Raw genomic sequence first — 564,009 nt, 5'->3', positions numbered from 1 at the left:
CTGTTTGGGGCCGCCCTTGGTTCGTCCATGTTGGCGCACGCGCCTTTGAGCGATTTCCCCCCCTGTCGTTCCGGGCACTTACCGCAAATGAGGACACGTTGAATCGTAGAGAGACCAAAATCCCTCTTGGTTCGCAACAAAAGGGAGGAGATGCAAAGCTGAACGGAGAGTGTCGCGCCGATGGGCGACGCGATAAAACGGCCCTTTGATTTCGGCCACGGTTTGGCAGCCCACGCGCCGTTTGAGCGATTCCCCCCGCTGCCGTTTCCGGGCATACCGCAAACGAGGAACACGTTGAATCGTAGAGAGCCAAGCCGCCTCTTGGTTTGCAACAAAAGGGAGGAGATGAAACATGAACGGGAATGTGTCGCGCGGATGGGGCGCGGCGATAAACGGCGCTTTTGTTCGGTCACTGCTTGGCAGCCGCACGCGCCTTTTGAGCATACCCGCGCGGCCGTTCCGGGCACTTACCGCACGAGGACACGTTGAATCGTAGAGGAGCCAAAGCCGCCTCTTGGTTTTGCAACAAAATGGAGGAGATGAAACTGAGACGGGAAGAGTGTCGCGCCATGGCGCGACTCGATAAACGCCCTTTGGTTTCGGTTCATGTTTGGCAGCCTCACTCACGCCTTTTGATCGATTCCCCCGCTGCCGTTCCGGGCACTTTCCGCAAAACGAGGAACACGTTGAATCGTAGAGGAGCCAAAGCTGCGCGCTTGGTTTTGCAACAAAAGGGAGGATCTGAAAGCTCAACGGAAGAGTGTCGCGCCGATGGGGCGACGCGATAAACGGCCCTTTGGTTTCGGTCAGTGTTTGGCAGCCGCACGCGTCTTTTGAGCGATTCCCCCCGCTGCCGTTCCGGGCACTTACCGCAAAGGAGGAACAAGTTGAATCGTAGAGGAGCCAAAGCCGCCTCTGGTTTTGCAAACAAAAGGAGGAGATGAAAGCTGAACGGAAGAGTGTCGCGCCGATGGGGCGACGCGATAAACGGCCTTTGGTTTCGGTCACTGTTTGGCAGCCGCACGCGCCTTTTGGCGATTCCCCCCTTGCCGTTCCGGGACTTACCGCAAACGAGGAACACGTTGCATCGTAGAGCAAAGCCGCTCTTGGTTTTGCAACAAAAGGAGGAGATGAAAAGCTGAACGGGAAGTGTGCGCGCCGATGGCGCGATAAACGGCCCTTGGTTTCGGTCACTGTTTGGCAGCCGCCGCGCGCTTTTGAGCGATTTCCCCCTGTCGTTCCGGCAACTTACCGCAAACGAGAACACGTTGAATCGTAGAGGAGCAAAGCGCCTCTGGGTTTTGCAACAAAAGGAGGAGATGAAAGCTGAACGGAAAGTGTCGCGCCGATGGGGCGACGCGATAAAACGGCCCTTTGTTTCGGTCACTGTTTGGCAGCCGCACGCGCCTTTTGAGCGTTCCCCCCGCGGCCGTTCCGGGCACTTACGCAAACGAGGAACACGTTTAGTGTAGAGGAGCCAACCGCCTCTTGGTTTGCAACAAAATGGACAGTAAAGCTGAACGGGAAGAGTGTCCCGCCGATGGTGCGACGCGTAAACGGCCCTTTGGTTTCGGTCAGTGTTTGGCAGCCGCACGCGCCTTTTGAGCGATTCCCCCCCTCCGTTCGGGCACTTACCGCAAAACGAGGAACACGTTGAATCGTAGAGGAGCCAAAGCTGCTCTTGTTTTTGCAACAAAAGGGAGGATATGAAAGCTGAACGGGAAGATGTCGCGCCGATGGGGCGATGCGATAAACGCCCTTGGTTCGGTCACGTTTGGCAGCCGCACGCGCTTTTGAGCGATTCCCCCCCCGTGCCGTTCCGGCACTACCGCAAACGAGGAACCACGTTGAATCGTAGAGGAGCAAAGCCGCCTCTTGGTTTTGCAACAAAAGGAGGAGAGAACGCTGAACGGGAAGAGTGTGCGCCGATGGGGCGACGCGATAAACGGCCCTTTGGTTCGGTCACTGTTTGGCAGCCGCACGCGCCTTTTGAGCGATTCCCCCGCTGCCGTTTCGGGCACTACGCAAACGAGGAACACTGTTGAACGTAGAGGAGCCAAAGCCGCCTCTTGGTTTTGCACCAAATGGAGGAGATGAAAGCTGAACGGAAGAGTGTCGCGCCGATGGGGCGACGCGATTGTAAACGGCCCTTTGTTTCGGTCAGTTTGGCAGCCGCACGCGCCTTTTGAGCGATTACCCTCGCGGCCGTTCCGGCACTTACCGCAAACGAGGAACACGTTGAATCGTAGAGGAGCCAAAGCCGCCTCTTGGTTTTGCAACAAAAGGGAGGAGATGAAAGCTGAACGGGAAGAGTGTCGCGCCGATGGGGCGACCGCGATAACGGCCCTTTGGTTTCGGTCACTGTTTGGCAGCCGCACGCGCCTTTTGAGCGATTCCCCCCGCTTGCCGTTCCGGGCACTTACCGCAAACGAGGAACACGTTGAATCGTAGAGGAGCCAAAGCCGCCTCTTGGTTTTGCAACAAAAGGGAGGAGATGAAAGCTGAACGGGAAGAGTGTCGCGCCGATGGGGCGACGCGATAAACGGCCCTTTGGTTTCGGTCACTGTTTGGCAGCCGCACGCGCCTTTTGAGCGATTCCCCCGCCGGCCGTTCCGGGCACTTACCGCAAACGAGGAACACGTTGAATCGTAGAGGAGCCAAAGCCGCCTCTTGGTTTTGCAACAAAAGGAGGAGATGAAAGCTGAACGGGAAGAGTGTCGCGCCGATGGGGCGACGCGATAAACGGCCCTTTGGTTTCGGTCACTGTTTGGCAGCCGCACGCGCCTTTTGAGCGATTCCCCCCGCTGCCGTTCCGGGCACTTACCGCAAACGAGGAACACGTTGAATCGTAGAGGAGCCAAAGCCGCCTCTTGGTTTTGCAACAAAAGGGAGGAGATGAAAGCTGAACGGGAAGAGTGTCGCGCCGATGGGGCGACGCGATAAACGGCCCTTTGGTTTCGGTCACTGTTTGGCAGCCGCACGCGCCTTTTGAGCGATTCCCCCCGCTGCCGTTCCGGGCACTTACCGCAAACGAGGAACACGTTGAATCGTAGAGGAGCCAAAGCCGCCTCTTGGTTTTGCAACAAAAGGGAGGAGATGAAAGCTGAACGGGAAGAGTGTCGCGCCGATGGGGCGACGCGATAAACGGCCCTTTGGTTTCGGTCACTGTTTGGCAGCCGCACGCGCCTTTTGAGCGATTCCCCCCGCTGCCGTTCCGGGCACTTACCGCAAACGAGGAACACGTTGAATCGTAGAGGAGCCAAAGCCGCCTCTTGGTTTTGCAACAAAAGGGAGGAGATGAAAGCTGAACGGGAAGAGTGTCGCGCCGATGGGGCGACGCGATAAACGGCCCTTTGGTTTCGGTCACTGTTTGGCAGCCGCACGCGCCTTTTGAGCGATTCCCCCCGCTGCCGTTCCGGGCACTTACCGCAAACGAGGAACACGTTGAATCGTAGAGGAGCCAAAGCCGCCTCTTGGTTTTGCAACAAAAGGGAGGAGATGAAAGCTGAACGGGAAGAGTGTCGCGCCGATGGGGCGACGCGATAAACGGCCCTTTGGTTTCGGTCACTGTTTGGCAGCCGCACGCGCCTTTTGAGCGATTCCCCCGCTGCCGTTCCGGGCACTTACCGCAAACGAGGAACACGTTGAATCGTAGAGGAGCCAAAGCCGCCTCTTGGTTTTGCAACAAAAGGGAGGAGATGAAAGCTGAACGGGAAGAGTGTCGCGCCGATGGGGCGACGCGATAAACGGCCCTTTGGTTTCGGTCACTGTTTGGCAGCCGCACGCGCCTTTTGAGCGATTCCCCCCGCTGCCGTTCCGGGCACTTACCGCAAACGAGGAACACGTTGAATCGTAGAGGAGCCAAAGCCGCCTCTTGGTTTTGCAACAAAAGGGAGGAGATGAAAGCTGAACGGGAAGAGTGTCGCGCCGATGGGGCGACGCGATAAACGGCCCTTTGGTTTCGGTCACTGTTTGGCAGCCGCACGCGCCTTTTGAGCGATTCCCCCCGCTGCCGTTCCGGGCACTTACCGCAAACGAGGAACACGTTGAATCGTAGAGGAGCCAAAGCCGCCTCTTGGTTTTGCAACAAAAGGGAGGAGATGAAAGCTGAACGGGAAGAGTGTCGCGCCGATGGGGCGACGCGATAAACGGCCCTTTGGTTTCGGTCACTGTTTGGCAGCCGCACGCGCCTTTTGAGCGATTCCCCGCGCGGCCGTTCCGGGCACTTACCGCAAACGAGGAACACGTTGAATCGTAGAGGAGCCAAAGCCGCCTCTTGGTTTTGCAACAAAAGGGAGGAGATGAAAGCTGAACGGGAAGAGTGTCGCGCCGATGGGGCGACGCGATAAACGGCCCTTTGGTTTCGGTCACTGTTTGGCAGCCGCACGCGCCTTTTGAGCGATTACCCGCGCGGCCGTTCCGGGCACTTACCGCAAACGAGGAACACGTTGAATCGTAGAGGAGCCAAAGCCGCCTCTTGGTTTGCAACAAAAGGGAGGAGATGAAAGCTGAACGGGAAGAGTGTCGCGCCGATGGGGCGACGCGATAAACGGCCCTTTGGTTTCGGTCACTGTTTGGCAGCCGCACGCGCCTTTTGAGCGATTCCCCCCGCTGCCGTTCCGGGCACTTACCGCAAACGAGGAACACGTTGAATCGTAGAGGAGCCAAAGCCGCCTCTTGGTTTTGCAACAAAAGGGAGGAGATGAAAGCTGAACGGGAAGAGTGTCGCGCCGATGGGGCGACGCGATAAACGGCCCTTTGGTTTCGGTCACTGTTTGGCAGCCGCACGCGCCTTTTGAGCGATTACCCCCGCTGCCGTTCCGGGCACTTACCGCAAACGAGGAACACGTTGAATCGTAGAGGAGCCAAAGCCGCCTCTTGGTTTTGCAACAAAAGGGAGGAGATGAAAGCTGAACGGGAAGAGTGTCGCGCCGATGGGGCGACGCGATAAACGGCCCTTTGGTTTCGGTCACTGTTTGGCAGCCGCACGCGCCTTTTGAGCGATTCCCCGCGCGGCCGTTCCGGGCACTTACCGCAAACGAGGAACACGTTGAATCGTAGAGGAGCCAAAGCCGCCTCTTGGTTTTGCAACAAAAGGGAGGAGATGAAAGCTGAACGGGAAGAGTGTCGCGCCGATGGGCGACGCGATAAACGGCCCTTTGGTTTCGGTCACTGTTTGGCAGCCGCACGCGCCTTTTGAGCGATTCCCCCCGCTGCCGTTCCGGGCACTTACCGCAAACGAGGAACACGTTGAATCGTAGAGGAGCCAAAGCCGCCTCTTGGTTTTGCAACAAAAGGGAGGAGATGAAAGCTGAACGGGAAGAGTGTCGCGCCGATGGGGCGACGCGATAAACGGCCCTTTGGTTTCGGTCACTGTTTGGCAGCCGCACGCGCCTTTTGAGCGATTCCCCCCGCGGCCGTTCCGGGCACTTACCGCAAACGAGGAACACGTTGAATCGTAGAGGAGCCAAAGCCGCCTCTTGGTTTTGCAACAAAAGGGAGGAGATGAAAGCTGAACGGGAAGAGTGTCGCGCCGATGGGGCGACGCGATAAACGGCCCTTTGGTTTCGGTCACTGTTTGGCAGCCGCACGCGCCTTTTGAGCGATTCCCCCCGCTGCCGTTCCGGGCACTTACCGCAAACGAGGAACACGTTGAATCGTAGAGGAGCCAAAGCCGCCTCTTGGTTTTGCAACAAAAGGGAGGAGATGAAAGCTGAACGGGAAGAGTGTCGCGCCGATGGGGCGACGCGATAAACGGCCCTTTGGTTTCGGTCACTGTTTGGCAGCCGCACGCGCCTTTTGAGCGATTCCCCCCGCTGCCGTTCCGGGCACTTACCGCAAACGAGGAACACGTTGAATCGTAGAGGAGCCAAAGCCGCCTCTTGGTTTTGCAACAAAAGGGAGGAGATGAAAGCTGAACGGGAAGAGTGTCGCGCCGATGGGGCGACGCGATAAACGGCCCTTTGGTTTCGGTCACTGTTTGGCAGCCGCACGCGCCTTTTGAGCGATTACCCGCGCGGCCGTTCCGGGCACTTACCGCAAACGAGGAACACGTTGAATCGTAGAGGAGCCAAAGCCGCCTCTTGGTTTTGCAACAAAAGGGAGGAGATGAAAGCTGAACGGGAAGAGTGTCGCGCCGATGGGGCGACGCGATAAACGGCCCTTTGGTTTCGGTCACTGTTTGGCAGCCGCACGCGCCTTTTGAGCGATTCCCCCCGCTGCCGTTCCGGGCACTTACCGCAAACGAGGAACACGTTGAATCGTAGAGGAGCCAAAGCCGCCTCTTGGTTTTGCAACAAAAGGGAGGAGATGAAAGCTGAACGGGAAGAGTGTCGCGCCGATGGGGCGACGCGATAAACGGCCCTTTGGTTTCGGTCATTGTTTGGCAGCCGCACGCGCCTTTTGAGCGATTCCCGCCGCTGCCGTTCCGGGCACTTACCGCAAACGAGGAACACGTTGAATCGTAGAGGAGCCAAAGCCGCCTCTTGGTTTTGCAACAAAAGGGAGGAGATGAAAGCTGAACGGGAAGAGTGTCGCGCCGATGGGGCGACGCGATAAACGGCCCTTTGGTTTCGGTCACTGTTTGGCAGCCGCACGCGCCTTTTGAGCGATTCCCCCCGCTGCCGTTCCGGGCACTTACCGCAAACGAGGAACACGTTGAATCGTAGAGGAGCCAAAGCCGCCTCTTGGTTTTGCAACAAAATGGAGGAGATGAAAGCTGAACGGGAAGAGTGTCGCGCCGATGGGGCGACGCGATAAACGGCCCTTTGGTTTCGGTCACTGTTTGGCAGCCGCACGCGCCTTTTGAGCGATTCCCCCCGCTGCCGTTCCGGGCACTTACCGCACAGGAGGAACACGTTGAATCGTAGAGGAGCCAAAGGTGCCTCTTGGTTTTGCAACAAAAGGGAGGAGATGAAAGCTGAACGGGAAGAGTGTCGCGCCGATGGGGCGACGCGATAAACGGCCCTTTGGTTTCGGTCACTGTTTGGCAGCCGCACGCGCCTTTTGAGCGATTACCCGCGCGGCCGTTCCGGGCACTTACCGCAAACGAGGAACACGTTGAATCGTAGAGGAGCCAAAGCCGCCTCTTGGTTTGCAACAAAAGGGAGGAGATGAAAGCTGAACGGGAAGAGTGTCGCGCCGATGGGGCGACGCGTTAAACGGCCCTTTGGTTTCGGTCACTGTTTGGCAGCCGCACGCGCCTTTTGAGCGATTCCCCCTGCTGCCGTTCCGGCCACTTACCGCAAACGAGGAACACGTTGAATCGTAGAGGAGCCAAAGCCGCCTCTTGGTTTTGCAACAAAAGGGAGGAGATGAAAGCTGAACGGGAAGAGTGTCGCGCCGATGGGGCGACGCGATAAACGGCCCTTTGGTTTCGGTCACTGTTTGGCAGCCGCACGCGCCTTTTGAGCGATTTCCCCCGCTGCCGTTCCGGGCACTTACCGCAAACGAGGAACACGTTGAATCGTAGAGGAGCCAAAGCCGACTCTTCGTTTTGCAACAAAAGGGAGGAGATGAAAGCTCAACGGGAAGAGTGTCGCGCGGATGGGACGAGGCGATAAACGGCGCTTTGGTTTCGGTCACTGTTTGGCAGCCGCACGCGCCTTTTGAGCGATTACCCGCGCGGCCGTTCCGGGCACTTACCGCAAACGAGGAACACGTTGAATCGTAGAGGAGCCAAAGCCGCCTCTTGGTTTTGCAACAAAATGGAGGAGAAGAAAGCTGAACGGGAAGAGTGTCGCGCCTATGGGGCGACGAGATAAACGGCCCTTTGGTTTCGGTCACTGTTTGGCAGCCGCACGCGCCTTTTGAGCGATTCCCCCCACTGCAGTTCCGGGCACTTACCGCAAACGAGGAACATACTTACCAAGTAGCTCAGCTCTCTGTTATTCCTAGTGCTTTACCAAATTGAGAAAAATCGTTTTGCTCTTTAGTGTCCGTTTATAGGGAGGGATGCCTCGTATTGGCCGGTTCTAATTTCTCCCATGACAGTGAGCACCTTAATTAAATTAGAGAGAAAACAAAAGCCCTATGCACGACACATTTTTTTTTCCTTTGATCTTCACTGTCCTTTCCCCTGAAGGCTCTCCACTGTTTTCGATTCGCCAACCGCTCGCGCCTTGTCAGCGTGGCGGCGTATGGTGATCGGCGCGTCCCATTACACCGCTGCTAGTGGTTGTTTTTCGGAAATTGGTTGAATTAAAAGCCCCTCTATCTTTCAAAAGTAGCAAAAGGTTTTGACCCAGCTGCCGTACCCTGCGATAGGCCGGTTGGCGAAACGTGGCCGTTCCACCTAAGGGTCCAGCGGCGGCAGCGTTGTGCCGGCGTTAGGTACAGATGCAATAACGTCGAAGTCTGGGTCAGTTGGTACAGTCCAGTCGTTGTGAGTGCCACTTCTTCCCCTTGTCCGGCGTCTTTTTAACTGGTTTTTGCCTCAGCGTTAGGTACAGACGTCTGAGTTTTAAAACGTGGAGTCGGGCCATTTTAGTAAGCGGGGAGTACTTTCAACAATGGCCTGCTTCGGTCGCCTCACCGCGCAAAGGACGGGAAAAAGCTCTTTACATTTGAAAATGAGAAAAGAAAAAAAAAAACATCTCACTTCTCAAATAATAAAAAAAGAACTGATTGCACAAGAATTGTAGTCACATAGCAGTAGGTCTTTGCTTTAGATAAGCAATACCATTTAGCAGATTACTGCTTTGACTTTTTGTTGGTCTGCTTATTTGGCTTTTTGAGCTTCCCCAGAGCTTCCTGTAGGTCAGTGTTCCCCTTCGTGGAGGGGGGAGGGGGAGCGCAAAGTCTGCCTGACTTAATCAGGATTGGGGGCGCTGCGATGAACCTACGCCTAAGGTCCCTCCATAATTTTTAAGGTAGCGACATCTGCCGCGCGCGCCACCTAGAAAGTTCCTGTAGCAGACGACGCCCAGGTTAAAGCACGGCATTCAGCTGGTGGAAAAATATCTGCACATGCTAGGAAATAAAAGCTACTGATGCCTGACTGTAATGAAGGCCGAAATAAGTCCCCAAAATGCTAAAGCTGTGCCTTTATTTCAAATAAACATTGAAAAAGAGAGCGGAAAAAATGTTTCATCGCCTACATTTGGCATGTTTACATCTCGTTTATTCGCGCTCGTATTACATTGCATTTGGAAACGACTTTCTCAACATGTTGTAAAACGAAGTTAACAACGCGCGCAGAGATAGAAAAGTCTAACAGTAGAACTCACTGCCGAAATTTATGAACTTTTATCGCTATAACAATAATAATAATTGCTGGGGTTTTACGTGCCAAAACCACGATATGAGTAAGAGGCACGCCGTAGTGGACTGCTCCTGTAATTTCGCGACTACCTGGGATTCTATTACGTGCACTGAATACGCGCCGTACACGAGCCTCTAGCATTTTCGCCTCCATCGAAAATGCGACCGCCGAGGCCGGGATCGAACCGCGTCTTTCCGGTCTGCAGCCGAGCACCGTAACCGCAGTAACTGTCATACCACGGCGGCGGACAAATTTTGATCGCGTGCAACACAATGCGGATATCTGTCGGCGAGTTAGTGCGCTTCCCTCGCTTTATTTACTTGCATGCTAGGTTCGTACTGCATGACCTACGTCAGCGGGTTCATAAAGCACTAGAATGAATAATCTCGACAAATGTGGGCCATCAAAACCAGCGCGCACGAATAAATGCTATTGCAGCTCGGCACATGCACGCGTATGCTTTTTCTTGCGCCTTTGTGTCGCGTTACTTACCTCGCATAGTCGTGCAGTGGCCGACGGGTTCGAAGTCTTTCCGTCCAATTCTGTGCAACCACACTTTTCTTCTGGTTAGGTTCTGTTTGCCCCGCGGGATGCAAAATAACTTCTTGCCGTCTTCCGTCCGGTTTCGGCACCCAAACGCGCAGCAACAAGGCATATCGGACTTTCCAGAACGAAATCACCGCACAACGTGCATAGCGGAACAGGCGAAGCGAGCGCTCTCCTCCCGGGGCGCGGGAACCTTCATGGCGGGGCAAGGTCACGTGTCACAGATCAGCCTATCGCGGGCGCCGTCGGCTTCATGAAAGCTTTTCGATACTTTTGAATTTATTGAGGGACTTTACCTACGCCTAGAGTTCAGTAACTCTACCTACGCCTAAGGTACCTGTATTTTTAAAGGTAGCAAAAACTACACGCGCGCCCTCTCGAGGAGTCCAAGGAGCAGCGATAGCAGACGACGCGCCGCTCGCTCCCGTGCATATTGCGGGCGCCTGAAACCGAACTCGGTGCTCGCTTGAACCGATAAATTATTAATATTTGTGGCTTAAGTTGCTCATCAGTTATCAAACTACAGGGACAGAATGTGAGAGGGCCGTTAAAGGGGCCCTGCGACACAATTTGAGCATGTCTTTCTCATCGGTTCTTCTGGCACTGTGGAATGCACCGATATTGTTGCGCAAGTGGCAACGCCGAAATCGAAGCGCTTATAATTTTAATTCACGGGATAAACTACCTTGATTTCGCACTATGGCGACACACATCGGCTATTTCTGTTATAGGAAGTGACGTGATGTCATGTGACAGTGACGACAAAGACCGTTCGTTTATGATTGGCTTGACGCGACACGTGACGTGCAATATTCATATGGTGGTAGCTAGGCCATACTACGGAGGTCTAAGAGGAGCAAAACCCCTTTTTATGCTTTCTCAGAAACAAATTATTCCTGTTTCTAACTGATATATTTTCAAAACAACGAACACGACGCTAGGTGCGTTGTGGAATGGTAATCAAACGATACTCTTCCGCGTTTTGTCTTTTGCGGCATCGAGCGACACCGGCCCCACCGGCGCCGTACCGGCACCTGCGAAACACGCAACGCTCAGTTCGGCACGGTGCTGTCAACGAAAAAAAAAAAATTCTAAACGCTTACCGGCCGACGCCTTCCGCGTCATCGGGCGTTAGCGTTTCGTCTGGGCCCATGGAGCCATCCTCGCGTTGCGCGGGGCTCAGCGACGCACTTTAAATTTGCAATGGCGTGCACGACATGCAAGCAATCACTGCGTCGCAAGAGCTCGCGCTCGAGGTCTGTTAGGTCTTCCATACTCATTTTGTGCACTACACGACAAATCATGGGAGCGTCTGCTAGCTGACGGACGTGGTTTGTCGTAAGCATGGTAACAACGCCGTCAAAAAGAGGTGTAGCAATGTACTGTGTGAAGGCCACCATGAGGTGACATTTCCGGTATGTTTTATAAGACGCGCGCGGTGATTGGAGCCGGTCTTTGACGTCAGCGGGAGAGTGAAATCCGAAAAAAAACGTTTCTCGTCGTCGTCTGCTTGAGTTTTGAACTTTGAGGACTAATAACTTCACTTTTCGTGCACCAATTTGCATAATTCTTTTTGCGTTCGTCTCGGCATTCATAACTACACGCATTTGCGGTGCTAAATAAGGCAGTCGCAAAAGTGTCGCAGGGCCCCTTTAAGGAGACCCGACCTGCACCACTAATGTATCGCAGGACTACAGGGACAGTAAACTTTAACGAGCACCGGAGCACGTTGAATGTTGAAATAAAACGCGTGCGTTTCCGAAGCAGATTCCGAGCGGGTTCCCCACAGCAGCAGTAATGCAGGGCATTTAGTTTTTTTTCTTTGCATATTTTGAGATTCAGCGCAACTTGAAGAACAGGTGGTGTTTGGGTGAGTTAAAAGTGCTTTTTTTCTAGCTCGAATAAAATAGGCAGGTAGTCAGCGTACTGCTACTTTCGGAACCTTCATCGGGCACCTAGCGCTCTTGTATTGCGTAGCGCAAAATACGCGCTACTATTGGTTTGACTGTGTTTGTCAGTGTTCGGAAGTCTTCCCACGGTTACACGGTATTTTTAACTAAGCTTATTTTGTTTATACTCTAAGAGGATTACTTAGGAGAAGAGGGGATGTTCCTCATGCATTCCTCTCTTAGGAGAAGGGCTGATATTCCTCAAATTCAGTTGCACTGCATTTGAGGAATATCAGCAACTTGAGTACCTTTCACGATTTCCCTGTGAGCTTGTGGTGTTGAAGCCACCTCGGTGAGAAAAACAAAGGCAGCTTTATTGGATTCCGAGTAATTTAATGTTAGAGATACGAGGCGAGACTCTCCATTGACTACTGCGCAAAAATCTACGGCATAAAGAATGCCGAAGCAATAATAGCGTTGCTGAGATAATGCTCATGCATATGCACGAACAAAAGCACGCCGGCCAGGCGAAAGGCTGCTTGAAGTTATAACCATTACAAAATCACTTACTTCGCATATCCGGGTGTTTTCTGTGGGCACAAATTCCTTGCGACTGATTTTCTTGGGCCTTACTTCAGCATATATTTTTGTCACCGCGAGGAACGAAAAAAAAAAGAAAAGCTTTTTTCTGTCCTCCGCGCGGGGAGGCAACCGAAGGCATAGAGACCCGACATACTAGCACGTCACGCTCCAAACATTCAATTCAAACGCGTAATTCCTGCGTCCACTCAACTATAGGTACATAAACGCTTCTAGTGTGCAACAACAATGCGACAGAGGCGCGTGAAGTACTCTCTACTTGCTAAAATCGCCCCACTCCACGCTTGAAACACAGTGATCCGTACCTATCGCCGGCACAGCGCTGCCGCCGCTGGACCCTTTGGGCGGGGCGCGAAGGCGAAAAGGTCACGTGTCGCCAACCGACCTGTCGCCAACCGACCTATCGCAGGGCGCGGCGGCTGGATCAAGACCTTTCGCTACTTTTGAAAGACAGAGGGACTTTACCTACGCCCTCCCTGAAGGGGAACGAACCCTGCGTAGGCCTATAAGCACCCCATCACAATAATGCGCCTTCAGCTATCTGCTCGGCCGCGCGGGTGGCGTAGCGTCATGTGTACCGCACGCTTTTAATAGGTGATAACAAAAGCGCGCTGCACCACCGTTCGCTGCCACCTCGTGCGGGACCGCCTTCAAGAATGGGTCGCGAGCGCCGAGAAACCTTACCGCTCGAACACTAAATCGTCAAACGCGCGCGCGTACGGCGCTGCAAGCGTAGCGCCGTTGTAAGCGTAATAGTTTCGAGACGCTCCTTGATGTCGCCACCATGTGGTATAGGACGGTCGAACGAGAGAGCCCGAATCAGCGCTGTGGCAAACGAACAAACAAAAAAAAAGGCTTTGTCGTGGGCACTTGAGGCACTATTTACAGCAGCACGGCATTTATTTCCGCCTTGGCGGCATCAGCGCAAGCCAGGAGATGCAAATTGGAACTTGGTGGTTAGTTCCTACTACCGTTTAATGCGTAGTTATGCCGCGTTCACGGCAGGTACGTTTTAACGAGGTTAACGCATGTAGCCGGAAATATTCGCTCTATCCACACGAAAAAAAATCACAGCATATCCACGGAGTTAATGATGATGAGTGGGCGAAGCTGCGGAGGTTCATCGGTAAACCGTGAATCTTCCGTGAATTCTGCCCAGTACATCATCACCGACGTGAGATCGGGCGCGTTTATACTAAAGGTTCGATGAGTTATGACGACTTGCAGCTCACTTTAATTTTACATGTACGCTGTGAATTTTCATTGTTTAGAAAACCATTGCTTTAGAAAACATCTGGTGTCTTTCGTTGGTTTATTTCATCAATCAACGGCGTTTTGAACAAAATTTTTATTGTTTAATCACGCACAGGAGAAATCTCACCAGGCACTACCTTGGAGGTAAACAATGGCTGCTAATGGGAATGAGAGACAGAAGAAGTCGGCTTTTAGCTAACACTTACACTTCTACTTCTATTAACGTTTCCTACTGGAACATGCCAATGGCTGCTAATGGGGAATGAGAGACAGAAGAATTCGGCTTTTAGTTAACGTGCACGCTACGAATTTTTTATTGTTCAACAACCCACAGGAAAAATCTCCCACCGGCACCACCTTGGAGGTCAAGATCTGGTACTAGCGTTACGACTGGTTACGCACTACGACTACGAGGGACGAACGGGTGCCGCTTTAAGGAGCTTCGCCCCTAAAAAAACAACGGAGAGACATCGGCGCACGGAGGTGCATCGGCGCGTTAAAAAAATTCCCCGTATTCCCGAAGCGTGGCAGCACAATACAAGCAAGAGAAATGATCGAAGAAGGCGCGCGTTTGAAACCAACCACTCCGCGGGCGCGCTCGATTGCGCAAGCGATAGCCGGCGCGCCGTTTTGCGAAGCATAAAAGCAACAACGGAGAGACATCGGCGCATGAAAAAAAATTCACGTATTCCCGAAGCGTGGCAGCACATGCAAAGCAAGAGAAATGATCGAAAAGGTGCGCAGCTGCAACGCGAACGCGCTCAGATGGGCAAGCGATAGCCGGAGCGCCGTTTTGGGACGCAAAAAAAAAAAAATACAACGGAGAGACATCGGCGAATGAAAAAAACTCCACGCATTCCCGAAGTGTGGCAGCACAGGCCAAGCAAAAGAAATTATCGAGAAAGGCGCGCGTTTTAAAAATAAACGCTATGCCGCACATGTACGACGAAAACCTTCTGGTACCAGGAAGTAGAGCACTGCACGGGCCGTGATTTTCGGCCCGGGCCCGGAATTCGTTCGAATTTACCCGCCCGAGCCCGGCCCGGTGATTCAATGCGCGACCCGGGCTCGGCCCGAACCCGAGAAAAAATTTCGCCAACCCGGCCCGGTCCGGCCAGACGGCAGATCAGGCCCGACAGAGGCCCGAGCCAATAGTATAGGTGGTGTTGCCAGAACATAGAATCTACAGCAAAGTATTAAGTAGGAAATATTTACGCTTTGATGGCGAATGTTTCGCTAACAATTCTACTTTAGCCTACGGTAATTTCGTGTAAACAGGGGCTCACGGTGGAAACAGGTGAGTGGACTTACTGGGTGCACTGAATGTTTGCTAGGCAAATGTATACCATAACTGTTTTTTTTTTTTTTTGCAAATGCAATAGGGATCATTAAGAGCGTTTTGTAGCAGATATTGCACCAAGGAAAGTGATTTGCAGCATGAGTACAGTTTCGATAGGAAGTGCAATAAAAACAGGGGAGACAGAGAACAGAACGCTCTCTTCAGTTTGTTTTTATTGCGCTCTTTACTGAAACCTAAAACGTTCTAACGACAAAGGCAATAGTGCACCCGGCTTCTGGCTATGTAACACCTGTCTTCATCATTGTAGCACCTGGCCACAGCAAGATAGAGAAAGAAAGCCAAGTTTTTTACCTTTTTGTAAATACACTAACCTGGATAAAAATTACAACGAACCGTGTGCACCACGTGTACTTTTAGAAATACGTTTAGGCAGACGAAAGGACGAAAAAAGTATTTGTGGTAGCATTCTTTTCATACATCACACCATTGCTATATACAGTGCATAAGTCTTTTGTGGCATATTTCATAGTTTATTTCTTCACGCGTTATTGTGCAAAAAAATCAAATTATCTAGAGATTCCGGCTTGAAGCACGCCATCCATCGTTGCATCACATATACTGCCACGCTAAAGTTTCTCGCACTGCATGCGCTATCCGCAGAGCTGCACATCTGCCTTGCGAAATGTGAAGGCGTCGGCAGTCGTAGTTCTTAACTTCCACCACTGGAGTAAATTTAGGACGTCTTTGTGGACCTCTGCAGAATGAACGTAGCTGTGCAGCTTATCCCTTCATTTCTATCGTTCCCGAAAGTCGTGACACTATTTAGTATCACATATAAAACTCCTCTTTGAGGGCTTCTTCTTGCAGTTTTCAGCAGTGTATGTTATGCGCGGCTTGTGCCGCGCTCTTTTTTTTTTTCCGTGTCATAATCCTTTATGCCTTCCTAACGATGTTGTGCTGGTAGAAGGTGATCACCAGACTACGCGGGTAGCACTGGCAGGAGGTGGACGAAGCGATTTCGATCTATTTTCGGTGCTCGTTACAGTTTGGTATGTAAAGGCTTGAATAAGCTGCTCGGCGCTTTCTCATTGGATGCATATGGTTTGAGGTAAAGGGACATCACCCGGCACGGAATCCGTAATTGCCTTTTTTCAAGCGTGATATTTCGTCAAGCGAATTATTTTGCCTCACGCTTTATGCTGTTTGAACCTATGCTATTCCTGCACATTACAACGGTGTTGCGGCAGTATCATGTAGATCTCACACTATACCTGTATACAGACCCGTAGCCAGGGGGGGGGGGGGCTAGGTGCCCGCCCCTCCCCCCAAAATATTTGTGAAGTAGGTGTTTTTACCAAACATAAATAATAAAAATAGCTGTTTTCTCAAATAGTCAAGCTTTTCAGCAAGTGGGCCCCCTCAAAAAAAATTCCTGGCTACGGGCCTGTCTGTATAGCTCAAGGGACCCAAACACGCGGCCTGTGGGCCTCTCCCTAGAGGCCCGCGGCCCGCACATGAGTGTCTTCATCCCCTTTTTTCATTTTCTTTATAAGTATGTTTTTAAGCTGCACAGGGATGACAGGTCTAAAGCTTTGTTGTCGCGAGACATCCCCTGTGGCCACCATGTGTTGATACCCAACCGTGAAACAAAACTCTATATTTCACAATCGGCGTCCAGATTTTAGTCGTGCTGAAGATAGGTATCGATATGTTGTTGGAATTCCGCCGCCAAATACCCTTCAGAAAACGACCCATACGTGATACAGTAAAACCTCGGTGATACGATCACGGCTCGTACGAATTTCGGGGTGATACGAATTTTTCTGTGGTCCCGGCCAAGGCCTACTAGCCTGCAAAGTATTGGAGTGCGGTTGTTGCGAAGCGATTTGCACCCCGCGACGTTTGATACGAACGTACGCTAGCGCACAGGTACGAAGACCCTGGTTGCCGCGGAAGACGCGGCAGTCACGCGCGGGCGCGGGCATGCGCGCTGCTCGACCATCAACAGTGCGTCGTTGCGTCCGAGCATAGAGTTTATTACAATAATAACACTATGCGTCCGAGATAGTGCGCGCGAATCTGTGAGGCTTTTAGGCGCCTTCGCGTTTAGATTACAGATGACGTTGACGGCTCGCTTTTTTTTTTCCGACGCATTGACACGTGCTCCTGTGCTCGAGGCAGCGGCGTCTTTGTACTGTAAAGGCCCGAACACACGTACGCGTTGCAGCGCGTCGACGCGTACGTGTGTTCGGGCTTTAACACGCGTACCTGCCACGCAGACGCAAGCCATGTCCCTGCAATCAGGCGTTCTATGGAACAAGACTAAAACTTGGGCTGCGGGTCCGTCATGAAGCCACAATAAAGGTGGACGAAGACGCCAAGAGACGAAGCGGACCGTCTTGGCGAAGGAGCTTGGCCTCTATCGTGTGCAAAGCGCTTCTGAAGTCACTCTCGCCGCAGTACTCTGATGTCATGCAGAAAAGCGTAGTAAGATTAGGAAGCGGCTACTAGCGGTCACGGGGCACAACACATCTGGTTCATTAATTACACACGCGCGCATGCACCGTATATTTACGAGTACAAGTATGATCGTTGACGTCTAAGAACTTTACTGGCAATCATTCAGAGCTGTTCATGACGTCGCTGCGGCCCTGAGAAACACTAAACCTAAACTAAACACTAAACTAAAGGAGGGGGGGGGGGCAATGACAGCTCTGTCATCCCCCCCCCCCCCCCGGGATAGGCAGCTCTGTTTCAAATATCGCTCGTGTTTCTTCTACGGTTACGTTGGCAATCACCCACTATTTTTCAGCTTTCATACCAGACTACGTGTATACGTACCGAGTTGTGTGCATCATGTACGGTGTCTGTGCTGTTTTTCAGTTTTTTTTAGTTGTTTTAGTTTCTTCTCGTATTGACCTTTGTGTGTTTGAAGCGTACTTCAGGAGAAGTTAAAAAGTAAAAATTGATCTTAGTGCTGCGTAGATTTTCTGTTTGCGATCTCAGACTGTTTGCAGTTTTAATGCTAGCATGTGACTACGTTCCCGCGAAAAAAAATAGATAAAGCGCAGATCTGATGTCATCCCCCCCCCTCCTTTCCTCCATGTGACGTGCAATCCAATAATCCTGTCATATCACTAGTGTGTAATGCCATATCAACTGCGTGTGCAATCTATCTTACTCTGTGTAACCTGACTTCGCTGCCACGAGTCCCAAATGTGCGCGCATGAATCTATGTCGACTGCGTGTGACCGCTATCTTATGTTGTCATTCTTGCTATCGATAAGTTCTTTGAAACTATGTACTTGAAGCGTGTTTATAAGGAAACCCACCGCGATGTACTTGTTACTTTGACAAAGTCTGGTCCACCAGACGATATAATAATATCTGGGGTTTAACGTCCCAAAACCACCATATGATTATGAGAGACGCCGTAGTGGAGGGCTCCGGAAATTTCGACCACCTGGGGTTCTTTAACGTGCACCTAAATCTAAGTACACGGGCCTCAAACATTTTCGCCTCCATCGAAAATGCAGCCGCCGCGGCCGGGATTCGATCCCGCGACCTTCGGGTCAGCAGTCGAGCGCCATAACCACTAGACCACCGTGGCGGGGCGGTCCACCAGACGAAACGTTAGTGAAAATATACAGTGCCGAATCAACGAAAGTCGTAGTTTCTTTCTTCATTCCTTATTCTATCGGGGTCCGCGTGATTATTTTCCCACTACTATATATATATATATATATATATATATATATATATATATATATATATATATATATATATATATATATATATTACATTTATTACTGCGATTACAGAATAACATTCGGGATATAAATTCACAACGAATGCAAATAAAGCACAGAATAACGACATGTTAACTGTATAAGCCCCTGGTATATCTACTTTTGGCTCGCGCCGATTTAGATAAATCAAGTAGCCCCATATGCAAGCAGCAAAACAAGTTCAGTACTTGTCCCTAATAAAATTTCTCCAAATAGCTTGCCCCACATATAAAAAAGCGCTTTTTGGAGAGAAAATGTGAAACATATATTTATGCACAACGTATGTGGAACAAACTGGAAACAATTTTTCTATTATCAGTAAATTACTATTTTGCGATTCCTAAGTCACCATGCTCGCCGGGCCAAGACTCTTGGTAAGTGAGAAAACTCTCAAAAAGACAAATGCGGGTGGCGACGCCCCCTTGAAATTCGTGCAGCAGACGCCATGACATCTTAGATTCTGACGGCGTCTAATGAGGCCTACGTAGTTCCTAATCTCTAAAAATGAAGTACATTGACCTCTGACGGGGCCATAGACTAAACATACCAAGTGTCAGGAAATTTTGTAGAGCCAATGTTTCCAATGTCGACGCCAAATATAGTTTGAAATCTGTGACGTCAAGCTCGGAGTTTCAGCGCGAAATTTAGAAAATGGAATTTTTACCTTCAATTTCTCGTCTGACAATAGGCTTATGATGGCGAAATGAATGAAATTCGAGTTCTTAGCGTACACTTTATCAGTCTAAAACGATTCAGTGCTTCACTACAGTGTCCATTTGAGAACCGAACAAAGTCCAAGCCCGGCCCGATCCGAGCCCGCCACCTCAAACCCGGGCCCGGCCCTAAGCCCGGAGCTTCAGGCCCGAGCCCGGCCCGGGCCCGCCGTGAGAACTACTTTACCCGGCCCGGCCCGCGGGCCGGGCCGGGCCCGGGTTTCCGGGTAGGCCCGAGCCCGCGCAGTGCTCTACCAGGAAGCTTCTGCCGTACATGTAAGGCGAAAACCCTCAAGGGGCAGTTTTAACAGAATGATGTCAACCTATCGCGAAGCTTCTCAAACACTGCTGCGTGGATTGCGCCGAGTGTTGCTTAGTCGTTGCGGGTAAAACACGAATGCATCGAAATAAAACACGCGTGGCAATATATATGGCAAGTGTATTTTCAAATGAACTTCAGTCGCGAGCTCAGTGCATGTCCTGTATACTCCTCTTCTCGTCCTTCGTTTATGAAAAAAAAATCTGTAAACAGGGGGTGGGTGCTCGAGCCGACGTTTCGGCAATTGGACTTGTCTTCTTCAAGGCTGCAACTGATTTCCTTAGCTATCGTGTGTATTGGCGGCGAGGAGTTACGGAGTCGCCCTCTATCGGGCGCGCGTCGATTGCGTGCTAGGCAGGATGCCGCCGGCGCGCGCCCCATAGGTTTTGCTGTCGGCGCTCTACAAAATCACCTAGCGGAAGCCCTCCGGGACATTTCCGCAGGTACTTTCGAAAAGAAATATGTTCTTTCCTGTCAAAAGAATAATTTTCGACGAACAGAAAGCACAAGGTGGTCTACAGTCGCTGTCTCTCTGCAGAAAACCGAGCACCCGCTTCACGCGGTCACCGCGTTGGAGACCCCTGAACCGGCTTCTTGCGTGAAAGGTAGTCACTCGCTGAGTGCAAAATATGTGAAATATCTCGTTAGAATATACTGCCTGTATAACTAAACGGAGCATAACAGAAAGAAGCCTCAAGCCAGCGATCGCACGGTTTCGCGACGACTGACGGTGCCTCTGCATGTATGAGCGTCTGCATGTATGCTCGTACTGATGGTTTCGCTTTTGCTACGAGCGCGCTTTCGCACCGCGCAGTGAACTTTAGGCCGCAAAATATGAATTTGTGAGTACACAAACTACTGTTGCGCGGGCGCTATCAGAGCAGTTCAAAAACAATTTCGTGTTGCCATGCGCTTCGGTACGCATGGCAACTTTGTGATGTGCCATCCCGACGATTCAGTTTTTCTTTTTTTCGGTCTAAATTCGTGTACGTTTCAATGTCATTTGACAAGTTGTCTCGCGATGCGTATTGCATCGGCCTTCTCAGCGGGCAAATGCCGCTGCTTCTGTTTCTTTATTCAGTGCATTCATTTCGTTTGGTGCTCACACACAACGTGAGCAAATGCGACGCCTTTTTTTAATGCTCCTTAATTATCGATCCCTTTGCATTCCAGTGAACTGGCCGCTCTCTGTCATCAACAAATTTACAGACCAAAGCTTCACCACTTCGAGATTGCTGATGGAAAGAGTCTACAAGACCGAGCATGGTAGTAGTATGCAACGTCAAGGAAAAGAAAGAAAATACAGTAAGGTTCGCCGGACTTGTTCTGCAAGCGTCGGCTGTGAACTAGGACCCACGTGAACTTGAAATAGCGGTGAATAAAATAAAAGTTATTGCAGCAACCAGCAGCTGCACAACAAGATAATATAATAATATCTGGGGTTAACGTTCCAAAACCACTATATGATTATGAGAGACACCGTAGCGGAGGGCTCCGGAAATTTTGACCACCTGAGGTTCTTTAACGTGCACCTAAGTCTCAGACATTTTCGCCTCCATCGAAAATGTAGCCGCCGCGGCCGGGATTCGATCCCGCGATCCTCGGGGCAAAACAAGAGAGTAAATATTTGACGAGTACCCCAGCAATATTGGAAGCAGTGTCGTGTTTAACGCCAACAGGCTGGCATCTTTCCCACGTAAATAAATGAGGCTCCAAGAAAATACATGGGGTTGGAGAGGCCCAACGTGAGTATGAGAGTGGCACAAATAAATTTGGGCTTTTTAGCACATAGTGTTTGCGTCAGGGGAACGCGAGCTTGATTGAAGAAATGTTATTGGCAACATAAATGCAGCACACAGCCGCAGCATTTGACTCTTTTGTTATGTACGTCCACCAGCAAACGTCGCGTAGATTATGAAGGCGAAAGCCAGATGCGTCTTCAAACGGGAACATTGACCGTCGCGGCGTCAAGACGAGTGACACAAAAAATAATCGTCACGTGATGAGGTCAACATATGACGTAATCATGACATCACAGGTCTCCTAAATTTGTAACTTCATTATGACATCACCATGACGTGACATAAGGTGATGTCACATGATGACGTATTCACACGACATGGTCCCTTTGCATTGCCTCCGTGATCGGTGATGGCGTTATCATATGACGTCACAGATCGCCAAAATATGTAGCGTCATTATGACGTCACATAACGTGACGTCACGTGATGACGTATTCAACGTCATGGTCGCTTTGCATTGCCTCCGTGATTGGTCACGGAGGCCGTGCAAAACCGCGTTAGGTGCAGAACGCTTTTGGAGCGGGGCGCGGGAGAATAAATACATCGACTGACAAGAAGAAGAAGGTGGCTTTCGCCTTCTAGTCACCTTTAGCGAATGCATAAGGGACCCTGTTAGTTTTTTTAATTCAACTATCTAAACAATGACTTGCGCATCTGCAGCCGATTTTGTGGACGCTGAGCACGGGGCCGACGATCAAGAGGTCGCACGGGAGGGTTCTGAGATGGCATCGCACGTGGTAAAAGGTAGCGCCTTTTCCATCCTGGGAAGATGCCGGCGGGAAGCGCGCGCGAGCCATCGTCTCAGTGCGCGCTGTCTGCTACTCACCGAACATCTCAGGCCCGACGCAGTAACGACAGTTTTTGTCGCGGAAGTGCTTGCTGCACGCAAGACTCGTAGCCGATGGCTGCTTGCCGGTTCTTAGCTTTACAACCCATGCTTCATGCAGTTCTTGTCCCGCGGGTACCGGTGCAGGCTGACACTGGGCTCCGTTGCGTAAGCCAGGCACTGCGGCACCGAGCGGTAGAGCCCCATGTTTTCCGCCTTCGGAGGCAGCCACTCTATTAAAATGGCTTCAATTGAGTTGAAAATGCGAGAAAACCTCCGTATTTGAACAGACCGCAGCGCATGTGGTACTTGAAACTCGTTTTCAAAGCACGCGGCAGCGCTCCACAAGCAGCCGACACGGCCGCTGAGACCACGTGATCCTGCCAACCACGTCACGCCGACGGTGGCGCCGGCGTTTCCAGTGCTGGGCCTCGAGGCCAATATGCTTCGTGCCCTCTCCAGAGTGGGGGTGGGGGGGGGGGGGAGAGGCCGCCGTGACGAACTGTGTGAGTCAATGCTGTGCCACTGCTTTGGGTAACTTCTTCAATGCCGTGCCAAAGCAGTGGCACAGCATTTTAATGTAGCAGGTCACAATTTCGAAGATCTCGAACTTTACATACTTCTGTCAGACTTCCGGTTCCCAAGGGACAGAAAATATACAGAGTCATACCTTATTCACAAGTTCAATACACTCCAACCAGCAGGTATTAACGTTTTTAAGGGGGCTCTTGAATCGATCCGGTATGGTACATACACAACGGAAACCAACGAGAGTTAAGCCCTTCTTCTAGGAATTTCGAACCTACTATTGTTAAAATGCCACGTGCTTTCACTGACAATTATTCAGCGAAACGTACACCCGCCCCTTTTTCTTTTTTTTTTCGCCTTCCTGATGACTCACAACGTTCGTCACGGCGGCCTGCCACCCCCACTCTGGAGAGGGCACGAAGCATATACAAGCATATACACCACACGATAGCTAAGGAAATCAGTTCCAGCGTTGAAGAAGACAGGTCCACTTGTCCAAACGTCGGCCCCCACCCCCTGTTTACGGATTTTTGTATAGCAAGCTTCCATCGTCCACTTCCTGCCGTTTTTTGTTTTGTTTTGGACGTCCTTCGTTTCGTAACACGCTGTTTCATCAAAATGCGATCTGGCGTGTGTGACGCCATGTGCTACACGAAGCAGGGCCGTCGTCTTCTACCAAAGCTTCGGCCGCTGCAAATCGTGCCATTTCAATGCCAAGCTGAAGAAAGCCGAAATGGCTCGATTGCGCACGCAGCTGGAAAGGGAACACAATCGTTCGCTGAAATGCAGACGCTCGTACGGCAAGCAGCTTGTTACGTCGCAGCTGTGAGTGCGTCATGCCCGACTCTCAGGCCGCTCGCGTCTTTACCAAAACATTTAATTATAAATTAGGTCCTCGACCAAATATGCTATAATTACACCAGCTTGTTTGTGGATATAAAAGGATTAACCCACATAACATGGATTATGATTGAAAATTCCATGTCATGGCCCCTTTAATGAGAGTCTACTGTACTTGCAACTTTCAGCGACTATAGAGGACGCCACAAGAAATCCAATATGGCTGTCGTGCCTGTGATCACCTGTACGCATGGGGCCATCGCCGCATATGTTGTCACTGGTTGCTGCCACTTGCCGCCTAGGACAATTTTGCACGGCATTGAACTTCCCATGCTGGAAGCAGCTCACGCTTGAGTGCATAAAGTGCGAGACACATTGTATGATTTTGTGTCGGATTCGACGTGCTGGTGCAGCAGCCGGAATGGTGATATTTCGTCATGCTGGGTGCCACATCGGGCGTCAAACTCGGCAGATTGTTCTCCCGGTCCGTCGATCACCCGGCCGTATAGCTATAGCGGCAAGCAGCACGGTAGACAGGCAAAGTGGTGCCACTGCAAATGCCGCTGGTCGGTTCCTTACCGGCCGAGGATGCCAAATCACTTGCCGGTGCCGCTGCTATCAACGCCAGGAAAAAGCTGGGCTACAATTGTTTGATTATGCCAACTAATCCGTAATTCAATCATGCGGTGCTTCCAGTGTGGCACTAATTGAGAGCAGCGCCGGCTCCCTAGCCTCTCGCGAGATCGGGAACCGCGATGCGAAGGCAGGTAAACAGCAACACTGCAGGCCGTCTCAGCTTTTGCTTTGCTTCCGCCTTTGCTCTTCATATTGGTGTGTCGCGAAAACTGATTGCGTATGTCGACCGCAGGGCATAAGAGTACAATCTCAACTGTGTTGCCGAAATTTCAGCGCTCTACGGCAAGCTCGCGCTCGATCGCGGACGGCCAGGCAGCTGCCGCTTGGAGGCGCCAGTTGCGGCAGGCTGTTGTGACGTGTTTTTCGCTGGCGAAGGCATAGTGTTATTGACTGTCGACTTGTAAATCGAGCAAAAGAACAAGAGCCCTCGCCTGTTGTGTCCCAGGATTACCCACCGTGGTAGCACGGCACATAAGGTGTCGCGCTGCATGTTGACGCGGGTTCGATTCCCGGCCATGGCGGTCAAATTTCTATGGGGGGCGAAAGGTAAGAAAACACCCGTGATATTAGATTTACGAGCACATTCAAGAACTCCATGGGGTCGAAATGAATCCGGAGCTCCTCACTACAGCGTACCGCATTATCGTATCGTGGTTTTGGCACGTAAAATCCGAGCAATTGCGTTGCGTCCCAGAAGTCAGCCGATCTGAAACGCGTGATGCAAACCATCGTTTTCTGTGTGACAAGCTTCTCGGTGTGCACGTGGATTTTCTGTCGCCGGTCCAAAGGAAAAGTCAGCACGTTCACGATGCCTTTCACGGTATGCGGTTTGAGCATTGTGCCACGCAGCACACGCGATTTCTCTTCAACTATTAACCCATTACTGAAGCACAAAGGTTCCACAATGTCGCACCAACAAAATCTGCCGTAATTCACTGGTCGCACGCACAAGAAGAAGAACGACGACAAAGCACAGCCCGCACGTTGTTGCCAGGCAAGTTTTCGTTCTATCATCGGATCCCGACTTTCGGCGGTTGCCGCGTGGCGGCGCCACCGTAGTTGCAAGTAGTTGCTGCCACTTTTAGGGTATTCCCCTATAGCTCGTAAGAATAACCCCCAATGCAGAGATGCTACCTGGCTCGTACTTGACTTCTACCAGGGCGGATCCAGGCGCTTGCTTTGGGGGGGGCGGTTGGTTGTTGGGGGGGGGAGAGGGGGGAGGGGGGCGTTGCCCAACTTTAAAACTTCACGTTAGCAACCAAATGCTCATTATTTTTGTTCTCAGTTGCATTGCTCAGTGCCATTTCATTATCTAAAATTTCGCATATTTCCGCTAAACATTGGGGAACACGTATCAGTGTTGTTGGTAAGAGGAGGGTGAAAGAGGGAAGGGCAGGCCACCTGCTCGATAAATGAGTATTCCCACAACGGCGAGCTCTAGTATTCCTTGAACGTAGTTTCGGAGTAAGCCTCCCTTTGTTACCCCGCCCCCTCCTCCCCATTGCCTTTTTTTCTGGCCGGTCGTGTTGCCAGAAAATGCCCTTTCTATCTCCGCAGCCTAAGGACGGTCAAACGGAGCTTTCGGAGTCGCGCTCGATTATACCCCGCGCACGTGCTCTCGGAGGCTTGCTCGGTACTTCGGCGAATATAATTCACAGCACCACTGCCTGCCTTCCTTCTTTTTTTTTTTTTGGACCAGCCGCTGAAGGTTGACTAAAAGGTAACTTGTTCTGCACGCTTTGTGGGACCACGGCCGGGCTAGACTGCACGTGCGCGCTCAAGCGCGCACGTGCAGTCTAGCCCGGCCGTGGTGGGACGAAAGATGCCAGTTTGAATGACACAGAACAGACTCCTGTCTCTGAGAAAAAGATGGGAGAATTTGAAGACCCCTGGCTTTGCTGAAGAGCTGATGGCCCTGGGAGTGGGGAGGAAACTTTAGCTCGCTTCCATAAAGGCAGCAGTTGCTTTAGCAAAGTAGTTGAGGCTTGTGCTCGTCGGCGCCTATTTGAAAGATGCAGGACGCAGAAGAAATCTTTTCTAGAAAGCCTGTTTCGCTCTTAACAAAAGCGCTGGGCTGTGTGAGGGGTGCTTCCCTAGTCTCGGATTGGGATGGACACAGCGACCACCTGAAAAAATTCTACGTTCTGAAAAATGGCCTTCGGTGAGGTGAAAAGCGGGGGGGGGGGGGGGGTTGGGTTGGCTTATAGCTTTGGGGGGGCGATCGCCCAATCGCCCCCCCCCCCTGGATCCGCCACTGGCTTCTACCAGTCTCAAGACAGCTTTGCGCTTGCTATAAATCGTTCTAAAAGTGGCGGACGACTTGGCTTGTTCAGAGTCCGTACAATTTTTACGTCTGCTCCGGGGCTAGCTTGAAACTGACTTCATGCGTGATTCCTACATGGCCGCCTCTCGAATGGAAGTCGCGCAGAGGTGAGGCCGTTTTTGAGTTGCTTGCCATGTCATTGATGTAGCATTTTCAGCGGTGCATTGCCTGCCGAAGATTCCGTGACCCATGCCACGTGACCAAGGAAATCCGATGGACCTGTACAACGGAAGAACAATTCCTCGCTTGTTACAGGTTCACAAAGAACACCGTGCGACAGCTTGTCGCTGTCTTGCCTCTGCAAGAGAGTGGGGACAACAGAGGAGGGCCTGGGACTCCCATGCTCTCGGGTTTTGCGGCGCTGGTACATTTTCGACAGCCACCGGGGCTCTGGTCCGCAGTCTTCAGTCGGCGGTGTGCCGTGCAGTCGGAAAATTGGCTCTGCTCCTCGCAAAGCACCTGAACTGGTTGCTGGTGCACTTGACGCAGTCATGGAAATTTCCTAAAGTTCTGCGGGACTTTTATGAAGGGTAATGCCATGGCATTACCGGGTGCGCCGACTGCTCAGACGTGTGCATTAAAAGCCCTGTCGGTGAAGACGTGGAAGTCTGAGTGTAAATACGAATGTATTTACGCCCAGCACTGACTCACATACCGAATACAAAACATGTGGACGATCCCAAAAACAGCAGCCCGAATGAGCCAGTCATGCAGTACATGTTCTACGCAACATCAGTTTTCTTTTTTACACTCGATGATGTGCGTGTACTTCTTCAGGAGAGCGATCAGCAGGCTATACACTCCGTTCACTGCGACTGGCGCGCCACCGCGCGGCCGTCAGAGAAGGCAGACGTTGAGAGCCCGAGCAGAAGCGAACGCTTTCCCTGCTTTCCCGCGCCCGCTAGCAGTGAGCACGCAGTTATATGTGTTCTGTGACGCAGCCATGAACTGCTGCATCGTCTGTTGTACCAACAGGTACACGTCGCGCCCTGCGGGAACGATGTTTCACCGTTTTTCAACTCGTCTGTGCTTTATTGGGCAGCGGCAGAAGTGGATCGCGGCTGGGCGACGAAAAACGTAAGCTTGGTTCCCGCTCCCTCTGCCGTCTCGCGTTCTGCGGTTTTTTTTTTTTTCTTGTGCCGCTAACATCAGTACATTTCAGCCATGACGGAACAAACTGGGAGCCCTCTCGGCACTCGAAGATATGCAGTGCACATTTCGTTGGAGGTGTGCCGTCCAAGGATGCGTCATCCCCGTCGTACGTGCCAACGATATTTCCTGACGAGTATCGTAAGCGGTCGGTGCTTGCAGAAGATAAGCTTGGACGCTATGAAAGGTGAGAACTCCGCAAACTCTTTTTAAAGTGGCTGTCAGCTATTGGCATTATTATATGCGATTAGTTTCTTGACGACCCCTCAGCCAATATTTCGTCAGTTGGTGTGCTCGACGGCTCGTGTGACCGATTTGGTTTTAGTAGTGAAGCTTGCTGGGCAAGTTGGTGAATCAAGACTGTAGAAACAACGCGAACGTAAAGTACGGGACGAAGAAGAAACACATACGACGACACGAGTGCTGACTAAAAATGTTAAAATGGATTTAAAAAAAAACAAAAAAAACAGTGGTAAACACAGGACACAGTGAGAGGAAACGACGGGACACTCCCTGTGTCCTGTGTTTACCGTTGGTTTTTTAAATCGATTTTGACAATGTACCAACTAGCCCAGTCCAACGCCTTGGTACCAAAAATGTTTGCCCACCTCTGCGCTAGAGCGTAGCTTGGGTTACACCAGAGTTTGCGCAAATTATAAAAGCGTAGTGAGCTCGCGCAGACGAGAGAGCCAAATGCTCAAGCACTTAAGGTGGTTGATACTTGTAGTAAACAGCTGACCCTGTAATCGTTCGGCGTTGAGGAAACGAACAAAGTGTGCAGCATGTAGACAAATGTGAACACGGAACTAAAATCGAGGCTGTTTATTTTTATCTTAGATCTGGCCGTTGTTGCAGTTTTCTTTTTGTTTTGTGGAGCCTGACAGGGAGGGAGACAAGGAGAAGCAGATACCTATTAGCTGTAAACAAGATAAGGTTGCTCTAATTTGAAGCAGTTCTACTGCTGCACCTCAATCTGTCCGTTATGTAAGCTCGAACCAAACAGTACCTCAACTGTTTAAAACTTGCAGTAATTGCCCTTCCCTCCCCTTTGCTCTGGTATTTTTTCGTTCATTTCTAGCTTGCATTGTGATAAATTAGATAAGTTACAGCACACATTTTTCGCTTCAGGATTCAGAAGCGGAGAACAGCTACTACAGCTGTTGCAAATCTCGCCCACTTCGCCGAATCTTCGCCGAATGTGTTGCAAGCTGCGCCACTTACAGCCACCATGGACTCGCCAGCATCTTCACCACTGATGGAGGAACCTGAAGACACCGATGAAAATAACGAATCCGAACAGCTGCAAGGCGTTGAGGTTGGTGCTGTTGTAATACTGTAAGGCATGTGAGGGCTTTTGTCTTTGTTTGCCTGTTTAGGGATCTTTGATGTGGCATACAAATGGTGTTGTAGTGTAAAATTAAGCTAGAAAACACCTTGTTCTGTTATCTGAAAATTGTAACGCTACATCACTTTTATGCAGGTCTCAACGCAGACGCTGGAGACACCGCAGGCCCACAGTAAAGGTGTCCTTACGATTGCCTGCACCCTGTTCGCCGATGCATGCGAGGCGTCCACCTAGGTTGCATTCTTTGCAGCTGAAGAGCCAGCAACGGCTGACGCAAGTGTGGCTGCGTTGTGCTTGGCCGACCACCAACCAAAGGGTTTCTATGGCTACCAGTCCTTGGTAGACAAGGAAAATGATGCCCTCAGAGACCTAACTGGGGTGACCGTTACTGTGTTCCTGGCCCTATTGCGCCTAATGCCACAGGTAAATGTTAGATCAACCTCTTATTGACACCAATTAGGGCATATTCACAACGCACAATTTGTTTTATTTATTATAATTTAAATTGAACAGTAAAATATATTTGCTTGTTCATGTATTGGTGCAGACTTCTTATGTATTTTTGTGTCCCTTGGGAAGTGTGGCAGCCTCCTCACACTTATTGCTTTTTCTGGTTGTGAAATAATTAACTGCACAGATGTATACAAGATGAAGATTATAATAGGGATTTGTTTCCATTTCATTGTGCCAGGCCTATGGTACTGCAGCATGGTGGTATTCCCCCTCGTTTGCACATGCACTAGTACACAATGTATCTGCTAATGATTCAGTACGTTTGAAGCCAAGTGGTCTATCGATCACAACTCAAATAACTTTGTCCACGGTTTGACAGTATTTAAGGTTAGTGATAGAGATAACCTTTTAGCATAATGGTTGGGGAAATTTCTGGATTAATGAGAGCAAATTTTTTTTTTGTTTCATCTCTACTACAAACGTCGTGCTCTCAAAATACCCCTTTTTTTACAGGTGCGTGGCGAGAGGTACTTGGACCTGGCAGTGGGCAGCAAGATCCTGTTGTGTCTTATGAAGATGAAGCATGGCGTCACGTTCTCTGCGTTAGGAGTTCTCTTTGGCATTCATCGTACAAGTGCGTCGCGGATTTTCTATGCCATTTTGGATGTCCTCTATGTCAGTACTCAAGGGTGGATCAAGTGGTTTTCAAGGGATGTCGTCCAAGCGACAATGCCTCCCTCTTTCCGCCTAAACTATCCCAATTGTAGAGTTATTGCCTGACTGTTCAGAAGTGAGAATCGAGAAACCAGGTAAGGTCGCTGACCGGGTAAACTGCTGGAGTAACTACAAGAGTGACTTTACTCTGAAGTTCCTAGTTGGGATCACTCTATCCGGTTATATAACATATATGTCGGATGTGTTTGGGGGCAGATCGAGTGACACATACATCCTTGCCAACTCTGGCTTGATCAACTTGTTGGAACCCGGGGATATGGTGATGGCAGACAAAGGCTTTCCGCATGTCAAGTGCGACTTGGACAGTAAGGACGTCACACTTGTCATGCCACCATTTCCAAAAACCAACCAACAGTTCACGAAGGCGGAGATGCAAGAAACCTATAAGGTTGCATCTCATCGCATTCATGTAGAGAGATGCATTCAGCGTATAAAGAGTTTTGCAATATTGAATGAAAGGCTAACTCCAGAACTTAAGTGTCACATCGACAAGATAGTACATCTGTGCAGTGTGTTGGCTAACCTACAAGGTCCTGTGATCAAGACTGTGTAATGAGTCCTGTGATCTACAAACTTGTGCTTAACAGAATGAGCACTCCAAGCACAGCGGAATCAAATTATGGCTGTAATTTATTTCATGAGCAATAGCAATGACTACAAATATTAGTGCTGTTGTCTACTTTTGGATTATTACGTGTCTTATGTGACAACAATATTTTAATAGCAGTTCTGTTTTCATGCCCCATCTTGCCGTCTTGTGTATGGATTGAAGTGACTGGCATTTGTTTAAAGCTGTTGGCAGTTCGATTAAATTCACTGGCACACAGCCTACTTGTGCTGGTGCTTGGATTAAATTGGTGCTGGGATGAAATGTTTTCTACATACATAAATAGTTTGACGCTCAAATCACTTCTGTGACATTCAAATTATTTTAGCTGGCACTTGGATTGAAGCGAACAGGAAGACCTGTAGTTTCAATAGTCCCCCCTCCTCCCAGTGCACTTTTGCGAATGTTGTGCAAGCATTAAAGTGTCGAGGCAGAACATGGAATTGCGTATGAGGCCGAGCAGATTGTTTCAATAAAGTAGCAAAAGTCAGTAGCTTTTTCTTCAGCTCTTTATTTCAGGCAATAAAAGGCAGATGTCCTCTGCCTGACTAGAAACACAGCACCTGAATGCCCACACTGGGAGCATGCAGCAACAAAATACATTATTGCACATAACAAATACAAAAAACATTATACACTATTGCACATAGAGAAGTTTCATGCTAAGTAAACAATTGCACAAGGCATGTAACTTTGCAGTCGTAAAGAAAAAAATTACAAATCAATACAGGAAACCTCAGCGAATTTCTTTATACGGAACGTAACGCTAGATTATTTTAAGCAATAAAAGGCAGACGTTCTCTGCCTGACTAGGGCTCCAGCACCTGAATGCCTATACTTGGAGCATGCAGCAACAAAAAATATTATACACTATTGCACATAGAGAAGTTTCATGCTAAGTAAACAGTTGAACAAGGCATGTAACTGTAGTCGTAAAAAAAAATTACAAATCAATAAAGAAAACTTCAGCAAATTCCTTTATACGCAACGTAACGCTAGAGTTTAACACACGCATTTTCGGTGGAGGCGAAAATGCTTGAGGCCCATGTACTTAGGTAGGTGCATGTTGAAGAACCCCAGGGGGTCAAAATTTCCGGAGCCCTCCACTACGGCATACCTCATAATCATATCGTGGTTTCGGGACGTTATACCCCAGTAATTAATATTAGAGTTTAACACAAACTTTGCTGCCTCAGCGCAGCAGGGAAGTAGTGCCTAAAAAAAAACCACTCCAATTCTGGCACGACTTCTTCCAGAAAGGAATCGTCCCTTCTTACTTCCATACATTTTGACCCCTTTGGCGAGTACACGTAGAAGTCGCATCTGCTCGCACCTACTACATACATGCTTATTTGAACCTGTGTGTAGTAGGGGTGACTTTCTCGTAGTTGCAGGTTTTTTCCATTGAAGTGGAGATAGTCGACGTTGATATCGCGGTCAACTACAGGCCGTGACTCGCACCTGTAAGGGGACTTGATCTCCAGCAAGCGGATTCCTTCTTCATCAATCAAGCCATCGGGACTGCAGCACAGCCACGGCTGCGAAGTGCTGATCACAAGTCCGACTTGAATCACCTTGCGGCCCGTTTTGGACTCGTATTCTTTTCGTGCAACTGGTTCCATTGATATTCCATATGCGCATGCAGCGCTTTTGAAAGATCGCGGCGTAACAAGTTGTTGTGCCAAGCTCTCGAAGTCCGCTTGACGTATCTTGATACGGTGAGCTTTGGAGCTGGCAGAAATTCTCAAAGCCCGCGCACAATGCCACTGCGGGCATCCACTTTGCAGAATTGTCTGCTTAGCGATGTCATTGCGTTCTTCCTCAGTGACCACGACCTTGAGAAGAAAGTCATCGCTTACTTCTTCGACTGGGGTGCTTTCTGCTCCAAATATATTGCTCGGCTGTCCTAGCCGTCCGAGCACCTTGTCCAAATGAGCCAGGTTTTCGGCTATTTCTTGCTCTTGGCGTAGCATGATGCCCAAAGGGCAGTTTGAGTCGATGATGGCTCTGGGCACGGGTTGCCTCACCAGCTTCTGATCTGGGGGTTTAGGAGGGTACATCTCGGAGAACAAGACTTCCTTGTTGTACATTCCCAGCTGCTTGGCAGATGGCCTCTTCCATACGTTCTCGACAGACGTCTTTGTCGAGGTGTCTTCCTTGTTGACGAACGTAACCACTGCCGCTGCATGCTTGCACTGGCCTGAGATACCACCTCGGCAGGTGCAATGAGCTTGTGTGACGTTCCTGATGGTATCGAGCTGGAGAGAAAAACATACGCAAGGCATTTTAATAAGGCTAAAGATTGATGGAAGATTTTAATGAACCTTATTAACTCGCCATGTACAATTCACAAATTTGAGGAATGCAATGCGAGGTCAGGTCCACGAAAAAAAAAACGAAGCTTTGCGAACGCTGTTGCGACGGAAGCGCAATGTTTGTTTCGGAAAGTAGCATAAACAACAAAGAGGCTGTAGCGAATGAGGGACACTGATGGTGGCCGAAGTGACCGTGCCGTCGTCGGCGCCACATCAGTTGAAGCGAAAGACGAAGCGGGGCCGATCGTAACACGTTTATTTCTCGCCCGCACCTCAAGCTCTTGGCATGAGCCGTGCGAGCGGCGAGGTAAGAACGATCATGATGAGCGATGATGATGCTGCAATAAGGTCGTTGCTACGCGCGACAATTTCAAGCAAAATACTCGGTGGCTGCGAATCGACATGACACGAAGCCGCCAACAAATAACCACGCCGCCTGGTCACTCGCCGAAGTTTCCACGGCGAGTGGCCGTGGAGCCGTCGATAATTCTAAATGCTCTGAGCATTTTGCAAGTACACTGGTAGTGGGCATGCACCAATAATATTCTAAGCATGAAAGAATGACAGCTTACCTCGATAGCTATGGAGTAAGCCTCTTGTGTGACGCACGCCTGACACACGCATTTAGCAGTCAGTACTGACGACGCCGTAGCCAAGCGTTCACTCACGTCAAAAACGTGGCCGCTCTCATGCAGGTTTTCCCCTTTTTTAATGGTGGCATCGCGGAAGAACGATCCCACTACAATATCTCTAAATCCAGCTCGAAGGACTAACGCGCCGGCCACGGGCGCTTGCGCCGCCATAGCTGTCAAAGCAATGAGGCACTGTTGTCTGCTAAGGCTCTCAACGTCGCACGCTCGCCGCACCGCAAGTGGAGCTGCGTGCGTCTTTCAAGGCGCCCTCTATAGGTCCCGAACGGAGTGAATATTCGTCTTCAGTGAAGCCTTGCATTGAGATTTCTCGGGAGGACAGCATGCCCAGTGCGACATTTCAGTGTGAATGCCCACTGTCATGTACGCCGTGTGAGCCTGAAAACTTGTTTTCCTAGCAGACGATGGCACCTGCTGTCACTTTTGTCTTGCACTGCGCTTCTGCTTCATTTTCAAATGAGAAAACTTGCATGTACCCGTTTCTAGCACAAAGCTACAAAGAAACCCGCACGCATTTCTCAAAAAGAAAGGCTCCTGCTAATAGGGGTGCAGTCCCTGGACGAATTTTTCGGTAAATATGAAGCTCTTCTCTGGAGTCTCTTGTAGCATTGAAATACAAAGGGGAGGATGAACCCTTCCTCCACTTAGCAGGCTTGCACCTCACATGCCTCCTTTATTCCCACTATTCTCAACGAAGCTCACAGCAAAGAAGAGATCCTCCACAACCAAGAATGAGAAGCTCGACTAAAGCAGGCAAATCGTTCGCACTTCCTATTTTCTCCTTAAGCAGTTTTGTTGGATCACGACAAGGGCTTGAACACTTTGTTCCCAGAACCTATGGCTTTTTGTATTTTTTTTTTCGTTTAAGAATGCGACCTAGCCCACTACAGTCAAGTCCATAGGCGAATAGAAACACGAGTGCTTTGAAAAACGCCTTATACCTCGTCTAGGCAACTTGCAAGCTCGGGCTGTGCGCATACAGCTTGCGGTGTATGAGAAGAAAAGACGATGAAAGAACACAACACGAACCAACCTGTGTTTCGCTTCTCTACGGCCGGTTCGACGAACGCTCTGCCCAAGTGGAAACTTGGATAAACGTGCCGCTCTCGGCGACTACTGAAACCAGCGGGCAATGGACGCTTTCCACAAGCAACACTGCGCATTGCAGCGGCGGAGGGCATCACGTGGGCCTCATGTGCCACTCGTTAGCAGTAAAATTTCCTAAATATGTTTGTAGCACTTTGCGCTAATAGGTATTTTGAAATATACACACTTTTGTGGCTGTACCCCGCGCCTTACGCAAACAACTTTGTTGCTAACCTTGATAGCAGGCGCGCAACGTGCTTCTGCATTGAAGCTCGGTGTTGACTTGACGAAGCACGTCCGCTGCTTGCTTCGGGCCAACTTCCTCAAGCAAGTCGAAGCATGATCCAAGTAACATCTCTGCATTCGGGGGTAAGTGCTACATAAACGTCTTGGAATACCTTGTTTCCTATAGCACCTATGCTGAGTAAACTTCACAAAATGCCTGTTTGAAGGGACACTAAAGGCAAATAACAATTTATGTCAGAGTGAAAGCCCAATGCATGACAACTTCTAAAACGGCGATATTATCAACAGCAGTGCCCTACGTACCGAGAAATTAAGCTAAATGTATCACATGATGAGCGCCACGAGTGGGACATTTTCGAAGTGATCCCGATGATGTATGGAAGTCGGCCTACAATAAATCACTAGTAATCAAACTAGCAGCAGTAAAAAAAGAACATTCCGAGCATCAAAAGACGTAATAAAATGCTGTTTGTTCGTTTCCGCTTGATTCATGGAAAACAAAACCTCCGTGGCGTTGCCATGGGGAACGGCGCGCGTGGTTCAAAGGTTCCGTTTTCGCCGAACTGCGCCTCGCCTGTCTCAGTGGTAGTTTCGGAAACCGGTGTGTCCTTTCACTGGGTGCCGCGGAATGAACTCTTACGCTCAAAGTGGCTTAGTGTCATGCCATTGCGCCAGTGTGCTAAACAGTCAAAACATCTGCGCGTGTGCTCGCTGCACTTTCGTACTGAGGATTACAAGACCAACCGCAACTTGGTGAAGGCTTTGAATGTGCCCATCCGAGCAAATCCTTGCCGCAGCGCCATTGTTGCTACTGTGGGTCCCGCTACTTCCGCTCGGCTGCTACTAGTGTCGGCGGCCGCGCAGTAAAAGCGGGCAACGTTGTGCACGGCAGCAGTGACGTAGGAAAGTCGTATTTTCCGGCGGGAGATTTGAAGCGCGCTAACGCGATGCGGACCACTAAAAACGTGATTTTATTTCAAAATAAGCACTTCCTTTGCACAAAAGCAGCACTACGAGGTTTCTGGACCGCTATTTCAACATTCAACGTCGACCTAATATTTGCCTTTAGTGTCCCTTTAACCGAGACTCTGTTGTGCAGGCTAACAGTGAAGAAAGAAAAATGAACACAGCTTTGCACTAGTGGTGCCAAGCGTGAAGGAAGTGTCTCTTTCTTCATCTCTTTCTTTCTCTCTATATATATTTGTTTATTTCTCACTCCTTCTGTCTTTCTTTGTCTTCGTTTCTCTCTCACACTCTATTTCTCGCTTCCTCTTTCTTTCTGTCTTTCTCTTTCTGTCTATATATTTCTCTCTCTTTCCTTGATTTTTTTTCTGTGCATTTTCCGTCCCTTTCTTTCGTTCTATTTCTCTCTCTCATTCTATGCTATACTTTATTCTCTCCCTTCCTTCCTCCTCAAGCTCACTTCCCTTTCCCACCCCCTTGGTATACCATATTATACGCTATGCTCTGCTAGCGTGCCTGGATAGCCGAGTGGTTACAATGCTTGCCTTTCCTGTGGGCACTCGAATGCCGCCAAGAATTTCTCTCTTTCCCTCGCTCTTACCCATCAGCGGCCGCCGGACAAATCGGCGCACGTGTAGCAGAACAGGACGAAGAGGAGAGCGTGTTCATGATCATTTCTGTTTACGCGTCACGCTCCAATGATCAGCTCTCCTGTTAAAAGACAATAAATCTAAATACCACAACCTATTCCTCTGAAACTGGTGAACACTAGGTGAACAACTGCATTTCATGCTTCTGTAATCAAATAGCCTCAACTAAAGTAGGCCACAACCCCCAGGTGGCTGCATTAAACAAAGAAATAGAGCGTTAAAAAGGCTCCAACCAAAAAATGGGTTTCGGAATAAACTCCTTCAGAGGGAATGACGGGTCAAACAGCAGCCTTCAACTTTTTTCACGGACCAGCTGGGAAGAAGGAAGGCTTCTTTGGTGGTGCCGAGGGGGTTGTGCTTGCTGCCGGGTCACTCCATGCCTTGCTTTGCTTGCTGTGCTTAGGCCGTCAGTGGAAACTGACGGCCGGCTTCCTTCGCAACGGATCACGTTGTTTTCGACGTTTTGAATGAACGACTCCAGTAACAGTACTTTTTGTTGGTTAGATTCTGTTGTTAGAGTTTTGGTTTTCTTTAATGGTCTGCATCTCCTGTGTTCTGCAAGGGGGTTTCGTTGTCTTGAGAACATCCCAACATTGTTTTGGTGCTGCTTAATTATTTCGTTAAAGTTTTTATTGCGATAGCAATTATATGGACAGTCTCGACGGGTTTTTGCCGTCGCCGTTGCCGTCATGTCCCGTATGAAGCCCAAATTGATAACATCCCCGCGCGCATCGTATGTTCTACCGCGGGTAAAAGCGCGCGAGCGGGGGCGACGAACGCGGCCGAAGCAAATATCAAACAAGCCGGCCCATTTCCGTCGCTCGGAGGGTGCATGCGATAACATCACCCCGATCGAAAGGCCTGCCATCGAAGCAGACAGGAAACGCCCCGCCCGTCTTTAACAAGCATGAAAAGACGTGAGGGGGGGGGGGGTGTCGCGAGAGCAGCACCTTTGAACTTTGAATCTAAGGGCGCGGTCGCGATCGCTGGCGCGCGCGCTTTCTCGACAACCATCACAGAGGGCGACTCGTGTACCCTTCCACGTGCTGCGCTCTCAACGCAAAGTGACTATGCAAATATAGCATCTCTCCCTGGAGCGGCCGTATCCTTTAACACCAGCGTTTTGTAGTTACGCGAGATCGGATACAAAACAGTTAGCTGCCAGCCTCACTTCGTATAACACGACAATTTGTTGCTATCGCATTCATTGCTTCGCCCTTGCGGTGAAACTGTGACTTTTTTGTTTCACCAATGTATGCAGCCTGGCAGTCAGAACATTTGATTTTATAGAAGACACTCTCTGTTTTGGTGGACGGTCTTTGTGTTTCGGTAGAAGATTTATTGTGTTGGTCGGTTTGTGTGCGACTGCTGTGCCCTTTTTCTTTAAGGTTCTGCTGATGGCTTCATTGATGCCTTTCACGTAGGGGAGAGAGATTGACTTCTGGGAAGGCGGAGAGGCTGGGGGATCCGTTAGGAGTTCTTTTCTTTTTTGCTGCCGCATTGCTTTCCAAATGAAATGGTTCGGGTAGCAGTTTCTTTTTTTTTTGAGTTAGGTGAAAGCAATGTTTCTTTCTGTCTGATTCCAATGTGCAATGCGTTTCAGTTCTTATTAAAGTGTATTGGCTACAGATGCTTTGTGGCTTGCTGCATCAAAGTGCAGGTAGCGGCCTGTATGCGTAGGTTTGCGGTAGACTGAGAAACTTGGAACTTCCACCGTTCGCTTATAATTAGTAAATCAAAAATATGAAAGATCCGCGTATTTTTCCCATTTACAAGTGAACTGAATGCACGCTTCTATAGCGTTTAGGTGGCTGGATGTATTTAAAATGCAGAAACAATTGTCCATGTACCTGAGGAAGACTTTGGGTGAGAAAGTGCTGAAGGATTTCTCTTGCGATGTTTTCCATGGTGTTGATGTTAGCTAAGGTCATTGAAACTGAGGCTCCCCTTGGAGCTCCTTCTATCTGCCTGTAGTATTCGCCTTTAAAGGAAACATACGTATTTGATAGGCAGAGTTCCATGAGTCGACAGATCTCATCTACACTCAAAGGGGTTCTCTCGTTCTCGGGTGTCTCAGGTCACGGCGACTGCAAGCCGTATGGGTATGCTGGTGAATAGAGACACCCCATCAAACAAGACTAGGCGCTGATCGTCTTCTAGTCGTAGCTTTGATGTCATCTCTCGGCGTCGCGCACTTGAAACGTCTTTCCGGGCAACGGTAAATTATCCGATGCAGGTACGTGGACAGTGCTCGCATTGCAGAGCATGAGAAGTCAACTATTGGGCGTAGTGAAAGGGTTTGCAGCGCAAGCACGGTAGTGCTGAAGGAAAGGCTTAAAAGCGAGGAACGTAAAGCAAAGAGGGATGACACGAGCGCTGACTACCAACTGGTTTTATTGTTCACGACACAGACGTACATATATACACAAAGGTAAAACATTTATCAAGCAGACGTCAGTAACCTGACACATTTCGGTGGCATGTCCGATAACACTAAGGTAGAATGATAACTATTAACATACTAACCCTTATCGAAAAGCGCGAATTCTTTTTCATGTAAGGCCACCGAAGGCTGGCTCACGCATTCACCGTCGTATTTCCTAATGTAATACGCCTCAGCGATTTCTCGCGTTAGTTTGTCTTTATGGCGTTCCAACACACTCCCAGCTTGAAATTGAGGCTGACAGCCGCAACTTTTGCAGTGAAACACAAGGTTGGAACTTTGCATAGGCCATTCTTATGTTCCCCTAACCTCTTATACACCGCCCAGTCTGTCCTGTGTAACTGCGCCCGCACGTTAAAGGTAGCCTATACACCACGCCCACGGAGCATTCTACAAATTTATTTACATGTTTTACTGCGCATGCCCATCTCCTTATACTTGACGTTTACCTAAGGCGTTCATCCGTCAACCTGCAAATCTGACCGACTTTGCACGGGGCTGATAAAACCACATCCACACCGTATCTCGACCCAACTTTTTTCAGCCCGTGAGATGTTTTGTGGAAATATGGGATGACAGCCACTCCTTTCTTTCTGTCTTTCTCGTTTCGCCTGCTGTTGTTTTACTTCCTGCAGCAATTTTTCACACACAGATGAGATAACGAATTTTGGAAAACCCGCTGAAAGGAGCCTGTATACTTGTATTTTTACACTGTCCGTCACCAAGTGTAGGCACGATTTAGATAAGCTTGCGCTTATGGTCGAAGAAGCGATCGCTCTTTTTACCAATTTACTATGGCTGGAGGCATAGTTTAACATAGGCTTAACACTTCGCGGTTGGTATTCCCAGCAAACGTGATTTGGAAATATTCTTATATTAATATCTAGGAAACGCAACGATCTCTGTTGAGGAACTTCGCAGGTGAAGTCTAGCTAGTCTACAACATGGTTGTAGTCTAGCCCACCCCCGTGTGCTTTGAAAGCACCTAAAACAAGCTCGGCCAGGCCTTTTTCATTTTTTACGGAAAGCTGCAGGAAAATTAAAGGGACTGTCTACCGTCCTTCATCGCTTTTCTGTTTTGTACCGCAATAGAAGGCGCACCGTCTGATGCGTCCAACATAGCAGCGGTTTCTCTGTAGAGTGAGTAGAAATTTTTAAAACAGAATTTTCCGATCTGCGTTCGGTCTTCTGCCATTGGCGTGAAACATGCCCACAACACTAGTTGGTGGACGCGATGACGATTGTAGTGCCGGTGAAAATTAAAACCGAAAGCACATGTGATTTCTGTAGCATTACTTTATTTTCGCTGAACACTAATGTAATGAACGTAACAGTCGTTTTCAGCGCGCTAGCGGTTAAATGAAGCCTTATTACACGATTACAGAAGACTTGTTTTGCTGTAATCGCAGTATATGCGTTTATTTTAGCACTGCTGCCGCAATCCAAGCCAAGCTGATTCATCGAAAAGAGACGATAAATGCACGCCTTCCCAGCGCAGCACATGAGACATCTTAACTAATCGTAACGACAATACAGCGGCACGGTACAACCAGCGCGTTAGCCGCGCGGCATAGCGCATGAGTTGAAGCAGACGAAATCGAAGACGGCACCGCAAGCAGCGCCACCGGGCGCCTTTTTGGACGCGTGAGAAAAAAAAACATGGTTGATCCCTCCGTCATAGGAATTGGAATAACACGAAAGTAAAGCGTGCCATTACAGAAGTAACTGAATGTTTACTGTACATTGATATAAGAGAGCTTGCACAATGTATATTGATGTCTGGCAGCTAATGGCACCGTTTAACGCGTATGCACCCACTTTGATGATTGGTGGTACATCTCCATTCCGACGACTAACGTCCACGTTAGATGATTAAACAAACCCTTGTGGTAGCTGTAGTAGTTAACGGTGAAAGCGTAATCAGAGAACTAGGTGTGATAGCCAGAAGAGCGTCGCATATTGGACGCAGAACTTGGTCGCCATGCCGCGGCATGTTAAAATGTGATTGAACACCACGGCCGGGCTAGAGGGAAACGCAAAGAGCGTCGTGCTGCCCCGGTAGCCCGGCCGCGATTTTTCTCAGGGCGAGTGCGCGAGCGGGGAACGCGGTGTTACAGCCAGGTGACGCAGGCGCGCGTCACAGAGCTATTTTTGATTTGGATTAGCGTGATGCTATGAGCGAGGCCGACGCTTTTACGACGCTTGGGCTAATGTCGCCACCTCGCGGTGTGTTAAGGCATTGACAAAATTGAACTTTTATTGAAAACGCGCCGAATGGGACGGACGTGTAACGCGTTGCAGGTGCTAATCGCGGAGGCCATAGTAATGACGAATTACTTTACCTTACCGCTCCCAGAGGGCAACACCACCCCGCCGACCGGGAGAGTGGTAGATATAAAAGGCGCGTTTGTAAAGCCTGTAGAGTCTGTGACCGTGGCGCAGTGGATAGCGTGCCTGGCATATGTTGTTGCGGACCGAGCGGGCGTGGGCTCGATGCCCGTTGACGGAGCCTTTTTTCCTTTGCCATCTGATCGGGTAAATTTTTTTCGACGTCATTTCCGTGACGGAAATACGTCACTGCAGTCTTGGTGGACCCCGGCATAAAACACTTTCGTGTCAAAAGAGCAAAAAATTACTCTCTGACGCAATCGAAAGCTGCCTCAACTGCGTATAATACAATTTCAAGTTATACATGATTGTTTTTAAGGAAAATGAGTCTACCTGCGAGAATTTCTTGTCCTACCAGTATATTGAACCACATCGCTGTTGGGTGGCGCTAGCAGTCATCCTTTCACGATTTTCAACATCAAATTAAAAATATAAGTCCTTTTTATGGGACAAAAGCATGCTCGTTGCAGCCGATGTCACAAACGATTTTTTTTTCATTTTCACCACAGCCAGAAAATTTTTTCCGAGCGGTAGACAGTCGTCCACATACCTGACGGCGACTTGCAACATGCCTTCGAGTTTTTCTTTAAGAATCACGTCTACCCTCGCAAGAAATATTTCACTTAAGATTGGGGCGACTCTTGAACCTATTCACACACCCGTGCGTTGTTTATCAAGAGACCCACCCCACGAAACAACGGTGGAATCTAAGTAGAAAAGCAACAGTTCCATGAAACACCTCACACTGATGCCACATTCATTGATGAATACTTCTTCGCGGTTATCCTTGGTACTACAATCTCTAACATATTGTAACAAGGTGCTCTGAGGAATGGAGTAATACAGGTCAACAACGTCGATGCTTAACGTCAGGCAACCAATAGGATTACGATCCTTGAGATACGTGACGACCTCCTGCGAATTACGCGCGCGGTAGGGGTCTTCAATTACTAGACTAGAGAGATGTTCCTGTAGATAACCTCCCAAAAGCTTCTGCCAGGTTTCCCTTTCAGAAACAATCGCACGCAGTGGTTGTTCTGGCTTGTGGCTTTTTATGGTGAAAAAAATATACAATTCCTGTAATGGTGCTTTCTGTACGCTGCGTGCTAAACCTAGCAAGTTCCCAGCCTCAAGACGATCTGCGGCTTCTTTCTTAATTTTTGTACTTCTAGCTGAAACTTTCACAAAGTGTTTCTCAACAGCTTTTGTAGCTTTCCGCAGAAAAATTTCATTCGGTAAGGTTACTAAAACACCTTCCTCATCCGCCTGAAGTACTCGAAGGTTATTCGTGGATAGGAATCTCGAGAGTGGTTTTAGACACTTAGACGATCTTAACCTACACCCACCTCTCACGAGGACGTCGACGCACTTCTGAAGTGCACCAACAACGTTCATTTTCAGGCACGCGGGACGACACATTTCTTGCGAGAGCCACCTTTTCAGCGCCACGGAGGGAAGGCTCCAGGTTGAACCTCGGTCCCAGGAATGCGTCTGTTGAAACCTCTCAGGAATGGGCGCGTCCCCCAGGTTGATGAAGGTCCCCGCCGGGCTGTTAATAGTTATCATTCTACCTTAGTTTGATCGGACATGCCACTGAAATGTGTCACGTTACTGACGTCTGCTTGATAAAAGTTTTCACCTCTGTGTATATATGTACGTGTGTGTCGTGAACAATAAAACCAGTTGGTAGTCAGCGCTCGTGTCATCCCTCTTTGCTTTCCGTTCCTCGCTTTAAGCCTTTCCTTCAGCACTACCGTGCTTGCGCTGCAAACCCTTCAATGTGCATTTTAACCAAGTAGCCCAAATAGCCGTTCTTCTTCTTAATGGGCGTAGGGGGACTCCAGATTTGTGAATTTTTGGGAGGCTGCAGAATGCCGGCGCTGACCTGTAAAGCGAAATCCTAACCAGAAACTAACCAATAAAAACGACTGTTACTGAAGTCATGGTTCATTCAAAAACACCGAAAACTTGAACGGTTGCAAAGCAAGCCTGCCACCAGTTTACACTGGGGCATAAGCACAGCACACCGCAAGGCACCGTCCTCGGCCGCCCCCATCAATGCCCTTTCACCAGAAAAGAAGCTTTCCTTCTCCCCAGCTGGTCCGTGAAGGAGGTTGCGCTCACTCCCTCTGAAGAGAGAAACCAGTTTTTGGTTGGAGCCTCTTTAAAGTCTTTACTAGTTCACCCAAGCAGACAGGCAACTCTGTCAAAATGTTCAGCTTTAAAACAAAGTTGAACAGAATACTTTCACGTGACTATATATATATATACACACACTCAGTCTTGTACTTAGCAGCTAATTCCGTGGAAGCTGTGTAAGTAGTATGAAATCGAGAATTGGACGAAATCTAGCCTTGACGGGATGTAATGGAATTGTAGAAATAAAAACACTCAGCACCCACCAAAAGGGTTTTGTAAAAATATAATAACGTTTCTGCTTCCTCATGGAAGCCTTGTTCACTCTGGTCACTCTAAGCATAGTTCACTCCAGCAGTGAACAAGGCTTCCGTGTGGAAGCCGAAACGGCATTATACTTTTAACAAAACTTTTTTGGTTGGCGTTGAGTGTTTTTATTTCTACCACATGCCTGTGCAAGTAGTGTTGTGATGAGTATTTCACGCCACGCATTCTGCAGTGTAGCTCTTTTTACAGTGAAGCTGTCTTAGGCTAGCATGTACCAGTGTAGCAGTAGGTCACATGACTGGTTGCTTCGACCAATCAGGTGTAACATTTCAAACTTAGCGGCGCATTCACGACACCACGCTAGCCAATCGTACAGATGTTGCCGTGCCGCAGGGTTGCCAGCTCTGAGGCAACAAGGCAAAGATGCTGCGGCAGCAAGGGATACTACAAAGGATATCACAAGGGGGATCATCGGCGTCAATGGACCGCAAATCTGTAATGCTTTGAACGAAAAAAAAAACATTACAACTTGCACACATACAACTACATTAAACAGAGAAACCATACGGATTTCCTTGTAGCTTTGTGCTACAAATGGGCAATGGCAATTTTCATAACCCTTCCTATGCCCTGCAGGATTCCACAGAACTGATTTGCCGCAATGAAGTGACTTTGGAACACATTTTAAATTTCGTTAGGTTTTCAGTAATTTCAAGCATATGTATTTGGAGCTTCTAAAGCTACTACTAAGTCTACAAAAAAGTAGAAAAATGTTGCTCAAGGCCGTAGCAGGGGTGCAAAAGCCGAAATATGATTCGTAGCAATTTTTGAGCAGCAAAATGTTGCTTTGTAGCTCAAAAATCCAAATTTGCAGCAGGTTACGAAAAAAAACCTGAATTTTTTAGCACGAAATCCTAAATTTTGAGCAGTATAACAAAGAAGGCTTAATTTAAGAAAAAAAAAATACGTACAAACCATTCAACATTAGCTAACTCGGGCACAGTGCACGTGAACACTGCTATTTCAATAAAAGCAGTGTGTTGAGCCACCCCACAGTGCGAACAATGACTAAGTCCACATTAGCATTTGCAGGGCCTGTCAAATAATTCGACAGGCACTGCAAATGCTAATGTGGGCCTGCGAACCTGGCAACCTCGAAATTCGGGAGATCTGTAAAGCAGGAGCAAGTGGGGGTAAAGAAAAAAAAACTGGCGTACGTTTTTGTCTATTTGTTTCTCAAGGCCGCACAAACGCCAGACACAGCAGCTCCAAATGATTGTCAATATTTTTTTAGACGTCAGCGATCATACCAGTACTCGTAATTACACGGCGCGTGCACCAATGAGAAATTAAGGAACAAAATGTCCAGCGTCCCTGACAGCTAGTACTAATAGGCCCTTCTAAATCTCAGTACGCTTTTCGGCAGGACACAGTCATCATCATCAGCCTGTCTACGCCCACTGCAGGGCAAAGGCCTCTCCCATGTTCCGCAATCAACCCGGTCCTGTGCTTTCTGCTGCCACGTTATACCTGCAAACTTCTTAATCTCATCTACCCACCTAATTTTCTGTCTCCCCCTCCCGCGTTTGCCATCTCTTGGAATCCAGTCAGTTACCCTTAATGACCATCGGTTATCCTGCCGACGTGCTACGTGCCCGGCCCATATCCATTTCTTCTTCTTGATTTCAACTATGATGTCCTTAACCCCCGTTTGTTCCCTGACCCACTCTGCTCTCTTCCTGTCTCTTAAGGTTACACCTATCATTTTCCTTTCCATCGCTCGCTGCGTCGTCCTCAATTTAAGTTGAACCCTCTTTGTAAGACTCCAGGTTTCTGCTCCGTAGGTAAGTACCGGTAAGATGCAGCTGTTATATACCTTCCTCTTGAGGGATAGTGGTAGATTACCATTCATGATTTGATAATGCTTGCCGAATGAGCCCCAACCCATCCTTATTCTTCTAGTTATCTCACTCTCATGGTTCGGCTCCGCGGTTACTACCTGTCCTAAGTAGACGTACTCCTTTACAACTTCCAGTGTCTCGCCACCTATCGCAAAGCGCTGTTCTCTGCCAAGATTGTTCCACATTACTTTAGTTTTATGCATATTAATTTTCAGACCTACTCTTCTACTTTCCGTATCCAGTTCAGTAATCATGAGCTGTAATTCGTCTCCCGCGTTACTCATCAATGCAATGTCATCAGCGAATCGTAGGTTACTGAGATACTCTCCATTAACTCTTATCCCTAACTCTTTCCCAATCTAGGGCCCTGAAAACCTCCTGTAAACACGCGGTGAATAACATTGGAGAGATCGTGTCTCCCTGCCGTACGCCCTTCTTTATTGGGATTCTGTCGCTTTCTTTATGGAGGACTATAGTGGCTGTGGATCCGCTGTAGATTTCTTCCATTATGTTTATATAGGCTTCGTCGATGCCTTGATTCCGCAGGACACAGTGTACTGCGGCAAAAGTGGCTTAAAGGTGGTTCTGCACGCAATAAAACAAGCATCAGGAAATTTGAGAACCACTGTCCTTTTTTTATTGCGAAAGCAATTATATGGACACCCTCGACGGGTTTTTGCCGTCATGTCCCGTATAAAGTCCAAATTGATAACATCCCCCCGCGCATAGTATGTTCTACCGCGGGTAATAGCGCGCAAATGCGGGCGACGAACGCGGCTGAAGCAGAGATCAAACGAGCCAACCCATCTCCGTCGCTCGGAAGGCGCATGCGATAACACCACTCAGCTCGGGAGGTCGAAGCAGAGAGGAAACGAGCAAAACGAGCGCGACAGGATATGTCGAATACTTTTTTACCTTCATGACGCAAGAGAGAAAAAAATTTTTTTTTTTTGCACAAATTTAGGCAGTTCCAAAGATTTGTTTTTTATGTTCTGCTTATTTCTATTTTTCGTATTTCTTCAAAGAGTGCGATCCTGTCAACATTTCTTAAAATTTTATGTATGTAATATTTCTTATTGGTGCCACTTTAAACTATGTATTTGTGTCCGTTTAGTTCTTTCGAGGACTTTATGAATGCTGTCACTTTTTCTGCCTTGTATTGATGGGATGTGGGGCTAGTCAAGCTGCGTTTTGTATCGCAGCTTTTTTCCCGCATTCCACACCACACATTGTATCTTTGTTTCAAGAATGTCTGAAAAAAAAAATGGTGTAACACTGTGGTGAAAATAAACTTCAACTTCAAAAGACGCGAGGAGCCGGGGGGGGGGGGGGGGGTCGCTCGAGCAGCAACTTTGAACTTTGATTCTAAGGGCCTAGGCGCGATCGGTGGCAAGCGCGCTATCTCGGCAGCCATCAGCGGGCGGCTCGTATAGGGAACCAGCGCTGGAATTTCCGCGGTGTGGGCAGTGCCGCCCTGGCGGTCAAAGCGCGCATACTCCAGCCGCTCCCGCGGACGAGAGTGGCGACTGGTCGAGGCGATGCGCGCGCGTATCGCCGGAACAAAACAAATGATGCTGGCGGTACTGTTGCGCATTCAAGTGCCACAATACGTAGAAATGAGGGAGGACGTACCCTCCTATGTTTTTCCTTCTAAAACATATGAATAGGAACGGGTGCGGCGCTGCATTCCGGCAGTCAGGCCAGCACAGTATGTTCTGCTCTCCTGTCTAGTGGTGTCGGGCTGGTTTCTAAACGGAATTGCGCGTGTCTGCTAGATTTACTCGATAGTGAGGGCCACCAGTGGAAACCGGGGCCAACTAGCGGAATTTAATCGGTGTTTTGTCGTAAATAAAACATGCATATTATGCAGCTAGCATGCGGCATATGTAACAATTTTTTCATGTGACCACCACCAAGCTCCTTCTGATGCCACAGCGTGCAGTGAATGATACGATAGGCAGGTAGTCTACATTATTTGCAAACAGTTACGCAGAAGGAAAGCTGCCTACGAGATGCGCACGGGGGCGCGTTCGCCGAAGCCGCTGAACTGTTATGAGAAATACGCACGCGATGGATGCCTCCGGTAAACTTCACTAGTGGTACAGACAGATTTCTTGTCACGAACAAAGCAGCGGACTACTCGAAGCTTAGCTTTCTGGAGTCAGCCGATGCGGTAAAGCTTCTTTGTGCATTGGCTGCCGCGGCGAATTGACATCGGAATTTATGCCTCGCTAGAAAAGGGTCAAATGTCTTGGATTTTTACTCGCCGTTTAATTCGGCTAACGTACTGTGTTAGTTTTTTCACTTGTCTGTCTCTGTTTAGAATAAACGTGTTTGATCAACATCGACAATTGCTGTCGTTTTACGTGACAAACAAGGTATGATTATGAGGCACGCCGTAGTGTGGGAATCAGGAGTAATTTTGACCGCTTGGGGTTCTTTAATGTGCACATAAATCTCAGTATGCGGGTGTTTGTATTTCAACCCCATCGAAATGCGGCACCGTGGCCGGGAATCTATCCCGCGCCCTCGAGCATAACAGCGCGACACCATACATGCTATGCTAGCACGGTGGTTTGCTTGATTAACGTCCGCGTGCATACATACCGCGGGCTGGGCATACATACCACGGCAGAAAAACGTTGACGCAGCTACCCTTTGCCTCTTAATTTTTTTTTACTGCAGTAGGGGGCAGTTGGTAGCGACGCAGCACGTACTTATCAATGGAGGCTTGTGAGCCTGCACTGGCTTGACACAAATCTCATGACGCAACCAGAAAATGGTGACGACGGAGTCGCCACCACGACACAGCACTGTCTCTTCGAAGCCGTATGCACAGACGTAGTCTGCTTTGCAGGGCTTCTGTCCGTTTTCCAGTGCTTTCTTGAGAAAGTAGCTTTTAGACAAAGTTATTTTTTTCTAAACCATAGAGCAGTAATACTGGCGCAATGGCTGCTCGAGCTGTTCGCGCCAAAATGAAGCACGGGAACGGCGCACGCGCGTTCGCTCACTGCGGTACAGTGCGGCCGGTCGTCTGAGCGCGAGCGGCATGGCCTCCGAGATTAGCCGCGGCGGCGCGGAGGCCACGCGAGCGGCTGAGTTATGTCGCGACTCCCCGCCAGGCGCCCTGTTTCGGCGCGCTACCTATCCAGCGCTGGTAACTCGTAGGACAGACATCGAGCACGAGGACCGACTCCTTCGAATCGCCTGCAAGGCAGCCCTAGGGCTGCCTCAAAACGCCAGCACCGCTGCTCATTCTCAGCTCGGGATGCTCAACACATATGAAGAATATGCAACTGCTATACGCTCCTTGCGCAGCGGGAACGGCTAAACACCACGCCACAAGGACGGGCTATACTGACCAAGCTTGGCTTTCCTCTTGCCCCGCGTACAGTGGAGATAGCACAGAATTAATCCCCCCGACTATACGTTCATAGATACACGTGGCACCAATAGCGCGTCACATGCACCCGGACTTCCATAGCGCGCGACGCCAAGCTCGTGCACGAAAGCTTCGCAACTACGGCACTGATCCTGACGTGTACTACACGGACGCCTGCCCCTCCGGCCGCACTCCAAGTGGGTCCCGCACGTACACGGCAGTGGCAAGTAATAGAGGACAACTGGTGGCAGCAGCGACGATACGCACATCTTCCGTAGCAACAGCGGAGGCCGCTGCAATCGCCCTGGCCATCACAGATGCAGACAAGCGAGGTACAAACTCCACCGTCCTCATGGATTCAGAAAGAGCATGTCGACTTTACATGCATGGCACACTACCACGAACTGTTCTCAGAATCCTAGGCTCGCACATCGCATCTGACCACGGCATCATTTGGTGCCCGGTACATATGGGTGTTCCCGGAAATGAACGGGCCGACCGACTCGCTCGCGCAAGTACATACCGAGCGACGGACGCCCCTGTCGACGAAACCATAGTCCCTGACAACGACGAGCGACCAAGCGGTCGAGCCGACATCCTCGAAGCTCAACGGCTCGAGCGACGCACTATGGCATCACCTCACCCGAATCTGAACAGAGAGCAATCGAGAGACTGGCGCCGACTGCAAACGAACACGTACCCCAACCTACACACACTTTCTAAGATACACACCTCCGAATATTGAAATGAATGCCCCTGGTGCGGAGGGATACCAACACTGACACACATTACATACAGTTGTACCTCGCGTCCTGTTGCGGCAAACTCCACGCTCATAAAAACACACACATTACCACACTGGTCGTGGGAGGCGCGACTCTCGGATCAGGCCTTGGGAAGCCAAGTGGCAACCCTGGACCAGGCCCGGCGAGCTGCAATAGCCAGTAGAGCACTGAACGAAGGGCCCCACCCACTTTAGGTGCTAACAGGAATAGTTAATAAACGTTTATTCTCTCTCTCTCAATGCGAAGACATTGTGCAGAAAGAGCATCTTTCCCTAGAGCGGCCGTGTTCTCTTACACCAACATTTTGTAGAGGTACGCGAGATCGGATACAAAAGAGTTTGCTGCAGCCTAACTTCGTATAACATTACGATTTGTTGCCACCGCATTCATTGCTTCGTCCTTGCGGTGAAACTGCGACTTTTTTTTTCTTTCGCGGGGGGGTGGGGTGGGGGTTAGGGTTAGGGTCTGCGCGTCTATATTGGATGATGATGCCCACACTGCCGATAACAATTGCGGCCTACATTTCTCGCGAAAATGAAATTTGCGCAGCAGAGAAAATTTTGAAGCCGGTCGGGCATTTTGGCCCAGCGTGGCGCAAGTTTAACAAATTTCACGCTTTTGGCTCAGCTTGGCGCAAAAATAAGGAATTGCATCAAATTGCCTCAATTAGCGCAGCTGTTTACCCCTGCCGTAGTCATCCCCCAAAATAGATGCGTCTTTCTCTAATGAAACGCTTGAGCAACGAAAGTGCCATCATGTGACGAAATAATTGCGTTCCTTGAAGGTTGCAGGCAGGATTGCAGTATTAGGAAAACACATCTGCACTATCTGTTGCGATGGTAAAAAAATTCCAGAGCCAAGGAATGCGCGGCAACAGTAGCCACTATCAAAGGCCCACAAAACAATTTTTATAGCTAGAAATGCACATTGTAGGCCCCGTTTCACCCTTAGTCTCATAGTGCAAGGACGGGGTAGAGTGGAGTGTGCAACAGCATGATGAGAAAGGCCCACAAAACAATTTTTACTGCTAGAAATGCACATTGTAGGCCCCGTTTCACCCTTAGTCTCATAGTGCAAGGACGGGGTAGAGTGGAGTGTGCAACAGCATGATGAGCTAGGAGAGGCAGGTGGGTGCGCATATCCACCTCGAGCCTAGACATCAAGACAGGGCTCTGCATGGTTTTCTGCACAGCTGAGAACTACGCTGTCTTCCTTCATGCACATAATTCGAAGCCACATAATCTGAGAGTTTCGGAGATGCCTTAGAGCGAGAAACAGCACGAGAAATTTGCTCACCCCTGCCTGCGCTCTTTATTATGCCAGCGTTGCGATAATGAGTGTCCATGGTCACCAAATGAGATCTGTACCATGTTTAACTAAGTGTGTGTGGCACAAATGCTTGTCGATTCAGTTATTAAGCGAATGTTTAGTGCAAATTATGAGGCCAATAAAACTATGAACGTTACTTCGTGTCACTCTGTAATACTGTGCTATCGCCATCAATACTTTGCCTTTTGGACAAAAATGTTGTTATAAGGAGCAAGCTGACACTGCTGCTTAGTAATCATTTCATAGAGTACATGGACTTGAAGATCAGATCATGATGTTCGATCTGTTGAATTAATTGCTGCAGCATAACAATTCTGAAAATGCCAGTTATACACTGAGAATGGGCAAGCATGATAGCACTGTCATCTGAATTACGAGACCAATTAAAAAAACCAAAAAGCACAACCTGTGCCAAATGAGTACAGTACGTACTGCAAACAACCAGTGTGGTCCAAAACTACCCAATTCCATCCGTGTGGCTGAACAAATGTAGCCTCTGACTGGCCAAACAAATTTGATGCCAACCTCCGGTTGAATCAGCCACTGTTGGTCATTGAGAAAAGTGTGAAATATATACACTGCATACACTATTGTACAGAGTGCGGTCACATGTTGCTCATCTGTTTTGCAGTGCTTGTGCTGCGAAGCAACAAAAGGAAACGCACCAATGACAGAAGAAATGTGAGGTACTCATCGTGCATGGTGAGGACCTCACCTTCATAGCAGCCCAGCTGAGTGGAGTGTCGTGATTAAAGTCGAGGCTGTCCACACATGCCTGGTGCTCAAGCAGCAGCCGGCAACAGTCAGCCCGGTTCCGAAAAGCAGCCCAGTGAAGCGGGGTGTCCCTGTTGATATCGACGCATTCGGTGTTGGCACCTGCTGCCAGGAGGAGCGATGCGCACTGAGGGCTGCGTTCCACCGCGTGGTGGAGGGCCGTACGGTGGTAGCCATCGTAGCCATTTACCTGCACCACAAGATGTGCTGGCATGTAAAGACATACATACTTCAGAGATGTGGCTTTCAAGTTGGACATTTTCTGCGGCCCATACCAGACATCGGAGATCACACGGTACGAGCATCGTAGAAAGTTGTTTCAAGGCTCATCTTTAACACAATAACCATTTACAAGGAAAAATAAAAAATTCCATACGCTCATGTTGTGATCTTTAGATAGCACCGTGCCAAACTGCAGGTGCTATATTGCGCCTGATTTGTCAAAGTACTAGGCGAATATTAACTGACGGTCGATTTACAGAAATGAACATGCAAAGCAACTCCTGGGATATAATAGCGGCATTAATGTATGTAGTCTATTGTTCTTATAGATGTGCTCACACAAGATGTTACAATTGTCATCCCACCTCCTCAACCAGAACAACTCATCCAACTCAAGTACATCACACATGCTCCGGTCATTAACTATCTTGAAGACCATAATATCATTTTCAAACATCAGCATGGTTTTTGCAACGGCTACTCATGCGGCACAAAGCTCGTCCGATTTATTAACGACATACACACATCTGACAAACGCTGGGTTTCAAGCTGATGTAATACTTTTAGATTTTTCAACTGCATTTGATCATGTCTCGCACCAGGAGTTGTTACTTAAAGGGGTCCCAAACTACTTTTGCAACTAATAATCGAATGACCTCAGTATAGGAGGTTCCTGCCGCACAAAACGGTTGCCACAAAAGTTTCTTGAATCTGTCAAGAGCGAGAGGAGTTTGTCGCACACACGTTCTTTCTTCTCGTGTCTGATGAGCGTACCGGACAGAGAGGAATGACACGGGGAAAGAAGTTACATCAGTTGGCGTCATGAAACGTGATCGCTCCCACCTGTTGCGAGTACTAGTGTTGCTACTGTGAATTTCAGCACATTATGGAGTGTGGCACCGGCACGTGGCAACACTTTGTGGCAATAAGAGCAACTGATCTAATTGCCGCTCCTGCTTTATGCCAGCTATCGCTCAATAGCAGCACTCTGTTCACCGAAGTCAGAGGCAGCTCCGAAGCGAACCTCCGTATGAAAAGAAGGTGCTTGCGAAAGCAGCAACTTTGCACTCCACTAGTAAACTCTGTACATGACTGCAAAATTTGGCTGAACTGTTCACAGCGGTGTTTGCTATTCAGCCCCAAGGGTGGTTCATGACTTCTTTAAACTTTCACAACGTACCAATCATCACGATATAATTGCCTGTATCAATCATTTCTGTCATCTAGAATTTAGTTCACATCAGTTAACAATCCCGATTCATGTTAGCTGATGTTACATCTTGAGTTCCACAGGGCAGCATACTTGAACCTTTACTCCTCTAATCTATATTAATGATCTACCCAGTTGCATGATGCCAAAAATCAGACTATTTGCAGGTGATTCTGTGCTTTATGGGGATATAACAAGTAACAATGATAGCCAATTACTACAACGTGACCTGGAAGTAATATGTACAGGTGTTGTAAATGGTTATTGCCCTTAAATATTTTCAAAACCACGCTAATGTCCCCCCCTTTCATCAATAGGCAACAAATTATAACCACCTACTCCCTCGATAACAGCACTCCCGAACTCACCTCAACTTACAAGTACCTTGGCATCAATCTTCATTCAAACTTATCAAGGAATAATCACATTAATCTTACCCTGGGGTCTGCCAACGCTAGTTTGGACTTGTCAAACATAATTTATAAGCCCCAGCGCAAACTGAAGAAGTATAGCACACCACATTAATCTACCCCCAACTAGAATATGAGTCTACTATCTAGAATACTGAACAAACTCATTTCATCAAAGCCTTGCAAAAATGTGCTGCACAACCTTTTTAGATTATTCATGTTACACCAGCCTCACCTAGTTAAAAAAATAAATCTACGCGCTTAATGCAGCGCTAATTCTGCTCTAATCTAGAGCTAACGTTGTTCTTGTGTAGGTGCAGTTATATATACTAATGCAGCTATATATCCTCATGCAGCAAATGCGCAGCATGGGCAACCCAGCGATTCGCTCGGCAATCGTGCGCTCGCCGATGCGGTGGCACCCACTCTTGGCCGGCGCAGATCTCAGCCAGATGTTTCAGAAGTGTTTTCCGTCATTAGGCAAACTATTGGAATTAATTCTTGGCTATTTCTGTACTTTATATTATTTTAGACCTGGTTAGATTATTGTGCACTAGTTTGGAGAATTGTTAGACTTGTTTTAGGCCTGTATTGCCACTGCATGACCATGCGACACGAGACAGTGGATGGAAGACAAGCTGGGCCTCTAAAGTGCTACGCACTAAAAATAACGCTGCGTTAGACAACCTCGGACTTTATCGTACCACCCATAACTTTTACACAAGCTTTATCACCGTCCTTCACTTCATGACGATTTCTTTCAAGGACCACAAATAGCCTTTCAGTGTTATGAGCACATGAAGCCAAACGCATAAACCAAGTCTTCCCATATGCATATTCGTTCTTACTGTGCACAATAGTGCAACATCTTACTATCAGACATTGCTACAGAACGCAACCTAACCAAGTTTCAAAGCCTAATCCAGTTGCAACTTGCCACCTTATCTTATTCTATCTTTAGACTTTGCATTGCTTTTTCTGGCGACCTCTGTTGCTGTTTTGCTTTTATTGCGGCGGCCAAATGCTCTTATGTGTACCCCTAATAAGTTCTGCTTCCTCTGCAATCTTTTTTTTTTTGTAAACTTATTTTGTATATTGCACGTTTTTCATGTATATTCTTTCGTCAGTTCTTTTTTGTTTAACCAATGTCTAATCAGGAACCAATGCTGGTATGCCTCTTCCCCCTGTAATATCCTTGTAATGAGAGCTCATGAGGGTATTTTGAATATTATAATATATATATATATATATATATAGTGTTCAGAAACATCAAGCACGTAGGAAAAATTGCTCTGTAAAGGACTGACGTTTCGGCCGCGGGACCGGCCTTCGTCGGACGACCGGCCTTCACTCCGACGAAGGCCGGTCCCGCGGCCGAAACGTCAGTCCTTTACAGAACAATTTTTCCTACGTGCTTGATTTTTTTTAACTTTTACTTCCGGGTCCTTTGTTAGCACTTCATTCTTATATATATATATATATATATATATATATATATATATATATATATATATATATATATATACCTTGCATTATATGAAAATGCTTCAGCTCTAAAGCTTAGATAAAATGCTGGAAAGCCTTTCTGCACCCTTAATAACTTATTGCAATTGCTTTCCACACACCAGTTTTGCTTTCATTTTCCAACAGGTGTGCGTGCTATGATATCAGGATATAGAAGGTGGTAACTGTGGGACACACGATGTTCTGGCACTAACTCAGTGACCTGTTATGCCGGTGCTTGGTCAGTGCAGCAAGTAGCAATAGACCGAGTGAGCCATTCCACGTAGTATTGCGGTATGTGAAAGAGGCACAGCTTCGCTCATAGCGGTTTTGTTATGCCACACTTCACGGAGCGATAGAACACTGGCCTTTTGTTAACGGGGATTAACTAAGTTTATTAAGTATCGCGGTACAAGAACAGTGTGGCCACATGGAGATAGCAATGTTCAGAGGCGTTCATTCCACAGCAAAACTCAACAAAAAAGCCTTATATGCTACCTAAAGGCATCAACAGGATAGAAAGTTCGGCTAGTTGGTACAAATGCATTCTTGATGCAGCGCTAAAAGACAGAGACTAGGAAGGAACATTCAGCGTTCGTCCTGTGTGAATGTCCCTTCTTAGTCTCTGTCTTTTAGCGCTGCATCAAGCTGCAACTGTCTCTGAAGCCTTAAATGCGAGCATTCTACAGCAAACTCACCAAAAAAGCCTTATATGCTACCTAAAGGCATCAAGCTGCAACTGTGTTTGAAGCTTCAAGTGCGCGCATTCTATAGCAAAACTAACCAACTAGCCTTATCTACTACCTCAAGGCATCAATCTGCAACTGTCTTTGAAGCTTTAACTGCAGCCATTCAACAGCAAAACTCACCAAAAAGCCTCATATCCTAGCTACAGGCATCAAGCTGCAACTGCCTCTGAAGCCTTAAATGCGAGCATTCCAGAGCGAAACTCACCAATAAAGCCTTATATGCTACCTAAAGGCATCAAGCTGCAAATGTCTTTGAAGCTTTAACTGCGGCCATTACTCAGCAAAACTCACCAAAAAAGCCTTATAAGCTAGCTAAAGGCATCAAGCTGCAACTGTATCTGAAGCCTTAAATGCGGGCATTCCACAGCAGAACTCACCAAAAAGCCTTATATGCTAGCTGAAGGCATCAAGCTGCAACTGTCTTTGAAGGTTTAACTGCGGGCATTCAACAGCAAACCTCACCAAAAAAGCCTTCTATGCTAGCTAAAGGCATCAAGCTGCAACAGACTTTGAAGCTTTAACTGCGGGCATTAAACAGCGAAACTCACCAAAAAAGTCTTACATGCTACCTAAAGGCATCAAGCTGTAACTGCCTTTGAAGCTTTAACTGCGGGATTCAGCAGCAAAACTTCCCAAAAAAGCCTCATATGCTTGCTAAAGGCATCAAGCTGCAACTGCATCTGAAGCCTTAAATGCGAGCATTCCACAGCAAAACTCACCAAAACAGCTTTATATGCTAGCCAAAGGCATCAAGCTGCAACTGTCTCTGAAGCCTTAAATGGGAGCATTCTACAGCAAAACTCACCGAAAAAGCCCTATATGCTAGCTAGAGACATCAAGCTGCAACTGCCTTTGAAGCTTTAACTGCGGTCATTCAACAACAAAACTCACCAAAAAAACCTCATATGCTAGCTAAAGGCATCAAGCTGCAACTGTCTCTGAAGCTTCAACTGCGGGCATTCCACAGCAAAACTCACCCAAAAAGCCTTATATGCTACCTAAAGGCATCAAGATGCAACTGTGTTTGAAGCTTTAACATTCAACAGCAAAATCACCAAAAAAGCCTTATATGCTACCTAAAGGCATCAAGCTGCAACTGTCTTTGAAGCCTTAAATGCGATCATTCCACAGCAAAACTCACCAAAAAATGCCCTATATGCTACCTAAAGACATCAAGCTGCAACTGTGTTTGAAGCTTTAACTGTGGGCATTCAACACCAAAACTCACCAAAAAAGCCTTATATGCTACCTAAAGGCATCAAGTTGCAACTGTGTTTGAAGCTTTAACTGCGGGCATTCAACAATATAACGCACCAAAAAAGCCTTATATGCTAGCTGATGGCATAAAGCTGCAACTGTCACTGAAGCCTTAAATGCAAGCATTCCACAGCAAAATTCAGCAAAAAAGCCTTATATGCCAGCTAGAGGCATCAAGCTGCAACTGTCTGAAGCTTTAACTGCGGGCATTCCAGCGCAAAACTCACCCAAAGAGCCCTTTATGTTACCTAAAGGCTTCAAGCTGCAACTGTGTTTGAAGGTTTAACTGCGGGTATTCAACAGCAAAACAAAAAAAGTCTCATATGCTAGCTAAAGGTATCAAGCTGCAACTGTATCTGAAGCCTTAAATGCGAGCATTCCACAGCAGAACTCACCAAAAAGCCTCATATGCTAGCTAAAGGCATCAAGCTGCAACTGTATCCGAAGCCTTAAATGCGAGCATTCCACAGCAAAATTCACGAAAAAAGCCTTCTATGCAAGCTAGAGGCATCAAGCTGCAACTGTGTTTGAAGCTTTAACTGCAGGCATTCAACAGCAAAACTCACCGAAAAAGCCTTATAGGTTACGTAAAGGCATCAAGCTGCAACTGTGTTTGAAGCTTTAACTGCAGGCATTCAACAGCAAAACTCACCAAAAGCCTAATATGCTACCTAAAGGCATCAAGCTACACTCGTCTTTGAAGCTTTAACTGCAGGCATTCAACAGCAAAACTCACCAGAAAAGCCTCATATGCTAGCTAAAGGCATCAAGCTGCAACTGTCTCTGAATCCTTAAGTGTGGGCATTCCACAGCAAAACTCACCAAGAAACCCTTATATGCTACCGAAAGGCATCAAGCTGCAACTGTCTTTCAAGTCTTAAATACGATCATTCCACAGCAAAACTCATCAAGAAATGCCTTATATGCTACCTAAAGGCATCAAGCTGCAACTGTGTTTGAAGCTTTAACTGCGGGCATTCAACAACAAAACTCACCAAAAAAGCCTTATATGCTAGGTAAAGGCATCAAGCTGCAACCGTCTCTGAATCCTTAAATGCGAGCATTCAACAGCAAAACTGACCAAGAAAGCCTTATATGCTACCAAAAGGCATCAAGCTGGAACTGTCTTTCAAGTCTTAAATACGATCATTCCACAGCAAAACTCATCAAAAAATGCCTTATATGCTACCTAAAGGCATCAAGCTGCAACTGTGTTTGAAACTTTAACTGCGGGCATTCCACAGCAAAACTCACCCAAAAAGCCATATATGCTACCTAAAGGCGTCAAGCTGTAACTGTGTTTGAAACTTTAACTGCGGGCATTCAAAAGCAAAACTCACCCAAAAAGCCTTATAGGCTACCAAAGGCATCAAGCTACACTTGTCTTTGAAGCTTTAACTGCGGGCATTCCACAGCAAAACTCACCCAAAAAGCCATATATGCTACCTAAAGGCATCAAGCTACACTCGTCTTTGAAGCTTTAACTGCGGGCATTCCACAGCAAAACTCACCAAAACCCTAATATGCTACCTAAAGGCTTCCAGCTGCAACTGTCTTTGAAGGTTTAAGTGCGGGCATTCCACAGCAAAACTCACCAAGAAAGCCTTATATGCTACCGAAAGGCATCAAGCTGCAACTGTCTTTCAAGTCTTAAATACGATCATTCCACAGCAAAACTCATCGAAAAATGCCTTATATGCTATCTAAAGGCATCAAGCTGCAACTGTGTTTGAAACTTTAACTGCAGGCATTCAAAAGCAAAACTCACCCAAAAAGCCTTATACGCTACCTAAAGGCATCAAGCTGCAACTGTGTTTGAAGTTTTAACTGCGGGCATTCCACAGAAAAAGTCATCGAAAAGCCTTATATGTTACCTAAAGGCATCAAGCTACACTTGTCTTTGAAGCTTTAACTGCGGGCATTCCACAGCAAAATTCATCAAAAAGCCTTATATGCTACCTAATGGCATCAAGCTACACTTGTCTTTGAAGCTTTAACTGCGGGCATTGAACAGGAAAACTCACCTAAAAAAGCCTTATATGCTAGCTAGAGGCATGAAGCTGCAACTGTCTTTGAAGCTTTAACTGCATGCATTCAACAGCAAAACTCACCAGAAAAGCCTCATATGCTAGCTAAAGGCATCAAGCTGCAACTGTCTCTGAATCCTTAAATGCGAGCATTCCACAGCAAAACTCACCAAGAAACCCTTATATGCTACCGAAAGGCATCAAGCTGCAACTGTCTTTCAAGTCTTAAATACGATCATTCCACAGCAAAACTCATCAAAAAATGCCTTATATGCTACCTAAAGGCATCAAGCTGCAACTGTGTTTGAAACTTTAACTGCGGGCATTCAAAAGCAAAACTCACCCAAAAAGCCTTGTGGGATGCCGTGTCGATGGAAGGACGCATCCCAACATAAAACGTAACAACTGTTTATTAACGGAGTAGCAGCAGCGGGGCGAGCATACCGACGCTGCGCTCAGTCGGGTAGTGAAGGAATGATCACTTCCGAGCTTGGCAGCTTGGTTTTAAAGCCACCGTCGGTGACGTAAGCCTCCGGTGACGCTGCGGTGGCGCTGTCCCTTATCGGAGGCGTGGTGTAGCATGAAGCCGTGTCACGCCGGGCTGGATATTGACGAGGCGGAGGCTGCGCCGGTTTGTGCGCACTGTGTCGCCACATCACCCCCCCGCGGAGTGCAGAGCCCTCAGGGTCTGTAGAAATCTGGGAGGCGTACCAGACGTCCAGAGCGTGTCGTGACCGGAGCGGGCTGCGACGTCGGTGGCTGTGGATAGATGCCTGTGGTTGGAGTGGCGCTGTCCGGCTCGTTCGAAGCGATGGTATGCGGGCTTGAGCCGGTCAATGGAGACGCGGACGTCGTTTCCGTTCAGGCGCAGAGTGAAGTTCTTGTTGTCGCGATGGACGACCAGGTAGGGTCCGCTGTAGGGTGGCTGGAAAGGCCTGCGGACGGTGTCGTCGCGGAGGAAAGCGTGCGTGCACGAAGCTAACTCCTTGAACACGAAAGGTGTAGGCTTGCAGTGGTGGGCTGCAGGTGACGGGCGTAATGCGGCGATGGTGCGTCGGAGCCGGGCGACGAAGTCGGTGGGGTCTGACGTCGTAGTGCTCGATGGCAGTGCGGCGAGGAATTCACCTGGGAGACGGAGTGGTTCCCCGTAGACGAGCTCTGCTGGTGTAGCGTGGATGTCCGGCTTGAAGGTGGCGCGAAGACCGAGGATGACGGCTGGGATGGCCTCGAGCCAGGTTGAGTCCGGGTGGCACATAATGGCGGCTTTGAACTGTCGGTGGAAACGCTCAATCATTCCGTTGCACAGGGGTGTAACTGGTGGTCCTCAAGCGTTCGAAACCGATGGTCAGCGCCGAGGAGCCTGAAAAGGTGCGACTCGAACTGTCGTCCTTGGTCGGTGGTTACGCGGCGGGGGGCGCGCGAAACGAGCAATCCAGCCGGTGAAGAAGGCCGAGGCGACGTCTTCCGCGGTGATTCCCTGAGGGGCCATGCCTCGGGCCATCGAGTGTACCGATCGATGGCGGTGAGGCAGTAGCGGTAGGGGCCAGCCGGGGGAAAGGGTCCTATGATGTCGAGGTGGACGTGCTCAAACCGACCAGAGGGCTGAGGGAATGTTCCGAGTGGTGACGTGACGTGCCTGGTGACTTTAGCGCGTTGGCATTGAATGCAGGAGCGCGACAGGTGCGACAATCCCGCTGCATGGAGGGCCAGACGTAGCGGTCAGCCACGAGCGTGTCGAGGCGCGTATGCCGGGATGGCTGAGGTTGTGGAGCTGGTTGAAAAGACCACGGCGATGGGACAGAGGTACATAGGGCCTGGTCGTCTGTCGACATGTCGCAACAGATTGTGGTTGTCGACCCTGGGATGGGGACTTGTTGCAGCTGAAGTGAGGACGTGCCCTTGAGAAGTTCCTTCAGTTCGGTGCCGTAGTCTGAGCCTCGGCGAGGACGTCTGCTGTTATCTGCACAGAGCTGATGGCTGCTACACGTGAAAGCGCGTCGGCGACCACGTTGTCTTTCCCGCTGACATGTTGGATGTCGGGTGGTGAACTGTGCAATGAACGAGAGTTGGTTCTGCTGTACAGCGGGAGTTTGTCGCGACGTGAGAGAAGGCGTAGGTAAGAGGCTTGTGGTCTGTATAGATGGTGCAGTTCTGTGCTTCGAGAATGTGGCGAAAGGTTGCACTGCTTCGTATATCGCCAGAAGTTCTCTAGTAGGCTGGCAACATTGTCGGGGCGGTGGTCGGGTTTCCTCAGTGGAATGGCGGTTGAAGGGGTCGTTTTCCGAGCTTCGAGCTTCTTGGAGAAGAACGCCAAGGGATGCCAGGTGTTTTCCACGCGTTGCATGAGGGCGGCGCCGATGGCGAAGCTAGATGCGTCCGTGAACAGTCCAAGGGAGCGTCTGGCACGGGATGGGTGAGGAGCGTGGCGGTGCAGAGGGCGGCTTTGCAATCTTCGAAAGTTCTCGCTAACGTCGGTGTCCACGTGATGGGTTGGCTTCCTCGTAGGCCGGCCAAAGCATCATGGAGGGGAGCCTGGTAGTCGGCAGCGTGTGGCAAGAAACGCCTGTAGAAGTTCAGCATGCAAGGAAACGGCGAAGGTCTTTAGCGGTGGGGGTTGAGGGTAACTTTGCAGGTCTGAGATGCGCGGGGCAAGGCCGAGTTCCCTCAGATGAAACTTCGTGGGAGGAAGCGGACGACGGAAGCGCCTAGCGGCTTTTTGGATATGACGAGTAGACCGGGTCGTCGAGGCGTGGAACAGCAGACGAAGGTGCCTGTGGTGCTCTTCGGCGTCGCGGGAAAATACAGTATGTCGTCAGGTAAACGAAGCAGAAGTCGAGGCCGCGGACGACTTCGTCGATGAAGCGCTGAAAGGTTTGTCCAGCGTTCCTCAGGCGAAGCTCATGAAGGGAAACTCGAACAAGCCAAAGGGAGTGATGATTGCCGTTTCGGGACGTCATCCGGATTGACGGGTATCTGTGTGTACGCCTTCACCAAGTCTAGCACGGAGAACAGTGGCAGCCATAGATGCGAGGGCGAAGTCCTGTATGTGGGGATGGGGTACCTGTCCGGGATGGTGCGCGGTTGAGGGCACGGTAGTCCGCAGGGCCGCCAGCCTTCGGTATTCTTCGGAACAAGGTGGAGTGGTGAGGCCCATGGACTGTCCAGAGCGGGCGGGCGATTCCTTCGCGGAGCATGGCCTCGAACTCTGCTTTGGCTATGCGCATGCGGTCCGGGGCAAGGCGACGGGCGCGGCAGAAAACCGGGGGGCCTGAAGTGGTCCGGATGTAGTGCACGGTGGTGTGCTGCACTCTGCGTGGCAGTCCGCTTGGGCGCGTCAATCCGGGAAAATCGGCGAGGATGGCGTGGTACGGCGAATGATTGTCAACACTGAGTACCTTGATGCTTGGCTGTTGGGCGGTCGTTCGCTGGCCTGGTGTGGAATGTCCCGTTGTCGCGTCGATGAGGAGGTCGTTGCGGCAGTCCGGAAGGAGGTTGTAGTGGGCCAGAAAGTCTGAGCCGATGATTGGCTCGGCGACGTCGGCGATGACAAAATTCCAGCGAAGGTCACGGCGTATGTTTCTGAGCTGGATGTGCAGGCAGAGCGAGCCGTACGTCTTGATTGTAGAGCGGTTTGCCGCGCTGAGCTCGAAAGACGTAGGCGGACGAGGACCTTGAAGATGGGATCGCGGGTAGCAGCAAATGGGGCGAGCATACCGACGCTGCACTCAGTCGGGTAGTGAAGGAATGATCACTTCCGAGCTTGGCAGCTTGGTTTTAAAGCCACCGTCGGTGACGTAAGCCTCCGGTGACGCTGCGGTGGCGCTGACCCTTATCGGAGGCGTGGTGTAGCATGAAGCCGTGTCACGCCGGGCTGGATAGTGACGAGGCGGAGGCTGCGCCGGTTTGTGCGCACTGTGTCGCCACAGCCTTATACGCTACCTAAAGGCATCAAACTGCAACTGTGTTTGAAGCTTTAACTGCGGGCATTCCACAGGAAAATCATCAAAAAGCCTTATATGCTACCTAAAGGCATCAAGCTACACTTGTCTTTGAAGCTTTAACTGCGGGCATTCAACAGCAAAACTCACCAAAAAACCTTATATGCTAGCTAAAGGCATCAAGCTGCAACTGTCTTTGACGCATTAACTGCGGGCATTCCACAGCAAAACTCACCCAAAAAGCCATATATTGTCACGTGGTCGTGACGTCGACGAACACAGCAGTCGGCGTTTGTAGGATGAAACTGTTTATTTGGCCGAACTTGTGGCCGGAAAATGAGAACTAGACCTACAGCAATGCACGCTGTACAATGATAGCGGCGAACAGGGCGTCGTCCGTCGATCAACTGACAAGCGATCAAGCGCGTCGGCTTTTATACAGGCGCTATCGAACTTTCCAGCAATATCGCTGGTGGCGGCGTTATCTCTAGACAAAAGTGGAACATTCGCGTGCGGGGCGCAATCTTAACAAACCGATCTACTACAATCGCGACGCTTCTAGAACACTACTTCGCGGACAGCGTCGAGCGTTGATAACCGTCCCTGCCGGTCAAACCCGAATACATCAAAACAAGACAAGAAGTGGGCGTGGCAATATGCTACCTAAAGGCGTCAAGCTGCAACTGTGTTTGAAACTTTACCTGCGGGCATTCAAAAGCAAAACTCACCCAAAAAGCCTTATATGCTACCTAAAGGCATCAAGCTGTAACTGTGTTTGAAGCTTTAACTGCGGGCATTCCACAGCAAAATCATCAAAAAGCCTTATATGCTACCTAAAGGCATCAAGCTACACTTGTCTTTGAAGCTTTAACTGCGGGCATTCAACAGCAAAACTCACCAAAAAACCTTATATGCTAGCTAAAGGCATCAAGCTGCAACTGTCTTTGAAGCATTAACTGCGGGCATTCCACAGCAAAACTCACCCAAAAAGCCATAAATGCTACCTAAAGGCGTCAAGCTGCAACTGTGTTTGAAACTTTAACTGCGGGCATTCCACAGAAAAAGTCATCAAAAGCCTTATATGCTACCTAAAGGCATCAACCTACACTTGTCTTTGAAGCTTTAACTGCGGGCATTCAACAGCAAAACTCACCAAAAAAGCCTTATATGCTCGCTAAAGGCATCCAGCTGCAACTGTCTTTGAAGCTTTAACTGCGGGCATTCCACAGCAAAACTCACCCAAAAAGCCATATATGCTACCTAAAGGCATCAAGCTGCAACTGTGTTTGAAGCTTTAACTGCAGGCATTCCACAGCAAAACTCACCAAAACCCTAATATGCTACCTAAAGGCATCAAGCTGCAACTGTCTTTGAAGCTTTAAGTGCGGGCATTCCACAGCAAAACTCACCCAAAAAGCCTTATACGCTACCGAAAGGCATCAAGCTGCAACTGCGTTTGAAGCTTTAACTGCGGGCATTCAACAGCAAAACTCACCAAAAAAAGCCTTATATGCTAGCTAAAGGCATCAAGCTGGAACTGTCTCTGAAGCCTTAAATGCGAGCATTCCACAGCAAAATTCACCAAAAAGCCTTATATGCTAGCTAGAGGCATGAAGCTGCAACTGTCTTTAAAGCTTTAACTGCGGGCATTCAACAGCAAAACTCACCAAAAATGCCTCATATGCTAGCTAAAGGCATTAAGCTGCAACTGTCTCTGAAGCCTTAAACGCGAGCATTCAACAGCAAAACTCACCAAAAAGTCTAATATGCTACCTAAAGGCATCAAGCTGCAACTTTCTTTCCAGTTTTAAGTGCGGGCATTTCACAGCAAAACTCACTCAAAAAGCCTTACATGCTACCTAAAAGCATCAAGCTGCAACTGTGTTTGAAGCTTGAACTGCGGGCATTCAAGAACAAAACTCACCAAAAAGCCTAATATGCTACCTAAAGGCAAGAAGCTGCAACTGTCTTTGAAGCTTTAAGTGCGGGCATTCCACAGCAAAACTCACCCAAAAGCCTTGTATGCTACCTAAAGGCATCAAGCTGCAACTGTGTTTGAAGCTTCAACTGCGGGCATTCAACAGCAAAACTCACCAAAAAAGCCTTATATGCTAGGTAAAGGCATCAAGCTGCAACTGTCTTTGGAGCTTTAACTGCGGCCGTTCAACATGCAAAATTCACCAAAAAAGCCTCATATGCTAGCTAAAGGCATCAAGCTGCCACTGTCTTTAAAGCTTTAACTGCGAGCATTCAACAGCAAAACTCACCAGAAAAGCCTCATATGCTAGCTAAAGGCATCAAGCTGCAACTGTCTCTGAATCCTTAAATACGATCATTCCACAGCAAAACTCACCAAAAAATGCCTTATATGCTACCGAAAGGCATTAAGCTGCAACTGTGTTTGAAACATTAACTGCGGGCATTCAAAAGCAAAACTCACCCAAAAAGCCTTATACGCTACCTAAAGGCATCAAGCTGCAACTGTCTCTGAAGCCTTAAATGCGAGCATTCCACAGCAAAACTCACCAGAAAGCCTTATATGCTAGCTAAAGGCATCAAGCTGCAACTGTCTTTGAAGGTCTAACTGCGGGCATTCAACAGCAAAACTCACCAAAAAGCCTAATATGCTACCTAAAGGCATCAAGCTGCAACTGTCTTTGAAGCTTTAAGTTCGGGCGTTCCACAGCAAAACTCACCCAAAAAGCCTTACATGCTACCTAAAGGCATCAAGCTGCAACTGTGCTTGAAGCTTTAACTGCGGCCATTCAACAACAAAACTCACCAAAAAAGCCTTATATGCTAGCTAAAGGCATCAAGCTGTTCTTGTACTTGTTGTCGTAGTCACGTAACGCAGCATCTACAAACGACTTGACGTCCCCGATAGACAGGTTGGGTGCGAGGTACACGGTCATGACGGCGACTAGCAGACGGCGACTGAATCGGTGAACCGGTGTTTCGACGCATGGTGGCGATTCCGGGCTCGATTGTCGGCTCCGCGATGGAGTGCCAAGCATGAAGCTTACACCGCACCTCCACCAGTGTAACGACGTGGTATCGACGAGGACACGGCGCACGACAAACAAACACGCTTTATCGATCAGAGAAAGAACTGCGACGTCTTCTTCGTCCCTGCGCTGGGCCAAGAACACTCGCACTGCTTCGTTGCCATCACCACTGGCACATACGCGCGGCATAGGCGGTCACGTATGAGCTAGGAGGGACAGACCCACGGCTTTAGGAGCTTCGCCCCTAAAAGGCTTTGTTATAACCGCGTCGATGCTCTGCCCAGCAACAGAAGAGGGCGTATGAGCGGCCTGCCTTCTGAAAAGCGGAATTTACCAGAGTCATCAGATATACTTGCTACACATGCATACCATATAAAGTAACTTCATAAAGGGCCACGTTAAGTCTGAAGCCAAGCACTCCCTGCGCGCGCTAGCCTCCGCAACGACCGGGAGCGGGTTAAGGTTAAGATAGGGGGACTTTGGAGCGGTTTAAAGTCACTCGAACGGTGAAAGTACCGCGTTCGTTTTCTCTTCGCCGTCGCGCCCTTTCGGCGGCTTCGCCACATAAAGGGCCAGCTCGCTCGCCCCGCTAGTGTCTCCCGGCCGCTGACGCACGGCGCTTTGAAGGGCGATTGTTTCTATGCCTCAGAAAAGCGTGAAGGAACATTACGACATCCCGTATCGTTTTCACACTTCATCGCAAGCCTATCGAGGCATCGAAGAAGGCCTGGTGCTGGGCTTTTGGGTGCAGCAACCGGCGGGAAACAGCCAAAGCCCTCTTTGCTATTCCCAGCGGGGAAAAGGATGCCATGCGACGGGCTGTGTGGCTGCACAGAATACGGCTTGAAAAATTTGTTGCCACGACTGATAGCCGCCTTTGTGGCAAGCGTTTCATTTAGAATTCGCAAATGTTGTTTCCGGGAATGTTTGCGTCTCCGCTGCACCAGTGCAACTTGTTTCGCGTGGTTGCCGCAGACGGTTCATGCACAATAACATTGCCGGGCAGCTCTTAATTATGTTTGGCGTAAAACTGACGCCTTTGGGTTCACGTATAACGATCAGTGCGCTATGAAAATTGACTGCTACAGATTGGTATTGTGTGACGTGACTGTACGACGAACATAAAAAATAGTGTGTGCCATGAAAATAATGGCACGCATGTCTTGTAAGGCACCATTTACATGCCATGCTTATGGTGCACTCACGGCCGGTTCGCTGACTTCATATGCACCAAAATCGGTATTGCGTGACGTGACTGTATGACGAACATAAATACCAGGTGGTAACATGAAAATAATGGCACACATGTCATGTAAGGCATGATTTACATGCCACATCCGTGGTGCACTCGCGGCCGGTTCGCTGGCTTGATATGCACCAAAATCGGTATTGCGTGACGTGACTATGACGAACATATATACCAGGTGGTAACATGAAAATAATCACACGCATGTCATGTAATGCATGATTTACATGCCATGCTCATAGGTGCCCCCGCGGCCGGTTCGCTGGCTTGATATGCATGCTAGTGCGTGACGTGACTGTATAGCTGTGCCTTTTGTGTCAATCCGGCAGATCCCACGCATTGTGGAAATCAATCTAATGCGAAGCAGCCAGCAAAGAGCTGCGTATGACATCTATTTCACTATATATCGCATGTTTGTCATTCATGCGTGCATGTAGAATCTGGTATATACAACGCATGACATGTTTTTACGTTCGTCACGCACCCATGTCATGCCATACATCCAGGTAACAAAACGGCCGGAAGCGCACAAAGACAGTGTATAGTAAACCATGCCGTGTGTCATGCATGTCATGATTCTCACGTTACCACCTGTCATTCATGTTCGTCATACCGTCACCTCGCGCTATACCAATTTTCGTGTATATCAATCTACCGAACCGGCCGCAAGCGCACCATAAGCGTGGTGTTATGACCGGCAGTCGGTGGCGAAGCGCTGACCATGAGAATCGGCGGACGAGGCGTGCTCACACTGCTAGAACACCTGCATCCTTCCTGGAAACGAAATTCCTGGGACGGCGAGTGACCAACAATGGGCAGAATCTCGGCCTCAAAGTCTGGGACGGCAAAGCCGCAGACAATGGACCACCTGGGCTTGGCTTGGTACGCTGCCGAAGCCACCTGACGGGTATGTTTGGACGGGAGTCTCCGCAATCCCTTTTGCTGCCTTCGGGAAAAGATCTGCAGGGGCAAGCACGAGGAACCTGTTGTCCTGCTTCTCCCCACCTGCGTGCCGTCAACCGCCGGACTCTTGCCGCTTCAAGTGTGCCATGACCCCTCCGCGACAGTGAAATGGACTGTGCCATGGTGGGAGGTGTCGTGTGTGTGATTGGTGGTCATCAAGAGGGAGGAGCCAAACTGAGGGGTTAAAACGACGGTGCTGAGTGAGAAATGGGGCTCTGAGCCCTCGGTAACAGGCTCATCAAATTCGCTCGTCGCTGAACTCTGACCTAGTCACGATGTAAATTGAGTGTACAAAAAGTGCCAGTAAACTTGTTATTGTTTTCCCATCTTGCTATAGCATCAGTTCCTCAACCCGGAGACTCGACTACGCTACCAAACGGAGTCCGGGTACGACGCTACCCTCTCGTAGCAACAGCATGGTTGTCGAGAAGGGACGGATCCAAATACACCGGCACGACAGTGGCAAGTGATGCTGTACATGACATGCAAGTCATTATTTTCATGTTACCACCTGTCACTAACGTTCATCATACAGAATGCATCATATGCATTTCATTAACGACCGCGAGCGCCCCGAGACTATGTCATGTAAATCATGTTTTACAAGCAGGGATGGGCAAAGATACTTTGAAACTGTATCGCGATACGATACAAGATACTCAGGCAAGAAGTATTGGAGATACAGATACAAGATACTGCCGCAATAATTGTATCCGATGCAATACTTGCCAATTGTATGTTAAGATACTTCGATACATTCTCAAATTTATTATTATAGATCCATATAATGTAGCAGCAAACGCCTATACACGAAAATGTCTGCTTGGAAATTTCTTAACTGTGACCAATTTTGTTTGACTTGAATGAAATGTCTCTTAGTATCTCAAAAGTTTTGCCCTTCTTGCTCAAAGTACATTAGTTTCCTTCCAAAAGAACTTATTGGGGCTTCTTTAAGCTTCTTCACAGGACAACTCTTTATACACTACGCCGACAGCGGGTCTTGCTTGTCATTTCATCAATTGATGGGAGTCGCTGTTAACTTGTCGACCAGCTAGCGGGTTGCCATATAATCACAATAACGTCAATAAGAAGCCTTCGCACGACGGCGCAAATACCGGTGTGGACTTTTACATCCTCCGTAAAAGACAGTTTGCACAATGCCGTATATCCGGACAGGTGTACAGCAGCAACAACGCGGGGGACTTTTTTGGGGGGAGGGGGGGACTGGAGGGGGGGACGCATAGTGTATACGGGGCTTGAGACCGTTCGCTGGCGGCCCGGCCAGCACACATGACCGCCTCCATCCCATTTGTTTTTATTTTCTAAATAAGTATGTTCGTGAGCTATACAGACATCACTGGTCTAAGCATTTCTTTCGTGAGGAACATGTGGTCACCATGTGCTGAAACATAACCGTGAAACAAAAACTCTATGTTTCAATCGGCGTAGATTTCACTCGTTGTGTACACTGCTATCGATGTTTCTCGAATCCTGGCTCCAAATCCCTTTCAGAAATGATCTATATATGAGATATGAGAAAGGCTTCCTTTCAAATGGCAACGTCATTTTGGTCAAGCTCTCTCCGAGCCCACCATATTCACTGTCCCGGCCTTTGGAGATAAATTTCGCGACTACGGCCCGCCGGCTATAAGCTGAGTTTGAGACCCCTTGTGTATATGCAGATGACGTAAAACTGCAATGAATTTCTATGTCCTACTTAGCTGCTGGCGTAAGGGATTGCTTTGTTGATATACTCACTAACGTGCAATCTTTTAGCAATTTTTCTTCAACGAGAGAACATGTGCAACACATAAATGTCCCAGACGTATTGCACAGTTGCACAAAGCGTCGCAGGACACCGCCGCCATTCGCGCTATTGCCGCTTATAGCTCCCATTACGTGGCGATTAGTAATGCGAAAAATATTTAAGAAGGCCTAAAACAGGAAAACAAATATAAGTAAAATAGAGAGGTGGTATTGGATCAAACACTCACATTGAATGAGTACAGAAACACAATACACACGGCGTCCAATAGCTATGAGTATCAAGTATCATAGGTTTACCTGTTGAGACAATAGAAAATTCAGTGCCTATGGAAAATTGCCTGAAACGGCTCATTGGGACGCTCATGAGTGCAACAGAGCATTCGGTATAACAGCGTTTCTCGAATCCCCTTCCTAACATCTTTACGATGGCTTCTAATGATTTCCATTATTATAATGCAAACTCAATTTCGCTATTTTCTTAAGCGGTAAGCAGAATATTTTGTATTCTGTACTCAAGGCCCGCCCACATAATAATATATTTGTTTTCAAAATCGTCTTGGCAACGTGTAAATATGTAAACAGTAGTAGAAATAAAGCAGTTAGAAGAGTAAAGCAGAAATCCTATTTTGGGAGCGCGTTACAAAATACATACTGCGGTGACCAGACCGGGAAAACAGTGCAGAGACCTACCCTAGCAAAAATACCAATAGCGTTTTTTATTGGCCTAACAGAAGAACTCTATTGGTTCTATAGTACATCTATTTGAGCTGTATTAGTTGTATAGGAATTCTATAAGAACCAATAGAAACCAATAGCCATGGCCTATAAGTATCGTATTAGGCCAGTAGGAGCTATATTGGTCTAATTGGTGCCGCTTATTGGTATCTTATTGGGCAAATAGGAGCTGTATCGGTCAAATAGGTGGCACTTATTGGTCTCTTATTGGGTCAATTGGAGCTGTTATTGGTCAAATAGGTGGCACTTATTGGACCAATAGCAAACGTACTTGACCGATAAGGGGCGTATTGCTAAAACAGGTAGTGTGCATTGGCCTCTTATTGGACAATCAGAAATGTATTGGTAGTACAGCTGCCTCCCATGTCCTTCACTGGACTAATAGTGTGTATTCGCTAGTACAATCGCAAGCTCCTATCTCTGCATTGTTGAAACAATAAATGACCGTTGGCTGTTGTCTTTTATTGATCTGGTATCTGACACTTATTTAGAGGATCAAGAGTGGGTAGTGATCTGATCTATATTATCCTTCTTTTGGCATTCCTACCGTAATTGTGATGAGACTGTGCAATCTGCAGGCCATATTTATTTTATGGCTGAATAAAACTGTAAAATCCTCAGCTACTTTCGTATTTAAGGACGGATATACAGAGCTGTGTTATAATTCTAACCTTGTATGACTTGTACAACAATAGCTTTGCAGGTAAGGCTATATGCCTTACCTGCCTTGTAGCTGATTAAAAATAGCAAACTGGTCCAGCAGGCACAGCTACCTGTTTTACCTATACAGGCTGGAACAGATAGATGCAATTCTCGTTTGTCAGGATGCAGTGCTTCCCAGTTAGAAATGCACATTTTCTAAAATATATATCCGAACAGCAACTGCATCATGCAGATGTGAGCAAGATGGAGCTAGATTCTGCCAGAAGCTTGCCAGGAAATGATCGCAGAGACACATAAAACTACCAAACTTCAAAAAAACAATAGCTTTATTATATAGGCACCATTGCCCTTTGAGAGAAACGCTACTATCACTTACGCAGTTGTAGTTAAGCGCAAAGGTTATGCGTTGATAGCAGATTTTATTTCAAATAGGTGCTGTAGATATTAAGAGTACCAAAAAACAGCATTTCTTACATAGGAATAAGCAAACTTGAAGTTTACTTTTATTTCCTTGCATATGTTGAGGATTGCAACTATACAAACAATATCAAATATGGAAATAAATCAGTGATATACGTGACTTTTACTTTTCGGAGCAGGTTTTGGAGCAGAAGTACTACTTTGGACTAGCCATAGGTATTTTTGTAGCAGAAAAAACGCTAGTTTGAAGCAGGCATTGATATTTTACGAGCGTATGACAAAATATGCCATACAAATCCTGGAATTGAAAGCATTGCCAAAGTACCTCAGAAATACCAATACGTATTATGAAATGTATTTCACGAACAGCAGTCAATGTAAATTGCAAGAAAAAAACAAATAAAAAGCTGGTTAGTTATCAAACGTGCCGTGAAATGAGCTATATATTTAAAATGCCACCACTTCTAGCAGAAATGATACCAAACAAGTAAAGCTCAATACCACATTACAGAAGAAAACAGTCACGCACAACTGTTGCCAAAACAGCAGTTCATAATAGCTATGACATAAAAGCAATCTTGTAATTTTCACAATTCACCAAAATTGCCTGTGTGTCAAGTTGAAAAAAAAACAACAGCTAAACGAACAAATGCTTGATTTGCCAGTTCTGGTTGCATAAATCAAGAGTCGAGAAAACTGCATACAAGCATACTAGATGGACAGCATACAGATTGTTTTCAATTCCTTAAGGGTTTGTGAGTTGGTTACATGGTCAAAGTCCCCCATCTACATTTCTCAGTGCTGCTTCGGAGCACATTTGGAGCAGTTACCAACAAACCTGTTTGGGGCAGCACTTGCATCACTGCTTATAAATACACAAATATGCAAATAACACATTTCAACAACAAAAAAAGTGAAATACACAAAAATACCAAGCATGCTAAAAAAGAAGCCAAACTTTTTCTAGATCTTCATAGTTCATTGCACATTTTAAGCACCGCACTCATAAAAGTAGTCCTCTATAATGGCGATTTTGCCATCTTTTAAGAAAGCTTCCTGGAATGCAATTCTTGGGGCGCTGCACAGGTACTTTGCTGCATTGTTTTAAATTGCTCAAGGTCTTGGAAATTGTCCTTTTAATTTGCCTTTACATTTGCGAAACAAAAAAAAATCTTCTAATGCTAGTTCTGGAGACAGGAGTGATTAGGCCCAATCAGAGTGAAATGTTTTTCTCAATGGGGCTGCAAACAGGCAGTAATGTATAAGCCAGCACGTTGTCATGGTGCAATATGCATGCCTCGTTTCCCAAAAATTCAGGCCTGTTACTTCACACAACATTCCTCAAACTCCCTAGTATTCCTTGTTTCAGTTCCTTGTCAAATTCTTGATGGAAAATGGATTTTGGAAAAAAAAGAATAAAAATCCCCTTGATCTCCGATTTACGCATGCATGCGTTTATTTTGGATGAGCAGACCTTGTGGCTGTCGAAAGCAACTATACCTTATTACACTGTGGCTGCATGACGTTACATGAACTTCAGGATTGGTGGAGGTACTGGAAGAAGTAGCATTCATTCCTTTGTCAGAATACAAAAAAAAATTCGACAGATCCCACATACCGTGGGAGTCGATGTTATGCGAAGCATGCGGCGGGTAGGTGACTGTGGCGTAACTTTTTTTACTCAGTGACACGCCACAAAATGACGCTGAAGATTGATTCTAGGTCCGGGTAAATATACGCAGTGAAACAGACGTGCGTACGAAGCGATTTATCACTTTGTCTAGTTACTGCGAGTTGCTCAGTATATCGTTTGTATCAGTTTGTTACGCAGCACCTATTCAACAGCGTCTTGTGGATAGCTCTTTCTCTGGTTATCTTTAAATATTTGTTTCTTTTTGCACCTTGCTATTACCGGTCGTGCTCCATGCCATGCTATGCGTTTCATGTTTCGTACTTATAAACCGCGTGCCCGCAAAATGCAATCGTTTTACACATGTATCAGGTGCACTTCAAAGCGAGTGACATGCGTTTTTGTAAGCCAATATATCGCCTTTCATGTAAGTTTCATATCTTCTTCTTTCTGATATGCACACGTATATAAAATGGACTCATGCCATGCATTGTATTCTGATGAAGGCCGGACCCGCGGCCGAAACGTCAATAAATCGCTTCGTACGCGCGTCTGTTTCACTGCGTATATATATTCATTTGCCAATGGCAATGTGGGTATTGCCAACATCAGAAGCGGTAAGCTGATATGTAGTGCTTATGCGTGTCCCGAGAACGCATGCACGTTTGACGAACTCGTGTGCATGTGTGTAAAAAGTTCTTGACAGTTCTTGAACAAGGGCATCATCACCGTGATCAGTGAGCACCCGCAGCTGGTCATGACTTGTTATATGATCCGGTCGTGATCGTGGTGACGAGGGGTCCATGTGTAGTGAAGTATGTGGTATAATAGAGCTGTTGGAATTCGTGGATGCCTCGGTCATTTCGTCGACAAATTGTCTGTCGACAGAGCCGGCGACATGTCGGAACCTGAAGCCACCCTTCGCGATGGAGGTATAGGCTGTCGAGGCTGGTAGGCCTGGATAGTGCTACGTAGACCAACATCAGTGGATGGTGTTTGTCATATTCGTAGACTATCTGGGCGTATGTGGCCTACGTAGCCTAGTCTACAAAGCGGCTGTCAATCAATCTGGCATCTTCCTCGGACAGCATGAGGCCATCGCCCAGCCTCGTAAGAAATGAAGAGGACACTACGTCGTTCTGGTGGACGAAGTGCACCTTATGCTGCGATGTGAATATCATATGTAACTTTCATTAATGTATTCCTACGGGGTCGAGCAATGCATTAATATAGCTTGCTGAATCATAGAGATACAAACAGAATGTTCATTAGACTGCTATAAAAGCGGAGCCAACACTGGAACTACAGACGTCAATCTGATATGACGCCTGCATCGTAGGAGTACACGTAGTAGGAGTATCATGTAGTGTTTATTGCTTTCATGTAAAATTAGATAGCCAGCACCACAACCACAATTGACGTTGCACCGATATTACGCCTGCGTAGGCTGTTTTTTCAAACCAGTTTATAGACCTGGCGTGGCTCAGTGGTAGAATACCTGAGTGCCACGCAGAATGCTTGGGTTCGATTCCTGCTGGGATCCTAATTTTCGTTCTTTCCATTCGTTGAGTCAACGCTGCCGATGCTGGTTTTCCTTAACGCTCTAACATTTAAGTTACCAATGTCTGTTCTCGCCGTTCCTGGGTAGATATAAACTGTCAATCACCTATGGCGCATACCCGTACATCGCGGCCCGTGGTAAACGGGTATGTGCCACACGTGTCTAGTGGAAAGGGTTTGACGACGTGCGCGACAGGATTTTAACGTTATTAATGTAATGACCGGGCAATGATATTTGTCAAGTCCTCTTGCCCTCCCATGCAAATTTTGGTCTACACCAAGTTAAGGAGGCAATCATGAGAGCACCCAGACGTAGGCGGCTAGATAGATAGATAGATATATAGATAGATACGTAGATAGAAACGCTCAAAGTGCCAGAGGTTCGCTAAGAAATGCTTCGCATTTAAAAAATTTATATGCCCCTGTTGTCACTAACAACAGTGTCAACACACATCCCCTTGCACCATGCAGACACCTTACACAAATGCATTAGTCCATTTGGTAATGCTTTGTAGAACTCCTACTTACATGGGTGAGCAAATATATGCAATATGCTTCACATATAACACTGATTCCTACAACATGTGGCATATGAATATTTTTATGGCCAAAGCCTTAGACCTATATATTTCAAGGTTGCGTTGTGAGGTAAGTGCGAGCTGCCCACTTCATCTTCATTGCATTCACATTAGTAAAAACATATATGTACACAAAAAATGGAAATATTACATGACTGCACAAGCTCCATCTTTACTTCACTAATACAGCACTTAAGCGAGATAAAACGTGCCCACTAATATGGCTAAACTGGCTGGCCTTCATTTTCGAGTCATCTTGAGCACAAGGGATCATAAGGACTTCCTGCTGGGCAAGTTTGTTCATATTTGCGCTTGCTTGTCCCCACCTTCTGCATTGCATCCTTGTCTAGTTTGTGCGCAACCAATTTTTCTTGCATGCGTAAGGATCCTGCTGCAGTGGTTTAGTGGTCAACTACTGACCCTAAGGTAGCGAGATTGAATTCCAGCCGTGGTGGCCGCATTTTCAATGGAGGCAAAAATGCTTGAGTCTCGTGTATAGATTTAGGTGCCTGTTAAAGAACACCAGGTGGTCAAAAATTCTGGAGCCTTTTACTATAATGTCCCTCATAATCATTTCGTGGTTTTTAGATGTTAAACCTCAACAATTAATACTTGTTATATTATACGTCTACATAAGGGACTCTGCAGGTCTTTATAATTTCTTTATATCCTTGCAATGCCTTCAGGCAATCCAGCAGCAAATGCTAGCACACACCAAAATGCGTACGGTAGAAAGCCCATGATAAATACAGTAGTAAAAGCAGATATGCTCCAGTTTTTGCGACTGTTACACTTAATCCCGTTCGTGCATGTTAGGTATGTCGGCAATGTACAATGTCTTTCCAGCTTTCATCGCGACACAAACTCTGTCTACATCAGCACCAAGCAAAACCATTTGATCGCCAACATCAGCACAGATGCGCATGTGGTTCACTATTTTGTGCTTCTGACATACAAACTTCTGACATAAAAGGACACAAGTTCCATCTTCCAGCACAAAAACATTATTCAGCACGTAGTGCTCACCATCTTTGCTCCTCAGATAGGAGTTGCACGTTCTTTTTGTTCTCTGATAACTATGCACATGGAAAACTTGTCCTTTGAGGCACACCCTCTTGCATTCCATGACATTTTTGGGACAGTAGCCCAGTTTTTCAATGAAAACTGTCTCGTCACTTAAAATCTATGTAAAAAAAATGCCTTTGCCTAGTGGCCTGTCAGGCGGGCTCTCTAAAGCACAGGTGCCAGTCATTTTTTTGCACAGTGCCCGTGCTTCTTCAGAAAAAGCCGCAGATTGCAGCAGGTGTGAAAGCTGTAGGCGCATTGCAAAACGCTCAAGAACTTGATGGGGGACACCATTTGCATCACTAACCAAATTCAACAATGTGCCATTTCCAGATTCAAACACAAATGTTGAATGGGACCATAAAGGTCCAAGCTGCTGCACACTCTGTGGCAGATGAAGCAGCTGATGGACATTAAATGCCATCGCCGCCTTGCCGTACAGATCTTCAACTCTACACAAATTTCGAAAGGTTGTCCATCGCTTCTTTGAGGTCACTTTCCGAAATTTTGTCCTTCAGCAAAAAAAAAAATGCCATTGACTAGAAGGCACAGATGTTCGTGGTACTTCCTTTGAAGAATACCATCAAGGCATGGAACGGCATAGAATAAAAGCCACCACTTCCATTCACTGGCCTTCCACATGCTGCGGTCATCCAGTGTACGTGGTAGTCGTGTGAAAAACTGAGGTGGCCTTAGGCGTAAAAGCCGTGCAGTCACTCTTTGGCACTTTGATGTAAGCTGGCGACTGGACCTGGCTTAGCCATATTTCGACAAGTTGTTTGGCAACACCCTCAAGCACAGCATGCATGTAATCTGGGCATACGCACCACACTACATCAAATTTTGAGTTTCGCAAGTGGCGTAGGTCCCTTAACACCATGCGAAGGTTCACCAGTTGTCACGGCTGTTTGCATGTCCAACTTCACTTGACTTGTTGTCCGTAGGGCAGGCATTGGGCTTCCAAGCAGTGGATACTTCATGGGCCCTGAATAAGTGAGGCATTCAAACTAATCAGGGTACAGCACAAAATGAGCAAGTCTTAAAATCAATATCATCAAAGTATATAGGAGCAATATCAGACAGCTAAGGCAGCAGCTGATCCAACGTTGTCTTAAGAGTTCCTAGGAAGCAGGTAAGAAAGGGGGGGGGGGGGCTTGTTGCACACTGAACACTCGGGGCTTGCACGCTTATAAGCATGTAAGAGTCCCAGCAGCCAAGCCCTCCAACCCCCCTCTCCGATTTTTGTCTACTTATGGCAATAAATGGTGCAGCGATTGTATCAATGTGCACGACACAACAGTCACACAAGGAAATGCAGAATATGCTACTAAGTACCAACAAATACTAGGGGAATTGATGTTAGCTGCCTACCTTAATTCAGAATAATAGGGTTGTACAAAATGTCCAATATACAGACTGCTATTCTCTGTGGCATACAGTGCAAGAAACATTTATATACAAGAAAAACAAAACTGTGACTTACCGCTATGTCTTTCTCCTTTGTGAAGACAAACGCTGCAGCCGAAATACCCGTTGAACTGCTTCGAGTTAAGCACTAATGCACGAGCTGGCGCGTCTACGCAGCAGCAGACCACTTCGATGCGTGACTGCAGCGTTTCTTCATGGCACTTCCACTTCACGGAACCGGTGTCCAGGAGCTCCTTTACAAAAACATCGAAGAACTGGGTCATTTTTGGGTGGCCTTTGCCGAACCAAAGCCCCTCCCAATAACACGTTGCCCCAGCGCAATGCCACAGGCAGCTCATTAATGACGCATTGAATAGGCCGCAGTGCAGTCTTGTTGCAATTGAATACTTTTGCTCCATCAGTGTTGAAGGTAAGCGATAAGTCGCTCCATTGGCAGCCTTCCATCTGCCTACATCTGGAATGACGGACATCACATATGGCGCCTTGTAGCGCCATATGTGATGTCCGTCATTCCAGTTCCACAACTTCCCAAGCCACTGCCTCGATCTTTTCTTCTTTTCAGGGAATCCAACAGTGCCACGGCTAACTCCTCCTTAGAAAGCAAAGCTTCTATCTGCTTTTTTAAGCTCAACACGGCAAAAAAATTGTGAGCCGAATTTTGTGCATCGCAGTTCGAGCAAACGAAATCTCGTCCAGTTGGATTCACAACGCGCGTACTGCATGATGTGCAAAAGTAATGGCGCTGAATCAACCCCCCTTGCCAGTTCTTCCACGCCTTTCGTAGCAAATACTGCGATGACGGCAGCACTTCAGCTCCAAGTAAAAGATTAATTATTTGAACAAGCTTCTCCATGTCACTGCAATTCAGTCCTGCTGATGTCGCATAGGCCACCAACAGGACCATAGCGTCGGCAACGCTTAACTTTGAGTTAGGCAAAGGTTCACACGAGAAGAGCTTTAAAAAGTCTCCCACGTTGCTCGCGGTGTCTTCATCGCTTGGGCTGCTTGCGCCTTGATCCTCCGTCAAGCCCGCGCTGTGCGTGCTGGCTCCGTCCTCCGCGCACACTGCATCATCGGCGCAACGTGCTGACCGATGACTATTGTCAGATTCATCATCACTCTCCTCCGGGTGTGAGGTAACTGGACTGGAGGAGCAATCTGTTGGCACTGCGTTTAGAGTCACCTGGCTGGAACCGCCGCCTGGAACCGGAGCTGGAACCCCGCTGGAACCACTTGCCTGGAACCCGAGCCGCCAAATCGTTGTTCGCGGAACCACGAAAGGCTCTCCGGGTTCCAAGTACTGCTTCCGCTTCTTAAGGCGAGGTTGAGAAGCGCAGTCAGCTTCTGCATCGCTCTCATCCATTGAAGCAAGTAGCTTTAATTTGACGCGACGACGATGATCCAGCAAAGGGCGACGAGTCTTAGGAGTGCAACAAAGGGAACTTACAGACGCACCTTTCTGTCGATCGAGAACTCGCACCACAGAACGCACAGAACTACAATAGAACACATGGCTAGCATATGGCCCGAAAGCCCGACATAAAACCAGTGTTCGGCGTAGCCGCGGGGCGGCGCTGCATGTGTGAACATATTTTTATTTAACACCCGTTTCATGGTTTAATTTGCACAGCTAATTATAAGCTTGAAAATGTTTTGAACCATATTTATTTTTTATAAGCATAATTAGGCTAAGTCGTAGAAGTTGTCCTATATATATAGGAGCCACCATACCTGTGCGCCTGCGTGCTCGGCCGAATGAAGACAAGCCCAGACTGCGGCCAAGCTAAGCCGCATTTATTGTGTATGATGTACTACAGTGGTACAGTCTCATTCTCTGGCTGACCGTAATTAACCTACACGATGTACGCTCTGGTCCGCTTCCGCGATGATAACGCCAAGGTTGTCGTCAGCGTGAGCAAGATTAAGCACTTCGCAGCTAATGATGTACACGATTTCGATTTGAAAAAATGGCACCAAGTGTACTGGCAGGACGAGAAGCAAAAAGGGTACTTCAAGGTCCAAGTGCTTCGATTGTTTGGTGAGTCTTGTGCATGCCGCTTGCATGGTATTTACTTGCATTTTGCCCTTGTTTTATAGCACTTTTTTTCTCTTAGAAACACAGGAGGAAGCGGAACAACCGAAAAAACGAGTTCCTTGGGCAAAGCCTCCGGTGTCAGACGACAGCGATGTCTCGGTCTCAAACGCAGCCTCGCTAGCGGAGGTTAGAAAGATTGTGCGCAGTCTGTTTTTGTGCTTTTCAGTATGCTTTTACAAAACGAAGACTTAGATTAAAAGCCAGACACACATGTTCTGCCCGTTACCATAGTTAGAAGTCGCGCTAACCCTTTGTCTTCGTGTACGCCCTGTCGGTGTCAAAAGTTGAGACCACTAGCTCCGAGAAAACTGTCGAGCTGCGCAGTACATGTTAGCGCGTTTTATAACAGGTGAGAAATGCGAATTCAAGACTGCCTGCCGAAGCATCGGACATACATTCAACCTTTTCTTGTTCCTCGTGCTCAACTTCTGCCGTCCGCTGTGCTGAACGTCCTGTATGCGCGACGTGCGTTTTGTGTCGAAAACGCGTTTATTGTCTCGTACTAACACTATGCGGCATATAGTACGCAGTAGAGCGCGCCAAGCGGCTTATCAAGTTGTTCAACATATCGTCACAACAAAATATAATGTAGGCCAGCTAAAGCCTGTGTATAATTCATTTTAAAAATAGGCACAGCATGCGATTTATTTAAGCAGTAACTTTAACTGGGTAAGCATCTATGTAGCATATGTGGTATCCAGCTCATTTCCTGTGATTGGGTAGGCAAGGACATGAAATCTAGGCTGCCGCACCTACAATCTGTGATGTATTTTTTATTGCGTCGTTGTGAAAATACCCTATCGTAATTTATTTCATGCTGTCTTGTTGAGAGTTAGTGGCCGTCATCCCAGAAAAAGGCATATTACAGATAGGAATAGATTTTTAAGTTTTCTGTAATTTAATGTTAACGACACAGTTTTTCTTCATGTATCAGCTTTAAGCAAATCTATGTACCAAATAATTTGCTTATGCAGTGAAGATTACCACATTTTTCTGACAGCCTGATGTTTGGTGGTGCTCCAGAGAACTTTGTTGTGGTTTGACGACTACATTCACGTGCGAGACTACAAGTATGGTGACCACCACGCTAGCACCCCTTGCTCATGGCGTCATGTGAATACCTCCTATCATTTGGTCACATTCTTTTATCTCCATTTTAAATATAGGTTATGAAAAAAGCTGCCAAGCAGCGCAAATCAAGAAAAGAAGCAGAAGATGCTTTTCGAGAGGAGCAGATGGACGCGCTTTTTTCCAGAAAGGGCCGCAGTGACCCAGACTGGGAAGCCGAGGCCCAGCGACTGCTACAAGAAAATGACCTGTTGAAAGCTGCGAACGAGCGGCTCAAAACTAATAATGAAAAGTTAAATGAAAGGGTGGAAATGCTTGAAAAAGCATTGTGTAGTAGGATCTTCAAGACAGGTTTGCATTTTGTCACATTTCTTACTTCATTGTCGATGGTAAATTTTTATCTCTTAACAGCTAGTTTGCACATTATTGGTTCATGTTTGTTATGACTGTTTAACTCATATTGAAGTTGTATCGCTGATGAACTTTAAAGGCTATTCAGCTGAAAATAATGATTTTCTGTCGAGTGCACGACTTTTTTTGTTTTTGTTGATTTTAACTCTTAAACGGGCCCTGCAACACTTTTACAAATAGCCATGGAATGGATTCACTAAAGTAGCTCATTGCCTCACGAAATCACCACCGTAAAAATTTTCAGGATCTGTCCTGTATCAGCGGAGTTACAAGGATTTGTCGCAACTGCAATTGCATTTTTTTCTCGTCCCAATAAAAGTGCTGGAAGCTAAGGAGGGAGGGATGGCAAGGAGAAAGAAAATACATCACACACGTCTCATGACCTTGAGCCCTTTTCTTTTTTTTCCCTTTCTCTCCGAATGCGCGGCTTTTTAGTGTGATCGCGTGGGCACATGTGGACAAGTCGCGGCCCCAGTAACAACTGAGTGCGCCATGCTCAAATCAGTCTATGGCTCATACTTGGCCAGTGAGACGGTGATTTTTCAGCCTGTAGCGTCATTTATCTAGAGAACAGAAGGCGATTTTTAGCCTACTTTGAGAATTTATTGTAAATTTTAGGCCACGTGCTGCGCTGCAATATTTGCACGCGTGTTCTCGGGAGCCTTGACTACCGATTGGCAACGTTTTCTGACCATGCTCAAAAAGTGTTGCAGGGCCCCTTGAATGTCGTCATAGTTATATTGGCTATTGCCTTTGTAACTACACTGCAAACCGTTTCACGCCCTTATAGGTGTATTTGCGATAAAACACCTATCGTACACCTTTTTTTTCTGTCAATATTATCCGAAAGGGTGTAATGTCTTCTTTGCACACCCTTCGCACACCCTTTTTTCATTTTTGGGTGTACACTGGGTGTATGTTCTGTTAAACACCCATGGGTGTTCTTTGGATTTTACACCTATGGGTCAATTCACGCAGTGAATTGACCCATACACTCTAAGAAAAGATCGAGTAAAAAGGGCGTCTTTTTGTCCCACAACAATAATCGTCATCTGGCTTGCTTGCGTTTCCTTTCTTGAAAACTCGGCGCTGGCCACTTTCCTGCCAAGAATGCTATGTCACGCTGATAGCGCGCATGTCGTTCGCGACCAGAAAGTGCCGGGCGCGCTGCGATAGTGCAAGGAAAGGAAGGCAAAATAAATGACGATTATTGTTGTGGGACAAAAAGACGCCCTTTTTACTCGATCTTTTTTTAGAGTGTAGGTGTAAACAGGTGTCGTTGTACTGCTGAATGCAATTAACTGAGACATTGAACACCACGGGCAACGCCTCCTGAAACCACGGGTCACCACCCTGTTCGACAGAGCGTCTTGGCACAGGATACTGTTTCACGAGGCACCTGAGTGTGAAGCTACCTGCTCGTGAATCAGTAATGGTTCACCTTGGTCTGCAAACTTGCCACTCAATTTTCATTCTTTTAGTTGTGCATCACAAGTCTGCTGTAATTGCAAAGACGCATGTATTTTGCCTACTTTATTAGGCAAGTGATAGTGAAAATAAAATATAGTATTGTCGTGCCTGAGGTTCTAATGCAGTGAGTCAACTGATGTTACTTATTTTGAGCTCATGTATATTTAAGCCTTTACATCCAGATTTATTTTTGAGAAATCATTTCCAAAATAATTTCATTTATTGCTTGATTGGATTGACACGTTGAATGAATGCCCGAAATACATTCGGAATAATATATGTATTTGTTTAGCATTCATAAGCATTTGTTCAGTTTAGAGACAGTTGGCTTCACTGCTCTGTGATCATCGCAAACACCTCTCCTAACGCTTAATCTATAGCATACATATACAGTGAAATCTCGTTGACACGATTCTGCATAATACGTTTTTTAGCCTAATACGTTTTCGTTTTTATTTCCTGCCAACATCCCTTGAACATAATGCATTTTCATGAGTTTAATACCATCATATTTTTGCCAAAACTGGATAATACGACCGCGAAAGTGGATCTTGACCGATATATCGAGAAATCCTGCGTTTATTCTTCGCTATGACAGCTCGCACCGCGTTCCAACAAGCCACGATCTGCGCGTAGCAGAGCCGCTGAGACCACAGCAGCACCAGTTTAGCGGCGAAAAGATCTCTGCTAGGCGATCTTTTCTTTGAGATTTTATATATATACATATATATTGCCGCTTTGTGAGGGCCTCCCCTCCAGTGAAGGGAGACTTTAAGCCCTGCTTGTAGTCAAGCAGCCCTTACTGTGTCGTCGCAATGCTTACTCCTATTCGAATACACTGTGTAAAGCATAACAAAACATAACACTGCCGCAGAAAGAAAGCTGCGCCCACGCGACCCAACAACGGCCGGGGCGCCACCTCCTCTGCCGGCGCCGCCGCCGCGCGTGCGCAGCGCGCGGAACAGCTCTATCACCACGTGACTTAAGCAACGCGCTCAGACACGCCGCCGGACTCCATCGTTTTCTGCGTGTATTGTGCATCGCCTCCCGATCGGCCGAGTTTTGCAATCGGTGTGTTTCGGTTGTTTGAAGTGTGCGTGCGCTGTGTGCTCGTCCTTTACCTTTTGCCAGTGCTGCTTATTACGAAGATGCACTATACTCAAAGGGAGACCTGCAGCAAGCGAGTGACATGTCCATAGAGCCAATGGGGACGAATTTGGACGCGATGGTAGCGCCGTCTGGATTCTAACGGTAGTTGCAAAAACAATTAAAAATGTTATCTTGCTCTCAACAGAAAAAGCTTTTATTATTTTTCACATGCAATTTAGTTTTAAGAACTGCGAATATTGTTTGTAGATTTTATAGCTGTGTATAAAATGAAATATGTTTGAAACGCACAAGGGCACTTTGATATGGCGGCTGGCGTTCCGCATAGCAGACGATGCCGTCGTCGTCTGCTTCTGCGTCGTCGCTGCCCCACGCTCGCTCCGGCAGCCCCCTTTCCACCCTACCTGAATTTTTCTCGTTTCCGTAATGTACACTGTAGTCAATTACTCATTAGGTACTCACAAGTATCTTGCATACTTACTTTAGTAGGGCAGTGCTGCCGCATACAGGCCGAGCGAAATGACAACGCTGATCACACAGACTTGCTGCAATAAATTATTTTATTGCGACTGCATCGATGGTTACACAAAATGAAGGACACGTAAGTAGCGTTTTAGCATGTATACCAGCGAATAACATGCATGCATAAGCATTCATAGCCAAAGAAGGTACGTACTACGCATAGCCCCGCCACAGATGTCCGGAGCACAGAAGCTGTCCAGCGTTGGATGATAAATAGATCCAACTGCACGAAGCCTTCGCTGGTATAAGAAAGGTATACCGCTAAAGTCCCTGCACTTCTGCTGCTCAAGATGTCGCACCACTTCGTTCACAGTATTCAGCAAACTGTCTGTAACTGATATGAACATATCCGCGTCCCTTTCACGGCCACCAGTGAGGCGTGACTTATGTTTTCTGGTTTGCGCTGCCACAAAAGTGCGTCACTTTCAAATCTTTTTAGCCTTACGCGCTATACACGCTTCTGACAGCATAAAATTAAATGAGAAACGGTTTTTTGTGCATATTGACCTGAAGCCTTACAAATAAAATCGGCGAAAAAAAGGCTTAGATGGCGTTTCGATTACCGCTGCCGGCGGTGCGCTGTCGTCGTTTCGATGGGGGCGACACCTGAAGGCCCGGACGCGAAGCTTGCATCATGCCACCGGCTTGCCTGCAGCTTCATATCGTGGAGCACTCGAACTGAAACGGTATGTACCGCTATCACGTTGCTACGGCCAGCGCTTTGTTAACTCCGAGAGCGCGATCTAATGCCGTTAACTAAGCTTTTCTTAACTGGTTGACGATCGGTGAGCATTTGTTAACGTAGCGAGCATTTGTGAGTGTATTGTTTCATCGGGATGAAGGCAAAGTTGTGTGACATTAGGCGCGGGCAAGCTTCGCTTTGTTTGGTGTTGAAAGCAGTGTGCGCATGCGCGGCTGTGATTCGGAGGTGGAGTTGAACGCAGTTGTGGCGGTGCCCTCCTGTCGGCGGTGGTGTTGGAAGGGGGCCCCGCTCTCGATGAACCACTATTTTGATTTAAGAATAGTTGGGTTGTGACGGCGCCTGTTACCTCTAAGCGTCAAGCGTGTCTAAGGCGCGTATGCTTCGGCCTGTTGGTAATTCAAGTGCATTTTTTTTCGCACAAGAAAAAAAAAAAAAACAGGACAGAAAACAACGACGTGGTGTCCGCGTCGTTCTTTTCCGTCCGTGTTCGTTTTGTGCGCTAAAACTACCGTGATGCTCGGGTTGATGCGTGTGGGTCATTTTAACGCAGCATGTTACTTCGTTTTAGGTACGCCGCGCGAAGCTCGCCTAAGTGCTAATACATTCCGTTTCGTTAAATTCGTACCGACGTTTTAATTCATCCGTAACATAGGTTTCCTGATAATGCCGGCACCCGTGCACGGGGAGCCATTCGTTAAACTTGACTTGTGTTCGAATGAATTTTTCATGTCTGTGTGTGGCCGAATCGCCTTAACTACCTGAACTGTGCAAGCGCTAGTTCGAGCATCAGTGTGCACTTAGACGTGCGCAGGGTTCCCCATCAGGGGGGGGAGGGAAGTAGGAAGGTTAATCGCTGCCCCCCTCCCCCCGCCTTACTAAAAGGTCAAAGTATGGGGGCAGACTTTGCACCCCCTCCCCTCTGTCTGAATTGACTAGGGGGGTGCATCCCCCCCCCCTTCGTGCGTACGCCTGAGTGCCCGCGTTCGAGCAAAATTTATTTTATTCTATTTGTTTCCATTATGTCTAGCTTTCATTATTTTGTTGTGGTTATTAAGAGTTATATGCGCCTCGCCTCGCCTCGCTTTGGCGTTGTAACTTCGCTAAATACTTTTACGTGTACAAACATTAGAAAACGCAGTTTGTACGACCACCTCCAATGATATTATTTGGTAAAAGACAAGCGTAATGATTTATAAGACATTTGATTATAAGATTTATAAGACATTCAAGGCTGCAACTTGCAGCCTTGAAGAGAAGTCCTTGTGCAGAGTTTTGTTTTATATGCTTTTTATCGCTGTGCAGGAATCCTTCATGCCACTAAAGAATGCTCCTTTTTCTTTAAAAATGCGGATGATATTTGTCAAATAGTACTTTCTCTTTCCCAAACAAGCTAATTGCACGTAGAAAAGCTGTTAATTCTCTCCAGTTCCATATGGGCCATGTTATGAGCTTCATTTTTGGATGGTACTATCATGAACAATATGAGCTCGAACACGCGAGCGCGTGGCGAACAGCCTTGAACCTTACGTCGGCTGATTCGCAGCGGCGGCTGTCGGAAACAAAGCGGAAAGGGCGCCGCGCTTCCACTAGCTGTTGACCCTCCCGCTTCGATATTGTTGATGCGAAACAGCATCTTAGAGAGTGTCAGTGGCCGCTAGCGGTGATATGAATTCCCATCAACGCGAACAGCCACATCAGACTAGGTAGCTGCTGAGATATCGGCTGTGGCGTAGCCTGCCACGATGCGCAGGCCATGCTTGCGCATCGGTATCTCGGTGGTGTCGGCTGAGGATTTTGCTGCGCCTCATTTATTTATTTTGTTATCATTGCTAGCGGTCATTGGCACGCAATCAGCCGACATCTCGCAGCAACGCTAGCGAGGTGGGAGTACCAACAGTCAGCGGAACAGCGCCCCCCTCTCCCCTCCAATTTCGGCAGCGCCATCCACGTATCACCCTATCTCAGTTTTAAGGCTATTTTCCACGTGCTCTCATGTTCGAGCTCATATTACGATAGCACACGGTACAGAAACTGGTATTTACTGAAACAAATAATTGAAGTCTGCGTAGCGCTTTCCAGACAATGATCTTTTTATTTTTTATCATGCAGGGAGCGAGCGTTCCAATAACACCTTGCATTGTGTACGATGGCCCGATCTTCCCTATGCAAGCAAGCTTTTCCTCCATGTGGACAAAGAACTGCTCTTCAACGCCTGCTGTCCAACGCCGAAGAATGAGTGTAGCTGCACTCATGGCAGCACATTCGCTGTTAAATATCGACTGCCATCACAAGGCGTTCAACGTTCTCGTCGCTGTTGAATGGCTCCTTCTTGGCCAGTGGGTAATGACTCCGAGGACACAAGTAGTAAAGCTCCTGAACATTTTCAAGAAAGCCTAGAAAATAGGCCTTAGCTTCTGCTTAAAGTATGTCGCCACCTGTGATTAACTCGCGCTTAAGCCACAAACTTATATTTTCATATGGTAACGAGTAGTTATTTGTTTTACATTATACAGAAACGAATACTATGGCGGTACTAGTATTTCATTTCAATTTCTTGCTCATTTTCTTGTGACATTTTAATACAAGCCATATTGTCTCTGCCGATTTCAACATGTTCTCACAGGTCATTCCACTTTGTGGTTAGGCTTAGTTTTTATATTCAAAGGAGTTTGTGACTTTTTTGCAGTAGTTTTAATAATTGAGATCTTTTGCTATTGAAACTTTTGCTTAACAAAACTGCCAGTACTTGTCAGTGAAATCATTGCATCGAATATTGTTTTAAAATTTATTTTTGAGCTATATGACAAGCTTTAAGTTTCGTCAATATTTTTAAAGGAAATAAATACTCGTTTTATTCAATTACCAATGATTCTGTTGCCTTTGCTTGAAAGGGATAATCTTTAAATTTCTCTGAACATGCCCGTGTAAAATTTGATTGAACTGTTGTTATGTAGGTAATGCTTCTGCCGGGCTGTCGTGGTCATAACATCTCTATTCCCATGCATTTCCTGCATATTACCGCATTCAGCATGCGCTGCAACGTGCGCGTCATGGCCCGATTGCTCACTTTTTTGTGTTGGAGCCACAATCCATTGCTTTTGAGAAAGTGGGAAATATTTCATAATTCCAGCAATGTACTTTGTACATTGTACTTTGTACATGTACTTTGTACACTCATGTACTTTCCCAGAAAAGAGATAATATGGAGGCCTGCTGTGGAAAACGACATTCTGAGTCCTTAAAATGTTGCGTGAGTTGTCACGGAGCATTGATACCCTGCTCATGTATCAGCTACAGCTGTGTGATGACAGTGTTTACCCTACTAAGAAAGTCGACAACAGGCACAATGGTGTGGGCACTGCTGGAATTTTGAAACTTTATCAATCCACTTTCTCATCAAGGAATTGCACATTTCTGAACTATCTCTTTAACAGGAGAACGACCAGACCGTACCTTGTGTGTTCCAGCTGATTTCAAACACATACACTGATGTTATGCAGCCCATTTAAGACGATGGCACCTTATTTTATCAACTGCATAAGTGCAGGTATAAGAAGTGGCACCAATATTTCCCTTCTTGGGAAGGGCAACTACAGCGGGAAAATTCATTCTGGGGTGCGCCCAAAGAGACCAGGTGTCTGTAGTGCCCCAAGGGGGCTGACAGGGAAGAAGGTTCATTTGTGCTTCTCCCTGTAACTGCTACCTTTTCGAGGGCGGTTTCATCTATTACACCCCACTCGCACGGGTGTAGCTTGTTCTAAGACCCATACTGCACTATACGCCTGTGTTACAATGAAGCATGTTAAATTGAATTCCTCATTATGAAGTGGAAATAACGCCCTTGCTTCATATTTTGACACAAACGCCTTGGTCATTTGTGCTCCATGTCTTTTGTGCTCCTTGTTTGGGGGCATACGCGATGCCGCTCCGCACACTCGAGAAAGGTCATTGAATACCGTAGAATTTGTCTCGGATGTACGAGCTTTGTGTGTATAAAAGCTTGACTTTATTTTGTACTATTGGATAACTGTGTGAACATCTTGCAATATGTGTCAACACATTTTAGGTAATGACTTTGTATTCAGTGACGATAGCATTGTATATGTAAGGGCCATATATGCCGTGCTTCATATGCACCATAAAATCAGTGCTGCTGCCAGCATTTTCCTTCTGTGGCAGGAGCCACTATAATAGGTCATGCGCCCTTGAAAGGACTGGCTAAAGGGTAAGCTTTCTAGCGTTTCAATGGGAGCCAACTGGGAGGGGGGAACCACTCGAATTATGGAAATTTTTGCCTGGGTGTTTGGGTGTAATTGTGCATAAACACCCTAACGCCCTTTTTCTCGTTTGGGTGTAATGTGCTTTTACACCCTACACCTTTTTTCATTTGGGTGTAACATGCTTTTACACCCAACCACACCCATTGGGTGAACGTTTGAAATTACACCCATTGTATAGGTGTAATCCTGCTTGGTACACCTATTTCTTGGGGTGTTGTAGGGGTGTGAGTTATAGACACCAAGTTACACCCATACGGGTGTAAAGTGGTTTACAGTGTACCTTTTAGGCAATGGAGAGAACATTTTGGCCCGTATTTTTTGAAGTCTGACGTCCTGTTGCTTATTATTTAGATGACAGAATTTTCTCAGTGTCTGGTACACTGTTAATCATGAGGTATTGCATATACAGGGTACCCCGCTTTTCTAGAATCTGTTCATCATTTTTAAGGAGACCCGCATATACCTGATCTACCAGGTTTTTTTTTTGTTCAGTCTGTTTGACAGTAGACCATATTCCCACTGTCAAATATGTCCAGAAAAGTGCATGGAATGTAACCAACGCCTGTGGACAGACTTCACAGATTATGAGAAAGTGTTGGATTCATTACACCCACAGTCAAGCAGGTGCTGCAGAATCGGGCTGTGCACAAACCATATGTAAAGATACTGGAATAAATCTATAGCAGCTCCACACCCGTCATAGTCGTAATGAAGAAAGCAATAAAATTCTTGGTAAATGAGATATGATCTCCTCTACTATTCATCGCACGTCTACAGGAGGTGTTCAGAGTTCTGGACTGCAAATAGAGTGGAAGCAATTACCACAGGACCAGGTTAATTGGAGAAAGAAAGAAGAAATATTCGTCCTGCAGTGGGCATAGAAGACTGATGGTTATGACCACTGTGTATTTTTGTGCAGAAAGCCACTGGCTGTATAAGGAAAAACAGCCTCGCTGCGTGCATCAACTCCAGCAAAAACCTTCACCACCGGTGCGGGTTTCACCTGAAAGAGCGGAAACTACTTCACCGGCTGCACTTGCACCTGATCAGGCATTGTCGACCAGGCCAGAGTCCTCAGAAGAGGATGATCAAAACTCAGTAAGCCAGGAGGACTCTGAAAGCAGCGAGACGCGGGGACCCCCAAAGCAGTTTTCACAGATTGGCAATGAAGGTTTGTGTAGTCCATTCATTTCCTACTAGTACAGCCAAACAAATGGCCAGTTCACCTGCTCAAACAAATTTTCCAGTTTTTTGCTGAAATGTTGAGATTTGTGACCCTGCCGTGCTGGATCTTCCCATTCATGCAATGAACTTTACCTGGTTGTACTGCCCGGGGACTTGTCTGCTATTCTGTGAACATTGTTTTGTGCAGCTCCATGGGAGAAAGAAAAAAGAGAGCATTAAGATAGAGTACTAATAGCCTTGAAAGAATATTGCATAATATTAAATTATATATTAATTGCAGCAATCAGAGGAGCTCAACGAATACGCTTATTGTACTAGACCGCCAGTTGGTGCTGTATCTGACCGCATGGCACCGTTTTTTGAAAAAATTCACCTTGGGGCGATTTCATAAATCAGTGCCAATCGTTTGTATCTGTCATGTTCCTTTTTTTCGCCGTAATTTTATTCCATCTCATACACCCACTGTTCTATATTCATATCCATGAAATTTTTCATGACTATCCACAAGTAGCTGCCTTCCTTTTGTGGGGTGAGAATTGAGAGTGGCATAATTACTCATTTCAGTGGCATGAACAGTCGAGTAACAAATAGCATGAGTAGCAAATAACATGGCTTGATTTTTTGTAACTGGCAAACTTGGTTTGTGACAATCTTGCTGCGGTTATATTGTTTCAGGTGTTCCTGGGCAGCGGTGTGTGGATACAAAAATACGTTTATGACCATCTGATGCAGCGCCCGAAAGATGGCACTTTTGTTCGAGAGGCCAGTGTAAAAATATTTTCAACTGCTGGCCTCTTTAACAGGAGTGTCACGGGCGCTGCTTCAAATAGAACTAAAGCAGAAGCCAAGCAACCCTTGGATCCAGCAAAATATGGTGTTCTGTAAGGTACGCTCGAGCCTATTTAAAATGCTATAATGGGTATGTAATATTTCACATGACGTTCTGCAGCTTCTGCTACATTGTGCAAATGTGCAGTGAATGACATGTCTAGATCATTTCTAACTACGCCCTGAACTTCGTCAAAATTGCTATCAAAATTATAGGGATATGAGAGGCAAATAACATTTTATGTCAAAGTGCAAGTAAATGCTTGAGAATATCAACAACATTAATATACACAGAAGTGTTTTAGTAATCTAAAAAGGAAACCTAATCTGCGACATTATTTTCACCGCTAGAGGAACACTCTGGAACAAGCCTGATAACTTAGTAGGCCCTCAGTACCATTAATCAAAAGTACTCTAACTACCCATGATGACAAAGAAATGCATGACAAGACAGAAGAAAATGCAACTTTCCATTTTAGTTAGACTCTTGGCTAAAATAACTTCGTGATGTCTCCTTCATGATTGACATATGGCTAGTCCATACTTTCCATTTTTGCTGAGCTTTGCTATGCTATATGGCAGGCAGGGATATCCGCCTATTCCATTTTCTTGTGCTGCCCTCTCGCATTTGGGTAGGGTTTTGGTAGGGGCCGGGAGAACTGGTATTGCTAGAATTAAATTTTATTATGTGAAAAATATTGATTCAATTTTGATTTACGGCTCTATGTTCAGAATTTTTCCACCACTACCTTGAACGCGGATGCAGCAGCCCAGCCGAACTTGCCTTGAGACACAATTGTGTCGGAAAAATAGTGGCATGCAAGATTGCAGACCTAATGAAGGGACAGAAAAGGCCCTTGTAGATTTTAGTTTTGATAATATATTTTGAACACTTCTCACTCATCTACTCTTGTGGTCATTGTAGGAGCGCAACCACATTGTGGGCCTTCTGCATGAAAACTGACACCAACGACGCATTTATGCAAGACCATTTGTGATGGGCTAATGAATGGCAAATAGACAGATACAAAACTAATACATTACCAATAGGCTAATATAGTTCAAATATGCAAATACAAAACAAATAGACATATACAGAACCAATAGACCTATAAGAACCAATAGACATATAACAGTGATTCCACTCCTGCACCAACTGCGCCAAAGTGCGCCAAATTGTATTTACTGCGCCATCCTGATAATATCGACTAAAATTGCGCCAAACTGCGCCAAAGTCTCGGGTTTGGGGGCGTCTATCACCGGCAATCGCACCACCGGCGCGTCAGAGCATGTGCAGCTCGATCGTGGGGCTGCCAATAAAGTCGCAACCATAAACCAAGAATTATTCCGCTGAATAAATAGCGCTCGCGCGTGCGTTCCGAGTACCTAAGCCACGATGCCATGCACGGTGCCGACGCAGCTTCTGTTCTGCAAGTCGGCTCGACAGCAAAACGCGCTCTCCGCAGAGGCTCGTGACGTCTAGACCTATCGGTAGCGAGAAAGTGCGAGGGCTATTTATCGGCGGACGTCGTCTGTTCCAGAAACGCTGCTGATAGCTCGTTTCAAGCGTCGCACGGCACGTAAGGAAAGCAATGTTCAGTAATAACTACATGCGTGCCGCTAAAATGTCTGTCACTTCTGTTTCCGGACATCGCGGAATGAAATCTGGGATCGCTAGCAGTAGATATATGGAAGAATATCGAATTTTCCTTGCTTTGCGTTTATGGAAGAGCACGCGAAACGGTGGAAACGCGCTGACACTTTTCCTCAGATATAATTTATCCATGGATCTTCATCCAGAAGAGCTTTTTCGTAATTCCTTCCGCCAGCACGTCCGAGTTTGTAATCACTCTGCGGTAAATACCCCCTAAAAGGCCCCGCCCTTTCGATCTCACGTGCTAGGGTTCCAATTCGAACTTTTTGCTTGCTTTTTTAAAAAATGTCATCTTATTAGTAAAACATATCTCCTGGTAGGAGCAGCCGCAAATGCGCAGCTGTCAGTAGCGGGCCCGTCGCTGACGGCCCACAGTGAAGCGGCTACGCCATGTTACACGTCCGCCCCTCGCTTTCAGGGGTCAATAGCTAACGGTTAAAAAAACTCGTTTCGCTTAAGGGCAAAGCAATGAATGCGATATCAACAAGTTGTATTGTTAAACGAAGTAAGGCTAGCAACTAATACCCGTGTCACACGGGCGTTTCGAAGGCCATTGAACCGATGGTCCATTGACTCAACGGGCATGCACGCGCTGCCACACGAGCAGTTTCGAAGGCTATTGAGTCAGTGGCCCATCGAGTCGACGGAGCACTCCACAACTCCATTGAAATTTCGACGGCCATCGAGCGGCGGAAGCGGATGGATGGATGGATGCTATGAGCGTCCCCTTTGTAACGGGGCGGTGACATGTCTGCCACCAGGCTCGAAAAAAAAAAAAAGGCTTCCTTGTTTCATGTTGGCCTAATACCTTATCTACATTGATTAAATCTATGTTATTATACCAAAAAATACAAATTCACGGTCTATCTCTCTGCCTCATAAGGCAGAATGACCTTATTATTCCCTCATTATTTATTTTTGTTCTTTATCTCTACTTTTCTGCCACCAATACTCTAACCGTCTTTCTATCGCGGACATGTTCAGCTTTCCATTGTTGTCCCTAAAACCCAAGGCTTCATGTAGACTCGTGCCCACACGTATACCTGGGTGAATATCGCCACATTCAATCAGTACATGTTCCATCGTTTCCTTAGTTCCCCCGCAGCATGTACATTGTTCTTCTTCGTTACTGAATCTCGCTTTATAACTACGCGTTCTAAGGCAGCCCGACCTTGCTTCAAACAGTAAAGCGCTTCCCCTTGAATTATCATAAAACCTTTCCCTCCTTATTTCCTTTTTTTCCCTTTCGGTAGTTACTCAGAGCCGGCTTCTTTTCCATCGCTGCCATCCAATAAGTCCTCTCCGCCTCTCTGACCTTCCGCTTAATGCTCCTTGTTGCCATATCGCCCGCACTGCTAGCCGTATATTTACTGGTGAGCCTCCTAGTTCTTTTTCTCCACTGCGTGTCAACACTTTTTCTATACAAATACCTGAAAACCTTCTCTGCCCATCTACTCTTCTTCATTTTCCTCAGCCTCTCTTCGAATCTCATTTTGCTCTGAGCTTCCCGCACTTCAAAGCCTGTCCATCCCATATCACCCTTTACAGCCTCATTTGTCGTCTTCCCGTGAGCGCCCAACGCGAGGCGGCCCACCGTCCTTTGATTTACATCCATTCCTGATTGTACCTCTGACTTCATGCACACCACTGAGTTCCCAAATGTAAGCCCCGGGACCATCACACCCTTCCACAGCCCTCGAAGCACCTCGTACCTATTGTACCCCCATAAAGCTCTGTGCTTCATAATTGCAGCATTCCTCTTTCCCTTTGCTACCGATGCTTTCTCTTGTACCTCCATATATCTATCCCCCTCATTTACCCATACTCCGAGGTACTTGTACTCGCTTACCCTCGGTATTTTTTGGCCCTGTATAAAGACCGCATGGTCTTCGTGATCATTGAATACCATCAATCCACATTTTGTTGCACTAAATTCTAGTCCTAGAGCCTCACATTCCCTTCCGCATATATCTGCCAGTCGCTGTATATCATCTTGACTGTCCGCAAATAATGACAATATCATCAGCATAAAATAGACCTGGAAGCTTCTGCTCAACCATCGTGCCGACCTGTTTGTGTGACAAATTAAATCCAATGTTGCTACCTTCTAGCGCTTTTTCCATCCTCACCATGTACAGCATGAGTAACAGCGGGGACAAAGGACATCCCTGTCTCAGCCCCTTGCTAATTTCAACGCTGTCCTTGCTACTTATTCCTTCCCATTCTATACAAACTGTATTTTCTCGGTATATTTCCCTCAAAAGCTGTATACAGTCGTCACCTATGCCCACTTCTTCCAGTATATCCCACAAAATTTCCTGATTAACGTTGTCATACGCCCCGGTAATATCTAGATAAGCTACGTATAAGGGCCTGTTTTCTATTTTCGATATTTCTATACACTGAGTAAGAACAAACAGATTATCGTCTAACCGCCTGTCGATTCGAAATCCATTCTGAAGTTCTCCCAAAATATCATTTTGTTCCACCCACGCTTCTATTTTTAATTTTACTGCCTGCATCGCCAACCTGTATAGCACCGATGTAATGGTTAGCGGTCTATACGATCGAATGTTATCCTTTTCTCCCCTGCCTTTATATATTAAGTTCATTCTACTTTTTCGCCAACTGTCTGGTATTTCCCTCTCCTGTAAGCACTTTTCTACGGCTTTCAGCAGTGCTTCTTTAGTGTTATGTCCGAGTTCGTTAATGAGGCTGACGGGAACCCCATCTAAGCCCGGTGTAGTGCGCTTAGGAATTTTTCCTTCGGCTTTCTTCCAATTGAAATTCTCTAGTACTACATCTTCGTCGGTTGCACTCCTTTGCGTACTTTTACTCACCGGGGGAATCCCCTGGGCGACCTTTTTAAACGAATCGGCTGTTATCTTTCGGATGTAACCTAGCGCTTCATACCCTTCCAATTGATTTCCTCCTTCATCTACCATATGTTGTTGCATTGTGACAGACTTCCTACCCAGCGCTTTTAGGTGGCTCCAGAATATCCTAGGCGCGGCCTTCTTCTTTTCGCGAATCTCTGTCATCCAGCGTTCACTTTCACCTTTAATTTTTGCCTCGACTAATTTCTGCACAATGGATTTTTGCTCTAAATATATTTCCCATATTTGGTTGACTTCGTCCTGTGGCCGCTTCTCCTTTTTTGCTTGTCTGTGCTCCCGTGATGCCTCACGTCGCTTCTCGATCGCCTCCCGGATTTCTTTGTTCCACCAACTTTTTGGCTTTCTCTTTCCTTTCCAACAAATCGTTTTCTTCTCTTTTTCCATTTCTTTTGTGATTATATGTAGCAGCTCACTATACTTCCAGTCTTTACCTGGTAGTTCGTCTACTTTTTCCTCGACTCTTGCGGCTATATTTGTTATTTGTTTGTCATTATACAAGCTGCCAAACTTTGATTCTATGTTCTTATTATCAGTTTTATATCCCATTTGTAATATTATGCGTTTATGATCACTACCCAAGCTGTTAATGCCTTCCTCGTCTATTCTCATCTCTCTAAGTTTGTCATATATTCCTTCTGTCATGAGACAATAATCAATGCTCGATTGCCGGTTTCCGACTTCCCACGTGATCTGCCCCTCACACTTAGGCCCCACGTTAACTATCTCAAGACTATGTTGCTCGCAGAGATCTAGCAATAACTTGCCATTGGTGTCTGAATATCCGTCAAGGTCATGAATGTGAGCGTTCATGTCCCCTAGAAGGATTATCTCGGCATCATGACCAAATTCTTTAATATCGGTGCTTATGCATTTCACTATCTCCAGATTCTTTTCTCTGCAGTTATTCCCCGTCCACAAGTAAGCTACACCTAGCCACGTTTTCTTTCCACCTACTGTGCCCGAAACCCACATGTGCTCTGAACACGTTTGTTTCACTCTATCCAATTTTGTTCTGCTATGGATTAGCATTCCAACACCCCCACCTCTCCTTTCTGATGTGATCCTGTTACATCCTTCCCAAATATAATTGTCAATATGTGGTGGCTCTTCCAAGTCTCTAAGGTGTGTTTCTGTAACCGCATAAACACCTATCTGTTCCTTGCTTAACTGCTCCTCAATCTCTAACCATTTTGCCTTTTTTCTGCCACCCTGCATGTTTATGTAACTAATTGCAACACGCGCCTTCTCCCTTCTTTTACCTTTTCTCTGGTTTTTCGCTATACTGCCTGTCAAAGAGTCCCCCTGGTTGTTTTCCTCATTACAAGCTACCCTGGGCACCGAAGGGCCCGCGTGCCCCCCAAAAAAGCTACTGTGCGTCCTGCCAGTCGCCAGCCCACCTCATGACCAAGCCTCTTATCGAAGTGAATTCTGTCTCTTTGGAAACCGCCCCACCTGTGCACCTCCCTGTTTATATCCACTACCTCGAAGCCCTTCTCTCGACTAATTCGCCATATCTCTTTGTTTGCGTCGACAACCGCTCTTTGCAAGTTGATATTCCTCACTGGTACTTCCGGTATTGTGCATACCACTATCTGCACCTGAGGGGAAATGGCGCGCATGTCATCGACCCCTTTCGCCAATGTGGTCGCTAGTTCGGCTGATTCTTCATTCAAGACGTCGTTTAGACCTCCCGCGATTATCACGAGGTTACGTCCATTAGCCTTAGTTGCGAGTTTTGCGCTAGCTTGTCTCATCACTGATCCCAGCCTATGTCCCGGGAACTTCCCTATTAAAACTCGTTTGTCGCCTCTCACCCTTTCCTTGAGTGCTTCTTCGCATCTAACTAAATTCGAGTCCCCGGCGATTATCACGTGCTCCGACTCTTCTGCTGTACCGTCCCGCACCTGGCCACTGCCTCGGTTATTAGCGCGTGCCACTGCTGCTTTGTCCCCTCCCCTTCCCAAAACTACTTCGCGGAAGCTGGGTCCTGTGACCCTTGCACCTGTCTTTTCCAAACCTGTTTCCCCCTTCGCGTCTACCACTGTTGGGGTCGATGCTCCGCTGTTCCCGCTGTCGCTTGCTTCCTGGTTCACCTTGACTACCTTTGCTAACCCCTCCTCGGCTGACTTAAGCCTTTCCCCCATAGCCATCGTTTTTTCCCGCTCTGTCGCCAACGCAATCTCCAGCTCGGCGATTCTTACCATGAGCTCATTCTGGGCAGCCATCATTATTTCCATTTTCGCCTCTAACTCGCATTGCTTACACTTGGCGTCAGCTCCCTCTGTCTTCTCATCCGTACAAACCTCTATTTTCCATCCCATTCCGCACCCTGTACACTTTACGGTCTTTTTGACCATGGCTAGATCGTTCACACGGCGGATTAGATACACTTAAAGTCAAATGGTATCACAAAACTCCGCAAGTATGCTATACTTCAAAGCACATGTGTGCCTTTCAGCCACGTGGTGAACGAACAAAAAAAAAAAAAAGACCCAGGCGACTGTCACACAGGAAACAGTACAAAATTGTAAGCCCTATTAAGCTTCAATCTAGTGGCTTATGTACTCATATAACTAAAAGAACAAGCTCGAATCATGCAAAAAAAAAAAAACTTATCTGACGCTGTCATTCCGGAGCCCACGAAAAACACGTCCGTCCTCTAACACGTCCGTCCACGTCCTCCCGCGGAAACAGCGTCACCGCGCCCTCTTCGTTCCCAGTGTTCTCATGCCCATGATAAGAAAAGGAAAAAATTTAACGAGTATGCATGAAAAGTAGTGTGCATGGGCGTTATAACTTATTTACTAAAGTATTTGTGCCATTTGGAATGTAGGAATTGCGATGCTCGCGATAACAGCAGCAGCTCACCCTCGATGGCGTCGGCTTCCTCTTTCGCCGCTTCGATCCAGCATCAAGCTGCATGAATCACAGCCATGTAGAACACCATAGCGGCCTTGTCATCTGTTTCGCGGTCACTCATGACAGCGGAAAAGCACGTAATGAACGAAATGAGTACACGCAACCGCAAAACCAGGCAAAACCGGCAAAAACTACGTGGCGAACCCGGAAAAGCGGCAGGACGGGTAAAGCGGTTGTAACGCAGCCACAGTTTCGCTGTTCAACAAACTTATAACCACCTCTGCTTATGACTAATAATTGCACCTATAATTATGTATAAACAATATTTTTGATATTTTAGAACAAAACAACACACGAATGTGTGCTTTCAAGTGGATTTAGTTTAGTTCACTTACGACGACATGAAAACGAAAATAAGATTAGCAGCGGCAACAAAAGTTTTGCGACAAACACCTGAATTACTCAACGGGCCGTTGAAAACCGTCGTGTGGCAACGCGAGAACTCCATCGAGTTCGATGGAGTTGTAGCGTTTCGATGGCCATTGACTCAATGGCCTTTCAACATGCCTGTGTGTCACAGGTATAACTCTTTTGGATCAGATCTCGCGTAACTCAACAAAACGCTGGTTTAAGGGAATATGGCCGCTCCAGGAACCGAAGCGTTTTCTTGCTCTGAGTTCTCTAAACGAGCCGTCTCCTGATGCCTCGAGATAGCGCGCGCGCAAGCGACTGCGCCCTTCGAACGATGCGGTCCCCTCCCCCCCCCACCCCCTCCCTCCGCTCCCCTGGCGTCCCTTCATGCTCCTTACGAAAGATGGGCGGGGCGTTTCCTCTCTGTTTGATAAGCAATCGACGGCAGGCCCGCAAGCGGGAAGATATTATCTCATGCGCTAGTCCGTGCGACGGAGACAGACGGCCGGCTAGTTTAATCTCCGCTTCAGCCGCGATCGTCGCCAGCGCTCGCGAGTTTTTACCAGCGGCTCGAATGCGCGTGGTGATGTTAATAATTTAGACTCTATACGGAAAATTACGGCAACGGCGACCGCAGAGGTCCGCCGAGAGTGTCCATATAATTGCTATCACAATAAAAATTTTTAAAAAGTTGAGGAGCCATTTCACTCTGTTGAAGTGGATGATAAGCGAAGCTGTTTCGCGCATGGCACAGAGGTGACATGGTGGAGGACAGTTTGGTATGTAAGGCCAGGCTGTTAACGTTCAATACGCATATTAATGCGAAAGCCTTAGATGCTTTATCAAACATGAAAATTGACCGTCGGCGGCGTCAATCGATTGATGCTAAAATAATCATCATGTGATGGCGTCATCATCACGTCATAGATCGTCAAAACTTGTGACGTCATCATGGCGTCATATGTCGTGACGTCACGTGATGACGCCATCACATGAGATCGTCACTTTACACTGCTTCCGTGATCGGTGCGCCGATCATGGAGCTAGCGCAAAACCAGTTGAGGTGCAGAAAGCTTGCAGAGAGAGAGAGGGGAGGATCTACCCGTCGATCGAGAAGGCAAAGAACCTGGCTTTCGCCTTGGGGTTGTCTTAGGGGAATGCATCAGGGACAGTGTGGCTCTTTGGCATTGAGGCACTGCTGTACATCACGGCGTTTGTCTACCATGTCTGCTGATAACCACATAGGTATACTTAGAGTGTTATTTTATAAAGTACAATTTTCTTGACCCGGTATTCTGTTTATTTGCTAGTGTCGAAAATAATCGCCGAAGAGGTTAATCCAGAACACTCAACTGCATGAGCCCTTATTTTTTCATTAGCGAGTGAAATATGGAGTTCTCCTGAGCATAGGCGTGCGCAGGGTTCCCCATCAGGGGGGAGCGAAGGTTCATCGCAACGCCCCCCCCCACCCTACTAAGTCAATGTATGGGGCAGATTTTGTGCCCCCCCCCCCTCTTAGGTGACTAGAAGGTTCAATGTACGGGGCAGATTTTGCGCCCCCATTCTTAGGTGATTAGGGGGGAGGGGGGCGCCCCCCTGCCCCCCCTGTGCGCACGCCTATGCTCCTGAGATGATTTTTCCATGAGGTTTGCAATGAATCCAGTATTTCTAGCCTTCATAAGAGCCTATAATAATATTCGGGTGCTTGAATGTTAATGCATATGCTTCTGTAGTGCACTCCAGGATGTAAAATTCGCTGCTCCAAAGTGCTCCAAGATGAAAATTTTGCTGCTCCAAAGTGCTCCAACACGGAAATTTTGCTGCTCCAAAAATTGCTCCAAATCAGAAGTCCTCGGTAGCATCACTGATATAAGAACCAATAGACCTATAGGAACCAATAGACCCATAAGAACCAATAGAACAATATGTGTTCATAAACCAATAGGCTATTGGTTTTCAACTGGGAATTTTTGCTAGGGATATAGTAACGTATGTGATGCAAAATGAAAGCTAAGAAAGCACTTGTGCTAATGATCAAATTATGATTTCATAAATTCTTTGAACAAACGTAGATGGAAGTGAAAAATAGGGTACGCCAAGATATTTCTGTAGGTAATACGCTTGCTCTATTAGGTCTAGCATCAGTACCAGTGGTCCTAAAGTTGTTAGAATCTTATTTGCATATAAGTTAACTCATTCCATGCAAGTCAAACTTACATCCACGAGATCCTTCAAATCGCTGATACAGAAAATCCACGCGACGCAAAGCAACCCCATTCTTGCACGCATCACATTTTGTTACGGAGCAGACGCAAGCGAATCTTCAATAACGGCACTCTAACATCATCAAAATTTGCGCAATAGACGCCGCACGCTGTGGAGTACGCGGCACACGACAGTGGCTAAGAGCAAGTGTCGCGACATTGGCGCAACTAAAAGGAAAAGAAATCGAGAAACAAAAGGTACGTGGGCAGCGAATAGACGTCCGCGTGCTTGTCTTCCTAATCTTCTACTCTCACTGGATGACTCTGGTGTAAAAATAAAATAACGTTACTGCCCTTAGACTTATTCAAATGGCTTAGGGGCACCAGTACCGGCTTGAGAAGCGGATCTTGGCCAACGATTATTGTTTCGCACGGTTGTGTTGCGATAGAAGTATCTTGTATCTTAAGATACACGATACATTATCGAATGTATCGGAAATACAGATACAGACACTCGTATTCGAGACGTATCACGTTACGGATGCAAGATACCCATAGAGTATCTACGATAGTATCTAAGATGCATGTATCTTCGATACTGCCCAGCACTGTTTACAAGGTATGCCTGCCATGATTTGCACGTTATGACCAGTAACTTATGTTCGTCATACAATCTTGTCATGCCATATCAATTTTGTTTTGATCAAGCTAGCGAGCGGCCGCGAGTGCACCGTGAGCGTGGCATGTAAATCATGCCGTACATGGCGTACATCTCATTATTTTCATGTTACCACCTGTAGTTTATATTCGTCATACAGTCATGTTATGCCATACCAAATTTGGTATACATCCCATTAATGATTAACAAAACGCCCAGGAGAGCACATAGTCGTGGGCGGATAGATAGATAGATAGATAGATAGATAGATAGATAGATAGATAGATAGATAGATAGATAGATAGATAGATAGATAGATAGATAGATAGATAGATAGATAGATAGATAGATAGATAGATAGATAGATAGATAGATAGATAGATAGATAGATAGATAGATAGATAGATAGATAGATAGATAGATAGATAGATAGATAGAGTTCGCATCTAATAAATGCCGACAGCCGAGCGCGTAAACGCCGCGCAGGTCGCATTTCTTTATCGCGTTAGTACGCGTGCGTGCGCGTGTAGGCAAGTGAAAACTGCGGCTATTTCTTTCCTAATCAGAGAACAACGGCATGCTTCATTCGGGGCTGAAAAAGCGCACGCAATGCATAAAACATGCGTTACTCCGCGTGAAATCAACACCGGGCCTCCGAAGCTTCGGCCGCGCTGGACCAACTATGGCGGCGGGCAGGACGGTCGCGGTACTTTTCCCGTTCCAGTGACTTTACACCGGGTTAGAGCGGGTTAGAGCGGGTGAGAGTTACTGTATATGCTACCTTTAGGTAGCATATACAGTAAAACTCTAGAGCGGGTTGGCTCGGAGCGCCCCACTAAGTTGCGGTCATAGGTAGAAAACAGGCCCCGCGCGCAGGCCATAAGGGAAGGAGCGAGCGCGCGCCACCAGACCGGCCGTTAGCTGTAGAATGCATTGGCGACAGAGCGAGAGAAAACGACGGCCACAGGAGAAAGACTCAGGTCAGCCGAGGAGGGCTTATCCAGTGCTGGGCAGTATGGAAGATACATGTATCTTAGATACTATCTGAGATACTCTATAGGTATCTTGTATCTGTATCGCGATACGTCTCGAGAGACGATTATCTGTATCTAGTTTTCCGATACATTCGATCATGTATCGTGTATCTTAAGATACAGATACTTCTATCGAAACACAACCATGCGAAACAATATTCGCTGGCCAAGCTCCGCTTCTCAAGCTGGTACTTGTGCCACTAAGCCATCTGTATAAGTCTAAGGGCAGTGACGCAATTTTATTTCTCCGCCAGAGTCCTCCAGTGAGGGCAGAAGATGAGGAAGACAAGCGCGCGGACGTCTACGCCCAACCCACGTACCTTTTGTTTTCTCGATTTCTTTCCTTTTTATTTGCGCCAATGCCGCGACACTTGCTCTTAGCTACTGTCCTGCGCCGCGTACTCCACTGTGTGCAGCGTCTATTGCGCAAATTCTGACGTTGCTACAGTGTCGTTTTGAAGATTCTCTTGCGTCTTGCTCCGTAACGAAATGTGATGAGTGCAAGAATGGTGTTGCTTTGTGTCTCGTGGGTTTTACATGTCAGCGATTTGAAGGATGTTGTAGGTGTAGGTTTGACTTGCATGCAATGAATTAACTTTTATGCGAATAAGATTCTAACAATTTTAGCATAACTGGTACTGATGCCAGATCTAATAGTGCAAGCTAACAGAAAATATCTTGGAGAACCGTATTTTTCACTTCTTGCTACATTTGTTCAAAGAAGTTATGAAATCGAATTTTGATTATTAGTACAAGTGCTTTCTTAGCTGCCATTTTGCATCCCATACATTACCTAGGTCTCTGTACTGTTTTTCCGGTCTGATCACTGCAGTATGTCTTTTGTAACGCGCTCCCAAAATAGGATTTCTGCTTTACTCTTCTAACTGCTTTATTTCTACTACTGTTTACATATTTGCACGTTGCCAAGACGATTTTGAAAACAAATATATATCATTATGTGGCGGGCCTTGAGTACACAATACAAAATATTCTGCTTACCGCTTAGGAAAATAGCGAAATTGAGTTTGCACTCTAATATGGAAATCATCAGGAGCCATCTAAAAATGTTCGGAAGGGGATTCGAGAAACGTTATTTTACAGAATACTCCGTTTGACTCATGAGCGTCCCAACGAGCCGTTCAGGCAATTTTCTATAGGCACTGATTTTCTATTGTCTCAACAGGTAAGTTGACGATACTTCATGCTCGTAGCTATTAAGGGCGCCGTGTGTATTGTGTTTCTGTCTCATTCAATGTGAACGTTCGATACAGAGCCACCTCTCTATTTTACTTATATCTGTTTTCCTGTTTTAGGCCTTCTTAAATAGGTTTTTGTATTACTAATCGGCACGTAATGGGAGCTATAAGCGGCAATAGCGCGAATAGCGGCGCTGTCCTGCGACGTTTTGTGCAACTATACAATACGTCTGAGACGTTTCTGTCTTGCACATGTTCTCTCGTTGAAGAAAAAGTGCTAAAAGATTGCACGTTAGTGAGTATATCAACAAAGAATCCTTTACGCCAGCAGATCAGTAGAATATGAAAAATTCATTGCAGTTTTACGTCATCTACGTATACCCCTGGGGTCTCAAACTCCGCTTATAGCCAGCGGGCCGCGGTCGCGAAATTTAATTCCAAGGGCCGGGACAGTGAAGATGGTGGGAGACATATTTGAACAAAATGACGTTGCCATTCGAAAGGAAGCCTTTCCTATGTCTCATATATAGGTCATTTCTGAAGGGGATTTGGAGTCAGGATTCGAGAAACATCGATACCGATTTACACAACGAGTGAATTCTGGACGCAGATTCTGAAATATAGTTTTTGTTTCACGGTTATGTTTCAGCACATGGTGTCCACATGTTCCTCACGAAAGGAATGCTTGAGACCTGTCATGTCTGTGTAGATCACGAACATACTTATTTAGAAATAAAAACAAATTGGGACGCAGACGTCATGTGTGCGGGCCGGGCCGCTAGCGAAAGGTCTCAAACCCCTAGAATGCACCATGCTTCTATAGGTGCATTCCCCCCCCCCCCCCAAAAAAAAAATGTCGCTGCTGTACACTTGTCCGGACATACGGTATTGTGCAAGCTGTATTTTACGGACTAGGTAAAAGTCCACACCAGTATTTGCGTCGTCGTGCGAAGGCTTCTTATTGAAGTTTTTGCAATTGCCCCGCCACGGTGGTCTAGTGGTTATGGCGCTCGACTGCTGACCCGAAGGTCGCGGATCGAATCCCGGCCGCGGCGGCTGCATTTTCGATGGAGGCGAAAATGTGTGAGGCCCGTGTATTTAGATTGAGGCGCACGTTAAAGAACCCCAGGTGGTCGAAATTTCCGGAGCTCTCATCTACGGCGTCTCTCATAATCATATCGTGGTTTTGGGACGTTAAACCTCAGGTATATTAATATTATTAACTTATTGTGATTAATGGCAACCCGCTAGCTGGTCGGCAAGCTGAGCAGCGACTCCCATCAACTGCAAAAATGACAAGCAAGAACCGCTGTCAGCGAAGTGTATAAAGAATTGTCCTGTGAAGAAGCTAAAACAAAGCGAATAAGTTGTTTTGGAAGGAAACTAATGTACATTGAGCAGGAAGCACAAAACATTTGAGATACTAAAAGACATTTCATTCAAGTGGAACAAAATAGGGTAACAGTTCGAAAATTTTCAAGAAGACATTTTCCTGCATAGGCGTTTGCTGCTACATCATATAGATGTATAAAAATTACACCATCTCCCGCTAAAGGGGACCATGAGGGCGATGCGAAGCCACGTTGCGGCATGTCGAGCCCGCGTTTCAGAGGGGAGTGGAGAAGGTAAGTGGATTGGAAAGGGGGAGTGGAGAGGGGAAGAGGAGAGGGGAGGGGCAGTAGAGATGGGGAGTGGAGAGGGTTTGCGCATGCGCAGTAAGGGTGGTCACGGCCGCCCACCACCACACCACCGGATTGAACTTCCGCCATACGATGCTTCGCATCTAATACAAATTTGAGAATGTATCGAAGTATCTGAAGATACAATCTTCAAGTATCGTATCGGATACATTATGCGGCAGTATCTTGTATCTGTATCTCCAATACTCCTTCCCTGAGTATCTTGTATCGTATCGCGATACAATTTCAAAGTATCTTTGCCCAGCCCTGGGCCTATCGAATGTCGTCAAAGTGAACAGAAGAAACGCAGGAGACGGCGGAAGCATTAGGGGCGATGGCCCCCCGCGGGGCAGAGGCGAAAGGAGCATCAGGCATGACAAAGGCAGATACAGTGGTCACATGGCCCAGCTTCCGGGAAGTAGTTTTGAGGGAGCGGACAAAGCAGCAGCCAAGACCTTTCATGATGTATTTCCACCAAGACTTTCATGACGTATTTCCGTCACGGAATACGTCAGCAACATTAACGCCATCAAATGGCCAAAGAAAAAACTATAAGAGAAAGTTCCGACGACGGGAGTCGAACCCATGACCTCTTGATCAGGGTTCGACTGGGTTCAGCGACGACGGCTAGCGGGCGTTTAGCCCACTGAGCTAGCGCCGCACACATTGCGGAGGCCACATGAGCGCGCCTTTATCTTTCACACTTTCCCTCTCACAGCGCTCTTGGATGGATCCTATGAGCGTCCCTTTATAACGGGGCGGGGACGGGTGTGCGACCAGGCTCGAAAAAACAAAAAACGCGCCATTGCTACGACCGTCCCGTTCGGCGCGTTTCCAATGGAAGTGCAATTTCGTCAACGCTTAACACACCGCAGGTGGTAGCTTCAGCCCAAACCTCTCTCATGGCATCCATTCATATCGAAAAGTATAGCTCTCCGACGCTCGCCTGGCTGTTGCAACCGCGTTCCCCGCTCGCCTGTGGGAATTAATGGCCCGGCCAGGCTATAGGCTACAAGGAACAGACGGCGCGTAGCGTTTCTCTTCGCGTTTTACGACGCCTTGAAGGAGTGCATACAGAGTATCAGTGTTTATTATGAAATCAAGGCTTCGACGGGCGCCCGTCTGGTCGGGAAGAATCATTGATAAAAAAGACGAAGCTCATTGTGACCAAGGCTCCCGTTCTGGGTGCCGAAACGTCATTACATTTTTATTCTCTTGTGGTGGGCGTCTTCGTCTTTTTTATTCAGTGTTTATTATGTGCTTCTTGATGCCATCGTTGCGCGGGATTCATCATAGGCGGTGTCCAGGTATATCTTGACGACTTCAGCTACCGCAACGCTTAAATCGCGATCAGGGCGTTAACAGTCGTCGGTTCGGACATGTGCCACTGGCGTCAACGTGAGTGCGTCCACATGAAGCGGTGCTATATCTGTCAAAACAGTAGACATTGTACAAGCTCTCATATACCAGTGCACCATAAACAATCAACTACTTCTGTGACGACACGTTTCACTTTCGTGTTACACCGATTCCTATGACGGAGGGATCAGCCATGTTCTTTTATTCTTTTTTTTTTCCCCTTTGTTATGTTCCTGTCTCCCTTCCGTTCCGTCCTTGCCCTTATACTCTCAACATAGTATAGAAGGCACGCACACGCTGTAAATATTGTTATGTTATGTCTTGAAGAAGACGGGGCTCCCGTCGAAACGTCGACAAAATAAATAGTTGTTTTTTATGAGGCGCATATACTGCTATACTTATATACGGCGGACAAAGTGAGAGACGCCAGCCCCCCCCCCCCCCCCCCCCCCCCCCACTCACGAACGAGTTGGTACGCCACTGTATGTAAACACCAGCGCAATCGAAGTCAACCCCGGAGCTTCCATCAACCCAGTTATTCAGCTTAACTGAGATCAATATACATAAAACTGCATTACTCTTTTTGAACCTTTCTGCAATATTTCTCGAGTCAGCGACAGCACCAGCAAACAGCACTATCAAAGTAAAACAAAATATCGCATTTTGGCCCACCGCTCACTTTTTAGTTTCTATCGTTATCCAGAAAGCAACGCACACACTCCGACACCGCACTTCACATAAAACTCCAAACACACTCACACACACTACGCCATATGACTACACACAATTCTAGGCACGGCGTCTTCCACCAGTCTTCGTCGATCTCGAGGCAGTAAAACGATGTTTCCATTCACTGTGCACACGTCCGCAAGTACAATGTCACTTGCATCGAAATGTTTTTCGCACACGCGGATGTACTTGGAGTCGAACGAAAATCCGACAGTCTCCTGTCGCGGGATTGCACGCTTCCACCTTTTGCGTTGTTCTGCGTCGGCCGGTAAACAGAACAGGAAGACTTTTTCGACGGTGGCCTTATATCCCGAGCGACAGCCCGGCACACAGCAGGTGTTGGGCATCGCTCTCACGACGAGGTGACCGCGAAAAGAAAAAAAAAAGGTGCAACCAGCACAAACACCACCACTCTAAGGTGGCTCCGCGCCCACACCACTCCGCGCCCACACTGCGCTAATGGCGGCCAGCAGTGTTGCCAAATGTATGAGAGCAAAAATAGCTAGATGGCCGCGTAAAAGTAGCTAAAAATAAGTTTAAAAATCCAGCAAGGAGCTAAAAAGTAGCTAATTATTTCTTCAAGCATTTTAAACATATTCTAGGCGTCAAACGAATTTACTGGCAGCTGTGTTATCTAAAGTTTAAGCCAGAACTATCAAGTCACTTTTTCTTGCAGGAAGCTACGCAGAACATGAGTGAACAAAAAAAAAAAGTATTCCCGTTTAAAACCCCTATAATATAGGGCAGGCGTTTTTTTTTTTTCGCAAGCGTTAAGGCGAACGTGCTCACAAAATGCGAGCTGCGAATGCACGTTAATATGTTAAAAAATCGAAAACTAATTATTATCAAATTGTGGTAACTACAAAAGACTGAGGAACAAGAAATTGCCTTCTTCGTTGGGATGGGCAGGAAGCAAGATGCTTAACAACAAAGTTTCAAGAAATTTCGTTGAGCCAGTTGGTAAAACATGATATGAACATGAGGCACGTGCCTGATGTTCATATCGTGGTCACGGTACGTGACACCCAAAAAACCCCAAAAATTATTAATACATTGTACATGACTCGAGACAATGCCCTCCTCCACCCATTTTTCTTTTATTTTCAATATGTATACGCTGAAAAACAAACATTTACGAAACGTTTGCCAGTTCTTTGACTTCTAGTACATATCTGTGCTGTTCCCTCATCCCTTCGTGTTAAAAAGCCGTGAATTTCAGCTAATTAACAAAGAAGATGAAGTAAACAGCTTTTTTTGAACTGGTAGTTTCGGTTTCCTGGCCGCCGACAACTCGGTTGAAACTAAAATCCCCATCTTTTTTAAAGTGAAGCAAAACGGAAAGGCGAGCTAGTTGGTACTGATTCATAATGGTGTAATGGTAGCGCAATAAAAGACGAAGACAAGAAAGTGAACACCACAAGCGCTTGTGGTGTTCACTTTATTGTCTTCGTCTTTTTTGCGCTACTATTACACCATTATGTATCTTTTTTATAAAGTTTTCCCTTTTACTTAAGTACAACTGCCTCCTCTCCCGGTCCTCTCTCACGTGCAGGGCCGGCATCTGCCGCCATTTTCTTCCTAACTTGGAAGATTTACAAAGCCCTGTACATTAGCCACGCATCTTTGAGCGGACATTATGCTAACGCGACGCGCCTTTCTCCTCTGTCAGTCCCCGTTGTTAGCGAGCGGGGGACGCCATTTCACCAAGTGCTGGAAAAGCAAGAAAAATCTAGGAACTTTAGTCGAAACCGCCACGGCGCACAGCTAGTGCACTGTAGCAAAGCTCTAAGCGTACGTCACTACAGATCAACTAGAAAATTTCACTACATTGCAGCCAACCTTATAGAACTTGTTTCAGGTGCCAGACTCCCCGCCTCCGCCGTACTCTGAAAGCGGCGCGCAACCGACTTCCGGTGCAGGTGGCGCTAATGCAGCAACAGGCTACTACGTAGCAGACGGCGAAGCGCGATACGGGCGGCGGACAGCTGTGGCTGTCTGCGCAAATATTGAATTGTTATCAATAGAAGTTGCGAAAAGGACTTATTTTTTCGTCTATGTAATAGTGTTAAACAGCACGATCGCAGCACCGATATTTGAGACTAGGTCTGCATGTGTTTCTGTGTTACGCTAATGACAGCAGGCCACCGTGAGCACGGCCCGTCGCTGCTGCTCTCCCTTCAGGTTCATTGCTACAGACTAGCGTTCCTCAATGGCTAAGTGCAATATGAAATACCAGTAGAGTTTGATGCACAAACTTTCTTGGCCTGGCTACCAGAAGAGTCTGTAAATGTTCTCGTAGGTATTTAGAAACCAAATAGGCCATTGCATAATTTCGTCAGAGGCTCGCGAGGGAATCTTTTCGTGCTGTGTTTCCTCTGACAGCCTTCCCTTGCCCAGTTACAGGTTTTTATTGCAACTCGGATTTCGATGAGTGTAGTGCCCAAGGAACGGAAAGAATACAGCGAAAGGCCGTTGCACAATATTCCGCTGTCGTTATTCATGTCAATATAAAGCATTGTAGTATAGCCGCCGTAATTGTAGGGCGCGCTTAGAGAATTTCAGTCTCACGAGCTCGTGATACAGAAAGTTATAGATGTGTCACTCGATTAAATTTGATCGCGATAAAGCATGACCAGGATCAAATCTGTCGGTCATGACTGACTCACTCGTGCAAGTTGCGGAAAGGAGCCAGTCGCACTCGATATGAACTCCGTTTAGACCGGCCGCGACTAGCTGAGATCGAAGATGGCCTTAACATGTACGATTCTGCCCTCAGCTTACACGACATAATTCGCACTTAAGTGCCGAATGTTGCGTATGATTTAATCATTCATAAAAATGCTTTTGAAATTTTCGTGCACTTACTGCTTTTCTTTTTGAACAATTTCATTTTCTTGAAAGCATGAAACATTAAAATTGCAACCGTCATGTTCCAGCTTAATTATGTTTTCACTGTTTTGAAACGACACCCTTTCAACTAACCTTTCGCTTCAATGAAGTCACCGAGATAACAGTGGTTAATACTGGCGTAACCAGGGGGAGGGGGGCAGAACCCCGAAAATGTCCAGTTTTGCTTGTGCTGCACGCACCAAACATACATAAAGTATGATTGAACATCCCCGTCCCCCCCCCCCTCCTCCCGAAAAAAAATTTCTGGCTATGCTCCTGGTGTTTAAACCTGTTCGGCTGCAGACCCGAAAGACGCAGGTTCGATCCTGGTCGCTCGCGGCCTTCGTATTTCGATAGAGGCGAAATGCTAGGTGCCCGTGTACTGTTGCTATTCCGGTGCCCGCTAAGCAACCCAAGGTTGTCGAATTAAATTATCGGAGCCCTCCACTACGGCATATAGCCTGAGTAGCTTTGGGACGCTAAACCCCATAAACCAATGAATAAACATTTCCCGCAATTATTACTCACATGTACATTGACAGTAATCAGCGGCGTAGACCTATGGGTGCGTTCGGTATTTCTATGCCCCCCCCTCTCCCCCCCCCCGGGAAACTTGTCGCCAAGCCCCTGCTGTCAATAAATCAGCTTTCCCGAACTCGGTGCTTCGGATTAGCTGAAAACTGTCATTAAACCATTATTGAAAGTGATAAGTGGTACATGTACATTATAGAGTACAATAGTGCATGTCAAAAATGCGCATAAATCCGTGTTTAATTGAAATGTTTGCGGCGTACTCAGCATTTACAATAATTACACCTCAACCTCTGAAGATTTTCAGGAAAAACGAGGCATTTCGATCCTGGCATTCGTGATCGCTCATTAATGATACTTGATAAAACCAGCGAAAAGGACGCACACACGAAGAAGGAATCACAACACCACGCCGAACTTACAACTGACATATACATGAAAAACCACACTGGCCTGAACAACCAAAACAGCCAACACACGCACCAACTGTCAGCAAAGTACAAAGAAAAAAGGATAAAGCATCATAATTGCCCTAACTTAATGTTTACTTCTGTTTTCGCGGGTTTTCTCAAGTTTAGTATGGCCCTAGCAAGCAACACTTGTGATTAACTTGTGTCATTAACTTGTGATTTGTCTGGCAGCCTTTTATCCTACCTGATGATGCTGAGCCCAAAAGTGCCGCGGTCAGTTTGTTTGTCCTTTTGCCGCTGTGCAGCCCGGCATAAAACATATGGGCATTTTGAACGCGTGACACGTGTAATCTCTTTTGCTGCGTGTTAGAAGATTCGGAATTGTTCGGCAATACAACGCCGTGACCCATATGATCCGGCGCACCGATACGGTAGCAGCCGTAGCAGCGGTCGGTGCACCTCGCTCAGCCTGACTAGGGTGCCTTGATGCCCGCGCGCTCCGCTGAGGGTGAGGACAGGCGCGTCGTTTGCTACGACGGCGCCATTGCGAATCCCGCCGCAGCTCGGCAGGCATGCGAAACGCGCTACACAAAGCACTTGCGGTGCGCGGATACGTCCGGAAGTAAGCGCACGCTAGTGAGGCTTTCTCTTTTTCTTTCCTTTTTTGAAGCATGGGCAGCTTTTATTGCTGTTGTTGCCTAAATGTTATTAAAGAAGCATGTAATTCATGTAAGCTGACGGCCTGTGCATGTGTTATGCGCTAGAAGTAGACGTAGACTCTGTTATGTTGAAAACCAATCCTCTTCCTTACGCCGGAAAGGACAAAGTCTAAAGCCTTACTTAATTTTCTCGTAAGCTCTGCATTCCAAATACAGAAACAATCGTTTAAAGTATTTGTATACATGTCAGTAGCAGCAGTATATGTATCTGAACACACACAGTTAGTGTTGCGAAGCTACCTAAGCGCGATTAAGGTGGCTCATTTTGCTAAGTTTGCAAACAATTTACTCGCGTTTATTATAAACGACATCATACATATTGTACACAGAATAAGGGCCGAGGGGCAGTATGGTGCGAATATCCTGCAAAATGAAACGAAAGCTTCTTATCATTATTATTTCTGACATTTCTTGCTCACAATCTGTAGCCCTACTGTATCGGCACTCGAGTTGCACCTTGAGTCCTTATCGAAACGATGAATACGTTGTTGAGTAGTATGCCGTAAAACTTGCATGCGCGTGTTTTTCCTTCTTTTTGTATCTGCAGTTCCTTTTTCTGCACGTTTTCTCGCATGCGAAATTGCATGCACATATTATTGAGTGTTTCCAATACGTTTACACTTTGTGCGGCAGATGCACGTTGTGCGGCGTCGTTTATTTCTCTCTTTTATTTATAATAATATCTGGGGTTTTACTTGCCAGAACCATGATATGATTATGAGGCACGCCTTAGTGGAGGGCTCCATGAATTTTGACCATCTGGTGTCTTTAACCTGCACTGATATCGCACAGTACACGGGCCTCTAGCATTTCGCCTCCACCTAAATGCGACCGCCGAGGCCGGGATCGAACCCGTGACTTTCGGGTCAGCAGCCGAGCTCCGTCACCACTATACCACCGTGGCGGACGTATTTTTAAGGCGAAAGCCTTAAATGCCTCATCAAACGCGAAATTTGACCGTCAGCGTCCCGCGTCTACGGCGTCAGCGTACCACGACGTTGGGGACGAGAGATGCAAAAAATCATCGTCACGTGATGACGTCATCATGGCTTCACAAATTTTGGCGTGACGTCATATGATGCCGTTATCACATGACATCGTAGCTTGGTCAAAAGTGGCAGATCCCGGAGGCAGTGCGGAACCAGGTGAGGTGCCTCCGATCTTGGAGGCAATGCAAAACCACGCTTTGTGCGCAAAAAGCTAAGAAGATGGCTTTCGCTTTCGAGCCGTGTCAAGCGAACGCATAAGGGAGCCTGTGAGTTTTCATTTCATTAACTGGTTTTCCATGACGTACTCATTGTACAACTTGACTTTGTTTCTTGTATTTTTTTACTGACATAGCGTGTCTACTGTACACAATGCTTCCCCGTCTTCTTGTTGTTTTCATGCGTCTTCTTTGTATAGACGCTTCGCGAGAACTGTTTGTACGCGCATTCCTGTATGAGCCTTCAGGGCTTAATTATTAATAAATGAATTATGCCTGCTCAAAGAAATAAGATACTGAATATATATATATATATGTGTGTGTGTGTGTGTGTGGTGTGTGTGTGTGTGTGTGTGTGTGTGTGTGTGTGTGTGTGTGTGTGTGTGTGTGTGTGTGTGTGTGTGTGTGTTGGTGTGTGTGTGTGTGTGTGTGTGTGTGTGTGTGGTGTGTGTGTGTGTGTGTGTGTGTGTGTGTGTGTGTGTGCGCGCATTAAAGGGGTACTGACACCTTTTTTCAAAGGCGAGTTTACTCTGCCATACATATCTCCTCTATGCAGAGATGGCTCTGAGCAAGTGTGAAGCTCAGCAAATGCTGATAAGATATTTTAATTTGATATTAAAGTCAATTTTTCCATGGCGCACCTACTGACATCGACACTAGCTTGACGTCAGGCTACAGTACAAATTCTGGTGACTTCACGCAGCAGTTTGGCTTGTTGTGATGACGTTAGGTACCGAAACTTCCAAGATGGCCGCTTGTACGTCATCAAAACTTCCAAAATGGCTGCTCGTGCGTGGAAACGTCACTCCATATTGTGCGAGCACGTGACGAGAAGCTCATACCTTGTTCTGACGTCAGGGTACAGTAGGAACCGAAACTAGCTTTTAAAAAAAATTCGGCAGATCCCACCTGCCGTGGGAATCGACGTGATGCGAAGCATGCGCAGGATGGTGACTGTGGCGTAATTTTTCACATTGAGCGAAACGTTACGGAATGACGCTAGAGAAATGTGGAAGTGGTATAGGCACACTCATATGTTCAAGAGTAGCATATGTATTATATAACCCGTTGTTTACAGTTGCGTAACGATGCCAACAGCAACATGGGTGTTACCAACACCAGACGCGGTAAGCTTATATTCTTCAATACTGGATAGCACGAATCCGAACAGGAGAAAGAAAGAACACAAATGCACAGGACAGGCGTTACTCGCAACTAAGCTTCATTCAGGATAGTTTCCCTAGATATACACATAGCCGAGTGCCACGCGCAGGCGCACTGCACGTACGTTACAGTCACAGTTACAGTTGTTATGCTTATACTTTTCCGTTATGACGGAGAACGCACGCACGTTTCACGAACCCGTGTGTATGTGTAAAGGGGTTCTTGACAGTTCTTGAACAAGGTCATCATCACCGTGATCAGTGAGCACCAGCAGCTGGACCAGACTTGTTAATCGGATCCGTTCGTGATCGCGGCTATGAGGAATCTAAGTGTAGTGAAGTGCGAGATATTGTGAAGCTGGTGGAAATCCTGGATGCCTCTTACGATGAAGTGATCTATGATGCCTTCTGTCGTGGACGTGGCAGCGAGGTCTTTTGATGCCCTGTCCACATCCAGGCCGTCTTGCACACAGTATAAGCACCAATCATTGTTGGGTCTTGATAAATCAATGTTGAAGTCACCGGTAATGATGAGAGGCCTAGTTCTCTCAGCAGATTTATTGTAGAAAGCATTGACCCAGGTTTTTGCGTAATCCACGTGGTCCACGTTGCGGACCACTTGGACGAGTGGATGGTAGTTGAGCGTCTTCCACGGGTGTTCTGTCTTCAGCTTCCTCACTTGCGTCCGCCGCGGTGGTGTAGCGGTTACGGTGCTCGGCTGCTGACACGAAGGTCGCAGGTTCGATCCCGGTCGCGGCGGTCGCATTTCGATGGGGGCAAAATGCTAGATTACCGTGTACTGTGCGATCTCGGTACACGTTAAAGAACACCCAATGGTCAAAATTTCCGGAGCCCTTCGCTATGGCGTCTCTCATAATCATATCGTAGTTCTGGGACATAAAAGCCCAAAAATTATAAATATTATCACTTTCCTTGCATGTCAATGTGTGTGTTCGCGGTTACTGTGTTGGTTGAGACTTTGTATCACCTGTGGCACATACCCGCATAACATGAACTCTGGTGTACGGGTATGTGCCACACGTGACTGAGAGAAAGGGTTTCATGACGTACGCGACAGGTACTTTGCGTTATTCATGTCATGACCAGTGAATTGTGTTCGTCATACACTGATCCCCTGCTACGCCAATCTTAGCATATTACAAGTTATGGAGACGACCAGGAGAGCGCCGAGACGTAGGCGGCTAGATAGATAGATAGATAGATACGTAGATAGAAACGGCCAAAGTGCCTGAGGTTCGCTAAGAAATGCTTCGCATTTAAAACATACTGTAATTACTTTTTCAGGGCGCACTCGCGCTTAGCGCTACCTTTTCTAGGCACTTGAGGGCTTGACCTTTCATTTGGCGCAAAAAAACGACAACTGAAAATATTCGTGTCAGTACCCCTTTAATATCCAGTGTACAGGCCATCTATTTGTGCGCATTAATGCTGCGCTGACAGAAGCAATTACAAAAATAAAACGCAAATTACACAATAAAACACAACTGCCACTAGTCGATTCACAGTGATCATAAATGATTAAAAAAACAGGAACTGCGTAATTATTTAAGACAGGACGAAAATGTAACCTTGAAACACAGAAGCAGGGGAGGATAAAAAACATTTAACTGCACATATACATACATGGGCATTAGACCAGCACAGAAGGCGCACTTGAAACACGGAAAGAAATAAAAAAAACAAGAACCCGCCGTGGTTTTAGTTATGGTGCTGGACTGGTGACCCGAAGGTTGCGGGATGGAATCGCTGCCGCAGCGGCCCCATTTCGATGGAGGTGAAATGACAGAGGCCCGCGTACTTAGATTCAGGTGTACGTTGAAGAACAACAGATGGTCAAAATTTCAGGAGCCTTCCACTATATACTGCGCCACTCATAATCATATCGGGGTTCTTGGGACGTAAATTCTCAGAAATAATTATTATTAGGAAAAAAGAAAGATCTGACCTGCAGACAAACACTCATATATATTCCATGATACATTTCAAATCACTAAAATAGCGAAAGCAAAAATCGAAGGCAGATACAGGACCAACCAAGTGCAGTAAAGAATGTTTGCGAAGAAGAACGCAAGCTTCATGCACACATGAACCAAAGCATTTTAAGCATAAAGTTGATATCAGTGTGTCCATTTATTACGCAAGGTTAACACCGGCAGAAGTTATCCTTGTATGTGCATTCGAAATACCGACCGGAAACTTACGCTGCAAGTGCATAATGTGTTCTTCGGATGCCCCTTGTCACGTTTGATTTTTACTGTCCAAAGAAACCTCGTATCTTCTAAAACGATACAGCTCCCAGCGTTTCTGGAATTATTGGTGCACTGCGGCACGCAACACCAGGCCATGGTGACGGCAGCGAGCGCATAAAACTGGAGGGAAACGACCTCCGACCTAAAAACAGCACGCGCGCCACGCACAAGTGACCGGGCGGGGGATTCAAAATGGCGGCCACGCTACTTCCAAGGCCGAGGAGGCGGCACCTGCCCTTTCAAAAATTGGGGGACGCTTAAGCTTCGCCTTTAAGAGTTGAACGCGATAGCAATATCCTGCCCCTAGTGCGCACTTCGAACACTACGAGTGTTTAACAGAATGCGCGCAATAAGGTGTGTGCCTTATGTAATGGGTAGCATGCTTTAAACCAGGAGCAATTATGCACAAGAACCTTTTTCGAAGCTGCGATGCACCCACTACGTGGTCTTAAGGGAATACGCGCAGTAATGTGTGCCTTTTGTAATGGGCGGCTGTCTTTAAAACACCAAGTCGTTATGATATTGACGTGTTGTGACGCCCGATGGCAATGTACGCTTGTACCACGCAATATTACTGCCATATTACATCTCGTACTGTGACACCTGTATACAGGACGCGTATTTTTGGGAAGCATGAAAGTTACTTTCAGTGCTGCTCCAAGCAAAAGCGTGGCTGTGTAGTAGAACACCTCCTTGCCACGCAGACGGCCTGGGTTCGATTCTCACTCGGACACAACATTTTTATTACTTATTTTATTTGCAGCTTTTTCGATTTTTCGGTCACGGACAAGATGATGATTTTTCTTAAGAGTATACGTTGTTGGGCTAGTTGGTTCATAATCTTCAAAATGGCTAGCGCGAAAATCGACAAGGACTAAGAAGGAACACTGAAGCGCCTGTCCTGTACTTCAGTGTTCCTTCTTAGTCCTTGTCGATTTTCGCGCTAGCCATTTTGAAGATGATTTTTCGCTCACAACCAACGGCGCCGACGCCGACGGCGGAATTTCTGCGATACCAGCTCTTTAACGCTATCGCGTTAAAAGCTGACACCACTCTAAGCGGGGGCGCGCGCGTCGAGGCACTCTAGCCTGATGCGACTACAGCGCCACTCGCCACCTCCGCTTGCGGCGGAGCCGCGCAACAGGGCCGAGTTTTCAAACTGAAGTAGTTCTAGAAACGTTGATTGCAGCGAGACTTAGCTAAAATAGCCAGATTTCGAGCTAGACTTCGCCTAAATAGCTAAAATAGCAACTCGTAGCTAAACCAAATTTTTGGTAGCTAGTCGAGAATAAAATTAGCTAGACCTAGCTACAAAATAGCTAAATTGGCAACACTGGCGGCCAGCAGCAGCCGGGGGGGGGGGGGGGCGATCGGAGATCTGTTCGTTCCGCTTGTTCATTCTCCTGGGGAAGAACAAGCGCACTGATTGGCTGAAGCGGGAGATGCCACTCAAGGCCGGGGGGTGTCGCCATTTCTTTTTTTCTTGTTTGAGGTTTTTTTTTTTTTGGTGACGCCATGTCGCGTCATAACGAGTGGGGTGATCAGAGGTCTCTGTTCTGCGCCCATTCTGGCGGCGCTCGCGATTGGCCGAAGCCGGAAAAAACCACGTCTCTGAGGGGCGTAGCCACTTTTCTTTGTGCTTGATCTTTTATTTTTTGGTGACGTCATACCGCGTCATAACGAGCATGTCGTCTGCTACAAACGAACGGAGCGCGAGACCGTTCGCACGCGTTCTCTCGAGTGAACAAACGGCTTCGCACGGCATGATGCGGCGGTTGCGGCTGCCGCAACAGCTGATTTTGAGAAAATGGCGCTTGCGACGTGTGCTTCTCTAGCGGTCTGAGGTGCGAGATGCGTTTGAAGACCAGAGCGAGTGCGGCGTCGCTTTCGCTTCTCGAAACGAACAGTGCAAACGAAATGAACGGGCCTGCCACTGGGCTGTGGTCTTACGCGCAGGTACTTAGTTCCAGCTACTGCCACGTGTCGTCCTGGTCCTCACTCGTGAACGACGGCCCCAGCGGGCACGACGGCGTAGCGATCTGTGGGTGCTCTTTCATAAAAGCCAGCAGAAGCTCCATTTGACGATCCGACACCCGGAAGCCAAGCCAGATATTCCGGTGGGACATCTTGAAAAAGTGCGCCAACCGCTACTTTCTGTTTTTTTTTTTCGCGTGCGCGACTTCACATAGCGAACACGTTAGAAAAGCTAACAGCAATAAACATCAGCACTCAAACCTATTGCTATTTCAGAAACTGTTTGAGCTTGAGAAGAAGAGCAATATCTTTTCGTATAACAACTGTATTTATTAGAAGGCGAGAAACACTTCGTTTTGAAATATACGGTCCCCTTGCAGAGGACAAACGATGCGCGTCTACTTCCGGAAAGCTCGCCGCTCACCGCTTGACGATTGGCTGTCCTCTTCCTCTCGACGGAAGACAGCTGCGGACCGCCCACTTTTGTGACGTAACACCGCCAGAATGAACGCGGAACGAACAGAGATCTCCGATCCCCCCCCCCCCCTATCCGGCTTCCTCGTCCCCCGGATGGATGGATGGATGCTATGAGCGTCCCCTTTGTAACGGGGCGGTGACATGTCTGCCACCAGGCTCGAAGAAAAAAAAAAGCTTCATTGTTTTATGCTGGCCTAATACCTTATTTACATTGAATAAATCTATATTATTATACCAAAAAAAAAACTATAAATTCACGGTCTATCTCTCTGCCTCTTAAGGCAGAGAGATGACCCTATTTTTCCCCCCATTATTTATTTTTGTTCTTTATCTCTACTTTTCTGCCACCAATACTCTAACCGTCTCTTACTTATTTCTATCGCGGACGTGTTCAGCTTTCCATTGTTGTCCCTAAAACCCAAGGCTTCATGTAGACTCGTGCCCACACGTATACCTGGGTGAATATCGCCACATTCAATCAGTACATGTTCCATCGTTTCCTTAGTTCCTCCGCAGCATGTACATTGTTCTTCTTCGTTACTGAATCTCGCTTTATAACTACGCGTTCTAAGGCAGCCCGACCTTGCTTCAAACAGTAAAGCGCTTCCCCTTGAATTATCATAAAACCTTTCCCTCCTTATTTCGTTTTTTCCCTTTCGGTAGTTACTCAGAGCCGGCTTCTTTTCCATCGCTGCCATCCAATAAGTCCTCTCCGCCTCTCTGACCTTCCGCTTAATGCTCCATGTTGCCATATCGCCCGCACTGCTTGCCGTATATTTACTGGTGAGCCTCCTAGTTCTTTTTCTCCACTGCGTGTCAACGCTTTTTCTATACAAATACCTGAAAACCTTCTCTGCCCATCTATTCTTCTTCATTTTCCTCAGCCTCTCTTCGAATCTCATTTTGCTCTGAGCTTCCCGCACTTCAAAGCCTGTCCATCCCATATCACCCTTTACAGCCTCATTTGTCGTCTTCCCGTGAGCGCCCAACGCGAGGCCGCCCACCGTCCTTTGATTTACATCCATTCCTGATTGTACCTCTGACTTCATGCACACCACTGAGTTCCCAAATGTAAGCCCCGGGACCATCACACCCTTCCACAGCCCTCGAAGCACCTCGTACCTATTGTACCCTCATAAAGCTCTGTGCTTCATAATGGCAGCATTCCTCTTTCCCTTTGCTACCGATGCTTTCTCTTGTACCTCCATATATCTATCCCCCTCATTTACCCATACTCCGAGGTACTTGTACTCGCTTACCCTCGGTATTTTTTGGCCCTGTATAAAGACCGCATGGTCTTCGTGATCATTGAATACCATCAATCCACATTTGTTGCACTAAATCCTAGTCCTAAAGCTCACATTCCCTTCCGCATATATCTGCCAGTCGCTGTATATCATCTTGACTGTCCGCAAATAAGACAATATCATCAGCATAAAATAGACCTGGAAGCTTCTGCTCAACCATCGTGCCGACCTGTTTGTGTGACAAATTAAATCCAATGTTGCTACCTTCTAGCGCTTTTTCCATCCCCACCATGTACAACATGAATAACAGCGGGGACAAAGGGCATCCCTGTCTCAGCCCCTTGCTGATTTCAACGCTGTCCTTGCTACTTATTCCTTCCCATTCTATACAAACTGTATTTTCTCGGTATATTTCCCTCAAAAGCTGTATACAGTCGTCACCTATGCCCACTTCTTTCAGTATATCCCACAAAATTTCCTGATTAAAGTTGTCATACGCCCCGGTAATATCTAGATAAGCTACGTATAAGGGCCTGTTTAAGGGCCCTTAAGGGCCCTTAAGGGCCTACGTATAAGGGCCAGCGCCGCGGCACGGAAAGTGCGGGCGGTATATGAAGCGCTCCCATGTGTAGCCAGCGCTGCCCAGGTGGCGCGCCTGGATGGATGGATGTAGAGTTACTGTATATGCTACCTTTAGGTAGCAGAGTTGCGCCACTGTTTTCCGGACGCCGCTCGCCCTGCCTTTGATGATTCCAGCAACGCTATTCGCCGAGCGCCGTCACGTGGTCATAGGTGGCTCCTTTGCATCTACGAACAGCGCAACTGACAAGGACAAAGGAAGGTAACAACACACAGCGCTGACTTTCAACAATGATTTAATAGCGGAGCGAAGTACATATATAGTGAAAAAATGGGCATGCGTAGAAGGATGCAGTTAACAACCACTGCGATACAATGCCAGCAAAACTCGTCACTTTACGGATTGAGCTGGAAACCAGTGCACATCTTAAAAATGATCGAGATACGCTATCTCTTTTTGCAATAGCGCAACTGATGGGGAACTTACACATGTACCGTCAGATTTACTTATGTGATAGGCCTCAATTATCTCACGCGTGGCCTGCGAGTGGTGCTTGCCTATTACCTCGCAACGCTCAAAGAGGGGCACGCAGCCGCAGTCGCGGCAGTGAATTCCGAGGTGTCCTTGAACCGCATTGTGCACATTCCGAGGTGTCCTTGAACCGCATTGTGCACATCAACCGCATTTGCAGCTGGTTGATTCACCAACTTACAAAGCTTCGATAGCTTTTCCGGGGCGGAAAAGACAACAGTGATGCCAGCGCGTTTCCCTATTTTTTTCAGCCTATGCGAAACGTTATGCCAGATAAGGGACTGCAACACAGTTCTTAGGAACTGACGCATTTTTAGGCTGAGACTGCCCTCCTTGATATTTGAATTGCTTCAAAAGCTTTTCCGCAACAGCAGAAATCAGGGCAATCGGGTAACCAGCGCTTAAGAGGCGCTTGACCTGTGCTTGAAACTTCGTTGCATCGAGTGCGGGCATGACCTCCTAAGAGCGTTGACGAGGCAAACATTGATGATGCCCCTTTTCACCAGTTTTGAATGAGCTGAGTGAAAGGGTAAAATGGGTTTTCCACTTCTCGGTGTGAACAGCCAGCACAAATGATCACTCCGAAAACAGAGCGTTAGGTCTAAGAACCTAATAGAATTACCTGAAGGTAGCTCATGTGTGAGTTCTAGTGGAAGCAATTGATCCTTAAACAAACTGAGAAGTCTAGGGACAACAACTTCAAAATCGGCATGCGAACATCTACAAATACTTCATCTACAAATCTAAAATCTACAAATCTACAGTCTTTCCGCCCCGGAAAAGCTATCGAAGCTTTGTAATTGGTGAATCAACCAGCTGCAAATAGAGTAAGATGCTCTGTGAAACCACAGAAAGCGCTTTGTTCCTTGGGCTACTGGTGTCGTGTATCTTCTTCCGCTTTCCTGCGGTAAGAAATACATAGGGCAAACTGGTAGGTGCTTGAATGACCGCTTAAGAGAGCATAATAACAATGTGCACAATGCGGTTCAAGGACACCTCGGAATTCACTGCCGCGACTGCGGCTGCGTGCCCCTCTTTGAGCGTTTGCGAGGTATAGGCAAGCACCACTCGCAGGCCACGCGTGAGATAATTGAGGCCTATCACATAAGTAAATCTGACGGCACATGTGTAAGTTTCCCCATCAGTTGCGCTATTGCAAAAAGAGATAGCGTATCTCGATCATTTTTAAGATGTGCACTGGTTTCCAGCTCAATCCGTAAGTGACAAGAGTTTTGCTGGCATTGTATCGCAGTGGTTGTTAACTGCATCCTTCTACGCATGGCCCATTTTTTCACTATATATGTACTTCGCTCCGCTATTAAATCATTGTTGAAAGTCAGCGCTGTGTGTTGTTACCTTCCTTTGTCCTTGTCAGTTGCGCTTTCGTATATTCAATTATGACTTACCAAACTTGCCCAAGTTTCACGCTTCATGGCTCCTTTGCGCTGCGGAGAAGCCAACACTACCAACACTTCGCAGGCGACGGCCGACACTCCGCAGATTCCGGCCGCTCAAGGGCGGTTGACATCGGCGCTGCTGTTATTAAACAGTTATATTTTAGCGTTAGCGTGATAGCGGGGGTTAAGCGAATATCGTTACCGTGCCGCTAACGTTCGTTGTGGACAGCGTGTTTTAGTTTAGCGGAATAGCGTTTACGTGCCCAAGCTGGGACGGTGGCGCCACCTAGAGGAGGGTGAATGCGTAAAATAAAAAGTGAAAAGAAAAACTTGAAATTCTCGCCTGTATTCCCGCACGACGCAATATTACTACTTTTTTTTGGTAACAATAAAAGCAAATAATGTGAACCGCGCACCAAAAGTGAAAATTTTTATCTACAGACTTGTTTACACCGATCTTCTAGCTAGGCCTAGGGTCGTTAGAAATGGGAAGCGATCTCGAAAACTAGGCTAAGCTATCCGTAATACTCGGTCGTCGAAGCTACCTGAAGGCAAGCGAAGCCATTTTACACAGTCGTTTGCTACGAAAGAAGTAGATCCGGTGACATCAACGCTAAATTCAGTTCGAAGCGGGCGTCCAAAACCGCCGCCATAAACCAACACTATAGTGCCTAGAATATACTGGCTAGTGTGCTGAGCGCGCGCTTTGGCGTGCCCACCGCGCTGATGCCTTCCCACAGTCACCGCATGGCGGCGCTGCGACTCGCTAAGGTTTCAAGGACATCCATAGCAGAACAAAATTGGATAGAGTACATGTGGGTTACATGTGGATAGCACATGTGGGTTTCGGGCACAGTAGGTGGAAAGAAAACGTGGCTAGGTGTGGCTTACTTGTGGACGGGGAATAACTGCAGAGAAAAGAATCTGGAGATAGTGAAATGCATAAGCACCGATATTAAAGAATTTGGTCCTGATGCCGAAATAATCCTTCTAGGGGACATGAACGCTCACATTCATGACCTTGACGGATATTCAGACACCAATGGCAAGTTATTGCTAGATCTCTGCGAGCAACATAGTCTTGAGATAGTTAACGTGGGGCCTAAGTGTGAGGGGCAGATCACGTGGGAAGTCGGAAACCGGCAATCGAGCATTGATTATTGTCTTATGACAGAAGGAATATATGACAAACTTAGAGAGATGAGAATAGACGAGGAAGGCATTAACAGCTTGGGTAGTGATCATAAACGCATAATATTACAAATGGGATATAAACTGATAATAAGAACATAGAATCAAAGTTTGGCAGCTTGTATCTAAATGACAAACAAATAACAAATATAGCCGCAAGAGTCGAGGAAAAAGTAGACGACCTACCAGGTAAAGACTGGAAGTATAGTGAGCTGCTACATATAATCACAAAAGAAATGGGAAAAAGAGAAGAAAACTATTTGTTGGAAAGGAAAGAGAAAGCCAAAAAGTTGGTGGAACAAAGAAATCCGGGAGGCGATCGAGAAGCGACGTGAGGCATCACGGGAGCACAGACAAGCAAAAAAGGAGAAGCGGCCACAGGACGAAGTCAACCAAATATGGGAAATATATTTAGAGCAAAAATCCATTGTGCAGAAATTAGTCGAGGCAAAAATTAAAGGTGAAAGTGAACGCTGGATGACAGAGATTCGCGAAAAGAAGAAGGCCGCGCCTAGGATATTTTGGAGCCACCTAAAAGCGCTGGGTAGGAAGTCTGTCACAATGCAACAACATATGGTAGATGAAGGAGGAAATCAATTGGAAGGGTATGAAGCGCTAGGTTACATCCGAAAGATAACAGCCGATTCGTTTAAAAAGGTCGCCCAGGGGATTCCCCCGGTGAGTAAAAGTGCGCAAAGGAGTGCAACTGACGAAGATGTAGTACTAGAGAATTTCAATTGGAAGAAAGCCGAAGGAAAAATTCCTAGGCGCGCTACACCGGGCTTAGATGGGGTTCCCGTCAGCCTCATTAACGAACTCGGACATAACACTAAAGAAGCACTGCTGAAAGCCGTAGAAAAGTGCTTACAGGAGAGGGAAATACCAGACAGTTGACGAAAAAGTACAATGAACTTAATCTATAAAGGCAGGGGAGAAAAGGACAACATTCGCTCGTATAGACCGCTAACCATTACATCGGTGCTATACAGGTTGGCGATGCAGGCAGTAAAATTAAAAATAGAAGCGTGGGTAGAACAAAATGATATTTTGGGAGAACTTCAGAATGGATTTCGAATCGACAGGCGGTTAGACGATAATCTGTTTGTTCTTACCCAGTGTATAGAAATATCGAAAATAGAAAACAGGCCCTTATACGTAGCTTATCTAGATATTACCGGGGCGTATGACAACGTTAATCAGGAAATTTTGTGGGATATACTGAAAGAAGTGGGCATAGGTGACGACTGTATACAGCTTTTGAGGGAAATATACCGAGAAAATACAGTTTGTATAGAATGGGAAGGAATAAGTAGCAAGGACAGCGTTGAAATCAGCAAGGGGCTGAGACAGGGATGCCCTTTGTCCCCGCTGTTATTCATGCTGTACATGGTGAGGATGGAAAAAGCGCTAGAAGGTAGCAACATTGGATTTAATTTGTCACACAAACAGGTCGGCACGATGGTTGAGCAGAAGCTTCCAGGTCTATTTTATGCTGATGATATTGTCATATTTGCGGACAGTCAAGATGATATACAGCGACTGGCAGATATATGCGAAAGGGAGTGTGAGGCTCTAGGACTAGGATTTAGTGCAACAAAATGTGGATTGATGGTATTCAATGATCACGAAAACCATGCGGTCTTTATACAGGGCCAAAAAATACCGAGGGTAAGCGAGTACAAGTACCTCGGAGTATGGGTAAATGAGGGGGATAGATATATGGAGGTACAAGAGAAAGCATCGGTAGCAAAGGGAAAGAGGAATGCTGCAATTATGAAGCACAGAGCTTTATGGGGGTACAATAGGTACGAGGTGCATCGAGGGCTGTGGAAGGGTGTGATGGTCCCGGGGCTTACATTTGGGAACTCAGTGGTGTGCATGATGTCAGAGGTACAATCAGGAATGGATGTAAATCAAAGGACGGTCGGCCGCCTCGCTTTGGGCGCTCACGGGAAGACGACAAATGAGGCTGTAAAGGGTGATATGGGATGGACAGGCTTTGAGGTGCGGGAAGCTCAGAGCAAAATGAGATTCGAAGAGAGGCTGAGGAAAATGAAGAAGAGTAGATGGGCAGAGAGGTTTTCAGGTATTTGTATAGAAAAAAGCGTTGACACGCAGTGGAGAAGAAGAACTAGGAGGCTCACCAGTAAATATACGGCTAGCAGTGCGGGCGATATGGCAACAAGGAGCATTAAGCGGAAGGTCAGAGAGGCGGAGAGGACTTATTGGATGGCAGCGATGGAAAAGAAGCCGGCTCTGAGTAACTACCGAAAGGGAAAAAACGAAATAAGGAGGGAAAGGTTTTATGATAATTCAAGGGGAAGCGCTTTACTGTTTGAAGCAAGGTCGGGCTGCCTTAGAACGCGTAGTTATAAGCGAGATTCAGTAACGAAGAAGAACAATGTACATGCTGCGGGGGAACTAAGGAAAACGATGGAACATGTACTGATTGAATGTGGCGATATTCACCCAGGTATACGTGTGGGCACGAGTCTACATGAAGCCTTGGGTTTTAGGGGACAACAATGGAAAGCTTAACATGTCCGCGATAGAAAGACGGTTAGAGTATTGGTGGCAGAAAAGTAGAGATAAAGAACAAAAATAAATAATGAGGGAATAATAAGGTCATTCTGCCTTAAGAGGCAGAGAGATAGACCGTGAATTTATAGTTTTTTGGTATAATAACATAGATTTAATCAATGTAAATAAGGTATTAGGCCAGCATAAACAACGAAGCTTTTTTTTTTTTTTCCTTCGAGCCTGGTGGCAGACATGTCACCGCCCCGTTACAAAGGGGACGCTCATAGCATCCATCCATCCATCCGTCCATCGCGCGTCGGCGGCTCCTGCGCTTGCGGCTACGTAGCACGGCGCTTTCTGCTGCGAATACAGTGTTATTCGTTCCTTTTGACACACTCGACAGAACACTCGATCGGAAGAAGGAAATCTTAGCGGCAAATTACTGCCCGCAGAGGATCCTCAACTGGTTGGGCACTACAAAATGACGAAGGTTTCACACGTACCTCGCGGTCGTCTGCTAGCTTTCGCGACTCTGTGCTTCACCACCAAAGCGAAGTAGCAAAGTAACAATTAATATACTACGATACACCCAACTTGCCAGTTGAAAACAATCAGCTAAGGTTGACACGTTAGGTGCAAGGAATCGTGTCGTAAGGATGGCTCACGGCAATTTCGATCGCGATCAAGTCTGACTCGGATTCTTCGCTGCTACACGTGAACATTCGCTGGCGATAGCAGGGTGCTTTGAAGGGCCAGTTAGTACATCTTATTCTGTTGAAAACAGCGCGAAGACGGGACGAAGGCTAAGCAACAGCGCTTGTGTTGTTTGTTATCCTTAGCCTTCATCCCGTTTTCGCGCTGTTTTCAAGGCAGCGATTTTACTCGAAGTCGATCCAGCCAACTGCAATTCGCACCGCTCAGTCGTGGTCATATTTTATTATATTAGCGGCGCATCACACTCGGTATGATGCACCATCATGGACTTACAGAGTGTATTATACGCCGAGGTAGTCGGATCGGTGGCTGCGATAATTCTCGCGAGCAGATATTTTACTCGGAGCATGTCGACAGTAATCGCAAATTCCCGTGTAACTCTGGTATTACACAAATACGCTAATATTTATTGCAGACATTATGACACTAGTTTTTGCACATTGTTCGCTTTCTGAAACAGGATGAATATTGCACACCCAGTGCTGTAGATATCAGCATAGGCCCCATACTCTCGGATCGGTTGTTTCGATGTTTCTGCAGTTCAGCTGTGGTTACTGCATTGTTGTATCTACATGAGCAAGTGTGTAGTTAACAAAGCATCGCTTATACGCAAATGTAGGGTGGGGTGGGGTCACTTTCACTGTTCTGCGTTTTCCAGCATGGCATCCGTATTTTCTAGACCACATGCCATGAACACAAGCCAGTCTCAATAGCATTCACTACTCATGCATTTTATCTGAGAGGTACTATTCACTTCACAAAAAAAAATACATTACAAATGTGCCTGGAGCTTGAATTTCATTTTAACGGAAGGAAAGATAAGTGCAAAGAAACCGAACAGGGGTCATTAGTCAAGATCGACATCTCAATTAGATAATTTCATTAGTCTAGCATTGTGATTAGCTGAAATATTGGCTGAAAAAAAATCAAGTGCAAGGCACCTTTGTGAATATGGGCTCTTGTTTTTAACCGCAATGAACTCACAGTTTAAGGCGGGATGAGACTTCCTTTGGTAAAAAAAAATTAATTTTGGGATTTCAAAATTACCTGATACAACATTTCTTTATCTTTTAGAAAATATATCACATTTGGGTAGTCGCCGTTTCAAAAAAGATTTTAGGTCATTTTTTCTTTGACACATTGACAGGTAATGCTCGCGTACCCCTACGTTATTTCTGCGTTTTTCTCAAAAGAACATTTTTGTAGTTTCCGTACCTTTTTCTCGAGAACTAGTGGGAAACAAACATTTCCACGTGTTAACTAATGGCATTTACATAACTGGCACTAGAAGCAGTAGCCTATGCGCATTTGTATTTTTTAGTATAAAAAAGATCAGTCATAAGTGGCAATTTTCATAAATCAACAAACGTAAGAAAACATAACAAATCTAGTTTTTGTTGTACGCACACAATTTTAGTTACACTTCTGTAAAGCGTTAGTAGCTAATTTATGCACAATTGCAATGGTCTGCAGTTGGCAGATCTTATTTAAAAAGTGCATTAGAAGAAAAACAAACACAAATAAAAAATACTAAACAATTTTAAACCACTTTTGAGCTTTATTGCAACCTGCGTCTACCTTAAGATACCTCGCAAATTTTAGTCATAGCTTTCATTACCATTGCTGTACAGCCAAGCTTTGAAACTCGCTTTCGAAGTTTCACCCCACCTTAATAACTGAGAATATAATCTGAGTTTCACTATGAAAAATCCGACTGTTCCACAACTTAACCATCAACTTATCAAACATAAGTAATGTTCAAAACACACAACGCACACATAAATGTAAACAAACGCTCAACAGAAGAGACAATACAAATAGTCATAATACCAGTTCTTAAATCAGCAAAATACAGTGTAAAATGTTAAACGGGCAGGGAAATACTCAAACAACTGCTTAATACAAACATATTAGTGAAAAACCCGATCTGTACTTCAACAGAAAATGTGATACCACTCCGACACAGCGGAACGAAGCATGTTTTCTGCCTGCCCTAATGCTTCTCCCGTTGCATCGTTACTCTTTGCAGTTCTCATTTACTCGTGCGTACACAAGGAACAGCGCAAACACGATAAAAGCAGCGCAGACGTCACCAAGACAAATTCGGACACGAGGCATTACTAAAGCTGCGGAGGCCAAACCGGCGCGCGGCCTACACGGATGGATGGATGCTATGAGCGTCCCCTTTGTAACGGGGCGGTGACATGTCTGCCACCAGGCTCGAAAAAAAAAAAAAGAAAAAGCTTCCTTGTTTCATGTTGGCCTAATACCTTATCTACATTGATTAAATCTATGTTATTATACCAAAAAAATATAAATTCACGGTCTATCTCGCTACCTCTTAAGGCAGAATGACCTTATTTTCCCCCCATTATTTATTTTTGTTCTTTATCTCTACTTTTCTGCCACCGATACTCTAACCGTCTCTTACTTATTTCTATCGCGGACGTGTTCAGCTTTCCATTGTTGTCCCTAAAACCCAAGGCTTCATGTAGACTCGTGCCCACACGTATACCTGGGTGAATATGGCCACATTCAATCAGTACATGTTCCATCGTTTCCTTAGTTCCCCCGCAGCATGTACATTGTTCTTCTTCGTTACTGAATCTCGCTTTATAACTACGCGTTCTAAGGCAGCCCGACCTTGCTTCAAACAGTAAAGCGCTTCCCCTTGAATTATCATAAAACCTTTCCCTCCTTATTTCGTTTTTTTCCTTTTCGGTAGTTACTCAGAGCCGGCTTCTTTTCCATCGCTGTCATCCAATAAGTCCTCTCCGCCTCTCTGACCTTCCGCTTAATGCTCCTTGTTGCCATATCGCCCGCACTGCCAGCCGTATATTTACTGGTGAGCCTCCTAGTTCTTTTTCTCCACTGCGTGTCAACGCTTTTTCTATACAAATACCTGAAAACCTTCTCTGCCCATCTACTCTCCTTCATTTTCCTCAGCCTCTCTTCGAATCTCATTTTGCTCTGCGCTTCCCTCACTTCAAAGCCTGTCCATCCCATATCACCCTTTACCGCCTCATTTGTCGTCTTCCCGTGAGCGCCCAACCTTTGCGACAAGCGTCGCCGCCTGCCGGCGAAAGTTGGAAGGCATCACCGGCCCTGCCACCTCCTCCCGTAGGAAACCCCCTCCGCTCAGCACACTAGCCAGTATATTCTAGGCACTATACCAACACTGTCGCGCGAGCGCGGCTCCGCGGGTGGTGAGTGGCTTTCCCGCAAAACTTCGGAGCCCAATATGGCGTACCTTGGCGCAACTCTGCTAAAGTGAACTAGAAGAGGGTAGTGGGCTTGCTGGGGTCCCCTGCTTGACGCCGGGTATGTCACATGTGTGGTGGCGCCACCAGCGACTTAAATGTAGGGCACTGCCTGACGGAGGCGTTTGTGCGCAACTGATGCCATGCTTTTTTGTGCGCTGTTATCATATGCACTGGACGGAAATGTACGCGAATTTCGGCAGTGTAAACGGTGATGCTGATGTTGCTGAGACAATAAAAAATAAAGAAAAAAACTAGCGCGCGCTAGGTGCGCCGGCCTACATGCGCGCGTAAGGCATGGTAACCATCTAGAACACTGTAGCATGGTGTATGCAGCTCTGCTCTTAGCTAGTTATCTGATGTTAAATGAAGCACACGGAAGACCGTTAGTAGTCGTGCGAGTAAAGCTGCAGAAAACATTCTTTTCTGAAACTCTGTCGCCGTAACTCGCGCGAACGCGCGATTAAACTGCATGAAAGGGATGCTGCGCAAATTTGAGATGCAATAAATTGCTCTTACGAGTGATAAGCAGCGATGGCGAACTTTTCAAAGCTTACGCGTTTTGCGGCTATCAATTGTAAACTGGATTCTTTGCATTTCTTGAGCACTACTTTCGTCACGCACGCCTTTTACGAGCGTATGAATTTACTGCCGATGCTGACCGTGACACACACTCGGGAGTTTACCACGAGCTCTTAATGTTATACATTTCACAGCATTTAAAAACTTGGAGCTGCTCATTCTTTCTGCAGATCTCCAGTACCTTGGCTCTGTAATTTGGCCATTTCTGCACTGAATATTCCTATGCAAACACTGTAAAAATCCACAGATAAGAAAAACAGGAAGCCACTCCTCAGGTACTGGGTACACGTACATGAACATTTATTCATCATATATTGGGCACAGTTGCTTGCTTGAACAGTATCGCCAATGGCACGAGAACGTACCTTCTTCTCGCCTTGAACGCTTCCCGATTGCTTTCTCTTTCGGGTCGGTCTTTCTCGTGGTGTCTTCTTTGTCAAATACGACGCCAAGTTAGGCAGGATTGTAGGCACAGCGTCCTCTCGTAGGCAAGGTTTTCCACGCGGTGTGCGTGCTTCGTTCCCTTCAATTATATATGCACGTAGTACCGTAGCACATACTTCGGCTCAAAATGAAGTTGACACATGGCAGATGTGTCGTCCAGTGCTTTGTCCGCTCGATGCACATTCCTTTCCCAGGGCTTCCTCATTGCTTCCTCAGGGCTGCATCCTTCGGAACGCCTAACAAAGACGGCTTCGTGCTGCCCTTAACGTGGACGTAACCTGTCCGACAGCCTGGCGCAAAACAGTGGTTTTGCCGCCGCGGAAGCATTTTAACCTCGTGAGACGGTCACTGCTTGTCAGACCACATCGCTGTTCGCAGAAGGACCTAGCAGATTGAGGATGCAAAGCGCGAAGAGTTCTCAAAAAAACAAAACTAGCACACACCGACCGCCACTCCAAACAGCCAGCAACTGCCCCAGCGCCAACGCTCTCTACATTTGGTGCGACGGTGGCGCCGTGCCGCGGAGGCGCGCCGAAGCACGTTTTTGTGACATTGGCGGCGTCACCGCAATGCATAGCGCCGGCCGGCGAGTGAGCCCACTACCCTATTCAGGCTCACTTTAACTCTGCTACCTAAAGGTAGCATATACAGTAACTCTACATGGATGGATGGATAGATGCATACGGCTGCGCCCTTTAGATCGGGCGGCGGCTCACGCCACCTAGCCATAAAGTTAAGTACTATCACTATGTATTGAAGGATTACATTTCACTCGTGCCTTGATTGTAGCCACCAATCGGTTAGCCTCCTCCTGGTTATTTATACTCGTTTAAAGTCTATTTTGCCTTCACTGTCCCTAAACCCCAATGCTTTGAAAAATTCCGCGCCATTATCTTTGACTGTAGGGTGAAGCTCTTTACAGAACATTATCAAATGTTCAGCTGTTCCCTCCTCATCTCCAGACGCACTACATAACGTGCCTGTGCCTTCGTATTTGGCTCGGTACGTCTTGGTCCGCAATACTCCCGTCCTGGCCTCAAACAGCAGAGAACTACCCCGAGAATGATCGTAGATCTTTTCTTTTGCAATTTCCTGCTTGAAAGTTCGGTAGGTCTCCAGTGATGATTTCGTAAGCATCCCCATTTTCCACATGTCCCTCTCTGTTTCCTTCACCTTCTTCTTAACCGATGTTTCCTTTTGACTTGGTATTCTGCTGTTGTCTAAATACTTTCTTGACAATTTTCGAGTTCGCTTCCTCCATTTAGTATCAATATTCTTCATGTACAAGTAGGTGAAAACTTTCCTAGCCCAACGCTCCTCTCCCATTTATCTCAAAAGCTCCTCAAATTCTATCTTGCTGCTAGCTTCCCTGCCCTCGAACGATGTCCATCCCATGTCACCCTGTACCCCCTGATTTGTGGTATTCCCGTGTGCTCCCAAAGCAAGCCTACCTACGCCACGTTGTTTAATTTCCAATCTTGCCTGAACCTCTGATCTCATGCACAAGACCGCATTGCCGAACGTCAAACCTGGGACCATTGCCCCTTTCCAAGTCCCTCTCACAACGTCATACCTATTGTAGTTCCACAGTGCCCTATTTTTCATTACAGCTGCATTCCTGTTGTCCTTAGTCATTACGTATCTTTCGTGCTCCCTTAGGTACAGCCCCGTTGTTTATCCATACGCCCAGATATTTGTATTTATCCACTATCTCCAGCGTGACTTCCTGTATCTTATGCTCACTGCCTTCATTGTCATTAAGAATCATGATTGCCGATTTTTCCCTACTGAACTTCAAGTTTAACCTATCTCCCTCATTACTGCAAATGTCTATCAATCCCTGCAGATCTTCCTTGTTGTCGGCCATTAATACTATATCATCTGGATACATGAATGCCGGTAATGACTGTTCAACGTGTTTTCCTTGCTTGGCAAAAGAGAAGCCAAATCTACTCCCCTCTAATTTAGCTTCTAATCCTTGCAGATACAGCATAAATAACAGAGGTGACAAGGGACACCCCTGTTGAAGCCCGCGTTGTATCTCTATAGGCTCAGATACCTGTTTTTCCCATTTTATAAATACCTTGTTACTTTTATAGATGTCCTTGAAAAGATTAGTTATTCCGTCTTCCACATCTAGTGTGTCCAGTATTCCCCACAAGTCTTCTTGAATCGCACTATCGTAAGCTCCCTTGATATCTAGAAATGCCAGCCACAGGGGCCTGTGTTCTTTTTCCGCTATTTCAATACACTGCGTCAATGAGAACAGATTATCCTCCAACCTCCTTCGTTTACGGAACCCATTTTGTAGTTCCCCCAGCATCCCCTCATTCTCCACCCATGTCTGTAGTCTTTCCTTTACGATCTGCATCACCAGCCTGTAAACTACTGATGTCACTGTTATAGGACGGTAGTTGTTTATATCAGCTTTGTCCCCCTTTCCTTTATATATCATGCTCATCCGGCTTAGTTTCCACCCATGGGGGGCTTCACCATCAATTATTGCTTTGCTCGATGCTTCTCTTAATGTTTGCTTAAAGTTTGGACCAAATTTTTTATTAGCATAATTGGGATGCCGTCAGGGCCTGTTGATGTGCTATTAGGAACCCTCTTCTCTGCCCTTTCCCACTCTCGTTGTCCCAGTGGAGCCACTGCGCTAATTGGTCTATCCTCATCCGTTAGGGTGCATGCATCGCTTCCTTGTTTAAATTTTTCTGTCATCATTGTTCTTATATATTCCATTGCCTCATCCCCTTCTAGCCTAACCCCTTGAACTGTAGTTATAAACCTCTGTTCCACGCTTGTCTTATTACTCAGAGAATTGAGATGGTTCCAAAACTTTGCAGCTGCCTTTCTATCCTTTTTGTTTACTTCCGCTATCCATTGGGCCCCCGTTCTTCTAATCTTTTCATTGATCAGATTGGACGCTTCCCTTCTGCAGCTCAAAAAGTTACCACTTTCTTTGGACATCATCTTCTGGTTCACCCCTCTGTTTAGCATGCCTGTGTTCTCTGGAGGCTTCCTGACGTCTTACTACGGCTCTCTTAACTTCCTCATCCCACCAGCTCTTAGGTTTGTGTCTCCTTTTCCCGGTTGATTTGAGTCGTACCGTAGCAAGCTCCAACTCAAACAGTCCAGTTATATTTGTGTACGTCCACAGTTTTTTGTATCCTGGGTGATTACTTTCTCAATATCTTTAGTTGCTATTTCTATTTGCCTTTCTGAATAAATATTACCCTGTGCTTGCTCATATTGCCTCCTTCCTATTTTCATTTCTCTTCCAAAACTCAGCTTGATACGTTTGTGATCACTACCCAAGCTTCTGGAACCATATTCATCTATGTTCATCACCCTTAGCCTACCATACATCCTATGTGACATCAGTGCGTAATCTATCGTCGACTGCAGCCTTCCCACCTCCCGTGTTATCTGCCCTTCGCACTTCTCGGTACTGTTGCAAATGATTAAATCATGCCTTTCACACATATCCATCAGCATTCTGCCTGTTGGGTCAGTATATCCATCCATATCTTCTATGTGCGCATTCATATCTCCTAATATAATTATCTCGCACTCTTATTCTAGTTCATCAATGTCTTTTCCATGCACTGCACCATTTCTTGGTTTTCCTCTCTGGCTTTTGCTCCTGTCCACAAGTATACAAAACCCAGGAGTGTCATCTGCCCTACCACTTTCCCTTTTAGCCATAAATGTTCCCTGCACTCCTGCTTGACCCTTTGCCAGTCTGTACTTTTATGAATAAATACCCCGATACCACCCCCCTTTCTGCTGCCTTCTGTTCTATTGCAATATTCCCATGCGTAGTCCGGATTGCTAGGTGGTTGTTCCATGTCCCTAAGATGTGTTTCTACAAACCCATATACCATCAGCTTCTCCTCCCTTAGCTGCTCTTCTATCTCTCCCCACTTCAACCTGTTCCTGCCACCCTGCATGTTAATATAGCCTACGTCTGGATTTGCTCGGCCCTCGTGCCTAGGTTTATTTCTTCTCCCCCGGACTCTATGTGTCTTGGATATTGGTGCCACTTTGAAATCGTATCAGTCTATACTGGTGGCCTCAGGGCACTGGGTCCCCCTAAAAAAGCTGTGGCTTGGCGACCCATCCTATAACCTACCCTCCTGCCCGTGGCACCACTGTAATGAATACCATCTTGTGCAAAAGGGCGGAAGCCTGGCTCGTACACGTCTTTGTTTACCTCCATTACGCTGTAGCCGAGCTGCCGGCTCACACCTCTGATGACACAGTTAGCCTCTATCACCCTCCTTTCCATACCGCCAGATTGCCCCCAGACTTCTGGGATGGTGCATATGGTCACATGCACACCCTCAGAAGCTTCTCGAAGCTTACGCACCCCATCCTCTGTCTCTGAAGGTTCTCGCTCTTTCCCTTCAGGACATCGTTGAGACCAGCATGAATGATGACGAGGTTTTCACCCTCCATGCTGTCCCCTACCACTTCCTGTGCTTTGACCAGTGTTGGCCAGTGCATTCGTCATGCACTTTCCTGACTGGGCCTCCACTTTTACCCTCCTGTCTGCCTTCACTGTCGTAAGGACGCTCTGCTCGACTCTGGCTACATTGCAGTCCCCCACCACTAGGACCCTTCTACGGTCCAGTCGTTCGCTTCCGGCTTGCGATTGCTGTGATCCTGTTCGCGCCCGCTGATTCCCCGTTCGCTGAGTGTCCCCGACTCGCGATAACGAGCCCGCTGCCGGTGCTCCTTGCTTTGTCCCGCCGGAAGACTGCCGCGCCACATCGCTGTAGCTTTTTCTCCTGCTGTCGCCTGTTTCTACATGTGCCACTGCAGCCCCTAGGTCCCCTTTCTTGCCTGTTTCTGCTTGGGATTCCGTGTTGCCCTTGCCTTTCGCCTCACACTGCTCGGGACCGGAGTCAAGCGCCATAAGTGCCTTTACTCGCTCTTCGAGCTCGGCCCGCCTTTCCCGTTCCTTCCTTAGATCGGCCTCCATTTGTTCTACTAGGCTGGCGGTAGCCTCCCCACGCTCACGTGCCTCTCCGAGCCAGGGGCGGATCCAGGTGCCAACTTTGGCGGGGGGCGGTTCCTTCACCTGACCGGGGGGGGGGGGGGGGGGGTAGGGTAGGGATGAGGAGAGAGGGTGGGGTCAAGATTCCCCTTCCCCCTTTCGTGTGATGGTAGCCGAAGCAACTTGATAAAGGAGGTGGACGACAGGCACTGCAGGCGGGGGGGGTACTGACACAGGCTTGAGGGGGGCGATCGCCCCTACCGCCCACCCTCTGGATCCGCCACTGCTCCGAGCTGCGCTTGGAGCTCAATCCTCTGTTCTCGCTCCACCTTCAGCTCCCCTTCTTCTGTGGTTATTAAGGAAAGGAAAAAGGCACCTAATTTCTGTCTGCCTATAGGCGACACGGCGCAGTGCCTTGTAGGGGTGGGGGTAAGGAGGGAATAAAAGAATAGTAGGAAAATAGAGAGAAAAGTGATAGGAGCTCATCCATCCAACGAAGAGAAAAGAGGACAGGAAAGATGGGGAAACGGTCACGGGAGTTCAGGGACGGGTCCGCGAAACACAGCTAGAGGCAGTGGCGTAAATCCCGGGGGGGTCAGGGGGGTCCTGAACCCCCCTGTGTTTAGACTGGGGGGGACCCCCTATGCAATGGTCCCCCCCTGAGATTTTGCATTCGAACATCTTCCATCTTGACTTGCTTGAAGTTTATGTTCACACGTGCCATTCAAAATCGCCTCAGAGTTCCAGCTCTCAGATACAACGAAAGAAATAAGCACAATTCAACAACTTACGATAATATTTTTACGACATCTTCCCTGCGATGTTCAAAGTCTGCAACCACATCCATAGCGCCAATCACGAAAGCCGCTGCCATGCAGCGGCCGTTTATCCACGTGGTGACGTATCACGCTGAGAGCAACGAGATTCGTGAAGACATTTCTTCAGCACCGAGTCTGGGGCGAGAGAAATTGAGTAAGAGATATTCGGCCTTTGCTTGCAAATATCGCCACAAATGAGTCATCTTTTCACACCCAACTGAAACTGCACGCATTTTTCAGTACCCCTGTTCATTCCGTCGCCCCCATATGTATACTTCCGGAGCCCCTGGCTGCGCGCGCGTTTTTGACGGGCCCGATCCACCCGATCGTTCAAACTACAGTGTTCTAGATGTGTTCGCAGCGTCACCTTAGAGTCACTTAGAGTCAGAGGTAGCATATGCAGTAACTGTACGTCACCTGAAACTTTCCGGCGGGTTGCAGGGCGCGGCTAGCTCGCGTTGCTGTTTTGCGCGCAAGAAAAGTCTGAATTACGGTGCGCAACACACGAAACTTCTTTTCATGCAAATTTCTGTGAGTTGTGAAATAAAGTGCTGTCGTTGTGACCGATTTACAGAGGGTGGGCGATATTTTAAGCGGCTATGATGAATATGAATGCTCCTGCGTGTGGGGCGTTCAAGTTTTTTTTTTTTTTTTGTACTGCTGGTCGATACGATTTTCAATGCCCTTTCGCCACTGTAGCGATCCTAGCGACTTCACTCCCGCCTTTCGAGCCCCACTATGCAGGATATAAACAATGCCTCATTTTTTATTTATTTGCTTTCGCATGAGCTGGTCTCTGCGACTAACCTACTTAATGCTGTTTTTTTTCGCGAATCAATAATCGGCGGAATCACTTGGCTTTGTATTAAATGTATCCGCACGGTAATCTTAAATTTTTTTATTTGCAGACATAGATCATACAAGGTTACCAAAACTGGTTGGACTCGTAGGCGATTTATATTGGTACGTGCGGGTCCAATGAAAAAAAAAAAGCACCTTTACATAGGTATTATGATTACATAACAAGTAACATACATTACGTGCGTACATTTTTATTACACCGCAGAATTGCACCACCAAAATAACACTCGACAGCGTCACGTGCTGACAAACTAATTTTATTTACACAAAACCCTGCCTATGTATGCGCAAATGCTGGCCATGTCACAATATGGATTAGCAATGCATGCATGGTCACTCGTGATAAAACAATAAACTGCCGATGACAACCGTCGATCTAACTGGAGCATCTCAAAGGAGCCCAATCCCCGTGGGCCTCCCCCGCTACTTCAATCATCCCCCCTAAATCTCTTTTTCTTTTTGTACATCGATCTCTATCCAGCCCGTTTCATCTGGCAGTAGTTCTGTGCTTAGGACTTCGAGCGAAACAAGCAGTCAGAATTCTTTATCATTTTTTAGAAGTACCCTGACCGCTTTACCAAATCACGAGTAAGGTTTTGCTGTCACCGCCCTCGTATTTTCTTGCTTTTATTGTTATCGCACTTGACTTTGCGCGGTCACTCTTAGCTTCGTTGGGTCCAGCTGTTTTTTGTTGTCAAACACTGCACCAGAAATTTCTCTGCACGTACGCTGCATGCTCTATGTGCACGACCGCCGGAGACTGTAAAAAGCGCCTCCCTCCCGTCCAGATGCAGCGGCGGGCTGTCTTTGAGACAGTTGCAGTGTACGGATAGACACAGATGCCGCTCCTTCAGAAAAACAAGCATACATAAGTGCAGCAAAGCTGCTCGCGTGGTGCCGACAAAGGTCCTTCAAGCGAATGAATGGCGGGAACATGCGCTGCAGGGCATGCACGAATGGAAACAGTAGCTTCTAGTACTTGGGTCAGCTTTAAAAAAGAATAAAATGCTCAACCCCCTTCTCCCTCCGTTGTTTTTTTTTTTTGTGATCTCTTGTTGTGTCATTGTGGTGGCCCTCTCCCCGCCTCCAACCCCGCGTTTGTTGATGCCCCCCCCCCCCCCCCGGAATTACAGCGTAACCAGCGTAACCCCGACCACGGCCGGGCTAGACCGCACGCGCGCGCTCGTGCGGTTTAGCCCAGCCGTGCCCCGACCAAGAGGACGCGCTTCACACCCCGCAAGAGAAGTTTTCAGGAGAAACTGGCGGCAAGACCCCTGGCGGGCGCCCAAGCAATCGACGCGGAGAGGGCCGTGGAGACGCGGCGCAGAGAAACGGCAGTGAGCCCACTGCCCAATTCTAGTACACTGTAGTTCAAACGAAGACGCCTGTCCTCCGGTTTCACTTTGTGGCGGAAAAGCAGGGAGGCAAAACTTTCTTTAGTAGGTTGGACGACGACAGAGAATGAACACGTCCGCTTGGTTTGAACGCATCACGAAGACTGCTTTGTTTGTTCACTATTTACAGTGCTCTCGTAGAGAGGCAAAATGAAAAGGAAAATAGAAATATAGAAATACAGAAACACAAGCACAGTCAAAAGATTTTCTCTGCACCCCGCACGTGCAACAAACTTGAAGAACAGAGGGAGAAAACGCTTTCCCTGTGTTGGGTGACGCTCCCTGTGGCTTTCAGTGTTCTTTCACGGGGTGGGCGCGTGGGTCGTAAAACGACGAATATCAAGGACGTTCTCCGCTCTTCCTGTACTCATCGTCGCCTTCAACCTCCTTGGTTGCAACCCCGAAAATGCGTCCCCCGGGTTGCCCCTCTTCCTCCTTTTCGCCGCGGGGTTTTCCAATTAAAGCTGCTTCGAAGTGGGGGCTGCTTCCCAATATTCGACAAATACGACATCACTTGTCAGTCGTTCGGCAGTTTCAGCCTGCACGCGTCCACAGAAGTGCTGCCAGCACTGCAACCGGCCGCGCAACCTTCTTCGCGTAATGTGCTTGTGACTTTCAACTGGACTGGGAAGATGCCGCACAAGCGGCAGAGTTCGCTGAGCTCGTTCTTTCTGCCGAACTCCAAGCGACCTTCTTCGGAAGACAATGTCACCAAAAACACTGATGAGGTGAGCCTTTTATGTAATTGATCATTGATTATAATTTTGTTTTGTCGGGTACCCTTAGTGCAACATACAAGGATTTTTATTCTGATTAAAAAAAGGGGGAAGTGAGAGTTACTTGAATGCCGCCTTGAAAGCCCAAAATGGCTTGCAGTCATTAGACAGGTGGATAACTACCACGTTACGTTAAACAACTAACAGAAATCTGCTAGATAACTTTTAAATCAATGGTTTTGTGAACTACGTTGCAACTAGCTTCAATGGAGCTATTATTAGAACTACCCTAATTCATACAATTCGCTAAAAAGCAAGGAATGTTTGGTGGTTTCATCCACCGGTTCCAGAATCACGCACCGAAGGAATTAATGCCATTTAGAAGAGTGATTTAGACGCTTCGGCCAACTCTTCATTACCTTAGAATAATAACAGAGAGACGAACTAGTGAGCCGCAAGCGGAGTTTGTGGTGTCTTGACTTCTCTCTTGTTTCCGTGCTTGCACACCCAGTCATTTTAGCATGAATCGTCATCGCCTTGGAGTTGATAGAAGCGCACGCACAGCAGTGACATGTTATCAAGGCATTGAGTCCAGTGACGAGCTACCCGAAAACTCTTCTACGCACCATCTACATGGCTTTCCTAGCGCGGTTCATGAATCACGCGAAGGAACCTCGAAACTTTGTAATGTTCAACCTCCCAGCTTTCCTGCAATATGCCAGCAGGCGAAAGTTTCCCCACGCACGATCTCCAGGCTGGTGGCTAACTTTCGGACAGTCTGTTTATTCATGAACAAAAGTGTTTACAATCAACGAACACGTAGCCGTGAGAATTTTTCGAAACGCTGCTGTAATAGCTGAGTTACACGTGTTTGATGATACAAAAAAGGCCCTCGCTCGTTTCTCTCTTTCCTTCGTTCATCAGCTCGTCTCTCCTCTCAACACCTTCTCGACTGCTATGGAAAGAGAGGTCGCGCAGCTACGTGTAGCCGCGCGTCCTCTCACTCCATAGGGAAAGGGCGCGGCGCCGAATCCACACGCCACGAGCTGACGCGTTGTAACGCGTACGGGGGGTTAGGGCTTTAGAAACCATGCACCCTCGCAATGTGAAGGCTCAGAGTTGCGTATTTGCGAAGAAAAAAAATATTAAAGAGCGCATACTTCAATCTCCCGTATATTAATGACACAAAACATCCCATGATGGCATGATGCCCTCTTCGTGTTTATTCGGACATCAAGCAGGAAGTGATGTAACACAGAGCGAACCGTCCAAGGGCGTCGCCCCATGGCTCCTTCAATCAACCGCTCCCGCGGTGAGAAAGAAAGAAGGCTTTATGTGTATACCAGGCTCTAATTTGTTATGCAAACATAAGCTGCGCAACGAGTTCTCGATATCTGTAAAAATATTTTGTGTATGCACCTGATGAAAGGGACATGAAAGTGACTTCGGTCACCTCTAACTTTCTTTGTCATATGCTCTTTCGGAGAGAACGAGGCGAGGGGGAATAGTGTGGGGTCGAGTGTGGAACACTCTTTTTTCTGCCTTCTTGGCGTCACGTAGCACGTGATCTATATACGAGCAGGCAGCTGACCAATAATCCTAACACTCCTAAGTTTCCTGAAGTTTCAATCCACATATATACCCTATAAAGTGGACGGGGAGATGACCACCGCCGTAGCGAAGTGGTAGAGCATCGGACGCGTTATTCGAAGGTCGCAGGTTCGGTCCCTGCCGGCGGCAAGTTATCTTTTCGTCCACTTTACTTTCTTCACATTTATATTATAATTACTACAAATAACACCCCCTATACTTTCCTTGGCATTGCTGTGTGTTAGTTCTCATTAATATGTTTCGCCATACTAGTGAAGATGTCGCGAGGTGCTGTCAACTCAGATGAGCATTCACGCTTGCTTCAAAATCAAATTAAGATAACTGAAAGCTAACGTCCGCCAGTTATAAACGGCCAGAAGTACCCTTGCACGCATACAATCAAACAATACAAACATCTCGAGGTTTCAATTTTGGTGTCAGTGTTCCTTTAACGTTTGTTTCATATCCAGTGTGTAGATTCATCGAATACTCATCGGCTGTTTGGAACTGTGTTGTAGAAACTAGTTTAGAACGTTGTATGACTCATTCGTCGCGCAGTGCAGATCATCAAGAGCATTGCAATAACGCGATATATGAATATTTGTGTGTTTTCTTTTTGTTTTATTGTAAAGTTTTCATTTTTGTGTAAAATAAAATGCACATTTCTAATAATCAAGATGGCTGCCATGCAAAGTCCGGGACCCCCCCTGTTGTTTTGCTGGATTTACGCCACTGGCTAGAGGCACGGTGCACAACATCGGCGAAGCGGCGAAGGCCCCGTCGATGAGCGGCGCACGGCATAGCGGGCGAGGAGTCCGTCACGGGGCGCCGATCAGCGAGAGGTACGAGGAGTAATCCAGGACATCGCGGCCGGCACGTCCGTCTTGCTTGAAATCCAGCGAGCTCCTCAATGCAAGCTTCCATGCGCTGCACGGCCGCCTTCACTTTCTCGCACAGCTTGCACACGAAGCTCACCTCGTCAGCGTCGGCTAGACTTGTGAAGGCCGTCTCATCTAGGTAGCACCAGCGCGTGCATTCCCCGCACTGCAAGAGATCACTGGCGCCCGTGGTTTTTCCAGTCCGGTACCATCGCCCGCCCGACCATCGAACAGAACACACGAAGTTTAGTCTCACACCGTTAATATAACTAAACAGGCGCACTCAAGCACCCTACTACGGGTAGAGTTACTGTATATACAGTAACTCTAACTACGGGTAGAGTCACTGGAAAAATTCAGTAAAATTTCAGGAAAAATTCACTGGAAAAATACAGTAACTCTAACTACGGGTTACACGCTGCGCCGCCCTGGCGAGCTAGCTGAGAAACATCTAGTAATACAAAGTCGCCGCGAGGCGTACGACGGCACGTTTCAGCGTGCCCTCACATAATTCGTGGAACGTTCAAACGCATGCTGAACGTCATTCGACACTACCGCGGCTTTTGCTCGATGTGGGTCGTTTTTTAGGTACTTTGGAACGCGCAAGACAAGCGAAGATCGGGACAATTCACTGCCCTGTGGCGCAGCGGGCGAGCAGCGATGCCACCGATTATTCTCCGCTGCGGTTTCATTGATGTGATGTGTGCGGACGGGTACCTTCGCGAGAGTGTGCTGTTGAAAGGACGGAAGCTGTCCAATGCGAAGTATGTCTATGACGTGGAAGAAGCTGTTTTTAGCAGAGACAGCGATTGTGACCTTTCGGCGAAGTGTCAAGCACCGTACGACGTAAACTTACAGGTAATTGTGTTCAAATTGCGCTAGCAAGCTCGACTGTGTATGCAGTGTGCTCGTTGTGCGCCCGCTTTGAAATAAGATTAGTGCGTCAGGCAGCACTGAGAACATTCAGCCCAGTGAGTGACAGCTGTTTTGAGCGAGCATATCACATTTTGCGTGGTGGGGAGGGAGGGTCAAGGCACTCCCTGCCCGCCGTTGTAACTGAAGCCTCGGCTCAATCAATATTGAGGTGGCGTATGAACACAAGTTCTTTGAAGTATGTGTGAGTAGACTAAGGCGCATAGTAATGCTGAAGTCGACGGTCGGCAAAAACAGGTGGAGCTCACTCAGACTCACTCAAGAAATATATCGTAAAAGCTTGTTAATTCTGAAAATCGGATAATTCGGACGTATTCTCTGGTCCCGGCCAGTGTATGCATTGTTTAATGCCATCAAACTCTTGTTAATTCGGACGATCCTCGGAGCACACTGAGCGCCGCAAAGGAACAAAAACGGCATTCGCGGACAACCGAAACAGCCGCGGGCTGTGAGAAATGCGTGGTTGTCTCCCACAATCACGTTGTTGCTCCGTGATAAGGTATGGGTGGAGAGCACGTTTCGTATAAGACACACAAGTCTTCAGCCGTGTTCACATTGTGAAGGAAGTCTCAAATGACGAAAATTGCGGCTTTTGCACCCCTATTATTTAAAATATTTACTCGATTTACATAGTCCTCAAGAAAATGAAAGTGCATTGCTGTAATATTGGCATTCGGTCAATTCGGACAGTTTTTCCGGTCGCGTGAAATCCAAATGAACGAGCTTTTACTGTATTTTCCGCTTAGGGCTCATTCGGATTCAGACTCACCATAATTTCCCTCAACCGGACTCAAATTCACGAAAATATTGCTCACCCGGACTTACGGCTCGATCTTTGTCTGAGTTAGTCGACTGATGAGTGAGTTTTCCAACCTATGCTACAGCATAACTACAAACCTGATAGCTATATCATAAAGCACAAACGAAAAGACAAGATACTTTATGTATAGGTGTGCGAAAATGAATCGAAAATAGTTAAATCCACATATGGAATATCTGCTACAGTTGAACCCACATATAACAGATTATTGTGTGAATCGAGCAGTTGTAAGATCCCCTTGAATATATTTTATATATCGAATTTAGAACTTTTTTGTGATCCCCTTCAGATTTGAGACATCCGGGTTCGACTGTATTCGATTTATCGAATAGTCACCAGTCGATAATTCAATCAGCGCAACGGCTTGATGCAACCGTCACTCGACAATATTCAAGGAGAACAGATATTTCTACTCACTAATTTGGCAACTTGCAGTAACTGTACCTCTTCCAGTAATGCACATCAAGCAAGACCACACCACACAAGAGAAAGTCCATAAATGCCCTGCTCACTCTGTCCTCTGTATTCCCTCTTCTGAAGCGAGGCTTCTTGCACGATTATTTCTCATGTCACCAACAGAGACCAATCGCGCAGTTCAGTCACCTATGCCCTGAAAAGCGTCCGTGCTTCTGTCCGTAAAAATCTTGGCATCAAACGTTGGGTCATGTTGCATTTGCCACCGCCGCACAAACCGTACAGAAGCTCTACACTTGCGTGCAGTCGTTAGCTTTATCGGCATGCGGCCCTTTTGAACATTGCTCTGAATGAATTTTTGTGGAGAGAAATTTTTCATATTCGATATTTGGCTTTTTTTTTCTTAATTTGATTGGAAAGCAACTATTAGGTATTTGTGCACCCCTAAATTTGTTAATGCTTCTTTAAAGAATGGGCAAGGTAAATTATATTGGTCGCGAAACTTGGAACAAAAAGTGGTCGAACTATTGCCACAGACATGAATGCCCGCCGTACCAACGTTTATAGATAAACGTTGCGCCATACGATTGAATTGCGACTAGCCTAGGAGGGGACAGATAACAAAAACCAAAAACTCAAGGGAATTTTTTTTACGAATACTCCTAGTTTTATATAAGCCAAAGTAAGCTAGAAATTTACTTTACGGCTTATCTGACAATTAGCTAAGTAGTTGATTGCCTCATTTTTTTTTTTTTTTTGGTCGAGCGCCATCAACGGGGGGGGGGGGGGGGCGTATGCAGGCAGCCTGCTATGTGGGCTAGTTCGGCGCACATGGGTCAACGCGGCATCCCTCACTTTTTCACAGTGGTTTCGAGCGTATCTTCTGTAGGTTATTTATTTGCTTGTTCACTGACGTGACACTTCAGAGAAGCTGAATGTGTAGATAACCGCTTGTGACTGCAGACTGCTTTCGCTGGCACATGGCCAGTGTGCCTTTCGTGATGAAACGCTGTTTTTGGTCTCGCCGATGTTTGGTCTCGCCGAAGTTTTTGGTCTCGCCGATGTATGACGAGGGGCAGTCGGCACACGGTATTTTGTAAACGACGCCGGGCGCCCTGTCCTTTGTTGGCCGGTCTTTCCCCGAACGGATTAGGCTTCCCCGAACGGATTAGGCAACACGTCAACGACGTCCGTAAACTCAACAAAGAACGCAGCGCCGTCGCCGAGCACGCAGAGACGTTTGACCACAGAATAGACTTCAACGGAACCGCCATCCTCGAAAGTGAAACCAAGTGGAGGAGGAGGTTACTACTGGAGTCGTGGCATATACAGAGGACCACTCAAAATATCAACCGTTCACTCGGAACTCTCCCCCCGGTGTATGCGCATGGGCTACGCTCTTCGGTAATGCGTGGGGTCGTTAACCGCCGCGAGAGTGCCTTAAAGAGGCCGCTGCCAAGCCGCCGCAGTCCCCCCTGAGGAAGGAACCGAGCTGGTTCCGAAACGTCGGGTTTTTACGTGTCTTCGTAACTTTGGTTGGAGAATAAATATCAGTTATCTCAGTTTACTTACCCAACCAGACAGACTTCTGTCTAATGTTTACCTTCGGTTGCTCAAGGCTGCTGTTTCGCTCCAGTGGTTTTCCCAGTGATGCTACCGAGGACTTCTGATTTGGAGCAATTTTTGGAGCAGCAAAATTTCCGTGTTGGAGCACTTTGGAGCAGCAAAATTTTCATCTTGGAGCACTTTGGAGCAGCGAATTTTACATCCTGGAGTGCACTACAGAAGCATATTGCATTAACATTCAAGCACCCGAATATTATTATAGGCTCTTATGAAGGCTAGAAATACTGGATTCATTGCAAACCTCATGGAAAAATCATCTCAGGAGCATAGGCGTGCGCACAGGGGGGGGGCAGGGGGGCGCCCCCCTCCCCCCTAATCACCTAAGAGTGGGGGCGCAAAATATGCCCCGTACATTGAACCTTCTAGTCACCTAAGAGGGGGGGGGGCACAAAATCTGCCCCATACATTGACTTAGTAGGGTGGGGGGGGGGGCGTTGCGATGAACCTTCGCTCCCCCCTGATGGGGAACCCTGCGCACGCCTATGCTCAGGAGAACTCCATATTTCACTCGCTAATGAAAAAATAAGGGCTCATGCAGTTGAGTGTTCTGGATTAACCTCTTCGGCGATTATTTTCGACACTAGCAAATAAACAGAATACCGGGTCAAGAAAATTGTACTTTATAAAATAACACTCTAAGTACACCTATGTGGTTATCAGCAGACATGGTAGACAAACGCCGTGATGTACAGCAGTGCCTCAATGCCAAAGAGCCACACTGTCCCTGATGCATTCCCCTAAGACAACCCCAAGGCGAAAGCCAGGTTCTTTGCCTTCTCGATCGACGGGTAGATCCTCCCCTCTCTCTCTGCAAGCTTTCTGCACCTCAACTGGTTTTGCGCTAGCTCCATGATCGGCGCACCGATCACGGAAGCAGTGTAAAGTGACGATCTCATGTGATGGCGTCATCACGTGACGTCACGACATATGACGCCATGATGACGTCACAAGTTTTGACGATCTATGACGTGATGATGACGCCATCACATGATGATTATTTTTAGCATCAATCGATTGACGCCGCCGACGGTCAATTTTCATGTTTGATAAAGCATCTAAGGCTTTCGCATTAATATTGCGTATTGAACGTTAACAGCCTGGCCTTACATACCAAACTGTCCTCCACCATGTCACCTCTGTGCCATGCGCGAAACAGCTTCGCTTATCATCCATTTCACAGAGTGAAATGGCTCCTCAACTTTTTAAAAATTTTTATCGTGATAGCAATTATATGGACACTCTCGGCGGACCTCTGCGGTCGCCGTTGCCGTAATTTTCCGTATAGAGTCTAAATTATTAACATCACCACGCGCATTCGAGCCGCTGGTAAAAACTCGCGAGCGCTGGCGACGATCGCGGCTGAAGCGGAGATTAAACTAGCCGGCCGTCTGTCTCCGTCTCACGGACAGCGCATGAGATAATATCTTCCCGCTTGCGGGCCTGCCGTCGATTGCTTATCAAACAGAGAGGAAACGCCCCGCCCATCTTTCGTAAGGAGCATGAAGGGACGCCAGGGGAGCGGAGGGAGGGGGGGGGAGGGGACCGCGTCGTTCGAAGGGCGCAGTCGCTTGCGCGCGCGCTATCTCGAGGCATCAGGAGACGGCTCGTTTAGAGAACTCAGAGCAAGAAAACGCTTCGGTTCCTGGAGCGGCCATATTCCCTTAAAAACAGCGTTTTGTTGAGTTACGCGAGATCTGATCTTATACCTGTGACACACAGGCATGTTTGAAAGGCCATTGAGTCAATGGCCATCGAAACGCTACAACTCCATCGAACTCGATGGAGTTCTCGCGTTGCCACAGGACGGTTTTCAACGGCCGTTGAGTAATTCAGGTGTTTGTCGCAAAAATTTTGTGCCGCTGCTAATCTTATTTTCGTTTTCATGTCGTCGTAAGTGAACTAAAATAAATCCACTTGAAAGCACACATTCGTGTGTTGTTTTGTTCTAAAATATCAAAAAAATTGTTTATACATAATTATAAGTGCATTATTAGTCATAAGCAGAGGTGGTTATAAGTTTGTTGAACAGCGAAACTGTGGCTGCGTTACAACCGCTTTACCCGTCCTGCCGCTTTTCCGGGTTCGCCACGTAGTTTTGCCGTTTTGCCTGGTTTTGCGGTTGCGTGTACTCATTTCGTTTCATTACGTGCTTGTTCCGCTGTCATGAGTGACCGCGAAACAGATGACAAGGCCGCTATGGTGTTCTACATGGCTGTGATCATGCAGCTTGATGCTGGGATCGAAGCGGCGAAAGAGGAAGCCGACGCCATCGAGGATGAGCTGCTGCTGTTATCGCGAGCATGCGCAATTCCTACATTCCAAATGGCACAAATACTTTAGTAAATAAGTTATAACGCCCATGCACACTACTTTTAATGCATACTCGTTAAATTTTTCCTTTTCTTATCATGGGCATGAGAACACTGGGAACGAGAGGGCGCGGTGACGCTGTTTTCGCGGGAGGACGTGGACGGACGTGTTAGAGGACGGACGTGTTTTTCGTGGGCTCCGGAATGACAGCGTCAGATAAGTTTTTTTTTTTTGCATGATTCGAGCTTGTTCTTTTAGTTATATGAGTACATAAGCCACTAAATTGAAGCTTAATAGGGCTTACAATTTTGTACTGTTTCCTGTGTGACAGTCGCCTGGGTCTTTTTTTTTTTTGTTCGTTCACCACGTGGCTGAAAGGCACACATGTGCTTTGAAGTATAGCATACTTGCGGAGTTTTGTGATACCATTTGACTTTAAGTGTATCTAATCCGCCGTGTTAACGATCTAGCCATGGTCAAAAAGACCGTAAAGTGTACAGGGTGCGGAATGGGATGGAAAATAGAGGTTTGTACGGATGAGAAGACAGAGGGAGCTGACGCCAAGTGTAAGCAATGCGAGTTAGAGGCGAAAATGGAAATAATGATGGCTGCCCAGAATGAGCTCATGGTAAGAATCGCCGAGCTGGAGATTGCGTTGGCGACAGAGCGGGAAAAAACGATGGCTATGGGGGAAAGGCTTAAGTCAGCCGAGGAGGGGTTAGCAAAGGTAGTCAAGGTGAACCAGGAAGCAAGCGACAGCGGGAACAGCGGAGCATCGACCCCAACAGTGGTAGACGCGAAGGGGGAAACAGGTTTGGAAAAGACAGGTGCAAGGGTCACAGGACTCGGCTTTCGCGAAGTAGTTTTGGGAAGGGGAGGGGACAAAGCAGCAGTGGCACGCGCTAATAACCGAGGCAGTGGCCAGGTGCGGGACGGTACAGCAGAAGAGTCGGAGCACGTGATAATCGCCGGGGACTCGAATTTAGTTAGATGCGAAGAAGCACTCAAGGAAAGGGTGAGAGGCGACAAACGAGTTTTAATAAGGAAGTTCCCGGGACATAGACTGGGATCAGTGATGAGACAAGCTAGCGCAAAACTCGCAACTAAGGCTAATGGACGTAACCTCGTGATAATCGCGGGAGGTCTAAACGACGTCTTGAATAAAGAATCAGCCGAACTAGCGACCACATTGGCGAAAGGGGTCGATGACATGCGCGCCATTTCCCCTCAGGTGCAGATAGTGGTATGCACAATACCGGAAGTACCAGTGAGGAATATCAACTTGCAAAGAGCGGTTGTCGACGCAAACAAAGAGATATGGCGAATTAGTCGAGAGAAGGGCTTCGAGGTAGTGGATATAAACAAGGAGGTGCACAGGTGGGGCGGTTTCCAAAGAGACAGAATTCACTTCGATAAGAGGCTTGGTCATGAGGTGGGTTGGCGACTGGCAGGACGCACAGTAGCTTTTTTGGGGGGCACGCGGGCCCTTCGGAGCCCAGGGTAGCTTGTAATGAGGAAAACAACCAGGGGGACTCTTTGACAGACAGTATACACCAATTTCACAAGGAGGCTGCCATCTTTAAAGCTCTCCACTGCCGCAGCGCCGTCTAGCGTGTGCGATGTTTCGCCGCCCTTCCGGTGTGTGGGGTTCCGCGGCGGTGTATGCAGCGCATACGCTCAGTTCACAAGGTATTCCTGTTCATCGCGGCACACGGGCAAAACAGAGCAACGCTTCGCGAGTGTAAAGGCGCTAGTGAGTAATCTGTAAGCTGTCAGCTTCAAAATGGCTGAAAGCAAGCAGCGGCGGCCCATGAGACGTTCCCGCAGCAGCGCCGACGATGAGTAGAATGCCAATGCAGTTCGTAATCAGCATCTGTAAATTGGTAATTGCTTTGTATATTTCGTTATATCTGGTGTTGTGCGGTACTTGAAATATGCACTATAAGAGAGCGTTAACATTTAGGAACCCTCGAAGTAATCGGAGAAACGAAAATGGAGACGAGCGAACACGTAGGCCATTGTCCGGCTGCGCGCTAGATGCGCGCATTAGTGTTCAAGATGACTCCCGGGTTTCCGTGCCGTGATTATTCAAGTTAAACGTAACTCTACTGCTTAACAGACCATTTGGTTCCGCTTGGCACGTTGCAATACAATGTTCATGGAACGACAGGTGCACAAACACCGATGTCTGTGTTCATTCGTGTCGCCGTCCTAGTTAAGAGCTTGTGGCCTCTGATCGTTGCACAGGATAAGAAACAGATGTAGGACGGGTGAGCTCAAACGTCGGCGTAGAAACAACACGATGATAAATGAAAATAAGCCTGTTGCACATCTGGAAGCATGGCATGGCGTAAGTTCGCTTCGGCGCGAGCCGCCGCCACTATAGCGATACGCCGAAAGGGTGCCCATTTTTGGTAACATTATTGTCAGTTTGTTTTCTGGCGAGTATTTGAGAAGAATTACGACGAGCACACATGTCCAGGTAACGACCTGGCTTTAACGAACGTGGGCCGATTGTTCACGGCACCCAGGTTACCGCGCGAAAAAAAAAAAGTGCGGAATTGTCATAACGCTACCCCAGTTATCGTCAGAATATTGACAAGTCGAGAAAGAGCGTACTCTCGATGAAACGTTAGAGACGCGTACCTGCGCCAAAGCACACATGTCATGCGCCCCTTTCTGTCATGTAAATTGGAAAGTGCTAATTCGATAATCTCGAAATTGCACGCACTAAGATGGAACATTTTCTAGCCGCAGACATTGTAAATCATGTGCTTAGCATAGAAATCAAAGAGGTTGATGTTATGAGAGAACAGCTGTTGGCCAAACACGTTGTGTATTAATCGTCAGCCTTGACATCGATTGTCTTTGGTGCAGATGATAAAGTGTACCAGCACCCAAGCACAATCACGACTTGAAAAAGTGGCTATAAGAGACACCACATATAATATATGATTTGCGGGAGAAGAAGGCGTGCGACCTAAGAGAAGCGAAGTCATTTAATAAGAGCATTGTGCACTTCGCATGCCTCGGCTGCCAGACTTTTACGTTTTTTTTTTTCCGCCGCAGCCAAACACAGCGCAGTGGTAGCTGGTCGACCTGTTCTCGTCCGAGATTTCGATTTGCGGCAGCACAATTGCTTCAGCGTGTCGAAAAATGGAAACACGCTGACCTCTCACGCACCACGCAGTGCAAAACTCGGAAATCCGCACACACCAGCGGCACCGGTCGGCCGAGGTGGAGAGAGAGAAAGCGGTGAAAATACACCGGTTCGAGGCTACGCTCCTCCTCTCCGTGAAAACGGTCTATAGCGAAAAACCAGAGAAAAGGTAAAAGAAGGGAGAAGGCGCGTGTTGCAATTAGTTACATAAACATGCAGGGTGGCAGAAAAAAGGCAAAATGGTTAGAGATTGAGGAGCAGTTAAGCAAGGAACAGATAGGTGTTTATGCGGTTACAGAAACACACCTTAGAGATTTGGAAGAGCCACCACATATTGACAATTATATTTGGGAAGGATGTAACAGGATCACATCAGAAAGGAGAGGTGGGGGTGTTGGAATGCTAATCCATAGCAGAACAAAATTGGATAGAGTGAAACAAATGTGTTCAGAGCACATGTGGGTTTCGGGCACAGTAGGTGGAAAGAAAACGTGGCTAGGTGTAGCTTACTTGTGGACGGGGAATAACTGCAGAGAAAAGAATCTGGAGATAGTGAAATGCATAAGCACCGATATTAAAGAATTTGGTCATGATGCCGAGATAATCCTTCTAGGGGACATGAACGCTCACATTCATGACCTTGACGGATATTCAGACACCAATGGCAAGTTCTTGCTAGATCTCTGCGAGCAACATAGTCTTGAGATAGTTAACGTGGGGCCTAAGTGTGAGGGGCAGATCACGTGGGAAGTCGGAAACCGGCAATCGAGCATTGATTATTGTCTCATGACAGAAGGAATATATGACAAACTTAGAGAGATGAGAATAGACGAGGAAGGCATTAACAGCTTGGGTAGTGATCATAAACGCATAATATTACAAATGGGATATAAAACTGATAATAAGAACATAGAATCAAAGTTTGGCAGCTTGTATCTTAATGACCAACAAATAACAAATATAGCCGCAAGAGTCGAGGAAAAAGTAGACGAACTACCAGGTAAAGACTGGAAGTATAGTGAGCTGCTACATATAATCACAAAAGAAATGGAAAAAGAGAAGAAAACGATTTGTTGGAAAGGAAAGAGAAAGCCAAAAAGTTGGTGGAACAAAGAAATCCGGGAGGCGATCGAGAAGCGACGTGAGGCATCACGGGAGCACAGACAAGCAAAAAAGGAGAAGCGGCCACAGGACGAAGTCAACCAAATATGGGAAATATATTTAGAGCAAAAATCCATTGTGCAGAAATTAGTCGAGGCAAAAATTAAAGGTGAAAGTGAACGCTGGATGACAGAGATTCGCGAAAAGAAGAAGGGCGCGCCTAGAATATTCTGGAACCACCTAAAAGCGCTGGGTAGGAAGTCTGTCACAATGCAACAACATATGGTAGATGAAGGAGGAAATCAATTGGAAGGGTATGAAGCGCTAGGTTACATCCGAAAGATAACAGCCGATTCGTTTAAAAAGGTCGCCCAGGGGATTCCCCCGGTGAGTAAAAGTGCGCAAAGGAGTGCAACCGACGAAGATGTAGTACTAGAGAATTTCAATTGGAAGAAAGCCGAAGGAAAAATTCCTAAGCGCACTACACCGGGCTTAGATGGGGTTCCCGTCAGCCTCATTAACGAACTCGGACATAACACTAAAGAAGCACTGCTGAAAGCCGTAGAAAAGTGCTTACAGGAGAGGGAAATACCAGACAGTTGGCGAAAAAGTAGAATGAACTTAATATATAAAGGCAGGGGAGAAAAGGATAACATTCGATCGTATAGACCGCTAACCATTACATCGGTGCTATACAGGTTGGCGATGCAGGCAGTAAAATTAAAAATAGAAGCGTGGGTGGAACAAAATGATATTTTGGGAGAACTTCAGAATGGATTTCGAATCGACAGGCGGTTAGACGATAATCTGTTTGTTCTTACTCAGTGTATAGAAATATCGAAAATAGAAAACAGGCCCTTATACGTAGCTTATCTAGATATTACCGGGGCGTATGACAACGTTAATCCGGAAATTTTGTGGGATATACTGGAAGAAGTGGGCATAGGTGACGACTGTATACAGCTTTTGAGGGAAATATACCGAGAAAATACAGTTTGTATAGAATGGGAAGGAATAAGTAGCAAGGACAGCGTTGAAATTAGCAAGGGGCTGAGACAGGGATGTCCTTTGTCCCCGCTGTTACTCATGCTGTACATGGTGAGGATGGAAAAAGCGCTAGAAGGTAGCAACATTGGATTTAATTTGTCACACAAACAGGTCGGCACGATGGTTGAGCAGAAGCTTCCAGGTCTATTTTATGCTGATGATATTGTCATATTTGCGGACAGTCAAGATGATATACAGCGACTGGCAGATATATGCGGAAGGGAATGTGAGGCTCTAGGACTAGAATTTAGTGCAACAAAATGTGGATTGATGGTATTCAATGATCACGAACACCATGCGGTCTTTATACAGGGCCAAAAAATACCGAGGGTAAGCGAGTACAAGTACCTCGGAGTATGGGTAAATGAGGGGGATAGATATATGGAGGTACAAGAGAAAGCATCGGTAGCAAAGGGAAAGAGGAATGCTGCAATTATGAAGCACAGAGCTTTATGGGGGTACAATAGGTACGAGGTGCTTCGAGGGCTGTGGAAGGGTGTGATGGTCCCGGGGCTTACATTTGGGAACTCAGTGGTGTGCATGAAGTCAGAGGTACAATCAGGAATGGATGTAAATCAAAGGACGGTGGGCCGCCTCGCGTTGGGCGCTCACGGGAAGACGACAAATGAGGCTGTAAAGGGTGATATGGGATGGACAGGCTTTGAAGTGCGGGAAGCTCAGAGCAAAATGAGATTCGAAGAGAGGCTGAGGAAAATGAAGAAGAGTAGATGGGCAGAGAAGGTTTTCAGGTATTTGTATAGAAAAAGTGTTGACACGCAGTGGAGAAAAAGAACTAGGAGGCTCACCAGTAAATATACGGCTAGCAGTGCGGGCGATATGGCAACAAGGAGCATTAAGCGGAAGGTCAGAGAGGCGGAGAGGACTTATTGGATGGCAGCGATGGAAAAGAAGCCGGCTCTGAGTAACTACCGAAAGGGAAAAAAGGAAATAAGGAGGGAAAGGTTTTATGATAATTCAAGGGGAAGCGCTTTACTGTTTGAAGCAAGGTCGGGCTGCCTTAGAACGCGTAGTTATAAAGCGAGATTCAGTAACGAAGAAGAACAATGTACATGCTGCGGGGGAACTAAGGAAACGATGGAACATGTACTGATTGAATGTGGCGATATTCACCCAGGTATACGTGTGGGCACGAGTCTACATGAAGCCTTGGGTTTTAGGGACAACAATGGAAAGCTGAACATGTCCGCGATAGAAAGACGGTTAGAGTATTGGTGGCAGAAAAGTAGAGATAAAGAACAAAAATAAATAATGAGGGAATAATAAGGTCATTCTGCCTTAAGAGGCAGAGAGATAGACCGTGAATTTGTATTTTTTGGTATAATAACATAGATTTAATCAATGTAGATAAGGTATTAGGCCAACATGAAACAAGGAAGCCTTTTTTTTTTTTTTTTCGAGCCTGGTGGCAGACATGTCACCGCCCCGTTACAAAGGGGACGCTCATAGCATCCATCCATCCATCCGCTTCCGCCGCTCGATGGCCGTCGAAATTTCAATGGAGTTGTGGAGTGCTCCGTCGACTCGATGGGCCACTGACTCAATAGCCTTCGAAACTGCTCGTGTGGCAGCGCGTGCATGCCCGTTGAGTCAATGGACCATCGGTTCAATGGCCTTCGAAACGCCCGTGTGACACGGGTATTAGTTGCTAGCCTTACTTCGTTTAACAATACAACTTGTTGATATCGCATTCATTGCTTCGCCCTTAAGCGAAACGAGTTTTTTTAACCGTTAGCTATTGACCCCTGAAAGCGAGGGGCGGACGTGTAACATGGCGTAGCCGCTTCACTGTGGGCCGTCAGCGACGGGCCCGCTACTGACAGCTGCGCATTTGCGGCTGCTCCTACCAGGAGATATGTTTTTACTAATAAGATGACATTTTTTAAAAAAGCAAGCAAAAAGTTCGAATTGGAACCCTAGCACGTGAGATCGAAAGGGCGGGGCCTTTTAGGGGGTATTTACCGCAGAGTGATTACAAACTCGGACGTGCTGGCGGAAGGAATTACGAAAAAGCTCTTCTGGATGAAGATCCATGGATAAATTATATCTGAGGAAAAGTGTCAGCGCGTTTCCACCGTTCGCGTGCTCTTCCATAAACGCAAAGCAAGGAAAATTCGATATTCTTCCATATATCTACTGCTAGCGATCCCAGATTTCATTCCGCGATGTCCGGAAACAGAAGTGACAGACATTTTAGCGGCACGCATGTAGTTATTACTGGACATTGCTTTCCTTACGTGCCGTGCGACGCTTGAAACGAGCTATCAGCAGCGTTTCTGGAACAGACGACGTCCGCCGATAAATAGCCGTCGCACTTTCTCGCTACCGATAGGTCTAGACGTCACGAGCCTCTGCGGAGAGCGCGTTTTGCTGTCGAGCCGACTTGCAGAACAGAAGCTGCGTCGGCACCGTGCATGGCATCGTGGCTTAGGTACTCGGAACGCACGCGCGAGCGCTATTTATTCAGCGGAATAATTCTTGGTTTATGGTTGCGACTTTATTGGCAGCCCCAAGATCGAGCTGCACATGCTCTGACGCGCCGGTGGTGCGATTGCCGGTGATAGACGCCCCCAAACCCGAGACTTTGGCGCAGTTTGGCGCAATTTTAGTCGACATTATCAGGATGGCGCAGTAAATACAATTTGGCGCACTTTGGCGCAGTTGGCGCAGGAGTGGAATCACTGGTTTTCCTCAACTGGGCAATGCGAGTTTTTCAAGTATTCTGCTACTGTATCATAATTTCTTCATCTGCAAAGTATTTTGATGAATATTGCAAGTACACTGTTTGGCTAATAGAAGAAGCGTGTTTCCTCAATCTTTTTTGTTGATCTTCCTTTTCTCTCGCACACGCAGTTGGCGAGCCATAAAGACGCAATAAAATCGCGCAGTGATAAAAAGCATGTAAAAGGACAGCAATAAAAAAAATCTTCAATTTCGCGCCATGTAATTGCAAATGCGCAACGTCACTACCACTTCTGATTGTGACGTCATATTTTTTTTTTAGTTTTTGCTTGCTCTTAGTTGTGATACGTGGCAACGAGCAGCCATACATGGGCTTCTATGGAAGTTACGCTACCAGTTTACCTTGGAATCGGCTTCTCTTTTGCACCCTCATAATTACAGTAGGCATGCCGTCACTATCTGTAAATGCGACTGCTCGAGGCAACCTTCATAAGCAGCAGTACCACAGCAAGTGGAAGAGGATGCCTGGAAAGCAACGGCTGGTTGGCACATAACATTTTGCGTTACTAATTTCATCTGTGTTGGCTCAGTGCGCACTTATCCAGTCTCAGGGCAGCTGAATTTAAGTGGGAACACATGTGTGGAACACCACAATGCCATGTGCTACTGATTGAGAGGGGTAAAGGTAGCGCTTCAGCCACTTGGAGCATGAAGAATCTTCTATCTCGCCCGCCTATCAATCCTTCTATAGAAGTCCACATCAAGCCCCCTTATCTGATGCAAACTTGATGTTCAGGCATGAAAGAAAAGCACATTTTGTGGATGGAACCAACACTGCAAGAGCAGCTTGGTTTTGGCACTATCATGCCTGGCTACATTGTTGTGGGTCCACGGACACGATCTTTTTGCATCTGTGCTTTTGTGAAATTAAATGTTTCTCCTCCCGTCAGTTGCACATGGCAGGTGCGACCAGACAGCAGCTACGCGAGGTTGGGCGGTCGCTGTGTGCTCGGTTTTCGCTGCTATCTGCACACGGCGCGAGTGACATGCGTGCGTATTTCCATAAACAGCGGACCGGCCTGTACGTTCGTAACCGATGAAAGCAATCGCATTTATGCTAGAACCGAGTTGTGCAAAGCATAACTATTGTGTATACGAGACACGCAAGAGCGGCTCACGTGGGCGCCCCACTTGAGGAGGATGGCGACGCTGGTGGAGTCGCCCACCATGCAGGCACAGTGCAGGGGCAGGAAGCTGCCGTGCGACTGGTTCACGTCGGCGCCTTGGCGTATTAGCTCCTCGACGTCCTCGCCTCTGGTGCCGGTGTGGTGGCCGACGGCACGCAGCAGCCTCTCCGAAAGGGTGTACGACCGCTGAGCATTCTCCATCAGGTACCACATGTCACCGCCACGGCAACCTCCGGACGGCCATGCAAACTACAGCCCGTGGTCCTCACTTGGTCCGCACCTCGGGTCGGGCAGCCGCTGCAAGGGGCCAACGGACACGACGACGGACACGGGAAAACAGCGGCTGTGCGGCCGTAGCACGTCCCACGATCGTTTATCTTCGCAACGAAACACATCCATTAAGCAGGCTGCGCGAAACACGCCTTCCTGACGTCTTCACAGATCATGCTGCTTGTTTTCGGGAAACAAAACGCGCGCGAATTCGCGGCCTCTCCGTAGCATCCGCCTTGCGCTTTTCGGCAGAGAAGCGTTCTTTCAAAGCTCTTCCGGGCCGCTAAACGTTTTTAATTTTTTTCCGTATCACCTACTGTTTTCGCTGGCGTGATGGTTCCATCGGTGAGCTGTCCTCACTCAAACTCGCGCCCCACAGCGCAGCTGAGAGCGCGCGAGCTTGGATTGGCTCGTCTCGCAGGCCACAGCGCAAGTCACGAATCAATCTAAGCCAAGATCCAAGCCAAGCGGCAGGTCATGCAGCTAGGAAAAGCTCCCCATAGGGCCCATGCATTGAAACTACAGTGAGTGCTCGGAACGGCCGCAGCACCAATGTATAGAAAGTGAAGCCCAAACAGGGTCAATCCGCTTGTAGCGCTGCGATCGGTAGTCTGCAATGTGTCGTTGTTTAAAGGTTGCGCGCGGCTCCGCGAAAGTGGTGCAGTGGTACAATCCCCGCTTCTCACTCAAAAGGCCCGGGTTCGAATCGCAGCTGTACAGGGTGGGTTTTTATTCGTAGTGTCTACCTTCATAGCTATATCGGTTTCCCTTACTTTCTTAAAACTAGCTTCAGTTGCTATGTATTGCTACAAAAAGTAACGCAAAATGAGAAGTAAAATAGAAAAAAAATTCGCAGTTATTTGAAGCGCCATCCCGCGGAATTCACAAAAACATAAGGTATGGGCCCCGAGATTGAATCCCAAGAGATGGCGCTGCAAATAACTATGTTAACTGTGAATTTTTTTAAATTTTACTTCTCATTTTGCGTTACTTTTTGCAGCAATACGTAGCAACTGAAGCTAATTTAAAGAAAGTAAGGGAAACCAATACAGCTATGAAGGTAGACACTACGAATAAAAACCCACCCTGTACAGCTGAGATTCGAACCCGGACATTTTGAGTGGGAAGCGGGGATCGTACCACTGCACCACTTTCGCGGGGCCGCGCGCAACTCTTTAAACAACGACACATTGCAGACTACCGATCGCAGCGCTACAAGCGGATTGACCCTCTTTGGGCTTCACTTTTTGAAGCTCGTTCCGGGCACTCCCCTGTTTTAGTACACTCTCCTACACTGTAATTGAAACCTATAACCGCATGGGTTCCGCCATGATGGAACAAAACGAACGTTGCCAGACCCTGAGACGCTCGCTATATTTGGCGGTAGTAATCAGTTTTAATCTACCGACCTAAGCCAGCTATGCGCTGTTCAGGGAACATCAGCTGTGTTTTGATGCGTGAAGCCGTGTGTTAGCGTTAGCGTTAGCGTTGCCTGTGCAGCTGGCCCGATTGATAGCAGTTAACATTTCCACCTGTTTATGCATGGTTTTTACTAGGCACGCCTTACCAATAATGCACAACGAATAAAGTTTCTCCGTTCGCTGGCACGCGCGGTGCTTCGACTTGCAATGACGAGACACCTGTATCCACGTTCTTTTTCAGCTCATTGCTGCCGTATTTCAGCGCAGAGTGCCATAAGCAGAACAATGTCGATTGCAGCTTGCAGCGGCGAATGTGTGTGAGACGTCACCAGACAGCTTCAATCAAAACGAAAGATACACGGCACACGAAATTTTATCGCCGTTAAAAAGACGAAAAAAAAAAAAAACTTCGGTTGCGCCAAGTTAAGTACATAACTTCCAGTGCTTGTCTCATCTCTTCTTTGCCGTCCGACGACCTGGTTTGCACTATTTGCACTGAAGTTTTCAGCTAGAAAGAAAAGACGGCTGTCACATGAAGTCGAGTGGTACGTGGCAACAGAAAAAAAAAAGAACACACACACACAACGGGACACTATGACAACTACGAGATACACGACGTAAACGAAGTTTTGGGGGCTTTAACACGACGCGGAAATCGGCGCAATCGGCCGCAAGCGCACTCTCGAGCGTTGGTGTTGATATGGTGGCGCCAGAGAACACCCATACACTTAGAGAAGGGAAACTGTACCTTTGACAGTGCAACGAAAATAAGGGTAGCGGTGGCGTTGTGAACTAAAGTAGCCGACCAAGAGATGCCGTTGTACAACAACGATGATGCCGTTGTACAACAACGACAGACCTCCCAGCGCGCGAGCTGCATTCTGCGCCGGAGAAGCCTCTGGGGTTGCAACAAATATGTATTGGTGCGAGAGCTGTGGAAGTCGGTCCATGTCCCATGCCTGACCTTTGCGAATGCCATTATATGCCTGACAAGCAGGACCCGTGAGTGGCTGGAGCGAGGCCAAAGGGAGGTGGGCCGTTTGGCACTAGGCTGCCATGGAAGGGTCGCAGTGGAGGCCATTCAGGGGGACGTAGCTGGTCAACGTTCGAGGCAAGGGAAGCCACAAGCAAGATCGCTTATGAAGGACGCCTACGCTTCATGAATGATCACCGGTGGGCCCGTCGCATGTTCCGCTACTGCACTTCGTGGGGCTCAGAACGCAGTGGTTGAATAGAGTCTACTTTCTCCGACGCAAGTACGGAATGTTGGACTGCTCAACACTCGAGAACACGGAGCGCAAGTTTACCGCGGCAGTTCGGAAACGGATACGCGAAGAGGAGAGCGCACAATGGCAATGTCGCTGCAGCAAAAGAGTACACTCCAGCTGTACCGAACATACAAAGAGGCCATTGCCCCGGAATCTTTGTACGATAACAGTGGTGGAAGTGGGCTACTGTTCGAGGCGCGCGCGGGAGCGCTTCGCACGCTGGCATATCGCAGCCGCTTTGACCCGAACATCGATTCAACTTTATGTAGAGCGTGTGGAGCAGAACAAGAGACAGTGGAGCACTTGGTACTGCAATGCCAAAAACTCTCACCCCGCCCGCCGGAGGCCACTACTCTCCCTCAGGCACTGGCCCTGACGGACAGGAATGCAAAAGCCGTTACCACCACAAAGACAAGGCTCCAACAGTGGTGGAAGTGGTGCCAGAAGTGAACTCTTTCGTGCCTTCGTTCTTCTTTTTTTTTTCTTTCTTTTTTTTTCTTTTCTTTTTTTTCTTTTCTTTTTTTTGTCGTTCTTTTTCTTTCCTTTTTTTTTCTTCATACCCAGGCTAGAACACACCATATGTGTCCACCCGCTACAAAGGGCAAAGCCACAAATCATCATCATCATCATCGGAAATGAGCTTTATTCAATATGGCTGCCGTCGCTCGTTTTTGGTTGCTGTGCAGTGCGCTCCGGTCGCCCGTGCTCGTACAAAAGAAATAAATGTATATGCCCCATTTTGTTCACTTACCGAGCCCTGCGAGTGTCGTAATGAATCTTCTGAACTGTCTTTCGTGTGTATTCCGTGCCCCAACTGTGTGAAATGCTACGAAGGTGCCAAGAGACGCCAATGCCTCAACTGGCATTAACGCACACAACACCGGCGATGTGTAAGCCTGATAATGTTTTATTACATATTCATAAATCATTACAAGACAAAGTACACCACTGAGCGTTCACACAAGCAAACAACGCGGTTACATCGTGAAGTAGTGGCTCATAAAGCGCGAACGCACGAGCAAGAAGAGCTACGAAACGTACAGTGTCAATTTTTATGAAAGGGAACACGCGAACGCGTGGCCTGCGCTCTGCGACGGCTGCCTTCAGCTCCGTCAACCGACAGCTATCGAAATCTCGCCCGTTTTGGCGTAATCTATTGGCAAACAAAATAACAAGTCATGGCCGGTTGCGAAGCGCTTTTAGATAACGCTGCATCTCGGCTCGCGTAACGGGCGATGCAGGCAGCGCGTCGTCTGCCTGTCAACAAATCGAGCGTGGCGCGCCAGCACAGCGCGAGCTGCAGGAATTGCCCTTAACTACAGTGTACTAGAAGAGGGCAGTGGGCTTACTCCGCCGCTCCTCTGACGCAGTTGGTGTCGCATAGGAGAGGTGGCGCCACAGGCATCTTCGATGGAAGCTTCGCCTGCAGAAGCTGCTCGCCGGTGGCCGCTCGTACGAGTGGCGACGCGCGTTTCTTCGATATTTATAATAAACTTGCTTGTATTCACTTCCCTCTGATCGTATTGAGAATGTATGTTGCTCTCAGTTCGCCATTATTCCCTTTTCTTTTGCGATAGAGTTAGCCAAAAGTCAGTCCGATGGCAGCTTATGCAGCCTATGCTTTCTCCTTTCTAGTGCGAGGCAGTTAACGCTTTCTTTTCTTTCTTTCTTTTTCTTGAGGTGTGGGGGGGGGGGGGGGGGGGAGCTTGAGGTCTTTGCACATTTTGACAAGCTCTACATTTGTTCAGGCCACATCGTATTTTCCCCAATATAACACCTCGCCGAGCTCAAAAGGGCGGTGTACCCCTCAAAATATACGGTTTCATACAGTGACCACATATACGGTTACATGCCGCGTAGACCTAACCTAAAACGATTTTGTAGCAAGATTATGCCCTGCCTTACACCAGATAATTATAAAACAGTGCACGCTCCTTCCTAGCCGAGCTTCAACATGCAGGCGTGCTGGCTGGGTTTGTGCCTTTGCTATGCTGAAATGAAATTGTAGCTCAAATACTTTTTGTTCTACTTCGGTTGTTGCACTTGGCAGAGTAGTTTTCTCGGGGTTATTATTAACTATAATTATGCAGTTATCCGTCTGTTAGGCATAAGGTTCTGTTCACGGCATGAAGCTCACTATTTTCAAGAACTGAAGTACAACATCCAACCATTGATTTACACACTTCATTCACGTCATGTGCAACGGCTCAGCTTCATCTGCTTGGCCCGCTTTCCTCCTTTGTCACTGTTCAGCTCCTTTCACATAAAAATGAAGACGTACGTGTGACAACGTAAAAACTAATTACTTTAACTGTGAGAGTAGCTGCGTGCACACTCACACTCGCTCGGACTCACTCGGACTCAGAATCCCGAAAATATTACTCAGCCTGACTCAGTCAGACTCAGACTCGCAGCTCGATCTGAGCCTGAGTGAGTCAGCACATGAGTGAGTTTGCCGACCTATGCACGGCCGTGCAGTATACGACACAGGCGTGGCCAGGAAAACTGTGCTTGCTCCAGTACGGTAAAAGCCCATAGATAAAACTGATTCACAGGATGGTGGAGATGTAGATGCTTCTGGACATTCTTCACAGCCTGCATCAACAGCGTCGTCAGTGTGTTCAAACGGGCCAGACACCGCATTGTCGGTAGGACAGAATGCGGGCTTTGTCAGTCTGAAGATTCGATCATTTCCTCTTACGAGCGGTCCTTTTTTGTGCCGGCTTTTTACTAATGTAAGCTGGCAGATTTGCTAGAAGCGTCGGCATAGCATCAGCACATAGAATTGGTCTCCCGCGAGGTATTCGCACTTCTTTTCCCTCGATAATATGCACATAGTCTCACATAACGCGGCTCGAAGTGGAGCTCGCACACTGTCTTCCAGGGGCTTGTCCGCTCTGCGCAGGTTCTTCTCCCATTCTTTACACCTGTTCTCATCCTTCGGGACGCCAAACAACGACAGCTTCGACCCACCCTTCACGAACACGTAGCCTGCTTGGCACCCAGGGGCGTAGCAGTGGTTTTGCCGATATCGCGGCATGGCCACTAAAGAACATACCGATTTCTTGCGCGGTGTGCACGGCTCAAGCTGACGGCAAAAACTCGGCGCTACAACGTCCACAGCAATAACACATCGCTCGACAACTGCTGCTGTGCAAGAGCTGGCCAGCACTTTCAGCCGCCACGCTCCCCCAAAGTTCTATTGATGGCGATGCGAGCGCCGCCGCCCGGGCGAAGAGAGAAGCACACACTGGCGACGTTTGTGGAGCCACCCCACCGCATACCCTCCGCCGGGGAGTAAGCCCACTGCCCTCTTCTAGTACAACCTTAACGCGAGCCGAGAGGCAGCGTTATCTAAAGGACGCTTCTCAACCAGCCATGATTCGTTATTTTGTTAGCCAATAGATGACGCCAAAAGCGGGCAAGCTTTCGTTAGCTGTCGGTTGACGGAGCTTACGACAGCCGCCGGAGCGCGCAGGCCATGCGCTCCCGTGTTCCCTTTCATAAAAATTGACACTGTACACTATAATTATTTCCCTATTTCCTCGCGCCAATTTTATGCAGCCTCTTTGGGACATCACCTGGCCGGTAGCCTTGCGGAGAGAATATGATAGCTTGCAGCGCAAAACTCAGTGGCTGGCAAAACTCACTTCTCTCGACCTTTTGACTTCACATTGTGAAACCACCCGAATCCGTATTTTCCTTACTACTGGCTTGTTTCTTGACAAGTTTAGCATAGCAGGCGGCAAACTAGGCGACAAAATGGATGCGGCCGCCGTGACGGGCATTTCGGTGGGGTGCGAAAACCGAAAACACGTGTACTTGCATTAAGGTGCACATTAAAGAGCCCCAGGTGGTCAAAACTGATGCGGAGTGCCCACTATGATGCGCGTCATAATCGCATCATGGTTTCAGCACGTAATTCTCCAAAAACAATTCATATATTAAATTTCTATGGATTCAAAACTAATTTTAACTGGTGGAGCGAACCTATAATAAATTCGCCCTGGATGAAAAATCCTAACGTCTAGTTTCTCTCTGCAGAGGCAATCGGCTAAGTTGTGTCCAAAGAGGCAAGTAATGGCTCGGAGTAGCACAAAATTTGTTTCAGCTTGCAGCTGACCGCAGACGAGTGGGCTGGGAAAATTCCAACCTTTCTTGGTAAAGAGCCCACTTGACAGCACGGCAAGTGTCCAGAAAGTAAGAGGTATGTTTTAATCATTCTGTGCGTTCCCACATTGTAAGTAACCAGCTTAATTCACAACACAGATACATAACACTTTATGGTCACAACAATACTGTAGGAAATATCAATACATTGCTTGTAAACACATGGACAACAAGTAAAATTTTACAACCAAGTCATGAGCTCCTTGGATTGCTTATCCTTTTTGCTTAGAACAATTATAACACAGCAGTGTATGAGCACAAAAACAATAGTCTTGAACTGCTAAGTCAATTTGTGCAGCAGACTTCCAAGTCTTTGCCTGGCTTAATTCTCTGTTTTTGAATTCCAAATACCAGAGAATCCTAATATGTACAAACTAGGGGTGTGCGAATATTCGAGTGTCGAATTCGAATCGAATAGTACCTAATCGAATAATTCGATTCGACTTTCGAATAGCTAGTATTCGAAGTTTCGAATAATTCGACAGGACAAATATCTAAAGCGCGACAAAGGCCGATAGTGCAACTTGGTTAGGGTGGTGTGGCAAAAACTAACGCTAACGTCGTTACACTAAGCCTTCCGTTAAAACTTTCACTGACATCCTGGTTCAAAAGCGAGCGCACGCTCATCTTAAAAGAGATTGTCATTTCCGCACGTAGGAAAACACATGAGAATACTGTCAAGCCCTTCACAACTTCGTTCCCAAAATGAAGGCACGGACTTCTTGCGCAGTTCGGTCGCGTATGCTGCAAGTGCCGTAAAACTTTGACCTGCGAAACCCTCGGTCATTGGCTTTGCTTGTAAAAGTTTGTTCACGCTGGGCAGTCGCCACTGCCACACCGAACCACTCGTTCAGAAACTTCCATCGTTGCGGCACGCAGTTGAAACGCTGCTGTGAACGGGTGGCGCCCGAAGATTTTTGGGCACGAAGCACCCATGGACGATGAAGTACAACATTACCGTTGTCAGATGAGCCGTATTGCGCGACCATGGGGAAAAAACTAGCCACTGTACCCCCCTCTGTTAGTCTTTTAGGAGGTTTGGAGTGGCGCTGCTGACTGGAATGGCGGCTCTTCTATCAACATGCTTGCGCGCCCATAGAAACTGAAACAAAAGCCACTCTCAAACAAGTGTGTAATGAAACTGTCGGCACGCCGTAGCGTCCCTGATTTGTCCTTTGTCTTGGCGTAACTGGCGGTACACATTTTGTGTAAGTATACTATTCGATATTTTTGGCCACTATTCAATTCGATTTGAGGTGAAATTTCACAATTCGTACACCCCTAGTACAAACATTTGCAGAAACAATTTGCGACAGTGAGCACTTCAAAATGGGCCATTAGTCACCTCCATCGTAATACGAAGCAGTTTCTCTGACACCCCTCTCAAGTGTGCTACAGCACCTATTTGACAGAGAATGCTTCTTCCAATTTTCTGACAAAATTGAAAGCTTCTTCTGTGGGCACTGTTAAATTACCTAGAGTCTTGTCCTGCACCTCCACTGCTTTGAACATCATGGAGATTTGGTTTGGTGAAGACAAATCTTGGCTTTTGTCTTTCAAGAGATCCTTGCACTGTGAGCATGGTGCTTTTTCCAGAAATGCTTGTACTAGGTATCCTGACACGTAACAAACTATGTTTGATTCAAGTACATCTGGTGGTTCTTCGGTGCCTTCGCTGTCTGAAAAGTTTGAGCTGAAGGTGTCGGCCACAGTAGGACTTTCTTGAACGAGTCTTAATTTCTTTAGCTCAGTTAGAAGAACAGCCTTATCTGCTTGCTTCGCAGTTGCTGCCATCTGAAAGCTTGAAGAGCTTCCCGACAATGATATGCCTGAGACCGGCAGCGAACTGAAATGTGTTTGGAGTTTTGTTACAGCCGTGCTGCTGTTGAACGATCCCAAACAAGTTCTCCAAGGGATCCTGATTCAGACGACGAGCGAGCAAAAACTTGAAGTTATAGGATTCCTGCAGATCTGCCCACAGCATACAAACCGCTTTAATTGTGACCTGCCAGCCCTAAATGGTTCTTGGTTGCCTAGGTTCTTTGAATTTCCAAGATTTAATCCATGCAATCCAAGAGTTCAATGTGCCCTGTAGAAGTATTAATTGTATACCTCATTTTTCTCTCAGCGATCTTTACACAAGAATTGTTAAATGAATCAAACAAGTGATCTATTTTCACAACAAACTCAGCTGTGCTTGTGGCTTCTGGTGGAGAACATTAAATGCTATGAATGCTTCTATATTGCCAGATAGACACTGTTGCTGAGCACCCACTTTACTTTCATGTTACCAAATGCACTTTCATAGATGTGCCCTCAGTGAGTTTAGGTAGGCATTTTAGTTTCAGGTGATGTGTTGATTCATACAAATCTTAATATGCCCCCAGGAAGCAACAATATCACCAACAGGAATATCATGCTTCCTCAGATTATTCCTCATACATTTCAACAGGTGGGGGACGTCAAAAATGAAGGAAATCTTCTATTTATCATCAATAAAGAAAGGCCTGTCAGGGCTCACACCCAGTGTCCTTGCAATAACGCAATTGCTGCTACCCTGGTCACAAACCAATGCTTTGACGAAGAGGCCACATGCCTTTAGCTCAATGATTAGCTTTTTCAATGACATTAAAAGGGGCCCTGCGCGTACTGTCCCCCCTCTTCTCAAAAAGGCTACTGGCTGTATCCATTTCTTCGCTATCCCAAAGACCACAAGTGCTGCAGTGTGCGCTGTGCTATTTGTTCTTTCTCTGGCATTATCAACATATCCATGTATGATGTCTTCCTTAGGGTCATACTGCAGATTTTTTTAAAATGAAATTTTGTCAAAAATTAGGCGGCAAGCTCTGTCTTGAATTTCCCAATTTTTTTTCTTGCCTTTTCTTTGAATAACTCGACAATCTGAGGCAGAACTCCTGTCTTTATATTTACGGCCGACAGCCACGTCCTTCAGGACTTCACTGTGGGATGGCTCAGTACTAGGGGTGTGCGAATATTTGAGTTTCGAATTCGAATCGAATACTAACTAATCGAATAATTCGATTCGACTTTCGAATAGCTAGTATTCAAACTTTCGAATAATTCGACAGTACGAATATCTAAAACGCGACAAAGGCCAATGGTGCAACTTGGTGAAGGTGGGGTGGCTAAAACTAACGCTAACGTCGTTACAATAGGCCTTCGTTAAAACTTTCACCAATTTCCTGGTTCGAAAATGAGCACGTGTTTACCTTAGAGGAGGTTATGTTATTTCAGCACGAAAAAAAAAGAGAAAGACAAGAAAAGTGGCAAGCCTTTCTCAACTTCACTTCCGAAACGAAGGTACGGACTTTTGAATAGTTCGGTCGCGTATGCCGCAAGTGCCGTAGAACGTCCCGAATTTGGCATGCGAAACCCTTGAGGATTGGCTTCACATGTGAAAATTTGATCACGCTGCACATTTGCCACTGCCGTACTGCACCCAACTGGAATGGCAGCTCTTCTGTCAACATGGTTGCGCACCCATAACACCTGAAAAAAAAAAAAAAAAAACTCCCGAACAAGCACGTAACAAACCTGTCACCACGCCGTAGCTTTCTTGATTTTTCCTTTCTCTTGCCGTTACTGACAGTGCATGCTTCGATACTATCGATATTTTCGGCCACTATGCAGCACTATTCGATTCGAGATGAAATTTCACTATTTGCACACCCCTACTTAGTACCTTTGATAGATATTTATATGCCTCAGGGCTTGTAAAGTAAAGACTAAGGGCAAACTGTCTAAGTTGCATCGGCCATCGTCTCTTATGTTTTTTCAGTGGTTGCAGATGCATTTGCACTCTTAGAATTTCCAAAAAATCCTTCTTTAGGTACCTGCCTGCTTCAAGAAGAAACTGCGCATGAGATGCAATTGGTTTCTTGGACTTTTTAAGTCTTGCAACAATTTGATGGAGGTGAGAGTTCTCGTCGCAGTAGTGCTGAAGCCTCTTCATATAACATGGAGTGAGCACTTTCCGGGTCCTGGTCCTGGCTCTTGGGGTTCTTGGAAAATCAAAAAGCCACATAACTAATGTTAAGTCTAAGCAAGAGGCTTTAAAACTTACACTTTGGTTAAATGGTTTGGTAAGTTTGGTACACTAGAAACACGTACATTTGTATTTTAATGCAACGTATTATTACCTGGAATTTTGTGTGCATCCTTTACAAAATTTGCAAGCTATGCCCAAATTGAAATACCAGGTCAGGCTAGTGTAAAAGCCTAATTTGGTATTTTTGCATATTATGACAACAAAATAAACACAGACAAAATGTATTTTTTGTCACACAGCCACGTATATGACTGGCCAAAAGTAGGCACGCACCCAGTGGCAGATAGTAAAACGTTAAAACAAAAGTGCATTTAATTAATGAAAGCATCTATTTAATGTAATGAGCTGTATCACTAACCAGTTGTAGTGCCAATATTTATATACTGGGGACGCATGTGGGAATATTTCCTTTTTGTTTTGTAGAATAAAGACACACTTACTGGAATTACTATGTAATCTTGCGTTAATCTTGCTTTAATAAGAGGAAGAATACCTACTCTGTGTAGTTGGCGCTGTTGGACAATGGCTCCTGTGCCCCCTGGGATGCTGGCTCTTGTATTGGTGGAGAGATATTGAGGGGCACTGGAAAAGAATGCTGTATATCACTAGATAAATTTAAGCAGGAGCAATGGCATTGTGCTTTATTTTTGGAAAGCTCCCACTTACTGGTCTCACGCCTTGATGCTGAGAGCTCTGGAGAGAAGTCAGGGAAATCTTGGTATTCTGAAAGTACACATCATTACATTAATTCTATATCCGCTTTAGAAAAAAACACATCAGATGAAATACACACTTTCAATCAAGTAAACAATGAAAATTACCATCTATGGAAGCAGCGAAACGAAGCTTCGACACTTGTGACATAAGAAATATTATTCGCGAAACCACTGCCGTTACAGGGTGGAAGGTACAAAATACTCATCAGGCAAAATTCGTTACAAAATTTAGATTTTATAGTAATCGTGAAACCAAGGAATGATCAGAGTTTCTGAACAATCTCGACGGTCCCAACACACACACACCCCTACATTCTGGCGAGATAAGTCTTAGATCTCAATATCGGTGGAGGGGTATGAGACCCCCAGAGACCGCATTAACTTTAAGCCCCCTTGACTTTAAGGACTGCTGATAATAATCTAAATGTTTAACACAATCTAATCATTCATGAAGAACCCCAAAGAACGTTCTCTTTCACCTAATGCAATTGCCATTACGTTCAATAATCACCGCTGTTTGCGCCCCTCGCGGATATAAAATCTCTTTTAAAAAACTTGTGCTCGATTATTAGAAACGCTGCACGCATAGCCACTTCAAATTGCCTAGGCGTCCTATTCGCAATGCCCACGAACTATAGGTGGCGCGCCGTGCTTTTCAATATGGCGCCAGGAGGAGGGTCAACCCGTTTGTTAGCATAGGAACAGATAGGACGTGCGGACGTACGGACCGTGCCACTTTCACCGGATGAAGTCATGAGATGCGCTGAAATGGATATGAGACTAAAATACTTTCCCAAACCATGGAAAGTGCTAAGTACTCGCCACCTAATCATTTGCTGCGAAGTGAAAGGTTATATTTCAGCTCCGTTACCGTGCATAACGATGCTTTGCGAAATCCTGTGCGTGCTACATAAACCTGTATGAACTAGAATTGACGTATGAGCTGAACGGCACTCCGAGGTAGTACGTACCGAGCCTGCCTAACGGATTTGCCGCAGTAGTAGGCCGCCAGCGAGTAGCGCCATCGTTGCTGCGCGTGATGATGGCTTGCAAACATAAAAGTGTTCGGTGATAATACCCCGTCGTCATTACTTGCGCAGTCGAAAACGCGGAGTTACGTCTTCAACGGAACACAAGCATGTAACATGCCATTCAGTAGCGCTTGTGTCACAGCCATGCTGAGACTCTAGCCGTGTGTACTTCACTCGCATGTTGCAGGTTCGATCAGCACGATCGAAACATGAATATCGAAAAGAATAAACACGTATGCTTTTCGCAACGTAGAAGAAGTTCGCCGAGAAGCGTGGATTGTGGCCGTGACTGCACGTTCCATCGCTCTAACCATTTCGCTTCGTTGGTCGAGCACGAGCGTGTTGGCGGCATGCGGCGCTCCATAATATCCACAATAATTGTGATACATGCAATGCACAAGAGGAACTATGCTTTTATTTTGATCTCGCTCAAGGATATTATACATTAAATACAATCAAAGTGACTTACGAGCGTGAAAGAACATTAACGCACGAGGGGACGTGAAGTGCAACTCGCTCCTCGTGAGTTAGCAGCTGGTGGTTCATCGTCGCTGTCACTCTCGGTGCTTTTACAGTCTTCTACGTCCAGTGAAAAATCCTCGTCGTCAAGATGGTTTCTTTAAACATCACTGCTGAAAGCAATCTGAAGAATTTCCTCCGCCGAACGACTTCGACCACTCCGCGTCACCACGTTTACAATTAGACGTCTGCGCGCGGAGAAAGTTTTGCTCTCAGACCGGTCAACAAGCAAATCGCTTGCAGTGTGCTGACACCTATCAACAAACGTACAAAAACAAGCGGCGCAGCCAGCGCAGCGGTGGCTATGAAACCCAACACACTGGCGAAGGACGGCGTGGATGGAAAGCGTTCGCTCCACGAAAGGCGTCGAGCAGACGCGTCCTCGAATGATTGAAACGTCGCTCGCACGATTCGTAACAGCGCTTTTCTGACAAAGGATAGAGGCCCTATTTTAATGTATCGCCAACTTGAGATCCAGGGGCGTAGCCAGAAATTTTTTTCGGGGGGGGGGTCCAACCATACTTTGTGTATGTTCGTGAGCGCGTTTGTATGTGCGCGTGCATATATACGCAAGCAAAACTGAAAAATTTCGGGGGGGGTTTGAACCCCCCCAACCCCCCCCTTGGCTACGCCCCTGTTGAGATCGCTCAGTTATACATGAGCACATCGCGAGCCCGCGCGACCTCCCTCCCGCGTACAGTGTTATGGGACTCATGCACTACAAGAAACACTGACCAATTATATATGCAAGTAAAACAGGGTGAGCTTCAACTGAATATGTCAGACGATAACATTTAACTAACCTACGTGGCTACAGAAAGCCTCGCGAAGCTGACAGTATGTGTACACTGTGGGCTAGCATTGAAAGCGCGAGTTGCCACGTATTTTCACGAAAACTTCGCGTCTCGCAAGAACGAATCAGATTTCTCGTGTCACGGAGGGCCCGGTTTGTTCACTGATGCAGGGAACATGCAAGGTCGTAGTGTTCCTTTCTTGCCAACGCGTTAACACTGAGGCTAGCACAGCCGAACAAGGGAGCGACTGCGTAGTGCCGCCATTTTGTCGTCTACTAACCCTCCTCGAGAGGACGCTCCTGAATTCCGCTCGGTGGCGCGACAGTCTATGGGCATTGCGAATACATATTAAGTCTGAACATAAGTAACTCTCTAGCTATCCAAAGCAAAATAACATGTTTGAATGATTCATTGGCTTGCGCAAAACAATTTCTGAAAGTGTAAAATTTGGGTGGTTTAGCGCCCCGAGCAGGGAAAATGCAAACTAATGGCATCTTCGGCTGAGCCGCACTGGCACCGTGGCGGTGGAAGGGAAGTTACGTCAAACACCGCCCGAGTTTCAGGCCCCGCTACGGCCCAGACGAACGTGTGAGCCAGGGAACTCGAATCTGCGACAGCAGCGCCGTCTGCGAGACGCGCACAGCAGTCGAAATTCAGCAGACGACATTTTGCAACGGCGGATTTGCACTGGAATTGAGAGCGCGAACGACGGAAAACCAGACGATTAGAGACGCTTGCGAGACGCTTCGCGTCCAGCGTGAACTCGCCTGCTCTACACGCGCTTTTGCTGCGTCAGTTTTGCACAAACTCGACGAAGGTTGGTAGTTTCTGGATCGCCTTTGCTCTCCGGTGAAATCCCGACAGCAAAAGTAGCCTTGTGTAAGCACGGCCGGACGATTTACAGCGCACGCATGTTTTACCTCCAGTCAGGCATGTTCTAATGCAGTGCCAGCTGTAAATTGCGCCTGCATTGATGGAACGTCGCAGCGTCGTCTGCCAGCGCGCGCTGAACGACGGGATTGCACCACGCTCCACCGTCGATCTCCGCGGTGGCGTGCACTCGTGTCGTGGCCGGCCCAGCCGAACATGCGGCACCGCACGCGTGGTGCCCAGACGAACGTACGGCACCGCACGAGTGCGCAGAATACGCCACGAGTGCCGCCAGCCGAAGATGCCATAAGATAGCCGACCGCTAAAAGAGGAGTCAGTAGCTCCACTCTGCGCGCATATCGATTCTGGAACTCGCCACGGTCGATTTTTTCGCCCTCTGCGGCGATCGCGAGAACTTGAGATGGATGGATGGATGGATGCTATGAGCGTCCCCTTTAAAACGGGGCGGTGACATGTCTGCCACCAGGCTCGAAGAAAAAAAAAAAAAAGCTTCCTTGTTTCATGTTGGCCAAATACCTTATCTACATTGATAAGGTGGCGCCTGGTGGCGCCATCTAGTAAACCAGCCTGCAAACGCTCCTTTCCGCGCACAGTAAATTGCATAAAGAGCCGTCGTATTCTTTCGAGAAAGTATTCAAAATAAACACAAAACAATATCCGCGCGTTTTTGATTGTGCAAATGCTTCTTTAGGATTGATAAGTGATGGCAAGAATGACAACGTTCCAAGATGTCAGCGTTCTTGTGGTTAGCTGTCTCGCGGCCCAGCTTTTCCTCTAGAGTCGGTATATGAACTCTATGTCATGCAGCGCGTGCTCCTCCCGGTTGAGGCAGTTGAGGCTCGTCATTCTGGTTGAGTACGTCATTTTGCCTTCACATTGCGCGCAGCCACTTGACGGCCGTTTCTTAACGGCGACGCAGAGCAGTACAGAACTCTCAGTACAGCCATGTTGTAAAGGTTCCTGCGCACCTTTGGCTTCCAGGAATATGGCGATCGCTTCCTCTCTGCTATCGGCGGCATGATAGTGGTGGTTTCGGAGGCCGATAAGCGAAGCGCGGTACGACGTCATACTCGCTGGGTGCCCGACTCTCGACTCGCCCGCTACGTGTGAAGACTCCCGAACGCCCAAGATGACATCACTGGTAAGTTACAGTGCTGATTAGAGCACGTGAGCAAGGCTGACTGCAATCAAACCTCTACAGCTTTGCGTTTTAATTTTGCGACATTTTGCATCCCAACTGCTGCTTCGATCGACAGCTTGTGTGCGGATTCTCGAGTGCGCATTAAAAAAAAAAATATTTCCTTATAAAAAGCTGCTCCCTCTCGACATACTATTGGCAAGAGCATAACGGTACCAAGTTAGCCCATAACCGCCCTGTGCTCAGATAATAATAAATACCGCAAATTATCGAGGTCATTGTAGAACTGTATATTCGGCAGACTAATTTTGCAAAAAAAAAAAAAAAAAGGAAACGTGACCGTCGAGGACATCTGCGTCCCACATCAAGTTCAAATGGACGATGAATCGTGTGTCTGTTCTGTTAGCGTTTGGTAATGCACAGCGCAACAGGAAACCACATGAACATAATTGCCATCTCGCAGCACCTCCTTTTGTGCTCTACGAGAGGAGGGAAGGACACTGATCCAGGTTGTAGCGAAACGTTGTCACATATAGTTCAACAGAATGTGTTGGCAGGCTAGTTGGTGAGAATCCATAGGGCTTTTTTAGCACTTGAAAGAAGACAGCGCTACTCTCAACTGACATGGTTTATTGCGTCACTCCACTCTTCATACCAACCCGATACCGGTAGGACATGCATTGCGCACCCTAAGCGCGCAACCACCACAACTTGGTCACCTGAGCACACTCATGATAGCGAATCCAAAAAACAAAATTCAGTGAAAAACAAGGTTATGGAAGGCACACTGATGCACAAGCACCAGAGGTGTAGAAAAGACACCCAGAAGAGGCCTGTAGTAGTGCCATATTACCACAAAGTGGCTCACAATCTTAAGAATGTGGCCACTAGGTACCAAATCCCAGTAGTATTTTCTGCCCCTAGGAGACTGTCTATGCTGTGCAGGCATGTTTGTAAAGAAAATAGAAAACCACAATGTGAAAAGAGACACGTGAAGTTTGTTGAGCGCAGCGTAGGGGTGGTCTACAAGATTCCACGTTCTTGTGGCAAAGTGTATGTAGGTCACTCAGGCCGCTGTGTGAACGAGCGCCTTAAAGAACATGGGCTGTTTACAAGAAAATTCGACGACTCAAACCACCGAGAAGAAAAGGCAAAAGGAAAGAGGTGGTTTGCGTCGTCGAATTTTCTTGTAAACATGCACCAACTAGCCCAACAGCAAGTTTTACTAAAACATGGGCGATCCCTGCCGACTTGTACAGGCTCCCATTTAGCTCAACACTGCAAAAAGTGCAATTGTTAAGCTTTGTTTAGACTGACTACTATCTTAAAGAAGAGTCGTGACAACACCGCCCGAGAATGATCAGAAGCATTTTACATTCAGTCATTGGACTCGCAGTGCATCAGTGTGCCTTCCATAACCTTGTTTTCCACTGAATTTTGTTTTTTGGATTCGCTATCATGCGTGTGCCGAGGTGACCAAGCTGTGGTGGTTGCTTGCTTAGGGTGCACGATGTATGTCACCGGTATCTGGTTGGTATAAAGAGTGGAGTGACACAATAAACCATGTCAGTTGAGAGTAGCTCTGTGTTCTTGCTTGTGGTGTCGTTTTTTTTTACGCTATAAAAGCACTATGGATTGTCACATAGTTTGTAGGAAAAAGAAAATCTCTGGGGTCCCTTAACTGATGCCGAGACGACTTAAAGGACTCCTAAACCACCTCCGATATTTTTCAAACATTTCATGTAAACACGCCCATCGTGTGCAGAATGCCGTCACGATCAACAATGCCACACGTCGCAGCGCTACAAGCTGCGGGCACGCCACAAATTCCCACAAACAATTTCTTCTCCTCTCCGGGCCCTTATGGTCTGTCTGATGACGTGTGCGACGTCAGCGTGTTGAATCTGTGATGCGTTATGCAGCTGATGCTGCGATTGGTCAAACAAGGACCTACAACTTCCGGTTAGTCTGCAAGCAGCTGCCCGCACTCGTTGCTGTTCTTCGTCGTGTTGCCCGCGTGTGCACGCTTGTGAATAGGCAACTGCAGCCCGTAACGCAACTGCCAAATCGCTGGCGTACCAGCACAGTCACGCCTCGCGGTCTCAAAAGCTGCATGGACTGAATCCGACAGTGTTTTGCAATGGCTTTCACGCATCAGTGCTTGGCTGCGAAAGCACCGACTGGAAAAACGAAAAGATGCGACGCGTGTCACCGTACGGGTCCATCATGTTGGCGATCCTTTGAAGGCGTGCGCGCAACACAGGGTTCATACCTGGCACAATTCGTACGAGCACGGGCCGGCACGGCAACAGCAGTTAGCTGGGAAGCACGGAGTCGCGGCAACCGGAAGTGCCCGCTGTTTCGAAGAGCGCGTCAGTGATGACGGTATGTCACGTGAGATTGGAAGGGGCACTCGGGGAGGAGGGCAAAGTGGCTTTGGTAGAAAAGACCAGCAGACGAGTAGAGGGTAGCGAAGGAAAGAGTGAAACCAGCGATGGCAGCGTTTCGACCATCAAACACATGTAACTTCGCTATTACGGCACCGACTCATGCACAACTGTCACACCACAACTAAATTTCGAGCTCTGGGCGGTTTAGGGGCCCATTAAAGAAAAAGCTATGAGGGATTCCTTGAAGTGTATTCAATGGCATTGTTTTCAAAGTCTTTTGTTGATGTCACCACTGCATGCAAGTCTTGGAACCCACTAAGTTCAGAAATGAATCCATTCAGCTTCTTCGTTATGGCAAAGACCGAGTGAGCATGCTTTCATAGATGCAAAGTGAGCATGCCGCATGCTTTCTCCACGATGAAGTCGTGCACCTGGAGCCACACCTGTATTACTTAGTCTCTCTTTTTTTTTTTTTCTTGTGGTGTTCATGCTGGCTATGCCGGGTTTTTCCACTCATCTAAAGCGACTGTGAAGCCACGAATATTTTTCACTCTCCTGTCTAGTGATGATCAAGAGCAGTTCTGTGCACTTCCTAAGCCGTCACTCATTCTTGGCATGCTTGTAATTTTGCTGTAGGGCAGAAGCAGAGCAGCTGCTGCTAGGAACAAAAGCTGTCACATGTGTGTAGTGCTGCAGGAATGTATGTATTTCAGTGAACTGTATTATATTTGCTCATGTGTGCAGCCATTGTTCAGCGCTTGACATGGCGGACAATTGATAATGTATCGTTCCACTTGAGACAGGCCCATAGGTACTAATGAGTTTTGCTTCCTTCGTGCAATTGTCAACTCTGATATTCTGGAAAATAATGCAAGCATGCCTAGAGCTAGACATGTTGCATACAAATTTTTTTATAATAGACACTCATTGACTAAAATGGGCTAGCTGGTGCATGGTCTGACAAAATTTGGAGGCACAAAGAAATGACAGGACTGGTGGCTCTCAATCTTGTGAGACTCGTCTTTCACCGAAGGACTAAGTGAGACCCGGGCTTTCTTGTGCCTCTTCAGCAATGCACAACCAACGAGCCGAACAATTAGTTCTTCTCCAAGGATCTCTATCCTGCGCTCATGTTTCTTATTTAGTTATGCACAGTTTAAGTGATAAGTGTTAACATTTTATTTTGGAAGATTGGTGCTAAATGATGTTTTGTAAACACAATTTTGGGTCAGTGTAACCTGGTTGTATGTCACCTGCCACGGTGGTATTGTGCTTACAGTGCTTGACTGCTGACCCAAAGGTTGCGGGATTGAATCCCGGCTGCATTTTGATGGAGGCTAGAGGCCCGTGCACATTAAAGAACACCATGTTATTATTGTTGTTTGACCTGATGTCCTGTAAAGTGAAGATGGTGCTGAAAGCAAAGCCTCATGTCTAGCCACATGGATGGCAAGCAATATTGTTTATATAATTTTTCAGCTCATGGAGGAAGAAAAAACAGCAGTGTATACTCAGTTCGTGTTCATTGCTGTGCTCAGAGTAGACAGGAGGAGGTCCTGCAGTGTAAACTTCAATTTGTTATGGCATCAGCATTTCTTTACTAATAACTGGAAAAACACATTAATTGGGCATTTCAGCTGCGTTTCCCCAGAAAAAGGTGTGCACAGTAACTTCAGGACCGGAATAAACTACACTGCAGAAAGGACCCTGTAAATAAATAGGTTATATGCGATCAAGCTGAAAAGATGAAATTGATGCAGTTTTTATGTAAGCTGTTGTGCTGATGTGCTTCACAGTGATAGATTGAACAGATTTACTCTGGTTGCTTTGCACAGGGCTACCTTCTTTTAGGGGCGAAGCACCTTAGGGCCTTGGCTTGTCCGTCGTTGTCCGTCCATCACAGCACATACCCGACGAAACATCTGTGACACGTGTGTGTATGTTGCAACTACGATTACAATTATAAAGCCTCAGATAAGAGTCATATGCAGCACTCAAAACACTCCTGAAATATCTTTTTAAAAATGAAATCCAATAATAATTAAAGGCACTATGCTCCCGAAATCAACAAACCTGGCTATCACACTCCTCAAGGATGTGCACAGTGGGATGTGGAAGGTGCCGTGCCTGACAGTTTGACTATTGGCTCTCCATTTCACAGACCACAAAGCAGTAATAATGAAGGGAAAACGGAATCCAGAACTCAAGACGGTAATCGAATTATAACAAGAGGATTAAAACAGAAGAGCATTAAAGAGCAACCAAATAAATACATTTGTATATATATACACTTTATGTCATGCAATTTACATTTGCAGTGGCAATGCGCGGGTGACGTACAGTGACATATTGGTACGATACCCAGTGCTTTGCGACTCGTCATGATTCAGATTAGTGGAGATGCGGTGATTTTTTTTGTTTAAGGGGGATACGGGGCTAAATGTCAACTTTTAAACTGCTGCACTAATTTTGATGAAAATTTTAGGGATGGCTCATCTTTTTGATATTGGGACATATACCAATTTTCAGCACCCTAGCATGAACACAAAGCTCTTGGGCAGTAACTAGTTACTAGTAACACATTACTGGTAACTAGTTACTTTTTTTAGTAACTTGTAACTGTAACGAGTTACTTTTAAGTTACAGGAACTTGTAACTGTAACACTGTTACTTTTTTCACAGTAAGTGCAACGGGAAATACCATTACAGTTACTTCTGTCTTTATGAAAAATTATCCAACAGCAACACTTTTTCAAACTTTCTTTTTTACCATATCCTCTCCACCCCTCAACTTTGTAGAATAGAGCTCCCCTCGCGGTTTAGGAGAGGAGGTCACTAAGAGGATTATCTTCCCTGCGGAACACCGAGGTCGGTCATCAACGCAACGTGTAAATCAATCGTGTTGCAACTGAACAGCTTGCTAAGTTTGCGTCCGTTTTTTTTTCTTGTTTTTTTCGGCATATATATGCTTTTTGTGACTTGAGCATCTAGCTCTGTTGTTGAAGGAAAGAAGTGGAAATTTTAAGGGCCCGTTTTTCTTTGTTATGCACAATATTAATGAGAACTAACAGACAATAATGCCAAGGAAAGTATAGGGGACGTTATTAGTAGTAAATGTAATGTAAATGTGAAGAAAGAAAAGTGGACGAAAAGATAGCTTGCCGTGGGCAGGGACCGAACCTGCGACCTTCGAATAGCGCGTCCGATGCTCTACCAACTGAGCTACCGCGGCGGCCATCCCCCCGTCCACTTTATGGGGTATGTATGTGTAATTAAACGTGGGAGCGTCAGTCAGCGCCGCCAGTAGCCATGACGGCGAGTGTGGAACACTCTTTATCTGCCTGTTGGCGTCACATAGCACGTGAACTTATTACGAGCTGGCAGCTGACCAATAATCCCTCGCATACTGCCTGAAAGCATCAAGTCTGCCAGAACGAGACCCTCGCTATGAATGAAGGAAAGAAGTGGAAATTTTAAGGGCTCGTTTTTCTTTGTTATACACAATATTAATGAGAACTAACAGATAATAATGCCAAGAAAAGTATAGGGGACGTTATTAGTAGTAAATGTAATGTAAATGTGAAGAAAGAAAAGTGGACGAAAAGATAGCTTGCCGCGGGCAGGGACTGAACCTGCGACCTTTGAAAAACGCGTCCGATGCTCTACCAGTTGTTGGTGTACAGGTAGAGGAGCATTAGGATGCCATGTTTATAGTCTCCTTCGTCTGAGACTCGAGCTAATCGTGTTTGACAGGTGGCTAGAAAGCAGCAGAACGCGAAACAGTAGGAGCCAGAAATACCGGGAGCTCGCGAAGTGATTTTTTAAAACTTCTCTGGAACTGATTGTAAAATGTTTACTCTGACTTAAGACCACAATTATTAACAAAATGATGTTTCGCCTGCATTGCAGGTGGCATCCGAAAAAAGAAAAGAAAATGAACCGAGGTCGACCAGTCCACTAGTCCTTGTAGCAGGGGGCCGCGGTTGCTTTTGCCAGCTGATGCGCTCTTGCAAATGAACCACAATTTCAGGAGCTTTCTTTCCCCCCACCTTCGTTCACAAACCAGCGCTGTCGCCTTGATTAGGTCAAAGCTGTGCCCTGTCAGTCAGCAGTGTTCCACAAGCTCGGTCTTAGAATGCGTTGCATGGGTTGCTTTTGCAATATTTCACTTATGTTCTTCAGGCCTCGTTGATCCTTTCCTGCTGGTTTCACTGATCCCCGCATCCTACTTTTAGATGACACCGCCATGATCGTTTGCAGGTGTGCGGTCTTTCGATTTCGCGAACACATGTTCCAAGTTATAATAACGGGGCTTAAAGGCGGTTTGTATGCCCAGCGGACGTGCAGCTCTCTGACACACCTTGGACATACGAAACAGACACATACACTTCTGGGTGTAGTTGACAAACGTCCTAGGGTACTGCCAGTACATCAACCACGTTTTCCATTTCAAGTATGAGGTGTACAAAACGATTGCTGGTGTTGGGCCCCTTTTTAGGTTTCCTTTGTCTAGGGTTTTACCACGGGCATTTCTTATTGAATAAATTCTATTATTTGATTTGTGATCTATTAAATATTTTATACAGTAATGGAAAAGTAACGTTACTTTTACACAGTAACTGTAACAGAGTTACTTTTTTGGTTTAGGTAACTGTTACCGTAACACTGTTACTTATTACTGGTAATGTGCCCATGGCTGTTATGATCACTCATCTATGCTAACTTAGGAAAAATAATGAAAATGTATGAGTTATTTATCATTTTGAGTCCTCTAGAATGTTTGTAGTGCACGATAAGGCCAGTCATATTTTTTATGACGTTTCTGTAAAAATGCCATTGCTCTAAAAGCGAACATTATTTTTTTCCTTCTCACTGCAGGTCAGACTAGGGAATTGTTTTGTGTGTTAGAAACTACTTAGGGATCAGTAAAGAACCTTATCTTGTTCCTGACAAAATTTCAATCTAGAAGCAACCTTGTAAGCAGGCTTTGGTGAAGCAGTTTGGAAATGATAGTTTTGCAAAATGCGAACTGATAAAAATGAGCTTAAATATTTCACGACATGCTATTTATTTCAATTGTCAAAAAAAAAATTTATCAATGTGACCGCCTGCATAAATACGGCCTTCCTCATCAACATGACACTGTTCTGTGACAGTTTCATGCAATTGTCTTAAATTTTTCACAGCTTTTAGTTGTGAATGCTGATAACAGCTCATGGTGGTCACAAAACGGACCACGCGCTGATCGCAATAAATTTGGAGGAAAACGGACATATAAGCAGAGTCGCACACAAACACAGCAGGAGCAACTCAGAATTTCCGCGGATGGTCACATGATACGTGTCCGCCAATTTGAGCTTCAGTTCCAGTTTTCCAGCGACTCTGCTGTCGGCACACGGCTCAAAATGTGCCTTTTTAATTTATTTGTTTGTCCTCTGGTGTACTTTCGACAGAAGGCCTTCTGTGACAAAAAAGCATGAAAAACAAACATTCTAACACGGGCAGTCACTTTGCGTTGGGCTTCTTGCCCGCTTTGCCTTGAAAGGGGCACTCTCCCCAGCAAATTCTCGTAAAAAGAAATTTTTCATTCTTTTTTTCTGACAGCCAAACTTAGTGAGCATGTTCTTTAATGAACCATCCATCCAAAACAACTCAAATTCGAAAATGCATTTCTTTGTTTTTTCGAAAATTATGTTTTTAGCCCCGCTTAACAGTGGAGCTGTTTAATTGGGGTAATTCCGGCGTGGGATGCAAAAATTCGGGCTCCACTGAAAAGCGGGCCAAGCCTGTTGTTGTTGTTGTTGAATTAACTTTCTTCTGGGAGTGAGCGAAAGCATGCTCCGTGCAGCAGCCGACCACGGCTGCTGCACGGGCGAAGCGCAGTTCGGCGAAAACGGAACCTTTGAACCACGCGCGCCGTTCCCCGTGGCAACGCCACAGGGGTTCTTTTTTCCATGAATCAAACGGAAACGAACAAACAGCATTTTATTACGTCTTTTGATGCATGGAAGGTGCTTTTTTATTGCTGCTAGTTTTATTACTAGTGATTTATTGTAGGCAGACTCTCATACGTCACCGGGATCACTTCGAAAATGTCCCACTCGTGGCGCTCATCATGTGATACATTTAGCTTAATGTCTCGGTAAGTAGGGCACTGCTGTTGATAATATTGCCGTTTTAGACGTTTTCATACATTGAGCTTTCACTCTGACATAAATTGTTATTTGCTTTTAGTGTCCCTTTAAATACTTTAAACACACAAGAAGCCTACTTAAAAATACTGTGTAACCATAGGAATACTTCCGAACGCCGAGAAACGCTATGAAACCAACAATAGCCCATATTTCGCATGGCACACTACAAGAGCGCTAGGTGCCCAATCAGGTTTCCAAAAGTAGCATAAGCTCACAACCTGCCTATTTTTTTTTTTAACTAGAAAACAAGCACTACTAGCCCTACTTCGAGTTACTCTGAACTTGAAAACGTGCAAAGAAAGAAAAAAATAAATGCCCTGCATGACAGCTGTTGTGGGAAACTGCTCAAAAGCTGCTTTGGGCTCATTTAAGTTATTGTCCCCTGTAGTTTGATATTTGCTGAGGCCACAAATGTTAATAATTAAACGGTTCAAGTTCACACTGAGTTCGGTTTCAGGCATCTGCCAGAGGCACTGCTTGAGCTGCTCCTTGGACCCCTCGAGAGGTTGTCGCTACCTTTCAAAAATAGTGAAGCCTTAGCTGACTGGATTCCAAGAGAAGGCAGAAGGTTAGGTGGGCAGATGAGTTTAAGAAGTTTGCGGGTATAACGTGGCGGCAGAAAGCACAGGAGCGGTGTGGTATCCGCCGCCATGCCCTGCCGAACTATGTCGGAGAGCCGCAGGACCGCGAAGTAACTACACCGACCCAGTACCTCAAACAACTCTGTTTATTCTTAGTCCATGATGGTTAATATACACAGATGTCAGCTGACATGATAAGGCGCGTGCGCGTGCATCTGCGCATGCCTAGGGCTATCTAGATTATAACGCACATGCTGAATACAACATTCTCCCTCCTCTCAAAAACTTGAACAATCACTTAGAAAGAGTAACAATAAGTAGACACTACATATCACTCAATGTCGTTCATAGTCTTTTAACCACGACGGTGGTCTTCTTAGCCTCGTCGACCGCCTCAGTTCTGGAAGGTCCCTTGAAACTTAGGCCCCAAGGTTTGACGGCTGGGGTGCATCATCGGAATCGTTTGGCGAGTCACAACAGGAAGATTCTACAGGAGTAGCAGGCCGAGGGCAGGGTACCAGCCGATTCCCATTCCAGGTGCGACCATCACTTAGTTTGTGTGTCTTGGCCACATTGGTCAATGATTGTGAACAGGCTTCAGTAACTCACAGCACCCTTGGGCACATGGTCTGGCAGCCTGATTCGTACCAGTTGACCTGTTGTTAATGGAGAATGCTTTGTAGCTCGTCGACGGTCGGTGTAGGTCTTACTTGCTGTTGCTTTTGCTTTACCCTGCTGCGGATGGCCTCCATTGCTGCATGTGGGTCTTGAAAAAACTGTTTACCTGGCGCTCCTACTAGATCCAGTTTAGTTCTGGGATGACGGCCGTGCAGGAGAACGGAAGGCTTCACTCCTGTAATGGCATGCGGCGTGAAACGGTAAACTCCTAGATATTCGGTGATGGCTTCCTTGAGAGACCGACGTTCACGCGTGCAGAGCTGAACATACTCTTTGAGCACCAGGTTAAATCTTTCCACCTGGCCGTTCGCTTGCGGGTGGTAGACTGCCGAATACGTATGGGTGATGCTGCGTACCTTGAGAAAACTGTCAAACTCGCAGGCTGTAAACTGAGGACCATGGTCACTCACAATCTCGTCTGGGTATCCTTCCCCGCTAAAAATGCTTCGTAGGAAAGAAATAACTGTTGTAGCAGTCACTCTCGCAGCGAAGCAAACCTCTGGCCACTTGCTGAACTAATCAATGGCCGTAATCGCGAAACGACAATCTGCAGGCACGTTCGCAAAAGGACCCACAATATAAATTCCTAGCTTCTGCCATGGTGCCGACGGAAATGCAACTGGCTGCAATGGTGGTGTCACTGGTTTTGCAGACTTGTCAACTGATTGCCATACACCACAAGATGCAGTCAACTGTTCTACTTGTTTGCACATAGCAGGCCACCAGTATTGCTCACGTAGTCGCTGTTTTGTCCTTGTTATTCCTGGGTGAGACTCGTGGGCTGCGTCAAGTAGCCGTCCTGCGAGAGATGAAGGTGCGACGAACTTGTCTCCACGAAGTAGGAGGTCTCCAACGACTGAGAGCTCAGTCCACACCCTGTAGAATGGAACTGCATCGGCAGGCAACGTCTTCACTGCAGGCCATGTCGAAGTCACCCACTTCATGACCTGTTGCAGCAGCTGGTCTTGCATTGTTTTAGCGACAAACTCCCCATGGGTAACGCATGGTAAGACCACACAAACGGTCTCCCCAGTCTCTTCCTCCTCCACCTGAACTGGGAGAGGCATCCTTGAAAGAGCATCAGCAACCGTATTCTTGTCACCCTTTTGGAATTCAATTGTGAAATTGTATGCCAGTAGTCTTGCGTGCCACCTTGCTATTCGGAACGGACGGCGACCTACTCCCTTTGTACTTAGGAGCGTAGTCAGAGCCTGGTGGTCGGTGCGCAGAGTGAATGGACGGCCCCAAAGGTAGACTCTCCAGTGTTCGCATGCCCACAAGCATGCAAGGGCTTCCAGTTCCCCAACGGAGTACTTCTGTTCCTGTGGAGTAAGCCTGCGAGAAGCAAATGAAATCGTTACTAGCTCATCATTTCTTGTCTGTTTCAAGACTGCTCCTAGCCCGATGGATGAGGCGTCTGTGGTAACGATGATGTCACCCGCAGGGTCAAAAAGCTGTAAACATCTTGTGGACAAGGTACTTTTCAGCTGCTCGAAACAAGCTTGTCTGGCAGGATTCCTAGTGAACGTGGAATTCTTATGTAAGAGGTCACGAAGAGGCTCAACAAGCACTGCATAGTCAGGTACGAACTTTGCGTAATACCCAACCATTCCTAAGAATGAGCGCAGGGTACTGATATCCGTTGGTGCTGGTGCAGCCTTGATGGCGTCAATGTTGCTTTGTAGCGGCCGTATACCTTGGTGACTTATCATGTGCCCAAGGAATTCTATTTCTTGAACATTGAAAATGCATTTGTCATTCAGCTTCAATCCAGACTTTGCAATCAAGTGCAACACTTGCTTCAAGTTCTTGAGATGCTCCTCAGGCGTGCTACCATACACAATCACGTCATCTATGTAGCACAAAGTATTTTTGCACTTCTGCAGGATAGTGACCATCATTTTCTGAAAAGGAGACGGTGCCGATGCAAGGCCAAAGCAGACGCGTTTGAATCGATACAATCCACTATCGGTTATGAAGGTAGTCGATTCTCTACTTCCAGGACTCAGCAGGACTTGGTGGTATGCGGCTGCTAAATCAATCTTGGAAAAATACTTTGCACCGTGAAGTTTGTGCAGCAGTTCTTCCGTGTGAGGCAACGGAAATTTGTCAATGATGACCGCTTTGTTCGGTTCGCGTACATCAACGCAAATTCTTATCTTGCCATTTTTGTTTGCCACTACTACGATTGGTGATACCCATTCTGAGGCATCTACCTTTTCTATCACATCATTCTGCTCAAGGCGCTGCAGCTCTTCACGCTCCGCGTCTCGCACTGAAAATGGCAAACGGCGTAACTTAGCAGCGACAGGCGTGACCCCTTGTCTTATCTTGACCTTATGAATGAAATTTGCTGCTAGCCCTAACTTTCCATCGAACAAGGTTGAAAATTCGGAGAAAAGTTCAGGATCAAGGCCTTGTGGCGCTTGCGTAATGTTAGTGCATTGAAGTGACATACCATTGATGTGCAGCCGCAGGGCTTCGATAGTGTCGATGCCGAGGATGTCCGCACCGCCTTTGACGACGTAGAAAAGTGTCTCGGCGTGCTGACCTTGGAAGAAGACTGGCACTGTAAAACACCCCTCAATGCTTATTCTGCGGCGAGAAAAATCGTACAGTGCCGCTGAGGTCGGCTGCACCGGAGGGCATTTCAACCTCGAATACGTGACGGCCGACAGAATCGAGACAGCAGAGCCTGTGTCTACAAGGAGACGTACGGGCACGTCCTGCACGAGGGCGTCCACATGTATTGCTGCTTTTTTCTGCCGTGCGAGAAGCAACACGTTGAGGTCTTCGGATGTATTGCAGGTATCAACCTCTCGGACAGCAAGTGCCCGCTCGTCTGGCATGCCACTCCGACACACACGCTGGAAATGTCCCCATTTGCCGCATTTGCTGCATGTTTTATCCCGTGCCTTGCATGTTTTGGAATCTGCGAGATGCCGTGAAGACCCGCAACGAAAACACGCTTTGTGCTGCGGCGACGGCATTCGTGCTTTTGTACGGGCTGGCATCTGATGTTTATCCACATTTTGGATGCTCGCAGCTGATGACTGTAGCTCAAGTGAGTATTTCGTGGCTTCTTCAATGTTGTTCGAGATAGTCAGCGCAGGTTCAACCGTAAGCGAAGCTCCTTCCAGAAGTAGGCGTTCCCGAAGAACATGGTTGCTCGTTTTCGCTACAAGCTGGTCACGAATGAAGTCGTCAGTTTGCTCCCCGAAGTTGCACGTCAATGCCAACTCGCGCAGTGCCGTGACGAATGCTGCTGCGGTCTCCCCAGGCAGTTGGGTGCGCTGTCCGAACCGGTGCCGTTCCACGACGATGTTCGTTTTAGCAGTAAAGTAGGCGTCCAATGTAGCCACCGCTGCATCGTACTCGTCGCTCGGGCCGCTTTCTTCTTTTCCCGCTGTACGCGGTAATGCGTAGTACATTCGCTGGCCTTCCACCCCCAAGCAGTGCAACAGCAAAGCTTTACGGCGAGCAGATGGGTGGACGTCGCTCCCCGATGCCAGGAGATAATTCTTGAAAAGGCGGTGCACTGCGTCCACGGAAGGGTAGGCTTCCCGGACGTCGGCAGGAACTCGGGCGGTTGGTGCAGGCTCATTGCTTCAGCTTTCGGTCACTTCACCACTCCTCGCCAACTGTGGTATCCGCCGCCATGCCCTGCAAACTACGTCGGAGAGCCGCAGGACCACGAAGTAACTACACCGACCCAGTACCTCAAACAACTCTGTTTATTCTTAGTAGTCTGTGATGGTTAATATACACAGATGTCAGCTGACATGATAAGGCGCGTGCGCGTGCATCTGCACATGCCTAGGGCTATCTAGATTATAACGCACATGCTGAATACAACTAGCGGGTTGATTGGCAGAAAATGCGAGAGGCCTTTGCACTGTAGGGGCTGCATGTTTCCCATGTGCCAAGCACTTCCTAGTAGAGCAAGGGAAGCCCCGCCACGGTGGTTTAGTGGTTATGGCGCTAAACTGCTCACCCGAAGGTCGCGGGATCGAATTTCGCCATGGCGGCTGCATTTTCGATGAAGGTGTAATTGTTTGAGGCCCGTGTACTTAGATTTAGGTGCACGTTAAAGAACCCCGGGTGGTCGAAATTTCCGGAGCCCTCCACTCATAATCATATCGTGGCTTTGAGTCGTTAAACCCCGGATATTATTATGAGAGCAAGGGAAGTATGGGTGAGGAGAGGGTAAAGCAGGGCATAGTCTTGTATCGTATACTTTAGTATGTGCCATAGTGTAAGAAGGAGAGGTGACTCAACGCTGCGAGCTGGATTGGCAAAACCTTGTTCGGGTTCACGTACTTGCTCGTAGAGGGCGCTGAGCAAACGGGGGCCACCGACCACTAAACGCACCCACAGAATCCATAGTGAAAACTGCATCACTGTATTCCGGGTTTTTCTTGTGCTGCTTCATAAAGGTGCAGTGTTGCTGTGCCTCTCAGCTGGCCTCTTATCATTTCTTTTTTTCACTCTTTGGACAGATAGCTTGGGCAGTCTGGAAATATAGTAGGCACTGCATCTTTCAAGAGGGACGCTTTCCGGGGCTTTTGAACGAAGACATTACCGCCGTAGAGAGCCTCCTTGGTTTTGGTCATCAGATGTGGCTTGAAGTGCCTTTTGTAGAGGTGGTCAGTAGACTGCACCATCCTGTCTTTGCGAGGTATGGCACTCCTCCATACCCAAAGACGCTCTTCTTTTTTCAGCGTGGAAAACAAAGAGAGTTTCTCAGTACCCTGTCCTGCCACGCAAGGCGAAACATTTTTTGCCCATCGCTCCCTGAGCCCATGCGCGTCACATAAGTTGAGCGGATGAAAGAAAACTCGTGCAGTACGAATAGTTTCACAAAATGCGAATAAAGACTTGTTGGCATGAAACGTGGTGTCACGGACAGAGTGAAGTGAAATGGCGCAGTTCTCCTGGCCCCCATGCACCGAGTGCTGTCTGGTGAAAAGAAGGCAAACGGGAACAGCTTTTCGACGTGGCTGCTGTGTCACCTCTACTTCCTACACCGTGGTATGTGCCAAGCACCTCCTAGCATAGCATGGCCATGCATGCTCTAGTATAGAAAGGCATGTGAGGGAGGCCAATATAGAAAGAAGCAGATGAAGAAAAAACTCGTTTACCAGGTGGTGGCGCTTGCTCCTCTGTTCACTCAGATTGTGCAGGCCTGGAACTGGCTTTAATATTTTAAAGTGCATAGCACTTGAGGGGCCCAGCCTGTCATCCATCCACTGTCGCATGGTCACGCAGTGTTCACTAGTCAATGCAGGCCAAGGTTAGCAATGCTCAAAACGAGTGCAAAATAAACTAAGAAGGTCTAAGAGAACCTAACTACAGAAATAACCAAGTATTAATCGCAATAATTTACCCAAAATCTCGAAAAACATTGAAGGACTTTTTGTTAATTCCAAAGTGTGTTCGACGAAAGCTTGTGGCCCTTCGACTGACTATGCCATGGTATCGGGGGAATCAACATTCTTGGGGCGTTTCCCCAAACCGCTTGCCGTGGAATCATCACCGGGCCACTTAGGAGCCATCCGACTAACTCGACTGCTGCAACGAGACGTCTGACACATGCGCCATCACGTGATTGCTGAGAGAGTGTGAGGGGAAGAGGCCACAGCTGGCACCGTTCTAGGGCATGGATGGACGGACGCCGCGAGCATGAGACATTAAAGGCTTTCAGCTTAAAACGCTTCTGCAGCGTCCGGCTGATACCCACGTCGCGCAAGAGTGGGCGCCACCACCTCGGCAAGCGTGCGATTGCCAAGAGAATCCCTGGGTTGCCCATGCTGCACACTTCCTCAGGTTTCACAGTAGTGGAGTTGCATCAAGCACAGAACACAATGGCTGTAGAAACAACCAAACAGATTTCAGCACAAAATAAATGCTTGATTACGAGGTTCGCTGCAAATCGTGTCACATCCAAACGTAGGTCGGCAAAATAAACGGAGCTCACTCAGACTCGCTCAATAAATATGTTTTTCGCTTAGGGCTCACTCAGACTCACCAAAGCTTTGCTGAAGCGGACTCACTCGGACTCAGACTCACGAAACTTTTCCTCAAATTGGCTCGCTCGGAATCGTAGATCGGCAAACTCACTCATGAGTTGACTCACTCAGACCGGGCCGTGAGTATGTGTCTGAGTGAGTCCGGGTGAGTAATATTTTGGTGAGTTTGAGCCCGAGTGAGTCTGGCTGAGGAAAATTTTAGTGAGTCTGGTTGAGGAAAATATACGTGAGTCTGAGTACGAGCGAGCCCTAAGCGCAAAATATAGTTCTTGAGTAAGTCTGAATGAGCTCCACCTGTTATTGCTGACCTACGGTCCAATTAACTCGTGTTCAGCATTACTACCAGCCTTATATAGGCTTAAGTTTATACTCAAGTCTATTCACTCAACGCACTAGCGTTCATGCGCCATCTCAATATTTATTGATTACAGGCATGAGCTAGTGGTGGGGGGTTGGTTCCATGACTTCCACCGCAAACTCTTCTACGGGAAGTTCATGATATAAATATCTCGTGTGAGTCACATATTTCGTAAAAATGTCCTTACTGGATTGAAACCACTGATAACTCTTATAAGACGGTACAAAATGAAAGGGCGAATCGTAGAGCACTGATTATGTGAGATATTGGCATTAAAGAGCATTGACACCGCGATCGAAACAGCACATTTTACCCTAACAGACTCATGAGTCGAATCACTCAGGCTCACTCAGACTCAGGTCAATCCGTGAGTCTGAGTCTGAGTGAGTCCGGCTGAGTAATGTGCTACTGAGTTTGAGTCCGAGTGACTCTGGTTGAGAAAAAGTTTAGCGAGTCGGAGTCCGACTGAGTCCGGTTGAGGGAAATTTTGGTGAGTCTGAGTTCGATTGAGCCCTTGGAGCGAAATATATTTGTTGAGTGAGTCTGAGTGAGCTCTAATTTTTTTTTTGCCGACCTATGCTCGGACTCACAATCACCAAAACTTTCCTTGAACGGACTCACTCGGACTCAGAGTCGCAGGAGTTTCCTCCAGCCAGACTCACTCGGACCTAGACTCACGAATATTTTCGTCAACCGGATTCACTCGGACTCAGACTCACCGAAATTCTCCTCAAGCGGACTCACTTGGACTCAGACTCACAAAAATACAACTCAGCCGGACTCACTCAGACTCGCGAAAATATAACTCAGGCTGACTCAAACCAAAAATTTTTGTAAACCGGACTCACTCTGTACTCAGACTCACTAATATATTCCGGGAATGGACTCGTTCGAACTCGTAGAACTCACCAAACTTTTCTCAACCAGACGTACTCAGACTAAAACTCAAACCAAAAATTTTTGGTACCTTTCAATACACAAAAAGAAGTTATTTTCCACGTATCTCAATCTCTATAGTAAACTGAAATTCAACAATAGACGTGATTTTCACAGTATTGAGAATGTCTCCTTTAAGGATAAAATTGGGTCAGCGGACCATAAAAAAATAGGTTTTCAATCGTGTTACATTGTGCATGCGCAATGGAGCACGCACCATTTGTTTCTAGTGGGCGAGCGCGTGCATGCTTTTTTGGTCGAACAAATTAACTGAAGTCCTTTCTTACACTTTGCCATTCGAAAGGCCTGATCACACTGCTACTTATCAATGTGAATGAAGAAAGGTTCGCATTATGCTCTGACACCTTTCTAAAAATGCTCACGAGACTGCCAATAGTCCTGCAGTCTATTGACCACCCATTGATGACGCAAAAAAGAAAATAGTATAAAGTGACTATCTTTTGTAGAATCGAGCTCACTACCCTTGAAACATTGTGGAAACATGGCCTTATAGGTTGCATGATTGTGTCTTTGTAATGTTAGGAGTAATGCCCTACAGAATGGTCTGCTGGTTGTGGTGCTCGACTGCTGACCCAAAGGTCACAGGATTGATTTGATTGCCGGCCGCATTTTCGATGGAGGCGAGAATACTTGAGGCCCGTGTAGTACTTAGATTTAGGTGCACGTTAGAGGACCCAGGTGATTGAAATTTCCGGAGCTCTCCACTGGCGTCCCTCATAATCACATGGTTTTGGGACGTTGAACCCCAGCAATCATTATATTAGTGTTTAGAATAATAGAAATGCTATGTTTCCTTTCAGTCGATATTGCGCTTTCGTGAAGTGATTGCAGATAATAAGTGTTGGTGTTTTATGTCCCAAAACCAAGATATGGTTATGAGAGACGCCGTAGTGGAGGGCTCCGGAAATGTCGATGACCTGGGGTTCTCTAACATGCACCTCAATCTAAGCACACAGGTTGTGACTGCGGATGTTTCTGGCAAGATATTCTTCGAAGTGGGCTAAGAACCAGTCGTCGCGGTCAGTATCTGCTTTATCTCATGGCTAGCGGCGGAGAGTCGCATGCATGCCACAGTGATCACGAACACAAGGCAAGAAGGAACGCGCATAGGTGTGCCCCGATATGTCCAAAGGTATGGTCGAAGCTTCGTACAGACCACGTAAAAAAAAGCTGGCAATTGGTTGCTTTCAGGGAACCCCAAGTGCACAATTTCAAGCGAAATGCGAAAATGCTTTGTTGAAAGATGGGAGCGCGGGCACGGCTTCAGCCTGATCGTGCTGGTCCCCAGAAAGGACAGGAATATTCATTTTTAAGACAAACATCACAGGACAAAGCGCTGAACTGCAAACCAGGAGCAATAAGTACACAGTGCTAAAGCTGTACCATACGGAATCTTATTTCCTGTTGCTCTTTCATGTTATGCTGCGTTGCTGTTATATCGTGCAAATAACAACTTATTTATTCTTTGTATCGTCTTTTTACTTCGATGTAACTGTTATTCTCCTATGTATTCGCAGATGTACTACTCCCCTCTGTAATGCCTTTGGGCCTTCATGGTACTCATAAGTAAATGAACAATTCAGGAGCCTTTACTCGATCGGGCAAAGGGGGCGAGCAGCGTGGCCATTTGTAACGTAGTGCTTTTATTTGCAGAATAACAGACAAGTTGGTCGGCGTTCATAACGATATATAGTGATTCATGAAACACAAGAAGAAGGCGCTAATTTGTCTCCCATAAGGGGACATGGATAAGTGCCTTATATTGATGGAATACAAAAAGAATGACAAGATGGGGCATGCGCTTTTCTTCCTTGCTTGCTTCAAAGATGCAGCGTGGTGAGAGCAGTGTCCGAGTCTCCCCTGTTTGTGAGAACTATCCTCATGCCAGTGAATACTTCCCAAACAGCTATGAGCGTCCAAGTAGAGCGTCAATGGCTAAGCACCTGTCTACGGGGCGGGGAAGGAGGTGTGGTGTATGGCTGGAAGAGGTGGTAAAGGAGAGTGTTGCCGCAATAGTGTCACCTACGCCTCGTTGGGCAGAAGACACTTTTTTTTATCTGGCTGTCGTATCTCTGTGGGTTCTCATGACCCTCGCGTAAGCTTTCTTTTGTGCTCGCCAGCTGTGGGTGAGGAGGGCTCACTCACAGTAACTTGCTTGGGAAGCTCACTGGCTTCCCAAATCAGTTTCTGCAAGCTTCGTTTGAAAAACAACCACCTACGTGCATATCCATTACCATTCTCATGTGCGAAAACGTTCGAAATCACCTCTCTCGGGCAAGGCTACAGATATCTGTGTTGCAGGCCTACAGGCCTAGGGTGTCGAGCTTGCTTCATTTTGTACTCCCTGCATTTTTTTGGGGTGTACAAAGATCTTAAAAGCTTAGGTACACAAAATTTGAGCCTGAGAAACACAGGTGCCATCAGGATTCTTGCGGTGTGGGCTGGACGAGCACAATGACGGTGGAGGGAACACCGAAACTACTTCAGCGCGTCAAAGCTGACTTTGAATGGGAAGGTGTTTGAAAAGGAAAGAAGGGACAAAAAAAGAAAAAAAAAACAGCGGCTGTTGCTATGTTGTATCGACGCGGACTGAACTGCAGTGGAGCTAGAAACATAGCCGCAATATCTCCTAAAGAGATTCGAGAATTCGAGGAGTTCGTTAATGTTTAAAAGCTCCTCTAATTGCCGAGAGGTGACAGAATTCTTTGACCACATTACAGCTTGAAGAAATTTCTTTTTGCGAGTGATGACGTGTCACGTATGGCACAAACGGTGTGTTTCTATCCTATTTCTCGTTGAAATACCTTTCCAAGTTCCACGCGGGCAAGCTATATCACACCGCCTGAAATAACGCAGCCGCTGTTTAATAGGTAGTGGACATGACAGAAGCCGACAGTCTGTGTCGTTGCCATCTTGTCACGTGGTCGTGACGTCGACGAAGACAGCAGTCGGCGTTTGCAGGATGAAACTGTTTATTTGGCCGAACTTGTGGCCGAGAAACTGAGAACTAGAACTACAGCAATACACGCTGTACAATGATAGCGGCGAACAGGGCGTCGTCCGTCGATCAACTGACTAGCGCTGAAGCGCGTCGGCATTTAAACATGTGCCGTCGAATATTCCAGTGTTATCGCTGGCTGTCGTGCAAATTCTAGAATAAGCGCGAGTGTGCGCGTCTTTGCGCGCAATCTTAACAAAACGATCTTCAATGATCGCGAAGGCTCTGGAACAATGAGGCGCGGTTCGCGCTGAGCGTTGCTGACAGTCTTTGTGGCCGAAAACCGAATACAGCAAAAGTAATAAGAACGCACTGTGGCAATGCCCCCCTCTGAAAAAGCATCGTCCCGATGCTTAAAACAGAACAGGCCGATGCATGCAACAATAAATAACAAGAATAAAGCAACAAAGTACAATAAACAATAAGCACAAGAAAGCACAATAATCAAGCAAAATGACAGTCCTCAGATTTGCTAACGCGCGTAATTATGGTTTGAGGCGCACGACATGGACGACTTCAGGTCGTGCACGGCGCCGCTGAGAGTTCGTAATGCCGTCAGGGACAACCTCGTAGTCGAGTGCGCCGAGGCGTCGAAGTACCCTGTACGGTCCGAAGTACCGTCGAAGAAGCTTCTCACTGAGTCCCCGTCGGCGTATTGGCGTCCATACCCATACACGGTCACCGGGTTGGTATTCCATGTGGCGTCGTCGAAGGTTGTAGCGGCGGCTGTCAGTCATCTGCTGGTTCTTGATCCGTAGGCGGGCGAGCTGTCGTGCTTCTTCGGCGCGCTGTAAGTAAGCGGCGTCGTCGAGATTTTCTTCGTCGGTGACGTTGGGTAGCATGGCATCGAGCGTCGTTGCCGGGCTTCTTCCGTAGACCAACTTGTACGGCGTCATCTGCGTCGTTTCTTGGACGGCCGTGTTGTAAGCGAAGGTCACGTACGGAAGGACGGCGTCCCACGTCTTGTGCTCAACGTCGACGTACATGGCCAGCATGTCGGCGATGGTCTTATTTAGGCGCTCGGTGAGGCCATTGGTCTGAGGGTGGTAGGCAGTGGTCCGGCGGTGGCTTGTCTGGCTGTGCCTCAAGATCGCCTTAGTTCCGCAGTAAACGCCGTACCTCTGTCGGTGATCAGGACCTCTGGGGCGCCATGACGCAGAACAATGTCTTCAACGAAGAACTTCGCTACCTCGGCGGCACTGCCTCTAGGTAGGGCCCTTGTTTCGGCGTAACGGGTCAGGTAGTCGGTAGCTACGATGATCCACTTATTACCACTAGTCGACGTTGGGAACGGTCCCAGGAGGTCCATCCCGATCTGCTGGAACGGTCGCCGTGGTGGCTCGATCGGCTGAAGAAAGCCCGCTGGTCTTGTTGGCGGTGTCTTGCGTCGCTGACAGTCTCGGCATGTCCTTACGTAGCGAGTGACGTCGGCGGCAAGGCGCGGCCAGTAGTACTTTTCCTGTATTCTTGCCAGCGTTCGGGAAACACCGAGGTGTCCTGCTGTCGGGTCGTCGTGCAGGGCCTGGAGGACTTCTGGCCGCAATCCTGAAGGCACCACGAGAAGGTACTTGGCTCGATTCGGTGAGAAGTTCTTCTTTCGGAGAACGCCGTTACCTAAGAAAAACGACGCCAGTGCTCGCTTGAACACTTTCGGAACGACGGCGTTCTTGCCGTCGAGGTATCCCATAAGGCCTCTGAGTTCCGGGTCGGATCGCTGTTGTTCAGCGAAGTCGTCGGCACTTATGGTTCCCAAGAAGTAGTCATCGTCCTGGTCGTCTTGCGGCGGCGGGTCCACGGGGGCACGAGACAGGCAGTCAGCATCAGAGTGTTTTCTTCCGGACTTGTAAACGACGTGAATGTCGAATTCTTGCAGTCGTAGGCTCCACCGTGCGAGGCGACCGGAAGGGTCCTTCAAGTTAGGTAGCCAACACAGGGCGTGGTGGTCGCTCACAACTTTGAAGGGCCTGCCGTAAAGGTAGGGGCGAAACTTTGTTGTAGCCCAAATTATGGCAAGGCACTCCTTTTCTGTCGTAGAATAGTTTGCTTCCGCCTTTGATAGCGACCGGCTAGCATAACTGATGACCCTCTCCAGCCCGTCAGTCTTCTGCACGAGGACGGCGCCGAGTCCTAGGCTGCTTGCGTCGGTGTGCACTTCCGTTTGGGCGTATTCGTCAAAATGCGCGAGTAACGGAGGCGTCTGCAGGCGTCGTTTTAGTTCTTGAAATGCTTCCCGCTGCGGCGTTTCCCACTTGAACTCGACGTCGGTCCTGGTAAGGTTAGTAAGTGGCTCGGCGATGCGGGCAAAGTTTTTGACGAACCGCCTGTAATAGGCGCACAGGCCAAGAAATCGACGCACGGCCTTCTTGTCGGTAGGCGGCGGGAATGTAGCGATGGCGACTGTCTTCTGGGGGTCAGGGCGTACTCCGGACTTGCTTATCACGTGTACCAAGAACAAAAGTTCCTCGTACGCAAAGCGACACTTTTCTGGCTTCAGGGTGAGTCCGGAGCTCTTTATTGCTTGAAGTACAGCTTCAAGCCGCCGTAGGTGTTCGTCGAAGTTTGAGGCAAACACAACGACGTCGTCCAAGTACACGAGGCAAGTCTGCCACTTCAAGCCAGCCAGCACTGTATCCATGACACGTTGGAAAGTTGCGGGTGCCGAGCAAAGACCAAAAGGCATGACCTTGAACTCGAACAGGCCGTCTGGTGTTATGAAGGCAGTCTTTTCTCGGTCTCTCTCGTCTACTTCGATTTGCCAGTAGCCGGTCTTGAGGTCCATCGACGAAAAGTACTTGGCGTTATGGAGTCGATCTAGGGCGTCGTCTATCCGTAGGAGAGGGTACACGTCCTTCTTCGTGGCCTTATTCAGGCGACGATAGTCGACGCAAAAACGTAGGGTTCCATCCTTCTTCCTCACCAACACCACAGGTGACGCCCACGGACTCTTGGACGGCTGGATGATGTCGTCGCGTAGCATTTCGTCGACCTGTTTCTTGATGGCCTCGCGTTCTCGCGTCGAAACTCGGTACGGGCTCTGACGGATTGGTCGGGCACTTTCTTCTGTTATGATGCGATGTTCCGCGACTGGGGTCTGTCGAATTCTTGACGACGACGAGAAGCAGTCCTTGAATTGTAGGAGCAGGGCTTTTAGCTGGTCTTGCCTGTGCTTCGGGAGGCTCGGGTTGACGTCGAAATCAGGTTGGTTTCGTCGATCCGTCGAAGCAGGTTCAGTAGCATCGAAGAGGGCGAAAGAACTGCTGGCATCCACGAATTCGTGGATGTAGGCGACCGTCGTACCAATGTTGAGGTGCCTATATTCGTGGCTGAAGTTTGTCAGCACTACCTTAGCTTTGCCATCACGCAGCTCGGCTATGCCTCTTGCGACGCAAATCTGACGGTTCAGAAGTAGGTGCTGATCGCCCTCGATGACACCTTCAAGGTCTGCGGGTTCTTGAGTTCCGACGGAAATGATGATGCTGGAGAGAGGCGGAATGGTGACGTGTTCTTCTATCACATTCAACACGGGGTTTCCTGGTGTCGTGTGTGGCGGCAGCGCTTTTTCTGAGGTTAGTGTTATTGACTCAGATCTCAGATCGATGACGGCGCCGTGGTGGCTTAGGAAGTCCATCCCAAGTATCACATCCCTGGAGCAATGCTGTAAGATTACAAAGCTCGCAGGATAAGTCCGGTTATTGATGGTGACTCTTGCGGTGCAGACTCCAGCCGGAGTTATTAGATGGCCCCCAGCGGTCCGGATTTCGGGCCCTTGCCAAGTGGTCCTAACTTTCTTCAATCTTTTGGCTAATGGTCCACTGACGACGGAATAGTCGGCTCCGGTGTTGACGAGAGCGGTGACGTTGTGGCCGTCGAATAGTACGTCGAGGTCGCTAATCCGTCGTCTTGCGTTGCGGTTAAATCGCGGCGTCGGGTCACGGCTAGGTCGGCTTGTCCCGCTGCTTGTACGTCGCAGTCGACAGGTCTTCTTCAGGGACCGAGGTTTCGTCGTCAGGGCTTCGTCTGCTTCGCGTCGTGTTCGGCAGGTCTCGTCGCGTAGTCGTCGTCGGCGGCCGCGGAGGATCTTCGGCATTTCGTCGCACAGCAACCGCACCTCCATCGGTTGCTGCCCTTAGTTTCCCGGATACGGGCTAGGCGACCGGCCCCGGTTTGGGCCAGTGTGCTGCCGACGGTGCGGTGACATGTAGCGGCCGGGAGACGGCGAGCGGGAAGGTCGTCGCTCTTGCCACTGTGTTCCGGTCAGGTAGTCGTCGATGTCCCGAGGCCGTTCGCCTGGCTGTGGGCGCGGCGCGTTGACGGCGAATCCGCGTAGCCCCATCTGTCGGTACTGGCAGCGGCGGTACGTGTGGCCGGCCTCCCCGCAGTGGTAGCAGAGCGGGCGGTTGTCAGGGGCGCGCCAAACGTCGGTCTTTCGGGGGGTGTAGCTTTGGCCTGCAGGCGGGCGGGATGGCGTCGGAGGTGGCGGCGGTGCCTGGCGACGGAACTGCGATGGCGCGGGGCGTTGGTGATAGCCCGGAGTGGCGACAGCATGGCGTGCAACGGCAGCATAGCTCATGGCTTCCGGCGCAGGTGGCGGCGGTGCAGCAACTCCCTGCGAATGCTGAATTTCCTCGCGAACGACGTCGGCTATGGAATGCACTTGGGATTGCGATGCAGGAAACATCTTTCGGAGCTCTTCGCGCACGACCGCCCTTATCGTCTCACGCAAGTCGTCGGAGCCCAGCGCTTGTGCTTCCCCGTAGTTCGTCGTCGGCATACGGCGGTTGTATTGCCTCGTACGCATTTCTAGGGCCTTTTCAATCGTTGTGGCCTCCGAACTGAACTCCGCGACTGTCTTGGGCGGGTTGCGTACAAGTCCGGCAAAGAGCTCTTGCTTCACTCCCCGCATCAGGAAACGAAGCTTTTTTTCTTCTGACATAGCCGGGTCTGCGTGCCGGAACAGTCGGGTCATTTCTTCGGTGTACATCCCGATGCTTTCATTCGGGAGCTGTACACGGGTCTCCAACAGCGTTTCGGCTTTTTCCTTGCGGACGACGCTGCCGAAGGTGTCCAAAAATGCGGCGCGAAAAAGGTCCCAGTTCGTCAGCGTGGCTTCTCTGTTCTCGAACCATGTCCGAGCGGTGTCTTCTAGCGCGAAGTACACGTGCCGTAGTTTGTCTTCACTTGTCCAATTGTTGAAAACGGCGACCCGGTTGTACCTTTCCAGCCAGCTCTCTAGATCTTCGAGCAACGACCCGTGCAAGGTTGGCGGCTCCCGGGGCTGATGCAGCCGGATCGATGTTGGAGCTACTGGGTCGGTCATCGTTACAGTCGAGGTCACGGCGTTAGGTTGCCTGGCGTTGCCGGGAAGAGGTCCGTACTCTGGCTTTAGTCCTAGCTGCCGGCGGCTAGTTCGACGATCCGGGTTTTCTTTGCCGTCGTCCTCCTCGCGGCTGGGGCTTGGGTCAGTGCTTCGCGGGGGCGTCCGGATCATGGAAGCAGCAGCACCTCCACCAGATGTCACGTGGTCGTGACGTCGACGAAGACAGCAGTCGGCGTTTGCAGGATGAAACTGTTTATTTGGCCGAACTTGTGGCCGAGAAACTGAGAACTAGAACTACAGCAATACACGCTGTACAATGATAGCGGCGAACAGGGCGTCGTCCGTCGATCAACTGACTAGCGCTGAAGCGCGTCGGCATTTAAACATGTGCCGTCGAATATTCCAGCGTTATCGCTGGCTGTCATGCAAATTCTAGAATAAGCGCGAGTGTGCGCGTCTTGCGCGCAATCTTAACAAAACGATCTACAATGATCGCGAAGGCTCTGGAACAATGAGGCGCGGTTCGCGCTGAGCGTTGCTGACAGTCTTTGTGGCCGAAAACCGAATACAGCAAAAGTAATAAAGAAACGCACGTGGCAATATTTATTCATGGAAAAACCGAAGCGGCATCTGCGGACACGAGCTGTTCAATGCAGCGGAAAGCGAAGGGGCGCTTGATGCTCGCGAATTGTGTTGCTTCGATGCAATATGAATGATAGAGCTGAAAAATTGTACTCATTTGTGTTTGTACTCATTTGCGATTGATTAGGTGCATAATTGTGGATTGATCTCGATGCGGATCACGATGTCGCATAAAAAAATGGCCTGGTGTCGCACATACATCAGAACATGCTGCACAGCACTCTTTCATGCCCTCGCACCACCATATTTGTTTACTTAGCACCGTTGTAAATTATACTACAGACACAATGGAATGGTCGAGAATTATTCAGCTTTTCCACTCTTTAGTATGGTGCTTCGCTCTGCGTTCATTTCTCCTCTAGAGAAAGATCACGCTAGTCTTCGTCACACGATTACGTCGTCGCGTTGTAGCATGCATTAGCATATATTGCTGTTTCCACATTGCGATAGTCTCTGAACGGTGTACTCTATAAACACATCACCTAGCTAGCATTGAAGTGGCAACCAGTGCGATGCATAAAAATCACTATTACATTGGAAAAAATTATGAATTTCTTCGGAAGAAACTCCTGATATCTCGTTGGGCATTCAAGCTCTAAATTTGATATTGCACTGCCGCGAACGGGATCAACTCTGCGACCTAATGCAATGCAAAAAAGTGCTACATATAGCTGTGGGTTGTGGAAGTATGCAGCAAATACTGCATGGGATTTTAGAGGCGTGGTGCTATCAGTATTTTTTTTTTTAGGTAATGTTGTGTTAGCGTAGAATTAGCTTTTCAGGCATGTTGCCAGTGCTTGTTAATGTTAATACCTTACATAATTGGTGCATTTTGTGGCACTGTTGCGTAGTGTATTTTTTTTATTACTTATTTTTTATTTCCAAATACTGTTGGCCGTCATGGCCGTAATAGGGTGGGTACAGTGATTTTAATGCTAACACAGAATATAGTAAGTAGAACATAGTATAATGAAAACAAAACTGTAGAAAAGAATACATATTTTTCAAAAACCAATGGTCCAGCCTGGCAGGCACCATCAGCATCGACAGCCGTCATCACGGCAGCTATAAAACCACCGGATCTGCGCCGCTCGCTTCGTGGGCTCGGTGGCTGTACCGCTAGAGTGTCCACTAACCCGTTGCTATTTGCCATGCAGGTTAGTTCACCCCACAGTTTATTCGCTAAAAGAACGAGTAACTACCTCTTAGTACAGCTGCCGAGCCCCCGGTGCTTGTTTTCCTTGGTTGATGAATGTATTGCTGTTGTGCATTTCCTGCTGCTGCTCTCGGGTGATATTGAACAAAATCCTGGACCTGACTCAGCAGCGGTACTGGCTGAACTCAAGAAACTATCTTCCGGACAATCTAAACTTCTCTCTGAAGTACAGGATCTAAAATGTCAGCTACTAGCGACCAATGCCACCCTGTCTGAACTCAGCAAGCGCCTCACAAACGTGGAAACAAATTGCCAGCAAATTGAACCCTTGAGGCAGCAGCTCGGAACAGTGCAAATCGACGCCGCTGAAACGGCTAGTCGAGTTTGCAATCTTGAAACCCGCCTTGATGAGGCGGAAAACCGCTCTCGACATAATAATTTGATCTTTTATGTCATTAGTGATACTAACAAATCTGAATGATTTGCTCAATCTGAAGAATTGGTAATTCGGCTGTGCTCCGAGCAGTTGAACTTTTCCTTGGAGCCAAAGGAAATTGAGCGAGCACATCGCCTTGGTCGATACTGTCCTGGTCATTTTAAAACGACCAGGACAGTATCGATTTTTTAAAACCAAGGAAGCCATCTTGTCAAACGGCCGTAGGTTTAAAAACACGCCTTACAGTGTGGGCGAAGATTTTTCCAAGAAAGTGCAGAACGCGCGCAAACACCTTGTCGCTTTTGCGAAAAGCAAGGCAGTTCCTTTTTCCCTTCACTACAAAACATTATTGATTGGATCAAAGCGCTATACTTTTGATGAGACGTCCCAATCCGTTAAAGAATCATAGCTAACGCGCGGCCATCGCCAGCCGTCCCGACGTACTCTGCCTGCCCTTCAAAAGTCTTTTTCGATCTCTGTTATCTTTACCAATGTTAGAAGTTTCCTTCCCAAACGAGAGCAGGTAGCTGACATCGTATCTTCATCTGAAAGTGACTTGCTTATTTTGACTGAAACGTGGCTCACTAATGAAATCGCTGACAGTGAAGTTATGAGTGAACTGCCGAACTTCGATGTTTTTCGCAAGGACAGGCGGGGTGCCCGAGGCGGTGGCGTTCTTATCGCCATAAAAAAACAGCTGAAGTGTTCCGCTGTTCACGTGACCACGAACCTGGAAATTTTATGGCTTATCTGTCGAGCTAATCCACAGCTACTACTTATTGGTGTCTGCTATCGCCCCCCCAACAGTAATGCTGACTTCCCCGGTGAGCTCAATAATATATTGGCTTTTTTAACAAAAAAATTCCCGAACGCGTGCATTTTGCTTTTTGGGGATTTCAACTACCCACATATAGACTGGACTGATTATTCTAGCCCAGGTACCATTAATGCAGGAGTTAAAGATTTCCTAGACGTTTGCCTTAATTTCAACCTCTCACAGATAGTGAAGGAGCCCACGCGTGTAACTCATGATACCGCAAACATACTTGACCTGATACTAACCACCGATCCAGACAGCATGTCCTCCATTAGCTATTTACGTGAAATAAGCGACCACAAAGTAATTCACACAGTTTTCTCTTTTTCGCCCGTGAAATATCTTACAGTTCGCAAAATAATCCACCTGTACGACAAAGGCAATTATACCGCAATTAACAGTGAATTAGAAGCATTCTACCAATCATTCGAATCGGGGTTCGAAAATCGCTCTATAATTGAAAACTGGGGGCTCTTCCAAAACAAGTTGTCTAACCTTGTTGCGCAATATATACCGTCAATCGTACTCCGACCTAATCGTAACCGGCCATGGTTCACAAACACACTAAAAAAACTTGAGAACAAAAAGAAACGTCTGTTTCGCTCCGCCAAACTTCGACCAAGCCCCAACTCCTGGAATAAATATTATGAAGCTGAACGCACCTACTTGGCCGCTATTCGACAACAAAAACATTCATTTTTTCATTCATACCTACCCCGCATGCTCACTAATAATCCCAAAAAATTCTGGCAGGTAATCAACCCTAAATCATCACCTGGTATCAAAATTTCTAAAGACTGTGAAATATTATCCGACATAGAGTGTGCCAATTTGCTTAATTCTGATTTCGTATCTGTTTTCACTACCGAACCACTCATGCCTCTCCCTGCATATCCTGTTCACGTGATGCCGGCAATGCCTGATATCAATTTTTCACCAGTCGGAATATCTACCCTCATTGACAAACATAAGTTATCCTCATCAGCCGGGGTTGACGAAATCACCTCGAAGCTATTAAAAAATACCAAGTGCATATCTGCCATGTATCTAACCCTGCTGTTCTCACAATCATTATCATCAGGCACGCTTCCAGACGAGTGGAAAAAGAGCAAGGTCGTTCCAGTCTACAAATCAGGTAACCGTGAATCACCATTAAACTATCGCCCCATATCCATCACTAGTATCCCTTGCAAGATCATGGAACATGTCATTTTTTCACACGTTATGAATTTTCTCGACAGCTGTAACTTCTTCCATCCGTCACAGCATGGTTTCCGTAAGAATCTATCATGTGACACGCAACTAGCCTCATTTCTGCATGATCTCCACTCAAACCTTGATCGTAACATTTTAACAGGCGTCATTTTCCTTAACTTTGCGAAGGCATTCGATAAAGTAGCTCATAAAAGATTAATATTAAAACTTTCTCACTTGAACATGCACCCTAACGTCCTAACATGGATAAAGGAGTTTCTTCATAACCGATCACAATCTGTCGTTATTAACAACACTGCTTCTAAATTTCTACCAGTAACATCGGGAGTCCCCCAGGGTTCAGTTTTAGGTCCCCTCTTATTTTTAATATACATAAACGATCTACCAATGCATGTATCATCTAACATTCGAATGTTTGCAGATGATTGCGTCCTATATCGATCTATCATTAACAATAACGACCACATCTCATTACAGAATGACCTGAATAACGTTAAGAAGTGGTGTGACGAGTGGCTCACGGCCTTAAATCCCCATAAATGTAAAAGCATGTCAATTTCCCGCAGCCGTAATAGGCATACCCTTCCTTTCACAATTGACAACACCCCCATTGACAATGTCGACTCATTCAAATACTTAGGCATTTCTATAACGCATGATCTCAACTGGTGCTCTCATGTGACTAACATCACATCATCTTCAAACAAAACCTTAGGATTTCTCAAACGTAACCTTCGCAGTGCTCCTCAACATGTAAAGCTACTCGCATATAAAACATTGGTTCGACCTAAACTCGAATATGCATCACCCATTTGGAATCCTCACCAGAGCTACCTCAGCGAAGCCATAGAATCCGTGCAAAATCGTGCCGTAAGGTATATTCATTCATCATTCTCATACGACATCAGTGTTTCGTCATTAAAAGCAGATTCTGCTTTGGAATCACTAGCACATCGCCGTCGTATCGCAAGCATATCATTATATCATAAATTCTATTACAGTTCACTTCGCCAAGCAGCCTTACATTCTACCTCCGATGCGCATTTCACTGCGCACAGGCCATTCATCTAACGTTGCTCGTCCAAGTGCACGTACTGTCGCTTGCTCGTCATCATTTTTCCATCGCACAGCCAAAGACTGGAACGGCCTTCCCCACCACATCGCTTCCATCGCCACCTCACCTGCCTTCATGGAAGAAATAACAAGATTTATTCGTGGACAAGTTCTATAATTTTTGTTTGTTAAACCACCCCTTATGTAACACCTCTCCGGGGTCTTTAAGGTAAATAATGAAAAATGAAAATGAAAAATGAAACTGTAGGAAGAAAAAAAACATATAGACAGACATTTGGACGATGTTACAGTATGCAATATGAAAAAAGAAAACTACAGAATTTCGAACGTCATGAGTACTCATGACAATGTACGTACAACACTAGTAATAATCATTTTTGTAATAGATCTTTAATTCGCTCTTCAAAACTTTCAATGCTCGTTGAAGTCAATACAGACACTGGCAACTCGTTCCACTCTTTTATCGTTCGAGGAAAAAAAGAATACGCGTACACATCAAGACAGCACTTTGGAACCAAGAACAAAAATTGATTGCTTGATCTGACGTTGCTGGTTTGCCTGGAAACAAGATAAGGCTTAGTTTCAATATTAAAGTGTCCTTTTGATAACATAAAAAGAAATTTAAGTCTAGCAAGTTTCTGGCGTTGAGCCAGCGTAGGCAATTCAAGCAATTGAAGCATTTCAGAAACGGAGTCATTTCGAGAATACCGGGATAAAATTAGCCTAGCGGCTTTTCTCTGTATTTTTTCAGTGCGATTTGTCAACCCTGATTGGAACGGATCCCATACTGCTCTGGCGTACTCTAGCGTTGGTCTTACGTAGGTCAAATATGCAAGCAGCTTAACGGATGGTGTGGCTAGCTTTAGTTTGCGGCGAAGGAACCATAACTTTTTTTCTGCAGCTGTACAAATCCGGTTTACGTGTGGTTTCCAACTTAAGTCATTTGAAATTGTTAGGCCTAAGTATTTTACCGTGTCCGCTTCGGTGAGAGTGGTGGAATTCATTTCGTAATTACCTTTAATAACGTGCTTTTTTCGCTTGGTAAGCCTGAGCATGACTGATTTAGATTCATTGATTTTCATTTCCCATTTAGCGGCCCAACCTTCTACTGCTATAAGAGCTCGCTTGAGTGACGCCTGATCATTATGATTATTAATTTCTCGATATATTAGGCAATCATCTGCGAATAACCTAACAGTTATGTCGTCGTCTATGTCATGAGCAACATCGTTTATATAAACCAAGAAAAGAAGGGGTCCTAAGACGGATCCCTGTGGTACACCTGAGGTTAATTTTAACAGATTGGATTTGCTACCATTTATTTCGACGTATTGTGTCCGACCTGTATAGGGGGCGCTGTCAATGCTACCATCTGTATGTAAGCGATTGTCATCAAAATAAAGGGCAGTGGTTCCCCGTCCATGGATCGGCTTGACTTATCACTCGGCGCATCGCGATACGGCGATATAACATTCTGGCGCAGCCGGCGAAGCTAGTGACGAACTGTTCTCCTGCCATTCCAAGGGGCGTCACCTACGAGATGGCAACGTACGGACTACCGCCATTACCGCTTTTCCTGGAGACTCCTGGAAGTGCGACAATTCTATGGGAGCAGTGGCGCGATGATTTCACAGATTTCCTTGACGCGACGGGGATGGACGCGCAACTGCCACTACGGAAAAAGGCCATTCTACTGCAATGTCTCGGGGTCGAGGGACGCCGTATTTTTCGCACAATGGGCCCAGAGCCGGCACGGACACCAGACACGACAGAAGACGGAGGCCAGTGGAAGAGATAGTTACATTGAGGCGTTGGGCCTATTGGAGCGTCAGTTCTCAAGCACCGTCAACGTACTGGTCGAGCGATGTCGATTCACGTTACGTCGGCAACTGCCGAATGAGCCTATACGAGAGTACGTCAGTACCCTCCGACAGTTAGCGAAGACGTGTGACATCGGGGGTTTCTTGGAGGCGGCTCTGCGAGACAGGGTTGTTGACGGAATACGGAGCACTGAGTTGCGACAGAAACTGCTCGTGAAGGGGTCACAACTTACGCTGGCAAAGGCTGTAGAAATGCTGCAGACGTACGAGCAGGCAGCAGAGGGCGCTGCAGTCTATGACCAAGGGTCGCAACAAACAGACATAGTACAGCATGTATCCCAAGGCAGAGGCCCAGACGGCGACTCGACAACGGTGTCGGTGTGCAAGTGTTACCGATGCAGCTCTACAAGGCACCTCGCTAATTCACAGGAATGTAAAGCACGTGCTTTACATGGGGGAAACGTTGCTCCAAGTGCCACAAGATAGGACATTTTCAAGTGGTCTGTGGCATAACGGCGGAGCGGAACGTACGGATGGTCCGGAACGACGGCGCTAGCGAAGAAGGCGTGCTCACTGAGCTGGCGATCACACAAGTGAAACCAAAGACTTTGGTAGTTGACGTCGTTGTTGAGAACGAGCCACTTCAGTTGCTGGTGGATACTGGGTCGTCGGTGTCTATTTCGCCAGACCACGTCTATCGAGACAAGTTCGCCAACAGGTTTCATTTGACTGTGGCTACAGCGACGCTGCGAGATTTTTCACAGAAGAAAATTCCAGTCTTGGGATGGTTCACAGCCAGAGTTGTACATGGGAACAACTGTGCTTGCCTCCGATTTTACGTTGTTCCCTGAAGCATGGCATTACTGGGACTAGACACGGTGCACCAGCTACAGTTGCACATCATCGGTTCTACATTGGAGTGCCTACAAGTCACGGCCAGCCCCCTGTCGCTTCCTCCTGAATTGTGTGAGTTTTCTTTCCTTTTCGCTGATAAGCTGGGACTAGGGAAGACTTTGTACATTCTGTGAAGCTGCGCGCAGACGTAAAACCAGTAGCAGCGAAAGTTCGACGCTTGCCCCTGACACTGCGAGATAAAGTAGCGGCTGAACTGACAAGATTATTGGATGTAGGCATTATAGAAAGGGTTAGTGCTGCGGTATGGGTGTCTCCTATAGTGGCTGTGCAGAAGAAGGATGGAACTATTTGCCTATGCGTCGATTTCTGCGAGCCAAACAAAGCAGTAGTCATTGATGGATTCCCTTTGCCGCACACGGAGGAACTGTTGCATGCGCTGAGTGGAGCAGCAAGGTTCTCGAAACTGGATCTTGCTGCAGCCTACCATCAAGTGCTATTAGTCGAAGAGAGTCACAAAATAACGACGTTTATTACGCACAAAGGCTTATATAGATTCCTCAGAGTTTGTTTTGGCCTCGCATTGGCACCAGCCCCGTTTCAGCGAATGATGCAAGGAATATTGAAGGGCTGCAAGGGCGTGTTGTGTTATATCGACGACATTATAGTCTTTGGAAAGGCTAAGAATGAGCACAACCGTAACCTTCGCGAGGTATTGCATCGGATCGCTGAGGCGGGGCTGCAGCTAAATCAGAAATGCTTATTCGCTGTCAAGGAACTCTCCTTTTTGGGTCATCATGTGAGTGCAAGAGGTCTGGCCCCACTTAAGTTAAAAGTGCATACTGTGATGAAAGCACAAACGCCTGCCGATGTAGCCTCGCTGTGGTCTTTCCTGGGGCTCATAGGCTCTCATTTTCTCCCCAATTATGCAGAGGTGGTGGAGCCGCTGCGACGGCTTCTTCGTAAAGGACAGATGTTCGTGTTGGACCAGAGCACCGAGGAGAGTTTTTGCAGGGTGAAGAAGATGCTGTCGTCATGTGGGGTGGGGGCCATGTTCAACGAGTCTTTGCCTGTACAAGTGACCACTGACACCTCGGCATATGGACTAGGAGTTGTGCTACAGCTGGTAGTCGACGGAGAAGTACGTACAGTGGCATTCGCTTCGAGGACACTAACACCACCAGAATGCAAGTACTCTACCGGGGAACGAGAGGCACTGGCATGTTTATGGGCGTGCGAACATTGGCATGTTTATCTGTGGGGCCGCAAGTTTTTCTTACGAACTGACCACCAGGCTTTGGTGACACTGCTGTCCACAAATGGGGTTGGATGACGGCCACTGCGTATTGAACGCTGGTCTGCTAGACTTCTGAGATACAACTTCACTGTGCAGTACACAAAGGGGAACACCAATGTTGTTGCGGACGCGCTTTCCAGGCTACCGTTGACCCCTGCAGAGGACGACCTTGTGGAAGAAGTAGTTGCTGTGGTTTTCAGCATGATCACCAAGAGTGAGTTGCAAGCAGCAACAGCTGAGGATTCAGTGTCAAATGAGGTGGCACAGTATGTTATGTCCGGATGGCCGGAAAAGGGCTGTGTAGCTGAGAAACTAAGGTTGTTTTTTGTATACAAGAAGAACTGTCGATTAGGACTACTGTTTTGCGCTGAACGGGTCGTTCCCCCAGCAGCACTCACTTCCAGGCTGGTCATGATGGCACATGAATCGCATCCAGGCATTTTAAGGGCCAAACAACGGTTGAGGGAAGAGTACTGGTGGCCCGGAATGGACAGTGATGTTGAATTTGTGGTTAGGAATTGTGCTGTCTGCAAAGCATCAGATAAATCTGCAAAAGCTGTAAGAGCCCCGTTGGAGCCAGTGCAGTGACCCGAGAAGCCATGGGAAACGCTTGGAATTGACATCGTTGGGCCGATAGAGCGAGCCCCTCCAGAGTGCAGGTTTGCAATCACTGTTATTGATTACCACAGCAAGTAGCCTGAGGTGGCGTTTGTGTCCACAATAACTGCTCAGGCAGTAGTCAAAGTACTCTTGGAAATTTTTTCGAGAGAAGGGTACCCGAAAAGCATTTTGACTGACAATGTGGACATGTTTTGAGCAGTTTTTACAACACCGGTGAATTCAGCACTGTGTTACAACCAAGGAGGTTGAAAAAAACTTCTGGAGTGGAAGCAGCGCGCCGCCGCTGAAGCCGACGACTGCCATATTATTCCAGGCCGAAAACGTGTGGGTCGTCGCTTGAGCCCGCGGAAGTTCCACAGATGGCGAATTTCTTCACTCCTTTGGTGACAAGCTGTGATAATATTAGTTTGCCGTTCCGGCGCCCGGGGGCGTCGATGTTGCAAGGAAATAAATACGGCGCACATGACCGGGCAGTCATGTGTGTAACCCGCCAACGTACGTGTGTGTGATTTGGTCCGGTGACCGGCATGGCCCAGGACTACCCGGTTATTACAAGTGGCGACGAGGTCGACTGACGAACCGCACGGGCACAGCACAATCGCAAGTCGTCATGCCTGTCGTGGGGAAGCTGGATTCGTTCGACCCGAGTACATCGGAGTGGGCGGAATACCGTGAGCGGGCCGAGCTGTACTTCATCGCGAACGACATCCCGAGCGACAAGCAGACAGCTGTATTTTTGACATGCTGCGGTCCAGAGACTTATTCTCTGCTACGAGGCCTCCTAGCACCAAGCAGGCCCGCCCAAGCAGGACTGACCGAAATTTTTACTACACTTGGCAAGCACTACGCCCCCCGCGTATCAGAAGTAGTGGCAAGTTTCAAGTTTTTCTCAAGGCATCGAAAAGAGGGGGAGACCGTAAGTGACTACATTGCCTCGTTGAAGAAGTTAGCCGAAGACTGCAATTTCGCAACATTTCGAGAGCGCATGTTGCGCGACCAGATAGTCAGCGGAATCAATGACGTAACCATGCAAACACGGCTGCTGGAAACGACGTGTTTAACCTTCGAAACTGCGAAGGACACCGTCGTAGCGATGGAAGCTGCGCGTAAAGATTCACGCGCATTGAGCCGTCAGCAAGCACAGCTACTATCTGACGAAGCTCCGGAGCAAGCGAACGTTGTCGCCTCGGGGAAAAATGATTGCTGTTGCTTTCGTTGCGGGGGAGGTCATTCTACGCGTTCGTGTAGGCACGGCAACACGATCTGTCACAACTGCCGTCAAAAAGGGCACCTTGCAAGAGTTTGCAGAGTTCAGCCGGGGACTAGAAATGTCGACCGGAGCCAGTCTAGTCGCAGCCGGTCTAGTCGCGTGAACAACCTGGGCGACCTGCCTGTCTCTGCTGAAGAGCCCGAAGTTTTCGACTTGTGGACACTTCACACAGCTAGTTCGGAGCCAATGCGCATAGCGGTTGAAGTTAACGGCGTAACGCTCGATATGGAGTTGGACACCGGCGCAAGTGTGTCGACCATTGATGAAGGCAAGTTCGCCGAGCTTTTTCCGTCGGTGCCGTTGGAGCCATCGAGTGTGCAGCTGAGAAGTTTTTTCGGCGACATGAAACGCGTCCAGGGAAAGCTGGAAGCAATGGTCAAACTTGGCGACAAGGAGCGCCAGCTGCCACTATTTGTCGTGAAAGGGGCGTGTCCTACGCTGTTTGGACGAAGCTGGATGAAGGCCTTCAAGCTAGGCATCGCTCAGACGGAGGGAGTCAACGTCGTGAAGTCTACGGAAGACCTGGTAAGCCAATATCACGAAGTTTTTTCGGAGCAGCTTGGCACGTTTCACGGCGTTGCAGCTTCTATATCCGTACAAAAGGGCGCGAAGCCACGTTTTGTCAAGGCACGTCCGATACCATTTGCTTTGCGTGATCGCGTTTTTGAAGAACTACAGAGGATGGAACGGGAAGGCGTTATCAAACCGGTGAAAACGTCTCAGTGGGCCGCGCCCATCGTTCCTGTATTGAAGCGCGACGGCCGGGTTCGGGTCTGCGGCGATTTTAAGACTACCATAAACCCGGTGACAGTCGTCGAATCCTACCCCATTCCTAGGATTGAGGAACTTTTTGCGCGGCTTACAGGGGGCAAGAAGTTCACAAAGCTTGACTTGCAAGACGCCTACCAGCAGGTCCCACTCGATGAGAAGTGCCAAGAGCTAGTCACCATTAACACTCCGAGGGGGTTATACCGATTCACAAGGCTGCCGTTCGGGGTTTCATCAGCTCCAGCTATATTTCAGCGAGAGATGGAAAATCTTTTGCACGACCTTGACCATGTCGTAGTGTACTTTGACGATATTCTGGTCACAGGAACCAGTGACAAAGAGCATTGGGAGAACTTGGGCCGAGTGTTGGATCGCCTGAAAACCGCGGGACTGCGGCTGAAGTTATCCAAATGCGAATTCTTGAAATCAGAAGTCCAGTACTTGGGTCATATCATTAGTGCGGCTGGGCTGCGTCCAAACCCGGCTAAGACTGAAGCAGTGCTGGAAGCCCCCGCACCCCGAGCGGTCAAGGAACTTCAGAGTTACCTCGGGTTGGTTAATTTTTACAGAAGATTCTTGCCAAACCTTTCTGCCGTGTTACAGCCGCTCAATAGTTTGTTGGCGTCGGGAACACCGTGGCGCTGGGAAACTGATGAAGAGCAGGCATTTCGGAGAAGCAAGGAGCTATTGGCCTCTGCTGCTATATTGGCACACTTTGACCCAGGAAAGCCAACTGTGCTTGTCACTGATGCCTCTCCCTTCGGTATTGGAGCAGTACTGGCGCAGCGAGAGCCATCTGGAGAAGAGCGCCCCATTGGTTTTGCTTCCCGCAGCCTGGCAACCGCGGAGAAAAACTACAGCCAATTAGACAAGGAGGCATTGAGCCTTGTATTTGGCGTTACAAAGTTCAGGCAGTACTTATGGGGCCGGCATTTCGAGGCCGTCACAGATCACAAACCGCTGCTCGGCCTGCTCGCAGCAGACAAACCAGTTCCCGAATCCTGTTCTCCGAGAGTGCTAAGGTGGGCCTTGCTGCTGTTGGGGTACAGTTACGACCTGAAGTATAGGCCGGGTTCACTAATTGCACACGCCGATGGGTTAAGCCGGCTACCTCTGCCAACTGCCGAATTTGTTGTTGACTGCCCTGCCGAAGTGTTAATGCTCGAAGGAGCATACCCGGGGGTACTGTCGTCAAATGCTGTTGCGGCAGCTACCTCCAGAGACCCGGTGCTGTCGAAAGTAAGAGCAGCGTTGTGGTCAGGCTGCCAGACAAACCTAGGGTCAGAGGGAAGACCCTACGAGACGCGCTTTCATGAGATGAGTGTGCAAGGGAATTGTCTATTGTGGGGCAACAGAGTCATTGTTCCAAAATCCTTACAAAGGGAAGTCCTCCAGTTGCTGCATGAGAGTCATCCAGGACTGTCCAAAATGAAGGCAGTTGCGCGTAGCCATGTGTGGTGGCCTAGCTTGGATAACGACATAGCGATAACCATTCAAAGGTGCCGTATGTGCCAGGAGCATCAAAGAGTGTCACGACCAGTGCCTGTCATGCCCTGGCCGTTCCCGGAGAAACCGTGGTCACGGCTGCATGTGGACTATGCCGGTCCTTACAGGAACACCTATTTTTTTATCGCAGTCGATGCTTTCTCTAAGTGGATTGAAGTGTTCCCGGTCTCGACACCCTCGGCTGAAGCAACTATTTCCTGCATGCGAATTATGTTCACAAACCAAGGCCTTCCAGATGTTGTGGTGTCGTATAATGGGCCAGCATTTGCCAGTGAGCTCTACTCCACATTCCTCAAGAAAACGGGGTGAGACGAATGCTGGTGCCGCCGTATCATCCAGCGTCTAACGGTGCTGCAGAGCGGGCAGTGCAGACGGTCAAAAACAAGTTGCGGAAGGCTGGCCCTGGAGATATTCGCACTCAAATTGCCCGCATGCTCCTGACTTACAGGTCAACGCCTCACGAGGTCACGGGTTGCTGTCCGTCGGAGCTGTTGTTGGGGCGGAAGCTGAGGACTGCATTGGACCTGCTACACCCAGACCTCAGGACTAAGGTGCTACAGAAGCAACTTAAGCAGAAAATCAGATGCGACCAAGGAACAAGACCCAGGGTTTTGGGTCACCCTGGTGACCAGGTGTTCGCAAGGAACTTCCGTCCATGTCCTGCGTGGCTCCCTGCAGTCGTCACCGAACAACGCACTTCGTCCATGGATGTTCTACTGGAGGACGGACGGCGTTTAACTCGACATCTGGATCACATCCGCCAGCCCCCTGAGGAACTAAGTGCAGACAACCAAGAGTCGGGCAGCCCAGTAGCTACAGGTCTGGCTCCAAGCTTGGACGTGGGTCAGAGGCAGCTAACTCCGGATCGCCTTCACGACACCGAGTCTAGGCAAGATCCCAGGGAAGACGTGGCGAGGGAAACGGAACTTGCTGTCACAACACCCAGTACTCCTGTCCTGCGTCGAAGTGCCAGAATTCAACGACCAGTATCGCGCTACTCACCTTGAACAAATTGTTTGCATCCATTAATAAAGGGGGGAGGGATGTGATAATATTAGTTTGCCGTTCCGGCGCCCGGGGGCGTCGATGTTGCAAGGAAATAAATACGGCGCACATGACCGGGCAGTCATGTGTGTAACCCGCCAACGTACGTGTGTGTGATTTGGTCCGGTGACCGGCATGGCCCAGGACTACCCGGTTATCACACAAGCGAGTGTTGTGGATATATCATTTTTTGGACTGCGATCCACTCGATAACCACATTTACAATTTGTCGAAGATTGCCAAGCTGTACATAAAAAACGACGTGCCTGTGCGGAGCGCGCAGCACAGTCACCGCGAAAGCTGGAAGAGCGGCCTCTCTAGAGCCCGTTCTAGACTCTCTTGGGGAAACTAATACAAGTACACTTGCAAGGTACCCACTACGTCGCAAATCATGATTTGTGTGAAGTAGGGAAGCAATCCCTATGCCATGATTCGTCTTTCTGCGGATAAGCAAGGTACCCACTACACATCTGGAAGGCATTATGTGAACTTTGTTAATGCTGCCTGTGGCTGATGACGATGAAGAATTATGGCTGAGCCTTTTGTAATGGATTTGAAGGAATTAACGATCCGGTCACTCGTTGCGTAATTAGCATTGTGTGATGCCTGGTCGTTATTTTACTCTTCTGACTCGCTATATTACACATTTAACGAGATTCCTTGCCCGACGTGATGCCTGTAAGGATGTTTTTGCAAAGAAGTTCCAGTCACTAGCGTAGCTTTGTGGTAGAATGCTCGACTGCCACGCAGAGGTACCCGTGTTCAAATCCCATCTGAGCCTGTTTATTTTTATTTATTTCATTTTTTTTTCTTATTTCGCGTGATAGCAGTTACGGACACCGGCGGCGGCAGCGGACACCTACTCCACTACAGTTGTGATCTGATAACAGCTTTCGCTGTAAAATCAGGCTTCACCACATTTCAAAAGAAATCAACCAGAAAAAAAATTCGGCAAATCCCTCGCGTTGTGGGAATCTGTTTCACGCGAAGCAGTCAGCGAGTACTTCTATGCTCTATTTTATGGGATTGAGCCAAGCGTTACTAGGTGGATCAACGTGTTTTTGTAAATGTAGTAGCTGTGTGCACATCCTGGGGTTACCAGGCACGTCGACAACACTGGCGTTTAAAGGGTAACTTTATGGTGCAATGTAACGCCAGCCCTCAAGTCCGAGTACATACGTCAGTATTATCGAAACTAAGTGCACATTATGGTGCAACCATGTGGATATCATACGTAACTTTCGTTAATGTATTCCTCTGGGGTAGAGCAATGCTTCAATATAGCTTGCTGAAACATAGGAATACAAATGTAACGTATATTACACTGCTATAAAAGTGGAGCCAACACTGGAACCACAGACGTTAATCTAATATGACACCCGTATCGTAGGAGTATGTACATACGTACTGTGCATTGCTTTCTTGCAAAATTAGATAACCAGCACCACAACCATACCTGACGTTGCACCGACATTACGGCTACATAGGCTGTTTTTCCAAACCAGTCTATATACCTGACGTGCCTCTGTGGTAGAAAATTTGATTGCCACGCAGAATGCTTGGGTTCAATTCCTGCTGTGATCCTAATATTTATTCTTTCCATTCGTCGGGTCAACGCTGCCGATGTTGGTTTTTCTTAACGCTCTCGCATTTAAATTACTTTCGCCGTTCCTGGGTAGATATAAACTGTCAATTACCTGTGGTGCACTACCATACACCGCGGCCAGTGGTTATTCGTGTCATGATCTGACAGCCATATTCATTAAATCCTCTTACTCTCCCATGCCGATTTTGGTCTACACCAAGTTAAAGAGGCGATTATGAGAGCGCCCAGGCGTAGGCGGTTAAGTAGATAGATTCTTAGATAGAAACACTGAATGTGCCAAAGGTTCACTAAGAAATGCTTCACATTTAAAACTCCCAGAGCGAAGTAAGAACGTGGCTGACAAGGACTGTTATTTTTTAAAATTTGTAGACGAGCGTAAACAAGAGCTGCAGCAAGCTAGTCAATTAATCTGCTTTTGTATCTCTTCTTTTGCTGTGTTTACTTTTTAAGGGCGCGTGTTTCATATGGTTAGTTTCGTGATTGTCTGCATTATGATACATTTTGAATTTGTTGCTTTATCGATTCACGTATGAACCACGTTGTCTATGCTTCTTTTTTCTTTTGAAATTGCATAAAAGCCGGGGATGAATATAGTTTTATGTACCACTTATGAACTCCACCATGTGCTTCATTTCGGGAATGCTGGAAGCGAATTCTACGTGTTATCAGGCACGCTTCAGCCCATGTATTATGGCGTAGAAAACTGCCTTCTTCAATCTTACAGGACAAAAGAAAATTCGGCCAAATAAGTGACACTAACTGTCCAATTCTCATGCTGAAATGCCCCCGCAGAAGCTCACAATTACGCTGCCCGAGCTCAAGCTGTGCTGCCTCTTGCCTGGAGCAAGATGGCTGCCAACCGGTTTCCTAGGCTTCACCTGCTCACGTGGGCGCGCATAGGGGACCTCCACTCCAGAAGTTTTTTTAAACCTCCTTGGTTACAACATTGTACTACCCGCAATGTAATGGTCAAATTGAGCAGTTCAACCGCATTCTCAAGGAGTATATGCAGGTTGTGGCATTGGAGCAAAGACCACTGAAGGAGGCAATCTGGGACTACCTGGGTGTTTATGGGGCCACCCCCATGCAACTACAGGAGCGTCACCGGCTTACCTGCTGCATGGAAGAAAACCCAGAACTAGATTCGATGTTGTTGGCCTCCCAGAAAGGGAATTTTTTGAGGAGCCACGTGTCGCCATGGAAAAGCTGAAACCGCACGTTAAGGAGCAGCAACAACGAACAAAAAAGTATGTCGATGAAAAACGAGGTGCGAGAGCGTCTATCATTCAGCCAGGAGATTTCGTAAAAGTAAAACAAGGCGGACCAAAGACAAAACACAAGTTTTCTTTGCCGATCCGGGTGGAGAGACGAGTGGGCATGAATTCGCCTTTGCTGGCAAACGGGACGAAATGGAACGCATCAAAGTTAACAGTAGTTGGTAAAGTAGGGACAGGCACAAGCAGTAGCTGACGCGGTTGAAGCGTGACGTAATGCAGCCTCAGGGTTTTCCTACGACATGGATCTTACCAGAGGGGAGATGGCTAAGCCAAAAACCCCTATAGTCATGAATGAATCGGAAGTGGGGCCATCAGAAGACACCCAGGGAAGCGCTAACCATTCTGACAGTGTACAATCCACAGTAACGGAGTCCATGTTAGAGGTTCCCGATCAGCAGGACATCTCTCGGTTGCAGGTGGCCACAACAACAGCACCATCACGCACCAGGCCTGAAGGAACAAGAAGAATGCCAACACAATATCGAGACTACGAGCTTGCCTGACTGCAAGAATGTCATTTTTGTCATGTGCTGTGAAGTGAGTGCGCGAACGTAGACTGACTTTTGTTCTGTTGTTAATTTTTATGAGGGGGGAATGTGTTGTGTAGGTGTATAGGGGACGCTGTCAATGCTATCATCTGTATATAAGTGATTGTCATCAAAATAAAGGGCAGTGGTTCCCCGTCCATGGATCAGCTTGACTTATCACTCGGCGCATCGCGATACGGCGATATCACAGGCACCATTTGATTTCGTACCTTCAAATAAGAGTGATCAATAGTTGCTGTATAGTAACCATATATTTATTGAAATATGTGAGAGGTTTTTATATTGACTCCCCGTGGAAAAGCTCCAGGGGGGTGGGTGGTGGTGGGGGGGGGGGGTTAACTGGGCAGTTTTATAATTTCAAAAATAAATTCTGGGGCTTTACAAGTCGAAACTTCTATATGATTACAAGGCATGCCCGAGTAGGAGACTATAAATTATTTGTAACCATAGGTTGGCAAAATAGATGGCGCTCACTCAGACTCACTCAATAAATATGTTTGGACTCAGATGAAGTAACACTTTGCTGAAGCAAACTCATTCGGACTCAGACTCACGAAACATTTCCTCAACTAGACTCACTCGTACTGAGGCTTGCCAAAACTGTCCTCGAACGGGCTCACTCACTCACAAAATACTTCTTCAACCAGACTTGCTTGGGCTCAGACTCGCTAATATTTTTGTGAACCGGACTCACTCGGATGCACACTCACCAAAGTTTTCCTCAACCAGACTCACTCACGGCTCAATCTGAGTCTGTGTGAGTCGACTCATGAGTGAGTTTGACCACCTATGCAACCAAAAGGTGGAAGTGTTGATGATTACACCTTTTACACACCCTTTTTTCTGACAATTTTTTTGTCTGGGGTGTATTATCCTGAAATGTACCCTTCCCACACCCATATTTACGTAAAGGGGGGGTGAAGGGCATGTGTTTGCACATTACACCCAAAAAGTTGGTAGGATGTGAGGGCGTTTCTTTTAATGTTAGACCTATTATTTTGTTGAGAACCATCGATACATATCATTTGCCAATGGATGCGATGAACAAAGTAAGCATGGCAACTTTTTCATGAAAAGATGGATATTTCGGCTTTTGTTTTCATTTTACTTATCATTCATTGACATATACCGCGCTGTGTACCACTTTTAATATACCACATCGTTATTTGCATTATTCACAACATTCACCACGTTCAACAGCTTCATTGGTTGATTCTGAGTAGAAAAGTGTTTTACGGCCCCTCGTATCCCTTCATCCTTCTCGCTGAAGGAAAGGTAAAAGTGATGATGCTGTCGCATGCTTGTATAGAGCTGAAACATAACATGAAACAATTATGCACCATTCTCATTAGGTCATCATGCGCGTTTGCTAATTTGAAATCACACTGAACTTTCCTTATTAGAGCGCCTGTTTTATTTACATTGTGGTGGACATATTCTTGTACATTGAAGTACTTTGCACAGTGAACTGCTTTACATCAAATCACAAGTTGCTGATTTTATCAGTGACTTATAGTTAAAGTCATGATCACGCATCAGCTCAAAAGTGACAGTATGCCATGTACAGTGCGGTCCACTGTTACAGGGAACACGCAATTCGCGTGGCTGGCGGCCCATGTGGCGCAAACTGGCGGCGAGATTTGTAAATGCGGCGCACGCGCATAAAGGCGTAAGGGCTGGCGTTTGCCGCTGTTCGTCTGCTATTTTCCGCCCCTGCGCTTGGCGAGTGCAGCACAGCGCTTCCGTTTTTCAGCGGTGCGATTCATGTATCTACCACTCTACCTGCGCCTTGTCGGGTAATCAGCAGGCAGAAAAAAAAGGTATTGTTTGTTTGTTGCTCTGGTTTCTCGCCAGTTTTGATGTTACGCGATTCGCGGCCCCAGTGGCCGAATTTTGACTGGGGAATTCTGTGAAAGTGATAACGAAGCCTGTCGCTTGCGTAACCTAGTGTAAGTGCTCATTATGAGGGAAATTAGCAGCACAAAAAGACAACGTCGACAAAGGGAGAACAGAACAGCACAAGCGAATGTGCTTGTGAAACTGCGCAAAAAAAAAAAACGTCGACAAAGGGAGAACAGAACAGCACAAGCGCCTGCGCTTGTGGACAAGCACATGCGCTTGTGCTGTTCTCTTCTCCCTTTGTCAACGTTGTTTTTTTGCGCAGTTTCCCTCGTAATGAATTACTAACTAGCCCAACAGTCTATTCTTGTAAGTTCTCACCGATAAGTTAGTCGTAAGCTTTCAACATGCTGCTCGCACCAGCCGGCCGTTTTTTATAACCGACAGGGAAATTTTCGCCCGATGCTGAGATCATAGCAAGCTTGTCCTTCCAACCGTAGAAATATAGAACTTCGCTAGCGCGCGCCGAGTGTTGGGGCGAAGTAGCAGCAGACGACGCGAGACACGAACCGCCCTTTTGATTCTACGCGCACGCTCCGCTGTTCCAAATCTCGCCATCAGTTAGCGCTGCGCGGACCGCCGGCCTGCGCGCTCGCGTGTTCCCTCTAAGAGTGGACCGTACTGTACGTATCACCAAGGAACTAGGCATATTTGCATTGAACTGGCTGAGCTCACTCTGCTGCAGCTCCTGTACACGCATCGCACGTCGCTGCACAAATTAAGCTCACAACCTCTAAGCACCGCAAATGATCTTGTCCAATGGGACATGCGTCACGTTGCGGGCACCTACTTACATTTTTTTTTTTCAAGGAACTCTTCTGGGTCGAACGTGGCCACAATGCACAGACGACACAACGTACCTGTGCCACACGAACGACTTGTGGCATTGCGATTGGCAGCCCTTGCCATCACGTTACAATACACACAGAGATATCGCACATTTGTATGCTCATACGAAAGTTTGTGAATATTTTTCTGCCAGCTGTGTGTCAGCACTCTTTTGTTGTTTGATTTGTGCTGTTAGGCATGCCAGTTTACCTTATAGCTTGAATGACACAGGCTGTAGGAGTTCTAAAAAGATGCGTGCTTCTGTTTAAAGGGGCGCTAAATGACGGTACCAGGTTAAGCTGTATTAGCAGATTGCATATCTGTATTGCCAAATACATCATTCCCACCAAGTTTGGTGAATGACAGAGGTTGGCAAAAAGATAGGTGTGCCACCTTGGATGTTCCCCATGAAGTTATGATTTGTGAAGATGTCTGCTTGGAGGGATCAATCACTTATAATGTGTGTATGTATGTGTGTGCATGTGTTGATAGGTAGAGTTCAGTGGGTCTGGTATAGATTAAAAAAAAGGCAGGTGCACACACGGAAAAGCTATTTTACTGCCTAACATTTCAGTGGTCGCATGGCCTTTGTCTGAGTAGGCTGTACCCGCTTCTTTGTACTCGCATCGTATCTGATACATATGTATATAGGGTGTCCCAGCTATCACGCAGCTGGATTGAAAAAAAGAGGAACGGCGTTACGCGAAGCAAACCTACTGCATATTGCTCCTAGTACACTGGAGTAGCCACTGCTATTTTTTTCGTTAATGAGGTTTAATTAATTAGCCATAATTATATTTGTAACTCGAGAACTACTCACCTAATTGTCAAAATGTCAATGAGGCGCATGTAGGCATGTTCAAATGGCATCTAACTGCGCTACTTTCAACAACGTGCTAATTGCGCGTTCATTTTTTCCGCTTGATCAAGAAAGCCCGCGAAATATGAAAAGTGCACGTGACTAGACTGTTGCGAGCGTCGGGAACCAGCTCCCTCAAACAGGCTTCCTATGAGGTAGACAGTATCAAGGAAAAAATGCAGAAAGAAAAAAACGCATCGCCCTATCTGCCACTCCCCGGCCTAAGAAATGCACCGCTTGGTTTTACAGAGTAAGGTCGTAACCAGAACACCTGCCGCGTTATCAATGAGAACAGTCGGCCGTGAGATATGGATGATTGCGGCGCACTATCGAACGGAATGAATCCCAGCGAAATTGCACGCACATCGTTGGCACCCGATCTGTACCCTTGCCAAACTGCGGAACGCTGTCTCTCGCAACGGACAACAGGCAAAACGGTTGTTTGTAGTAAGCTTATTTGAAGGCGCTGGTTTCCTTTGCGGCTGGGAGCGTAGTCACGTGCTATTTTTCATATTTTGCGGGCTTTCTTTATCAGCCGGAAAAAATTAGCACGTAATTAGTACGTTGTTAAAAATTGTGCAGTTAGATGTCCTTTGAACATGCCTACGTACGCCTCATTGACATTCTGATAATTAGGTGAGTACTTGTCGAGTTACAAATATAGTTATGACTAATTAATTAAACCTCATTAACGAAAAAAATAGCAATGGCTACTCCAGTGTACTAGGAGCAATATGCAGTACGTTTGCTTCGCGTAACGCCGTTCCTCTTTTTTTTTAAATCGTGCTGCATGATAGCTGGGACACCCTGTATATAATTTTGAACTTACCAAAGGCTCTGCCAGAGACAGTTTGAAAACGTACAGTGTTTCGCTAGTAAGTAAAGCTACTGTGAAGCTTTGCCACTGCTACTGAATTTAAACATGCAAAAACAAAAAAACTGCTCTTAGTTTTTAATTTAGATGACGTTTTGTGGTGGAAAATTAAGAATGCTCTGTGACTTTAAATGACAGTCTTCCGGGTGATTCCACGAGAGATCGAACATGCCTGTCCGGTCGCAATTTTTGTTTTGCCTGGGTTTTTTATATGTTGTGTGGGCACATTCAAAGTGCACGGAACTGAAAATGTTATTTCCAAGAAACGCTCCCATCGCGCCAAAAAAATATTTGAAGGTGGCGGCGCGGGACCTCCTGTTTTTGCTCACTGCAATGTTTTCGGATTTCACGGCCGAATTTAGCGCGAACTATTAATGATGTGTCAGAAAAATTTTTTGCTGGTTTTAATACGCATTACTGTGAATTACGTCCATGCTTTTTTTATGTCGTCCTCAAAAAGAAGAAAATGTGCAAAAATGGCAAACACGGTCGAAATCAAAAAAGGGTCCTAAGTTTGAGGCGCCTTTGCTATTTCAAACAGAAACTTGAAAACAATGTCAACTATAGAAAAGAGCCTTTGCAACATTTATACGGAAGATCATTTTCCTACGGCTAGCGCAAAAGAAGAAAAAGATATTTAAAGAAGCAAGTTTTTTTCGAAAAAGTACATTTTCAAAAAATAATATAAAAAAAACTCTGGTCTCAATTATGACGACAATTTTTTATCGAAGAGCTGTTATATCAGTGAACACACGGTTTTAACATCATATGTCCTCATTTGCTTTGTTTATGAGATATAACTGGCCAAAATGACCCTTGCTGTGTGTGCTCACTTCAGTGCGACTGATGGTTGTTATTAGCTTGCATTGTGCGTAAATCGCAGTTTTAATTATTCTACTGCAGCAAAACCTTGCTCTGGTGGCTTTTCGTCAAGAAAAATGTGTTCTCAGATTTTATTTGTGTCTGGCGTGTGCACAAGTGGGCTGCTGCCGCCCTCTAAATGGCTAACGTGTAAACAGTCTGCAGCCTACAACCGCGCCTACAATCATCAGAGGAAAGATGGGCGCGCCTGTTCAAGATATCAATCGCTTCTTCTTCCCGTAGGAATTCCTGGTCTACCTCATCCCTGGTTAGATGTAGACAGGTTTTCCTTAAGGAGCGTAAAGCAATGGAAGTAGACCTCGCAAGTGTCGCGAAGATCCTCAGCCTATGGCAGTAGCTTCTGGAGGTAGGCAACAACAAAAAGAGCAAAGAAAAAAAATTTCCGCAACGAAAACGTTTTCCTCAGCAATCTTCTTTTTGTGAACGCGTAAATAATTGGCACAGAATAATCGGACGTAGCCATGGGCCGTGCACATCGCGTGTAGTGAACAGCTAGACCTAGAGCAAGTCGAAACGTTTATACTGAACGGCGCCGCACAAATTATCTCACAGCTGTCATGAATGCATTTCCAGAACTGCTCACGGTTTAACATTTTATGACTAGAGTGTCTAAGCGCTTTGGGCTGTAATAATTAATTTGTAGGCCACACTCCTTGTCAAAACGAAGGGTAATATCCGTCTGGCGCCACCAATGACGTCTGCTGTCCTCGACGTGGGAAAGCATTTTAGTAAAGTGGCAACAAAACATCATAAATTGGGCAGCTTCGGCCACTCATGGCTTAATCATGCCGCACCGCACGTTTTCTGGCTGCTGAAACGCTGAGGTAAAGGTTGAGATGATACAGGAAGACGTTATCTGCGACGCCGAAAACATGATAAATGGCTCGGAAATGATTGAGCTAACTTTTTACAAATGTTGTTTAGGCACAGTGTGCGTCGAATGGGGAAGATGGTTAGAGCGTACGTAATGGAAGGGAAGCAAAGAGGCAGTGAGAAAACAACTGAATAACAGCATTTAGTTACAAATTAAGTTGGCCTTCGCTGCATACAGATGCTTTATTCTGTGTGCAAGGAGAGTATTGACGAAGTGACCTAAACCATGTGTTCACGGTGTCTCGAGTGCTTCTGATTAGCGAATACTGGCGGGGTAAGTTGAGGTTGTAAGCTGCAAACTGCGTACGATTTAGCCCTTTAGAAAGCAGCAGCAGCCCACCCTCGTACATGCTAGACACAAATAAAGTTTACGAATACATTTTTCTTGACGACAAGACACCAGAGCAAAGTTTTACTGCAGGAAAATAATTAAAACTAGATTTACGTGCAATGCAAGCTGATGACAACTATCAATCGCACTGAAGTGAGCACACACAGCAAGGGTAATTTTGGCCCGTTAAATCTTGCGAACAAAGCAAATGAGGGCATACATAATAACACGGTGTTTTCACTGACATAAGCGCTTTTCGGGAAAAAAATGTCGTCAAAATTGAGGCCTGAGTTTTTTTATTTTTTGAAAATGTACTTTTTTGAAATAAACTCTCTTCTTTAACTATTTTCTTCTTATTTTCCGCTGCCTGTAGGAAAACGATCTTCCGCATAAATGTTGCAAAGGCTCCTTGAAATACTTGGAAAAAAGCATGGATGTAATTCACAGTAATGCGTATAAAACCAACAAAAAAATTTTCGACACATCATTTATAGTTCGCGTTAAATTCGGCCATGAAATCCGAAAACATTGCAGTGAACAAAAACAGGAGGTCCGCGCCGCCACCTTCAAATATTTTTTTGGCACGCTGGGAGCGTTTCTTGGAAATAAAATTTTCAGGTTCCGTGCACTTTGAATGTGCCCACATAACATATGAAAAACCCAGACAAAACAAAAACATCGACCGGACAGGCATGTTCGATCTCTAGTGGAATCACCCTTCTGCGTAATTTGTAGGCACGCGCACACAGTGGAGGCAACTTCTCTTGTGCAGAAGGAGAGCCTGCTGTATGCCTTGTGGCGGGTGTGCGGTCTTGTCACCTTCCACCGAGACATGATCAATGCCAGGTATCAAAACACGGAGCCAGCCGTTCTCATTGTCACCACAGCCTTGGTCACTTATGTGGGGCAGCGCGCACTGCGTCGGCTCGTTTATGGGGAAGGTAAGTGCTGCATCTCATTGTACTCAACGAGCTTCGGTGATCAAATGTGTGCTTTTCTGGGTGTACATTCAAGAAACCCTAGGGCTCAAAAGAATCCATAGCTCCCCACTGCCGCGCACGTGTTGATTTTGGATACTAAACTCTGTCAGTGTGATCTGTACAACAGCTGCCATTTTGCTAGAGCATTTTTCCAGTGCTCCGTACGCTTACAGTGGATTCGCCAGCTTGTGTTGGCTCCATGCTAGTGGCTTGCCAAGCATTTGAGGTGGAGCCATTTGGAAATGCTTAATCATAAATGCAGGACTGGGATACTCAGCCCCTAACTTCACCAGTGTATGCAGTGATTCCACTCCTGCGCCAACTGAGCCAAAGTGCGCCAAAATGTATTTACTGCGCCATCCTGATAATATCGACGAAAATTGCGCCAAACTGCGCCAAAGTCTCGGGTTTGGTGGCATCTATCACCGGCAATCGCACCGCCGGCACGTCAGAACATGTGCAGCTCGATCTTGGGGCTGCCAAAGTCGCAACCATGGACCAAGAATTATTCCGCTGAATAAATAGCACTCGCGCGTGCGTCCCGAGTAAGCCACGATGCCATGTACGGTGCCGACGCAGCTTCTGTTCTGCAAGTCGGCTCGACAGCAAAACGCGCTCTCCGCAGAGGCTCGTGACGTCTAGGCCTATCGGTAGCGAGAAAGTGCGACGACGATTTCATCGGTGGACGTCGTCTGTTCCAGAAACGCTGCTGATAGCTCGTTTCAAGCGTCGTACAGCACATAATGAAAGCAATGTTCAGTAATAACCACATGCGTGCCGCTAAAATGTCTGTCACTTCTGTTTCCGGACATCGCGGAATGAAATCTGGGATCGCTAGCAGTAGATATGGAACAATATCGAATTTTCCTTGCTTCGCGTTTATGGAAGAGCACGCGAACGGTGGGAACGTGTTGACACTTTTCCTCAGATATACTTTATCCATGGATCTTCATCCAGAAGACCTTTTTCGTAATTCCCTCCACCAGCACATCCGAGTTTGTAATCACTCTGCGCTAAATACCCCTTAAAAGGCCCTGCCCTTTCGAGCTCGCTAGCCAGGGTTCCAATTCGAATTTTTCGCTTGCTTTTATAAAAATGTCAAATCATTAATAACAGCATATCTCCTGGTCGGAGCAGCCGCAAATGCGCAGCTGTCAGTAGCGGGCCCGTCGCTGACGGCCCACAGTGAACAGGCTACGCCATGTTACACGTCCGCCCCTCGCTTTCAAGGGTCAATAGCTGATGGTTAAAAAAACTCAGTTTCGCTTAAGGGCGAAGCAATGAATGCGATACCAACAAATTGTATGTATTGTTAAACAAAGTAAGGCTAGCAACTAAGTCTTTTGGATCCGATCTCTCGTAACTCAACAAAATGCTGGTTTAAGGAAATATGGCCGCTCCAGGAACCGAAGCGCTTTCGTGCTCTTAGTTCTCTAAACGCGAAGTAAGTGTTGAGAGCACAGCAAATTTACGAGCCGTCTCCTGATGCCTCGAGATAGCGCGCGCGCAAGCGACCGCGCCCTTCTTCGAACGCTGCGGTCCCCCCCCCCGCTCCCCTGGTGTCCCTTCATGCTCTTTACGAAAGACGGGCGAGGCGTTTACTCTCTGTTTGATGAGCAATCGACGGCAGGCCCGCACGTGGGAAGATGTTATCTCATGAGCTCTCCGTGCGACGGAGACAGACGGCCGGCTAGTTTAATCTCCGCTTCAGCCGCGTTCGTCGCCAGCGCTCGCGAGCTTTTACCCACGGCTAGAACGAGCATGGTGATGTTATTAATTTGGACTTTATACGGAAAATTACGGCAATGGCGACGGCAAAAATCCGCCGAGAGTGTCCATATAATTGCTATCACAATAACTTTTTTTTTTAATTGAGGAGCTGTGAAGTGGATGATAAGGGAAGTTGCTTCGCGCATTGCACAGAGGTGAAATGGTGGAGGACAGTTTGGTATGTAAAACCAGGTTGTTAACGGCCAGGCTGTTAATGTTCAATCCGCAATATTAATGTGAAAGCCTTAGATGCTTTATCAAACACAAAAATTGACCGTCGGCGGCGTTGATTGATGCAAAAAATAATCATCATGTGATGTTGTCATCATACGTCATAGATCGTCAAAACTTGTGACGTAATCATGGCGTCATATCGTGATGTCACATGACGATGTCATCACATGACATCGCCGCTTTACACTGCTTCCGTGATCGGTGCGCCGATCATGGAGGTAGCGCAAAACCAGGTGAGGTGCAGAAAGCTTGCAGAGAGGGAGAGGGTGGATCAACACATCGATCGAGAAAAAGAACCTGGCTTTCGCCTTGGAGTCGTCTTAGGGGAATGCATTAGGGACAGTGTGACTCTTTAGCATTGAGGCACTGTTGTACGTCACGGCGTTTGTCTACCACGTCTTCTGATAACCACGTAGAGGTGTTCAGAGTGTTATTTCATAAATTCCAATTTTATTGATCCGGTAGTTTGTTTATTTGCTAGTGTCGAAAATAATCGCCGAAGAGGTTAATTCAGAACACTCAACTGCATGAGCCCTCATATTTTCATTAGCGAGTGAAGTATGGAGTTCTCCTGAGACGATCTTTTTCATCAGATTTGCAATGAATCGAAATATTTCTAGCCTTCATAAGAGCCCCATAATAATATTCAGGTGCTTGAATGTTAATGCAATATGCTTCTGTAGTACACTCCATGATGTAAAATTTGCTGCTCCAGAGTGCTCCCAGATGCAGAATTATCTGCTCCAAAGTGCTCCAAGATGAACATTTTTGCTGCTCCAAAGTGCTCCAAGACGGAAATTTTGCTGCTCCAAAAATTGCTCCAAATCAGAAGTCCTCGGTAGCATCACTGTGTATGCGACACCCTTCGCCCATCTGTCGTAAGGGAATAAAATTACGACTGAGATTCTGAAGTGAACTAATAGTGGAATCTCTTCAAAACAAGGAACCAATTATTTCCTTCTCGGCTGTTGCTATGACCTGCAGGCCGCACTTTTGTGAGATTTTTCATCACATAACAACCAGCTTGATGCCTTGTCAGAGTGGCAGACATCCGGTGTGCTGATGTTGGAGTAGTAAATACATGCAAAAAGTAAGAATACAGCCCCAAAACGCTGCTTGGCAAATACATTCCGTGTCATTTTTAAATAGGGCGCATTGATAGGGCTTCTTGAACTGTGCCCCGTTATCTGAGACAACCGTGTCCGGCAGTCCATGTGTTGGACTCCGCAGGACACCAATCACGGTGTGTGATGTCATCGATGACACCCTAATGACTTGTATAGCCATTTTGAGTGTGAGTCAACGACCACCAGGAAGGTCTGACATTGACGGCGTGGCAAAATCGATATGCAGGCGGGACCATAGCGTCCGGGTGGTTTCCCAATTGTCGACTGGACCTCAGGGCATCTCCAGCCGCGTCTGCTGGCACACCTGGCACCAGCGAACCCATTCTTCTATGGCACTGATCAGCTCCAGTCCACTGCACGTAGCTCCAAGTCTTCATCCTGATGATGTCCTGCATTCAGAGTTTCAAGCAACGTAACTTTTCGGGCCCCACCACCCTATCGCCCCACAGCAAGCAACCCTTTTGAATGGACAGCTCATGTTGCCGTGAAATGAATGGTGCCAATTCGGTGCTCACACGATCCCTTGGCTGCCCTTCCACGCCTAGTTCAGCACATGGGAAAGGGTGCGATCTTTCACAGCACAGACGGCTACGTCCGCAGCACAGAATCTTGTTGAACAACATAACGACCTCTGCCGGCTCGGGATCATCCTGATGCGCCAACGCAAGAATGACGTCAGGAAGATGAAAGCGCAGTGCAGCGCTCTTGCAGACCACCGTGAGAAGCACGACCATAAAACAGACTTTTACGGCGATTCTGTTATAGAAACAGAAATGAATCCGGGAAGGAGGCTCTTGCTCGAGTCTTGGCATATTCAGCACACACCTGGAAACGTGAACCACTCGCTTAAATGTGAGAGAAAGGGAAAGCCGGAGCCGTGGTGAGAGAACAAGACGTGGGGATGCTTCCATGACCAACGCAGTCACTCTTTGAGGAAGGGACCGAATCGGTCCCGAAACGTCGGGCTTTCTTCAAACTGTGGCTGGAGCCATTTCAACTTCCACAATCTTAACAGAATCGGAACAATTCCAACTACTTCGCAAATCGCCTCGCACGTCCCCGGCGCACACTTTGCAAACACCTGTAAGTTGACCTTCCAGCAGGAATATTTTCCCACAAAACCTCTTGTTCCCAGACTTTTTCTCGCTCTAAGCGTGTTCACTCTCCACATTCCATGCGAAGGTGGGAAATCAGCCTCAAGGCTTTTAAAACATACTGCAGGAAAGCCAAGCCTCATTGTAAGTTCCCTCCTGCACAGAGAGAGAGAGAGAGGGGGGGGGGGGGGGTAAACGAAAGGAAGGAAAGAGAAGGACATGTGTTAGTGGTGAATGGGAAAGTAGTTTTTGGAGGTTCAAACGGCTCCAGCCAAGTTTATAGAGAGCCCGACGTTTGTCAGCTTTGCTGAGACGATTCTGCACCTCACGATTATACTTCTGAACTACATATCAGGATCCACCTCTCTGTGCTCCGGTGGGGGCTACGCCCCCCCGTGGGAAAGTTCGGGGGGGGCTCGAGCCCCCGAGCCCCCCCGTAGTCTCCGCCTATGGTTCTGCGCATCTTTCTCGCTCTGCGATGTCACCTTGAATGCGTTACAAATAAGGAATATCGCGTTGTGTCTACAGGGTAGGCACGAATTTCTCGGCCGTGAAGCCATAGCATACGTATTACGTATTCAGGTAATAGGTGGAAGAAAATATTTCAGGCTCGTTTTGTTCCTCGTTATAGCTCAGTTACACAGTTTCTACAGCTAGAAGTTCTTGGCGCTAGTAGTAATCAGACTGCTGAGTATGCAGCGTAGATGAATGATAAAGAAACAGAGATATAAGGTGAGTGCTTACAGATTCCAGAAGCACAATTCTAAGAAAATAAGCTTTAGGCATGCAGTGTACATCTTTGTTGGTGTTCGCACAGAACACTAAACAACTGCTCAGCTACGAGCACAATCTCTGTCTCACATAGACATGTCGATAGAACTTGAGCACTATATTGCAAGCAAACACTCACGAAATCAACTGGTAGGTCGTGATGTGAACCTGTGCCAATGCTGGACATATAAAGGTCATATAGGTATATATCTATATATATATATATATATATATATATATATATATTATATATATATATATATATATATATATATTGCATACTTGTTATTGTAGGAAAAGTGGAAATTTTAAGGGCTCGTTTTTCTTTGTTATACACAATATTACTGAGAACTAACAGACCATAATATCCAATACTTGTTATTGGTATAGTATCTTAGAAGAACTTCTTGTTGGGCGAGTTGGTGCATGACTTATTGTAGGGTATGTGCGCAAAGCTCGGACGAACACAGGAAAAAACGATGTAGACAGAAGGAGCGCAAACTATCAACTGATTTATTCTTTCTTGAAATAGCTTATATAAGCTTCTTCAAACGTCACAAGAAAAGTGGATAAGGGGAGAAAGCAAACAAATCATGCCCACCTCATGTCAAGCAAAACCTGCGCAAGAAATTGCCTTCTGCCTTATATAGGTTAACCGAAGTATCGCTTACGCAATCATGAAAAAAGTGGCAAATCGGCATGGCGTCGCTATGGTGTTTTCAGCACCCAAAAAGCTTGCCGGATTATGTTCAAGGATTGGCGGAAAGGAATCCCTACGCAATGGTTGCGGAATCAAGCATGCTGAAAGCTTTGTCAAATGTGCCACGAAAGTGGTGTATGAAATACCCCTCAAATGTGGAAAGTCCTACGTGGGACAAACGGGGCGTTGCATAAATGAGCGCGCCAAGGAGCTTGCCTTGTCGGTTCGAAATAAAGAAGTAGCGCACCTGCCCGCTCATTGCGGCACATGCTTAGGATGCGAGCCTTTGCTTAAAAAGATAAAGATTTTAGGAAAGAGTAGGAACAGATTGGGGCGGGAACTGTTGGAAGCTTTTATCATTAAAGAGAAGGGAGATGATTGCGTAAGCGATACTTCGGTTAACTTATATAAGGCAGAAGGAAATTTCTTGCGCAGGTTTTGCTTGACATGAGGTGGGCATGATTTGTTTGCTTTCTCTCCTTATTCACTTTTCCTGTGACGTTTGAAGAAGCTTATATAAGCTATTTCAAGAAAGAATAAATCAGTTGATAGTTTGCTCTCCTTCTGTCTACATCGTTTTTTCCTGTGTTCGTCCGAGCTTTGCGCACATACCCTACAATATGGCATAGTATCCAATACTTGTTATTGTGTTATTTACTTTTTCAATATATTAGGGCTTGGAAGCTGAAATGTGTGTTCTCCCTGCTACTTTTAGAAGCTCCGACTTGAAATACTGCCACATGCGCTCCTTTCTTTCTATGTTTTATGTTATTGGCCAATTGCACGTGTAGTTACTGCGTTGTGCAAACCGTGCCAGAATGTCTGGGAACATTCCAGATTATTTTAGGATGTTCTGTTAGGCTGGAGCGCGCAATCGCGAACAGCTGAGTGTATTCTTAAACTAACGCAGCCACCAGTGATAATGCTCGAATGTTCGAAGCCGCAGGTATAAATGCCGACGCGCCTTGCCACAGATCAGTTTACCGACGGCCGACGCTCTGTTTGCCGCTATCAGTGTGCAGTGTGTATTGCTGTAGTTTGACTTTTGTTTCCCGGCCACAAGTTCTTCCAAATAAAAAGTTTCATCTTGGACACACCTACTGCTGCTTTCGTCGACGTCACGACCCCGCGACAATACGTAAAATCTTGTAGTGTGGCTATGGATAAGTCCAAGTTCATGTATGTTTTAAATTACCTCTTCGATTTCCTAGGTTTCTTTTGTGACAGCAGTTCACAGACTTTCACTTCATAGTGGTAGGTGCTACAACTGTGACATGTTAATTTAATCAAACAGCAGAAGTAGGTGTGCTCAAACAAATTTGGGACGTTTCTCTGCTATATATAAAAAAAATACTACCATATTCACTGAACACAATCTCTCATCACGACAACGTAAACGTGCTTGGTGAAGCTGTGCTGGAAGAAGTGCTCGTCACACTTATAATTTGTTTAGTAGCTGTAAATAATTTGATGGAGCCCATTGAACATATGTGCAAAGGCTAATGTAATGTAAAGACTAGTGATTAAATGTGGCTGGAGAGTCTTTTTATTCTTATAATCTTGCCCAGCCAGACAGACTTCTATATACTTAATTCGGATTTCTAGGGACCGGCAAAAATGTCCGAATTAACCGAATGTCCGAATTATCGAATGGTCGAAATAAACACAATAAATGCACGAGTTTTTTCAACATACCTTTACTTAACAAAGTAATCGCGGATGCTTGTCTGTTTTCGAGCAGAAATTCGCGCGGACACAATTTTTCTGAGCCCTTCAAGGTGCTCAGCAGCTCGCATGATGTCTGCAGTACCGCAAAAGTTTCACCCGTCATCCACGCTTTCCGGTTGGCACGGTAATCCACGGGAAGATTGTTGACGTTCTTAAAGCAGCGTGGCTTTTGAACCTTTCCGATAACGAGAAGCGGCAAGCGCTCTGTTCCCGTCACGTTGGGGGATAAAAGTACGGTTACTCGTTCTTTGCTTCTTGCCGCCGATTGAAGGATCCCCTTTCATCACTCTTCATCACTTCTTGTCTGGAGAGCCCGTTATTCAGAGCACGCAAAATTTCTACTTTGGTGGTGAAGTCCTTGGCCTCGTACTTGGGCCGCTTCGCCGGCGTTGCCATCGGCGGAGAGTGCGGTCGCACGAGAAGTCAGCACAAAAGCACCAGCAACGATCAAGCTAAAGGAGCCGTACTGAAACGTTCCTCGATAAATCAGCGATCAACGATGCAGCACACCAACGGGAACAAAGCAACAAAACCCACACGCGAAAAAAGGCGTTCAACCAGTCTCAATCCAAGCCAAGTCGATAATTGATGTCCATGGCGATGCTGCGCTTGAGCTTCACTTTTGTTCCGAATTGTTCTTTTTTCGTTTTCGAGCCTCGCCAGCGGGCCGAAAGTCGCCGAATTATCCGATTTGCGGTCAAATCTGTCCGAAATAACGAGCGCCCAGTCTCATAGAGTGATGCGTATATTTACAGGGACCAGATGACGTGTCCGAATTAACCGATTTTCCGAATTAACGAGAGTCGAATTAACGAGCTTTTACTGTAATTTCTGATGATTCACATGCAAACCATGATATGATTATGAGTCAGACAGTAGTGGGCAAGTCTAGATTGATTCTAACTGCCTGGAGTTGAACAAACGCAGTTGTAGCCTTGAAGAAGACAAGACTGCTTGTCGAAACATTTGCTCCAGTGACATCTCTTCACAAATTTTTCGTCTCTTCAAGCTTCCGTCTTTCCCTGAACTTCAGACGCAGATCTAAGCACATGAGTGTCCTTGCATTTCGCCCCCAATGAAATGTGACCACCGTGGTTGGGTATAAAACCTGCATCGTTGAGCTCAGCAGTGCCACATAACGTAACTAATGCACGGAGCTAGCGTTCAACTTCAACGCTATTGCGGTGTAGATTGCATGACACAGTAGGCAGCTAATACTTGTGGACGATTGTAGGCACCCCTCCATGAGATGCCTGGTAAATCATTCACAAATGCAGCATTGCAAGCGTGAGGTTCAAGATGACCTGTTGTAGCAGACGTTCACATGTTTCGCCGCACTTGCAGAGTGGACATTCGGGGGTAGTCACCCTGTCGTTGCCTGGCAGTCCTGGAAAAACAAGTAATGACATCACCAGATATTGATAAGCATAATCAAGAATATTAAATTTTGCAAAAGTAAATATATAAACATAATGAACAAAAACAGCGGTTTGTTATATATGTAAACGTACCTTATAATGCATGTCGTATCACTCGGGCTAGCTTCTTTGCAAGGCGTGTCATGTAGCAGGTGCCTTGCTCCTTGCACACAGCTGTTTCCTTGTCAGGCCAGAAGGCTACAGCAGAAAAAAAAATGGACCATCTCCCCGAAGGGAACCCTGATGGGATGCGAAGCAGCAGCGTTGCGCACGGGTAGCGTCACGGGTTGAACGGCGCTAACGCGGGTGCTGCGGTGAGCGCTGGAAGATTCGTTTGAAGCGAAACTCGGTGTAGCGTTTACTGGTGTAAACGTTTGTTTGAAATGCAGACACGGGAGGCGAGCGGGCGTTGGAGCCGGCAGCTGCGGGCGCTCCGGCGGGTGAGGGAGAGAGTGACGTACGCGCGCACCTGCGAGGGAAGCGTGCGAGGGGAGCGTGACGTCACGCCCAGCTGTGGCGTGACCTACTTGGCACCGCTCCAACACCTGCGCCGAGAGAAGCGCGTTGCCTCGCGTTTGTGCGGACGGAGGGACAGCGTTACACAGGCTAGTCAAAGAGCTGCTTCGCATCTAAAAAATATTTGTGATTATAGTGACGGTTATTTATCACACTAAAGTGAAAGTACACTCATAATTATGTGAAGCTTTTGTTACACTAAAATGTGTAGTAAAAATAACCTAAACTGACAACAGGAGAAATGAGACCTCTAAACCTGGCTTCTCAAATGCGACTCCTGCAAACTATAACTCATATGTTTTTTGCACTGATATACGGGCTAGTTACAAAGATACATGCGAGGCATTGGTGATGCAGTTGCCTTTCTTTATTGCAGCGGCCTGGTTAATGTTAACCGAACGATAAACTCAGCAACTCGCTCCCACGTGAAGCCACGCCGCAAGGAACGCACGTTTTCTCATCGACAGAGTATGACGTTGAAAAATTGAATATTGCAGTGCGTCGCCTCCGTGTGACACCGACACAAAGCCATTGGTAAAAAAAACTGAAGCAATGGGTTTTTACTCACCGGTCCTTATATTCTCGGGCTTGAAACGAGTGTCATCCGGTGAAAGCTTCAACGGTCCCTTTGTTCCCCTGAAGTCAGGTGAATGCACTTCACGAAAGCATTTTAACGAGTCAAAACGAACAGAACAAAAGCGAGTGTGTCGGCCGGCAGTGGCTCGAAACATTTACAGTGAAACGAAACAGCGCGAGACCCATTCCAATGCACCGCGAACTGTTACCTGTCGTTGCGCCGCCGCACGCCTCTGCTATGGTGGTTAGAAGGAGAGGTGTCAGCATCGGGGCGCCGCAGAGGGAACGAGAATTCATCCAGATGCGGCGGCGCTGCTGTCGGCTCCGAGATGCCCGCGCTCGCGTAGCAGCAGCGCAGCAGCTTTTCTGGCTTTTCGTTGCAACTATTTCACGCTACCATGCGGATTATAACGAAGGCTAGCTGGCACATTTCTGGCGGCTCGCTGCAAAGCATGTATTGGCACTGAAAACTAATGTTTTCAATTTACAAGCTTCCTTGTATATCAGCTACGTTTGCCACTCGCACCCCGAAGCGCTGGAAGATAGGGAATCAAATGAATGACTTGCCGTGAGCTTGACACCAAAACAACGTCCGTGCCGTTTTCACTTTGATGCCACAGTGTTCTCCGTGACGTCTCAATGCAGGTAAAGGTATCAGCAACAATACTTGAATGCGTTATTTCAGTAGGGGTGTGCGAATAGTGAAATTTCATCTCGAATCGAATAGTGGCGAAAAATATCGATTAGTACGTATATTTACATGAAACTAGTACCGCCAGTTATGCAAGACAAAGGAAAAATCAGGTACGCTACGTTTTGGTGGCAGCTTTATTACGTGCTTGTTCGGAAGAGTATTTTTATTTTGCTTTTCTGGGCGCGCAGGCATGTTGATATAAGAACCGTCACTCCAGTTAGCAGGGGCCCTCTCAACGGCTAAAAAAAGGGGGTACGGTAGCTAGTTTTTTTTCCCTATGGTCGCGGAATACGGCTTCAATTGTGCTCCATCTGTGGTCGCGCAATACTGCTTTATCTCGATGCATACTCGGAGCCCAACAATCTTCGGGCTCTCGTTAACAGCAGTGTTTCAACTACGCGCCGAAGCGATGGGAGTTCTTGAACGAGTGGTGCGGTGCGGCAGTGACGACTGCACAGCGGGAACAAATTTTCATATATGAATCCAATCACCGAGGGTTTCGCGGGCCGAAGTCGGAATGTAATACGTCGCCTGTGGCATACGCGACCGAACTAGGCAAGGAAAGTGCATGCCTTCGTTTCAGAGGCGAAGTTGTGAAGAGCTTGACAGTTTCCTCGTGTTTTTTTTTTTTTTTACGTGTGCAAATTACATGATCACCTTTGAAATAAACATGCGCTCGCTTTTGTACCAGGATATCGGTGAAACTTTTAACGAAAGGCCTACTGTACCGATGTTAGCGTTAGCTTTATCCACTCCGCCCTAGCCAAATTGCACTTTTGTCGCGTTTTAGATATTCGTCCTGTCGAATTATTCGAGACTTTGAATACGAGCTATTCGAAAGTCGAATCGAATTATTCGGTTAGGTATTATTCGATTGGAATTCGAAACTCGAATATTCGCACACCCCTAACTTTTGTGACTTGCGCATCCAAAATCAAGGTCTATTTGTACAAGCAAGACATTTATTTTGACACACTCTTACAATGCATCCAGGTGCAAAGCAGTGTCTTTGCTGTTTACACACCATTGTCGTCACTGTGGCATGGTCACATCGGTACGTACCGATACCGAACAAGTTCAAATTGGCACACCGCAGACCAAGGGCGTAGCCAGAAATTTTTTTCGGGGGGGGGGGTTCAACCATACTTTATGTATGTTCGTGTGTGCGTTTTATGTGTGCGTGTAATATACACATGCAAAATTGAAAAATTTCGGGGGGGGGTGGTTTAAACCCCCCCCCTCCCCCGGCTACGCCCCTGCCGCAGACGTTGCGAGAACACGTGCAAGCGAGGAAACGTGCGGCTCCGGCGGTCGGCGGGTGTTCTCGACAGATGTCAGTACTGACGTGCGCGCCGCCCCGCGGCGGCATGAAATCCCAGCACACCTCCTTTCACGGCGCGGCCGAGACGATGCTGACACCTCTCCTTCTAGCCACCATACCTCTGCCGCCGTATATTTTGAAACGAAGATAATGATGCCGATAGGCTGCTGACAACTACGAGTCTGTTGGAGCAAAAACCATTACAAAAGATTGATGACGCGGTACCTAGCAAGGCAAGGCCACCTTGTATAAACAGCAATTTGTTTTATTGAAGTGTAACAGTAAGCAAACAACTAAACTTCCTTATTTCAAGAATATCTTGATTTGAAGTTTGGCCCAGACGAGGGCGCCCCCACATAAAATAGTGCAATAGCGCGAATGGCGGTCACCACAAGGCTAACAAGGCCGCCATGTTATCCTAATGCAGAGGCTAGTAGATCCACTCCCGGTGTTTGAAGCTGGAACTCGCCGCGGTTGATTTTTTCGCCCTCTGCGGCGATCGCTGGAACTGGAGACTTTCCGGGGCCTGGGCACCCGGCCAAAGTTGAACCGCTTGCCCAAGGGCCAGCTATCTTGAACTGGTGTGTAGGTTCATACTTGTGTACATTGTTGATCAAAAAGCAAACATTACGCATATCTGAGGCGCAACATCACTAGGGAAGTATTAGGTGTGTGTTCCTTTTTAGAAAATACATAGACACGTAATTGTTAAGACCCTAGTTTCTTAAGCTGCGCTGAATATTCGGCGCTATGCACGGCCACGAACGCCCTCTACGCGGAGGAAGGAAACCCTCTGTACAAGGTCATGTTTCCCGACGTATGCCAGGTGGCACCCATATCTCACGCAACGAGGGCTTTAACGCAGCGCTCGTCTATCGTCTTTTATGGCATTTGCAGCGTAGCAAGTAGATACGCGGCCAATTTTTTACCGTCGCCGCCATTCACCGTATATGTATAAGTATGTATATATATATATATATATATATATATATATATATATATATATATATATATATATATATATATATATATATGAAAGTCCCAAAGAAAAATAATTCCAAAAAACTTCCGAAGCGCGGAATTGAACCAGCGACTTCTCGATCCGCAGCGCGTGGCTCTAACCACTATGTCACAAAGCGCAGATTGTCCAGAAAGCCGCAGAATCTACAGAAAGTGCAGATTGCTCAAAAAGCCGATTTATAGGCAGTCTAGCTGGAGATAATGCTACCGGCCGAATTTCACCTTCAAAATGCAAGTGGTTACCTCGCAAAAAAAAACGCGCCAACAACACAATTTTTCATACCGAAACTAGGAAAACGACGTCATTACAGCTGACCGGAAGTGACGCAGACTGCAGCCCGACTGACCGACCGATGCAGGTGAATCGTCTGCTCTGCGCTCCGAAGTATTCGCTTCGCGGCCGCGCCACAGAGTTTTCTTTTTAGATTGTAATGAAAAAAAAAAAAAAGTACGTACACATTCACCGTGAAGGAAACGCGGATACATGCCCATAAAGCTCTTCTCTAAACAACCACTTCCCGCTTCGCACCTATCGTCTCGCCCTGCTGTCTTGGAGAAGTCGCTGGTTCACAATAAATGATGCTGGTGGTTTACACATCGGGTATTCTCGCTTCGTCGATAGACTACGGACGGTAAGACATCGTTGTTTTCGATATCGATGCTCGGTTTGGCACACTCCCATGTCTACCGAAAGCGTCCCTGCATTTCTGTAAATGCTTGTCTGACTGCACCCAAAACTTTTACATAAAACCTAACATAGCACAATTTGTTTTGTTAAAATACATTTACGTGCTTGAATTTCTTTGAACCGAGCACGACTACATTTCTGTCGAACTTTGCTGCTTTGACTACTAGCAACTAGAAGCGAGCCGATCAGCTTTTGGAGCTTTCATTGCTCGCGCGTAGATGGCGCAGCTAGTCTAGCGCTTCGCGGGGTGTCGTTTTACCGGCTTTACGTTATACTAATGTCTTTCGAATAGCGTTACGCTATATTTTAGCGTGCGAAACACGCTGCCACAAGCATTTTAGGCTATACTAAAGCTGTCTAATACGGATACCTCTTGTCGCCGGTGCTTCTCCAAACACTGGTCGGAGCTTCCCGCTGTTGGCTTTGTAGTGGCTGAATATTGAAGGCACTTCGTCGGGATTCAACATTCTTTTCAGTTTCAGCAGTGTTTGGGCGAAGAGAGACCGGTCGTACATGAAGTCGTCGTCTTTGAAGTGCGCCGCGTAAAGTACCACGTCCTTCGATAGCTCCCATATGGAGCATTCAGACGACGGACAGAATCCGGATTTGTCGTGGACGCGGACGGCTAATCCGCGGATAAACCGCCTGCAGGCGCATCCACACGACGGACGGTAGAACAGCCGGATTACTCTCGACCGCAGACTGTGCGCTCACCTGCGCCCGCTGGCAGCAGACCGGCTTGGGAGTATTCAACAACATCCGAAAGAACGCGGAGCTCCCTAGGTTGGTCGAGTATTGTCGAGGACTGCAATTTGTTTCAGTGAAATCGGTGTTGTTGGCGGAATGGCCGGATGAAAAGAACAATCTGGTTTACAGGGAGCTGCTGGAGAGTGACCTCGCTGCTGTCACGCGTGGGTCCCCGCATTCGAAAGGAGGATACAGTGATGCGCCGATATCGGCAGCTGTTTTTGTTTTTTTTTTTGCGGATAACAGGTACCGACAGTGCACATTGCACTGCTCCACATTATGTTTCCTTCTCTCTGTTCACATCTTGACCTTAAAATCAGTGTTCGAACATGGGCCGTGTTCTGAGACAACCGCTTTCAGCAACAGCGCCACTTTGCCTGCCGAAGAACCCTGCGTGTTGTTATGCCAGGGCTCCCAACCCAGACTTCCTTGCTTCGACAAGGCATTCAAGCTGGTAGAACGTCTGATGCAACCAGCGTCAACACGCGCTGATGTAACGAGGCGGCAATCCCCGGCAACTCCGGTGATGCGTCTGACGCAACCAGCATCAACACCAGCTCATGCAACGACGCGGGAGTCTTACGCAATCCCCGGCAACTCCGGCGCTGTGTCTGACGCAACCGACGGAAATCTCTCCCGCAACGTGCGGCAAGCCCTTTCATCCGCTGATCCGGTTCGAGCCAGCGACCAACGGCGGTTCCTGATTGGAGGCTTCGAGCTCCTGGCTGATGCAAGTGATCGCCCAGGGCTATAAAAGAACCAAGCTGCGCGGAGAGAGGGGGACAGCGAGCGAAGAAATCCCGGGTCGTCGTCGCACCTCTGTGCGAGCCCGATAAGCTGTCGGTCCCAGCGCCGAATATGTAACGCCTCTGTATATATGTATATAAATTTGCCTTAACTCACCGTTGCCTTGATCGCTCCGTCTATCAGCTCTGCGCAGAAGCAGTCGCAAGCTGAGACACCTGTTACCCAACAGTGTGCAATGCGTGTGCGTGTGCAATTAAAGCGGCAACTTAACCGCTGCTCTCGAACCTGCCAGTCAGCGCGCATTAAAAGAGATATATATCTCAAAGGTGATCGCCTTAGCATACGGCCCCAGAAATAAACTGATCTAGCTGAAATCAACCGCGAGGACAGCCGTAGGGCTTGAGCAGAAGAAAAGTGCACTGGTTGCCAGCCTGTTTGTCAGCTAAAGCTGCGGTGTTTCGCCGCCAGAATCCCGATGTCAAAAACAGTTGTGAAGGGATGTGAAAAATTGTGTTGTTGGCGGGTTTTTTTCTGAGGTAACCACTTGCATTTTGAAGGTGAAATTCGGCCAGTAGATAAACTTTTCTGAATTCGCCGCTCGTAGAGGGACGAAAGCTAGTCCCGTCCGTAACACACGTGTTCCAGCAGCCTATGGCCCTGCATTTCGTCCTGCAAGATAGGTAACTTTTCTGAATTCACCGCTCGTAGAGGGGCGTGACTCAGAAAAGGAAGGGGTGCGACTGCAGAGAGTTGTGCTACACTGTAGTTCTGCTCACGAGCGCGGTTGTTAACTGTGATTTACGTCATTTCCGTTTGTGTCCGATTTGCCCGGGCACACCGCTAGGGCTCCGCGTCATCTGCTAGCTGACAATTAGAGCACCGATTATAAATGAAATACGCGACTGCAAGATTTTTCACTGGGATTATCATTACTTACCAACATATACAACGCATTCCGAGCGAATTCTGCCCAAGTCAAATTTCGTTGCAGTTGGCCTTTAAAGGCGTCGGCCAGCTCGCCCCGCTCCTGCGAACGCCGTTTCTCTTCGCCCTGCAGAGCGTGGGCGCATTCGTGCGCTTATCCGAGGAAAGAAGGAGGCGGGGGGGTGGAGCGGAGGGTTGTCTGCAGGTTTGCCAGGTTTGGCTACTTTGCGCCAATTTGGCTACTTGGCTACTTTTTGGCTAGTTTCTTGTTTCCTTGACTTTAACCAAATTATCAATATTTTGTGACGTCGAAGCCGCTGGCGTTCGGGTATCCGGTGCCAAAGATGGCAGCCGAGGCGTGATCCCAGCTGCCGAAATTGAATTTAATTTGGCACTTGCATCTGGGACTCGGGGGAGAAAACTTGCATGGGGCCTCATTTTGCAGGCCACCTAGTGCTTAACGCGACTTTAAAGTTTAATTGCAAGTGAACAGAACGATCGAAAGCCCTCCGCGTACAGGACCCGCTGCACTCGTCGAGATTAGAAATCGGATATCTGACGAACTGCTTATGGGTGATTCCACGAGAGATCGAACATGCCTGTCCGGTCGCATTTTTTGTTTTGCCTGGGTTTTTTATATGTTGTGTGGGCACATTCAAAGTGCACGGAACTGAAAATTTTATTTGCTAGAAACGCTCCCAGCGCGCCAAAAAAATATTTGAAGGTGGCGGCGCGTGCCTCCTGTTTTTGCTCACTGCAATGTTTTCGGATTTCACGGCCGAATTTAGCGCGAACTATAAATGATGTGTCGAAAATTTCTTTTGCTGGTTTTAATACGCATTACTGTGAATTACATCCATGCTTTTTTTATGCCGTCCTCAAAAAGAAGAAAATGTGAAAAAATGGCAAACACGGCCGAAATCAAAAAAGGGTCCTAAGTTTGAGGCGCCTTGGCGCCTTTACTATTTCAAACAGAAACTTGAAAACAGTGTCACCTATAGAAAAGAGCCTTTGCAACATTTATACGGAAGATCATTTTCCTACGGCCAGCGCAAAAAAAGAAAAAAATAGTTAAAGAACCGAGTTTTTTCAAAAAAGTACATTTTCAAAAAATAAAATAAAAAAACTCCGGTCTCAATTTTGACGGCAATTTTTTATCGAAGAGCGCTTATGTCAATGAACACACGGTTTTAATATCATATGTCCTCATTTGCTTTGTTTACGAGATATAACTGGCCAAAGTGACCCTTGCTGTGAGTGCTCACTTCAGTGCGACTGATGGTTGTTAATAGCTTGCATTGTGCGTAAATCGCAGTTTTATTTATTCTGGTGCAGCAAAACCTTGCTCTGGTGGCTTTTCGTCAAGAAAAATGTGTTCTCAGATTTTATTTGGTTCTACCGTGTGCGAAAGTGGGCTGCTGCCGCCCTCTAAAGCGTGATTCCACGAGAGATCGAACATGCCTGTCCGGTCGATATTTTTGTTTTGCCTGGGTTTTTTATATGTTATGTGGGCACATTCAAAGTGCACGGAACCGAAACTTATATTTCCAAGAAATGCTCCCAGCGTGCCAAAAAAGTATTTGAAGGTGGCGGCGCAGACCTCCTGTTTTTGTTCACTGCAATGTTTTGGGATTTCACGGCCGAATTTAACGCCAACTATAAACGATGTGTCGAAAATTTTCTTGTTGGTTTTAATACGCATTACTGTGAATTACATCCATGCTTTTTTCCAAGTATTTCAAGGAGCCTTTGCAACATTTATGCGGAACATCGTTTTCCTACAGGCAGCGCGAAATAAGAAGAAAATAGTTAAAGAAGCGAGTTTTTTTCAAAAAAGTACATTTTCAAAAAATAAAACAACTCAGGCCTCAACTTTGACATCTTTTTGTCGAAAAGTGCTTATGTCCGTGAAAACACCGTGTTAATATGTATGTCCTCATTTGCTTTGTTCACGAGATTTAATGGGCCAAAATTACCCTTGCTGTGTGTGCTCACTTCAGTGCGATCGATAGTTGTCATCAGCTTGCATTGCACTTAAGTCTAGTTTTAAATATTTTCCTGCAGTAAACCCTTGCTCTGGTGTGTTGTCGTCAAGAAAAATGCATTCTCAAACTTTAATAGTGTCTAGCGTGTGTGGGGGTGGGCTGCTGCCGCTCTCTAAATGCCGAACGCGTACGCAGTTTGCAGCTTACAACCTCAACTTACCCCGCCAGTATTCGTTAATCAGAAGCACGCGAGACACCGCGAACACATGGTTTAGGTCACTTTGTCAAAACTCTCCTTGCACACAGAATAAAGCATCTGTATGCAGCGAAGGCCAACTTAATCTGTAACTAAATGCCACAATCAGCAGGCGCGCTGTTATGCAGTTGTTTTCTCACTGCCTGCTTGCTTCCCTTCCATTACATGCATTGTACGCTCTAACCATCTTCCCCATTCGACGCACACTGTGCCTAAACAACATTTGTAAAAAAGTTAGCTTAATGATTTCCGAGCCGTTTATTTCACTTCCCGCTATCACATGTTTTCGGCGTCGCAGATAATGTCTTCCTGTATCATCTCGACCTTTACCTCAGCGTTTCAGCAGCCAGAAAACGTGCGGTGCGGCATGATTAAGCCATGAGTGTCCAAAGCTGCCCAATTTATGATGTTTTGTTGCCACTTTACTAAAGTGCTTTCCCACGTCGAGGACAGCAGAGGTCATTGGTGGCACCAGACGGACATTACCCTTAGTTTTAACAGTGAGTGCGGCCTACAAATTAAATATTACAGCCCAAAGCGCTTAGACACCCTTAGACAAAATGTTAAACCGTGAGCAGTTCTGGAAAGGCATTCATGACAGCTGCGCAGATGTGAGATAATTTGTGCGGCGCCGTTCAGTATAAACGCTTCGACTTGCTCTAGGTCTAGCTGTTGACTACACGCGATGCCCGCGACCCATGGCTAGGTCCTATTATTCTGGGCCGATTATTTACGCGTTCACAAAAAGAAGATTGCTGAGGAAAACGTTTTCGTTGCACAAATTTTTCTTCTGTGCTCTTTTTGTTGTTGCCTACCTCTAGAAGCTACTGTCATAGGCTGAGGATCTTCGCGACACCTGCGAGGTCTTCTTGCATTGCTTTAGGCTCCTCAAGGAAAACCTGTATACATCTAACCGCGATGAGGTAGACCAGGCATTCCTTCAGGAAGAAGAAGCGGTTGATATCTTGAACAGGCGCGCCCATCTTTCCTCTGATGATTGTAGGCGAGGTTGTAGGCTGCAAACTGTTTACACGTGAGCCATTTAGAGGGCGGCAGCAGCCCACTTTTGCACACGCTAGACACAAATAAAATCTGAGAACACATTTTTCTTGATGAAAAGCCACCAGAGCAAGGTTTTGCTGCACCAGAATAAATAAAACTGCGATTTACGCACAATGCAAGCTATTAACAACCATCAGTCGCACTGAAGTGAGCACTCACAGCAAGGGTCACTTTGGCCAGTTATATCTCGTAAACAAAGCAAATGAGGACATATGATATTAAAACCGTGTGTTCATTGACATAAGCGCTCTTCGATAAAAAATTGCCGTCAAAATTGAGACCGGAGTTTTTTTTATTTATTTTTTGAAAATGTACTTTTTTGAAAAAACTCGGTTCTTTAACTATTTTTTCTTTTTTTGCGCTGGCCGTAGGAAAATGATCTTCCGTATAAATGTTGCAAAGGCTCTTTTCTATAGGTGACACTGTTTTCAAGTTTTCTGTTTGAAATAGTAAAGGCGCCAAGGCGCCTCAAACTTAGGACCCTTTTTTGATTTCGGCCGTGTTTGCCATTTTTTCACATTTTCTTCTTTTTGAGGACGGCATAAAAAAAGCATGGATGTAATTCACAGTAATGCGTATTAAAACCAGCAAAAGAAATTTTCGACACATCATTTATAGTTCGTGCTAAATTCGGCCGTGAAATCCGAAAACATTGCAGTGAGCAAAAACAGGAGGCACGCGCCGCCACCTTCAATATTTTTTTGGCGCGCTGGGAGGGTTTCTTGGAAATAAAAATTTTCAGTTCCGTGCACTTTGAATGTGCCCACACAACATATAAAAAAACCCAGGCAAAACAAAAAATGCGACCGGACAGGCATGTTCGATCTCTCGGGAATCACCCTTATGTCAATTCGATTTGTCAAGGATTACGATTTGGTAAAATTAATTGCCCGGACTTCGTCTTAGTGCGAGAAACGATTGTGAAACTGGCTACCATCCATCCTTTAGGCAGAGAAACTGTGATCTTGAGCACACTCATGCGGTACTCATTTTCCCTGTCGCGCGAAAAGTCACGCAAGACGTGTGAAGAGAATGTCATTTCAGCAACAGTGCAACAAACTTAGTAATCCTGCACGAAATGATTGCTAAAGTGAACAGTTTATGCTTCAATCTCAGCTATTATGATCTTGAAGGGTTCTTGCTGTACATTTCCACCGAAAGACTCTTAAATTTAGTTAAACAGCAACGTCACAGTTGCTTTCACACACGTGTGGCTACTTTTGGCGACTTTTACTGCTCTTGGCTCAAGTTGGCTACGTTTTGGCTAGTTTTCCTATTTCGTGGCTATTTTTTGTCTTTTCGACCTGGCAACCCTGGCTTGTCTGTCATGTGTATGGTCATGTGCTTTCCCCGCGATGCCCGCGCTGAAGTCACAGCGTACGAAGGTCGTTTCGCTTGCTACAGCGGCCGCATTTGCGAAAGGAGCGCGCTGTTCAAACAGAAATAAGTAACAACTGCGACAGTTAGTTCGCGCTCGTCCTGTGTGTACCTGTTCGTTCGTTTTGTGCGTCCTGCTTTATGTGTGAGCAGTGCGCTTCAAGTGTCGAGCTGTGACGCCATGATAGTTCGCGCTCGTCCTGTGTGTGTTTCTTTTCGTGCGTCCTTGCGCTTGAGCGACGCGCTGGAATTTCGAGCTGGTTTCCGTTCTTCGCGTTACATTTCCAATTGTTGCTATCGCATTCATTGCTTCGCCGTTGCGGCGAAACTGACTTTTTTGGTCACTTTGCTGACTCAGCATGGGTTCCGCGGTCATTCATCGGTCTCGCGATGCAGCAGCGTGACTTGTACTGCTCTTACACAACATTTACATAATTCACCTGGAACGAAGCTTTACCGCTTCTCAAGGCTCATCCGTAGAAGAAGAAACGTCTATATTGGATTCAGCTGTTTCGTTCGCTGTCCCGTCGGCTTGTGTTCCTTACTTTGTGGTGTGTGTGTTTTTAGCGCTGCATTATGTCATTCAACCATGGCCAGCGCGCGCTGGCACCTAAAGTCCCTAGATTTTCCCTGTTCTTTCGGCTTTACTGGCACCCGCCTCACGCAAACGCCTGGCCTTGGCAGCGCGCGCTAGCAGACGCCGCACGCCGACGGCTATGAGGACCCAACTAAAAATGTCGCTCTACAGCAGCCGAATAAAGCTTCGAAGAATAGGAAAAAGGGACGAAGGCTCCCATGCGGGCACATTTGAAAGAAGTATTGGGCCGTGCAGCTGCTACGATAGGCGAATATATGCGCTGCACTCAGGGCAACCCGCAGCGGCCCTCGACCCATGTATCTAGCTTCATGAAAATATTAAGGGTCTGTGCTTGTGCTACTCCATTCCATCCGATACAGATGTTATTTCAGTACATTTTGACGGTGAAAACTTCAGCGCTAATAGGATGGAACACATGCTGTGCCAGGGCTCGTCTCATATCTCTTTGTAATTCGTCCTCGTTTGTGCCGAAGTCCTTACCTCCAAAGTTATGCAGCAACTAGGCCTATTAACGTGAGCGTTTGAACGGGTTGGTAATTCATCTAGAACATCTTGATGGCTTTCACCTTCCAGTCGTCTCAGGCAAATGCATAAGGGACCCTGAGTTTTTATTGTACCTCAGTACAGGCCATTTCAGTGGGGCATCTTAAGCACCTCCGTACGGTAAACGCCATAAGTACGGCAATATCTACCGCACGCAAATGTCAGGCGCTACTAACAAGTCCCGCATGTTACCTTATATCTTCTTCAGGTGCTGTCGCCACTGCAGGCTCCACAGTGCCCCGCGCCGCAGGAAAGTGGCACGCAATCTGCTCTCAACAAGTGCTGAGCGTAGTCGCAGCGGCCTACCGTACTACCGCACTACCACACGCCCGACATGCCTGTGCTCGGCCGCGCCAGAGAACATCTGGCCGCACTCGCAAGGCGCGTGTCTCTGTTGCTAAGTGACGGCCACGCATGCGCAAAGGAAAACCATGTGGAACATACTGCGAAGAACCTCTCCCACGATGCAGCAGGTGCAGAGCCGGCTGCTCGTCCCACTCAGAACTTCTAGTACACTCTACCGAGACCCATTTTCTCGCCATCCTCCGTCACCCGCAGAGCAACGTGGCCAATCAGCGACGGAGGAGCGGTTGCCATGACTACGGCGCACCGCGTCGTCCACTTTCGGCTTTCCGCGTCGTCTGCGTCTGCCGCGGACGCTTCGAGCTGCTTGCTTTTTTTACTCCTCGTTTTTCACGCTATAAGTGCGGATGTCGTTCGTGTCGTTGCCAGGCATGCTTCCGGCAGTCAATAGAGCCTTTTAGTCTGTCCCGCATAAAAAAAAAAGCGTCCCGTACAAGCAAATAAAATATCCCCAAGCTGGCGCCAGCTATGGGGATTAGAAACAACTAACAAACGCGTAATCTATGTCCTCCGAGCATTCAGAAGCGCCCATCTCGACTCGCTAAGCCTACAGCATTGATTGTTTGAGCACGGCTCTCAAAAACGGGGCCGAATGGGCACGAATACTTTGCTGTCGAAGCTTAAGGACATGAATCTAAAGCAAATGGAAGCATGAGTACGGAGCTTACACGCTACAGAGCGCACGGCGGCCACTTGATAGATTCGGGTGGACGACAACGGCTTTTGGCACTGCGGCCATGTTTTTCGGAGGCTCGCCGGCGGAGCTTGCCGTGCAAGTTGGACAGCTCTCGCGCGTGCGGCGACGACCGACGTTCTGCGGCACCGCGCCGTTGCGACAGGCTTGCCGCTAGCGTGAGTGGGCCCCAACGCGCCCTTGATACGGAAGCGGGCGCCCGTACGTAGAGAAGCGCGCATGTCAAGCGGCCGAAGTAAAGGGGGCAAAGGCTTCTCCGTCGGCCACGCAACCGCTCCCCCTCCTCACACCACGCTCCCTCGCCGGGCTGCTGCCTCCCACCGCCATCTCTTTTTTTTGTTTTTTCTCCCCCCTCGCTCCTTGTTCGTTCGTTCCGCATCCCCTCCTTCGTAACGACGTCGCCGCTCTCTCCCCCGCCGGCGCCTCTCCGCTGAGAAGCACGCCCGCTCCCTCGCATCTCTGAGAACGTTCCGGCAGCCGCATTATAACCAGTCTTTCGTCTCGGGGGACTGCACAATAAGCGGTATGCGTATACATGGAGTTCTATGGGAGTGTAAACGGGAGTCAGAAAAAACCGCATTATAGCCGGTACTGCACTGTAAGCGGTTACGGTTACGTTATAAGTGGTCTGAGCTGTTTAGACACGTCAGTGGATCTTTCTATTCCACTGAATTTGCGCCGCTTACTTTTCCTGCTGAATGCACAAATCTACGTCAATGATAAAAAGTAGGCCTCTTCTTTTGTGTTCGTTTTTTTACAGCGTGGCTATATCAGCTTTTCAAGCATTCTTCCCTTACATTCGGCATACATATTCGGCTTACATTCGGCTTACATTCGGCATACAGTGTCGTGTTTTTTCTGTTTCTTTTGTCCCCGTTGAAAGTGCGCTACCTAACCATATAGATACATATACACCTTTGGATGACTCTACTGGCAAGTGACACGGCGTGCTTCCACTTGCCGGCTATATGTCTCCTCTGCATTGTTAATTAAGGACGCATGTCTTTCCAGAGAGCTTCCATACCTGATAAAGCGTCACAAGTCCAGGGAATGAGACACTTATTCGAACTTTCACGGTTTTTCAACGGGACGTTGATCCGCGTTCGATAGAGACACAGCAATCTTGCATCCGTCTGCCGAGTTTAAAGGGGTACTGACACGAAAATTTTCACTTGTCGTTTTTGTTGTGGCTGCATTACACCTGAGTACTGTGCATGCGCAGTATGGTTCTTCTGTCCTCCTCTCCCCCTTCTTTTCTACCTCGGAGATAAAAGCAAGCACACGCCCCCAAATAAACGCTCTTTGTATTTGAGCAGTCTGTGCCTCGTAACTGCTCCGGCTCGCAGGCCGCTGATATGCTACAGTGGCGACGAGCCAGGTTGCAACCCACTTGGTGAAGGAAGACCCGGAATCTGCAGCCACGGAAGCAACCTCGCTGACAATAAGCATAGCTCATTATATGCTCCCTGCCTTCAACGGAGATACAGATAAGTGGAAGCCGTACCTCAATAAGGCAGATGCCTACACTGTAAGCAAAAAAAAAGCCAAGATGGGAGTAAATGGAGTTGTCCTCTAGCGCACGCCCCGATGGGGTTTTATATACTCCGTCCAGGGGAGTAAAAAATTTACCCCCCTTAAGGACGGAGGTTTTGGATGGACGGATGGGAGTATTTGTTTACATCCATAGGGGAGCTTTTCCAGGTAAGTATGGGAGTAAATTTTTATAATAACCATAGAAAAAAATGCTTTTCGCTGTCGCACCATGCACCAGAGAATCTTTAATTAAATTAGCATCGAAACACGCAAATTCGATCACACGTACAAAAACATGCACACAACAGTCGCAAAGCAATACAACACTAACACTGAAAACCGCCCGCCACCCGCGCTTCACAACCAAACTTTGGTCACCGAGTATAATAGGCACCACATCTTGACCTCCAATGTAGCTCAGACGGGACACTTCTTTTCCGTGTAATTAAGCAACAAACATTCATGGCGTACGTGTAAATTTGCGGTGGGCTTATAGATACCACTGAGGCTTACCTATCTTTTACTATAAACCCGCCTAACATTCAACGCCTTTTTAATTAGCGAATTTTGATTATCACTGGCACTCTGTCGCATGGGATGTATCCGGCTTAGCAGTACTGTGCGTGAGTCTGTAAATGCACATAATCAACACGAACCACGAGCGGCCATCCACGAAAGCTTCAGCGGCAGACATTCACGAGCAACACCGGCGAAGAACCGCGTCGCGCCGCCGGTATACCGAGTTGTGGCCGACGGCGTCGCTAGGCCTCTCCCAGGAGTATGGCACGGCTGTACGATGAACGACAGCTCGCAATCACAAAATGCTTGCTGCTGTACAGTTTTTGTCGCCGTATTTTACACACACACTGCCGCTATCCGAGTCCGCTATCCGCATTAAGCTACGGAGCGATGCACTTACAACGACCGAGACGGCTCGTAGTGTCGCGGTTCCTGTTGCTCGCAGTGCATCGGCGGTCGCATGTTGGTTCAATCTGTCTCGTATCGGCGCTCGCTATCTCGCTAGACGTTTGACAGCGGCGGTTGCATGGCGCAAAAGAGACAATTTAAACTTATTCATTCCAGCAGCTTTTATTTCTGTGAAACATATTCTTTGCTTCACCGGTGGCGGGTGCTAGCTCGTAGAACTCACCACGGCGACCGGTGTGGCGGTGCGAGATCGCTACGCCGCCGGCTTGGTACCGGCAACGTAGCGAAGCCTTCTTACCGCTTAGAAGTTGCAGCCGGTGAAACATCGATTCGGTGACACTCCGAGAAGCAAGCGTTGCCGGTGGTTGGGGCGAGCGCGTCGCCGGCGCAGCTCTCACACCGGCCGCCGGCCGTCTTGATGCCGACGACTTAGCGAAGCCTACTTCTTACTGCTTAGAAGTTGCAGCCGGTGAAACATCGATTCGGTGACACTCCGAGAAGCAAGCGTTGCCGGTGGTCGGGCGCGAGCGCGTCGCCGGCGCAGCTCTCACACCGGCCGCCGGCCGTCTTGATGCCGACGACTTAGCGAAGCCTACTTCTTACTGCTTCGAAGTTTTAGCCGGTGAAACTTCAGAAACAACCCGCTGACGATCGCAACAGCTTACTTTGTTACCGATGAAATTATTCTTCGCACTTCTTCGTAACTCGGCACGTTGAAGCGAGGTATCCATGGCGTGTCGGAGGCTTGCACTCGTGTGCATGGGCATTGCCGCTTGACAGGAGAATAAACACGGGACAGCCAGCTCGATGTGTTCGCGGCGTCGGACGCTGGAGCGAGCTGAACTTGTCTCTGACCAGAACGGTTCAGTGGAGAAAATAGTCCTACACATCTACACAACCAACCGGCCGTTGCAAATCCTCGCTGGGTGTGTCCAGATAAGATCGAACACGAGGTCCCGGTCACCATTCCGATTGTGATGAAATTTACTGCAGGTCTAGGCATTACACCCAGAACAATGGTTTCGCAGTTAGTTTCACGAAAAAAAATTGTGTTCGCCTGAAAAAAAAATATACAACTTTTGGCCACAAAAAACGCTTTTCCGTCAATTTCGCGATTTCTGAATTTTGAGCACACCTATGGAAAAAACGGTGCACTTCTTCTTCACAATATTTATTCCTCTTAAAGAACAAGTGAAATACAATTTCATGAGTCTATTATTTTCCTTGCTTGTTGAAGCACATTTGAAGAAAAAAATCACAAACTTGGCAAATCGCACAAAATACCTCTATTTCAGGAATTTATTGCTGCAAGCAAGTTAAAGTGAGGATAATAAAAATCGGTACATATTAACTTTGATACTTTCACTCTCTTTTAAAATAATTTGCGTGGTTTTATCGCGCTTCGTTTCACTCGATAATTAGGCTAAAACGTAAGTGATTCACCAAAAACGCCGAACTTTGAAAATGATTTTCTCAAAAAGGCCATTTTTAATTTTTTTTAAAATCCCTCTGATTGAAGTCAAGGACGTCATCTACCATTGTGCAGAAAAAAACGTTGCATTATTTTGGTTGCTAACAAGCTATAGTGTGTCAAATGTGACCATGCCAGCCTAGCGGCCGCGTCGTTCGTTATGGGCTGAAACTGATATAAGATGCTAAAAATACTTGTACGTGACATAATCACAAATCAGCAGTTCCACACCAACAAATGCACAGCCCGGTGTCATGGTTCAGCAAGCTTTGTCTTGGGATCAGCCGCTTGACAAGCCCGCAGCAGCGGCCGCTCGATGCTGCGGGCGCTGACATTACATGAGTGCTGCTTCGACTGCGGATGAGCTCCTCTTGAGCGCCAAACTACGCTCAGAGGACAAACGAGAGAAGGAATGCATCACTGTGAAACTTAAAGGCTGTTAAGTGCCAACAAATGTCATAGTATGCAACGAAAACTCTGCCGGCGATTTCCCAGTGAGCGCCTTCAATACAGCACGGATGTATTTTTTTCCCTGTTGTTATGCCCGAAGCCGCATAATATCGTGATAAACGCTCAACTTGCGTTGAATATTCTATCTGCGGACGCACAACAATACAGTATTGTAAAAAACGGTTCTTTAATGAAGTAATGGACTTGGACACACTTCTTTTCACAGCCGGCTGACACAAGTGTTCTGGCCAGGGTGTCGGAACGGAACGAAAACCGAAAAGGAAAAACGAAAAAAACGGTATTTTCGACCAGAATGAAAACGTAACCGAAACTTTATTTATTATTTCGTTCCGGAGTGAAACCGAAATTTTTTCTATCGTTTTTCGGTTCACGAGAAAACTTCCCAATCCGGAGCAACTGAGCACATGCAATGTGAGCATATCTAAGGGTACAGTATTAGCGCGTACCTCAGGCAGCAATTCCACGGCAAAGATATGTTGAAATTGTGCAAAAAACAAAAAAACAGTGGCAGCCAGAGATGTTTATATTAACGCCAGTGGACTTTTGCGTTCCTGTCACGCAGGTCAGCGTAGAGAGGGGATTGTCGGCGCTGAAGTTTGTTACAGCGAAAGCTATTATGAGATCACAACAGCCGATTTTGGCACCATAGTTGTCCGCCGCCGCCGGTGTCCGTGACCACTATCGCGTGATATAAGAAAAAATTAAATGAGAAACAAATTTCTAGGATCCGCGCCCTCTGCGGGCAGTCGGGTCTTACACCAGAGTGCCACGCTGCTGCTTGTAACTCCTTCGCAAAAATACTCTATACAGGCGTCATGTCGGGGAAGGAATGGTGTTAATATATGTAATATAGTGTGGCAGCAGAGTAAAATAACAACCAGTCATCACACAATGCTAATAGCACAAAGAGTGTGTTGTTTAATGCTTCCCACCAGTGTTGCGGCGTTGCCCACCAGAATTGGAATGACTCCGGAATCATTCCACATTTTCGCGACCCTGGAAATGGGGACAACGCTTGGAGGAATGGAATGGAGATGGGATTAAGCGCCTTTTGCACGGACTGGAATGGGAAGGGAATTACGTCTTTTTCTGAAAATAGCACGTTTTCGTCTACATGCTGTTTTTCAAACTTCAGACATTAGTAAGTCAGAGCCTCGAAATTAACAATAAAGCAGTATTTTTAAAATGGCTTGGCTGATTACAAGCAAGGTACATTTATAAGCAACGTGCCTACTGGAAACTGAGGTGTAAGTTAGTGTACAAACAAATGCATTATCCCAGCAGATACTGAATGGAGAAACAAGTTATCCCTTCGCGTTGGTTCCGATTGATACCCCCACATGAAAGTGACGAATACTCTATGCACAGCCTGATCTTTATCTCACGAGCAGTTTAGTACCTGACACACGTAAATACCCTTTGCGACAAGCAAGACATTGCATACCTGCGCACAGGCGAACACAGAAAGTTCTCACCCCATCCATGCTAGCGAGGCGCGCTTGACGAGCGTGAGTGCTGACGAGCAGTGCGGTCCATTGTTCCGTATTCGATGCAAAGGCACAAGGTGCCCGAGCGGTGCACTGTTCCAACTAATACCAGCAGATCTAGAGGGCCTTATTCCCCATTAACCAAATCTTAGTTTTCTCCATATTCACGACCGCTCCAGACGCGTGGCAAAACTGCTTAGTCTTCTTGAATACTACTTTTGTCAGCATAAAAATGCGCTATGTCATCATTTTAGCATTAACACATTTAAGCATAAACAATATTAAAACACCACTATTCGTTCAACATGCTGACCATGCAAATACTATAGCGGGAGAACTGCCCCTATGGGAATTAGTAGGGTGGTTGTACTGCACGAGATATGTCACAAAGCTACTATCCCTCGACCTTGTTAACGTGTTTGCATACTTTTGCAGTTCTTAATGCATCTGATGACATCAGCTTTATGTTGCATTCATTCTTAACTCGATAAAACTATCAAGATGCCTTTCCTACGTCGAGGAATTACAGGATTGGAATTGAACTGCGCGGCCATTCCCAGAGTGCGAATGGGCTAAGTTTTTTCATTCCGAGGAATTGAAAGGAATGGAATTGCGGCAAGTTCTAATTCCACGCAATGGAATTGAAATGGAATGAAGGCGCCCATTCCGCAACACCGCTTCCCACCCACTGCAAAGTGCTCAGCCATAATTCTTCATCGTCGTCAGCCACAGCACAAAGTGCACATAATCTTACAGAAGTGTAGCATGTACCATGAGACTCTGAAGAATGACGAAAAATAGCATAGTGGGAACTTCTCTACTTCAGAAAAATTGGGAGGATTTATGGCGTAGTAGGTACCTTGCATGTGTACTTGTATTATTACCCCAAGAGACTCTCCAACGAGCTCTACTAGTCCGCTCTTCCAGCTTTCGCTGTGACTGTGCTGCGTGTTCCGCGCAGGCCTGGCGATCTTATCAGAACAGCGGTCTCGCACATCAGAGAGTACACTCAATGACGTGCTGCTTCTGAGATCGTGCTCACTCCCTTGACACAAATCATTGAGCCTACTAAAAAAATTCGTATTTGTCTTTTGAGAAAATAAATACTATGACTTTGAAAATAATACTGGTTTGTGCTAGTTGGTAGGAATTCGTGGTACAGTTACTTCCACTCCTCTGAAGAACGTGTTTTACCCTTGTCCCACTTTCCTAAGAGGAGGGCAAGTAACTACATCACAATGCAGTGTTCTTTATGATTACATTAACTTCAAATTTTGAAAAAAACCGTTACGAACCGTTACGGAACATTTTTTTTCGTTTCGGAACAGAAACGGAACGGAACTTTTTGCGGTGGAACGAAACTAAAACCGAAACGAAAAACATTTCGTTCCGACACACTGGTTCTGGCACGAGATGAACAACTGCAGTTTGAGCTGCTCGACCATCGGAAGCAAGTATGACAGTTTTTTAGATGTCAATGGCTTGCTTTTGTGTCATATGTTGCTCATAGAGTGAACCTAATTATCTTTAGGCCATCCGAATAGAGAAAGCAACACATGAGCACACTACTGGAGGCGCTCACTGGGAAATCGCCGGCAGAGTTTTCGTTGCATACTATGACATTTGTTGGCACTTAACAGCCTTTAACTTTCACAGTGATGCATTCTTTCTCTCGTTTGTCCTCTGAGCGTAGTTTGGCGCTCAAGAGAAACTCATCCGCAGTCGAACCGGCACTCATGTAATGTCAGCGCCCGCGCAGAGCGGCCGCTGCTGCGGGTTTGTCAAGCGGCTGATCGCAAGACAAAGCTTGCTGAACCATGACACCGGGCTGTGCATTTGTTGGTGTGGAGCTGCTGATTTGTGATTATGTCACGTACAAGTATTTTTAGCATCTTATATCAGAGTTTCAGCCCATAACGAACGACGCGGCCGCTAGGCTGGCATGGTCACATTTGACACACTATAGCTTGTTAGCAACCAAAATAATGCAACGTTTTTTTCTGCACAATGGTAGATGACGTCCTTGACTTCAATCAGAGGGATTTAAAAAAAAATTAAGAATGGCCTTTTGAGAAAATCATTTTCAAAGTTCGGCGTTTTTGGTGAATTAGTTACGTTTCAGCCCAATTATCGAGTGAAACGGAGCGCGATAAAACCACGCAAATTATTTTAAAGAGAGTGAAAGTATCAAAGTTAATATGTACCGATTTTTATTATCCTCACTTTAACTTGCTTGCAGCAATAAATTCCTGAAATAGAGGTATTTTGTGCTATTTGCCAAGTTTGTGATTTTTTTCTTCAAATGTGCTTCGACAAGCAAGGAAAATAATAGACTCATGAAATTGTATTTCACTTGTTCTTTAAGAGGAATAAATATTGTGACGAAGAAGTGCACCGTTTTTTCCCTAGGTGCGCTCAAATTCAGAAATCGCGAATTTGGCGGAAAAGCTTTTTTGCGGCCAAAAGTTGTATTTTTTTTTTCAGGCGAACAAAATTTTTTTTCGCAAAACTAACTGCGAAACCATTGTTCTGGGTGTAATGCCTAGACCTACAGTAAATTTCATCACAATCGGGAATGGTGACCGAGACCTCGTGTTCGATCTTATCTGGACATACCCCGCTGCAAATCCTCGCTGCAAACAGATGCTGGTCCACACACGCACGCACATCACGACCAAGAATGGTTTCTAAAACTCCTATAGGGAATTTCTAACCACGTGACACGCACGTCGCGACCAAAAATACTTTTTAAACCTCCCATAGGGAGTTTCTAACCACGTGATCTAAAACTCCGGGGAGTTTAACAAGGTCATGTCGTTCATAAACTCCCTCATTAAGCAAGGGGCGTTTTACGACGACATGTGCCGGCTTCACTCCACTACCATGGAGTAAATGATTGGGCCATGGGGGTTTTAGGGGCTCATATGCTGGAAAAGCTCCCATCTCGGCTAATTTTTGTTTACAGTGTACTTTGATGCTAATGAAATCACCGATTGGCCAGGAAGAGAGCACTGTTCGTTGCAGCGTTGAGCACACAAACCGTTCAAATATTAGCTGGGAAGATCGCACCACGAGCCCCAAATGCTTTGAGCTTCGAGGAAGTTGTCAAGATGCTGAACCAGTACTGTGATCCGAAGCGGCATGAAATAATGGAGAGCTTTAAGTTTTTTCATCGTTGCCAGATGGAAGGGGAGTCTGTCATGCAGTTTCTAGTAGAAATATGCCGCATAGCCGATAACTGCAACTTTGGCAACGTCTTGGATCGGATGCTCAGGGACAGAATTGTGTGCGGTCAATGGCCCTTCAGAAACAACTGCTGGCGAAAGCTCGCCTCACGCTAGCTGAGGCTGAAGCGCTGGCAATTTCAGATGAAACTGCTGAAAAAGACGCTATGAGGATGTCCTCCAAGCCAAAGTCTCTGTTTAAGTTGCAGGCGGCTCGAAGAATACCTTCAGAGGGAAGCAGAAAGGCCGAAGAGAATATGGAATGCGGGAGATGTGGCAGCTGAATGATGCCTGTTGCGGATGGGCAAATGCGCGGTGCCATCGCGTTGGGGACACATTGCTAAGAAGCCGCTCTAACCCCGGAAACCTAAATGCTATGCCCGCCTATACACTGGCTATAACGGAAACCACACCAGAGGACGAATGTGAGGATGAAGTCATTCTTCGGAATTTGGTGTCGCAGCGGAAAAACTTCCATCCGCCACTCATTTAAATGATGCGGGGTTCAAATACCCATGGAAGTCGACACCGGATCCCCACTGTGTGTCATCTCTTGGACGGTGTACATGAAGAATCGGAACCATTGACCTTCTCTGAAACCGTCACGAGTGAAGTTGTCTTGCTACGCAGGCCGGTTACCTGTGTTGGGCGACCTGACACTACCTGTGGGATTCAAGCACGTGCTCGTGGAGTGCTCTCTCACCGTGCTCGACTGCGAAGGACCAAGCTTATGCGGAAGGGACTTGCCCATGCTGCTGGGCAACGCGGGAGCTCCAGTGCTTCATGTGGCGCCAGCCGACGAAGCCAAAAAGACCAGCAATGTGGACCCCAACAAGGTTAAAGCAATATTCACGGATTACAAGGACATCTTCACCACAGAACTTGCCCTAATGAAGGGTCCCCCAGCGAGCCTGCATCTCAAAGATGGAGCGGTACCCAAGTTTTGTAAGGTGAGATCTCTAGATCTCTTCCTTATGCTCTACGCGATGAGGTATCTTTAGAGCTCGACTGACTCGTTTCCCTTGGCGTTTTATCGCCAGTCAGTTATTCGGATTAGGCCATGCCCATAGTACCCGTACTAAAGAAAGGCGGCTTGGCGCGTATTTGTGGCGACTGTAAAGTTACATTGATTCCTGTGTATGCACTCAAACAGTATCCGATTCCCGTAATCGAGGATATGTTTGCCGTTTTAAGCGGTGGTGAATGTTTCAGCACTCTCGACTTGCGAGACGCTTATAGTCGGGTGCCTGTAGACGAAGCCTCGCGCAAGCGATGTGTAATCAATACGCACAAAGGCCTCTTTTGCTATAATCGGCTTCCGTTCGGAATATCGTCTGCCCCGTCGATTTTCCAGAGAAAGATTGACATGATTATCGGCGATTTACTCTCTGTTCAAGCTTACCTTGACTATGTAATCGTGTCTGAGAAGGAAGGCGATAACAGAGAGCGATTAAAAGTAGTTTTAGAGCGTTTCCGGGAGCACGGTGTCAAGTTGCGATACGACAAATGCAGATTTCAGCAATCATCACTAATGTACCTCAGACATCGCATTGATAGTGAGGGCCTCCATTCAATAGAAAACAACCTTGAAGCTATCATGCGCACACCTTACCCACGGAATGTGACAGAAATGCGGTCATTTATTGGAATGTTGACATTTTACGCGAACTTTTTGCCAAACGTGTCAACGCAGCTAGCGCCACTGTATCGGCTATTGGAAAAGAACGCGCGGTGGCAGTGGAAAGCACGCAAGAGGCTGCCTTTAATGAAGCTAAAGAAAGTCTGAAAAATGCTCAAATTGTGCATTTCGACCCCACAAAGGAACTCAAGCTTGAATGCGATGCATCGTCGCTCGGAGTCGGAGCAGTTCTTTTTCACTCTGTCAACAATGCTCATAGACCTATTGGTTTTTGTTCAAGGATGCTGACCCAAGGAGAGGAACTACTCGCAGTTACAACATGAAGCGTTGGCACTGATCTTCGGCGTAACCAAATTCCGGGACTATCTTTTAGGTCGTGAATTCATGTTGGTCACGGATCATCAACCGCTTCTGGGCCTACTGAGACCTGACCGGCAGGCACCGACCATGACAGCTGCACGAATTCAGCACTGGGCACTGTACCTTAGAGGCTACAAATACAAGCTGCAGTATGTTCCTGGCAAACAGCTTCTCAACTTGGATGCTCTCAGTAGACTGCCGCAGCAAGCCACCGGAGACACGGCTGAAGGTGAGCCTCCGGAATACGTCCTCGCACTCAAAATTTGGATGAAGGTGTGGTCTCAACACGGGAACTGAAAGATCTGACAACCGTCTATCCGACATTGGGGGCGGTGCAACGTTACGTTTTGCGGGGTCGGCCACCAAGCAAGACAAAAGTACAGCCCGATTTCGCACCCTATTATGAACGTAGGCTAGAATTGTCCTTGGCCCACGATCTCGTATACTAGGGAAATTGAGTCATAATACCAAGAGGTGCTAGAGAGCGGTTCTTGCAACTCCTTCGCGAAACACGCCAAGGATCATCGGCTATATAAACAGTAGCACGCTGCTTATCTTGGTGGCCAAGACTTTACCGCGACATGGAGCAGCGCGGCTAACTGTGGCATTTGCGTAGCCAATTTCCTTATGCCAACACCTGCGCCTCCTGTGAACTGGCCTGAGACACAGCAGAAGTGGTCTCGGATTCATATTGATTTCGCAGGACCTATCGCCGGGAAGATGGTGGTAGTAGACGTGTACTCAAAATGGATCGAAGCGATTCCCACGAAGCATGCAAACGTGGAAAGCACAATAAGGGCTCTGAGAAGCATTTTCCCACTTTGATGTGCCTTTGATGTGCCACTTTGATGCACAATAGTCTCGGACAATGGCGCACAGTTCACGAGTAAAGAGTTTGCCACATTTACAGCAAATAACAACATTGCTCATCCCAGCATGGCGCCTTTTCATACGGAGCTGCGGAAAGGGCGTTGAGAACTATAAAGGATGGTCTTCGGAAAATAAAGGGCGGAGATCTGGATGAAAAGATAGCAAGGCTACTGCTCAATTACAGAACGCCTACCAAGACTGGGAAATCTCCCTCTGAAATGCTACTCGGGTATCGAATAAGATCGCGTCTTGACACCCCTGTGAATGTTGCAGGTCGGGAAAACGACGACTGGACACCGGACAGCAGCGTGTACGTCCGCAATTACGGACAAAGGGAGAAGTGGATTCTAGGTCGTGTCAAGTCGCGGATGGTAACTGTAGAGACTTCCGGTGCCATCGTTCGGTCGATCAAGCGCCTGGATTTGTTATCAATGTTTCCGGTCGCCGATACGACTACTCGTGGGGCTACCCAGACGCCAGGTCCAAGCCCGGCCATTAAAGAAACTCTGCCTTCGGAGCCCCGGAGTATCCTCCATCTACTGATCAGACAACACATAACCACGCCACTGACCTCTCCCAACGCAAGTCCTGCGTCGGTCGACAAGGCAGCGCAAGCCAGTGCAGCGATTGCATTTTAAAGGAAAGGGCAGTGTTGTAGCTGCGTCACACCTGATTACTGTGCATGCGCAGAATGGTTCCTCCTTTCCTCTCCCCCTTCTTTTCTACCTCAGGGATAAAAGCAAGCACACGACCCCAAATAACGCTTTTTGTATTCGAGCAGGCTGTGCCTCGCATGGAGGAAAGAAAAAAGTTAGGAGGTAGCGCCTAGCTTCCACAAGCCAACCTCCTCTGAAGCCGCTCCTTCGTCATTTCTCCTTTCCCTCTTGGTCTTCAGTGCATTGCCTGCTGGGAAGTGAGCCTTGTTTGGTTCTCGGTAGGTTCTAGTTGACACCGGGGTAGAAGCACATTGACAAGCGTCGGCCGTCTGCCGCGGTGAGCTTGGTGCGTTGAGGTCAATGTGCATTGATTTTGATCGCTCGTTCCCTAGGTGCTGCTTGTCGTACTAATTGATCCTGCTTATTTGAAAGAGCTTTTGTGTCCTCACTTTTAAAAGGGGGCATAAAATACTTCACACGCACATAACGAATAGCTGTGTGACGTCAATTTCTTCGGTTGAACACGTGCGACGCTCGAGCACCTCAACACACAGCACCTCATGGTATGTGCATTCGGGGGCGCGTCTTGCCTGCTCGATGATTCGAACGAGAACTCGGTTGTTGGCAAATAGAGATGACCACAGGCAAAAAAGCGTCCAATGCGCCATGGACGCACTCGCGAAATAATGCAAGCTGCGGGAGCCAGCACCCATGTATTGCGTCCCATGATGCCTCCACGGAGGAACGGGAAAAAGATACGACGCAGCGATCAACGCCACCATGGAAGAAAATGCATGAGTTAATGGCCTCAGAGACGCTACGCGTAAAACTCACCGCTTGGCTATCACGTGGGGGTGCTCATTTCCCAGCATGCCCCTGTTTCATTTTTTTGGCTGGGCTTAAAAATTATCACGTGACGATCTCTCCTAGTTTTTTTTAATTCCTCCATGGTGCCTCGTAACTGCTCCTGCTCGCGGGCCGCGGATATGCTACAGTTTTCTTGCCTCAATGAAAGGCCAAGCCCTCAAAAGCTAGTTTTGGTTCCTAGCATACCCTGACGTAACGACACGGTGTGAGCTTATCGTCGCTTGCGCAAGATATCGTTACGTTTCCACGTCCGCTCCGCACCGTGGCTTCGTTGGTGACGCACAAGCGGCCATTTTAGAAGTTTCGGTAGCGGCCATTTTGGAAGTTTTAGTAGCTGACGTCATCACAACTAGCCAGATCTGCGTGAAGTCACCAGAATTAGTACTGCAGCCTGACGTCAAGCTAATGTCGATATCTGTAGGTGCGCCATGGGAAAATTGACTTTAATATCAAAATAAAATATCTTATCAGCATTTGCTGAGCTTCACCCGGTCTCTATGTACAGGAGATTTGTATGGCACAGTAAACTCACCTTCGAAAAATGGTGTCAGTACCCTTTTAACATTGTGGACGTGGCGCGATTTTTAGAGTAGCCTGCCTGAAGCGATGTACATTTGAACCTTGAATGATGTCCATTCAAGTCTTAGACATTCTGAAACCCAATGAGCAGTTGCAGCGGAAAGTGTGCAGATAGTGTGTGCTCACTTTGCACCGTCCAAACCGTACGCGGGGTAAATGTTATCACCCCAGTGATGCGGAAGCGGCCGTCGTGGCGCTTCCGCTGGTACGCTGGTAGCACCGCCTGTCCAAGCGCAGTGTGCTCATAGTGTCTAGGTTGCGACGGAAACAACAACCGTCAATTTCCTTCAACCAAACTTGCTCACATTAGCTGGTTCACACAAACTCGACGGCAGAGGCCTACGTTGAATGCAGACGACACCGCTCTGAATTGACTTGGTGGTAGCCGAGGGCTCACCTCAAGACTTGAAGCCTCCGAAGCAGTTAAATATAGATGGAAGCACAGGAATAGCATGTTTGATGACGATCGCACTCAAAACCGGTGCAAGGGCAGCCAGCAGGCTTTCGCTGGATTTCGCTCCAACTTGACACGTCGTGCTGGTAGCACTTGCGGTCCTTCACCGTGTCGTTGTCGTAAATGACGACGCGGTCACTCAAGAACGTTTGCAACCGTGGGCTTCTTTGATTTCCCCACCTTCACGTAGACGGCACCCAGGGGAAATCGGCGGTCGCCTCTCTCACTTTCCGATCTGCTTTCCAGCTGTCCTGTCTTCAGTTATTCCCACTTTTTGTAGGCGGCCTGGGTTAACCTAGTGCAAATAGCCAACGTTGGCCTATGCGCATTGGGTTTAGTAGTGGAGTACGGCTGGCGTGTGCATGTTTTCAGCATCTTGTAGCCTCCCCATGTTGGGCTCCATGGTGGGTGGCCGCCATCGCCGCTGAATCTAATCATGCATACAGCATTCCCACTGAATCATCGTGCCGCTTCAAAGCGCATACGCACCGGAGAGCTGACCTTCCAGAGCAGACCAAAAGAAGTGTTCCCCCACTATCATGTAGTACATAGTGAGAAGTCTGACAAAACAGCTATGACCATATCTCCTTTTGTAGTTTCCAGATCACTAACGAACACCCTGAGTACTGGCTATAAAGTTACTAAAATGGCTTGTGGAGACCTCCTTCTGGAACTCCGTGACAAGCATAATTGAGAAACTACAAAACCTCATACATTTGGTGACATGCCAGTCACTAACTGGTAAGCGTGAGGGCTCATTCCAGATCCATGAACTCCGCACGTGGAGTCGGATCAGACGCTGATCTCCTTGACCTTACCGAGACCGAACTCCTCAAAGGGTGGAAGGACCAGAACATGACAAATGTAAAAGCAAATTGCCATCCGAAGAAACATCCAGGAAATTATTTATTTATTTATTACAAGATACTGCAGGCCTAGTACGCTTCCTTGTGGGACTCCTGAGTTAACAGCAAATGTCGTGAAAAATGATTGTCAATACTTACAAACTGTGTGCGGTTTGTAAGGTATGCGGAAACCCAAGCAACTATGAACTCCGGTAGTCCTATGGTTTTTAACTTTAAATTAGTTTTGTGTGGCAAACAAGATCGAAGGGCCTTTCTAAAATCTGAAATGTTACGTCTGCCTGGTCTGATTTATCTAGAATAGAGGCAAAAATTATGGATGACTGTAGTTAGTTGAGTTACTGTGGAAAGACCTTTCCTAAAACCATGCTGAAATGGAGACAGTACACTGTTATCATTAAGAAATTTCGTACTATAAGTAGCGATATGTTCAAGGAGCTTACAGCAAGATGCGGTTAAAGATATCGGTCTATAATTGTTAGCAATGCGGAGTCGCCTCTTTAGCACTGGTACAATTCTTGCCGTCCTCCAGTCCTCACGAATGATAGCTGTCGTCAATGATTTGTTAAAAATAACTACTAGATATGGGGCGAGCATCTCAGCATATCGGCGAAGGTAAAGATTGGGTATATCGTCAGGGCCAGGCGATGCTTTTGCCTTAAGGTTTAGTAACATTGATATAACACCGGATAATGATACAAGATTTGTTTCGGCACAAGTGACATGATTCTTGTGTAAGGGTTCAGTAGGGTTGGGAAAAGACACTGTAAAAATAGCATTGAACCTTTCAGCAATGTCTTGTTTATCAACGATGACGTCATCCTGTACAATGCGGTCGATCGACTTCTTACTTTTTGAAAGAAATTGCCAGAACTTTTGTGGTGAACCAGAAATAAAACTAGGCAGCGTGTGATTAAAGTAGTGCTGCTTTGCACTACTGATAGCTTGGTTTAGGATTTTCTGATTATTCTCTACTGTGCTCTTGTTGGCGCATTGTCGTTTAAGTCTTTTAATTTTTCTTTTTAGCTGCAATATATGTCTTGTAATCCAAGGGTTTTTACGGTGTTTTCTTAGTTTTGTTGGAACAAAGTTTTCGAGGCAGTATCTGCACAAATGTTTAAACCGTTCCCAAAGATCAGTAGCATCTGTGCCTTGAAAGCTACCGATGTGCAAATCAAGACAGTCAAGGACACTTTCATTGTTTGCCTGCGAAAAGTCTTTGGTCATTATTGAAACAAGAGGCTGGGTTTTGCACGCTCCAAGAGAACACGAAAGAAGCACCATTTCATGGTCGGATAGACCAGGCTGCACAGACACAGCGTGATCTTTAATACGAGCTGATAAAAACGGCTGATAAAAATAGGTCAAGCGGGGAAGCGCAGTTGCCCCTGAATGCGGGTAGGCTGATCAACTACTTGTTGGACGTCAGTCGTGAGCATTATATCAGTCAGGTATGCGACATGTGAGCTCATTTCATGTTAGAAAACGGCTGATTCCAGTCAACACCTGGTAGATTGAAGTCCCCAGCCAAAAGATATTTTCCATTAGAAAATTGTTCACATAGCCGACGCAAAAAAACAGGAGGCGAGTCGGGTGCACGATGCACACCAAAAAGCATAAAAGATCGCTCTCAACATTGACACCTTTAATGTGACGTTTTCATGATTACCGATTTGGCGGGTGAAAAAGGCAGACATAGTATTTTTCACCAGAACAGCTACACCCCCTCCACGTGACGGAATACGATGGTGGAAAAATGTCTGCCTCATCAATGGCATCGTGCAACCAAGTTTCTGTAATCACGACTATGTGGGACTTTCAAGTTCTGCGGTTTTATTTAGGATGCTACGCACATTTATGTTAATGATTCGTAGATCCTTATTACAGAGCGGGTGGCATCGTTCTTTATTAGCTCTCCTTTGATGACTGTGCGTTTTGATTCTCGAGTTGCTAATTTCATCCCAGGTAAAGAGCTCACAATCAACGCTCAGCTTGTCATGCAGAAGAATAACTTTCTTGCCCTGTTGCTTTTCATTTTTTGCACTGTTCCAGAGAAGTTTTCATTTTTTTATTGTATCTGGTGACTAATCATTCTGAATTGATACCTTCGTTCCCTTGAGCTTGTGTGCATTTTTTAGAATGTTCTGTTTTTCATTGTAATCCTGGAAATATATTATCACAGGCCTAGATTTAACCAGGTTTGCCGAGATGGTGAATTCTACCCACTGAACTACACCAAGTGTCAAGCTTCTCGCAGAAGAGAGTTCAGTTATAATTTTTGTTTCAGGTCTTGTTCAGTTTCATTAGCATTTTCTAGTACGCCAAAGACAATTAAGTTGATCGCCGACTCCTGTCTTCTAAGTCTCTAACCTTTTCTCGAAGAAACTTCACATTTTTGCTGAAGCTCATCGACACAAAGAGTTCTCCTTTCCAGTCCTGTGAAGCGTTGATTGAATTCTTCGAGCATGCTGTGCAAACCATTTTGCTGATTTCTGAGGGTGGAAATGTCAGCGGCTAGCTTGTTTTGTCCCTATAACAACTGCTTCAGCATCGTTTCAGTACTGGGACCCGGGTTTTGTTCAACATCCCCACACAAAAGAGTTTACACATGCAAAAAAACGTCACATGCAAGAGCAAGACACTGTTTGGGGCACGGAAGGACCAGCAGATATCGGCAGTCACTACGAATGGTATAGCAAGTATCACCAACCTGCATGAACCAGAAGATGCACTTGTTAGGAGACATGCCCATGTTAGGTCCTTCGTGCCCACTGAAGACAAAAAACTGCAGCCTATCCTTTATAGCAGAGTGGTGTGACGTGAATAGTCCTAAAGATGGCGCTGTGGGTATGACGTCACAGGATCCCTCGAAGAAGCGGTTCGCCGCACTGTCATTCGTCCAGCATTTGCACGTGTCGCTACCATTACCGTCAAGAAGAACCGGTTGCGCAGGCTCGTCGATGTGAATCAAGAGAAAGACCTGCAGGAACCAGAAGATGCGCTTGTTAGGAAACATGCCCATGCTAGGTCCTTCGTGCCCACTGAAGAAAAAAAACTGCGGCGTATCCTTTATAGCAGAGTGGTTGTGACGTGAATAGTCCTGAAGATGGCACTGTGGGTATGACTTCACAAACGTGGCTAAGGGTTGCCTACTTGTGGACCAGGAAATAACAGCAGAGAAAGATCAGGAGATAGTGGATTGCATGAGTGAGGATATTAAGCAATTTGGTAATGGGGCTGAAATCATCCTTCTAGGGGACATGAATGCCCACATACACGACCTTGATGGATATCAGACATCAGTGGGAAGTTATTACTAGATCTCTGGGAGCAACATAGTCTGGAATAGTTAACATATGGGGCCTAAATGTGACGGCCAGATCACGTGGGAAGTCGGAAACAAACAGTCAAGTATTGATTATTGTCTCATGTCTGAAGGAATTTATCACAAACTGAGGGAAATGAGAATAGACGAGGAAGGGATTAGAGGCTTGGGTAGTGATCATAAACGAATAACATTACAGATGGGATATAAAACTGGAAATGAGATCACAGAATCAAAGTCTGGCACCTCATATTAAAATGACAAACAAATAATAAATATAGCCACAAGAGTCAAGGAAGAAGTAGGCAAAATACCAGGCAAGGACTGGGAGTACAGTGAGCTGTTAGATCTAATGACGAAAGAGATATGGGGAGAGAAGAAAACTATTTGTTGGAAAGGAAAGAGGAAGCCAAAAAGTTGGTGGGACAAGGAAATCCGGGAAGCGATCGAGAAGCGGCGTGATGCATCACGGAATCATAGAAGGGCAAAAAAGGACAAGCGACCGCAAGGACGAAGTCAACCAAATATGGAAATATATTTAGAGAAAAAATCCATTGTACAGAAATTGGTCAAGAGCAAAAATTAAAGGTGAAAGTGAAACACTCCGCTGACAGAGATTCACAAAAAAAAAAGGGAGGCCGCGACTAGGATATTTTGGAGCGACATAAATGCGTTAGCTAGGAAGTCTATCACAATGCAACAATATATTGTAGATGAAGGAGGAAGAAATCAATTGGAAGGGTACGAAGCACTAGGTTACATCCGAAAGGTAACAGCTGATTTGTTTAAAAAGAGCGTTCAGGGGATTTCCCCGGTGAGTAAAAGTGAGGCGGAGAGAGCAACCGAGAAGAGCTAGTTCTGGAGAATTTCAACTGGAAAAAGGCCGAAGGAAAACTTCCAAAGTGCACTGCCACGGGTTTAGATGGGGTTGCCGTTAGCCTCATTAACGAACTAGGAATAGCACTAAAGAAGCACTTCTGAAAGCTGTAGAAAAATGCCTCAGTACAGGCAAATACCGGATAGTTGGCGAAAAAGTAGAATGAACTAATTCTATAAAGGCAAGGGAGAAAAAGGATAAACATTCGCTCGTATAGACCACTAACCATTACATCGGTACTATACAGGTTGGCGATGTAAGCTGTAAAAATGAAAATAGAAAAGTGGGCAGAACACAACAATATTTTGGGAGAACTCCAGAATGGATTTCGAGTCGACAGGCGGTTAGGCGATAACCTGTTTGTTCTCACTCAGTATATAGAAATATCTAAAATAGAAAATAGGCCCTTGTACATGGCTTTTCTAGACATCACCTGTGGCGTACGACAATGTTAATCAGGAAATTTGTGGAATATATTGAAGGAATGGGCATAGGTGACGACTGTATACAGCTTTTGAGGGAGATTATACCGAGAAAATACAGTTTGCATAGAATGGGAAGGAGTTTGTAGCAAAGAGATCGTTGATATTAGCAAGGGGCTGAGACAGGGATGTCCTTTTTCCCCGCTGTTATTCATGCTGTACATGGTGAATATGGAAAAAGCGCTAGAAGGTAGCAACTTTGGTTTGAATCTGTTACACAAACAGGGCAGCGTGATGATTGAGCAGAAGCTTCCAGGATTATTTTATGCTGACGATATTGTCTTATTTTCTGACAGTCGAGATGATATACAGCAGCTGGCGGATATATGCAGAAGGGAAGGGAAGCTCTAGGACTAGGATTTAGTGTAACAAAATGTGGATTGATGGTAATCAATGACCCTTGTGATCAGGCGGTGTCAATACAGGGCCAAGAAATACCGAGGGTGAGCGAATACAAGTACCTCGGAGTATGGATAAATGAGGGTGACAGGTACATGGAGGTGCAGGAAAAAGCCTCGGCAGCAAAAGGAAAGAGGAATGCTGCAATATTGAAGCACAGAGCGTTGTGGGGATACAATAGGTACGAGGTGCTTCGAGGTCTGTGGAAAGCTGTAATGGTTTCCGGGGCTTAATTTGGAAACTCAGTGGTGTGCATGAGGGCAGAGGTGCAATCGGGAATGGGTGTAAAATCAAAGGACTGTGAGACGCCTCGCGTTGGGTGCTCACAGGGAAGACGACAAATTAGGCTGTAAAGGACGATATGGGATGGGCAAGTTTTGAGGCGAGGGAGGCTCAGAGCAAAATAAGGTTCGAGGAAAGGCTAGGAATATGAAGGAGAGTAGATGGGCAGAGAAGGTGTTTCGATATTTGTATAGGAAGAGCGGGGACACACAGTGGAGAAAAAGAACTAGGAGCTCACTAGTAAATATACGGCTGGTAGTGTAAGCAGTATGTTGACAAAGAGCTTAAGCGAAAAGTCGGAGAGGCGGAGAGGATTTACTGGACGGCAGCTATGGAGAAAGAAAACCGGCTTTGAGTAACTACCGAAAGGCGCAAAAATGAATAAGGAGGGAGACATTTTACGATAATTTAAGGGGAGCGCTTTACCGTTTGAAGCGAGATCGTGTTGCCTTAGAACGGGTAGTTATAAAGCGAGATTCAGTAAAGAAGAACAATGCACGTGCTGCGGGGAAGATAAGGTAACGGCGGAGCATGTTCTGATGGAACGTGGAGACATCTACCCAGGTGTACGTTTGGGCACGAGCCTAACATGACGCCTTGGGTTTTAGAGACAACGGAAAGCTGAACACACCCACCGATTGAAATAAGAAGAGACGGCTAGAGTATTGGTGGCAGAAAAGTAGAGAGAAAGGACAAAAATAAATATTGGAAAAAAAAAGGACATTCTGCCATAAAGGGCAGAGAACGGAGCTGAAAACTTAAGTTTTTTTTTTTCTGGAGTAATATAGTTTTAATTGAAGTAAAGACACTAGAAAAAGAAGAGTAAAGGTTTTTTTTTTCTTTTTTTTTTTTTTTTTTGTCGAACCTCGTGGCACACTTGTCACCGCCCCGTTATGAAGGGGACACTCATAGCATCCATCTATCCAACCACAGAATCCCTCGAACCCCGTCACGGTGGTCTAGTGGTTATGGCGCTCGACTGCTGACCCGAAGGTCGCGGGATCGAATCCCTGCCGCGGCGGCTGCATTTTCGATGGAGGCGAAAATGTTTGAGGCCCGTGTACTTAGATTTAGGTGCACGTTAAAGAACCCCAGGTGGTCGAAATTTCCAGAGCCCTCCACTACGGCGTCTCTCATAATCATGTCGTGGTTTTGGGACGTTAAACCCCAGATATTAATTAACAGAATCCCTCGAAGAAGCGGTTCGCCGGCACTGTCATTCCAGTCCAGCATTTGCACGTGTCACTACCATCAGCGTCAAGAAGAACCGCTGCGCAGGCTCGTCGATGTGAATCAAGAGAAAGACCTGCAGGGACCAGAAGATGTGCTGGTTAGGAAACATGCCCATGCTAGGTCCTTCGTGCCCACTCTCCCCACTAAAAATCCCCACTAAACACTTGATACTTACCTTTGCCACTAGCGATCTACCAGAAAGCATAGAAACTAGCTACACAAATACACCGATCAGACTGTACATCCCAAACCCCCACCGATGTTTCCAATGTCAGAGATTTGGCCATGACTCTCAGAGCTGCCGTGGTCGACCTACCTGTGCAAAATGTGGTATCCAGGGTCATGCCTCCGCATTATGTGAACTGCGACGGAGACCATGCTGCATATTCAATTCTTGTCCGACCTGGAAGAAGCAAAAAGAAATCATTTCATTGAAGGTCCGAGAGAAGATCTCATTAAAGAAGTGCGCAGAAGGTGTCACGACCCAACCTATGCTGATGCGGCACGTCAGGGGGCAGTGTCGCATCGGCCTCCGCCTCTGTCCCGGTCCACGCAACGTGAGCCACCGGCCGTGGCGGCTGCCTCCGTGGTGGCAGCAGTTAATGGGACAGTGAAGCGGTTTTGAATTCGCAAATTTATTGCAAATTCGGTCTTACAACATGCCTGCGAAGGTTTTTTTTTGCAATGTTCCATTAAACAACGGCGCTCTAAGCGAGCAAACTTTAGCCGAGGGAACGCTCCCCGGCGTGTGCGGAGCGCAGGGGAAATGGATAGCAGAGATAGAAACGTGGAGAGGCGACGTCATCGACAGGAACGAGCATGGCCGCTGCGCCTGTTTGCTTCGGTTTGTTCCTTGTTTCTGCCGTGATCTGCTGCCTAGCGAAGTATCGGTTGTTCCAGTTCGCGGGGATTTCTTGCCACTGCACGATTATCTTGTTTCGATTAGAGATTTTTGCTGTCCGATGTTCACTAGTTATGTTTGTGCGGGGTTGAAGCGGACTCACGATGCCTCAGTATTGCGCGGCATCTACAGCACTGGCTGCTGCAGCACTTTCGGTCGCGACGATGTCGCTTTTCATAAGTTTTCTCGGGATCAGAACATGGCTGCAAAATGGGTCACTGCAGTTAAGATTTCAAACCTACGAGAGCAAGTGTGCTGTGCCCCAAGCACTTCCGTGACAGCCTGCATGTCTTAATGTTCTGAAAAAGTGAAGGTCACTGTAAACACAAAGTTCCAACACCAATAGCTCCTCACCTGTTTTTAACAGACAGCTGACTTGATCAGTCAACTGGTGTACCATTCTGCTGCAGGGCCCTTTGTAAAACTTCCTTGTTCAAGCAAACATTTTTAGGTTTTCTTGTCGTGTTTTTAACAGACAGGTGACTTGACGAGTCAACAGGTGTACAATTCTGCTGCAGGGCCACTTCTAAAACTTCCTTGTTCAAGCACAGATTGTTAGGTTTTCTTGTCGTCGTCATGCATCTGCGATGCTTTTGCCGGTCGCCAACCTGTCGAATTTCGAGGCAGCAGCAGGAGTCCTCCTCTTTGCTCGTTTAGACGCAGTGCGTGCATATGAGCACCTATTCGAAAACATCTGTGTGCAGGTATCAGATACCCAGTATGTAAGGTGCTTCCGTGTTAAACGCTTTTGATTATGGCTTACGGTGAAATCTCGAAATGGGGTACTCTACAGGACAGTCGCATACTGATATGACGCAGCTAATATTCCGCTTGCATTTTAACACACTATCATTGTAGTACTGACCAGAATTCTGAAACAGCGACGATATTGTAAGCAAAACTGCAATATATGAGCCAAACTATCCATGCGCGAGATTGCAGCACATTTCGGAGCACATGTTACCACTGCGGCAAAGAACGGCTCTTGTGTGCCTTTTTTTTCTCACGATAGCACATTGACTCATCGCATGCTTCTTGCCCGCTGTGAAGTATGATACTAGTTGCGTCAACAACAGCGAAATTCATGAACAGCTTATGTTGGCGCACATAGTTCGCGTGCAGCGCGGACCGTGCCACTACGTGGTTAAAAGCGAGTGCCAATGCTGCTGTTCCTTATCGGATATAGTATCCACGGCTGAACGCATCATTTCTATCAGCTTGCTACAGTGAAATTAAACACTAACATGCATCTTATACGTAGCAGTACATGTTTCTGACGCGGGTGAAGGTTGCCGGTTGGGACACGCTTTCTTGCGCCGCATCATCAGCACTGGCAGCATCTTCGGTCGTCGCTCCTACAGTGGCGACCGTCTCGAACTTGTGCAGATCTGCAGGCGACTGCCAGAGTTCGTCTTAACAGCAACTACACGCCGATTTCAACAGAAAAAAAAAACAAAAAAACACAGCACCGCCTGCTGGCATGCGCCGTCAGCTGTCTTCACGATACCGTTGATGATGTCACGGAGCTCGACCAGTCACAGGTGGAGGCGAGACTCACAATGCCGCCCGAGGTGCCTGTTGCTCGTTTTCGGCAAAATAAAGTTAGTTGCGTTGATTTATGTAAATTTTCGACTTGATTTTCGAGTTTGCCGCACGAAATTACCTGACATGACACAATAACTTCATCTTTTTTTTTTTTAAGTGCTTCAGTGTTCCTTTAAGCCTGCTCCACCTACCAAGCCAGAGATCTTGGCGACTCCAGGGTATCACGACCACGCCTCGCCAGGCGAGGTCAGATACACGAACCAGCAGCTCGCATAAGCAGGCATCCAGTGCCTCACACCCCTGGTGCCGCAAGAGCGGCGTAGTTCCTTGGAGCGTGCTAAGAAAACTAAATCGGTGATAATGGGGCCCGACGACGGCCCTGCTACTTAAGCTCCAACTTTCCGCATAAACAACAGTCACTTCCTTTCGTACATACAGCACTATTTTGCATCCAATATAGAAGCACAATTTATACAGTGGAACATCAGGGGACTCCCTAGAAATCTCGACGATGTCCAAGAACTTTTACACTAACATTCACCAAAAGTGATGTGTGTACAAGAAACACTCTTAAAATCCAAACACACAAACTTTCTACGCAGTTACATTATTTTCCGGAAGGACCGGGATGATGCCATGGCGTCATCCGGTGGTGTAGCTGTTGTAGTTTATGAAGGAATAGCATGTAGACACTTACCACTCCAAACGTCTCTCGAGGCAGTGGCTGTTCGAGCGATTCTTTTGAACGAACTCATCATCATTTGCGCTCTCTACATACCTCCACACTACCACCTTCAAAAACATGAATTCCAGTCCTTAATAGATGGAACTACCAGAACCTTATCTGATTCTTCGGGACTTCAATACACATAGCAGTCTATGGGGCGATTCTTGGTGCGATGCGCGAGGTCGTCTAATTGAACAGTTCCTTTTCCCTTCTGACGCATGTCTCTTGAATAAAAAAGAGCCAACATATTATAGCCTCGCTAATAATACCTACTCATCCATAGATCTCAGCATTGCATCTCCGTCGCATCTACCCCTAATCAAATGGAAAGTCATTAATAATCCCTACGGGAGTGACCACTTTCCTATAGTTCTGAGCTCACCAATAGCAAATGAATGTCCTCCACAGGTTCCCAAATGGCACATGGACAAAGCCGACTGGGAACAGTTGTAAAAAGTTACTCGCTTAAGTTGTACTGATATGTGTGGTTTAAGCATGGATGCAGCCGTAGAGTACTTTAGCAGCATCAGCTTTTCTCACTGATGCTGCAACTGTTTCTCACAAACAACTGGACTGTCTGGCAAACGACGTGTCCCATGGTGGGACACTGAGTGTCGAAATGCACGCAAGAAACGAAACAAAGCATGGAGGTTCCTTCGGGATTCTCCGACAGCCGAGAATCTTCACAGTTTTAAGAACATAAGGTCTCAAGGCAGGAGAACGCACCGACAGGCAAGAAGGGAAAGTTGGCACAAGTTTTTATCGAGCATCAATCGAGGCTAAAGTCTGGAACATGTTTAGTAGGGTAGCAGGACGACAAACATATTCGCTCCCTCTAGTAAACACACAAGGCGACAGCTTGGAAGACCAGGCAGACTTCGGCGCACACTTTGAACAAGTTCCCAGCTCGTCGCACTATACTGAAGCTTTCCAACGATACAAAACAAGAATTAAAACCAGAAACTGGAGCGTAAACCGACAAAACACGAGGATGCATACAATGAACCTTTCCGCTTAGCTGCGCTACAGACATCGCTGAACTGCTGCAATAAATCTGCCCCAGGCTCTGACCGTGTAGTATATGAAATGTTGAAACACCGGCCCTCTGAAACTCAAAAGGCCCTCCTTTCCCTCTATAGTGCTGTTTGGTTTTCCGGCGAGATCCCCTCTGCCTGGAAAGAAGCCATTATTATTCCGATTCTAAAACAGGGCAAGGACTCATCCTCAGTTACCAATTACAGTCCTGTAGCCCTAACAAGTTGTCTGTGCAAGGTTTTTGAAAAGATGATAAATCAGCAGCTGCTACATTTCCTCGAAGCAAACAGGTCACTTGACCCATACCAGTGCGGTTTTCGAGAGGGTAGATCTACCTCTGACCACCTTGTACGTATCGATGCACCAATTCGCGACGCTTTTGTCCACAAGCAATTCTTTCTTTCGGTGTTCCTGGATATGGAAAAGGTGTACAACACCAGATGGTACCTTGGCCTACTGTGAGACCTCTCACATTTAGGTGTACTAGGTAGGATGCTGACCATAATTGAAAGCTACATGACCAATCGCACATTCCGCGTTCGAGTAGGCAATGTGTTGTCTTGAGCATTTGTCCAAGACACAGGAGTGCCCCAAGGTGGTGTACTGAGTGTTACACTTTTCATAATTAAAATGAATTCCTTGCATTTGTGCATCCCACATAACATCTTTTATTGCACATATGTCGTATTGCACATATTTCGACGATGTACAGGTTGGTTTTAAATCGTGCAATCTTTCATTGTGTGAGCAGCAGGTTCAGCTGGGTTTGGACAAGGCCTCTAAATGGGCAGATGAGAATGAGTTTACACTGAATGCACAAAAAGCACTCCTGGCCACTTTCTCGTCCAAAGGGTGGGAGGAGGTTTTGACCTCCACCAGCCTGGGAGTTCATCTCCAGGCCATACAGAGGGCAGAGGCCACCAGGTTCAGCCTAGCGGATCACCTACTTCCATAAAGTCTGACGACGGTAAAGTTGTGTCCTCTCCAGTTCTGCCCTTTTTTGGCAACCGTCCTTCGGTGAGACAGCCCTACTCACTTCGCGTGAGGGGCCTAGCTCAGGAAACGGGTGTGCCACTTCTTGAACACTCTCATGGCTCGTGCTGCATATCTGCCGCCGTGGCAGTGGCAGTTTATGGATTGGGATGCATCTTTCGTGGAAGTTATGAAACACGAGCCTATTGCAGATATCCGAACATACTTCCTCGAACTCCAGCACAAATACACGCATCCGGAATTCTTTACAGATGCCTCAAAGTCCAATATTTCTGTGTCTTACGCAGCAGTTAGTCCATCCTTTTCCGATGCCGGCGTTCTACACCCTAGTGCAAGCATCTTCACAGCAGATGCATACGTGATATTTGCGGCCGTCGAACATATCAGAGAATTAAAACTAGAAAGTGCAGTGGTATACACCGATTCCCTAAGCACCATGAAAGCTCTGAAAAGTCTGAAAAAGCACAAAAAAAAACCTGTCCTTGTCTCCCTCTACTCGCTCTTATGGATGGTCTACGCACGCAAACAGCATCTCGTAGTGCGCTGGGTGCCAGGACACCGCAAGATCCAAGGCAACGTGTTGGCGGACCAGCTATCTGCATCTGCCCACGAAAACAGTCCCAATACATCCATAGCTATTCCTGCACCAGACATAAAACATTTCTTAAAAATTACACCACCTCCCGCTAAAGGGAACCATGTTTGGATGCGAAGCAGCGGGGAGATGGTTAGCTTGAGCGGGAGATGGTGTTTTTTTTTCTTGCGTTCTCGAGCCTGTGCCTTCCTCTGGCATAGAATCAGCACTGTCTTCCATTCTCCATCCAGCTCCCGCTGCGTGGAACTGCCAGAGCCCGAGGTATTTGACTCCCGCAAAGTCGCAAGATCATGTGCGTCTGCCTCTCTGCAGTCCATGCCATTGGTGTCATCGTGGGATTCTTCAGCGAGAGAAGGAGAGCACGAGCACCCCTTGCTAGAGCCGCAGAAGCAGAGGCGGCCATCGGCCGCTCGTGCCACGTCAAGACGCCGGAGGTGTCGCTCCTGCCTACTCATCGCAGGAGGAAGGAGAGCACCAGCGCCCCGCGTCTACAGCTACAGAAGCAGAGACGACCATCGGCCGCTCGTGCCACGTCAAGACGCCGGAGGCGTCGCTTCTGCCTACTCGTCGCAGGAGGAAGGAGAGCACGAGCGCCCCGCGTCTAGAGCCACAGAAGCAGAGACGGCCATCGGCCGCTCGTGCCACGTCAAGACGCCAGAGGCGTCGCTCCTGCCTAATCGTCGCACGAGGAAGGAGAGCACGAGCACCCCACGTCTAGAGCCACAGAAGCAGAGACGACCATCGGCCGCTCGTGCCATGTCAAGACGCCGGAGGCGCCACTGCTGCCTACTCATCGCAGGAGGAAGGAGAGCACGAGCGCCCCGCGTCTAGAGCCACAGAAGCAGAGACGGCCATCGGCCGCTCGTGCCACGTCAAGACGCCGGAGGCGCCGCTGCTGCCTACTCGTCGCAGGAGGAAGGAGAGCACCAGCGCCCCGCGTCTACAGCTACAGAAGCAGAGACGACCATCGGCCGCTCGTGCCACGTCAAGACGCCGGAGGCGTCGCTTCTGCCTACTCGTCGCAGGAGGAAGGAGAGCACGAGCGCCCCGCGTCTAGAGCCACAGAAGCAGAGACGGCCATCGGCCGCTCGTGCCACGTCAAGACGCCAGAGGCGTCGCTCCTGCCTAATCGTCGCACGAGGAAGGAGAGCACGAGCGCCCCGCGTCTAGAGCCACAGAAGCAGAGACGGCCATCGGCCGCTCGTGCCACGTCAAGACGCCGGAGGCGTTGCTCCTGCCTACTCGTCGCAGGAGGAAGGAGAGCACGAGGGCCCCGCGTCTATAGCCACAGAAGCAGAGACGGCCATCGGCCGCTCGTGCCATGTCAAGACGCCGGAGGCGTCGCTCCTGCCTACTCATCGCAGGAGGAAGGAGAGCACGAGCGCCCCGCGTCTAGAGCCACAGAAGCAGAGATGGCCATCAACCGCTCGTGCCACGTCAAGACGCCGGAGGCTCCTACTGCAATGCAGGGAACTAGACGCTCTCAGGAAGAAGCATTTCTCATCAATATACCTCCAGTTTCCACTCCATCCCGATGTGTTCGTTGGCAAAGAACCTCTTTTAAGTATGTGGTGACCTCAAAACTCACCGGAGTAGAGACCACCGCGGGTTCAGGCTTAGCGAGCCACAGGGCCGCGTGTGCCGATGCCTGCTTACGTACGCGCACCGCTCCGCGCGCGTTCAGCTAACAAAGGCGCCAAACGCCGCGCGACAGAAACACAGTGTTCGACCAAATAACACACAAACACTTTATTTGCCTTTCGGCGGCACCCCAACGAAGCACCACGTCCGCTCCCGGGACGCGGGGAGCACAGGGCCCCCGCAGGCAGACGGCGCACAAGGGGGTTCCGCGGAGCACGTCGCAGCTCGCAATGGCGAGCTTTGACACGCCGCTCGGGAAACGGTCCTGAGCGGCTATGCTGCGCACTCTCGCGATGACCACTGGGCCTTGTCGCGAGAGTTAGGGCAAATCTCCGCACACGTGGGCCTCCGGCAAGTGCGGCTCAGCGTGGTACGACCACGCACGAACACTTGGCACCGCCTTTGGCTTAGCGTACGGACAGAAGCTAGCGCAACGGTAGACACGCCTGCCAAGGATGTCAAGGCACCCAGGCAGGCTACAGTCCGGCGATTCCCAAAGGGGACGTCGGAGCGCAAGGAAAACGCGACCTCACCGTTCGCTGGCCCAGGAGACAGAGAGCGAGAGCTGTCCCAGCGTGCACCGGATCTCGCGAATTCAGAAATCGCGTACAGCGCCACCACGAGAACCCGGCGGCGCATGGCGCAAGATGGCGCCACATTGCCGCCGCGGGAGGGAACGGGGAGAAAATGGGTTAGCAGACGGCAAATGCCCGCGCAAAGGCTACAGGCGTGCCTCGAATCCACACAAGTATCAGTCCCTCTGTGAATATCTCAAGGACGTAAATTTCAATGTTATTTTTCCAGGCGCTCCGTAGCGCGGTCTCATCATTGAGGCTGCTGCTGCGGTAATTCTTTCAAAGGAAGCACCTGCCTCCCGGCCTTTGGGCTCAAAGGCCTTGAGAAGGCATTCGTGCTGTTTTCCCGCCTCTCACTTGTAAATACCATACTCACTCGTCATTCATCCCACACCCATAGATCACATCACTTGTCACTGCCATAATTTTATACCTTATACACCCCTTTTACGCTTCTTTAGAGCGCGTGATTTTAGGCCTCTATACAGCCAAAATACACCCTGTCATCGAAATCATTGGTCATCGCCAACACCACACAGAAGACATGGCGCTCTTTGGCCACCCATGGCCCTTGCGCCACAAAACCCCACTAATCATCATCATCAAGACGCCGGAGGCGTCGCTCCTGCCTACTCGTCGCAGGAGGAAGGAGAGCACGAGCGCCCCGCATCTAGAGCCACAGAAGCAGAGACGGCCATCGGCCGCTCGTGCCACGTCAAGACGCCGGAGGCGTCGCTCCTGCCTACTCGTCGCAGGAGGAAGGAGAGCACGAGCACCCCGCATCTAGAGCCACAGAAGCAGAGATGACCATCGGCCGCTCGTGCCACGTCAAGACGCCGGAGGCGTCGCTCCTGCCTACTCGTCGCAGGAGGAAGGAGAGCACGAGGGCCCCGCGTCTATAGCCACAGAAGCAGAGACGGCCATCGGCCGCTCGTGCCACGTCAAGACGCCGGAGGCGTCGCTCCTGCCTACTCGTCGCAGGAGGAAGGAGAGCACGAGTGCCCCGCGTCTAGAGCCACAGAAGCAGAGACGACCATCGGCCGCTCTGCCACGTCAAGACGCCGGAAGCGTCGCTCCTGCCTGCTCGTCGCAGGAGGAAGGAGAGCACGAGGGCCCCGCGTCTACAGCTACAGAAGCAGAGACGACCATCGGCCGCTCGTGCCACGTCAAGACGCCGGAGGCGTCGCTTCTGCCTACTCGTCGCAGGAGGAAGGAGAGCACGAGCGCCCCGCATCTAGAGCCACAGAAGCAGAGACGGCCATCGGCCGCTCGTGCCACGTCAAGACGCCGGAGGCGTCGCTCCTGCCTACTCGTCGCAGGAGGAAGGAGAGCACGAGTGCCCCGCGTCTAGAGCCACAGAAGCAGAGACGACCATCGGCCGCTCTGCCACGTCAAGACGCCGGAAGCGTCGCTCCTGCCTGCTCGTCGCAGGAGGAAGGAGAGCACCAGCGCCCCGCATCTAGAGCCACAGAAGCAGAGACGGCCATCGGCCGCTCGTGCCACGTCAAGACGCCGGAGGCGTCGCTTCTGCCTACTCGTCGCAGGAGGAAGGAGAGCACGAGCGCCCCGCATCTAGAGCCACAGAAGCAGAGACGGCCATCGGCCGCTCGTGCCACGTCAAGACGCCGGAGGCGTCGCTCCTGCCTACTCGTCGCAGGAGGAAGGAGAGCACGAGTGCCCCGCGTCTAGAGCCACAGAAGCAGAGACGACCATCGGCCGCTCTGCCACGTCAAGACGCCGGAAGCGTCGCTCCTGCCTGCTCGTCGCAGGAGGAAGGAGAGCACGAGGGCCCCGCGTCTACAGCTACAGAAGCAGAGACGACCATCGGCCGCTCGTGCCACGTCAAGACGCCGGAGGCGTCGCTTCTGCCTACTCGTCGCAGGAGGAAGGAGAGCACGAGCGCCCCGCATCTAGAGCCACAGAAGCAGAGACGACCATCGGCCGCTCTGCCACGTCAAGACGCCGGAAGCGTCGCTCCTGCCTGCTCGTCGCAGGAGGAAGGAGAGCACGAGGGCCCCGCGTCTACAGCTACAGAAGCAGAGACGACCATCGGCCGCTCGTGCCACGTCAAGACGCCGGAGGCGTCGCTTCTGCCTACTCGTCGCAGGAGGAAGGAGAGCACGAGCGCCCCGCATCTAGAGCCACAGAAGCAGAGACGGCCATCGGCCGCTCGTGCCACGTCAAGACGCCGGAGGCGTCGCTCCTGCCTACTCGTCGCAGGAGGAAGGAGAGCACGAGCACCCCGCATCTAGAGCCACAGAAGCAGAGATGACCATCGGCCGCTCGTGCCACGTCAAGACGCCGGAGGCGTCGCTCCTGCCTACTCGTCGCAGGAGGAAGGAGAGCACGAGTGCCCCGCGTCTAGAGCCACAGAAGCAGAGACGACCATCGGCCGCTCTGCCACGTCAAGACGCCGGAAGCGTCGCTCCTGCCTGCTCGTCGCAGGAGGAAGGAGAGCACCAGCGCCCCGCGTCTACAGCTACAGAAGCAGAGACGACCATCGGCCGCTCGTGCCACGTCAAGACGCCGGAGGCGTCGCTCCTGCCTACTCGTCGCAGGAGGAAGGAGAGCACGAGCGCCCCGCATCTAGAGCCACAGAAGCAGAGACGGCCATCGGCCGCTCGTGCCACGTCAAGACGCCGGAGGCTTCGCTCCTGCCTACTCGTCGCAGGAGGAAGGAGAGCACGAGCACCCCGCATCTAGAGCCACAGAAGCAGAGATGACCATCGGCCGCTCGTGCCACGTCAAGACGCCGGAGGCGTCGCTCCTGCCTACTCGTCGCAGGAGGAAGGAGAGCACGAGGGCCCCGCGTCTATAGCCACAGAAGCAGAGACGGCCATCGGCCGCTCGTGCCACGTCAAGACGCCGGAGGCGTCGCTCCTGCCTACTCGTCGCAGGAGGAAGGAGAGCACGAGTGCCCCGCGTCTAGAGCCACAGAAGCAGAGACGACCATCGGCCGCTCGTGCCACGTCAAGACGCCGGAAGCGTCGCTCCTGCCTGCTCGTCGCAGGAGGAAGGAGAGCACGAGCGCCCCGCATCTAGAGCCACAGAAGCAGAGACGGCCATCGGCCGCTCGTGCCACGTCAAGACGCCGGAGGCGTCGCTCCTGCCTACTCGTCGCAGGAGGAAGGAGAGCACGAGTGCCCCGCGTCTAGAGCCACAGAAGCAGAGACGACCATCGGCCGCTCGTGCCACGTCAAGACGCCGGAAGCGTCGCTCCTGCCTGCTCGTCGCAGGAGGAAGGAGAGCACGAGCGCCCCGCGTCTAGAGCCACAGAAGCAGAGACGGCCATCGGCCGCTCGTGCCACGTCAAGACGCCGGAGGCGTCGCTCCTGCCTACTCGTCGCAGGAGGAAGGAGAGCACGAGGGCCCCGCGTCTATAGCCACAGAAGCAGAGACGACCATCGGCCGCTCGTGCCACGTCAAGACGCCGGAAGCGTCGCTCCTGCCTGCTCGTCGCAGGAGGAAGGAGAGCACGAGTGCCCCGCGTCTAGAGCCACAGAAGCAGAGACGACCATCGGCCGCTCGTGCCACGTCAAGACGCCGGAAGCGTCGCTCCTGCCTGCTCGTCGCAGGAGGAAGGAGAGCACGAGCGCCCCGCATCTAGAGCCACAGAAGCAGAGACGGCCATCGGCCGCTCGTGCCACGTCAAGACGCCGGAGGCGTCGCTCCTGCCTACTCGTCGCAGGAGGAAGGAGAGCACGAGTGCCCCGCGTCTAGAGCCACAGAAGCAGAGACGACCATCGGCCGCTCGTGCCACGTCAAGACGCCGGAAGCGTCGCTCCTGCCTGCTCGTCGCAGGAGGAAGGAGAGCATGAGTGCCCCGCGTCTAGAGCCACAGAAGCAGAGACGACCATCGGCCGCTCGTGCCACGTCAAGACGCCGGAGGCGTCGCTCCTGCCTACTCGTCGCAGGAGGAAGGAGAGCACGAGTGCCCCGCGTCTAGAGCCACAGAAGCAGAGACGACCATCGGCCGCTCGTGCCACGTCAAGACGCCGGAAGCGTCGCTCCTGCCTGCTTGTCGCAGGAGGAAGGAGAGCACGAGCGCCCCGCATCTAGAGCCACAGAAGCAGAGACGGCCATCGGCCGCTCGTGCCACGTCAAGACGCCGGAGGCGTCGCTCCTGCCTACTCGTCGCAGGAGGAAGGAGAGCACGAGGGCCCCGCGTCTATAGCCACAGAAGCAGAGACGGCCATCGGCCGCTCGTGCCACGTCAAGACGCCGGAGGCGTCGCTCCTGCCTACTCGTCGCAGGAGGAAGGAGAGCACGAGTGCCCCGCGTCTAGAGCCACAGAAGCAGAGACGACCATCGGCCGCTCGTGCCACGTCAAGACGCCGGAAGCGTCGCTCCTGCCTGCTCGTCGCAGGAGGAAGGAGAGCACGAGCGCCCCGCATCTAGAGCCACAGAAGCAGAGACGGCCATCGGCCGCTCGTGCCACGTCAAGACGCCGGAGGCGTCGCTCCTGCCTACTCGTCGCAGGAGGAAGGAGAGCACGAGGGCCCCGCGTCTATAGCCACAGAAGCAGAGACGACCATCGGCCGCTCGTGCCACGTCAAGACGCCGGAAGCGTCGCTCCTGCCTGCTCGTCGCAGGAGGAAGGAGAGCACGAGTGCCCCGCGTCTAGAGCCACAGAAGCAGAGACGACCATCGGCCGCTCGTGCCACGTCAAGACGCCGGAGGCGTCGCTCCTGCCTACTCGTCGCAGGAGGAAGGAGAGCACGAGCGCCCCGCATCTAGAGCCACAGAAGCAGAGACGGCCATCGGCCGCTCGTGCCACGTCAAGACGCCGGAGGCGTCGCTCCTGCCTACTCGTCGCAGGAGGAAGGAGAGCACGAGTGCCCCGCGTCTATAGCCACAGAAGCAGAGACGACCATCGGCCGCTCGTGCCACGTCAAGACGCCGGAAGCGTCGCTCCTGCCTGCTCGTCGCAGGAGGAAGGAGAGCACGAGTGCCCCGCGTCTAGAGCCACAGAAGCAGAGACGACCATCGGCCGCTCGTGCCACGTCAAGACGCCGGAGGCGTCGCTCCTGCCTACTCGTCGCAGGAGGAAGGAGAGCACGAGTGCCCCGCGTCTAGAGCCACAGAAGCAGAGACGACCATCGGCCGCTCGTGCCACGTCAAGACGCCGGAAGCGTCGCTCCTGCCTGCTCGTCGCAGGAGGAAGGAGAGCACGAGCGCCCCGCGTCTAGAGCCACAGAAGCAGAGACGACCATCGGCCGCTCGTGCCACGTCAAGACGCCGGAAGCGTCGCTCCTGCCTGCTCGTCGCAGGAGGAAGGAGAGCACGAGCGCCCCGCGTCTAGAGCCACAGAAGCAGAGACGACCATCGGCCGCTCGTGCCACGTCAAGACACCGGAGGCGTCGCTGCTGCCTACTCGTCGCAGGAGGAAGGAGAGCACGAGCGCCCCGCGTCTAGAGCCACAGAAGCAGAGACGACCATCGGCCGCTCGTGCCACGTCAAGACGCTGGAGGTGTAGCTGCTGCCTACTCGTGAGGCGCATGAGAGGGGGAGAGGGATATGAGATGGGGAGTGGAGAGGAGGTGTGTGGTGAGGGTTTGCGCATGCGCAGTAGGGCTGGTCACGCCGCACACCACCACCACCACCGGATTGAACTCTGCCATGAGATGCTTCGCATCTAAAAAAAAGCTCAGGGCCTATTGGCAGAGCACATGGGATAAGCATAGACAAAACAAACTACACGTTATCAAGCCGCACCTTGGTAATTGGCCACTAGTATCAAAATCACGCCGCACAGAAGTAACACTTACAAGGCTAAGGACAGGACACACACACACAGTACACACTCATACCTTCTGTCCTGTGGTGATCCACATTTGTGAGAGATGTGGTGAAGCACTAACCTTGCTTCGCATCTTAATCCAGTGTAAAGAATTAGACACGCTTAGAAAACAACACTTTCCATTACCCTGCCTACAACAAATACCATTTTACCCATCAATGTTCATCGGTAGGGAACCGATTCTTAAACATCAGTCACTGTTCGCGTTTTTGAAAGAAGTCCATAGCTTTCACGTCATGTACCCAGGCAATCCTTAGCACGACCTCTGAAAAGAGGTTGTTGCTGCGGTAGCTACATTACAGAAAGCACCTGCGTCCCCGCCTTTGGCCTCAAAGGCCTTGAGGAGGAATTCGTGCTATTTTCCCATTTCTCGCTTGTAGATATCGTGCTCACCTGTAATTCATTCTACACCTATAGATCACATCACGTATCACTGCCATAATTTTATACTCTATACACACCTTTTACACTTTTCTACATAGCGCGTGATTTTAGGCCTCTATACAGCCATAATACATCCTGTCATCATAATCATTGGTCATCGCTAACACCACATAAAAGCCATGGTGCTCTTTGGCCACCCGTGGCCCTTGCGCCACAAAACCCCACTAATAATCTTCGATTTACACGTCCTAGACGGCTCCGGACGGCCCTGTACGCCGGCGCTGCATTCGTTTTTCCTTGGGACCAACCGGAAGTTCCGCCCACTGGTCCAGGACCGCTCGGATGCATGTTCGTTTTTCGCGTGCCTGACGGTCTGCGGACAGCCCGGGACTGTCCGAACGATTTCTTTCTGGCAGCTGGCAGATGATGGCGTGGTGCGTCACGCGTGCGGTCATCTTAAGTTGGACACGAAATTTTTGACGTGCCCTTGCTCTCTCTTGGCTTTGCTATCCGCTTCTTGCACGTTTCTGAATTTTGCATTGTTTGCACGCCCAATTCTTATCGGCATAGTGAGCCGCGTCGAGCATGTGCGTATTTCTGAAGGTCGGGGAAACACGCAGCACGGACGACGTATACGAACAAACCTCCAAGATGGCGCGGCAATGGTGTTGCCGCCTAGCGGATCGAGGCTCAGTGCATACCCCCTATAAAATCTAGTTTTACCTGCACTAGTTCAAACTTTATCTACATGATCGAATGTTCATATCGTCACAAACAGTACATTGGTGAAACAGTATAGCCTGTTAATAAGATTAAATGGGCATCGCGTGGACACAGCGAAGAAATTACCGAAAGCAGTGGCACAGCATCCTAATGTGCCAGGTAACACTTTACATACTTCAATCAAACTTCCGGTCCCCGAGAGACAGAAAATGTAAACAGTCATCCTTATTCCCAAGTTTAATGCACCCCAGCCAACAGGTATAAACTTTTGGAAGGGGGCTCTTGAATTTGTCTGGTACATACACAGTGAAAACCAGTAAGAATCCACCTTTTTCACCATGCTGCGACACATGCGCCCTTTCGCTAGCGGAAAAGTCACGAAACGGCTCTTTATCTCGGAGACTTTCATTCTGGTGATACCAGTTGTTTGTCCGCTACCAAACTGGCAGAGGGCAGCAGAAGAAAATTTAAAAGGCAGATTAAGCCTTTCTTTTAGGAATCGTGCTTATCACCGTGAAGTTATCATTCTCAGGCATTGCTTCCTTTTGACAACCATAATTCTGCAGCGAAACGCCCTTCCCAAGCAAACTTGGCCGGCCCTTTGGTCAATGTCGGCACTTGTTCGGTACGGCGTTATCTGTCATGGAAGCTTGGCGAACAGACGGCCCAACGTAAGCTGCCAACCACACCGCAACATCTACCTCACTCTACGGGCACTAGCTTGGCCTCCGGGCTCCGAGCACGCGGTTTGTTGCTGTACATCGGGCCCACGTTGTTTTCCGAGCGCGTTTGCAGACTGCCGTTTAATCCGATCGCAGTTATATAGACACTCTCGGGGGTTTTCGTTCGTCGTCGGCGCCATCATGTTCTGTATATACATTCGCGGTCAAAATTTTGGAGACCATGAGAGCGTATGGATGGACGAATGGATGCTATGAGCGTCCCCTTTATAACGAGGCGGTGAACCGTCTCTTACTTCTTTCAATTGCGGGTGTGTTCAGCTTTCCATTGTCATCTCTAAAACCCAAGGCTTCATGTAGGCTCGTGCCCAAACGTACACCTGGGTGGATATCTCCACATTCAATCAGAAGATGCTCCGCAGTTTCCTTATCTTCCCCGCAGCATGTGCATTGTGGTAAAGGGTACCGCAGCACCATCTCACGGCGGCTTGCGAAGCTCGAGAGCGCACACTGCGTACGTGCGTCGTTATTTACCTGCCAGCCTGCTGGTTTTAACTGCGTGCACACCGGAACACCATAGAAAGCGCAATGTGCCACTTGTGCAATCGCCGCGGAAGCACGGAGCAGTTTGCCTGAAATAAAGTTTTTCTAAGTTTTGCTGAGTGTTGCTAGGTCGATTGATACGTGCATTCACACATGGCTGCATGAAGTGTTCAAGTGATCTCTCTCGTAAATGAAGTTTTGGCTACTAGCTTATCAAACGGTATTGATTGGGTATCGATTAGCCATCATGGAGGAGCACTGAATCAACACAATTCCATTACTTTATTTGCTTAATTAGCCTAATTAGCTGGGCTTAGCCTTGAGGCACCCAGGCTGGGCTGAACTAGCTATTTAGTTAATTAGCAATAATTAGGATTAGTCTTAATCAGCACTAATTAGTCCTAATTAGGCTTGGCTAGGTAAGATTTGCCACGCTCAACCTTACTAGCCAATTAGCTGAATTATGTTTATCCAGTTAGGTGCTAACACGTCCAACCAGGCTTAAATAATAGGGAACCCAAGCTCAAGTTTACTGGGCGACGACAGCGCCACCCTGTGGCTCTGGAGAGAAGCTCTGGCGAAATGCCACTACAGTGCAGACAACACCAAGGCATGCGATTCACGTCTGAAACTATCAGTTCCCGGGCATGTCGCACGAGAAATAAAGGTGACAAGCGTGGATCACCGCAATAAGGAAATGCAAGTACGTCTTATATAGCTGACAGAGCTGTCTCGCCTTATGTTTTGGCTGTCTCAGTTCATCGCATTCGTTCGTTTCGACTACCTGAAACGGTACATAACACTGCGCATGCACGCGAAAACTACAGCAATGATTACTCGCTGTCTTATCGCATTGCGAAAATCGAGTTACGGTTGTAGGTGAACCAACTTTGTGTGTTTTAATTCCCCGTGTTCGTGAGGCCTACCTGTTGGTGTCATATGTTCACACGCGTTATACCGCGGTCAGCGTTGCACAGTTGGTGTAATTCAACTGAACTCGGCACATTGTCAGAAGTTCGGCGTCTGGAATTACGCGTCGGGAAGGCTGCTTTATCACGCCGGAACGGACGTCTGTTCATTTTCGGCAAACCTTGACATCACACTGCTGGTTTGCTTTCTTTTGTCACTTTATTCGGGTGATCTATATATTTAAGCCGCCAAATATAACTGACACTTATTACATGCTTTGCAGTTGCCACCTTGCATCAGCAACCTTCTGAGTTTGTGCGATTTTCTAGCCGCGTTCGCGCAGCAGGTTTTATACGCCTGTACAGTCAATATTCTCATAAAAAGAAAGTGGAAGCATGACGTGAGAGCTGAAAAAACGAGGCGAGCAGTTCAACTTGCACATTGGTTAAAGCTCAGCTGGCTGCCTCACGTCTATGTCGGCAGGTGATGCTCCAGTGGCATGGAGGACTTGACTCTAACCTTCTCACACTTTTGTAGTGCCATGACCGTATAATTTCCTTTTTAAGCATGCTGCAAACGTTTGTTCATGAAAGTACACGGCTGCTACTGCAAGCATGCCATATCAAAACAACAATCATATGCTTCGTACCCCACAACGCAGAACATTGATAGCATGCACGGCTTCATTTCGCAGTGCATATGGACCATTACGCATCTTTAACATGATAGAATGAGACTTACCTCGAGGTATCCATCCTACACGTTGTTATCGCGACTTGGAAAATGCATTTCGCATTGAGTAGGTTGTCGGCGTCGCCAATCGTCTGCTCTTCACTATAAACTTGATTGACGAGCCTTTCTCCTGTGATTAAGTTTGCCTTTCGGAAGTGCCTGTCCAGCTGGGAGACCTTTTTGAAATTGCACTGAAGGCTATACATTGTGAGGTGCCGCAAGAGCTCTGCACGTGCACGAAAGCGAGCGGCAGCGCATTGGAGAGAAGGGAAAACGCGCGTTGTTTGCCCCCAGTTTCTATTTCTCTGCCAGAGGTGGCGCTGCCTGTCAAGAGTAGCAGTGCCACTAAGCGATGCTTGGGGAGCTTATATCTAGGGTTTTACGTGCCAAAACCACGATATGATTATGAGGCACGCTGTAGTAAAGGGCTCCGGAAATTTTGACCAGGTGGTGGTCTTTAACGGGCACTGTAGGCTTAGTTAGGCTTGGCTGTAATTATCTTGGCTTAACCTGCAGGGTAATCTTAGCATATATGTCGATTTGAGGAAAACTGACACAAAGCATGATTTCCACGCCGCAGCGCGTCTGAGAACAGGGCGTGCAGCGCACAGATCAGTGCCAGTACAAGTTACGTAGTTTCATCATGATATCGTCTCTCGGTGCTACAAGGGCGACTGCAGAAGGGAACACCTTGTGTGCTTTCTCTGGCGTTCCCGTGCGCACGCTGTTGAAGTGAGCGAACAAGCAGGCTGGCATGTAAACAAGGATGCACGTACGCAGTGCACGCACTCGAGCTTCGCAAGCAGCCATCAGAAGGCACCGCGGTATTTGTCGCACGCTCCCGTGGTCTCCAACATTTTGACCGTGACTGTATACATATGTATGTATATATATAAAAGCCACAAAGAAAAGTAATTCAGAAGAAATATTTTCTGAAGTGCGTGACCGAAGATTCGAACATGCGACCCCTCGCTGCACAGCGCGCTGCGTTAGACAACTCGGCCACGCAGCATACGTCCTCCAGCATACCAACGGCGAGCTGTTTATATACACTATTTACTGCTGCCAGTGCGCAGAGCTCGGAGGTGCTTCAGCATGTTCACTATCACCCGCGAGATGGCGCAAAGAGCACACTTTAAAGGTTGTTGCCTCACTCGTGTTTTGTTGGAGTTGGGATGTGCCTGGGCCTCCTACCTGTACTTTAACCTGCAGGCCGTGGTCGTCCGTGCTCACGCTCCTATCTCGTGAGGGTTTGTACGTCTTGTGCTTTCACCGCGAAGTTTGCGTGGAAGCTGTAAACTGCACGAAGGTCGCTTCGCTTGCTGCAGCGGCCCATTTGCGAAAGGAGTGGACTGCTAGCTAGAACAGCCAAAGTAGGGGCTTGTTGGTTGTGCATAGTCTACACTTGCAGCGCGCTGCTCAAACACAAAGTAACATCTGTGACAGTTGTTAGTTTGCGCTCGTCTTATGTATACCTGTGCGTTCTTTTCGTGCGTCCTTCGTGTTAGAGCAGCGCGCTGCCGTTGTCGAGCTGTGACAGTTGCTAGTTTGCGATCATTTTTGTGTGTCCTTTAGGCTTAACTGAGCAGCGCGCTCCAAGTTTCAAGCTGCTTGCTGTTCGTTGTGTGGCATTCCAATTTGTTGCTACTATCGCATTCATTGCTTCGCCCTTGCGGCGAAACTTTTTTTCTGTTTTTTCGCTTCGCGGCCGCCGGTGTTTCGCCTGCTCGCCTTAGAGCGCGGGCATGCGATCACATTGCAAGAATAGCTCTGTTTCAAACTGCTGACAGACCTTTCGCCCCCCTCTGTTTGCACCGAGACCCGCTTTCGTTCTCTGAGCTTTCAGCAGCGGAGCTGTTTAGCCTCGGGGATGGTCCGCACACAAATGGGCGGCAATGCGTCACAGAAAACGGGCATCTGCCAAGCAGCTCCTAGCATAGCAGAACCCTTCGACACGACTTCACAATGCTCATGAACTAGGTGGCGCGCTGTGGATGGCGCCCAGAGGAGGGTCAACCCGTTTGTTAGCATAGAAACAGAGAGGATGTGTGGACGTACGGCCCGTGCCAGTTTCACCGGATGAGTTCATGAGCTGCACTGAAATGTATATGAGACCAGGGTACTTTCCCAAACGATGGAAAGCGCTAAATGCTCTCCACCTAATTATTTGCCGCGGTGTGAAAGGTTATATTTCAGCTCTGTTACCATACATCAATGATCCTTCGTGACATCCTGTACGTGCTACAGAAAACTGCATAAACTAGAATTGACGTGTGAACTGAGTGGCACTCCGAGGTAGTACGCCTCCCTGACGGATTTGCCGCAGTAGTAGGCCGCTAGCGAGTAGTGCCATCACCGCATGTTTAACGGGTTGATGGTTTCCAAACATATTACGCCATCATCGTTAGTTGCGCAGTCAGGAATGTGGAATTACTTCTTCAACAGTACACAAGCATTCAACATCTCATTCAGTAGCGCCTGTGTCATAGCCATGCTTCGATCAGCACGATCAAAGCATGAATATCGAAAAGAATGCACGCGTATGCTTTTCGAAATGTAGAAGAATTTGACGTTGCGAAAATTTGTCAAACAGTGCCGTTCGGTAGGTACCAGTTAAGTACAGGTGAAGTTAGCAGAGAGACGTGGATCGTGGCCATAACTGCATGTTTCATCGCTCTAACCCTTTCGCGTCCGCTGGTTGAGCTTGAGCGTGTTCGCGGCATGCGGCGCTGCATAATGTCCACAATAAGGTGCGCTACATGCGATGCATTAGAAAAAATTATGCTCTTATTTTGATCTCACTCAGGGATATTATACATTAAATGCAATGAAAGTAACTTATGAGCATGAAAAAAACATAAACTAACCTACATGGCTACAGAAAATCTCGCGAAGCTGAAATGTGTACGCTGTGGGCTATCATTGAAAGCGCGACTTATAGCAACAGCGCCCGGACGTCTGCAGACTTAATTGCCACGTATTTTCACGGAAACTTAACGTCTCGCAAGAACAAATCAGATTTCTCATGCCAGGGAGGGCCCAGTTTGTTCACTGGTGCAGGAAACATGCAAAGTCATAGTTTTTCTTTGCTGCCCATGCGCTAACAATCGGACTAGCACAGTTGAACAAGAGAGCGGCTGCCAGAGCTGCCAGTTTGTCGTCTGCTGGTCTTCCTCGTGGGGGTTCTCCTGACACCCGCTTCCTGGCGTGACAGTCTATGGGCATTGCAAATACCCGACCACCACCGCATGCTTTTTTTTTTCACTGTCAGTTTCTTTTTTCGCTTTTGCCCTTTCCACCCCTTTTTTGGTTTGGAGGAGAGGGTATGAAGCATACACGCGCTAATTAAAGGGGTTGAGACAACAAATTTTGATGCTACACTCAAACCTCATTGTAGCAAAGTCACATCTGCCACGAAAATAACTTCGTTATATCCGAAAATTTGTTATAAGCGTTTATTGGTAACACTGTATCTGTGACAAGACTATTCTTCATCTACTTCGCTATAACCGATAATTCGTTATATCCATGTTCGTTATATCGAAGTTTGAGTGTATAAAAAGTCTGCTGTAGGCTTCCACTGTATGCAAGGACACTCAGCACGAAGTGTTGGATGCACCAGTCATTTAGAATATACTTAAAGTCACTTCCAAAATGTGCCTAAGTGCTCATTCTTGCGATCGATTTCCCATCGTTAGCGTGACTACCACCGACGTCACTGTGTAGGAAGCGGAACAAAAGTTTTAGTGACATCAGACCACATTAGAGTGACGTGCAACAAGCTGTGACACCCACAGCTCCGCTGCCAAGCCAAGAGAGCATCGGCTGCAAACCTACAATCATTTTTTCTCAACGTGTTGCTGAAGTAGCCAAACTTGCTCACATTTTGCAAAGTGCTTCGCATTGTCACACGGACCTGTGAAGGCAACATTATAGAATTTTAGTTCGTTAACACACTTTTTTGTTTTAGCATACCGTGTTACCGTAGCCGTAAGCGTTAGAGGCTAGAGTCACTGGAAAATTTCAGAGTACCGCAAAGGTAGGCTGCACGCGGGCAACATTGGGCGGCGGCGGCCATTTCCCTTCCGGACTGTCCGTTGCATTGGTAGCGTGTGTTGAGAAGTGACCGATCTTTTCGCCTCGATGCCGTGTTACGCTCGGCTTAACTGCAATATGTGTGTGTGTGTTTCTTCAAAAGGATATCAGAAGTGATTTCGAGTCATCGACAATCATGAATCGACTGCGCGGTAAGTGGTGTAGCTAATGAAACGTGCAGCGAATGTTGCCATGTGCTCAGGAACTCTCTTCGTGGCTTCATCGGTCTCTTTTCGTTTCACGGCCGGGTGTGTTCGCAAGGTCCGGAGCTGTATAGTTGCATTAGCGTAATGACCATGCGAGATGCCATTTATTTCGACACCTGGTGAATGTTGACTGTTTGCGCTGGCTTTGCAGTCGGTGTTCAGGTTCACTTCATAGCGCATTCGAGAACATTATCGAACATCGAGAACATTCAGCATTGCGTCCTTCGACTGATCGCTGACGCATACCTTACTTGCGCACCATGCTTGCTGTTGAGCTGGGTGTTATATGTAATAGAAGTGGTGTGTGTACGGTAAGTGGAAGTTGTGCGTGAAGTATTTGTCTCGGTTCGGAACGCCAACAGCCCAACGCACGGGCGAATCGGCGTGCGGTAGGTAAGGGGCATCTTATTTTGCGAATACGTTGTCATTTCCTAACAGATACATAGAAAATAGGAAATCAAAAATGATTGACGTCACTACTCAGTTGTTTCATTACCTATTTTTTGTCTCCTTAATATTCCCAATGTTGCAGTGCATTTGCAAATAGTTTGCTGTGTTCCTACAAAGTTTTTTTTGGGGGGTGTTGCCAGGGCATAAGCATCTGGGGTTCGGTTTCTGCAGTGCTTTTAATTTCAACTTTTTTTTCGTAATGCACTCTTGTTAAAACTTCCTCGGCACAGTGCTTTATGTTATTTTGATCAGAAATACCACATACCGAAAACTTTTAACGCGCATGCTACTGCAACACAGTATGTATATAGAGCTAGGGCTCGCATGAAATCGATTCCCTCAGTGCGTGGGAGGATAAACCGATTTTTTTTTTCTTTCTTCTTCTTTTTTCTTTCTTTTTTTTTTTTTTTTTGCTGTGACCATTTCTCACTCACTAAACAGTATTGTAAGGGTACACTCGGCGCAATGCAGCATTAGCAACATTTTTTTTTGAAAAAAATAAAATACACTTAAGTTTATCAACAGAGTTCGACGCTTCAGTTTTGCGCTGTGGCAGATGATCATGCGACAATTGCCTTCAAGGTATACAGTAAACAGTTATTACTTTAATACGTCTTCGATTTCGCTGTCGTGCGGGACACGCTTATAACTCGAAATACATGCACAATCTGTTGAACAGATCGAGATATAAACATCCGAGCAAATAGAAAGGTATGTAGTATGTAGTTTTCAATATCGCTGAACATAGCGAACCGAAAAGGTGAAGTATCCTGTTGCATGAGAGTTTTTCCAGCAAAGTTTGTGTAGTTCAATGCAGAAAGGAGTGTTCCTCGAGGGGGGCGAATTCATTCCGCGGCCAACTATGCAGCCACGTACAACGACGCTCTTTGACGTTAATGTTTCCCACACGGAATGCAAAAATATACGAAATTCCCGGAGTAGCTCACCAGCAACGTTCGGTTACTGGTGAGCTACTCTCTGGCATCTGCATGACGCGTTTAAAAAAGCGACGAAGTACTTCTAGGGACCGTGGTACTGCTAAATGTCCGGCCGCGCTCTGCATTCAACGCGCCTGCACCCAAAGTGCTTGGAAGGGATATGGCGGCGAGAGGTCACGTGATGCAAGCAAGCCAATCGCGTTGGCGGCGGCGCGCGGAAAACAGATGCGATACTCTGAATTTTCCTAGTGACTCTATGAGAGGCCGGATAGGAGGGCCACCTGGCGGTGCTAAGACGAACTACGCAAGCACAGAATTGTTGCAGAAACCTAATTTATCCAGCTTCTCTGCTGGTGTAAGTTCTCGGATGCGGCGTAGTTCCGAGCGCATTGCCTTTTTAACCCTCTCATGCATAGTGACCTCGTATGAGGACACCTAAATAAAAATTAATAAGTCAAATTTGATTGCGATTATTCCTTCCATTCTTCTATGATGTCATCGTGTAAGAACGAATGAAGGTTTTAAAAGTATATCATAGACGGCGCTAAGTGACCATGTTATGTTTTGATTTAAGTTACCCTCGCGAAATGTCAGGATACCTCTCAGAACCAGTTGTCATAATAAAAAAATTTGTAACTGGCAGAGGCGCTGTTTTGGTATTCATGATGTTTAGTCTTACTTTAAGTGCACAAACATGTCTTCCTCCGTTTTTAATGAAATCTGATGGCAGAAAAACACAAAAGTGCAGCTGTTCTCACTTGAGGACACTATGTGGCAGACCTTCCGTTGTGCAGTGGCAGTTCACGAAGATTTAGAAGCATTTCTTTTGGAAGCAAGCTTTGAAAAGCCTTTCAGATGCTAGATTCAGATGCACCTACTCAGCCACTGACTCACTCCGCTCTGGGAAAGCCCTGCCAGCTGCACATGCTGGGCTCTAGCTTTGTAAAGCAAGACTAAAAGAAGCAGGTTTCCCATCTTGTATCCTCGTGGCTGTATGTGACAAGCTGATTAGAATTTTAAAAGCACGTTTTGCACGGAATGCCAACGGTGATGTCAAAGAAAATAAAAAGAACTTCGCAGTTATTCCTTATGCGCATAAACTTGTACATGGGTTAGAAAATGTTGGTGCCCACTACGGAGTCAGTGTTCTTTTCAGGGCTCCCAATAAATGAGCAAAAATCTGCGCTCTGGTTGTAAAAAAAACGCAGAGGATAAAAATAGCGTGGTGTTAAAAAGCGTGGTGTAAACCACAGAAATAAGTATGTTGTATGTGCTCGTGGAGTTCCTTATCGAATCAAATTATCCTGTGGTCTTTGCTATATTGGACAAACTGGCCTCTGTGTTAAAGATCACCCTGATGCCTAAAATGACTGGAAGGCAAAAGCCAGCTTCTTTTTCTTCTCAGTCGATGTAGTATTAGGGAGCCTGCATGTAGGCTCTCTCGGTGTATTTATCCTGCCCCGCCACCCTCAGAAAGCTTTGTGCACCTCGCCTGGTTTTGCACTGTCTCTGTGATCAGCCTACCATTGACCAAGCTACGATGTCACGTGGTGACGGTGTAGGTTATGCCACAGGAGTTGAACGAGACGGCTGAACCAGAATCAACGTGAGCAGGAAACATGAGCCGTGGCTTCATGTGCCACTGTGAAGCGCCCTGAAGCCGCATTCACGCATTCAAGGGTAGCGCTCGTCTCATGTTTATGTTCCTGGCTTGTGTCTGTGTATTTTTTGCACTACCTACTCTCTGATGCATTCTTACAAACTTGCCCAGATTTCCATTCTCGCAAGCATAATTTCTAGTAAGTACACAGAGCTCTTTTTTATGTTCTAACTTACTTTTTCTCAAATCCCGCCACCCTTTCATCACAATCTACATTTGCCGCGCATGAACGACATCTTGGTATGTGAAGGATCATTGTGTCTGCCACCAGTGCAAGTTTTGTGTGGTGTATTGCATCCTTCCTCGGGCCACTCAAAAAGTTTCTGCCGTCTTTTGAAAGCAGAGTAACCAGCACTGGGATGTAGATGAGAGACGCCCACTTCAGACACTTGCATTGTTAAACTAACATTATATGTTGTCAATGACATTCATTCATCTATGAAATGAGGTAAAAATTCTGTCTCAGTGCCAAGCAAACATATTGCCGTTAGGCTTGCTACGCAATCCTTCCCTTTTTGAGCAATGTATGAAACATTTGCATAATTTCATGCACAGCTTTGTTCTGTCCTCACACATATAATCATCTCAAGTGATAGCCGGTACGGCGCAATTTTCGCCGTGCGCCGCGTTCTGATTCTTTGGAAATAACTTCCTCGATTAACATTCCGCAGGCAGGACTGCTGAATAGAACTGTCCAAATTACTTGAGCTTTCTATCGCCCAGAAAGAGGCATGCGGAGCAGTGAGCCAGAATATTTACGTTGCTTTAATTCACGCTTTCTTTTGGTTGACAGTGTCCCGGTGTGTTAAAAGCAGATACAAATTACCAAAATAAATAGTTTGGCAATACATTTGGCGCTTCTTCATTATTGGTTGTTGACCAGGGTTCCACTCTGTGGTTATCATTTTGATCATTGCAGTAATGCTATGTGTTTATTATACTGGCTTGTTTTTTAGTTAGGATACTGAGTGTGACGCCGTTGTTGCGATCTGCGTTAGATAGTAATCTCTCTCTGCAAGCAGGCTTCGTAGTAATTGTCTCGGTTCTGCTTCCCAAAATGAGGATAATATAATGCTCCAGAAATGTTCACCACCTGGCATTCTGCGCGCAGGATTTGTGCCCAATGTTCGGCGCGGTCTGCTGGCCAGCCTGCGGAACCTGCCTATCGTTCGCGACTACGTTCACGAGCAGATGGATAAGATTGCGGTGGACGTGGAGCGGTCGCTGAACAAGTGCTATGCCCACTGCAACTTCATCCTTGAGCTGCCCGACAAAGGATGGACGCCGGTGAGCACCGAGAGTGAGGCAAGGAGCGGAAACACATTTCGCTTCTCGCACAATTGACTGCCGCCCACATCATAGTGGGCGGTGAATACATTGCTATGTTGCAGCATGTATGTTCTCTACAGCTCCTGCCGCATCTGATTTTACTCTGTTTGGTAGTATACGCTCAAATTCGGGCTTGGTCATTACGTTACATGATATACCATTACGCTATGAAAAGTGCACGATGTATCAAGCGGGAGTATAAATTTCAGCAGTGTAAACTGCGTATTGTATGTTATATGGCATCCTGCGTTCGAACAGTGTGCAGTGATTAGGCAGTGGGATTACCAGACGAGATCAACCTCAATGCACATGTTCGGACAGTCGCGGCCAAGAAGAGTGGTCATCATAGAGATGAGTAACCAGAGCTCGTAATGAAACGAGGTATCGTAAAATAAATGTTATTGCTGGTTACGTTGAAACACTGTGGCCACGCTCATTGCGCGATAAAAGACCGGTAGGCAAAGGGGACCTTGAAGCATGTAAGGAGGAGGCTGTGTATTAAAAGCAAACAAAAAAACTGCAAGAAAAGCCACAGTGTTTCGCTTTCGTTAATGCACCGCTTTCGTTTCTCTACAATTGATTGCTTTCAGACGAACCTCATATTTTAAATTCGAAGAATGTATTCGCATTGTTGACTGCTACAATGAGTTTGCGTTATTTGCTTTTTTTTAGGGGTGTGCGAATATTCGAAAATTTCGAATAACGAATCGAATAGCATACTATTCGATTCGGTACTCGAATCGAATAGTACATACTCGAAATACCGAATATTTTTCGAATAGTTTTCGAATAATTAGCGCTGACGGGAGAATCCCAAAACAATGAAATTTTGGAACAGTTAAAGGCCATTGTTCGTCTTTTAATCACTAAATTACGAGTATGCATGCAGCCCAAGCTTTTACGAAACTACCGACGCTATATTGATTGCCGGATGAAGGCGTTTTTTTTTTTTTAATGGAAGCTCCACACTCACTCAGTTTTTACTATGCTACAGCTGCACCGCATTAATCAGTTCCTGACTTCATCTTGTAATAACTGAAGGTGCACCTGCATTCAGCTTCATGAATAGCAATAGATGCAAGGGTTGTGTTTGCGTAAATTCTTCTTGCAGATACAGCTTTCAACACCGATGTCTACGTGCCTTCAGTGCCGAGGACCATGTTGCGATGGCAGGTTTATGTTTCATTACCACCTTAGCTGTATGCATGGTGTTCGGTTCAAAATTGTTTAGATATTATGTCTCAGTTTTATTTAAAAGCAGGCGACAAAGTATCTGCCGTCACTTTATATTTCAACCTGCAGTTACAAAATATTTCGAAGGCTCGGGTCGCTGCTGCGTACGAGCTTACCTCAGTTTTCATAACTGTGGTATTTTGAGTCTGTTAAAAGTAAGCGTAATGCTCTTTGGTGAAAGTTTGTGGATATTTCTTTTAAAAAAATGTTGTGTAGTTCTAGTACCGTTTTGAGAATGGTTGTCTTACTATTCGAAAACTATTCGAAGAGTATTCGATTAGTATTCGTATTGGATTCGGTGTCATCACTATTCGATTCGTATTCGATTCGGTTCCGAAATTCACTATTCGCACAGCCCTACTTTTTTTGTTTGTCACAATCGTGAATGGTCGGGCATACGAGTGGTAAAGATTATTAAATGCACTGCTGCGACACCGTTGGTAAAAACGTTGGTTGCTTTCGCGCTTGCAGCTGCGCTATTTTTTGCGTTTATTCGTTATATAGATATGCGGCGAAGCTGCCTTGCGATGACTGTTTGCGATTCTATAAATAAAATATGCGTGACAGCTTTTCAGTGCGCAGAATTTGCCAATAGGGAGGAGCCATCCCACTGCGATAGGGTGGATGACCAGCGAGGCTGCTTAGCACACGGCACAGAGGTGACACGACGGTTTGATATCAGAGGTCAGGTCGTGCCCATCAACCTTCAAACGACTGTGCATAGTCTACCGCGACACATTGACGACGACACTGCCGCAAGTTTATGAGTAGGCTTCACTACAATAGACATTGTGTGAAAGCCAGCTTACAAAGACTAACATTATGCCCTTAAACTCGACTTCACTTCTGAACACTTTGCAGCATAGAGTTTCATACAATACCCTAGAGAGGAAACTGGCGCTGCGATCGTTCAACCACCATGGGAATGATGGGAAGTACAGGCTTCGGATTGGATAGCGTTAGCTAGCGAACTGTCTACGGATGTTTTTCTACAGTTTCAGTTTCGTTCTTCGCGAGGCGTGGGTAGTGGGGTGCGTTTCAAAGCATTCAAGCAGCGCCTTTGTTGTTCAAAGAGGCTGAAGACCGCTAGATCTCTTGGTTTGCTGCGACGCTGCAGCTTTACAGGTTGTATTTGACAGTTTTAGCAAAGCGTCGTGTACTCACCGCTGCGCACAGATGTAGCGTCCCATGTCAGTGCAGCAAACTGCATCGAGTTCACGTTTGTTTGATAAGCGCGTCTTACCAAAACTCGTTCAAATCAGCTGCAAAACGACGGCGAAGCTAAGTAGACGCACCGTCGCGCTCCTCTGACTCGACTTCACAACAAAACGAGAGATGCGTTGGAGGCAGACCACTTGAACAGACGCACCTGGCATCGCAGCAGACGATACGTTGTTTCTCACTCAATAGAGTACTGTTATTTCCATAAATAGATAATGGGTACTTTCGAGGGAAAAACAAGCGTGTTTCTTTTCAAGTGTTGTACAAAAATAATTCATTATTTGGTGATGCCAAATCTGGAACACAATTGCAGAGCAATGCATACCCTGGTGGTTGAATTTGTCCAGGTTTCAGTTCCATCTCACGGTCACGCAAACGTTTTGCAGTAAGTTTTACATACAAAAAAATGAAGCAAGTTTTAATTGGAATTAACTTCATATCACTTCGTTTTACACTCGGCAAACAAGCGTTGCGAATCTCAAGAACCTAATCCATCCGAAGCAAATCCGAAGCCTGTACTTCCCATCATTCCCATGGTGGTTGAAGCGCGTCTCAAGGAGCCCGCGTAGACACTAGCGCATGATTCCCCTCTAGGTATTATTGTAAGAAACTCTATGCTTTGCAGGGAATTTATTTTTCCAGGGGCAATGTATCATCATCATCAGCCTGTCTACGCCCACTGCAGGGCAAAGGCCTCTCCCATGTAACGCCAATCAATCCGGTCCTGTGCTTTCTGCTGCCACGTTATGCCTACAAACTTCTTAATCTCATCTACCCACCTAATTTTCTGTCTCCCCCTCCCGCGTTTGCCACCTCTTGGAATCCAGTCAGTTACCCTTAATGACCACCGGTTATCCTGCCGACGTGCTACGTGCCCGGTCCATATCCATTTCTTCTTCTTGATTTCAACTATGATATCCTTAACCCCCGTTTGTTCCCTGACCCACTCTGCTCTCTTCCTGTCTCTTAAGCTTACACCTATCATTTTCCTTTCCATCGCTCGCTGCGTCGTCCTCAATTTAAGTTCAACCCTCTTTGTAAGTCTCCAGGTTTCTGCTCTGTAGGTAAGTACCGGTAAAATGCAGCTATTATATACCTTCCTCTTGAGGAATAGTGGTAGACTACCATTCATGATTTGATAATGCTTGCCGAATGAGCGCCATTCTTCTAGTTATTTCACTCTCATGGTTCGGCTCCGCGGTTACTACCTGTCCTAAGTAGACGTGCTCCTTTACAACTTCCAGTGTCTCGCCACCTATCACAAAGCGCTGTTCTCTGCCAAGATTGTTCCACATTACTTTAGTTTTATGCATATTAATTTTCAGACCTACTCTTTTACTTTCCGTATCCATTTCAGTAATCATGAGCTGTAATTCGTCTCCCGCGTTACTCATCAATGCAATGTCATCAGCGAATCACAGGTTGCTGAGATACTCTCCATTAACTGTTATCCCTAATTCTTCCCAATCTAGGGCCCTGAAAACCTCCTGTAAACACGCGGTGAATAGCATTGGAGAGATCGTGTCTCCCTGCCGTACGCCCTTCTTTATTGGGATTCTGTCGCTTTCTTTACGGAGGTGTATAGTGGCTGTGGATCCGCTGTAGATTTCTTCCACTATGTTTATATAGGCTTCGTCGATGCCCTGATTCCGCAGTGCCTGCATGACTGCTGATGTCTCCACCGAATCAAATGCCTTCTCGTAATCTATGAAGGCTATGTATAGGGGTTGGTTGTATTCCCCGCATTTCTCTATCACCTGATTGATAGTATGAATATGGTCTGTTGTTGAGAAGCCTGTACAGAATCCTGCCTGGTCCTTTGGTTGATTGGACTCTAATGTCGTATTAATTCTGTTCGCAATTATTTTTGTATATAGCTTGTTGACAACGGACAGTAAGCTGATGGGCCTGTAATTTTTCAGGTCCTTGACGTCCCCTTTGTTATGGATCAAGATGATGTTGGCATTCTTCCAAGATTCTGGTATCCTCCCCGTCGAGAGACACTTCGTATACAGGGTGGCCAGTTTTTCTAACATAATCTCTCCACCATCTCAACAGGTCTGATGTTACCTGATCCTCACCAGCTGCTTTGCCTCTTTGCATTCCCTTTAGGGCTTTCTTTACTTCTCCTGTCAATACTGGTGGGATGTCAGATTCCTCTGGGCTATCACTGCTTCTTACGTTATCATCCTGACTGTCTCGGCTGCTGTACAGATCTCTGTAAAACTCTTCCGCTACCTCAACTATTCTATCCGTATTGGTTGTGACCTTGCCTTCCTTGTCCCTTAATGCATACATTTGATTTTTGCCTATGCACTGTTTTGTCTTCATAGCTTTGAGGCTTCTTTCATTTTTTAGGCAATGTATAAGCCGTCTTATATCGAAATATGAAGGCTGCCACCCCGAGGTGCCTACTGGCGCAGTGCCAGTGCTGCTTCCCGGTGTGTAAGCATTTCTGTGCAGACTCAACAAGAAAGCTGTCCATCTGTTTGTCACGATCACCGCTATAAAGAAGTAAAGAAATCAAAGCAAATAAGTTTACACTCCGCTGCTTGTGTTTGAACCCTAGGCTTAACCACTGCACTAAGCATTCATGCTTGCACAGTGTATGACAAAACAAATGTAGCAAGGTCTCTGTGAGTAAGGCTTCGTTGAAGTGGAATAGAAGCCATTGGCAGGAAGCCGAGAGGAAGTACTGTAGGCATTAGGAAAATTTGCCTCCGCGTGGCATGGGAGAGCATTCAAAGACGAATGCTAGAGAAGACGCCATGCCGATACCGCCCAAAAACGTCGTTAGGGGGACGGCTGCCACCTGCAATAAAACGCATCGCTTATGCATCACAGCTCCCAAAGGAAAATCTGCATGAATTTTCGTTGTTGCTCTTTGAGATCAGGGTGGTAGAAAATACAAGGCATCCGTATGGTTCACATATATTCACCTTTTGCAAGTGTAGTCGTGTAGTCTAGAGTTTAAGCGTGGGGACCCGGGTTCAAACCCCAGCACCGGTAACAAATAGTTTTCTACTCGAATGCATATGCATTAGTTTTTTCCGCCACTGCATAGAGGACGGCAGGCGCTTTGGATCAAATGTCTAAAAGAAACAGGCAGTTATTGCTGCGCCAACAAAAGCGAGCAGGTGGTCAATTTCCAACCTTTTGAAAGTGAACGATATGAAGATGAGGGCAAGACTAGGTGTGTTACATCCAGTGTCGCACTGATGAACTGCATTCTGACACGCCCTGCTGACACAAAGAAAAGTCTGGGAAACTTTGTGAAAGTTGTTCTCAAGGTTGCATACGTTTCCTGGTTGACTTTTGTAGGCCTGCAGAGTTCACACCTTCCGGGTGTGCGCCATGCATTATAGCTGTGGGATCCACCATGCATTGTCGGTCTTCGTGCGCCTGTTCTTCAGGGGTCCTGGTCCCTATTCAACTTTTTTTTTGGGCGTTTAACGTAAAGGTCTTCCTCCGAGCTTGCACCGTTTCCTGGCATGCACAGCAGGTGTTCCCTGTTTCGCCTCCGCATCCGCTGGTCCTCGGTCTTCACCACGTACGAACCTTGGTGCTGCTTTCTTGCTCACTGTCGCTGTGCGTCACAAGTGTAACAGTGCATTGTGCTTGGAAGATGCTTTGCCACTGGCATCCTCGTGGTACTTGGGCAGGTGCCGGCCTTTTGGCATGGGGAGCGGCCATCTTCTAGAGGCAAAGAACGATAGGCACAAGGATGTTTAGCCATCTTTTCGGCCAGTCCATTTGACCGCGGGAATTCTGGACTTGATGTGATCTACTGACAGTCATATTTTTGTGCAAACACACAGAGGCTGTTGTGATTCAAACAGCCAGGGGTCCATTGTCAGCACATTCTTGAACCGGGATGCTGTACCGTGAGAAAATCGCAGACATTTTGGCTATGGCTTCTTTGGCGTTGTGGCTCAGCTTCTCTACGTCAGGGAAATTACGGGCTCCCCACTCGGTGCCATGGTCTGTCCAGGGTGGCCTGCACGATAAGGGCCTCGCTCTGGTTGTTGTATGCATACTCATAGAGCGTGGGTGGGGGGCTAGTTGTTAGACATGGTAAAAAACACATAAACTATGCCTAGGGACAGGACACTGAAAAGTAGACAGGGTGAGCGCAGACTAGCAACTGATTTATTGGAGCTCACAACAGCAAAGCGCATGCGCAACAGTCATTCATAGCTGCTGTCGCGTCTCCGCTTACTAACGAACGACAAAAACTTTCGAAAGAAAGCAGGCTGTGGAATTGCTCACAGAACTAAGTATGTGCTCTGTAAAACAGAAGTTCTTTACGAGATTCCACTCAGCTGCAGTTCAGTATATATCAGGCAGACCAGATGCTGCATTAATAAGCATCTTCAAGAGCACAGTAATTCTTTCAGTCAGCACAGCGGGATGCCTACACATAGCGAGTCGTGTAAAACAAAAGAAAAGAGGAAGTGCATGTCGCGTTTCAGGCAGGCCAAGATTATCGACCGCGCAAAATACAAAAAGGCATGTGAAATCATCGAACCCTTGCATATAATAAGATATGAGCCTGACAAGTGTTCGTGAAGCATCTTTACACCTGTACAAAAAGAACTTGACTTTCTTGGTTGTTAAATTGTTATCCTAGGATGTACGGCTATGAATGTCTGTTGCACATGTGCTTGCTGTTGTAAGAAAGATGTGTTGCTCCAATATATATGAGTTGTCAGTCTGCGCTCGTCCTGTCCAACTCTTTGCGGTGTTCTGTTCCTAGGTGTATGTGTTTTTTTACCATGTATGCATGCTTTTGGCAAGTACAGTAAAAGCTCGTTAATTCAAACTTAAAGGGGACTGTAAAATTGTTCGAATTAAGTGGAGTTCGAATTAGCAGGCAGGCGCTAGAATGAACAGACATCGCTCCACACCGTGCGAAGAGAACCCAGAGACGCCACCTGTGGACTCGTTCCCCGCAAATTAGGCGATACTACACATTTGTGGCAGGTAATTTCGTAAATTAAGTTCATGCTAAAACAGCGAACAGAATTTATTGATCAGTCAGTGATACGCCAGAAACAAGCAGGGACTTGCATTCACGTGAGCAGTGAGCCTTAATGCCAAAATATACGAAGTTATTTTTGCTCCAAAACACGTTCATTTACATGGCACAGTTAACACAATCAAAATTTAAGGTCTTAGTTCATTTATAGAACAATATTGAAATTGTCTAAGGGGGCACGGCCAAAGGCAAACATTGCCTGACTGTGCCGTGCCACCCGTACAGCAGTAGCAGCAGACAGACGACATTTACAACCATAAAATCGCACATGGAAATCAATCACTGCACTTGTTTTACACAGATGAAAGTAATGAGTAATTTAGGTGATCATTCTGGGCCAATTTCTGTGAGGAGGGACGAAAGCCAGAGGGCTCCCAGTTCGAATTAAATGTTGTAGATATCGACACGTTCGAATTATCAGGAGTTTGCCCCCATAGAAATACATAGGGCTGTGCCGGGACCAGGGTGTCAGTTTCGAATGAGCAGTAAGTTTGAATTAACGAAGTTTGAATTAACGAGCTTTTACTGTACTGCACCCCCAAACGAAGGCATCAATAGCACTGCTTAGTCCAGGCCAGAATGCCAATCTCTAGCCTTAATTTATTGAGTCCGAGCTAGGTGTCCTTCATGAATTCGCTGAAGAATTTCTCGTCTCATAGCTCTAGGGAGGAGCACATTGCAACCCTTCAGTACTACTCCTTCTATGACAGACAGTGGTCCAGCAAAAGGCTTGAGTTCACCATCGTTCGCGGCACCCTTTAAAATTCATTCTTTCATGGGCGTGCTTACAATGCCAGAGACGAGCTGTACATCTGTTGATGCACTCGACGACTGCGATGGGCACCGGCACACACGACAACATGTCCGCCATAACCAGGTCCTTGCCAGGCACGAACTGCAAAGTGTAATCATATTGTTATGTGCCGCTTACCCAGAGGACGAAGAAGAGGAGGACGGGTTCGTTGCTGTTTAGCCGTCCTGGTTGTTACCCCGATTACTGCGATTGTGTGACTATTGTAAATACAGCCTTCTTCTGTCGTCTCCCCGTAACATCTTTGGTGGAAATGCTGAGTATAGCCGAAGCACAGCACGGAACGCGTCTCCTTGGGCAATCCATCATGTCGACAGGCAGGCTTGTTGATCCAGCCCCCGCTACGCCCACTGAACTCAGCCACGTCGTTGTGACCCATCTCCGAGACCCTGGTACCTTCTGCGGAACTGACAACGCGCACGTTGAAAAGTGGCTGTCCGACTACGAGCGCGCCAGCAAGACCAACCGGTGGGATCCCACTTTGATGCTGGCAACGTCAGTTACTATATTCAGGGGAACGACCAGTGGTGTGGTTCGACACACGAGGAGGAGCTGACCAGTTGGGATGTATGCAAACAAAAAATGAAGACCTTTTCGGAAAGCCTATTGCACAACAACGAGCCGGCCAGAAAGATTGTTCGTGCCGTGCACAAACCTCGACGGAGCCGTACATGGTGTACATCCAAGATGTCTTAGCCTTGTGCTGCCAAGTTGACCGACCAAATGCCCGAAACTGGCAAAGTCAGCCACATTTCTTGAAGGCATCGACGATGACGCATTTCACTTACTAGTCTACAAGGACCGCTCTACCATCGACGACATCATCAGGGAATGCCGACGCTTTGAGAAAGCGAAGAGTTGTCGAGTCACGCAGCAATTTGCTCAGCTCCCTAACACCGCCACCACATCGTGTGCGAAGATGTCCTGCTGGATCCGCTGCCCAGCACCGAAAACTTCCTGCGCCTTGTGCGGCGAGAGATCGAGGCAGCATCCGCACCGCAGGCCCGTTCTTATGAGGAGACCCGCCGACAGTGTCGTTAATCGAGGCCGTCGTGCGTGAAGAACTGGCGAACGCAGGTATCCAGCCTTATGTGCCCTAAGTAGTCGCGCGGTTAGCACTCTTCCATCCTACCGCCCACAACCGACCTATTGCAGGTTCCAGGTTCCGTGATCCGAAGCAGTGGCGCACATGATATGACAGGCCGATAGGCTTCAACTGCAACGGGGTAGGCCACATTTCTCGCTATTGTCGCTATCATTGGCCATCGTCTCCTCATGCAACGCACCGTGCAGACGACACTCGATCCTCACCTGTTCACACCCGCGAAGACCCTACGAACCTTAACGCCCAAACCTCGGCCCCACGTTACGACCGCTTCCCAAACCTCGGCCCCACGTTACGACCGCTTGCCGTCCCCGCAGAACCAGCGACGTTCTTGATCACCTTTGCCCCGTCGCTCACCTTTGCCGTACCGTCGCCGTCGCTCCTCGGAAAACCTGACCAGTGGCAGCTCCCGGAGGTGATGCTGCATTGGCCCACCGACCGGAAATCCTCTGTTGACTCTGGCTACCCGACAAAACCTTTTGGATGTAGAAGCTGATGGCGTGCCTCTTTCGGCGCTCATCGACACTGGCACCCAATTGTAAGTAATAAGCGCTTACCTTTCCTCGCCGTCTCCGCAAGGTCCATTACGCCCGCTTCATCACCTGTGGTTCGTGTAGCCGATGGCGGTACACCTTGCATTCTTGGAATGTGTACTGCGCGTGTGAGCTTCGATGACCACAAGACCTCAGTTCTTTTTTGCTGTTCTGGACGAGTGCCCTCACGACCTCTTTCTTGGCCACGACATTCTGAGCACGAGCGTTCTGCCCTTATCAACTGCTCTTCTCGCCTTTTACAGTTAGAGCTTTCCTGCTATGCTGACCTCACCATCGCTTCGCTACCAGGTTTATGTGCTGTCCAGGTTGGTTCGCTTGCGCCCAGGTATAGTTATTTACATCTCATTAACCCCAGACCCTCCTGTACATGAGGGACTACCTGATTACCCTTCCTTGGACATTTTTCTGACGCGACGTGTAGCTCTGCCTCACTCCCTTGTGACTGCTTCTGCGAACCGAGCATGCATCCCTGTACTCAACTTTGGACGTTGCGCACAGTTGCTTCCCGAAGGTACCACGCTGGGCACTATACAGTGAAACCTCGTTAATACGTACCTGCCGGGAATGCGGCATAACTACGCACTAAAACGGTAGTACGCATTAAACACCAAGTACAAATTTGCATCTCCTAGCATACGCCATCGCTGCCAGCAAATAAATAGAGTGCCACAGCAAATATTGCCTAAAGTACCCACCCGCAAAGCCTTTTCCTTTCTTTTTGCCAATGTGGAGAAAAGATCCTGGCACACTCGCACGACCCGCCGATAACGCGTAGTGGCGACGCCGAAGAGCATTTCGAAACTATTGCAGGGTCCTGATACGCGGGTCAACGCAGTGACCGACATAGTGACAAAACGGACAGTGTGATTTCCGCGTAATATGCGTGTGCGTCTAACCGCGATCTGCCACTAAACGAAAACTGACGCAGTTCCAGTTGAAATGCGTAAGGCCGCGTGGAGCCGATCGTCTCCCGGCTAGTTTGCGTGCAGCGCGTCGCCTACTCGGCTCACGCCGTCACTACCGAGCCGCTTGCTGTGCCGCACGCGCGCATTTATCGTGGGAATGTTGTTCGTACCCACTTCGCTCCCAGATCGTGCACAGATGCGGCGAGTAGCTTATTCGGTTAACGCAGCGATGGACGAGCTTCATGCAAGCGATGCGCACTCCCGATTCTCTAGCGGTCCCTGCAGCAGACGGAGGCGCGTTGGGTGGTCGCCTAATAAAAGCGTGCAGTATGGTTACAACCACGCTACGCTGCTGTATCGAACACGTCCATTTAGTGTGATAGCCTCAATGCAGCGAGGTTTCTCGGTGGCCCGCGACCCGCAACGCTAACTACGCAACAGCGATCTGCTTTCGCTTTAAGCGGTGCGCGCCTGATGACTGCTTAGTAGCGTTTGCTGTCGGGCTAGTTCGTACATGGCTGAAGTTCTTCGACCCTAGCCCGAGCATTTGTGCCATTAATTCAACTTCAGCCTTGAAGACGGCCGCGCACAACGAAGCGGCAGCGATCGGCGGCTCAGTGCGTTCAGGTTGTCGCCTAATAAAAGCGTGCAGTAGGCTTAAAAGTAGCGCTGCGCTGCACGCGTGCCCGAGCAGATAGCTGAAGATACTTATTGTGATAATGGTTGTCGGCGATAAGTCATGTCGGCGCGTTTCGTCGGTGGCCGCCACCTCGCCTTCGTTCTTTCCCGATGCTTAACCGCAAAGGCGTCGCCGCAATCGCGCGGAAGTCGGAATCGGGGATCGACTGATCTGTGCACTTCTCAAAAAGGACGAAGAGCGGCACATTCTGGCGTCGGGAAGGTGAGCGGCACAGTAAAATTTTATGGCACAAAAAGTTATTGCGGTACGCACTAACCGGTAGGCATAGGGCGAACCACTACGGCTTAAGCGGTCAGCGAATGCATTGGGCTCTATGGGACTCGGTCCGGGGATTTGTCGCAACTACGTTTTAACCGTTAGTACGTTTAAAGCGGGTACGTATTAACGAGGTTTGACTGTATCACCTTTAGACGCACACGACCCTGTGGCCCTGGCCATTTATACTCCACAGCCGGCTTCAGGAAACCCTGCTGCTGGTGCAAAACTTGATGACCCGCTCAACGACATGATTGCCCCCGGATCTTTCCCCTTCTCGTGACCTCGTGCGCCCTTTGTCCAGTGCCGGAAGAAGTCAACACTGCCGCTTGCTGGCCGTCTTCAATCACTCGACATCTCATATCAGCCGTTTCATCGTGTCGGCCTCGACTTGCTAGGTCCGTTTCCACGTATGTCTCAGGAAATCGATGGGGATCGCCATTGCCACGGACTATGCTACACGGTTTGCAATTACCTTGCGTACTTCCAACCAGCTGCGCGAACGACGTAGCAGACTTCTTGATCCATAATGTCATCCTACAACACAGGGCACCGCGCCAGCTCTTGACTGACATGGCAGAGCATTTTTCTCGAGGGTCCTCAATGACATCCTGACGTCTTGCTCGACCAAACATGCTAAGCAACACGGCATTAACCATCACAGTCGAATGGCTTGACGGAGCGGATGAACGGGCCGGGCCATACCGACATGCTACAATGTACGTGTCGGCCGACCACCAAGATTGGGATACAACAGTGCCTTTTGTCACGTTTCGCATGTAAACTCCTGCACGAGAGGGCTGGTTATTCGTCTTTCTTCTCTATTCGACCGAAATCCAGCGTTGCCTATGGACACGATGATGCCTCCTTCCATATGCCCACTCTGAGTACGCTCAAGAAGCCATTGCCGCGCCGGCCATGCCGTCAAGTTGCGCGCGTTCGGTTAACCGAATCGCAAGCAGGCCAACAATCTCACTACGATCGCCTTCACAGAAATACCCACTTTCTTCCTGCATCTCTTGTCCTCCTTTGGTCTCCAGCACGCCGTGTTGGGGAAAAAGCCACTCTTCCCCACACAGACCATACCGTGTATGCTGCCAATAACCGACGTGACGTATGAAATCGAGCCATTGTCTTCGTCCTCGTCGACTCAGCCCCGCACTGACATTGTTCACGTTGTCCGTCTGAAGCCTATCACATACCGGAACCCACGGACGCGTATTATAGTGACCATTCTCGCGAGCTCTTTGCCCGGTGCACCGAGTCTGTGCTTTCACCGTGGAGGGTAATGTTATGTGCCACTTACCCAGAGGACGAAGAAGAGGAGGACAGGTCCGTTACTGTTTCGCCATGTTGGTTGTTACCCCGATCACTGCGATTGTGTGAATATTGTAAATACAGCCTTCTTCTGTCGTCTCCCCATAACAATATTGTAAAAGTCTGATGAAAAATCCTGAAATCGTGGTGGCTGTCTCCAATGCACATTTGAGAATGGCAAGCAGGGGTCTATGATCCGTACCTTTTTTGACAGTCAACAAAATGATGAAACTTGCATACAAGCTTCAACATAACTTTGGTGGTTCCAAGTTCGTATAGCTTCAGCGCCAACCAGGATGAGACAAGCACTGGCGCTGATTAACTGCTTTTTCTTCATCCAGCAACGCATATAAATGCCACAACCACATAACCATGCAGGCACCGCGTAACAAGACATATTGCATACATAACGGAAGAGATAATCAACGAGGATGCGCACACATGAATTCATATTTGGAGGGGTACAAAGGTATAGACAAGAAAACTTGAGCCAGGGGCCGCTGCTGCGCCTTTCTAAAAGCGGCCCCCCCTTTTTTTTTTTTTTTAAAATCGCAGTATGCGGTCGCTCACGGCGCTCCGTCGGCGGTTTGTTTACTTTGCGGCTGCATGCATGCTATCTAGTTGCACGCGACGCCTGCGCGGTCTGGCAGCGCGCGTGCTTTCTCTCCTCTGCTCGCCCTGCGCCTGCGCGATCGCAAACGATGACTGTGTCGCCTTGTGTGACGCATAGCATTCGGTAATTGTATCAACTACTTGCCGTGATGTCATTTTTACGGTGGCCATTGGCGATTTGAACGTCTCACAACACAAGAGTGCGCGAGTGCAGACGACCAGTGTGTGGCGTCAAGTGTATACTGGCTTCTACACACTGGCCAGGCTTGGCGGTGGCTACTTGAAATATAAGACACGTTGAAAGTGCTTTCACCATTTCTTGTGTAATTGTTTAAAGCGCAGTTTCATATTGAAGGAATGCAACCTTGGATGAAATGTATTTTTGTTCAAAGTTTAACACGCACACTCAGAGGAGTTCAGCTGTGGCATGCCGCCGCAGCCAACATCATCTCAACATGTCGACATGTTGCCGGCGCGCAATAAACATCACGAGCAAACAGACAGTTCATGCTGCTGGCACGTTGTTGAAACACAAAGAACATGCGCTCGCAAAACAACTGTTACTGAAAGCACACCAAGGTAATGCTCGCTTAAAGCTTCAGCGGTAAAAATGCTGCACACATCCACCAAGGATTGAATACTAGAAGCAACCGTCTATATCCCTGAATGCTCGACTTCACGATTAACCGATGCGATAAGGTGTGTTCGTTTCTTTCAGACATGTCAGGAACACCATGACATCGGCAGAAATACAAGATGGCACCCTCACTTTTCCGGTTTTGCTCAATAGCCAGTCAGCGGGCACCAAAGGCGACAAATTGGGGATTGTCACCTTTTGCGATCGTTTCAGAATACGGCCCCAAGTTGCTCGTGCGCGCATTCACTCCTCGCACTGTGCTCAACAGCAGTGCGCGTGTTCTTGCTTGCGGTGCTCATGTGATTGTGCTTGCGTGCTAACCTCGCGCTGCGCTGGCTCTCGCTTTAGATTTAGTTGCTGGGCTCGCGTGGGTCAGTGAAGATGGGTGTGCAGAACCTTTGTCAAGAAAGTGGCCAACAAAGCCACCCTTTTGGCCATAGTAATGGCCAGAAGGTCCAGAAAATGAAAGCCTGAAAAGAAATTGCTGTGCCATGCTGTTGTAATAGTAAAAGAAATGGCATTAAGATCACGCAGAACATTACTGACGAGGTTTGACCGCCCGTGTCGTCGTACCTCCCTCTGTCCTCGTCTTTTTTGTGCGGTCAAAATGTCAAACAGTAAGCACAAACTAGGCCAAACGCAAGTTCTCCTAAAGCATATAATATTACTGACGAGACCTTCTGGAACTTCTGAGCTAAAAATAGACACAAAGGAAAAACGTAAATTAATTCACTGCTTTAAAAATGTGTGCGTATGATAAAGAAGCGATTATAAATGAAACATCCGTACAATAATTAATATAAGGGCATTCAAAAGCTCATCAAAATAAAGTAATCGAGTTTGTATTGTTAAACAATGCAATCGCCACATGTGCATTTATGTGACGAAACTAAAATACAGCACCCATTCTGTCACGCGGCTGCCTCACGGGCTCGCAGGCCCACAGGTAGGATTCTCAGAGAGCACCAGTGAATGCAGAACACACAATCGCGATCACTGTTTGAAATATTGCGCGGTATGCACAGTTACCACAACCAGTTTTTCACATCAGCTGGTGTTCCAATGTGCTCTTGAAAGCACTGAATGGACCCGATGGTGTGAGAAGTTCACTATTAATGCTGTATATGTAAGGGCCACTCGATCTGCTTTATTGACAATGATCAAAAAAGGCACACAAAATAAATTGCGCATCTGTGTACAGCTTGGCGCTTGTTTTGCCTATGGAATTTCTCTTGCCACGTACACTTCCACAGCCTTATTTCAGTGATTGTAGTGTGTTGTATTTTGTTATATTAATCCTAGGTGGCGTCACTTACCCTAACACACTAACAGACGGCGCCACTAAGGGGTTACAGGTGTATATATATAGTGTCAATAAACATGCCGGGGAGTTAGTCGCCGGTCCAGCCGAACGTCGCGTCGGCCTATCGTTACTCTCGACATGGTGTCAGAAGTGGGATCTGCATCATAGTAAAAATGCCTCTGGGCGAGCAGAACAAGGACAGCGAGCTACCTGCGGCGACCGGCGGGAAAGCCATGGTGGCCATGGTCGCCGGGCCCAACTTGCAACCGCCACCCCCATTTCGACTCTTCGAGAACCCAGCGGCTTGGCAGAGGTGGCGTCAACAGTTCGACGACTACAGTTTTGCGACGGGTCCTTTCATGCGGGCGGACGATGAAGTTCGCGTCAGAGAACGCTGCTATACTGCTGGCACCAGGTCACGGGACATTTTGTGTTCATTGCAAGTACGGGACGAAGACTATTCAAAGTACAGCGTCATCTTTGGTAAGCTGGACGGATACTTCTTACCACCCCGCCAACCGAGCTCTACGAGGAGCGCACGGTTCCACCGACGTGTTCAACAGGCTGGCGAGAGCAGCTGACGCGTTCTTCACGGCCACTGGGAATATGGTGAAACGATGCAATTAATTCTGCACGGGACATAGAGGAGCGACTGGTCCGCGACCGTTTATCGTTGGGCCTTCGTGACACGAAGTTACTCAGATAAGCTCTGCCACAATCCAAAGCTTACGTTAAGATGAAGCGCGCATTTGTGTCCGTCAGGCGGAAGACGCAGAGAAGGAAAGGGCAAATCTTTCAGCCTGTTCGCCAGCTGTGATAACGCATCACGAATCGATAAACGTGGAAGCGCCAAAAGTAATGCAGAACCGCCCACAGCATGCGAGAGACGCGCAACGCAGCTGCCCCATGGATGCATGCTTCTTTGCCTTGTGGATTTTTTGTGCGGTCCTTACTATTGCGCTCAGAATGTCCCGCACGCCGAGCAACCTGCAACAAATGTGGAAAAAAAGGGCCATTTCGCAGTGGTTTGCCGGCTAGCAAGCAACTTTCCGTTGTGGAATTGGGGTGCTGTCGGTTCGAACAGCGAAGAGCGGGCCAAGTTCGTGGATATAAAAGTGGACGGAACGCCTCTACGCTTCAAAGTTGACAGCGGCGCCGAGGTCACAGTCGTCCCCAGTCATTTTCTGGAATTCCGCCATATCTTGAGCGCCGGAAGGCGAACTTTCAGGACCGGCGGGACAACCGCTGGACGTGCTGGGAACGTTTACCGCCACTCCTGCAATGGAAGTACAAGTCGGCAACGCAACGACATTACGTGCTTTGGTCACAGGTCATGCCACTTCTGGGATTTCCTGCTATCCAAGAGCTGGGTGTGGTCAAGTTCGTGGATCCGGTGGTCGAGACGCAAGGCAACCAGGCGGCATCAGACAAGCTGTTCTGTGGTTTGGGCGAGCTGCAAGAAGCGTACACTATACGCCTAAAACCAGATGCTGTCCCCTATTCGCTGCTGGTCCCAAGACGTGTGCCCATCCCTCTACACCGTGTCGTGAAGTGACTGAGTGACTGAGAGACACTGAGTGATTTGTTCCTAGCCAGCATCGATAGGCATATTTCAATGGAAATTAAAGAGGCAGGAGTGCAAAAAATTTTCCGTTTTGTCGATGATTATCTTATACTGTTTGAACCAAGTGATCCTAGCCTCGAGTCAAGTGTATCCGGCATCTTATCTATTTTTTCCAAAGGTTTACAGCCCCTGGTCATAACTCACGAGTTGTCGCAGAACAACGAAATCAAGTTTCTAGATTTGAAGATTAGGTTTTCTGATGAGCTTTCTTGGTTGTACGAACCAAGAGGTTTGAAGCCGCTCCTACCCTACCAATCCGCGCACACTAAACTAGTCAAAAGGGCTATCGTTGAATCTTGTCTTGTAAGTGCGTTGAAAAAATCATGCCCACGTCTGATCGAAGAAAGTTTCCGAATGCAAATTAAGAGGCTTGAAGCTGCAGGTTACCCACAAGAAGTAATTACAGCTGTGGCAGAAGTCTTGCATCGCAAGATAAAGAATGTAAGAGGTGGTGCCAGGCCAGAGCGAAGACAGACCACCGCGGAAGCTGTGCAAAGTCCAAATAAAAGGTTTGCCGTAATTCCGTATATTCACCGTGTCTCCCATAATCTAAAGAAGGTGGGGCAGCACGCAGATGTCAAGGTTGTCATGTCGGCACCCAAGAAATTGTCAGGCCTTTGCAAGATGACTTGCCCAACGGCCAAAGAAAAGCGCACGTATTCTACGAAGCATCGAGTACGCTTTGCAGAATGTAAAGAAGCAGTGGTTTACTCATTTACTTTAACATGTGGCAAGCAGATATGTGGGACAAACCGGGCGCTGCTTAAACGCCTGTCTCAGGGAGCACGCGTACAATGTCGGGGAGGTCCTGCAAGGTCACATGGCGACGCATTGCCGAAGCTGCGGGTGTACGCCGGAATTTGAAAAATGTGCTGTACTGTTCGCTCACGATGACCAAAAAACGCGAGAGATAGTAGAAGCAGCAGAGATGGCCAAGGATTTAGGCATTGTATAAGCGTGCTTCCATTGCTCTGTCAGCAAAGGAACTATGTTTTTTGGGCATATTGCAAGATAGTGGTATGTGATTTATTAACTTTATTTTGTTCTATGTAACTGGTGGTGTGCCTTTAGAGAGATAAATCTTATCACTTAGGAGTGAATGTGGTTGCAAAGAGAGAATACAAGCACCCTGGTGATAGCATATGCAAGCAGAGCTCTGACGCCAGTTGTTAGCAGCTGTCTGGGGTATGGAACACTTCGGGCTCTACTTGTGGACGAAGTTCCTTCTTCTAACAGATCATAAACCGCTTGTCAGCATCCTTGGAAACCCCAAATCAGTGCCCTCTGCCCGCATACAATGCCTTGCCCTCCGTATACAGCAATATGCATATGATGTGCACCGCACGGCTGGTAGCAGCAATGCATCGGACTACCTGTCAAGACACCCAGTGCCATTTGAGAAGCCAGGTTGTCAAATTCAGACAAAGTTCCAGATGAGTATGTTCATTTCGTCCAGCACCATTGCATTCCAAAAAACTTCTCAATCGAAGAAGTGGCTGAACAAATGAAAATGGACCCACAACTGCAAAGCTGGTCAAAGAAGCCATACATAACTTGCAGGACAAATGGCAAACAGCAGAACTGAAACCATTTGCTGCAATAAGAACGGAGTTGACAAACGCACCTGATGGTCTCATTCTCAGGGGAACACACTTGGTCCTCCCCATGAATCTTCAGGAACGTGCGGTACAACTTGCACACCGTGGCCATCAAGGCATTATAAAAACATAATAACTCCTTCGAGAGAAAGTATGGTTCCCAGGCATGGACAATTTAATACACGCACTCATCAAGGGTTGCCTCCCATGCCAAGCAGCAGTACCCCAGTCAAGTTGTGAACCTCTTGCTCTCACAGAGCCACCAAACAGCCCGTGGGAATCTGTATCGGTCGACTTCTGTGGCCCATTTCTCGACGGAAAGTATGCCATGGTAATAATTGATGACTTTTCACGTTACCCAGTTGTGCACATCATAAGCTCTACAGATGCTCATAGAGTGCTACCACTTCTCCGAGCAGTTTTTGCTCAATTTGGAATCCCCGAACAAGTACAGACGGATAATGGACCTCCATTCCAAGACACAGAATTTGCAAACTTCGCTGAAGAACTCTGTTTTCGGCATCACAGAGTCACACCTCTATGGCTTTAAGCGAGTGGCGAGGTTGAAAGATTCATGCGGACACTAAAGAAACAAGTCCATACCAGCCAACTTGAGAGCAGTGACTGGAAGTCAGAGTTAGACACATTTTTGATGTCATACAGGTCGACACCACAAGGCACCACTCAGCGGACCCCGTATGAACTATTGTTTGGACGGTCAGTGCGAAATCTCCTTCCTCAATACGTTCCACCTCCACAAGCAGCTAACAAGAGCGGCACAAGGTCAACGGAATTACACCAGAAGGTGTATAACAAACAGTACGCTGACGCTGGAAGGAACGTCAGGCCACATCAATTCTTTGTGGGTCAACAAGTTCTTTGTAAACAGCCACAAAAAAAAAAAAAACAAATTCACACCATATTATGATCCCTTGCCATATGTGGTCACTAAGGTCTCAGGGTCACAAATTGTGGCATCACGAGGAGGCTGAGTAGTGGTCCGAAATGCCAGTTTCTTCAAGGATGCTTCAGGAGTAGTAGTAGTCTGAAATGCCAGTTTCTTCAAGGATGCTTCAGGAGTAGTAGTAGTCTGAAATGCCAGTTTCTTCAAGGATGCTTCTGGAGTAGTAGTCCGAAATGCCAGTTTCTCAAGGATGTTTCAGGCATTGTCTCAACATCGCCACGCAGTGCAGAGCCAGAGTGCGATGACCTGGCACCTTTGCCGGGCACGGAAGCTCAGGCACCAGAACCCCTCCACCAACCACACAAGCATCCCTGTCGTCGCTACCCCACCTGGGACAGGAAGCGTCCTGGCCACTTTGACGACTATGCTGTGATACCGGCAAGCATGCTTTGTGCGTGCGTTTGAAATTCTCAAGTGATCTTACGTGTAACCTTGTACTGAGGAAGCAGCAAGTGAAACTCAATTGTGTTCGCTATTGTATTTATTCATTATTTTTCTGTTTGCTCCATGAACACTCTTCCTCAGGAGGATAATGTAGTATCCGGATATAGCGAGGCCCGCTCATTCGGTAGGCAACTATGACAGTCAATAAACATGGGTAAGCACGCCTCATCATGTTTTCTCCATCCTAATCCATGCCATCCGGCACGATGCAAACTCTACAGTATGCTACTTGCTAACAGAGGAGCCCCCTGATGTTTATGAAATTCGCAACGAATAGGTAGGGGTTGGTGCACAAATGTTAGGCATTCGCTACGCATGACCGGCAATTTACCACTATCCCTGAAACAGAATTTACAATTATTGCATTTTGTCAGTGATAACCGATGGGCAAAAACGTCAATAAAGAAACTACTGCATAGTGGTACGACAAGGCATTCTGCATCTAAACAAGGTCGACACATGCACTGCTACGCTAGCGGTAAGATGGAAAGTAATCGTGCATGAAAAACCTGCCACTTGAGCCTGAATACGAGCGAATAAAATGCAAGCGCACCATAGACACACGAAAAAGGATGGTTCATAGCAGATGTGTGATCAGAATAGACGAAGAAAATTTGGCGTTCCGACGTAAGAACAGTCAACAACTCGTCTCATCTGAGGCGTGCGAGTCCACTTATGGAAGCATGGGCTACTCAGTGCGGTCATCTCTGCTGAAAACAGCGCCACAATCAGAATCCTGCCGCGTATCCGTCTCACGATTTCACCTTTCCATCACACATGTCCACACACTTCTTGATGAATTCTGCTGACCGGAGTCAAATAGCCGGCAACAACGATTATGCCTCTGTAGGGATAGCTTTTTGCGACAAGGAGAGGAAAAGACGCCAAGTCCGCAGCCCTTCAGGAGCACGGCTCAGCCTCCGACAGTGGTGTGCGTTTCCCTCCTCTAAGGGGCATGCCATTTGAGAAAGGCGTTCATCGAATTTTCACTGCATCGCTTGTTGCAACATGTCGCTACATGAAAACTTTGCATACACCGTGCTGAAACCGCATTTCTGATCGTACTTCACAGTGCAGTAATAATGAATTAACTGTTTGTAAAAGCACTCGATGAACGAGATTTTTAGTACTTCGCACAAGTTGAAATTATGTGACATCGCTGAAGCAAAATGTGCTTGTTACACCTGACCACAACACGTGTCTGTGTAACTACGTATACATATATGGATAGGAAACTATTCGCGTATTTTATGAGCGCTCGCGCCACACAGTCAGCGCCTGAAAGGATGTAAATGATATAGTGCTGTAATATAATATCAGGTTCGGTTTATGCACAGAGCCAAAATTCACAAAAAACTCCTTACACTAAAGCATTTTGGGAAAATCGTGATGTGGGATGTATTCGCCAAGTCGGCCGAAATAATGACAAAAATATTTACTAAGGAGAAGTGCTGTGAAAATGTGGCTCATGAAGTTAACAGTGCGTGTTATAAAGTTTCAACATTTGATAGCGTTGAATAACTTATCACTGAAAGGGGCATCGAATGTGAGGCAGTCATTATTTTGAAGACCCATCTTTTGTGTAAAGAAGTGACTGCGCTAGTAACCACTGTTAGTCATTGTCCCTTGCAGAACACGAAAGAGGGAAGAAGGGCTATTCAGTTGGCTATACATGCACCCCGAATAGTACATACGGCATTAGAACGATGCATTGCATACGTTTTCTTATTTGTGCTAGTACACGTAGCGGCTTTCTGCATCTTAGGCGACGAACAGTCAAACGGCCTAATGCTCTACTGCATCACAAGTGCTTTTCACATAATGGTCAGTTGTTTTGGTATGTTCATGAAAAAGAGAAACAAAACTGCTCAGAAGCACGCATGTGATGTTCTGACATTGAAATGCGTACGTACAACGCACGATACATTGGTGTAAATGAGTGGAATTTCATTATGCTTATGTCGATCGGCATTTTGATTATCAGGTCGAGCACAGACAGGTGGCAAAAAGAGGCCAGTGTCACCTGTAAAAGGGGCTGAGCTTGCGTTGTCTGAAGGACTGCAAAAGGGGGCCCACTATTAGCCAGTGAGAGCCAACGGTTCAGCCGACATAGGCTGAATTAAGAACGATAAAACTAGCCAATATTTGCGGCAAAAGCTCTTCGATCAGCCGGTATTGGTGGAAAGGCGGCAAACTTGGCCCCACATAGCTGTGAAAGTCGGTGGCTCAGCGGTATCGACTAAACGGCGGCATATCGCCGGTGAAAATGCACTATTGGATGAAGGGCGGCAAAACTGGCCCAATATTGCCGGCCAAATGAAGGCTCGGCCTATATTGGCTCGTGAGCAAAGTGAGGTATTGGACTAGTTTTTATAATCATCTATATTGGCTCACTGCCCAATATTGGGCCGTGATTATGCCTTGCAAATCCACCGTAAAACGAATATCGGCCCGACGTGTGCTGCCTGGGATTTCCAAAAAACTAATTTTTGAAATTGTCTTGGCTTTCAATAAAGTCAGTGAGGTTATCAATCTTATTGATGTTGCTATGTGCAGGAGACTATACTTGAGCGGATGGCAGAGAATGACTCGCTCTCTCACGTCGAGTGGAAGAAGGGGGTGGTGTCTGGTGCCATCTATACAGAGCACGACCCGAAGTTAGAGGGCTTGATGGTTTCAGTCTACGAGCGGCACCTTCGTTCGAACCCACTGCATTCCGACGTGTTTGTTGGCGTGCGCAAGATGGAATCGGAAGTGATACGCTGGTGCTGCAACCTCTTCCATGGAGGGCCCGATAGCTGTGGATCGGTAAGTAGCATTCTACATGCGAGAGTAATCCTAGCTCACCTACAACCAACTCTGGTTAGCACTGGCTAATATTAGTTGAAGTAATGGCTGATGTTGCCTAATACTGGCTTACTACTGGCAGATGCCTGCTAGCATCCTCATATTAAACCTCTTCTTTCCTTCCTTTTGCATTTCGCTGGAAACTTGCACGGCTATGCTTGTTTCAATAAGCTGTATAAAGTCATGCCACTCTTCATGATGCCCTAATTACCCATTCACCGTAACTGTACTGCATTGATCAGCAGCGCAAAGCTTGATTGCCACCATCCAGCACTAGATATCTTTTCCAGTCTTTTATTCTATAGCACATCACAGGATTCGAACCACCTCATGATTAAATGGGCCTTTTTCTTGAGAGTAGTCATCGCATGCGCGGCGGGTGGTGATGGCGGCATGTGCGCCATGTTTTTTGGGGGTCACAGAGTGGCGACGGGAGCTAACTGAGCGCCACCTGGTGTGGCAGATTTACGAATTTTTCTAAAAAATACCAGGCCTCCGAGAATGTCTACCGGCACGCGGCGGGCAACTTCGGAGGTCATGGACCCCCAGTTTCGATTTCAGCGATCTCCACTAGGGGCGCTGCTCAGACCTGAAAGATTATGTTTGGGAAGGGTGCAACAGGATCATATCAAAAAGGAAAGGTGGGGGGTGTAGAATGCTAATTCACAGCGGCGCCAAATGGGTTAGAGTGAAACGGACGTGTTCAGAGCACCTCTGGGTTTTGGGCACAGTAGGTGGAAAGAAAACGTGTCTAGGGGTTTGCCTACCTTAGCACAGGAAATAACTGCAGAGAAAGAATCAGGAGATAGTGGATTGCATGAGTGAGGATATTAAGAATTTGGTAATGGGGCCCAAATCATCCTTCTAGGGGACATGAATGCCCACATACACGACCTTGACGGATATTCAGACACCAATGGGAAGTTATTACTAGATCTCTGCGAGCAACATAGCCTGGAGATAGTTAACACGGGGCCTAAATGTGACGGCCAGATCACGTGGGAAGTAGGAAACCGGCAATCGAGCATTGATTATTGTCTCATGACAGAAGGAATATATGACAAACTTAGAGAGATGAGAATAGACAAGGAAGGCATTAACAGCTTGGGTAGTGATCATAAACGCATAATATTACAAATGGGATATAAAACTGGAAAATAAGAACATGGAATCAAAGTTTGGTAGCTTGTATCTAAATGACAAACAAATAACAAATATAGCTGCAAGAGTCGAGGAAAAAGTAGACGAACTACCAGGCAAAGACTGGAAATATAGTGAGCTGCTACATGTAATCACGGAAGAAATGGAAAAGAGAAGAAAACTATTTGTTGAAAAGGTAAGAGAAAGCCAAAAGTTGGTGGAACAAAGAAATCCGGGGAGGCGATCGAGAAGCGACGTGAGGCATCACGGGAGCACAGACAGGCAAAAAAGGAGAAGCGGCCACAGGACAAAGTCAACCAAATATGGGAAATATATTTAGAGCAAAAATCCATTGTGCAGAAATTAGTAGAGGCAAAATTAAGGTGAAAGTGAAGGCTACAGTGAAATCTCGGTGATACAAATCTCACGGGACCACCAAAAATATTCGTATCATCCGAAATTCGTATCACCAGAAAGAATGGAAAATAAGTATACAAAAGAAAGTTGGCGTAATTTTTATTTGTTGTTTGTCAGGGCTGCGGCAACGTCAAGAAGAATCCTGAATGATTGTCAGTTAAAGTTTAGATGTGGGCAATCATACCAGCACTCGTAAACAGACGGCCCGGTACGCTCGCATTTAATTAATGAACCAGGTGCGTTGTGACCCGCAACACTCGGAGGCCCTGATGCGTCTCTGAAGGTTTATTCTGACCGTAAGAAAAGTGTTTTTCTTACACCGTGATTCTGACGATTTTGCGGTGTTGCGCGCATGCCCACGCTTGCGTTCCCGTGCTCTCACGTGCTTGGCGCGTCTTCCGCGACAGCGCGGGCAGCACTTCTTCGAACCTGGGTGGTAGCGAACGTTCGTATGAAACGTTGCTGGGTGAAAATCGGTTCGCAACAACCGTACTTCATTACATTGAGGCCAATGGGCCTTGGCCGGGACCAACGAAAAATTCGTATCACCCCGAAATTCGTATGAGCTGTGATCGTATCACCGAGGTTTCACTGTAGATGACAGAGATTCGCGAAAAGAGAAGGCCGCACCTAGGATATTTGGAGCAACATAAAGGCGTTAGCTAGGAAGTCTGTCACAATGCAACAGTATATTGTAGATGAAGGAGGAAGTCAATTGGAAGTGTACGAAGCGCTAGGTTACATACGGAAGGTAACAGCTGATTCGTTTAAAACAGCATTCAGGGGATTTCCCGGTGAGTAAAAGTGTGGCGGAGAGAGCAACCGAGGAAGAGCTAGTACTGGAGAATTTCAACTGGAAATGGCTGAAGGAAAAATTCCAAAGCGCACTGCCGCGGGTTTAGATGGATTCCCGTTAGCCTCATTAACGAACTAGGAAATAGCACTAAAGAAGCACTGCTGAAAGCTGTAGAAAAATGCTTAAAGGGCAGGCAAATACCGGATAGTTGGCGAAAAGGTAGAATGAACTTAATCTATAAAGGCAAGGGAGAAAAGGATAACATTCCTCGTATAGACCACTAACCATTACATCGGTACTATACAGGTTGGCGATGCAAGCAGTAAAAATGAAAATAGAAAAGTGGGCAGAACACAACGATATTTTGGGAGAACTCCAGAATGGATTTCGAATCGACAGGCGGTTAGACGATAACCTGTTTGTCTCACTCAGTGTATAGAAATATCTAAAATAGAAAATAGGCCCTTGTACATGGCTTTTCTAGACATCACTGGGGCGTACGACAACATTAATCAGGAAATTTTGTGGGATACAGTCGAACCGTTATAACGAACTCGAAAGTGTCGCGAAAAGTGGCCGTTACATCAGTAGTTCGTTGTATATGGACTCGTCCTTAAAAACGTGCGCTTAGCGGCCAGCCATTTTTTTTCTTTGTGCACTTTATTAAAGTGCTAACAACCCCTTCGGTGACAAGCTAAGCCTTTTCGCGTCGTGAGCGACGCCCGCTGCGTGCTCACAAGTGAATTAACCGCCTTTGCAATGAGCTGACACCGGTTTCACCGAAGCGCGGTACCGCGACGTGGAGCCGATCATCCCTGGCTAGTTGCGTGCAGCGCATCGCCTACTCGGGTCACGGAGTCACTGCCGAACCGCTTGCGTATGTGCGCGTTGTACGTTCTTCGTGCTTGCTTCACTCCAGACCGTGCACGGGTGCCGCGACTAGCCTCTTCGTTCAACGCGGCGAAAACAAGCATTTTCCAAGCAACGCGCACTCCACCGTCTCCGCGATGCTCTCGCGGCCCTGCACGATGGTGCGCGGCGCACTTCAGTAGTCACCTAGTCAAATACGCAGTATAAGCTCGCTGTCAGTGCATTGACGTTTCTCAGTGCCCGCGCCGCTCAACAACGGCGAGCTACTTTCGTTTCTACAAAGCGACGCGCACTTGCGGTCTCGCACGACACGGCGGCGGCGAACTTGCGAACGGCAGAAAAGCATGGCGCACTCGTACCGCCGTCAATCCGTAGTGTACGGTGTACGCCACACGCTCAGCCGAGCAGATATCTACAGATGACTGTGATAAGGTTGTTGGCTATAAGGCATAATGGCAGGTTCATCGACGGCCGCCACCTCGTCTTCGCTCTTTTCTGATGCTTATCCGCGAAGGCATCGCCGCAATCGCGCGGAAGTCGTAATCACCGGTCGACCGGTCTCTGCAGTTACCGAAAAGACGGACGACTTTTCGCGGTACATTGTGGCGTCGACGAGTTTAGGGACGCAGTGAACCTTTTTGCGATGGAAAGTTATCGCGGTTATCACTTTTTGCATTTATGCTTTCTTGCGTTCCAAGGCATTGTTTGGTTCATCGCTGCAGAGAACGGCGTCAGGAAAGGTTACTGTGCGAAGGCTGACCGCAAGGCTTCATGCTGCCTACTATTTTTTTTCCCTCACTGCCATTCTACCACTGAAGAAACCTCTAGAAAGTGAGCGACGTCGCTCGCAGCGTCCGAAATCTGCGTGCGCTGCTCGCCAATCTGGGGTATCTTAGTCGCGAGTAAACTGAAGCGGGGCACGCGCGAGTGCGCGCCCCTGTCACGCTTTAGAAGGCATGTTTTAACTTTTTTTCGCTTCGTATGCGCCATATTTTTACAGCGACCGTGCCTGAAGTGTTCGTTGTAAAAGTAGGAGGCTTTTAAAAATGTTCGCTATATCTGGACGCAGCTTCAATGGTTAGCATAGGGAAATCGTAAGTGCACCCAAATATGGTCGTTATAACCGATAGATCGTTATATGTGGGATCGTTATAAGTGGGTTCGACTTTATATTGAAAGGAATTGGCATAAGCGACGACTGTATGCAGCTTTTGAGGGAGATATACTGAGAAAATACAGTTTGCATAGATGGGAAGGAATGAGTAGCAAAGAGAACGTTGAGATTAGCAAGGGGCTGAGACAAGGATGTCCTTTGTCCCCGCTGTTATTCATGCTGTACATGGTGAATATGGAAAAAGCGCTAGAAGGTAGCAACTTTGGTTTTAATCTGTCAGACAAACAGGGCGGCGTGATGATTGAGCAGAAGCTTCCAGGATTATTTTATGCTGACGATATTGTCTTATTTGCTGACAGTCGAGAGCATATACAGCAGCTGGCGGATATATGCAGAAGGGAAGGGGAAGCTCTAGGACTAGGATTTAGTGTAACAAAATGTGGATTGATGGTATTCAATGATCCTTGTGATCAGGCGGTGTCAATACAGGGCCAAGAAATACCGAGGGTGAGCGAATACAAGTACCTCGGAGTATGGATAAATGAGGGTGACAGGTACATGGAGGTGCAGGAAAAAGCCTCGGCAGCAAAAGGAAAGAGGAATGCTGCAATATTGAAGCACAGAGCGTTGTGGGGATACAATAGGTACGAGGTGCTTCGAGGTCTGTGGAAAGCTGTAATGGTTCCGGGGCTTAATTTTGGAAACTCAGTGGTGTGCATGAGGGCAGAGGTGCAATCGGGAATGGGTGTAAATCAAAGGACTGTGGGACGCCTCGCGTTGGGTGCTCACGGGAAGATGACAAATGAGGCTGTAAAGGGCGATATGGGATGGGCAGGTTTTGAGGTGAGGGAGGCTCAGAGCAAAATAAGGTTCGAAGAAAAGCTAAGGAATATGAAGGAGAGTAGATGGGCAGAGAAGGTGTTCCGTTACTTGTATAGGAAGAGCGTGGACACACAGTGGAGAAAAAGAACTAGGAGGCTCACTAGTACATATACGGCTGGTAGTGTAAGCAGTATGTTGACAAAGAGCGTTAAGCGAAAAGTCAGAGAGGCGGAGAGGATTTACTGGACGGCAGCTATGGAGAAAAAACCGGCTTTGAGTAACTACCGAAAGGGCAAAAATGAAATAAGGAGGGAGACATTTTACGATAATTCAATGGAAAGCGCTTTACTGTTTGAAGCGAGATCGGGTTGCCTTAGAACGGGTATAGTTACAAAGCGAGATTCAGTAAAGAAGAACAATGCACATGCTGCGGGGAAGATAAGGAAACGGCGGAGCATGTTCTGATTGAATGTGGAGATATCCACCCAGGTGTACGTTTGGGCACAAGCCTGCATGAATCCTTGGGTTTTAGAGACGACAGTGGAAAGCTGAACACACCCGCGATTGAAATAAGTAAGAGACGTTTAGAGTATAGGCGGCAGAAAACTAGTGAGAAAGGACAAAAATAAATATTGGAAAAAAAAATAAGGACGTTCTGCCGTAAAGGCAGAGAACGGAGCTGAAAAGTTTTTTTTTTTTTCTGGAGTAAAATAGTTTTTATTGAAGTAAAGACACTAGGCCAACGCTAAGAAAAAGAAGAGTAAAGTTTTTTTTTTTTTTTTTTTCTTCGAGCCTGGTGGCACACTTGTCACCACCCCGTTATAAAGGGGACGCTCATAGCATCCATCCATCCAAGGCCCATTGGGGCCATCTCTAACAGTGCACATTTCGTAAAGCCTAGGAGCAGTTTTTTGTCGTTATAAAGCTCAGGTGTATTCCTTTTTTATTGAGGAGGATGTTTTGTACTACATCTCCACTCTATAATGCCATATGGCCATTAAGGTACACAGCGGTGTACTATTAAATGCAACATTGGAGTGCGTGGTGGCCGCTCGGCGCCCGCACTCACCAGCGGCTGCAACGAGTTTCACGCAGGGGCAGCGTGCTCTGTGAGTGGTGCTCTTTTGTCGCCCGTTACTGTCCGCTGCTGCGCTTGAACCGTCCACACGCAGAAAGAGCACCGCACACGGTGCTCCCTGTACCCGTGCAAAACACATTGCAGCCACCCACCACCGGTGGCTCCGAGCGGCCGCCACGCGCTCCGATGTTCCCTTTAACAGTGGACTGTTGCGTACATATAGACAAGAAAAGTAAGAAATATAGATGCACGTAGTAAGAAAGCAGTTTAATGTCAGAATGGGGAAGGCAAGGGCTGATTTGAAAGTGCTGTTCCTTTTTGGCATTTTATATTTAAATTAAGAATACGCGGTCAACATTCTGAACAGGCATTTGTTACTACGCCTGTGCACTGGTTCGGCGACTGGCGGCTGAACGTAAGGTTTTAGGCTGTTAAAGGTGTGTCAGATAAGAATGTCGGTACATGTCTGCGGACCCCCTTAATATCGCTGAAAAAAATATATTTTGCTGTCCGAGTCCCCACGGCCACGAAAGCAATCTTAGTTTCGCGGAAAAAATGTTTGCCGTAGTCAAAAAATTTTCAAGTCTCCACTGAGCCAGGACCGCTTTTTGCGAATTGCGCGAGGATGGGAGTTTGACGACATCCGACAAAAGAGCTGTTGTAGCTGTGAGTCTCAAAATTTTACTGACATACTATGAGTAACGTACGTTTCCAAAATGTTATCTTGCAGTTTTGTTGCACATATTTACAGAAAAAATAATCGCAAGTACGGCACATTGCTCAATAATACTCAGATTTCAGATTTTTTTGCTCCGTGTCTAAAATAGTCAGAATTTCAGTGATTCCACTCCTGCGCCACCCTGATAATATCAACGGAAATTGCGCCAAACTGCGCCAGAGACCCATGTTCGGGGGCGTCTATCACCGGCAATCGCACCGCCGGTGCTTCAAAACATGTGCATCTTGACCTTGGGGCCGCCAAAGTTAAAACCACGGACCAAGAATTATTCCGCTGAATAAACAGCGCTCGTGCGTGCAATCCGAGTAAGCCACGATGCCATGTACGATGCGGACGCAGCTTCTGTTGTGCGAGCCGGTTCGACAGCAAAACGCGTTCTCTGCATAGGCTCATTATGTCTAGGCCGATCGGCACGAGAAAATGTGGCGGCGATTCATCGGCGAACGTCGTCTGTTCCAGAAACGCTTCTTGTACCTCGCCTCAAGCGTCGCACAGCACGTAATTAAAGCAGTGTTCAGTAATAACTGCACGTGTGCCGCTAAATATCTCCCTTCTGTTTCTGTACATCGCAGAATGAAATCCGGGAACGCTTGCAATGGATATATCGAACAATATCAAATTTTCCATGCTTCGCGACCATGGAAGAGCACAGCCCATCCGGGTTTGTAATAGCTCTTGCGGTAAATACCCCCTAAAAGGTTCTGCCCTTTCGGGCTCGTGAGCGCTAGGGTCCCCATTCGAATTTTTTGCTTGCTCTTTTTTTTTAAATGTCATCTCATTAATAAAAGCATGCCTCCTGCTCGGAGCAGCCGCAATTCGCAGCTGTCAGTAGCTTGCCCATCGCTGATGGCTCTGGCATCGGAACACCCACTGTGAAGCAGCTACGCCATGTTACAGTATAACCCCGCTGATACGTTTTTGAGGGGACCATAGGAAATAAACGTAAGAGACGGGAAACGCAAGAGCCGAAAAACAGGAAAAACGAACAAATATTTGGTGGTACAGAATTTTATTTCAATGCTTACGAGCAGCACGAAAATTGGCGCGCTCAGCCACGATCTAGTCGACGGATAGAAATGCGGAGCTGGGGACGGCCTCATCCACAGAAATGTAATCAACGTATGTGATTTTTTTTTTAACACCAACAGCTGTAGGCATGAAAGAACTAAGCACACGCAATCACGACCAGCGCGGTGAGTCCGACCGCGAACCGCACGCACGACCATGCGAGCTCCAACCAGCTCGAACTCCTCCCGTCCTCCGACAAATAACGATGATGATGAGTCTACGCCAACGCGATGGCAGAAGTGAATGCCCATCTCGAAGGCCTTGCTTTCGCAAGCAATTACATCATAGACGCCATGTTTGTAAAATACAAATCTCAAAGGCTATGCTTTTGTCAATAGTAAATGCCAATCTCGAAGGCCTTGCTTTCGCGAACAATTACGTCATAGACGCCATGTTTGCAGTTCGAATCTCGAAGGCGATGCACCTGTTTGCATCAATCGAAAGATCCTGTTGCTTGCACCTCTCATGCGGCTAATGTTACGGTCAAACCAGGCCAAGCTGCGTGAAAATGCACCAATGACCGCTCTCTTCGGTAGTCACTCGGTCGGCTCTGAGCGCACTTCGCGACGTATCATATGGGAATGGTCCGACAGTTACGACGTAACAGCGGGGTTCCCAATACATTGTATCCTATGGGAGCTATGCCGGGACCGGCGGAAAACGACGTAACAGCCGGGAAAACGCAGCAGTGAAAAATGTAACAGCGGGGTTCTGCTGTACTCGTCCGCCTCTCGCTTTTCAGGGTCAGTAGCTGACGGTTAAAAATAAAATGCAGTGGTCGACGCAGAGAATGCGATAACAAGAAATTGAATTGTTATATGAAGTAAGGATAGCATCGAACACACTTTTGGATCTAATCTCGTGTAACTCAACAAAACTGGTTTTAAGGGAAATGACCGCTCAAGGGACCGAAGCGTTTTTTGTGCTGTCAATTCTCATAACGCAAAGGAAGCGTCGAGAGCACAGCAAGTTTACAAGCCATCTCCCGAGGCCTCGAGATAGCGCGCGCGCCAGTGACTGCGCCCTTCAAGCGTCACAACCCCCCCGCTCCCCTCCCCTGGCATCCCTTCATGCTCCTTACGAAAGACAGGCGAGACGTTTCCTCTCTGATGAGCAATCGACGGCAGGCCTCGCACGCGGGCTGATGGTATCGCGTGCACCCGCCGTGCCACGGAGACGGCCGGCTCGTTTTCATCTCTTCTTCAGCCATCTGCATCGCCAAAACTTGTGACGTCACGTGACGACGTCATCCCAAAACATCGTCGCTTTGCACTGCCTCCGTGATCTGTGCGCCGATCGTGGAGGCAGTGCAAAACCAGGCGAGATACAGAAAGCTTGGAATGCCTCCGATCCTAGAGGTAGTGCAAAACTACGTTAGGCGCAGAAAGATTTCGAGTGGGGGGGGGGGGGGGGGGGAGGAGAAGGATCAATTCATGGAGTGAGAAAAAAAAAAGATTGCATTAGCCTTCGAGTCGTCTTTGGCGAATCCATAAGGGACCCTGTTTTTTTCTGCGCTGCTCCCACTAGGGCACTAGGAGGTTTTCGACGTACAAATGGAATGTCCTGGCAATGTACAACTTCACTGTCAAATGAAAACGTTAAATCATGTAGTCCCCCGTTGCGCACATTTTCGGACACTTTCGCGGAAGCTCGAATTGAATTGGATTTCCATCTTTCAGGCACCCTGCCGCATGTGCAAACGATAGTCTGGAAACCCTGTGAGAATGCTCTTGCTACAGCTCAGAGAGGCCTCAGAAAGAGGGAAGGGAGTGTCGGAGGAGGTTGGTTTTTTCAGGCTAGCTAAGTGACGTCATGTTGCGCTCAGCAGTACAATCATTCGAGAAGAAAAAGAGTCTGGCTTTCCCCTTGGAGTTGTCTTAGGGGAAGACATTAGGCGCAGGGTGACTCCTTAGCATTGATGCATTGTTGTACGTCGCGGCCTGTGTCTACCGAGTCTGCTGATAACCACATAGACTTGTTTAGAGTGTGACTTCATAAGGTACAATTTTATGGATCCAGTATTCTGTTTATTTGCTAGTGTCAAAAATAATCGCTGAAGAGGTTATTCCAGAACAATCAACTGCATGACGCCCTTATTTTTGCAGTATCGAATTAAATGGGAAGCGCTCCTGAAATTTCTCCATGACATCTGCAATGTATCGAAATCTTTCTAGCTCGATCTTCAAAAGAGCGTCATAATAATTATTGATGTGCTTGAATGTAAATGCAACTTGCTTCTCCAGTGTACTCCAAGATGCGAAATTAGCTGCTCCAAAGTGCTCCAAAATGGAAATTTTTGCTGCTCCAAAGTGCTCCAAAATGAAAATTTTGCTGCTCCAAAAATTGCTCCAAATCAGAAGTCCTCAGTAGCATCACTGGACTTTCCAAAATTTGCCATAGTGTTGCCACACATTAGATCAACAATTGTGCCAGATACCATTGCCGAGAATGGTGTCGAACACAAACCAAAAATGCGTAAATAAGGCATATTTCTAAAAATTCAATATCTTGAAATTCATTTAAAAAAAAAAAGGCCACCTTAGATTTTCTTTAAACGGTTATAGCAACTTGCGAATTTCGTTAAAAAAGGGACGGATTCTAAGACAGTGGAAAACTATCCACATAGTTATGATACCCATACCGGGAAAGCGCCTGCAGCTGGAAAATCTAAGACCAGTATCGCTGACGTCTTGCGTTGGTAAGGTCATGGAGCATGTGGTCCTCGCGAGGCTAACCAACTTTCTTGAAGACCGCGACCTGATTCCTCACACCATGCTGAGTTTCAGAAGGAACCTCTCCGCGCAAGACGCCATGCTACAAATCAAGCACCAGGTAATAGACAGCACGACCAGAAACACCCAAGCAGTATTAGGCCTAGATCTAAAGAAAGCGTTTGACAGCGTCAAGCACTCAACTATACTAACCCGAATGATAGAAACTCACTGACAGGACAGTGAAGATGACGCTGGGCACCCCTCAGGGCTCGGTGATTTCGCCCATGCTCTCGTAGGGTTACCACCTAAATTGGAGGAGATTGTGACGGGCTCTGCCACACCCTGTACGCAGACGACATCGCCGTGTGGGTAATGCAGGGATGTGACGGCCAAATCGAACAAACGCTACAGAGAGCCATCGACACGGTTTTTTAGAGGGCACGGGCCTGCTTGGCTGAGAAATCGGGAGCTACTAGTCTACAAACCTACGCACAGGGGTGGCAAACCCAAAGAAAGCGAACAAAATGGAAATAACTCAGAGTAAGAGCAGAGTAAGAGAGACAGCTGACAGCCTCGGAAGGACACGCCATTCCCAAAATAGACATCATACACGTGTTAGGCTTGCATCTCGCAGCCAGTGGGCACAACGGTGAAAGCATTCGCAAGTTGGAAAAAGCGGTAAATCAGACCATCAGACTGCTAAAACGCATTACAAACAGACAGCGGTATGAAAGAAGGCAACACCATTAGGCTTCGTCCTTAGTAGAATCATGTATGTTGGCTCTGACTTAAAGGGGTCATGAACCACTTTTCCAAATAATGATCTAATGACCTTAGTATCAGAGTTTACTGCCTCCTGAATCGATTGCCGCAAAAATTTCTCGAATCCGTCAAGAATCAGCGGAGTTACGGGGGTTTGGCGCACGCTCTCAGCGCTTTCTCTCTTTTCTCGTGCCGAAGAGCGGACTGGAAGCTAGACAGGGAGGGATGTCACGGGGGAAAGAAGTTACGTCAGCACGCGTCATGAAACGCGATCGCTCTCCCGCTGTGATTCGCATGCGCGAGTGCGGCTACCGTGTGAAGTTAGCAGACTGAGGAGTGCGGCGTGGGCAAGTGGCGGCACCCCATGGCAAGAAGCGTGTCTCATCCGGCTATCGGCCAATAAGCATGCTATGCCTCCACGATGTCAACGTGCAGGCGCCCCGCCCACCGACGAGAGTGAGAACCGGCCTCTGTTTGAAAAGAGGGCGCCTGAGGAAACGGCAACTTCGCGCTCCGCTTGTGGCCTTCACGCGGCGCGCATGACTGTAATATTTTGCAGAGCAGTTCATAGCCGTGTCAGCTTTCCGCAGGTTGTGTTTTTTCAACAAGCCCAAGGGGTGCTTCATGACTCCTTTAAAGTGGCAGGTAGCCGAGAAAGCGAAATGCGATTGCTTAATCAGGAAAGTTTATATGCAAGCCTTAGTGATTCCACGCCTGCGCCAAAGTGCGCCAAATGGCATTTGCTGCGCCAACCTGATAAAAATTGCAGCAAACTTCGCCAAAAGGGGTTGCGCCAAACTGCGCCAAAAAGGGTATATCAGGGGTCAGCAACCTCCGGGCTGCGGGCTGCATGCAGCCCGCGGGGCACTATTATGCGGCCCCCGGTACGACGTCAGAAATCTTAAGATGGCTAGACACGGAAATTGGGGCAGTAATTAAATAAAATAATTCGATTAACTTTTTAATTAGTGGAGACAGGTGGTCGGGTCAGGAAATGGGAGGATTGCTGTCCTTCCTGCGAAGAGGCCGTTGCCGCTTTGAGATTTTGAAAAATCGGCCTCTCGTAATTCAACCAAATTTTGCGGCGGAACCGCAACCGACGCTTCGATGAGCGCAACTAGCGGGCGACCAGAAAGACGTTACTGTTCATGGCGGTGATTGCAGTGGTGTTAGTTCTGTATTCGTTAACTCACGTGCGCCATATATATACTCTAATCGCAAACGAAACACAACCACGAAGCGAAGTCGGTCAATGGTTGGTACGACGACGATCGCTAGTTCTAGACGTCTCAGAAGCGTATAGCATTTGCGCCCTTCCGAGTTTCTGTTTGGCCGGCGAAATTTGCCAGATTTCATTACTCGCTAATTATTGCCAGCGGCTCCTTATGTGAAATCTGAAAACGGCAAGAGGCTCTTCGCTCGAAGGCCTGCAGCTTTCCCATTTGACCCGACTGCTTCTCTCCACTAAGTGAAAAGTTAATTAGCTTAGTTTCTTTATTTAGTGTCGTAATTGATGCCTCTACTCAGATACCTGCCGCCAAAAAAAAAGGTGACTGTGAAGACGGCGTGAAAATATCTCTTTTTCCTTAATTTGGCGAATTTCGGGACAGAACATCCTGTTATATAAATGAAGGAAGGGAATTGTGAGGGCTCATTTCTTTGTTTGACACCACCTTAACGAAGGCGAATGTGCCATTGCAGTCGCTTTTGGAGAACGTCGATTTGCAGTATTTTTCCGTCTCCCAGGCAACCAGGTGCATGCTCAAAACGATCGCATAGAAGTACTTTAAGAAAGCTTTCGCCAGTCCTTCAATGTTTTTCTGATCACGAAACTCCCGCCTCAGCTTCATATGGAGTAAGCGCCTGCCGTTAGAGGTGCAAACAGCGCAACTGTGCATGAGAGGGTATGTGAGTGCTGCTGCCCCTGTGTTGTGCGTGGGGCACCCTCGATATTCTAGCTTTCTAAATATCCGCAATGGTCGCTTTACTTGTACATATGTACTTTTAACACGCAACATGCATAAATGAATGCCTGAGTATGTCGCAAGTCTTGAAATGAGCACCGGGACGAAAAGAATAGCCGCTCAAAAGATGCAGCTGGCGGCGGTTTCATTTTAAAAGAAACAAATTCTGGGTATGGACGCGCCGCAACCAGCATACTATTATGAGGCACGGCGTAGTGGGAGACTCCGCATTCAGTTTTGATCATGTAAGGCCCTTGAACGAAATGAAAGTGTACGGTTTTTTTTTTTTTTTTTTTCACCCCGAGCAAAACAACTCTGCTTGTGGTTCCGAGGCAGAAAAGACGAGTCTGGATGCGAGTCGTGAACACGAGTGATGCAAAAAAATCATCACATGATGACTTCACTATATGACATCGCAGTTACAAAAATTTGTGACATCACATGATGTCGTCACCACACGACAACGTCGCTTTGCACTGTCTCCGTGATCGGCCTAGGCCGATCACGGAGGCAGTGCAAAACCAGGTGAAAGGCAGAAAGCTTGCAATGCCTCCGATCCTGGACGCAGTGTAACATGTGGGGATTGAGGCTTGCCCGTCGCCATTGCGCTGGTTTTCGCCTATTTCTGCCATCCCCACGTCCGATCATGCCGTTCCTCTCCTCCGCCGTCTTACGGCGCTGGGCGAGCGGGGAGTGACGTTAACCTCCTCTCTCCCGGCGCAGGACCTCGACGGGGGGGGGGGGGGGGGGGGCGCTGCGCTCGAGTTTCTCGTCTCGCGAGACGTTTCGTGCGGCGGAAGGGGGAGACCCTCTCTGGACCTCGTAGGGTGAGCACGTCTTTTCTCTCCTGTCCGTCGGCTCCTCTTTTGGGCTCGCTCGGACGGAACTCGCTAACGGTGCCTTGCGCCAGCGGCGAGCGCTTACCTTACGTTGCCCTTTTCCGAACGCTAGGCTGAAGAGCGGTGCGGTGCATTCAGCGCGTGGTCATACTACGCCGAAACCGTACTTATCGAAGCCAATGCGAGCGGAGTTTGCCCTCACTCGAGCGAATCGGGCCCTGTGGTCGCGGATCGTAAGAGTACGCAGCATAGTCGCGAGGGACCCGTTTTCTCTCAGCGGCATGTCGCCGTGAGCCCGTTGCCCGCGGAGACGTGCTAGCGGCACCCTTTGTGTTGTATTTTCGCCCGTGGCGTGGTGAAGCCTGTTTTGCTTCTCCCGCCGCCTTTGGGAGCGGGCGTTGTACGGCATTTTGTGGTGTTGCCGCGGGCAATAAACTGTTGCGGATCTCGAGAGCAGTACTGCGTACTTGCCGCGTTGCGCTCGGCGCCTTTGCGCTCGAACATACGTGTGCAGCGGCGCGCTAGTTCACGCGAGGCGACGGCAAACGCGGCCCTGTGGCTCGCTAAGTCCGAACCCACTGCTAGTGGCCGTACTCCTGTGAAGTACGTGCACACTACACTCGCGCCCAACGCGGTATCAAAAGCTCATTAAGCTTTTGACTGCTCTTAGCGAGTCAGTACGCCTGTGCGTCTTGGGCTCGCCGCAACATGTCTGCTTCGCGGGATTTTTGTCCGTTGACTTTTCTGGCGGATGCCGCGTTGCACGAGAATGAGGCCAGTGCCTTACGTGTCGCAACCCCCTGTGGGGACGACACAAAGCGCCTGCCAGCTCCCTTTGGAGATGGAGCATCGTTGCGGACTGGGCCCTTTGCCCTACCCGAACGGTGTGCTCAGGCACCTTCGACTGCTGCAGTACCCTTCGAAATGTGTGGCAGTTCGACGGCACAGCGCTTTCAGTCGGTTCCCTGTGGAATTGATGGGGCGCAGGCTCTGGTCCGTGCCGACTTTTGCCCGCCGTGAGCCGTGCAACCGAACAGTTCGACCGCACGCTGAGCAGGCGCCTGTATTGTCGACGGTAGCCGCCCCAAGTGGCAATTATGTTCGACAGCAGGCAAATCCCGCTAGGAGCCTCTTTTGCTCTGGGAATGGCGCGCAGGGCGGTAGTCCTTTTGAAACCGCTCCACTGATCGAGCTGGGAGACTGTTCACCTTCGCTCGACCGCGCCGCTAACGCACCAACGGCTTCCTGTGAAGCAGGTGCGACTCAGACGCTGCTCCAAACGCCGTCCAGATGATCCAAACGCTCTCGGGAGCTGTACAAACGCTTTCGGCCGTTCCGAAACGCGCTCACCCCGCTGTTATGTTGCCTGTGCCGACTTACAGCGGATACAGTGATATGTTCAGCGCCCGAGATTACCTTGACTCTCTGTCACGTTATCAGAGAGCAATGGGTTTGGACGATCAGGAGGTGCTCGGGCACGTTGTCCCGGCTGCACTGACTGACACGGCGGTGAGGTGGTATCGGCTTGCCGGCTACCGAGCAGCAATCCTGGAGGAGTTCCGCGTGGCCTTTCTGCGCGAATTCCTACCCGCTGACTACGAGAGTAGGATGCGGCGAGAGCTCGAGCTCCGTACACAAGCTCCCTGATGAGTCGCTTCAGGAGTACGTACGCGCGATGGACGACTTTTTCTCTATTGCTGAGCCCCGAGCCTCGAACGAGGAACGCGTCGAACGGGTGATCCGGCAGGCACATCCGACCTTTTTGGCGTACCTGCGGGGCAGTCGCTTCCGCGATTTGGAGGAGCTGGCCGCCGAGGCAAAGCGCATTCAAGGCGACCTTCTCGCCGCGCGCGCCTATCGCCCGCCGCCGCCAGCCAGCGATGCCCTTGAGCCGCGCTGCGCATGGCGAGGGGCCGTGCCCCAACAAAAGTCACATGGCGCTGCCTTTGCGGCTGCCAGTGGCTGTGCGTGGGAGTTGAGTGATCGCGCTCTTGACCCCTATACGCACAAAAGGCGGGCAGCCTGTGCTGCACCACCTGAAACCCACGCGAAGGGACGCCATCTGACCCAACGCAATGTGGGTGACGCTCGTCGTAACGTATCCTGTGATAATGTGGTGAGCCGATCACAGCAGCTCGAGGCTGCTTCGTCTCGTGAAAGAGATCGAGATGGAGTGCGCTGTTTTCGCTGCCGTGAAAGAGGGCACGTAGCAAGGGAATGCACTGGATCTAGGCCTCCTGTGAGGCAGGGAAACGGAAATGCGGGTCGTTCGTGAAGGCACGAGCGACCGAACCTTTGCTTCTACCCTCTGCGTACAGGGCAAGCCGTCTTGCTGGTGCGCATGCGCCGTTCATTCCGGTCATTATTGCCGGCCGTGAATTTTCGGCGTTGCTGGAAACGGGCGCTAGCGCTTCGTTGTTCGGCGCACAGGTATTGTCCCACTTGCAGAAGCATTCGGTGCGCTTGCGGGACTGCCGAACGACATTCACTCTTGCAATAGGCGTGGCCCATTCGGCTGGCGCCGCAAGGTTGACTGTCAGATGGGGAGATCGAATGAGACGCGCGCGTTTTGTTCATCTCCCAGGGCTCAATGTTCCTGTGATTCTCGGTCGGGACATTCTTTTGAAGACTGGGATCGTTGTGGACATTGCGAATGGCGGCTATCGTGATGGGCCCTTTTCCCAACTCAAGCCGTTCATCAGCCCGCCGGCGCTTACTGTTGCCTTTGCCGCAGAAACATCGGAAACGTGCCACGCGGAGAGTTCGGGGTCATACCCCTGCTCAACGCATTCCTCCTCTCACAGTCCCCTTTGGGAACGAGAGGGACGGCACGAACCATGTCGCGCGCAAACTTCGGGGTCATACTCCGGCAGTACGCGCTCGTCGGCTCGAAACCCCCTTTTGGATCGACCGACACGACACGAAGAGGCACCACATCCTTTGATCTGACAAAAATTTGGAGGCACAAAGGAACAAGGACAAGAAATGACAGGACTGGTGCCAAACTAACAACTGTTTTATTGGAAAGAACATTGCATTCCAGGTAGCTTCACGCGCATGCGCGAGTCACATTGACAATCACAGTAACAGAATGACAACCTACTTTGAGTTATCAAAACTTGTCTAAAAAGTGCAATTCGTTGCGATATAAATTCAAGGAAGGCACACTAACACATTGGGCACCCTTCTTATTTATGCAAAAAGCCTCCAACAATTCTCTGGCCACCTGGTTTCGACTTTTTCCAAGCACCCTGGTTTCGAAAAACTGGGGCGCGCATACGCAGGACTTGCAGTGCGAAGGCAAGTGTAAACCAGATACACTGTTAAGGGAGGCTTCATGTTCCTTTAATCGAATATTTAAACATCGACCGGTCTGGCCGATGTATGTCCTACCACAGCTGAGGGGTATTTCGTAAACCACCCCAACTACGCATGGGCAATACGGTTTTACGTGCTGTATGTCACAGGCGGCCTTATTGTTTTTCTCAGACACACGGGCGCATAGCCGCGAGAGCTGCTTGCACAAGCAAGCGGTGGGGGCGAAACAGCGGCTTCGCCGCCGTTCGGCAAAAGGGGCGAGTCCGCCGCATTCGGACGAACCCTGGCTGCTATCCAGGCAAACAGCGCTCCGTGAAGCCGGCCAGCGGGTGAGCTCTCAAAGGCCACGAGGCCGAGAGCGAATCCGTGACGCCGACGCAAGCGGCGGTTGCTACGGTCCTGAGTGGGCGCGATACCAGGTTCCCCTTTGGGAGAATGGGAATCGCTTTCAGCAGACAAGAGCTACTGAAGGCTCAGCAAAGTGATCCGTTTTGTCGCGAAATGTGCGACGGTCTCAGGGAGACGGAGCGCCGTTACGCTGCTTGCCCTGCAGCGGGCGCGGATAGGGGGCTGGAACCAGCGTGTGTCGCTGAGTCCCCGGCGGATTCATATTTGCTGGACCATGACGGGCTCCTGCTGAAATATATAGCCACCGACGATGAGTCTATCGATCCGTTTAAGGTGGTTATGCCCAAAAGTCTGAGAGTCGCCCTGTTGCGATCCTCTCACGACGAACCCATGGCCGGTCACCTGAGTGGCTCCAAAGTTTTCGCAAAGCTGAGCAAGACGGTGACCTGGCCCGGCATGAAGCGTGACGTTTATCACTATTGCTGTTCCTGCCACGTCTGTCAAACGGTGAAGTCTAGGGGTGGCAAGCCACCTGGTCTGATGAAGCCGATTGTCAGTGAACGTCCATGGCAAGTGGCCACCTGCGATCTAATGGGACCTTTTCCCAGAAGTAAGCAGGGGTTCATTCACCTCATGGTAGTCGTGGATCACTTTTCGAAGTGGGTGGAATTGTTCCCTCTTCGGAAGGTGACAGCGAGGGCGGTGCTCGAGAAGCTGCAGGAAGTGTTTTGCTGGTTCGGCTTTCCGGAAAGGCTCATCACTGACAACGCTTCGTATTTCACCGCTCGAGTGTTTGGTGTCACGTGCCGTTCCCTTGGAATTGATCACTGCACCAGTTCACCCTACCATCCCCAGTCCAATTTGACGGAGCGCGTCAATCGTACGCCAATGTTGGCGGCCTTTGCCGAAAGTCAAAAGGACTGGGCAGACCATTTGAGCGAGCTCGCGTTCGCCATTCGAACATCCGAGAGTCGCTCGACTGGTTTCTCGCCCGCCTTCTTAAATTTTGGAAGGCAATTGGCAAATCCAGTGACCAGTGTCATTCAATGCCAGCTCAGGGACGAGGAGAAGCAGGCAGACTGTTCTGCTTACGCGTCACAGCTTCGGGACCGGCTTTGTCGAGCTTTCTGTAAAGCAAGGCAAAGTTTGGCGTCGTCCAGGGCTCAGCAGAAGGCCCAATATGACCGCAAGCATCGCGACCTAGCATTTGAGGTGGCCGATCTTATCCTGAAGCGCAACCACGCCCTTAGCGACGCGAGTAAGGGGTTCTGAGCCTCGCTCGCTCCTAAGTGGCTTGGTCCGTACCGCATGGAGAAAGCTTGGACTCCACTCGCGTACTTGCTGAAAGATTCCATTTCGGGAAAACTCAACCGTGCCCATATCGCAGACCTGAAAGCCTTTGCATCACGGTCTGACGAGCTTGCGCCAGCGCCCTGTGGTACTTCGCGCAAGCGACGGGGCACACCCGGTGCGGCGGACCGCATTCGGACCGCGCATCGGTATAATCTGAGGAAGCGGTCACCTTTGTGATTTCGCGCCAGACGGCGGACTCTGTTTTCCGCAATTGAAGGCCCTCAGTTACTTTCTAGCCTCAGTATGCTAGCTTCTTTATGGCCAGTGCTCGCAAAGAAGTCGGCCCGCCCAATTGCTGCTAGTGTTTTTTTTTTCTGTTTTATTTGAATACTCATGTGTATTTAATACGTTTTGTTTTCGGTTGTGTTTGCCGCATATTGACTGTCATTTTGTTCTCTTTACTTTCTTTTCCGTGTTTTATTTCTTGTGCCTGCGGAAGGATTCGTGAATAGCGGTGCTTTGCGGGGGGAGAACGAAGGACGCTTTGCGCCTTCCCACGCGAGCGCGCGCGGTTGGCGACATGACACCGTGAAAAGTGAGGCGCAGTGGCCTTGGACGGCGAACTCGGGCTGCGCTTGGTGAAAGCGCTGCTATGTGCAGTGACGTGTGTGTGTGCGTGCCTTGGGTGCCTTGATGCCTGCGCGCGCGCATCGAGGCACTGACTCCACCAACTCTATCGACTCTACTCCCTGTAGCACAGTGGCGCCGCATCGCGGCAACTTTGGGCAGCGTATGAAGCTTCTCCATAGCGCGACGGTGGAATTTCGTGACCAGGAAAGCATTGGACTCTGCTTTCGCTAAGGCCCCCCTAGAGCCAAAAGGAGGTGTTCTGGTGTTCCTAGAGCTAGTGTCACTGTATATGCTACCTTTAGGTAGCAGAGTAGCGCATAGGTCCGGCTAGCAACCACAGCTATGCGGTGAAGTCGCACTTCGTTTTTGCAGGCGACATGCCTACCGTGTCGCCGCTTAACCTGTCTGGCGTGTCGAAGACCGGCGATAAACATTGGCTGTTGATGGCTAGTGTAATTCAGTTCGCTGCAGCGGAGGCGTCGAGAAATAAAAAAAATTGGCCCAAGCGGCAGCTTCTCTGCAATGCATGGTTGCTAGCGGCGTTGGAAGACAGATGCGCAACTCTGCTACCTAAAGGTAGCATATACAGTGGCTCTAAATGTATCACACAATGAGCGCCACGAGTGGGACATTTTGGAAGTGATCCCGATGACGTATGAGCGTCCGACTACAATTAACCACTAGTAATAAAACTAGCTGCAATAAAAAAAAGAACCTTCCGTGCATCAGGAGACGGAATAAAATGCTGCTTGTTCGTTTCTGTTTGATTCAGGGAAAAAAAGAACCTCTTGATGTTGCCATGGGGAATGGCTCCCGTAGCTGTTGCTCCCGTAGCTGATGTGTTTATATGACTGCTAATTCGATGAAGTGTTGTGTGTGTGCATAAGCGAGCACAAGGTTCCCTTCAGGGGGGGGGGTGGCGAAGGTTCGCCGCAGCGCCCCCCCCCCTCTTCCCAATTATGTCTATGTATGGCGCTGACATTGCCCCCCCCCCCCAAGTCGCAGCGCCCCCCTCCCTGTTATTTCAGTGCGTGGGGCTGACTTTGCGTCCCCTCTTAGGTGATTAGGGGGGCCACGTGAAAAGAAGCTTATACTGCGTTGTGACGTCAGGGTAGAGTACACGAACCAACACGAGCTTTTAAAAACATACTGCAATTACTTTTTCAGGGTGCACATCGTACTTAGCACTACCTTTTCTTGGCTCTTGAAGGCTTGGCTTGTCATTTGACGCAAGAAAACGGCAGCTGAAAATTTTCCTGTCAGTACCCCTTTAATCTGTAAAAACTTGTTGCATTATTTTGGTGAGATCGGAGTTACAAACCCACCAGAGTGGCCAAACTGATGTTAATGCACAACCACTTAAAGGAGCGATCACGTAGTTATTTTTATTGATTGATTTATTCTCCTTTTTTTTTATTTAGTGTGCTGGGGCTGCAAAAGCACCGCAATTTCTAGGCTTTAATTATGTTCTCTCGTGTTCACGAAATGACAAATTAAAATGAAATGACATTTAAAAATAGACAGCTCAGTACATTTCAGAAAGGTTCAAGTCGCCACAGCGCATCAACTTTCATGGACGTCAGTCCTCTACTGAGCAGCCTATGTGACTATGCATGTGCTTCTTGTACTCTTCTGAGATTTATGGCTCAGCTGTACAGCTCAAGTGAGCATTTAGTGCTATCTGAACAAAGCACAAGAAAAAACATGAGCTATAAGCAGAACTTATGAAAGATTTGGATAACGCCTCGTTCATGACCCTTATGCCAGCAGAAACTCTCTGCGTTTTGGAAACTGCTTCAGTCTCTTCAAACAGATCGCCATCAAACGTACAGATGCGCCTGTGTCTGTCAAAAATTTTGTTCCTCAGCAAAACACTACTGAGGAGCTAAACTTATTCATTTACTCAAGCGAAATTTCTCCTCTGAAGATGAAGGTGAAACGTGATTGTTGGACGTCCTACTCCAGGTGCAAGAAGGCGGAGATCATGGGTGCTGTTCTGGGTTGACCCAGTCTTCCTTCAATGCCTGTCTCGCGTCCTGTGTGCGCTAGGGAGGTAGAAACTGTAGCATGCGTAAACCCGACTGGAGTGTGCATCTAGACCAACTTTTTCCGATAATTGCTTTTTCTGTTGAATTTCCCGCGCTCATCCCACAAGAAGAAGAAGAAAAACAGCATGCGCCTGGGCTCGTGAGCGCGTTCTACCAGGAACGAAGGAGCCATCTTGACGTGCTGGGCTCATGCGGACGCTAATAAACGTCTGTTTGAGCTTGTAAGTCCGCGTCGGCTGGTTTTTGTGCCACATATTTTACATTTGGTGCCGAAACCCGGGAGGCGACAGCCGGGAGCTACCGTCAAGGGACATCGCTGGTGGCTAGCGGCTGGAACAACAGCCGCGAACTACGGAGGCCAACAGATCAGCTGATTGCTATGGACAGGCTCAATACGAAGAGGACCACGCGAAGGGCCCAGAACACCAAGCTCATTCAAGAGGCAAGTGCCTTACTTGAGCGTGATGACGCGACATTACATCACCCATCGCAGGCCTAAACCCATTCCAGGATGAAGATCGGATACTTCGGGTTGGAGGGCGCTTAACGCGGATGGAATCTCCTGAAGGTGTCAAGCACCCAATTATATTGACAAGCGACCATCACTTTTCAAGGCTACTTGTAATCCGAGCCCACTGCGAAGTGCTGCACGGAGGTGTGCGTGATACCCTGACTCAGTTACGAGAGCGCTTCTGGGTGTGCAAAGCACGAAGCCTGGTGAAGAAAGTGACCAGGGAATGTTACTTGTGCAAACGTTATACCGTTCCACCAGGACACGCTCCAATAGCTCCTCTCGCGAAACATAGGGTGACACCAGCGCACGCATTTGAAGTGGTTGGAGTGGATTTCGTGGGACCTCTCTTCGTGAAGACGCCGTTAGGAGAGGCGAAAAACTACATTTCTCTGTTCACTTGTGCAGCTTCAAGAGCGATCCACCTAGAACTTGTGTCCAGCATGACATCTGAGGCATTCTTGATGGCCTTACGTCGATTCTGTGCCAGAAGAGGACTTCCCCAAGTCATTTATTCAGACAATGCGAGAGCCTTTAAGAAAACGTCAGGGGATTTGCGAAAGCTTTTCAGCATGCCGTCACAAGATGATGTCGCCGGACACCTGAGCAGTAAAGGCATCAAATGGAAGTTTATTGTGCCCAACGCTCCATGGTGGGGCGGATGGTGGGAGCGGCTGGTAAGAACTGTGAAGACACCGCTTCGCAAGATTCTCCGACGAGCCTCCCTCGATTCCGAAGAACTTATGACGGTGATTGCAGAAGTTGAAGCCGTCGTCAATTCAAGATTTCTCACATTTATTGAGTCGGAAGACGGCGAACCATGCACTTTGACTCCGGCTGATCTGTTAATTGGCAGAAGATTCACGGCAATACCACAAGCCAGCATCGTGGAAATGGACATCTCGACGCGTAAGGAGGCCACCCGGAGACTTCTATACAGAAGGCGCCTGACAGAACACTTTTGGAAACGATGGACCAAAGAGTACTTGCTCCAACTGAGATCAGCGCACTTCTGCGACAACGGGGACAAGAAGAAAGTTAAGGAAGGCGATGTTGTACTTGTACATGCTAAAACCTTCCACGTCAAGTGTGGCAACTCGCAAGGGTGATTGAACTCTACGAAGGAGACGATGGTCACGTTCGCTGGTGCAAGATAAAACGACAAGACGGCCTTGTGACTACAAGATCCATACAAAGACTGTACCCCCTAGAACTTCAGGCGTGACTACTGTGCGGCCGGGAATGTTGAATTTCCCGCGCTCATCCCACAAGAAGAAGAAGAAAAACAGCGTGCGCCTGGGCTCGTGAGCGCGTTCTACCAGGAACGAAGGAGCCATCTTGACGTTCTGGGCTCATGCGGACACTAATAAACGTCTGTTTGAGCTTGTAAGTCCGCGTCTGCTGGTTTTTGTGCCACATATTTTACATTTTCTACGACAAGTACCAACACACATGTGTACAAATTCGCACTCTTTCATGACTGTGGGAAAATTGGCCTCATTTTGTATATTTGAGCAATTATTTTGTGTTATGAATATTGTAATAGATACAGTGTAATAATATATATCAATATGAAGGTAAGTGATTGTACTTCTTAATGGTATTACTTTGAAAAATTCATATTAAGGTATAATATGCAAGAATGTTTATGAACAACAAGATTTATTGAACATAGCATAGAACATTTTTAATGTTATGCGCCCAACATGAAAGAAAAAAAAACGAGAGATAATCTGAGAGGTGCAAAATATCTGCACAATAGCTTTCTACATTACAGGAAAGTTTGAATGATCTAGCTCAAAAAGCATATGAGTTACAAATTTTTTTGTGTGCCCAGTAAAAAAAGCATTATCCCATCAGGTTACACGGTTACATTTTTTCCCTCTAGAAATTTTTCAAACACAGTAATACTATCAACATAATTGAAAAGAAGAATAAATTTGCTATTGAGCCCATAGGTATTTTTGCAAATATAATATAAATAGCAGCACAGAAAAACTCAGACACAAAAAGTTAGCACTGAACACGGCACCAAAACATCCTAAAGCATGGCTTCAACACACACACACACACTAAAATATTCTAAACTTGTAAGCTACAGAAAAATTCTTCAGATTTGAATGTCTGACATTATCTAAATAGGTGGAACCATGTCTGAAAGCTCTAAAATGTAAAAAATATTCTTTTTCTAAGGTTGGCTTGCCACTGGGCAAAACGGGTGCTACAAGTGACATTTGTCCAGTCATCAAGTTTCTTGTCCTCTTAGCACTTTTTGTATTTTTGCCGCTTCGTCAATCGGTAGGACATGTTCTGAATGTACTTGTTTTGGAAAGGTGCAGTCGGAGAAGCTCGATGATGCCTATATAGATCAGCAGGCAATTGAAATTCACCATCTTTGCAGCCATGACCTTTTCCCAAGAACCATCATCTTTGGCATTAGACTGCTTCTACAGGATTTGCAACCATGCACACTCATCTTTGTTAACACAAATCCTGTTTATTACTTCCGCGGGGAAAAAGATGCCCAAAACGTAAATTGTCCTTGTGACACATATCGCTTCACGGCGCATGTTGGGTACCCTTCTTGGGCTCAACATTACTCTCTACTGGCTCAAGATGATGTCACCAAATATTTACCATATACAGTAAAACCTCGGTGATACGATCACGGCTCGTACGAATTTCGGGGTGATACGAATTTTTCTGTGGTCCCAGCCAAGGCCCATTAGCCTGCAGTGTATTGGAGTACGGTTGTTGCAAATTGATTTGCACTCGCGACGTTTGATACGAACGTACGCTAGCGCACAGTTACGAACAGGTGCTGCCCGCGCTGTTGCGGAAGACGCGGCAGTCATGCGCAGGCGTGGGCATGCGCGCTGCGCGATCATCAACGGCGCGTCGTTGCCTCCGAAATAGTGCGCGCGAACCTTAGAGGCCTTTAGGCACATTCGCGTTTAGATTACAAATTACACTGATGTCACGCTTTTTTTTTCCCCCGGCCGTCGCATTGACGCATGCTCCTGTGCTCGAAGCAGAAGCGTCTTTGTACTGTGTTAACACGTGCCTGCCACGTCGATGCAAGCCATGTCCCCGCAATCTGACGTTCTATGAAACAAGACTGAAACTTGAGCTGCGGGTCCATCATGAAGTCCCATGAAAGGTGGACGAAGACCCAAAGAGACGAAGCGAACGGTCTTGGCGATGGAGCTTGGCCTCTTATCTATCGTGTGCAAAGCGCTTCTTAAAGTGGTCATGAAGCACCCCTTGGGCTTGTTGAAAAAAACACATCCTGCGGAAACCTGACATGGCCATGAACTGCTCTGCCAAATATTACAGTCGTGCGCGCCGCGTAAAGGCCACAAGCAGAGCGCGAAGTTGCCGTTTCCTCAGGCGCCCTCTTTTCAAACAGAGGCCGGTTCTCACTCTCGTCGGTGGGCGGGGCGTCTGCCCACTGACATCGTGGATCTGCCTTTTATGTCGCAAGAGACATAGCATGCTTATTGGCCAATAGCCGACATAAATCAAGAGCGGTGTTTGGATCACATGCGCTTGTTCCCGTTGACACTGTGTATAATAGTTGTATTTAAATAAACAGGCTGAAATATGGAAAAACTTCGTTGCGAGTTTTCGAAAAGATGACTCACTTCCGGTAGAAGCCAACTGTCGTCTGCTGAACTCGGTGCGCCCGCGCACGTTCAAGCGTAACTTATATTTGGCCGCACAACCTTTTCGGTATCGCAGTTTCTTGTGCGCTTGTTTCGATTAGTCTTGTACGTCATTACTGCCCTCAAACCTTACAAAACTTGTGTGTCGCGTTGAGTTCTAACGACACGGATCTCGTGTTGACTTGATCAGTGCGTGCACAGATCGAGTTGCAACCAGGTTCTTAATTAACAGACCGGAGAGCGGCCCCTCGTGAACCGGGAGGGTTGGATTATAGCTGAGGGTTCTAACACTATTATTTTGTTGGAAGAGAATGCACACATGACACGGCCACTGAGCGCGAGCGTGTCCGTGTCCATCGTTCTCTTCTACCGTCGGCGCGCTCGCGGCTGCCGCTCCCACAGCATATAAAAGTTACACACGCAGACGCCGCAGTTGTAAAGATATTGTAACGCGCCTACATTAGGTGCATTTAAAGCGCGGCTACTGTCGCGAGCTGCACGCAGGGGCAACAGCGCCTTCTGAGCAGCTGAATGATAATCTATTTCCGCAATGAGCACTTATTAGCAATTTGCGCTTTAGCGTGGCATACAGTGGTTCTCTATAACTGATATTTTATATTTAGATGCTTTCATACTCGTAGACTACCTACTATCTTACTAATTAACCGTTATTGTTAAGCATCACACCACCGCGTTAAAGTGGATGCCAAAAGCGTGCCCCGATGTCAAGCTAATCTAGTAACGTTGGTAAAGCATAACATCCACAAATTTACCAGTGACATGTCTCCCGCCAAATAAAAAAGTTAGTGCACTTGCACTTCACCCTTGTGAACATCCATGTGTACTTGACATTCCCCGTGCACCGATGACGCAGAACGAATTAAAAAAAAATATGTGTTACAGTCCTTCTCAATGAAACAGCTGTTCTCCAGAAAATAATGGTCCGCTCGAATTGCTAGTATACTATATTCACAGCAGTAGACAGGTTGGCTTGTTCACAATTCAGAATGTTACATACCTAACACAGAAACGCGAGGACTATAGCAAATAGGTACAAAACTAGAAAAACTCGGTCAGATGTGCACTTCCTTGCCCACCTGCACATTATGTTGAAATTCACTTATACCACAGGCACCTTCAATTATGCTACGATTAGTGAAATATCACCCAACCTACGTTAGAACACAGTGATGACTTGTTGCCTAACTGCCTGTCACCTATTTCTCTTCCACAATGTGTTCTAATGTGTAAATCATCTGTTCTACTTGTTTGGTAATAAAACACAGGCCGTTACATTGAGTGAGCAGTGTTTCACCAATTTGTATTGCATGCACAAGTTCGTTTCTTCCATTTGCATGCTCGACAAGTAGTCATACCTCAACTGATACAAGAAACAGTGTTTGCACTATTTCACTGGAATCAAAACAGAAGCAGTCCTCATGTCAGTGTAAGCATATGTATATTTCCATTTTTGGGCACAGAACCTGCACCCAATACTGAACACATGGAACAGCATATACAGGGCAGCCCAAGCACTATATATAATTCACAGCAGTAAAGCAACATGAAAGTAGTGTGTAAAACCTCCTCACAATGCATATTGATATGTGCACTTCACAGTGCTAGTATCTAAGCACAATCCAACGAAACGGGATGCACAAGGAACTTGGTATCAGCCTACACGTGACGGCAACTAAATTAGTACAATAAGGCTAGCTTTACTTTGAGAAATATGCAACCATGCAAATAGGCATGTTCTAGTATTTTTATTGCATTAGTTTGCACTATGGCATCAAAACATGTCGCACATGATCATACAGTTGAGTTTCCTGCAGAAAAGTCTAAAATTGATTGTACATCCACTTACCACAATTTCTAAAAGCATTCAGCAATGCCCACAAAATGACAACGCCGCCTTCATATATTGATGCACATATTTGCTCACAGATATCTGAAAACTAGCGTAAATTTCTGGAATTATGCTTGGGAATTTGTCGGCATTATCACATGACTACAATGTACCAATACATCTATTATGCATAATTAGTACATCTATGTTTAGAAGATATCCATGCCAGCTAGTGCCATCTGCAACTTAAAGTTCTTCATATTTAATTCCTCACTTCATGGCTTATGCATAATTACCACATTGAAAATTAAGCCCAGCATTATGGCTTCAAGATGAACCTGAAATTAGGAAATAATATGCCCAAAATTAAAAATTTCCTGTAAATAGTGGCTGATGGCTTGGCACATTGGATCCTGGGACTTGATATGCCATGAGGTTAAATAAAATTTGACCACACACTTATAGAGGCTGTAAAGCAGTCAGGACTTAAGTTCATAGTAAAAGAAAGCGGGAAAACAAAACCACAACACACGTAGAAATGAAGGGGACAGGACGACGCAGTGCTAGCAACTGATGTTTAACACGTGCTTGGCTTTTCTAGACATGTTTTTACTCTTTCTGCGACTGCGTGATTCTTTAATTTTGTAGTTATTTCATACTGCGTGTGTATATCTTTCTGCGGTTTGCATTAAACTTCAGTTGCTAGTAGCGCATCATCCTGTGCCTTTCATTCTCATTTCTCTGTGCTGTGGGGATTTTTTCCGCACTTTCTTTAACTATGAATACACATCAACTCGCCCAACTGTCCATTTTAGGATAAAGTTTGCTGAAAAAAGCCGGTTCCACTAAGTGTCATTTTGAACAATGTGAAATTTTCAATTGCACATGTTACTGGAAAGGTTGCACGCACTATCATGCATAACAATCAGCATCAATCCCTGTGTTTGCCCAAATGCTGTAAGATGCAAGAAACGTTCGAGATAGTGTACAATGAGGCACAGTGGAGTGTTCCCACAATACACTGTCTCGTACACAACCAGTTGGCGAGCAACTCTTACTGCTTTGCCAGAAATGTCTTCCTGAAAATGTGACCAAAAAAGAAGTTCATTAAAGGGGCCCTGCAACACTTTTCGAGCAGGGTCAAAAAGCACTGCCAATCGGTAGTCGAGGCTCCCGAGAACACGCGAGCCAAATATTATACCGAAGCGAGTGGCCTGGAATTTACAATAAATTCTCATAGTCAGCTGAAAATCGCTCCCTCTTCTCTCGACAAATGATGTATTAGTCCGCAATATATGACGCGACTGTTGGCAGTTCCACCATTGGCTGATGTTATAATCACGATAACACCCTCATTATTACCTTCGTTGTTAATTTTGACTTCAATAAGTAGATATATGTATGTTTATATTGTGTTATGCCGTTAAAACACCGAACAAACATTAATATTAGCACTTCCGGTCTCACCGACAGCTTGTCTGCTCGTAGTTGCGTGGTTGCGTTTTCTTCACCATGTGCAGTGCCGAAATCGTGAATATTTCTGTGCTTTTGACCATCGCCGGTTGCCGTTGAGAGTGGCAGCCGTTCGAGTGTTGCCTCGTCAGCTGGAAACTGCATCGTCGGCACGTTCTCACGACCGACCGAGGCAGCGGTGCAGCATTTTTCCGATAACTATGCTGGCGCCGGCTAGCTTAGGATAACTGTGTTCGCTGTATGGCGAGAGTCCCGTTCGCTGTCTGTTCAGTATGTCATCGAGCCGTACCTCGGCATATCCTCCCCGTAGTCTCAGGTTCCCGAGAAACCGCGACACAGCAACCAAGCAGACTCGCATTTTCACGGTATCTGCAGACAGCCAAGGGATGGGTCCGCGCCGGCCCGATGCCCCACGATCCTTTATTCTAGTCTTTAGTTCTTTGTTGTCAGCCCGCACTCGCTGTGCGCCCGCATTCGAAGAGCAAACAGCATCGAAGTACCGCCACTGGGAGAAGGGTGCACGCAGCTTTGCCTGCTCGCGCTTGAATACGATTCAAGCGCGAGCAGTGTGACGAGGCGGTGTATCGGAGTGTGGGTCGAAACCCATCTCAGCTGTCATTCATTCCAAACGCGCACGCAAGTTTGCGTCCATGGTTGGCAGAGCGATGAAAACACTACAGCAGTTCGAGGTGCACACCCAACATTACCAAACCGACTCGCAGTTTTCAAGCACGCGCAATACACGGTGCCATGGGCTCCGCCGCTCGACGACGACCGCGCGAGCCGACCGGAAGTGGCGCCACAGACCACGTGGTTGCGCCGAGACGCCAGAGAGAAAAAAAATCACAGCATATCCACGGAGTGAATGATGATGAGTGGGCGAAGCTGCGGAGGTTCATCGGTAAACCGTGAATCTTCCGTGAATTCTGCCCAGTACATCATCACCGACGTGAGATCGGGCACGTTTATACTAAAGGTTCGATGAGTTATGACGACTTGCAGCTCACTTTAATTTTACATGTACGCTGTGAATTTTCATTGTTTAGAAAACCATTGCTTTAGGAAACATCTGGCGTCTTTCGTTAAGCAGCTGGCGTCTTTTCGTTTTGCTTTAGAAACATCTGGCGTTCTTTCGTTTTGCTTTTACAAAACATCTGGCGTCTTTCGTTGGTTTATTTCATCAATCAACGGCGTTTTGAACAAAATTTTTATTGTTTAATCACGCACAGGAGAAATCTCACCAGGCACTACCTTGGAGGTAAACAATGGCTGCTAATGGGAATGAGAGACAGAAGAAGTCGGCTTTTAGCTAACACTTACACTTCTACTTCTACTAACGTTTCCTACTGGAACATGCCAATGGCTGCTAATGGGGAATGAGAGACAGAAGAATTCGGCTTTTAGTTAACGCGCACGCTGCGCATTTTTTATTGTTCAACAACGCACAGGAAAAATCTCCCACCGTCACCACCTTGGAGGTCAAAGCGTAAGACTGGTTACGCACTACGACTACTACTACGACTACGAGGGACGAACGGGTGCCGCCTTAAGGAGCTTCGCCCCTAAAATGAAGAAAAAAACTCTTCGGCGCCTCCTCGCACCTCCGCCCTCCCTCCCTTCACGCCCCGCGCAGCTTTCCGCGCGCTCGCGGCGTTGAGTTGAGGGAGAAAGCTGCGGAACGTGATCTCTATAATTTGGTAACACCACTTATGCTTGACGGATTCGAAAAATTTTTGCGGCATATGACTCTGAAGAGTCATACGTCAGTAATGAGACTATTCCAATATAACTAAGAAAGGTGCTGCAGGGCCCCTTTAAGCTTTCTGTGTCCATAAAAATGAATTTCTCGCCAAGGACTCACACTTCACTATATTTATTGCAGACCTTTTAACAAAACATGAAACAAATGCAAAATTGTACGGCTTCTAAGTAGTTCCTTGTCAACTTTTCAAGTGCACAGGGCGAAAAATACACGAACTTAAAGAAATGCGAAACAACACCAGAAGTGTTACTCTTGACCTGTGTACCACCATTTGGGTAGATTTCGATGTCAGTCAAGTTAGCGTTATAGTGTAAAGGGGTGTGAATGTTCGGGAGGTTCACTTTGTATTTAAACACGTTGGACACTAGATTCTTGATCAACCACAGCTGCTCTGTTTAGGACTGAATATTGGGCAACTTGGTATTGATTCATGGCAAAAATTAACAGCATACTTGTAATGAGGACAAAAGAAGACCTGGACACAATACAATGCCAGCGTTTTCACCTTGTCAGAAATTGTGTCAACAGTGAGAATACTGTGTACAGATAAACACTATGGCAACATAATTCAAAACAAAATAAGGAGAGGGAAGAAACAAGGTGATTCAACAAGGTGGTTCAACAGGTTCAACTGGCTTATATCAGTGTGAATAAAATAGCCTTGCATAACTTATACATCTCCTAAAGGCTATAAATATGCATATGTAACCCTGGCATGTTCCAGTGCTGATATGTGACTAATGAAGTGACAATACCATAAAATGCATGTTCTTCACAACACACACTGTCACTTAGCGGATGTCTGTCACATCATATGGCCATAATTATGTTTCATCATATGGTCATAATTATGTGACGATTATGCCACATGTCAACGCGCACAAATTGACACCGAGACGGAGGATCAAGACAAGCAAATCAAGCATGAAAACAGCATAAACAGAAAACAAATTTGGCCTCAATGCACATTTCATTACATAACAGCGTGATAATAGCGGATTTTTTTTTTTTGCTTTCATGTATACTCCTTTAAAGCAATCTGCTTCATTTATGCTTTATCGCAAGGAAGGAACTTATGCTGTACAAACATCTTTTTTCAAGGCGCACTCGCGCATCGATTAGCTGGCCGTGCAAAGCATGTGCTATATTCACAGGAGTTTCTAAACACTCATTGCACATCGTCGCTATGTGAGCTTAATGACTGTTCTTTCTTTCTTTTTCTATTTTCATTGCACTTTTCACTGGACGCAATGTACAGGAGGATACCTTCAGCTGCCCGAGCGGTGATAAGGACGCGCGACCAGAGGAAACATTAGTATTACTTACCATTGTGTTCCCGATGGTACCGCGAACACAGCGTGCCCATCATCTGCTTGATAATATACACAGCGGCCGGCTCGCTTGAGTCGCTGGCACAGTGTCACACCATATCCCACCTGCAGTATAGACCCGCAGTTAGGCATACTGCACTGTCGTCAAACTACGCATTTCACGTCCAGCGCCAAAGAGCAGGCACGAAACGTGCACACACGGCCAACACAGCTGGGCAGTTCAGAAGCGTCGTTCACAAGGCCAAGGTAATCCCATGACGGCTTTGCTTGGGCATCCCGCACGCTGCTGGGGCCAGCCTAAAACGACTCTCTTCTCGCGTTTCTTTCTCTTTCCTTTTTTTTTTTTTCCTTTGCGCGCGCATACGTCGCGGCGCTTTTTCAAACCTCGCTTGTATTCCGACGCGTCTGAGTGTCTAATTTCCTCGCTCTCGTCCACGGGCAGGCGGGCTGCAGCCGTCCAAAGGTCGAAGGGCAGTTTATCTCGTTTCCTCCCGTTCACAGCGGCCGCTTAAAAAGAATCATGATTTATTTTTTTTTTTGCTTTTGCGTCGCGTTTTCTCCGCATGGGATTTTATTCCGTGCGTTGAGGCAGGCCGCCTTGGCCAGTTCGTTATCTAAAAGCGGAGTGTACATACATGCCGGGCCAATCGGCTGCATCGAGGGCTTGCCGGCTTTTCCTTTCAGTTTAATTTTGATTTGATGGAAAAATGACATAAGCGAAGTCACGAAGCGAAGTAACGACAGTACCAATGCAAAGTATCAATATCAGTGCGACATAAGCGAAGTAACGACAGTATCTATGCAAATAGATCGCGTCAGCGCTTAGAGAGAGAGTGGTTCGAGAAAGAAGAAATGAAAAGGGGGCGCTATTTTCTGCCTCCCGTCGTGGGGGCACGGCTCAGCGCCCTTAGGGATGGGCAAGGGGAAGTAAAGATGATAGAAGAAAGGAAGATAGAAAGGAGTGAGTAGCGTGGCAAGAGTGTCTTGTCAACGAAGGCAAGCGCAAGAAGCCAAAAGGTCCGCAGAAGCCGCAAACCCGAGGAAGGCTCGTAGGGCTTGTAGCTTTGACCGTGTGGGAATGAGGGAAGTCCTCCACCGTTGTCGCAGGGAGACCATGCAGGCGATAGCGGCATGCCATCAAGCGTCGTTCAGCGGCCAGGGCAGGGCAGACGCAAATTATATGTTCCAAAGTTTCGTCATCGCCGCATCTGCGGCACGCAGGCGATGAGCAGCGACCCTTGGAAAACATGCGTGCCGCAGGCCAAGCGCTGCCGGTCCACAGGCGAAGCAGCAGCCACCGCTCGCGTCTCTCCAGGCCAGTCTCTCTAGTCTCTGGTAGGGGAGGCGGTGGTTTGCCGCTTGCCACCCGCGTGTCAGGGCGGGCCGCTGGTAGCAGCTGCCGCAGTCGTTGCCGGGAGTAGTCCGACAGGGCTACCGCCTTGTCGGACTACAACCCAGACGCGATAGACCGCACCGCGCCGCGAGAAGCAGCTGACCGGAACTATTAGTTTCCAGCAGCAGCCGTCAACACCACCAAGTTACGCGGAAAGGAAACCACACAACATTGAAGTGAGGTGACGTAAGGCAATGGGCGAGGCTCCTCTAACGGCGCTGTCCTCTTCTCCGGAATGAAGCGAGTTGAGAGGGTAAATATTGCGATCGCTATATCTCCGGTCCTTGTTTAGCTTTTCGAAAAATTCTTTCGGCTATATATTTCAAGGAAGGGTCCGACTCATTCCAGGGTGTTTTTCACGCCAAGCCCGAGGAGTGGTTCATGACCCCTTTAAGTCACTTTCGTCGCAGTACTCTGGTGTCATGCAGGAAAGCGTAGTAAGATTAGAAAGGGAGTACTAGCAGTCACGGGGCACAACACATCTGGTCCATTAATTACACACGCGCGCATGCACCATATATTTACGAGTACAAGTATGATCGTTGACGTCTAAAAATTTTACTGGCAATCATTCAGAGCTGTTCATGACGTCGCTGCGACCCTGAGAAACACTAAATCAAAAGGTATACCAACTTTCTTTTGTCGCATACTAATTTTCCATGTTTTTTGGTGATACGAATATTTTTGGTAACCCCGCGAGATTCGTATCACTGAGGTTTTACTGTATTGTTGTGACACTACAAATAAAATATATAATAGTGCCAACATCGTCGTGACATTTCAATCGAAGTAAAAAATTGATGTGCCAGAAAGCATAACGTACTGATCAACACCTGACTGCGATCTGTTCTCGTTCTACGGTTTTTTATCATCCGAACTGTATTTCCATGATTGGACATCATCCCCAGAGTCACTTCTGCTAGAAACAGCAACAAACTCTCTTGTGGATGCAACAGAATCATCCAAGGAACAACATTTCTGAGAGGGTCTCTCTACAGTTTCGTCTGCCATTTTCGCGAACAAACCAAGCGAACCGCTATCTCTAAATCGCTGTTAGAAATCGCTGCTGCTTGGGAAAAAAGGCTAACTATGCAGGAAACGAAACATTAGTGCTTACAGAATGTGCCAGATGGTGCAACTACTTGATAGGAGTGCCCAAACATTAAATTCTCGTTCGGCGCATTCAGGTCACCGGAGACCCACATTCTATTCGCCGCTGAGATCGGGCTATAGGTGGCAGCAGCGTCGCCGCGCTAGTGTGGATAGGCGGTTGTCGGCGCATATACAAACGCACACAACAGCGCTTCGTTGTGAGTGATTTGACCCGATTTCCTGCAAACAAAATGCGTTGACTGCAGCTTTCTGGTAATGTGCGCGCTCTTCATTCCCGAATTAATGCACGAAGCGCGCCGCACGTCACTATTACTTGTGAGAGAAGCGCATTCTGCCAACAAACGGGTTGCTCGCCTTCGGCGACAGTCGGCGTTTTCGCAATAGATGACGTTTTCTTGTTGTTTTATTTGTACATGTTTAGCTTGTGTTCCACCTACTACGCACTGCTGTAGTGCGACTGAATTAAGTGTTTACTGCTTGTTCATCTGGATACCCCCCAACAAAAAGAAAGCACGTATTCCTGCACGATGAGTTCAAATAGCACTATGTGCACTGCGTGCTCAAATATCCAACCACATGTCTTATTCAGTTCTCCATGAAATGTAGGACAGTTGATAGGTTTACTGAGGAAATGTACGTGGCTGACAGCGCTTTAGCGCTATGGAGACGTTTAACATGCACAGGCTTTTTTTTTTTCCCAATAACAGTACACACAGTACAGCACGGAACTTTCTTCAATTGATTACTTGCACGACAGTAATGGAACAAAGGCCCGGTTATTTCACGGGACCAAAATACATTTGTTCATGCGAATAATGTCCGCTGCCTTCCGCTGCCTATAACAACGCAACACAAACGCTCAAGGTAATGTAAAGACAAAAAAGATGTGGCTTCGCGTGAAATTACTACTGACATAAATGTAAGGTACGCCATTTGGATTAAATCTGACCATCAGGGCTCTTTAACGCGTACCTTATTCAAAGTAAATGGGTGTCTTTGTATACATTTCGCCATAAGGTATAATTGCGCAAGGCAACTCAGTTTTGCGATTTCCGTGTCATTCCTTTTTCTGTTCTTTTTAGAGGACAATTTAAGTACCGAAGTGTCACACATGACTTGACAGAAATATTTCTCTGTAGTGGGACCAGGACCGTACACAACTAAAGCTCGTCGCGTAACCTATCGGCGATGCGCAAAGCGCCGATGACGCCATCTGCCGCCATGGCTCGGAAGCGCTCGCGGGGCCCGGCGAGCAGTGTTCCCGTGAGCGTCTATACGCGAGTGCACGGATTGATATGTTTTTCATCGTGATTTAACGATTCTGGTGGGCCTCAGCGATGTCGAAAAATACCTGCTGCATTGTCGGCTGCTCAAACACACACAAAAAATTGCCAGGAACGCACATCTACAGGTTTCCGGTGCTATTTCATGAGCGAAAGCGACGGCGGCGGTGGATTGCGGCTGTACGACGTAGAAGCTAAGCAATCGCGCTTTGTTTACGGCAGTGTTAGAACGATTACCGTGTTTTTATTTCTTTCTTGTCGCTACGTTTTCAGCGAACGCTACTACGTGTACACTTGGTCGCCTCGCCTGCATTGTAGACACTACAATTCACATGAGGTTGTTATTACTGATAAGACGCGATACCTTGGCTCACTTGAAAAACGAATGGCGCGAAGCGCAATGCGAGAGAATGTAGGGCAGGTGACGGCTCCTTTAAAAAAGCGCCGTGGAATCACACGTGTGATGTACGAAATCGGCTGCATTCTACCTATTGATGGCACTGGAATGCGATCATCGGTGCAGAATGTTCGCTGTGCGCTTCTGCACCGATGATGACAAGCTTATCGTTTATTTTTTCACAAGTTTATCGTGCTGGTTTCAAAGTTTTACCAACGCTGACCCTTCGCGTGGCCGACCCTGTGAAATCTATACGCCGGTGCGACAGCGCTCCCTCAAAATCTACTATATCAGCACATGGCACGTAAACGAAGCTACTGTGTCGAGAAAAAACATTGGTTCACGCGTCAACGCATGCAGGCGTTAGTGATCGGGATGTTATAAAGAAAGCGGTGTACTTACGATGAGCTCCACTTCGTAGGAGAAGCTTGTTGTCGATTGTCTGTGACAAACACTTGTCGTGTATGGGGACATCGTCGTCCCACACAGCTGTGACATCGGACACATGTCCACTATTATAAAGTGCGGCTCCTTTGCGCACACTGTTGCCGCAAAAGTAATTATCTGGGACGCGCACAACCGGCGAATCGCACGCGCGCAAATGAGGCGTCTGCTACGCGACCTGCGAGCGGTTCCAACGGCCGCCGCTACGCGGCTTTCAGTGGCACCCCTATAGGCGCTGCGCATCGCGGATAAACGACAGTCCCAAAGTTACACACCTAACCACAACGCGCAAGTGCATGAGAGCTTTTTTTTTTGTTGTTTTACCACCGAGCCTTTAAAAGACTCGCATGAGATTTAATACTTCTTATCTTTAGGACAACGCCAAGTGCACTTTGCAATGCGCTTGGGCCACAGAGCAGCACCTACACTGATATCACTCTCGTGAACGGAGGGTACGACGACCACACACAGCACTCTCGACAAGTGCACTCATTGATCTTATTACAGCACATATGCAGCCGATCAAGGCCAAATGCTTCTTTACATCGTGTTAGGCATACGTACGAGTGGTTAAAGTTGCACTAACGCAACGGAACAAACCGCCTTTTGAGGACCTGCATGATGTACGCGCACATGCAAACACAACATGGCTAGCAGACGACGCATGGAGTAATCCACACTAAGCGCGGTTCAGCCCGAAGGCGCCAGGCGGCGACTCCGCCCGATCTCGTGGCCAATAGGCGCAGCCACGATAGAGTTAAAGCAACTCTTTTTCTTTTTTCTGTCAATTTGTTGTTTCGTGCACATGAAAGAACATCCTTCATCGCTTTTCTGTTTTGTACCACAATAGAAAGCGTACCGTCTGATGTGTCCAACCTTGCAGAGGTTTCTCTGGAAAGTGAGTAGAAATCTTTAAAACAGCAGTTTTCGATCTGCGCTTGGCCTTCTTTCCTTGGCGTGAAACATGCCCACAGCACTGGATGGTGGACGCGATGACGATTGTAGTGCCGGTAAAAATTAAAACCGAAAGCACATGTGATTTCTGTAGGGTTACTTTATTTTCACTGAACAATAATGTAATGAATGTAATAGTCGTTTTCAGCATGCTAGCGGTTAAATGAAGCCTTCTTATACGATTACAGAAGACTTCTTTTGCTGTAATTGCACTCTATGCATTTATTTTAGCGCTGCTGCCGCAATCCAAGCCAAGTTGATTCATCAAAAAGAGATGATAAATGCACGCCTTCACAGCGCAGCACATGTGAGACATCCTAACAACAATACAGCGGCACAGTACGACCAGCGCGGAGGGCCACATGGCATAGCGCATGAGTTGAAGTAGATGAAATCAAAGGATGGATGGGGATGGATGCTATGAGCGTCCCCTCTATAACGAGGCGGTGACAAGTGTGCCACCAGGCTCGAGAAAAAAATCTTTCCTTTTTTTTGTTATGTTGGCCTAATGCCTCTACTTGGATAAAATCTATCTTACTACAGGACGAAAAAAAACGTAAATTCTCAGCCCAGTTTTCTGCCCTTTATGGCAGACTGTCCTTATTTTTTCCCAATATTTCTTTTTGCTCTTTCTCTATAATTTTTTGCCACCAATACTCTAACCGTCTCTTACTTATTTCTATCGCGGACGTGTTCAGCTTTCCATTGTTGTCCCTAAAACCCAAGGCTTCATGTAGACTCGTGCCCACACGTATACCTGGGTGAATATCGCCACATTCAATCAGTACATGTTCCATCGTTTCCTTAGTTCCCCCGCAGCATGTGCATTGTTCTTCTTCTTTACTGAATCTCGCTTTATAACTATGCGCTCTAAGGCAACCCGATCTCGCTTCAAACAGTAAAGCACTTCCCCTTGAATTATCGTAAAATGCCTCCCTCCTTATTTCATTTTTGCCCTTTCGGTAGTTACTCAAAGCCGGTTTTTTCTCCATAGCTGCCGTCCAGTAAATCCAGTCCGCCTCTCTGACTTTTCGCTTAACGCTCTTTGTTGACATACTGCTTACACTACCAGCCGTATATTTACTAGTGAGCCTCCTAGTTCTTTTTCTCCACTGCATGTCCACGCTGTTCCTATACAAGTAACGAAACACCTTCTCTGCCCATCTACTCTCCTTCATATTCCTTAGCTTTTCTTCGAACCTTATTTTGCATCCCATATCGCCCTTTACAGCCTCATTTGTCGTCTTCCGGTGAGCACCCAACGCGAGGCGTCCCACAGTCCTTTGATTTACACCCATTCCCGATTGCACCTCTGCCCTCATGCACACCACTGAGTTCCCAAAAGTAAGCCCCGGAAGGCGGCGCCGCAAGCAGCACCACCAGGCGCCTTTTTGGATGCGTGAGAAAAAAAAGCAAAAAATTACTCTCTGACGCAATCGAAAGCTGCCTCAAGTGCGTAAAATACAATTCCAAGTTATATATGTTTGTTTTTATGCAAAATGAGTCTACCTGCGAGGATTTCTTGTCCTACCAGTAGATTGACCACATCGCTGTTGGGTGGCGCTAGCGGTCATTCTTTCACGATTTTCAACATATAAATAAAAATATAATTCGTTTTTTATGGGGCAAAAGCATGCTCGTTGTCGCCAATGTGAAGAACGATCTTCTCATTTTCACCACAATAAGAAAAATTTTTCCGAGCGGTAGACAGTCCCTTTAAGAACTAAATACCATGACAGTGGCAACTATTTGCCTCGTGCGCCACCAATGGCGGCGCTGCGAACGGCGCTCCGGTCACGCAAAGGCGAGGATTCAGCTTCTGTCATCTGCTAGGCTTCGGCTACAACAGCAGCATTTTCTTTATAGCTCGCTCGCGTCGCACCGCGTTCCTCGACTAGTAGCTGTATTTTCTTGTAATGTTGGTTCTTTAGATGGCTGCTAGCATTACAGGAGGTTAAGAAACGTTAACATTTAACGTATCTTCTATACACACAGAGCCATCGTTGTCAGGACCATGCCCCCGAGTTTGTAGCGTCACTCACTGGGCTGGATGGCATTGAATAAGCTTACGTGATTGCGCGAACGTTCCGCTAAGCGAGTTAAAGAGAGTCTACGCTGCCTTGGAAGCGAAGCGCGAATAATTTAACGTTTATTCGCAAAAGTTAGCGTCATGTAAACCAACTTGCGGAATCAAGCACTGCGGAATCAGGGCATAGACGAAGCCTATATAAACATAATGGAAGAAATCTACATCGGATCCACAGCCACTATAGTCCTCCATAAAGAAAGCAACAGAATCCCAATAAAGAAGGGTGTACGGCAGGGAGACACGATCTCTCCAATGCTATTCACCGCGTGTTTACAGGAGGTTTTCAGGGCCCTAGATTGGGAAAAATTAGGGATAAGAGTTAATGGAGAGTATCTCAGCAACCTGCGATTCGCTGATGACATTGCATTGATGAGTAACGTGGTAGACGAATTACAGCTCATGATTACTGAACTGGATACGGAAAGTAGAAGAGTAGGTGTGAAAATTAATTTGCATAAAACTAAAGTAATGTGGAGCAATCTTGGCAGAGAACAGCACTTTGTGATAGGTGGCGAGACACTGGAAGTTGTAGAGGAGTACGTCTACATAGAACAGGTAGTAACCGCGGAGCCGAATCATGAGAGTGAATAACTAGAATAATAAGGATGGGATGGGGCTCATTCGGCAAGCATTATCAAATCATGAATGGTAGTCTACCACTATCCCTCAAGAGGAAGGTATATAACAGCTGCATCTTACCGGTACTTACCTAGGGAGCAGAAACCTGGAGACTTACAAAGAGGGTTCAACTTAAATTGAGGATGACGCAACGAGCGATGGAAAGGAAAATGATAGGTGTAACCTTAAGAGACAGGAAGAGAGCAGAGTGGGTCAGGGAACAAACGAGGCTTAAGGATATCATAGTTGAAATCAAGAAGACGAAATGGATATGGGCCGGGCACGTAGCACATCGGCAGGATAACCGGTGGTCATTAAGGGTAACTGACTGGGTTCCAAGAGATGGCAAACGCGTGAGGGGGAGACGGAATATTAGGTGGGTAGATGAGATTAAGAAGTTTGTAGGTATAATGTGGCAGCAGAACGCACAGGACCGGGTTGTTTGGCGGAACATGGGAGAGGCCTTTGCCCTGCAGTGGGCATAGACAGGCTGATGATGATGATGATGAAACAGACTTGAACGAGAATTCACACTCCACTCCCAATTGTAGTCTTGTGGGCATGTGTGCACAAAACGTTTGCCGACAAAATACCCTTGATAACTTCATTGACCAGCGGGCTTTTGCGGACAACTAGCGTAAATTGGGCGAGTTGGATTCCCATTAAAACTTGCTGGAACGCCGGCAGTGGTGCGCGTGGTACAGTTCGCATACTTATGATTAGAGATAGATACGCTCTTGCAGTTTGCCGCTCGTGAGCCAGATTCATGCTTTCGACCGTGCAGTGCTGCCTAATCGGGCATGCGTGCCTTTAAATGGTGATGACAGGACGGCGAGCATGCTTGGGGAACGCGCTCCACTGTTCGTGTTTCATTTGTCACCGATAGTACAGCTCGGTAAACAGTAGGAAAAATCAGTGAATGTGTCCAGAAAGAATGTGTCTTGGCAATACATTGTAAGAAGTGTGGTTGTATGCCTTTGTTCGACACGTGCAGAGTTCTGTCTAGAAATAAAAATCAGCTTACACGTGAGATAATTGAAGCAGGAGAGATTGAAAAGTTGGGTGACAGGTGTGTTAGTATGCCTTCTGTCGCGCTGACGAAAAAGGAATTTGATTTTCTTGGTGTCCGTTTTGATGCTCAGTAATGTTGCTGTCACTTCAGCGCAGCAGATGTGCTCATGGTTTTGCCCTATAAGTAGCGTCGAGATCACAAAATAAACTGTTGGAAGTAGCGCTATGTGTGTGCGTGTGTGTGCCTTCATTGTGTGTTCGTCTTCAGTGCGCTTCTACTCTTCTTAACCAGAAAGAGGAGAAAGAGAGCTCTTTCTCACCATTGTTATGGCTCCTTTGCCTCATTATTGCTATTCTTTACCGCGCTGTACAAGACTGAATATTGTAAGGTAAAAGCTTTGGATTCCTGATCAAATGCGAAAATTGACAGTTGGTGTCCCGAGTCGGCAGCGTCAACACTGATGCAAATAATCATCACATGATGACGTCACCTTATGATGTCCTCATGACATCACAAACAGACAAAATTTGTGACGTCATAACGTCACGTCAAATGATGACTTCATCACATGACGTCGTCTGTTTGCATTGCCTCCGTGATCGGTGGGTCGATCACGGAGGCAATGTGAAACCAGGGGATGTGTAGAAAGCTTGCAATGCCTCCGATTGTGGAGGCAGTCCGAAACCACGTTACGTCCAGAAAGCATTCGGAGGGGGGCGCGGAAGGAAGTCATCTGAAGAAGACGGCTTTCGCCTTCGAGTCATCTGAGGCAAATGCATAAGGGACCCTGCGAGTCTTTTTAGTGCAGTGGCCGCATCACGCCCTATCAGGAGTCAACCGTTGAGAGTGATTTACACTATTTTATTCCAAATGCATCTTATTAGGACTTTCGATGCGAAAGCTTTGTATTTATCTACGTTAATCTGACTACATTAATTCTGTTCAACATACTTTCAGACGACCGTGAACGAGTCAGCAAACGTTGATTTATTAACGTAACAAATAAAATATGCTGCGAAAAAAAATCTCCGCACAATCTACCAGTATTTAATATCACCGTTGTGCATCTCCTTTTGACTCGTGCTCTCAACCTTTTTATTTTTTGTTTAAATTTCAAGTACCTACGGCGCGCTTACACGGCAGCTCTGAAAACTTGGATTTAATCAAAGGTTGTTGCCTGTAACGACCATTTAGTTTATTTGAATGACATCCCTCATAGTTTGCCATGCGCTTAAAACTCCGAACAAAGGAATTGAATTGAAGGAGCGGGTTAGGCAACGAAACACGCGCAGCACGCGGTATATACGTATATTGCGCTTTAACGTAGACTCGGAAGCAGAAGCCCAAACGTTGAAGTCAGTTATCGACAATGGGCCGGAAAGTCATTGTGAATGCGCCACAGCCATAGAATAGTCGCGAAAAGAAATCGTCGCCATACATGCAGATGTACACACTATGGCTAGCAGACAACACCAGGAGCAATCGACACTGAACGTCCTTCTGACCGCAACTCCGCTCGATTTCGCTGGGCATTTTGCTTGAACATTCAGTAAAAATTGCTTGATGAACCTGCCCACTAATGTTTTAATAACTCGAGCCACTCGACGCTCCCGGCCAGTACATGCTGGCCGGAAGCGTCGAGGAGCCTTCACGTAGCGAGCACGCGCGTGTAAATAGCGGCACCCGAGTCCCATCTCTGACGTCACACGTGAGAAGGTGCAAAGACCTCGAGGCAAATAGCTACGTGCTCCCTCATTTAAGTGGTTGCGCTTTAACGTCAATTTGGCCAGATTACTCCGGTCTCACAAAAATAATGCAACATGTTTTTCCAGATTAAGTTTAGAACACGCGCTTGGCTTTAATTCTGTGGAGTTTAAAGAAAAATTGAACGTGACCTTTTTTTTTAACTGAGATATTGAATTTTTTAAAACGTGCCTTATTTAGGCATTTTTGGTTTGTGTTTGACGTCATTCTCGGCAATCGTATTCCGCACATTTGTTGTTCTAATGTGTGCCAACACTATTAGAAATTTTGAAAATACTGACAACGAGCATAAATATCTGAAATACGAGCATTATTGAGCAATGTGCCATATTTGCGACTTTTTTTTTCTTAAAATATGTGCAACAAAACTGCAAGATAAGAAGATTTTAGAAATGGACATTACTCATAGTATGCCCATAAAAATTTCGAGACTCACGGCTGCAATAGTTATGTAGGATCTCATCAAGTTCCGTCACGGATGGTGAAGGGAGAGGCTTGCCGGTGTAGTGCACAGGATGGCGGGCATGCAGGCGAGTCAGAGAGGTAATCTATCAAAGATGCCATCCACGAGTCTTTGCGCTGCTCCAAAGCTATGTTGATGGAATCTAATGGTAGAAATGAGTTGTCAAGGATGGATAGACTGCGAATATCAGTGGGGACAGGCGAAAACCGAAAGAGCATCAGCGTCTTTCTTGCCTGAGAGGTAGACCCGGATGTCGTAGTCTGGGAGCCGCAGAGACGATCTGGCGAGGCGGCCGGAGGGATCTTTAAAGGGGCCCTGCAACACCTTTCTTAGTTATATTGGAATAGTCTCCTTATTGACGTATGACTTTTCACGAGTCATATGCCGCAAAAATTTTTCGAATCCGTCAAGTCTTTGTGGTGTTACCAAATTATAGAGATCACGTTCCGCAGCTTTCTCCCTCAACTCAATGCAGCGAGCGCGCGGAAAGCTGCGCGCGGCGTGAAGGGAGGTAGGGCGGAGGTGCGAGGAGGCGACGTCAGCGCCGGCGGCATTTTTTTTCTTCATTTTTTTCTCTCTGGCGTCTCGGCGCAACCACGTGGTCTGTGGCGCCACTTCCGGTCGGCTCGCGCGGTCGTCGTCGAGCGGCGGAGCCCATGGCACCGTGTATTGCGCGTGCTTGAAAACTGCGAGTCGGTTTGGTAATGTTGGGTGTGCACCTCGAACTGCCGTAGTGTTTTCATCGCTCTGCCAACCATGGACGCAAACTTGCGTGCGCGTTTGGAACAAATGACAGCTGAAATGAGTTTCGACCCACACTCCGATACCCCGCCTTGTAGCACTGCTCGCGCTTGAATCGTATTCAACACGGCTAAGCTGCGTGCACCCTTCTTCCAGTGGTGGTACTTCGATGCTGTTTGCTCTTCGAATGCGGGCGCACAGCGAGTGTGGGCTGACAACAAAGAACTAAAGACTAGAAGAAAGGATCGTGGGGCATCGGGCCGGCGCGGACCCATCCCCCGGCTGTCTGCAGCTACCGTGAAAATGCGAGTCTGCTTGGTTGCTGTGTTACGGTTTCTCGGGAACCTGAGACTACGGGGAGGATACGCCGAGGTACGGCTCGATGACATACTGAACAGACATCGAACGGGACTCTTGCCATACAGCAAACACAGGTATCCTAAGCTATCCGGCGCCAGCATTGTTATCGGAGAAATGCTGCACCGCTGCCTCGGTCGGTCGTGAGAACGTGCCAACGATGCAGTTTCCAGCTGACGAGGCAACACTCGAACGGCTGCCACTCTCAACGGCAACCGGCGATGGTCAAAAGCACAGAAATATTCACGATTTTGGCACTGCACATGGTGAAGAAAACGCAACCATGCAACTACGAGCAGACGAGCTGTCGGTGAGACCGGTAGTGCTAATATTAATGTTTGTTCGGTGTTTTAACGGCATAACACAATATAAACATGCATATTATCTACTTATTGAACTCAAAATTAACAACGAAGGTAATAATGAGGGTGTTATCGTGATTATAACATCAGCCAATGGTGGAACTGCCGACAATCGCGTCATATATTGCGGACTAATACATCATTTGTCGAGAGAAGAGGGAGCGATTTTCAGCTGACTTTGTGAATTTGTTGTAAATTCCAGGCCGCTCGCTTCGCTATAATATTTGGATCGCGTGTTCTCGGGAGCCTCGACTACCGATTGGCAGCGTTTTTTGACCCTGCTCAAAAAGTGTTGCAGGGCCCCTTTAAGAGATGACAACTAGCAAAGCACGTGATGATCCAGAATTTTGTAATGATCCAGATGATCGCAATGCATTCTTTTATTGTAATAGCACTTGTATGGACAGCCTCGGCGGGTTTTTGCCGTTGCCATCATGTCCCAGATTTATATACTGCCACGTGTGCTAGTACCGTACGAACTGGCTATCTTCGCCCCATGCTTTCTTGCATGTATTGATAGCGAATGCCTTCGTTTTAGAGTGATGCCCCGTTTGTGACATAAACGGTACACAAGGAAATACGTACTGCGCAGGTGCCGATGTCAAGCTGATTGGCCGAGGAGGGCCTGCAAGCGTGTTTCTCGTTTTGTGTAGGACTGAGTCGGGCAGTCGTTGTTGGGCGGCGTTTTCTTTCGGCTGGCTATCCGCGGCCGTGTTATCCCCAGTTCCGTTTTCCTTTTGTGTGGGCACAAGTTCACTCAATAAAGAAGTTCCTTCAGTTTCTTTTACACTGTTACTGCCTGCTTGAGTGCATTCTGTCTCTGCTACATGACATTTCTGGTGGAGGTGCTTATGCTTTCAAGAACACCCCCAGGAAGGAGCCGCAGCAACTCGAACCCCTTTCCAACCACCGACGACAACCCCAGCATTGAGGCGGGCAGTGAAGAACTCCGAAGGAGCCGCTGAGGGCAGCACTTGCCGCCAGAATTCGGGCCTCTGCCCGCTCCGGTACGCCAGGCAACCAAGGCAACGACCATCTCCATGGCAAGTACGTCAACCAGCCAAGTCATCCTGCACCAACCGCGGCAAGACCCGGATGAGTGGCTCGAGAAATTTGAACGGGTTGTGGCTTTCAACAACTGGTCCGACGCCGAGAAGCTGCTCATCGTGTACTTTGCATTGGACGAGTCTGCAATGACGTGGTACGAAAATCACTGAAGGGCCCTCACCTCATGGATGGTGTTCCGAACGAAAATCACCAAAACTTTTCCTAATACCTTTCGCAAAGCACGTGCCGAACTCCTGCTTGAGACAAAAATACAACGGCCGACCGAGAGCGTGATAGTTTACGCTGAAGAAATGAAAGGTCTCTTTCGCCGTGCCAATCCAGAGATGCCCGAGGACAAGAAAGTGCGTCATCTCATGCGAGGCGTGAAAGAAGAACTCATTGCAGGCCTCGTGCGCAACCCGCCAACCACCATCGAGGAGTTCATCAGTGAGGCGGCTAAAGCTAACTCAAGAGACCCTCCAACGACCCCAAGACAAAGAAAAACTGAAACTCAAATCAGTGTGCCGCAAGACACGACAGCACAGCGTGAGACGTCGTTGATTGGTCAACTTAACCATGCATCGCCGCCGCTAAATGCAGCTAGCACCCGACGTAGCCGTGATCGTACGAGGCAACGCGCCACGCAGTCGATGGCCGAACAATGACGAACCAGGACGCCGAGCGCCGACTTGCACGTGATCATCGACCGACGTCCAGTTACCGCCCTCGTGGACACCAGAGCAGATTATTTAGTAATGAGCGTACAATTTGTAGCGCAGCTCAAGAAGGTGACCACAACGTGGGATTGCCCACAAATTCGTACAGCGGGAGGCCATCTCATAACACCGTTAGGAAGGTGTACAGCGCGGGTGACCATCAGTGGCAATATTTACCTGGCCATCTTCGTGATCCTGAAGCAGTGCTCTCGTGACGTTATCCTTGGGATGGACTTCCTCAGCGAGAACGATGCGGTCATCAACTTGCGATCTCGGTCTGTGACCCTGTCTATGGAGCGATCATCATCAGCGGAGGAAGACCAACCTTATGCCACGCTTGCCATCATTGATGAGCAGGTCACCATACCACCTCATGCCAGCATCTTAGGCTCCGTGACAGCAGACGAAAGCTCAAATAGAGAAGCTCTCGTCGAAACAAACATGCAGCTCCTGCTGAGCCGTCAAGTAGGCGTCGCACGTGGGATGTTTAGCCTTTGTCAAGGCCGCGCAGAAGTGCTCGTAACCAACTTCAGCTCGGAGCGCAAGTACCTTAACAAGGGCATGGCGGTCGCATTCTTGCAAGATGCTGTGGAAGCAAGCTACTCATTCGCGTTATCGGAACATCGACGAACACCGGTGGAGGACGATGACATTAAATTCGACGTCAACCCTGCCCTTTCGCAACAAAGACAAGAGGAGCTATGCGGCCTTCTTCACCAATACGCCAAATGCTTTTCTAAGTCTACGAAAATCCAGCAAACGCCGCTTGCGAAACATCGCATAATCACGGACGAATCGGCTCGCCCCATCCGCCGGAGCCCGTACCGCGTTTCAGCCCGAGAACCTCATGCAATCAAGGAACAAGTCGAAGGAATGCTTCGTGATGGCATCATCCAGCCGTCCAGAAGTCCGTGGTCATCCCCCGTCGTGCTCGTGAAGAAGAGAGATGGCACGCTGTGGTTTTGCATCAATTATCGACTCCTTAATCACGCCACGAAAAAAGACGTCTACCCGCTCCCGAGAATCGACAATATGCTGGACAGACTCAGCAGCGCGAAGTATTTTTCTTCGATGGGCATGAGAAGTAGCTACTGGCAAATCGAGGTCGATGAAAGAGACCCCGAAAAAACTGCTTTCATCACACCGGATGGCCTCTTCAAATTTAAGGTCATGCCACTTGGAATTTGTTCCGCGCCCGCAACATTCCAGCACGTAATGGACACCGTGCTTTCAGGCCTGAAATGGCAAACATGTCTCGTCTACCTGGACGACGTGGTCGTCTTCACTCCGACCTTCGATGAGCATTTTCAGAGGCTCTAAACTGTCCTCGAAGCGATTAAGTCTTCAGGACTGACCTTGAATCCCAAGAAGTGCCGCTTCGCCTACGACAAGCTCTTGTTCCTCGGCCACGTAATTAGTCATCACGGCGTGCTCCCGGACCCCGAGAAGACTGCCGCTGTTGAAAATTTCCCGCGGCCCACAGACAAGAAAGCCGTTCGCAGGTTTCTGGGCCTCTGCACGTATACAGGCGTTTTGTGAGGAACTTCTCACACTTAGCCGAGCCTCTCATATGCCTCACTAGAGCAGACACGCAATTCACGTGGAATGAGCCTGAGGAAAATGCGTTCAGAGAACTTCAACAACGTCTGCTGGCGCTGCCCATTCTTGGCCACTTCGACGAGAATGCAGAGACAGAAATACATACGGACGTAAGCGGTGTCGGACTAGGTGCCGTTCCAGAGAAGAGTGGCTTCGAACGTGTTATCGCCTACGCCAGCAGGGCACTATCTAATGTTGAAAGGAACTAGTCGACGACCGAAAAGGAGTGCCTTGGCATCGTTTGGGCGTTAACTAAATTTTGCCCATACGTGTATGGCAAGCCATTCAGAGTTGTGACCGACCATCATGCATTCTGCTGGTTGGCCAACCTGAAAGACCGTTCTGGCCGCCTAGCCCACTGGAGTCTACGCCTACGGGAGTTTGACGTCACCGTTGTTTATAAATCAGGGCGGAAACATTGTGATGCCGACTGCCGGGCCAGAGCACCCGTTGACCCACCTCCGGCTAATGCAGATGACGACGATGCTTTCCTTGGGCTTACAAGTGCCAGCACCATTGCACAGGACCAACGCGACGATCCAGACCTACATCATTGAATACCTGGAAGGCAAGAATGACGCCGCCACGGGTATTCAGGCGTGCTCTTTCATCTCTATGCCTCCAAAACAACGTTATCATTAAGAAAAGCTTTTCGCCAAATAGATCAACATTCCTCCTCATTGTGCCTACAAGCCAGCGACAAGAAGTCCTAGACGCGGCTCACAATGCACCATGGCTGGACATCTTGGCTTTATGCGTACTTTGAAAAGAATACAAGAAAAATATTACTGGCCACGTCTGAACAACGATGTCGCGCAGTACGTGAAAACCTGAGACTGTCAGCGTAGGAAAACTCCACCAAAAAGGCCAGCCAGACTTCTGCAACCCATCGATCCACCATCAAGACCCTTCCGGCAAATAGGCATGGATCTGCTTGGGCTCTTTCCGACTTCAAATTCCGGGAACAAGTGGATAGTGGTAGCGACCGATTATCTGACACGATCTGCCGAAACAAAAGCACTGCAGTCGGGGTGTGCCCTCGAAGTGGCCAGACTTTCTCTTGAGAACATAGTTCTCCGACATGGCGCACCTGAGATCCTCATTACCGATCGGGGCACAACGTTTACGGCGCAGCTGATCCTGCACTTCAGTCACACCAGCCATCGCCGAACGACCGCTTATCACCCCCAAACTAATGGCCTCACGGAACATTTGAAAAAGACGCTCGCAGATATGCTCTCAATGTATGTAGACATCGAGCACAGGACCTGGGATGAGATTTTGCCACACATAACATTCGCGTACAATACGGCACACCAGGAGACAAACGCGGATAACTCCCTTCAAGCTTGTCTACGGCCGACAAGTTACCACCTTGCTCGATGCCATGCTGCCTGACGTTGACGACAACTGTGTTGACATGGACGTTGCTGGATTTCTTCAATGCGCCGAAGAGGCCCGCCAGCTGGCCCGCATTCACATCAAGCGACAAAAACACAAATTACAACTGAAAACATCGCCACCAGCATTATGCGCCTGGTGACCGTGTAATGGTATGGACACCAATCTGCTGCCATGGTCTGAGCGAGAAGCTGCTTCGGCGCTACTTTGGACCCTACAAAGTCACTCGACAGCTGAGTTCACTTGTGTACGAGGTTGTCCCTGACCGAATGACACAACTTCAAGGACGTCAGGCGCATCCGGAAACAGCCCACGTCGTACGCCTCAAGAGGTTCTACGACCGTTAACAGCCTTAAGATTTTTTTTTCTCTTGGCAACCATCTTAGTTGCCTTCTTTTTTTTTTTCTTTCCTCCAACATCGGGACGATGTTCCTTCACGGGAGGGCAGTGCCACGCGTGCTAGTACGGTACGAACCGGCTTTCTTTGCCCCGTGCTTTCTTGCATGCATTGATAGCGAATGCCTTCGTTTTAGAGTGACGCCCCGTTTGTGACATAAACGGTGCACAAGGAAATACGTACTGCGCAGGCGCCGATGTCAAGCCGAGTGGGCGAGGAGGGCCTGCGAGCGTGTTTCTCATTTTGTGTAGGACTGAGTCGGGCAGTCGTTGTTTCAGTTTCTTTTACACTGTTACTGCTTGCTTGATTGCATTCTTCTCTACTACGTGACATTTCTGTATGCATGTATGTATGTATGTATGTATGTATGTAAATGCCAGAAAGCAAAATAAATCGGAAGAAAAAATTTCCGAAGCGCACCACTGGGATTCGAACCTGTGACCCCTTTGCAGTGCAGCGCGTTAGACAACTAGGCCACGCGACATCCGTTCTTTGGAATACTAACGGCGGTATATTCATATACACCATTTACCGCTGGCGGTACGCAGAGCTCGGAGGTGCTTCAGTGTATCACCAGCGAGAATGTCTGGAGGGCGCGCTTTAAAACAACGCTCCTAGATTTTGCTTCATTGTGAAAACTGCCCTTCAGACGCTCACTAAAAAGTGGCCCATTTCTGTACCCACTCGCGATGTCGAACGCCAGGTTGGATGGATGGATGGATGGATGCTATGAGCGTACCCTTTATAACAGGGCGGTGACAAGTGTGCCACCGGACTCGACAAAAAAAAAAAAACAGTGCGTTGAACATCACCGCGTGGCAGGAGGTGTGGAGGGCTCCACTCGCTGCCCTTTTCAAGACGAAAAATATCTAAGAGCATTGGGTTGTAGTGCGCTGCTCAAACATAAAGTAACAACTTTTTTACTTCGTGCAGGTTAGTAACAAGTGTTCCCTGTTCGCTAAGCGCACTAGCAACAGATGTACTTTGCTTTTCCCGTGCCCCCACGCACTGTGTACCGCATATGATGAATATGTTCATGTACTTTCTAAGCTGTTGTGTTGCGGAGATATTGAAAGCAACCCCGGTCCCGATGAATGGCAAAAAGAAGTGCTAACGATGTTAAGAGAACTAAAAGCTGAGACGGGTAGGCTAGCCCAGGGCCAAGTGGATATCTCGGCTAATGTCGCAACGGCGCAGAAGTCTTTCGAAGAAAAGTTTGTCGCAATGAATACGCGAATATTGAAAATCGAGGCCCAATGTGACAAAATCGATGACGTAAAAGAGCGGCTCAATCTAGCAGAAGAGGCCGTGAAAACCTTCGAACAAACAAGCACTGTCATGAGTTCACGCCTTGACGACATTGAAGACAGGGCGCGTCGTGATAACCTAATCTTTCATGGTATCCCGGACGCTAAGGAATCGTGGATACAAACCGAGGAAAAAATTGTAAGCCTTCTGACGCAACATGTCGACCCGAACATAACTGATGATGTAATTGAGCGTGCGCATAGGTTAGGTGGCAGCTACCAAGAAAACAGGTGTAGACCTGTCATTGTCAAGTTTAGTCGTTTTAAGCTTCGGCAGCAAGTTCTTTTTAAGCGAGCAAAGTTTAAAGGTATTAATGTTTCCGTCACAGAAGACCTTTCAATAGCCACACGAGTTGCACGGAAAAAACTATTTGAGTTTGCAAACTCATTGCCACAGTCACCAGCCTTCTCAGTTCGGCATGATAAGTTGTATGTAGGTAACACCTGCTACATTTATGACCGTGCAACTGATGGTATACTAGAGAAGGAAACTCGTAAGACTACAACTCCCGTTCCAAACGACAGTGTCACCCAAGATAAGCCATCGGGTAGTCGCAATGGACCTGCCTTTAGTACTCGTAACCGCAAAATTAATGCGAATTCTACTCATTCCAGTCGTTCTCACAAGTAACAATTAGCCGGAGGTAGGAATGATGACGTGACTGCTCTTTTCAAAGTACCTGTTCTTTTTTCCAACATAAGGAGCATTATGAAACACAGGATTCAGCTTAATTCTATTATTTCCTCAGTGGAGGCAAAATTAGTAATATTAACCGAGACATGGCTCAACTCAACGGTGGAAAATACAGAAATTTTCCAGACTGACGTCACATATGACGTGTATCGGTGCGATAGAGAGGATAGACAGGGTGGTGGTGTATTGATAGCCGTATCGCAAACAATTTCCTCTTTTCAAGTAGAAGTTGTGTCCTCTCTGGAAACAGTCTGGGTTGGTATTTCAAGTAAGCACACAAAGATTATATTAGGCGTATGCTATCGTCCTCCAAACTATACATCGTCATTCGTCGATGAATTGCATGACGTTCTCGGCTATGTCGTCGCTCGGTATCCTTCGTCACCAATTTTTCTTTTTGGTGACATGAATTTTCCTAACATCACCTGGCACACTGGTGTTCCTCTGCTCGACCCCTTTTCAACACAATCCCAACAGTTCCTAGATTTTGTAATTGTTTTAACTTCACCCAGGTTGTAACGAAACCAACAAGGGTAACTAATGAATCGTCTAATACATTAGACCTAGTTTTGTCAACACATCCAGACTTCATATCCCCAATTATCTATCTTCCTGGTCTGAGCGACCATTTGGTGTTACATTTCGACATCACCATGTCTTTTTCACGTGGAACTGAAGAAGACAAGTACATCCGGGACTACCGCAATGCAGATTTTGACGCCATTAACCAAGATATGTGCGCGTACTTAGACACATTTTGTTGCAATTTTGAAGAGAGAAGTGTACAAGAGAACTGGGATCTTTTCAAAAACTTAGTTACTAATCTCACCAATGCGCACATTCCCCTTCGACGCATACGGAACAACACAAAAAGACCGTGGTATAACACGCATCTCAAACGTTTGTCTAATAGAAAAAAGCGCCTTTTCCGCACAGCCAAGTTGCAAAATACTAGAGATTGCTGGGTAGCGTATCAAAATGCTGAGGCAGAATACGTGGAAGCTGTGCGTGCTGCTAAGAATCGTTTCCAAACGCATACGTTGCCTGAATTGTTATCAAGGAACCCCCGGCAATTTTGGAACGTTATCAATTCTAACCAAATGCGGATTTATCAATCAACGATGACTCTGGTGAGCCGCTACCAGCATCTGAATGTGCCGCGTTATTTAACAATATTTTTTCAGCCAATTTCTCGGGAAACACTGCTGCACCTGTTGACGCAGTTGTGTGCCGTGACTACCGCTCAATGTTTCCTATCACTTTTGATTCTGCAGGAATTTCGAAGTTAATTGACACCTTAAAAACATCCTCATCATGTGGGACTGACGGTATCAACTCAAAGTTTCTCAAACAAACAAGCGCATATTCGTCTCTCTTCTTGTGTAAGATTTTCCAGCAGTCACTTGACCAAGCAACCTTGCCGCTGGACTGGAAGGTCGGTAAGGTTGTGCCGATACACAAGTCTGGTAATAAACACTCCGCTCTTAACTATCGGCCCATTTCACTAACGAGCATTCCGTGTAAACTAATGGAACATGTACTGCACTCGCATATTGCGAAATTTTTAGAATCGAATTCATTTTTTACATCGGCCCAACACGGTTTTAGGCGTACGTTTTCCTGTGAAACCCAGTTGCTTCTTTTCACTCATCACCTGCATACCATTCTTGATAAACAATCTCTAATTGACTGCATTTTCCTGGATTTTGCAAAAGCATTTGAAAAAGTCAATCACGCTTTACTAATGCATAAGCTCTCCTCTCTCAACCTTGACTCGAATGTACTGGCATGGCTCGACTACTTTCTAACAAACCGTCTTCAGTACGTCACTGTTAACGGTCATGACTCGCCGGAAATAAGTGTAACATCGGGTGTGCGCAGGGCTCAGTTCTGGGACCTCTGCTGTTTTTAATATATATTAATGACCTCCCTGACTGCGTTTCTTCATCCGTTCATTTATATGCCGACGACTGTGTGCTTTACAGAGAAATACGTACCGATGATGATAGGAACATCTTGCAGACAGACTTAAATAACATTAGGAATTGGTGCGATAAATGGCTTATGAAATTAAATCCCAAAAAATGCAAGCTAATGACCGTCTCCCGCCAGTTTAATAACTCCTCAACATACAAACAGGGTGATGTTTATCTTGACCACGTGTCGTCATACCGGTACTTAGGCGTTACCATTTCTTTCAATCTAACATGGAATGCCCATATTAACGTCATCACGAACAGTGCTAACCGTACATTGGGATACATACGTCGAAATTTTAGCAACGCCCCACTTTCCTTGAAGATGCTTCTTTATAAAACCCTCGTGCGCTCGAAATTGGAGTACGCTGCCGCAATCTGGAACCCTCACCACGAAAACTTGATTAGGCACCTTGAGCTAATTCAAAATAACGCTGCACGTTTTATTCTATCGGATTATCACCGTACATCAAGCGTAACAGCAATGAAGCACCATTTGTCACTGCCACCTCTATCACTGCGTCGCAAGTACTTCCGCCTTTGCCTTTTCCATAAGACCTACCATCATCCATCACTGCGTAACGAGCTCATTACGCCTCCCACATATCACTCCTCTCGGATCGACCACGAACACAAGGTTAAGGTACTTTCTGCTACACAAACACATTTTCTTGCTCCTTCATACCGGTCACATCAAACGATTGGAATCAGCTACCAGGTGACATCGTTTCCATCTCTGATCACTCCCTCTTTCGTCATTCTTTATCAGTTCACCTATTTCGTGATAGCTCTCCCTAGTTATCCGATCTATTCCCCCTCCCTACGAATTTGTCTCCACGTGTCAAGATGCCAGCGTTTTCCAGTGGATTCTTGATTTTTTCTGTGTGTGTGTTATTTCTCTTACTTTTACACTTTCTTGCTAGTACTGTATAATTTTACCGCATTCACTATTTGCTTCTTGTGATTTGCTTATTTTTACGTTTCACTTTTGTTGCGTTTCATTGAGTAGAGATGTTTTTTGCTTTAGCCTTGTTCATGTATAAAATAGCACGTTTTTTTTTCTCATTGTTTGTATTTTTCATGTTGTAACCCACTCCCCTCTGTAAAGCTTCGGCGATTGAGGGTAACAAAATAAATAAATAAATAAATAAACTGTGACAGCTGTTTGTTCGCGCTCGTCCTGTTTATACGTGTGCATTCTTTTCGAGCGTCCTTCCTTGTGTTTGAGCTGCGCGCTGCAAGTGTCGAACTGTGACCGTTGTTAGTTCGCGCTCGTCCTGTGTGCGTTTTTTTCCTGTGTCCTCTGCTCTTGAGGCTCCCGCTGCAAGTATCTAGCTGCTTGCTGTTCTTCGTGTGACATTCTAATTTGTTGCTATCGCATTCATTGCTTCACCCTTGCGGCAAAACTGAGACTTTTTTCAATGACTGAATTCACTTCAGCCTTGGTAAGTGTAGTGTGCACGTATCTCACAGGAGTACGGCCACTAGCGTGTGTTCGGCCTTAGCGAGGCACAGGGCCGCATTTGCCGTTGCCTCGCGTGAACTAGTGCGCCGCTGTACACGTATGTTCGAGCGCAAAGGCGCCGAGCGCAGCGCGGCAAGTACACAGTTCTGCTCTCGAGATCTGCAACACTTTATTGCCTGCCGCAACACCACAAAACGCAGTACAACGCCCGCTCCCAAAGGCGGCGGAAGAAGCAACACAGGCTTCACCACGCCACGGGCGAAAATACAACACACAGGGTGCCGCTAGCACATCTCCGCGGGCAAAGGGCTCACGGCGACACGTCGCTGAGGGAAAACGGTCCCTCGCGACTATGCTGCATACTCTCATGATCCGCGACCACAGGGCCCGATCGCTCGAGTGAGGGCAAACTCCGCTCGCGTTGGCTTCGATAGGTACAGTTTCGGCGTAGTATGACCATGCGCGAACACACCGCACCGCTCTTCGGCCTAGCGTTAGGAAAGGACAACGTAAGGTAAGCGCTCGCCGCTGGCGCAAGGCACCGTTGCCGAACTCCGTCCGAGCGAGCCCAAAAAGAGGAGCCGACGGACGGGAGAGAAAACACGTGCTTACCCTACGAGGTCCAGAGAGAGTCTGACCCCCTCCCGCCGCGCGAAACGTCTCGCGAGGCTCGAGCGCAGCGCCACCGTCGAGGTCCGGCGCCGGGGAGAGAGAGGTTAATGTCACTGCCCCGCTCGCCCAGTGCCGTATGACGGCGGAGGACGGGAGCGTCATAGGCGTCATATGATCGGATGTGAGGATGTCAGAAATAGGCGAAAAACGCGCGCAATCGCGACGGGCAAGCCTCAATCCCCACATAAGCATGCGGCTGGCGTAAGCAACAACATATTCTTGGTCGCAAGGTTTCTGTTGAGTGAGGACAGCGCCAACACCAGCACCGTTAGCATCCGTGTGGATTTCCGTGGTAGCACTTGAATCGAAATGGCATGGAATCAGTGGTGTTGTGAGAAGCATTGCAAAAGCATGATCACAAGTGGGAGACCACGCGGAAAGATGAGTCTCCCTGAAGAAGCTTTGTCAGAGGTGCGATTATCGAGGCGAAATTGGGAATGAAGCAGCGGAAGTACGAGCAGAAGCCAATAAAACTACGCAAGTCTTTTAGACTTCGCTGGCCACGACATGTCTGAGAATGGTTAGTTTGCGTGCCTAAAAGTAGCATTTCTTTACGTTTAGCTGAAGGCCAGCGTTAGTGAGGCAGTGTAAAACTTGCTCCAAGTGATGAAGGTGAGTAGGAAATTCTGGTGAAAATACCACCACATCATCCAAGTAGCATAAGCATGTGTTCCATTTAAGGCCTCGTAGAATAGTATCCATCATGCGCTCAAATGTCGCGGGCACGTTGCAAAGTCCAAATAGCATCAGTCAAATTTGTATAAGCCATCTGGTGTGACGAAAGCAGTTTTCGGCCTGTCATCTGCAGACATAGGCACAGAGCCTATGTCTGCAGATGAGCACAGAGCACAATAGCCAGAGCGTAGATCAAGAGAGGAAAAGAACTCTGCTACTTGTAAGCAGTCCAGGGTGTTGTTGATCTGCGGCAACGGGTAAACGTCCTTTCAGGTTATCTCGTTTAGGCGACGGTAATCCATGCAAAAGCGAATCGAGCCATCCTTTTTTTTAGCTAAAACAACTAGAGACGCCCATGGACCGTTGGACGGCTGAATGACACCATGCTTTAGTATGTCACCCACTTGTTCATCAACGACGCGGCATTCTGTCGATTGTGGTATACAGTCGATGCTTGGCCTAGGGAAGTGCTGTGGCTGTCAAAAGCTGGGCAAAATTTCTTAAGGAGACAGAGGAGCTCATGGCATTGCTTCTGGTTTAAGCCATTGTTGATGACATGGTTGAAGGCATCTTCAGGTGATGGGACAGTTAGGGGACTACAGAGGTGGGTGTGGACCTGTGACGATTGACCAGGGCGATGCTGTTCGCAAGATTGTTCCACAGGCATATGGCGTGTGGGAGTGACGAGTAGTTGAAAGCATCAGTGGTGCCTTAGACATGAGTGTAGCTGAAGTAATTATGCAATCTATGCAATATATAAGAGGGACATTGCAATTGTGCTGGTGGTGACCGAGTTGCATGGGCATATTTATGAAAGAGAGATAAAAGGGCAATGTCTCGACGGGTTTGTGGGATGCCATGTCGATAGAAGGGCGCATTCCAACATAAAACGTAACAGCTGTTTATTAACTAAGTAGCAGCAGTGGGGCGAGCATACCGACACTGCGCTCAGTCGGGTAGCGAAGGAATGATGACTTCCGAGCTTGGCAGCTTGGGTTTATAGCCACCGTCGGTGACGTAAGCCTCCGGTGATGCTGCAGTGGCGCTGTCCCTTATCGGAGGCGTGGTGCAGCATGCAGCCGTGTCACACCGGGCTAGCTAGTGATGAGGCGGAGGTTGCGCCGGTTTGTGCGCAGTGTGTCGCCACAGGTTGTTAACAGATGAAAATGAAAGTTCGAGCTTTCGCTGGGTTACACTGTGTTGTATCGACGCCATGTGTTGTATAGGCAGGAGCGCGGCGCAACCTCGCGGCAGGCCGACGGAGAGGCCGAGCGACGGGAGGGCGCGTAGAGTGACGACTCGTAGACCGAGCTTCGGAGAGACTGACGGGAGACTGCTCTCCCACGTTTATTGCAGGCGGTTTTATGGAGAGGGAAGAAGGGTGTTCAGAAGAGTGGTAAGTTGGGCTAGTTGGTAATGATCCATACTTATTGTAACTGCGCAAAAAACGGACGGAAACACGAAGGGCAAGAAAAGGACAAACAAGCGCAGACTATCAACTGAAGTTTTATTGCAAGAACGAGGCAATATAAAGGGCAGGAAAAAGCGAGAGAGGGCAAAAAAGGAGGAGACAAAAGGCACGAGGGACCAAATCAACAAAAACTTTGGCCACATCAGGCATGGCACACCCGTCATACAAAACCAAGATAACTTAACTCTTTATCATGTATGGCGACAGAGGGAACACTGACGCAGGACTCAGAATTCTTTTGAATTCTGAGTGGCCTGATGTGGCCAAAGTTTTTGGTGATTTGATCCCTCGTGCCTTTTGTCTCCTCCTTCTTTTGCCCTCTCTCGCTTTTTCGTGCCCTTTATATTGCCTCGTTCTTGCAATAAAACTTCAGTTGATAGTCTGCGCTTGTTTGTCCTTTTCTTGCCCTTCGTGTTTCCTTCCGTTTTTTGCACAGTTACAATAAGTATGGATCATTACCAACTAGCCCAACTTACCACTCTTCTGAACTTCATTTCTTGTACATCGGGCTCTTTTCCTTGTGTTAATTTTCCTGTTAATGATCCGGCCGTCGGTGTTGTGAAGGCTCGCATGGCTTCTTGGCACATCAGACATGGCACGTGCCCAACTGAGCTTCAAGCCTGGTGTGGGTGGTTGCAGCCGTCCCCAGGTCACTCCAGGAGGCTTTGCCACATTTTGCGCTCGGAGTGGTGGCGTCAGGTCCGGTACTACAAGGATTGCCTGAGTGTATGGTGCAGTGTGAGGAGTGGTATGCCGTCCCACCGGTTCTACAGGAATCGACTCCACAGACATTGGTGTGCTACCGCCGACCTAGCTACTGAGGCGCTCTGGAATATAGTCCGCCCGACGTTGCCTCGTCGTGAAAGGACTTCTTTTTTTTTTTTTTTTTTTCGAAAGTCTGCCCTTAGGCATAATATTTATTCAGAAATACACATATAAATTTGCTTCGTGTATGAAGTCCAGTAACGAGCGGTGGTGAGGTCCACTAATCCAGCGGTCAAGGTCGGGTGGTCGGCCAGGCCTGAGGCCTGTTGCACGTAGGTGACGACGACGGCTTAATTGTAGACCCGTGCATGTCCACAATAAGTGTGTGACAGTTACATCGCTGATTGGAGCGTCGCAAAATGGGCACGATGTACCATACGGGCCGCGGTACTTTTGCGCCCAAAGGGTGGTCACGGATGGGGTAAGTGCAACCCCAACACGAAGCCTCCGCAACGTAACCTCCTCTCGGCGGGTTAAACCACCAGGGAGGTCTGACCCACACGGAGGTATAAGAGCTCGTGTGGTACGTCGGAGGCTTTCTTTTTCCCGTAGCATCTGTCCTTGAGCATCCTCAGGAAAATGCGGTAGTGGGTGCGGTGTGACTTGTGGGTGGGTTGCCAAATCAGCTTTGACAAGGTCCGGCAAAGCGGCCCGAGGCACCCACTGAACACGTATCCGTACAGATGCGGAGGCAGCAAGATGGTGAATACTATCCGAGAGTGATGTAGACCGATACACTCGTCGTATATCGTGGATAGCTTGCGTCGAGTCCGTACGAATGATGAGCTGAGAGCATCTGTCAGGTATAAGAAAAGGTATCAGTGCTGCCAATCCGTCACGTATGGCAGCCAGCTCAGCAAGGTGAGCCGGTGGTGCGGGATCCGCAAAATACGAGCATGTCTGGCAAGCCTCTGGTATTGATGGACATACAAGAGCGGTGTGAATGGTGGTGCCACTCACACTGGCATCAGTATAGGCGACGAGAGTGGCGGTATCTTGGTGATCGGCACGAAGCAAACGGGAAACTTGGGCGTTCGCCTGGCGTGGAACCGGGTTGTAAAGGCGACCAAGAGGTTTGTTTTCAGTGAGTTGCATTTTGTTCCACGGGGCAATAATGCTCGTCTCTGAAGGGGAATGGTGAACTTCTTGGCCCATGTACCGCGCCAATGCAGCAACCGAACAGAACGTTGATCGCTTGAGGTTGCGCGCACAGCGACGCTGGTGTACTAACTCGTCGATGGTATTTAGTTGGGACTCCTGCTGCAGTACTGTTAACGGAGTGATACGTGGCAGTCCAGTTATGGCCCGCATGGCTTCGTGGTTAATCGCCTCTAGACGTGCCCACTCTGCCAGCGTGAGGTGATGAAACTGGGCGCGGTAGACGAGCCGTCGGTTGCAATATCGAACGGACAAGGAGGCGAGCCATGTTGGAGTTAGCGCCACCAGATTCTTCGCAATCCGTCGTATGAGATGGATAGTTTCTGATGCCTGCTGTTTGGCACTTTTGACCCAAGGTCCTGCAGATCCGGTGGCGTGAATTTCCAGGCCAAGCACACGGAGATTCGAAGTTTCATGTAGCGGCTGCTGATCCAAAATTAACTGCAGAGGCCGAACTCCCAGTATACGACGTCCATACTTGTTCGCAACCGACATAAACTTCGTTTTTCTTTGGAGATTTCTAGCCCAATCTGGGTGCACCAGTTATGAGTTATGTCGAGGGCCTCTTGCAAAGCTTGTTCTTGACAGCTGATTTCAGGGTGCACTGACCAAAGGGTGATGTCATCTGCATACATGATGTATTTTGCGTGGTGTATTAGCGCCAGCTTCCATCCCAGTGGGAGGAGGGCCACGTTAAAAAGAACTGGTGCTAGCACAGATCCCTGTGGGACACCTCTATTGGAAACAAACCGTCCAACTTGTTGACCTGCTAGGCGAATGGAAAAGCTGCGATCGTGGAGAAAGGCTTTCACAAACGCGCAGACTCGACTGGGGAATTGGAGCCAGTGAAGAATTTCCACAATAGCATCATTGCTCACATGATCATATGCTTTGCGAATGTCCATAGACAGAATGGTGCGAATCCGTCGAGAGCGACCTCCAACAAGAACCATGGATGAGAGGTAAGCGAGGCCATCCTCAGTGCCCAGATGCGGACGGAACCCAATTTGGCCAGGGTGATACCAGGAGTATCTCTCGAGCCACCACGTGATGCGTGTCGCTAGCATACGCTCTGTCAGTTTACCCAATGTTGAAGTGAGAGCTATCGGGCGCATGTGTGTGATATTTCCTGGAGGCTTTCCTGGTTTGGGAATGGGAACCATTTCTGCATGTCGCCAAGAGTCAGGAATGGCTGATGTAGACCAAGCTTTGTTTATGGCCTCTAACAGGACATGTAGAACCTTGCCTTCAGTGTTTTTGTAAAGTTCATAAGGTATGCCATCCGGCCCGGGTGCTTTGCTCGGTTTTGATTGGTCTATTGCTGATAAGAATTCGGCCATAGTGAAGTCAGCCTGTATGCCCTCTATATCGGTGAGAGTAGGAAGCGTACCTGCATATGCTGGCAAGCAGTTCTGAGCAGTGAATGGAGGCGGTGCCATGTCTAACGCAGGAAAGAATGTGTGGGCAACGATATCGGCGAATGCTGCTGGAGTCTGGCCAGAGGCTAACAGGGCGCAGGCTGCGGGGTCAGGAGGCCGCCGACCGCGTTCCATGGCTCGGAAGGTGCGCCATATAGAGGCATTGGACGCCGAAGGCCCAAGTGAGGAGCACCAGTCCATCCAACGGCCGCGTTCCAGGCGGCGTTCGTGGCGGCGAGCTGCTGCTTGAAGGCGTTGGGCTTCCAACCGAATGGCACTTGCTGTAGGGTCACGTTTTGACGCTACTTCTGCTTGACGGCGCGAGGCCCCATAGACGCAGAAGCTGCAAATCTGGAGCAGGTCGCGATTCAGCCACCCATGACACACGTGTTGCTTGAGCTAGTGCCGCACTTAAACAATCTGAAGGATCCGAAAGAGAGCGAGAGATAGTGTTTTCTGAAACTACCCTGTACTGATCCCAATCCACCACTCGACAAGGCCGGCGAAGGCGGCCAGTTCCGCCCGAATGTAAACCGAGGTGAATTGGGTGGTGGTCGCTACCCCAATAGTCAGGTTCAATTGCCCAGGAGACCGCAGTACCGCCTAGCCACCAAGATAAGTCCGGTGAATGAGGCAACGCGCGAGGGTGATCACGGCGACGAGTGGCCACTGACACATCATTAAGAAGCGTAAAGTGTGCGTCCGTAAATGTATCCAGCACACTTACGCCACGCGCACTGCAATAAGCATAACCCCATGTTGTGTGAGGCGCGTTAAAATCGCCTGCTACCATTATGGGGCATCCAGGATGCTGTCGCCTTAAGTGCACCAACCATCCAAGAGACATCCGAGCCGCACGACCACTGTATGGACGGGCGTAGAACGAAACAATGATAACGTCGGTGCGTTGGAGACAAACTAAAACAGCCACGACTTCCTGCCACAAAGTACACCATCGCGAAAGGTCCACATGAGTCTGATGAAGAATGGATCGCACATAAACTGCAACCTTTCCAGGGGGAACATCCGGCGTTGAACACCGGCGATCCAACATTGAAGGCGAAGAGTACGCCACATAACCTGGTATGGGTGGCAGGCCATTAGATTCCTGAAGAAGTAGAGCCCATGCACGCAGCTTCCCATATCTGAGACGCTGTCGTAGCTCTCCCACTTTTCCGGCAATACCGCGGCAGTTCCATTGTAAAATTCCTTCCGGTGAATTTGATGTAGACGCCATCATGGATTGAGATTAGCCACGAGGACCGATGTGAGATGCTGGAGTTGCTGCGCAACGAAGCGTAGCAGTTCTTGGGGCGATAGAGGTTTCGACTTGGGTGCTGGGACAGGAGTTTGTGCCGTAGGGGCAGTAGGTTGACGCCAACGGTGTATGCAGCGAGTGCGTTCCGTCTCGCCGACGCTGGAGCAATGCACGGTGTTGCTTGAGACGCTGGATTTCATTTTCAAGGCTGGCAAGGCGAGAATCTATCTCGGACTCATCATTTGCCAAGGGGAGCTGCACGTCTTCTAACGCTGGAGGAGCACGTCGGGGTCGCGAACTTGACGACCCAACCACTGCACTATAACTAGGAGCGGCAGAATGATGTGTCGTGGTTGCGGGGGCCACATGAGTATCGTCGGCGTCTAGCGAGGCTAGAATCTCGTAGCGGTTGTGTATGGGAACCGGGTCCATCGATGGATACTCCGGAGTCCGTACTGGTCGCCCAGGCCGGCGTTGGCGAGCTTTCATAGTGGCTTTTTGCTTGGTAGGACATGAGGCGGAAGTGATGTCATGATCATTTGTTCGGCATAGGCCACATCGAAATGGTGCTGATGCTTCACGTTCCATGGTGGCATCTTCAGAGGAGCAAGGGCAGGATGATTTCATGTGGCCTTGTTTGAAGCAGGAGTAGCAGTACACAACAGACGGCTTGAACGGACGAGGGCGCAGAACGCAACCGTAATATAGAATACGTTCTGGAGCGAATCGAGGACCTTGAAGAGTGATAAGACACGTGCGACCACTGCCCATGTAACGGGCAGCCACGACCTTATGTGTAGAACATGAGAGTTCCCGCAAGAGCGCTTCAGGTTCTTCATTAGGGTCAACGCCGTTAATAACATAGCGCCTTAGATCAGTGCCACTGGCGAGGTATGCTTGCACAGGAAGGGCATAATCCTCAGTTACCTGTATCTGTTGCAGGTCCTTAAGCATCTCCACAAATGACATAGCAGGAACCCATACAGAGATCGTATTGGTAGCTTTGTGTGGGGCAAAACCTTGAAATCTGGAGGTCTTGAGGCAGGTGTCGAGAGCAGCTTGAACGACACGGTTGGGTAGAGTTGACATGTCGTATCTAGAACGACGCTTGATGACGACCTTGTAGGAAGACCTTGAATTAGGCTCAGGAGTGTTTACCTCGGATGAAGGATTGGTGTGCATTTGACGCGGCCGTTTCGGCGCTGTGCAAAGCGACGCACCAGACGCCACTCCTGGCGCCGTCTCAGCAGCAGATCCATGACTGGTACCATCGTTGGGTCTCTTGGTAGAGGTCGGTTGCCGGATTGACGGGCTGACTTCCATGCTGTCAGCACTAAACTTCACTCCTTGAGGGTCATGGTAGGCCACTTGATGCACCTTCCGGGGTGCGTTGTTTGTAGCAAGAAGGGATACCTTGGAACAGGTAGGCCGATTCGTCGCTGCAGAATGTAACGCGGTACCGCGTCGTAGCGGCTGTCGCTCTTGCGTGAGCGCGACGCCTAGCCTTGCAGCATCGGACAATGGACGAGACGTTGAATAAGGAGCCGGCAAGGGACTACGCGCCTTGTGGATGAGCGCCAGGAGCACCTTTGCACAGGTCACAGCAGTTTAAGAAGCGAGGAGTTCTCGTGGAGCAAAACAAGTGGCAAAAATACCGGAGCGCTACAAACGGACATGTTTTCACGTTGGGGAATGCGCATCTACCGGACCAACACAGGCAGGTTCTTGAGCTAGGGCCCAAGTTTGCCTTTGAGCCTCGTCTGTCGAATGTTGACAAGGTCAGTCTGTTGCATGATATTTCCCGCCATGTACCAGAGGTTGAAAAACAGCGGTGTATTAGAGACTGCATGGACGCTATAGGTGGGACGCCAGGCAAGCCAGGGCTGACTTTTAACTGGAAAGGGATGGTTGATTTTTTAGCTAACAATGCACTTAGATTACTTGTTTCTGACAAAGAAGGTCAGTTCGTTGTTTTGCTGGAGGGAATGTATTGCGAGAAGGCATTACAAGCTGTGCGAAAGAATTTCCAGACTACGTCAATTAAGCCAACGGAAAGGAGAAAACAAGCTGTCGCCCTGTTGCTGGATATGAACCTGCAGAAGCTTGCGCAGTCTGTAAAAAAGGCGAACAAATTGCAGCTTGAACTTTTTTACACTGCAAAAATGCACAAGCTTGGGATGCCTTTCCGTGCAATAATCACGGAACGTGACTTGTGGCAGTATTGTGTGTCTGGTTTCTTGCAGACTTGCCTATCGTCTCTATATATAGATGACCCATACGTTGTTCCTAACTCGGAAACGGTTGTGCAATTCTTGCGAGTTGACAACCCCGTTGATTGTGATGCCGTGAGCATTGACGTAGAGGATCTTTTTTATTCTCTCCCCCACAATCACCACCTGACCGCAGTGAAGGAATGTATAACGTGTCACAATGATGAACTTGCCTTCATAGGTTTAAGTGGCATGTCAGTTGATTCTTTCACTGAACTTTTGTTCTTTTACCTGGGGTCTTTATTTGTTTCTTTCCAAGGTGAGGTGTACCTGCAAAAGAAAGGTGTCTCTATTGGGTCTAGGGTGGCACCGGTTCTACCTGATATTTTTCTAAGTAGAGTTGACCGGGAGCTCCAACCGGTTTTACAGGCATCCATAATCAGAGTTTTTCGTTATGTCGACGACTACATTGTTTTTTTCCGTAAGGGCACTGAAGATATCTCGGCAGGCATCCTAAGGAGTTTTGAGCAGTGTGGCCTTGGCCTGAAGTTTACTTCGGAATACTTAAAGGACCAATGTATCCAATTTTTGGATCTGCAGCTGCAGTTCTCGTCCACGCATGTGTGTTGGTGCTACACCCCTAGGTCTGTGAAACCTCTGCTAAACTATAAATCGGGTCACACAAAACTGGTAAAAAATGCCATTGCACTCTCATGTTTTACCTCTGCACTGAAGAAAACCTGCACGCATTTGGTTGAAAGCAGTTTTTCTGCGCAGGTGAAAAAACTGCGACAGGCAGGCTTTCCACGGGACGTATTATTAAAGGTCTGCGAGAAGTTGATTAGGAAAATAAAGAGAGGTCCTGGTGATGGTTGTGACTTGGATGAGAAGGCGCAGCATAAGAAATTTGCTGTTCTGCCATATGTTCACGGTTTTACCCACTGCCTAAAAAAGGTTGCGTCAAGATATGACGTCCAAGTGGTTATATCTGCCAGGAACAAGTTGTCCACTTTATGCGCTAAAGTAGACAGACGAATTGCAAATCAGCAAAATGTTCGGCAAGATACATGTAATGTTAGTCATGTCAATAATTATGTATCCTGTATCACTGGTGTTGTTTATTCCGTACCCTTGTCATGTAAACTTGTTTACGTGGAACAAACAGGTCGCTGCCTTAATGTTAGACTTCGAGAACATTTTAATTCTCTGAAAGGCCACTCCGGTCTTCATCTAGCAGCCCACTGTAAGAAATGCGACTGCACTCCGCTCTTTGGTGATACCTCTGTGTTGTTCCGGCATAAGAACCAAAGAGCACGAGAACTAATTGAGGCTGCGCTTTTTCAAAAGAATTCTGAGTCCTGCGTCAGTGTTCCCTCTGTCGCCATACATGATAAAGAGTTAAGTTATCTTGGTTTTGTATGACGGGTGTGCCATGCCTGATGTGGCCAAAGTTTTTGTTGATTTGGTCCCTCGTGCCTTTTGTCTACTCCTTTTTTTGCCCTCTCTCGCTTTTTCCTGCCCTTTATATTGCCTCGTTCTTGCAATAAAACTTCAGTTGATAGTCTGCGCTTGTTTGTCCTTTTCTTGCCCTTCGTGTTTCCGTCCGTTTTTTGGGCAGATACAATAAGTATAGAAGAAGGGTGATTGGCCAACAAGGCACGGGTCACATGACCGCATGGCCATGCCGGGTTGGCGGCGGCAAACAGGCATGGGGTAGGCCCAGCTCCACCCACCGGCATGTACAAAGGCCTTTACTGCACCGGAGTTTTCGCGCGCCACCAGGGATTGCATGGCACAGCATCGTCTCCCCCTGGGAGAAATTGCGTCCTTAAACGTTTGTTAATGGGACCCTGCACATTTGCCAGCACGAAGGAAGAATGCCCAGGACTCTCCTCCGAAGTCCCAAGTGACGATCCTGGGCTGCAGGCAATTGAGGCTGCGCAGGTGCAGAGTCGCACTGGACAGCAGGGCCTTCGTGAATGGCCTGCGCAGGCAACACCTGGTTGCTGATGTGCAATGTTAAATGCAGCTGTCGATTGCGGCCGTCGACGATGACATCGTCATCGTGGAGCCGGCGCTGCTCGCTGGCGTCCTGCTGCCGTAGTACCAGAGGCAGCCGACGCAGCTTGGCGGACACTGGCACAATGTGCTGCCACCTCTTGGCCCGGTGGACGTAGTCCTTGACACGTCCCAGGGTTCCGCCAGGCAGGTGCTCGAACCCTGGAGGTACACCGGCACTCATGTAATGTGAGCGCCCGCAGCATCGAGTGGCTGCTGCTGCGGGTTTGTCAAGTGGCTGATCGCAAGACAAAGCTTACTGAACTGTGACATCTGGCTGCGCATTTGTTGGTGTGGAGCTGCTGATTTGTGATTGTTACGTACAAGTATTTTCGACAATTTATATCCAAATTTCAGCACATAACGAACGACGCAACCGCTAGGTTGACTTGTTCATATTAGACACCTTAAAACTTGTTGGCAACCAAAATAATGCAACATTTTTTTTATGCAGAACGGTAGATGACGTGCTTGACTTCAATCAGAGCGATTAAAAAAAAAATTTCTTTAATAGCCTTTTTGAGAAAACTGTTTTCAAAGTTCGGCGTTCTTGGTAAATCACTTACGTTTTCAGCCCAAATATCGAGTTAAACGGAGTGCGATAGAAACGATTTTTCTTAGCCTCACTTTTACTTGTTTACAGCAATAAATTCCTGAAATACAGGTATCTTGTGTGATTTGCCAAGTTTGTGATTTTTTCCTTCAAAAGTGCTTCGACAAGCAAGAGAAATAATAGACTCATAAGATTGTATTTCAGGATCGCGAGTTGGGCTAGTTGGTGGATGTTCATCGTAATATAATCGACAGCGCAACGGGTTAAACACGGACAGAAAGAAGAGAAGGACACAGCGCTGTGTCCTTCTCTTCTTTCTGTCCGTGTTTAACCCGTTGCGCTGTCGATTATATTACGATTGTATTTCACTTGTTCTTTGAGGGGAATAAATATTGTGACCAAGAAATGCACCGTTTTTTTTCCCTAGGCGCGCTCAAAATTCAGAAATCGCGAAATTAGCGGAAAAATGTTTTTTGCGACAATAGTTTATATACGTTTTTTCAGGCGAACAAAGTTTTTTTTCGTGGGACTAACTTCGAAACCATTATTCTGGATGTAATGCCTAGACCTACAGTAAATTTCATCAAAATCGGGAATGGTGACCGGGACCTCGTGTTTGATCTTATCTGGACACACTCTATGGTAACTATTCCTACAATCTCTCAAAACCACTTCTTTATTCTGTATCACTCCTAATGTAGAATACGAAATGCATTCGACTTGCTCATCAACGGGTCATGAGACACAGCAAAGAAAAGTGAACCCTTTAATTCCCCCTTCTTTTGTTGACTCAGCATATGGAAATTGCTTGAGATTTGAGTGGGCCTCCTTCTGTTGCCATGAAGATGTGCAGGCGTTCCAAAAGAAATCTTAAGCCTTTCTTTCTATAGGAGATTCCCTTAATAGAATGGTAGCGTGTATGCGCACAGGAAATTTCATTAGTAGTTTTTCGCTCGTAGCATTGACTGAAAAATACCAGTCTTCATCTCAAGAAAGCCTAGTGAAATCTGCTTTTTCGCATAATATGCACTGCTTTTCAAACAGTAGTCTTCTTCCTCTGAAAGCCCAACGGAAAATGTCCATGTCGAATGAAATGATTACAGCTCTGTTCGAGGGTCTTCTGAACCGGAGCTTTTTTTGTACTTCATGATGCAAAATATCACCTGCGTATTGAATCCAAAGCTGCGAAGACATTCCTGGTTGGGATTCCTTCTTTGCTCAAACGTATAGTTGATCAACACTTCTTGTGCAAAATTTTCTCAGACAACGGACGAAACAGACACAGACGGGCACAAACTTCCAACTGAATTTATTATCAACATGTGGCATATATATATACAAATATGACTATGACAAAACAAAAACACCAGTGGCACAGGTGTGCAGTGTGTCAGCGCACATCTGCTACTCACTCCCCCAAATTTAGTGTTCCTTCCAAGAAGGCCATTCCTTCTGTGTCAAAGAAACTGACGTCATGCTCACGCAGTTGCTGCCCTCCCGTTGCATTTTGGCTGCCTCCACAATCTCTCGCGTGCGCTGATCCCTGTCATGAAAAACAGCAGTACACTGTTGATACAACAGTTTGCACCCACACTCGTGGCAATAGATGGCCAAATTTCCATACCTGCCCCCTTCCTCCCTGCTCGCACGCTCACACAGGCAGTGGTTTAGACACCAACCTGTGTGAGCAGGTCGGTGTCCGTTATCTGAGAAAATTTTGCGCAAGAAGTGTTGATCATGGAGTACCAACTAGCTCGAACCCACACCTTGTTCAAACGTCTAGGTCCATCTTGAAAGTCCCTTCCACTGTATCAGGTAGTCTTGCCTCTATTGTACATAGGGGAAGCATTGTAAAATAGATAGCAAGAAATATGTAATTCAATCTTAAATTTTTCTGCAACATAAAAGTTGCAATAAAAATACGCGCAAAAGCGACTAAGAAAAATTAATAATATTTCAAAGGACTCGATAACTGGCATGTAGTCTCAACTTAGTAATAGGGATATCTGCACGCAGCTGTGAAGTCTGGTTAAGGTAGTGGTCCCACTCCAGTGTAGTTTCGTTCTCAGCCACTAGAAGATGCCACGAAGTCATGTTTGGAAAAAAGGGAGGAAATGCACTCTCCGCATGTCGCAGCATGGCACGGCGAAGAGCCTGTCCCTGCTGCAACTAATCCATTCTTTTCAGGTGCGCCGCTGCTTCCACAATCTGCTTTGAAATGTTTCAAATGTACGTGACGCCCCCCCCCCCCTTGCCCCCGCTCCCCAACAAACACACAAACAAACAAAAAGCGCAGCCCAGAGAGCCTTTGTGCTCCCGTGCAACTGTCCAGAAAAAAGATGTGCCTCTCTCTCCTGGAAACGTATGACCAGAGTCCTTCGTATAACTATTTACAAGAGAGTGGTTAGGCGCTGAGCCACATTGCCGCAAGGGTTGCTGGAAATAATGGTTCAGTTTCTGAACCGACTCTTTCTCTCTCTCTCTAAAAAAAGAGTAGCAGACCGCTCGTTTGTGCAGTAAATTCTCGAGAAAGTTGGTCAGTGGCCCTGAACACTGGCAGTGTTGGGTCGCGTGGAACAGCCCTGACCTTGTGCACGTGCATAGTAATTAGAGATTTCTCCACTATCACCAGCTTTGGTTCGACTGTAAATGTAGTGCGGGTGTCGCACATGGTCCGCTTGATATTTATGTCGCTACATTCAGAAGGTACCCAGAAAGCTTCTTTCCACTACTTCCTTGCTATCATTGCACAAAGCCCCTTTTCCCTGCCTTGCATTGAGCCAAAAATGATGATTTTATACGCATGAACAACGGAAGGGCTTTGCCTTTTTGTCAGTTAAAACACTATGAGCCTCATGCATCCCTAAGCAGATGTATGGGGTGCCGCTTTTTTTTTCTTTGTTACATAGCTATTTGAAATCTTCAAGAATATGAATGGGGATTAGAATGACATCGGCCATGTTGTGGTGCAAGTGTGGCGAGCAGGCAGAGAGCGAAAGATGAGGTCGAGAAACGCGACAAACATACAAGTAGGGCATGCACTGTTCTGCTTTAGCGAAGCATATATGAGGCAATTTTTTCAGCTATAAAACGAGTCCTCCTAGCACCACAGCGAAGAGCACAAGTTGTAACACAGATGCGAATTCCATCCTTTTAGGAGTATTGAAAAATAAAATGTGTAAGGGCTCTATGTCGGCGAAACCCAACCTCAAAGTCGACACCCGAAAGCTAGCTCAGCTTTTCGAAGAGGTGTCTTTGGCGGCCGATGCCGGCGATACTGAGACGTAAATGAGCTACGTCGTGCGCTCTGATCATAGAGGGGGCCTAGAAAATAAGACATCACATGATCTACATGAGCAAAAGGATTATTTGCTAAATTTCGTTTTTCTAGAGGTTGTTAGTTCATATAGTGCAAATTGTGCATATGTTGTTTACTATTTCGCGCAGTCCAAGCTTTATTCCTGCTACCTCTGCTAGATCAGTCGCCGTGCACTGCAACAAGCAAATGGCAATCACATCAATGATTTTCGAGGATACATTGATCATTCGCAAAGCAAATGTGTGTTACCGCCTTTCCTTTCTTTTTTGACACTTGCGACGCGCTGTTTGTTTGAACGTTTGTCTGCAAAAAAAAAACAACAAGGTGATATTCATAACATACTTCGCCCACGCACGTGTGCTCAGTTCGCTCTGCCTTCTTTTGTCTGTCGCCGCACACCCCTCGCTTTTTCATGGTTGCCCGAGAGGGGCCTCAGACGCAGCAGCCACCCCAAACACACGCACACACACGAACGGGATGTCCCGAGAATTTGGCCTTTCTTTTTGCCTGAAGACATGCACCCCTTCTGTAGAGAGTATTTTCAATGGAGTGAAGGGTCACCTTCTTCCTGAGCTGCACGGGAGTACAAGAACTGAGGTCACAGTCTCGGCAGTGCATTTTTGGGGGGTCACGCGTATTAAAAACGGTCCAGGTGAGATCACGGCTCGCAGGAGCCTTCATTGACAACGCGCACGCTATCCCGTCAAAGAGACGCAGAGGGGAGGCAAACAGAAAAGACATACATATGGTGGTGTGTGGTTTGAAGTCAGAAAAGACACTTTCCGCTGAGGTAAAATGTTTTTTGCATGCCATACTCGGAGAGACGGGGAACTTTCAAATTCAACGCTTTCATTTTGTCTGTCTAGGTCACTTTAGAAGAAGATTTCCTTTGTAGTGATAGGAGTAATGTAGATTTCGCAGTATTCCTGCAGTATTTGTGTGTGATTCGTGTGTATAATTATATCAGGAAAATGTAACTGCTATATTTTAAGCTACGGATGCTCAGACTTCAGCACTGTTTGAAGATTACACCGGTTTTGGTGATGTTTGCAGCATGAAAAGTTAGGACAGTTTACGAGGTTCGTATCGCGTTTCTGCTTGCTTTATTGAAAAACGCTACGTTGAGGAAATAGATCGGGGACTCTAGTTTCGCTACGTGCAAATTCAGCCACAGAACTTGAGTAGCTTTCCACGAAAATGGGCCAAGGTAGGTCCCTATATTGAGAATATTGCCAAATTTAGATGAATATACTTTAAAAAGTAGCACGTACACATCGATAAAATTGAGCATTCAGACGGATAATCTTGTGCTCTACATAGGCCCCGAAAATGAACTTTTTCTAGCGAATAGTTACTGGACAGTCTGCTGCGAAAGTTACTAAATTTGGCTGTTTTCAAAAGCTAAGCAACAAAAAAGTAGAAGTCCAACATGAATTTGCTGCGTTGAGGAAATAGCTAAATATGTCTTGAAAGCGCTGCGCAAAGAACGGTGCTGTAACTGTAGCAGATTTTTCAAAAAATGGTCACTGCTGAGGCACAGTCAGCCAGAATCGTGTAACTTGCACTTATTCTTGGCTATCCATCCCCAAATACTGGCCTAAAAAACTCAAAGTATTTATGAATGTCTGGCAGTGATGCAGTGCATTTCGTTCAGACAGTGTGCTTGCATCTTGGTGTACATGCCACAACCATTCTGTGCAGATGACGTCTGGGGGCACCGAGAGCCTGATTTTGGCCTGCAAGGCTCACAGAGACTATGGCTACTTCGAAAAAGGCATTGTTTACCCTGAGATGTGAGTGCTTACCCTAAAGATCTCATGTGTCGTCCTGTTAGCTTTCTTCACCAGAAGCAAGGATTTGGTATACAGTTCTGATGATGGCACGCTTGTTCAGTTGCAGCGCCCAAATTTGTTGAAAGGAAAGTCCGAAGTGGTGGTGTAGCGGTTACGGTGCTCGGCTGCTGACTCGAAAGTCGCGGGTTCGACCCCGGCCGCGGCAGTCGCATTTCAATGGAGGCGAAATGCTAGAGGCCCGTGTATTGTGCGATGTCAGTGCACATTAAAGAATGCCAGATGATAAAAATTTCCGGAGCCCTCCATTGCAGCGTGCCTCATAATCATATCGTGGTTTTGGCACGTTAGACCCCAGATATTATTATTAATATAATTATCAAATTTGTTAAAAGGCCCTTTAATGACTGCACCAAGGCAATTGATCCTTCATTCAAGAATGCTCATTAATCAAATATGTTTATGACTGCCATTCTTCATAAATCTCAATAAATTTTTATTTTCGTAAAGACCTCCAAGGGGGTATTACATAAGGGGTGGGTTGAGGATGTTGTTGCAGTAGAGGAAGTGAGTCTTATGTATAACTGTTGAAGTTTTACGTCCCAAAACCACATAATTGCCATGTGCCCTTATTTTTTTCTTTTGATGTGATCGGGTTTCACCGACAAAACTGTTAGCATAGTCCGCGCAGTATTGTTTGGGAAGCTTCATGATTGTTGTAGGTAGTTCTGTTAAGATTAGGAGCAGGACGCAAATAGTCAAGTGTGATAACCGGGTAGTCCAGGGCCATGCCGGTCACCGGACCAAATCACACACACGTACGTTGGCGGGTTACACACATGACTGGCCAGTCATGTGCGCTGTATTTATTTCCTTGCAACATCGACGCCCCCGGGCGCCGGAACGGCAAACTAATCTTATCACATCCCTCCTCCCTTTATTAATGGGTGCAAACAATTTGTTCAAGGTGAGTAGCGCGATACTGGTCATCGAATTCTGGTACTTCGACGCAGGACAGGAGTACTGGGTGCTGTGACAGCAAGTTTCGTTTCCCTCGCCACGTCTTCCCTGGGATCTTGCCTAGACTCGGTGTCGTGAAGGCGATCCAGAGTTAGCTGCCTCTGACCCACGTCCAAGCTTGGAGCCAGACCTGTAGCTACTGGGCTGCCCAATTCTTGGTTGTCTGCACTTAGTTCCTCGGGGGGCTGGCGGATGTGATCCAGATGTCGCGTTAAACGCCGTCCGTCCTCCAGTAGAACATCCATGGACGAAGTGCGTTGTTCGGTGACGACTGCAGGGAGCCACGCAGGACCTGGACGGAAGTTCCTTGCGAACACCTGGTCACCAGGGTGACCCAAAACCCTGGGTCTTGTTCCTTGGTCGCATCTGATTTTCTGCTTAAGTTGCTTCTGTAGCACCTTAGTCCTGAGGTCTGGGTGTAGCAGGTCCAACGCAGTCCTCAGCTTCCGCCCCAACAACAGCTCCGACGGACAGCAACCCGTGACCTCGTGAGGCGTTGACCTGTAAGTCAGGAGCATGCGGGCAATCTGAGTGCGAATATCTCCAGGGCCAGCCTTCCGCAACTTGTTTTTGACCGTCTGCACTGCCCGCTCTGCAGCACCGTTAGACGCTGGATGATACGGTGGCACCAGCATTCGCCTCACCCCGTTTTTCTTGAGGAATGTGGAGTAGAGCTCACTGGTAAATGCTGGCCCATTATCCGACACGACCACATCTGGAAGGCCTTGGTTTGTGAACATAATTCGCATGCAGGAAATAGTTGCTTCAGCCGAGGGTGTCGAGACCGGGAACACTTCAGTCCACTTAGAGAAAGCATCGACTGCGATAAAAAAATAGGTGTTCCCGTAAGGACTGGCATAGTCCACATGCAGCCGTGACCACGGTTTCTCCGGGAACGGCCAGGGCATGACAGGCACTGGTCGTGACACTCTTTGATGCTCCTGGCACATACGGCACCTTTGAATGGTTATCGCTATGTAGTTATCCAAGCTAGGCCACCACACATGGCTATGCGCAACTGCCTTCATTTTGGACAGTCCTGGATGACTCTCATGCAGCAACTGGAGGACTTCCCTTTGTAAGGATTTTGGAACAATGACTCTGTTGCCCCACAATAGACAATTCCCTTGCACACTCATCTCATGAAAGCGCGTCTCGTAGGGTCTTCCCTCTGACCCTAGGTTTATCTGGCCGCCTGACCACAACGCTGCTCTTACTTTCGACAGCACCGGGTCTCTGGAGGTAGCTGCCGCAACAGCATTTGACGACAGCGCCCCTGGGTATGCTCCTTCGAGCATTAACACTTCGGCAGGGCAGTCAGCAACAAATTCGGCAGTTGGCAGAGGTAGCCGGCTTAACCCATCGGCATGTGCAATTTGTGAACCCGGCCTATACTTCAGGTCGTAACTGTACCCCAACAGCAGCAAGGCCCACCTTAGCACTCTCGGAGAACAGGATTCGGGGACTGGTTTGTCTGCTGCGAGCAGGCCGAGCAGCGGTTTGTGATCTGTGACGGCCTCGAAATGCCGGCCCCATAAGTACTGCCTGAACTTTGTAACGCCAAATACAAGGCTCAATGCCTTCTTGTCTAATTGGCTGTAGTTTTTCTCCGCGGTTGCCAGGCTGTGGGAAGCAAAACCAATGGGGCGCTCTTCTCCAGATGGCTCTCGCTGCGCCAGTACTGCTCCAATACCGAAGGGAGAGGCATCAGTGACAAGCACAGTTGGCTTTCCTGGGTCAAAGTGTGCCAATATAGCAGCAGAGGCCAATAGCTCCTTGCTTCTCCGAAATGCCTGCTCTTCATCAGTTTCCCAGCGCCACGGTGTTCCCGACGCCAACAAACTATTGAGCGGCTGTAACACGGCAGAAAGGTTTGGCAAGAATCTTCTGTAAAAATTAACCAACCCGAGGTAACTCTGAAGTTTCTTGACCGCTCGGGGTGCGGGGGCTTCCAGCACTGCTTCAGTCTTAGCCGGGTTTGGACGCAGCCCAGCCGCACTAATGATATGACTCAAGTACTGGACTTCTGGTTTCAAGAATTCGCATTTGGATAACTTCAGCCGCAGTCCCGCGGTTTTCAGGCGATCCAACACTCGGCCCAAGTTCTCGCAATGCTCTTTGTGACTGGTTCCTGTGTCCAGAATATCGTCAAAGTACACTACGACATGGTCAAGGTCGTGCAAAAGATTTTCCATCTCGCTGAAATATAGCCGGAGCTGATGAAACCCCGAACGGCAGCCTTGTGAATCGGTATAACCCCCTCGGAGTGTTAATGGTGACTAGCTCTTGGCACTCCTCATCGAGTGGGACCTGCTGGTAGGCGTCTTGCAAGTCAAGCTTTGTGAACTTCTTGCCCCCCTGTAAGCCGCGCAAAAAGTTCCTCAATCCTAGGAATGGGGTAGGACTCGACGACTGTCACCGGGTTTATGGTAGTCTTAAAATCGCCGCAGACCCGGCCGTCGCGCTTCAATACAGGAACGATGGGCGCGGCCCACTGAGAAGTTTTCACCGGTTTGATAACGCCTTCCCGTTCCATCCTCTGTAGTTCTTCAAAAACCCGATCACGCAAAGCAAATGGTATCGGACGTGCCTTGACAAAACGTGGCTTCGCACCCTTTTGTACGGATATAGAAGCTGCAACGCCGTGAAACGTGCCAAGCTGCTCCGAAAAAACTTCGTGATATTGGCTTACCAGGTCTTCCGTAGCCTTCACGACGTTGACTCCCTCCGTCTGAGCGATGCCTAGCTTTAAGGCCTTCATCCAGCTTCGTCCAAACAGCGTAGGACACCCCCTTTCACGACAAATAGTGGTAGCTGGCGCTCCTTGTCGCCAAGTTTTGTAGAGGTCGCCACAATTCAGCCTTTTGATTAGGCCGCCACTGGAGCGTGGTGCCCCCTGTTACTGCGTGCATTATATATATGTTCGTGCCCCCTGTTACTGCGTGCATCATATATATGTTCGTGCCCCAATAAATGCTGGGTTACATTTTCGTCCGAGCGAGCAGCGTGTACGCGTCAGTCTTTGCGTGCCCGTGCCCCTGCGGCACTAACCACGCGACATGGTGTCAGAAGTGGGATGACATCGCGTGACAGTAAGTTCGGAGCGTAGGAATAACGCCCCCCAGCCCTAGGCCTTACCACGACGGAACGGCAGCACGATGGACCTCGAGACCGGCGAGCCGCCGAAACTCTACGGCGTCAACCTTCAGCCACCGGCACCGTTCGACTTCGCGAACCCGGCAACATGGTCGACATGGCTCAGCCGCTACGAAGACTTCACGGCGGTTTCGGGACTGACAAAAGCGTCGGAAGACGTGCAGGTACGCTCGCTACTGTACTGCATGGGCCCGGAGGCACGTCCGCTCCTCGAGACGTTCTCGCTCGACGCCCAGTCGCTCGCCTCGTACCAAGTTGTTGCCGCCCGCTTCACTGAGCACTTCGTGCACCCGGCCAACGAGCTCTACGAGTCGTCGCGGTTCCACAGGCGTGTTCAGCTACCCGGCGAAAGCGTTTACACGTACTACGCGGAACTGTGCAGGATGGTGAAGCGCTGCAACTACCCGTCAGCTGCTGTCGAGGAAAGGCTCGTACGCGACCGGTTCGTCGTCGGCCTCCGCGACTCTCGCCTCTCGGATCAGCAGTGCCGAAACGCGAAGCTGATGCTCAAGGAGGCATGGACACAGGCCCGTCAGTCCGAAGACGCCGACAAAGAGAAGGAGTTGACCCAGAACCGCACCGAGCACGCACGCGAGCTCAACCTCGACGCCGCGAAAGCCAGCAAGTTCGCCTCTCGTCGCCGCTCCGGAGCTAAGCCTACCAAGCCTACTACGTCGCAGCCGCCAGCCGAGCGCGCTCGCGAGCCGTCCACGTGTGAATTCTGCGGCCGCGCGCCTCACCGACGTTCGGACTGCCCGGCTCGACGCTCCGCCTGCAACTTCTGCAAAAAGAAAGGCCACTTCGCCGAAGTTTGCCGCTCGCGGAAGCACCAGCAGAACAAGCTCTGCTCCGTTCACCTGCATGCCGTCGGCACTCCCGCCGCTGCAAAGTTCGTCGACGTGACCGGTGACAACTACACAGCGCAGTTCAAAGTCTACTCCGGCGCCGAAGTATCTGCTGTACCCCGTGACTTCCCTGCGCTGCCTGCCAAGCTCGACCGAGTCGACAGTCTGCTCACCGGCCCTGGAGGACAGCCACTTTGCGTGCTAGGCTCGTATCTGGCACGACTTCGGTGGCAAGGAAAAACAAGCTGCCAGCGCCTATACGTAATCCAGTCACTCACTGTGCCTCTTCTAGGACTGCCAGCGCTCCAAGCCCTGAAAGTTGTGAAATTTCTTGACGAACTCAAGACTCCGAAAGCAACGCTGCACGCCGAGCTCTTCAAAGGATTGGGCACTCTCAAGGACGAGTATGTTATTCGGCTGAAACCCGATGCCGTGCCCTTCTCGCTAAGCGTCCCCCGCAGGATCCCCATCCCGCTGCTCGAGGTCATCCGCCGCGAGCTGGACAAATTGGAAAGCGCTGGCGTGATCCGCAGGATCGACAAGCCAACTCCATGGTGCTCTGGCCTCGTTGTCGTCAGGAAAGACGATGGTTCCTACCGGCTATGCGTCGACTTGACTCAACTCAACAAAGTCGTCCTCCGTGAACGGCATATTTTGCCAACGGTTGAGCAAGTCCTTGGCCTCTTCGGTGACGCAACAGTTTTTTCAAGGCTGGATGCGACCGCAAGCTTCCACCAGGTGAAGCTTTCTGCCGATTCCCAAGAGCTGACGACATTCATCACCCCATATGGCCGATACTGCTTTTGCCGGCTCCCCTTTGGCATCACCTCCGCTCCCGAGTACTTCCAGAAACAGATGGCAAGAATCCTGGAGGGCCAAGAAGGGGTCGCCAACATGATAGATGACATTCTGGTTTTTGGACGCACCCGCCAGGAGCATGACGCCAGACTGAGCCAGGTGCTATCTCGCCTTGCAAAAGCAGGCATCACATTGAACGAGGACAAGTGTCGCTTTGGGGTATCTGTGGTCTCCTTCCTCGGAGTTGTCGTCTCAGCTAAGGGTATCAGGCCGGATCCAAGCAAGGTTGAAGCGGTCAAAGCTATGGAAGCTCCCACAGACGTCGCCGGTGTTAGACGACTGCTTGGAATGGTGAATCATCTTGCCAGATTCCTGCCACACATCTCGGACGTCACAGCACCCATCAGAGCCTTGCTGAACAAGTCTGCGAGGTGGGTGTGGCAGCATGAGCAAGAGGCAGCATTGAAGAAGGTCAAAGAACTCTTGACGTCAGACAGGTGCATGGCCAAGTACCACCCGTCGTATGCCACGACAGTGTCCGCAGATGCAAGCTCTTTCGGACTTGGCGCAGTATTGCTGCAAACTCAACCCTCGGGAGAGCGTCGCCCAGTCGCATTCGCTTCGAGGTCAATGACGAGTACCGAACAGCGTTACAGCCAGACCGAAAAAGAAGCTTTGGCAACGACATGGGCTATCCAAAGGTTTGACAAGTTTGTCCGTGGCATCACCTTCGATGTCGAGACCGACCACCTGCCTCTCGTTTCACTTCTGGGCAAGATGGAACTGGATATGTTGCCGCCTCGTATTCAGAGACTACGGCTCAAGACAATGCAGTACCAGTTTCGCATGCTGCACGTGCTGGGAAAACTGCTAGCAACAGCAGATACCTTATCACGTATCACCCACAAGGCATCCACTCCTGTGGACACGGTGGAACTCTTCGCAGCACAAGTAGTCAGCTGCATGTCAGAAGTCTTGCCACTCCGCCCTGAAGATGTACGACAGGCACAAGAATCCGATGGAGAGTGCAAGGTCCTCATCTCCTTCTGCCAGCAGGGTTGGCCACGAAAGGCCAAGCTACCTCTGCATGTGTCGAAGTACGCCTCCGTGGCGGACGAGCTCTCTGTCTGCAACGGTATCCTGCTGAAAGGCCCCCGGATTGTCATCCCATCGTCTCTTCGGCCAGCGGTGTTGACGCTGTTGCACGAAGGCCATCAGGGCATCAACAGGACCAAAGCCCTAGCTCGGGAGTCTGTTTGGTGGCCGGGTATCTCAGCTGACATCGCCTCTCTCGTCACCAACTGCGAACAGTGCGCATCCACCCGGGTGAACCTTGCAGAACCCCTAGTCTCCACAGCTCTACCTGGACGTCCCTGGGAATTTCTCGGAATGGACTTGTTCCATCTCAATGGCCAGACGTTCCTCCTGGTGGTGGACTACTACTCGAGGTTTCCCGAGGTGGTGACCCTGAGAAGCACTACAGCTCGGGCAGTCATCGATGCTCTCAAAAGCGTCTTCGCACGCCACGGAATCCCACAAGACGTCAGGTCAGACAACGGCCCACCATTCTCGTCGCAAGAGTTTGCGGCATTTGCAACGTCTTATGGCTTCAACCATACGACCAGTAGCCCACACTACGCCCAGTCAAACGGAGAGGCAGAGAGGATGGTACGAACAGTCAAGGACCTGTTCCGGAAGTCCAAAGACCCTCACCTCGCTCTGCTCAGTTATCGGGACACTCCGGGAGTCGATGGCTTCAGTCCAGCCCAGCTGTTGATGGGACGTCAGCTGAGAACCAGAGTCCCGAAGCAAAACTCCCAGCTACATCCCAACTGGCCGCCTAGGAAAGATGTCGCCAAGGATGTAGCCTACAAGCGTAAGCAGACCGACGACTGCAATAGGCATCACGGAGCTCGAGACCTGTCACCTCTCCAAACGGGTCGGCGTGTGTGGGTGCGCCCTGATCAAGTGCAAGCTACGGTCCTCAGCCCGGGGCAAAGGCCAAGAAGCTACGTGGTTGAAACAGACCGAGGTGGTGTTCTACAGCGCAACCGCCGTCACCTAGTGCCTTTCGTGCCTTCCGCCTCCGGTGAGGAATCGCTGCCAACAGCTGCACAGCAACCATCGCCACCGCAGCAAGTTCTTCAGGAACCTCAGCCTGCCAACAGCATGGGACCTGCTATTCCCCAAGGGCAGCCTTTGCAACGTTCCCCAGCAGCCAGGGACCGTAGTGATGGTGTTACACGAACACATTATGGCCGGCGCGTTGTTCCGCCGCGCCATTTGAACTTGTGACATTGTGATGTGTTTGGCGTCCTCCATCCTCCCATCAGACTTTCTCAAGGGGGGAGATGTAGAGGTCGCCACAATTCAGCCTTTTGATTAGGCCGCCACTGGAGCGTGGCGCCCCCTGTTACTGCATGCATCATATATATGTTCGTGCCCCAATAAAGGCTGGGTTACATTTTCGTCCGAGCGAGCAGCGTGTACGCGTCAGTCTTTGCGTGCCCGTGCCCCTGCGGCACTAACCACGCGACAGTTTGACCATTGCTTCCAGCTTTCCCTGGACGCGTTTCATGTCGCCGAAAAAACTTCTCAGCTGCACACTCGATGGCTCCAACGGCACCGACGGAAAAAGCTCGGCGAACTTGCCTTCATCAATGGTCGACACACTTGCGCCGGTGTCCAACTCCATATCGAGCGTTACGCCGTTAACTTCAACCGCTATGCGCATTGGCTCCGAACTAGCTGTGTGAAGCGTCCACAAGTCGAAAACTTCGGGCTCTTCAGCAGAGACCGGCAGGTTGCCCAGGTTGTTCACGCGACTAGAGCGGCTGCGACTATACTGGCTCCAGTCGAAATTTCTACTCCCCGGCTTAACTCTGCAAACTCTTGCAAGGTGCCCTTTTTGACGGCAGTTGTGACAGATCGTGTTGCCGTGCTTACAAGAACGCGTAGAATGACCTTCCCCGCAACGAAAGCAACAGAAATCATTTTTCCCCGAGGCGACAACGTTCGCTTGCTCCGGAGCTTCGTCAGATAGTAGCTGTGCTTGCTGACAGCTCAATGCGCGTGAATCTTTACGCGCAGCTTCTATCGCTACGACGGTGTCCTTCGCAGTTTCGAAGGTTAAGCACGTCGTTTCCAGCAGCCGTGTTTGCATGGTTACGTCATTGATTCTGCTGACTATCTGGTCGCGCAACATGCGCTCTCGAAATGTTGCGAAATTGCAGTCTTCGGCTAACTTCTTCAACGAGGCAATGTAGTCACTTACGGTCTCCCCCTCTTTTCGATGCCTCGAGAAAAACTGGAAACTTGCCACTACTTCTGATACGCGAGGGGCGTAGTGCTTGCCAAGTGTAGTAAAAATTTCGGTCAGTCCTGCTTGGGCGGGCCTGCTTGGTGCTAGGAGGCCTCATAGCAGAGAATAAGTCTCTGGACCGCAGCATGTCAAAAATACAGCTGTCTGCTTGTCGCTCAAGATGTCGTTCGCGATGAAGTAGAGCTTGGCCCGCTCACGGTATTCCGCCCACTCCGATGTACTCGGGTCGAACGAATCCAGCTTCCCCACGACAGGCATGACGACGTGCGATTGTACTGTGCCCGTCCGGTTCGTCAGTCGACCTCGTCGCCACTTGTGATAACCGGGTAGTCCTGGGCCATGCCGGTCACCGGACCAAATCACACACACGTACGTTGGCGGGTTACACACATGACTGGCCGGTCATGTGCGCCGTATTTATTTCCTTGCAACATCGACGGCCCCGGGCGCCGGAACGGCAAACTAATCTTATCACATCAAGTTTATTCGGGAGCTTACTACAGCACTAGTGATAATGCTGGGAGGTTCAATCACTGATGTATTGAAGATGATTCATTCTGGTCAGATTACTGACGGATGATGACTGCGATCAGCGTACAGCATGCTCTGCTTGTACATTTAGTTATTTTTCTGGGCACAAGTTCGCCCAATAAAGCATTTCATCATTACTGGCTGCATTTGCTTTCTTCACCATCACACCCACGTAACATCTGGTGGAGGTGCTGGTTCATTCATGTTATGGTCGCCCACTAAAAGCCATGAACCAAGCCATGGAGGCAATGCCAAAGCCCTCCCGGCTCATCAGGCTAGCTGAAGGCAGCAAGGACTGCCTCCAGACTTCTACCCTTTAAGCCTATCGGTATTGTTGGACCTGCATTAACACTAATTAAAAGCTACCTATATGATCGACAACAGGCTGTTCATGTCCGCTCTACATTATCAAACTTTTTGACTACCAATCAAGGCGTTCCTCAAGGACCCATTCTTGGCCCTCTTTTATTTTTAATTTACATGAATGACCTTCCTCAAACAGTTACTAACTCTGAACCTTTTCTTTACGCTGATGACACTACCATACTACCCTCTGACAAATCCATTCACTCTTTGACGCTAAAATTACAGGAAGACCTAAATAGCATTCTAACCTGGTGCCATTGTAACTCCCTCAGTATTAATCCTACAAAACCTAAGTTCACAGTGATTCCACTCCTGCGCCAAAGTGCGCCAAATTGTATTTACTGCGCCATCCTGATAATATCGACGAAAATTGCGCCAAACTGCGCCAAAGTCTCGGGTTTGGGGGCGTCTATCACCGGCAATCGCACGACCGGCACGTCAGAACATGTGCAGCTTGATCTTGGGGCTGCCAAAGTCGCAACCATGGGCCAAGAATTATTCCGCTGAATAAATAGCGCACGCGCATGCGTCCCGAATAAGCCACGGTGCCAACGCAGCTTCTGTTCTGCAAGTCAGCTCGACAGCAAAACGCGCTCTCCGCAGAGGCTCGTGACGTCTAGGCCTCTCGGTAGCGAGAAAGTGCGACGGCGATTCATCGGCGGACGTCGTCTGTTCTAGAAACGCTGCTGATAGCTCGTTTCAAGCGTCGCACGGCACGTAAGGAAAGCAATGTTCAGTAATAACTACATGTGTGCTGCTAAAATGTCTGTCACTTCTGTTTCCGGACATCGCGGAATGAAATCTGGGATTGCTAGCAGTATATATATGGAAGAATATCGAATTTTCCTTCCTTCGCGTTTATGGAAGAGCACGCGAATGGTGGAAACGCGTTCACACTTTTCCTCAGGTATACCGTACTTTATCCATGGATCTTCATTCGGAAGAGCTTTTTCGTAATTGCTTATACCAGCACGTCCGAGTTTAATCACTCTGCGGTAAATACCCCCTAAAAGGCCCCGCCCTTTCGAGCTCACGTGCTAGAGTTCCAATTCGAATTTTTTGCTTGCTTTTTAAATATGTCATCTCATTAAAGGGCCCGTAAACAGGCTGCGACCTTTTTTTTTACATCCGCCAAGCAAGCTCAATAATCCGTACTGTAGACCGCGGCGATCACGTTTTCCGAATATTACAGCGCCGCGCGCCGCGCAGACCCTTCATTTTGAAAAACAATTCCCGCGCTTCTTTCCTACGCCTGACCAATCCTCCTCGTACGCGCAGTGACGTCAACTCGGCGGTCGCCGAGTTGACGGAGCACTGAGCTCGTCGGTTGGTCTAAACCAGGTCTCAACAAACAATTGTCAAGTTAACGTCAGTTCCTGTTCCCACCCACCGCTACGAAACTGCGCCTTGTTTTTTGGCCCTGCGGTGATGCAGTTTCGGCCACGCAGTTGTCGCGCGTGTATTCCTCGCACTGCATAGCACCTGCACGCACTTCGCCTTCGACATGAGGCGAAGCGTTGTTCAGTTGCCGGCTGCAAATCGAGCAGGGAGAGGGGAATCTCCGGTAGCTCGGACGGGTCGTGCTTGCTCGCGCGGCAAGCGGGGTTTTCCAGGCTTTTCTCTCGCGCCCCTTCGACGTCTCGGAAAGCAAGCACGCATTCCTGCTGCATTGTGAACTGTCACAAAGGTTTAAAAATAGTGAAGAGCCGAAAACTGCCCGTCAAGTTACGGAGCACGTGCGACAATATAAACCATAAACAACCAGGAGCCGCAGCAAGCGGAAGTGCATTGCGACTGATCGAGCTCGCCCATGACGTCAATTGTTGACGTCGTGTCACGTTGCCGAAGTGGGCGGAGTCACGACGACGGGCTACGTCTTTTCCTCCATGCGGCGGAGAAGGGTGGTGAGGCCGCGTGAAAATTTGAAACCAGCTGAAACGGATGTTCTAACCCCTGTAACTTCCTTATTATAGCACGTACTCGCAAAATTCTTGCGGCAGCATGTTCACATAGCAAAAGTGCGCATATTTCTTTTCATTACAATTTTTGGACATCGGGGTTGTTTACTGGCCCTTTAATAAAAGCATATATCCTGGTCGGAGCAGCCGCAAATACGCAGCTGTCAGTAGCGGGCCCGTCGCTGACGGCCCACAGTGAAGCGGCTACCCCATATTACACGTCCGCCCCTCGCTTTCGGGGGTCAATAGCTGACGGGTAAAAAAACTCAGTTTCGCTTAAGGGCGAAGCAGTGAATGCGATACCAACAAATTGTATTGTTAAACGAAGTAAAGCTAGCAGCTAACTCTTTTGGATTCGATCTCGCGTAACTCAACAAAACACTGGTTTAAGGGAATATGGCCGCTCCAGGAACTGAAGCGTTTTCTTGCTCTGAGTTCTCCAAACACGAAGTAAGCGTTGAGAGCACAGCAAGTTTACGAGCCGTCTCCTGATGCCTCGAGATGGCACGCGCGCAAGCGACTGCGCCCTACGAACGATGCGGTACCCCCCTCCCCCCCCCCCGCTCCCCTGGCGTCCTTTCATGCTCCTTACGAAAGACGGGCGGGGTGTTTCCTCTCTGTTTGATGAGCAATCGACAGCAGGCCCGCACGCGGGAAGATGTTATCTCATGCGCTGTCCGTGCGACGGAGACAGACAGCCGGCTAGCTTAATCTCTGCTTCAGCCGCGTTCGTCGCCAGCGCTCGCGAGCTTTTACCCGCGGCTAGAATGCGCGTGGGGATGTTATTAATTTGGTCTTTATACAAAAAATTACGGCAATGGCGACGGCAAAAATCCGCGGAGAGTGTCCATATAATTGTTATCACAATAACCATTTAAAAAAAGTTGAGGAGCCATTTCACTCTATGAAGTGGATGATAAGCGAAGCTGTTTCGCGCATGGCAAGGAGGTGACATGGTGGAGGACAGTTTGGTATGTAAGGCCAGGTTGTTAACGTTCAATACGCAATATTAATGCGAAAGCATCAGATGCTTTAGCAAACACGAAAATTGACCGTCGGCGGCGTCAATCGATTGATGCAAAAAATAATCATGTGATAGCGTCATCATCACGTCATAGATCGTCAAAACTTGTGACGTCATCATGGCATCATATATCGTGATGTCACGTGATGACGCCATCACGACATCGTCGCTATACGCTGCTTCCGTAATCGGTGCGCCATCATGGAGCTAGCGCAAAACCAGGTGAGGTGCAGGTAGCTTGCAGAGAAGGAGGGGGAGGATCAACCCGTCGATCGAGAAGAAAAAGAACCTGGCTTTCGCCTAGGAGTTTTCTTAGGGGAATTCATTAGGGACAGTGTGGCTCTTTGGCATTGAGGCACTGGTGTACATCACGGCGTTTGTCTACAGTGTCTGCTGATAACCACATAGATGTATTCAGAGTGTTATTTCATAAAACGCAATTTTATTGATCTGGTATTCTGTTTATTTGCTAGTGTCGAAAATAATCGCCGAAGAGGTTAATTCAGAACACTCAACTGCATGAGCCCTTATTTTTTCATTAACGAGTGAAGTATGGAGTTCTCCTGAGATGATTTTTTCCATGAGATTTGCAATGAATCGAAATATTTCTAGCCTTCATAAGAGCCCCATAGTAATATTCCGGTGCTTGAATGTTATTGCAATATGCTTCTGTAGTGCACTCCAGGATGTAAAATTTGCTCTCCAGAGTGCTCCCAGATGCAAAATTATCTGCTCCAAAGTGCTCCAAGATGAAAATTTTGCTGATCCAAAGTGCTCCAAAAGGGAAATTTTGCTGCTCCAAAAATTGCTCCAAATCAGAAGTCCTCGGTAGCATCAGTGAGTTCATGATATTCCACTCAAATAACAAAGTTCTTCCATTCCAAGTCACCATCAAACTAAATGACATGCTTATTGCTCCTGGCAATGAATGCTCTTTCTTGGGAGTAATTCTTCACAACAACCTAAAATTTTCTAACCATGTCATCCACTTAAAGAAAAAAACTAGCATTCGGTATTACAGTTTTAATCAAAGCACGTGACTTTTTCAACACTTCGACTATAATAAAATTATATTACGCTTTCATTCACAGTCATATTAATTATTGTATCACTACATGGGGTAACACATATTTAACCCATTTATCTTGCATTCAGCACATTCAGAACCAAGCCATTAGAATAATAACTTACAGCTCATATCGCAGTAGTGCATCATCATTACTTCACAACTTTGACATATTTCCAGTTTATTTAAATACCATCTCACCATTACCCTATTCAAGTCAGTCATCCATCTTGTACCATCATGTGTTTTTTGTCCTGATGTTCTTAGTAACTGTAACCCAACTAGATTTTCTTCAAATGGAAATTTTTTACTACCGTCTATCCGTACTAATTATGGTCGTCACACTGCTTATTTTCTTGCTTTATCCATATGGAATTCATTACCATCCCACATTAAACAATGTTCTATGATCGGCTTATTTAAAAAACAATTGTATTCTTATTTGCCTAACTACTAGATGTATATTTTTTTCCTTCAATAATAATGTTTCTCGTACGATTTTTGTTTATGTATAACTGATTTATTATTGTTGCATAAAACCACACATTTCCTTGTTATATTGCTGTTTCTGCAAGTTAGGCAATTTTTATTTTTCAATCTTGGACAGGAGGTCCTCCTGCAGCCTAGTGCTTTTGGACCTCCTCCTTTATATTTATCCTGTACGATGTTCTGTACTAATATCTGAAATAAACTTGAAACTCCACAGGGAGTGTCGGAAGAGGTTGGCTTCCTGCTGAGTTACGCCGTGTTTTTTGCAGTGAAGCTGTTCTCCTCCAGCTTTGGTGGGGGGGGCACTGGGCAGCTTATGTGCGTATCTGTGACACAGCGCGTCGACATAAGTGGAGTGAGGAAAGAGTGTAGCTGTAGCAATGGGTAAGGCGACAGAGTGTACCACGCGCATGGGAGGTACAGTGTCGCTGCTGTAGTATGATGTTGTACATGGTCTATTTAAAACTGGGTTGTGTGCATTACATTACTGCACAGAGAAATTTGGTTTCGTGTGCTGCACTGATACTTCAAAACCAACAACCCTACATGGTTTACGCTTGACTCGCCGTTGAAGAATGTGTCCTGTGTGAAGATGGAAATTCTCACCGTGTATCACATGGATCATAAACCAGAGATCATCATTGTTTCAAAATTAGGTGGGAGTAAATGTATACATCTACATGAGCATTAGACATGCAAGGTATGATTTCATAATGTATGCAGCCTGCAGCTTCACTGGTAATCTGTCCGCATATAAATGTTTGGCCCCACGAATTTTTCTCTTTCTCCACGTAAAGCACATGCTGTTCATACATATGCCCGCTTCTTCCGCGCTCAGCTGCAGGAAGAGCCGATCTTGTTGTTCCGAATCTCACGGCTGGGATCTCCCACCTGGCATCAATCAGCACAAGTGGCCCCGTTTGTCTGCCACTTATATCATTAAAGTCAAGCCTATAAATTTGTGGCAGGAGCCTTGCATTTGGATAATAATTGTAGTGTTATTTCATAAAGTATCATTTTACTGGCCTACTATTCTGTTTACAATAACAAATAGCTGAGCTTTACAAATAGCAACTTTCGTATAGCGGAAAAGCTGCCTTTCAAGCTCCGCTACGGTCACAAATGTATTAACTCAAGAAAACGCTGGTTCCAACATGGAGATGAGAGATGTGGCAGAGTTGGGGGCTCAATTAATGCTGTTTTTGTCCTGAAGTTTGGGCAGGAAGTCCAAAAAATTGGACACAGAAGCTTTTTAGCATCCAAAATTTCAGATGTTCTTATATATCGACGTCTACGAGGCAGATTTGGACCTCCGGACTTAAAGGGAGCAGACCCTTGTTCGCCACATCAGTTGGGCTTCCACAAAAGTTGAAAGAGGAGGAGAGGCTGAGGAAATGGTATCTTTGCCTATCATGTGTAAAGTGTTGTCGGCAACACTTTGGTTGCACCAAATCATGTACATAAATACAATTCGGCCTCTACATTGCCTCATTCTTCATAAGAAAACTATGAAACACCACCCTGCCAGCGCTTCATCAACCTAGCGAAAAGAAACACTTTCATGTTGCTATCTCATAAGGATATGGTTAGGAATCCTCTCCAACTTTTTTTTCTGCAATTTCGCTTCAAAGTATTCGAAAAATATTCGATTCGCTTCGCACCCAAAATTTTGCTATTCGCACAGCTCTAATTATTAGGGTTTTTCGTTATGTGGACAATTACTTGATTTTTTGTACTGGTGAGGACCTTGAATCCGTGGTTACCTCAGTGAACTAAAAATTTGAATTATATGGAGGAGGGCTGTACGTTACTAACGAATTGCCTCAGAATAATGGAATACAATTTCATTGCAGAAGAACCATGCATGCTGCAGTATTCTCCTAGACCTTTAGTATTGTCACGGGGTCGTGACGTCGACGAAGACAACAGCTGGCGTAGCCAAGATGGAACTCTTTATTTGGCCGAACTTGTGGCGGGAAGAAAACTCAGACTACAGCAATACACGCTGTACACTGATAGCGGCGAACTGGGTGTCGGCCGTCGAACAACTGACAAGCGGTCAAGCGCGTCGGCTTTTATACAGGCGCTATAGAACTTTCCACTGATATCGCTGGTGTCGGCGTTATCTCTCGACAAAGCTGGAACATTCGCATGCGGCGCGCAATCTTAACAAAACGATCTACTACAATCGCGAAGCTTCTTGAACACTGCTTCGCGTACAGTGTCGAGCGTTGATAACCGTCCTTGCTGGTCAAACCCGAATACATCAAAATAAAACAAGAAGTGGGCGTGGCATTACCCCCCTCTGAAAAGCATCGGGACGATGCTTGTGAAAGAACAAAGAAGAGAAAGGAAAATGAACAAGTGCATACATAAATAAATTACAATAACAAAAGAAAAAGTAAAGTCCCCAGGTTTGCTAACGCGCAAAAAACTGCTTAAGGCGCACAACATGGATGACTTCAGGTCATGCGCGGCGTCGTTAGGAGTTCGTAATGCCGTCCGGGATGACCTCGTAGTCAAGAGCGCCGAGACGTCAAAGAACCTTGTATGGCCCAAACTATCACCGAAGGAGTTTTTCGCTAAGTCCACGTCGGCGTATCGGCGTCCAGACCCAAACACGGTCGCCGGGCTGGTATTCCACGAAGCGTCATCGAAGCTTGTAGCGATGGCTGTCGGTGTGCTGCTGGGTCTTGATGCGCAGGCGGGCGAGCTGTCGAGCTTCTTCGGCACGTTGTAAGTAAGCGGCGGCATCGAGGTTTTCTTCGTCGGTGATGTTCGGTAGCGTGGCGTCGAGCGTCGTCGCCGGGCTCCTTCCGTAGACCAACTTGTACGGCGTCATCTGCGTTGTTTCTTGGACGGCCGTGTTGTAAGCGAAGGTCACGTACGGAAGGACAGCATCCGACGTCTTGTGCTCCACGTCGACGTACATGGCCAGCATGTCGGCGATGGTCTTATTTAGACGCTCGGTGAAGCCATTGGTCTGCGGGTGGTAGGCGGTGGTGCGGCGGTGGCTCGTCTCGCTGTATTTGAAGATCGCCTGAGTTAGGTCCGCAGTAAAGGCGGCACCTCTGTCTGTGATGAGGACCTCTGGGGCGCAATGACGCAAGATGATGTGCTCTACGAAGAACTTGGCTACCTCGGCGGCACTGCCTTTGGGCAAGGTCTTTGTCTTGGCGTAGCGGGTGAGGTAGTCAGTTGCTACGACGATCCACTTGTTGCCGGAAGTCGACGTCGGCAATGGCCCCAGTAGGTCCATCCCGATTTGCTGGAACGGCCGGTGAGGTGGTTCGATTGGCTGCAGAAGTCCCGCTGGCCTAGTCGGTGGTGTCTTCCGTCACTGGCAATCTCGGCAAGTCTTAACGTAGTGGGCGACGTCGGCAGCAAGGTGTGGCCAGTAGTATTTTTCCTGTATTCTGGCGAGCGTGCGGGAAACACCGAGGTGTCCAGCCGTCGGGTCGTCGTGTAGGGCCTGGAGGACTTCTGGTTGCAATGATGAGGGCACAATGAGAAGGTAGTCGGCTCGAAGTGGCGAGAAGTTCTTCTTCAGGAGAACGCCGTTCCGCAAGAAAAACGATGGCAGTCCTCACTTGAATACCTTCGGAACAACGGCGGTCTTGCACTCGAGCTACTCCATAAGGCCCCCCAGTTCCGCGTCGGCTCGTTGCCTTTCGGCGATGTCTTCGGCACTTATAGTTCCGAGGATGCAGTGATCGTCGTCGTCTTGCGGTGGCGCGTCGATGGGGGCACAAGACAGGCAGTCGGCGTCAGAGTGTTTTCGTCCGGACTTGTACACGACGGTAATGTCGAATTCTTGAAGCCTCAGACTCCATCGTGCGAAACGACCTGAAGGGTCCTTCAAGTTAGCTAGCCAACATAAGGCGTGATGGTCACTGACAACTTTGAAGGGCCTGCCATAGATATAGGGTCGAAACTTTGACGTAGCCCAGAGGATATGGCAAGGCATTCCTTTTCTGTTGTGGAATAGTTGGCTTCTGCCTTGGATAGTGACCGGCTAGCATAACTGATAACACTTTCAAGGGCAGTGACTATTCCGACCCTTGTGAAAATGGCGCTTCGTTATTCTGACGCGGGTCAAAATAAGGAAACGCTATTTTCACCCAACTTGGCTTGGATCTGTGAATGATTGTGGCTATTTGCCTAAAGTTTACGACAACGATTCAGGCAACCTACAATACGCTTTTTGCTAGTAGGCACGTGTTTTATTTTTTTAATTTTTTGCGTGTGCGTTATCGACTGCACACGGACGTAATTTGTGCTCGATGTTCGTGTGCGGCTATTTATCGTTGCCTGTGTGTTTGTTGAGGAGTGAATAATGGGATTGTTAGTCTTTGAATGCGTGTGTTATCAGCTGCACACTTACGTAATTTGTGCTCGGTATGGTGTGGCTTTTGTGTGGTGCGTGGGCGGTGGTCGATTTGTGGCCATCCGTTCGTTGTACTGGTTGTACCAGTTATACTGTGCGCTTTTCTAGGAAAGTACGTTTTTCACTTGCATGACCATACAAAGCGTTCGGCAAACTGCGCGATTGTGTCGGCTCAGTGAAGCTGCTTTTCCGTCTCGATTGAGGAATACAGGCATCACACCATGCTATTTCGATCGCGATTGAGCGCGAGTTCCTTAATCGCGATTGCCTTATGCGGAAGGGAGTCCATTGCGGTCACAAAATTCCATCTGATCGAAAGTGCGGCAAGTTTGGCAGGTTGGTAAAGATGCATGACTTCGAATGAGTAGCGCATAAACAACGGACGTAGACAGAACAAGCGCAGAACTTCAACCCATGTTTATTTGGGAACATGCATGAATATATACCAACTCTAATCACGAAGATATCACGCATCGCACTTATAAATGACAGTTCTAAAAAACCCTTTACACTATCAAATAAAAAACCCTATCAAGCAAGGAATCCCGCATGCGTCGCCTGAAATGACACCCAAAGATGCAATATCGAAAAATACACAACAATAACTCTATCATAAAGAAAACCATCAAAATGAAACCATGCACGCATTGCAGTTACAAAGTGCAACATTAGGCAGGTATGTTAAGGAATGACAATTATTTATCAAAGAGGTCTACAGACACACGGAGACTTGCCTCTGGATGATGCAAGCCTCAGTTATTTGTTGAGTTACTTGTACCCTGTGACGGATTAAAACAGAGGCTAGTTCAAACAGCAGCTTGCATCCACAGTGACTGCACTGTAAGGTCAAATGTAAGCACATTTCAAAGAGGTGTGTTTGCCAGACGAATTTTCATAGAGTGGCCTCTCTGGCCTACGTAAACGCCCACCTGTGGGCCAACTCTACACTCCACGAATGATTGATGTTTTGCGCACCTCTGACCACCATCCGCTCTGCTACCGCTGCATAGAAGCCGGCCACACCTACCGTTGCTGCTGCTACCGCGAGATGGCTCTGCGTGGCTTTGCCATCAATGCACCACGTCCAGAGTGAGGTGAATGGCCACGAGACATCGCCGACTATATCATCGGGTTCCCCATCACTAGGAGGCTACATCTCACCGCTACGTTCGCAGTCCAGCGGCTCTACCCGAGGCCATTCCACGAGCCCTTATCCGTAAAACTTTAAGCACCAACCGATGGAAGTGCTGTTGCTGTTCCTCGCTATACCGAAGATCCTCCGCCGCCGCCACTGCGACAAAATCTTAAGAACAGGCTGCAAGCCAAATGGAGCCCCGACTATGAAACTTCATGGCCAGAAGACCTGACGAACGCCATTTAGAAGCAGTGGAAAGAACCGACGTAGCTGTTATCCAACACCGCAACTTAGCCACAACACCAGACGATGAACTAGCGACCTCGACATTCTGATCTATAGTTATCGCCAGTTAGTTTTTCTGAGACCCCAAAACAGGAAACGCAATCACGGCGATGTCGTTTGTGTAATTTAGCGCCGCACGGAAACAGATGTAATCGCACACTGGGGAGCAATAAGTGAGAGAGTAACAAGCGGTCACCCTTTGAGAGATTAGAAACCAAACAGCCGTCAGCTTTGTGGGCGCAAGAAGCGAAATTCACCCGTAGGACAAAACCGAAACCAGCCGGACCGCGTGCGTGCGTTCTGATGCGCAACTGAAAGCCGCCGCGCCACTTTGGAAAGCAAAAGAAAAGAGACATCGACGCACAGAGGCGCATCGGCGCATTAAACAAATTCCACGTATTCCCGAAGCGTTGCAGCACATTCCAAGCAAGAGAAATGATCGAAGAAGGCGTGCGTTTGAAACCAACCACTCCGCGGGCGCGCTCGGTTCCGCAAGCGCGCCGTTTTGCGAAGCGTAAAAAAAAGCAACAACGGAGAGATATCGGCGCATGAAAAAATTCCACGTATTCCTGAAGTGTAGCAGCACAGGCCAAGCAAGAGAAATGATCGAAGAAGGCGTGCGTTTGAAACCAACCACTCCGCGGGCACGCTCGGTTCCGCAAGCGCGCCGTTTTGCGAAGCGTAAAAAAAAGCAACAACGGAGAGATATCGGCGCATGAAAAAATTCCACGTATTCCCGAAGTGTAGCAGCACAGGCCAAGCAAGAGAAATGATCGAAGAAGGCGTGCGTTTGAAACCAACCACTCCGCGGGCACGCTCGGTTCCGCAAGCGCGCCGTTTGCGAAGCGTAAAAAAAGCAACAACGGAGACATATCGGCGCATGAAAAAATTCCACGTATTCCCGAAGCGTTGCAGCACATTCCAAGCAAGAGAAATGATCGAAGAAGGCGTGCGTTTGAAACCAACCACTCCGCGGGCACGCTCGGTTCCGCAAGCGCGCCGTTTTGCGAAGCGTAAAAAAAAAGCAACAACGGAGAGATATCGGCGCATGAAAAAATTCCACGTATTCCCGAAGTGTAGCAGCACAGGCCAAGCAAGAGAAATGATCGAAGAAGGCGTGCGTTTGAAACCAACCACTCCGCGGGCACGCTCGGTTCCGCAAGCGCGCCGTTTTGCGAAGCGTAAAAAAAGCAACAACGGAGAGATATCGGCGCATGATAAAATTCCACGTATTCCTGAAGTGTAGCAGCACAGGCCAAGCAAGAGAAATGATCGAAGAAGGCGTGCGTTTGAAACCAACCACTCCGCGGGCACGCTCGGTTCCGCAAGCGCGCCGTTTTGCGAAGCGTAAAAAAAAGCAACAACGGAGAGATATCGGCGCATGAAAAAATTCCACGTATTCCTGAAGTGTAGCAGCACAGGCCAAGCAAGAGAAATGATCGAAGAAGGCGTGCGTTTGAAACCAACCACTCCGCGGGCACGCTCGGTTCCGCAAGCGCGCCGTTTTGCGAAGCGTAAAAAAAGCAACAACGGAGAGATATCGGCGCATGAAAAAATTCCACGTATTCCCGAAGTGTAGCAGCACAGGCCAAGCAAGAGAAATGATCGAAGAAGGCGTGCGTTTGAAACCAACCACTCCGCGGGCATGCTCGGTTCCGCAAGCGCGCCGTTTTGCGAAGCGTAAAAAAAGCAACAACGGAGAGATATCGGCGCATGAAAAAATTCCACGTATTCCCGAAGCGTTGCAGCACATTCCAAGCAAGAGAAATGATCGAAGAAGGCGTGCGTTTGAAACCAACCACTCCGCGGGCACGCTCGGTTCCGCAAGCGCGCCGTTTTGCGAAGCGTAAAAAAGCAACAACGGAGAGATATCGGCGCATGAAAAATTCCACGTATTCCCGAAGCGTTGCAGCACATTCCAAGCAAGAGAAATGATCGAAGAAGGCGTGCGTTTGAAACCAACCACTCCGCGGGCACGCTCGGTCCGCAAGCGCGCCGTTTTGCGAAGCGTAAAAAAAAGCAACAACGGAGAGATATCGGCGCATGAAAAAATTCCATGTATTCCTGAAGTGTAGCAGCACAGGCCAAGCAAGAGAAATGATCGAAGAAGGCGTGCGTTTGAAACCAACCACTCCGCGGGCACGCTCGGTTCCGCAAGCGCGCCGTTTTGCGAAGCGTAAAAAAAAGCAACAACGGAGAGATATCGGCGCATGAAAAAATTCCACGTATTCCTGAAGTGTAGCAGCACAGGCCAAGCAAGAGAAATGATCGAAGAAGGCGTGCGTTTGAAACCAACCACTCCGCGGGCACGCGCGGTTCCGCAAGCGCGCCGTTTTGCGAAGCGAAAAAAAAAGCAACAACGGAGAGATATCGGCGCATGAAAAAATTCCACGTATTCCCGAAGTGTAGCAGCACAGGCCAAGCAAGAGAAATGATCGAAGAAGGCGTGCGTTTGAAACCAACCACTCCGCGGGCACGCTCGGTTCCGCAAGCGCGCCGTTTTGCGAAGCGTAAAAAAAGCAACAACGGAGAGATATCGGCGCATGAAAAAATTCCACGTATTCCCGAAGCGTTGCAGCACATTCCAAGCAAGAGAAATGATCGAAGAAGGCGTGCGTTTGAAACCAACCACTCCGCGGGCACGCTCGGTTCCGCAAGCGCGCCGTTTTGCGAAGCGTAAAAAAAAGCAACAACGGAGAGATATCGGCGCATGAAAAAATTCCACGTATTCCCGAAGTGTAGCAGCACAGGCCAAGCAAGAGAAATGATCGAAGAAGGCGTGCGTTTGAAACCAACCACTCCGCGGGCACGCTCGATTCCGCGAGCGCGCCGTTTTGCGAAGCGTAAAAAAAGCAACAACGGAGAGATATCGGCGCATGATAAAATTCCACGTATTCCTGAAGTGTAGCAGCACAGGCCAAGCAAGAGAAATGATCGAAGAAGGCGTGCGTTTGAAACCAACCACTCCGCGGGCACGCTCGGTTCCGTAAGCGCGCCGTTTTGCGAAGCGTAAAAAAAAGCAACAACGGAGAGATATCGGCGCATGAAAAAATTCCACGTATTCCTGAAGTGTAGCAGCACAGGCCAAGCAAGAGAAATGATCGAAGAAGGCGTGCGTTTGAAACCAACCACTCCGCGGGCACGCTCGGTTCCGCAAGCGCGCCGTTTTGCGAAGCGTAAAAAAAAGCAACAACGGAGAGATATCGGCGCATGAAAAATTCCACGTATTCCCGAAGTGTAGCAGCACAGCCAAGCAAGAGAATGATCGAAGAAGGCGTGCGTTTGAAACCAACCACTCCGCGGGCACGCTCGGGTTCCGCAAGCGCGCCGTTTTGCGAAGCGTAAAAAAAGCAACAACGGAGAGATATCGGCGCATGAAAAATTCCACGTATTCCCGAAGCGTTGCAGCACATTCCAAGCAAGAGAAATGATCGAAGAAGGCGTGCGTTTGAAACCAACCACTCCGCGGGCACGCTCGGTTCCGCAAGCGCGCCGTTTTGCGAAGCGTAAAAAAAGCAACAACGGAGAGATATCGGCGCATGAAAAAATTCCACGTATTCCCGAAGTGTAGCAGCACAGGCCAAGCAAGAGAAATGATCGAAGAAGGCGTGCGTTTGAAACCAACCACACCGCGGGCACGCTCGGTTCCGCAAGCGCGCCGTTTTGCGAAGCGTAAAAAAAGCAACAACGGAGAGATATCGGCGCATGAAAAAATTCCACGTATTCCCGAAGCGTTGCAGCACATTCCAAGCAAGAGAAATGATCGAAGAAGGCGTGCGTTTGAAACCAACCACTCCGCGGGCACGCTCGGTTCCGCAAGCGCGCCGTTTTGCGAAGCGTAAAAAAAGCAACAACGGAGAGATATCGGCGCATGAAAAAATTCCACGTATTCCCGAAGTGTAGCAGCACAGGCCAAGCAAGAGAAATGATCGAAGAAGGCGTGCGTTTGAAACCAACCACTCCGCGGGCACGCTCGGTTCCGCAAGCGCGCCGTTTTGCGAAGCGTAAAAAAAGCAACAACGGAGAGATATCGGCGCATGATAAAATTCCACGTATTCCCGAAGTGTAGCAGCACAGGCCAAGCAAGAGAAATGATCGAAGAAGGCGTGCGTTTGAAACCAACCACTCCGCGGGCACGCTCGGTTCCGCAAGCGCGCCGTTTTGCGAAGCGTAAAAAAAAGCAACAACGGAGAGATATCGGCGCATGAAAAAATTCCACGTATTCCCGAAGTGTAGCAGCACAGGCCAAGCAAGAGAAATGATCGAAGAAGGCGTGCGTTTGAAACCAACCACTCCGCGGGCACGCTCGGTTCCGCAAGCGCGCCGTTTGCGAAGCGTAAAAAAAGCAACAACGGAGAGATATCGGCGCATGAAAAAATTCCACGTATTCCCGAAGCGTTGCAGCACATTCCAAGCAAGAGAAATGATCGAAGAAGGCGTGCGTTTGAAACCAACCACTCCGCGGGCACGCTCGGTTCCCGCAAGCGCGCCGTTTGCGAAGCGTAAAAAAAGCAACAACGGAGAGATATCGGCGCATGAAAAAATTCCACGTATTCCCGAAGCGTTGCAGCACATTCCAAGCAAGAGAAATGATCGAAGAAGGCGTGCGTTTGAAACCAACCACTCCGCGGGCACGCTCGGTTCCGCAAGCGCGCCGTTTTGCGAAGCGTAAAAAAAGCAACAACGGAGAGATATCGGCGCATGAAAAAATTCCACGTATTCCCGAAGCGTTGCAGCACATTCCAAGCAAGAGAAATGATCGAAGAAGGCGTGCGTTTGAAACCAACCACTCCGCGGGCACGCTCGGTTCCGCAAGCGCGCCGTTTTGCGAAGCGTAAAAAAAGCAACAACGGAGAGATATCGGCGCATGAAAAAATTCCACGTATTCCCGAAGCGTTGCAGCACATTCCAAGCAAGAGAAATGATCGAAGAAGGCGTGCGTTTGAAACCAACCACTCCGCGGGCACGCTCGGTTCCGCAAGCGCGCCGTTTTGCGAAGCGTAAAAAAAAGCAACAACGGAGAGATATCGGCGCATGAAAAAATTCCACGTATTCCTGAAGTGTAGCAGCACAGGCCAAGCAAGAGAAATGATCGAAGAAGGCGTGCGTTTGAAAACCAACCACTCCGCGGGCACGCTCGGTTCCGCAAGCGCGCCGTTTTGCGAAGCGTAAAAAAAGCAACAACGGAGAGATATCGGCGCATGAAAAATTCCACGTATTCCCGAAGTGTAGCAGCACAGGCCAAGCAAGAGAAATGATCGAAGAAGGCGTGCGTTTGAAACCAACCACTCCGCGGGCACGCTCGGTTCCGCAAGCGCGCCGTTTTGCGAAGCGTAAAAAAAGCAACAACGGAGAGATATCGGCGCATGAAAAAATTCCACGTATTCCCGAAGCGTTGCAGCACATTCCAAGCAAGAGAAATGATCGAAGAAGGCGTGCGTTTGAAACCAACCACTCCGCGGGCACGCTCGGTTCCGCAAGCGCGCCGTTTTGCGAAGCGTAAAAAAAAGCAACAACGGAGAGATATCGGCGCATGAAAAAATTTCACGTATTCCTGAAGTGTAGCAGCACAGGCCAAGCAAGAGAAATGATCAAAGAAGGCGTGCGTTTGAAACCAACCACTCCGCGGGCACGCTCGGTTCCGCAAGCGCGCCGTTTTGCGAAGCGTAAAAAAAAGCAACAACGGAGAGATATCGGCGCATGAAAAAATTCACGTATTCCCGAAGTGTAGCAGCACAGGCCAAGCAAGAGAAATGATCGAAAAAGGCGCGCGTTTTAAAAATAAACGCTATGCCGTACATGTACGACGAGAACCCTTTGGTACCAGGAAGCTTCTGCCATCTGCCATACATGTACGGCGAAAACCCTCAAGGGGTTAAGAACCAAGTCGATGACTCTATCATCGGACAAAGCGACACCGCGAGATATGAACCCATGTCATTGTGCCTTGAACGTGTTCAAGGATCAAGTCATCATTCCGCCTCTCTCCAGCATCATAATTCCCATCAGCACCGAAAAATCTGAAGACATCCAAGGCATCATCGAGAGTGATCAGCGTTTGCTACTAGATCGTGACATTTGGATCGCAAGTGGCATTGCTTGATGAATGAAGGAAAAGGAAGCATGATGCTAACGAACTTCAACCAAGAATACAGACACCTCGGCAGGGGCACAGCAATATATGCTGCCATCGGCATTGAATAAATCATGGCCGTCAGTGGTGTGTTAGCCTTTTCAGGTTCGGACAAAGCTACAGCGAGGACCCCAATACCTCAATCATCGTTCGACGTCAACCCCAGTCTTCCTGCTTGCCAACAGCAACAGCTCCGATGCCTTCTGCAGCAATACAAGGACCGTTTCTTGCCGTCAGGGGATAACGAACGAAAATGCTCGACCACTCCGTCAGAGTGCCTACCGAGTTTTGATGCAGGAACGAAAAGCTATAAAGCAACAAGTCGATGAAATGCTGCGGGATGACATCGTACAGAATTCAAAGAGCCCTGAGGGCATCGCCAGTAATCTTGGTGAAGAAGAAGGATGGAACTATGCGTTTCTGTGTCTATCACCATCACCTGAAGAAGATCACGAAGATGGACATATACAGTAGACTCTCGTTAAGACGAACTCGAAGGGACCACGGTCATCTGTTCGTCTTATCAGGAGTTCGGCTTATCAGAAGTGCCCCCAGAAAGAGAGATGCTAACATGTCAAGTGCATCCAAATATGTTACTTGAAAACACTGAATGGAGTAGACTTACAATGGGGGCAAAAAGACAAGAAAAAGCATTTATTTGGCTGATCTAGATAAACGCTATGCCTTCAAGCAGAATATTTACATGAATCGTACGAGCAGCTGATTTCGCGGGTTCAAAAATAAAATTTCGTGAAGATACTGCTACCACATTTTAATGATAAAACTGTAGCACGCTCCTATGTTGACGATTACAAAAAAAAGACAGAGAGAGAGAAAGAGAGAAGCACAATTTTCCTTCAAATAATGTAAATTAATTGTCCTGGCAGTTCCTTTGCTTCTGTGAGCCTGTTTTGCTAGCTCTAAGATCACTTCTGGATACGCCTCGGTCGCGTGTTGTTGCCTTGACAAGTCTGCAAGGTTTTCTTTGAGGTCCGGATATTTTCCCGTTTTCCGCCTGTAGTAACTTTTGCTGATCAACGTGCAGCTGAAGGTATGTGATGGAGACGGACAATTGCACTACTCACGGTCACAAGCCTCGCGCACACGAAAGATACCCTTGTCGTGCACTTCCATAATCAAAATGGCTCATCACAGTTTGCACTTCACTGGGAACAGATACAATGCGCACAGGTCCTACGCGACCCAACGCGAACTGACCACAAAATGTGCTCGGCCGCCTTTGTGTGATGGCGATGACAATGCACCTGACCCCCCTGACGGGAGTGCGCCGCAAACGTGGTTTCGCTTTCGTACTCGATTGTAATGCGCAGACAATTTTTGTTCCCGTCGCTTTTTTTTTAAATTTTTTTCCTTCACTCCCCTTGCGTTTGCCCCTCTGACCACGGCGGAGGGGCCCAAGCTCTTGTGTTCTTCTGTTCCCCTCTGTACTCTAGCTGGGAAACCGTAGACCGGAGGGGGAATACAAAATGACGCAATGGCTTGGGGGTCCCAGTTGTAAATCCCCCTGCTCTTTTTGTTGCTTTCTTTGCCGATAAAACCTGCACCTCCCCCACCCACAAGCTGGGGGTGAGAAAGATACCGGCTTTGTCCGCTGGACGTTCTTTTTCTTTTTCCCGCGTCGCGATTTGCTCCCCGTCTTTGCTCCGGGGAAGCGCTTTTTTTTGCTTTTTTGCTTTTTCTCGGTCGCCTGAATGCCCCACCAAGACTGCAGTGTTCGTTTCGCAGAATCGCCAGGGTTGTCGATCACCGCGAAAGTTCGTCTTAACAGAAGAGTACAGTTGGGCGGTTCGTCTTAAGCAATTTTTTTTTGCATTGAGTCTATGGGAAACCAAACAAACGGTTCTCTGTTGTTCGGCATAAGCGAGAATTCGTCTTAACCGAGTTCATCTTAATGGGAGTTCACTGTATCCGCTTCCAAGGACAGAAGACACCTTGGATCGACTGTGTAATGCAAGTACTTTTCTTCGATGGACCTCAAGATGGGCTATCAGCAAATTGAAGTTGACAGGAAAGGCCACAAGACTGCCTTTATAACACCGGACAGCCTGTTCAAGTTCAAGGTCATGCCATTTAGTCTTTACTCGGCGCCTGCGACGTTTCGGTGCATTATGGACACAGTGCTGGCAGGATTAAAGTCGCGGACTTGTCTTGCCTACTCGGATGGCGTTGTCATCTTTGCTACCAGTTTTGACGAACACCTCCTATGCCTTTGAACAGTACTGCAGGCAAGCAGGTCATCTGGCCTAACACTCGAACTTGAAAAGGGCCGATTCACTTACAAAGTGAGCTCCTCTTTCTAGGACATGCCATCAGCAGCTCTGGAGTCCGTCCCGACACGCATGAGACGGCCGGCATGGCTACATTCCCACCACCCGCTGACAAGAAGCCTTGCATCGATTTCTTGGCATGTGTGCCTATCACAGGCGGTTTGTGAAAAACTTTGCCCTTTGCTTTTTCAGAGGGGGGCATCGCCACACACCCTTATTTCTTTATATTGAAGTGATCGGGTTTCTCCTACAAAAACTGTTAGCGCAGGCCGCACAGCAATGTTTGGGAAGCTTCGCGATTGTTGCAGATTGTTCTGCTAAGACAGGCAACGCGAATAGTCAGGTTTATTCGGGAGCTTACGAGAGTAGCAGCCATAATGCTGGAAGGTTCAATCACTGATCTATAAAAGACAACGCATTCCACTGATGATCAGATCACTGGTGGATGATGACTGGGATCGCGGCTATCAGTGCACAGCATGCTCTGCTTGTGCATTCATGTACTTAGCTTTCTGAGCACAAGTATGTTTGCTTTCTTCACCATCACACCCACATACCAATATGATTATGAGGTGTGTTGTAGTGGAGGGCTTTGGAAAATTCGACCACCTGTGCTTCTTTAACATGCACCTAAATCTAAGCACACCGGCCTCTAGCATTTCGCCTCCATCGAAATGCGGCTGCCGCAGCTGGGATTTGATCCCGCAACCTTCAGCTCGGCAGTCGAGCACCGTAATCACTAGACCACCGTGGCGGGTAGAAAGCGAGTCATGATGAAAAAATTGCTGTACAGACTATTGCATAAAGTCTGGAAAGTACATGCCGTTATGACTGATGCTTATGGCATTTATGTAAGCCTTACAAATTAGGTAAGAATAGTACAAATGAGGGGAATTGATTGAGACCTCGTTTATTTTGTTACACGCAACCTAATGAAACAAACAGAGAATAAAGCTAAGTAACGTATAGGAGACACTACCTGCATGTTTTAGCTGAAGTATAGTAATAATGACATAAATGGAAAGGAAAAATTAGGGACCGAACCTGCAACCTTTGCTCTACCAATGGAGCTCTTTTCCATCCACTTGATTGGGTGTTTCTGTAACCCTGGGAGCCAGCTCCATTGGTAGAGCATCCGATCCAGAGGTTGTATTTTTCATGCACTTTAATTCCTTTCCATTTATGTCGTAATTACTATACTTCAGTTAAAACATGCAAGTAGTGTCTCCTATACGTTTCTTAGCTTTACTGTCTGTGTGTTACAATAGTACAGTCATTTGTGTTGTTACCACTGGGTAAGCCTATAATTCTCCACGGCACATTCCTAAAGCCTGCGAAATATCCCGGCCATACTTTTGCAAGTATAAGTGAAGCTACGGTGTCAATTTTAAATCTCGTTCACTGTCATGCATGCAAAAGCAGTGGCACAGCAGGCATTATCGGTGGAGTGCTAAAACTCTCTGGTTTCATGCAGCGCTTATTGCTGTATATGAGCGTAAGTGTCTGAAAAGGAAAAAAGCATTTCTTCATTCTGGCATTAAGCAATGAGCATTGCATGAAATTTGAGGCGTGCAGCACTCTGCCGTTGTGCGCACGAGTACAAACGGGGCATTATGTGAGAACTTGGGAGTGTAGAAAAATGCTCATTTCACATTGCGTACTACTTCACATTTGCTGCATGAGGTGGCTGGTCCTGGTGACAACTGCTACTGTATGCAATTTTGTCCGAGAAATCATGAAGGTGCGAAAGGAAGGGAAATCAACGTGGCTGAGTGGGTGGCAGTAGGACTAGTTTGACACTTTTTCCAGGCACTGGACTGCTGACAAAAGTTTTCATTCATACAAGCCACTATGTTCTAGCATTGAATAACATGCAAGGATCAGCAGTTCTTCATAGTGAAATTCTGTGTTGTTCATGATATCCACCTACTGGAACTTTTTTCCTCGGTGAAATAATATTTTAATCACGTGCTTGTTTTCCTTCTCACACATTAGCCTTCCACACACATTGCAAGGGGCAGTGACAAGATGACACAGGCCTGACTTGATTGTTAATTTATTCATGCATTGTCAGGACCATGGAGCACAAAGTCATGACTGATTCTCAGCTGTTGTGGAAGCATTCTGACAGGGGCACAATGCCAATATTATTGTGTGTTTGGATTTACATTAAAGAACCCCTGGTGGTCAAAGTCAGTACAGAGCCCCCCCCCCCCCATAGCCTGCAAGTTGCTTTAGGCCGTATTATTTTACTCCATTATTAAGCTACACCTGAAATGAAACAATTACGAGAGTGGACTGCATCAGCCTGACCGTGCCTCTCCCATGTTTCACCAATCAACCCGGTCCTGTGCTTGCTTCTGCCACGTTATCCCCTCAACTTGTTCATCTTCTCTCCCCCTCCTGGAATCCAGTCACTCTTAATGGCCAGCTGTTACCTAGCCTACGTGCTACATGCCCTGCCAACACCCATTTCTTCTTCTTCATTTCGATTGAGATGTCCCCAACAGCCGTTTGTTCCCTGACCCACACTACTGCCTTCTTGTCCCTCAAGGTTGCACCTATCATTTTTTCCTTTCCATGGCTCGCTGCATCGTTCTGAATTTAAGTTAAACACTCTTCTGCTCCGTAGGTGAGTACCAGTAAGATGCCGCTGTTATATACCTTTCTCTTGAGGGTAATTATGATTTGAGCCAAATGCTCTCCATCCCATTCTTATTCCAGTCACTCAGGAGCTGTGCTTAAGTAGACCTTCGCCAGTGCCTATCGCAAAGCACTGTTCTCTTCAGAGACACTTTTGTGTTCTGCATATTCATTTTCAGACCTACCGTTCTGCTTTCCTTGTCCAATTCAGTTTGCAATTCATCCCCTGAGTTACTCATCAAGGCAATGTCATCAGTGAATCACAGGTTACTGCAGTACTCTGTGTCCGTAACTGTTCGCATGCAGCTTAGAAGGGTGTGGCTGTAGGTGCATCATGACTAGCAAAGGCACAGAAAGCCGCTTCATGTGTCCCGTGTGCCTTTGCAAATCATGAAACGCCCTGCCTTACACCCTTCTTTATTGGGATTCTGTTGCTTTCTTTATGGAGGACTATGGTGCCTGTGGATGCACTGTGTATTTCTTCCCGTATTTTTATATATGGTTCGTCGACGCCCTGATTCTGCAGTGTCTGCATGACTGCTAAGATTTCAACTGAATCAAATGCTTTCTTGTAATCTATAAAGGCTATATGAGGGGGTTGGTTATATTCCGTGCATTTATCTATCACCTGATTGATAGTGCGAATGTGGTCTGCTGTCGAGTAGTCTGTACGAAATCCTGCTTGGTCCTTTCGTTGATTGAATTCTAAGGTAGTGCTAATTCTGTTAGCTGTTGCCTTTCTTGTAGACAATGATGGTAACAATTTCTATTTTCCTAAACCCTCTGTGGCTGTGCATGCTAGGATAATAATAAGTTCTTTGCCACATCCATGTGCGCGAGGATTCTGCCTTGTGGCCGCTGCATGCGCGGGAAATGCAGTTTCGTTCACGGTTACCATGCGTGAATCTATTGTACATGTTGAACTTTTGTACATGTTGATGCTTTTTGTTTTGTACATGTTGACGCTTATTGTTTGACTTATTATTTTGGAATAGTTTCTTTTGTATTTTTTTTCCCAGTTTGGAGGTGTATATATGTATTGCCCCCCTTAGTCAATTGTTTCTTTTGTATTTTTTTTCTAGTTTGACGTATATATATGTATTGCCCCCCTTAGTCAATTGTTTCTTTTGTATTTTATTCCAGTTTGACGTGTATATATCTATTGCCCCCCTTAGCCAACTGTTTCTTTTGTATTTTTTTCCAGTTTTAAGTGTATGTATGTATTGCCCCCCTTACTCAATGCCCCCCATGGGGCCTGTAAGGTACTTTGAAATAAAATAAATAAATAATTTCTGGATAAGGCTTCAATGGTTCACCTTCGCAATATGTTTTCCATCCTGTTTCACTTGTGCAAGTATGATAATTTTAGTTAGTCTGCAGAACTGATCGCAGGTAATGACTTGAATAGCATGAAACAAGTTGTTTCTATAAAAAACGCTGGAAAGAAAAATGGTTTCTGAAGGTTTCAGTTGTGATGCAGGACAGTGTGAGTTTAGGTGATAATTACAGGGAATATTAGCAGCTTTTACATATTGTATGCATTGTATCAGTAAGGCTTTTTCTAATGTGCTTACTTGTTTCAGGGTTATTCCTGCAACAGCGCATGCTGGCTTTGACAAGGTAAGGCAAAAAAAGTGCACTCAAGAAAATTGGTGTGTCAGAGGGAATTGCATGTTATTTTTCCTAGATGTTCATGTATAGTCAGTATACATTCAAGCACAGATAACCCAATTAAACCAGCAAGGGACAGAGGGAGCATTATGTGTAGTTTTTGACTGTAGATGGTGACATAGTTTGGTTAGGTTGTGCCTAACAAGGAGACAAGCCCTTCTTGAGAGAAAAGAAACGTAATGCTGAGCATTCTCACACCTACTGTGTAGTGAGTAGTGCCTTTTTAAAGTTTTTATGTAAGGACACTTGCAGCTCTAGGAAATATGCCGAGGTTGGCACCAATGCAGCTGGGTGGTATTTAATTGCAGGCAGGTGAATATCTGCGGATCAAGGTCATTCATGTGCCAGTCGACGTGAAGACGATGAAGGTTGACGTGCGGAAGATGCGGGCTGCTATCACTGGGAACACCATCATGGCAAGTGCAGTCAGTCGCTAAGTATATCGCTTGCTGCCTGGAAGCTGCAGTTGGCTTACAGGCTGAATAAGAGCAGGTTTCAGTGGGCTACTTAAATCCGATCATAGCGGGAATAGCAGTGCGCTGAGGCCCAAAGGCAATTCACAAGTGTTACTGATTTAGGTGACAAAAAGAAACAATGTGCCAGGGAGTTAGCCTTCTTTCACTTTGTCAATGACATTACCACAAGTTCAGCAGTACATTGCATATGCCTAGAGGACGGCAGTGTGAGCAAAATCTGTCATCTTGTCAGTGATAATTGATGCCAGACAGCACTCTGCATTGAAGCTATGTTAGTTGATCAGCAGAACATCGATTCCTGGTTTGTTTTATATCTTCTAGCCAACAAAAGTTGAAACATAAATGCATTATCTTCAAATGGCAATGTTGAAAGAACATTGGAGCATAAGTCACACTCCCTGTTTTAATTCGCTGGTAAAAAGATTAACAGAGTGCAAAGTGGTACTGCAGAGTCACATTAAGGCAGAATGTGAGCCTGTAAAAGTATTCTATATCAAGAAGAAAAATATCAACACATTGGTGGTGTTACATCAGTGTGAAGTGTGCCTTTAAACATGCAAGGTTCGTTGGTCTTCTCTTTGTGCACGGGTATTTATGGAGATGTATAGACACTCATCTAATAACACTTGATGACGTCTCATTCTTCGTTGGTCTCCCATTTTGCGCTCCTTTTCTTTGCATCGACAACCCTCCTCGAGCATATTCCCTCCAGACCCTGCTGTCATTCCTGGAATAAACATTTACTTGTTCATTAAAAAAAAGGGGGCTTAAACTTATATTTCACCCAAGCACTTCCTTTGTTCATAATTATGCTGCAGAGAATGAGGCCCCATGTCTTTTTCCAGCTCGTGGGATCCTCTCCTCAGTTCCCGCATGGTTCCATCGATCCCATCCCGGAAATTGCAGAGGTAATTATGCTTTGAAGTCCTTTGAGTTGATTTTCTGTGTACCCTCTCAGTATTTTGGGCCTAAAGATTTATTTAGTCATGCATGAAACGCCCAACAAGTTGGCTGGCTTGGCATTGATGCCGCCGTAGCTTGGTTTTATATACAGTTTTAATTTTGAATAAAGACAGGTGTTTTATCAGTGATACTATTATGCTTAGACTTTGTGGTTAGAAGCAAATACGCTCATTCATGAGACGTGCGTTTATGTGAGAACACATTGCCGGGCTAGCTGGTTGGGATTCATTACGCGGAGTTCGCTGTCGAGCCACGGGTTTGGAACTTTGAAAAATGGTTCAGCGTGTGTCAAAAATCAAGTCCCTGAAGCCGACAGGTGTGTGTCGGAAGGTGCTTATGTGTTCCCCTGGCGGGAAGTTTTCCTCCAGGCCAGTCACTCAGTTTGTTACCGGTGGAGGTGTTGGGGTGTATCAACCAAAGGCGACAGATTCTGTTTTCGATGCCCATGAGGAGGTCTCGCTGGTAAAGGTCCGGTCCAACGCAAAAAGTTGTGCAAGAGTTTCAATCGAGAAAGCCTCGCTCGAATGATAGGAAAGAGTACAGTAAAACCTCGTTAATTCGAAGGCCTCGGGACCGAGAAAAATATCCCAATTAAGCGGGATTCCCAATTATCCGAAACAACGCGAAATCAAAGAAATCAGCCAGAAAACGTGATGTACGGAAGTCACACCTTTATTGTGGCAAGTCAGCCTACTTGGAGAAAAATTCCTCCATGCGTGACTGACGCGTTCGGTAGTTCCCAGCACTGAAAGTCATATTTTCCAGCCTGTCAATGAGGCGCAGCATCTCAGCCTCGCCGCCGTTGCACTCGACGAAGCTGCGCACAACACTCAAGGCATCGATGACATCCGCCAAAGGGGGTGCTCGGGAGGGCTCGTCATCGCTGTCAACATTAGAGGCCGAATCGGTCGATCTCGCAGCTATCTCGCTGTCGATGTCGGCGTAACACGTCTGCACTGTGCACTCGACATTTGCGTACTCGGAGAATCCGATTGGAGTGCACTCCTCGTCCGCGTGCAAAGCCTCATATCGAGCGCAGAGAGTCTCCCCTTCTTCATCAAACGGGCAAGTGACAGCGGTGACAGCAAACTCAGCGGAGGTTGCCTCTTCTTTCACAAAACCGGCGTGCTCAAAACACCGTCGAATAACGGTGGCCTCCACCTGCCTCCATGTGTGAACAATGAGGCAAATACCACCGAGGAGGTCATGTTATACTCCTTTCCGTTGTCATAGCAAAGGAGCATTCGCTTCAACAGATTGTAGCGATATATTTTCCTGGTATGGTGTATGACGCCCTGGTCCATCGGCTGCGATAGCGACGTCGTGTTCGGGGGTAGAAAGACCAGCCTGATTGCCTGCAGGTTCTGAATGTCGCCGTGAGCTGGGCAATTATCGACGACGAACAAAACGCTGCGCCCTGCGGCCGCAAACTTGCGGTCAAGCTGCCGCACGTATTCTTCAAAGAGTGCAGCCGTCATCCAAGCTTTCTTGTTGTTTTTATAGATCAGGTCATCCTTGGATGGCAGTCGTGCATTTTTGAAACAACGAGGCTTTTCTGTCTTCCCAATAACAAGCAGTGGCAGCTTGTGCTCACCGCACATGCTTGCACCAAACAAAACAGTGATTCTATCTTTGTTCTGTTTCTGCCCCTTAATGTCTGCCTCCTTCAAAGCGAACGTCTTCGTAGGCAACATTTTGTAGAACAGAGCAGCTTCATCAAGGTTGTAAACATCTGCTGCTTCGTACTTGGCGAGTAGTGGAGCCAAGGTGTGCTGCTTCCAGCCGTCGACAACAGACTGATCCGCGCTGCCACTCTCGCCACAAACAGTCACGAATGTCAGGTTGTTGCGCTCCTTAAATCGGCAAAACCATCCATTGCTGCATTTAACTCAGAATGTCCAAGTTGCAGCGCCAGCTGGTTGGCCTTCTCACGCAATATGGTCCCATTCACAGGAAGGTGTGCTGCATTGGCTTTCTGCAGCCAGTCGATCAGAGCTGCTTCAACGTCGGCGTACGTAGGCGGGCGTACTCGTGTACGCTTTGACGAGTGCGTCTTGCTGTAAGCATCGAGAATTTTCTCCTTATTCTTGATGATGTTGCACAGCGTTGACAGAGGCACGTGGTGCTTTTCGGCGAGAGCCATTTTCGACGCCGTCGACTTGCTGGCCTCTTCAATTAAGCACACCTTTTCGTGCAGGGACAAGCTCTTGTACTTCGGCATCTTCCTTCCAAGCACACCTCAATCAACTAATTCACAGGGAAGACACTCAAGCGGAGACAGGAGACAAATGGAGCAGTCGCACCGAATCGCACAATGCTCGCCAGCCGACATCCAAATGGCACAAAGACTCCACAAAACATTCACTTCGCTAGAGTGGCTAACATCGCTGTTGAGATGATGATGATCATGATCGCAACCGCACGCATCGCCGCCTGGCAATTGCTAAAACATGGCGTCTACGACGTATTTCCGGTAAAAAAAAACACGGCCTTCGAGATCCGTACATCAAAAAAAAAAAATGCATGTTTTAGTTACAGCCTCCGAGATTCGCAACACCCTTTGCATATCTTGGAAGTCGCGGCCAAGTGTGCCAATTAACCGGGAAGTCGCAGACTGGCCGCACCAATTATCCGGTTAAATTTACATGTAAAAATTTGGGACCGCGCAAATAATACAAATTATCCGGGATTCCCAATTAACCGAGTACAAATTACCGAGGTTTTACTGTATAAGAAATGAATTAGAAGTACTATTCACCATCAAAACGCATAAACTCCAATGTCCTCTCCGAAAAATGCTTAGCACAGTTTTTGCAAAGCAATCTTAACTTGTTGCCTGCTAACGATCCATTGTTGGTGAAGAAATCGGAACAAATGTTGACATTCTTCAAAGACAGGGAAAATGCGAAACATTGGGCATTTTCAGTGGATGTAGAGAATCTTTATCCTAGCCTTCCACAAACCGATTTAGTCATTTGTAGGGGCGTGGTCAAGTTTCAAAATGCTGCTGTCGTTTTATCTGAACTCTACCTATGCAACGGGGAATGGAAACATTGTGAAGCAAGGATATGGCATATGCATAGGGATCCTGTATTTCTCCATGCTTAAGTGACCTGTTCCTTGCAAAGCGATCAGATTCTTGATGAGCATTTAAAACAGACGGATGTTATTGCTGTGTTTAGATTCATGGAGGAGGATTTGTTTCCAATAATGAATCAAACACTTTTGACTCGGTGGTTTCAGAAACGCCATCTATGTTTACGACTGAGTTACATATCTCCGGTGACACTGATACATGAAGTGCCTAAGGAACACTTCATAAGATTTTCGGACTTTGGGCTGCAATTTTTGTCAGGACGTGTGTGCTGGAGTTACGAACCTAGAGGCTGTACTTCCGTGTTCTTCTGCACACTTGAAAGTGGTTAGGCGCACTGTAATAAGTTCGTATTTAGAAAACTCATTGATGAAGTCCTGTGAGCACAAGCCTGAGACGAGCTTGTGGGCTCAAGCTAAATGTCTACGTGACTATGGCTACCCCTTAACCCTGTTGAATGCTGTCGCTCAAAAGATGATAGAAAATGTACGGAGAATGGACCAGCATGACCAAAGCTAACAAGGTTGCTGTGGTTCCCTACACTGTCACACAATCTGAGAAAGGTAGCGAAAAGATCAGGTGTAGGACGTAGTTTTTTCTGCTCCACAGTGGTGTTAAGGCCTCTGCAAAAAGGTTGATGTGTCATAAAGCACCGTGAACAATTTGTGAATTGTAGCAAGGGTGTTTTATATTCCGTGCCTTTGCCGTGGGAGTACTTATACAAAGGCCTAACCAGCTGGGGCAGAGACTTAAAGGGACCCTGAAACGGTTTTGACGATTTTGTACGAACACATTGAGCCGGTAGAGCAAGTCCTAAGGATCATTTACAGACCGATTTAAGCTCTGTGCGAAAACTGTGTAATTTATTACAAGGCTTTAAAGCTGCGAATCGCCACCGATCACAGCGGCTCAGCCAAACGCGTTTTCAAACCGCCCACTTCCAGTGCGCTTCGTATTGGAAGCGCGACGTCACGCAGGCGGCTGATCTGATTGGATATGTCCAGTACACGTCACTGAACCTCCTGTGGGCAGCGAGCGTCGTCTGCCTGTGTTACAACGTACTCCGTGTTGACGTGAGCTGAGCGACAGTGTTTATCTCGAGGTTTCTTTTCTTGGACTTAATTAATTGCCCTAGCCTTGTTGTGCACCACGTATCTAGCAATTTCTAGCAATTGGTGACCTGTAAAGCTGCGACATCGTGCAATGTTCGTGAGGCATCTGGCGAGCGGAATCCCTTCAACTCGTCGCTGCAATGAGCGTCGCGCTCTCAGCTATCCGTTCAACGCCGCGATCCACGTTTTTGTGGCTGTAACTTCACCCCTGAAGACACAACCACATTGCCCGAGTTTACGCTTATCGGTGATCGTTCTCGAATTATTTTTGTTTGTCCGCATGCTTTTGCAGATTGTCGCCGCACAGGAGAATAAAATAAGATGTGCTGGTAGTGTGGCGGCACCTGTCGGAGCAGATACCAACCACTCCGCGAGCTTCGTCTTTGTTTGGCCCCCGAGATTGCGCGCAACCCGTCGGCGCACGGCGAAGCTCAAACCGTCGAGTGCGCTCATGAGAGCGCTGCGATCGCCGGCAATGTCAGGGTGTATGTGAGTTGAGGGTGCAAGGCAGTGGTGAGGAGGAGGGTATAGATATAAATTCCGTAGCGGCCTTGGTACACAGTGCGTCGCTTAATTTCTGGTGCGAATGATTTGGGGATGCTCCTGCCTAAACGCTGACAAAACTTCAAAAACCGTTTCAGGGTCCCTTTAAGGAACATCAGTAAAGCGTCAAAAAACTGTTTCAGGTCATCTTGGGATCCTTTGCCAAAGCTGCGGCTGCATCCCACTTTTTGAAAATACGTGCATCATAAATAAGGCTCATGGCAGAATAACCCGCAAAATTATAGAAGCACATGAAATTGAAAAAATGAAAGAAAAATGTGTGAGCGTGCCGTCTTTGGCCTTGTCAGATAAAAAAAGAGGTTTCTATACTCTCTTTCATGAGTTCCGTGCAGCAGAGCCAAGGCTACACGACCCACGAGCACATATTGTTGCGAAGCGAGATGCAGTGCCTATGTATAGAGCCCGTTTCTTGTCCTCATGACCTTTACAAGTGGTCTCGTTGGACGATTTTTTACTTGAAGGCTTCTCTGCGTGTTGTAGCTGCGATGGGTGTGGTGATTTTGCCTCATTGTATAAAACAGTTTTTGTGGCTCTATGATACCAAAGAAAGGGTTCTCGCTCATTCATGTTATAACATGCAGACGACGAAAGAAGTAATGCAGCTGTGCCTCGTATGCATTAAGTTTTTATCTATAAAGTACAAACAATTCGTATGACATCGCGTAAATTTTTATGAGTAGCTTCCGGAGGTTCCTGAGACCCTCCTCAAGCGCCGCAAACAGCGTGCCATCTCTAAAGTTAAACAGCTAGTCGGCACAACCACAGCCTCCACAGCACCACAGAGGACCCAGTCTTGGGTAGTGATTCCTCCTTGGCCAAAATGGCGGCGCCAGATTCACCTGTGCGATGTCATTACTGGGTTCACTTTTATGACAAGGAACGAAGCAGTTGGCTTTAAATGTGTTCAGTACAGTGTGTAAGCAGTGCGACAGAAATGCAAGCGTGAGCTATCTAATTAAGAGAATGGCTGCATAAACCAACGTCAGCGAGTGCGCTCTGTCACGGCCGCTACATAAAAAAACAGGTGCGGCCTGTTGTGTCGTGTCGCCATCGATGGGCGAGCGCGGCTCGGCTGAGTTGACAGTTGCGGCTGCTGTTCTGGGTGAGGGCGCCACTACTCACGTATACAAAGCAGGCACCGGTTCGTGTTACAGTGTGGTCGCCTCAGGATTTATGCGTGCCCGTGTGCTTTTCCGTGTGCTTTCTCGTGTCTTTCTTGTGTGTGACCGTGTGTGTGGGCAGCTTGCTTCATGTTTCCTGCACCTGAGTACGGCTTTTTGGTGCGCCCGTGTGTGGCAGACGATTTTTTCTAGAGGTGTGATGCCGCGAAGCTGTTGTGTGCCGCTGTGCAACTCGAACGCATGAAAAGACGCTACTGTGAAGTACCACCTATTCCCATGTGATCTACAGTGTCAGGAACCGTAATATTCGTAACAGAGCACTTCTTTCTGTCACAAACGAGCGCTAAAACAGGCGCGCGCCGCCGCATTCTGACGACAGCATCAAGCCACAGCGCCGACTTACCCCCAACGGGTGCGTGCAACGAAAAAAAAAAAAGAAAAGCATCAAAAGGCGCCCAGGGCGAGCCCCTACCCTCTCCGCCGATGGCGCCGTCGCGGTCGCGACAGCCTAACACCGGCGCAGGTCGGGAGAATTCAAGAAATCAAAGTGGAACCGACCGATTCCGCAGACGAACCGTCGAGACGAATCGCTTTCCCCTAGCTGTCGCTGCGCTACGTGCTACGAGCCGAACAATCACTTGGAATGTTCGCGAAACCGGGAAAGATCCAAACGAGAGACGACGGAGGGTAGGACGGTACGGTGAAGTCGGCGAAGAAGTTATGTTGTTCGTGTGAGTCGTGTAGTGCGGTCAGTCGATCTTGGATGATCAAGTGATGACAACGTGGGAGCACTGTTTAGAAGAGTGTCGCCGAATGACGGTGACCAGGGCTGGAGTTCGTCTGAGTGTTTCCTGGAAGTGAAATATTCGAGAATCGTTCGAAGAATTGTGGGCTGCACACGTTTGGTGAATATTCGAGGCCTTTAAGTCTTCTTGGATAGTTTCGAATGGATGAGATTGCATTTGTAGCGCGGTAAGTTTGTTCCCATTGTTTTAAACGCTATCTAAGTGATGTTGTGAGTTGTAATTGATACCCTGCCGAGTGTGCAAGCTTGCGTGATGCTTGTTGTACTACCTTAATTGAGAGTACATTTTGTTTGTGTTGTCTCTTGGCTCTAACTCGGTCTTTTGACCACAACCGGCATTCGTTGGCGCACTAAAAGGACCTATATTTAAATTGTGTGTGTGCTTTCGTGATGCGTTTCGGTGGGCCAATAAATCAGCCCTTGGAATCTGCCCGGCAACTGCCTCCCTATTAACGGGATCAGTGATTGAGTGACACTTTTCATTTTAGGTGAGCCAAACGGGCAGCATTTATGGAGAGTATTCAGGCCCACTCTACAAAAGATTGGTACTCCTAGGGCAAACTGTTCACATATGAGTCACCTGCGAAAGTCACCTGCAAAGTCAAAGTCACCTGGAAAGTCACCTGCGACACCATGGCTCAATTCCGCTTCGTGCGACTTTTTTACTTCGTGCAGGCTCTGGTCCGTTTCGCCACTTATCCGAGCTGCGACGTGTCACGCACCGTCTATCTGATGCCTACGGATCAACAGTCAAATCAGCCGGTGCACAGCGACAGCGGTGAAACGCCGTACCATCTGATGACTTTCAACGATTATCCGCAAGACGCATCGCTCCGCTTGACCCGGACAGCCGCATCGACAAAGCAACCAGTTTCAGCGCAAGTTATAACCAGGCTCGGAGCTTCGCATCGCTTCAGTGGGCACGGGAAAGTCACCTGCGACACCATGGCTCAATTCCGCTTCGTGCGACTTTTTTACTTCGTGCAGGCTCTGGTCCGTTTCGCCACTTATCCGAGCTGCGACGTGTCACGCACCGTCTATCTGATGCCTACGGATCAACAGTCAAATCAGCCGGTGCACAGCGACAGCGGTGAAACGCCGTACCATCTGATGACTTTCAACGATTATCCGCAAGACGCATCGCTCCGCTTGACCCGGACAGCCGCATCGACAAAGCAACCAGTTTCAGCGCAAGTTATAACCAGGCTCGGAGCTTCGCATCGCTTCAGTGGGCACGGGAAAGTCACCTGCGACACCATGGCTCAATTCCGCTTCGTGCGACTTTTTTACTTCGTGCAGGTTAGTAACAAGTGTTCCCTGTTCGCTAAGCGCACTAGCAACAGATGTACTTTGCTTTTCCCGTGCCCCCACGCACTGTGTACCGCATATGATGAATATGTTCATGTACTTTCTAAGCTGTTGTGTTGCGGAGATATTGAAAGCAACCCCGGTCCCGATGAATGGCAAAAAGAAGTGCTAACGATGTTAAGAGAACTAAAAGCTGAGACGGGTAGGCTAGCCCAGGGCCAAGTGGATATCTCGGCTAATGTCGCAACGGCGCAGAAGTCTTTCGAAGAAAAGTTTGTCGCAATGAATACGCGAATATTGAAAATCGAGGCCCAATGTGACAAAATCGATGACGTAAAAGAGCGGCTCAATCTAGCAGAAGAGGCCGTGAAAACCTTCGAACAAACAAGCACTGTCATGAGTTCACGCCTTGACGACATTGAAGACAGGGCGCGTCGTGATAACCTAATCTTTCATGGTATCCCGGACGCTAAGGAATCGTGGATACAAACCGAGGAAAAAATTGTAAGCCTTCTGACGCAACATGTCGACCCGAACATAACTGATGATGTAATTGAGCGTGCGCATAGGTTAGGTGGCAGCTACCAAGAAAACAGGTGTAGACCTGTCATTGTCAAGTTTAGTCGTTTTAAGCTTCGGCAGCAAGTTCTTTTTAAGCGAGCAAAGTTTAAAGGTATTAATGTTTCCGTCACAGAAGACCTTTCAATAGCCACACGAGTTGCACGGAAAAAACTATTTGAGTTTGCAAACTCATTGCCACAGTCACCAGCCTTCTCAGTTCGGCATGATAAGTTGTATGTAGGTAACACCTGCTACATTTATGACCGTGCAACTGATGGTATACTAGAGAAGGAAACTCGTAAGACTACAACTCCCGTTCCAAACGACAGTGTCACCCAAGATAAGCCATCGGGTAGTCGCAATGGACCTGCCTTTAGTACTCGTAACCGCAAAATTAATGCGAATTCTACTCATTCCAGTCGTTCTCACAAGTAACAATTAGCCGGAGGTAGGAATGATGACGTGACTGCTCTTTTCAAAGTACCTGTTCTTTTTTCCAACATAAGGAGCATTATGAAACACAGGATTCAGCTTAATTCTATTATTTCCTCAGTGGAGGCAAAATTAGTAATATTAACCGAGACATGGCTCAACTCAACGGTGGAAAATACAGAAATTTTCCAGACTGACGTCACATATGACGTGTATCGGTGCGATAGAGAGGATAGACAGGGTGGTGGTGTATTGATAGCCGTATCGCAAACAATTTCCTCTTTTCAAGTAGAAGTTGTGTCCTCTCTGGAAACAGTCTGGGTTGGTATTTCAAGTAAGCACACAAAGATTATATTAGGCGTATGCTATCGTCCTCCAAACTATACATCGTCATTCGTCGATGAATTGCATGACGTTCTCGGCTATGTCGTCGCTCGGTATCCTTCGTCACCAATTTTTCTTTTTGGTGACATGAATTTTCCTAACATCACCTGGCACACTGGTGTTCCTCTGCTCGACCCCTTTTCAACACAATCCCAACAGTTCCTAGATTTTTGTAATTGTTTTAACTTCACCCAGGTTGTAACGAAACCAACAAGGGTAACTAATGAATCGTCTAATACATTAGACCTAGTTTTGTCAACACATCCAGACTTCATATCCCCAATTATCTATCTTCCTGGTCTGAGCGACCATTTGGTGTTACATTTCGACATCACCATGTCTTTTTCACGTGGAACTGAAGAAGACAAGTACATCCGGGACTACCGCAATGCAGATTTTGACGCCATTAACCAAGATATGTGCGCGTACTTAGACACATTTTGTTGCAATTTTGAAGAGAGAAGTGTACAAGAGAACTGGGATCTTTTCAAAAACTTAGTTACTAATCTCACCAATGCGCACATTCCCCTTCGACGCATACGGAACAACACAAAAAGACCGTGGTATAACACGCATCTCAAACGTTTGTCTAATAGAAAAAAGCGCCTTTTCCGCACAGCCAAGTTGCAAAATACTAGAGATTGCTGGGTAGCGTATCAAAATGCTGAGGCAGAATACGTGGAAGCTGTGCGTGCTGCTAAGAATCGTTTCCAAACGCATACGTTGCCTGAATTGTTATCAAGGAACCCCCGGCAATTTTGGAACGTTATCAATTCTAACCAAAATGCGGATTTATCAATCAACGATGACTCTGGTGAGCCGCTACCAGCATCTGAATGTGCCGCGTTATTAACAATATTTTTTCAGCCAATTTCTCGGGAAACACTGCTGCACCTGTTGACGCAGTTGTGTGCCGTGACTACCGCTCAATGTTTCCTATCACTTTTGATTCTGCAGGAATTTCGAAGTTAATTGACACCTTAAAAACATCCTCATCATGTGGGACTGACGGTATCAACTCAAAGTTTCTCAAACAAACAAGCGCATATTCGTCTCTCTTCTTGTGTAAGATTTTCCAGCAGTCACTTGACCAAGCAACCTTGCCGCTGGACTGGAAGGTCGGTAAGGTTGTGCCGATACACAAGTCTGGTAATAAACACTCCGCTCTTAACTATCGGCCCATTTCACTAACGAGCATTCCGTGTAAACTAATGGAACATGTACTGCACTCGCGTATTGCGAAATTTTTAGAATCGAATTCATTTTTTACATCGGCCCAACACGGTTTTAGGCGTACGTTTTCCTGTGAAACCCAGTTGCTTGTTTTCACTCATCACCTGCATACCATTCTTGATAAACAATCTCTAATTGACTGCATTTTCCTGGATTTTGCAAAAGCATTTGAAAAAGTCAATCACGCTTTACTAATGCATAAGCTCTCCTCTCTCAACCTTGACTCGAATGTACTGGCATGGCTCGACTACTTTCTAACAAACCGTCTTCAGTACGTCACTGTTAACGGTCATGACTCGCCGGAAATAAGTGTAACATCGGGCGTACCGCAGGGCTCAGTTCTGGGACCTCTGCTGTTTTTAATATATATTAATGACCTCCCTGACTGCGTTTCTTCATCCGTTCATTTATATGCCGACGACTGTGTGCTTTACAGAGAAATACGTACCGATGATGATAGGAACATCTTGCAGACAGACTTAAATAACATTAGGAATTGGTGCGATAAATGGCTTATGAAATTAAATCCCAAAAAATGCAAGCTAATGACCGTCTCCCGCCAGTTTAATAACTCCTCAACATACAAACTTGGTGATGTTTATCTTGACCACGTGTCGTCATACCGGTACTTAGGCGTTACCATTTCTTTCAATCTAACATGGAATGCCCATATTAACGTCATCACGAACAGTGCTAACCGTACATTGGGATACATACGTCGAAATTTTAGCAACGCCCCACTTTCCTTGAAGATGCTTCTTTATAAAACCCTCGTGCGCTCGAAATTGGAGTACGCTGCCGCAATCTGGAACCCTCACCACGAAAACTTGATTAGGCACCTTGAGCTAATTCAAAATAACGCTGCACGTTTTATTCTGTCGGATTATCACCGTACATCAAGCGTAACAGCAATGAAGCACCATTTGTCACTGCCACCTCTATCACTGCGTCGCAAGTACTTCCGCCTTTGCCTTTTCCATAAGACCTACCATCATCCATCACTGCGTAACGAGCTCATTACGCCTCCCACATATCACTCCTCTCGGATCGACCACGAACACAAGGTTAAAGGTACTTTCTGCTACACAAACACATTTTCTTGCTCCTTCATACCGGCCACATCAAACGATTGGAATCAGCTACCAGGTGACATCGTTTCCATCTCTGATCACTCCCTCTTTTGTCATTCTTTATCAGTTCACCTATTTCGTGATAGCTCTCCCTAGTCATCCGATCTATTCCCCCTCCCTACGAATTTGTCTCCACGTGTCAAGATGCCAGCGTTTTCCAGTGGATTCTTGATTTTTTCTGTGTGTGTGTTATTTCTCTTACTTTTACACTTTCTTGCTAGTACTGTATAATTTTACCACATTCACTAGTTATTTGCTTCTTGTGATTTGCTTATTTTTACGTTTCACTTTTGTTGCGTTTCATTGAGTAGAGATGTTTTTTGCTTTAGTCTTGTTCATGTATAAAATAGCACGTTTTTTTTTCTCGTTGTTTTGTATTTTTCATGTTGTAACCCACTCCCCTCTGTAAAGCTTCGGCGATTGAGGGTAACAAAATAAATAAATAAATAAATAAATAAATCGGCACTTCTAATAACGACTTCAATATTCAATCTGTGATGTTCAACTATAAAACGCGTTATCTACGGCCTGATTGAAGTGTCGCGCGTACAAACGCGACTGTCGAAGCGCTTCTCTGTGAACGGCTGTACCGGAGCGGTGGCGCCAGTGTGGGCACAAGGAGAGCTAGGCCCCAGAAACCGTTTCGGCGCCACGCAGCAGGCCGCACCTGTTTTTTCATGTAGCGGCCATGGCTCTGTACAAGTGGATAGTGGAGCACGAGAGGTATGGCAGGGGCAGCGATCGAGAAAAGTGGCTGAACGACTTGGACCTCCGTGTGTTGGGCAGACTCGTGCACAGTTTCTGTAAAAGGAAGAAAATTCCGACGGTATGCAAGCTCGCCATATATTTTAGGGAAGGTGACTCACTGCCGTCGATGACAACGATTCGTAGAATACTGCACAAGGTTGGTTTCCCCTTTAAGAAGCATTCCCACAATTCTCTCCTGATCGAGGCCACTCACATCATTTAGTGGCGACGCAAGTACTTAGGCCAAATGAAGGAGCTACACAGCTCCCAGACTTGTGTGCTTTACTGCAGTGGTGTGATATCTGCGCCAAGACGTGAAACCTGCTACATTCTGCTACATCTCCGCCGGTCTGTGCGAAAACTACGCCAAACATGTTTTCTTAACTTAAGGCCACAACACACTGACGGAAAAACGCGGGCGGCGCGCTGCTCCCGGCAGAATGTGAGCCCTTAAAGCTGCCGCGTGGCAGGATTATCGTGCCACAGGAGAAATGGGTCCATGCGCAATTTTTCGCGGCACGCCGTGCATTGCTTTCTGAGGAGACCAATCAGAGCGGATTGCTTGCCCCTTCCGTGACATAATCGCTAGGTTATTGGGGCCGGACGCTGATTGACAGGGAGGCTCGTTTAGCGCTGGTTTGTCCTGCTCAGGCACCGACATAATTCTCCCCAGAATGTTGTGAATTGCACCTGGGAGGGAGCGGTTCGCCGCGAGCTGGTCGACCGTACTGCAGCAGCGTTTTGCCAGCGGCGGCGTGCAGCTCCCATTTTTCCGCGAGTGTGTTCAGGCCTTTACTCTGAAAACAAAACTAATCTCTCCAAGTCTAAACTGTAGGGGTGTGCAAATATTCAAACTTTCGAATGTTTTTCGAATAGTGTTTGCCATTCGATTCGATTCGTACCGGAATTTGACTGTTTGAAGTATTCAAACTTCCGGAAGATACATATATAGTCAACGTCCGATTTTTTAGACTCCCTAAGGACCGCAAGATCGTCCAAAAATCAGGAAGTACGAAAAAAAAAAAAAGAAATCATGCTTTCTTATTCCGCTCAAGTGGTCAAATCGCCACAATAGCCTTAATGCCTCCCAGCACACTTATCAGGCATTTTGGTGCACGCCCAGGCTCTTCATTTTGAATACATTCGGTACCTGCTGCGGACCCCGCCTAACTACGTGCCGTCAGTTGCAGATTTGCATCTCGTGATGAGTGCCGCTGATACGATCAAAGCGCAGAGAGACTGAGGCGGAAGAATGGACGACTCGTCTGGCTTTCCCCGATGCGCGTGCGCACGTGAAGATACGCATCGCCGAATTTTCGCCGATACGCAGCATTTGCTGCCACATGAAGCCAATCGTTCTCGTGTGCAGCACATCGGCAATTAAGCTGAAGTCGTTACTGCCAAGGTGCTCGCTGTACCATATGCACGCATTTGTCATGAATGTGTTCATGGTGCCCACTCTATTCCTGACCGCATACGGGCACAGCGATGGCTAATGTTCGTGAAGGGCGTGTGTGGCGCACATAGCGGTCTTGCAGAAAGAGGCAGCATGAACAGCGGCGCAGCGCGTTTGGGTTATACGCATACCACTGCGCTCGGCCACATGCACTACTGAGCAGTTAGCTGAAGATGCTTATCAGATGAATAATGCTTATCAGAAGGGTTGTCAGCAATTAAGCCATACTGGCTCATTTTCCGCCAGCCGCCATCACTCCTCCACGCATTTCCGATGCTTATCCGTAAAGACATCACCGCACTGGCCACACTGTGGCCCCTTCAGATTTTCGATATGCTTCACACCGTCACATTCTGGCATTGCAGCAAAGCTGCCTTTTGGACTCTGCTACGACCGCAAACAGATCGACTCACGAAAGCACTGGTTCGAACCTACAAGATGATAGATGCGGCAGAAGTGGCGGCTTTAATTAATGCCGTTTGGGAGCTGAAGTGTGGGCAGAAAGTGCAAAAAATTGGACGCCGAAGATTTTCAGCATCCACAATTTCAGACGTTCTTCTGCATTGATGTCTCTGGGGCAGATTAGGAATTCCGGACTCGAAGGGAATGCACCCTTGTCCGCCACATCAGTTGGTCCTCCACAAAAGTTGAAGGAGGAGGCGAGGCTGAGGAAATATTGTCTTTTCCTTTCACGTGTAAAGACAGGGTGCACACAGGTCCTTGAAATCCTTGAAAACCCTTGAAATTGAAAATTTCATTTTCAAGGCCTTGAAAGTCCGGGAATTTCGTTCCGGTCCTTGAAAACCCTTGAATATTGGGGATTTTCTCAGGGTCGGATTGCACGACTTGCAATTCACGGCAGTTGAGCGTGGTGCCGGGCAAACTTCATTGCTTATCGCGTTCTGCGACACCGCGATTGCGAAATCGGTCACAGTCCAACCGCCTGTATTAGATTGGCGAGATCGAGGCATGCTTGCACCCGCAGCGCCATTTTTTTTATCTGGCTTGCTTTGGCTTTGGTTGGCCAGAAGCCATAAGCTGATAGCCACAGTGAGGCTACAGGCACTAGCATCTTGAGCTCTCCAGAAAAAAAGAAAGGTTGCATGAATGCGCTTGTTGCAGTAGACTTTACTAGTGTTTGAAATGTTTCCTTTTGGCTTCGGTTTTAGTGGTATCCCTCAGCAACCTGCTAAAAAAATACAGCACACTCTCACTAGCCTCAGCCACCTCAGCAGCATCTGTTGGCCACATTGTGCGCTGTGTAACTTGTCAGTGCTTGCTCATGCTAGGGTGGCTAGAATGGGGAGGTGTGAAAAGCAGCCTCGGAAACCAGTCCCCAAAATGCACCGATGCCGCAAGGGGCGCTGTACGCAGGGGCGCGGGGCGTTGAGCAGACTACTTATATAGCGCAACCTTGCTAGCAGCGTCCGACAAACATGGCTCGCGCTATTTTTGCGTGCTGCACTTTCCAACGGTAATCGTTTTTCATCAGCGAGTGCACTAATAAAGGGTTGACTTTATCTTCTCCTTAGAAAAATAGCGTTCGTATGCATCATCATGTAGCAGGTTGCATGCCGAGTAACACTGTGCGCGCCAGTAATATCCGAGGCACCTCGGGCGCGCCGCTTTTAAGCACCGTTTTTTTTTTTGCGCTTGTGTCCTGCAATTTTACCAATTGCAGTTGTGCATCACTATCGAAGTCATTTTCAATGCTTATTCACGTTGTTAAAAACTTGCCTGCTGTCGTACTTGGCCCCATTACTATTCACTGGCTTCTGGTCAAAATGTCATATGTACGTTTTGTCGGCATAGGGGAAAAAATGGTTGAAAAGAAAACACATTCGTCCACGAAGCAAGTTTATTTGAACTGTGTAATAAAAAGTTTTCTACAGAACACTGGGCTTAGTCTGCTTGGCTTTCTTTTCTTCCTCCTTTTGGTTGATTCCTTTTAAAAAGAAGCGCGCCTGAGTTAAGCAATAAGAGCGTGCAACAGATCGCGAATGCTGTGCTCACTGCAGCCGACCTGTGACGTTTGCCCAATCTTTTTTCACGTCTGCAACGGACTATGCGTGGAGGCGAGCTGTGCTAAAAAAGTGGTCAGCTTGTTCTCAACCGACTGGATCAAGTCCTACAGCACGCCTGATGGATAAAGGTGTCCACCATGGTCCCACTGCCAAGAGGCACACGGGGGCAGATTTAGGGTCCCATTTTCTTTGGTGATGACAGGCAAGCTGTTTTGTAAGGTTCTCGATTGATGCAAAGAATCTGCTTCCTTGTCACATAGCCCGTGATGTTCCAATGTATTGCTCCTTTGGGGCTTTTCTGCTGGGGCCAATTATTCGAAAAATATTTGGCATTTCAAATATATGTGCTATTTGACTCGAGTCCCGAATCAAACTGAACACCATTCGATTTGTCATTCGAGCTCTTTGAACTTTCACAGATCCCTACCTGTACCCAAAGTTGCAGTCAGGAAGGAAGCAGAAACGTTCAGCTTTCTTCGCTTTTTAGGGCATTATCCTCACAGCTCAAAAATGCATGATCCACGTACAATAAAAACCACGTGAAAGCTGAAAAAACGACGCCGCGCTGTCGAGCACTAGGCTTCATTCAGGTAAAATCTGCGAAAGCAGCGGCCGTCCCATGCAGCACCTTTTGCACCAGCGCCCCTGGCAGCATCGGCACGCAGAAGGACCCCGTCTGGCAAGGAAAACGCGCTGCGCTCAGCACACCTCCCCATTCTAGCCACCCTACTTGTGCTCCGGTGGTGTTTTGTTTTGCACGTGTCGGTTGCGGCGCGCGTTGAATTTTGCATGATCGTGCATGCAGGTGGCATAATTTGGAGTCATGCCTGGGAAATGTAACTTTCATAGCGCTTGGCTCAGCAACGATGATTATAAGCGTTGGATTGCGCCGGATACATCTGACCCCCAGCGTGCAAAATGCACATTGTGCAAGAAGACCTTCGACATCGCTTCTATGGGCGAATCTGCTCTCAAGAGCCACGCAAAAAGTACAAAGCACTGTGGAATCATGAAAATGGAAGCTGGAAACTCGATGCAGACCTACCTGACAGCAAGCACAAGCGAGCGGCCCACTAGGTCGGCTCCATTCCAAGCGACCGATCTAAGCAGCGCCTGCAAGTCGCACGAGGTGGTTACCCATGCGGAAATTCTGTGGACAATGAAAGTGATTACCTCCCACTACTCGTACAGATCGTTGGCACAAACTGGCGACTTGTACAAGCGGATGTTTTCTGACATCGAGGTGGCCAAATCATTTTCTTGCGGCGAGAAAAAATGCGCATATGCTGCGTGCCATGGACTTAAGCCATTTTTCTTGTCGTGCTTGCAAGACGAGGTACAGAAGTCCGAATATTACGTGGTGCTTTTTGACGAGTCAATGAACGACCTCCTGCAAGAAAAGCAAATGGACCTGCATGTGCGGTATTGGGGCTCCTCACACAAGGTGGTCACTAAGTACTACACCTCCGCTTTCATGGGGCACTCCACGGCAGACGATATGCAGGAAGTACTTCTGCAGGCTTTGGAGCCTTTGCCACTTGGCAAGATTCTTCAGATCTCTATGGACGGGCCGAATGTGAACCTATAGTTTTTCAGGAACATGCAAGCTCATTTTCAGGAAAACCATGAGGTCCAATGTGTCGACTTGGGGACGTGTGGCCTCCATACTGTCCATATTGCCTACAAAGCGGGCATTGCAGCCTCTAAGTGGGGCATCGACATTCTACTGTCAAGCATGAGTGCACTCTTCCACGACTCGCCTGCACGAAGGGACGATTTTTCAACCGTGACTAACCGGAACAAATTTTCTCTGCCGTTTGTGTCCCATCGATGGGTGCAAAACACAATTGTGATTGAGAGAGCTTTGCTTCTTTTGAATGATATGAAGAAATATGTGGAGTCCACAAGAAGCAAGCAGGTGAGCTTACCGAAGTGTGCATCCTTTGAAAATGTGAATAGCTTTTGTCGCGACTCCTTGACACTGGCAAAACTGAACTTTGCCCTCTGTGTCGCATCAATTATTCAGCCATTCTTGAAAGACTTTCAGTCCGACAAACCCATGATGTTCTTTCTTGGAAGAGACCTTAAAAGTATTGTGCGGAGGCTCCTTTCAAAATTCATGAAAGCCTCAGTGTTGTCGTCATTGGGAGGAGTTGGTGGTCTGCTGAGGGTGGAGGTTGATAACCCCATTAGCCACGCTCCACTTGAAAAAGTGGGTATTGGTCCCCAGTGTGAACAAGCACGGAAGGATTCAAAAGCTAGTGCAAAGGATGCATTTCAATTCATAATGGAGTGCGAACACTTTTTGGCAGCTGTGACCAAGAAAATACTGGAACGAAGTCCCCTGAAGTCATCTTTGGTTAGAAACCTGTCCTCTCTAGACCCACGGCTGATGTGCTCAAAGCCGGATCAATGCCTGGTGGGCCTAAGGAAGGTGCTAGGCACCTTGACCATGGCAGGAAGACTGAGCGACAGCCGGCGGGAAAGTGTACTTGCAGAGTACACCGAAATACTGGAAGAGTTCAAGCATGAGCTTGGCCTCTTTGAGAGGAGCGTTAGCAGGCTGGATGAGTTTTTTCGCGAACTCTTGAGCTTCCATCCCTCCTACAAAGAGCTATGGAAAACAGTCAAGCTCCTTCTTGTTCCTAGCCATGGACAAGAAAGTGTTGAACGGGGGTTTAGTGTCAACCGCCTAATCTCCGTAGAGAACTTGAAGGGCTAGTCGTGTATTTCACAGCATGTCATATGTGACTCAGTGGAGAGGGCATTTTAAATGTCGCCATAACAAAAGAGCTCAGATTGGCTGTGTCCGCAGCGAGGCAGCACTGTGGTGCACACTTAGAATCAAAAAAGAGGAAAGGGCCAAGAAAATGCTAATCAAACAAAAAGGCGCTTGATTATGGAGGAACTTGAATGTATGCAGCTGAAGAGGAAGAAAGTGGAAGCAGTTGTTGCTGATTTGATAACCTCTGCTGATGGCTTTGCCGAAAAGGCAGAAGCTACCGGGGACATCAGACATGTAGTGAAATCCAGCAGCCTGCGAAGACTGCAAAAGTTAAGACCGATGAACTTGACAGCATTAAGACACAAATAGAAAAAAAAACTGAAAGGCCTGCCCTGAGCCTCAGAGCTTCTAATGTAGTGAAACTGTGCAATAAATGAAGTGAACATCATTTGTGTTGTGCAATAAAATTTACCGTTAACTACAATCGTGTTCCTTAAATTTTTTGGAAGGTCCTTTAAAAGTCCTTGAATTTTGCTCTTGGAAACCTGTACGAACCCTGAAAGATTTGTCGACACCACTTTGCTTACACCAAATATGTAAATAAATACAATTCGGCCTCTGCATTGCCTCTTTCTTAACAGGACAACTAGGGAACACTAGCTCTCCAGCGCTCCACCAACCTAGCCAAAAGAGATGCTTTCATGTTGCTATCTCTTAAGAATATGCTTAGGGATCCTCTGCAACTTTTTTTCTGTAATTTTGCTTTGAAGTATTAGAAAGGTATTTGATTCGATTCGCACTCAGACTTTAATATTCGAACTTGCTTTGCACCCAAAATTTTGCTATTCACACAGCTGTACTAAACTCCTTACCACGCGCCCTGCAATCACCAGCGACATCAATCATCACATGTATGCACGTGTCCCAAAGAGCGCAACTAACAGTCGCTGTCGCTTGAGGGAGAATCACGTGAGCCGGCCTGAAGCGCCACGTATGTCGTCATTGGTAGAGCGACACGTCGCTGTCGACTGTTGTTCGGGGGGTAGTGAGGCTGGCAAAATAATGAGAACAGTAAAGCGACACGGCGTAGGTTACTGGCGCCTCAGTGACACGGGCCAACCACTGACAACAGACTGATGCTTTGCCAGGCGACGTGACTCCCCCGCATGCAAGCTCCTCAGCTCCTAAATATGGAAACACCACGGGCGCCTTGCGCAAGCCACGTACAGATCACGGAAAGCATGCACGATTCTGAAGTGCCAGTCCTACCACCCGACTCCAGTTGGAGGTAGAAAAAAAAAAAATGTCGATCAACGCTCATCAGCAATGGCATAGAAACCAAGGGTTTCGCTAATGTTGAAAGTGGGCAGGCCTTGTTTGGTGAAGGAAAAACAAGGCTCTTTGCGGCCCTTGACTAGATGTCACGTAAGAAGACAGCGAAAAGTCTTGAAATAAAACTTCCAGAGGGATTTGTTTGGATTTCAATAATAACTGCTCTCCTACATTGTTTCGGTGGCCATGATGCAGCGCTGATTTATATTCGGTTGCATACCATATTAAATAATGTTTAAATTTTAAAATTAGTTATTTGGGCTAATGTCCAATGGTGTTTCGTAATTTTCCCCAAACACCCATTATTGTACACAACTTTTTATTTCAAAGGCGTTTATCCTTGTTTGGCTTTATTGCCTCATACAGTCAATTTTTCCACTCATCAGTTAACCTTTTAGCTGCTCCAAATGGCGTTTTTTCTGCTTAAAAACATATTTTTGGCTGCTCCAAAAGTCCTTTTTTCTGCTCCAAAATGCATTTTTTTCTGCTCCAAAAACCTGCCCCAAAACAGCTTCAGTGAATCACATCACTGTTACTGCCATCGATGCCCAAACAGAAACTTCAAAACTTAAGCGTCAAATTGCAAGGTGCTCCCTGTCTCAAAGCCCATTTTTCTCGCGCCTGCATTTTTCATGTGTCTCATTGCATGTGCCGGCTACACACCTCAGAGTGCTGTGTGTTTTACTGCCATTGATTCCCAAACTGCTGCTACTTTTGAGTTTATGTCCCAAAACCACCATATGATAATGAGGGACGCCATAGTGGGGGGAGCTCCAGAAATTTCGACCACCTGGAGTTCCTTAACGTGCACTTAAGTACAAGTGCACAGGCCTCAAGCATTTTCGCCTCCACTGAAAATGCGGTAGCCTGGGCCAGGGTTCAATCCTGCGACCTTCGGGTCCGCCATAACCACTAGACCACCGTGGCAGGTCTACTTCAAAAGTTAAGCCCCGAAGTGCAACGCAGTGCTGTGCTCCCTACCTCAAAGCCCATTCTTGTCGCCCCTTTTCTACTATGTGTCTGTACTGCTGTATATAGTGTATATGCTCCACAATGTCATTTTTCATTGAGGGTTCATCTTTATGTGTGTGTGTTGTGGGGGTAATCATTGGCATGATTATCGTGCACGCTCATCATCACATGCAGCTGCCATGCTAACCTCGCCGTGCTTCTCATGGAGCTTGTGCCACATGACTTGGGGTGCAGGCCATGAAAGAACATACTCACGCTCTTGACTGGGCTGTACACTGCAGCCACCGCTGTTTTGTTTCAGCCCTGCCGCCTCCTGCCAAAAAAATTGCCATGATGGCATGGACATGTCGGCTGCCTTCACAGCTATCACTTCTTGCTAACGTCTCTTCCCAATTTCTTAACTGAGGCAACAAAAGAGACTGGCATTTCAGTTTCCTTGATGTTTGGCAGATGTGGGGAATTGCAGTGGCACTTGGCACAGTCTCAGTGTCAGAAAACTGCTGCCTGGTCTGAGGCACTGGTGAAGGTGTATAGATCCAATGCATTTGATGCCCGGGTATCTTGGCAAGCCCTTGGTAATATATGTTGAATGCCACTGTCGAAGATGCTTCGCACGTAGCAGCAAGTGTTGTTACTCACCGCTCAGGCGTGGAGGAAGGCATAAGTAGCCAATTCATCATCGTCCCCTTATAGATGCACAACAGTCGTGCTTGCACTGATGTGTACGACTGATGCTTGGTGCGAGCAATCCTCTATGGGGTACTTGAGGCATGGGAACCTTTGCACCACATGTGCCCCGTATGACCTTTGGTTCAGAGGCGCGATTTATCATTGGGTTACTGCACTTCCTTCTTCTGCAACATATCCACAGGCCACGCCTCATTCGAGTGCTGTCTTGAAATGCGAAACGCACACACCTTGCAATGTTGAAAAGCAATAGTTGAGTTTGTGCAAAAGACAGACGATATGAAATAGGCTGCTTCTTCCCATTGGAACTTGGAGATGGCTGGCTTGATGCAAGCTGACCGCTGTTGTCTTGCCTGCTGCTGTCTCTGGGCGTTCCACTGAAAGGAGCATTCGTAGGCTGTCTACATACAAACGATTGGCAGCATTGTCCGTGGTAATGCTCTCGACTTATGGGATGCATGTATGATGGTGGTAGTGACCTACAACACCACGAGGTAATGCCTAAACGATGATGTCGCAGTGCATGGATGAAAAGACGACATTTTCACACCGAGTGACACCAGGCTTTAGATGTTGAGGAGTACATTGTCGCAGGGTTGTCTCTTGCGTCACCAGATCAATTGATAGGAATCAATTGCAAAAGTATTTGTGCTCCTAGCGCTCAAGGCATTCTTGCAGCATGTCTATGGCATCCTTGTAACATCCTTCTAGCGTTGGAAGACCCGCCAACACTGGAGCAGCAGCTCCTTTGAGAAATAGTCTTAAATAATGATCATGGTGGTAAGACTTGCATTGTTGAGAACAATCGACGAATTGCTTCCAAAACTCCGTCACACATATTCAGTGAAAGGAATGATTGTGCATTTTGGTAGCTGGGCTCCGTCCATTTGGTTGGGAAGCAATTGTATGGACAGCCGACGTGGAACCCACAGTTGCGTGAGTAGTGGTACTTGACACGTGGTTCTACTTGGCATGAGCTCAGCAGCAATACATGTTCCGTAGTCTTCATAATCAAAGACTGTTTCTATTTGCCTTGGAAGGCCACGTTCACAGACTCTCTAGCTCTGTATTCATCTTGTCAAATTCGTTATTTGTCTTCTTCAGCCTCTCGTAGACGAAGCTGAGGTGTTATGCATCGTGGAGTCATTACGAAGAAGGCTTACTTGTCTTGATGATCCGACTGTTAAAGGATTATCGTGAGGTCCACTTTGGCTTGAGCTTGCCCATTTTTCTGAAGGAAACTTATAGCCATCTAGTGGTCGTTCCTGGGTTGTTCGGCACCGCAATTGTGGAATATGGTGAACAGCAGCTGCAGAATAGCTCGATACCATCGATATCGTTGAGAAAGGTTTTTAATACCGCTGACTCAGGCCGTGAAGAGCCTGCGAAGAGTAAAAAGTCCCTGTTTTCTCCTCTTGTGCTCACCGACACTTCTTTCATTAATCTGCCTGTGCTTCCAAAGAAAATGTCTTCATGAGCTCTACCAATCAGCAGCAAGCAGCAAACCCTTTATGTTAAAGTGGTGTTACTCAGAAGTTGCTGTCGCCCTCTAGTGTGTGCTGGATTGAAATCAATCCTTCACACACCACTTTTCACTTCTTGAAAACAACTTGCTCCCCTGGCTCAACCAACATTCACTTCTCACCTGTCTCCTCGATCTTGTTCTAACGTTTATTTCACGTGAATGACATCTACACTGACTCACTACACTAGCACTCTTGATCCAGTTTTGGTTTCTAGCCCTGTTCAGTCATTACTGTGTACCGACTGCCTAGGTGAGGGGTCTCAAGCTCACCTCAGCTAGCGGGCCGCAGTCATGAAATTTAGTCCCGCAAGGGCCAGGACAGGAAAGAAGGCTTGAACAAGATGCCAGCTGCCATTTGAACTAAGGCCTTTCCCATATCTCGTATATGGGTCATACATATCAACACCGATCTCCAGAACGGCTAAAATCTGGAGATTCCGAAATTAATTTTTTCTTCCAATACTGCGGACATGTTCAATAAAGCTGTTACTCACTCCATGGTTATGTTTCAGCACAAGATGACCGCATGGGGTGCCTCATGAAAAAAAAAATGCTTGAGACAAGTTACGTTTGTGTATCTCACCCAAATAAAGCTCGATTAATCGCAATTGACGAGAAAATAATGCTGGTACCATTTAGCAAGGTCACAAACATTTTATTCTTTGCACAAAATAACGGTTATACACTCAAACCTCATTATAACAAAGTCACATCTGCCACGAAAATAACTTCGTTATATCCGAAAATTCGTTATAAACGATTATTTTTACCACTGTGTCTATGACAAGACTATTCTTCATTTACTTCGTTATATCGAGGTTTCAGTGTAGTTCTAAACAGGCTGACTTAATTGCTGGCAACGCTTAGCTGTGATGAGAGAAGAAAGGAGGCGACCCTCATGGTTGGTTGCAGCTGTTCACCTTCAGCAACGAGAACGGTTGTTCGCACGATTACTTCCGGACATGGTCTCAGCAGCCTACACCGGGCCTCGTGTTTGAGACCCCTGGCCTCATTGACCATGAGACTGTGTTTTTTGACCTGACCTTTCATGTACCAGTCAGCCGAGTTTATCAGCATTTAAACAAAGCATACTTCTCCAAAATTAATCTTTTAAGCAGATGGCTTTTTCAAGAAGTACACACTTGCTGAACCGGAAATGCTTTTTCTTGTCAAGGTATATGCGTCCCATTTGTCTGTATTCATGACAATGTCCATAAAACATTGTTTACAAAGTCCCTCAGGAAGTTGGATAACTAAGAAGTGCCTTTTTTCCGGCAGCTACACTCTCAGATTGCAATTTCAAAATGAGAGCAGTATTCCACGTGTTTCTCCTAGTACAATGATTTGTTGAGACAGTTGACGACATTTTTCTAAATATTGAGCTTTTTGTTATCCTTTGTGAAAATCTTTGTGGACCTGACTATCCTTCATGAAATTTTGTCGACTTTTACCTGCACACCGTAGTGCTTCTCACAATACTGTAACGTTGGCATGTTCAGATGTAGAGGTGTGCACGGGCTCCGGGTAGCCCGAAAGCCCGAGCCCGACCCGGCCCGCGGGCCGGGCTCGGGCGGGCCGACGTGTTTTCACCTCGGGTTCGGGCCGGGCTCGGGCTACTTGGAGTTTTATCGGGCCGGGCTCGGGCCCAGCGCAAAGCCCGACTCAAGCCCGAAATATAGAGAATGAGCGGGAATTGTTTTCCAGCACGCATATAGCGCCTTTTCCGCGACCGCTCTTTACCGCTTCTCCTTTCCATTCGCTACTTTAAACAAAAGGGAAGCAGGTAAAGCACTGCCTCTGTTGCACTCGGACAAACTGAGAAGTAACACCACCTGAGCTAGTGACGGCGCCACGCGACTGTTCGCGTTAGATTTAAGGCCAAATCCCATATGAGTGAACATGCACGCGACAGCGACGAGCGACCCGACGTAGATCGCCTTCGTGCAAGCTGACGCTTGCATGGGCATACCCCATACACGTGACGGCTTTGGCGAGCGAACTCCATTGTTGCTGGCATGAGGCCGTCTACTTGTATTTTGTAATCTGTGTAATAGAGACTGTTCGTCGTGTGTCGTTTCATCATATTTGATATGCTCTATAAAATGCCAAATTACCGGAAAACGATGTTTTGTTTTCGCAACGAACCTTCAAAAAGCCGGGCCCGGGCCGGGCCGGGCCCGGGATTGTGTTTTCTTACGTCGGGCCGGGCCGGGCGGGCTCGCAGCCCTTTGCTGTCGGGCTCGGGCGGGCCTTCAACAAAGTCAGCGGGCCCGGGCCGGGCTCGGGCTCGGAAATACGGCCCGTGCACAGCTCTATTCAGATGCACCAATCTGATGTCATGTGAACCTGTCTTCTGCTTCCACCCAAGAAGTAGCATAGCAGTGCCCTGCTTGACTGCAGCTTTTTCCTTTGTGCCTTGTTCACTAGTCGCGTCCAGTGCTTCCTAATTGGTCAATGGACTGGGCACTGTACAGTCCCTGAAGTGTTGCGTAGGAGTCCCCCTTCATGACCTTCCTTCTTGTATGTGCCCGATCTTTGTCCAATGGCTGCATGCCACTAGGGTTGTTTGATAAAAACGATATTTTATTTTTCAACAAATGTAGTTCTGTTTGAGCTCCACGCACTGCTTCCAGTGGTGTTCCAGTTTTTTATCCCATCAGAAAAAAAGGATGGCTCCAAATCCTTGAAGTAGTCATTGACCATCAAGATATGTGAAAAAAATTTCTTTCCAGCCAGCCAATTCTTCGGGTTTCGAAAGAGGGAGAAGTCAAATCCGGAGAATAGGATGGATGAGGCACAACCTGGAAGCCTAACTCGAGCAATTTGGCCACTACAACAAGTGATCTATGGGGCGGAGCATCTGGCAACACCCAACATGTCCAATTTCTCATGAAGAATATTGGGACTTCTCTCTGCTGAGATGCTGCCCACAGTTTCAGCTCTGTCATGTACTTTCACGTGGTGGTCTTCCATGACAATTTCGTGAATCCACTAAATGTCCAGGACGTGCTTCATCTTGTATCCAAGTGTGGCCACATTTGAGTTCATTGCTCCTGTAGTGAATGGTCTTGAGCGATGGCGCAGAGTTTCCATGAACTTCACTCAGCTCTGCTTTAATTTGGGCAGCCATCCATTGTTTGATGTTTTTTCATTTTAGCGAGAATTGCCACACAGCTCAGTGCTGTCAGAAGCTTACCAGAGTTCTGCCTTCATATGGAGAGTGCCTCTTGTGTGCAGCCTAGAAGGAAACAAGATTACTGGTATTTTTACCTTACTTATTAAACAATCATAGTATACTGATATATAGGCTGATGTAATGACCAGTTGATTTTACTGTGCAACTCCACTACAATTCAAAAATAATGCTCATGCACCATTTTTCAACTTATGCGCTTATTTCAGTGTATCTTGATCTATTTTTCTGATCCGTACCTTTTTTTTGCATTGCTTGTGACTGCATGTCACAGTATCCCACAATCTGTATCCTTCGAAATGTTTTTACTCGATTCAGTCTCAACTTTACTTTTCCTAATGTAGGCGCCCCTCGTGCAATATTCTAGCAGGGGCCTTTAAGGGTGAATGAATAATGATGATAATGACGTCTTGGGATCGCATAGGTTCATATACACATATTCAGACGCACATTGGCCCAAGTTGATAACAGAGGTCGTATAAAGAGGTGCAAATGCTCTTGGGACAACTCATATATTTTGTAAATGATGTCAACATATTCTGTGTGCCACACTAACAAAGTTGTACAGTCTCAACGGGAAAACATTAGCACAAGTGACCGGCAGCCGCAAAATCGCGACACACAGCGCTGTTGCTCACGAGCACGCCGATAGCAAGATTGCCAAGCACATTCCATTTTCCAAAGCAGGGGTGGCCAGCGGTCTGGCGGTGAGCAGCCCAATCTTGCTTTTGGCCCATCCGAAAGCCCATATCTTAAAGAAGCGCTTATTCATTGCTTATCGGCAGATGTGACTATGCACATGATTTCTTTTAGGGTAGTAGCTCCTCTTAGTCTTACCTTGTCCCATGTCAGGCGTAACCGGCAGTATCTCCCAAACAGTATAATAGATGGCGCTGTCTCATAGAAGTACATACAAAGTGCAGTTGACTGATGATATTCTAGATGGCGCTGTACACAATCTGTGTTGGTCCCATAGAAGTGTGTGCAATGGTGCACTTGTGTGAACCGCCACTAGATGGCAGTGGAAGTGCCGCTACTCTCCGATCGGCTGCTGCGCGGGCTGTGCCTGGGTTGCGGGGAACGAGTGCCTCTCTCAGTCTCGTGGATCGTCGCCGTACGTGTCGGATCGTTGGTGGGGCATGGACGAAGCGAAGCGGCAGGCGCGGAGGGCCGCGGTGGCTTGTGCTCGTCGCCAGGATCCCGCGGTGTGAGCCATAGAAGCGGCGGCGAAGCGAGCGCGGTGCCTGGCAGACCTTGATGGTGCTCGTGCGCGAGAAGCGGCACCAGCGGTCTCACATCCAAGGAGCCGACGCGCGGTTCGAGCGGGAATTTCTCGCTCATTTGTTTGGCCACAGTTGCGACGTGTGTGATCGATTTTGGTTTGATAATAACCTCACCACGCTGTTTCACATTCTTTATATGATGTACTAGGCGAATTTCACGGAAGAGTTTCACGGTTTACCGATGATTCCCTCCCTCCGGAGCTTCGCCCGACTCATCATCATTCACCCCATGGATATGGTGTGATTTTTTTTTGCTGAAGTTGCGAGTGAGCGTATATTCATCGCTATTGCCCCGAAAAAGCTGTTTGTTGGAGTGTCTTCCGCCGGCCACCCCTGCTTTGAAAAATGGAATGTGCTTGGCACTCTTATTTCTTATTTAAAAATTGTAGCGCTATATTAGACGAGGACAAGAAGAAAGGTACATGACAGGACGGGCGCTATCCTGTCGTGTGCCTTTCTTCTTGTCCTCGTCTAATATAGCGCTACAATTTTTAAATAAGAATGTATCACCAACTAGCCCCGCAACGTGTTTTATTAAATGCTTGGCACTCTCAAAGTAGTCAGGAAAAAGTCACAATCTTGCCGCTCCGGTCACTTGTGCCAATCTTTTTCTGTGGAGACTGTACATTACGACATGGGCATCATTTGACAGAGACCCTTGGACATGCCACTATGAAGATGCTGTTCACATCTTCTATACAGCTTCCTGTTGTCACTTGGTTTTAGTGCATGGCATGCACAAAGCATGCGTACACATTCACACTTACAAAATGGCAAGCCATACGAGTCAAACAACCTGCGTGGTTTTATTGTGACTGATGAAGCAAAAACTTATTAGTAGACAATAGAATGGTGTGACTGGAAGACTGTTTAGTTGAGAATAAGTAGGATGGCCTCTGGTTGCTCATTTCTTCCTGAGCTGGAAGAATAAAAGAAATATTATGCTTACAATGAGGCCACAAAACAAAAACAAAAAAAAGACACAAGTCGCAAACATGGAAGTACTGCTGCACTTGGGGTGCTCTAAATACGTGTATTCAACCTAACCACAACATCACACTTGGCCATACACTGCCGGGACTGCGGATGCACGCCAGAATTTTCGAGAACGAGGGTTCTTTTCTGCCACCGGGACCAGCTGACAAGGGAAATATTCGAGACCCACAGAATTCAAAAGGCAGGGCAAAATTGCGTCAGTCAGCAGTCAGTTGCTCTCGATGACAATGAAATATCCTTTTTAGATTATAGTAACCGCTAACTGTTAAGATAAGTTGCCCCGTGCCACACAGAAGTGTTTTCTTCTTTTTTTCCTTGCCTTGTGAGAGCATGCGCAAGAAAATGTATATGTTTGGTGTTTCTTCATTAAATTTTCAGTTGAAAGTCAGCGCTCGTGGTGTGTCCCTCCTTTACTCTGTCGTCATTTTTTTGCGCTGTTTACCTCACCTAGCTATGTGTCACACACAATTGAACAACAGAATGTGCTTTTGTTGAGCTTGACATCTAATCTATAAAAATGCCTCAGCTATTTCGTGCATCCCCTGTTCTCTGCATATCATAACAGTGGTATTATAGAAAAATGGCATGCATGCAAATATACAAGTGTGACAGCGGCTAGATAAATGAGAGCGGGGTGGGCCCTTTAGTGATGTGTGGCTTTCCTTGGGGCGTACATTGATGCACCGCCTGGTGTGGCCTATGTCGACTTAACTGCAACCAAGGGGAACTCGCTGCACAATGCCACAGGGTGGGAACCTTGAGTGTGAAACAGCGTCAAACCCCGCAGTAACGAAATTGACGAGGAAATGGGAAAGTTCACGAAATAACACAATACAAGTAAGGGAAAAACGAAAGTTTATTGCCAAAAGTTTGTTAGCTTGGCTTGTTGGCTTTTGCCATGCAGCAGACTCATACATCTTTCTTACTGCACAGCAAGCGGTCCATTGCAACATCATCATCATGCATTGCTAAGAGCGTCCGAATAGTGTAGAACGCGTCCAACACATCTCATGGTTTGGGAGGCTTCTTCACGTGGCTTGCACCCTGGTTCCCAGTGTCGTCGGTTTCGCGCATGCTGTTCAAGATGGCCTCATCGTTCAAATCTTCATGCACTATCACTTCTTTTTTTTTTTTTTTTTTGCACTGCAGTAGCTGCACACCACGCGGTTCAAATTGCGACACACGACACTTTGCGAAAGCAGCACCACACCAACTGCATGTGCACAGTACATGATGCATCACTGTAGGTACACAAAGCGTAGTCACGTGCCAGTAACAAGCCAATGGTGATGCGACAGCACATAAAAAAAAGCGTAGATTAAATAACCTGGTGGCCATGACGACACCCAGTGCAGGCAACTACTTCCGGCAGCGTGCGGATCTTGTAAACAAAGATGGCGGCACCCACACAAGCATAATGTGGTTAGTTTTTCGTGCAATTTAAGTGTACATCAGGGGCATTTGAGCGCATTTTGCTGTCCGCTGACCTTGCATGAGTATATTACGTGCTGGAAACGTTGTGTCAATTTTCGTTATTGTGGGATTGCAGTTCATCAACGTTTCGTTGAGAAAAATGCATTGAATCCTATGGGCATTCGCCGGGGACAAGAAAATATTTCGTAGTCGCGGGAATTTCGTTGAAGGATTTCATTATTGCGGGGTTCGACTGTAGTACTTGAATAGTTGGAATAAGCAGTGTCATTTCCGCGATGTTCCATGTTCATTATTTGCTGCTGGTTGAGTGATAATGAAGACTCACTTGTTGGTCAGAGCTGCATCTGTCTTCTACTTTGTTCTGTTTTTGCATGGCGTGAAACACTCGGATGTGTAGCAAATGGCCTGCCTACGATCAGTGAACCTTGAATTGTGCTTGGTCTGACTGTCAGTGTTCTAGACATACAGCCTTCCTCAGAATGCACGAATGTTGGCAAGTTTTGATTTTGAAGATTAAAAATGCATCCTTGTTTTACCCAATAGACGAGCAATATGGCCTTTTCAAGCACAGTATCCACATATGTGGGCACAACTTGTTTTTGCATGTTCAGATGACTAGTTGCCAAAAGAACAATAGACACTGAGATTTGAATTAACCCTTGTTGTAGTCAGCGTGCTTTAACTTTGCTTTAATATGCAGCGTATTCCTGCAGACTATCAATTTTCTGAAGGCATTACCATATTTGACAAGTGGCTTGATGTGCTACGTTCCAGGAGTGACGCCAAAAATATAATTTTCGTTGGCTTGCAGTGAATACAACCAGTAACAAATTCCACACGTACTTCAAGCCTGACGTCTGATTCTTTTTACGAAGAGGTAGGGCATGACTGTCTTCAGAATAAACTTAATTTTGCGGGTGTGCGAATATTCGAAATTTCGAATATTTTTCAAATAGTGTTTGCTATTCGATTCGCTTCGCACTGGAATTTTACTATTCGAACTATTCGAACTTCCCAAAAACAAATACAATCAACGTCCGATTGAAAGTGCCCCTTCAGATTTTCAATATGCTTCACCTCATTACACTTTCGTATAGCGGAAAAGCTGCCTTTCAAGCTCCGCTACGGTCACAAATGTATTAACTCAAGAAAACGCTGGTTCCAACATGGAGATGAGAGATGTGGCAGAGTTGGGGGCTCAATTAATGCTGTTTTTGTCCTGAAGTTTGGGCAGGAAGTCCAAAAAATTGGACGCAGAAGCTTTTTAGCATCCAAAATTTCAGATGTTCTTATATATCGACGTCTACGAGGCAGATTTGGAACTCCGGACTTGAAGGGAGCACACCCTTGTCTGCCACATCAGTTGGGCTTCCACAGAAGTTGAAAGAGGAGGAGAGGCTGAGGAACTGGCGTCTTTGCCTGTCACGTGTAAAGTGTTGTCGGCAACACTTTGGTTGCACCAAATCATGTACCATAGGCGTATCTACCGGGGGGGGCAAGGGGGGCGCTAGCCCCCCCACTGAGAAATGTTAGGGGGGCCGAGCCCCTGGGAAACTAAGTCAGGCAAACCTTTACTTGAAGGCAGCAATAACAAAATCATGTAGTAAGATTTGCCCTCCGATTCAGCTGTGACGACTGTCCTCCGTGTGTCATGACCACGCACTGTAGGCTCTCTGCGGTGCCGGCTGCCTATTCCACGCTTTCCCGCCTTTAGCTCGAGCATTGCAGAGGAGGCTATCGCTCAGCTGGAGCTCTATAACATTACAGCAATTTGTCATAATTTTATTTCGTTCTGCATGGCCAGAAATTTACGTAATCAGCGACACATATACGGGTGGGAACCAGTAAACGTTTTATAGCCCGATCAAACGATTTTTTTCAGGAAATTTAGTTTCCTTCTTTGAAAACGATTAGCATCGCCACTGCTCCATATCCAAACTGCTATGAGTTGATGAGTGTGCAGAAGTGTCGAGTGTTTTGGTTTTGCCTAGCCGGGAGAGTGAGTGAGTGAGAACTTTATTGTGGTCCAAAAGTGGCAGAAGCTGAACGCGACTGGAGGTCCCGCTAGCTCAGCCAGGTGGCTCTACCCAGGAAGGTGCCAGAAGCTGGAGCCTCTCGGTGATGTCCCGGGCCCTCTGGACTGCCAGGAGTTGGTTGTTGAGTTCCATGCTGCGTATGGCAGCCTCCCAGGAGGGTTTGTCTGATAATCCTGACCCCGAATTAAAGGGGCACAGCCAGAGCATATGTTCGAAATTGCAGTGCTCGGGATTACAGTGCTGACAGTGAAGTGAAAAGTCTGGATCGATTCTGTTTAGCATGGCTGGAGTGATGTACGTTTTTGTCTGTATAGTTGTCGTAGTGTGCCCGCTTGCGCTTGATTCAATTTAGGGTGTGGAGGGGGGAAGAGCCTGCGCCCTAGTTTGTGAGCTGAGGTGATCTTGTGGAATGATATAATTGGATCCTTGAAGTCCATGCATCCCCGTTCCCGTCCCGTCTGAGATGGCCGGTGACCGCCGCGGGTAGCTAGTTCACGCGCTAGCTGGTGAGCCCTCTCGTTAGGGTTGCCGGTTGGGGAGGATGAGATGTTACCCATGTGGGCCGGGAACCATATGATGTGCGTTAGGGGATCTTCCCCTTCGTTAGCCTCAGCAGTCGTCTCATTAACAATGCTTGCGGCTGCAGCGGAGACGAAGCCGGATAAAAATGACCTGATGGCAGTTCGTGAGTCTGAAAAGATGGTGACGTCCCTTCTTCGTTCTTGCAGAGCTACCGTGATAGCCAGTTCCTCGGCTTCGTGAGTGAAGCCGGTGACCACCGTGGCCGCGTTAACTAGTGATCCCTTGGCACTGACGACTGTGACGACATACGCGTCCTTCTTCCAGTATTTGGCTGCATCAACAAAGAGGGCGGTTGAGCTGGAATCGATCTTCCCCAGGATGGCCTCGGCTCTTGCTTTTCTTCGCCCTTCAATGTGTACGGGATGGATGTTCCTGGGGACCGGGTCGACGCATATGGCCCCTCTTATCGCCGAGGAGATCTTGTCTTTCTCGGGGGGCATCCCTCACAAAAGCAGGCACCAGGATCCTCCTGGAGGCAGGGCTGCAACCTAGCCGGGAGAGCAAAAAACCTTCCCACTTTAGTCTCAGCTTGACCTGCTTCACCTTGCTTATCATATGCTAGCCTGCAGCGGTCGCGGCTGCTTGTAACAAGGCAGTGGAGTCGAGCACATTGAGAAGCCCAGCTTTCAAGTTTGCCCCGTAACTTGATCTACCTCACCAGGGAGATGATCAGCGTCCACGGTTTTCTGGGCTAAGAAGGCTGCTCACTTGCAAGGGATTGTGTCCTAATGTTTATTTCTCTCTCTACCTCTCTGTCAGCAAAGATGAGTTCACAGAAAGATGTATGCACACAAAAACAGCTCAACATCATTATACTATTCTGAAAGTATCTATTATACACATATGAAACCATCTTGCCCGCTGTGATGCTGCATTGATGCTGCCGCGTTATTTATTTATTTTTTTTAATTGGCGCCAGTATGCCTTACGGCATAAGTTAAATAAAGAGTTCAGTTTCGCTGATAAAGGCCAGGAGCGGTCGATGCAAAGGCCCGTGCGTCCAGCGCGTTAAGTCAGGTGGTCAACCTAAAGCCCCTATACCTTCGGAAAAGTACAGCTTTCTCTTGATCTACGCCGCTTCCTCCTCTCCACGCCTCTGATAGGGCGGCTGCGGTCACGTGGTAGCCGCGCGCCCTCTTTCTCGGTATTTTCTTTCCTTCGCCTCCCGGCGCCATGTTGAACGCTCCAACGTGCCGTGTGCTGTGTGTTCGCCCCATGTGAAGTGCACGAAGTGTGAAGTGCACGTGTGCGTCTCGCTCGTTTTGTCGCGATGCCGGGTTGCTGTTCGTTTGGCTGCCATAACCGTGACACCCAAGGGAAAAAGTTTTTTGCCATTCCGCGAGGAATAAAGAATGCAGGTCGTCGCAAAGTCTGGCTCCCTAGAATAGGTCGAGCAAACTTCGAGCAGAGATCGGCGCGGCTTTGTGAGGTAAGTGCTCGTGCGTTTTTACTCTTGACAGGCGTCTTGCTTTGCCGTGTGACATATGTGGTGTATTACTTACTCAATGTCACGCGAAATTTGGTGTAATTTGTCATGCACCAAGGCAGTCACAATCTCGAGCAAGTGACTGTCTTGAACACCAGATGGTCGAAATTTCCGGAGCCCTCCACTACGGCGTGCCTCATAATCATATCGCGGTTTTGGCACGTAAAACCCCACATATTATTAACTCTGAAAGAACGAGTGTCGTGCACTGCAACACTAGGTTGTGTTTCACACATTCTACTAACCTTTCACTGTGATGTGCGGACGGAAGGGCGAAGACGGAGCGAGCGTCGGAATGAAAGTGCGATAGCGAAAAAAAAAAAAAGAACCTAGCGCGCAGAATTTATCGAAAGCCGTGCATTTACGTGCAGCTCCTCCATCATATTGTCTAATTTGGCGAACCACTTTTGGGTGACAGTAGGAACTTTTTTGCAAATTCGGAACATGAGCGGGGCTTTAGTTCAGTGGACCGCGGCTCATCGGCCGGCGTGTCATTCTAAATTATCGCGTCGCACTTAGCGCACAAGTTTCGAAACGCTGTGGTAGTTGCAGCATATGCCTCTTTGACGCGCAGTAGATCAAAGCAATAAATTTTCAATTAAAGCGCAGCCATGCGCTTATTTTTTTAAACGTTCATTCATGATTATAACGTTCTCCGACGCTTATGGTGTTTAGCTGCTGTGATAAGATTTCCAGTTACTTCCAGTGATAAGAGTTCCAGTTACCGATATCCGCGCCACATACACAGGGAAACGCTATACGCTCCGAAAAGAGCCGTAAGCGACGTGCAATTCGCTACAAATTGTACGTGGCTTGCAGCAGCTCTTTTGGCGCGCTATAAGGGAATTAGATGGGGCGCACACTCACACCAACAGAGAAAATGAACGCAGAAATAAAGAGAATCATTACACACAGCTGTATGCGAGACATGGCATGCAGCCACGGCTGGACTAGAAAGGCTGTGGTTAAAGTGGCAGCGCCAGCACGCAACCGGCCTGAAAGCTTCACGCGTCCACGTGGAGCGCTCGAGGGGGCGCCGCCGTCGCACGGGAAAGGCGCGCAGGAGAGGAGACGGCGGAGGGGAGAGCAGATGGCGGTACTTTTACGAAGTATAGGGGCTTTAGGTCAACCGGGGCGGTAGTCAAGGCCTCGTAGGTGGCGGATGCGAGCCTTGTGAAGGCCCGGACAGGTCCCAAGTAGGTGATCGATCGTTGCCTCTGTGGCTGGAGCAATGCAGAAGGGGCATGTCGTTGGGGGAGGCTGTGCACCGGATGTCCATGCAGCCCGGATGGCAGTAGTCAACGCGGCGCCCACACGAATCCTCCTGAGCGCAACCTCCTCTCGGCGAGTTAAGCCGTCGGAAAGGTCCGATCCACGCAGAGGAATGAGTGCACGCGTGGAGCGCCGGAGGGTTTCTTTGTGCAGGAGCAAACTGTCCTTTGGGGACAAATGAAGTAGAGGCAGCGGGTGTTGAACTTCCACTGGATGGCAAGCGGCATCTGCGGCCATTTGAGCCATTGTAGACCGACGGGTCCACAATACGCGGACAGGGCAGGCGCATGAGTGAATAGTGCACATCGGAAGCTATATCAAGGGAGCTGATCACTTTTCGCAACTCTCAAACTGCCTGCGTGGAGTCCGTATAGACAAGCAGCCTATTGAGTGACAAGCAATCCACCTTGGGTATCATGAATGTTAAGCCGTCCCGTATAGCTGCGGGAGCTCCGCCAACACTGATGGGAATGGTGCCTCTGTAACATAGGAGCATGTATGTTGCGTTTCAGGTAGCGTGGAGCATACGAGGCTGGTATGCAAAACGCAGCTATCGATAGCTGCATCTACGTATACCGCGAGTGAGTCATCGATGGTAGTGACGACGGCTTCCTGTTCCACGTGTCGGTTGGATTGTCGCAGGCGAGTCAGTGGTCGGTTGTCACTGGCCTGTGCCTTGAGCCATGGTGGAATTTCTGGCAAAGGTGCAGCAGGCTGTGGCAGCGTTGAATTATAGTAGTGAGCTAGAGCCGCCGCCGCCGCAGGAACAGCTTGACTTTTTAGGTGGCACACCGAAAGTTTTTGACAAATAGCAAAGAACCAATGACCAGTAATATGCCGTATTGAAAATAGTTTATTATTAATTTTTCTTTACGCAGTGATAATTATGCGGTGGATCACTTGCGCGTCATTTGTTGCGTCTTGTTACGAAGAGGTGCTGTGAGCGTGAGCCAGAAAATTTCGACCAATAATTAACAGCTAACGACCTATACGGAAGGAGACAATGCGGGCTAGTTTAGCGTTATAATCGCCCACATTTTTTACAGCGAAAGCTGTTATGAGATCACAACAAGGGCCGTTTTTGGCGCCGTAGTTGTCCGCTGTTGTCGCCGGTGTCCGTAACCACTATCGCGCGAAATAAAAAAAACGAAATAAGAAAAAATATCCAGGATTGAACGAGGTTCGAACCTGGGCCCTCTGCGTGAGAGCACACTGTTCTACCTCAGAGCCATGCCGGTGCTTGAAACTGCTTTGCAAAAAGACCCTATACAGGCTTCATATCGGGAAGGAACGACATTAACATATGTAATGTAGTGTGGTAGAAGAGTAAAATAACACCCAGGCATCACACAACGCGAATCCTGTAACCGGGCATCACACAATGCGAATTGGGCAACGAGTGGGTTGTTGAATGCTTCTAACCTATTACAGAGGGCTTTGCCATAATCCTTCATTGTCATCAGCCACAGCATCAACAAAGTGCACATAATGTCTTACCGGTGTTTAGCGGGTACCACGGTTCTCCGCAGAATGACGAAAAATTGCAGTGGCTGCTTCCCTACTTCACAAAAATTATGATGATTTATAGCGTAGTGGGTTCCTCGCAAGTGCACTTTTATTGGTTGCCAAGGAAGCCAATAAGGCTCCCATGATCCATTTTCTCAGGGTCTCAATAAAGTTAATTTCCTCTCTCTCTGTTTCTCACGTTAACTTATGTTATGAAGCGTGGTGGGAGAGTTAAATAACGACCATGCGTCACATAATGCGAAATACGTAACTAGTGCTTCGTTTAAAGCTTGCCACCCATTACAAAGGGCTCAGCCATAATTCTTCCTCGTCATCAACCGTCGCATCAACAAAGTGCACAAATGGTACCGAATGGCAAATGACGAATACAGAATGACAAATAATGTCGTGGTGGGTGCTTCCCAACTGCACAAAAATTATTTGTCGCGTAGTGGGTACGTTGCTAGTGTACTTGAATTAGTAGCCATGAGAGAGTTTATAACGGGCTCTAGAAATGCCGCTCTTCCAGCTTTCGCTGTGACTGTGATGCGCGTTCCGTGCAGGCCTGGCGTTTTTTAAAGAAAGTTTGAGCTTACACAATTTGCGTAGGCTATTTACTTGAACAAGCCGGAGGGGAGGAGTAAAGGGGCCACTTCACTGCTTTCCCGTCCACTTCCCACCCAAGATGGGAAAAGTAGGAGGCCAAGGAACGACACCTAGGAAATAAATCCGTAGTAATTTATAATCTTATAACTATGCACAACCAGCTCAATGTGGTTTCCATAAATATTAATCGACTGAACTTGGTCTTCTTCTTGAGAAATACTTTATAATAGAGCACTAGAAGAGCAAATAAACTGGCACTCGGCTTATCCTGAAGACTTCAGCGAAGTGCCTTGCTTTGTCAGCCACATGTTTTGTTTAATAAGAGAATTTAAGGTACTAGAGTCATAGGAGGTTCTTCATACTCATCGTATTTACAATGCCAAACTGAGACTGTGAAGTTTGCAGATGGAATGCTCAGATGAAGAGCAGGTTAAATGTCGCTGTACTTTTTCGAGGGACCGACAACTGATTTTCCTCGACCCATTTTTTTTACGGCGCGACAGAAAGCTCACCCTTCGCAGCGTTTGTAGCTGCAGTAGTTAATCCCAAAAGCACGTAGTTATTTTACAAGCTGTATTTTTCAATCTGAAAGGCTCTAAACATGGACGTACCTTTCCTCCGGCAACGCTGACAATTGATAGCGATGCCGCCAGCCTTTGTCGCGATTTGTGAAAGCTATCGTTGTTCTGCTTTCGCAGGAGTTCCTGTAACTATGCTTAACCACCTTCATTTATAGCTTTTCAACTATTTGAAAATATCAAGCTGTTACAATGAGATGATGTGCCATTATACACCTTCCCTGTATCTGTACTGCGTTGTGTGCGCATGCGTCCAAGGTTGCCTGCGCCTGTGTCATGGGTGGCTTGTCCCGGCGTAGTTACGCTCTCGATGCACAAGCCAAGTCAAGTGATCGAAAACGTCACTACGCGTATGCGAGGCTGTGCCGAGTAGCAGCGCGCGTCATTTCTGAGACCAAGAGTAGGTAGCAAAACTATGTCGCTCCAAAATCTTAGCGACCTGGAAACTGCGTGCACGGTTGCATCATTTTTGCGACTTTCAATTAAGAAATAAAAATATTAATCCATCTCTCACGAAAAAAACAGGGTTGGTTTTAGTCAATGCGACGGACAATCTTTCCATCAGTGGAGTCATCTCATTTCATGTTCTGGGCAGTTGTCGGCCCCTTTAAACTTCACGGCAATATTTCCAAAATGTTAATAAACATTGATTTGTTGTCGCGGTATAGGACGGCCCAGCCTGCACAATCTGTTTGTGGAGATTCTTCCTTGATTGAAAACAAACAGTTTTGAAAAAGCAAATCAGCTAATCACCTCTATCAATATAAAAAATCACGTAAAATTCAGAGAAAATGGAGTTCCTCTCTCTCTCTCTATATATATATATATATATATATATATATATATATATATATATACGGCGGCGGACAGAGTGAGAGACGTCAGCGTCCCCACTCGCGAATGAGTTGGTACGCCACTGTCATGTACATTAATAGAATTCGGCCTCTACATTGCCTCATTCTTGATAAGACAACTATGAAACACCACCCCACCAGTGCTTCATCAACAATGCGAAAAGAAACACTTTCATGTTGCTATCTCATAAGAATATGTTTAGGAATCCTCTCTAACATTTTTTTCTGCAATTTTGCTTCAAAGTATTGGAAAAATATTCGAGAAATATTAGAAAAATATTCGATTCGATTCGCACTCGCACTTCAATATTCGAATTCGCTTCGCACCCAAAATTTTGCTATTCGCACAGCTCTACGGAATTTAATTACGCTGTAATTGCAAATAATTACTGAAAATGCACATTTCAACATATAACCACATTCTCTCCCTTGCAATACAATATCGAGTGCTTTGCAACTAGTGTGTAAAGGTTTGACACATTTATAGGCACTGCATTTTCGTGCCTGAAGGGTATAGCCGAGACTTCTCACATGTGCACATGCAAGAAGTCAGCCCTCCATCACTTAAACATGATAAATTTAACTTTTCAAATGCAGTTTCCTTACATGTGATGTATTGTATAATGGGTTGACTTTAGTTGTAAACAAAAGGAGATTGTTAGATCAGGGCTTAGTTGCATCTATGTTGTCTCAGTCACGCTGCTTATATACAAGTATGAAACAAGTTGCCCAATGTGGTTCCAATCACGTTACACTGACGCAGCTTACCAGAATAAACAGCACCACCGAAGAAACTGCTGTGGTATCGCGCGCAGGCCACCATGGCTGAAAAACTGGGCCCAAGGCGACAGATGGACATGTTTTCCTTATGCAATCGCTGTAATTGAAATATTGATATCAGTACTTGTTTCCTACAGGTCGTGCTGAGCAACTCGACATTATTTATATACAAATACAGTCCTGTACATAAGTTTGTCACTTAAGCTGTTACAGCACTGCTCACACGTAAGCGACTGCACACAGGATTTAAAAAAAGAGCCAGTTGTCTCGTTGCATCACATGAAGCTGCTCTATTTGGCATCACAGGACACACTTTATGCGTAAATTATAACACTCACAACATGCATTTTAAATGTTTATTTTCAGTGACGCGCTGTAAATTACTGTACACAACTCTAGACAATCGGTATTAGACCACATATCGAGCAAATCACTTTCAATCGATAGCCGTCAAGCCTGATTACTCAGTATCGATCACAATTGCAAATGCACCACAGGCCGTGTTAACGTTACAGATTGGGGCAGCGTGCATGCTACGCGTCCTTTATTTGTAGCATAGCAGACGCATGAGGTACATATGCAACTTTCGGATCTGGACTGTGCGATTCTGCACGCCTAGCGAGAACTCCATAGCATATAAAATACAAGGCTATATATAAAAACGGCAGGAAGTGGAAGATGGAAGCTTGCGATGAAAAAAATCCATAAACAGGGGGTGGGTGCTCGAGCCGACGTTTCGACAAACTTCCTTCGGGTCCCCAAGAGACAGAAAATATACAGTCATACCTTATTCACAAGTTCAATACACTTTAGCCAGCAGGTATTAACGTTTCTAAGGGGGCTCTTGAATCGATTAGGTATGGTGCATACACGACGAAAACCAATGAGAGCTAAGCCCTTCTTCTAGGAATTTCGAACCTACTATTGTTAAGGGGGGACGTGGCACTTAGGGAATGAAAATCGACCAAAAAAATCTTGTTTTCGCTGGCCAATTCCTCACGTTCCTGACATCACTCTGCACCTAGTTACAAATTTTTATTGCTGCATATCGTCGTCTTCTATCTATATCTTACTTTAAAAAACCAAAACCGTGCATCCAGCCCTTTAAATTGAGGGCAAACGGCAAGCAATTTTTCATGCTCTTCCCGTAATGGAGGAGCAATATCTTTTGTTCTGTCTGTGTTATCGTTACGATTTCTTTTTCGCTTCTAAGATAAATAGATGCAATGCGTCGTAAGGTAAATTTTATAATAGTACATTCTTGAGAAAATGTTCTAAAACAAGTATTTGTTTTGAGTATTAATTAGGGTGTTTTTTAAATTAGGTGCAACAGCCCACAACTCTGTTCGGAAATGTCCTAAAGCAATGATTTATACTTTACGACACACTACAAACATTCTCAATGTATTCTGTGGATTGCACATTGGTGTGCAGGTTGCGGTTAATTAGCTAATTAGGCCTTAAACAAAGAAGTAGGTGTTTGTGATATCCTGGAAACTACTTATCATAGGAAAAAAGCAATTGCATATTTGAAATCAGCACACAAACATTCTTAAACTCTGCAGGTTCCATCAAAATCGATCAAGAATTAAAAAGTTTTAAAGTGCCACGTCTCCCCTTAAAATGCCACGTGCTTCCACTGACAATTATTCAGCGAAACGTACACCCTCCCCGCTCCCGCCCCCCCCCCCCCCACTTTTTGTTCCTTTTTTTTTTGCCTTTCTTATGACTCACACAGTTCGTCACGGCAGCCTCCCCACCCCCACTCTGGAGAGGGCACGAAGCATATACACACGAGAGCTAAGGAAATCAGTTCCAGCCTTGAAGAAGACAAGTCCACTTGTCCAAACGTCGGCTCGAGCACCCACCCCCTGTTTATGGATTTTTTCAAGGCTATATATAATAGCTTCACTGGGACAAATGCGGCTAGCATTCCATCACACGGTGTAGAGGGAGAACACCTGGAACACTAGAGCCATAATTTTGTTTTGCAACGCGAGTGGCACTTTTCCATATAGGCGCCTTTCCATATTGAGAAGCGATGCTGGTGTTTCCTGCATCACTTGCAATTCATTTCTTGAGTCCTGTTTCCTGCATTTCTCTTTAAATCTGCTATTGGTATGAACCCTTGGAATAAGTATGTGCTGGAACATGCCTACCTCTGCTGATCTACACACATGACATTGACAAGCAGGGTGCCTCTTTTTTTTCTTCTGCATCAGCTGGGGCTCAAGTATGGAATTCCTGTTCATGTGGATGCTTGCCTGGGAGGCTTCCTGGTGCCCTTCATGGATGATGCTGGATTCCCGCTGCCACCTTTCGACTTCCGTCTAGAGGGTGTCACCAGCATATCAGCAGACACACACAAGGTGGTTTTTTTCTTTATTTTCATAAAGCACAAAACATGGATCGCAGGAGTGCAAGAAGAATGGCACTGTTATTTCTGTGCCATTTGACCTAACTTCTTTCTGCTTGCCATGGTAGCTTACTGATGCTGATCATTGCATTGCATTGCGAGAGTGCACTTCTGATTTCGGCTATTGAGGGGGTATACTTCAGTTTAGGTGCACATTACAGAATCTTCAGTGGTCACTGGTAATCTGGAGCGTAGGTCGGCAAACTCATTCATCAGTTGACTCACTCAGACTCAGATCAAGCTGTGTCTGGGTGAGTAATGTCTTGGTGAGTTTGAGTCCAAGTGAGCCCTAAGCGCGAGATATATTACTTGAATGAGTCTGAGTGAGCTCCACACTTTTTTGCCAACCTATGGTGCTATCTATTCAACTTCAGCATTACATCAGCCTCGTGTCGGCTCACGTTTATGCTCCTGTTGACTCACACTTACTTCGAAGCACTAGCATTCATACTCCAACTCAATATTGATCAGATTGCAACCACTGATAACTCATATCTGAATGTACGAGATCAAAAGACACCAAATAGAGCACTGGAATTATTCGAGATATTGGTGTTAAAGAGCATTGACACCATGGTCGAAAAAGCCAATTACATGCTAACGGACTCACGAGTCAACTCACCCAGACTCAGAAAGAGCTGTGAGTCTGAGTGAGTAATATTTTTGTGAGTTTGAGTCCGCATGAGTCTGGCTGAGAAAAATTTCAGTGAGTCTGAGTAAGCTCTAAGCAAAATATATTTCATCCGTGAGTGAGCTGCACATTTTTTGCCAACCTATGATCTGGAGTGCCCTTGTAATTGAATTTTTCAAAGTTTTTGTGAAACAGTGCCCTAATATGGAGGCAGTCTTGCATGTGCAGGGCTGAGTGCAACTTGTGGTGATTTACGAAGACATACACCTGTAGGGGTGTGATTTCTTAGTTCTCAGATATCGCATATTGTGAGTTTGCTTAGTCGTAATCTTTTGGCATATCTAATGTTCCCCGATCCTGGTGCAGTATGGTTACACTCCCAAGGGCTCATCTATGGTCATGTACCGGAGCCAGAAGTACCACCACTACCAATTCTCGGTAGCCACCGACTGGCCTGGTGGCGTCTATGCAACGCCAACACTGTCTGGTAATGCTTCTCTTTGTTGTACAAAAGGCATGCCTGGTGAATTGTTAATGTTGTTGAAGGAAAACAATGTACAACGTGAGCTCAGCATGAATAGAAAAAAAAAGGCACAAATCATATTCATGTCAGATTACCAAATAGACATAGTACAACATCCTATCATAACTGCATCAACCTAGCTTAATTAGTGATTAAGTAAGCTACCTTAGTTTGAGTGTATCAGCTAAGCAATTGATGCAGTTTTAACTGCCAGCAGCAGGTCACATGTATAGAAGAAAAAAACAGTCTATCCAGTTCATATTAGGTCGAGTTAAGTTTTGTTCATCAGCAATGTTTCTGAGCACTGCCACACATGTTGTAGCAAATGTCTCAAAACTGCTCCATAGTGGTGAGGGCCCTGTGGTTTTTCAGAGTGCTGTAACATCATCCACGGGACACAGTGCAATGTGTCTGTTTCTTTCTGTGCAAGGGGGAAGCGTCTATTCCTGCATGTTCATTTTTTCCTGAAGATGGGTCTAGCAATGCATACTAGTATATCAGAGCTGTATTTTTGTTAGGGAGCCTCGGTGAGTTTTCCAGCACTAGTCGGTGCATAGGTGCATTCTCGAGGCACCCTAGCACTGTCTCTACATTGCACGCTTGTGGTGCTTAAGGGTTGCTTTATTGTTGCATAATGGTGCTTATAGTAGTAAACTTTGAAGGGAAAAGCAAAGTAACAGCAGCCATAAAAGTTCCAATTTTCATATCGGTGTTGCCCTCTGGATGCAACTAGAAAACACTGCTTACTTCCCTCATGCAGTCTGGATGAACCTGACCAGTCATATGTATATAAAGTACCCTGGTCATGTCTTTTTTGCAAGAATTCTTGGGCTCTCAGCCCACAGGGCTCATCGCCACACTGGATGGATAAATGGGATCCAGGCTGTTTTTAAATAAACTTGGTGTTCTCATAATCGATTATTAATACAACAGTTACTTTGACCAATTTAGCCTATTCAGTAGCTGGAAAATTAAGTTTTCCTTTAACCATGCCATCCTTGTCCACTTGACGAAGAGAAAAGTCTCTAAGAAAGCCTAAGGTGCTTCCAGTGTCTTGGCCCTTAGTGAATACTAAATGGTATATGCTCTTTGGTACCCAGGCAGTCGTGCAGGATCAGTGGCGGCGTGCACTTGGGCTTCCCTGCTCTACTATGGCCGAGAAGGTTACGTTGAGGCCACTCGCAAGATCATCACAACCACGCGCAAGATTGTCGATGAGTGAGTGCCATTTGCCTGGGCTGATCCTAGAATTATGTCTGTCTCTTTACCACGTGGGCCCTTAACGAATTGCTTTTGGCGCTGTCACATTTTAATGCGCATTGATGGGGCAGCTGAATACTTTGCTGTGTTTGTGTACCTTATGTCCAGTTGTACAGTTCTGAATGTACATGTCTAAGTGTTGGCACCACAGTGATATTTTTGTTTAAATATGATGGTAACCTTACTCTTTCTGCCTTCATTCCTATACATAAAAAAATTCTTAGGGTCTCCTGTACTATCACTAAGATGACTTGAAGGTAAAAGCCTTAGTGGCTATGCACTTAAGACTGAAACATCTCGTCAGAATCCCATGAGCTGTTTGGCTCATCATGTCTCATTGTGCATTGCTGCTTTGGCATGTCCTTTAATCCCTAGCAGAAGTGGGCAAAGCCTTGCATATCAGTCTCCCAATTACACAGTGTTGCAGTGGCATGACATTTAATCCCTATCAGCAGTGGGCAAAGCCTTGCATATCAATCTCCCACTTACACAGTGTTGCAGTGGCGTGACATTTAATCCCCAGCAGCAGTGGGCAAAGCCTTGCATATCAATCTCCCAATTACACATTGTTGCAGTGGCGTGACCTTTAATCCCTAGCAGAAGTGGGCAAAGCCTTGCCTATCAATCTCCCAGTTACACAGTGTTGCAGTGGTGTGACCTTTAATCCCTAGCAGAAGTGGGCAAAGCCTTGCATATCAATCTCCCAATTACACAGTGTTGCAGTGGCGTGCCCTTCAATCCCTAGCAGCAGTGGGCAAAGCCTTGCATATCAATCTCCCAATTACACAGTGTTCCAGTGGCGTGACCTTTAATCCCTAGCAGCAGTGGGCAAAGCCTTGCATATCAGTCTCCCAATTACACAGTGTTGCAGTGGCGTGACCTTTAATCCCTAGCAGCAGTGGGCAAAGCCTTGCATATCAATCTCCCAATTACCCATTGTTGCAGTGGTGGGACCTTTAATCCCTAGCAGAAGTGGGCAAAGCCTTGCATATCAATCTCCCAAATACACAGTGTTGCAGTCAACGTTTATAGATACTTTTTCAGTTCCGTATCTCCTCGCGGCGCGCGTAGGGAGGAGGCGGCCTGTCGCCGCACCCGCCACCACAGCGCTGCAGTCGCGCTTTGCGCTAGGAGAGCGAGGGTCGTCTGCTAGCACGAAGGGCTTCTTCGCATGAGCTATTGCACACGGACGAATGAGAATTGCGCGAACGCTGTACTTGGTCTTTACTCTTCTTACTTAACATTAATTGGACATTTACTTCAATTTGTGCGCGTTATATTGCTCACAAACTTGAAAAGACCTGTACAGACACGCTTCGCAGGCGTCAGTTTTGGGCAATGACAACGTGCTCGCTTCTTTTCCATGTCCGTTTCGTTAAGACTACACTAGTTTGGCTATTGAGCATGCTCCAAAAATACGAATTTCAAACGTAGAAAACTAAGGGTTACATAACATCTCTCAAACACGGGGAAATTTACAACATTTTGTAGTACGAATCAAACATTGCTCTATCAACATACTCGAATTATTCGCCGAGAATTTTTCGCGGTTGGCAAGCGTGTCCCGGATTTCGCGAGAACTGACGGACACATATCATTTCAGTAACTCTAGTGCGTTCATTAACACGAAAAAATGTGGTCTAGCCAAGAGCACACCATGTTCTGTGCGTAATAATTTTGGAACTTCGCGTTATGTGACGCTTTCGAAAGCCTTGCATTGTACGAAATGATTATGCGCATTTGTATTGTTTCAAAACGACAAGCAACATGCATTTTGGTCAATTAATTCGAACATGGTGGCATCGCAACAAATATTACATTGTGAAAGCAAACCGAGATCCTTGGTATGCAAAATGAACGTGGAAATTTTTTGCACGCGTAGATACTGCACAGCATTGTTGGCAGGCAGTAGCATAACCAGGCATTATATTCGGGGACGGGGGGGGGGGGGCAGGCCCGTAGCCAGGGGGGGGGGCCCTAGGGCCCGCCCGCCTCAAAAATTTTGAAGTATGTGTTTTTACCAAAAATAAATAATGAAAATAGGCGTTGTTCTCAAATAGTCAAGGTTTTCAGCAAGTACCCCCCACCCCCCCAAAACAAAATTCCAGGCTAGGGCCTGGGGGGGGGTCAATCACATTTTTTGTGTGTTCGTGCGTGCGTTTGTATGAGTGCGTGGATATATACACATGCAAAATCAAAAAAATATCGGACGAGGAAGTTTGACCCCACCCCCTTCCTGGCTACGCTTGTGTTGGCAGGTTTGCTGCCAGCTAATTGTTAAAGCTTGCTTTCTTGCGCTCTCTATGCCCTAATGGTACTGCTGTTTTCCAAGCATTTGGCTTGCGCAAAGAAGTGCATGGGAGTAAATAAAAGTGAAGCCAACAGTGTTTGTGCCTCTCGTTATAAGAGCATTCAGCACACCCCAAAACAGGTCACCAAAAAATATGTCCTTGCTAGCATGCTTGATAGCACGCTCTACCTGACGTGCTTACGTGCAAGCAGTTTCTCTGAAAGGCTACCACTGACACATTCGCGCACAGTAACCAGCATGGACTCAAGCGGCAGGGAATCCCGCCTACCAAGGGCATCGTATTTGCAGACCTCGCAACGCGTTGTTTTCTTCAATTTGAAACCCACGTAGCCTGCCAGGTAACAAAAGGCCGTTGCTTCTGGTAATGGTGCACAGTACCCACGGTCGTCAGAAGCACCTAAGAGGTCACGGAATGGCATGGACATAAGCTGTTGGCACACTTTCTCTTTCATCGCATGTTTCTGGACGAGGACTTCACGACGCTTTTTTTTTTTTTTTTTTGCACCGATGCTTTCAAATGCACTAAGCAAGGTACAAGTGGCTAAACTTGGTCGCTATGGTATATGGTCTTGCATGTTTTTCTCCGCGGTTTATCGGCGTGAGAAATAGCTCGCACCCAGCTTTCAAGATGCTGCGGATCGGGCGGCGGCGCAAAAAAGTGCCGCTTTTCTACCCGCTGGCACAGCCGGGCACGAAACAAGTTGGCATCGCAAAGCTTGAAAACTGCTTGACTTCCTGTGGCAAGGAGTGCTCGGTTGTCTGAATTCACCGAAGTCGCCGAGAGTAACCTCGCGCATGCACAGCCAACACAACCAGGAAAAACATTCTATGACAGCCCCGCACGCGGCGAAGCAACTACGGGAAAGTACACGTGTGCACGCGCGCGCGACAGCGCTAGAGTGTACTAGAAGTCTAGTACACTCTAACAGCGCTATTCACGACTGTGGCGCCCTCTCACTGCCTGGGTAAAAGTGGCGGCCGCCTTCGGCGGGGGAGTTACAGAACTGAAAAAGTATCTATAAACGTTGTGTTGCAGTGGCATGTCCTTTAATCCCTAGCAGCAGTGGGCAAAGCCTTGCATATAAATCTCCCAATTACACAGTGTTGCAGTCGCGTGCCCTTCAATCCCTAGCAGCAGTGGGCAAAGCCTTGCCTATCAATCTCCCAATTACACAGTGTTGCAGTGGCGTGACCTTTAATCCCTAGCAGCAGTGGGCAAAGCCTTGCATATCAATCTCCCAATTACACATTGTTGCAGTGGCGGGACCTTTAATCCCTAGCAGAAGTGGGCAAAGCCTTGCATATCAATCTCCCAATTACACATTGTTGCATTGGCATGTCCTTTAATCCCTAGCAGCAGTGGGCAAAGCCTTGCATATCAATCTCCCAATTACCCATTGTTGCAGTGGCATGACCTTTAATCCCTAGCAGCAGTGGGCAAAGCCTTGCATATCAATCTCCCAATTACACAGTGTTGCAGTGGCGTGATCTTTAATCCCTAGCAGCAGTGGGCAAAGCCTTGCATATCAATCTCCCAATTACACAGTGTTGCAGTGGCGTGACCTTTAATCCCTAGCAGCAGTGGGCAAAGCCTTGCATATCAACCTCCCAATTACACAGTGTTGCAGTGGCGTGACCTTTAATCCCTAGCAGCAGTGGGCAAAGCCTTGCATATCAATCTCCCAATTACACATTGTTGCAGTGGTGGGACCTTTAATCCCTAGCAGAAGTGGGCAAAGCCTTCCATATCAATCTCCCAATTACACAGTGTTGCAGTGGCATGTCCTTTAATCCCTAGCAGCAGTGGGCAAAGCCTTGCATATCAATCTCCCACTTACACATTGTTGCAGTGGTGTGACCTTTAATCCCAGCAGAAGTGGGCAAAGCCTTGCATATCAATATCCCAATTACACAGTGTTGCAGTGGCGGGACCTTTAATCCCTAGCAGAAGTGGGCAAAGCCTTGCATATCAATCTCCCAATTACACATTGTTGCAGTGACGGGACCTTTAATCCTAGCAGAAGTGGGCAAAGCCTTGCATATCAATCTCCCAATTACACAGTGTTGCAGTGGCGTGACCTTTAATCCCTAGCAGCAGTGGGCAAAGCCTTGCATATCAATCTCCCAATTACACATTGTTGCAGTGGCGGGACCTTTAATCCCTAGCAGAAGTGGGCAAAGCCTTGCATATCAATATCCCAATTACACAGTGTTGCAGTGGCGGGACCTTTAATCCCTAGCAGAAGTGGGCAAAGCCTTGCATATCAATCTCCCAATTACACATTGTTGCAGTGGCGGGACCTTTAATCCCTAGCAGAAGTGGGCAAAGCCTTGCATGTCAATATCCCAATCACACAGTGTTGCAGTGGCGGGGCCTTTAATCCCTAGCAGAAGTGGGCAAAGCCTTGCATATCAATCTCCCAATTACACAGTGTTGCAGTGGCGTGACCTTTAATCCCTAGCAGAAGTGGGCAAAGCCTTGCATATCAATCACCCAATTACACATTGTTGCAGTGGCGGGACCTTTAATCCCTAGCAGAAGTGGGCAAAGCCTTGCATATCAATCTCCCAATTACACATTGTTGCAGTGGCGGGACCTTTAATCCCTAGCAGAAGTGGGCAAAGCCTTACATATCAATCTCCCAATTACACAGTGTTGCATTGGCATGTCCTTTAATCCCTAGCAGCAGTGGGCAAGCCTTGCATATCAATATCCCAATTACACATTGTTGCAGTGGCGGGACCTTTAATCCCTAGCAGCAGTGGGCAAAGCCTTGCGTATCAATCTCCCAATCACACATTGTTGCATTGGCATGTCTTTTAATCCCTAGCAGCAGTGGGCAAAGCCTTGCATATCAATCTCCCAATTACACATTGTTGCATTGGCATGTCCTTTAATCCCTAGCAGCAGTGGGCAAAGCCTTGCATATCAACCTCCCAATTACACAGTGTTGCAGTGGCGTGACCTTTAATCCCTAGCAGCAGTGGGCAAAGCCTTGCATATCAATCTCCCAATTACACAGTGTTGCAGTGGCGTGACCTTTAATCCCTAGCAGCAGTGGGCAAAGCCTTGCATATCAACCTCCCAATTACACAGTGTTGCAGTGGCGTGACCTTTAATCCCTAGCAGCAGTGGGCAAAGCCTTGCATATCAATCTCCCAATTACACATTGTTGCAGTGGTGGGACCTTTAATCCCTAGCAGAAGTGGGCAAAGCCTTCCATATCAATCTCCCAATTACACAGTGTTGCAGTGGCATGTCCTTTAATCCCTAGCAGCAGTGGGCAAAGCCTTGCATATCAGTCTCCCAATTACACAGTGTTGCAGTGGCGTGACCTTTAATCCCTAGCAGAAGTGGGCAAAGCCTTGCATATCAATCTCCCAATTACACATTGTTGCAGTGGCGGGACCTTTAATCCCTAGCAGAAGTGGGCAAAGCCTTGCATATCAATATCCCAATTACACAGTGTTGCAGTGGCGGGACCTTTAATCCCTAGCAGCAGTGGGCAAAGCCTTGCATATCAATCTCCCAAATACACAGTGTTGCAGTGGCGTGACCTTTAATCCGTAGCAGAAGTGGGCAAAGCCTTGCATATCAATATCCCAATTACACAGTGTTGCAGTGGCAGGACCTTTAATCCCTAGCAGAAGTGGGCAAAGCCTTGCATATCAATCTCCCAAATACACAGTGTTGCAGTGGCGTGACCTTTAATCCCTAGCAGCAGTGGGCAAAGCCTTGCATATCAATCTCCCAATTACGCATTGTTGCAGTGGCGTGACCTTTAATCCCTAGCAGAAGTGGGCAAAGCCTTGCATATCAATATCCCAATTACACATTGTTGCAGTGGCGTGCCCTTCAATCCCTAGCAGAAGTGGGCAAAGCCTTGCATATCAATCTCCCAATTACACATTGTCGCAGTGGCGTGACCTTTAATCCCTAGCAGAAGTGGGCAATGCCTTGCATATCAATCTCCCAATTACACATTGTTGCAGTGGCGTGACCTTTAATCCCTAGCAGAAGTGGTCAAAGCCTTGCGATATGCCGGGTGTCTCCAAAGAGCCTTGATAGTAGGGACACGGCATCATCGTAGCAGTCTCCTGTCACTTGCAATCCTGCGATGGATGAGGCCGCCACGCCACTCAGTAGGCTCCTGAGGTAATGAAACTTCTCCCCTTTCGTGAGGCTATTGTTGTCATGAACCGCATCCCTGAACTGCTCCCAAAAAACGCGCCACTGTCTCAACTCGCCGCTAAAGGTCTGTAGCGGCAAAGCGGGAAGCTTGACGGCGCTGCGGGGTGAGTTTTCGCCGCCAGGGTGGCTTCCCCGAGGTGGGTCTGAGGTCTCTACTCTTGTTGAAGCTCGGCCTCGGCGTACTGCCACCTTCCGTGCTTTCAGTTGACCGAGCATTCCCCTCGCTGCATCGTCGTACTTGATGACCTCGTTGATCTCAGCAGCAAAATCTTCATCGGCTAGGGACTGTTCCAGCTCCGCGTTGAGCTTCAGGAGTTCTTCGTTGTTTACCTGAAGTCTGTCGATCACCGAGCACAACACACCGATGTCCGTTGTGTCCAAAGCAGCCTTGGCTTCTTCGATCAGCCGTGTGCTCTGCTGCCGACATGCCGTTCGCTTCTCCTTCACTCGTTGCATCTTTAGGCTCGGATAGCTGTCGTCGCTCACCTTTCGTTCGCTACTGCAGCCTGATTCGCAGTCCTTTGTTCTCCATGTAATCCTGGAGGTCACTGTTCCCGGGTTTCGGCACAAATATTTTGTTCAGACTATCGTACAGCTAGTTCGTGAGCAATTAAAGACACGTCGACAACGTTTAACAATAACAAGAACACAAACTGTATTACATAAAATTACACGAACACACAGATACAGAGAGAATAAACTCGTGTGTCTTTTCTGTTCACTTTCGGCGTAGCGTCTGTCTGGTTCACTGTCTGGCGAGATTCTCACAGTCCCGTTCACTGTCTGCGAAATGTCTGTCTTCACCCCGCATCTCGGCATCTTCTCCCCGGAGTCGAGAAACCGCGGCGGCGGCGCCAAGAACACTTGTACCGTCGCGGTAACAGGATAGCCGAAGGTGGGTCTGACCGAGACGCCATAATTCTTTCTTCTTTTCTTTGTTCTTTCTTTCTTGCCAGGCCGCTTTCGCTATGCGGCCCCCTAAAAGTACGAAACACATATAACCAAAGAAAAGACACAACAGCTTGCTTTATTTAGGACGTAATTAACATGATTATCCCATGACATGTTGGCTGAGAAGATAACACCCAGACATTTGAAATTCTCGGTAATTTCAATACTTCGGGAATGTAACATAATGTCTTGATGTGCAGGTATGCGCTTGTTCTTTGGCCTGAATATTACTGCTTTTGTCTTGCTTATATTTATTTTCATTACATTTAATGCAGACCACTCCTCTAGATTTTTATGGACCGCTTATAACGTAAGTCGCTAGAGTCGCGAATATCCGCACTATAAGCGGTACCGCACTATAACCAAAACAACCTTCTTCAAAGGCTGCACTTGCGCAAAACGTGTTGAGCATGTAGCCTCGCGTGTCCGATAATCGACATATGCGATTTGGGACGCTTACAACCACTTAAATCTCCGAATATTCAAAAATTAACCGCCAAAGACCCGCATATTGCCAACGAAATGAACACGGGGGAAAAAAGCAAACAAACCAAGTGCCATGGCAGAAATTCGCTGACTACGTTTCAGGCCACCTCGAGGTATGCGCATTACACAGAAAACATGTCGAATCGCGAGCGAAATTTCACGTGCTGAGCGGTACCGATCATTCGATTTCACGGGCGCGCACGCGATGTCCAAGACATTGCAATCGAATTCGGAACCACCATTCGAGAGTTGCATGTGCCAACCATGCCCTCGTTTTCATTAACGATATCATTCCCTTCCCTTCAAGTGCAGCCATCGCAAAAAGTTTCGTTGATTCCGCACCAAACCGCAACTTTTATCACCCGCGACCGCTACCGAAAAGCAACCAACGCTGATTAGACCTAGCCTGCGGTTCAGCATGTTGTCACAGGAAGTTTGTCCGAGACAACATGAAGATCGGACGTCGAAAAGATCGCACTCAAGCACTAACCCAAGAACAGCGCGCGTGATACGAAGTTTGTGTTCGCGGCCGGGAGATCAACGGCGACAAAAGCCCGCCAAGCTCGTTTAAGTCCGCGCACTGGCAGAAAAGGCGAAAGCTCGCGTCATGAAGCCGCAAAACTTTTCAATTTGCGGACGAGGTAGCAAACGCGATATCTGTAGCAAGTGTGATAACGACGATGCTTTTCCCGTCAGGAAACTTACTTTAAAACGCACTTGATGAGGACGCGATCGTACGTTCCACGCGGAACGCGCTGCCGGCAAGCGGCCGCGGAGCCTTGCCGCCGCCGGTGCAAAGGCTACTCCATCGCCTAGGCAACCATCATCCTTCCCCACTCGGCGAGCCCGCACAGCACTGCCACGGTCTTTTTTTTCCCTCCGCCCCTCGTTCGTTCACTGTGTGTGCCCTCGCCCGTCGTAACGACCTCGTCGCTCCCTCCCCAGTGGCGGACCTCCTTTGAGAACCGCACTCGCTACCACGTTTCTCAGAAATATTTTCCCGCAACCGCATTATAAACGGTATTTCATCTTGGGGGACTGCACAATAAGCGGTATGCGTATACATGCGGTTCTATGGAAGGGTAAACGGGAGTCGAAAAAGACCGCATTATAACCGGTCCTGCACTATATGCGGTTACGTTATAAGTGGTCTGCACTGTATTGTTACATTGTTCTATTAGATCATGAATATCATTACCGCGGAAGAAAATACTCGTGTCATCATGGGCCTCAATTTTCGTCGACAGAATTCCACGTCTTCTCCCAGAGCTATGGCTTCTTTTTCGTCACCAGCAGTCCGAGGTACCCGCTTTCTAATGGGGAAGTCGAGCGTATGGTGCGGACGGTTAAGGAACTCTTCAAGAAGTCTCCGGACTGGCGTTTGGCCCTCTTGGCATACTGCAGTGCACCTGGCGTGACCGGGTACAGCCCTGCTCAGCTGCTCATCGGGTGCAGCCTCAGGACTCGCCTTCGGGTCCCAGCGACCGCGTTGCTTCCAGAACCGCCTAACGCTGTCGACTTCCACCAGCATGACACTGCCCAACGACGTCGCCAGCGTCAAGATTTTGACCGTCAACATGCTGCACAAGATTTACGGCCCCTGGAGGAGGGAGAAAGAGTGTGGCTTCGCGACACAGATTGTGTTGGCACTGTTCTTAGCCCAGCGCAGCGTCCATGCTCCTATGTGGTCCAGACGGATGCAGGTGTTCTTGTCTGCAACCGGAGACATCTGGTTCCGCAGCAGTCTCCGTCATCACGGGGTCTATACCTCGGCAGTTCCAGTCCACGGACACCAGGATCCGAAAGCCTGCCACAGACACCAACTCGCCCAGAGCCTGTGTGCAGCAGTCCAACTTCCAGGGCACTTACTCCTCTACCAGTTGCATCGCCACCGGTTGCCCCAGCTCCTCCCTCAAGACAGCCTGTGTCGGTTGTGCGCACTCGGTCTGGACGTTGTGTTAGGCCACCGGTGCGGCTGAACTTGTAGGACGTGCCAAGAGACATTTGTCACTACGTTGCTTGCATACCTGAGAGTGAGGGGTTGCTTTCTGTTACTTTCCCAAAAGGGGGGATGTAGAGGGCGCGAGTGCCAAGCCGAATATGAGGCGCCCTCAATAGGATTTAGTAGATAAAGGCTGTAGTGACATTAAACGGGGGCACTTCTGCTGGGGACTCGGAGCGTCTGTTTTTACTCCGCGGCCCTCGGGCTTCAGCCTGCCTCCTCGGCCGCCTCGGCTCGAACCCTCCCACCACACTGGCTATCGTTAAGAATGTCGAGGTCGCTAGTTACTCTTGCATTGCAGTTAGGTCGTGGCGTTGGGTCACGGCTGCGTCTGTTTGTTCCCCTGCTTCCCCGTTGCATCGTCAGGTCTTCTTGGGGCCGCAAAGTTTCGACGTCAGGGCTCCGTTCGGCTTGCAGCGTGTTATTTAGATTTCGTCGCGGCTTCGTCCTTGGCGGCGGAGGGTCTTCGGTATTTCGTCGTGCAGCAACTGCACCTCCATCGGTTGCTGCCCTTAGTTTTCCGGATACGGGCTAGGTGACCGGCCCCGAGTTGGGCCAGTGTATGGTCGGCGGAAACCTGGAGACTTACAGAGAGGGTTCAACTTAAATTGAGGACGACGCAGCGAGCGATGGAAAGGAAAATGATAGGTGTAACCTTAAGAGACAGGAAGAGAGCAGAGTGGGTCAGGGAACAAACAGGGGTTAAGGATATCATAGTTGAAATCAAGAAGAAGAAATGGATATGGGCTGGGCATGTACCATGTCGGCAGGATAACCAGTGGTCATTAAGGGTAACTGACTGGATTCCAAGAGATGGAAAATGCGTGAGGGGGAGACAGAATATTAGGTGGGTAGATGAGATTAAGAAGTTTGTAGGTATAACGTGGCAGCAGAAAGCACAGGACCGGGTTGACTGGCGGAACATGGGAGAGGCCTTTGCCCTGCAGTGGGCATAGACAGGCTGATGATGATGATGATGATGGTCGGCGTTAGAGAGAGACGTAGCGGCCAGGCGATGGCGAACGGGAAGGTTGTCAGGGTGTCCACTGCTGTGGACTGTGGCGCATCATTGGTGAACCCACACAGTCCCATCTGTCGGTACTGGCAGCGGCGGTAGGTGTGGCCAGCTTCTCCACAATGGTAACAGAGTGGCGGTGGTCAGGGGCACGCCAAATGTCGGTCTTCCTCGGCGTGTATCGCTGGCCAGCGGGCGGGCGGTATGATGTCGGTGGTGGCGGCGGTGGCACCTGGCGGCGTGAGGAGGGGGGCGTTGTGTTGGGCTGCAGCAGCATAGCTCGTTGCTTGCAGCTGCGGTTGCGCTGAATCGGGGGTGCCCAGCGACTGCTGGATTTCCTCGCAGGCCATGTCAGCGATCGAATCCACTTGAGGCTGCGCCGAAGGTAACAGCTTGCGCAGCTCCTCCCGCACAATCGCTCTGATGGTTTCCCGTAGGTCGTCGGTGCATAGCGAGTGCGCTTCGGTGTAACCTGTCGACAGGGTCGAGCGGTTGTATTGCTTCGTCCGCATCTTGAGGGATTTTTCAATTGTTGTAGCCTCCTTTAGGAATTCGGTGACTGTTTTCAGTGGGTTTCACACCAATCCTTCAAAGAGGTCTTGTTTCACTCCCCGCATAAGCAAGCGGACCTTTTTTTCCTCAGGCATGGTAGCATCAGCCAGGTGGAAAGGTCCGCGTCATCTCTTCCATGTAGATAGTGACCGTCTCATTCGGTAGCTGTGCTCTTGTCTCCAGCAAAGCAGCGGCCTTTTCCTTGCGGACGATTCTCGCGAAGGTATAATGAACGTCGTCCAAAGGAGGTCCCAAGTTTGCGGGCTCGATTCACGGTTCTCGAACCACGTCTTCGCGGCGTCTTCTAATTAGAAGTAGACGTGGCACAGCTTTTCTTCAGAGTCGCAGTGGATGACGGTGGCTACTCGCTCGTATGTTTCCAGTCAGCTCTCCGGGTCTTCAAACGATGATCCACGAAAAGTCGGTGGATCCCTTGGCTGTTGCATCACGAATGTTGTAGGCGGCAGGGGGGCTGTCATTGTCTCGGCGGTCAATGTGACGGTCTTGGGCTGCCTGGTGTTTTCGGGAAGGAGCACGTACTCTGGGTGTAGTCCCTTCTGCCGGCGGCTAGTTCGACGATCCGGGTTGTCTTTAGCATCGTCTTCTTCGCAGCTTGGGCTTGGGTCAGCGCCCCGCGGTGGCATCCGGATTGTGAAGTGGCACCTCCACCAGATGTCACGTGGTCATGATGTCGACGAAGGCAACAGCCGGTGTGTTTAAGATGAAACTCTTTATTTGGCCGAACTTGTGGCCAGGAAATGAAAACTCAAACTACAGTAATACACGCTGTACACCTGATAGCGACGAACTGGGCGTCAGCCGTCGATAAACTGCCCTTCGGTAGGGTGTGTCGGCATTCATACATGCAGCATTGAACATTCGAGCCTTGTCGCTGGTGGCCGCGTTAGTTCGAGAATAATCTCAACTGTTCGTGTTTGTGTGCTCAAGCTTATAAGAAGCTTCTAAGATGATCTGGAAGGTTCCCAGACATTAGGGCGCGGCTTGCGCAAGGCGGCGGCTGCGCGTGTAACTGGACTAGTAACAAAAAATGACAAAGAGAAGCGGCAATTCGTTTCTAGCCCTTTTCATGGTGGTGATAAGGTGGAAGAGCATGACTTGCGTTCGAGCTCACCTTGTGAGTACCTCCTACAGTAGAGTCGGTAAGCACTCTGGCGTTGTATTCGGTTCGCTTCTCACGCCTGAACCTACTTTCTTGTCAAGCACGCAAACGTAAGAGTCTTTGCAGTTGTGTAAGTTTTGCTTTTCCGTTCTAGGAGCACACCACAACAGCGTCTTCGTCCATTTCCCTCCGAATCACTGTAATGAATACTCCGGAAAAGCCGTTGGAGTTCCCCAATGCCAGAAAGTTTGAGAACCCCTGCTTTAGTGGTTTTGCACAAGAAGGCGGCAGCAAACGGCCGTGCAGCATGCTTTTGTTGTTGTCTGTTAATTGACGCAATGCCAACCGTGCGGCTGAGCATATAGCTGAAGGCGCTTATTGTGATGTTCTCCTGACAAAGCGTAACACAGGCCTACAGGAAGCTCTTGGAAAGCTTGAAAAGCTAGATGAGCAGACGTACAAAAAGCTAAAGCGGTAATCTGCTAAATCATCACTGATCTTAAGGAAAAGCCTACTGCTATGTAACTACAATTCTTTCTCAGTCACAATTTTTAAAATTTTTTATGTGTGATGCTTATTCGGTTTTTTGCAAATGTTTGAGGTGAACCTAGTTTCCAGAACCTTTTTTCGGTTATTTCGTATGTTTGGTACACGGGCTAGATAAGCTCACGGGGTATGTAAAAAGGTAGTGTAGTTCGTACCTAGCCATAATTTGTTAAAAAATCTTTCTCCAAAGGCTGTTTCAATGTTGTTTGTATTCTAAGGCAATTAATATATGTACGTGTCCCCCCAGATTGCTACAAATTTGTTTTTTCAAGCTCCTATAACGACATATTAAGTGTCGCTAACTGCTCTGAATCAAGGTTCTTCTGCTACAAAATCGAAATATTGCTGCTCCAAAACCTGCTCTGAATTCAGTTTCAGCCTTCTCACCCCTGATCTCGGGAAAGTGTAAGTCGCCACAAAGTAGATAGTTGGCGTTAGGGAACCGCGATGTGAGATCAATAAGTACTGAGTGAAGTCAGTGAAAGAGGGGTTTGGGGGATGGTAACATGCAATGAGGATGACTGTTGTAAGCGATAACTTGATGTGTAGAATTTCTTGAGTACTCTTGATGGCAATCTGGTCAAACAGGACTGGATAAATACCAGCACACCACCTCTCTTATGTGAGCTCCTGTCGCACCTATAAATACGGTGATTCCATCCTGCGCCAAAGTGCGCCAAATTGTATTTACTGCACCATCCTGATAATATCGACAAAATTTGCACCAAACTGTGCCAGAGTCTCGGGTTTAGAGGCATCTATCACCGGCAATTGCATGAGCAGCTTGTCAAAAAATGAGCAGCTTGATCTTGGGGCCGCCAAAGTTACAACCACGGACCAAGAATCATTCCACTGCATAAACAACGCTCGCACATGCATGCCGAGTAAGCCATGACGCCATGCATGGTGCCGGTACAGCTTCTGTTCTGCAAGTCGGCTCGACAGCAAAATGCGCTCTCCGCAAAGGCTCGCGACGTCTAGTCCAATCGGCAGCGTGAAAGTGTGGCGGCGATTCATCGGCGAACGTCGTCTGTTCCAGAAACACTGCTCATAGCTCGTTACAAGCATTACACGGCACGTAATGAAAGCAGTGTTCAGTAATACAGTTGATCACGGATATATCCAACTCGAATGGGATCGAGAATTAGTTCTATATATGAAAAATTCGATATAAAAAAATACAGGTCCCGAGACCTTAACAGTGGCGGACGATCACCTACAATCGGTGCATTCAAGAATGTCAACTAATTCCGCACACACGATGCAACAGAATGTTTTATTTGCATGAAAAAAAAATTGCTTATCTTGGCCTGCTTCTTTGTCTTCGAAATGAAGTTGAAGACGCTGGCCTGGATCTTATCGAGGCTGTCCAGGTGCGACAGCCCGGTTCCCTCCATGTTGCCGCAACAACGACGAATCAAGCCGAACGCTGCCGCCACTTCAGCGGCGGAGTACGCGCGTGTAGCCGCCACCTCGTTCGGACGATCTTCGTCGCCACTTGAGCTGTCGGCCTGGGCATCCTGGGTCCCTGTGACCGCAGCTACAATGTTCTCGTCAGCGAGGGCTCGCAACAGCCTGAACACTGCAGTCCGCTTCCACGAAATCGTCCGCAGACACTTCGGGTGGTACGGCAGCCGGGAAGAGGGACGACAACTCGCGAAACGCGTCGTCTATGCACTCGTCGTCGCAGTCTTCACCGGTTTCCGCAAGTTCCACCGTCACGAAGCCTGCCTTCCGGAAGCTGTTGGCCACAGTGTCCGTCTTCACGTCTCGCCAGGCGCCCGTCATCATTTGAATGGAACCAAGCAAGTCAGCCTTCAGCTCGGTGCCCATGCGGAGGTTGACCAGCAGCCTATCAAGGAGTCACCTACTGTAGCCCACCTTGAAGGACTTAATGATGCCCTGGTCGAGCGGTTGCAGCTTCGATGTCGTGTTGGCCGGCAGAAACTTCAGCTCGATGTTTTTGAGCTCGCAGGTGGTGTGGTGGGCCGAGCCGTTGTCCACAAGAAGGCAAGTGCGACGCCCCGACTTGCCCAGCTCGACGTGCCACGCTTGCAGCTTGAACAGCTGACGCGTCATCCACGCCTTCTTGTTCGCTGCGTAGCGAACGGGGAGCTGCTTAGAGTTCTTGAAACAGCGCAGTGCCCTTGCTTCCCCGATCACAAAGGGCTGGAGCTTCCGAGACCCATCCATGCTGGCTGCCAGCAGAACGCTCACGCGGACTTCACTCATTTTGCCGCCGTGACACGTGCTATCCCGGACGTCGAGAGTCTTGCTTGGCAACATTTGCCAAAATAGACCGGTCTCGTCGGCGTTGATGATTTCCGCAGGTGAAAACTTGGCGGAGATTTCCGGCCACTCCTTTTCATCTACTGCTAGATGTCCTGGCTGCTTACAGTTTCGCTTTCGCCAGAAATGGTTTTGCCGACGATGTTGTAGCGTTGCTTAAATCGGTGAAGCCACCCAGTGTTGTCGGCGAAATTGTCTTCACCGAGTGCAGCGGCAAACCATTTGGCCTTAGCCATCAGCATTGGGCCATCCATAGGAATGTTCTTCGCGCGCACTTCTAAGAACCAGGCATAGAGCGCCTGTTCTACTATCCCGTGGGGAGGAGCGCGCACACGACAGGCTCTTGACGCTCGCTGCTCTGCCCCCTTTGCCTTGATATCTGCCTTGTTCTTCAAAAAGGTGCTCAGTGTGCTCCGTGGTATCCCGATGTCGTCCACCACCGCCGAACTTTTTTCGCCCGCCTCAACACGCTGTATGTCTTTCAACTTCGTCGCAAGGTTCTTGCGCTTCTTGACGCTGGCCATTGCTACACGAGAAGTAGAAAATTCAAGCAGTCCGCAGCGCCTTTGCACAGCACGCACGCAAAAGAGAAATGCGGTGGCATGTGACAACTCACAGAAGTGAACTCCGCCAACAAAGAGCTCGCGATCAGTCGCGATGGCGGCGATGGCTACCCGGGCTACCTGCGAGGGCAGGGGCAGCAGCGATGTATGAAAGGCGCGAGCTGTGGTTGGCTGAGCAAATACGAAAGGCGCGGGCTCTGGTTGGCTGATGAAAACTCACAAAACAGCAACAAATGAAGAAAGAAAAGGCGAAAGGAGGAAGCCGCCGGCTCCTTCGTACTCGCTCTCCGAGCCGACGGTAATGCGGAGAAAACATGAGAAAGAGAGCAAGAGAAAAAAAAAGCCGTTCCGCAAGTTGGAGAATGCGCCGAACAGGAGTACAGCCTGAGCCGTCTCGCCCTCGCGTTTTTCGAGCGTATTGGGTGTCGGCGGAGGCGCGGTGCCGCGAAGGTCGCCGGGCGTAGCGAGTGCCGAAGCGCGCCTTCCAGCTCGCGCGGTGTTCGATATATCCTATGGCGGGTAAAAATACCGTTCCATATAAACGTGTGAATTTCTATACTTTTACAGAGGATTTTCAAGGGGATAATTTAAGAGTTCGATGTAGCCAAAAATTCGATATATGTGGGTTCGATATATCCGTGTTCGACTATAACTACATGCGTGCCCCTGTAATGTCTGTCACTTCTGTTTCTGGACATCGTGGATTTAAATATGGGATCGCTAGCAACAGATATATGGAACAATATTGAATTTTCCATGCTTCGCGTCTGTGGAAGAGCACATGAACGGTGGGAACGCGTTGACACTTTTCCTCAGATATACTTTATCCATGGATCTTCGTCCAGAAGAGCTTTTTCGTAATTCCTTCCACCAGCACATCCGAGTTTGTAATCACTCTGCAGTAAATATACCCCCTGAAAGGCGCCACCCTTTCGAGCTCATGAGTGGTAGGCAGGCCCGTAGCCAGAGGGGAGGGGGGGGGGGGAGCGGGCTCCCCCTAAAATTTATGAAACATGGTGTTTTACCGAAAATAAACAATGAAAATAGACGTTTTTCTCAAATACTCAAGCCTTTCAGCAAGTGTCCCCCCCCCCGAAAAAAATTCCTGGCCACGGGCCTGGTGGTAGGGTTCAATTCGAATTTTTTGCTTGCATTTTTAAAAATGTCATCTCATTAATAAAAGCATGCCTCCTCGTCGGAGCAGCCGCAATTGCATTTTAATATTGCCACGGCCATAGTCTTGTTTTATTTTGATGTTCTTGGGTTTGACCAGCAAGGACGGTTATCATCGCTCTGAGGCTGTCCGCGAAGCGTGTTCGAGAAGCTTCGCGATTGTATGAGATTGTTTTGCTAAGATTGCGCGCAAGACGCGCACACTCGAGCTTATTCTAGAACTTGCGCGACAACCAGCGATAACGCTGGAATATTCCACGGCACATGTATAAATGCCGACGCGCTTCACCATTTGTCAGTTGATCGACGGTCGACGCTCTGTTCGCCGCTATCAGCGTATTGCTGTACTTTGACTTTCAGTTTCACGGACACAAGTTCGGCCAAATAAACAGTTTCATCTCGGACGTGCTGACTGCTGTCTTCGTCGACTGTCTGACCACGTGACATCTGGTGGAGGTGCTGCTTCATGATCCGGACGCCACCGCGGGGTGCTGACCCAAGCCCAAGCCGCGACGAGGGACGACGGCAAGGAGAACCCGGATCGTCGAACAAGCCGCAGGCAGAAGGGACTGCCGCCAGAGCACGGGCTCCTTCCCGAAAAAGACAGACAGCCGCAGATCCCAACATCGACCGCAGCGACGATGACCGACCCCGTGCAGCCTGCGCCGATCCTTCTTCGGCAGCCCAAGGAGCAGCCAACCTTCCGTGGATCGTCGTTTGGAGACCCGGAAACCTGGCTCGAAACATACGACCGTGTCGCCGCCTTTAACAACTGTACAAATGAAGACAAGCTGCGTCACGTGTACTTCTACCTCGAAGACGCGGCCAGAACCTGGTTTGAGAATCGGGAGTCCTCACTGCGGACCTGGGATCTTTTCCGCAGCGCATTCCTCCACACGTTCACAAGCGTCGTCCGCAGGGAAAGAGCCGCTTCTTTGCTGGAGACCCGGGTGCAGCTGCCAAACGAAAACGTCACCATCTTCACGGAAGAGATGACTCGACTTTTCCGTCAGGCCGACGCTGCGATGGCGGAAGACAAAAAAGTTCGCCTGCTCATGCGGGGTGTCAAACAAGAACTTTTCGCGGGACTTGTCCGCAACCCGCCCACGACGGTCGCCGAATTCCTCACCGAGGCTACGACTATTGAAAAGACACTGGACATGCGCACGAAACAGTACAACCGCTCGCTGCTGTCTGCAACCTATTCCGAAGTGCACTCACTAGCCACCGACGACTTGCGCGAAACCATCCGAGCGATCGTGCGGGAGGAGTTGCGCAAGCTGTTACCTTCGCCGCAGCTTGAAGTGGATTCGATCGCAGACATTGTCCGCGAGGAAATCAAAGAGTCACTGGGTGTTCCACAGCCGACACCGCCGCAGCTTCAAGCAATGAGCTATGCTGCTGCAGCCCGACGCAACGCCCCCCCCTCCTCTCCCGCGTCAAGACGCCACGCCGCCCCAGCAGTTCCGACGCCATACCGCCCGCCAACCGGCCAGCGATACACGCCAAGGAAGACCGACGTTTGGCACGCCCCCGACCATTGTCCATTCTGCTACCACTGCGGAGAAGCCGGCCACACCTACCGCCGCTGCCAGTACCGACAGATGGGGCTACGCGGATTCGCCGTCAACGCGCTGTGCCCGCAGCCAGGCAAACGGCCTCGTGACATCGATGACTACCTCACGGGAACACACTGGCAAGAACGACGACCTTCCCGCTCGCCGTCGCCCGGCCACTACATGTCACCGCACCGTAGGCAGTACACTGGCCCAAACAGGGGCCAGTCGCCTAGCCCGTATCCGGGAAACTAAGGGCAGCAACCGATGGAGGTGCGGTTGCTGTACAACGAAATACCGAAGATCCTCCGCCGCCGACGACGACGACGCAACCAAACCTTCAGAACACGACGCGAACCAGACAGACCCCTGACGACGAAATCTCGCGGACCGAAGAAGACCCGACGACGCAACATGGAAGCAGCGGAACAAACCGATGCAGCCATGACCTGACGCCACGACCCAACCGCAACGCAAGACGGCAAACTAGCGACCTCGACGTTCTCATCGACGGCCACAACGTCACCGCTCTCGTCGATACTGGAGCCGACTATTGCGTCATCAGTGGGCCCTTCGCCACGAAGTTGAAGAAAGTTAAGGCTGCTTGGGAAGGCCCCGAAATCCGTACCTGCTAAAGGCCATCTAATCACGCCGTCTGGAGTCTGCACAGCAAGAGTCACAATCAATAATCGCACGTATCCTGCGAGTTTCGTAATCTTGCAACACTACTCCAGGGACGTCATACTTGGCATGGACAGTCTTAAACCATCACGGCGCCGTCATCGACTTAAGAACCAAGTCGATAACCCTATCGTCGGACAACACGACACCGCCGGATACAAATCCATGTCAACATGCCTTGAACGTGCTCGAGGATCAAGTTAGCATCCCGCCTCGCTCCAGCATCATAATTCCCGTCTGCACCGAAAAAGTTGAAGACATCGAAGGTGTCGTCGAGAGCGACCAGCGTTTGCTGCTAGACCGTGACATTTGCATCGCAAGGGGCATTGCTCGGTTGCATGAAGGAAAAGGAAGCGTGATGCTAACGAACTTCAGCCAAGAATACAGGCACCTAAGCAGGGGCACGACGATTGCATACATCGAAGAAATCTTGGCCGTCAGCGATGCGTTTGCCTTTTCAGATTCTGGCGAAGCTACGACGACTACCCCAATACCTGAGCTGCCCTTCGACGTAAACCCAAGTCTTCCCGCTCGCCAACAGCAGCAGCTTCGATGCCTTCTGCAGGAATACAAGGACTGTTTCTCGTCGTCATCGCGGGTCCGACAAACACCCCTTGCTAAGCACCGCATTATAACAGAAGAAAATGCTCGACCACTCCGTCAGAGTCCCTACCGGGTTTCGACGCGGGAACGGGAGGCCGTTAAGAAACAAGTCGACGAAAATGCGTCGCGACGACATCATCCAGTTGTCCAACAGCCCGCGGGCGTCTCCCGTGGTCTTGGTGAAGAAGAAGGATGGGACCCTACGTTTCTGCGTCGATTATCGTCGCCTGAACAAAATCACAAAGAAGGACGTGTACCCTCTCCCCTGGATCGACTCCACAATGCGAACTACTTTTCGTCGATGGACCTCAAGACCGGCTACTGGCAAATCGAAGTCGACGAGAGAGACCGAGAAAAGACTGCCTTCATAACACCGGACGGCCTGTTCGAGTTCAAGGTCATGCCCTTCGGTCTTTGCTCGGCACCTGCGACTTTCCAATGAGTCATGGATACAGTATTAGCTGGCTTGAAGTGGCAAACTTGCCTTGCTTACTTGGACAACGTCGTTGTGTTTTCCTCGAACTTCGACGAACACCTCCTGCGCCTTGAATCCATACTTCAAGCAATCAAGAACTCTGGGCTCACCCTGAAACCACAAAAGTGCCAGCTTCGCGTACGAGGAGCTCTTGTTTTTGGGTCACGTGATCAGCAAGACTGGAGTGCGCCCAGACCAGCAGAAAACAGCTGCCATCGCCGCTTTCCGGCCACCCTACCGACAAGAAGGCCGTGCGCCGATTTCTCGGCTTGTGCGCCTATTACAGACGCTTTGTCAAAGACTTTTCACGGATCGCCGAGCCACTAACGCAGCTCACGAAGACCGACATCGAATTCAGGTGGCAAACAGCGCAAGTCGAAGCATTTCATGAACTGAAACAACGCCTGCAGACTCCTCCAATACTTGCGCATTTCGACGAATACGACGATACGGAGATTCACACCGATGCAAGCAGCGTCGGACTCGGCACCATACTTGTGCAGCGGACGGAGGGACTAGAAAGGGTTATCAGTTATGCTAGCCGGTCGCTGTCTAAGGCAGAGGCCAACTATTCCACAACAGAAAAGGAGTGCCTCGCCATCATCTGGGCTACGTCAAAGTTTCGCCGCTACCTCTACGGCAGGCCCTTCACAGTTGTGAGCGACCATCACGCCTTGTGTTGGCTAGCTAACTTGAAGGACCCTTCAGGTCGCCTCGCACGGTGGAGCCTAAGGCTTCAAGAATTCGACATTACCATTGTGTACAAGTCCGGAAAGAAACACTCCGACGCCGACTGCTTGTCTTGTGCCCCCGTCGACCCACCACCGCCCGACGACCAGGATGATGACAGCTTCTTGGGAGCCATAAGTGCCGACGACTTCGCCGAACGACAGCGAGCCGACCCGGAACTGAAGGGTTTCGTGGAATACCTGGAGGGCAGGACCATCGTTGTCCCAAAAGTCAGGCGAGGATTGGCATCATTTTCCTTGAAAAACAACGTCCTCGTAAAGAAGAACTTCTCTCCGGCCCGAGCCAGCTACCTTATCGTTGTACCTTCGGGACTGCGACCAGAAATTCTGCATGCCCTGCACGACGACCCGACGGCTGGACACCTCGGACTTTCTCGCACGCTCGCACGAGTACAGGAAAAGTACTACTGGCCGCGCCTTGCCGCCGACGTCACCCACTACATTAAGACTTGCCGAGATTGCCAGCGACGGAAGACACCGCCGACTAGGCCCGTGGGACTTCTGCAGCCAATCGAACCACCTCACCGGCCGTTCAAGCAAATCGGGATGGACCTACTGGGGCCGTTCCCGACGTCGACTTCCGGCAACAGGTTGATCGTCGTAGCAACTGACTACCTCACCCGCTACGTCGAGACAAACACTTGCCCAAAGGCAGTGCCGCCGAGGTAGCCAAGTTCTTCGTGGAGAACATCGTCTTGCGTCATGGCGCCCCAGAGGTCCTCATCACAGACAGAGGTACTGCCTTTACTTCAGACCTAACTCAGGCGATCTTCAAATACAGCGAGACGAGCCACCGCCGCACCACCGCCTACCACCCGCAGACCAATGGCCTCACCGAGCGTCTAAATAAGACCATCGCCGACATGCTGGCCATGTACGTCGACGTTGAACACAAGACATGGGACGCCGTCCTTCCGTACGTGACCTTCGCTTACAACACGGCCGTCCAAGAAACGACGCAGATGACGCCATACAAGTTGGTCTACGGAAGGAGCCCGGCGACGACGCTCGACGCCATTCTACCGAACGTCACCAACGCAGAAAACCTCGACGCCGCCGCTTATTTACAACGTGCCGAGGAAGCTCGACAGCTTGCCCGCCTGCGCATCAAGACCCAGCAGCACACCGACAGCCGTCGCTACAATCTTCGACAACGCTTCGTGGAATACCAGCCCGGCGACCGTGTCTGGGTCTGGACGCCGATACGCCGACGTGGGCTTAGCGAAAAACTCCTTCGGCGATACTTCGGACCATACAAGGTTCTTCGACGTCTCGACGCTGTCGACTATGAGGTCATCCCGGACGGCATTACGAACTCCCAGTGACGCCGCGCACGACCTGAAGTCATCCATGTCGTGCGCCTTAAGCCATTTTTTGCACGTTAGCAAACCTGGGGACTCTACTTTTCCCTTTGTTAGTGTAATTTATTTATGTATGCACTCGCTTTTTTTTTTCTCTTTTTTGTGCTTTCACAAGCATCGGGAGGATGCTTTTTCAGAGGGGGCAATGCCACGGCCATATCTTGTTTTATTTTGATGTTCTTGGGTTTGACCGGCAAGGACGGTTATCAACGCTCGAGGCTGTCCACGAAGCGTGTTCGAGAAGCTTCGCGATTGTATGAGATTGTTTTGTTAAGATTGCGCGCAAGACGCGCACACTCAAGCTTATTCTAGAACTTGCGCGACAACCAGCGATAACGCTGGAATATTCCACGGCACATGTATAAATGCCGACGCGCTTCACCGTTTGTCAGTTGATCGACGGTCGACGCTCTGTTCGCCGCTATCAGCGTATTGCTGTACTTTGACTTTCAGTTTCACGGCCACAAGTTGGGCCAAATAAACAGTTTCATCTCGGACGTGCTGACTGCTGTCTTCGTCGACGTCACGACCACGTGACAATATGCGCAGCTGTCAGTACCGGGCAGTCGCTGACGGCCCACTGTGAAGCGGCTTCACCATGTTACACGTCCGTCCCTCACTTTCCAGGGTCAATAGCTGATGGTTAAAAAACTCAGTTTCGTTTAAGGGCAAAGCAATGAATGCGATACCAACAAATTGTATTTTTTATACGAAGTAAGGCTAGCAGCTAACTCTTTTTGATCCACTCTCGTGTAACTCAACAAAACACTGGTTTAAAGGGCCAGTAAACAGCCCCAAGGTCCAAAAATTGTTATGAAGAGAAATATGCGCACTTTTGCTATGTGAACATGCTGCCACAAGAATTTTGGGAGTACGTGCTTTAATAAGCAAGTTACAGGGGTTAGAACATCTGTTTCAGCTGGTTTCAAATTTTCGCGCGACCTCACCACCTTTCTCCGCCACAGGGAAGGGAAGGTGTAGCCCATCGTCAATCTTCGTGGCTCCGCCCACTTCGGCAACGTGACACGACGTCAGCAATTGACGTCATCGGCGAGCTCGATCAGTCGCAGTGCACTACCGCTTGCTGCGGCTCCTGGTTGTTTATTGTTTACATTGTCGCTTGTGCGACAGTTTAATCTTGATTGGCAGTTTTCAACTCTTCGGTGTTTTTAAACCTTTGTGACAGTTCACAATGCAGCAGGAATGCGTGCTTGCCTGCCAAGACGACGAAGGGACGCTAGAGAAAAGCGTGGAGAACCCCGCTTGCCGTGCATGCAATGGGAAAACCAAGAAAGCGCGACCGGAGATTCCCCCTCTCACCGCTCGATTTGCAGCCGACAACTGAACGCTTCCTCCACGTGTTGCTCATGTCGAAGGTGAACCTCCCGCTCAAGTTTGCGCGCCGACGCCAGCGCTTGCCATTCCCCTGCCGGAAAAAGCGTACAACTGTTGAGCGCTACGACCCTTCCACTCCCTTTGGCTCCCACGCATTTGCGAAGCGCGCGCTGCACGTGAAACCCCCCTCGTTCCGCGATGTCACCCCGACAGAAAGGGGGGAACTATTGCTGCATCGTCAACTGTCACAATGGCCATGCAAACACGAAGGGGTCGGCTCCAACAGTGAAATTCTACCGATTCCCAAACAGATGGCACGAAAAAAGCAGACGACTGGCATGGATGCGAAGCTCAAGCTTGAGTGGGCACGACCACGACAACTACGAAAAAAAGAAAAAAAAGCATTAGCCGTTGTTGCACGTCCATTAGTTTTTTTGGCAGATACAGTGAACTAGTGGTTACTGAGTGGGCAGGTACAGGCCCGTACAACACGGTGCACTTTCGATAGGGACCAAGATAAAATGTCTTGACAGCAATTGGCTCTTCCCCTGCAGATTGCACACCAAAAAAGTTTTTCTGAAAGCCGGGGGCTCGTCATTTCCCTATTAATAATGCTATGTCACGTTGATAGTACGCACGCTGTTCATGAATTCGGAGTACAGGCTATGAGAACAGCGATAATGCAAGGAAGGGCACGCGAGATAGATGTCAGTTTTTGTTGCGGGAAAGAAAGAAGCCCAAGAAGGCCATTTGTTTTTGAAGTGTTGCGTACCGCACGATAACTCGAATGGCTGCTAGTAAGTTAAGGTATCCCAACTAATAGCAGGCACAGCGCCAGGGCCGCTTAACCTAAAGCACGAGAAGCGGCCTTACCCATGCAACCAGCAACAAACATAGGGAGTGCGTAGTACACACAGCAAACCAAATAAAACAGGTGTGTAATTATGAACATACAGAAAATTGTGCAAACTCCACGTCGTAAACAGCGTCGTCCTTCACTTGCGAAATGCACTTCGCTCTGACGGGTACGGCGTCGTCTGCTATCACTTGCTCCGCATCTGCTACATGGCTGAGCAGACACTGACTTTTCACCAAATTGCTGCCACGCGGACAGAAGTGTGTACATCCTAACTGCGCGTAACGCGAAATTCTCAAAAACACGTGCAGGACGCGTGCAGCGTGCGAGCAAAGTAACGCCATAGTAACGTGTTTTTAAAGTAGCTTGAAGGGGACAGTGGAGGGGTCAACACTCGAGTAACGAGTTTTTCTCCCCACATTGACTGACAACGCCCAGCACCGCAGCGCCTCCCACGGCGTGGGTCTCCCCTATAGAAAAAGTTCCATTGTACTCCCGGTGGCTGCTCAGGCCGCAAGGAAGGGAGCGAGCGTGCGCCTCCAGACCGGCCGTGGCAGTACGAGGAATGTACGCGTGACAACCCGACAACTGCGTGGGCGAAACTGCATCACCGCAGGGCCAAGAAACAAGGTGCAAATTCGTAGCGGTAGGTGGGAATAGTAACTGACGTTAACTTGTTCAGACCGAGTTTAGACCAATCGACGAGCTCAGTGGTACGTTAAGTTGTCCATGGGCACGTTTACGTCACTGCGCGTACGAGGGGGATTGGTCAGGTAAAGGAGAGAGGCACGGGAATTGTTTTTCGAAATGTCTGCGCGAGGCGCAGCGCTTTAATATTCGGAAAATGTGATCGCCGCAGTCTCTGTACGAATTGGCGAGCTTGTTCCGAGGGTGTAAAAAAAAAAGTCGGAGCCTATTTACTGGCCCGTTAAAAAAATATGGCTCCCATATTTTTTTAAATATGGCCAGGAACCGAAGTAGTTTTCGTGCTGTGAGTTCTCTAAACGGAAGCGTTGAGAGCTCAGCAAGTTTACGAGCCGTCACCTGATGCCTCGAGATAGCACGTGCGCCAGCGACCCCGCGCTTCGAGCGATGCAGTCCCCCTCACCCCTCCCCTTGCGTCCCTTCAAGCTCCTTACAAAAGACTGGTGGGGCGTTTCCTCTGGGCACTTCCTCTCTGTTTGATGTAGGCGCTGAGCCGTGCTCCCAATTAGGGTTGCAGAAGTTGCGCCTTTTCCTTTCCTCAACCTCTCCTCCTCCTCCTCTGTTTGATGAGAAATTGACGGCAGGCCTGCACGCGGGAAGACGTTATCGCATAATAGACCCTTTTCGAAAAAGGGCGCCCCTAGCGCCGCGCGCGCAAACTGCAGTCTACCGCCATTGTGAGGGCACCGCAGCAGACGACGCAGGCTTCGGCAACGTGCCTGTGCGTGACATTTCAGCACCGCCTAATCGTGAACAGTCGTCAACGTTTTTCGTAGAGACGGCGTGCTGCAATGGTGCAGACGTGCTGCGTTCCCATGTGCCACCATCGAGGATATCGCTACGAGAACAACGATAAGGTACACGATAAAACTTGAAGAACGAGCGCACGTGCTCTCTCTCTGTACGTGATGTCAAACGGACGTGCGGAAGGGCGCCGTTTTGTAAACGCGCTACAGAAACGGACGTGCTTATTTCACAGCGCCATGTGTAGCCTTGCTTTTATTAATGAATAGTCTTCTCCCGAGTGCCTGCATGCGCTGAATTGCGATAGATTGTTTGTGCCGAAATACTGCGAGGGTTCGTAAGGCCAGCCATAAAAATAAAAATGAAGTTGCGTACCGTTAATTTAGTAGCGACAGTACTCGCACATCGTAAGCCATGTGTCAACATTTGTTAGTACAAACAAGGGCGTAGGCAGAAAATTGTTTCGGGGGGGGGGGGGGGGGGGGGGGGGGGGGGGGTTGGCACCACCTTGATCTGAAGTGGGGGCTGAGCAGGCAGATGTGGTCGAGTGTCATTTTGTGCTCTGTGTGCCATGGCAAAAAAAAAAAAATTTTCGGGAGGGGGGGGCACAGGCCCGGCGTGCCCCCCCCCCCCCCCCGGCTACGCTTCAGCATACAAATATACCCAATCCGTGGCGTCCGGAAAATAGTTGCGTGGTGTGGCTTGCGGCAGACAGGATTACAGTGACGTCCTTCCTTTCCTTCGGTGAGAAGTTTGTAGCTTTCGGTGAAAAGTTTGCAGCTTCGGCGAGCCTTTTTTTTTTTTTTTTCCCTGGTCCGGGCGCGTACGCGAGTTAGCTGTGGTCACGGTCCCACAACCGCGGCAATGGAGCCAAACTGCTCGTCCAACCCGTTGAAGGGTACAAAATGTTGCTCATTGTGCAGCGGAAGCGCCTCAGAAAGACCAACGGAGAGTACTAAGAGCTCGTTCAAGCACGTAAACTGTGAGATTTCAGTGGATGACACGGAGAACTAGCCGCAAACACAAACATCACAGCACCCACGCATTTGACGGCTCGCTTTCCATGCCCTCACGATGGCGCTGGCTATCCCATGCTCCTTTGCGAAGTGAAACTGACGAAAAGCCCACCGTCAGGTGGCGTATTTATGAAAAGGGTCTATACCCAATATTAATGCGAAGGCCTTAGATGCTTCATCAAACACGAAAATTGACCATCGGCGGCGTCAATTGATGCAAAAAGTAATCATCATGTGATGGCGTCATCATGACATCATAGATGTCAAAACTTGTGACGTCTTCATGGCGTCATATATTGTGATGTCACGTGATGACTTCTTCACATGACGTCGTTGCCTTGCACTGGTTCCGTGATCGGTGCGCTGATCATGGAGGCAGTGCAAAACCAGGCGAGGTGCAGAAAGCTTGCAGAGAGGGAGGGGGAGGATCAACGCACCGATCGAGTAGAAAAAGAACAACCTGGCTTTCGCCTTCGATTCGTCTTTCTCTCTGTGACGTCGATTCGAGACGTCACAGAGAGATTACGGCACACGGTGCCACGGTACATCCTCGCCGCCAGTAGTGTTGTGAATAGTCTGGAGAGTAGGAGCGGAGGCAGAAGAAGGGGTGGTAGGGCCAGGATTCAGTTCGATGTCGCCTGATGGCATAAGCAGCAAGCAAACATGAGCATTCATGCACGCTGAACAGAGTAACAGGTCAAATGTGTCAATCCAACGAGCTAACAAATCGAACAGGTGGTAGGGGCGCGACACTGCGAGTAGGAACCGGACACTTGTACGGGAGCAAGAGGCAAGTGGCAAGTAACTAACCTGCGTTAGGAGCATTCACATGACTGGGTTCCCGACAGTGCCGTGCCCCGAATGGCCTTCCAACAGGGGCGGTATCTCTAGGCGCGGCGCCGCTCCTGTGCACTGTGTTCCACGTAGGGGCCAGACGAAAGACTGGTTGATGACCATAGACAGCGGGAGCAGGAGAGCATCGCTTTGAGCACTTTCGATAGGCGGTAGTACTCACTTCCAAAGAGAGCTTCAGTGTTGACGACGACGGAAAAAGCCGTGGCTGCCCAAAGGAGGACCCCTTCTAACGGTGCCGTGCCCGACGGTGCAGTGCCCGTTAATCACTTTACTTCTTAAAGGGGTGGTGTCATTTAATTTCGAGGCTATAACAGGCCTGTTGTGGGTTTCCTCTGTATGCAAGGACACTCCACACAAAGGGTCGGACACGGCAAACGTTTAGAATATATTTTAATTCACTACCAAAGTGTACCTACATGCCCATTCTCCCGATCGAAACCCATCGCTAGTGCGCCAACTCTGACGTAGATCTGTAGGATGGGCAACGAAAGTTGTAGTGACATCACGACAAATCTGCTGTAGTAACGTGAGTGACCTCCGGACCTCCGCCACTTCCGCAACGTACGTACCGGCTGTAGTGAACTAAAATATATTCTAATTCACTATAGTACTGGCAAAGCATCGGTTGCTACATCACTCGCCGAGTTTCGATCACTTCTTGGCTAAGTGTGTCACAGCCTTGTGTGGTCACGTGACCACGCCTCCTACACTTTTACGTCACTGCCCAACCTCGGCGCCCAGAAACCAAAACCGAAAGTTGTCCACATCAAAAGGCGATATTAAATTATTTAGCGAGAATACATGAATCTTGGTGCGTGCATCATGGTTCCTGGTGCTATAGGAAACGCTTACAGCAAAGAACGCGCAAGCCACAAATTTGGTGGCACCGCCCCTTTAATAACCACTTTACTGCCATAAAACCTTGGTTGAGATCTGTTTTGTATCGTTTGCTGCAGTTTTTACATTTACACAAACATATGCAGTCATAAAAAAAAAAGATGTTCTGGAACTGTGAGACTGGTTGCTTTTCCACATAGAGTTTCTTACAATAATACCTAGAGGGGAATCTGGCGCTAGTGTCTACGCGGGCTCCTTGAGCGGCACTTCAACCACCATGGGAATGATGGGAAGTACAGGCTTCGGATCTGCTTCGGATGGCTTTCGTTCTTGAGATTCGCGACGCTTGTTTGCCGTGTGTAAAACAAAGTGATATAACATTATTTCCAATTAAAACTTGCTTCATTCTTTTGTACGTAAAACTTACTGCAAAAAGTTTGCGTGACCGTGAGATGGAATTCAACCACCAGGGTGTGCATTGCCCTGCAATTGTTAGAGTCACTAGAAAAACTTAAGAATACAGTAAAACCTCGGTGATACGAATCTCACGGGGTTACCAAAAATATTTGTATCATCCGAAATTCGTATCACCAGAAAACATGGAAAATTAGTATGTGACAAAAGAAAATTGGCATACGTTTTCATTTAGTGTTTCTCAGGGCCGCAGCGACGTCATGAACAGCTCTGAATGATTGCCAGTAAAGTTTTTAGACGTCAACGAACGCACTTGTTCTCGTAAATATACGGCGCATGCGCGTCTGTGTAATTAATGAACCACATGTGTTCTGCCCCATGACCGCCAGCTGCCCCTTCCTAATCTTACTACGTTTTTCTGCATGACACTAAAGTACTACGGTGAATGTGACTTAAGAAGCGCTTTGCACTCGATAGATAGAGGCCAAGCTTCTACGCCAAGGCCGCCCGCTTCCTCTCTTGGGGTATTCGTCCACCTTTAATGGGACTTCATGACGGACCCGCTGCCCAAGTTTCAGTTTTGTTTCATAGAACGTCTGATTGCGGGGACATGGCTTGCATCGACGTGGCAGGCACGTGTTAACACAGTACAATGACGCTGCTGCCTCGAGCACAGGAGCACGCGTCAACCCGTCGGGTAAAAAAAAAAAAAAAACGCGGCGTCAACGTCATCTGTAATCTAAACGCGAAGGCGCCTAAAGGCCTCCAAGATTCGCGCGCACTATCTCGGAGGCAACGACGCACCGTTGATGGTCGCGCAGCGCGCTTGCCCGCTCACGCGCGTGACTGCCGCGTCTTCCGCGACAGCGCGGGCAGCACCTGTTCATACCTGCGCGCTAGCGTATGTTCGTATCAAACGTCGCGGGGTGCAAATCGGTTCGCAACAACCATGCTCCAATACATTGCAGGCTAATGGGCCTTAGCCGGGACCACAGAAAAATTCGTATCACCCCGAAATTCGTACGAGCCTTGATCGTATCACCGAGGTTTTACTGTATCGCATCTGTTTTCCGCACGTCGCCGCCGATGCGATTGGCTTACTCGCATCACGTGACCTCTCGCCGTCATATCCCTTCCAAGCGCTTTGGGTGCAGGCCCGTTGAATGCAGAGCGCGGCCGGACATTTAGCAGTACCACGGTCCCTAGAAGTACTTCGTCGCTTTTTTAAACGCGTCATGCAGATGCCAAAGAGTAGCTCACCAGTAACTGAACGTTGCTGGTGAGCTACTCTGGGAATTTTGTATATTTTTGCATTCCGTGTGGGAAACATGAACATCAAAGAGCGTGGTTGTACGTGACTGCATAGTTGGCCGCGGAATGAATTCGCCCCCCTCGAAGAACACTCCTTTCTGTAGTGAACTACACAAACTTTGCTGGAAAAGCTCTCAGGCAACAGGATACTTCACCTTTTCTATTCGCTATGTTCAGCGATATTGAAAACTACATACTACATACCTTTCTATTTGCTCGGCTGTTTATGTCTCGATGTGTTGAACAGATTGTGCATGCATTTCGAGTTATAAGCGTGTCACGCACGAGAGCGAAATCGAAGACTTATTAAAATAATAACTGTTTACTGTATACCTTGAAGGCAATTGTCGCATGATCATTTGCCACTACGCAAAATTGAAGCGTGGAACTCTGTTGATAAAATTGGTACAAGGCAATGTTATTGAGCGTGAGCGTATTTTATTTTTAAAAAATGTTGCTAATGCTGCATTGCGCCGAGCGTACCCTTGCAGTACTGCTTAGTGGGTGAGAAATGGTCACAGAAAAAAAAAATCGGCTTATCCTCCCACGCATTGAGAGAATCGATTTCATGCGAGCCCCAGATCTACTGTGTTGCAGTAGCATGCGCGTTAAAAAGTTTCAGGATGTGCTATTTCTGATCAAAATAACATAAAGCACTGCGCCGAGGAAGTTTTAACACGAGCGCATTACGAAAAAAGAAAGTTGAAATTAAAAGCAGTGCAGAAACCGAACCCCAGTTGTTTACACGCTGGCAACGAAAAAAAAAAAAACTTTGTCGGAACGCAGCAAAATATTTGCAAATGCACTGCAACGTTGGGAATATTAAGGAGACAAAAAATAGGAAATGAAACAACTGAGTAGTGACGTCAGTCATTTTCGATGGCCTATTTTCTACCTATCTATTAGGAAATGACAACGTATTCGCAAAATAAGATGCACCTTACCTACCACACGCCGATTCGCCCGTGCGTTCGACTGCTGACGTTCCGAACCGAGACAAATACTTCACGCACAACTTCCACTTACTGTACACACACCACTTTTATTACAGATAGCACCCAGCTCAACAGCAAGCATGGTGCGCAAGTAAGGTATGCGTCAGCGATCAGTCGAAGGACGCAATGCTGAATGTTCGCGATGTTCGATAATGTTCTTGAATGCGCTATGAAGTCAACCTGAACACCGACTGCAAAGCTAGTGCAAACAGTTAACATTCCCCAAGTGTCGAAGTAAATGGCATCTCGCACGGTCATTACGCTAATCCAACTATAAAGCTCCGGACTTTGCGAACACACCTGGCCGTGAAACGAAAAGAGACCGATGAAGCCACGAAGAGAGTTCGCGAGCACATGGCAACATTCACCTGCACGTTTCATTAGCTACACCGCTTACCGCGCAGTCGATGACTCGAAGTCACTTCTGATATCCTTTTGAAGAAACACACACACGTATATTGAAGTTACGCCGAGCGTAACACGGCATCGAGGCGAAAAGATCTGTCACTTCTCAAGACACACTACCAACGCGCCGGACGGTCCGGAAGGCAAATGGCCGCCGCCGCCCAATGTTGCCCGCGTGCAGCCTACCTTTGCGGTACTCTGAAATTTTCCAGTGACTCTAGCAATTGTGTTCCAGATTTCGCATCACCAAATAATGAATTATTTTTTTACAACACTTGAAAACAAACATGCTTGTTTTTCCCTCGAAAGTACGCATTATCTATTTATGGAAATAACAGTACTGTCTGGCGATTTTTTAAGGTCGATGGATCTCAATGAAATTCGCTGGGTACGTTCCTTTGCACGTTTCCGTCGTTTATGCCAAATTACAGGCTTGAGACATGCGCAGATTGTTTGCAAATGAATTTAGAGATTGTCTGCAAACGCCCTCCTGGCTTCTCACAATTATTGGCAACATTGCGTCTGTGACGTCAGTACTGGGAAGGCGGCGGAAGTGACGCAGCCGAGGGCACCGCTAATTTCGGCGCTTCGGCCGCTACAGCGAGCGTCTGCTGTGCACAAGGCGACAGACAGCGTTGGTTTGGCCGGCGCTTCGCTGGTCGTCCTGGCTGTCACAGTTTTCATACTCTGCGCCGGCGTGACCGGCATGCCTTGCACAACTTCCGGTTCGTTCGTAACATCTGCGTCATACGTAGACAGCACACTCGGTTGGGTTTCGGTTTCGGTGTTGCGTTTTTTTGCTTATTTAAAATTATTCTCCAATTGGCCGAGTATTTCTGCTATCGGGCCTGTAACAGGAGCGTCTCAGGAACATAAAAGCACCATTACTTTGACATAGCCGAAAAATCGCCGGAGTTGGCCTTTAAAAAAGTCCAACTCCGGCGATTTTTCGGGGTCATTGGATCTTAATAAAATTCACTGGGTATGTTCCTTTGCACGTTTCCGTAATTTATACCAAATTACAGGTTGGAGAGATACGCAGACTCTTTACAAATGAATTTTATAGATTGCCCCGACTCTCCCAGCAGGCTTCCCACAATTATTGGCAACATTGTATGTGTGACGTCATTTACGGCAAAGCGACGGAAGTGACGGAACCGAAGTGCCACTACATTGTCTGCTGTCCACAAGGCAGCAATCGCGTGTGTTTGGCCAACGCTTCCTTGGTTCGGCGTGCGAATTTCAGTTCCTTGTGGGCCTGCGTGCGATGGGTGGCAAGTGGTGTTGCGTTGTGGCTGCACACCATTCCCCGTATGATTACCTGAACACTCACGAAACACTCGCAGCTAACGATTACTTTTCGTCTCGATATTAGACTGTTTTAGCTAGCAGTGCCGGTTTGCCGCACGTACACTGCGGTAATACCGTACCGGCTGAAGAGTGCACATGCGTGAACATTGCCGTACGGAAACATTTACCGTAACGTAAACAAGGTCCACCGTGACCGGGACTATTCGTGTACCGTATTCTGCGCGTCGTGCGAAAGGTTGTTCGTACTTGGCTTATATTTATTTTTATCGACCTCACCGGCGCGTTGTCAAACCCCGATATCCACAAACGTATGTACTCTTCCCATTGCATTGTTAAAAAGTTTTAGTTAGTCCGCAAACTTCGACGTTAGCACTTCACCCGATCGCGGCAGCCACAAAATTCAGCCTGCGTCAGCCACCTGGACAGTTGGCGCCATCTGGAATTGGAATGCGCAGCCAGGCATGCACATGGCTAAATAGGTATGTTTTACTTCATCGTAGAGGAATGGCTTTTGTAATTGGCCTCCAAATGCGTCTTAATTGCAGCTGTCATTGTGCGAAAGCTTCGAGGAGCATTATGCATGCGGCAAGGTCAGTGTTGTTACGGCTGTTGCGGCATGGTCACCTTTCTGCTGAGCGTCTGCTTTTCGCCGCTCTCGCAGCTTTCATACTCCCCGCTGGAGGAACCGGCATGCTTTGCGCAATTTCCGGTTAACAAGTTTTACATCACGCGAAGACAGACTGCTTGGTTGGGTTTCGGTTTCGGTGTCGCGCTTTTTTGCTTATTTTAAATTATTGTGCAATTTGTCGCGTATTTCTACTATCGGGCCCGTGACAGGAGCGTCTCAGGAACATAGAAGCACCATTACTTTGACATGGTCAAAAAATCGTCGGAGTTGGCCTTTAACGTATCATCTGCTGCGATGCCAGGTGCGTCTGTCCAAGTGGTCTGCCTCCAACTCATCTCTCGTTTTGTTGTGAAGTCGAGTCAGAGGAGCGTGACGGTGCGTCTACTTAGCTTCGCCGTCGTTTTGCAGCCGATTTGAACGAGTTTTGGCAAGACGCGCTTATCAAAGAACGTGAACTCTATGCAATTTCCTGCACTGGCATGGGACGCTACATCTGTGTGCAGCGGTGAATGCACGATGCTTTACTAAAACTGCCATATACAACCTGTAAAGCTGCAACGAAATAGCAAATCAAGAGATCTAGCGGTCTTCAGCCTTTTTGAACAACAAAGGCGCTGCTTGAGTGCTTTGTAACGCACCACACTACCCATGCCTCGCGAAGAACGAAACTGAAACTGGAGAAGAAGATCCGTAGACAGTTCGCTAATTAACGCAATCCAATCCGAAGCCTGTACTACGAAGCCTGTACTTGCTGCGCCAGTTTCCTCTCTAGGTTATTGTATGAAACTCTATGCTTTTCCACCTCCGAGCTTGGAGGAGTGTGCACATGAGGCTTGTGTGTGACAGCTTCTATTCTCGCTTGTGTATCTCCACAAACAGCGTCATTCTGTGCATGGTGTAAATTGTTATGGACAAGGTAGATATTTCTCACCTCGGCACATTGTTTTTGTCTCCCCTTTTTCCGTGGAGTGCGGTGCCATGTTGTTTGTCACTATGGTAACGGCGTGATCAGCGCGCTGGATGAACCAGGCAACCGTGGTGCACCAGCTTCCACTACACAGGCACCACTTTACATAGTGAGAGAAGTAAGCTCACTTGACTCCGTAAAATTTGTGTTCATGGCAGTCTTTCTTTTTTCGTGTATTTTGAATTTTCGGCACTCACCGACTTCGAACTGCGTCCTCCTGTCCTGTACCATTCTTGCTGTATTTATCTGTACAGTCAAACCCGAATATATCAAACTCACAAAAAAATGCCTGTCAGTTTGATATAGATGGATGAATGGATGGATGCTATGAGCGTCCCCTTTATAATGGGGTGGTGACATGAGTGCCACCAGGCTCGAAGAAAAAAAAAAAAACTTCCTTGTTTCATGTTGGGCTAATACCTTATCTACATTGATTAAATCTATGTGATCATACCAAAAAAATGTAAATTCACGGTCCATCTTTCTGCCTCTTAAGGCAGAATGACCTTATTTTTCCCCATTATTTATTTTTGTACTTTATCTCTACTTTTCTGCCACCAATACTCTAACCGTCTCTTACTTATTTCTATCGCGGACGTGTTCAGCTTTCCATTGTTGTCCCTAAAACCCAAGGCTTCCTGTAGACTCATGCCCACACCTATATCTGGGTGAATATCGCCACATTCAATCAGTACATGTTCCATCGTTTCCTTAATTCCCCCGCAGCATGTACATTGTTCTTCTTCGTTACTGAATATCGCTTTATAACTACGCGTTCTAAGGCAGCCCGACCTTGCTTCAAACAGTAAAGCGCTTCCCCTTGAATTATCATAAAGCCTTTCCTTCCTTATTTCGTTTTTTTCCTTTTCGGTAGTTACTCAGAGCCGGCTTCTTTTCCATCGCTGTCATCCAATAAGTCCTCTCCGCCTCTCTGACCTTCCGCTTAATGCTCCATGTTGCCATATCGCCCGCACTGCTAGCCCGTATATTTACTGGTGAGCCTCCTAGTTCTTTTTCTCCACTGCGTGTCAACGCTTTTTCTATACAATTACCTGAAAACCTTCTCTGCCCATCTACTCTTCTTCATTTTCCTCAGCCGCTCTTCGAATCTCATTTTGCTCTGAGCTTCCCTAACTTAAAAGCCTGTCCATCCCATATCACCCTTTACAGCCTCATTCGTCGTCTTCCCGTGAGCGCCCAACGCGAGGCGGCCCACCGTCCTTTGATTTACATTCATTCCTGATTGTACCTCTGACTTCATGCACACCACTGAGTTCCCAAATGTAAGCCCCGGGACCATCACACCCTTCCACGGCCCTCGAAGCACCTCCTAGCTATTGTATCCCCATAAAGCTCTGTGCTTCATAATTGCAGCATTCCTCTTTCCCTTTGGTACCGATGCGTTCTCTTGTACCTCCATATATCTATCCCCCTCATTTACCCATACTTCGACGTACTTGTACTCGCTTACCCTCGGTATTTTTTGGCCCTGTATTAAGACCGCATGGTTTTCGTGATCATTGAATACCATCAATCCACATTTTGTTGCACTAAATCCTAGTCCTAGAGCCTCACATTCCCTTTCGCATATATCTGCCAGTCACTGTATATCATCTTGACTGTCTGCAAATAAGACAATATCATCAGCATAAAATAGACCTGGAAGCTTCTGCTCAACCATCGTGCCGACCTGTTTGTGTGACAAATTAAATTCAATGTTGCTACCTTCTAGCGCTTTTTCCATCCTCAGACCCTTTTCATAAATACGCCACCTGACGGTGTGCTTCTCGCAGTATCGCTTCGCAAAGGAGCGTGGGATAGCCAGCGCCATCGTGAGGGCATGGAAAGCCAGCCGTCAAATGCGTGAGTGCTGTGATATTTGTGTTGGCGGCTAGTTTTCCGTGTGATCCGCTGAAATCTCACCGATTGCGTGCTTGAACGAGCTCTTAGTATTCTCCGTTGGTCTTTCTGAGGTGCTTCCGCTGCGCAATGAGCAACATTTTGTACCCTTCAACGGTTTGGACGAGCGGTTTGGCTCGACTGCCGCGGTTGCGGGACTGTGACCACAGCCAACTCGCGTGCGCGCCCGGACCGGGAAGAAAAGGCTCGCCGAAAGCTACAAACTACAAACTTCTCATTGAAGGAAAGGAAGGACGTGACTGTCGCAGAACTATGCGACCGCAACCGGTGAAAATCCTGTCTACCGCAAGCCACACCACGCAACTATTTTCCGGACGCCATGCGTTGGGTATATTTGTATGCCGTGGTGTAGCCAGGGGGGAGGGGGCACACCGGGCCCGTGCCCCCCCTCCCACCCGTGCCCTCTCCCCCCCCCCCCCCTCGATGTTTTTTTTTTTTTTTTTTGCCATGGCACACAGAGCACAAAATGGCACTTCGACCATAACTGCCTGCACGGCAACCACTTCAGATCAAGGTGGTGCCCCCCCCCCCCCCGTCTCCCCCGAAAAAAAATTGCTGCCTACGCCCCTGTTTGTGTGTACTCAAAAATGTTGACACGAGGCTTACGATATGCGAGTACTGTCGCTACTAAATGAACGGTACGCAACTTCATTTTTATTTTTCTGGCTAGCCTTACGAACCCTCGCAGTATTTCTGCACAAACAGTCTATCGCAATTCACCGCATGCAGGCACTCGGGAGAAGACTATTCATTCATAAAAGCAAGGCTACACATGGCGCTGTGAAATAAGCACGTCCGTTTCTGTAGCGTGTTTATAAAACGGCGCCCTTCCGCACGTCCGTTTGACATCACGTACGCAGAGAGAGCACGTGTGTTAGTTGTTCACGTTTTATCGCGTACCTTATCGTTGTTCTCGTCGCGATATCCTCGATGGTGGCACATTGGAACGCAGCACGTCTACACCATTGCAGCACGCCGTCTCTATAAAAAACGTTGATGACAGTTCACGATTCGACGGTGCTGAAATGTCACGCACTGGCACGTTGCCGAAGCCTGCGTCGTCTGCTGTGGTGCCCTCACAATGGCGGCAGAGTGTAGTTTGCGTGCGGGGCGCTAGAGGCGCCCTTTTTCGATAAGGAAGCTTTTTTTTTTCTTTTTCTTTTTTCTTTGAGCCTGGTGGCAGACATGTCACCGCCCCGTTATAAAGGGGACGCTCATAGCATCCATCCATCCGGTCTATAGGGCATAATTCGATATAAGCCTGCTAAATAATTGGACATCATAAATTCACACACCATTCATGAAAGCACTTTATTGACGAAGCTAGCTTAGTTTCGCTTGAAATAGTCTTCCATTTTTCTCTGTTTGAGCAACTTCGCTGCCTGCGACAGCACGCATTTCTCAACATGCTCTAAAGAGTCAGAGCAGGCAAGGCCGCAACCCTCCACATTCGCGCAGATGTGCCGGACTAGTTTGAGAGCACCAATTACCTCTGAGGATGTGGGCAAAGGATCGTCGTTTCTCATGCCTTTCTTTGAACCGCTGTAGCCAACCGGAGCCACTTTGAAGATCCTCCCTGCCAAGGAGAAAAGCCATGTCCTTTGCTTTTTGTTCAATCATGGGGCCGGACACGGGGAGGTTGCGCAACCGAACGTCGACGAACCACTTATACACGGCTGCCTCGACGTCTTCATACACGGTCGTGCATACACGTCGGGTGCCACGGGCACCGGGTCTTATGTCTGCTTTATCCCTAATCTCCGCCTTATTCTTCAAGATCATGCTGAGAGTGCTCCTCGGAATCTTGCACGCTGCCGCGACGTCTGACTTCTTTTCACCACGTTCGACTCTATTCATAATTTCGAGCTTCACGGCGAAAGGCAAATTCTGCTGCTTCACGCTAGCCATCACGGCACAGGCGCATGGTGCGAAGCACAACGAACGAGAAATGCAGGGAGATAACCTGCATGACCCGCCTACTCGCACGACGAGAGTACAAGAGGCCTTGATTGGCTGTCTCAGCAAGCGCTGCGGGCGCGTCAGGATCATTTTTTGCAGGGGGGTGACGGCGGCTCAACCGACACGGCGCGGTCACAGTAGGGAGAGCGGGTCATGCGCCGCCGGGTTAAACCACTTTTGGAGTGAGCGGTGGGGAAAAGCGCCAGTTTACCTCCGCTACGAGGGAAAGCCAACTTCCGGGGGCACTTTTGCCCCGCTTGACGTTCGATATATCGGGAGTCGCTGCTATTCTTGTTCGATGTAACCGTAATTTTCGCGATATATTCTCACTGTAGCTATACCGTGTTCAGAAGTTGTTCGATATACAGGATAATTCAATATAAACGGGTTTGATATAGATCCTTCAGTCAATTCAATGTGTGAGTAAAAAATAGGGGTTTGAAAAGTGTTTGACGGCCTCTTCATTGACTTTTTTGGATTTGCCTTTACATTATCTTTCAATCTGTGTGTGCCCACTGGCATGTAACCAACCTGTTTTTTACTGTGAGAGCAGCTCAAGGCTCGAAACGAGATTTGCGGTGTTCCTTCATCTCATCTGCTACACTGTAGTTGTATGATTTCTCCACTGCTGACTGCCATGTTAACATCCTCAGTTTCACCTTCACCAATTTGTGGAGGCTTTCACTCTGACTTAGAGAGCCAACTGTATGTGGTAGTGATAAGGGGCAGCTCACCAATAGATGGAGATGATCTGTGCACTGGAGATAAGTTTTTCTACGACATCAACGACGATGTCCTCTGTGAGAGCCCGCTGAAATTTGTTGAAAGCAGAAGGAATCGCTGGTCTATAGACTTTTTTGCCGTGCTCACACACCTACTCAGCTTTTCACTTGATGCTGATCACTTGATGCCTTTGTACAGGCTGCGTACTGTGCCTGGCATCCAGGTGCTCGGCTCACCCGATGTGAGTGTGGTGGCCGTTGGCTCGGAGGAGTTTGACGTCTTCCAATTGATGGACAAGCTGACAAGTCGCGGTTGGAACCTGAACCCACTGCAGTACCCGTCGGGTTTCCACTTGTGTGTCACGTTGCTGCATGTAGCTGAGAATGTGGCGGACCGGTTCGTCGGTGACATTCGCAAGTGCACAGCCGAGATCATGCAATCACCTCGCTTGCCAAGCACTGGAAAGGTGAGACAACGGGCCTGTTGTTTCTGGTGTTGGTGGTTTGGCAGGGCTCCAGGGAAAAGACATGCAGGACCTCTTGTGTGTCTCATGTTATGTTTTTTGTACCATTGATTAGAACTAACAGACAAGAAGGACAAACACGAAACAGTATAAGCACCCATTTGGCCCACAAATAGGTCCTGCTCTGGAGCTTTGCCAATTGAATACAAACAGATTTCCAAAATTACCATGCAGTCTTGTAGTGAGGGTATAATGTGGGTTGGAAAATTTGATGGAATGCTTCAAATGCTGTTTGATGCATAAGCAGGGCCAGCAGTGTGTATTCATTGAGCTTCCCAGAGCACTTTGGCTGTGTTGACATTCTCCGCCAGTACCGACTCCCTGTTGTCTTAGCATGTCACTTCTGTGGTGTGTACATCCACGGATTGTGGCTGCTTACAGTCTCTTGTGCTTGCTTGCCGAAGAAGTAATGGGGAAAAATACAGAAGCTGTGTTAGCAAGAACCAGCTTCACAGGAACTTGCTCTCACATTTTACACTGCCTTCGAACAACTCTAATCATGCAGCGAAGATGTATTTTTCATGTCAAGACATTAGCGCTATAGAGGGACTCCGCCCCCATCTCATTTATAACCGTAAGCCATTAAAGCCCAACTTCAGCAATGAATAAGAATGGAAACCTGAGCTAGTTAATCCCGTGTGTGCTGCATCAACCAGAGATTAGGCGATGTGTTGAGCATATCCAGGTAATGGCAGTTCTGTGTTTCTGAGATGTTCTTGTTATGCCCCTTGTTGTGTAGGGCAGGAGCGCGGCGGGCCGACGGAGAGGCCGAACAACGGGAGGGCGCGTAAAGTGACGACGCAGAGACCAAGCTTCGGCGAGACTGACGGGAGACTGCTCTCCCGCGTTTATTGCAGGTGGTTTTAAGGAGGGAGAAGAAAGGCTATTGGTCAGCGAGGCATGGGTCACATGACCGGCATGACCACGCCGGATTGGTGGTAGCAAAGAGGCATGGCAGAGACCCAGCTCCCCCCAGTAGCATGAATAGAGAGCACAACAGCACTGGTGTCTTAGCATGTCACCAGGGGTCGCACGACACAACATCGTCCCGCCCTGGGAAGAATTGCATCCTTATACAATCCTTGAAGTATAACTGAGGTACATCAGCAACACTAAAAAAAATTCACATTCGAGTTCCGATCGAGATGACACCTGCAATAACGCAGAAGTTCAGTCCTAGATGCACATATTACAACCTATGCTACACAAAAACAAAAAAAAGTCACTTCACCACACCAACACAAGTGCCAGCTTGCACTATTCACGGAAAGTTCACACACATGCACTAGACCTCTGCGGCTATACTGCGGGCCTCTAAGGCAGTATAGCCCCAGAAGACGCGGACTACGTTAGTCTGTGATGTAGTCCTTCAAGTGGGCTGGGAGCTTGCGCATCCACTGTGGGCGACGTGACCTAGGCCCTGCAGGAAGACTTTGCGAGTTGCGGCTGTTGGGAGCCGACTTTGAAGACCCGTCCCCATCTCTCCCAGAAGAACTTGGCGGATCGCGGCTGCCATGAGCCGACTCTGAAGACCCATTCCCATCACTCCCAGGCAAAAAACTTTGTGGGCTGCGGCTGTCTTGAGCCGACTTTGAAGACCCATTCCCATCTCTTCCCTCCCCCGTGTTGGAATTTGGTGCATTTACTGTAGGTGAGGAGGAACACCCAGGACTTTCCTCCTGAAGTCCCGATGGTTGATCCTGGGTCGCAGGAATCGGAGTGTGCACTTCAGCTGGTGCGCCGTCGCACTGGACAGCCGGGGCACTAGGAATGGATTGCCGAAGCAACAGCTCATTCAACATTTGAAGCAGTTCATCCACATGGGGCAGTGGGAACCCGTTGATGACGATGGCCTTGTTCGGTTCTCTCAGATCGACGCAGAGGCGGATGTCCCCGTCTTTCTTACGGACGACCACGAGTGGCGACACCCATTCGGATGCCGACACCCGCTCGATGACGTCGTTGTCTTCGAGTCGACGCAGCTCGCTGGCGACTTGTTGCCGGAGCGCCAGAGGCAGGCGACGCAGCTTGTCAGACACTGGTATGATGTCCGGCCGCCTCTTGACCCGGTGGACGTAGTCCCTGACAAGTCCCAGCTCCCCGCCGAACAGGTGCTCGAACCCCGGAGGCACACCTGCAGGAAGCTGCGAGGAAACGGGTGAATCCAGACGACACGTTAGCGTTGCGCCGTCGATCAGGAGTCCCAACTGCTGGATGGCGTCGAGCCCCTGCAGTGAAGTGCCGTGTGCTGTCATGTAGAAGGTGACAAAGGCCCGCTTGCCATGGTGCGGCAAGTCTGTGCGGAAATACCCTAGGACCGGTATGCGGTGCTTCGAAAAATTCTGCAGTTGGATGGACGTTTGGAGCAGTCGATGCTTCGAAGCGAAAAGCATGTCGAAGTTCTTCTTGGTCATTAATGATGCAGTGGCTCCGGTGTCCGCCAGCAGTGACATGTGCCTATGTCCTCCGACGACAACAGGGATGCGCAAGTCCCTTGGGCTAGTCAGCGCAGCTTGCACGGACAGGACTGTGGCAGTGCCGGAGTCAGCGTCTTGGACGGGGGCAACTTCCTGCACCGACACTTGCCGTTTACGGCAGACTGCCGCGAAATGCCCCTTGATGCGGCAAAATTGGCAAGTTTTGTTTTTGGCCAGACAATTTCTGAAATTCGCCAAATGCCCTAACTTGCTGCAGCGAAAACAAGTGCCAACTTGAGGCTTGGAAGCAGGCAGACCCTCTTGGCCGCGAACTCCGTCCTGGAGGCGCGCCGACGAGCCCGCGTAACCATCTTCGACGCGACCACCCGAGTTGGGGGGGAAGCCGCCGCCATGTTGAGTCACATGCGGGGCCACCGTGGAAGCAGCCCCGCCATTTTGTGATGCTGCTGCGTAGCCACGTGCGATGTGATGGATGCTACCGCCGTCCCCGGCGAGCGAGCCGAGTAGCCGTTCATTCTCTCCGAATGCCGCGTTGGCTTTGTTGAACGCCTCCAAGTCGCGTCCAACTTGTCCGGCTTTCTGCAGCGTAAGGGCTTCCCCGTACGACAGTAGTTTGGCCCGTACATGTGCATTGGTGACCCCGTGAATTACTTGGTCCCGCACTCTGTCGTCGTAAATGGTGCCAAACTTGCACGAGAGGGCTTTCTCCTTGAGAGCTGCGACAAATTCGAGGAAGGTTTCGCCAGGCAGTTGTTCGTGGCTCGTGAACAGGTGCCGCTCGGCTAGCACGTTAGTCGTCTCGGCGAAGAGCCCGTCCAGGAATTGTAGCAACGTGTCGTACTCCATCGCCACCGCCGCTTCCGTCGTCGACACCGCACCCGTGCCCAACGCCACCGGCGTGCTGGTTGTGCGTGGTGCATTTTGGACGCCTTGCGCTTCGAGCTGCTCCTGCGCGGCGAAGTATTTCCGCTGGCCCTCGACACCGAGTGCGCTGAGAAGTGCTGACACGCGTCTGTCGTCCTCCCAGCCACTTCCGCCGGCCGCCTTCAGGTGTACCTGGAAAATTTTTTTCCATTTATGCCACAGAATAGGAGGCGTGCCGGGCACATCAAGGAATGGAGGAAGGTTGGCAAAAAGGGCCGCCATGTGTGCAGGAGGTAGGCAGTAGGCTCAAGCAGGAATTGGCGTCATAGAAGAAGCCGGAGCAGGAACAAAGAAAAGTCAGGTCGACGCCAATGTAGCAGCAGGGAGGACAAAGCACCAATGTGCAGGAGAAATGTGACTCGAGGTAAGTGTCACTTACGTCGTGCTCTTCCTGGCGTCGCCTGTTGAACCGGGTTCAGTACCTCGTCGCCATGTGTTGTGTAGGGCAGGAGTGCGGCGTAACCCGCGGCGGGCCGACGGAGAGGCCGAACGACGGGAGGGCGCGTAAAGTGACGACGCAGAGACCAAGCTTTGGCGAGACTGATGGGAGACTGCTCTCCCGCGTTTATTGCAGGTGGTTTTAAGGAGGGAGAAGAAAGGCTATTGGTCAGCGAGGCACGGGTCACATGACCGGCATGACCACGCCGGATTGGTGGTAGCAAAGAGGCATGGCAGAGACCCAGCTCCCCCCAGTAGCATGAATAGAGAGCACAACAGCACTGGTGTCTTAGCATGTCACCAGGTGTCGCACGACACAACACCCCTGATAGTGGGAATGGTTAGCAAATCTGAAAATAATTTTCAATAAGCAAGAATGTGCTAAGCTGAAACTGGAACTCAACCAAGCAGTGCACTCTTTGTGTGGCATATTAACATGTACAAGTCATGTGGAAAGGTGTGCAAAGTGCCTGGCCAGTGCAGAGAATGAAAATGGCTAAGGTCAGGGTGTGCACAGGTCCTTGAAATCCTTGAATACCCTTGGAAATCGAAAGTCGGTTTTCAAGGCCCTTAAAAACCTTGAATTTCTGACCAGTCCTTGAAAAATCTTGAATTTGTTGAATGCTAAATTTGAATTGGTATTTGTCATCATGAAAACGGTTTTCATTGGTGAACTTTTGTTTTTGTTTGAGTTCTAAAATGTAGCGAAGAAGCCGTTATACCTATTTAGCCAACTTCGTTAGGCATCTGGCAACATTGAACGTGAGTGGTGCAAGTCTCAGAGCACCGTACACCTCATGCCAATGGCTGAAAACGTGCTAGCGGAAGTAGTATCGGCTGTGAGCACCCCATCGCTCTCGCATCTCTCAGGGTGGCCAGAATGGGGAGGTGTGAAGAGCGTGTGAAAGCCGCTAGGGCCGCTGTTCACTTGATTCTCTTAACGAGAGGTCGCTTCTTTGCCAGCACATCAGTGCCTTGCGTTCATCTGAATTGCCCCGATGATTAAAAAGAAGGGAAGAGACGTGGCTGATGGAGTCTGCATGCAGAGGAACTGTCTCAGGAGACGGAAGGCAATCAGGAAATTCCTTCTCGTGCACACAATGTCTGTAGATCATGCATCGTACAGTGTTGAACAAAACAATGTCCTTCTTACATATTACGTTGCTGGTAACATTGCAAAAAAGTGTGTCCTTTATAATAATGGGATAAGTGAAAGAATGCCTGCCTAATAGTTAAAAAGAAAATATGCCAGGAAATTAATCTAAGAGCTCAGACAGGCAAGCAGTGGGATTCCAGTGGACTTCATATCTGTCGAATGCCAACCTTAGTTAAAAACAGCGAAAAACAAAACATGGACAAGGACACAGGACTGCGCTATATAGTCCTAGCTGTGTCCCTCTTGTCCGTGTTTTATTTTCCACTTCTTTAAAACTGGCTTGCATTCAAACGCTATTAGCAGTACAACCTTATTGTGACCCTCGAGCACACATTTCTTCAACAGATCTCGTCTTCACACCCATTCAGCAATGGCACAATAGATATTGGCTGCTCCCTATGCACTGACGCATTGAGCACAAGTGGTGCGGTTTGAGTGCTTTACTTTCAGTCCCTTTTTTTTTTTTTTGGAAGGCATAAATGAAAATAAGACGAAAATAAAATTAAAGGGTCAAGTCATGTGCGCCATAGTGGCAGTGCAAGAATGCATTGGCATGCAAAAACAAAACATGAGTGGTGGTTGTATAAAGTACCAGATACACTCGACTAAGGGTCACTCCCCCCAACTTGGCAGCCCAAATTTTGAAAAAAAAACTCTCGCCAGCAAAACTTGCATATGGCACATTTCGCGGGGGCCACCACATGGCAATAGTGGCTTCGTGCGCTATCTGTGAGCACTATCTGGGAGATCTTGTCGCTTTTCTCGCCGGCACCATCCATCCTTTGTGCCGCACAACTGCACAACCGCTTGCGATTGGGCTATACGCAGGTGTATATGGCATAATTATATAGGTTTTTCCATACGTGGATCAAAAATTGAACAAAAATTTCACACTTCCGTGAAAGGGCCACACCCCATCAATATAGCGGAAAAAAAGTGCAGCCCTTACACGAGCATATACGGTAGTGCTCTTGTGAAAGCATATGAGGGGTATTCATAAAGTAGCAGCCGTTAATTTGTGAAAAGTAATTTAATTAGTGAAATTATATTTATGACACTTTTAGATTCAGTCGCACAAAACTTGTTCATTTTCTTCATAATTGCGTTAGCTTCTCAGCACCTTTCGTAACACTGAACAATAAGCTTCCTTAATCCATCAGAATTGAAGTTCGGTGCCTGAGAATTTAATTAGTTGATGAGGGTCTTCAGATGTTTCGGTGAAGATGAATTGACTGTTTCTTTTTTTTTCTGCATGAGGGTAGTATATCGACATCTCTTGAAGAACGGGGCAAGTCGTCTCTCTTATGTCGATAGAGGTCCCCATGATATTCTTTCTTCTCGGTGTTAATTGGTCGTTGAGCATTTTCGTTACCCACCTTGTACACAATTTTGCAATGTCTGAGGTTTTATGTTGTACTCGAGTAAATAGTGGGGCATCCAACAACAAAAAATGTATATCGATCAGGCAGAAAGGTTATCTATTGTTGATGAAATCTTAGACCTTGGTTCACTCGTCGAACAGAGTCATAGGTCTCAATACTGGACCTCCCACTCCGTTCTTCATATAACGCACGTTTGTGCTGCGATTTTTTATTCATGTGTATAATGTTTCCTTCACTCATCGCTGTAAATCTGCAAACTAGACAACTCTTCCTTAATGCCACTCATGATCCTTTCGCACAAAATTGAATCACAGCATGTACTCGGCAACTGGCGGGAGTGATGAACTCTGTCTGCAATCATGGCATGGATCCCAATAATAAGTTTAGTGCCTCTAGAAGAACATGGCCCTGCATGTGTACATGTTTGTTCTGAAATTCATTTAGTTGAATCTCTTTCTTTGTCTCTTTATTGGTTCATTTAGAACAACATTGACATTGTCCAAGGGGACACGGCTCAAGGCAAACATTGCCTGACTGGGCCGTGCCACCCATACAGCAGCAGCAGCAGCAGGAAGACTACTTTTGCAAACATAAAAGCGTACATAAATATCAATCGTAACACTTGTTATACACAGATTAGATGTACAATTCATCAAAATTAAAGGCAATAAACAAAAATAAACAAAAAAGTCAATGTTATACAGTTTGATAGATACTTACTGAGCACTACAAAAGTAGAAGCACAAACATCTACAAAAAAATGCACACATAATTCTCGAAAAAAAGAAATGACTGAATGATAGAGCTCACGAGCCACATGCTGAAAAAAACATTGATGCAGAATAGTAATCTTCATAGATTGAGTCTTCTGGAAGTAATAATTCTCTTATCGTTCTTTTTGCTTCGTAATTCCAGAATTGAGGAGATCTGTAGTTAAGGTTTAGGAACAAAAACTGCAAGTTCTTGTTGATATTTTGTTCTGCTATGTAGTATAGGTACCAAACTATTTCTAAAATTATAGCCAGTCGTTTTTACACAATATTTACTCTGGAAGGAATGTTTGTCAATCTGAAATTGCCGCATAATTTCGAGGAATAGTTTTATGTATCAAGTTTGGACACTGTTGATATTTTGTATTTGCAATAGTATGATTTGGTGCTGACCATACGTCCTAAGTTTTCTATTGTACGTAGCATGCGGTTTTGAAGTGTTTGAAGGGATCTTAAATTATACTGAGTAGTGGTCGACCAAACTAGAAGACAGTATGTTAACCCAATGTAGGTTAGCCTATATTTTTGATACAGTGATATAAAAACTGGCTGTGGTATATTGATATCAGGAGTGAGACAGCTGCGCATATTGCACATTTTTGATGCAATTCCGTTTTCCTGCGCCAACCTGCTCCAAAAGCATCAAAATCGCAAGAATTGCGCCGAACTTCTCCAAAACAGCCTCGAAAGCCAGAATTTCGATGCCCACGTCAGCTTTGTTGGGAAAAAAGGCTGAGTTGACAACATGATTTTCCAAGTTGCGTCTATGCAGCGCCTGGGATACCAAGAAAATGAGACGTTCGTAAAACGCGTAGATGCGCCCAACCGTGTTTCTATGCACCTTTCTAATGAGGGCTCCCATGATGCTGCCATAACCTCCTCTGGGTTGTTGTGCGTGGCGCCCCAAAAATGTTGGGCCGAGCGTGCTTCTCGCTAGCCTCTGTCTTCGGCCGTTATCAAGTGACATGCGAATGGCTCTCAGGTTCTTTGTTGTGCGTAGCTTGTTCCTCCGGTCGCAATGGTTTTCGCGTCGACGCTGCTGCGTGTGGTCACCTACGCTAACATTTGCTGTGAGAGTGTTTGTACCGTTACGACCCATACCGTGCACGGGAGAGGCATCACCCTTGTTGCATCAACGCGGCGACAACTAGCTCCCTGCATGCGGCGCGTCTCCATGATGCTCTGGCGGTTTTTCACGCCGAAGCCGGCAGCGGACTGATGCAAAGCGCCTTTGTGTCGTTCCCCAATGAAAGCGTGCAGTACACTTACAACAGCGCTCTGCTCGCAGTACCTTACGCGATAGTCAGTGCGAGATGGCTTTATGAGATAGTCAATGCGACGAGGTATCTTGGCGCCCGCGCCGCGCTCTCGAAGGCAGTACTGCACGAGGGGGCAGCGAATGGCGGTAGCGTGCCTTTGTTCTCACCTGTTCAAAGCGTGCAGTAGGTTTGACACTACGCCAACCGCGTGGCCGAGCTGAAGGCGCTTATTGTGATGTCCTCCTTACAAACACTGACCTACAGGAAGCTCTGGAGAAGCTTGAAAAGCTAAATAAGCAGATCTACAAAAAAATCACTTTCACCGCAAATGAAGCAATGAATGTGATAGCATCAAACTGTAATATTATACGAAGTAAGGCTGGCAGCTAACTAGCGCTTATGGATCCGATCTCGCGTAACTACAAAACGCTGGTGTAAGAGAATACAGTGGCTCAAAGGAGAGAAGCACTGAGATCACAGCACTAGGGAAGGGTATACAAGCCGTCTGTGATGCCAGCCGAGATGGACCGCGTGCCAGTGATTGCGACCACGCTCTTAAAGTCAAAGTCCACAGTTGTTGCTCGAGCGACCCCCCCCCCCCCCCTCGCTCGCGTTCCTTCGTGCTCCTTCAAGATGGGCGGCGCGTTTCCTCCCTGCATGAGCAGCAATCAACGGCAGGCCTGGCATGCGGTGTTATTATTGCGCGCACCCTCCGTGCAACGGGGGTCGGTCGGCTGTTTTCATCTCTGCCTCAGCCGCGTTCGTTGCTATCGCTTACGCACTTTTATCCAAGGATAAAATATGCGATGCGTGGGGGATGTTATCGATTTGGACTTTATACGGAACATAAGCTCTTCATAATATCCATGTAATTGCTATCGCAATAAAAGCCAAAGCAGTAATCTGCTACTGCTATGTAACTGCAATTCTTGTGCAATCACTTTTTCTTTCTTTTTTTTTCAAATTTTTAATAAGTGAGCCTAGTCTGCGGAACCTTTTTTTCAGTTATTTCATGCGTTTCTTACTCGGGCTAGATAGGTCGCATAGTATTTAAGAAGGTAGCATAGTTCATACCTGGCGATACTTTCTCCAATGACTGCTTCAGTGTTAAGTTTATCCTAGGCCAATTTAAATATGTACTTGTCCCCCCAAGTTGCTACAAATCCGTTTTTCAAGCTCCTGAGATGACATAAAAAATTCCGCTAACTGCTCTAAATCAAGGTTTTCCTGCTCCAAAATCGAAATTTTGCTGCTCCAAAAACGGCTCCCAAATCAATTTCAGCCGTCTCGCCCCTGTTGATATAGAAATAGTATAAAACAAATTTCATCAAAATCAAGCCAGTAGTTTACTGAAAAAAAGTGGGAAAACACTGTCCCACCGTTTGGCTATCGCGAGATGAAGGCACCATCTCGCGATTACATCAACGGGTATTTGGGATGGAAACGGCCAAAACAAGTGGCACGGGGTATCACTCCTCAAGTTGTGCTGAGGAAACTTGTGCGGACCTAATTTCCAGCAGTAGAACACCAGCTGCACGTGCGCCTATTGTAAGCCTTCTTAGTATTGTGGTCTGTTCCTGTAAAGCTTACTTCACCGCATGCACCAACCGTTTCTTTCTCCCTTTGCCTGTCCTGGCTTTGGCTGTCGAAATTGTCAAGTACGGCTGTTGTCCCTGAACATGTGCCTACTTTTCAAGAGGTATATGATATCGAGAAAAGTATTTTCACGCAACAATATCCGCAATTACGCTGAGGGATCAGCGTGGCAATTTCACAGGGGATTGTGTTTTGATGCATTTATCGGCCAAGTTATTACGCAAATTTACAAAAACACGTGATGACTGGAAGCTAAGTGGCCTCTCTGAAAAACCAGAAAAAAAGGAGATTATCCGACCTTTTTAATTGGTAGGTTCTTTCTATCTGAAGAAGAGGAAAATTCAGAAGCTAGTATCTAAAAAAATTGATCGAAATTCAACACCATTGTAACACTGGTTCCACCCTTCGAAAGCGTGGTAAAAGAATTTCCCTCGAGATTACGAAGACTTGGGTAAGATACGAGTGACTTAGCATTGCGCTAATTGCAACGGGTGACGGGGGAAAAAATTTTTCTGCAGGCGGAAAAGTGGGACGTATATGTCCCGCTGTCGCACAAAGGGTTAATCGGGAATGTATTAGTGCGTTACAAATATGGTGCTTCATGTTTGTTGGTAGTAGGCCCTTAGCCAGGAATTTTTTTTTTTGGGGGGGGCCTTCACTATTCGAGAAAAACACCTATTTTCATTATTTATTTATGGTAAAACACACCCCTCCATCAAAATTTCAGGGAGCCTGGGCCCCTAGAGGGGCCTGGTTGGTAGCAAATATCGCAACCTGTTTAGCGCACCTCCAGCGTGGGCAATACTATTTTTAAGAGAGTCTATATGTGGTCACCATGACATGACCTCATGGAATATAACTTCCAAGAATTTGGCTGTGCTTGCCTGTTCGATGTTTACTTTTTGAAATTGCAGCTCAAGTTGAGAAGGCGTGTTAGTTCCTTTACAATACAATCAAACGGCCCCTACTTTCTGAATGTGTTTCGTATTTTTTTTTTTGTTCAATTTCTACTCCCGCGGATAAGCCTCAAGGCAGAGGCTTCACGGGAAATGCAAGTTTTCCCGCTGTTAATATTTGACTCATCGAATTTAATGTATAACTGTCAGCTGCAAAGACTACTATATGCTCATACATTTAATTGCAGTCTAAGTCAGCATTAAGCTACAATCCACACAACTTGGTTGAGCATTCAGAGCAACAAAACGAGGCTCTTGTGCCGGAATTTCTGTCAATGAAGAAATTTAGCCCATTCAAAATAATATGAAGCTTTGTAATAATCATCTCATAATCTGCGTGCCATATTGCCAGGTAAAACCGCAATGTTACTAAATCCACAAAGCCGCCTACTCGGGGCCTTTTTTTCACAAAGATGCAAGAGTATGGCGACGTTCCATGAATTGAGCTTCATGTACTGAATCACATTTGCTGTGTAAAAAGGCTTTCACCAAAAACTTGCGCATGCACACACATACGGTGCCCGCACTTACCCGCGCCCCTGCCTAGAGCGCCCCAAGCGGCATAGGCACCAAACTCTGCCCAGGCGGCATTGTGAAAAACACCGCCACCAGCACCCTCATCGCAGCCCTGGTGCTAACTGGGTAGTACAGAGAGAGTCGTCCGCAAGCGAATGTGCATAGGCCACAATAGAACCCCCCTGTTTCGTTGATGTCATGGCACGGTTTCCTGAAAATCAAGGACCTGGAAAGCTTCTTCCACCAATACACGCTTCAAAAAAGTAGGAAGCTCATCAAAGCAAACTGGGGGTACAATGCAAAAGAACTTTCAGTCATTTCGGCGCACTGCAACTCGCAAGTACAAGCAAGCATTGTTGAAAAATAAGCCAGAACGGAGCAACAAGAATGTGCAGCACCCGAGGGAAGATGAGAAAGCCGAAGTTGGACAGAGCTCGTGAAGGGGACAGCACGGTAGCCGTTCGCCATGATTGTCAATTAAAGAAGCGTCCCTCTCGTACTCTTTGGGAGCCATTCATTTCGCAGTGAGCATCACATGACATCGAGTTCAAAGCAAGCCCTCCAACGTCCATTCTCTAGCGCCTAAATGCGTTACATTTGGATATATACATAATGGCAAAGCGATGAAGTACATTTAGTTAGCTATGTATTTTATGATCAGTGGTACACAGCTCGCTTTATCAGGGACGAATGGCCCGGGCGATGTTCGCCTTTTCAGTTGCATTCTCCCTTCATATCTCGCGAATCCTGTGCGTTGGACTGTTTTATTACACACCCTCAAATGTCCTGTGGACGGTTGTCTTCTGTTTGTAGATGCTGCAAATGGGGATACGTGTGTGTCCACTTTCGTGGGGTACAACCAAAAGCAAAACCATAGCCTCCGAGACTAGCTCCAGCAATCGCAGAGGCCTCAGGCAAAACAAACCTGAAGACCAACATTTTGCGATTTACTTGCATGTGTTCTCAATTGCTAGCTAAAAGCGAAACTTTGAGTCTTCAAATTGTACGTGCATGGGAGGTCAAGGTGTGCATATCACGCGTCTTCAGTCTGCCTCTGGCTGCTCACTCGCGTTACACGGCACGTACCCCGGTTAGATGCTCTGCTGGGCTTCATAGTCAAGGTTACTACGGTTCTCTGTCAAGGCTACACAAAACAGTAACAGCTGAGCCACATTATCACGCTTTCTCGTGCGACCGGCTGTGAAGAACGCGAGTAATTTGCTTACCCAACACATCCGCCCATATCTAGCACTCTTGCCTTCATTTCTCGTACGACAGCTGTGGAAATTGGTAAAACTAGACATTGTTATTCAGTCTTTTACGTCCGTGGCAATCCACAATGCAACAGTAGCACCGATTGCGGCATTTCTTTGTGGCGCGTCTGTTTTTGTTTTCACCGTCGTTCTAGCGAGTAATCCAGCATGCACTTCCTAGTGGTTCACTGGCGCGTCTGACTAGCGAGGAGCAGTTCATAATTCTCTTTCTGAGTGTTAAATGCGCAAACACATGCAATATTAATCTCCATCGCTGTTTCGCACTCGCTAGTTGCACTTGGTTCCACAGCAAACTTTGCAAGGGTGTCGGACTTTGCACTACCCAGTACTGCTCCGGCAGGTGGCACTTAGCGTCTTGCAAAACTCCAGAGTCTGACGTCTATCTGTGCGCTTTGGGGACCAGTTTTGGCAGCCGCTTTTCTCACCTTAAAACTTCTAGCCACCCTAGCATCTCCATTGTCTCTGTCACTCCGATAACCGAGCCATGCGGCCGCGTCAGCCACGTTCGTGTGCGGACTTTATACTGTTGTCGTGTCTTTGTGTTGCCAGCGCTTTTTGGAGTGAGCGTGCCTTCTATGTGTCAGTGGAAGTGGTGCAAGTGATGTGTTGATATGCGAAACAATGCCCGGAAAAAGCAAGTTTCAGACTACGTGGCTCCACCATGACGACTACAAGCAGTGGATTGCACCTGACACAACGAATCTGCATCGGGCTAAGTGCAAGCTTTGCGGCAAAACTTGTGATGTGACTCCGCTTGAAAAAGTTGCATCAAAAGTGCCCGGCATATTGGCGCAATGAAGATGGGGCGTTGAAAAGCTACCTGTTGCAACCACTACCGCGTCTCCATTGCAGTCGCCAAGCCTAAATGATGCTTCTAAAATGCACGAGCTGGTCACTGACACAGAAATTCTTTGGACTTTTAAAGTCGTCACATCCCACATCTCGTATTGGTCGTCATTCCATGCAGGGGAGTTATTTTGACGCATGTTCCCGGACATGCAAAGGCATTTTCTTGTGGTGAGAAGAAGTGCGCCTGTGTGACATGTCATGGTCTCAGACCTTTCTTTCTTTCAGCCTTACAGCAGGAGGTAGAACAGTGTGAATCCTTCGTCGTACTTTTCGATGAGTCGGCAAATTACGATCTGCACAGTAAGCAAATGGATGTGCGCGTGAGGTGTTAGGACTCTGCTGCTCCGAAAGTGACGACTAGGTATTGTATTGTACCTCCGTTTTTCTGGGACATTCTACAGCGGATGGTATTCAGGAGAAGTTGCTAAGCGCACTTGAGCCATTGCCCCTGGCAAAGATTCTTCAGATATATCTATGGACAGTCCCAATGTCAATCTGAAGTTCTTTAAGGGCCTCCAAGAGCACTTGCAATGTACCGCTTTGTCCGCCAATATGTGCGTTCATGCTCCAAGTGTCAACGCCGAAAGAGCCCACCACGTATAGTCACTGGACCGCTCCAGCCGTTGCATTGTCCCTCCCGGCTTTTTGATCGCATCGGAATGGATTTGTACAGGCCCCCTTCCGTACACACCAGACGAGAACCGCTGGGTGATCAGTCGCTATCGATCATCTGACACGCTATGCTGAGACTGCCGCGCTGCCAGAGGCCACATCACGTGATGTCGGCTTATTCATACTTCACCAACTTGTTCTTCGCCACGGCGCACCTCGCGAGCTACTCAGCGACCGCGGACGCACCTTCCTCTCTGAAGCCGTACAAGCCCTCCTCCGTGAATGCAACGTTGCGCATCGGACAACCAGCGCACACCATCCACAAACCACTGGAATGACTGAGCGCTTTAACCGCACACTAGGCGACATGCTGTCCATGTTCGTCTCCGCTGACCACACCAACTGGGACTGCATACTACCCTTTGTTACGTACACTTACAATAGTGTCACTCAGTCTACGACAGGATTTTCTCCCTTCTTTCGTCTTTACGGCCGCGAACCTTCCTCATTTATGGACACCATTCTTCTGTACCGCCCAGACGCTTCAGAGTCCACAACTCTATCTGAAGTCACCACCTATGCCGAGGAATGCAGGCAGCTCACACAGTTCCTTAACCGCACAAGACTAAGCAAGCAGAAGGACCACCATGACGCAAACCTGCCTCCCCAGTCATATTCGCCTGGAACATTGGCGTGGCTTCGCGTTCCCTTCTCTGCTCCTGGCCTTTCCACAAAGCTACTGCCTAAGTATGAAGGCCCCTACCGCGTCCTACATCAAGCATCTCCGGTCAACTATGTTGTCGAGCCCGTTCAATCATGCGCAGACCGGCGCCGCCGTGGCCGCGAGACTGTTCACGTCGACCGACTGAAGCCGCACTACGACCCACCAGTCGTACCGGTTCCTTAGGTCGCCAGGATGGATCCTTTTCTGCGGGGGAGTGATTTGTAGAATGAATAGGGCGCAGACAGGAGCGCCAGTGAAAGACGAGGACGGTTGTTGGTGCTCGTGCTTGCTCTGTTTCGGACTGCTGGTCGCTTAACCTGTGCTAGTTATTTAATAAACGCATCACGGACTCAACGCTAAATGCGTACCATCAGCAAGAACATTACCAAGTTCAATGTGTGGACTTGACACAATGCGCATAGGGCAGGAGTTTAGCTACCCAATGGGGATTTTATTGCCTGTTGTCTACCCTGAGGGTACATTTTGAAGATGCCCCAGCACGGAGAGAGGACTTTTCGTCAGTTACAGGCCAATGCACTTGTCCTCTTAAGTTTGTCGCCCACAGGTGGTTGGTCCCCGTCATTGAGAGAGCAGCGTGACATCAAAAAATACATTGAGGCTGCTAGAAACAAAGATGTCAACCTGCCAAAGTGTGCCTCATTTGACAACTTGTTTCAGTTCAGCTGTGATGCTTTACTGCCAGCAAAGTTGAATTTTTCCTTGTGACACTGAAGCGTTTTCTGGTAGAGTATCTCGGCAGATATCGCCTCTCTCATCACCAACTGCGAACAGTGCGCCTCCACCCGCATGAACCTTGCAGAGCCCCTGGTCTCCATGGCCCTGCCGGGCAGTCCAAACGTCAGTGAGGCGCGCGGCCGCAGAATTCACATGTGGACGGCTCACGTGAGCGCTCTGCTTGCGGCTGCGGCGTAGTAGGCTTACTAAAGGACTGGATGCTGGTAACCTGCATTATTAATAAATGGCGTCCTCCGCCGTGCACAAGCAGTGCACGCATGCCAGCAACAGCTCTTTTCAGAAAAAAAAAAAAAGAGAGAACACTTGTCTGCCGAATTTTTGTGGAATGAAGAATTTCAGTTCTGCGAGTGCGGCAGCGGCTACACAGAGCAGCATATTTTTTTCTAAACCATCAGATACTGACGACGGCCACGCCAATAGACGTAAACAAACCACCACTGCGGTGTGTCCAAGGCGTTTTTTCACGGGCTCTCTTGTCCATGTGCATTATGTATTAAATGTCAGAGATTTCCTGCACCGAACACTGGAGAGGTTAGGGCACTTTCTGAGGTGCAGTGCAGTGAAACCAATCCTCTGCATTATATTTTTAAAAAAATATTTTGCTTGTATCTTGCGAATAAATCACCTTTAAATAGTTTTTTTAGTTGTTTCAAGAGGCAAATAGGCAAATAAAAATCCAGCATTTTTGTATTGACCAAAAAGCTCGGTAGGGAAAGGGTTAATCTCCATTCACATTTGACCACACTAGTTGCTGAGAACGTTGATATAACTCAGTGCAGCAAATCCCACTGCAGAGCGAAGGTAGGCTCAACCACGTATCTTACAACACTAATTGTTGGCAGGCCAATTGGTACATACTGAGCATGAAACAGCGTGCGAGACGGGACAGACAACGAAAAGAAGCACACAAACACAGCGTTGACTAACAACTCAGTTTATTATCATTAGACAAGCAATAAATAGGAAACATATGTGACGTCACAGCACCAGCAAAGCGAAGCGCCCCCACTATTAGGTTTTTCACCGGTACACTTGCACTCAACCCTTGAGGTAACACATTTCTTTTTGTGAAAGGGAAGGAGAGCTGACACATTTTTTATTTCTTTTGTGAATCTCGAAGGCTTCCCAACGTCTCAGCCTGTCTGCATACCGGGCTCTGCACTCTTCAAATGAAGGTCGGCATGCGCGGCTAGAGTGCTCCCGGTAGAATTTCGGATGTCGCACGTGATCCTGCGCAAAAACTGTGCACCAAGAAGCATGTCAAGTCGTTTGTTACGTGTAAGGGACGAGATGCCGTTGTCCTGTGGATGCTCGTACGTAGGACAGAAGTGGCCTCAGTGATCGCCTACGTCAACTCGCGTACGACGTCCGAAATTCTACCAGGAGCACTCTAGCCGTGCATGTTGCAGACTGCGCATGCCGACCTTCATTTGAAGAGCGCAGAGTGGTAGCCCGGTATGCGGATAGGCTGAGACAGGCACTTCGGGAAGCCTTCGAGATTCATAAAAGAAATCAAAAATGTGCCAGCTCTCCTTCCCTTTCACAAAAAGAATGTGTTACCTCGAGGGTTGAGTGCAAGTGTACCGGTGAAAAACCTGATAGTGGGGGCGCTTTGCTGGTGCTGTGACATCACGTTTTCCTATTTATTGCTTGTCTAGTGATAATCAACTCAGTTGTTAGTCAGCGCTGCGTTTGTGTGCTTCTTTTCATTTTCTGTCCCGTCTTGGCGCGCTGTTTCACACTCACGTATCTTATTTTCTGGGAACAGCAGCCCAAAGGAAAAGCCAACTGGTGCGTTTGTCTACAATGGCTGGCTCTTCATTTGCTTGATGTTGAATTCAAGCCATACCTCAGTGACATTACGTTATGCCAGAAGATAACGCAAGCAGATTTTTTGTGCACCATTGCATCTCTGAGTTGCGCTGCTGTGTGTGACTGGACATGGACAGCAAGTGGATAGCCGTTTATAGTATGTGCTGTTATATTATCATTCTTTGTACTTTAGTGCGCAGAGTTTGCATTTGATAATTTAGACATAGATTACCAGTTGGCACACATGATTGCCGTGTAGTTTTCTCGCGGAATCATTGATGGCACGGATGGTAGCTAAATGAGGCTCTATCGAAGGGACTAGGAAGTTGCATTTATTTGAGAGAATCATTGAAGTCATGGCAATGAAAAGACCTAGGAAGAGGACAGGACATGCTCTACTCACAACTGAATTTTTATTTCTGGAACATGTTGTACTTATACTACATATCAGCTTAGCAAAAACTGCATAAAAAGTGCAAGCCTGCATCGTTCGGATACGCAATTTCCTGTCTAGCCCCTGTCTTGAGCTACTTATTTCTCAGTCATCTCAACAGATGCATAAAAGAAACAATGACAGTGCTAAAGATTTTACGCATTTTTAGGTATGTTGACAACTACCTTGCGCTGTATGAGTTTGGTTCAAATAACACTGAAACATTGACTAATGTGATGTCCATATTTCGCAAGTGCCTTGACAAACTAGTTGTTACGCATGAAGTTCCTGTTGATAATGTCATCCAGACATGAAACTAATTTTGACCGGCAGCCATTGCTGTCGGGAATATCACCCTCGTGAGAATAAGCAGCCACTTCTGCGTACATCAGTGCATTCCAAATTGCTAACCTCCGCTTTGTGAATGCATTGCGCAAATCCTGCCCCCACCGGATGCAAGACCACTTCTTAAAGAGGCTACCCTGCTCCTCTCGGTGGTGGAGAAGGCGGTAAAACAGCTAAAAGAAGCAGCAAGCTCGTGCAGACACAATCAAGACAGGCGAAAGAAAGTTTCAGTGCCGTATGTGCACGGGTTTGTGATAAGATTAGTTTGCCGTTCCGGCGCCCGGGGGCGTCGATGTTTGCAAGGAAATAAATACGGCGCACATGACCAGCCAGTCATGTGTGTAACCCGCCAACGTACGTGTGTGTGATTTGGCCCGGTGACCGGCATGGCCCAGGACTACCCGGTTATCACAAGTGGCGACGAGGTCGACTGACGAACCGGGCGGGCACAGCACAATCACACATCGTCATGCCTGTCGTCGGGAAGCTGGATTCGTTCGACCCGAGTACATCGGAGTGGGCGGAATACCGTGAGCGGGCCGAGCTGTACTTCATCGCAAACGACATCCCGAGCGACAAGCGGACAGCTGTATTTTTGACATGCTGCGGTCCAGAGACTTATTCTCTGCTACGAGGCCTCCTAGCACCAAGCAGGCCCGCCCAAGCAGGACTGACCGAAATTTTTACTACACTTGGCAAGCACTACGCCCCTCGCGTATCAGAAGTAGTGGCAAGTTTCAAGTTTTTCTCGAGGCATCGAAAAGAGGGGGAGACCGTAAGTGACTACATTGCCTCGTTGAAGAAGTTAGCCGAAGACTGCAATTTCGCAACATTTCGAGAGCGCATGTTGCGCGACCAGATAGTCAGCGGAATCAATGACGTAACCATGCAAACACGGCTGCTGGAAACGACGTGTTTAACCTTCGAAACTGCGAAGGACACCGTCATAGCTATGGAAGCTGCGCGTAAAGATTCACGCGCATTGAGCTGTCAGCAAGCACAGCTACTATCTGACGAAGCTCCGGAGCAAGTGAACGTTGTCGCCTCGGGGAAAAATGATTGCTGTTGCTTTCGTTGCGGGGAGGTCATTCTACGCGTTCGTGTAGGCACGGCAACACGATCTGTCACAACTGCCGTCAAAAAGGGCACCTTGCAAGAGTTTGCAGAGTTCAGCCGGGGAGTAGAAATGTCGACCAGAGCCAGTCTAGTCGCGTGAACAACCTGGGCGACCTGCCGGTCTCTGCTGAAGAGCCCGAAGTTTTCGACTTGTGGACGCTTCACACAGCTAGTTCGGAGCCAATGCGCATAGCGGTTGAAGTTAACGGCGTAACGCTCGATATGGAGTTGGACACCGGCGCAAGTGTGTCGACCATTTGATGAAGGCAAGTTCGCCGAGCTTTTTCCGTCGGTGCCGTTGGAGCCATCGAGTGTGCAGCTGAGAAGTTTTTTCGGCGACATTTAACGCGTCCAGGGAAAGCTGGAAGCAATGGTCAAACTTGGCGACAAGGAGCGCCAGCTACCACTATTTGTCGTGAAAGGGGCATGTCCTACACTCTAAGAAAATATCGAGTAAAAAGGGCGTCTTTTTGTCCCACAACAATAATCGTCATTTATTTTGCCTTCCTTTTCCTTGCACTATCGCCGCGCGCCCGGCACTTTCTGGTCACGAACGACATGCGCGCTATTAGCGTGACATAGCATTCTTGGTAGGAAAGTGGCCAGCGCCGAGTTTTCAAGAAAGGAAACGCAAGCAAGCCAGCTAGATGACGATTATTGTTGTGGGACAAAAAGACGCCCTTTTTACTCGATCTTTTCTTAGAATGTACGCTGTTTGGACGAAGCTGGATGAAGGCCTTAAAGCTAGGCATCGCTCAGACGGAGGGAGTCAACGTCGTGAAGTCTACGGAAGACCTGGTAAGCCAACATCACGAAGTTTTTTCGAAGCAGCTTGGCACGTTTCACGGCGTTGCAGCTTCTATATCCGTACAAAAGGGCGCGAAGCCACGTTTTGTCAAGGCACGTCCGATACCATTTGCTTTGCGTGATCGGGTTTTTGAAGAACTACAGAGGATGGAACGGGAAGGCGTTATTAAACCGGTAAAAACGTCTCAGTGGGCCGCGCCCATCGTTCCTGTATTGAAGCGCGACGGCCGGGTTCGGGTCTGCGGCGATTTTAAGACTAACATAAACCCGGTGACAGTCGTCGAGTCCTACCCCATTCCTAGGATTGAGGAACTTTTTGCGCGGCTTACAGGGGGCAAGAAGTTCACAAAGCTTGACTTGCAAGACGCCTACCAGCAGGTCCCACTCGATGAGAAGTGCCAAGAGCTAGTCACTATTAACACTCCGAGGGGGTTATACCGATTCACAAGGCTGCCGTTCGGGGTTTCATCAGCTCCTGCTATATTTCAGCGAGAGATGGAAAATCTTTTGCACGACCTTGACCATGTCGTAGTGTACTTTGACGATATTCTGGTCACAGGAACCAGTGACAAAGAGCATTGGGAGAATTTGGGCCGAGTGTTGGATTGCCTGAAAACCGCGGGACTGCGGCTGAAGTTATCCAAATGCGAATTCTTGAAACCAGAAGTCCAGTACTCGGGTCATATCATTAGTGCGGCTGGGCTGCGTCCAAACCCGGCTAAGACTGAAGTAGTGCTGGAAGCCCCCGCACCCCGAGCGGTCAAGGAACTTCAGAGTTACCTCGGGTTGGTTAATTTTTACAGAAGATTCTTGCCAAATCTTTCTGCCGTGTTACAGCCGCTCAATAGTTTGTTGGCGTCGGGAACACCATGGCGCTGGGAACAGGGTGTCTACCGACCGGGAAAACCGGGAATTCTCAGGGATTTTGGGTAGTCTGGAAATTCTCAGGGAAAACTCAGGGAAATTGTGCTCCCATCAGGGAAAATCCACAGTAACTTTATTGAAAGGCGACGAAAGTCGCGGTAGCGCTTGCTCGATATTTTGTGAACGCATTTTTCAAATCAAACGGCCGCTGCGGCTGCGGGGAAGTGGCGCACCTCGATGCTGTAATCGCCTTCGGAGCGGTAAAGTGGGAGAGAATCCGGCTAATGCGCGGCATGCGGGAACCGCGAACCATGGCACATCGTATCGCGCAATGTTGTCAGGGTGTTCTGCGAGTACGCGGTGTAGTTCTGTAATCTTTCTCGCGCGTGCTGTGCGTTAGTGCCCGATATGGTGTTTTTGTTATCGCCACGTGTCAAGTAACAAGCATGATTAGTTGTAGAAGCGGTAGCAGTAGATATAACGAGCTTGAGTTATCTTGCACGCGATCGCGATCGTGCAGGAAGCGGATGTCTTCGACAAGGCTCGTATCCATGCTCGTATCTGGCAAGCCATCACGATCGGCGAGAAAAAAGACGCTTGTTGGCTGTTATCGGAGAGCTCACTCGCTCTGATCCCGAGCTTCAAACATGCTATTTAGGACTCCGTGAAGAATATAATAAATTTCCAGGCGGGAGCTAGCGTAACTAACGGGCCCATTCACAGCAAGTGAAAGCTTTTTTCTTTCTTTTTGTCCCGATGAGGGCACTGCTGAAACAAGTTTTAGGCAGTAGACCGATATGTTTTGGGGCTGCAGCTCGCAATTACCAGCCACACCACGTGGATGTTTGCTACAAAGCCGAATTACATAACTTCTCAGAGCCATGGCATAGCGGCGACCGAAATTCGCGACACCGGCACGGGTCCCACATGCTCGATTCGGCGCGCGATGTCGGAAAACAGTAACGCTTGCACCATAATCGGATGTGCCGTAATTCAGGCTGTTGCCGTGCTTTCATGCGATCTTAGCCCGCAGCTATATTGCTTTTTTTTTTTTGCGATAGCAATTATATAGACACTCCGACGCGAATTGTTTGCCATTCGCCATGATCTTCCTTATCAAGTCCAAATCGCGATTACATCACCCCGCGCGTCGTATGCTCCATGTGTGAGTGAAAGTGCGCGAGCGCTGCCGATGAACGGGGCTTAAGCAGAGATGAAACGAGCCGACCGTCTCATTCGCGCGATGGGCACAGATAGGAGCCGGCGCGTTGGGAAGGGGGGGGGGTGGCTGCGTGAGTCCGACAGGAAGTGCGTACTTTGTACCAGCGGGCGTGGTCGCGTGCGCCGCGGTATCATTAGTGGGGATCAGCAGACGGCTCATACCTTTGTAGGTGTTGTGCTCTAATTGCAAAACTTCCGTTGAAGCCATAGCAGTGGCAGATCCCAGGGGGGGGGGGAGGCGGTAGCGGCGATCGCCCCTCCCTCAAAGCCAGCCCCCGCCCCCTCCCTTCAGTGCCTGTCGTCCACCTCCTTTGTCAGGCTGCTTGTCGAGTTTGCCCCCTTTGTCAGGTTGCTTTGCCTGCCACTGTCCTAAAGGGGTAAAGAGAATCTTGTCCCTGCTCTTCACCTCTCATTGCTCTACCCTTTCCTGCTTCCCTATGCACATTTCCAACTAAGGCTGTTGTAAATATGCGTGACCCACCAAAATGCACTGCTGAGCCTTGGCATTCAGCCTTTGTGGCCCTCCCCTCCCCCCCCCCCACCATTATGTACCTGAATCCGCCCCTGAGCCAAAGATAGGGCACTTCTCTTAGTGCAGCGGCTGCGTTTCCTGAAGGAGCGAGCTGCTAGCCTATATTCATATAACATTCCTCTTTGTTGCTATCGGATTTACTATTTTGCTCTCGCGGTGAAACTGTGACTCTTTTTTTGTAACGTGGGATGGTTTGCGATGTTGTGCGTTCGTGGAGAGCAAATGGTTCGGTTGGGCAACATGATAGCAAATGCGTTGCATTGCTCTGGGCAACGCGCAAGGATTTGACAACAACCCGCAGCAGCAGAACAAAGCACAATTCACCAGTTTATTAAACCCGCATTTGTTTCGTCTTTACATGTGACACTCTGGCAAGGCATCTAACTGTGATTCTTGCATCTCAGGCTCAACAAAATTTTTTTTCACGCAAAAAATAAAATAAAAGTTTTTTCATGTTCTTTATTAGTCGAGCATTCTTGTGGCATTTTCAGTTTAAGATTAATCCTTCAGTAACTATGCCTTGCATGAAAGGTCGAATTTAGTTTAACGAAGCTTCGATATAACGAAGTGAGTTGCCGCTATTACCAACTTCGCTATATTGAGGTTTATCTGTTCTATGTACTATTCAAATGGGATTAAGTCGTTTTCATTTTTTAACATGCGTATTAGAGAGTGACATCACCGAGCGATATGGTCTCCACCCATCTTGACATAAAACAAAGTTCTGTTTCACTCAGGGAATTTTAGCAAAAACACTCAGGGAAAACCTGGAAAACTCAGGGAATTTAGAAATGTCAACTTGGTAGACACCCTGTGGGAAACTGATGAAGAGCAGGCATTTCGGAGAAGCAAGGAGCTATTGGCCTCTGCTGCTATATTGGCACACTTTGACCCAGGAAAGCCAACTGTGCTTGTCACTGATGCCTCTCCCTTTGGTATTGGAGCAGTACTGGCGCAGCGAGAGCCATCTGGAGAAGAGCGCCCCATTGGTTTTGCTTCCCACAGCCTGGCAACCGCGGAGAAAAACCTACAGCCAATTAGACAAGGAGCCATTGAGCCTTGTATTTGGCGTTACAAAGTTCAGGCAGTACTTATGGGGCCGGCATTTCGAGGCCGTCACAGATCACAAACCGCTGCTCGGCCTGCTCGCAGCAGACAAACCAGTCCCCGAATCCTGTTCTCCGAGAGTGCTAAGGTGGGCCTTGCTGCTGTCGGGGTACAGTTACGACCTGAAGTATAGGCCGGGTTCACAAATTGCACATGCCGATGGGTTAAGCCGGCTACCTCTGCCAACTGCCGAATTTGTTGTTGACTGCCCTGCCGAAGTGTTAATGCTCGAAGGAGCATACCCAGGGGTGCTGTCGTCAAATGCTGTTGCGGCAGCTACCTCCAGAGACCCGGTGCTGTCGAAAGTAAGAGCAGCGTTGTGGTCAGGCGGCCAGATAAACCTAGGGTCAGAGGGAAGACCCTACGAGACGCGCTTTCATGAGATGAGTGTGCAAAGGAATTGTCTATTGTGGGGCAACAGAGTCATTGTTCCAAAATCCTTACAAAGGGAAGTCCTCCAGTTGCTGCACGAGAGTCATCCAGGACTGTCCAAAATGAAGGCAGTTGCGCATAGCCATGTGTGGTGGCCTAGCTTGGATAACGACATAGCGATAACCATTCAAAGGTGCCGTATGTGCCAGGAGCATCAAAGAGTGTCACGACCAGTGCCTGTCATGCCCTGGCCGTTCCCGGAGAAACCGTGGTCACGGCTGCAGGTGGACTATGCCGGTCCTTACAGGAACACCTATTTTTTTATTGCAGTCGATGCGTTCTCAAAGTGGATTGAAGTGTTTCCGGTCTCGACACCCTCGGCTGAAGCAACTATTTCCTGCATGCGAATTATGTCCGGAAACCAAGGCCTTCCAGATGTGGTCGTGTCGGATAATGGGCCAGCATTTACCAGTGAGCTCTACTCCACATTCCTCAAGAAAAACGGGGTGAGGCAAATGCTGGTGCCACTGTATCATCCAGCGTCTAACGGTGCTGCAGAGCGGGCAGTGCAGACGGTCAAAAACAAGTTGCGGAAGGCTGGCCCTGGAGATATTCGCACTCAAATTGCCTGCATGCTCCTGACTTACAGGTCAACGCCTCACGAGCTCACGGGTTGCTGTCCGTCGGAGCTGTTGTTGGGGCGGAAGCTGAGGACTGCGTTGGACCTGCTACACCCAGACCTCAGGACTAAGGTGCTACAGAAGCAACTTAAGCAGAAAATCAGATGCGACCAAGGAACAAGACCCAGGGTTTTAGGTCACCCTGGTGACCAGGTGTTCGCAAGGAACTTCCGTCCAGGTCCTGCGTGGCTCCCTGCAGTCGTCACCGAACAACGCACTTCGTCCATGGATGTTCTACTGGAGGACGGACGGCGTTTAACTCGACATCTGGATCACATCCGCCATCCCCCCGAGGAACTAAGTGCAGACAACCAAGAGTCGGGCAGCCCAGTAGCTACAGGTCTGGCTCCAAGCTTGAACGTGGGTCAGAGGCAGCTAACTCTGGATCGCCTTCACGACACCGAGTCTAGGCAAGATCCCAGGGAAGACGTGGCGAGGGAAACGAAACTTGCTGTCACAACACCCAGTACTCCTGTCCTGCGTCGAAGTACCCGAACTCGACGACCAGTATCGCTGCTACTCACCTTGAACAAATTGTTTGCATCCATTAATAAAGGGGGGAAGGATGTGATAAGATTAGTTTGCCGTTCCGGCGCCCGGGGCCGTCGATGTTGCAAGGAAATAAATACGGCGCACATGACCAGCCAGTCATGTGTGTAACCCGCCAACGTATGTGTGTGTGATTTGGTCCGTTGACCGGCATGGCCCAGGACTACCCGGTTATCACAGGGTTATCCCACAGCCTAAAGAAAGTGGCCAGCAAGGCGGAAGTAGACGGGCTTTTTTCCGCTCCACATAAAGCATCTGTAAGGCTACTGACCCTTTCGCAACAAACGCCGAGGGTGCACGAAGAAGCACCAGTGCCCTTTTGTGGCCTGTGCACAAAGTGTTGTTTATCGCTTCCCATTCTCGTGCGGTAAAGTGTACATAGGGCAGACAGGCAGATGCCTTAATGACAGGCTAAGGGAGCACAAGCACAAGTTGAACTGTTACCGTGACGGGCACATGTCAGTGCATTGCAGCGACTGCGGGTGTCTGTCTCGGTTCAGTGAATATGTAGTTCTGTAGAGGAACTGTAATAAGAAGGAGACGCGAGTGATTGCCGAGGCCAGTTTGATTGCCAAAGAAGATGCCAACCACCCCCTCGATCACTCTGAGCGTAAAGGAAATCGCGTATCTGAATGATACAGTTTTGCTGTCCTGATCTGTAGTATAAGTACAACGTTTTAGAAATGAAAATTGAGTTGTTAGTAGTGCACGTCTTGTCCTCGGTCCCTGTCTTTTGAGCGCTATGGTTTCAATGAACGTAACAAACCAATTATCCCAAAAGTCTTATATTTGAGAGACTTGCAGCGTTCGAGGTCAAGAAGGCATCAATAGTGCACCATACAGCTGCTTTTCACTTTTTGCACTTGCATTGCACAAAAGGAAGAATAGAATCGGTGTGCTTACCCAGGAACGACCGAAGCAATTTTATTCAGCATCACGTCAGCCTTGCTGGTAGCAGATGCACGGACTTGGCCACTGCGGCCTACTACAACTGAATCGCTCAAACTGCATGTGGAGCTGGTGAGTGCTCAAGTACGTGCAGCCAGCACTGCAGTAACACTTGCCACCAATCGATTCACCGTACACACGTAATGTTAGTTCTTGCAACTGCAATGTTTGTGCCTCTGAGGTGTATGATACAACCAAGTCGGCCACAGGAAGCATAAGAGGCATTAATTGTTGTCTTTTAACAACAATTAATGCTTTCCTTGGTCTGTGGGTTTCATTTGGTTGTGTCTAACAAGGAAACGAGCCCCTCGAAGCAATTCTCTTTTTTACGTTCAAGTGTGTGATGTCTCATGAACATCATACACCTTGACGCTGCCAACAACATTTACTGTAGTCTACTTTTCATTACGAGCATGCTTTGCACGTGCACTTGTAGACATGGCGCACTATATGGCCAATAATTGTGGGAAGCCAAGGGAGCGGCCTTATAATCCGTAAAATTCGTTTTTAGATTCCTATGCATCTCTCAAGCCTGTTTTGCATAAATGATGGAAGTGTCAGGGGAACATACCCAGTGAATTTCACCTAGATCCATTGATCTTCAAGAATTGCCAGAGTTGGGCTTTAAAGGGCTTGTCACCAGGTTTGGGCACTGCAAACATACACGGGGTTTGTATACATCGCCCACTGACTGTGTGTGCAGAACATCGAACACTGCACCGTATTAAAACAGCTGAGATTTCTCGCAAAAGCCCTTGCGCTTAAGGGAGCTGGAAAATCGCGACCACCTGTGTGAGCACCTCTATGTAAAGCACACTGTTTTCATTGTTACTGATTGTGGCATGTGACATTGGTATGTGACGCACCACGCAAAAACAAAGTGAGAAAAAAATATCATTGCAGAATGCATCTCATGGTGACTTGAAGTGAATGCGAATAGCATTCAGGCAGTGTATAGGCACAAGCTGTATAGACATGGTTCCATGAGACGTGTTAACATTTTGTGCGTGTTCACATCCAAATATGTAGATAAATGAATGTGTCATATACTATGTCAGGGATCGACTATGCTATGATACTGGCTTCAGAATTGCACACCGTCTACTGTTAGTAATGATGTGTGGGGTTTTGCTCTTATAACGCTCTTATTAGAACCAAAAGGTAATATATAATTATGAAGATTACTCCTAAAATAATGAACCAGCTTTTTGGAAATGCCTTTTGTGACATGGTTTACTGCCTTATGACGTAATTCTCAACCCATGGTTTGTGCTTGAAAGTATAAAACTCTTTTCTGAAGAGAAATGTTTCCTGAAGTGACCTTAACATATCGGAGATGGTGAAGCACCAAGGTGGCAAGGAATATTGTACTTGTACTTGGCATGAAATGACCCATTTATTTTTATTATCAGCTGACTAGTGGAACAGCATGCTGGCATGGCAGCCTGAAATGCCCAGCTTATCATTGTCATTGCTAATAGCAACTTGTGAGGCCGCTATATTCGTTCCAATATTACTTATCAGGCAGTGTTTAGTAATAGGGCAGGGGTGCAACAGCTGCGCCAATTGCACCAATTTGATACAATTCCTTATTTTTGCGCCAAGCTGAGCCAAAACTGTGAAATTTGTTGAAATTGCGCCATGCTGCACCAAAATGCCCGATCAGCTTCAAAATTTTCTCAGTTGCGCAAATTTTAGTGAGAAATAGAGGCCGCGTTGGTCATCTGCAGCGTGGGCATCATCCAATGCAGACCCTAACCCCTCCCGCGAAAGAAAAGAAAAAAGTCACAGTTTCACCGCGAGGGTGAAGCGTTGAATGCGATAGCAACAAATTGTAATGTTATGTGAAGTGAGGCTGGCAGCAAACTCTTTTGTATCCGATCTCGCGTAACTCTACAAAACGTTGGTGTAAGAGAATACGGCCGCTCCAGCGAAAGATGCTCTTTCTGCACCGTGTCTTTGCATTGAGAGCGCATCACGTAGAATGGTATGGGCACACTGCGCTTCTAACTCTGCGCTGACGGGAACGCCTCTAGCGGCCGCGCGCGCGTCCCTGGGGTGATAGCAGCTTTCGCACGCCGCGGCCGGTGGTAGTGTTTGTACCAGCTCCTTCGTGCTTTTCCGCAGTTTTGCAAAGTGTTTCTTCTTTGGCGTTTGGGACACACACCGACTTGTCACCACGCTTCCGTCCTCAGAGACAAGTACTTTTCCACTATGTACAGTCGCGCTCAGTGTGACTTGCAACACGGGAGCGTGTGGCCTCACGAGTTTAAATATTTCTCATTCCTTCCGCTAGCCCTTATTTCTACAACTAAACGTTGTTCTCTCACTGGGGATGTTCCCAAACAAGAAAATGATATTAATTACAGAAATGAAGCAAGTTGAAGCCGTGCGCAATCATTAAACTCGTGAGGCCACACGCTCCCATCTTCAAAGTCATATTGAGCGCGACTGTACAAGACCTTCCTCGTACAGAAGCTTGCCTTTAGCAATATTTACTCCCCTGAAAAATTATTCCGAACCTTCGGCGGTCTGAAAACCAGCCAGCAGTTGCAGAGGAACGCACGCATACAACACCATGCTTGCACAAGCAGTTGCGCATGTGGTCAGGGAGGGAACGCTATCACCCCAGGGATGCGGAAACGGCAGCGTTGGCGCTTAACGCTGCCGCGCTGGTGGAGCCGCCTATGCAAGCGCAGTGTGCCCATACGAGCTGCCCACTGATGGCTGCCGAGATAGCGTGCGCGCCAGCGTTCGCGACCGCGCCCTTTAAATCAAAGTTGCTGCTCGAGTGACTACCCCCCTCGCGTCTGTTCATGCTCGTTCAAAACGGGCGGGGCGTTTCCTCTCTGCTTCGATGGCAGGCCTCGCGAGCGGAGTGATGTTGCCCTCCGAGCAACGGAGATGGGCCGGCTCGTTTGATCTCTGCTTCAGCCTCGTTCGTCGCCCGCACTCGCGCGCTTTTACCCGCTGTAGAACATACTATGCGCGGGGGTATGTTATCAATTTGGACTTTATACGGGACATGGCGGCAAAAGCCCGTCGAGGGTGTCCATATAACTGTTATCGCAATAAAAAAAAGGACAGTAGTTGTCAAATTTCCTGATGCTTGTTTTATTGCGTGCAGAACGCTTTTTAAGCCACTTTTGCCGCAGTACACTGGTGTTCTGCGGAAAAGCGTACTGAGATTCGAAAGGGGCTATTAGTACTAGCTGCCAAGGACACAGCACATTTTGTTCCTGAATTACTCATTCGTGCACGCGCCATGTAATTACAAGCACTAGTATGATCGTCTAAAAATTATTGGCAATCATTTGGAGCTCCCGTGTATGGCGTTTCTGCACCCTTGAGAAACAGACAAAAATGTACGGCAGTTTTCTTTTTTCGCCAGCCCCACTTGCTCCTGCTTTACAGATCTCCTGAATTTCGAGGTTGCCAGGTTCGCACATCAGCATTTGACAGGCCCTGCAAATGCTAATAAGGACTTTGTTCGCACTGTGGGGTGGCTCAACACACTGCTTTTATGCTTTTATTGAAATAGTGCACGTGCAGTGTGCACGAATGAGCTGATGTCGAATTGTTTGTACTTATTTTTGTTTTCTTTTCTAAAAGTAAGACTTCTTTGTTATACTGCTCCCTAGTTTGGGATTTCATGCTAAAAAATTCAGTTTTTTTTTTTTTCGTAACCTGCTCCAAATTTGGATTTTTGTGCTCCAAAAGCAGCATTTTGCTGCTCCAAAAATTGCTGCAAATCCTATTTCGGCTGTTGCACCCTTGATATGGTCAAATATGGTATATTTTACTTGTAAAGTGAGTATTCTGTGTTTTCTTTTGCACACTGTTCACAGCAAACAGGAGTTTCAAGTTGCACTACCTTTATTTTGCGGACTGTGTGAAACACTATGCTGACTATAGAGTGAATCACTTGTCCCGTAACGGTGGTTGATGCGCATGGGCACACTTTCTGAAATGCATAGGTATCATCTAAATGCATTCTAAGACTCGAGCAGGTCTAAATAAGATTTCTGAAAGAGTGCATGATGTAAACAAAAGAAAAAGAATTCACATTTTATGCTGATAAAAATTGCATGCAAATGTACATTCGTGTGAGAAATGTTCATTGGATGTATTGGTTCTGATAATATTTGCTTTTTATCTCATTGCAGGCTGCAATCTACGGCATGGCTCAAAGCATTCCTGATCGCTCTGTGATCGAAGAACTGGCACATGCCTACATTGATGCCTGTTATAGCACGCGTTACCTCCCTCCGAGTTAACTATGTGTCATGTTAGTTTTTATCTGCAGTAGCTAGTGAGCAGCCCTTATGATCGCACTAGTGTAAATAGGAGATGCGCTTTCCCATTACGTGTGACACTTGAGGCTGCAGGGCCTCTCCAAAGCGTTGTAGCTATTGATGTAAATGTAGGACGTAAAAGAATGCTTGCTTTTTTGCGCTCAGAAACATTTTGCATGCGTTATGACCAAATTGTACTTAACTTTTTGGGTAATTTTTTGTGAATGTAGAGTATTTGAGCATAATGGTATTGCTGGCAGGTAACCCTTCTTTCTTGTTTTGGTGAAAGGTGCTGCGTTTTGGCCTGCATCTACACTGTGGCTGTGTTTGCATGCTCGATCACTCAGGGGCTCGCAAGGGGGAACACTATTCACATTTCACTTGGAACTACATGTGGTGCACAGTGCCTGTAGGGGGGCGCCACCGAAGGCCGTGTAACGGCAGCCGCAGGCGGGCTTCATGCCGGCTTTTACTGCGAGCATGAGTGAAGTGCGTGCGTGCAATTTGCCGCTTGTGCGCATCCCGAATAATTACTTCTGCAGTGACAGCGTGCGCAAAGCAACCGCACTTGATAATAGTAGATGTGTCCGATTTCTAGCTGTATGGGACGACATTGTCACCATACCCGCCAAGTGTTTGCCACAGACAAGCAACAACAAGCTTCCCTACAAAGTGGGGCTCATCATGAATACACCGCTTTCTTTATAACGGCCCGACTGCTAATGGCTTCATAAGTGAACAGTCAGTTTTTACGGACACAAGCTTCGTTTACATGCCGTGTGTTTTTGTAGTAGATTTTGTTCGCGCGCCGGCGAATGGCTTGTACAGGTGCGGCCATGTGAAATGTTGATAAAACTTCCAAACTAGCAGTATAAATTTGAGAAAATAGCACGTATCGGACTCTCCAGCGCTCGTCCTGTGTGTTCCTTTGCGGTCGGCAATAATTACATCAGTTGAGTTTATTGGATCATTTGATCTTTCACAGTTCAGAAAATGCTGGCTGCAGATCCTGGTGTTCTTCGTAGGCTCCCGGGGCTTCCATGCTCTCTAAGTGGTCCATAAGGTTACAGAAAAGTGGAAGAAGCAAGCACTTTATTAAGAGAGTACATATTTGCAATATTTACAGTTTGAAAGTGTATGCAACGAGACCGACACGTACAGTGGCCATGGAAGAACTGATGTTTATTGCGCACCGGAAGTGCTCGAGCGCGTTGCCAGACTGGGTGGCGTACATAGACGGTCTTAGCGGTAACCGATACATCCTCTTTTCTTTAAAATTACGAGCTGATTACACAGTATGTCCTTCATAAGGTGCAAGAGCAGACTCGTTAATTCTGGTAGCCCAATCGGTGCGGAGGTCATCTGATTCTTGATGACCGCCGCCCAGATGCACAGATTGAAAAGGAGGCCCTTGGAATAGTATTTGGCTGTGAGCAGTTTAATGAGTTTGTACTAGGCCGAAGAATTATAATAGAGACTGATCACAGTCCATTAATATCTATCTCAAAGAAAAAACTCAGCGACATACCGCCCCGTCTTCAAAGGTTGTTCCTGAGACTGCTGAAATATGACTACCGACTGTACTTTGTTCCAGGAAAGAAACTGATTGTAGCTGACACCCTGTCGAGAATTCAAGGACAATGCATGTCAGAAAACTGCTCGAAGGACTTGGAAATACACGCTATTAGTGTTTTGGAGGAACGAGTAAGCAGGAGAACAAAGCGAAGACTGGAAGATGCCACAGCTAGAGACCCCGAACTGCAGCAGGTCATAAAAAGTCTGCAGGCGACAGAGCCTATCAAGGGGGTGTGGAAAAAACACACTAACGAATTGTCTGTGGTGGAAGGTGTGCTGATGAAAGGCACCAAAGTTGTAATCCCTTCCGAGCTTAGAAAAGAAATGCTCTCTCGGTTACACCGGGGGCATCTGGGCATGGCCAAGTGCATATCACGAGCACGCACTCTCATGTACTGGCCGAGGATGGCAGCTGACATAAGACAAATGGTGGAACAGTGTGAGACCTGCCAAATACATGCATACAAACAACCCGCTGAGCCCCTGCTGCTACGAGACACACCAAATCAACCCTGGTACAGGGTAGGAGCGGACTTGTGCGAATATGCTGGCAAGCATTACCTAGTCGTGTACGATGCATACTCTAACTATCCGGAGGTTGAGGAGTTGCATGGGACCACGACAAGTGAAGTCATCAATAAACTCTCGCGGGTATTTGCACGCTATGGCATTCCACATGAGCTCTGCACTGATGGCGGTCCCCAGTTTACAGCCAAGGAATTTAAAAACTTTGCAGTGATGTTTGACTTTGAGCACATCATCTCTAGCCCCTATTATCCGAAATCTAATGGACTCGCGGAAAAAGGGGTACACATCGCTCCTCAAGAAGGCAGGGTCAAAGGAGGAGTTTTGGCTTGGCCTCCTTAATTACCAGTGCAGCTCCACTGGAAGACGCTGTCTCACCATCCCAGTATCTAATGGGTCGCAGCAGCAGAACACCACTCCCAGACCTTTGCTTGGATTCACCACGGCAGCTATCAAACCCTCGAAAACACAAGCAATAAACATCAGTTCTTCCATGGCCACTGTATGTGTCGGTCTCGTTGCATACATGGTGCCAGAAGTGGCTAGATCACCACGCTAGAACATGACTGAGCTTCCGCCCCCAGAGCCGTTATGTTTCAGGGATAATGTGGCGGAGAACTGGATTCGGTTCAAGCAGCGAGTCGAGCTGTACTTCACCGCCACAGAATCCTCGGAAACCGGGAAAGCAACGCAGCCCCGCCCAGAAAGCCGCCATCTTGCTTCACCTGGCGGGCCAAGAGGCGATCGATGTTTATAACACTTTCGACCTCACTAGAGATGAAAAGCAGGACTACGACAAGTTAGTCCAAGCATTCGAGGCTTACTGCTTACCTCAGAGCAACGAGACGCTCGAGCGCGTTGCCAGACTGGGTGGCGTACATAGGCGGTCTTAGCGGTAAACCGATACAGAAAGCAAATGCAAAGAGTATCATAAATTATTGTAAACCACATCTTTAAAGGAGATATACAATGAAGCAACAAGTTTCATACAAAAGAAAAAAAAACAAGCAGTAGCTAGCACCACTAGCAAGAATAATGAAAAAAAAACTTGAAGGTTTCAGAATTGACCCCACGCATTACACAGCTTGTGTAAAGTGAATGTGCATTAGTGCCAGTCATCAGAGCTTAAAGTTTGGGCGTTTCCCAGTACCATGAAGTCATGTTAGGAGGCATTCAAAACGAGGTTGAATGTCCTGTCCAAAGCCTTCAATGCTCATAGGCGCCAGATAGCTGAGGCGAGTGCACAGCAAACATTCTGCACCGACGATAGGTAGAGCATGCAGCTGATTATTATTATTTGATTTGCCTACACAGAGGAAAGAGGGAGAAAGCAAGCTGGCAACTGCTACCTAGAGGGGCACAACTATTTCGGGAGGAGGAAAGGAAAATAGGGGGAAAGAAGATAGGAAAGCAAAGAAAAAAAAATGATCAAGACTTGGACTAAAATAGGTAAAAAAAATTACAGCATATCTACGGGTGAATGATGAAGAGCTTGGGCGAAGCTCCTGAAGCAATCATGGTCTCGGGATCGGCTTCTCGTTGAGCCCGTTTTGCAGCGGCGTCCTTGGCACGCACCGTCACGGGATCCGCCAAGCGAGCACCCGCCGCTGCGCATCGTTCATGCTCCACCAACAATCCGAAACGTACGGCAACGATCCAGGAGAATGAGAGAGGCTCTCACTCCCCGCGCAGCCCGCGCAGCAGCCAATCTGAGAGCAGTGGCACTTCTAGCGTCATCTAGTGTTGATTCACACAAGCGCCATATTGCATACAATTCTATTGGACCAACACCATCTAGGAAATGAGACGAGAAATGGTGATGACGACACGGATTGTGTATAGCGCCATCTAGAATATCGTCCCTGAACTGCAGTTTGTAATGTACTTCTATGAGACAGCGCCATCTGCCATTTACGCTGGGCAGAGATACTGCCGTTGATGCCGGACAACGGAGACGTGACAAGGTTAGACTAAGAGGAGCTACGCCCCTAAAACATGAAAAAAATATTCTATACAAACGGGTGGCCAGATATGTTTGGTCCATAAAAGTCAGCAGAGCTCGATGCGCCTGGTCACGTCGAGAAGCACGCCCTCCCGGAAAGAGGTAATCGTTAGTGATCACGCACTTAAATCCAAGGAATTTATATTCCTTAATCAGCAGAGCCCGCTGTGTAACAAATGTGGGACAGTGTAATATAAGATGCTCAAGTGTTTCACAGGAGCCACAAGCTGCACACAATGCGCTGTCCACACGCCCTTGATGGTATAAGCGTTCGTGCACCAATGCAGAGCCGACTCTTAGTTTAATAACAGTGCTCTGGAACGACGAGCAAGCCACGACCATGAACACGGGGCGGGAACGATCCGTTGGCGACACGCTGGTCTGGCTGCTGCTTTAGGAGGTGCCGGCGTATAAGCAGACAATCGTTGTTTACCAGACAAATTTCCGAGGCAGTCACAATCGTCATGGTTACCAGATGAGCAAGGCGATCAGCCGATTCCATGCAGCACATGTATGATTCAATCGGTGCTTTTCTGAGGCGGCGTTACCTGCTTTTTAACATGGAGTCCTTCTTGAAAGTGCAATGACTTCCTCATAGCTTTACTCCACATTGTCTGGCTTTGTGCTTCACTCACTAGTTTTTTCAAAGAGAGGCATCGCGTCTCATCAGTAACAGCAACCCTGTGTGCATTGTAGCTTCCAGAATTTAGACGAGGCAACCAACTGTAAACATGGTAGCGTTGACTGAAGGTGTAGCGACATAATGGAGAAATTAAAAAACACGCTAAATGTTCTAACACTGCCGTAAACGAAGCGCGATTGCTTACCTTCTGCGTCGAACAGCGGCAATCCACTGCCACTCGTGCTCATGAAGCAGCGCTGGAAACTTGTAAAAGTGTGTTCCTGGCGAGTTTTTGTACGTGTTCGAGCAGCCAACCACACAGCAGGGGTTTCTGGACATTGCTGAAGGCTGACAGAAGTGTTGAATTATGATGGAAAACACAACTATCACAGCACCAACAGTACTCACCTAGACGCTCACTGGGCCACTGCTCGCCCGAGCCTTGGCGACAGGCGGCATTGTCGTGCTTTGTGCAAGCGCCTATTTGTCAGGAAGCCACAGGATCATGGCTTCTTCAAGTAAATTATTCATAGAATGGCACTGACAACTGTGTTTTCATTGTGAGGCTGGCCCATTCTTTTGTTGAGACACACCCTTTGACGTTCAGGATTTTACCATCTGTAGGAGGACAGAAAGAATGCTTATGTGTTGTGCAGTTGGAAGCACTTTGGATTTCTCACTTTGGTGCTAGTTAAAAAATATTTCTTTTGGTAATGTTTTCGGTCACCTTTACTTTTTCATTCACAATATCCACTTTTTTTTACATTGCCTTGGCATTGCACTTGCGTACTAACATGTCTTAGCCTCTAAACCTATTCATAGCCGGTCAACTCGCCTCTGTGAAGGTATCGTAAACTTAAGAGCACACTGTTGCAGTGTCACAATAAATTTGTCCACAGATACATTACAGTGTCGAAACTGGCATTGTTAAGATTGAAACTGTAGGCAATGCTTAGCAGCACCATTTTGTAATCATCACGTTTCACTGTTCAATTTCCTTTCCACTTATGCCGTGTTTTGTGAAATACCAAAGGTTTAGAAAATGCAGTCCTAATCAAACAGTGAAACGTTCCTTTAGACTCCGCATTCCATTGGAATGTTCTTGAAACATTGTGCTTGAATCAAATTGGCCACGCATGAAAAATCAGTTTTGAGGTATGAAACTCAGCATATCAGAAATGTTAATGTGTGGCTTTGAGGGGTTCATGTTTCTAGATTTTATTGTACTTCACTTTATACATAGCTTGCATGTGACATCATGGACGCACAACATGGCTCCAACATGGCAACTTAGATGACGTCAAGGCAGTAAGCGTTATTGGGCCTCTGTGCTTGAATAACGAAGGAACCAGCATGTGAGGCACTGATAACACAAACGTGACGTCACAGAGTCCGCCATATTGGTGCTCCAACCTGGCTGTTTCAGTGACGTCAGTGCAAACCATCTATATGCAGATTTAGTTCGACCATGATATGCAAGAGAAGGGTTCAATCTACTCTGCTAGTCACATTTGGGAATGCTGCATTTCAACACATCACTTTGGAGAACACCTTTGTGTATCTTGGTTTGTGAGTGTCGATATTCTGCTGGGTTTGCTGTACTCGCCTTTTACCAGTACTTATGAAGCAACCTTTACGCTGGAATGTGCACTTGTTGAATGTGGAATCTTGGGGTACTTCTGGCTGCCTCGAAGGCAGCACCCGAGCAAACACCACAGGCACCATTACGATCAATTTTCGGCCTATTGCCCCCAATATGTTCTTAGCCTTAGAATAAATTTATTAATGAGTCGTAGCTGTGACAGGGCATGATTAATGTTGCATTGAGCCTGTTTTATGTTGGGAGAGTTTCTTGAGGGACTCCTCACCATGGGAGAAGCAGCGCAGTGTGTCATTAACATGGGAGCACAAGTGGGAAAAACTTTTGAATAAACAATTATTGCCAGTGCGTATCTTGATTTTTTATGCGAGTTCTACTATGATCTAGTAGGATTTTCTTAAAGGGGTACCGACACCTTTTTTTGAAGGCGAGTTTGCTCTGCCATACCAACCTCCTGCATGCAGAGACGGCTCTGAGCAAGTGTGAAGCTCAGCAAATGCTGATAAGATATTTTTAATTTGATATTAAAGTCAATTTTTCCATGGCGCACCTACTGACATCGACACTAGCTTGACGTCAGGCTACAGTACTAATTCCGGTGACTTCATGCAGCAGTCCGGCTAGTTGTGGTGACGTCAGGTACCAAAACTTCCAAGATATACGCTTGTGCGTCATCAAAACTTCCAAAATGGCCGCTTGTACGTCACCAACGGAGCCACGGCGTGGAGCGGCCGTGGAAACGTCACTATATATTGTGCGAGCACGTGACGAGAAGCTCATATCGTGTTGTGACGTCAGGGTACAGTAGGAACCGAAACTAGCTTTTAAAAACATACTGTAATTTACTTTTCCAGGGCGCAGTCGCGCTTAGCACTACCTTTTCTAGGCTCTTGGAGGCTTGACCTTTCATTTGACGCAAAAAAACGACAACTGAAAATATTCGTGTCAGTACCCCTTTAAGGCGAGATATGTCTCGTGCGAACGTGAGCCGGCGCGTAGCACAAGAAGCATGAACACCCGATTCACAAGGCCGCTTAGAGTTGCCGTACTCTAAAAGCGCAACCGACTTCCGCTACAGCTGGCCCGCACCGCTCGCTTTGCATGCTGCCCCCTCTATTTTTATCGCATTGGGGGTGCACACAGCGTAAAAATAACTTAACGAAAGCTAGAATTTCGTGTAGGCGCTTACTGAGTAATTTTAGACAGGAATTGAGCCGCTTCGAGAAAAGCTGTTTCACATGTACGATTGAAAATCTGACGTTTCCTGTATCCAATCACATACACACTTACATACACCCAGTCAGGTTCTTTTATCGCCTTAACACATATTAAAAGCATGTCAATTATTAAGCTATTTTTGTCTAATGCATTGCCAAAAAAAAAGGACGGAAACACAAGCAGCACACTTCTCTTTAATAAAAATGTTGTTGCGCCACGCATACTTCACTTCTTTTTTAATGTATTTGCTTTGCGCACGGCAGCTTTCTTTTTTTTTTCTGGGCGTCGTACTGCACTGCATCATTTTTCACTTTGAAAAAATTGTTCAACAGTGTGTTTGTCGCTGCATTCACTACTAAGCGCATCACAGTTTCGGACAGTTGGAGAAAACTGTGGGCACAGCATCTTCCCTCAGGCGAACTTCGAGTCTTCTTCCTGTATTCTCATCGCAGTGGGCCAACGTTGTGACGAAGTCACTTGCATGGAAGTGAAGCTCGCATACCTATATTTTTGAACAAAACCAATATCAGGGTAAAAGTGATATTCTGAAAATTGCAACGAATCGACTCATTGCGGCTTTAAAACGGTGAAATAAAAATAACTTGTCTGTGCAGTGAATGACATTAATTGGCGTTTCTGTGCAACCTTACCTAAGAATTGTTCACCAAGTTGTTTCCGTATACTATTGATCAATCTTAAATACCATCGCGTCTGAACATGAAGCACACGCGTAATGTACTATGTACAGCCTCCAGCATTTTTAATCATATCGCGCGAGCGTCGACCGCACGCAGTATCAGCGCCTTACAACGGCGATAATCTGCGAGTCTGGCAACAGTACGCGCAGGCGCACAAAGCAGCGCTAGCGTAAGCGTCGTCTGCCACGCTGTTCCTTTCAGGACGATGCACGCCCTACCACAATGACTGTATTAGTCTCCTTAGATAAAAAAAAAGAAAACAAAAGCGGTTGAACGCAAACGTGGAAATAAAAAAAAAAGCAAAACGTTCGTGACGTTTCTATCTGCGATTGTGCGCACTCCGGGCGCCTTTAACAAAGAAAGGAAGTGTTTCATCCTAAAAGGAACAGCCTGGCAGACGACGCTTGCGCTAGCTAGCGCTGCTTCGTGCGCCTGCGCGTACTGCTGCCAGTCTCGCAGATTATCGCCGTTGTAAAGGCCCGAACACACGTACGCGTTGCAGCGCGTCAACGCGTGACTTTTTGACACGGCGTCTCGCCCTCTCCCTATGAGGAGAGAGGGCGCGTGCTACGCGAAGCTGCGCGCCCTCCCTCTCCACAGGGAGAGGGTGCGACGCCGCGTCAAAAAGTCACGCGTTGACGCGCTGCAACGCGTACGTGTGTTCGGGCCTTAAGGCGCTGATACTGCGTGCGGTCGACGCTCGCGCGATATTATTAAAAATGCTGGAGGCTCGTGAGGCAAAACCATTGCCTGTTTGTGATTGTTACTTCTGTTTACTTACCTTCGAATGTTTACTTACCTTCGAATGGAAAGGCAGTGTCTCGTACGCCCAGGGCACACGAGACAAAATGTGGCAAAAGCGTTCGGCGCACCCATATAGCCGCTTAAAACTGGCTTGACTTGGCTTCAAGCGTATAAGTAGGTGGCGGCAGAGTAGCTCGGCTGGAAATTTTTTTAGGCGGCTTAGGTAGTGTGGTTACCGTAGAGTTTCTCACTAACTTGTGAAAACTCTATGGTGGCGTGTTCTCCGTGGTGGATGTTGGTTATGACCGTGAGCTGTGTGCGTTAGCGAGAACCGCCTCTGCCTGTGGGGACGTGGTCGACGTGGTCGCGTTGTGTAAGAGTGTTGTAGAAGGTGATTCATATGCAAGTCGTTGCGCTTTTGTTACTTCCTGCGATGTCGTCGTGTTCAGTAGACGCTTTTATGAGCGGAGGGACCTCAATATCCCGAAGTGTTGGCCGCCAAATCTATAAGCATTGATAATGAGCTGTGCGAACATGAAATAAAAGCCATGTGTTATGCGATTTTGCGTGGATGTGTGGTAAGTGCGTGTGTTGCGTGATCGAGGATCGATCGCTATCAGTTGGACTGTCATTTGGGCGAATTACTTGAACAAACACTTTTATTTAAGCTTTGTCTTGCGTAACTACGCGCGACCGATACGGAATGCGCAAGTTGGCAGCAATGGATATGAACAGGCGTTCACCTGACGTTATTGACCGAGTGGCTGTTTAACGATGCTGTCGCCGATGATGACAATCGTTTTTCTAAGCAGTGTCTGTTTAGCTAGATGTGTACAAATGAAAAGGGAAATAGAATAGATATTTTATTGCAGGGAGCATTGTCTAGCTTACATTTACAACACCTAAACTTCTTTCTAAATGTCAACATTGCCGCAACACAGTTGTGTCATGCGGTGAAGTGCACGGAATGTATTGCAGTTAAGCATACATAGTACGCGCGCGCGTGTGTGTGCCTTAATTATACACGCGCCGTCCTTTGTCTCATTAATTAGTGCTGATGCGGTGGCCAGCATCGCCACCAACTCCAGCCTCTGTAACGAGCCCATATCAATTTACTCTGTAAAAAAAATGTGGCAAGCGATTCGCAAGGCAGTAATTCTTCTAACTTATTGCAGGAATAATTCAAAATTGTTGCATCGCACCCTTAAAGAAGTGCGAAATGCCTATGACAGACCCCAGTGGTACTTCAGATTTAGTGCCTTCACATATATATGCTCCAAAATGAAAATGATTATTAAGGAAGTATATACTCAGGCTAGGTATAGGAGATGATCATGTGATCATATGTGTGCTTCACCGCAATATACTCTGTGCACTTCACCGCATGACACAACTGTGTTGCGGCAATGTTGACTTTTAGAAAGACGTTTAGGTGTCGGGAATGTAAGCTAGACAATGCTCCTAACAATAAGATTTCTATTTTATTTCCCTTTTCATTTGTACACAACTACCTAAAGAGACACTGCTTAGAAAACCGATTGTCATAATCGGCGACAGCATATATGTTAAGCCACTCGACAATAACGCCGGGTGAACGCCTGTTCATATCCCGTCGCTTCCAGCTTGTGCATATATTTCCATATCTGTCACGCGCAGTTACCCAAGACGAAGCTTAAATAAACGTGTTGGTTCAAGTAATTCGCCCAAATGACAGTCCAACTGATAGCGATCGATCCTCGATCACGCAACACACGCACTTCTACCACACATCCACACACGCCACAACACTAGTTGTGCATCAAACAGACATTCACAAATCGCATAACACATGGCCTTTATTTCATGCTCGTACAGCTCGTTATCATTGCTTATATAGATTTGGCGGCCAACATTTCGGGAGATTGGCGTTACCTGCTAAGCACCGCGGAGAAGCTCCCTCCGCTCATAAGCGTCCACTGAACACGGTGATATCGTAGAACTGGCAGAACTAACAAAACGGCAACGACATGCAGATGAATCGCTTTCTACAACACTCTTACACAATGCGACCACGTAGTACGTCCCCACGGGCAGAGGCGGTTCTCGCTAATGCACACAGCTCACTGTCAAAACCTACACCAACAACCAGCACGGAGAACAAAATACCATAGAGTTTCTCACAGTTAGTGGGAAACTCTATGGTTACCGTACCAACCGTACCCCCTAAACCGCCTAAAAAGTATTTCTAGCCCAGCGATTCTACCGCCACCTACTTATACACTTCAAGCCAAGTCAAGAACTAACAAAACGGCAACGACATGCAGATGAATCGCTTTCTACAACACTCTTACCACAATGCGACCACGTAGTACGTCCCCACGGGCAGAGGCGGTTCTCGCTAATGCACACAGCTCACTGTCAAAACCTACACCAACAACCAGCACGGAGAACAAAGCGGCTATATGGGTGCGCCGAACGCTTTACCCCACCTTTCATTTCCTGCAACCCGGGCGCAGCAACGCCGGCCGATATGAAAACACATGCACCTTTGGTCCACGGTCATAATTTCCGTTGCAGCGGGTATCAGCGGGGGACGCAACAGCGGCCCATGTCGCTGGAAGCGCACGACCACGTATGGCTCAAGGAATGTCACACGAGGAATGTTCCACAGCGGTTGTCGTCACGATACACGAATGCATCACTAGCACAATCACGTAGTGTTAGAGCACTGCACGGGCCGATTTTTCCGGCCCGGCCCGGCCCGAAAACGCCATGCTCCGGCCCGCCCGAGCCCGGCCCGGTGTTCCTAAATGTGGCCCGTACCCGGCCCGGGCCCGAAAGGTTTGGGCCCGGCCCGTTTCAGCTAGTTATGCCTTGAGCATAAAGGAGGCGCTGTCCAACCTTCGGTTATTGTGAAGATACCTGCCGCATATTTTCTAGAGATTGTTTTAGGAACTTCTTTCAGTGTCACAACTTTCACCGGTACTGTGTATACTTTCGGTGAATTACGCGCGTAACACTCTTGCGAAATGATTGCAGGGCAATATAAAATATAATTGGAGTCATAGCTGGCTCTTTCATGTACGCACGCAGTGGTGCTAACCACGCAATCTCATTTTTGCATTTCAAAGAACAACTACAAAATATAATACCTGCATAAAGTGGAGAAAAAAGCATGGCAGACATTTTTAAATTGAGTCTACATTAACTGCATACGAGCTAGGGCTGTTGAGTAAAAGTAGCAAGTCTCCTGCAAACCTCATCTATTGCACAATGCAATGGGGAAAAAAACGTGCTCTATCTGCTTCTGGGAGGAATACGCCAGGCTGGGCAGCGTTACATAAATTAAAGCTGTCGTGTTGACTCCTCGGCAGGCAACTGCACCCAACCTACACTACGTTTTCGTGTTCAAAACAACAAGGTTCTTTGTCCCACCCTTCTTTCCCGAGTCACCGCCACCGTCACCGCCACTCGGGGAAACGAGTGTCTCTATGGTCTGGCGCATCGCCACTAGTAATGGGAAAATCAACAACCGCGTTTGCCCTGGGATAAGAGTCGTTCCGCATCTTGCACTTAAACTGCACGAAAAACAGCTCCTGAGATATTAATGACTCACGAGTCGCGTTGGCCAGTCTACGGGCATGCGAGCGTAGCTGCATACTCGAAATGTTTCCCTAGATACAAACGCGCACATCTTATACACACTAATCTAGGCAGTTTACTGTTGTTTTCCTTACACGGTACCCAAGAACGTCTTTCACTCACTATAATGGCGGAAACTTATATTAGGCGTTTCTTGAAATCCCATGTAGCATACCGATGGAGCAAAATTGTAGGCGTCTTGTACTGTGCAATTTCTATGCACGCCAATACACTCCAGGTGGCTTAAATTACCCGGAGCCCTCAACGACGGCGTCTCATATAGCCTGGGTCGCTTCGGGAAGTTAAACTCCACAAAACAACAAAAACAAAGCCACACAACGTACAGACGCAATTATACCTATACGTATGAGACCCGGGCCTAATACGGGCCTGGCTCAGGCCCGACCCGAGCCCGAAGACCAAGGGCCCGGCCCGATCCAAGAACCCCTTACCCGGCCCGGGCCCGGGCTTTCGGGCCGGCCCGAGCCCGTGCAGTGCTCTACACGTAGTGTTACTCGCCAACAAGTCCACAACCTAAAAAAACGCTCACAAAAAAAAAAAAACCATGGGCGTCGGCAGGGGGGTGCAAAAGGGGCACTTGCTTGTCCCCCAGCTGCGATGTAACGCGGGTTTGCAGTTTGCACCTCCCCCCCCCCCCCCCCCCCAAGACAAAATCCTGCCGACACCATGCAAGAAATCGAAAACGTGCGTACCACGTTGAACTTAGCGACGCAAAAAATGTCCTGCCGAACTGCCTAGCAGACGAGTGAAAGGAGCAAAACGCAGGTGCGGCAGAACAGGACTGTGGAAGCAACAGAGCCAAAGCTGCTCGGAGGATTTCACGCGAGACGGACGTGTCGCCCGCGATGCCTCGGCCCCCCTCGCCGTCGACGCCCCGTGACGGCCTCGTCCGCAGTGGCGTACCAACTCGTTCGCGAGTGGGGGGCTGGCGTCGCTCACTCTGTCCGGCCGCCGTATATATATATATATATATATATATATATATATATATATATATAGATATATATATATATATATATATATATATATATATATTTTATGACGCTTTTCAAAACTGTTTGCTTTAAATCAAGGAAGAATCTGCACAAACAGATTGTGCAGGCTGGGCCGCCCTATACCGCGACAACGCAGCAAAATATTACCGTGAAGTTTATGAACTGCAGCCACATTTAACCTGTTCTTCATCTGAGCATTACACCTGCAAACTTCAAAGTATCAGTTTCGCGTTGTGAATACGATTAGTTAAAGAACTTGCTATGACTCTAGTACCTTAAATTCTCACTTATTAAACAAAACATGTGGCTGACAAAGCGAGGTACTTCAGAAGTCTTCAGGATAAGCCGAGTGCCAATTTCTTTACTGTTAGAGCCCAAGCTCAAGTTCAGTCGATTAATACTTAAGGAAATCACATTGAGCTGGTTGTGTACAGTTATAAGATTATAAATGACCACGAATTTATATACTACGTGTCGTTCCTTGTCCTCCTACTTTTCCCAGCTTGGATGGGGGTGGGGGGGGGGGGACGGAAAAGCGGTTAAGTGGCCCTTTACTCTTCCCCTCCGGTTCCTCCAAGTAAACAGCCTACATAAACTGTCTAAGCTGAAATTCCCCTTGAAAAAAAAATGTGGGCGACTGTAACGTTAAACAACCCCGCATTGTTTCCTTTCGTATAGGTCGTTAGCTGCTAATGATTGGTAGAAATTTTCGGGGTCATGCTCACAGCACCTGCTCGTAAAACGACGCAACAGCATGACGCCCAAGTGATCCACCGCGTAATTGCCACCTACGCATGACTGCGTAAAAAAATTAATAATGAACTATTTTCGATACGGCGTATTGTTTGTCATTGGTTCTTCGCTATTCGTCAAAAATTTTCAGTGTGCTGTAAAATCGCCTCCTCGTTACGCGACGTCACAAGTCTGCGAAAACTCGCGGCATTAAAATGAAGTGTGCACAATAAGCAGCACATCACTGTGCTGAACAATACCTCTTTTTTTTTTTTTGGAATAGCCAGACAGTGTCTCTTTCTGAACGTAATTTAAGAAGGCTGCCCGCCAATCACATTGGCAGCGGCTGCTTATAGCAGCGGCGAGATGGATTCATATGTGTATAATAGATACTTTCAGTTGTAGTATAACGATGTTGAGCTGTTTTTGCGCGTGTACAACTCTCTGTGAACTCATCGTTGCTGACAAAGAGATAGAGGGATAAATAAACAACATTAGGAACAGACACAATCCTTTGCAGGTGGGCAGCCTAGTCCAGGAAACCGTGGACGCTGATCATCTCCCTGGTGAGGTAGATCAAGTAACGGGGCAAACTTGAAAGCTGGGCTTCTGAATGTGCTCGAGACCGCTGCCTTGTTACAAGTCCCACGATCGCTGCAGGCTACCGTATGATAAGCCAAGTGAAGCAGGCGAATCGGAGACTAAAGTGGGAATCTATTTTAGCTGTCCTGGATAGGCACAAATAAAATACTGGACACTTCTGCGCACTCAACTCACAGCAGCTTGGATATGGAGCAGTGGCGATGCTATTTGTTTTCAAAGAAAGGAGCTGAATTTCCTGAAAGAGGAAAGCATTTGATCGGACTATAAAACTTTTACTGGTTACCGCCTATATTTGCGTCGCCGATTACTTAAATTTTAGGTCAGGCAGAACAAAACAAAATCATGACAGATTGATGTGATGTTGCGCTGAGCGACGTGCCCGTAAAAATGTTCGCCGGCAGGATACACGCGCTCTTATCCACCGTGTGTCTGCCTCTCTCCCCCTTCACCTTACTAGGGCGGAGGAAGTCGTGCTTAGGAGGCTTCGGGCAGGGGTGGCTCTTACACCAGCTGTTCGCTCAACATGGAACTGGGCGCATTTACCAGTTGGTGATACATGCCCGTACTGTTCTGTTCCGGTGATGCAAGCAGATGCATACCACCTTATATGGACATGCCAAGGATTACAGTCGGAGCGCTCCCGTCATCTCCTGCAAGCTGGTCTTTCGCTACAGTGACACAAACAGTTATGACCGATGGATACATGACAACACATTCCACAAGACACTTCTTTACTTCATACACAACACCGGCCTACGGCGCACATTAACACAATATACCCAACAAATATTATGCCTTAAGGGCAAGTCTATGTCGTGAATAATAAAAAATAAATAGACAGCCTCCTCTACAATGCTGGAGCGCAAGCGTGGAATAGGCAGGCCCGCACCGCAGGTAGCCTACAGTGCTTGGTCATGACACACGGAGGACAGTCGTCGCAGCAGAATCGTAGGACAAATTTTATTACGTAATTACGTTATTGCTGCGTTCAAGTAAAACTTTGCCTGACTTGTTAGTTCACCAGTCTGCAGCCGACCATAACCACTGCCGAAAGTGGGGGGGCTAGAGCTCCCCTTGCCCCCCCCGGTAGATACGCCTGTGCTCGTCCGCTATGTTGGAGGGGAATTGCGCTACAGTTTACTGAGACTTAACGAGCTAGAGGGACGAACGTAATGAACACGACAAGCGCAAACTATCAACTGAATTTTTGAAGAGAACGTTGAAGGGCGAAAATTCTATGAAAGGGGACAACAGTCAATCTACGAAGGGAGAGGGCGTTACAATCTTCTGAACAGGTACCTTGCGCCACACGTGACTGGTGTGGGTGACGTCAATGATGCTTGTTTCTTCTGATGAAGTCGATTTCTGTGTGGTTAGTAGAATATGGAGCATGAACTGACACATGCGCTTTGCTGGTTAGTTATATGGTAGGCCTCCCATATTTCTCTGGTCTTCTTGTTCTTTGATTTGGCTAATACTGCAGTTTCTTCGAACTATGGGTTGCATCCGCATTCTCTGCAGTGCATTGACGGGTTGCCTGTTATTGGCGTTTGTTGACATGCGTAGCGGGGCTCTTTCAGCCGTTGGTTCAGACACCGACCCGATTGTCCCACGTATGCCCTGCCACAAGTCAGTGGGATGGAATACACGGTGCAGGGAGCATGTTGCAAGAATTGAAGTGAAAGAAAAGCGCAGACCGCACGAAGGACAAAAAACCGTGGTCGTCCCGTATACGTGCACAAGGCATCCCACAAATTGAAAAAGATAGGAGCCAGGCATGAGCTGGACGTTGTTTTTTTGCCCCGGTCAAGCTGAAAAGGATGTGCAAAAGAGTAAACGACCAGGACATGAAAAAAAGAAGAAAGCCGAACTCGTCATGCCAAAAAAATGTAGAATGCGAAGTTGGCACCATGTATTCCATCCCACTGACTTGTGGCAGGGCATACGTGGGACAATCGGGTCGGTGTCTGAACCAACGGCTGAAAGAGCACCGCTATGCATGTCAACAAAGGGCAAGAACAGGCAACCTGTCCATGTGGCATTTTTTGCCGGTTAAAATTGATCGTATGTTCCTTTGTGAATGTTTGTTCCAAATAAAATATTGTTAAAATGTAGAGCTGTTTTGAAAATGTTGCCTTTTTCGAACACTATTTGAATTTAAGTATTCAATTAGTGTTCGATTCGGTTCAAAATTGACTATTCGCACAGCCCCAGGTACAGGTCGTCCACAGAAAAAGCATATTTGTTCCAAGCACGGCGTGCAAAAAGAAAAAAAAAAGAAGAGGGAAAAAAGCAGCTTGATAGAATAAAAGCAGTAATTCTATCATGATACTTTCCGACCAGACGGGCTTCCGTCAAAGCCTCCACTTCAAAAAAAAGGAGCTGTTTGGGAGTGGGCTCGTGCGATACCGAGAGCTGAAGCTGAAGAAGTGGTGTCCGCCTTGTCTATTATATCGCGGGCTATGTGACAAGGAAGCAGATTCTTTGCATCATTGAGCCTTGCAAGACAGCTTGCCCATCACCAAAGAAAATTGGACCCTAAATCTGCCGGCGCGTGCCGTGGAACCACGCTGGACTCCTTATCCATCAGGCGCACCGTACGACTTGATTTAGTCTGTTGAGGACAAGGACCACTTTTTAGCACAGTTCGCCCCGAAGCACAGTCCGTTGCAGACTTGTGGCAAAAGATCGGGCAAATCTCACAGGTTAGCTGCAGTGAGCATAACATTAGGTTAACGCGATCTGTTGCACCCTTTATTGCGTAAGTCGGGTGCACTTTTTTTAAAAAGAACCATTTAACCAAAAGGAGGAAGAAAAGAAAGGCAGCGTCTCGTGCGCCGCGCGGTTACACTGTAGCGCGGTGCAGGAGCCGATCCTAGAGTGCCTCGATGCGCTCGTTCGCCTCCCGCGCGCATCGAGGCACTCTAGCCGATCCCACAGAGAACTGGCTCCTGCACCGCACGAAAGTGACTAAAGTAAACTTCAAGCAACTCAATTGGACAGATTATTAGTTAATAATGTGTTAAACCTACAAAAATAATAAACAAAACGTGTTTGACGACTTATTTAATGTACAGTTTTTAATTAATGACATCGCTATCGCAACCAACGTTTCTAGAACAGGTTCTATAAACGTTGATCGCAACCACCTTAAATCCAGAGGGCGCTGCGAAAGGTAACAGCAGACAAACATAGCAGCCGCGAAAAAATCGATGAGCGGCAGAGTTTGATGATCTGCGGAATGTTGCGTTGCTGTTGGAAGTACTGCATTTTCTAGTTTGCGGTGTAAAAACGTGGTATTGTCGAAGGTGAAAATGTCCTTGCAACCGAGTACCTCACTTTGCTTGTCGCGAAGGGTAAGGTTGATGATGAATAAATGTTGTTGCACAGTTTGGGTGAACGTCCGGACGCACAAGAAATCCCAGTGCGGCTGCGAAGTGTTTTTTACTACCTGTGATCTCCGATGGCCAATGCTCCTGCACTGCAGGTTTTTCGCAAAGTGCGAACGCGTAGCGGCCGTTCATCCCGTTGCTAGGTAAATCGTGCTGTGCTGTCGCCGGCCTTGTTATCAGCAAGGCAGACAAACTGTGCGGCACTGTTTTGTAGGTAGGTGGGCTAACGCAGTCGGCTGTTGCCATTGGCATCGTTTCAAGTGCTGATCGCCTAGAGTACAGTGTAGCTTAGGGCATCACGGCGACACTTCAGTATTTTGAAGCGACTTAGTCTGCCGATTACTTCGTGAGGCGGTGACGGTACCAACGGTACACTGAGCTGCATAAGATTTCGTGTTGCATATCGGCGTGGCTACAAGAGGCGAAGAAACAGTGACTGCTAGCTGCTAAAACAATGATGGCAGAAAACTTGTCCATCATTATATGTAATGGATCATCTACCAGTCATGCCTTGTACTCGGGACACACACGCAATGCGGTAGCGCCAGCCGGAGCAATATTCTAGCGCTACAGTGACGCCGGCCGAAAGCACAGATTCGCCCAGCGATTATAGCATGCAGAAGTTCGACTGTGCCGCAAGCCACGCT

General features: G+C 47.9%; 4 protein-coding genes, 1 non-coding gene and 1 pseudogene across 6 annotated transcripts; 3 read left to right on the top strand and 3 right to left on the bottom strand.

Moving 5' to 3' along the window:
- The first annotated feature begins 27,569 nt into the window (after positions 1–27,569).
- Positions 27,570–30,926, top strand: LOC119384509 (uncharacterized; annotated as a pseudogene).
- Positions 30,927–32,087: 1,161 nt separating this feature from the next.
- LOC125756954 (uncharacterized) lies at positions 32,088–33,127 on the bottom strand. The gene has a single exon (XM_049412037.1). The coding sequence runs from the start codon at positions 33,003–33,005 to the stop codon at positions 32,088–32,090; it is 918 nt and encodes a 305-aa protein (XP_049267994.1). The 5' UTR covers positions 33,006–33,127.
- An 18,934-nt stretch (positions 33,128–52,061) lies between these two features.
- LOC125756953 (ankyrin repeat and SOCS box protein 8-like) lies at positions 52,062–160,246 on the bottom strand. The gene is made up of 3 exons (XM_049412036.1): positions 159,607–160,246; positions 52,167–52,420; positions 52,062–52,095 (listed from the first exon to the last, which is right to left on the bottom strand). The coding sequence occupies exons 1-3, from the start codon at positions 159,826–159,828 to the stop codon at positions 52,062–52,064; spliced, it is 510 nt and encodes a 169-aa protein (XP_049267993.1). The 5' UTR covers positions 159,829–160,246.
- A 15,304-nt stretch (positions 160,247–175,550) lies between these two features.
- Positions 175,551–545,261, top strand: LOC119389128 (sphingosine-1-phosphate lyase). 2 transcript variants are annotated; one of them, XM_037656375.2, is made up of 14 exons: positions 175,551–175,619; positions 175,746–175,905; positions 226,672–226,840; positions 298,075–298,250; positions 321,170–321,421; positions 394,862–394,953; positions 427,980–428,016; positions 428,376–428,483; positions 429,389–429,451; positions 471,547–471,693; positions 472,738–472,858; positions 473,995–474,112; positions 513,959–514,226; positions 544,886–545,261. In XM_037656375.2, the coding sequence occupies exons 2-14, from the start codon at positions 175,894–175,896 to the stop codon at positions 544,994–544,996; spliced, it is 1,674 nt and encodes a 557-aa protein (XP_037512303.1). In that variant the 5' UTR covers positions 175,551–175,619; positions 175,746–175,893; the 3' UTR covers positions 544,997–545,261. The 2 variants fall into 2 exon arrangements, with proteins under 2 accessions (XP_037512303.1, XP_037512299.1); XM_037656371.2 differs by having other exon boundaries at positions 175,557–175,905.
- On the bottom strand, positions 181,452–181,524 carry Trnaa-cgc (transfer RNA alanine (anticodon CGC)). Its single transcript has one exon. It is a non-coding gene; the product is annotated as a tRNA-Ala (tRNA).
- Positions 483,334–484,411, top strand: LOC125757660 (uncharacterized). Its single transcript, XM_049413465.1, has one exon. It carries the CDS (start codon positions 483,428–483,430, stop codon positions 484,079–484,081), a length of 654 nt encoding a protein of 217 aa, XP_049269422.1. The 5' UTR covers positions 483,334–483,427; the 3' UTR covers positions 484,082–484,411.
- Positions 545,262–564,009: the final 18,748 nt, after the last annotated feature.

The sequence above is a fragment of the Rhipicephalus sanguineus genome, chromosome 1 (genome assembly GCF_013339695.2).
Source record: "Rhipicephalus sanguineus isolate Rsan-2018 chromosome 1, BIME_Rsan_1.4, whole genome shotgun sequence".
NCBI lineage: Eukaryota > Metazoa > Arthropoda > Arachnida > Ixodida > Ixodidae > Rhipicephalus > Rhipicephalus sanguineus.
Note: the sequence above shows the minus strand (reverse complement) of the source record. Positions and strands in the feature narration are given on the sequence as shown.

Bases quoted from the DNA above. Each gene is read 5' to 3' on its own strand.
- LOC125756954 (XM_049412037.1), bottom strand. From the start codon at position 33,005: ATGTACAACAAGGAAGTCTTGTTCTCCGAGATGTACCCTCCTAAACCC.
- LOC125756953 (XM_049412036.1), bottom strand. From the start codon at position 159,828: ATGTGGTACCTGATGGAGAATGCTCAGCGGTCGTACACCCTTTCGGAG. The intron at 52,421-159,606 runs GTGAGCCGCTCT...CTTGTGGTGCAG, and splicing joins TCCTCAAGTGGGGCGCCCAC to GTAAATGGCTACGATGGCTA. The intron at 52,096-52,166 runs GTCCTCACCATG...GTTGCTTCGCAG, and splicing joins TGGGCTGCTATGAAGGTGAG to CACAAGCACTGCAAAACAGA.
- LOC119389128 (XM_037656375.2), top strand. The intron at 226,841-298,074 runs GTAAGTGCTGCA...TTCTGCGCGCAG, and splicing joins TCGGCTCGTTTATGGGGAAG to GATTTGTGCCCAATGTTCGG. The intron at 514,227-544,885 runs GTGAGACAACGG...ATCTCATTGCAG, and splicing joins GCTTGCCAAGCACTGGAAAG to GCTGCAATCTACGGCATGGC.
- LOC125757660 (XM_049413465.1), top strand. From the start codon at position 483,428: ATGGTGCGGACGGTTAAGGAACTCTTCAAGAAGTCTCCGGACTGGCGT.